The following is a 576716-nucleotide window of genomic DNA, read 5'->3' on the forward strand; positions in this document are numbered from 1 at the left end:
TTTTATAACCTATGAGCAAATGAATTTAATCTATTCAAAATTCTATGTTTAGTGATTAGAATTGGACAGGCATACAGTTGTTTACCCAATCAATGCCTTCACAATTTTAGAGATTCTAATCATATCATATTGCTTTCATCTTTCTAGATCTGATAGTCAATTTTAAAAATATACTTTATAAATCCTTATGCCATGTCTTCACCTTTACTCATTTATGCACCCTTTCTTAGATCTTTACTGTCTACTACATATAAAACAATTGATGTTCTGTACCAAACTCCAGATTATGACTTCACTGTCTTGTGATGTTATATATTGTAAAATGTTATGTGATTTTTGCTTTCAAAGATTTTCACATGATGGGTATGATTATCTTGACTTCTTAGAACATAGTTTCAATTTAGGAATATAACTTCAGGTAATAAGATACAGCATCTCCAAATTGCCATAATAGATCAGATACATATATACATATGTATACTGAAATACATGTACATCCCGCATCAGTGTGCATGTGTAAATGGCAATACACACACATGATTGGGCTTTTGAAACACAAGTGATAGCATTTGGAAACAAACAAACACAAGGAAAGCATTTGGAACAATGGCTGGCCCATAATCACATAATAACTTCCAACTTTGATTATTACGAATGAATCTCCCAGAATATTTTTACAATTAAAGACTCAATAACTGTTTTTTTTTTCTTTTTTATAATTTTTAACATTACGGGTGCATAATAGCTATATATCTTTATAGGGAACATGATGTTTTGGTACAGGCATTACATAAGAATTAAATCAGGGTAATCGAGGTATCAGTCACCTTAGGCATTTAACATTTGCTTGTGTTAGGAACATTCTAATTCCACACATTTGGTTATTTTAAAGTATAATAAAATTTATTGCTGTTTATAGTCACTTTGTAGTGCTATCAAATATTGCTTATTCTATCTAATTATATAAGTACAGTTTTGAACCCATTAACCATCCCCATTTTATCCTCCACTCCTCACTACTGTTACCAGCCGCTGGTAATCAGCATTCTACTCTCTCTCCATGAGATCAATTATTATTGATATTTATCTCTAACATGTGAATGAGAACATGTGAGATTTGTCTTTCTGTGCTTGGTTTATTTCACTTAACATAATTTTCTCAAGTTCCATCCATGTTGTATCAAATGTAAAGGTTTAATTGTTTTTTGTGACTATAAAACATTCCATCGTGTATAGGTACTGCATGGGCATGGAATATCTTTCCAATTTTTTATGTCCTCTTAAATTTTTTTTTATCAAACAGTTTTCACTTTCACTTCTTTGGTTAAGTTTATTCCTGGGTATTTTGTTTGTAGCTATTGTAAATGAGATTACTTTCTTGGTTTCCTTTTTCAGATTGCTTACTGTTAGCATATAGAAATGCTACTGATTATTGTATATTGATTTTATATACTGCAACTTTGCTGAATTTATCAGTTCTAATAGTTTTTGGGTGGAGTCTTTAAGTTTCTTTAGATACAAGATCATATCTTCGGAAAACAAGGATAATTTGACTTCTTCCTTTCCAGTTTGGATGCCCTTTATTTCTTTATCTTGTCTGACTGCTCTAGCTAGAACTTCCAGTACTATGTTGAATAACAGTGGTGAAAGTGGGCATCCTTGTCCTGTTCCAGATCTTACAGGAAAGGCTTTTAGTTTTTCCCCATTCATTATGATACTAGCCATGGGTTTGTCATATACGGCTTTTATTGTGTTGATGTACATTCCTTCTATACTCAGTTTTTTGGGAGTTTTTATCATGAGGGGATGTTGAATTTTATTGAATGCCTTTTCAGCATTGATTGAAATGATCATATGGCCTTTGTCCTTCATTATTTTGATATAATGTATCACTTTGATTAATTTGCATATGTTGAACCATCCTCGCATCCCTGGGATGAATCCCACTTCATCATGATGATTAATTTTTTAATGTATTTTTTAATTTGGTTTATTGTATTTTGTTGAGGATTTATGCATCTACATTCATCTGATATATTGTCCAATGGTTTTCTTTTTTTGTGGTGTCTTTGGTTTGGTATCAAGGTGATACAGGCCTCATGGGATGAGTTTGAGAGTATACCCTCCACTTTATTTTTTTGGAATAGTTTATGTAGGTCAGTATTATTTCTTTGAAAGCTTGGTAGAATTCAGCAGTGAAACCATAAGGTCTTGGATTTTTCTTTGATGGGAGACTTTTGCATGAATTCTTCTATCTCATTACCTGTTATTGGTTTATTCAGGTTTTAGATTTCTTCCTTGTTCAATCCTTGAAGATTTTATGTGTCTAGGAATTTATCCACTTTTCAAAGTTTTCTAATTTACTGACATATAGTTGCTCATAGTAGTCTCTAATGATCCTTTGTATCTCTGCAGTATTAGTTACAATGTTTCTTTTTTCATCTCTGATTTTGTTTGTCTTATCTCTCTTTTTCTTTGTAAGTCTGGCTAAAGGTATGTTTATTTTGTTTATCTTTTAAAAAAAACAACTCTTTAATTTGTTTATATTTTATATTATTTGGTTTTAATTTCATTTATTTCTGCCCTGATCTTTAGTACTTTTTTCCTTCTACTAATTTTGGGTTTGTTTCCTCTTGTTTTTCTAGTTCTTTGAAATTCATCATTAGATTGTAGATAACATAACTCTGTAGTTCCTCAACACAATTGCAAAGAATAGAAAAGTAAAAATTCAGATAATTTGTAAGTATTGTTAATTAGCAGTAATGTAGATGTGTTTTTCATCAACAATATAGATCAATTGCTCTTTTATATTTGTTAAAACTTTCTGAAACTTAGAGTTTTACACTGATCTTTTTTCCCTTTTGTCTCCACTTCCTGCTGCTGTAGCTTCTCTGTGACACAGTTAAGCCATATCTTGCCCACCTTCTTAAACTGTCTTCTCTTCTGAGACTTACTGGAAATAAGAGCCCAATTGGTTTTTAATTGCCATGCGTGAGAAATGTTTTTCGACAGCACAGCTGGCTCCAGGATATATCGCTGGTGTTGAAGCAACTATTTTCTAATTGCTTCTCTACCTTTCCGATTAAACTGCAAAGAACCCAGCTGGGGGCGAACTCTTCAAATAGATAACCAGCCCTACTATGACAGCTCCTAGTTGGCTCTGATGTGATAATCAGGAAAAAAAAAAGTGCTCTTTTTGATAACTGATTCAGTAGTATTGAGAACAAAGGAACATCAGCAGGAAGAAAATGGGAGTTTATCTAGTCCAGTGTTTCAATTTCTTGGGAAAAATCAGAAGCATTGATATCCTGCTTATTATCCAATACTTGACTAAATTCTTCTGTACTTGCTATATTAAGTTGTCTTGATAACATATCTCAATGACTTTGGTAGTGGAAAAACTCCTACTATTTTGATGTCCACTTTCTCAATATAATACCAGTTTTCCTGTCTCTGGGTTTATTGTATCCTAATAATGAAAATTCAATTAATGTTTGCCCTTTATGTTGGTTTCTTGTGTCGGTGAACATTGTATATAACTACAACTACATAATCTTTTTGTGTAAGAAAGAAGCAATATTTTTTCCACTGGGTAGACAGAAATACTTTTCTAATTCTAATTAAAAGATATTACATTGCTTATAATAAGAATTCCTTTAGACTCAGTTTTTTAAGCTTTCTTGTCAAAAGTACATAAAAGAAAAATGCTTATGAGCTTTGGCTGCTTTCATTTTGGCCTGCTGAAGAAAACATCAAATGAAACCCTAAATTTTCAAAATGATAATTATTCACAGGTAGCACCTCATAAATATTGAAAATTTTAAAAAATAAATGTAATATAGGGACATGATGGTTTTTATTAAGGTGATTTTTTAAAGACTAGTATGTTATCACATAGTAGATGGTAAGATGAGACCAAACCTAGACAGTGTAAGCATGTGGCTTCAATGGCTTCAATGCTGCAACCAAGTAAAGGAAGATTGTCACGAATCTGATGAATTCTTCACTGTAAAATAAAGATTATGAGCTTGATGATCAGTGTTTTGTGGTTAGTTGAGTTCTGATAATAGTAAAGGCACTTACCTTTTTGCTTTCTTTGTCTTTGTAGATTCTAAGTATTATTTCAGTTATAGACAGAGATATTTTATTATATCTATTATCTTAAGGATTTAGATTTTTGTTTCAAAGATTCCTCAAGTCCTTGAGTTATATTAATTTACTTTTACTTAAAAATAAAAACCAATTAAAAGAACATGTAATTATTAAAACCTAGAAATAAAAGTTTAGATCAGAGTCTCAGCAGAGGTTAGTCAAAATTGATATTCTCACACTTAAGAGTGTTGGAGAGGTAAAAAGTATGATTCATGACTCAGATTCAGTTCTTCAGTGCCTTGATGGAAATATTCTGATTGACTCACATGTTTAAATTTGCTTGAATCATGTAAAGGTGATAGTTAATTTTTAGGACAATAATCACAAGTATATATTTCTTAATAAGATATAAATACAGTATAGTAATGGTAAATTAAACAAAGTCTATTACACAAATTTAATAAATGCTGCTTTCATAAACCAAAATATAATTATAAACAAGAATAGCCATACCTTCTTTTGAAATATTAATGAGATTCCTAGGCAAAGAATTTATGAAGAAGAACTCAATGGCAATACAGCAACAACAAAAATTAATAAATGAGACTTGATTAAATTCAAAATCTTCTACCTAGCTAAGGAAGCAATCAACAAAGCAAATATACAACCTACAGAATGGGAAAAATATTTGCATGGTATACACCTGATAAAGGGCTACTAACCAGAATCTACAAAGAACTCAAGCAAATCAGCAAGAACAAATCAAAAAACCAGATTAAAAAGTGAGCAAAACATACGAACAGATGCTTTTCAAAAGAAGATAGACTAACAGCCAATAAACATATGAAAAAATGTTCAATATCTCTAATTATCAGGGAAATGCAAATCAAAACCACAATGAGATACTGCCTAACTCTGGTGAGAATGGCTTTTATCAGAAAGTCCCAAAACAACAGATGCTAGAGTCTGGATGCAGACAGACAGGAACACTTATACATTGTTGGTGAGACTGCAAACTAGTTCAACCTCTATGGAAAACAGTACGAAGATTCTTCAAAGAACTAAAAGTAGACTTACCATTTGATCCAGAAATCCCAAGACACTTGTACTAGAATGTTTATTGCAGCACAATTCACAACCACAAAGATGTGGAATCAATCCAAGTGTCCATCAATTCATGAGTGGTTTAACAAAATGTGGTATATGTATACCATGGAGTAGCACTTAGCCATTGAAAAAATGAATTAATACCTTTTGTAACAACCTGGATGGAACTCAAGACCATTCTCCTAAGTGAAGTATCACAAGAATAGAAAAACAAACACCACATTTACTGACTATTAAATTGGAACTAACAGATGGCACTCATGTGCACATATGGAGGTAAAACTCAATGGAAATCAACCAGGTGGGAGAGAGGAGGAGGCGAGGGTGGATAAAATCACTCCTAATGGGTATAATACACACTATCTGGGTGATGGGCACACATAATTTTGACTCAAACCATAGAAAATCAATTCATGTAACTAAAACATTTCTACCTCCATAATATTCTGAAATAAACAAAAAGGATATAAGAAAAAATTAAGCACATTGACCTACATAAAGTAAAGTGCAGGTCACACTTATAGTATTAATTTCATAGTAATATATAATACAAACACACACCTGCACTCACAAGTGCTCATATGTCAGAGTACTTCAATTTTGTTCTCTTATAAATTGTCTTACCTTGTATATATGCATAGAAATACACTTATCTAATCATACTCTTAGATAAAAGCATATTGGCTCATTAATCTAATTTTTCTACTTAAATATATTAATAAAAATATTGTTAAATTCAAAATTGAATTTTTACAATGAAATAAAAGCAAAATAGGCAACTCTAAATAAAATGTTTTTCAGAAACATCATTGTGCTTGGGATATAATGTAAATTATTTTTAAAATACTATTAATATCACTAAAAGATTATACTCTCTGAAAACTATTTTCAACTATATTCTTTTTTTTTTTTTTTTGAGACAGAGTCTCGCTCTGTTGCCCTGGTAGAGTGAGTGCCGTGGCATCAGCCTAGCTTACAGCAACCTCAAACTCCTGGGCCCAAGCGATCCTACTGCCTCAGCCTCCCTAGTAGCTGGGACTACAGGCATGCGCCATCATGCCCGGCTAATTTTTTCTATATATATTTTTAGTTGGCCAGATAATTTCTTTCCATTTTTTTAGTAGAGACGGGGTCTCGCTCTTGCTCAGACTGGTCTCGAACTCCTGACCTCGAGCAATCCACCCACCTTGGCCTCCCAGAGGGCTAGGATTACAGGCGTGAGCCACCGCACCTGGCCATTCAACTATATTCTTAAGCCCAGGTTTTTAGTACACAATTTAACCTCTTCCAACATAAAACTATTACATAAAGATATTTTACAACCCTCTCAATAACATGTCTGTCATAAACTTCTATGACATGCAGTTATAAAATTATATACCAAAATAAATCAGGAGAGCATAAATAAAAAAACATTTAATTTAATTTAATTTTAAATTGAATTTGACAAGTTTATCAGTATTCACAGTATTAAAATATTAATTACAATAATGTGTCCTCGTTTTAGACTATTTATTTTGCCATAACATGACATAGATTATTGATGTATATAATATTTTAGGGATCCATAAATCTTATATAAATAATAATAGTAGTAGTAAATAAATAAAATGAATAAGTGAATGAATACATTTAAACTCTAAGACTTACTGTGAATATAAGTAAATTAATATATTGTTAAAAGTAAAGACAGTGCCCAGCACATAAAGAGTGCTATACAATTACAATGAAGATGATAAATATAAATAGCTATATAGATTGTGAAAGGAATCTTGAAGAAAATAAGTGTCCTCAGGAAGACAATCAATATCTGCTGCCTACATAAAATGAATGTTGATTAGAACAAAAACAAAATCCAGGACATAATCACACCAGTTTAGAATATCTGGGACATGGACTCACTGAGAAACACACAAGTAGATCAGCAGAATCAAAAAGATAAGAAATAAGAAAAGAATAAGGAACAATGAGAAAAAAAAGAGAAAAGGATAAGAAAGAAAAAATAAGGATAAGACTAGCATCAAATCCAAATGTTTTCCCCAGCTACTTAGGAAAAATGTATGTTAATCTTAGAAACTTACATATGTTACATGGCTTTTTTGTTTTAGTCTTTGCAGGAGAGAAAATACTTCTTTCCTTACCCATTACTGGATCCATGTCTGAAGCACCTATAATTAAAGTTTAACAAGAGCGAAGCATACAAATTTATTTACTAGAACTTTTACATGACACAGGAGCCTTTAGAAATGAATATCCTCTAAAACAAGGAAACTTGCGTATTTTTACACTTAAGTTTGAAGTATAGGTGGATATTTGTGCAGTATGATTGTTCCAAGGGGACATAATCTAATAATAATGAGGAGGGGGTAATTTAGCACAGCCTGTTTGTTCCGATTCTTTTTTTTTTTTCTTATTTCAGCATATTGTGGGGGTACAAAAGTTTAGGTTATGTATAGTGCCCTTGCCCCCAACCCCCCCCCCCGAGTCAGAGCTTCAAACGTGTCCATCGTGTCCATCCCCTAGACAGTGTGCATCGCACTCATTATGTATGTATACACCCATCCCCTCCTCCACCCACATCTGCCTGACACCTGATTAATGTTATTCCTAAATGTGCTATTAGGTGATGATCAGTGAAACCAATTTGATGGTGAGTACATGTGGTGCTTATTTTTCCATTCTTGGAATACTTCACTTAGTAGAATGGGTTCCAACTCTTTCCAGGAAAATATAAGAGGTGCTATATCACTATTGTTTCTTATAGCCGAGTAGTACTCCATGGTATACATATACCACATTTTATTAATCCATTCATGTATTGATGGGCACTTGGGTTGTTTCCACATCTTTGCAATTGTGAATTGTGCTGCTATAAACATTTGGGTGCAGATATCTTTGTTATAGAATGTCTTTTGTTCTTTTGGGTAGATGCCCAATAATGGGATTGCTGGATCAAATGGTAGGTCTACTTTTATCTGTTTAATACATCTCCATAATGCTTTCCACAGAGGTTGCACTAGTTTGCAGTCCCACCAGCAACATATGAGTGTTCCTATCTCTCCGCATCCAGGCCAACATTTGTTGTTATGGGACTTTTTGATAAAGGCCATTCTCACTGGAGTTAAGTGATATCTCATTGTGGTTTTGATTTGCATTTCCCTGATGATTAGAGATGTTCAGCATTTTTTCATATGTTTGTTGGTCATTCTTCTGTCCTCTTTTGAAAAATTTCTGTTCATGTCTTCTGATATAAAGACATTCCTTTCATCTGGGTATAAGGAGGGTACCTCTCAAATAAGGATCTTATGATCTTCTGCAGGGGAAGGTCAGAGAATTCTTTCATGACCTGCTTTGTAGGAGAAGGGTGGGAGAAGTTCAGAAAGACATTTTTGTTTCTGCTATTTTTTTCAAATAGTAGACCATGTTTTGGGGTAACATAATCTGAACCCCATCACTATCAATCTTAACTTTATACCTTTTAACTCTTTCTGTGATTGGTCTCAAAATGATCTAGTGAATAGGGGAGGTAGAAATGGTGCAAGAGTATAAATGAAACAAATTTTCCCATGATGTAATAATTTAAAAACCTGGGGAACAGCAATGTAAGAAAATACTATTCTCTTTACTTTTAGTTTTGTTTGAATTTGTTTCTAATCTAATGCTTGAACAAACCTGAACAGAGAAAGTTACAGAGAGAATGCTTAGAATTTGATCTTATCATTGGGGGATAAAAATGTCCCGACTGCGTCTGAGATCATGTCACATTTTTAAATGTTCTTCCCATCAGTGATAACTCCACATTGTTACTGCTAATCATAACACTTGTGTTATTTCTCCTACATTATTAATCACTCAGCATCATGAAGCTAGAATTATGACACATTCCTATTTGTTTTATTAGTACATTGTACAGTACCTGAGTACATTATACAGTACCTGGTATACTGAATAAGATTAATAAATAAACTTATGGATGTACTTAATAGCCCTGGACTTCTCTTTGCTCATATTCAAATGAGGGTATTGTTTTAAATTACCTCTGAGAGTCTTTCCATTAGATTAAAATGAGAACGTGAGAACGATAGATATCACTTTAGATTTTTTTCCATATGATTTTAATTGTGGTAGTAACATTTAATCATCCATTCAAAAATAATGAAAGAACAAATATATCCTTTATGTCAGGAACTTATCTTGGGCACAGGGGCATACCCTGTAGAATTCTTCAAGGCCTCAGCCTCCAATGATTAGGAAGATTTATTGTTAAAGAATGTAGAAAGAATTAGAATAGAGTGATCCAAAGGCAAAGAGGTCATTTTTACAGCTTTTGCAAAAGTACAAATGTAATATCATACATATCAAACTGCAGGTAGTAAACTCAAAAGTGGAAAAAGAAGTATTGGATATAAGCTATATTATAAAGGAAGACAGGAAGAACTCGGTGACTGTTTTAAGGTCAGGTAATGAAAAACTAGATTGTTCCTCTTGTTTCTACTATAAAAATATATGTTTTGAAAATGATAAAAGGCTTTCATGAACAATATAAATTAAATATAAACAAAATTAGAGAAGAACATATGATTTATCGATTTTTAAAATTGAAAAATGCACACGTATAGTCACAAAGTTTGTGACAAAATAACAAGGTGATTATCATACAGTCAAATTTTTATATTATCTCCCTATGCATGCATCAAAGAATAAACTAAGTCTTAAATATGCCATTTTTTGTTCATGCTACGTTTTTATGATTCTACTTTTTGTTTTGTTTTGTTTTATTTCCTCAAGGGCTAACCATTGCTTTTCCCAGCAGGGCAAAGAAAGCCCACCCACCAGGTCCGCTCCAACTTTCACTGATGAGATCTTAGGGCTGTTTACATTAGCCATGCAAATTTGAAAAACTCAAACTGTCTCCTGGTGTTTAATCTCACAGCCCGATTTGTTTCTGAAGCTGGTATGCTTAGCAGCTGTGTAGCAATGCTTTGCCTATCCCAAAGAAAAAAAAAATTAAAAGATTGAAAAAAATTAAAGAATAGGCAAAATTCTCTAGTACTTTTAGACAGATCACTGCATTGACAAAGGTAATTAATGACCCTGCACAGTAACAAACAATCTATTTTCAGTTATAATTAAGAACAAAAATGTATGTGTCAGGTATTTTCTGGAACTGGACCATATGTATAACAGTCACTCACAAGCACACTTTGAAAAGTTGGTAATGACAAAATATCTGTGAGTAAGCAATTCCCCCCTCCTCATCAACAGTAGCTTTTCCTTACAGTTTATTTAAAAACATCTGTTTCTGGCAGATTTAAGAAAATATGAGATTGGGTTAAAAATCCTGCTACTGTTAAAACAAAAAGGAAAAGAAGTATATATACATTCAGGCTCAAAATGTCCCTCAGTTGAGCAATTCTGAAGAAAGTGCTTTTAACAAAGGTCTCCCAGATGGTGGGGTGTAAATAAAAACGTCAGAAAATAAATCTCTGAGTTTTCAATCTGGAAATGAGTTGGATTGACACTGCTGTTATCAGGAAATAAGGGACCTCCAACTTTAGATTCTAGGATTGCATTCTGCATTTAGCAGAGTATTCGGTTAGTTTTTGTTTTGTTCTGTTTTTTGTTTTTGCTTTTGTTTTTACATCTGGAAAGTCTTGCTAGTTTAATTTGTAACTTTTAAACATTGCCTATGAGGCTCTTCACAATTTGAACTTGATCTGCTTGTCTCTTTTGTAATCAATACTTTTTATTTTTTAAGTAGACTTTATTTTTAGGGCAGTTTTAAATTCACAGCAAAATTGAGAAGAATTTATAGAGATTTCTCATGTATCCCATACCCCGCAAGCATACTTTTCCCTATTATCAAAATCTTGCATCAGAATTTTGTTGTAACAGAAATCTGTTACAAATGATGAACATACACTGACACATCATTATCACCAAAATCCCACAGTTTACATTAGGGTTCACTCTTGGTGCTGTACATTTTATGAGTTTGGAAAAATGTATAGTAATATGTATCCAGCATTGTAATTTCATACAGATGAGTTTTATCGTCCTAAAAATCCTTTGTGTTCCACCTATTCATCCCTCCTTCCCCCCAACCTCTGGCAACAACCACTAATTTTACTATCTCTATAGATTAGCCTTTTAAAGAATATCATGTAGTTCCAATTATACAATATTTAGCTTTTTCAGATTGGCTTCTTTCACTTAGCAATATCCATTTAAGTTTCCTGCACGTTTTTTCATGGTTGATAGAACCTTTCTTTTTAATGATGAATAATGTTCCATTATCTGCACGTATCACAGTTTGTTTATCCATTCACCTACTGAAGGACATCTAGGTTGCTTCCAAGAAGACTTCCACATGCAAAAAAGAAAGAGAATCTAGGCAAGCTTCACAAAGATTAATCCAAAATGGATCACAGACCTAAATCTAGGATGTAAAACTATTCAAGTCCTAGGAAATAACATAGGAAAAAATCTAGATGACCTTGAGTTGGCTTGCATTTTATATATGTTACCAAAGGTGTGATTTATTAAAGAAATAATTGATGTCTGTACTTTATTAAAATTAAAAAAATCTATTCTATAAAAGACGTTGTCAAGTGAATGAAAAGACAAACCACAGACTGGGAGAAAATATTTGAAAATACCATATCTTGTAAAAGACTTTAACCAAAAAAATATATAAAGAATTCTTAGAATTCAACACTAAGGACAGTTTGATTAAAAAATGACCCAAATACCATAATAGACACCTCAGCAAAGAAGATACACAGATGGAAAATAAGCACACGAAAAGATGCATCACATCATATGTCATCAGGGGAATGCAAACTAAAACAATAATGGGATGCCGCCTCATACCTACGAGAATGGCCAATATCCAGAACACTGACAACACCAAATGCTGGCAAGGATGTGGAGCTGCAGAAACTGTCATTCATTGCTGGTGGCAATGTTAAAATGGTACAGCTACTTTGGAAGACAGTTTAGCAATTTCTTATAAAACAACAAGTACTCTTACCATGCAATGTAGCAATTGTGCTCCTTGGTATTTACCAAAATGAGTTAAAAATTTATGTTCACACAGAAATCTGTACACAGATTTTTATAGAAGCAGTATTTATAATTGAACAAAAAACTAACAACAGATTCTCAGTGTTTCCTAAACACGTATACCTCTTAGTCTAGCTATGCCATTATTCATGATGATGATGGTGCTGATTTGACTGGCCTTCTCATTATTTACCTTCAAAAATCTTACTTATGAATCAAGACCGTTTCTAATTTCATCAGCTCTCCAAGATGTATTCCTCCTAACAGGCAATATTAATGCCTATCTTCTCACGGTTTTAGGAATAGCATGAATATTGTCCTTATCATGTTATGTAATGATCATTTACCTAATTATACATTCCCTTTGAACCCGAAACTCCATAGTATTGTCCCTGTGTAATAATCACTCATTTATCATTGGATACTAATCAGTTTTCAGTGAGTAACTGAGTTTTATACTGAATTGTCTACCTCATGATTTTTGCTAACATCAAGAATTAGTCAAAATAATCACTCATATGTTTCAAGATTATAGCACTGAACTTGTAGTTCTTTTAAGTAATTTTTTTAAATTAAAATTTTAGACCTATGAATCATATACAAATCATTTCTGGGGCTCACAATAGATATAAATTGCTTTTAAACATGAATGATCCTCCTCCACTACTTTCCCTTGTGTAACCTTTTTGTTTTTGCAAATGGCCAGTCTTTTCATGATTTCCATAATAGTGCTTGGCATAAGGTTGTTTTGAGGAGATAAAGTATGTATTCAATGGCCTAAATAATTGCATACTTGGAAGCATGGCTTTGCTTACAATTGTGTCCTACATCATGGCACTTCACTCCTAACTGAAAATTTAATTGAGCAGGGGCAATGGAGTTTAAGTAAGGTAATGTTTCAGATAAGAGTAAGTAGAACTTAAAAAGAAGATAAACACACCATTCTAATTGAAAAATAAGGTGTCTCTATGTAGTTAGAAGCAAATGAAAATAAAAGCACACTTGTGAGTTAATGTAGCATATCTGCACTTTAAAATGGAAAAAAGAAACAGATAAGAAGACTTAAGACAATCTTTTCACATGAGAGTCTCTTCTATTCTTTAAGCATTATCTGTTATGTAATGCTATAAGGACAAACTCCTAGAGTACAAATCAACTTCACGGGTACCATTGCTTCTCAGATTTTATGTGAAACCATATGGAAAAAAATTGGAAAATGATCCATAACTATTTTTTTCCTCTCTTGATGAATTATTTTTCTTGAATCCATTCTTTCATTCACAATTGATAAATACTCACCTAAGACTGGTTTTGTATTAAAATAAGATTTTTTTTCTTAGCCAAAAAAGAGAGATTATGAACTCAGAATCTTCGTACTGTTGTAAATATTAAGCTTAGGAATTTAACCAGGTGGGTCATATAAAGCAAAAGGATGCACTTCAACATCCGTGCACCTCTCATTCCACCCCTCAGAAGAGAATGAGCCCACAAAAATCTATCATATTTAAGCTACTCCAACAAAAATCATAAAAAATGTATTTTTTCATCTGTTATTCAAATTATATTAACATGTGCTATAACTGACATCTATTTCATTTGTTTATATTCTTCTTTTTATAGTTAATCAATATAGTCTTCTCCAAATATGAATAACATCATCTATCTAGCATTTGCATTAAAATTTTAGAAATACAAATCCATTTCTCTTTGTGGGATTAACCCCCCAAACTGACATATTGTCTCCAAAAACTAGAAAATGCATAGTTAATCTATCTTTAAAGGTTCCCATTATATTCTTCATACAGTGTCCCTGGAGAAAGTATCAGGGATACTTCCTAAGCTGCTGTGGAAAAATAACCCCTAATTCTGGAAACAATTTATTTGATGAAACTCATCTAGGTTCCCATTAGGCAGCTGGAGACATTATGAGCCAAGATTTTCTCTCCCCAGAAAAAATTCTGTTCCATATGAGGAGTGACAATGTTTCATAATATCCACTTATTTTGATAAGTGGAGGAAAAGATAGTCACCCAAAGCAAAAAGACAGAGTTTCAAATCACATCCCCCACTTACTAGCTTTGGGAGTTTGGGCAATTTTCTTAACCTCTCTGTGCATCACCTGATACTGAAATTAATTACTATTTTAAACATTATTTATTAAAAAAGAATAGTTGCGAATCATCCTAAAATAATGTGGATGTGTACTTCTTGGCTTAGTGTCCTCTACCAAGATGACACTAGAAAACATTTTAACTCTATTCTGAAGGGCTGGATGCTCTAGCTTTAAAGACTCAGTTCCATCATTCACTAGAAACTGGGGAGCTACAGTCTAATGGCAGTCCAAGATGACAATTATTTTTTATTGGTTTGAAAATGATCTCCCTGGGACATAATTCTCAAAGTGTGTTCTATTTAGAAAATGGATATTCTGTCTTCCTAGATCTTTGGTTTGTAGCGTTTAGATTATTCCCAGATCCCAAAAGTGAGCATTACTCTGAGAATTTTGAAAGTGTTCCCTAATGCCAGGGACATAAGCCCTGGCCAAATGAAAATAGCTCGTGCTCAGCAGCTTTTCATTTGCAGTGGCCATGGTCTTGGCCACGTGCATCTGAATATTGTTCTGCTGCAATAGTGATAGGGACTCCAGGTGAACTGATCAGACTCTCCCACAATCAAATCTTGCTTTTTCCCCCATGTTTGTTAAAATTCAAAGATTATTTTTAACAGTAATGTAAAGTTTATTCCAGCTAAAATGCTGGATATACTGCAATTAAGGTAGCACCACATGGCCTACTTCTGAGCCCATTCCTGAGATATTCAGTTTGACTTACGCCTGTCTGTGTTATAGATCTGTGCAGTCTCTGAAACTGGGGGGTCATCTGGGTCAGAATCACATAGCAGGGAACAAATGGATAAAAGAACTTTAGAAATAGTTTTTTTGGGGGGCGCAAATTAAAAAAAAAAAGAAATAGTTGAAGCAGGACACCACTATGATCTTAGTTACAAGAAATGCTGCCATTGCGGTGAATATTTAGACGATAAATTCTTGTAAATGTAACCTTAGGTGGTTTGAAGAAGTTATTTATAAAAAAAATAAATCATTAAAAAGAATATACTACCTTGATATGGAGTGTCATTAGTTTCCGTTTTGGTGACTTGCTGATGAAACATATCATACCCAAATAGGGAGATTTGTCCCATAAATAAAAAAAATTTTCACTAACTTTTTATTTATAAAACCCTTGTGGCCATACTCTCCTGCTCCCTTTCTTCTCTCAAAGAGGTAAGGCTTTTCTAACCTCCAGAACAATCAAATGGTTTGGCCTTACTATTTCTCTGTCAAATATTTTTCCAGAGTTTCCTAGGTTGTGCGTCTTACAGTAGCCAAAAATAATCACTGTAAATGTAAGTTGTAATTCACATAATGAAAGTACTCCTGGTAGAATATGTAGCAGAATATCCTCTGTTTTCCTCGCTACTTTGTCCTGAATACATTAATGATAGGGTGTCCTCAAGTAAGACTTTAAATCTAGAAGAGATAAAAGTTGAAATTCCAATTTCCAAGGGCTTCTCCTGCACAGTCTTCCCATAATATTTAAAACACATAAATCCTGAGGGCTCCATATGCAAGTTTCCATGTGAGCACTCCTACCGTTTCAGACATACACTTAGGTTCATACCAGAGCCCATTGCTTGTCTGCTTTCTCCACTGATACTTTACGTTCCTTTCAGGAAAATGTCAACTCTTTCGGTCAGTAGAGGTTTCATTCTGTGACCTATGTCTTGCAACCATTAATAGCCCTGGCTTTATTATGATAAACATCGATGCCAATCACTACCATAAGTTTTAACCTCAAGAGAATCCCCTCCCATCCCTGAATCCTATATCTTTCCTGTACCCATGTAACATTGTCATTGGATCTACTATCACACTTAGAACACGTCTAAATATTTATATATCTACTTCACCCCTGAGAATGTGAACTGTCAATAGCAGGAAACATAATCTGTTATATCTATAGCTCTAGGACCTACTATAAAGTCTGGATATAGTAAATGTTTAACTAATATGTTAATAAGTAAAAGAAATAGCCATCTAAAAGCTTATTTTTCCAAATGTATAGCTAGATGGGATGTGAGACTTTACTAGAATAGGAGAATATTTAGACATATTTATAAATGCCATATTTTTATTCTGAGTTAAAAAAAAAAAAGCAAAAACCTGCATTCGGGACAAATAGCAAACATGCACTCCATTTCAGCCTTGAATCTCAAATTTAAAAAAAATTACCTGAACGTTATTAAAAAATCAAATATAACTAAACTCTCATAAGGAAAAACTTCAAATGTTTTTCTCAACTCTACTACAAAATAAAACTTTCCAATATGTTTTATTTATTATTTTATCTTTGTATATTTAAATAATATATTTGTATTGCTTTTTTCAAATCAATTTTAGACATTAATATTAACTTACAATTATGGATATGTCATTGTCATACATTCTTTCTTTCAATATTATATCAATATTTTTGGTTTAATGACCATTTTATGATCATTTTTAAGGACCATCAATATGGTTTATTGCTGAGCCACAAAGCTTTCTTTTTATTTTCTGTCCATTTTTAAAATATTTTGTTCTTCCTTGGCTTAACATTTGCTTTATTTTAAGTTGCTAATGGTATATAATAAATGCATAAGTGAATAATCATTACCATTATGTTGCTTTAGCTGGAGAGGTATCCTTATCTTCAATTTAGTACCAAAAATATTGAAAAGGTTGCATTTCAGGGTATTTCTGCCACGTGCTCCAAGTTTTTTAATGATAGCATTATTCAACATGGCCAGCCAGGTGCGGTGGCTCACGCCTGTAACCCTAGCACTCTGGGAGGGCTAGGTGGGAGGATAACTCCAGGTCAGGAGTTCAAGACCAGCCTGAGCAAGAGCAAGGCTCCATCTCTACTAAAAATAGAAAGAAATTAACTGGACAACTAAAAATATATAGAAAAAATTAGCTGGGCATGGTGGCACATGCCTGTAGTCCCAGCTACTCGGAAGGCTGAGGCAGAAGGATTGCTAACACCCAGGAGTTTGAGGTTGCACTCTAACTCTGTCTCAAAAAAAAAAAAAAACAAAAAATATGGCCACGTGGCTTGAGATTAAATTTTATTGCTTTTATCAGATAGAAGGCTCTTTACTGAAAGTAACAGAAAGATATCTCAAGCCAGTTTAAACAATACTAACAATACTAAAACTTACTAAACCTCATAAGAGAACATTTTAAAGCTAGGGCATGATTAGAATTGGTTGCTACTGTGATAGAGTTGTTTATGTTAACAAAAATGGTTGACATTCACTGATATTTCCGTCAACTATAATTAATACTCCTCAGCCTTCTAGAGGGTTGAGACATCAGTTTACAAGGGACAGGGCTGTGAGATATAACCTAGCGCTAAATATTAACACTATGCTGTGCTCAAAATTGTCTCCTTCTTCCAGGTCAAAATTTTCTATTAGGTTGATGCAAAAGTAATTGTGGTTTTGGACCGTGAGTTTTAAATCATCATAACTAGGCTCAAACACATCTTTAGTAATCAAAATAGCAACCATTACAATCAACACATTTTGGCCAACGAGAAATAAATTTGTTTATTCCCTTAGCATAAAAATCCGAGCTTTGGGATTTGAAGAACTCTTGGAAAGCATTTTCTGCATCCTGCTTGTTGTGGAAGTGTTTTCTCTACAAAAAGTTGTTGAAATGCTTGAAGAAGTGGTAGTCAGTTGGTGAGACGTCAGGTGAATATGGCAGAAGAGGCAAAACTTAGTGGCCCAATTCATTCGACTTTTGAAGCTGTGGTTGTGCAACGCAGGGTCGGGTGTTGTAGTGGAGAATTGGGCCCCTTCTGTGGACCAACCCCGGCTGCAGGTGTTGTAGTTTTTGGTGCATCTCCTTGATTCACTGAGCATACTTCTCAGATGTAATGGTTTCATGGGGATTCTGAAAGCTGTAGTGGATCAGATTGGCAGACTAGCAGACCACCAAACAATGATCAAGACATTTTTTTGGTGCAAGTTTGGCTTTGGGAAGTGCTTTGGGGCCTCTTATTGGTCCAACAACTGAGCTGATCATTGCTCGTTATGGTTATCGTATAAAATCCACTTTTCGTTGCATGTCACAATCCGATCAAGAAATGATTCATTGTTGTTGCATACAAAAAGAGGAGACGACACTTCAAAACAGTGATATTTTTTTATTTTCGGTCAGCCCATGAGACACCCACTTATCGAGTTTTTTCACCTCTCCAATTGGCTTCAAATGCCGAATGACCATGGAATGGTAGACCTTGAGTTCTTCAGCAGCTTCTGCAGTTATAAGAGTATCAGCTTCTCTGATTGCTCTCAAGTGGTTACTGTCAACTTCCGATGGCCGGCCACTGTTCTCCTCATCTTCAAGGCTCTCATCTCCTTTGCAAAACTTCTTGAACCACCACTGCACTGTATGTTCATTAGCAGTTCCTGGTCCAAATGTGTTGTGAGTTGTCTCTGCTGCTTTTTGACCCATTTTGAACTCAAGTAAGATAATCACTGAAATTTGCTTTTTCGCTAATATTTCCATAGTCTAAAATAAATATAAAATAAACAGCAAGCAATAAGTCACGAGAAAAAAAAAACATAAAGTGAGAACTGCATATTAAAATGATGTATAACATACCCTTATTTGTTTAAGAATGTATTCCATTAGCAAATGGCAAATTTCAACAATGCTAAAACCGCAATTACTTTTGCACCAACCTAATAGTTTTGATTACATTATTTTGCATTTTCTGCTATAATAAGAATTCTAAATGTCTTATTGAAACATCCTTCTGATTCATCCCAGAGATTCACCATACATACCTAAATTTACCTGAATCTGAAATATTACAGTAATAATAACAGCAATAAAGGCACCTTTGGTTGCTTCAGGATCAGCTAAACACACCCTAAATTGTAAACATCTTTGCTAAAAAGAGCAAGCAAGCAAGCAAACAGAAAACCTCCAACTACCATTAGCATAACAAATCTAGTAGTAATGCCATCTCAAGATCCACTCCCTCTCTGCAGCCCCCAACCCCCTGGCCGCAGATGGGTACCAGGGTCCTTGGTCTGTTAAGAACCCACCACACACAGGAGGTGAGAGGTGAGTGGTGGGCAAGTGAGGGAAGCTTCATCTGTATTTATAGCCACCCCACATCGCTCGCATCACTGCCAGAGTTCTGCCTCCTGTCAGATCAACTGCACCATTATATTCTCATAGAAGCAGGAACTCTACTGTAAATTGTGCATGCCAGGGATCTAGGTTGCATGCTCCTTATGAGAATCTAATGCCTAATGATCTGAGGTGGAGCTGAGGTAGCCATCTTAGCACTGGGGAGCAGCTGCAAATACAGATTATCATTAGCAGAGAGGTTTGACTGCACAGAGACCATAATAAATCAATTGCTTACAGACTTATGTCAAAACCCTACGCAACAGCGCAACTATAGTTAACCCTAATTTATTACATTTCAGAATAGCTAGAAGTTTTCAAATGTTCCCAACATAAAGCAATGATAAATGTTTCAGGTGAATCATGTCCCAATTACCCTGATTTGATCATTATATGTTATATGCTTGTATCAAAATATAACATGTACTCCAATAGGAGTACCTATCAGTGAGTGACAAGTGATGATGTAATAATAATAAAAATAAAGTGCACAATAAATGTAATGCACTTGAATTATCCTGAAACCATCCACCCCACCTCCAGTCCATGGAAAAATTGTGTTCCATGAACCCAGTCTCTGGTGCTGAAAAGGTTGGGGACCACTGCATCTATCACCGACCGGTCTAAATTGCTTCTCTTAAAGATCCTTTCCACTGTCATAGAAAGTTCAAATGATATAATGGTTTTTGTGATATTTATTTGGCTTTTTTTATTTTTCATTCAAATGCACATTTTATAAACCTTTGCTATCTATATGGAATCAAGCACAGTGTCTTGCCAAGTATCAAATACTTAATGTTTGCTAAATAAATGTATTAGATATGAAAGAAGACAGGAAATATGTAGTAAGCATATACACTTTGAAGAAACTATTGACCTTTTAAAGTTTTAAAGGTCATGTTCCCCTGTACTGGCTGTTTTTTAATAATTTCTCAATGCTTACTGACTCCATAGAGCTAATGTAGTTTTTGAAGAAGTAGACTATAGTGAGCTTCACATGGGAGTTATTTCAAATATTCCTGGTGTCAAGCTATATTAAACATGAAGTCATTCTCTGAGCCTACTTTAATTCAGTGTAAGAGAGCTATGCTTTTGGCAATATGTCTGGAAACTGGAGGTATCAATGACAGGCGATTTTTTTTCCTTAATTTTGTTTTGTTTTGTTTTGTTTTTTTGGTTTTGTTTTTGGTGCAATCATATCCTGAGCAATGTCTCCTATGTGTTATAAACTTTCAGAATTATGTAACAAAAATATAGAGGTAGATACAAATATTTTAAATTTACTCTTAGGTTTTTAAAACATATTTAATTGTTTAATGAAGTATATGAATCTGTGCTTTGATCTATATGAATTTGTCTATGTCTTTCTAAATTTAAAATCTGAAATGATTCATATATCTAAGCTTAGAATCACACACTCTTTCCTTTCTCCCTTTCCCATTCTCTTCTCCCTTCTCCCTTATTCGCCTATTCTCTGCTCATTCCCTCTTGCTCTCTCTCCTTTCCCATTCCTAGTACTTCAAAAATATATTACTTAGTTAATATTTATGTAAAATCTATCCAACTAAAATAGGAGTGATTCACCAGAAATATTGACAACCACTGTAAAGATTCTGGACATTAAAATGAGTGACTGAGTCATTGGAAAGAGACACTGTTCAGCATAAGGCACACCTTTGAATATTACAGGCTACTCCTGAACCTATATGCATAACTATTTTTCCATATAGAGATTATTCCAGAGAGAGAGAAAATCACCTAGGTGAGAATTTAAAAATCCATTAATACAAGATGTGGAATTTGTCCACATAATTCTAGTCTCATATCCAGTTAAAAAAGTATACTACTTTATTTAACTTTTTTTAAAGCAATCAAATTGACTCTAACTAGCAGACCCACTGAGGAACAAAATTTTTGCCTTGACAATATGATTTTTTTAAAAGTTAGCAAATCATTTTCTTCTTTTTTATAATTACCTAGGAAATACACAGTACATCCAAGTTTACAAAATTCTCTGCCCCTTGAAATCTGTCTGTTTGCTCTGGCAACTGGGAATTCAGTAAAAGATGAAAAGACTTTTTGCCATTTGCCTTTGAACAGGGTCAGTAATCTTACTTCACTCTGGCTTCAGAGTACTGTGAAGTTTAAGATAATAAGGGAATTCTTTTACATTGTATTGGCAATATTGTCAATAATGTAATATACATATACTCCCTCATTCCTTCTACAAACATTTAAATATTCATATGACAACACTGCAATATCATAAAATTCCTACAATTTACAGAATTGCTAACTATTTTGGTTTGACTATGTGCATAATATTAATATTTATATATTTCATAGGTAAAAATACTAAGAAATAATCCTAATTCAGATATTATAATAAAATGTAGAATATTAAAAAATAGACAGTATTTTCAATTTCTTATCATGAAATTGTAATGGTTCGTAGTTATGCATAAATATGCAGATAATTAAATATAAAACATGTTAAAAAGTCTATATTTTTGGGATATGGTATTTATGATATATGTAATAATTAGTGACTATATTTACATTGCTAACTTTCCTTATATTTTGTAATAATGGCAATATTTTGCAATAAATAAGATGGTTGATGTAACCTAAAGATATGAATTCATAGAGAACACTTCTAAATTATGTTACTTGATATACTGAACTTAACTCTTTTTGCGAGACATAAATATTAATGTTATTTTCATTATATAAGATGCTATATTTTATATATTTTCTGCTAGGAGAAGACAGCTGTCTGGAATAATAATAAGTGTTTACAAATTTCGAATGTCTCTCTATATAATGAATTTTGCAAAAAAAATCTCACAAAAGAGGATTGGAAAACCTCAAATTGAAAAAAATTTACATTAGTGAAATTGAAGCCATATTTCAAATATGAGGATTCTTCTATGGAAATAGAAACTCCTTTCAGCTTAGAAAAACATTGAAAATTGATGCTGTTATACGTATACTTTCTAAACAACTTAAAATGGTAAAATGTTTTTTGCTAAAAAGAAATCAAATTTTTTTCCTCCTTATCACGTTCATCATAACTTGTATTTACATACTCTTTATTGTCTGTCTGGTACTGTTGTATTTTACATGAATTTTTTATATTTAATTTCATAACACTCCTGGTACTACCTTAAGTCACTTGAGAACATTAAGGCCTAAAGAGGTTAAATAGCTAGCCCAATTTAACACAACTAGTCATGGGAAGGCTGAAACTTAGTCTAGAATCTCCTGGATTCCTAGATAAAGCATAAGTTTTTATCTACTGTGCCATATTCATATGTTTAGCTCTACAACAAGCTCAATGCCACACACAAAATAGTTACTGAGGAAATTCTGTTTAATGTTTGAACTTAACAAAATAATGAAAATGAAAATTAGTCACAATGCAAGAAACAATGCATAATGCAGGACTAAGATAGAGAGGTGCTTTATGAGTATTTTTAAACCAGAGAGTCTCACAAATATTCTAGAAGCTGAGATTAATTTGGTAACAAATTTCTTCTTAAAAAATAACTTCTGCTTAGGGGTTAAGAAACTGATGTTAAGTTTATTAGATACTCACACTTATGTCTCATGATTCAATTGCTAAATTCTAATAATAAATTGGGATTCTTATGGAATGACAGAGTATAATTTTGGTGGAGAGAGGGCAAAATGTGTTAATTGAACAGCTTGGTTCAAGTGAGATGCCACTGTGAGAGACTTTAATCAACTGAATGTAATATTCATATACTCCCCCCATTCCTTCTACAAACATTTAAATATTCCTATGACAACACTGCAATATCATAAAATTCCTACAGTTTGCAGAATTGCTAACTATTTTGGTTTGACTGTGCATAATATTAATATTTATATATTTCATAGGTAAAAATACTAAAATAATCCTACTTCAGATGTTATAATAAAACATAAAACTTTAAAAAGTTGACAACATTTTCAATTTCTTATCATGAAATTGTAGTGGTTCTTAGATATCATCTAGTTTAAAATGCTCATTTTTCATAAAAGAAACATACGAAAATGGACTATACAATCCATTACTAACCTTGTTAATTAAATTTCATTTGTATTTAGTTTGCAGTTTTCACTTAGAAAAAGGTTTAATATTTTTGGAGCTACATTTCTATCTCTCTTCTTTCATTAACAAATTTCTTGCCAATGGTATACTTAGTAAGAGTCATTAATTCATTAGAATATAATTTTTGCCTAATTTTTTACCACTGAAATTATTAAGATACCAGTCACCTCTCTATTGCAACATTCCTCAGGCACATTGGTCTTCATTGTTGTTAACCTCTCAACAGCATTTGGGAATAATTTTGGATTATCTACTTGAACCCCTTGACTTCCATAACATGTTTTCCTCTCTGTCACTCATTTCCAATTTCTCTTGCTACTTTCTCTTCTACCTCTTCTTTAAGTAGTATAGAAACTTTGTTTTTTACTCTACACTCTTTTTTTTTTGTTGTTGTTGTTATTGTAGGTCTGCTTTTTATTATCACCATGAGCTGGCAATTCTAAACAATGGATGGAGAATGAACTTCCCACAACTTTCTACACTCTTCTTGACAATTCATATTATATCAAAACATAATTACTCTCAATACATGAGTAATTTCCAAATGTTTTTCTCCAAATCATATTCATCCTGAGATTTCCAGATATCTATATCTAACCACTTAGTTCATCTCTCAATACATTAATATGCTCATATAGTCATGCATTACTTAACGATGGGGATACATTCTGAGAAATGCATCAGCAGGTGATTTTTTCCTTGGCAAACATCATAGTTTGTACTTACATAAAGCTAGAGGATATAGCCTTCTACATACCCAGGTTATATGGTGTGGCCTGTTGCTTTTAGGCCACAGCCCTGGACATGTTACTATACTGAACAGTGTAGGCCATTGTAACACAGTGGTAAGTATTTGTGTGTGTAAACATATCTAAATATAGAAAAGGTAGAATATAAGTATAGTATTATAATCTTATGGACCGCTGCAGTATATGCAGTTTGCTGTTGACTGAAATGTTTTGTGGCACCTGACTCTGTGTGTGTGCATAAATAGAGAGTATTAAAGAGCAAGAGAGAAAGACACAAAGACAGAGATAGCTTGAGTTGAGCTGTATCCCCATGTATTTTGGTATGTTGTGTTTTTATTAATCTCAAACATTTTCTGTTTTTTCTTGAACATTTTGACCCGTAGTTTATTTATGAGTGTATTATTTAATTTTCGAATATTTATAAATTCCCCTAATTTCTTTCTCTTCCTGATTTCTAATTGCATTCCATTGGGGTCAGAGAATATACTTCACACAATTTCAGTTCTTCAGAATTTACTAAGAATTGTGTTATGGCCTGAGATATGGGCTATCCTTATTTAATGTCCCATGTGCACTTGTGAATACTGTGCATTCTGTTACTTAATAGTTTAGATATGTCTCTTACATGTGAGCAGTTTATAGTGCTTCTCAAGTCATTTCCTTTTTTATCTTCTTCCTAGTTTTTCTATCCATTATTGAATGTGAGGTGTTAAAATCGCCGCCAATTATTATTGGTTTGCTTATCTCTCCCTTTATTTTTGTCAGTTATCTCTTTATGTATTTAGGAGGTATATTGTTAGTAACATATATGTATATGATTATTATATTTCTGATTGAATAAGACTTTAGTCATTATAATATATAATTGTTATCTGTAGTAACAATTTTTATATTAAAATCTATTTTGTCTCACATTAGAATAGCCAATCCAGCTCCTTTTTGCTTACTTTTTGTATAGTATACCTTCTTCCATTCTTTTAATTTGAACTAATTTGTATTTTTAAATTTGAAATATCCAATTGTAGAAAGAATACAGTTGGATCATTTCTTTAAAAAACTCATTGTAGCAATCTCTGCCCTTTGATTGGAGCATTTATTCTTTGTACATTGAATCATTTAATGTAATTACCAGGAAGATAGAGTTTCATTGTGCCATTTTTCTGTTTGTTTTCTTTATGTCTTATGTGTTTGTTTCTCTATTGCTTAATTATTGCTTTTTGTAATAGTTTTTTTCCTAATGTGGTATTTTAATTTCCTTTGTTTATTTTATAATAATTAATGAGCTATTTTCTTAGTGATTTACCTAGGTATTACAATTAGTTTTTAATTTGTAACAATATAGTTTAGATTATATCAACTTAACTTCAATCACACACCAAACTTTTGTTTCTATGTAGCTCCATCCATCATACTCATTTTTGCTTTTATTATCATATAAAATTACATTATGTATTTTATGCCTATTTATATAAATTTATAATTATTCCATTACATATTCATCTTTTAAATCAGATAGTTTAAAAAGTGTCAAAATAAAATGTACATTTGTATGTTTTTCATATTTAAATATATAGTTACCTATACTGGTGCTTTTTATTTGTTTATGTTGATTTGATTTTGGTCTAGTGTCCTTTGTTTTCAGTTAGAAAACTTCCTGTAATATTGGTTTTAACCCATGGTCACTAGCAACTAATTTTCTTAGTTATTCAACATGTATGAATTTCTCTTTCATTTTTTGGAAGATAAATTTTATTAGATATAAGATTCTTGGTTGTCAGTGTTTTCTTTAAGCACTTTGACGGTGTCATTGCGCTCTTTTGTTTCTGATGAGAAATCAGCTATCAATCTTAAACAAGTAGCAGATTCCTTCTACATGTTAAGTCTCTTCTTTCTGATGTTTTAAATATTTTTTCTTTGTCTTTTGCTTCCAACAGTTTATTATTAACCTACATTATTTTTTTTTCATAAGAAAGTCATTCCTATCTCTTAGGTTTAGGTCTTCAAAATAAATATATTTTGAAAGCATTAAGGGCCTACTCTGGATTGTTAATACAAATATAATTACAAATAAACTTGTAATTAATTGTGAGATTGAGGAACTAATATCTGTATCCTCCACAGTTATGAGATAGATGAAGATTTTGCTTTTTTCATTGATGTATTATAGGTGCACATACAATGTTAGTCATATAATAGGACTGTAGCAAATATTTTTAATGGATAAGTGAATATGTAAATGAATAAATTTGAGCTTCACTTAATGGTATATTAGTATGTTCTATTTGAATGACTATGAAACACCAAAAGTTAAAAAAACTTGTGATTGATTCAACAAAATTTACAAAACCAGAATTAAAGATGATAGTTACTATAGGCTATATCTTGTAGAAAAAACTAACAACCAGAGAATTGTAGTGGAAATACAAGAATAAAGGCTTTTCTCACCCATGCTAAATATCCATTAATGTTCACTGGCTTATCTGATCCATTCCATCTTCACTTAAGAACTCAACTTGGCATAGAAGCTTCTATCATCAACATTGCTACATATATAGAGGAGAGAAAAAGACATTAATAATCACATCTGGCTCTTAAAGCTACTCTTAAAAACATCATACGTCACTTTCACTCACACTTAATTGAGAAAGGTAAGTCACTTGGGTAATCCTAAATCAAGTGGACAAGCACATGCAATCTTTTTATAAGAAGGAGTATACAAGTCACATGGGCAAGATGGGCCTTAATGGGGTGAGAAAGAATAATGTTCTGCAAGGAAGAAAAAATATGTTTAAAAAATAATATACTTGAGCACAGTGATACTGAGCCCCAATCTAATGCTAATTCTATTAAAACGTACCAGACTTGATCTGGCTACTTTTTGCAAGTAGGTAGAGGAGAATTAAACTTCACTAAAATCTTATTATGAGGGCAATTAAAAATTGGTCTACATATTCATGTTTCATTACTATTAGCTGATAACCTAGTTTAAACTGTGTATATACACACAGTAGCTCTACTATATATAAAAATAATTTACTGCAGAGATGTTTTCACAGTTCATTAAATAGCTGTACAAAACTGGTTTTATATTTTCCAAAGCATGTTTATGATTTGTAGAAATGACACCTTGGATATGAAAGTAAAATAAAACATTACTTTGACTTCTGACATATCTGGAATGGAAACACATCAATCTCTCACACTCTGAAGAACAAGATGATGTTTAGTGCTGAGAAATTCTACCTAAAAATATTGTCTTGGAGGCATATTATGGTCTTATTTTATATTTTTTAAATAAATTTTCTAAAATTAGCTATTTAGAGAGGCCTTCATCAATAACACTTAACATCTGTACTGCATTTTTAGCATATATATTTTACTAAATCAGATAAGAAAAAACAGAATAAAACACATTCTGGACAGTAATCTAGAATGTTTCACCTATAAATGATAGTTTTTTTTGTAGAAGCATTTTCTAAAGCTAATTTATAAATATTTTTGAAGGAATAGACAGATCAATCAAAAATTTATTCCGAGTCTTATGTTAGGTAATTTCAAAGGTACAGTTAAAATATATAAAATGATTTTGCCCTGAGACAGCCTACTTATAAGATGGTGATTTAAACAAAAACTAAGCAATTAAGAATAAATAAATTCTACAAACAAAGTACAAAATTCTAGTTGGAGATAGTCAATTCTAATGATATAAAACAAAGAAATTAGTATATATATAATACCAACAACAAGGACACAAAGGAACAGAAAAGCTTGCAGTGCATAGTGTCTGGTACTTTCAAGTGTTTCTGTTTTATCCTCAAAAGAATTCTGTATTTGTATTCTTGAAAAATACCCAAAGAGTAAATGTTAAGTATTCTTACTACAAAAATAATAACTACATGAGGTAATGCATGTGTTAATTATCTAGATTTAGTCATATCACAATGTGTATACACTTCAAAACATTATGTCATACACAGTCAACACATGCAATTGATCTATCAATTTAACTAAACTAATTAACTAAAAACAATTCTAGAGATTAAGAGAGCAATCATTTAACTTTTTAAGTTGGGACAGGAAGCCAATGGAAGAAAATAAATTTAAAAAAATAAAATAGCAAAAAATAATTGTATGATATATGTATTGAAAGCAATGCTTAGAAGGAACTTACACAAGAAGACAAACTGAAAAATCATAAGCTAAAGATTAAATTCAAGAATGTATAGAAAAACAATAGAATTAAGCTCTTGGAAAGAAGAAAGTAAAGAATAAAGAAAGAGAAAAACATAAAGAAACGAAAAGGAGAGGCTAAAAAAAGCAAAGTTTATATTTCAGAAACATCAAAAAAATAACAGATAAATTAAGGAGAAAAAGAAGGTAAACATGAAAAATATTAGCAACAAAAAAAGATGTGTAATATATATTTTAGTAATGTAAAAAGCAGGGAAAGGGCACTGTTTGTATGTTTCCAGCCAAAAGTTGTAAATTAAGAAGAATTGTGCAGAATTCTAGAGAATCTGCTGCTAAAACTGATTAAAGAAGAATTAGAGAGTGCAAAAACTCGAGAACTATTAATGAAAAGGTATGAGAGAAATGAGTGAAGTTTTTTTCTCTAAAAAAGAAAATTCCCAGTTGAAAATTGCTATTTAGTCAAACATTCAAAATTGAATTATTCCAATTTTATGGAAATTATTTCAGTATATAGGGAAATACATAAAACTTCTCAACTTACTGTATTAAGTTACTATACTATTGATACAAACATATGAAAATAAACATAAATAAGAGTAATACAATTTCATACAGAAATCAAAGAATTAAATTTGCATAATAAACTCAACACATAAAGAAAAATCATTGATAACTGTCCACATCCATTAATAAGGAATTCTTAAGACAAAAGAAATAGGAGACTTTAATTTGATAAAGAGAATCCCCCCAAATCAATTGCAAATAGCCAGGTCAATTATGAAACTGAAAAAAAAAGAAAGATATGGGAGTCAACGCTATTCAATATTGTATGCAGGACTAGCAAGAGCAATGAAGAAAGAAAAGAAAGAAAGAGAAGAAAAGAAAAGAAAAGAAAAGAAAAGAAAAGAAAAGAAAAGAAAAGAAAAGAAAAGAAAAGAAAAGAAAAGAAAAGAAAAGAAAGGAAAAAGAAAAGATAAGATTGGAGGGAGGGAGCCAGGGAGGAAAGAAAGAAAGGGAGAGAGAGAAGGAAGGAAAATTGATAAAAGGAAAGAAGGAAGAAAGGAAGGAGATAAGGAAGGAAAGAAGGAAGGAGAAAAGGAAGGAAGGAAAGAAGAGAGGTAGGAAATCTAAAGGATTTAAAAAGGAAAGAATATTGTCATTTTTGGAAGTGACATTATTTCCTACTCTATTGTACTAATAATTTATTAAAATGAACATGACAGTATTTCAAGATAGCTGAAAACAAATTCAATATTCAAAATTTAGTTGACTTTCTCCGTATCCACAACAGTTAGAAAATATAATTTATAGAGATATGAAATATAAAAAATATATCACCTAACATTAGTTATAAGAAAAGATGTAGGAAATGTTTATGCAATAAATTACAAAACTTTATCAAAAGCCATTAAAAAGTCTGAGATAAATATACAAATATATGATGGTCATGGGTTAGAATACAATGTTGTAAAGATATTAAATCTCTCCAAATGATTCTATGGCATTTATGAAATTCCAGTCACAATACCAAGAGGGTCTGTCTGTGTAAAAATGTACCAGCAAACTTAAAAATTTCTAACAATATTGAATGGGATATGTAAAATAATATACAAAATCAGTCCCTTTTTATTAATAAAAATTGCTTAAAACATATGACAAAATACAAACTTTTTTATAGTAAACAAAGAACTGCACATAAACTTTATAGGAAATGTGTAGCATCTGTATGTACATTTTCATCTGTTTATGTCTATATTTACAGAAAAATGGGAGAGTAAGAAATGAGAGAGAGAGGAGAGAGATAGAGAGACAGAGAGAGGTGTAATTGAAAGACATAAGAAAGATTAAAGTAAAGGAAAAATGCAGTATGTTTCTGAATAAGAAAGCTCAAACTGTAAAGTAAAATTATCTTAAGTCAATCTAAAAATTCAATTGAAATCCAATTAAAATAACAACATGACAGGTGCGGGGGTCTTACTTAATAAAAATGAAACTCACATTTATCAGAGAAAATAAATTTGGTCGACTAATGAGGAATATTTGGAAAAAAGGGTAATGAGGCAAAATATACTCTTAACAAATATTAAAAGATTGAAAGCTATAATAATTAACACCATTTGTCATCATTACCAAGGTATATAAATCAAAAGCACAGACAGGAGTTCAGAAACAGCACTAAAATATACGTATGATTTAGCATATGATAATGGCATTTCAAGTCAGTAAAGAAATGAAAGTGAATCACACTTGGAACAGGTTTTGTATGTATGCATGTATGTGTGTGTGAGCGCATGCGTGTGCATGTATAAATTGTATTAATATATACCCCTTATTACAAAAATAATTTCCACGTTGAGTGTTGGGGTTGAAAACAAGAAGGTAAATATTATTTAGAGAGTCAACTATGTTTACTAGACCACTTTTTATTACAAAACATTTTTTCAATGTAAGAAAAGATTATCTTCTTTTTATTCACCTCCTAACTAATGCTTGGCATTATTTTAGAATGAGGCAATACTTAAAATACACAAAGATAGATATCAGTCAGAGGATATTTTGGCAAAGAACTTTACTTTTTATTCACAACCATGTTACATGCATTAGGAATTCCTCAGTTTCAAAATCATGAGAAATTGAGTCACTTTCTTTCTTTGTATAAAGTACAAATGTTCCTCTTTTATAATGGGGTTACATCCCGATAAACCCAGCATAAGTTGAAAATATGTCAAAAATGCATTTAATAGTGGTAATGTACCAAACATCATGGCTTAGCCTAGCCTACCTTAAACGTGCTTAGAATACTTATATTAGCCTATCATTGAACAAAGTTATCTAACACAAAGTCCTATTTCATAATATGTTGTTAAATTACATGAATGTAATTCATTGAATACTGTACTGTCTGCAGCCTGTTAGAGACCCGCTGCAGAACTCCTCCGCCGCCCCCCATCCCCCGTACACACCGCCACACCTCTCAGTGGAAAAACTGTCATCCCTGAAACTTGTGTGTGTGGGGGGGGGGGTGCGCATAGCAGGAGCTGATCAGCGGGGGAGCCAGGGAAGCTTCAACTGCATTTACAGCCACTCCCTTCCCCATTGCTCACAAAACCGCCTAAGCTCTGCCTTCCTCCCTCCCTCACTCACCCTCCTCCAGCCAGTGCAAAAATTGTCTTCCATGAAACCAGTTCCTGGTGCCAAAATGGTTGGGGACCACTGCTGCTGAAAGTGGAAACAAATGATTTTATAGGTTTTTGAAGTATGATTTCAATTGAATGCATATTACTTTACTACAATTGTAATGGTGAAAATTTTTAAGTCAAACCATGGTAAGTAGAAACACTCTGTATGTAAACAATCGTCCACTCCCATCTTTGGTATTTGAGAAACTCATCTCCTTTTTAATGATCTGATTAGGATATAATAATGTCATCCAATTGCACTTTTTTTAAGCGTGGTTTGTAGAGGTAGCTTTTCCTAATCTCTAATAGATTAAGCCTGCATAATGTTTCTGAATAAAGAAAAAGATAATTTTGCAGAGTATTGCGTGTATTTTGTTGCATTGTGCATAAATATCTTTTAAGATTTAAAGTTGATTTTAGAGTACCCAGTTGTAGGATAAAGTTATAATTTATTAACTTTGCTTTACTTTGGCTTTTGTTTTTTGCTTTCCTTAAGTAAGGAAGAATTATAATCTGGAAAGTAAATCCAAGCCTCAGGAAAGAACTCTGAAAGACTCTCTTTGCATACTTGGTTTGAGGAATTTTTCTAAGCAAGATATGTACCACATTGAAGAAGTTATAAAGAAAATATAGGTATATCTGACTATATAAAATTTAAAATGCTATCAAAAATAATTAGAATACAACAAATGAAGAAAAATAAGACAGTGAGAATTCTGTTATTAATCTAACAGAGCTCATATATATCAGAAAATATACCAAAAACAATTCACTTGGAAAAAGAAGAAAAGGATAAAAATAGTTAAAGGATAAAGATTTTTAGAAGTTAAGAATAGCAAGTGGCCAGTCATGGTGGCTCATGCCTGTAATTCTAGCACTCTGGAAGGTCGCAATGGGAGGATCGCTTGAGGTCAGGGGTTCGAGACCAGTCTGAGCAAGAGCAAGAACCCATTTCTACTAAAAATACAAAACAAAATTGGCCAGGCAACTAAAAATAGAAAAAAACAGCTGGATGTAGTGTTGCATGCCTGTAGTGCCTGCCGTCCCAGCTATTTGGGAAGCGGAGGCAGGAGGATGGCTTGAGCAAGGAGTTTGAGGTTGCTGTGAGCTAGGCTGATGCCACGGCACACTAGCCCAAGCAAAAAAAAAAAAAAAAGAATAGCAAGAGATTTTAGAGATCTAATTAATTTGACAAACCAAAAGTTGTTGAATAATAATGTATAGATATTTGTAATAAATTTTTAGTGTCTAGAAAAGCTTAAATGCTGATGTCTTTTTAGCCATCAAAGACACAAATGTAAATATACTCTGAGATCATCTGCTATATGTTCTGTGACTACTGATGTACTCACAAAATTCCTTGATACACATCTATTTATCTTCCCCTGACATAAACACACTCAAGTTAACTGTGGTATGTTATCTGTAATAGCCAAAAGCTGAAATTAAACAAAGTGTCTATCAATGAAGGACTGGTAAACTAAATTATTGTTCATTCATATGATGAAAAGTTATCATAAAGAATGGCTTTGTTGTCTATGGCCATACCACCCTGAACACGCCTTGGAAGCTAAGCAGGGTTGGGGCTGGTTAGTACTGGGATGGGAGAGAGGCTTTGTTGTGGAAAGATTATGAAGACTTTTAAAAAATAAAGAAAATTAAAAAGCAAGAAACAAACACAATGTATTGTGTATAAATCAAATTGGTGGACAGATAAATTGCTATATAGAGATTAGATTGATGGCTCTGTAAGTAGACAAATAGATTAAAAATGTCATCTTTGTGGAAAGAACAACAACAATTTAAAAAATAATTATTAAAAAATTAACCATGTTACATAAGTCATATGGATTGTTTATTGTATATGCTATTGAATATAGCATAGAAAAGTGTATGAACTATAAAGGCATAGCATAATGAACCCGCTGGCCATGAGTATATACATTTAAAAAAAAAACAAAACCCAGATTAAGAAACAGATTTTCACCATCAGCCCAGAAGTTCCCTTCATGTTCTCCATAAACTTATTTTTGCTTTTAAGTAGGAAGCACATGACTGACATTATTTAATGCTAGACCAAAATTCCCAAATCACTGTTGCTATTTGTTAAAGAAATATAAATTTGCTTTCAAGTACTATAACACTGAATGCTTTTATGAAGGGCTATCTCTCCTTAAAGTGATTAATCAGAATTTTAATATTTCAAAACAGGCATTGTCACCAACTGAAAACAGAAAAGGAAGAAATAGAGTTGTTCTTTCTCTTTTTTTAGATTTTTTTTCTCTAGGAAAATAATTTCTTTTTCTTATTAGACAATTATAGAAATTTTGCATTTGTAAAGTATTCTTCAGCTTGATTTCTAATAGCCAAACTATAACTTTAAGTGAATTTGAATTACACAAATAGGTTCTTTAGAGTTGACATATTTGTATTTAGAAACATGTCATATTGACTTGTCAACATTACCACCCACATTCATCCTAAAGTTTAAGCTTTTAAATAAATGACATTTTTTAAACTGACAATTTTTTGAAGAGTCTATGGTTCATAGCAAAATTGAGTGAAATATGCAGAGCTTTTCCATATACACCTTTACCACACCCCAAAACATAGCTTTGTTTATTATCAATATCCCCAACAAGAGTGGTATGTTTTTACAATCAGTGAACCTACACTGATACAATATTATCATCCAAAATCCATAGTTTACAATACAGTTCCCTTTTGGTATTGTACATTTCATGGGTTTGGAAAATGTGTAATGATCTGTATCTACCATCATAGTATCAGAATGAGTAAATTTAATGCCTTTACAATAGCCTCAAAGATAATTAAATATCTAGGAATATATTTAACAAAAGAGGTGAAAGACACATACAGAGAGAACTATGAAACACTAAGAAAAGAAATTGTAGAAGTTGTAACACATGGAAAAATCTACCTTGCTCATGGATTGGCAGACTCAATGTTGTTAAAATGTCCATACTACCCAAAGTGATCTACAGAATTAGTGCAATCCCTATCAAAGTACCATCATCATTCTTTACAGATCTAGATAAAATAATCCTGTGCTTTGTATGGAACCAGGGAAGACCTCATATAGCCAAAGCAATCTTAAGCAAAAAGAACAAACTGGGAGGTATCAGTCTACCAGACTTTAAGCTGTACTACAAGGCTATTATAAATAAAACAGCATGGTACTGGCACAAGAACAGCGATATAGACCTTTGGAACAGGATTGAGAATTCAGAGATGAAACCATCCACATATGGTCATCTAATCTTTGACAAAACAGATAGAAATATACACTGGGGAAAAGAATCTCTTTTCAATAAATGGTGCTGAGAAACCTGGATAACTACATTCAGAAGGTTGAAACTGGATCCCTACCTCTCACCTCTTACAAAAATCAATTCATGATGGATAACAGACTTAAACCTAAGGCATGAAACCTTAAGAATCCTAGAAGAAAATGTAGGGAAGACCCTTTCACAAATTGGCCTAGGCAAAGGATTTATGAATAAGAGCCCCAAAACAATCACAGCAGCTACAAAAATAAATGGGACCTGATCAAATTAAAAAGCTTTTGCACAGCCAAGGAAACTATCATTAGAACGAATAGACAGCCTACAGAATGGGAGAAAATATTTGCTCTCTACGCATCTGATAAAGGTCTGATAACAAAAATCTATCTAGAACTCAAAAAAAAAATCAACAAGAAAAAATAAAACAACCCCATCAATAAATGGGCAAAGGACATGAACAGAAATGTTTTAAAAGAAGACAGAATAATGGCCAGCAAACATATGAAAAAATGCTCAACATCTCTAATCATTAGAGAAATGCAAATCAAAACCACAATGAGATATCACCTAACCCCAGTGAGATTGGCCTTTATCAATAAATCCCAAAACAACAAATGCTGGCAAGGATGTGGAAAGACAGGAACACTCTTACACTGCTGGTGGGGCTGCAAATTAGTGCAATCTCTGAGGAAAAGTATTTGGAGATACCTCAATGAGCTAAAAATAGAACTATCATTTGATCCAGCAATAGCACTATTAGGCATCTACCCAAAGGAACAAAAGACATTCTATAATAAAGACATCTGCACTAGGGAATGTTTATGGCAGCACAATTCACTATTGGAAGGATGTGGAAACAACCCAAGTGTCCATCAATCCATGAGTGGATTCATAAAATATGGTATATATATACAATGGAATACTACTCAATTATAAAAAGTGTTGGTAATCTAGGACCTCTTATATTTTCCTAGATAGAGCTTGAGCCCATCCTCCAAAGTGTGGTATCACAAGAATGGAAGAATAAGCACCACTGATCAACACTAAGGTGCTAACATTGTAGTAATATCCTTTGGGGATTCGGGGTATGGGGTGGGTAATCTCACAACTAATGGATGTGTTGAGCTTTGTAGGGGGGAATGGGCACTGCTCAAATCATGATTTAGGTATGGCAAAGTCATAATATGTAACCAAAATGTTTGACTCCCATAATATCCTGAAATAAAAAAAAAAAAGATTCTTACCTTCTCAAATATTACATTAAAATATGACCATTACCTTGTACACTCAAAAAGCCCCATGCAAGTGAGGGACCTCAATTAAATTTCACAGCTTGAGAGTACATCCAATTCTGCTAGAAGCTGGATACATTAAAAATATATAATAGAATAAGCCTCTGGACACAAACTCAATATCTTTGGTAGAGACAATATTGTTTGTTAAATACTCTAGTACACTTCACCTACCTTTGTGTCTCTTTTATATGAAGCTGCTGGATGTGAAAATATATTTTTTATAGTTTTACCTAGCTACTTCACATTTCCTAATGTACTGGTATGGGATAGAATGCTGCTATATTCATGCATTCCAGTTATTTTTAAATCTGTTATTTACTTGATGGGATTATAGGTTCATATATCAATGAGTGTATTATATTTGCATTTATGTATATATGATTTGTTTCTTGTCAGTCTAAGGCATCTGTCAGCCTTGAGGTGGGAAGAGAACATTGGAAAGGACTAAGGGTTAGTCTAGCATTCTTGAAAAGAAAAGAATTATACGTCCTGATAGTCAAAAATGAAATCTTAAATGTGCAGCAGTACAATAGACTTAAAATGGGATTTTTGACATCAAATATCTTTTTTAAATTTTTAGCCACATTGCAAAATATCTGAAAGAAAATTTCTAGGCGAAAAGTACAGAAGGAGTGTAAGATGGAGATGAGATAGAAAGCCCCCAAACCACCATTTCTGGTTTAGAGACTTCTTGCAGGAAAATGGAAAGGAGTGGTATGGGAGGCAGGCACCTGGAGAAAGGGCCCAATCTCTCCACTATCCGTTTCTCATGCCTGAGCCCAAATTTGGTGGACTGTCACATAAATTTAGCTCAAGCTACTTTCGTGTGTGTGTGTGTGTGTGTGTCTGTGTGTGTACGCAAGCAAGTGTGTGTGTTCACGTGTTTGTGATATGGAAAAGATTTAGCAGTTGCATGTGGCCTGGATGATGATGCAGAAAATTTCTAAATTGAGAGAATGGTGACAGTTTGCAAACTGAAGCCATGGTCCAAATAGACAACTAGGCAAAACCAAAAATGTCTCAGAACCATAGAGAGGTTTGATGAGGCCAATTAGCCAGATATCACCATAGATACCAACAAAAATGATAGTGATGAAAACAAGTAAACACCTGTAATGTTATTCACAGACTTTAGCAGCATATGGAAGTGATATGCTCAAAAATGGGAATAATTGCAAATCAGAACTGCTCCTAAGTAAACAATCCACATCAGAGACAAAAAGTTTTCCTGAATATACCACATGAGTACAGTAATGAGGAGAGACCCCGTTAGCCTCATAAATTGTTTAAATCTACATCCCTTGTCTGGACAGGAAGATATTATCTAGAAAGGTCATTGCAAGGAGGCATGAAATTTAAATGGTCTGGAATTTGAGAATTAACCTGCAAAGACTGAATTATTACATCATGTAGGATTATAATACAGTAACAAGTTCCTAGATGATGCTAATACCTCAAAACAGTGGTTTTCAAAGTGTGTTCTCTAGAGTACAGTATCAGCATCATCTAGAAGCTTGTTGAAAATGCAAATTAGCAGGTCACTCTCTATTCTAATGAATTAAAAACTCTTGAGTTAGAACCCAGTATCCATATTTAATACATCTTCCAGAAGATTCCAAGACATCGTGAAGTCTGAGGACTGTTATTTTAGAAAAATTTAAACTTCATTTCTAACGTATTGTCTTCAAAATTTTCACAATCCTGGTCTCCTCCAGTCACTGTCATTTGTACCTGTTTTCCTAAGTTAACTTTTAACATTCAGACTCTGGAGTTTCAAACATGTGATTATCCCTTAGCTGATTTAATTAACATTTTTCAAATTAGTCTGTGCCTAACTAATTTGGGAGAAAATGCCAGGTGACTAATCTTTGTTTTCTCAGATGTCTCTCTCTTTCAATTGCTTTTTTGTTCCTTGGCATATAACCCTGTTATGTCAAGTTATCTTGGCATTTCTTTTACACTGAGGCTTCTTAACAAATGGTAATCTATATGTATTATATTAGTGTTTCACTTCTTATTCTGTCCTCAACACCCGAAATCCTAAATCTGACTCTACCTCTCCACTGAAATGCTTATGTTTTCCAAAGTCTTACTGAAATGATAAACCAATATATTTTGTATAGATTCAATCAGCTTTTATGTAGCGTTTGCTATTTTCCTGCATTTCTGAAAGGAGTATTTTTCCTAGACTTTCTCTTAGATTTGGACTGCTCTTTCTCAGTGTCTTGGATGGGTTCTCTTTCTCTACTTATGAGGTAGTAGCATTCCTTGAGACTATCTTCTTGGGCTTTTCCTCTTCTTGTTTTGTAGTGACCCCACTGAGGAGTCTCATATAACCTATATTTTTATGCTTTATGCAACAATGATTTCAAAGTCTGTATTTCCAAAACTGACCTCACCTCTGAGATTCAGCTACAAGTATCCAAAACCTATTGTATAGTTTCCTATGAAGTATCCATAGATTTCCTCAGAATCAGTAAGACTGAAAATATTCACATACTATTTATGATTTTTATAGTACCACATATTTATTGGAGAAATATATATATATTTTTTATATGATGTAAAACTGAAAGCAGAAGTCAGTCATAATACCACCACGCAGAAATAACCAATTAGTGTGTTCACACACACACACAAACTGTATACCTTAGTTTGTAAGCATAATGTTATATTTTTTCTTACCAGAAATGTTGTTGTTTAGAACCCCAGAGTGCCTTTTATTACCCTCATGCAAAATGCTGTAACTACTTATGCATAAGCTTCATACCAAGTAAATTAGACCATTTTTGCACAAGAATCTGCTTCTTTGACTGTTATATACACTTGGTTGCATTTAAATTGCAAAAGGGTATGTGCAGCAGGATAGAGATCTTTCAGGTTCAAAGCCAGCATACAACATTACCCTTGAGTTATAGGATATAGCTTTCCATAAATATATTTTCCTTCTGGGAGCCAATATATTGTCTCTAGAAAAACAGCAGAGAGCTACAGTGTGACATTTAGTAAAAATTCAGTTTTGAAATGGACATGTGGCTTCAAACTATTATCTTGCTTCCATGCATCTAATATCAAGACCATTGAAAAGTTGTTTATTCTAAAGTTCAAACGTCAGTATAAAGTGTTCTGGGATTAATGTTACCTGGAAAGGAGTGTGTATGTGTGTGTGTGTGTGTGTGCATGCTTATGTATTTTTAGGAAATAAATAAAACTGCAAAAATATTTTAACTATGAAATAGGCATTTGGATTGTTTCTAAATTTTTAACTTAGTAGGAAATTTAGCTCTAAATCTAAATCACCTCACTATAAGAGATGACGTCTAAAGACAAAATAACTAATGACTAAATAGCTTGAGATATAAAGGTAAATAGCGAAAGAATCAGCTAAATAAAGTGTGGGTCATTGAAGAAAGGAAGGAATTCTAGAGACCACTCTTTATCATACAAACTTTTATAGAATATGTGCTTCCTTAAAGTATGTACAGTTTTCCCTAGTAATACAGAGGGGATTGGTTGCAGGACCCCCACATACACCAAAATTCAAGCATACTCAGGTTCCACAACTGGCGGAACCTGTTTATAAAAAAGTGTGCCCTGGTTTCTCAAACTCCAAATACTGTATTTTTGATCTACATTTGGTAGAAAAAAATCTGCATATAAGTAGACCTGCAAAATTCAAACGTGTATTGTTCAAGGGTGAACTCTACATCAATAACTTTGGTTTTAAAATTAAAGTCACTCTTTTAAATAGAGAAATGTTTTACAAATAGGGAGAATTAAATATAATCTCTGTCTCCTACCTAATTTGGTACAGTTGTTTTTTTCTGTGCTTCTAAAAGGGCAAGCAGAATGCAAAACAGAAAGACAAATAAGTATGATTACTGTCCTCAAGGAGTTCTGAACTCTCTAGAGAAGACGATACAATGCGTAAGGCAAGTGTAGTGAGAGAAAGATTAGAATAAGGGGCAGGAGGGCAAAAACAGCTTCTGTTCAGTCACACAGCTCTATGTTGCCACCTCTGACTGAAGTTTGTGTATATACCATTCCTGATTTACTATTTACAGTAGTGACATCAGCTACACCCAGCTACACCCAGCTTTCAGTGTAGACAAGGAACAATCTCATGATGTTGCATATTCCTGTTTCCCTCATGCCTCCAGACATTCCTCATGACCTGAACTCTCACTTTCCAAACTCCTCCTGTCTCCTCTAACCTGACCTAGTTCCTAATCCCTACATCCCAAACTATTTCTCTTTGTTCTTCTGGAACTTCAGATCAGTGATAAATAAACTTTTTGACATCCTGAAACTCTTCTCAAAATGTTTGCTTCAACTCTTTGCCCTTTCTAAAGAAATTTGAGTGTGCTCCAAATTCTCCCTGGTAGCCATCTCAATCTGAGGGTGCTTATTTTATTTTTTGTTGTACCTCAGTTCCACAGGAAATGAGGGGCTGCCATCTTTTACTTTGATAACAATCAGATGATTAAGTCCCTTCTATCTTCCAAAGATAAGAAATATTTCTGTTTCTTTAAGGCTGATACTGTTTAGATGAAACACTCTTGTTCATCATAAACCAATCTCTTGGTTACTTCATAAAACAATGTCTTCCTGACTTCCATTCATTCAGTGAGAACATAGCTCTTGACACAAAGTTTTGCTTTATCAAAGTTGCTGTTATAATTCTGGGCAACTTCAATTTCCACAAGGATATTTATTTCAGATGACACTCAGTCTTTCAGTTTTTGTTTTGTTTGTTTGTTTGTTTTTCATTTTCTTATCTCTAATAAAATTTTCCTCAAAATTTTTTCACCTATCCTCTTTTATAACCACCTTCAGGACAATTGTAATCACCATAAACTTCCTCATCTTCAGAAGTTAAAACTTAAGAAGCCCAGCCTTCAAAAATATTTTTTTCACTTTAGTTTTCTTTTTCAAGTACTCACAGTATAATTCTTCTTCTACTTATGACACATTATATCCATTCTTCTATTAATCCTACCATTTGCTTATAATTCATACATTGTTCATTTCCGCCCTTTGCTTACCTTTTGAGGACTTTAGGGTCTATAGTCCATCAATAGACTTACTCCTCCATAAGTGCTCTTGAGTCCATTGCACACCCAATCATTTACCACCCCTGTCACAATAATATTTGTATTTCTCAATTCCAACTCTGAATGAAATAAAAAATATGTCTTCTCTGGGCCCACGACCAAGCAGTTTAATCACATATTCAGGCAAACATTCCAGTCTTACTTAACATCAACATCTCGAGAGTCAAGCAGCCTTACAGTCCTATTATTCCAGTGGTAGACTCACTTTCTCAATCCTTAGCAGAGTATATGGTATCTTCTTCTTTCTCCAAGTTCCTGTTATCCTATTCCCATTCTGGCATCTCCTCAGATAAGCTTGCCTCACACATGACTAAGAAAAGAGAAATCACTAAGTGATAAGTATTTTATCTTTCACCTACTTAAACCAATCTGGGCAAGGTCACAAATGACATTGAAGTTACCCTATCCAGTGTTCTCTGTTCTACATATGTGTTACACATTCCATAAATGCACTGTTCAATATTCTTGACTTCTCAACCCTAAAAACATATCTTATCTCTTGAATTCTGTACCAGTGGACTCTTCTTGCTATTCTTCTTCTCTGAGTCATTTCCCTCTCTTTTTACAAACTCTAAATATTAAAATTCCCTTGGGTTTTGTCCCATATCACTGCATACTTTTCATTTTCTTTACAGCACATGGTCTGTGAACATCTTTGTGTGACCTTTACCTGTTTAATGTCTGTTCTCATAAAGTCAGATGCTCACGTTAGGTGTATTTCACTTAAGGGTTGATTTTATCTTATACATTCTGGTCACTCTCCTTCCATTACACAGCACAGGGCATTGCACACAGAAGATATATTTTTTTGTTGAATGAATGAATAAATGGAAATTCTGGGACCTGATTACAACAGTTAGATTGTACCTATATGGATGAAGGTACACAGAAGAGGTCAATGATTTTCTATTTCCTTTGTATTTTCATGATTTTTAGAAACAGCAGGATTTCAGCTGTCCCCTTCTCTCATTAAATATACTCATATCTTGTTATTACACTCTTGCTCCTGTTTGAAAGCTATAACTGGCAGGTATTTTTCCCAAGTTTTTTTTTTCCAATTTTTGAGATATTGTGCCTTCACTAATGCTAAAGAGGTCTTTACCTGCTTATGCCTAGAGGTGGGAGGCTCTGCTGCAAGGAAGAACTTGCTTTCACTTTGGTGCCTACAGGGCATCTGACTCCATTCATTTTGATCAGGCAACTTTATACCTTATTAGTGATGCTACATGCTTCATGGTGCAGGTTAATTTCCTCTTACAGATCTGCATAAATTGTCAACATTATCCTATATGTCAACTACTTATTTCTTCAGGGAATATATCAGCATACCTTCTTCCACTTGAATGCTATATTTAAATTCCCTGAATATCTGTATTGGAATATGCCTGAAAAAATACAATAATCTGTAGTATGTTTAGTTATAGACATTATCTAAAGGATAGGTAAATAGTATCATTTTATGGATCAACAGTTGAAACACTAGCCTAATTCACCTACGATTTTTGAACAAAACATTGACAGCTTCCTATTGGTTTAAGTACAATCTTTCTTTTCTATATCTTTTCTGTCACTGTTAATATACCATATTACACCAGACTCACATAAATAGGAATTAATTTAATTTAGTGTCTGATTTTATGTTCTGGAAGTTTAAGGTTTTAGGTGTCATACACTATGTTAATATGAAAATGAATGTCTCTTTTGGTTGGTGAAGCAAATCTGGCATTACACTTTTCTTTTTTTATTTCAGAAAATTTAGGGAGTATAAGTGTTTCTTGTTGCTTGGCTAAACTGTCTCATGCTGAAGTCAGGGCTTTCAAAGTGCCCATTACCAGAATAGTATAAATTGTACTCCATAGGTAGATTTTTGTTCCTTACCCCCTTCTATCCTCCCTTCTTCTTAGTTTTCAATATCCTTTATAGCTCTTTATGAACATGTGTATATTTTGTTTAGCTCCCACTTATAAGTGAGAACATGTGATACCTGTTTTTCCATTCTTGCGATATTTCACTTAGGATAATTGTCTCCAGTTCTATCCAAGTTGTTGCAAAATACATTATTGCATTCCTTTTTATGGCTGAGTAGTACTCCATGGTGTGTGTGTGTGTGTGTGTGTGTGTGTGTGTGTGTATGTATCTCACATTTTCTTTATCTTCTCATCAGTTGTTGAGCACTTAGGTTGATTCCATATCTTTGAAATTGTAAATTGTACTGCAATAAACATTCCGGTGCAGGTATCTTTTTGATAAATTGACTTATTTTCCTCTAGGTAGATACCCAGTAGTAGAATTGCTGGACCACATGGTAGGTCTACGGTTAGTTCTTTGAGGAATCTTATACTGCTTTCCATAGCAGTTGTACAAGTTTACATTCCTACCAACAGTGGATAAGTGTTCCCTTTTCAGCATCTATTGTTTTTTGACTTTTTCATAATGTCCATTTTTACAGAGGTAACATGGTATCTCATTGTGGCTTTCATTTGCATTTCCCTGATGATTAGTGATGTGGAGCATTTTTTCATGTATCCATTGGCTATTTCTCTTCTTGTTTTATTATTTTTTTAAATTTGTAAATATTAAGGGTACAATTACTCTGATTTTATTAATTCACATTGTATGCCTATATCAAAACATCACATATACCCTCTAAAAATATACAACTATTTTCTCTATCTTCTTTTGAAAAACATCTGTTCATGTCTTTTGCTCACTTTCTAATGTAGTTATTTGTTTTTTTTTCTTGTTGATTTGTTTGAGTTCTTTGTGGATTCTGGATATCAGTCCTTTGTCAGATTTATAGATGTTTGACTATTTTCTCCCATTCTGTAGACTGTCTATTTACTGTATTGATTATTTCCTTTGTTGTGCAGATGCTTTTTAATATAATTAAGTCACATTTATTTATTTTTGTTGTTGCTGTAAATATTACACAAGCATGAATCAACTAATGTAAAGTGATTCACTCTTATAAACAAGATCCCAGATTCATAGCTTAAACTAATTTTATCCACAGATAGAACCCATTTAAATGTGCACTGTATATCTCTGTTGTTGTTTGTCTTCATTCAAACTTGTGTGTGCTAATAGTTTAGTCAAGGAGTTGTCTAGGTCTTTGTTTACAGTAATGTTCCAGGTTAAGTTCAGTATAGGAAACAGAGACCACTGTACAGTATTTTAGTAAGAGGGATGGTACATTTATAAAACTGTTGAAAGGGCTGGAGAAAATTATAAAAATATTTAGGTTTTTAAGAGGGACACTCTGGATGCATTCTACTTTCCAGGGCCTAAACTTTAACCACTCTCCAATCAGAAGATGGATTATTAGATGTTGCCAAAGGATTTATTATATCCCAAAGCCTCTCTCTCTCTACTCTTTAGGAACCTGGGATCAGGAAGTCACTGTAACCATTGCAACAAATGTGTCTTGACACATATCAGCTGGTGATGGACACTGAACATTGATTCTGGCCCTGGCTGACACAATCACCTTGTGACAACCACAACCCAGTACTGGTGCATTGGAAAACATTTCAGACAAAACCATCTCTGCATCCTTGCTTTCCAGGATAAACCAGTTAACATAGTGAGAGAATTGTTTCTGTTTCATTTCTACCTTTCATATCTGAAGTAAAAATGTTGTTTTCAGACCTTTCTGTCATTTAGTACAAAAAGCCATATACTAATAGGAAATGTAGAGTAGAGGTTCATGACACTGACCAGGTCCACCATAAATATCCTTCTAAAGAATCCAATATTAAAAGGGAGCTGGTGTGTGGACTTCATTAAATAAGTATATCACAAATATCACTTCACAGATATTTATGAGTTTAAAATAATTAATATACCATGCAAAGTGAGTTAATTCTCTATTCTAAGTCCTACTATCTTGAAATATTTGAATTTCCTCTTAAAGTCTCTATATTTGTTCTTTCTTCTTAGTTTGCAGCTTAAGCTCCTAAAAACAGAACTGTCATTCTCTCCCCACATCCTATCTATCGGCCTGCCTATCTGTTTCAGGAAGCCTTATTTTATCACAATGTCATTTGCATTTGTTCTTTCCTATATGCTCTCAAAGCTCTCAGTGTAAATGTCTATCATAAAATGATCATATATTAAGCTACTTTTATATCCCAATAGATCATAAAGATTTTAAGGACAATCTTCTTCTTCAATACCCAGTGTGCATAGCAGATGCTCAGTAAAGGTTATTTAAATCTCTATTCAAATGCCAGTTTAAGGCTCCTTGGTACCATATAGATATGTTATATTTAGAAAACTTCAAAGGCCTGTATTACTGATAACACAGCACACAGACTAAATAGATATTGTCTTCAGTTTTAAGTTTAAAGATCTTGATCTGTTAGGAATTAGATAAATTCAGTTATGTTTTTTTCTTCATATACTTAACACACTCGAAAAACAAAGAAGTTTTTTCTAAACCAGAAATGTTAACTACATTATGTATTTATAGAAAGTTAATGACTCAGAACAAAAATAAAAGTTGTTCTCCAACTGGAAGACTACCACAACCACCACCCGAGCCCACAACTAACAACTAATTTGGAGCAGCAAATAACATTGTAGAGAGAATCTCTGAGTGTCCTGGGAGGTCCTACAATAGTAAGTAGAGATGAGAAGAGAAGAAATGTGTTTTATTGGAATTATGTACACCACATTTCTCTGGCCAGAAATTCTGAATCAATTCTTAGGCCACCTGAACAACTCCTCTTTGAGACAGGAGCAAGAAAATTTCTTTTACCTTCCTGCACGAAAACATTAATAATGTTTTTTGGATATTCTTTACCAAATCATAGACTTTCTGAAAAATACTCAGGTGTAGATGGTTAAGAATTATTAAGAGTCGAGGAACATTTGGAAAAAGAATAAACTATGAATTATCCCTCCTTATGACATTAAAAACTAATTAAAATAGCAAGAATTATTGCTTGAGTACAGAAAATGAGAAGCTGTGGGAGGGGGAGGCCAAAGCAAAATGAAAGGAAAGGAAAATAGAATACATACAGATTAAAGTGAGATGAGGGTATATTTTTAAAATTAAATTCCATAATTCCATTTCAATTTAGATAAATGCAAACAAGAACTTCTTTATAAATACAGCAATGTCATTAAGTGGTTTGAATTATTTCAAAATTATAAAAATTCCAGAAGTATATTTTTCAAAGTAACTGAGAGGCCAGCCTCCATGAAAATATTCACAAAAGTTCACCCGGGATTTCCTTGAAAGATATAAATCCAAAATTAAAATAAAAGAAATGCAGAGGGCCCCATGATAATTACAAAATATATCATGCCACTGATGTTGACAATTGTTTTTTAAGTCACAGATTTATTTAATTTAAACAAAAAAGTCATGTGATTTCATGTACCCAAGTATTGCACAGAAAAATTAATATATCTTATATACAGATAAAATGGTCTTCAGTCTCTCACTCAACATTCTTGTCTTTTTTTTTCTTCATCATCCTCCCTTCCCTACTTACTTTATGACTCCCTTTCATTGTGAAACTTACCCATTTTATTAGATTTATTAGATCATCACCTTAGCAGTTTCCCACACATTGTGAGTGGTTTAAAACAAAACAGATTTATTATCTGATAGTTCTGGAGTTTGGAAGTTCAACACACATCTCACTGAGCTAAAATTAAGTTGTTAGAAAATCTGTATGTATTACTGGAGGCTTTGGGAAAGAGTCTTCTTCCAAAATCTCTCAAGTTACTGGAAGAATCCAGTTCCTTGAAGGGACTCCTTGGCTCTTCAAACATTTTATTTGCTGATAAGTACTGCTAAATATTTACCAAGCTTAAATTAATAAAACAAGTGCTTCACAGTTACTTCTTGAGGTCACTTGAATGTGTCCTCTTGACTACCATTTTCTCATTTTAATGTTGTGCAAATATTACACACTGGAATGGGAATAACTAAGCTTGACCGTCAGAATTGTTCACAGATGAAACTTCATATTGATAAAAACAAGTCATAAAACTCCTTGTGGTTAGGTTTTAATAAACTGTAAATCAACTTTTAAGTAACTAGCAAGATAATCTGTAGTCAATTTTGAGAAGAGTTGATGTGTTGTTGTTGTAGTTCACAGCTTGTTTTGCGTAAAGCTGATAAGCATAACATTTGTGAACGTAAGAGATTAGTATAAAGATTGTAATTTCAGGAGTTTATGTTTAGTACATTCAACTTTAAAACAATGCCTTATATTTATACAGTGCTTTATAGTTCAGAAACTATATTTTTATATTCACTAATATAATTCTTACAACCCAGTAAAATTGTTATGACAAAATATATAGTCTCTGTTGTGACAGAGTTAGCATGTGGCTATGAGCATAAACTGGCTCTTTCAGTTTCTTGTGTCAGATTCTTACTTTATATGTGTTTGTGTATCAGTATTTTAGTAAAAATATTAATCCAATAGAACACACATTCTGGATAAGAATATATGTGTGATAAAGATACATAAAATACTCCTAAAGGCAAAAGGATGAGACAAAGGCATTCCAGAACATCTCTCCCTTCAGCTCTATTTTTCAGAACTCTTATTAATTGGGGGCAGGTGTGGGGCTGGGGGTGGGTGTTAAGCATGTTTTACATAAAACATTGGTTACTTGAAACTTCAGTTACATTAACAGTTTTATCAAAGTATCACAATTTAAATTTTTTTCATTTGTTTTCTTTTGAGATGCTGTTAATTTATTTGATGCCTATATCCATATAAGTTATATAACTTCACTACAAAAACACTTAAAAATAATTAAAGTCAATAACACACTCAAGGGAATACATTCGTCAGGCACTACATGTCACACACATATGTATGAGTTATTGCTTATTTACTTATAGCAGCCAAAGGTAGGATCTCCTTGAATTATGGCTAACCAAACTCTAACCATTGTAATTAACTGTTTGTTATTTGATCAACCTAAGCAGTGAAGAGGAAGGTAGGTAACAAAGGAAAAATACCAAGGGTTTCACAGCACACTCCTCTAACATAGAGTTAGAACATCTATTCCAAATCTAAAATCTTTAAATAATTTTATGTCAGTTGTATATTCCATTTTGTTTTACAAAAATTAATCTTTTGTGCCAATTACATCTATGATTAATTAATATTGCACAAATGAACTACCTTAAAATTCTACTAAATATTTGAAATGTAATATGATAATTACCTTCTGCTGTATATTTGTTTAGCAATTCACAATCTTTGGGATTCTAATTGATATTGAACATATATCTCATTATAATTTACTAGATCTTTTCAGGAACAATGAATTGTGTAAGACCATAAAATACTTTACATAGACTTGTTTATTTCAAGGTCATATTTTCCAATAAGGAGCAAAATAAATGCCAATGAAGACAAATTGAATTTTAAAGAGAATACTGTTTAGTTTTGTGAACCTCATTTTTTGAGTGGTGAAAGTGAAATGACTGCCTAGGGTATAACAAATGAAATGAATTAGGAAAGATGTCTTAGTCTTTAGGATTTTCTACCAAATGGTTTCTTGAATCATTATATACTTCACTAGCCTAGGAATGAAGTTAATGAAATCTAGCTGGAAATCTATTGCACTCGACCACAATAGCCCTAACATTTCCCCCAGCTTCACTAAACTTTGGACAAGCTACTTCCTGATTCTTGGCTCCTGGCCTCCATTTTGTATAGCACTTACTTTAGAAAACTTGTAATTGACAATCCTTACTCTGACTCTTGAGATTTAAATCTTTTCAAACACTGCTTGCCAGTTTTAGAACACAGGACTGTATTTCCCAAGGACCTGGGAGCCATCTCCCTGAAATGCAAACAGCAAGGACGATTCCACCCTATTTCTCCCTTTCTGTGGGAAGACAGGAGCCTAACTCCTGAGGGCACTTTCATCCAGGTTATAAAATTTTCTCCTATCATGCGGATAGGAGAAAGCTTATTTTTCTTTTGGATAAAATCAATTAGTAAGCACATAGGCCCTATGATCTTCTTACCCCAGTTTTTAAAATTCTTTCACCTTTTATTTCAGCTGCCTTGAACTCAGATTCAGTTGTGGACTTTCTTTCCCATTGCAATAGCTGATATAACATCTCCTTTGCCTGCTCAACATTGAACTTAAATGAAATTTGAAGGTGCAGACAGAAAAAAAAAACTCCTAGTAATGTAGAAAAGATAGTGATTAGGTGTGAAAGCTGATTTTAATCAACAACTTATTAGATAATTAATCACATTTTGTGAAGAATGTGGATGGAAGAAGAATGTGGAGAACTTCAAAGCCAGGATTCTTGGACTGTATGTGGAGCATCTCTAGACTATATGGCAGTTCATGTGCCCAGTTCAAGGGGCATAGATGGGACTTTGTGCTAATGATAGCAGAGGACTGAGGTGAGAGCAGGCCTGGACGGAGAGAGCTCATGGAAGACTAAAAATCCAGCCAACTGAATTGTTATGTGTACTCTTATCCTTCTCCCATTCCCAGGTAGAATACAGGCTATATATAAGCAAAGACACAGCAAAATTGAGATTTCTTTTTTTTTTTCCCCTAAACTGAAAAACAACAACAGCAACAAAAAACAACCAACTCACTCTATATACAAACTGACAAGAATAAAATGCAAAAGGTTTGGTTCCATACTGAGATATCTGGAGTCCACCGCTCTCAAGGGAACCGTATCTGTGGACAGTACCTGTCCTGCTTTGCTTCATACAGCTCCCACTCAGAATGTCTACTCCCAGGAGAGAAAGACAGAAAAAGTTCTTTCCATACAATAGCAGAGGGGGAAGGCAAACATGCACTAATCCTTTTTGAGAGTGTGAATGCACAATTAAGGATATGCTGAAAGAACTAACAGCATAAAAATAAAACAGCAAATAAATAATTATCTCCCTTTGAAAAATCTATACAACCTCACAGTCCAAATAGGAAAGAAAACAATTGCTATAATGCATGAGCAAAGTTATTACCTGTATTTTCTTGTTTAGTTTGTTTCCTTTGCTAACTCTCATGGAAATTTTGTCTACTTGCTGGACTTAAAAAGAAAAAAAAGGACAATAATTGTTCATCTTCTTGGATGAGTCAATTTTTGCATAGTCCTGCATACACAGGATGTTTTAAAATTCCTAAGTACCTAGGGTGAATGCACAGTTGCCTCTGCCAAGACCTTCAGTGTGTGGACATAAACAAAGACCACCCAAATGAGAAAAAGCAAAGGTAATTTATTCAGAGCTTGCTGTAGTAAGGAAGTCAGCCACCATCACTTGCCCTTGGAGGAGACTCAAAGGCAGGCAGGGGAGTTGGAAAGCTTTAAAGAGAAAAAGAAAAAGGCTTAGGTATGGTCTGATTGAATTTTCCGGGCATGAGGAAGCTGTGTTTCAGCTTTCTGGATGCTGGGCATCCTGTATGATTGGTTTAAAAAACATATTTGACTTTCTTTGGTTGGTCCTGAGTTGGAAAGGAGGAGCAATAATTTAAAAATCTGGCAGTTATTGGCCAAACCATGACCTTTGCCGGAAGGATTGCTGCAGAGATTGTGGTTTGCCTAAAGGTTGTGGGTGAGAATTCTAATTTTATATATGGTCTGGTCATTGTCCTTTGTATACTGAGTCTCTCAAGGGTTTTTAGATTCCCAGAAACATAAGACTTACAGCTCTAATACCATGCCATACCTCGAAACACACACACACACACAAACTCACTCTCTCTCTCTCTCTCTCTCTCTTTCTCTCTCTCGGCATTAAAGCTCCAGTACCCATAGTGGATTGCCTGTTGTAATATTACCAAGTACTAAACAGTTTACTCATTTTTACTACTCTGGATTTGTGTCATCATCTTCTTCTTCATTGTCTTTTCCAGTTTGGCAGAGAGGAGCCTTCCAACCAACCTTCCTTCCTTCCTTCCTCCCTCCCTTCCTGCTTTTCTGCCTTTCTCTTTTTTTCTTTTCCTTTTCTTAGAACAATTATGGAGTTAATTTTCTGGTTCTATTTCAAACTGCTTTTCTATAAGTTTGGGGTAAAAGACTTTGCATATTAGCTCATCCTGATAGTGTAACCAGAAGTGCTTATTACATTTAGGAAAATGAAAATTAAGAGATGAAGACACTTAGGAAAAAAAAAAAGAATTAAAAAAGAGCATAGTCTGACAATGGCATCTATTTTTTAAAAAATTGTAAATTTAGCCTGGGAACCTAGTTAGTGTCTGAAGAATATTATTAAGTTACAATCTCTAAGTGTCAAATATAAAATGCAATTTACAGCTATATTCCTGTGGGGGGAAATATGGTGAAGAACTTTCTCTTAGAGACTATTAGCTACTCATTCATCTGTCATTATGCACCATTAGTATGGGAATCTTTTTCATTTGAAGTACTCAATTTTTAGATGTTGCCTTCTAAGTGATTCTGACCCGCTCTTCCCATCCAACAACTCACACTGCTCCCTAAAAAAAAAAATCCACTTACTACAGTTGTCCACACAAAAATGTTCTCTTTTTATTTAATATAGTTCTACTTTGTCCTTTTTCAAAACTCACCTTTTAAAGGCAAATACAAATTAAAAAATAAGAGGCTAGTTCTCCCAGTTGGAAATAAAGGAAGGGAACGTCTCCCTTTTTCTTAGATTATTTACATGTGAAAATTTATAAGTGCTCTCTTTCTTTGAAATGTATGTAAATATTTGTTTTTACAAGCTAAATAAGCCTCTTACCAGATTTGTGGCCCAGGGATGTCATTTTTAGGTAGTCAGGAACTATCTCTTTGAAGTGTAGGCACCAAGGGAGATAGACTCCCCCTAACACCCCAGTTCCTATGGCAAGCTAGAAGCCTAATTTCAGCCAGCAACCTTAATCCAGTTTGAAAACTACTTTCTATCCTAAAGATATGAGAAGTGTTTCATTTCAATAAAAACAATTAGCAAAAATACATGGCCACCCCCATTACCAGATAAATCTAGGATGAACAATGTGTTCAAATGGTACTATCAAGTCCTCTTACTTGAGGAATAGTTATTACTTATTTGAAAATATGTATGCATGGGTTGCATATGTTTGAATATATACATATATGAGATTTCTTTCTGTTTTTCCAGTCTCTTAGTGAGTTGTTTGTGATGAGCATCACATTCTGATGTAATGCTTATTCAATAATAAGACTGTTTTCTTCCTCTTTTACCCTTTCTGGAGAGGTCCTTCGGGTTGGCAGGAGATTTTTGTTTTTATTTCCCCAGTAACTTCCTCTGGATTTTTTCAGGGTCCTCCTTCCTGGAAAAAAAATTTCTGAACGAATGCTACATGAAATTCAGAAGTTCCAACTCACTACAAATGGAGAAATACTTTTTTGTTGACTTCTTGTTATGGAGACAGAAACCACTGGTCCACATAGAGGAACTGGGCAGATCTCTTATGTCCTGAGTCCCAGTGTGTGTGGGTGTGGGATAAAGGCGTGACTAGTTGCAGATTTCCAACTGTTAAATAAAAATTATAGAAGACCAATTTTTTGGACTAATCTGCTACACTAGGTCTCAACAGACCAGACTAGAAATCAAAATGGAGCCACTCATGATGAAATTCTATATAACCAAACTAAAACTAACTTGCTATTTGACCTTCCAAGAGATCAGGAGAGAGATATAACAGCCAATTCCCCAAAAAGGCTATTTTCAATTTTCCAGGGACATAATAATGAAGTTCCCTCTGTTTTAATCTTTTACCTGAAGTGACCTGATGTTAACCAATCAAAACCAAAATTTGTTGGTGTGGATGCAATGAAAATGGAATGCTTATAAACTGTTGGTGGGAATGTAAACCAGTAAACTGCTATGGAAAGCAATATGGAGATTCCTCAGAGAATTAAAAGTAGACCTACCATTCAATCTAGTAATCCCACTGCTGGGTACTTACCCAAAGGAAAAGAAGTCATTATATCAAAAAGACACTTACACCATAAGGTTTATCACAGCACAATTCACAGTTGTAAAGACATAGAACAGTCAGTTATTTTTCTATCGTTCTGTCTCCCAGTGTCCACCTTAGAAGGAAAATAACTTTGAAATGACCAATGCACTTTTTGTTTGCTTCTGCTTTCTTCATCTCTTTATCTGTCTATAGAGCCAATCTACTCTGCTGGACTCACTGGAACACTTATTCTATTTCATGGAATGAAGTGTTTCCATATTCTAGAATTGCAATGTATCCAACTGAGATCTTTAAACTAAATTTCTTGTAGTTTTGTCTTTTGACATAACCCATGTCCGTCATCAGCGGTTTGGAAATGAACACATGGACCAGCAAAAACAACCAGAGACTTCACTGACTTTGATTGGCACTGTTTGGAATGATGCTAGATTCATGGACTTCAAAATCCATGGAACTGCCGAGGGCCATGGCCACCAGAGAGCATGTGAGAATGAAGTTAATCAGGGGCAAACAGAGAAGAAAGAACAAAAGGTAGAGTGAGAGAGGCCTAGAGTCCTGATGATATACTTGGAATATTTCAGGCTAGCTTTTTAGACATAAGATATTGTTGTTTATGTATATATCAGTTTCAAAAAAAATCCTAATCAATTCACTCACTATGCCACCTATAATGGTCTCACATGAAAGAGTAATTCCTGAAATATTAGGAGACTATACATCTCTTCGTTTTACAAACATTTAATGAACACTTGGCATCTGACACATACTTTTCTAGTATCAGAAATTCATCAGTAAACATATCAGACAAAAATCCCTGGATTCAATCGGTTTATATTCTACTGAGAAGGGTAGGCAATAATGAATTACATAAGTAAGAAAAATGCATAGAAAGAATACAGAGGAAACTCAATGTTGCTGGAAATGGAGAGGTGAAATATTAGGGAGGTGGGGTGAAATGTAGATAAGGAAGCCAGGCAGACCTTATAGAGAATGTGACTTATTTATAAAGACCTGAAGTAAGTAAGAGAGATCACTAGGAGTGTGTGGTAAGAGAGATCACTAGGAGTGTGTGGTGAAAACAGTCTCTCGGGCAGCAGGAACACTGACAATGCCCAGAAGCCTGAGAGTGCCTGACTTGGAAGGGTGTTGACTGCATTAACTGCTGGAATGATCAAATGAATGAGAGAGTAGAAGGGAATGAGGTTGGAGCGTTACCAGAATGACGCCTTGTGCTCCTAGTAAGAACTCCAACTCTTACTCTGAATAACATGGAAAGCCACTTGATGAATCATATATTTGATTATAGTAGCTTCCTCTGCAACAAGATTATGTCCTCATTCTGACAGTTTGGGATTTAGAAGAGTTCCATTGATTAAGAGATTGATGACATCTCAGAAATGAAAGCCATTTGAGAAACAAGGGTTTGAACTGGAAGTCACAGCTTCTTTCAGCTTTGTTTACAATGCTTTATCTTTTCTAAGAGGAGAAAATGCTTATAAATTAATTCTAAGTGTCATAGAAAATGCATTCCTTGATCAGTATAAACTGTGGAAACTTTTTTTGTCTATTTTATCTTTGTGACACAAAAAGACCTTAAAGTAAAAACACAGAACACTGAAACAATTAATGAGATAAGGTGATAAAACAAACCCAGCAAACTCTCCACCTCCAACTTCTCCTGAAAAAAAGAGAGCAAGTGAGAGAGAGAGAGATAGAGACACAGAGAAAGAAGACATGTAAAGACATTCTGTAAGGTTATTTTAAAGAAATGGTTATTATAATGCATAAGCAAAAAAATGGATTTCAGTTTCCTTGCCTTTTATCTTTAAGCCTATTAAAATCTATTTGTTTATAATTTTATAATATAGTTATTAATATTTTAGAAATATATATGTGTAAGTAGGGAAACTCACTTGAATATGCTGCTTAAGCAGAGTCATCAAGGGACACCTAATCTGATACCTGGCACAATCAAATCTTGATTATCAGCCTCCCAGGATTAGGCTGTAGAAAACAGTAGATATTTAGCTGCTATTTGAAAGTCACCTTTAAGATACAAAAATTTGAGTCATGCATCCTGCCTTCTCTTTCTAAATATATTGCTTAGGTTTTTAATTCTGGAGTATTTTCTCTAGTTTATAATCAAAACACAATGCAGAATACCTATTTTGTTTAAATTAAAAAAAAATAAATTGAAAAATGATCCTCATTCTTTCAGATTTGCTCTCTGGTCTCAAAATACGTAATCTAGAGATTGTGTTTGACTGTAGCCAAACTGTTATAGAGCAGAGTAGCCTATTAATAATTCCTGCAATTTATATTTTCATCCTCCCAAAGTTGTTCATGTGAAGAAAATCTCTGGGGGAAAAGAAAAAAAAAACTAAAAACCAAAACAAAACAGAGAAACACTCTCACAATTGTTTACCCATTATTAATATTGAACCTTGACAGCATTAAAAAATCATAAATTGATATAGGACAAAATCTTATTACAATGATGTTGTATTCTATTTTTCCCAAAGTGTTTCTTTTTATATATTATTGAATAAGTCAAATTCTTTTATATCAAGATCTAAAATAAGTATAACATGAAACGTATATATGTGGATGTGTGTATATATATACACTTATATATGTGTGTGCATATATGTATACTCTTGCACTGTTTGTTCCAGTGAGAGGACTGAATATGAAACATACTGGTTAATTTTCCTGAGTCAATTCCATTTACCACCCTAGCTCCTGGTTATAAGAATTGTCTCCAGTTCCAGGGCTGGTCCTGAATAGGTTAAACCAGAGGCTCCCCTTTCTTTCCCTTCCCTTCTCTTCTTCCCTTCCCCTCCCCTCCCTTCCCTTCCCTTCCCTCCCCTTCCCTTTCCTCCCTTCCCCTCCCCTCCCCTTCGTATTTCAAAAATGTAGAAATAATGCTTAGCTCCTGGGGAATATAAAAGCAGATGACAGGCCAGATTTGGCTTAAGTTTGTAGTATTCTGATCCCTTAAAGGAATCGTAGTATTCTTTTTTCTTTTGCTTGCTGCTTGCTGACTGGTTCAGAAACCCAATCATAAACTAATCAGTACCATTTTAAAATTCATTCTAATATACACACTTCTTTGTTCACCTGTCATTTAGGTCACAGTAGTCTCTCCTCTTTTTCCCCTATTTTTTTTTTTCATTTTAAATTATCATGGCCAAAATATTAATTCACATTATAGGCCTAAGGATGAACTCTGAAATTTATGTTACAGACAAGTGAAGACACTCCATAGTTCATAGCACTATGTGTAAATCCATTGTTCTTTCACTTCAGTCCAACAAATAAATCTCCTTTCTTCCTTCTTTCTCTCCAAAGGCTCTATTTTCTTGTTTCTCATATTATATACCTATCTTTACACCTATTTGGGGAAAAAAATTTCCTCCCTTTAAAGTACAGTTTGCCGTTATGTAAGATAAATTGCAAGACAGGATTATATGGGCATAGAACACTGAGTAAATGATGAGATGGCATAGCTTTATGTTGAGATCACAGTAATTACTGCCATAGCTTTCTCTGTGTGCTCCTGAAAAAAAAAAAAATTGCAAGTACTGCAGCTTTCCCACTAAGCTCTCAGGCTATAAGCAACTGCTTGCTAGCACAACAACCGTAAGTGCTACACAGAACGGAGAAAAGAGAATTAATTGGATGCAAGAGTATTGAATGAGTCAGGGGAGGGTCTGACTACAGAAAGAAATAGGGTAACGGAATATTTATATCCTAATTTACTGAGGATTGCCCCATAATGATTTGGAGAGAGAAATATTTTTAGTCAATAAGTTTTAAATAGAGAAATGAAGATGCTCTTGTAGGTGTCTTTGCTTGAAAAAGGCTGATTGTTCATAATCTTGACTGAGATCATTATCAAAATAGCTACCTTTGTTTTCAGCAGCCAGAGCTGATGTGAAAAACAGAAATTCAAGTTAATAGCTAGTCATGATTAGAACCACTCGAAGGGATGAGTCATCAGAAGAGAACTGATAGAAAATCAAGCATCAGAGATGGCTCATTCAGGGCTGAAGCTGCAAGCCCTAGTTAGTCAATTTGTGTTAAAAATCTGGCTCAAAGTTGAACTTACTATGTGACCATGAACAAGTTACTTACCTTTCATATAACTTATTTATACATCTTTGAAGTAAAATTGCGTAGACTTGTTTAGAGGATAGTAGAGACAATTTACATATGTATAGTTTCTACCAACTTCATATTATTTGCTCAATAAATGTTCACTGTACATTTAGAAATGTCCTAGCTCATCATTGCTCATGGTTCTGAATGTTAAAAAGACAAAACAATACCAAGAAAAATATTCACTCATCATAAGAGTCACTTTCCTCTTGCAACCATAGTTGAATTTAGCTGACAGACTGAAAGATAAAAGTAACTTCCTCCAAATGTCACTCCACTTAATATCATGGGAGTTTTGTAAAATGATCATACATAAAACCACATATTTTTATGTAAATTAAGCTTAACTCTGATTTTATGCTGCAACTAATGCCTAGCACAATGAGAAATCTAGATGAGAAATGATTTTAAAACTTTTGTGTAATCATTTTATATTTGAAAAAAATAGTTATTTCTATTTTATTGAAAAATACTATGCACCAAAAGAAAATCCCCTAATTAAGGAAAAGACTTTCATAAATTTTAATAATCAAAAAATGTTGAACTCATCATTTGAAAATGATTTCAATTTCTAGTCAATAATGAATATATCAAATAGATATCCAAAGTATTTTTGTTCACTGGTGAATGCTGCTTCATGACATTCTTGTAGCACTACAAAGACTTGTCTTACATGTATGGCAAATGTGCTTAAGAAATTCCTGCCATTGTTATTCACATTTCTCAGTGATCATCACTAGCATGAGACATTTGCGTTGCTTCTTATGCTATTCCTATTTCCTCCAGGAAAAAATCACTCCTCAATATCCACATCTATAATTTAATTCTGTTCACAATACATCATTTTACATCTGACCTGCAGAAGAGTTTGTTTTAATTGCAAAGTATTTTGACAACTTAAGGGAAAATAATTTAATCTTTTGGAGAAAAACGCTAGATAGACAACTTTTACAAAGAGAAATAGAAAAGAGTTAGTCTAATGCTGTATTGTACAATTAGTTGCAGTAGTTGGAACATGTTTGAAATTTATTTAGAAAAAGCTAAATGCAGCATTTTTTTTATGTTTCAAACCCTATTTTACATTTTCTTAAAAGTATAAAATGTAAGGATGAAAAATATTTTATCATTTGTATATTTTTGTTTATGTTTTAAGTAAAAGCAACGTATGACAATGTAATTTTACAAAAGCCAAAGGAGCCACCGTAGCTTTCTCAACCTAAGAGATTGTGTGATGAGGCAAGGCCAATGCTAGGAAACCTTGACATTTATTATTCCTACTCTAGGCATCTACAAACGTTAACTCTACTCCTGAGGGTAAATTAATGCTACTGCAGAATGTCCTACTGATGAATTCACAGAATGACTTTGGCAGCTAGGTGTGCTAATTTTGATAGTTTGTGCCAACATGCATTAGTTTGGGAAAAGTGCTTTTTAAAAATAAAAGTTACATGTCTATCTGTAGAACACATAAAAAAGATAAAATGTTTGTATGCTAAAATATAAGGGATGCTGCATGTTGATTATTAGAAAGACAAAATAAATAGTTAAATTTATATTTTAATTATTTGGAGGGAATTTCCATAAAAATACTACAATTTTTCATGAGACTGAAATATGTGAATTCATTTTTTTAGAAATATGTATAGATTATAGAGCAAAAAAGGGAAACAATTTATAACAAAATTATTCATATTTAAAAATAGTTTTACCTTTTTAATCTTGGATATTTTTGGTTAAACCTATTTGGAATTATCCTGCTATTCTTAGTTCATATTTGGCACTGGCTTTGAACTGTGATATAAAAGGTTCTGGGTCACTAGAGCAGGAACAGCCACTTTAGGAGAAAAGAAAAAAAAATGATTTGAAGGGACAGTGGTAATGGAAGTATGCTATTTTGGCAGAAAATCCTGACATTAATAGAACTGGGCTATGTACTTATAAATATAGCATTCAGTAGAAAAACTTGGTGTTAGCTAGAAGTGTTTAGGAATATTAGAAATAGCGGCATGGACAATTATGTGAAAAAGTCAGATTATCTTTTAAAGAAGATTTAAAGTAACTGAATAAAAGATTGTGTAATCTGGGACAAATTGCTAAGAACAATAAGAAGAAAGTGAACAGTAAGATTAATTATCTTTATCTTAAGGGTGTATAAGCCTATTTTCTGGTGATTTTTGTGTCATACTAGGAGCAGAAAATTCACCTGCACAGAATATAGTGTTAACTGACTCATACTACAGATGTGACCTTGAAGAATTTTTTTTAACCCTGCTAACCTGAGCTTCCTCAGATGTCAAAAGAGAATTTCACGAAATTAAATAAACCTAGTGCCAGTAACAGCATGCAATCAATGAATTATTAAATATAACTATTATTATTACAGAAGAATGGGCTACTTTAATTATTCAAATATTCTGGCTAATTAGAAAACATCACATATACCATGCATAGGTTATTCAATCTTATGCAATGTACATTGATTGAGAACTCACAAAATAAATAAGAATCAAACATAATTAAAAATTTAATCTTTTAATTAAAATAATTATATTAATACAAATTACCATTTTACTCTAAAGATTTCAATGTTGGCTTTAATAATCTTTATGCTTTATGCATGATTTAGTAGTCTTTATCCATATTTTAATAAAGAAATTTTAATAACTGGAAGGAAAGGATAATACTTCTCAGCTTACGGAACTTGAGTTCTGTACCTGACATCTATTTTTTAAGAAAGAGAAGGAAATTTACTTGAATGCATATGTAGACATCTATCAATTTTAATAAATTATTAAATTCTTCCATGACAAAAATACCTCTTTGAAAACATGTCAATTTAATCAATATGTTCCTTGAACTTTTATACATATTATTCTAAAATTCCATTAGTACATAAAATCTACAAACGCATTCTCTGGTTGTTTATTCCATTTATTACAATTCCTATTGAAATGTAAGCTAATTGTAGTCAGGCACTGGGTCTATATAATATTTTTTGCAACTTCAATGATACGACAAAGTTTTAAAATACAAATATTGTTCAATAAATAATTGATGACCCATTACTCTGTGCAAATATGTATATGCATACATACATATGTAATATTTATACACATATATAGCTTCAAATTGTGAGTAAATCAAGGTTAATGTATACACACTCAAATTCTGTTTTTTTCCTGCCATTTTTAATCACCATTAGACTTTAACTTTCCTACCTGCCACTAAAAATATGAAATTGGCAGAGGTGGTTCTGAGAGGTAATATACATAGAAAATTAAGCAAATTGAGATCTGGAGCTTGTCCCAAGTTTGTTAAATACTGGAGATGAGATGCAGGCAGTGAGGATTGATGGGATTATGACTTCAAACCTCTGGAAGGACATTCCTAAAGAATATGAGAGCTCGTTCTGCTCCAGGAAAGAATGCAGCAGAAGAGCCAGATCCAACTATCTTTCAGGTGAGTAGTATTTTTCTTCTGAGAGAACTTGAGGCTATTTTTACTTTCCTTTGTAGAGAGCCATGAATCACTATAACTGAGAGTCCTGGACTCATCAGCAGAGGTCTTCTGTGAATGCCCCCTTGCATGTCCTACAGAATTACATGGGACAGCAGATGACTGCATCGTAGGTCTGATTTGTGAAGACTGAAGCTGATATAAAGATGAAGTTTTTGAGAATGAAACTGGCTTCAATAGATAAAAAAATTCTAGGGAGATCTTTTATGCAGAAAGAAAAAGGAGATGTTCAATCTATTATATACTGTTACCACGGATATACGGCACTTGAGGGAAAAGGACAATCAGACACACTCACTGTCCACATTAACCAAGGAAGAAGGACAAGAATGTCGGCATTTCTCACTGAAAAAGGAGAGTTAAATTTTCATGGCAGACAAATCAACATGAGTGATCTCGAAACTGAGTAAGAGCCTGAGGCAGCTATGTAGCCCTTTAATCAAAATGTGTTTTCCAATTTGAGTAAAATAAATGACACAGGAAAATACACGTCTTATCTAAGAACTCAAGAAGAGAAATCAGTTGGAAAAAAGAGATAAAAATGAAGTGACCTGAATATATGAGTGGCCTATCAGAATTCACAACAAAAAGTCTCATAAATAGTTCATACCTAGAATCATACCATATCAGGAATAATCACTCCTTTAGTCCTTTGAGTTATAAGTTAATAGTTCAATGATTCTTTGTACCGAAATGATTCTGTTTCCTAACTCTTCCAAAAATCAGAATTTGAAATTTGCTATTATTACTTTAAAAATTATTCTTAATTATTTTCCTTTCTAGTGAAATTATACTGCTTGGATCTTTAAAAAGGCCAAGAATAAATATGTATTAATTACTGAATTGTCTGATAGGCCTGTCTGTATGCTCTACTTAGCCAGACACTTTAGAATAAAGTTGTTTTTGATTTCCCCCATTTTTCACTGAATAAGATACTAGATGATCAAGAACGTGGTAGATAAAATTTCAGATAAAAAATTAGAAAAGTCATAAACCTGGCTTAATGAAGACATTTTTCTAAAATAAATGTTTAAGGAAATGGTTGACTAAGAAAGAGAAATATCACCAAAGGTCTGTGCAAATTACTTTGTTGACAATTTTCTGGAAAACTTGAATTCAGACAAGTGACATAGATCATAACAAATTCAAAATATGTGAATATCATGTGTCATAATAGATCATATTAAATCAATGAATCCTGGATAGCAAATTATTCATAAATCACTTGAATGAAATTTGCAATATATCAGCACATATAGTGTACTCAAAGCCCCTAATAAAAGTGCAACAGCTCATCTAGATTTATATTCCCAGGGGAGTGATTGAGAATTTTTCTAAATTTAATCAGTGTACGTAATCAGTTGGTAGCTAGACTATTTGGTTATTATTTTTTAATGTATTTGCATTTATCTACTTCTAAAAGAAGATTGAAGAGTTCACTCAAGTTTATGATGTCACCATGCTCTCTTCTTTTTTAATTCAATCCTATACGTAGGCCAGAAATTTTATACTTGAATGAATATATACATTCTCTATTTTGTTTAGACAATATTGTGAAGGGTCTACTATGTCTTAGAAATTGTTCTAGTATTGAAACCCATACAAATAACATGTTTTTTTTTTACTTATTTATTTGTTTATTTATTTGTTTGAGACAGAGTATCACTCTGTTGCTTGGGCTAGAGTGCCATGGCAACAGCCTAGCCCACAACAACCTCAAACTCCTGGATTCAAGCGATTCTTCTGTCTCAGCCTCCCAAGGAGCTGGGACTACAGGCACATGCCACCAGGCCCAGCTAATTTTTTCTATTTTTAGAAATAGAAAAAAAAAATTTTAGAGTCTCTCATGCTGGTCTCAAACTCCTGGTCTCAAGCGATCCTCCCTCCTTGGCCTCCCAGACTTCTAGGATTATAGGCGTAAGCCACCATGCCTGGCCAATAACATGGTTTTAAATGGTCCTATTTCTTCCCTAAAATAATTCTCAGTCTATTGGAGTGCTCTTTAGACTTGACATTACTCAGAAAGCATTAAAACTACTGGTGTCTGTGTTCCACTCCTAATCCTGGATTTCATCTCAGAGACTCTGATATGATTGGTACAGATACGGTCAATGCTTCAAGCTTTTCTAAATTCCCCTGTGAGTTTTTCAAAAAGGTCTTTTTGTTTTTATTTAGAGAACTTTAAAGTTCACAGCAATATTAAGAGAAAGGTACAGAGATATCTTATATACTCTCTGCCTGTACACATGCATAGCATCTCCCATTATCAAAATCCCCCCTAGAGTGATACACTTGTTGCAACTGATGAACATACCTTGGCACATCATTATCACCTAAAGTCCAGTTTATATTAGAGTTCACCCTGGTGTTACGCATTCTATAGGTTAGGAGAAATGTATTCATTATAGTATCATACATAGTATTTTTACTGCCAGAAGTATCTCTGTGTTACATCTATTCTTTCTTCCCTCCCCTCAACCCTCACTGATCTTTTTACTGTCTTCATAGTTTTCCGGAGTATCATATAGTTGGAATCATACAGCATTTAGCATTTTCTGATTTCCTGCCTTCACTTAGTAACTAACATGCATTTAAATTTCTGTGATGGCATTGTATGCATTCATAACTCATTTATTTTTAGTCCAGAAAAATATTACGTTGTCTGAATGTACTACTCACCTACTGAGGGATATTTTGGTTGCTAGCAAGTTTGACAATTATAAGTAAAACAATTGTAAACATTTGTTTACAAGTTTTGTGATGGCATGAAATTTTATCTCCTTTGGATAAAACCAAGGAGTTGTGATTGCTGGGTCATAAGGTAAGGGTATATTTTGGTTTTGTGAAAAAATGCCAAACTGTCTTTAAAGTGGCTGTCCCATTTTGCATTCCTGTCAGAAATGAATGCGAGTTCCTTTTGCTTCACATCCTCAACAGCATTTGGTGTTGTCAGTGTTCTGGATTTTGATCTTTTGTAATAGTTACATAGTAGTTTTCCATTGTTGTTTCAACTTTCATTCTCCTGATGACACTTTAGCATTTTTTAACATGCTTATTTGACATCTTGTGTATCTTCCTTAGTTAGATATATCTTAAGAATTTTGGCCCATGTTTTAAGTGGGCTATTATTTTTGTTATTGTTGACTTTTTAAAATTCAGAATATTACAGGGGAACAAACAATTTGGTTACATAAATTGCTTTTGTACCGTGCCCATCCCCCAGAGAGTGTGTACTGTATCTGTTAGGTGTGATTTTACTCATCCCCTCCCCCCCACCAGCTTGATTTCTGATGAATCTTATTTCCATATGTGCACATAGATGTGGATCAATTAGTTCCAATTTAATAGTTAGTACATGTGGTGTTTGTTTTTCCACTCTTGTGATACTTAGAAGAATGGGCTCCACCTCCATCCAAGATAATACAAGAGGTATTAGGTCACCATTTTTTATGGCTGAGTAGTACTGCATGGTATACATATACCACATTTTATTAATCTACTCATGTATTGATGTGCACTTGGGTAATTTCCACATCTCTACAATTGTGAATTGTGCTTCTATAAGCATTTGAGTGCAGATGTGTTTTTTATTGAATGTCTTTTTTCCATTGGCTAAACCCCCAGTAGTGGGATTGCTGGATCAAATGGTAGTCCTACTTTTAGTTCTTTGAGGTATCTCCTTAGTATTTCCCATAGAGGTTATACTAGTTTGCAGACCTACAAGCAGTGTATGAATGTTCCAATTTCTCCACATCCACGCCAACATTTGTTGTTTTGGGACTTTTTGATAAAAGTCATTCTCACTGGAGTTAACTGATATCTCATTGTGGTTTTGATTTGCATTTCCCTGATAATTAGAGATGTTGAGCATTTTTTCATATGTTTGTTGGCCATTATTCTATCTTCTTTTGAAGTTTCTGTTCATGTCTTTTTCCCTCTTTTTAATGGGGTTGTTAGATTTTTTTCTTGTGGATTTGCTTGAGTTCTTTATAGATACTAGTTATCAGCCCTTTATCAGAAGTATAGCATGCAAATATTTTCTCTCATTCTGTAGGTTGTCTATTTGCTCTAACGATTGTTTTCTTGGCTGTGAAGAAACTTTTAATTTGATCAGTTCCCATTTATTTTTGTTGTTGCTGTGATTGCTATGGGGGTCTTCTTCATAAATTCTGTGTGTAGACTGATGTCTATAAGAATTTTTCCAACATTTTGTTCTAAAATTTTTATGGTTTCATGCCTTAGATTTAAGTCTGTTATCCATCACGACTTGATTTTTGTGAGAGGTGAGAGGTGCGGATCCTGTTTCAGTCTTCTACATGTGACTATCCAATTTTCCCAGCACCATTTATTGAATAGGGATTTTTTTCCCCAGTGTATGTTTTTGTCTGCTTTGTCAAAGATCAGATGGCAATATGTAGTTGATTTTATGTCTGAGTTCTCTGTTCTGACCCATCAGTTTTGTCTCTGTTTTTGTGCTACTACCATGCTGTTTTGGTTACTATAACTTTAGTTAGCAGTCCTTTACTTGAGTTGAGTTGTTTTTTGCAAATATTTTCTCCTCATCTATGGCTCCTATTTTCATTCTCTTGACAGTGTCTTTTACAGAGTAGATATTTTAATTTTAACAGTGTCCAGCTTATTATTTTTTTCTTTTACATATCATGTCCTAGGTGTTGTATCTAAAAAGTAATTGTCACCAGGTATGGTGCCTCATGCCTATAATCCTAGCACTTTAGGAGGTGAAGACAGGTTGATTGCTTGAGGCCAGGAGTTCTCTTACTCACATGGCAATGGCCAGAAGTGTTACCATTCCACTTACATGCAAGGGGTCTTGGATTTATAGTATATCATGGGTACCCTGGGAAAAAAATAAAATGTGTTTGGTGGGACCCATTTATTTTCTCTAACAGGATGAGTCCTCTTAAGGAAAACTTGTGTGAATTAAAGATTGCCATAAGTGTGTTGCCACTACTCCAATTAAGAAGTGGAGAATATTTTTTCTGTCTTTGCATCTAGACTAGACATGAAGTTTGTTTTAATTAATAGAATGTGGGAGAAGTGATTCTGTGGCGTATAGCCTTTAAGAGGCTGCAAAGATTCCCAGCCTAGTCTTCTGGAGAGAGCCCATGGAAAATGAGACCTCATGAAATGTAGAGAACCTGTTGAGCCTGACACTACAGTCAGCCTCAAAGCCATAGACATATGAGAAGCCACCTGAATGCTAATGAGTTGGTGACTCCAATTGACACCAAAAGAACTGACCACTCAGCCCATAGAATTATAACAAATAATAATTATTTTGTTAAGCCACAAGATTTAGATAGTTTGCTATGTGGAAATAGAAAACTGAAACATCACCAAATATGAATTTCCCTTTTTCTCATGCACATAGAACACACTCACCAACTTCCCAAGGGAGACAACCAAAGTCCTGTCCAATCATTGCCTCCAGTAAGAAGTCCATGATCTCCACATAATACAGGATATTCCCTATTTTGTCTATAATTGGCCTTTTGTGGTCCAGCAGTGTTATCCAAGACTGGATTTGCTATGAATTTAGTGATTATATGTGATGTGCTATTTTCTATTCCTCTCCATCATAGACTATTAGAGATTTTGTTTTATTAAAATTATGGGTCACATGACCCACTAAACTGATTTCATGGTCTGCTAATATTAGATCATAAACTATAGTTTGAGAAACACTGTATAGCACTATACTGCCTCTCATAAAACTGATTAGTTCCGTTTTGTATGTGTTGGGGAAGGACAAGTGGGAGAGAAAGTTTAGGAATCATTTTAAGCAGGGAAATGACATAAACAGATTTTCATTGTGTAGTAATCATTCTAGTAGCACTTCGGAGAATTCATTGGAAAGTAAAAGAACTGGTGGAAATTTTCTTAGTAAAGAGGCAACAGAGATGTTTAGGTGTTAATTTTCATGATCGTGAGGAAAAAGGCATAGAAGTGAATGACTGCATAATTTTGAGGTCTTTTCATAGATGTGTGCCATTCACCAGGGAGGGAAAGATAAGCATATGTCTGCTCTTACTGATATGACCAAGGGATTTCCAAGAAATATAGCACATATTATTATTATTATTTATTTATTTATTTATTTTTTGAGACAGAATCTCGCTTTGTTGCCTCGGCAAGACTGAGTGCCGTGGCGTCAGCCTAGCTCACAGCAACCTCAAACTCCTGAGCTTAAGCGATCCTCCTGCCTCAGCCTCCCAAGTAGCTGGGACTACAGGCATGTGCCACCATGCTCGGCTAATTTTTTTTTCTATATATATTTTAGTTGGCCAGATAATTTCTTTCTATTTTCAGTAGAGACGGGGTCTCACTCTTGCTGGTCTTGAACTCCTGACCTCGAGCGATCTACCCGCTTCGGCCTCCCAGAGTGCTAGGATTATAGGCCTGAGCCACCATGCCCGGCGAGCACATATTATTTAGATACGTATTTTTATGAGAAGACATGAACTATTTATTTTACTTTTCTGAAGCACCTATACAGGAAATGGAGGCCTATGACAATAATTGATAAGAGAATAGTAACAAAAACATGAAATAAAAATAAGCAAAACTGATAAACTCTCAAGTATATTTTGAGGTTGTAAGCAAAGCATAATATAAGTATTTGTGTGTTATGTGTTTTTGTTTAAAATCTGTGCACACCTATATAGTAGGGTCTGAATAAGAAAACTGAACAAATTAAAACCTTCTCTTAACTCTTTCCTTTTTTCTGGGTTATTCTTTTAGGAGAAAAACAACCAAATAAAACAAATTGTATGGGTCTAGGGGGATTGAAGTAGACTTGGGACAAGCTGTTTAATCTCACCAAATTCTGCTACTCAATGAGAATTAGTTTTCTTAATGGTGACTTAGGAGCTTTTTTGTTGGTGACACATAGTCACCAACAAACTATGAAATATTTCCATCATACCATATTTTTTAAAGAAGCTTAGACAAGCAATTATATTCACAGAAAAGATTTTTGGGATGTTTTTTCTCTTAACCTTCTTTAATCAAATAATCATGCCTCTGGAATTTCATTTAATCAAGGTTAATAGTAGCATCATGAGAACAGAAGGATTTTATGAAAGGAAATGGCCTCGACAATATTTTTAATATAATGCATCATTTAAGATAATATAAAAATGTGATTAATCCATTCAAACTGCATACCATGCTGAGCTACACCAGGACTTTCTGCATAAGACAGTCTACAGCATCATACCCCCTTGTTATTGCTATCATGATGATTTATGTACTGGAAACAACTAGGCTTTGCTTGCTATTTTTGCTTTTAAAAAAGAGGTATGATATGAATCACTTTGAATAGTTAGAAATGTATTTTGTAAAAGGGATTGCCTGTATTTTTTTTTTCTTATTTTGAAGAGAAATGGTGATAGAAATATAAATTTTATACCAATTTTTCAAAGAAATCTGGGTGAATGACATTTCAAGTGAGTTATTGGGAATGAGGATAATAACGAGATTATTTTAGCAATCTATTTGATGAACATGGACATTTATTTTCATTATGATTCATCAAACAGACTTTCAGTCTTTCAGTTTTGATTCTTTTTTTCCACCAGGCTCCCCACATTTACATGCATCCTGTATAACAGGTTTTTTAATACAAAATCATTATTAAGTAATTTAATTGAATATTTATTCCTATAAATATCAAATGCAATGCATATTTAATTGTCTTATTTAATTCAAAGGTTTGGTTTAATTCTTTCACCAGTTTCATGACAAAGGTACTCTGGGATACTTGCTGATCCTGAATTCAATCTGATAGTATGGTCAAAGCTTCAGGAACCAAGTCTTCTAAAGATACTGAAAAACTCTTCCTAAATTATCTCAAAATAGAAATATGCTATAATTTATAATGAAATTCATTTAAAGACCTATTTCTTAATTTTGTTACTATATAAAAGTACACAGATTGCTGACAATCCCTACTCACATTATCATATATTGGAAAATTGTGTAAAAGATTTTGAGTAAATTGGAGTGTATAATCCAAAATGTACACTTATTACTAGAAGATCTGGATATGAAAGCATGCAGCCATAAAAATTTACAAAATCAAGACGTGTTAGAATTCATCTGGGTTGGAAGTAAAAGCACTCAAAATGATGAATAATATAAAAACATGTTCCAAATCTAATTAAAGATGTTTGTGCTAAGGTATAGCTGATGTTTTGGAGATAACATATATACATAATATTTGTTAAAAATAATCATAAGAGCTAAATTTATTAAGCACTGATTAATTCCTGGTACTGCTGTAAGAACTTTGGATATATTAAATTATTTAATCTTCACAAACACTACCTGCAAAAAGGGCCATTATAATGCCTATTTTACAAATGAATAACTGGAGGGAGAATCTGAGAAGTTATATAACAATCTCCCACTATGACAGAAGGAAAATAGCAAGGTCAGGATACCTCTTAATAGTTAATGTTCACTTTGTATCTACTGGATATATAAGTCCCATGATTCTAAAAATGACCTAGAAGGCATAGCCTGATACTGTCTTTAATGATTTATAACCTAGTTTGAAAGAAAATTTTTAACAAATATAGGAAAAAATCATGGTACGTATGAATGTGTGTGTGTGCGTGCATCTCAAGAGAAAAATGAAACTAATTAGATTCCTCAATGCACAGGCTATATGAAATTCCAGTGGAGGAACAGAGCAGTGAGTGGTCTTCAAGCTAAACTGAATGAAAACCAAGATGCATGACATTTTCCCCATATATAGAGGTAATCAATTTCCAAAACCTCAACATCCAAAATTCTTTCCTAAAGTCATCAGCCTGAATAATCTTCTAATTAACACATGAAATAAAATTTACTATTAATGCATGGCCTGAAATTGTAAAACTTCCCAAACCCCAAACCAAAGGGCAATTCAAACTATTGCTGTCTGAATACCTCAATAAAATTATTAAAAAAGAAAGAAAACATGAATGGCAGTGATACCTGGTAATTAATTCTTTTAAAAACCAGATTCTGTCAAATTTTTTTTATTTGAAAAATTGAAAGAGGATCTAAAAGAGATTGTAGAGTTAAGAAAATTAAATACTGCTAGCTTGGGGATCTCTGGCATTAAAGTTGGAAGAAGGCCTAAGAATTTAATGATACTGATGAGATAAAACTTTTTCCTTTTTTATGTATTTCCTTATGTGAATAAAAGTTATTCTCATGTTTTATTCCACCAATTTTTTTTTAAAATTAAATTTTAATATTTTTTTAAATTAAATTTTATATTTCCAACATGGAATAACCAGATTTTCACATAAAATTATTGAGGAAAAAAGCCCCATTTATCTATCTCATCTAAGTAGGCATTTATAATATCTTACTTGTATTAATAAATAATTATTCCTCAAAATATGTAATGTTTATAAAATGTGATTTTAATCAATTATGCACTAATAAAATTTTAACATCTAGGGACTTGGAGTCTAAAGATATAAAAAATAAACTCAGTGAATGCACATATTTTTACCTCAGATAATTGCTTTACTTCACAGATGTAAACACATCTGCCTTGTGGAGCAAATGTCTCACAACAAAACACTTGTCATCTTCAAGATCAGATACAATCCGCCCCCCCACACACACACATTATATTCTCCAAGCTAGTAATAAGAGTCTGGCCTCAGAAGAGTCTTAGTAGGGAAATGTGATTCCCTCTGTGAGGAAAAAAATAAACACAAAATAGATATTGCAGAGTTGGTTACTAATAACCTTCAAGAACCAGAGAATATTTTTATGAAGCTCAATGGAAATCATATTCCGTTACCACTATAAACAACAGAGATAATACCATGCAACTTGGCTTCCTATCTTCTATTGGGGTGATAACATCAGGAGAAGATCAAGGGCAGCATTTTACTAACCAAGGAAAACTGTATGTAATTACTGAAATGGGAAGCAAACCTGAACTGGCAGCCAGAGCTCTTTCTTTCTTAATGCAGACTGTAGAAGTCAGACTCTTCAAAAAAGAGCAAGTTAGAAAAATACAGAGAATGGAATATGGGTTGTAGGTGAGGAGTAAATGCATAATAACCAGTATCTATTCATGTTTTTTGTTGTTGTTGGATGAAGGAAATCATACACCAAAGACAAGGGAAAGAAAAATTTCTGCCAGTGGTTATTTTGCTATGGATGTCAATTCTTTTATATACCACATGGACATTAAACTGTGATATTAGCCACCATCATTACTTTTCATAGACGTTAGCACCAAAAAGGGAAAGGAATAAAGTGGAAATTAAGCTAAATCAACAATTACAATTCCCAGTTTGATAACACACGAATCTGTATTGGATAATCTTTGCTTGCTTTTCCATTGCATATTCTGTGGTCCCCTCAAATTATGACAGCACCTAGATTGGTCTTTTAGTTTTATTTTATTTTTATAACCAGTTGAGATTATCTAAATTATCATCTCCAAACCATCTGTTTCTGTCTTTATGGTATTATTGTCATTTTTACTATTAGAGTCAAATATGGTATACTAAATGGCATCTATGTGAATCTCTAGAGTTCCAGATGTATTTCTCTTATATCCCACTGTTCAGCGGCAATCTCTATAAGTTTCATAATACTGTTAGGTAGGACAAATCCCCAGCAGTTATAGAAACCATGTCATATCGACAAATGCATGGGATGAAACAGAAGGAAGGCAGCAGTGTTCTTTGCAGCCCTGAGAACTAGAAAATATTTGATTCAACAAGGATTCTCCCCAAAGCTTTACAAACCAATGTGAGCAGCTGTAACTTGGAGGGGAAAAAAAGCAAGAGGAAAAAATGATACTGGAATATTAAGCCTGGACCATATGCATTATTTGTTCTGTCAGCCAAACTTCTTTTCAGAACAAAACCCTATTCACAGAACAATCTGCTAAGAGTTAAATCCAAAATTGGCTTTCTATATATGATCCAAAATTTGTCTTAAATTTATTCCTAGATATTTTTCAATTTTTATTATTGTCAGTATGATTGTGCTACTTCTTTTCAGGAGACTTTTATCATTTTACATGCATCATATTATTTAGGTGACAAAATATTTTCAAGTACCCTTATCTCCAGATTATTGATAGTGTACCTGAGGAATAGAGACAAAAAGTCACTTGCCCAAAGTTAACTGCTATTAAGTAAGGAAGTCCAATTTTGAGCCTATATTAAATCTGACCCCCAAAATATATTATTATAATAACTATATTGTATTTAACTTCTCTAATCAATTTCCTCAACTGAAAGCAGGACCTTAGAGATATTGAAGAGACTAAATGATATCATGTACCTATAGTAAGCTATTAAGGCAATTTAATAACAACCTGGAAATTATCTGTTTTTCTTGAATATGCACCAAGGTGAAGGAATATCTGACCCTGGTATTTTCAGTTTTAGTAGATACTGGCAAACAGTTCTTTAAAGTTTTAACATAACATGCACAGTGTAAGAGTATTCCAGTTGCTCAACATCATCATCAACTCTTGATAAATTCACAATTTCAATTTTTATTTATTTTAACAGGTTTATAGTATTATATCTCTGTGGTTTTAATTTGCATTTTCCTGATAGGTAATGACATTATGTACTTTTTTATTTCTTGCCCACTTTAATATCCTCTTTTTGTGACAGATCGGTTCACATTTTTGCCCACTTTTACAAAGCTGGGTTGTTTGCCTTTTTCTTATTGATTTACAGGAATTTTTCATCCTCTAGGTGGAAGTCTCTTGTCAGACTCTTGTCAGACAAGTATGTGAGAGCTGAATCCACAGGATTCCCTCAACCATGCCACATCTGTATGTGATATAAGCAAGAAATAAACATTTATTGTGTTAAGTTTTATTGTGTTTATTTTGTCTAAACAGTAGTAACCTTGGAACTGATTAATAATCTTTGGAAACATATATCAGGAAGATTATTCACAAAATTGTCTCCCGCCCCCTAGAGCTCTCTGTGGTTCCCAGGTTACTACACTTGTATCCTCTGTGCTTATTTATCCATCTACATATCTTAATATATTGATGTCCTCTGTAGATATTTAATGCAACCATCAACTCTGTTTATCTTAGTTATCTAGCACATAAAAGCTACTGTATAAAAATAGGTCTGCTTAGTTAATTAAATTTCTGAAATTTGTGGCATTTAAGGGACATACCTCCTTTGCATCCTGTGCTTATGATTTTTTTTATATATTTCATTATTCATTTTAATGGACCTTTGAGAAGGAATACAATAAATATTACTGAGGTATCATTTTGCCTACAAAGTCTTCTGATTGTGACTTTTTATAATTTTTATTGACTTATTTTATTGATTTATTTTTATTTTATGACTTTTCTAATTTTTCTATATGCATCCTATATTCAAATATTTTGAATCATTTCTAAATCCCATGCCAAGCAAATTTCACTTTATTAGCACTGCATACCATATTCTTATAATCTGACTCCTGCTTGTTTCACCTTTTAGTAATAAGAAAATGTTTAGAACTTTCCTCCCCTCCTGTGCTTTTCTCCTACCGTTTTACTTTCGCATGTCCTTTTTCCTTACGGTGGAATGCTTTTTCCTTTTCCTTACTTTATTCAGCTGGCAAACAGCTAATCATAATTGAGCTTCTTAAGTGTCCCTCAGTTTGGAAACATTTTCTAATCATTCCATAAGAAGCAGTCAAGCCTTCCTCTGTGCCTACAGAGGGTTTTATATATGCCTTTATTATGAAACATAGTGTCCTCAACAAATTGTTAAGTATACCAAGTCATGTAATTAATGGCTTTGTAATAATACCTAAATTATTGTTTTACATTTTTAACTACTTCACAAACTGAGCATTTGAATCATTTCAAAATATCAAAAGAACAAATCAGTTTTCAAACATTAAAATTTATCATTATGACTATAGTTTTTTACTGTCTTTCTGTGGAGGTAGTGCCATTGAGTATGAGAAATTGTGGGATCATACATAAATTACTTTTATAAAGCCTCTACTCTTAAAAATGCACCTATTATATATATTCTTTAAAATGTTTACATAAAGATGGTTAATTGCTCTCTGTACTTACCAGTGTGATATATTTAATATTGGGATTTTTCTCTGTTACCCATGTATTCAGATGCTGGCTAATGTATCTTTCTGTAGCTGGTATATAATGTATTTGTGTGGATTGACATACCTTTATTCTCTTCCTAATTTTAGGAAAAAAATTATATTGGCCAAGATTATCCAGAGTGAGCAAAAGATTAAAATAAATCTATTCATGAAACAAGTGGCTTTTTTTTTAAATCTACATTTTAGTATTATGTTTTAGCTCACTGAAAATCTGCCAGAAGAGTTATTTTACTTTTATCTTCCAAATCCTGGTCTCACTTATCCCAAATAACTCCACAGCATGTATCTCTCCCCTTTATTTATTGAACAACATGGTTTCATGTTACTCCTTAAAAGATTAGGAAAACATTGGTGGTTATAAATTAGGAACAACATCTTCTATCCAATTATATTGGTTTCATAGTTTATATCAAAGGCTATTTCTGCATGGAACCAGAAAAAAAAATCTGTTTCATGAAAAAAATGATGATATTATAAATTAGAGTCCTAAAAACTTCACCATTTTCTTCAGGCTCAATGGTCTTTTAAGGCAACGATGGCTCCCTAAGGAATGCCTGTGTTTATGAGCCCCTGACAGTGTTTTTGAAGGGGAGATGCCTCTTTTAGTGCGATAGAAATATTATTAACATGCACCTGAGGCAGCTCTCAACCAGCTCTAAATAGTTTCTTCACTGACTCTTATTCCGTCTGGTTGAAGAATTGTTGCCAGTTCTGCCAGATATGTGTGGCTGTGCATATTATTGCTGGTGTGTTGTCAGTGACTCTGAGAGGTGCCCGTAACTCTCATTTATATTTTCCTCTTCACAGATGCATATTGCAAATCATTTAAATATGCACTTAGTTTGAACAGGTAAAAGATTTATTTAAATAGTGATAGTGTGTTTAGGCAGGAAACCAAAAATACTTACGTTACTTTTTTTTACCTTTGCACAACCTGAAATTTACATTTCATTTTAGGATTTCTAATGCCTATTATATAATCACATCTGAATCTGTTATTTTACTTATTTGTATATTTGTATTAAATAGTCACTGACATCATTCTATCTTTTATGTTTTTCCTTTATGAGAAAATGCAGATATTAACTTTCTTTGAATTTTTAACTTTACATGCTCTATTTACCTTAACTGTCTAGTAACCAGAACAAGACAAAATACAATTTTAGCACAACTCAATCAATGCAATAAAATGCATTGCTATTTAATATTGGGTTACTATAGATTTAGTGATAGAATAACGAAAACTATAATAATAATAATAGTAAATAAACTTTCAAATAAAATTCGAACTTTAATTCTTTAAATCAGGCTAATCCCAGTTCCCACTACTCTCTATTGTATTCTGAATCCCTTTTGACTCATTTTACACTACTTGCTTGTCTGACATTGGCTTATGCTCTTAGGCATTACCCTACTAAGCAACAACCCTGTAATGAAGTTTTACAAATAAAAATGAAACACTTTCAGAAGTTAATAAAATTGTTCAAGATGATACATTTTGTAAGAGAAGATTTAGGATTAGAATCTCAAAGTCATATTGCTAATTACTTCTCATTATTGTCCCAATTTTAATGGTAAAATTTTAGATGCCTGTTTGAATAAATTTTTGTTGGCTTTAACATACAAACAGGAAAATGTGTTTTGACACTGGAGATTATAGTTTCCACTAAAAGTACCAGAAAATTGTTTTGAATGAAAACAAAATGAGAAAAGTATGGTCTTTTAAAATTTCACTTCCCTAGAATATTTTATTCATGAAAAGTATGTTTTTGTGATAGGAGACAAGCCAAATGAAAGCATTTTAAATTTAGATTTCCTTATTCAGCGCACCCTTTTGATATGCAATAATTTCCTTTATAGTGCAATGAATGTTAATAATTACATACATAACAATCTGACCAGATGTTTACATTAGATGGAAGGTAAAATAAAGAAATAAAATATGATAACACATTCATTCAAAAATGACATAAAATAAACCAGGCTAGTTATTTTATGAATGAAAAAGATTTCTTTATGAAGTTAAGAAAAGGGAGATTATCTGTCTTTTCCTACCAGTTTCTTAGAGGATGTAAGTTTTGCAGTCTAAATGACCAAAAGAAATTCTGAAAAGAGCAGGGACTAAAGTACTAAGTGAATAATACTAAGATGTGTGTGTGTATCTGCATATGTCTGCTTATGTGGGTCTGAATATCACATTCTTTTCCTGCAAAGCTATTGCTAGCGTATGAAAAAAAATAATAAGAATAAAAGAATAGACAAGAGATAACACGGAAAAAAAGTTATGTTACAAAAATCAAAAGAGCATAATACAAAAAGAATATGCAAGTATATCAGCCCCCTTTTTAGAAATGCCTACTTGGTTAAGCACAGTGCTTACATTAAAACTTTACTTTATAAGGAAGCAGTACAATTTCCATTTTTGTGCAGTCAGTATTTATTGATGTGAACCATGTGCCAGGTTCTTTGCTTGATGTTGAAGAGAAAAAGCTGAATAAAATATGACACCCTCCCTCAGAGAGCCCACAATAAAATGAGAGGCAGGTGTGAAAAAAAATTGTTGTAAATAAAATATGGCGAGTAGAGGTATAAACCAAGCTGTATGAAAACACTGAATGAGGATATTCACAGAAAGCTTCCATGAAGAATAAGTATTTGAGCTGACTTTTGAATGTGAGTAGGAGTTTATTATGTGGGTCAGGGAAGAAAAATTTCCAGGGAAAGAAACTACCATAGAATGAGGGAAATATGGGGAAAAGGGTAGGGAGGGATGAGGAGATTTCATTAAGAAAAACACACGTTATGTTTAGAGGAAAAGAAGACGGGAACAGAAAGATAAAATTAGACCAGAATTAGACTGGGAAGTGCTTTGAGCATGAGCTTTCTCTTTAGGGAATGAAAGGTCAAAGGGGGGTTTTAAAATGTAAGCAATATTGCCAGAGTTATTTAATTAGGAAGATATCTGTGGAAGCCATAGTAAAATTCATGCTTTTCTACCTTCATGCAAACATTGCTTTATAGCCCACATTTTATAGTCTTTGACACACGTACCTGTCCCAATTGTACCATTTCCAAAAGTAAAAATAAAAGAATAGAGGCAGTTTGCAGAAGACAATGGGTAGACACAATAACATTGGTAGAGAACCTCTTAGCCCCTACTGGTTTTAGACCTCTGCTAATTTCCACATCATTCACAATCATGACTACAGGTACCCCAATCCCAGTTTTTTCTCCACCCTTTGATTTCAGCATTCTGAGGTAATTTTAATAGCCTCATGAATGACTGACATGGTAGCATGGCCTAATAATTCTTGATGTAATCTCTTTGAAGACCTTCATCCAAAGCCTTCTTCAGGCACCAATTCTATGAATATAATAAACCCTGACAGCTCTGGGATTGAAATCCCAGCACACTTCTCACCACATTTCTTTGTCATTCTTAAGGAATAATCTCACCATCTCCACTGATTATTGTCACTTTTGATATTTTCAAGAACATTGACCTCAACAGTTTTAGTCTCATTGTGATATAGTCATTTAAATGAAATTAAAATGTAATAAAATTTTTCACAGGAAATGGTATAAAACTCAGTGTAGATTTTGATAAAAGAAGACCTAAATTTTCCTTTAACATTAGGGAAGACTCTATTAACAAGACTGAACTGAAATTTTAGGGATAAACAGATATTTAAGTGGTACACAGTTAGAGGCAGAGGATTCTATGCATGAGAAATAGAATGTGGAAATCAGAACCTTGTGATATTTCATGGTCTAATCAAAGAATGACAAATATTTCATGTTACTAATCTATGTAATACCAAAATTTCTACAGTGAATATGTGCTTAATTTACCAAGACCCACAGTATGAAGTACCTTCAATATCATACGAAGTTGCAAAACTATTAATCCAATAGCCTCTTTGGATCCATAGAATAATTTTGAGTGTGAAGAGACTCAATTATTTTTGCCAATGGCGAAACATTCTTCTGGTCCCTAATCAACAGATTGAACCTTTTCATCTCAGTCTCTTAAATATCATTTTAATTTTACCTATTTTAGAATCTTTTCTCATATGCTAGTGCTTAAAACCTAGATCTCCAACCTTAAACTTTACCTTGAATTACAAACTTATTTATCTCATTACCTTTAGAATATCTCCATTAGGACGCTAAATAGAAACACCTAGCTGTGTGTGTCTGTGGACCTTCTAACGCTTTCTTCTCTTTCCTGATTTTCTACATTTGTTGGTCAAACTATCCATGGGGTCACACTCAAGTCATACATACTAAGGGCGTATATAACTCTTTCACTTGCCACTCACACTTTATCCTTTAACTAAATTCTACCATTTTATCTTCTAACTATCTCTCAGCCCAAACCTTTCCACTGTAACCATAATACAATTGCTTTATTTTAGGCTTTCATTCTATTTTCCTTGACCAGTATTCACTTCAAGTCCTTCTCACTACTACTAATAGGCCCTCACTAAATATTTTATGACTCAATAGGAAAAAATATAAGTAGAAATTTAATGTTTATTACCTAACCATTGTCTACTCAGAATCTAACCTTTTCTGGGTCTGGACCAATTATTTAAAAATGTGTTTAGTTGACTGAATTTAGGATGGTTGCTAAGAGGACTTGAACAGAAACAGGAAAACCATTTGTGATATTCTTGATTTAACAGTTTACGATGATTTTAAATTGTAATTTGAGTATAGTATACATTGACTAAGTATACATTGCCCTAATATGAAAAAGATATATATAACTATACATGTAAGACTATATTTAATGTATTTTCTATAATTAATAATTAGAGAAAAATTCACAAAACTAAAATATGATTACACTATTGTGAAAAAAACAAATAAAAAATTGACAAATTCTTTTTTTAATGAATTTTCCAATGAAAACTGAAAATCCTGCTCAACAAGTTCTGAAAAAGCTGTAATACTAAAGCTTAACAAATTCTTAATACACAAACAGTATTCAAAGTAAATCTCCTGGTTTGACACAATATCAAAGGACAAATAAAAATGCAAAGATGGATCTTTAGCTTGGTTTTCTAAAGTCAATTCTGCCAATTTAAACCAGTGAAATCTTGTATGTGACTGTGAAACAATCTAGGAACAGAAGACTATTTGTAACAACTTTATTAAATTGTATTATAGAACTATGTCCTTAACAAAATGATGTGTAGTATTCTGCTTTTAGTCCATGATAAGAAAAACATCTGCCAAAATTGCATAAGCCTCTGACTATTATAGTAGTGGATTAAACAAAGCCACAAATTACATTTTAGATTTTATATTAAAATTCACATCTATTATTTTATGGTCAAAATGATAAAAATATTAGATGGCCATATATATACACACACATAAAACTCTATAAATATTGTGTGTGTATATATGTATGTATTTATGTATATATATTTTTATTTTATTTTATTTCAGACAGAGTCTCGCTCTGTTGCCCGGACTAGAGTGCCATGGTGTCAGCCTAGCTCACAGCAACCTCAAACTCTTAGCTCAAGCAATCCTCCTGCCTCAGCCTCCCGAGTAGCCAGGATCACAGGCGTGCACCACCATACCCGGCTAATTTTTTCTATATATATTTTTAGTTGTCCAGCTAATTTGTTTCTGTTTTTTTTTTTTTTTTTTTTTTTTAAGTAGAGATGGGGTCTCATTCTTGCAGGCTGGTCTCGGACTCCTGAGCTCAAATGATCCGCCTGCCTCGGCTTCCCAGAGTGCTAGGATTACAGGCGTGAGCCACCACACCCAGCCTGTGTATATATTTTTATATGTATACATTTGTTATATATGGCTATATACAAGCCCCATACATATGTCATATTATTTAATACTTAACAACTCTGTGAGGAATTACCCATATTTTAGGAGAAGAAAATGGAAATCACATAAATTAAGTGGCTGGTCAAAAATCAAGAAGGTAGTAAATAAAGAATCACAGATTTGAACTGAGGTGACCGTTTCGTTTCAAAGGTTATGTTCTTTTCAAAAAAGTGCATAAAAAATGAACAACAGATTTCTTAATAGTTTCTGTCATCTATGGGTATTACTCCACATGACTTTTCATATTACCTATCATCTTTTACAAATTAACAAAGACAGTATTATAGGAAGAATGTAAAGTAACGACTGGCAGACTTGTTCTGTAACAGGCCAGATGGTAAATATTTCTGGCATTGTGGGGTATACAATCTCCACAGAAACTACTCACCTCTGTTCTTGTAGCATGAAAGCAGTTCCGAAAATATGCAGACAACAGTATGGCTGTTTCCAACAAAACTTCATTATGGGTACTAAAATTTGATTTCAAATGAGTTTCACATGTCTTAAAGTATTTTTCTTTTGTTTTCCCCCAATCATTTGAAAATGTAAAATCCATTCTTGGCTTACAGGCAACATAAAAACAGGTGGAGGGCTGGATTTAGGACATAGTCTGCCCAATGCCTGAAATAACAACCAGATGTGCAAAACATAGGGCTAAAATAATTTAATTATTGTAAAAAAACAATTTTGGATTTTCATCTATTAAAACTAAAAGAACTAAAATTTTCTTTCCACATTAGCTCTCATGTTAGGTAGGAAAACAGTGTATAGGAATTATTAGGAAACAAAGACTCCTGAAAGATGAAGGTGCTGTGCTCACTGCATTTCTTAGCTAACATGCTTCCCTTTCTACTTCCACTGCCTCTACCCATTCTGAACAGTCATAACTCATATGATATTTCCACACCCATGTCTTCTCTTATTGCCATGAATATAAAGAATGATGTAATCTTTAAAAGCACATTGAAGTTAAAGTCCTATGGACATACTTGGCACTTTAGCATTTTCTACTTCTTTCATTTTATATTAATTTATTTTATGGTTTATCACCATAATAGGAGAAAAACATCTTATAATTCTTTCTCAAATAACTTTCACAATGTATTTGAAGTTATAGAGTGTTTTAAAATAATACCTTCTGGCGGGGTGCGGTGGCTCACGCCTGTAATCCTAGTGCTCTGGGGGGCCGAGGTGGGTGGATCACTCGAGGTCAGGAGTTCGAGACCAGCCTGAGTGAGACCCCGTCTCTACTAAAAATAGAAATAAAAATTATCTGGCCAACTAAAATATATATATAGAAAAAATTAGCTGGGCATGGTGGCACATGCCTGTAGTCCCAGCTACTCGGGAGGCTGAGGCAGTAGGATCGCTTAAGCCCAGGAGTTTGAGGTTGCTGTGAGCTAGGCTGACGCCACGGCACTCACTCTAGCCCGGGCAACAAAGTGAGACTCTGTCTCAAAAAAAATAAAAATAAAATAATATCTTTTAAAAATGTATTCAATATAAACAACAAAATTTGGAATCTCAAATCTTTGAACTACTTGGCATGCTCCTTAGAACTAGACATTTTGGGCCACGTAAAGTTTTGCTAGCCCAATTTTTTTGAATGATGAAACTAATACTCAAAATAGCTATGTGACTTGCACATGACCATGTGGCTAGTGACAGATGAGGACTACAGTAGCACATCAACTAATTGATGGGTCAGAAAATGTGTTAAAGTAGTTTTACTGTTTTATTAACACTAGCTAACAACACAATCTCAAAATCTCAGTGACGTAATATAACAGAAGCTTTTTTCACATATGCAATAGCCCAATGCAGTCGAATGTCTCTGTGAATAGTTTTCCACTAAGCAGTGACTCACGGATCCTAACATCTATAATGTAGCTCCACAATCTTCTAGGAGCCTCTGCAGAACATCACACTGGATCTCGCTGGTTAAAGAAAAAAAAATGAACTTGAATTCTTAAGCAGAGCATTTTATGGCCAAGCCCAAAAGTAGCATCCATCCTTTCTACTTGTACCCTTTTAATCTGAACCTAACTAAGTAGATGGCTACAGAGACGTATGGTATACCGTGAAAAAAGAAACACAATAGAGGGAATTTTGGTGGTGTTGGCTGTTAAGTTTAAGAGGTTTCCCTAATTGAAGGTTGGCATAATTTATATCAATTGTAAAAAGCTGTAAAACAAGAAAAAAAAGTAAAACATTTAATGAATTCCAAATCTTAAAAAGTAACAAGAGGACATATACTCTATATTAAAATTTAAAAATTCAATTGTTCTTACTTTGAAAAGAAGAAAAGAATTTTTAGTCATCAAAAATAAAGGTGTTTTTACAACTGTCTACAATGTGTGATTATTTTTAAATCTAGAAAGTAGTATGTTTTAAGGCCAAATCAGTAAATGATAGATCTTTGCTTCTTTAGGTTTCAGCTCTGACAAGGTGTGAGATTCTAAGTTTTTTCATCCTTAATGACTGTAATTAACATATTAAGATTCCTTGAAAATAAGCTCTGAAGCCCTTATTATTTATTTATTTATTTATGGTTTTGGTGGGAAAGCTTCAGACAGGAAGCCTTTGAAAGAGACCTTTTTATCTTTGACTCTTCTCAGCAAGTGAGTCTTGCCTTTCTTTCTAATTGTTTCTATTTCTCATTAATTCAGAACAAAATAGAACAGTGACTAGTGTTATGGTGTGTAGGAGATAGTTGCTTAATTAAAATCTAAGGCTTATTTATTTTTAAAAAGTGCCTTTTAAAGTTTTATGTTTGTATTCTTAATTGAATAACTAAATTTAATCACAGTTATGTAAATTTTTAGGTCTGCTTAGCTATATTACTACCAATTTCTTAATTTGCATATTCAAGGTTTAGAGTTGGTGCTAATGTTGGAGGTCCCAGCAGTATACACGAAAAGCTAGTCTAGGATATTCTATGGATGCTGAAGGCTGATTTCATTTTTGAGATATTCTTGTATTAGGTGACAGGCTTTTAAGGCTATAAACTGTTCTGCATTGCTCTTGGAAAGGACAAACACGAATTCTTTTCAGCACAGCTTATCAGAGCAGTGTGAACTCTATTTTCTATGACCACAATTCTTCAGTGTCTTTCTCCTCCAGCTGATGGCTGTTCATCTTCCTACAGCGATCCATTTAAAGGTCTGGACTCAATGAAACCTTTCAAAATGGTAGAATTTGGATATCTCACTATTACTCAAAACATTAATGATCTTTCTCACATCATAGCATAGCACAGTAGTTCAAAAAAGCCACTTATAATTTTTGAAAAGTCTACTGGAGTATTCTAGAAATATGTTATGGCATTCTTACTAAAATGTGTATCTGTATATCTCTTAAACTAGATTATAAAATATTATAATTTGAGTAGATACAAAAAATACTAAAATTTGGAGATGTTCAATATTTCAGGCAGAAATTTTCTTTGATTTTCCTCTAGTTTATTTCTCCAAAATTTTATCTGATGTGCCACAGAAAATATCATACTCTTAAGTTCTTTCAAGATTCTCCCTTTGGTTTTCTACAGTATGAATATGATAAACCTAGGTGTAGTTCTTGTTTCTTTGTTTTTGAGTATTCATACTACTTAGTGTTCTTTGAGCTTTCTGCATTTGTAGATTGCTATCTGTAAAATTCTCAGCCACTGTTACTTCAAATATTTCTTCTCCTCTGTTGTCTTTTCATATACCTTATAATATTATGATTATGGGTATAGTATACCTTTTGAAACTATCTCACAATTCTAGGATATTCTTGTCTTTATTTTTCTGTTTGTATTTCAGGATTTCTGTTAGTTTAAATTTATTTTTTATTTCAAAATATTAAGGAGGTACAAAAGTTTTGGTTACATGGATTGCTTTTATAATGCTTGAGTCACAGCTATAAGTCTGCCTGTCACAGAAGTAGTGTTCATTGTACGCATTTGAGAGGCTTTTGCCCATCCGTTCTCATCCCCTGCCCCTACTTGATTTCCACTGAGTTTTACTTACTTCTATGCACACGTGTGCTCATTGATTAGTTCCAATTTAATAGTGAGTACCTGTGGTGTTTGTTTTTGCATTCTTTAGATACTTCATTTAGGAAAATGATCTCTAATTCCATCAAAATCACTGTGAAAGGCATCAATTTATCATTTATTATGGTTGAGTACTCCATGGTATACATATACCCCATTTTCTTAATTAATTCATGAATTGATGAGCACTGGATTGATTTTACATCTTTGCAATTGTGCTGTAATAAATATTCAAGTGCAGGCATTTTTTGATAAAATGACTTCTTTTCCTTTGAGTAGATACCTAGTAGTTGGATTGCTTGATTGAATGGTAGGTCTACTTTTAGTTCTTTGTGGAATCTCCGTATTGTTTTCCATAGAGGTTTTACCATATATGTGTGCAAGTGTTCCTTTCTCTCTGCATCCATGCCACGAATTATTGCTTTTGGACTTCTTAATAAAAGCCATTCTAACAGGGTTAAGATTATATCTCATTGTGGTTTTGATTTGCATTTCCTTCATGATTAGTTATGTTGAACATTTTTTCATGTTTACTGGCCATTTGTCTATCTTCTTTTGAAAAGCTTCTGTTCATGTCTTTTGCACACTTTTTAATGGTTTTTTTTTTCCTTGCTAACTTGTTTGAGTTCTTTTTTGATTTTGGCTATTAGCACTTTATCAGATGTATAGCTGGTGAATATTTTCTTCCATTCTGTAGGTTGTCCATTTTCTCTGTTCATTATTTCCTTAGCTGTGTGAAGCCTTTTAATTTAATCAAGTCCCATTTATTTATTTTTGTTGCTGCTGTATTTGCCACTGGTGTCTTAGTCATAAATTCTGTGCTGGAAGAGTTTTTCCTACATTTTACTATAGAATTGCTACGGTTTTATGCTTTACATTTAAGTATTTTATCCACCTTAAATTAACTTTTGTGAGTGGTGAGAGATATGGACTTTGTTTCATTCTTCTGAAGGTGGCTATCTAATTTTCCCAGCACCATTTATTGAATAGGGCTTTAATTCCCCAGTGTATATTATTGTCTTCTTTATCAAAGATCAATTGGATGTATGTGGATGGTTTTCTATCTCAGTTCTCTGTTCTGTTCCGTTGGTCTATATCTCTATTTTTGTGCTTATATAAAACAATAACACTAGAGGGTAAAGAAAGCAAAAAGATTCTACCCAACTGGATGAACCAAATAGCACCCCAGATATCAATCCTATCAATCAATGTAAGCAGTAAGAATGCCCCACTCAAGAGACATAGGCTGGCTGAATGGATGGAAAAATAAAATCAGAAGTATCTGCTGTCTCCAGGAAGCACATATAACTCGCAAGGATTCATACAGACTCAAGGTGAAAGGGTAGAAAAAAAATTCCACACAGACACTAAAAGAGAGCAGGTGTAGCCATCTCATATCAGAATAAATTGACTTTAAATTGGCAATGGAAAAGAAAGACAAAGGTGGTCATTATGTAATGGTAAAGGGAGCAATTGTTCAAGAAGATATAATAACCCTAAATATTCATGCACCTAACACAGCAGTGCCCAGATTCATTAAGCAAATTCTAGTAAATCTAAGCAAAGAGATAAATGATAGCATCATAATTGCCAAGGAGTTCAACACCCCAGTGACAGAGCTGGACAGATCATCCAAACAAAAAATAAATAAAGAAATTCTGAATTTAAACCTGACTATAAAGCAAATGGGCCTAACAGATATTTGCAGAACATTTTACCTCCAAACTAGTGAACATAGCTTCTTCTTACCAGCACATGGAACATTCTCCAAATTTCCTCATATCTTAGGTCACAAAACATGTCTCAATAAACTCAAATAAGTAGAAATCATGCCATGTATCTTCTCAGACAACAATGGAACACAAATAGAAATCAGCTCCAAAAGAAACACTCAATTGTATAAAAAATCACGGAAATTGAACTACCTGCTGGTGAAAAGTTATTGGGTCAATAATGAAATTAAGATGGAAATCAAAAGATTCCTCAAACTGAAACACAAAGGAGACATATGCTATCAAAATCTATGGGATTCAGCAATAGCAGCCCTAAGGGGAAATCCATTGTCTTAAAATGCCTACATCAAAAAGATGGAAAGATCACAAATTAACAATCTAATGACACATCTCAAGGAACTAGAAAAGGAAGAGATAACCAAAGCCAAAGCCAGCATAAGAAAAGAAATAAACAATGTCAGAGAAGAACTAAACAAAATGGAAAACAGACCAAAAAAAAAAAAAAAAACAAAGAGGATCAATAAAACCAAAAGTTGTTTATTTGAAAAGACAAACAAAATTGATAGACATCTTGCTAGATTAACCAGGAAAAAAAGATAACAGACCCAAATAAGCTCAATCAGAAGTGAAAATTTTCTGCTGATAAAGCAAAAATTCAAAATATCATCTGTAAATACTATGAAAATCTCTACCCACATGAACTCAAAAATGTAGATGAAAATGGAAAAAATTTCTGTAAACACACAACCTGCTAAAACTTAATCATGAAGAAATAGAACTCCTTAACAGACCAATCTGAGAAACCAGATCAAATCAGTAATAAAATATCTTCCAACATAAAACAGCCGCAGACTTTATATTTGTATATGGTTACTTCTACACTATAGTTACATAAAGTGAATTTGAAAGGAATCACTAACTATATGTCATAAGATTATGGAAGTTAGTTTCATCAATAAGAAATAAACAAGCATTTATCACTAATTATACTAGTCCTAGCAGCTTTAAAATAGATTCAAAGAGGTCCCTCACACCTGCCATTGAAGTTTAGCTGCCCATAAAAGAAAAATTTTTAGAAATAAAAAGGACTTGAGTAGCACTGGGTGGGTCTGGACTGCTGCAGCTATTTAGGGTCAATTGAAAAGAAATTGAAATGGCCCCATATGGTCTTAATTTCAGTGGTAGAATCTGCCAATAGAATACCTGCAAAATAAATTTTTACCATATTGTAGGTTTAGTAGTAAACAATATATCAGTAGGTGCCTAGAAGCAATGTCTGCCATCCATGAAATAGAATCAAAATATGGATAATGTTCTTTCACAAAAATCTAAGAAGGCAAAAACCTTCTATTTTTTCATTTTTAAAAGTTCAGCTGAATAAACTATAGAGAAGTTTTCATTGCTTACTGTAAGACTTCTCTTTGGTTTATATGAAGGACCAGAGTTTTCCTGGTGAATCTTTATTTGGCAGACCTCATAATGAGTAATATTTGCTGCTATAACTTTATGGTTCAGTTGTGTTTTCCACATTCTAAACTATCTCATTTATTTCCCGAGAAGTGTATTACCATTAATTACAAATCAGAATGAAAATAAAATATCCAAAATCAAAGATATTATTCAATATAATGTAGAAGCTGTAGGCTGATAGTTCAAATGTATATGAATATTTATTATACACAGATATTTAATACTTAAGATTCTTAACGAAATTATTTTAATAAAATGCTTTTTGCAAGTTGACTATATTCTGATGTTGTTAATGTTTTATTTTCTTTTTTCGATATATAATAGTTGTAATTATCTACAAAATCTTGCTGAGAAAAATGTATTTTAAGTAAGATTTTGAAGGTGGGCCAATCATAATCTTTAGAGACACAATCCCAAATATTTTAATCCCAAATGTTGAATTTCTGAAATATCAATTCTGGAAAATATAATTCTGTAAAAATAATAACAATGTCTTTAAAACATATTTATTTACATTTTTTAAAGGGAATTTATTTTAGAAACTTATAAAAGCATGTTAGAACACTTCATAGGCCACTTGGCACAATAAAATGGGTAATAATAGCATATTTTTGCTAGCATAAACACCCACATGTACTAATGACAGTGGCATGGGTAAAACAATTATGAACAGATAAACTATATTTCTAAAGACATGTCAAAAGGAGAAATGCATGAACCCATATCAGTGTGGTTGATAATTGTGCATACACAGTTTTAAAACTGCAGTCATCTGAAATGTCATTATGAATAACCTAAGTATTTTGATGAGACTGACCAAAGCCTTCATTGGATCACCACTGTGTATGCAGTCACCCATAAAGCTAAGATCTCCAGAAATTTTAACTTTCACAAATCCAGATGTACAAAAAGTATATTTCCTCATTTACTGAGAAAGTTTCAAAATTTTTACATATAGCACAATGCTTACACAAAAAGTCAACATTGTGATAATACATTTTTGTGGAGTCTAATTTGCAAAATTGCTTAAAAATATAACTCTCTAAAAGTATCTACACAATTCATAACTCCAGTACTGGAAATTATGCAAAGATGAAATACATAGCACAGTGAATTGTAAAGACTAATGCTGACAATGTAAAGCAGTGAAAAAAAGCTGAAAAAAAACTAAGAAAAGTAATCTTGTGAAAAAGTATATTACAAGGATAGATTATAGACAATTGCAAGGAGAGTCCATGAGAGCTGGCTGACTTTCATGATCATTAATTATGTTTTATAGTCTTGCATCATGATTTATAGCTGTTTAGTTAAGACATGGCCGGCTGGGCGCGGTGGATCACGCCTGTAATCCTAGCACTCTGGGAGGCCCAGGCAGGTGGATTGCTCAAGGTCAGGAGTTCGAGACCAGCCTCAGCAAGAGTGAGACCCTGTCTCTACTAAAAATAGAAAGAAATTATCTGGCCAACTAAAAAATATATATAGAAAAAAAAATTAGCCGGGCATGGTGGTGCATGCCTGTAGTCCCAGCTACTGGGGAGGCTGAGGCAGTAGGATCACTTGAGCCAAGGAGTTTGAGGTTGCTATGAGCTAGGCTGACGCCACAGCACTCACTCTAGCCCAGGCAACAAAGTGAGATTCTGTTTCAAAAAAAAAAAAAAGACATGGCTATCCTCTGTATGTTCACATTAATTTTCTATTTGATGCTTCTCTTTTAAGTTCTTCTATAATTTGATATACACTTACATGAGCATTCCTTATGAAATTTTCTTATCTTCTGTACCATGCTTATGTGTTGTTTGGCAACATGGAAATCCATTCAATCATATACAGACCACAAATTTAGTGAAAAAAACACTGTTGTGTAAGTGTCTTCTTATCCTACTGTGCACATAATTATTTTCAAATCAGGCAGTAACTTTGCTGGCTGCTTCAGGCAAATATAACTATAATTCATTTAAAAACTCCTGGAATTTCATCAGTTGAAAGGAATGCCAATGCAGACAAATTACAGCTTTCTACCTGAACTTTTCATCATTGCTGTATTATGAGGTAAATCCATTCATCTTAATTTTCTGCCAAATGCATTGAGCTGAATGGAAAAACAACAATTATTGGTAATTAGAATACCTTTTTGGAATTTACTTTTTGAAGCTTTGATTGTACCTAATTCCAAGTCTGTCATTTGGGGATTCAATAAAACCTAGGGGATTTTAGATTTTAGGATTTTTATTTTCAGAATTTCAACATTCCAGATTATGGCATTTGAGATTGTATCTTAGGAATTGTGACCCAAACACATTTTGAAGACAGTAATGAGCTTGAATTGGTAGGGTTGGATATAGAAAGAGTGAAATTGAATATGAATTAAGGAGGGATTACTTGAGAACAGGCACAGAAGATTAGGATTGAGCAGTTACATGTTCAAAAAGGCTACTGACAAACCAGAGTAAGACACAATATTAGTGAATAAAGAGAAGTAATTACGTAGGTTGGATTTATATGCCATATGGAAAAGATGAATGTTTAGATACTAGAGAAGCATATTAGATGAAGACAAGATATTATCTATTGGACAATAAAACCCAATAGAGTTAGGTTAACAAAAAAGTCGTCCCATCTTTGATTCCTATACATAATCAAAATACTAATAGAATATTGACTATTTCATTCTTATTAATTGCCTAATACCTTATGAAAAATAAAATATGATTTCTAAATTCTAATTTGTTTTTATCCTTCAACACCTTTGGAACAGAATATGTAAATGAACAACATTGTCAAATTTTCAATAAAATCATTTACAGAAAAAATACCGCAGTGCAGTGGGGAAAGGATGTATTTTCAATCAATAAGATTTTGTCAATTGGCTATCCAATAATTTTCAAAGTATAAATTTTGATTTATAATTCCATTGACAGGAAAAATTTTCAGATGTATTAGAGATTTATATATGAAAACTAAAATAAATTTTCTAGAAGATAGCAGGTAAGAACATCTTCAAAATTATAGGGAACACATAGATTTCCTAAAAAATATACGAAATCAGCACTTATAGAGGAATGATGATAAATTTCACTAATGGTACTATAATTTTTCTCAAAATTTATCAGTAAGAAAGTGAAGAGGTGACCCACATTGTGGCAGAAGACATTTGCAGCACATAAATCTGATTTCAGGTTATATAAAGAATACCTCTAAATAAATATTAAAAAGTTCAACCAAGATAAAAGAAAAATGGGAAAAGACTAAAAGTGGCCAATAAACATTAGAAAATATGCACACCTTTATTATTCATCATGGAAAATCACATTAAAACCTAAAATTGACACCCCTGCATATTCAATAGAATACATAAAATAAGAAAGACAAAACTGTCAAGTATTGGTAGGTACGTGGAGCAATGCAAATTCTCATACTTTGTTAGTGAGAGAGTAAATTTTTTTAGGCATAACACTGTGGTGAACTGTTTGGCAAAATCTATTTACACTGGATATACTTCACACTTGACTCTGAAATTCTTTTCCTTAGTATATAACACATGGAAATGCATCCTTATGTTCACCATAGGGATAAAATTTTTACAAAACCAATAAAATTTGCTAAATATTGTAAACAACACAAATATTTCTCAATATTGGAATGGATAATTATGCTGTAGCATATTCATTCAGTGAATGAATAAATTATACAGCACAGAAAATTAACACACTGCATTTACATGCCACAGCATGGATAAGTTTCTAAAATAAAATGTTGAGCAAACTAAGGTAGCCACAAAAGAGTATTACTGTATTATTCTATGTAGCTAAGTAAACATAAAGATCAAATCTATGGTGGCAGAAGTTAGGTTAGTGTTTATCTGTGATGGGGTATAGTCTGGGAAGGTTACAGGGGATTTGGGTTTCTGGCAATGTTCCATTTCTTTATCTGGGTCCTGTTTACATGAATGCATTCACAAGTACAAATTTATCAAACTGTATAGTTATAGTTTGTGCACTTTTCTGCATGAATGTTTTACTTGACTGACGATATTAACTAATAAAAAAAAACAACAACAACAACCATTATTGGGCAGCTCTACAGAAATAAATCCCCAGAATTGCTGATATAAACTCTTGTTTAAGATGTTATAAAATCCATTATTTCTTTTTCCCCAATTTAAGTCAATCAATGATAAATTTTACTTTCTATTTCATTTATAATACATGAATGTGAGGACTTTTCTGTACAAGATAATCATGTGAAAACGAGGCACCAGGATGTAAAGTTTAGGGACTATTTAGGGAGTAGTTAGTTGACTGGTAGGATTAACTCGTGAATTTCAGAAAGAAGTAATGCAAGTGATATAGTTGTAACAATGGAAACATTGTTTGGATTTAAATGACGAAAATGGAAAGATAATTTAGATTCAGGTAATTACAATCTTTGAATTCTACTCTAAAGAATTTGAACAGTATTTTGTAGATTATGAGGCAGCACAGACAGTTCTGTAGAGGAAAATAATGAAATTTTACCTGATTTACAAAGATAACTCAGATGGCATTCTGAAGAACAGATTAAAAAGATTACAACCCAAAAACCTTGAGATTAGTAGGATAGACGTTGCAACAGATAAGGCAGATGATGAGAATCGGAACCAAAATGTTAACAAGAGGAAATTTTAGAAGAGAAAGGCAGATAATTTTCAAGATGCAGTGGTAAGATAATTGACTGAATTCAGCAGGTGATTAGATATGGGAAATGAGAAACAAATGCATGAGGTAAAAATAACTTTAATATGTCTAACCTGTGAGATAAGCAAGTTAGGAGTTTCATTAACATAAATAAGAAAACGAAAAGGAGCACCTGAGAAGGAAATGAATGAATTCATTTTAGAAGACTGGAGTTTTGTATAGCAGAGTTGGTATCATGCCAGTACAAAGGACATTAGAAGGGTTTAGAAGGCAGGTTAGGATGGAGATGTATATTTGATGGTTTTGGCACAAAGGTCGTCTTTGCAATCATAGGAATGATTTCCCAGAATCTTCCTGTCAGATTTAATATTTACTCTCACAATTCCTCATTGTGTTGATATGTAACTTTATTTTACCTAACCTAATATATAGGTATATTTCTGAATTCTCTATGCTGGGGTAACATTTCATATTTATTTATTTGTATATTCCCCACAGTACTCAGCATGGTGCTTGGTGTAGAGTAATTATTTACTACTATTTTTGTGTGTGTGATTTGAGCTTTTGGATATCTGATAAACAGCCTCATATGCTTCTATATTCATTGGGAATTTTATAATTTGTAAATACTAAGTCTATAAAATGTATCCCCAACTCCTCAAAATATATGTAACAGAAAAATCCACAGTATATACCTTCTTTTTAGAATAGCAAATATGTTTCAACATTGGTTTTGAGAAAACATTAATTAGATCCCGTAGTCAAATAAAATTTGGCTCCATTAATACTAAGGATACATAAAATATTCATGCCTTCATTATTCCTCACATAGATTATTGTATTAGCCTCCAACTAGGTCTCCCTATCTTCAAGTCTGATTCTACATTCCCTTTTTCACCCTGTTTCCAATAATCTCCTGTGCTGTACAACTTGTACTCCACCTTCATGGTGATTTTTAAGATTTTTCTCCAGACATTTCCTTTGTGGTTATTCCACATCAGTGAAGTTACTGTGGAGCCCTACTATCAAAATTTACTGAACCAGATGTACAATAAAAATATGGCTTTAATGCAGGGAAAGTGGCTGTGTTCCTGCAGCTCATTATTAAGAATATTGTTTTATTATTTAGGAAATCCTCTTCCTGTGAACATCAGATAATATGCTAATCCATAAAAGTCATTTTTCCCAGAATAGAAATCTACCCTTTACAATTTAACATTTAACACAACTTGTTTTTACCATTTTAATGGCAATCTTTCCGAAATGGGTGATACATGTTCCTGCCTATTAAATAATATGTGCTGAATATAATTTAACTTTCATTTAATGATTCAGGGCCATCATTACCAACATCAGTTGTCTCTAACTTCAAAACTGTCAGTATCCAGCTCTTTAAATCGCTATTACTACTGCCACTCTGGTCCACAAAAAAAATCACATATCACCTGGCTTACTTTATTGCCTGCTAACTTGTCTCTCAACTCCTTATGCCCACTGCAGTCTGTTGACAGAGAAGCCAGAATGATCTTTTTAAAGTTTAAGTCAGATCATGTCACTTCTCAGCTCAAAACACCCCGATAGTTCCCTATTGACTCTTACAATAGCCTACACAGCCTTAGATGACTTGATTCCCCATTACTGCTCTCATCTCATTTCCTACTACTCTCTTTGAGCACATGAGTCATGTTCCCTTTGCACTAGCTGTATTATGTATTCCTTACAGCTTCTCCTGCCCTTAACAATACTGCAGTACATTTCCTAACCTTCAAGACACTCACAACCACAATCAAATGTTTGCTCAACATTTTATTTTAGAAACTCATCCATGCTGTGACATGTAATTGTAGTGTGTTCATTTTCTCTGCTGTATAATTTGCTCATTCACTGAATGAATATGCTACAGAGTAATTATCCATTCCAATATTGAGAAATATACACATACATACACATACTCAGAGAGAATTCTGATACATCTATTTTAATGTACTACAAACCCTAATAGCAACCAAAAACATCTTGTCAAAACGATGTTTAAAATTAGCATGCACAGGCTCTGAATGGCAGCCTGAAGGACTTTTCTTCAAGAAAATTGTATAATTTTTTCAGATGATTAAATGGCTTAAGTTTGCTGCTTTCATGTATTTAAGTGTTCTAAATATTTGACATTAGAGAAAAAGTCATCTCAATACAAGTGGGATATTATTTTCTATGACATATAAGTGGCACTAATGAAAACTTTCAATGTTATGGGTAGGAAAGAAAAAAGCCTCATCAGTTGGTGATTTAATTTTCTAGTTATATTATTTCTATTTTTTATTTTAAAACAAATAAGTTTTATTGAATCCATGAAGAATGAATTTGAAATGGAATACAAAAATTTAGCACATTCTAAAAGATCTAGAAAACTAAAATTGAGAAAATAATCAGAGTTACAAAAGAAGCACAATGGGAAATGTTAATTTTTTCCAAAATTATCAGAATCAATCCTATTTAGAAAGATGAAAATTGAATTTTAAGACATGTGAAACTATTTATTACATGCCTAATTATGAAAAAATGGTTCTTTTCATAATGAAAAACTTTACCTCATTTCCATATTACAGTGTTAAATACAATATTAAATTAGTTATCTTTTTGTCATTGAAACTCTAATGAAATGTTAATGCCAAGAGTACCATGATATTATAAATTTGTTTCATGGTTTAGTGTAATCAACACTGTGTTATTATTACTTAAAATATAACAATAATAGTGATCCATTATATTTACATAGCTCTAACTTTCAGGAGGATATCCCTAAGTGTGATACATGTTTTTAGAAATTCCATCAATAGCTACAGAAATAAAGACATATGATAACTCAACATATCATTGATTGAACAGTCTGACAACACTGTGTTCCTTGCTTGAGTAGTTGAATTAATTAGCTTCATTTACTGCAACCCATTACAGTTTCTCCTGTAGATTGCTCTATAATATGAAAACCCAGATGACAGCTAGTGAAATGAACCAAACAAGCATTGTGTCATATTGGATGCTAAAATAAAGATAAGTCTTAGGCCTGGCGCGATGGCTCACGCCTGTAATCCTAGCCCTCTGGGAGGCCGAGACAGGTGGATTGTTCGAGGTCAAAAGTTCAAGACCAGCCTGAGCGAGACCCCGTCTCTACTAAAAATAGAAATGAATTATCTGGACAACTAAAATATATATAGAAAAAATTAGCTGTGCATGGTGGTGCATCCCTGTAGTCCCAGCTACTCAGGAGGCTGAGGCAGGAGGATCGCTTAAGCCCAGGAGTTTGAGTTTGCTGTGAGCTAGGCTGACACCACGGCACTCACTCTAGCCCGGGCAATAAAGTGAGGCTCTGTCTCCAAAAAAAAAATATATATATATATATATAAGTCTTATAGTACAAGACTATTTTGATACTGAATGACCAAGTAACAAAATATATTCCATGACTAAAAATCTGGTCTCTGCAATAGCCATTTGATATCAGGCCACTGAGCTATTATATAGGAACCTTATTAACATATTACTCACTCTTGAGAATAATTTATAATAAGATGAAATGAAATTCATCTTCATCTCCTCTGAGGAAATCTAGTAACTGAAAAGCTAAGTAAATCTGATTTTGTCAGGGTATACTTATACTTGGGGAGGATTCCTCGTTGGAGATAGACTCCAATATTTAGAAATCATGGACAGAGAGACCTCCAAAAATATAAAAATTAAGTGCTATGTCTAGCAATTATATTCATACTAAAGCATTAGCATTAAGAAGTGAATAGAACCAAAATTTTTCTGTATAGAATATTATGAGATTAGCAGAATAGAAACTACTATACAACCTCCAATTGCTCCTCCTCGCTCTTCCTGTCAATCAGTGTGGCATTGACATAATGGGAATCCTATGTAATCCTCATCAAAATGGTTCTGAGTTCAGAATGTGGGCAGAATCCTCTATCTCTCATGGGTAGACCTTTTAGAATATAACCTTGCAGAATAAAGAGAAATGCTGTGAGCATCTGATAAGGCCAGGTGATATTAGGACACTTCATTAAATATCTATGCTCGGTGCTACTTATGTGGTGATTTCTTCTATTTTAAATATTAAAAACAAATAAGCAAACTATGATCATCATCAACCTCATCACTGTAAATATTTATGCCAGGCTCTTTTTCACATGATTAACAACTTAACGTGTTAATTTCATGACTCCTTTTAAAAACTGTATGAAATAAACACTATTGTTATCCTCACATATAGGATAAAGAATCTGAGGCATTGATTCATATATGTGGGCAATTAGAAATGACTCCTGAACAACTATTTATTCAATCCCAAAACATGTAGCTAACTCATTTTATGGTTTATATAAATAGTAGGCCAAAATATATAACAGGAGTTTTTTGTTTTTTTGTTTTTTTGGTTTTTTTTTTGAGACACAGCCTCGCTCTGTTGCCCGGGCTAGAGTGAATGCCGTGGCATCCGCCTAGCTCACAGCAACCTCAAACTCCTGGGCTTAAGTGATCCTACTGCCTCAGCCTCCTGAGTAGCTGGGACTACAGGCATGCGCCACCATGCCCAGCTAATTTTTTCTATATATATTTTAGTTGGCCAGCTAATTTGTTTCTATTTTTAGTAGAGACGGGGTCTCGCTCTTGCTCAGGCTGGTCTCGAACTCCTGAGCTCAAACAATCCGCCCGCCTCGGCCTCCCAGAGTGCTAGGATTACAGGCGTGAGCCACCGTGCCCGGCCTGGATTCTTCTATTTTTTAATTTCACTTCATTTAATTGCATTTTACAGAAATCACTGTTTTTACAAATTGAATGTTTGTGGCAACCATGCATTGAGAAAGTCTTATTGTCACCAGTTTTTCCTGTGCTCACTTTGTGTCTCTGTTTCACATTTTGGTAATTCTCATGATATTTAAAACTTTTTCATTATTATTGTATTTTTTATTGGTGATCAGTCATCTTGGATCAATTATCACAAGCCATGAAGTAGCTCGAGATCAAAGAATCTATAACTTCACAGGTCTATAGGAAAACGATCTCAGAAGAAAAGATAAAATTAAAAGAATGTAAGCAAGAAATTCCATACCTATAGGTAAATCAAAGAAACAGAAGGAAATCAAATGCAAATATTAAACTTATTAAAATATTGTTAATTTTATCTTATGAAACTGAACTACACAAAAGCATGTAAGCCAGGAAGAGTGATCCAGCCGAAGTATTCTAAAACTTTTGCAATTTTAAGGATAAATATAGTTATATAATTTAAGTTTAGACTTTTAAACTTACTCACTTAGATACACATGACAATGTTTCAGGCACAACCAACAAAAGCCTAGGAATTGACTATGAGTGCCTACTTTCTAAAATTGTGCTGAAACATTTTGAATGGAAACTATGGAATAAGAAAAATGTCAAACCAAAATAAAAACAAAAAACAACAAAAAAGGAAAAATGGAAAATGGAAACCAGTTAGGTAGAAATAAAGTTAAATATATCAGTAATGATGATAAATGAAAACAAATTTGCCAGTTAGAATATAAAGATTGGCTGTTCATCCTGTTTCCAAGCCATAGTTAATATATAAGAATACAGAGAAGAAGACAGTGAAATAAGACAACAAACATATGCCAATTTCCAATCAAATACTGGACAAGAGAAACTGGGGTTATTTTTATTTATATCAAATAAAAGAGATTAATGTCTGATAGAATAAATATATCAGCAAAAATAATCTAGTGATGAGAATGTGAAAAATCCATCACCATACACTAATACGTTAACATGTTTATATCCTACATTTTTAGGTTGAAGCAAATAAAATTAAAATTGTAGAATATAAAATATCTGAACAATTGTATGCAACATGTGTAGAGAAAACTTGTTAAAGTGTACAGCCGACCCTCTGTTACTGTGGATTTTGCATCTCTGGATGCAACCAATTACAAATCAAAAAGAGTTGGGCAAAAAATTAAAACAATAAAAATACAAATAAAAATACAGTATAACAGCTATATACATAGCATTTATGTTGTATTAGGTATCATAAGTAATCTGGAAATAAAGTATATGGAAGTATGTGCATAGAATTTATTAATATATAAGGGACTTGAGCGTACTTAGATTTTGGTATCCCTGGCGGTCCTATAACCAATCCCCCATGGATCCTAAGGGACAACTGTACAATTAATATGCATTACAATGGATCATGTACTAGACAATAAATTAAGTTTAATACTGAAAGTATGATTGTGAAACTGATCATTGCTTGAACCACAATTCAATTAAAGTTAGATGTCAGTATCAAAATACAAAGAAGTTATCCTCTTAGGTGTGGAAATGATTAAATTCACTACTAAATATCTTCAAATGAAACTGTCACATAACATAAAAATGGAAGTCAATTAAAATACTACATATTAAAATAAGGCAAAGAGATATATTGAAGACAAATTATGGATATAATATTTACATTAAAAAAGAATAAAAGGTTGAAAATAGTGGGCAAATTATCAAATTCAATTCTGAAAAGGTACACCAAATAAACCAAAAGAAGGTAGGAAATATTTAACAGGAGAGAATAAATTAATGAATTAGAGAATAAAAAGGCAATAGAGAAGGTAAATAAAACAAAATGGTGGCAATAAAGAAAAACATTGAAAAGAGTAATGAAAGAGGCAAGTTTTTATTGAGAATTACAAATATATTTATAGTTTATGAAGTATAATATTATTGAATGTTTTAATGATTTATATCTTTTAACTAACATTTTAATTTCCTAAAACTTTTCAAATTTCTGACTTAAAGCAGTTCATAATAACTTTTAATCTTGACCTTGAATTTCTCATTTCTACTACCCAACAAAACAAGAGTTTTGTGCAATGAGAGTAATTTCTATTAATTTCTACTATAAATTGCAATTGAAATTACAAATAGAGGTTAGTGGTCTCAGTTGCCTAAAAACATAAGCTAACTTTTGTATATTAATGTTATCATATAACCTACAGGCTCTAATGACATACCTTTATACATATAAACTATAAATGTATTCCTATATAATATATGCACACAAAATACAAGAGAAGGAAAAGAATACAGTGATATTAGAGTTATATTTCATATGATAGAGTAAGAGTAGAAAGTCAGAATATTAATTAAACCTTGCCATATTTAACAGTCACAGTGTTATATCTGATGCTTACAATGATCAGATTCTTGAAGAAATTCAGTACTCGTTTAGGTTGAACATTCAGTTTGTTGAATTTCATTTTTGTTCTCAATTTTCTTTGATAGATGTATTCAATAGATAAATGTAATAGTATGTTTTGGTAATTTGAAGAAACTCTATACAATGATTTAAATATTTTTAAAATGTCAATGTACTAAAGTTAAACAGAAATATTATATCTTTGATGGACTATGAAGATGTTAGTAGCTGAATCAATAACATTTATTGAGCAGATACTTTGCAGTTTAACAAATATTTACTTAACACTTTCCCATCCACTGTAAAAGAAAATTATATAAAGATTATTTAGCAATCATGAAGTCATGTTATTTTATTGATTTTAGGGTTTTTTTTTAGGAATTTACTGTGCACATGAGTAGAATTTTTTAGTTGCACAGTTTAACTGGAAAACAAGCTAATAGAAGAGAATCAGAGCAGGTGAAGTGGGAGAGAAGGCATGGAGAAACTTAAGTCCAAATCTGCTTTATTGGAGTTTCTACTATGAGAAAATAGAAATGGCTCTAGATATCTGAAATTGAATCTTAAAATTTTCATTCTTTTTAGTGAGATGCTCTATATTCCAATTAAATCAACAGTATAATTTTTTTTGTGGAAAACACCTCCCTAACTGCAAATATTCCACTGTATACCAATTAGCTCAGAGCACATATGTCTCTCATGTTATCTTCCTACTTGATTTTAAAAAAGTGGTTTCCATATAAGTTTATGTTCATTTTCTTTTTCTTTTTTTAATTTCAGGATATTACGGGGCTACAAATGTTTAGGTTACATATATTGCCTTTGCATCACCCGAGTCAGAGCTTCAAGCATGTCCAGCCCCCACATGGTATGCACTGCACCCATTAGGTGTGTATATACCCACCCCCTCCCCCCCATCTGCCCCACACCCTATGAGTGTTATTACTACATGTGCATTTAAGTGTTGATAAGTTAACACAAATTTGATGGTGAGTACATGTAGTGCTTGCTTTTCCATTCTTGTGATACTTCACTTAGTAGAATGGGTTCCAGCTCTATCCAGGATAATACAAGACGTGCCAGATCACCATTGTTTTTTGTGGTTGAGTAGAACTCCATGGTATGCATATACCACATTTTATTAATCCACTCATGTATTGATGGGCACTTGGGTTGTTTCCACACCTTTGCAATTGTAAATTGTGCTGCTATAAACATTCAAGTGCAGGTGTCTTTTTTACAGAATGTCTTTTGTTGTTTTGGGCAGATGCCCAGTAATGGGATTGTTCGATCAAATGGTAGTTCTACTTATAGCTTTTTGAGGTATCTCCATATTATTTTCCACAGAGGTTGTACTAGTTTGCAGTCCCACCAGCAATGTATAAGTGTTCTTACCTCTCCACATCCATGCCAACATTTATTTTTTAGGGACTTTTTGATAAAGGCCATTTTCTCTGGACATAAGTAATATCTCATTGTGGTTTGGATTTGCATTTCCCTGATGATTGAGATATTGAGCATTGTCTAAGTTTCTTAACTTTTTATAAAAAATTTCTTGATAGATATATAATAATATTACTTAGAGTTTATAAAGCATATGGAATTCATTTATATTTCTACACAATTAATGATTTGAACATGGATTAGGCCAGATGATTAAAGAGTCTGTATGTAGGTTGTTGGGTCTTGATATCCTACAGATTTTTTGAGTGCAATGATGTTATTTCACCAAAAGATATTACAAAAACATTTTTTTTTTTTTTTTGAGACAGGGTCTCACTCTGTTGCCTGGGCTAGAGTGCCGTGGTGTCAGCCTAGCTCACAGCAACCTCAAACTCCTGGGCTCAAGCAATCCTCCTGCCTCGGCCTCCAGAGTAGCTGGGACTACAGGCATGCACCACCATGCCTGGCTAATTTACACATATATACATATATATATATATATTTTAGCTGTCCATATAATTTCTTTCTATTTTTAGTAGAGACGGGCTCTTGCTCTTGCTCAGGCTGGTCTCTAACTCCTGAGCTCAAACAATCTGCCCGCCTGGGCCTCCCAGAGTGCTAGGATTACAGACGTGAGCTACCGCACCCAGCCACAAAAACATTCTTAAAAACTCATTCGTGTATTTGCTTTAAGGACATGTTATGTCTTCCATAATGTTGACATATCTCACTGTCTTTTATATCACTTTAAATGTCCATTTAAATTCAGACATTGAAAATGTTTGGTTTTCCTAAGGAAATCATAACTTTCCTCCCAATATTATGAAGTAACTCCCAAAGTAGTATTTATTTTCAGAATTAGCCCACTTTTTAAAGGATATTTAAAATACCCAGCACCCCATATACTTATTTATAAATGGAGATACACAGTTTTGAAAGGTAACACGTGTTTGGTTCAAAGGACAGGTCATGAGCTAGGACAATTAATAACATATAAGTACTATTTTTTAAAATAAAGAATTTATGCTATCCTCACTATTGGAAGAGTGAGGAAAAAAAGAACACATCACAATGATTCCATGAATTCATCATTCTATGGGTAGAAATGTGGAATATACCTTATATATAAGAATGCCCTTAAAAACTAGCAAAAGTGTTATTTTCCATTTTGCTTCAAGTACTATAATACTAAGGGGCAAGTATGTAACCAAATTAAAATGTCTCTGAGCACTTCGTGGTCTGCAGGTTGGATCCTGATGGCCTTTTCCAATTTGTGTTCTCCCTGAAAATATGTTTAGACTATACTTATACTTTGTTATCTTATTGTATATATTTCCTATACACTATCTCAAATCCTTTGTGAAACAAGACATGCTATTAATTAATTGCTTAATTCTATACAGCTGCACTGTGCCAGGCCCTCTGCCAAATGCTGGAAATACAAAGATAAACATGACATAATCCCTTTTTCAAGGAGTTGAAAATCCAGCCAATGTAGCTTTCATTTTCATGACACATTGGAATATAGCAAGCTCTTCCATATTATCATATTTGATATACACACATGGGAAATTAAAAAGTGCATTAGAAGTATGTTTACTCTTCCTGGGTATTGAACTGCAACAATTATTTTTTTCAATAATTGATCCACTGGGAAGATCTAGCTAATGTATGAAAACTCAAATCTGAATAGATGTATTATGCTGGGATAATAAATAGAATTTTGGAGAAGCTGCCTTTGATTCTATACTATGTCATTGGATTTTTATTTGTATGAAACAACAGGCATCCATCATAATCAAAATTTGGGAATCTAATATTTATATCCTTAATGTCAATTGGACACTAGTTCTGGAAAGCTTTGAAAAGTCAGTGGCATGACCTCATATGGAATAGAATGCCAAGAATCTAGAGACAATGATCAGAGCGAAATTTGCTACCATAATAAGAAAAGCCTTGATATATTCATTGTTGAGTCTTTAAATATGTAAATATTATAAATATATAAAGAAAATAACTTAATGACCATTTACTGATAATCATGATAGAGATGTGTACAAACATAATTAAATTATTATTTATGTTTTATTTTATTATACAAAATGGAAGATATGAATATTTATGTATCCCAGTGCTCTTTGTGGTTTATTTGGTTATAATTTGAAAATTGATTTTAAAACAAAGTTATTTACTCTTCCATTGCTTTTATTTCCTTCCTCTTCACCACACTGGTGAAAGAGGAAGTCCTTTTCTACGCTTCTGAAATGGCCAAACAAATGACCCTTAACACTGGAGAGATAAAATTGACAGCAGTTTATTAATCAAGTACACTCACATTCTGGAGGAGGAAGATGCCACACGTTCTATAGAGAAACACCAGGGTTGCAAAAACAGAACAGAATGAACCAGCCGGGGCTGTGGGAGGTAGGATTTATAGTAGTTACAAGAGGATGTGGTGAACCCTAGTTTTCCCATGAGAATGAGATTGGCTTGTTTGAGTAATTTTACACACTGGCAAGGAAATGAAACATATTAGGGTGAGGATGAGATGAAATGCAGCTGGTCTGCCTGATAGTGCATCTAAAGGGACAGTAAGCCTTTCTTGCTGGATGAAGGGCATATCTAGCAAAAGCCAGAGAACTCAATGTTAGACCTTTGGTATCCTGTGAATTCCGTGATGTCAAGGCAGCACAAAAACTTTCACAGTACATCCATAGAACAGTTCTATTTTTTAAATTATTCTATTATAAAGAATTATTCAAGGTTGACCTCAAATAATTAAAGTAGTTTCTGAGGAGGAATAGCCCCTCTGTTTCCACAGAAACTATGGACTAATATATGGCTGTAGAAATGGAAAATAGTGTAGAAATGCAGTATAAATCTGGATCCCAGGATAAATGTGTTCCTGCTACATCAATAATCAATAATAAATCAATTATGTTATTCAATATGGGCTGATGCTAATCTTATAATCTACATCAAAATTAAATATAAACAACTATTCAGTAAACATCCTAGTGTCAATTTTAGAATAAAAATAAAAGTTGAAAATGTATTGCCAGGAGAAGAAAGGTAATACAATAAAATTTTTATTCTTTAAGTATGTTAATATCTAATAATCTTTGATTTTTAAATTTAAGGTATATTAGAACTTAAAAATTGCATATCCTTACTAAACATTTCTTTGCAATAAAGTTTAATAGGTACCTATATAATCTAAATAAAATATATGGTATAATAATTGCAACATGTAACTTCAGATTTATGAATGTAGTTATGATTAAAATCCATTTATTATTGCTGTCATATAATTTGTATGAAAATTAATTAGAATCATTCTAATATTTTACATTTTCCTTTTAATTTAAATATTATTTATATAAATTTGCAAAACATTTTATATTAAATGAATTAAATCTGATTTAATAACATACTGCATTGGATTTTTTTTTTTATTTCAGCTTATTATGGGGGTACAAAAGCTCAGGTTATATACATTGTCCACGTCCAGCCCATCCCCCTGAGTGAGAGCCTCAAGCGTGTCCATTCCCCAGACGGTGCACCTGGCACTCACCATGTAGTCATACCTCTATCCCCTCCCCCCACCCCCCACCTCCCCGAGTCAGCACCTTCAAGCTTGACCATTCCCCAGATGGTGTGCAATGCACTCATCATGTAGGCATACACCCATCCCCTCCCCCCACCCCCCGCTTCAGTCTGATATCCAGTTGGTATCATTCTCCAATGTGCATTTAGGTGATGATCAGGGAATCTAGTTTTTTGGTGAGTACATGTGATGCTTGTTTTTCCATTCTTGGGATACTTCACTTAATATAATGGCTTCCAACTCTCTCCAGGAGAACCAAAGAGATGTCGTATCACCGTTATTTCTTACAGCTGAGTAATACTATAATTTACTAATCCATTCGTGAATTGATGGGCATTTGGGTTGTTTCCACATCTTTGCAATTGTGAGCTGCATTGGATTTTTAGACAAGTTTTTAAATTAGCTTTCCCCCTCCCCAAAGATTCAGATTTCAAAGCAACAGATTCACACTTTGTTTTCCTTGATTAAATTATGCTTGTACAATAAACCTAGAGTACCTATAATAGCACAAATTATGAATAGGTATAAAATGTCCTGTATATATTTTTTTGGCTTTGCATTATTTTTTAATTTTGTTTCTATTAACAAGTATAATTTTAAATTTAATTTTGACTAAATAGAATTTCTTAAATCAATACATATTCAATCAACAAATATGTTTAACTTAATGGCTTGTAAGCTTGATTTATAACTTTTAAACATTTAGGTCCATTGTTCCTGGGTCTCTGTTTGCAATGTTGCCTGGATCTGCAAATGTTACAGTCAAGCCTGGGTAGACAACAATCAGAGCTTATCACTAAGGAAATAATCATTATGTTTATCGAACCATTTATTTATTCTTTATTTTAAATTAGCCCCAAAAATTGAATTTATTTTTTTCATTTTAATATAAAAGGAATCCTTACATATTTAAGGAAATATAAAAAAATATAGTACTGAAAAGTAGAAGAAAATTTATTACCCAAAGACAACTATATTTTGCTATATTGTCTTCTTAAATTTTTCTATATGTATTTTAACATAGTACAAACCTATTACATATATAATATGAATATACAATTCAGATTCTACTTTAAAATTTTACATAATGAGCATTTTCATGTTAATACATAATCTTCATAAATATCCCTAATACACTGGCTTTATAATGTTTGATGTACCATTCTGTACTTACCATAATTTAATTAGTCATAATACAGAAGCACCTAAAACCAAATAGTAAAGAAATACTGTTAAAAATATGAGTCAGGGGTACACCCATATCCTTTAACCCTATTATTAGTGTACAGATCATTCATTGGCTAGTCAGGGTCCACATAACTTTTTTTTTGCCTTTTTTTTTTAATTTCAGAATATTATGGAGGTACAAATGTTTAAGTTACATATATTGCCTTAGCACTGCCCAAATCAGAGCTACAAATGTGCCCATCCCCCAGACAGGGTGCACCACACCCATTAGGTATGAATATACCCATCCCATCATCCACCTTCCCATCTGCCGGATGCCCAATGAATGTTACTTCCTTATGTGAGTTTAAGTGTTGATAATTAGTACCAATTTGATGATGAGTACATGTGGTGCTTGTTTTTCCATTCTTGTGATACTTCACTTAGTAGAATGGCCTCCAGTTCTACCCAGGATAATACAAGAGGTGCTAGATCACCACTATTTTTGAGGCTGAGTAGACCTCCATGGTATACATATACCACATTTTACTTATCCTCTCATGTATTGATGGACAATTGGGCTGTTTCCACATCTTTGCAATTGTGAATTGTGCTGCTATAAACACAATGCTATTCATGCAGAGCTAGTTCGTCTTTAAATTATCAGGTGGAAGCAAGCCATATAATATGTTATATTTATCTTATCCTAGGAAAACATTTTAAGTATTTTTCAAACAATACTGCTCTTGCAAATATGTATTTTCCACTACTAATTCAGATTTTAACAATCAATTTTTGTTAGATATTGGATAGATATAAAATTATCTCCAATTGATGAACAAATATAAATAATTATACATACTTTCAATCAATTTTCCTCCAAACCATGCTATTAACAAATGGTCACATAAAACCTTTTGCTGGGCAATAGTTTTCTATTATATTTGGGGCTGTCAAACTCATTTACAAGCTTCTATCTTTATTTAACCAGTAATGCTCAGTCTTCCCCTAAGAAGACTTTCATTAAGCTGCATGTTTACAGAGGCTTTAAGGAAGGATACAGAAAGACTGCAGTACAGCAAACTTTTTGCCAGATATGTATACTGTTGCTAGTTATAATAAGCCTAAAATGGGGCAGGGGGATCTCTTTTTAACATAGATTGTGAAAGCTACTTCAACTTTTTTTTCATTAAGCAACACATTCTAAACCTATCAACGTCTTTCGATTGACATTTTTTGCAGATGTTTAAGTCCTTTGGACTGAACTATAATTTATGGAAACAAGATTTTGCATCTGGTTGATTTCCTTTTGAGACATCCCACTGAGAGATGACATTTGATTTTGATTTTTCAAGACCATCTTCAGATACAATATCATGCCTTCTTCTAATCCTATCGACATATTTTATGCTTGGTAGTGACTATTTCAACAAGTCTTCCTTCAACAATACCATCAATTGTAAATACATGACCAAACTGGTGATAAAATCTGTGATAATAGACCATATATTCTGAATAGAGGTTATATCACCCGTACAGGGAAATAATTTGTTATGATTAGTGAAATTTTATATATTACAATGATTTGTGGCCCTCTAAAGTGCCACAGTACATAAGCAGATATACATTATATCTCTAGTATAAAAGTTATTAGATCTCTGGTATGAAAGTTTCATGGTGAGGGGTTTGGGGGAAAGTGCTAAAAAGGCTTCTAGGATCAAGGGGTGGAAATGAGAAAAAAATGGTTGAGAAACAATGGTATAAAACCCATTCCTTTAAGATTTGACACTCTACATTTGGTTCAGTTAGAATTAACTGATCCAGTAAAATGCAAAACTTGGCTGAATTGGTAAATTTGCAAATCAAATAGCAATACTGTTTCAGCAATAAATAATCATCTAAATAGTTTTCTAATGATGTTTCAGTAGAAGAAAATTGAAAACAATGTTTTAAAATTTTTAAATTTTTTGTTACCACTACTTATTTTTAGATTACTTTAGAAAAAGTACATAAATGATGAAAATTATGAGAAAATTATGGATTTTTTGTTTTATATTTTAATTAATATACTTATTTCCAATTTCAGAAGGAATAGAACATGTAGGATTTATTAATAAAATATTTTTAAATTCCAATTATTAACAGTAACAAGAAATCAAAGAAGCATATGTTAAAATAATACATTCCCTCAAATAAACATGAGGAGAATTAAAGTGTCAAAAACATTTATTATGTATTTCTTCTTTTGCTTTCTTTTTTTTTTTTTTTTTCAGACAGATTCTTTCTTTGTTACCCAGGGTGGAGTGCAGTGGCATAATCATAGATCACTGCAGCCTTGAACTTCTGGCTCACACAATTCTCCTGCCTCAGCCTCCTGAGTAGCTGGGGCTACAGACATGTACCACCACTCCCAGTTGATTTTTTTTTTTTTTTTGTAGAGACAGGATCTCACTATGTTGCCCAGGCTGGTTTTGAACTCTTGGGCTCAAGTGATCCTCCTGCTTTGGTGTCCCAAAGTGTTGGGATTATGGGCATAAGGCAGCACATTTGACCTGTTTTTTCCTTAATTTTTCCTAATGTATTGTTTAATACTTGATTTTAAAATCAAAGTGACAGTATTTGAGATTTTTAGTAGCCATATTCTTCAATAACATTTATTTTTATTCAGTTTGTATGCTAATAAACAATTCAAGGAAGTAAAAACCATAAATATTACAAATAGCCAATTAAACCCAAATCAGCTAGATTCAAATAATGTGAGGTCAATTATAATGATATGAAAAAATCAATGCATGTGTACAATAACCCCAAAGTCATTTTAGAAATTTGCTATATAATAAGATTTTGCTAAATTTGTCTTCTTTAATTAAAACCTATTATACCAAAAACTTTTTGTTTAGGAAAACCTGTAAGTTATTAATATTATGTAAGTTTTAGAATGCAGATCTAGTTATCTGTTTCACACAATTCTTTTTAACAGTGATTTTACTACTGAATTTTCTTTATAAAGTATTACACAAAAGTTTTCATTATATTTGAAATATATATGCTGACATATTTTCTATGCCAGTCAATGGAGTTTTTTAAGGTGAGAATTTCAAGTTATGCCATATTGGAAATAGGAAGGATAAGTGGAAAAATTGAGGCAGACAGAGAATGTTTTATAGACATTGAAAATAATAGAAATCATCCATTATTATGTTACAGAATCTTATTTCCTCTAAAATAAGTTTTTATTCCAGTTTTTTTTGAAAAACAAATGCAGCTAAAGAAGATTTGGTCACTTTTCTAAAAATCATACTAATGGGAAACAACTTGAAAGAGAAAACCATATTCAGAAAATACACACACATATACCAGTACACATAATATATGTGTGTGTATACATATATTTGTATATTTACTTATTGAAGTCAGATTTTAGATATGAGGTAATACCTTAGGCTTCATGGTAGCTTTTGGAAACAAAAACAAAAACAAAAACTTTGGGCAATGCCAAATATTCTAGGAAAATGATACCCCACTGTGATTTTGATATGAACTTCAACTTGAAATGGTTGAGAATTGAGTACTTGTTGTATTTTTAAAATAAACCCACATACTATGCTGTATTTTCAAAGAAACAAAAGTCTATGATATAGATAATTGTCTGGAAAGGAATAGGAGTGTAGCTAGCTAGCCTAGCTGCAGGGATACAAGTAAAATAAGAAATGATAACAAAAATGATCTCAAGGGAACTACGCAAACCATATGACCTGAGGTGCCAACATCACTTTACCTCAGAGGATGCTCCTGGAAGATATCATGATTGGATACATGAATCAACAGTGCTAAAGTTAAGCTGAACTTGTCTCCAGGCCAGAAAGCCTTATTTCTCAGTGCCATCCTCAAAGTGGCACTCTAGGTTTTCAAATAAGATTACTGAATATGAATTTGTGTTCTGCTACCTATTCACAATATTCTGAAACACTGAACCATCTTTGTCTCAAAATTAACCCTAGTTACCTATGTTTTTGTATAAATATCTTTAATAAGCTCGCATTAGAAAAAGGATTGGTGGAATTTGGAGGATGGTTAGAATTTCCATGTGAGAAGTGGTTCATGTGGGTACATTAGTTATCAATTCTTTCTTTCTGAGTGTTCCATGTAGAATTATCTCTTGAATTGTGAGTTTAGCTTCCAAGATAAATCCTGTGATGGGAGAGATGTTTAATTACTAATTGTTCTGAGCATAATAATTCCCAAATCTAAAAGTCAGTCTAAGATAAAACTTAATTTTAATAAGTTTCCTGTGTAAGTTAGTTTGGGTCATCTTACATTCTGATGGGGAGTATAAAATATAAACTCTCAGACTATGTGCAAATTTTAACAGTAGGAGTTGTGTATTGTTTAACAAAAAGTCATTGAATATTAGATATTGTGCTATTTGCACTACATGAGGTTTTTATAAGTCCTTAGGTCTCTTAAAGCTTTTTGCAGAACTAGTTTTTCACTGAATATATACATAAATCTGTTTGGTTTCTCTCATTCTCTTGTCATTCCAAAATCACTCTTTAAAATATAAATGAGTGAATTAATTTTTTGGATATTCACCTTGGTGAAAAGTATAGATACTTATTTCAACAACAATAACCACAAATAGAGCTTAACTGTGCTGTGCCCTCTAGTACCTATCATAGATGTGAATGCTACCCAAGTTATACCTACTTTGATGTAGCAGATATGTTAATTATACAGTGCCAAACATGAATGATTCATGTCCAAGTATGTTATAAAAACAGGCATGATCAGAATCTGTGAATTTGAAGGTTTTTATCCTATTTTTGAATATACCTAGAATATACTGGCTAGTTCTCTATTTATATCATCTTCATTTACATGTTATAAAAGGGAGAGATGTCCTCATTGTTTGGTTGACAATATGATTAATTTATTGTATGAATTTGGACACATTTGAAAGTGAAATTGTATGTTATTAATATTTACTATTAATATTTACAGCATAAACTAGGACTTTCCAGGAAAAGCAGGAATGCACAGTCACCCTATTCACATTTTAAGTCAGCAAGATTTCCTGATTTATTCAGTCAGAAAAGACATTTAGTTAAAGGAAACTGGGTAGTTCACAGAATCTCTACAAAGACCAGAGAGAACCCAATTTGGTATATGGATAGAAAAAAAAAAGTAGTACTATAATCAGATTTGGCTAAAATTTTGTCACAGCCCCCATCTGCTGAGGATGGTGCTACTAATGCTCTGACCAGTGGCAAACCTCTTTGCTACATCTCCTCTCTCAGCATGGACTTGAGCAGAAGTACTTCCTACTACTATGAAGGCCATTCCACATTGCTGTTATTCCTCCTATTACTAGAGGTATCCTTCCATTCCTCTTCCCTGGTGTCAATAGATCTAATTTCAAAATCCAGACACATAAGTCCTACTGGGCAGGCCACGTCATGAAATATGACAGAGCCACTACAAAATCTGGAGAAATGAGTATCTAACATTTTCATAATTAAAGATAGTATGTGGTTTATCTTCAAAAAAGTTTTAAAAGGTGAAAAATTGTCTACTATTAGGAAAGGGTGATATTTCCCCATAAGAAAAGTATACATGAAAGTACATACGCTTGAGTTTGACACCAAATCCTATGGTATTTTCACTGTTCAAGGCAACTGTGCATGTGTGATCATGTTTTTTCACAACCTAATAGTTATCATAAGTGTAAGAACTGCTAATTCAACTAATTAGAAAATAACATGTTTTCTACTTATGAAATACTATTTAATCCTTTCTCCTTGGATACTTCAACATGCCCATAGGATTCCCATTTTTCTTGATATTGAAATCAAAATTAATTACTAGTATACAGTGCTTGTACAGAAATGTAAAAAAGATTGTGTGTACCTTTTTCATCAGGCAATTAGACACTAGCCACCTTCATGATGTGATTTAATGGCCATCTCAAAAGTCTCCTGCCTCTGTTGAATGCATTTCTCAAACTGGCCTGCAATACAATCTTTAGCGATGTATTCTTCTGAATCAAAATGCATATACAGGAATCAAGAGTGAAAATGCAAATGGTGCCAGTGTCCATCTGAGACTTTTGTATTCTGGTGTCTTTCATACATTAGGCATTATATGATATAAAATCCTTGGGGTGTATGATTGTTTGTATGTTGTGTGCATGTGTGTGCCTGTGTTTTCATAATAGATAAATTAATGATTTTAACATTCCTTTTCTGGAAAATCATGAACCAGAATATGGAAATAATACATTTTTAAATGAAGCATTGATTATTTCTATATAATAGGAACACTCTCAAAGAGATATGGTCAAATTTTGGCTTGAAATAAGTACCAACTAAGATGTAGTAATGCATATAACAACTATGATAATATAACTAGTGAGATTGGGAGAGACCTATAAATGGAGAAGAAATTTTAATGAATGAAAAAGAAGGAAGGGAGACAAATTAGCTTCTTTAAGATTTTGCCACAGCTCTGAAAAGATTAAAAGAATAACAAATAATATTTTTATTTTCATACATTTTAAAAGTCCAATCAATAACCTAGAGTTAACCTCACCACTTTCTCTTGCAAAAGCAGGAACACATTCCAATCATTAGCATCATCATATATTATTAGTTGTTGACTAGGTGTATTGTACTTTTGTAACTCTTTGGGATATACAAAATGTACATTAGGAACTCATCTTCTAGAAAATAAATGATAGATATATGCATGATAATATAGGATAAAATATATATTAAGTCCACATTATGCATAGAACTTAAGAAACCTAAAGTTTACCTAAATAATACATAGATTGTATCACTTTTCCAGATCCCTAGTTTGTGAATTAATTATGTTTCTATGTTTTCTAACCCTTGTGATCTCTACCAATTAATTTATCACTTATTCACATACTGCCTTTCACAGTTGCAGCGTATATGTCACACAATATTTTGTACCCAGTACTCTGCTTGCTGTTAGATATTAAAGGATAAAGGATTTGATTCCTGTCTTTAAGAATGTTACAGTTTTTTGAGGAATCAATCCTTCAACCAAGTGATTTTTTTTTAAAAAAGAACTCAAATTTACTAGTTTTTCTTCTGAATATATTAAGGTGAAATGAAGTGAGATGCATAGGTAGATTTCTCTGGAAAGGATTCACAGAAGTGATTTTGAACCAAAGTATGTCTTAAAAGTTAAAGAGGAATCAGGAAGATAAACAGTGTACTCAGTTAATAATTAGAAATTGAATTGAGTTTGCTCAAGTAAATGGGTCAGCCTTGGCTTCACTGTAAAAGTACTGAACTGAGTAGAAAATATTTTAAATAATAATAGTGTTGGCAGGGGTTTAGGGAAAAGGCAAATCTCATTTACTGCTGGTGGAGTATCAACTGACAAAAATTTTGGAAAAGCAATTTGTCAATTTATATCAAAAGTATTAATATTTTTTCCTACCCTTTGATCTAGCAATTTGGTACAGGTTGAATACTTGTCCTTTCCAAAACTTATGTTAAAATTTAATCCCTAATGTGGCACTATTGATAGGTGGGTCATTTAAAAGGCAAATGGGTAATGAAAGCTCTGCCCTCATGAATTGATTAATCCATTTGTGGATTAATGAATTAATAGGTTAAAGAATTAACAGGTTATCATGGGAATGGGACTGATGGCCTTATAAGAAGAAGAGAGACTTGAGCTGGCACACTCAGCCCCCTCTAAATGTGATACCCTGTGCAATTTTGGGACACTTCAGAGAGCCCCCACCAAGAAATATGTTTTCACTAGATGTACCTCCTCGGCCTTGGACCTCTCAGCCTACACAACAGTAATAAATTCCTTTTCTTTATAAACTACCCAGTTTCAGGTATTCTATTTTAAGCAATAGAAAATAGACTAATACACAAGTCTAATTCTAGGAATCTATAATAAGAAAATGAATATATTCACAATGATTTATGTTTAAGGTTGCTCTGCTGCATTTATGAAAGCAAAAATTTAAAAAAGATCAAAATATCCAACAATGTGAAATTAGATTTATTGAATTATTTTATCTCATACAAAGTAATGTGTCTAATAACTTTGAAATTGTACAAAAATAGATGTAAGTGCAAAAAGCATATGAAAAAGTCTATGTGTATTTTCATAATAGCAATCTCTATGCATTTCAATTTTATTTTTTGTTATTTTCTGTGTTTTCTGAAATCTATTTTCTGTGTTTCTAAATCCTGTAATATGTATTTCTTTATCTTAAAAATATAACACATACTTCTTAGGAAACACAAAAAACAACTTTTTTTTCCTCTAAGTGGTTATCTGTAAGATTTTGTGGAGCATATTGGAAAAAGTAGAATAAGTGCTCACAACTATATACTTTGACATCAATTAGTGTAATAAACAATACCAAAAAATATATGTTCATCTCATATACTACTAGTATAGTATATAGCCAAAAATAGCTCCTTTACCAGGTCAAACATTGGTTGCCTGATTTATATTGAATAAATAAGAGGAATAAATTAGAATGTTTGAACACATGAAATAATATTTTAATCAATGTACATTCCAATAAGTCCTGAATAGTGATTCATATGAGATTTATTAGACAAACGAAACTGTATGAGAAACTCAATTGTTCTGCTCTAAGATAGCCAAACCTACGACACAAAGCAATATAAAATTTAAAGTGATATAAACATAAGACAGTGATATTTTAAGTTAAAAAGTAAAAATGTAAATATATTTTGATGTATTCTACTGAGACTGCTATTTTTTTGATGATAAATGAAAGTAGGAAAGTTTTAAGAAGCAATTTATTATAAAAAATATTTAAATATTTTATTGGCTTTGCCTTAAGAAGTCATGTAATGTGATCATTATCTTAGCACCCCATTCCTAGAATACTATTTACAATCTACAAAAAGACAATATAAAAAATTAGGAGGAATATTACATTCTAAGCATATTATTAATAGTTTACAGGTACCTTTAATCTAAGTTCCTGTTTCTTAGTTTATAATTGTTATCACAAGAAGGAAAAAAATTCCAATGACCTCTTTATCTTGTGAAATGTAGGTCAGAATGGTAGTAGATTCATCTCAGGTTATTATATTAATTCTTGGGTTCCAACCCTAGTGAATAGGCAAATATAGTAACAATTATCATGAGTCCAAATGTGAAAAGTCTAAGGAAGGCAAAAAACATCAGGCCTTTTCTGAAATTATTTTTAAAAGAGTTTTGGATTCAGAGAAAAAAGAACTTGAAGGGATCAAAAAAAATCACAAACTGCAAAGTCATAATTTTCTAGTAAGAAAACGGATCCACAGAGAGCTTACCTGATAATAAATCATATTGCATATTAAGAACAAATAGAAACTTAGTAGTGAGAGTAAAGGCCTACCTCATAAGACTGTAGTTTTATTACCTTGACAATGTCAACTGATACCATTTAATCTTGGTATGCTATTCAATATTCCTCAGTCTCAGTTTCTACATCTATAAAATAGGACAATAATGTCAAATTTAGTGCTCACCAATCAGTTATCACATTTACCTCTGGAATAAAAAATAATGTGAATGAGGGAGGAATAAAGATGGACTTCCCATATATAATTTTGTATTCATTAAATAAAAATGTATTACTTTTAAAATTAAAAATTAAAACAGTAGACTTGAATATTATAAAGAGTGACTAAACTGAAGAATAAAAATTAATGCATGTTTGTTATAAATTCTACTCTTTCATTTTAAAAATGTAGTGCACATATAGAAACATCTGGAAATTTCATTCCATTTGGAAAAAAATGAATAATTAACTGATATTTTTTCAATAATTTGAATAATTTTTGTGATGTATATATCTAACTTTTGTTGTCTGAGAGAAGAACTTACTTGAAGAAGAATAGGAATGTATGAACCTTTAATGACAAAATTGAAATCCTTCTGGCCACATCCAGGAAATGAAACTATAGCGCTGAGCAAATATTATCAATTCTCGTCATCATCTGGGGTGTCCTTTATCATCTGTTATGAGAGGCAAAACAATTGAAGAAGTTCACTTGAGCTCAAATAGATAGAGTAGAACCCTTTTAAGAGAAATTCATACCTAAGAAATGTTTCCCTGAGGCATTAGAAATGTTTCGAGCACATATAAGTATCCGTATGTTTTTATTTCGCATGAAGAAATTTCCTGTTATACTTGAATAATTTGTCTTTGGAGTTGTAGGTGTGGTTTTCTAGACTGATTCGTGTCCCTAAAAGACATTCATTATGAAAATAAATATTTTCAGAATTGTGGTAGGTCATTATTGATGGTCCATTTTCAGTAGAACTCTACGTGTGTGTGTGTGTCTATTCTTTGTTTGCAATTTTGTCGTGGATACCTTCATGTAGGTGTTATAGTTTTAATATTTTAGTCTCAGGTTTAGATGTTCATTGGGGCACTACCACATTTTTTTCCTTATGGTGGAATAATAATAAACTATTTGAATAGGATATAATTAGAAAACTTTTATAACATCTGAATAGGAAAATCTTGACGGTAAATTTTCTATTGTGACTGGTGCTTTAAGAAGAAATCAGGAAAGAAAGACAGAAAGATGTAGAGTTTAATGGGTGGGGAGGAGGATGAAATCTGAATAACAATTGCAGGTTACCTAAGTTCATTTAAATTAACTTAAATATGTTCTTTAGGAGAGTCTCATGATGGTATTATTCAGTAAGCTGAACAAACATATAGATAATCAAAGCTAAAAGTGTTATTTTAGGTGATTACCATCAATATATTTTTTCTAAAGAGCCAGTATTTTTCAGTCTTTCCTTCAGAGCCTTGCCTGCCCCTATCAATCACAGACACCATAAAGCTGTCTGTCTTCTTTTCTTGGGGTGGTTTCTGGGGCCAAGATGTTTCAGACCTGAGTCATATTTACAAAGAAGCAGAAATATTCCTTCCTTCTGTTTAAATCCTTCTTCACATCTGTAGTTCTCAACTGCATAGCATTTTTTTAGTAAAATGGTTTCGAATTGATTACGCTCTTTTTTCTCTCTCTGCATGTGGTAAGGGGTCAAATTATATAAGAACAGAATTATTTCGGAAGGGTAATAAGAGGTCTAAAAAAGCTCTCTCTCTCTCTTTGTCTCTCTGTCTCTCTGTCTCTCTGTCTCTCTCTCTCTCTCTCTCTCTCTCACACACACACACACACACACACACTCTGACCTGAGCATTCATTCCCACCCCCTCTCCACTGAATTTCACCAGAGGAGGACTACAACACAATATTTAATTATATAAAAACATTATACGTAGATATAAAATTCTCCCCACCCACCTAGGAATTACCTTTGGACTGAGAAAAAAATATATTTTAAACACCTCTATACCTTCCCTACCTTTGGGGATTTCCTCCACCCCAGTACTTCCCCCAAATTTTTACTCCTCAGCCTTCTCAAAATGCACACTTCCTTGAATGTTTGCTCTTTTACAGAAATATTGGTAGGCTTGTAACAGCTGTACAAATTACAAAAGACCTAATTAGAAAAGAAAGTGATGTAAACATATCTCCTCTGTTTCAGCTGAAGAAAGGACTTAATAGTAATTAAATATATATATGTATAAATATATAAATTCCAAATACTACAGTCATCCACAATTTTGGGGGAATGTTTTGATGGAACGTTTGCTGATAAGAAAAGTCAGAAACACAGACTTCCGAGAAGCAAAATTTGCACGTTTTTTTCTCGTCCAAGAAGCTTATATTACTTTATTTTTATAAGCTCCAAGTTTGAGGAACATGATGATTCCGTCGCTGGAAAAAAGCCTGAGCTTTGTGCTTCCCCAGCACCAGTGAACCAACCAGCGTCTGCTGGAAGAGGAGCTGCTCGCTACCTGCACACAGTATTCGCACAGAGCTTTAGGGACCAGAGATTTCTATCTCCTCCGCTCAGAATGCAACTGGTTATTTACTTGCACACGTTTTAAATTAGTCCGAACTGATGCGGAAACTTTGTGAGGAGTGTGTGAATGTGTGTGTGTGTGGGGGGGCGCACTTGCTTGCCAGTGGGTTTTTAAGAACACTCACAAATCATCTTGGGATTTTTTTCCCTGCCCCCTCCCTCCTTTTCCGGTTCTCAGTGAAAGCTTTTGGGTCTGGAATCAAAGACTTAAGCATGCATTGTGTTTTCACCCTGCAGACTTAAATAACATTCAAGAAATGCCATCAGAGAATCGAACACTCAAATGAGCAAATTGACTACAATTCTGTAAGTTTTAAAAAGTATATGCCTAAATTATATACCCTGCAGCAAAAAATCATAGCTAATTATGATATTATGTAATATATATGTTCCAAATAGCCACTTTCAACATGCCAAAAAAATAAAAAAGGTTCCAGAGAAATCAAATAGCATAAAACACTGTGCCGCAAAGAAGGAAGAAATACATTTAAAAGCACCGATGAAAATGGCGTGCAGTATAATTACCTCAAATTGCTGTTCGCTTGACACCCTGACACTAATTTTATTCAAGCCATTGGAAAATAAATGTTTTAAAAGCACTCCTTTCCGAACACTGGGGGGCTGTGAGGTCTTCAAGGAAATGAAAGGGTAAAGTTTGCAGAACGCAAAAAGAATTAAATAATCCATTTCAAATACACGTCTATGTAGATCGACAGGCTTTAATGCCCACATTTTTAACGCTTGCCCTGTACATGGATTGATTTTTTTTTTTTTTTTTTTTCCTTCAGCATTCCCTCACCAGATGGATTTTTGCTACTGCAGATCAGCAGAGGGTGTCAGATCTTTCGGAGTGCACCAGGCTGGAACGAGCAGAGCTTCTTAGCAACTCTCTTCTCCGCCCCCCTCCCCCCCATTCTCGCGCTCTCTTCCTCCCTCCGACAACTCGCCCCCCGCCCTCCGCCCCCCTCCACGCAATTCCGAAAGAGCAAAAGAAAGAGAAGGAGAACAGGAAAAGAAGAGCTAGTAAGCGAGAACGGGAACCCAGAAAAAAAAAAAAGGGCTGAAGAGGACCGAAAGGGAGGAAAGCAAAAGGATGGACAGCCACAAAACGCAGCGATTGCGGAAATTTTCCAGCGCCATTGGCTGGGCAGCGTGAGTCCTTCGGTCGGGCGTGATTTCAGCACCGGGGGGACTGGACAGCACCTCCGGGGGACTTGTGGGCAACCTGCAGCCGCAGCGAGAACTCCACCAGCCGCCTCCACGACAGAAGCCGCCGGAAACCCTGCTTTGTATCAGAGAGGCAAGGTCAGTCCGCCGCACAGCCATGCACAGGCGGTGCGCCTGTACTACGCTGCAAACCCTCTGCTTGTTTCTCTAACATGCACTTGCTTCTAATTACTAGCATTGTTTCCTTTCTGATTAGTGAGGACCAGTAGACGAGCTTCTGTAAGGGTGTACTTTTAATTTGTATGTATATATTTAACTTCTTTTTGGTTATATTTAAAGGGTTGAGGGGGAGTGTTTTTTTTTTTTTTTCCTCTCTACTTTTTTTTTTTTTTTTCCTTTTTGCTTGCCTTGCACTACGTGCCTGGATAGTTTGTGGATATAATTATTGACTGGCGTCTGGGCTATTGCAGTGCGGGGGGGTTAGGGAGGAAGGACTCCATCCCCACCCCCCCAATCCCTTTTCTTCTCCTTCCCTGGGTTCGGACATTGGAGCACTAAATGAACTTGAATTGTGTCTGTGGCGAGCAGGATGGTCGCTGTTACTTTGTGATGAGATCGGGGATGAATTGTTCGCTTTAAAAATGCTGCTTTGGATTCTGTTGCTGGAGACGTCTCTTTGTTTTGCCGCTGGAAACGTTACAGGGGACGTTTGCAAAGAGAAGATCTGTTCCTGCAATGAGATAGAAGGGGACCTACACGTAGACTGTGAAAAAAAGGGCTTTACAAGTCTGCAGCGTTTCACCGCCCCGACTTCCCAGTTTTACCATTTATTTCTGCATGGCAATTCCCTCACTCGACTTTTCCCTAATGAGTTCGCTAACTTTTATAATGCGGTTAGTTTGCACATGGAAAACAATGGCTTGCATGAAATCGTGCCGGGGGCTTTTCTGGGGCTGCAGCTGGTGAAAAGGCTGCACATCAACAACAACAAGATCAAGTCTTTTCGAAAGCAGACTTTTCTGGGGCTGGACGATCTGGAATACCTCCAGGCTGATTTTAATTTATTACGCGATATAGACCCAGGGGCTTTCCAAGACTTGAACAAGCTGGAGGTACTCATTTTAAATGACAATCTCATCAGCACCCTACCTGCCAACGTGTTCCAGTATGTGCCCATCACCCACCTCGACCTACGGGGAAACAGGCTGAAAACGCTGCCCTATGAAGAGGTCTTGGAGCAAATCCCTGGTATTGCTGAGATCCTGCTAGAGGATAACCCTTGGGACTGCACCTGTGATCTGCTCTCCCTGAAAGAATGGCTCGAAAACATTCCCAAGAATGCCCTGATCGGCCGAGTGGTCTGTGAAGCCCCCACCAGACTGCAGGGTAAAGACCTCAATGAAACCACTGAACAGGACTTGTGTCCTTTGAAAAATCGAGTGGATTCTAGTCTCCCGGCGCCGCCTGCCCAAGAAGAGACTTTCGCTCCTGGCCCCCTGCCAACTCCGTTCAAGACAAATGGGCAAGAGGATCATGCCACCCCAGGGTCTGCTCCAAACGGAGGTACAAAGATACCAGGCAACTGGCAGATCAAAGTCAGACCCACGGTGGCGATAGCGACGGGTAGCGCCAGAAACAAAGCCCCAGCCAACAGTTTGCCCTGCCCTGGGGGCTGCAGCTGCGACCACATCCCGGGGTCGGGTTTAAAGATGAACTGCAACAACCGGAACGTGAGCAGCTTGGCTGATTTGAAGCCCAAGCTCCCCAACGTGCAGGAGCTTTTCCTTCGAGATAACAAGATCCATAGCATCCGAAAATCGCACTTTGTGGATTACAAGAACCTCATTCTGTTGGATCTGGGCAACAATAACATCGCCACCATGGAGAACAACACTTTCAAGACCCTTTTGGACCTCAGGTGGCTGTACATGGATAGCAATTACCTGGACACGCTGTCTCGGGAGAAATTCGCGGGGCTCCAGAACCTGGAGTACCTGAACGTGGAGTACAACGCGATCCAGCTCATCCTCCCCGGCACTTTCAATGCCATGCCCAAACTGAGGATTCTCATTCTCAACAACAACTTGCTGAGGTCCCTGCCGGTGGACGTGTTTGCTGGGGTCTCGCTCTCTAAGCTCAGCCTGCACAACAATTACTTCATGTACCTCCCGGTGGCAGGGGTGCTGGACCAGTTAACGTCCATCATCCAGATAGACCTGCACGGAAACCCCTGGGAGTGCTCCTGCACCATTGTGCCTTTCAAGCAATGGGCAGAACGCCTGGGTTCCGAAGTGCTGATGAGCGACCTCAAGTGCGAGACGCCAGTGAACTTCTTTAGAAAGGATTTCATGCTCCTCTCCAATGACGAGATCTGCCCCCAGCTGTACGCTAGGATCTCGCCCACGTTAACTTCGCACAGTAAAAACAGCACTGGGTTGGCGGAGACCGGGACGCACTCCAACTCCTACCTAGACACCAGCAGGGTGTCCATCTCCGTGTTGGTCCCGGGACTGCTGCTGGTGTTTGTCACCTCCGCCTTCACCGTGGTGGGCATGCTCGTGTTTATCCTGAGGAACCGAAAGCGGTCCAAGAGAAGGGATGCCAACTCCTCCGCGTCCGAAATCAATTCCCTACAGACAGTCTGTGACTCTTCCTACTGGCACAATGGGCCTTACAACGCAGATGGGGCCCACAGGGTGTATGACTGTGGCTCTCACTCGCTCTCAGACTAAGACCCCTACCTCGTTAGGGGAGGGGAGAGGGAAGGCGACAGATACATCCTCCCCCAGGGGTTGGAGGAGCTTTGACCCACATCCGGCGTCCCACAAGCCCTGATGGGCATATGTAAATAAATAACTATGAACTCGCTCAACTGAGAGGGTCTGACCCCTTAGCTCCCTTCTGGAAACAAAGAGCAGACTGTGGCGAGCTGGAGAGCGCAGCCAGCTCGCTCTGTGCTTGGAGTCTCTTTTGACGGAAAGCCCAGCATGGAAATGCTGAAAGAATTGACAGTGCTCTCCCCCTCCGCGGAGGGGCCTGGGGGGATGGATGCCGCGGTCCTATACATATATACATATATCTACATCTATATAGAGAGATAGATATCTATTTTTCCCCTGTGGATTAGCCCCGTGATGGCTCCCTGTTTGCTATGCAGGGATGGGCAGTTGCACGAAGGCATGAATGTATTGTAAATAAATAACTTTGACTTCTGACAAAAAAAAAAGTGCTGCATGGCTCGCATGGAAACCACGCGCTCCAGGGACTCTGCCCGCCCCCGCGACTGGAGATGGCATCTCATTCACAGCACCCACCCTCTTACCTGATAAGTCCCATCGTATCAAACTTTCTATAAACAAAATACAGTATAATCAGAAAGTGCCATTTCACCATTATTTGTGATCGGTAGGCAGTTCAGAGCATACGTTTACTGTGAAAAAAAAATGTAAAGGTTTTATTTAAGACGTTTGCATGGCTAGTCATCAGTCCATTTTATGAGTTAACAATGTATTTTGTTGAGGGAAGTTTTTAGGGGTTGTTTTGGATTCTTTTATTTTGATGGTGATGTTTTATTTTATTTTTTGAGGGGGAATATTTTTCTATACATATCCAATAATGCCTTCCATCTGAATGTAAAATAAGTACCCATGATTTCTATTATAGTATCAATGTAATTATTTAAAAAAAATATTTTGAGGCAGTTAAGCATGACCAATTAATGTCACTCTAGTGCTTAGGCTGCGATCCTATGGTAGCAATTCTGTGCTGGTATAAATCTTACTTATAAAGTAGGAAAAAAGAACCGAGGAAGCACGTGAAACTTACTAATTCTATTTGAGGATTTTATAATGGCATATTTTTTCAGTATTAAAGTGAAAATGTTTTCAACTCTGGGTCCTTACATTTTTCCAGCTTCATATTTGCAACTGGTAAATTGGATTTGCGGTGGAAGGGAAAGGGGAGGGGAAAGATTGGGGGTGGATTCCTTCTTGAGCTACATTAAGGCTATTTCTCTAATCGCCTTACTTAGCATTTTAACCTTTCGGTAGCTCCTCCTCCCTTCCCCCCTGCTCAGACTTTACCAGCTTTTCCCTGCCCATAAAGTAAGGTCTTCCCCCAACACACTCCCCTCCCTTCTCCTCCCCCTTTTGTAATGCGGCAGTGAATTCCTTTATTAATACTAGAAATCCCTCGCTGCTGCTTTTGTTGGTGCTGCCCACACTGCAGATATATTAAGGATGTTAGGAGAGATTTGATTTAATTGACTCTTCCTAGATCGGTCTCATTAAACAGAGTGGAGATTTCATTGGTCAGCACTCCACCATGAAACACAGCCCTAATGACTGGCATTTGAGATGCTGCTGGCATTTTGAATTCAACATCTGCTGAAAACGGTAAAACTAATTAGTGCCCACCCACCTTCCCCGCCCCAGCAACTGCATATTGAAATTTGTTAAAGCACTCATCTTTATGGAAATCAATCATTATCCTAAAGAAGTGTTTCTCTCCCATCATCAGGGCTTCTGGTTGTGGCCCAGTAATTAACAAGAAAAGCATTGAACTGTTTGAATTTTATGAACCAGTGTAACTCTGGCCTCAATCACATTCCTCTGGGATTTCTAAACAAGTCTATTTTATCAACAGTTTGGCTACAAAAAGCCAACAAAACCACACTTATTGATGGGGTCTGCATTCCACCACATATCCTCTCTTGAGAAGTATCAAAAGACTGCAGACCACAGATTTTTTTTTTTAAGTATAGGATTATAAATCAGCTAATGAAAGCCCCCAGAGCAGTTGTAAGTAGATTTGCCTTCTAGAACTCATATTCTAAAGGAAAGTAATTTCCCAGAACAGTGATATTCTGGAATATGTATTATTTATTTTAACACTTTTTTAATAAAATCTTTATTACAAACCATGACTATTCCTAAGGCCATTCATCATTTTCTCTCCTGATTCTTTCGTTTGTGGACTGCATTTCATGACAGTAAAATTATAACCTACTATCCTCAGACAAATATTATGTTTTTTATATATTAATTTTTCATATGAAGGCTTCATTCTTTTTATGCAAAGTACAACTGGGTTCCTGGTAAGCAACCGACAGATTTATTTGTGATGAAAAAATTGGAAGAGAAGAAGAGTTATATATTCAACAATATTATGACTTTAAGAAGGAAAAGAAAAAAAATGAAAGATGTAGAAACACCTCTGGTGAAAGGTGACATTTAATGAAAGGTATCTAGTGAGGCTTGATGGTAATTTTGAAACTGATACATGGCTAGTCTAGGTCAGAAAGCTAGAAGAAGTTCTCATAGAAAGTGTACACAGGAGCAAGAACTTTTCTTCATCCTAATTAAAGAAATTGCAGTATGGAAGCCAAGGGTTTTGAGTGGTCATTGTGTGCCAGGCATGTGCTGAGTGGTTTATATAATTATTTCATTTAAGCTTCACAACTACAGGGTACTTTAGTAAGGTACCACTATTCCCATTATACAGATGAGAATTAAGGCTTTCCTCAACTTACTCTAAGAAGAGTGAGCAATAACTCAGTTCATACATGGTAAATAGTGGAGTGGGATTTAAATCCAATCTTCTTAGTAGTCCAAAACCTTATTCTTTGAGTGAATTAGTTATATACACTTATCTGACCAACCTCTTAAGAAGGCAATCTTAAAAAAAAAACACGGTTGTAAAAATATCATAACAAATACGGGGACCCATATTGCATCTTCTTGGCTAAGTATGTATTGGTGGCCCTTTATATTTCCAGTATTTCTTGCAACAAAAGAAACTTGCCCTTCATTCAGTGGAGATAACTTCAGTGTGTTCTCCAAGAGTAGTATATGAGAAGACAAAACATATAAGAAAAAAGATGAATGTATTATATAAGTTTATGTATTGTAGACACTCAAATATTAAATCTAAATTATTTATATATTGATTCTAACAATTTTTGGTGTATCAATAATTTAATAAATAATAATATATGTTTAAACATCCATGTATAAAAGATATCTAATGATTTTTTATATCAGAACATTTATTTAGACTGGCAGTATTTTATTCATTTTGATAAAATATCTGTTACAATTATATATATGTTTAATATGGATTAGTTTTATACACATATATATTAGTTTAGTTTGTAGGATACATTCTACGTATGATCACATTATGCAATTGTCACTTAAACGTACTTAGCATCTTCATTTTGTCTTTACATAAAATGCTCATATAACATTATGTGTGTTAGTTGAGATATATTGTTTCTAGTTAAATCATTCTTTAGTTCACCAAAGTAGAAGATATCTTAATTGTACCCAATGGAAAAGGAGGAAACAGAGATATCTTGTTTAGTTACATTGCTTTAAAGAAAGTAGTAACTTTTGTGGCTGCTGTTGTAACTAAGAATATACTAGAATTTAAGTTGTTACCATAGAAATTTATTGTTTAACCATTTATACATGCTTACACAAGAGGAAACTGAAATAGCTGATCTAAAGTTAACATAACAAGATTCTTTTTCTTAACAGTATTTATACTAGATACAATTAGAATTGTCAGCAATTTTAACAAATGTTAGTGTTATATTGGTGATTCCTAGGGCAGTTTGTTAATTTAGCTTTTTCAGGTTTCTTGTAAATGTTATTACAAATATACAGAGAGGTGGATGAATTTGGAAGGGTGAACATTGAGGCTGTGTTTATAATGTACTAGTATAGTATTAAAAATAGTGTTTTCTAATTCAGCATTTCTGTTAGCTAATTTATAAATACTATTTTTATTTGTATATTTATTTGAAGAAAAATGGAAATATAAAATGTGCTAAAGATTTAATTTTAACATATATTAAGTTTTGGTTCATTTTTTCTCATTTGAATCAATTTAAAATGCTATATATTATTTCATTTTTAAAAGAGGAACTCTGTATGATAGCAACAGATACAGTACATGCATGCTCAAGATTTTTAAGTTATGAGAGTTACTATAATGTGGCCCTGAACCATGGAGAAGGCTGAGTTAAATAAGTTTCATGTAATCCCCTGATACATTTTTTCATCTGTAGTCTTGCCAAAATATTCTTATAAAAATAATATACAGGGCATACAGGGCTTTCTTCTTGGTGTTAAAAAGAAATGCTATTAAATGGTTCCATGAAAGCATATGTTACAGAGAAATACTGAAATATGAATCAATATCGACTCTGTTGTGATTTATCAAAATTTTTTTTGGATTTCAAAAGCAATTGAATAGTTAAGATAACAACAAATTCAGTGTTTAAGAACTATATTTTTTAAATGAAATAGATCACTGAAAAAATCATTTTGGATTATTTAAGGCCAGTATAACCTTTTTTCCTCAATTGGCCAGCAATTTGAGATTATTGGCTTAGACTCCAATTATCCAATTAATGACTCTTCTTTCATTTACTTGATAATTATATATAATATTACATACTTGAAATATAAGTATATTTTATGCCTAAACTTGGTACAAAGCTTACTGGAGGAGAATTATCTAACAGTTTAAAGACTTTTGACTATGTCAGACTTATATATTCAATTGGCAACATTAATTGGGCACTTGCTCTATGAAAAATAGTGTAGAAGCTCTCTTGGGAAAAGAAAGTAAGGTAGCTCAAACATCAAATAGATGACCTACAAAGTTGAAATATACACATAACTGTAATTGTAGAAGAATAGTACATCATTGACAAGATTTAAAGAATGCCACTAGGACATTTTGTGTTTCTTTTTTTAAAGGAATTTAGGTTTTTAGTCATTTGGAAAAGTGCAATAGTCACATCAGTCTGACTAACTATTACTCAAATGGTTGAAAATCTTAAAACAATGTTTTAAATGAAAGGTAATTTAATTACCTTTCTAGTTTTATTTTTATGTCTTTTTCTGTAAAATGGGAATAATTCCTATTTTATAACTTCATTAAGAGTTTTCTGACTAAGCAACTAATCAACCAGTTTTTTATCTGAGCAAGTGAGTAACTGATAATTTTTTGATTTTAGTTATGTGATAAATCAAATAATGGTTTAGAAAATTAAATAAAATACTTTATATCATAAGAGGCTTAGCAATTGTCTCTGGCATCTTAGCTTTGATTTATGTTATTTCTATAGGTGAAATAGATTACCGAAGCTTTAATTAATATAATATTGTGTGTATATTTTTACAATTTTACTGTAAAGCTAATAATCCCTTTGTTATTTTTTTAGTAAAACTTAATATTCAATTACTTAGTTGTAACCTCCAGATTCATGAATCAAAAGGTTTAACAAGAAAAAGCAGTAAGCTAAGGCATATATTTATTCACTTCTATGTCTTATTCCCTTTTTATGTCTAACTCCATTTCTTTTCTTGGCAGAAGAATACAGGAAGGAAAAATGCTCAGCAGTAGCATATCGATAGAAAAAGTCAATATATAGTGAAAAATGAAAGTGCTTCAAATACAGATGATAAATGGCCACTCCATAGCATTATCAAAGAAGCAGTTTTTGCTTTCAAGAAAAGAGAGATAAGGGGAAAAAGCATTAATATTACCATAAACAATAGTATCTTTTACCAGATTTTGTAACATTAATTGTGCACTTTTCTTTTGTAAATCAATATCTTGTTTAACATTTCCCTTATGATAATATCATTTTAATAATAGTAAGTGTGCATACATAGAACTTATTGCCACTTCCATAAAATAATAGAATTACAGAATAGCAGAGAAATTTGAAACCGTGTAATTATCCATACCCTCTAGTAGAGTCCACACATTTTAGTCCAGATATTTTTATTTATTAAAAAACTTTTATATAATTAAAATATTCTAAATGACTAAATTATTATATCTAAAATATTTTGCTATGTAGAATATGAAATAGTATCATATAATAACTATGTGCTAATTTCTGTTCAGTTTGATACTTTTTGTGGCTAATCTGATTTAATTGTGAATCCAGATAACTTTACTTCATTGGACATATTTAGCACCAGTGTGTTTTTTGGTAGCTTAACACCCAATGGTTGGCTATGGCTTTGTCATAACTAACTCAGATATTAATGTTAGTGAAATTCTCAAAGTTCCTAAGTAATGGATATAAGTTGGCTAAACTAGTTATTAGATAATCTAAACAGGTTGAAAGTACTAACGAGTAACTGTTAATCCCTGTGTTTCCTTAATGACTAAATGTTTTTTGGTTTCTGAACACATGCTCTAATGAGATAGATAATCCATTTTCTTGGTCAGAAAATGTTACTTTTAAAAAATTTTTCAGTAAATCTTTGATTGGATGGTGTTTGTATTTTCCACCATAACAGCTCTCCAACAATCAGATTTCATGTTATAGATAGTATTTGGAATAATTAGACATTAATACATAGTAAGCAGAGTATTCCGGGAAGGTATTATATCTTATAGTGTAATATTGTGGGAAACAAGACTTGAAGCCAAGAAACTAACAACAGTAGTCTCTAAGAACTGAATTACATGAAATGTAATGTTAATTTTATACCTCAAAATTTATAACATCAAATTATGAAGAAAGTCAGATCAGAGTACTTTAACATTACTTGCATGAACATGACATTACTAATAGTGAGACAAAAAGTAACATTTGTAAGAATTTTTACATGAATAGCTAATATTTTGCCTATTAAATTTCCATCCCTGCAAGCCCAACATACACACTTGAGTAATTAATGCATAAACTGGAAACAGAATTACTTTCTTTTAAAAATGTGGGGATCTTAGTTTACAATTTAATAAACATACTTTAAGGAAAGAATTTCCAATCCATATTTATGTTGTTTTTTAAACCATGAATTAGAAATATTTTCACTACAGCCTTTGTAATAAAGTGAGTTCTTCAGAACTAATATAAGTGTCACTAGCAAATGTACCACATAGCTCAAGGCAGTTTAAGGAGGTAACATAGCATTGGTGTCAGGTAGATATGTCTTAATCATGTCAAATTCAGAAAGTTAAAACCAAAAGGAAAAGAAAAAGAAGTGGGGTGATAGCAATTTTACTTCGATTAATTGAACAAATATTTATTGATTAATTTTAAGATGGCAGGCACTTATGCAAAAGTTCTAAAGCTACATAGAACATACTAGATTTCTGTTTATCAGAATTTACATCTTATTGCAAATTACAGAGCACATAACAAAAACAATAAATAATATGTAACATAAACATAAATAATGAAGAGCTATAAATGAAATAAAATGGGGCAAGGGTGATGATTTCCTTTTCTTAGTGTGGTTAGAGAAGTCCTCTCTGAGAAGATGATACTTGAACTGAATGAGAAATGATAAGGTCACAGGTATTTTAAAATTTGGAGGAATAGAGATTCTGGAAAATAAATTGTCAAGTACAAATAATTCCAATCTGTACATGTTTGAGGACCAGAAAGAATGGCTAAAATCTGGCAACAGGCAAACACAAAATGGAGAGGCAGAGAGAAGCCAGATAATGCTTTATAAACTTTAGCAAGAACTTTAGATTTTATTTCAAGTATAACAGAAAGTTTTAAGCTGACAAGTGATATAACCTAAGTAGAATATTTTAGCTTCTTTTAGTGAGAATGAATTATAGGGGGCAAAAGAGGACGGCAAGGAGCTACTGCTTCAGAATTCGGGAAAGAGATGATGGTATCTTAGACATCTTTGGCGGTAGGAATAGAGATGGAGACAACTGGAGAGCTGGGGGTATATTGTTGGTGTGGGAACAAAGGAAAGGAAAATAGTTTTGAGAAATTTTGGCTTTACCAATCAACTTGATGGTGGCATCTTTAATTGACAGGGAGAGGCTGGAGAAAGCAGGTTTTAGGTTATAGAATTAAATTTGAAGAAGTTGATTTGAGATGCCTATACATATACTCTGAGTAGGCTTTTGAACATGGGAATATGTAACTCAGGGAGAGTTTAGGGAGTAAAATATGGACTTGAAATTCAGCATCACTTTTGTATTAATGGCTACATTTTATACATTAAAAACTAAGCCTTTGGTTGCATTTAACTGGTGTATTTTACCCTTAGGGCAGATTTATTGGAAATTAAATGTGAACTTGTTTTTAGACACAACTAATGTAGGAAAAGCGTGAAACACATATGATATCTGTAATATCTGCAAATTTTCCCAAACCAGAAGACTAAAGACTACTTGTAAAACATAGTAAAATATTATTTTCTGAAATCAGTTGAAAACCGATAAAATGGTGCAAGAAGGGCTAAAAACAGATTATGACATAAAGGTGCAAGTAAGCCTTCAATCCTTCAATCAAAATACTTAATTTCTATTTATTAAGCATATTTCTGAATGAGAATGAAGCAACTAACCTTATCCATTACCACCAACAATAGATTTAGAATTTTTTTTTTCCAGGAGGAAAGATTTCCAGCAAAGGAAGATAGACATTCGTCACAAATAAGATGAGAATGAGAATGAAAACATATTTTTTTGGTAGTTATCTAAAGGCTGGTCTGTTTTGGAGTGTTTTATTTCACTTTTGCTTGTATGCAAATCTGTGGCCTATCTCTTAAGAAACATATACCACATTTCGTATTTAGCCCAACTTTGATTAGGCAAGTAATTTTTTTTTTAAATCATGTTTTCATGTTTTCTTTATAGAACCATTTATGTGCACATACCACTCAGCTCACTATCATTAATTGTCTCTATTCCCTAATAACCTAAGTATAATTGGACTTAATCTTCTAAGTAAATTGTGATTACTTTTCCTGTTATTTTAATATTGCTATAATTCAAATATTAGTTTTAGTCATTGTACAAGCATAATTTTCCCTCTTCATAAGTCTCTGAATAGCTTCAGTTATTTCTGTATAGATGTGATACCATTATGTAAATACCCTGGTTATTTTTTAAAAGAAAGTTAAGAGCTGGAAGAAAGCTCTGCTTAGTTTCCCACAGTACAGCCTCATGTTGCTACAGAGTTAAAAGCCCTCGGAATCATTTATGGGGACCACAAAAATGAGGGCCTTGATTCTGGATTAAGCTCTCCTCTAGTTCTGTGACTTTAGGCAAGGGCTTTTAATTCTGATGAACCTCATCTTTTATATTTCAAGTGACATTGTTGGACTAGAATCAAGCTGTCAGAAAACTTTTTCTGTAAGGAATTAGAAATAAGTATTTTGGGCTTTATGGGCTATGATGCAAAAGCTGTGATATCATATAGCTATTATGTACGTATTAATATTTATATTATATATAAAATAGAGAAAAAATTTCCAAATATTTTTATTAACAACATTTAAAATGTTATTTATGGACATAAACATTTGAATTTTATATAATTTTATGTGCTCAAAATATTATTTTATGTTTTTTCAACCATTTATAAAGGTAAAAACCACTCTTAGCTCACAGGCAGCACAATAGCAGGCAGTAGAACTGATCTGGTTGTTTGCCAATCCCTGGGCAGAACTACACAAATTGGATTATAAAATGTCTTCAAAATATTTTACTTTGTGCAAATTATATGGAATTTTCAAAATTACACAGGATATATGTATAGGTTTTTTCTATCAATTTATAGATTTTTAAAATTATGCCAGAGAATTTATCAGAATATAATCATAAATGTATATAAAGTAGTCCAAGGATAAAATCATGGTTGTAAGATTAATAGTAAAGTAATCATGTTTGATCAGAATTATTGGAGTAGTCGAGTGCCATCTCTAGAATCATAGTGTATCAATTCTAATCCTAGGTCTGGGAACTATCAGCTCTGTGAATTTGACCAAGTTGTTAACCTTAAAGCATTTCAATTCTCTTACCTATAAAACATAAATGACAATACTAGTACCTACCTCATAGCAATATCGTGAATATGTTATTCACATTCATGTGAATGTGAAAATGTCATGAATAGTTAATGTAGTTAAAATGCTTCAGAGAGGTTTGATACATTATAAACTTTCAGAAAGCATTAGCTATTTATCAATAGTATATATCTATTGTATAATGTTATATAATCCACAAAACAATTATATCTGGTAGGCAATTTTTTAAACCCCTATGTTACAAATAAACAATCTAAGGATGAGAGAGCAACTTGCCTGAGAGTACACTGCTAAGTGGCAGAGCCAAAATTCGAAGCCAGATCTGAAGGACTTAAAAACAAATGCATTTTACTGCCCAGTGACTGTCTGAGAAAGATTAACAGTGTCTATCCACTTCACCCTTCTGTGACATTTTTCTGACACCCACATAGGGCTTGTTTTTCCTGTGATTACAGGTACATAATGCTATTTTGTAGTCACATTTCCCCATTCCATACACACTGTGAAGTAAATAGATGATTTTTAAAATTTTATATGCTTAAATTTATACCCTCTCCCAACTTGTTCTACTTACTGGACAGCAACTGATCGTGTATAAAATTTCATTTCTTTTCTTTCTGTGCCACCACCAACAAAGCTCAATTCAAATCTCTTCAAGGTAGCTGATTATAGCTAATCTACAGAAGGAAAAGAAAAAAAAAAAAACAACTACATAGTACTAGAAGGTGATAAAACGGTTTAATACAAAAAAATTTTGCAAGAAGTGTGATATTAAAAAAATTATAGCAGTGTGGTAGCCTAAACAAGTGCATTTTTTAATGCTAACATTTCAATGGTAATTGGCATGAAGAATGTTTCCTAGTGCTTCACATTACATATAAATAAAATATGCTATGGAGCCAATTTACCTTTTATAAAAAAATCAATGAAAGATATCAAAATTTCTCTTAGTCAATATTTATCTTTTAAAAAATTTATTTATTTGGCAAATAATAATTATTTATATTTATGGGATATATTGTGATGTTTTGATATAAGTATGTATACATTGTTGAAAGATTAAATAAAGCTAATTAATATATCTATCATCTCACCTACTTATTTTTTTTTTGTGTGGTGAGAACATTTAACATCTGTTTTTCTTTGTCACCTCAGAAAATGAGAATAAAGAGTTTTTTGCCTTTTTTTTTTTTTTTTTGCCAGTTTCAGGTTGTCCTGTAGTATCGGAAGGGAAATTCCAACCCCTGGTTGTATAGACAAATTCTCCAACCAAATCAATTACATAATTGGAGGAACTATTGTATTAGGTTTTTGAAACACCTATGTTAGCTGCATTCCATAGTCTTCCGTTTATTTTGCTTGGCACAATACCGACTTATGGATGCACGTATAATATTATTCCTGCACTTATACCAATAGTCCATGCTTTCAGCAATTCATTTTGCCTTCCAATACTAGAAATGAAGTGGGCTAAGATGTCAGAATTCACTTGCTTAGAATGGAAAGCATATTTCTCTCCCATGATTTCTAATATATTGTTATGTTGACCCTGCTGTCTATAGAACTGTTATCCGTGATGCAAAAGGTCCAAGAGACATCAAAAACTGTGACCTCCAAAAAGGATTTCTTGGTTTTAAAATTTAGAGAAATACTGCATTACAGTAACTTAATTGTTCTTACAATAAGACTTCACATATTCCAGGAATACTATTATGTATTCATAGAACATAACATTCTGTCTCTATAAGAAATGTATGATATACTTTCCACACTTATTGGCCTCACAACCCATTAGTGTCCTGTCATCCACACCACCTTTGTTCGTTTGTTTGTTTTTCCAGGACACTTATAATTGCAGCCCGCAAAATGTAATTGTCTAACATACCTAACATAGGAGAGAAAAAAAATAATAACAAAACAAACAAACTCAAAACTTAGAAAACTGAATTCATAGTAGTCTGAAATAATAGTCTTACAGGTAATTACTTTTGAAAGAAAACTAATAATCTAGGAAAAAATAATAATAAAACCAAAAGAGAAGCCAGTGCATTTATTTTCTGTAGCTTTAGGCATTTCTAAGTCCAATTGTGTGCCATTTATCATAAGGAGCCTGGCCTCACTTTAGTTATACCATCTGTGGAAGCACAGGATCACATCACTACTTTATGACCTAGTGGTTCAAAATAGCCCTGGTTTCAAGAAATACAGAACACACCATGAACAAACTTTCTCTAGTAATCCAGTCCTGGAAGATTCATCAATTTAGCACAATTTCATGGGAATCAGATGAACTGATCACAATAGTGTCTATTTTAAAAAGTGTACAATTCAGAGTTGCCCCAATTCCAGTTGTCTTTAATAAATTGTCCTTTCCATACATGGACTTCATAAGTTTGACAAATAAAATATTAAAAATAATAAACTAATAAGCCTACAGTTGATTAATATGCAGGTTTTAAAATCTGTGACTGGGTGACTTTCTTACTTAATTTTATAAGCAAATTCATTTCCTCTAATTTAGTGTGTTCGAAAGCTGATTGATTTTCCACCTGAACTTATCACTTAATACTATACTTAATGAAACAAAAGGTCAATTTATTCTTATTTGCCACTGTTTTGTTAAATCGGTAGCAAATGCTATATGTTGAAGAATTTACTTCTCATCTCCTTTCAAAATAATTGAAAATTTATGTTCACTGTGACAAATAGATATTTTTGAACATTAGAATATCTGAACACTTATAGATTCATTCACATTTTAAGTTCTCCCTGAGCAGGTCTCAAGTCTTATGTATTTTTTTCTTCCCTGCTTATCTAGAGAATAATAAATGATTAATATTAGTTGATTAAATGAACATTTATAAAAATACTTGTGTTTATGCTTTACAGTATGGTTGAAGAGTGGCAAAGCAAAACCATTATTTGCAACACATTTTCAAGCCACACTCTTCTGACGTCAAATATTTCCAAACCACAAGTATATTTGTAAATAAATATTTCCATTCCTATGTCTACTATAAAGAAAAAATCGGTTAGATTTCCAAGAGAAAATATAGCTTTATCTTTTTGATAAGTTAATCATTATATATTTGACATATAGCAATAGAAATAGATTTATATAAACTTACCTTTACATACAAAACAAGTCATAGTGCTGTAATTCACTAAAGATGTAGCTAAAAAGAGTTTAGCAGAATATTCAAGTCTTTCCAGAAACCTTTATTCTAGCCATACTCACACATGCCCTGTAGTCTATTTTATTTTATCTGTATAAATTAAAGGGATGTGAGTGCAATTTTATTACATGGATATGTTGTGTAATGGTGAAGTCTGAGCTTTTAGTGCATACATCACCCAAATAATGTATATTGTACCAATTAAGTAATTTCTTCCCACCCTTCCACCCTTTTGAGTCTCCAGTGTCTACTATTCTACTCTCTATGTACATGCGTACACATTACTTGGCTCACACTTATAAGTGAGAACATGTGGTTTCTGAGTTGTGTTTCTTGTGTTTCTGAGTTGTTTCACTTAAGATAATGGCCTCCAGTTCCATTCATGTTGCTATAAAGAACATGACTTCATTTTTTTTTTAATGCCTGAATAGCAGTCCACACACACACACACACACACACCACATTTTATTTATCCAGTCATCTCTTGATGGACACTTAGGTGGATTCCATATCTTTACTATTGTGAATAGGGCTGTGGTTAACATATGAATGCAGGTATCTTCTTGAAATAATGATTTCTTTTCCTTTGGGTGGATACCCAGTAGTGGGACTGTTGGATCAAAACATTGCAAGTACCCTATAAAGATATGCAACTATTGTGTCCCCATAATAATTAGCAATTTAATTTTTTTAAAGAAATAAATAAACCAATGAAACAATATCTGCAAAAGACTTGCATTTTCACTTGTATAGAAAACCCTAATAATAAAAACTCTAATAATATTTATGTCATATTAGCCTGTTGGAATAATGCAATTTATATTTTATAGTCCCATAGAATCAAATAGTCCAATTTATAAAATGTTTTCCTGTACCTAAATAAGAGATTTATTTCTTCTCTTCATAATCAGTAGAATAATAGTTTCAAGCCTTACTTAGTGAAGTGGACCAAAATGATAATACTCCTCTTCTGCCCTCTGTAGTTCTATTTTTAGTCCTTTGAGAAATCTCCATGATGTTTTCGTAGAGGTTGTATTAATTTACATTCCCACCAACAGTGTATCAGTGTTCCCTTTTCTCCACATCCTAATATGCTATTTTTTGTTACTTTTTAATAATATCTATAATGACTGATATAAGATAATATCTCATGGTGGTATTAATTTGCATTTGTCTAATGATTAGCAATGTTGACCATTTTTTCATATTTTTGTTTTCCATTTGTATGCCTTCTTTTTAAAGTGTATATTCATGTTCTTTGCACACTTTTTAATAGAGTTATTGTTTGTTGTTGTTGAGTTGAGTTCCTTGTAAATTTTGGATATTATTTATTTATAAGATGCACTGTATACAAATATTTCTCCCATTCTGCAGGTTGTCTATTCACTTGGCTAATTATTTCTTTTGCTGTGCAGAAGATTTTAGTTTAATTAAGTCCCATTTGTCTATTTTTTTTTTTTTGTCATTGTTGTTTGTGTTTTAATGTCTTGGTCATGAATTCTTTGTATAGACCAACGTTGAGAAGAGTTTTCTTCAGGTTTTCTCCTAGTATTTCATAGTTTCAGGTCTTACATTTAAGTCTTTAATTCATGTTGAGTTGATTTTGGTATATGGTAAGAGATAGGGGTACAGTTCCATTCTTCTGCAGATGGCAATCCAGTTTTCCCAGGAACATTTGTTGAAAAGAGTATCCTTTCCCCAGTGTATATTTTTGTCAACTTTGTCAAAAGACCAGTTGGCTATAATAAAAAAGTGGCTTTATTTCTGTGTCCTCTATTGTTCTACATTGATCCATGTGTGTATGTTTATACCAGTATCATGCTGTTTTGGTTACTATAGCCTTGTAGTATAATTTGAAGTTAGGTAATGTGATGCTTCCAGCTTTGTTCTTTATGCTTAGAATTTCTTTGGCTATCCTGGCTCTTTTTTGGTTCCATATGGACTTTAGGATTTTTTTTTAATGCTGGGAAAATGACTTTGGTATTTTGATGGGTATTTCATTGAATATATAAATTGATTTAGGCCGTGTTATTTTAATGATATTTGTTCTTCTGATCCGCTAGCATGGGATGTTTTACTATTAATACTTGTTTGTATCATCTATCTTTCATCATGATTTTGTACTCTTCCTTGCAGAAATATTTCATCTCCTTAGTTAAATATATTCCTTGGTAATTTTTTTTATTTATTGTAAATTATATTACCTTCTTGATTTGGTTCTCACCTTGATCGTTATTGGTGTATAGAAATGTTACTGTCTAAGAATAAGGGAAGTAGTAGACCATAACCTTTGAAATACTGACTCATGAAGGATGAAATGGGACAGAGTAACACTGAATATGGGTCTACATTGAATAACAAGGAAGTGTTGTCTTTTTCTTCTAATTTGGAAGTCTAACAGAAATATAAGAAGGAAAATGGTGTGCTTGTATAGCTTGTTGAATGAATGAAGCAAGACTTTATTACTATACACACACACACACACATCCACATGCACACACACACATAATAGTAAATCTAAAACTACTTGTTAAAATTTAGGACTGGTGTAAGTGTTTTACTCATTTGAAATTTGTCAAATGCACACCACACCATGCTAAAATAAGGGTCAAATGCATACTAGAAATTATTAGCTTCTATTAACAAATATTCTTTCCAAATTACATTAGGTCAGAGGAAATTAGTTATTTAGCATTGATTGGCTTTTCTTTGTAATATTTTAAAATTTTCATGATCTTTTTTCCATAACCAAAACCATAGAATTTTTCATAATTATTAATTATCATTTTTAAGCTATTACGATGGTTTTTTTTTAATTCTTATTTTGCAATCTTTACTATTTTTGTAAATCAATTAGCTTGTATCTTTGAATTTCATTTCCACAGTTTAGGGTTACAAAAATTGTGTCTTTAAGTGTTAGAACAGGAGCAACTGTATTAAAAACTTTAATAATATTATACTAAAATCTTAAATTCATATGCATTCTTCATGTAATCCTTCTTTATGTTGATTAGTTTAAAACATTTTTGTGGATTCACATCAGAAACTAAGAATAAGATTAGGTGTATTTCAATAATTCATATGGTTGTTGGCCACTGGTCAGAGGATTTTTCTTTATTGACAGAAAAAAAAGCTCTGTGATTTACAATTTTTAAAAAGCTCAAGCAGATATACAATAAGAGTATTTAATAATTTTTGCAAAAATTATTAATCTCTGTTTAGATACATCAAAAGTATGTAGATTCACTGATAGAGTGCTTCTACCTAATTCATGAATGTTTTGAGAAAAATAAAGAACTTGAGTTTGACAAAGGAATCCACCCACTAGTTGATCAGAATTGCTCTGGATAAGAGGTGGATAAGCTCTCTAGTATATGTTATAGAGATAAAAGGAGTTGATAAAAAGCAAATAATGGGCCTCCATTGCCTTGTGTTGCAAACACAACTTGAATCTTTCCACTTCTCTGATACAATATGGCTGACATCACTTTGAAACAAATTAAATATAATTGTTACCCTAGCTGAGCATCATGAATACTACTGCAGGAATCATTTCTCCCTTTTCATATGTATGCTCTGAGAGCAGGGCAAAAACAATAGAGGGAGAGCATTGTCATTTTGACCCACTGTACTAAGGAAAGCTTGAAACTATTATTCCACTGATTATACAAAGAAGAAATGAATCCCTGTTATTTAGGCACAAAAAAACATTTTATAAACTGTACTATTTGATTCTATGGGACTATCTATAGAATATGAACTGCATCATTTCAGAATCCTAATATGGCATAAATATTTTATCATTAGTTTTTTAATATTGATGAAAGTGCAACTCTTTTACAGAGATTGTTTAATTGGTTTATTATTTTAAATTTTTTAATTGTTTTAATTATTATGGATACATAATATTTGTATATCTTTATAGGTTATATGTGATGCTTTGATATAGGCATACAATGTGAATTAATCAAATCAGGGTAATTAGGTTATCCATCACCTCAGTTACTTATCATTTCTTTGTGTTAGGAACATTCCAATTAAAGTATACCTTAACTTATTGTTGATTATAGATACTTTGTTGTGCTATCAAATAGTGTTCAGTTAGTTTAGTTTAGCCAGTGAAATGCATGGTTGAGCAGTGTTTCACTTATATTAAGCACAGTTTAGTTTTCTATTATATCTTTGAGTTATAAATTTGCATATATAATATTTTTTATGCATTCTTATGTTTATCCATTATTAAAATATTTACAATAAACCTGTGGGCTAAAAGATTGTTTCATAATATATATTCCATCATTTTAAGAGTAATTTTATAATTAAATATACTTTTTAAGTCAATCCTAAAACTGTGCTCTTTAAACATGTGTGAACAGGTAAATAAGACCCAATATACCTATACTTCAGCTCATACTGAAGCCAGCTAGAAGAATGAAGAAATTATTGTTTAAAGAGAGGCAGTGTCAAATTGAAGATACTTATTATGGTGCTCTAAAAATGTACCCAGGGTTAAAATATATCACCCTGAGACATTAGTCAGGAAACATGCACAGTTAATGGGAACCCTCAGTTTGACTAATTGTTGGCATTAAGAAGGGAATTTCAAGGTCTATTAAGAAGGAAAATGAAAACCCAAGTGCATATGTGGTTTAGAATGTATGGTGGAGTCTGGCAAGGACGTGCACAAAAAGTGATGAATAAAAATAATAGAAAAAGTTACAAAAAGGCCTTATGAAAGTCAAGTGCGATAAGTGACAGAAAATACCCAGAGATGACCCAGATAGCAGCTTGGTCTATGTTGAAAGAATGATTATTCCTTAGAATGGCATGTGTCTCTTTTAAAAGCTAAAAGATGTATCTTTTAGCTCAAGTTGATGACTTAGAAACAAATATTAATGTTTGGTAGATTTTTAAAAATCAGCTATATATCAAGAATAGAAAAACTAAGCATTTTCCATCTGAGCAAAAATAGTACTAATATATCTCTATTTTCACATTTTATTTTAGTAAAAGTATTTCTCAGTTTATAATTGTATGTACTTATGTAGATTTTATTTTTAAAAAAATTATAAAACTCTTAGAACTTGGGTTGTAAATTGATACAAACAAAATTTTTATGTGATAGCTACTGAATTAGACCATTGAGAAGTGTGTCTAAGGTGATGAGGGCATATGAAATAAGGATATTCAAATACCCATTTACCTTTTTGTTAGTTTAAGTCTTTGTCAACTCAGAATATGTCCCATTATTACTAAGCTGAAAAACATAGTAGTTTTACATTTGTAATCCCAAAACAAAATGACACATAGAAATTATTTTGTAATTAGCACATGTGGTCGGTGAATAGAATTATTGAGTGTCTAATCTGTACAGAGTGCTGTATGACATTCGCAGATATTCACAGATATTTAGTTCCAAGTATAATCAACTAAATACTAACTTTGGATAAATAATCACAGTTGTACTGCTGCTCTAGATAGAACTTTATGTACAAGAGTTAGAAACACAGACAAACCATTAAACACTCATATTTTTATTTAGTATAAATGATACTACTAACTAACCTGTACAAGACAAAGAGAAGATGCCTTACAGCTAGCTCTGTATACTGTAGTTATATTTTATTATATTGACCCTATGACCTGCAATGATTTCTGCTTCTCACAAGTGCTGAAAGACACTTCGGTTAACAAGCATTTACTGAGCAAAAGACAACGTGCTAGGTGTTGGGTATGTTAAAAAGACAACCCAGACTCTCAAGAAGCTCACATTCTGAGACATTTCCTGTCAAAATGTTGCTGTTGGATCACCTGTATGAAAATCATCAAGAGTGCTTGTTTAAATGCATATTCTGGGTGGTGTCTTAAACATACTAATTCACAGTCTCAGAATTTCTGGCAATGGACATTTAAAAATAACAACCTGCATCTTTCTTAGATATTCTAAAGTTCACTTAGAATATTGCTGAGTAACAGTCCCTCTAGCAGAAATTCATCTTTAAAATAATGTGGCAATTGATTCGCTCAGGGAGTTACTAGAATGGAGGAGGGACCTGTAACATAGCCTAGAGGGTTGGGAAGGCCTCTTGCAAGAAAGAACATCTAAGGCTGACCTTCACAGGAGGCCGTGTAAGGGTACACAGGCTATTTGAATGGGGATCATTATAGGGGTTTTCTTGGAAGCAGCTAATGCAAAAACCAAGGAAGAAAGGTTAGAAAGAGACTAGTCTATGTAGGAAAATGCAAGGAATTAGTTTAGGAGAAGAATGAAGGATAAAAACAGGAGTATAAAGAAGATGATTAGGCATCAAACCATCAAGAACCTTGAATATTATATTAAGGAAATTGGATCATATCCTTTCATGTCCAAATGCAAATAACATTAATTATTAAAGAAGCAAGTCCAGAGAAGGAGACAATGAAGTATTTTTAACACCAATTCTGCTCTGCTCCAGCCAGTCGTTGCCATGGGGAAGTGTGGCATAGAATTGCCAGATTGTCCAGTCTTTCAAAAATAGCCAAAAATCTGGTGTATTCATTAGAATTAAGTTCAGCTGCAAATAATAGGATATCCTAAAATAATACTCTTTAAGCAAGAATGAAGTTGTTTATTGCTCACAAATTAATCTGAAAGAATGCAGTCCTAGGCTCTCAAACGTTGGTACTATTCCACCAAACCTACAGGAAGCCAGATTCTGTCTAGCTCACTCCTTCACCATCCCTGGGCTGTAACTCTCACTGTCCTGGTTCAACCTGTCCAGGCAGCAGAGGAACTGAAAAATACAATAAGGAAAGAGTGTTGTCATTTAGCTAAGGTTACTGAACACTGCCATAAAATTCTACTCTACATCTGCATGCCTATATGAGAAGAATGCTATGACATGGATTTTTTTTTTTTTATTTCAGATGGTCATCGCTTGTCAAACATTTTATTATTTTGGAGAAAATGTAGAATAGATATTGTGTGATTACAAGCATTCTCTATGACATTCAATCATATATGCAGCATTAAGTTCTGTCTATCTATATCATCAATCTATCTATTACTGTGCATGATTCATATTACTATGACTGGAAAACAAAAATGCTTAAGTTATATATAGCCTCTAAGCTACCAGCTTGTTTATGAGTGTCTTTGACTTTGGAGGTTATTGGATATTATTTAGGAAGAAAATAAGCTGTTCAATATGTAGAGATAGGATGTGTTCATAAACTAGGTGATCAAATTGGCTAGACTTGAACAGATTGTGGAATAAAGGGAGAGAGAGAATTAAAGAATTACTGAAAACATATAGTAATAACATTCATCAGCTGTCGGGGAGATGGGAGTAGGCAGGAGAGGATGGGTATATACACACCTAATGGGTGTGATGTGCACCATCTGAGGGATGGACACACTTGAAGCTCTGACTCGGGTGGGGCAAGAGCAATATATGTAACCTAAACATTTGTGCCCATGTAATATGCTAAATAAAAAAAAAGAAAAAGTTCTAGGGAAAAAAAAAAGAATTATTCCCAGATTTCAAGTTTGATTTATTTAAAAGATTGAGATGCCACCTATTTGGACAAAAAATATGAAATAGATCACTGGTTTGTGGGGGAGGATGAGCCCATTTCTGTACATGTTAAATGATAAATCTGCTGTGGAATACTAGGATCATTTTGATTTCAATACAAAGTAGGGGAGAGGTTTGGATTGTAAATATATATTTAGGAATTATAGAATATTGTGACTAAAACTATCATCATAGAAGAAATCATCCGGACTACACAGAAATAGTTGTAAATTGAAAAGAGCAGTGTCAATAGGAAATAATATTAGCAAAAATGGATGTTGAAGAGCAGATCAAAAAGGTTTAAGACCAGATTCATCTTTAAAGTAAAAGGGGAGAGTTGTTTGAATATTAGTGCAGTAGATGTGCTACACATAAATGTGCACTGCACTTGTTAATTACTAGTATGTAAACTGAGTAAAAGGAGTTCTCTTGTGAAGGAAACTGGATGCTTCCTTTAATGAGTGGAAAGTGTAGAAATGGATTTATGTGATTATTGTAAATGCAACATGTGAGAATTGGATAAGAAGGTATTGAACACAGCTGGTGGGTAAAGCAAGGCCAAAAGAAAATTGTTCATTGTTTGCAATAAATAAAAGAATATTGTTGAATTAGAAAAAGAGACACTGTGGAGGAAGACTAAGTTGGATGTGATGACTAATTGACCAAGGTCTAAGGAAGAAGGGATTAAAGGCATGGGAAGACTGCTGTTTTATGGAAGAGAGGGTATGTATGGGTCCTGTGGATATGTATAAGCTATAGTTTGGGGGACGAGAATTTAGGGAAGATAGTTCCTCACTAATATAATGTTCATAATTAATACTATTTTGTGTGAATAGAAGTGAAAAATGCAGATAAAAAGAACTCACAGAGATATTTGAGGCTCCAGCTGAGTGAAGAGACAATGATTTTGCGACGGTGCCAAACAGTAGAGGAGTGTGTGTACCCGCTTGTGTTTTAAGCTGCTCTTCAGTATACAGATGAAAAAACAAACATGAAACTGACCCAGATATGAGTTTTTAAACCTGTGTGAAGCCTATAGTGATGCAAATGCTTTATATGATATTAACAGAGAATTATTCAGTGGAAAAATAATTGGGTTCAAACTAGAGAGAAAAGAGGAAGAATAGTTCTAATAGATAAGAACACATTGGAATAATTAAGACAATAGTGGTCTCCAAGTATTTGAACAGATTTGGCAGAAATGAGCTTTTCAAAAACCTAAAGAAAAGGAGGTTGTAGTTAAAATAGAGGATATTATAATTTAGATTTTTGAATTGGAGTATTCCCTGGTAATAGAAGTGGCTGGTTGAGCTTAAATAAAGGTTAAGATCTTAGGTATTATTAATATATTCTCCAGGCACTTCGAATGTACTTTGTTAGTTGTAGGCTGAATATATTCTCTTACTTTATAGAAATATATTATGCATACCACACAGATCAAGTTTAGATTTTGCCACAAAGCCCCGGGAGTTAAAATGTGTCTTCTGTTTTTGTCGATTATTTGATCATGAATTATTAAATGGTCACCTAACGTTTCTCAATTTTAATTATTGTATTGGCAAAATGTAAGTAATAAAGCTAATTCACCTTTTAAAAAATTCTTTAGTGAGTTATGAATAAATTAAATTTCCTTATAAGAAAGTGATGACATTCCATAGCGAATGTTATAAGTAGCAAGAGAGAAGTCCATTTCCATAGAGAATGTTATAAGTAGCAAGAGAGAAGTCCATTCTTTCTTTTCCAACTGTAGATTACTAAATAAATTGCCTCATACAGCCAATTCTTCTTCCATGGATTAGTATGCAGGCCAAATGACAAGCACCAACACACACAGCAGCAGTTGTAGATATTGACATTTGTTTCACTTAGAGATCATAATGATCTTTCTTAAGCTCCTCATTAACTAAAATCTGAAGAAAATTTGAGGGGAACTACAAATTGGCCCTCAACAGCAATTGGGAAATCCCCTAAACAAAGGGGAAAATATAAGATTTCTTCACCGTTTTAAAAGAAGCAGCTGTTTCAAAACTAAAGATAATAAGTAAATTGATAGTGTTTGTCAAAATAGTTCTCAAGAGATTGTATATTGTTCACACATTTAAAGAACACCTGTATCCATTTCAAGATAAAGACAGCCTAATTTATTACACTTCTGAATAAGAAACCAATATCATAAAAAGCAGAATCCAAGTATCTCCCCAAAGCATATGAATGGAAGTAAACTTCTCATTCTAAAGGAGAATTTAAAAAACAATTTATATCAGCAAATGGTAGGATATTTCTATCCTGAAATGGGTTTGATGAAGGTGTGAAAAAGTAAAACTACAAGTGATGTAAGGAATTTTTTAGGTCATGTGGTGAGTTTAAAAAAAGCAAAAAACAGAGTTTGACTAGCAAGCATTGTAGGGGGGAAAGAGCACATCTCAAATCATGGTTGGAATGTGGCAAAGTCATAACATGTAACCAAAATGCTTGTACTTTCATAATTTCCTGAAATAAAAAAAAATTAAGAAACAAAACAACAACAAAAAACCCCAAAAAACATAAAACACACCAAATGTTCAGGCCATGGGCTAAAGATATTTGGCTGCCAATTATACATTAAAAAGTGATTATGATTTTAAATCTAAATGTTTTGTAGAGAATAAATATTTAAACAGGAAAAGACTGTGTAATTATATCCTTTGAAAGATACTTAGATTATTTTTCTAAGATAATATTTTCAACCCTGAAAAAATATAATAAGATAAACTTGTTTTCATTTTCTTCATCAACAAATTATATTCCTAAATTAATTTGGATTTTCTTTGACTGATTCAGCATGTTGTAGCATGGGTTGTGTTTCCTTGCAAATGACAAATTATACTAAATGTAAATTTGTCTAATAAACATACTACTATTTTGCAGGATTTATTCATAATTATACATTTGGAAGATACCTTAGAGATCAGTATAAACCAGCTTCTTCATCTCTAAATTTTAAGCTGAGAAAATTTCTTGTAAACCACCCCAAACACTTGAATCTTTCCTAGCTCCTAGTTTGAAATTCTCTTTATAGCCAGAGCTTGTTTCTATGAAGTATTGGTGAACAAAGAATGAGGCAGGTGAAGCAATAAACAAAGGAGAATGTTCACTGTCTGTCTTGTTCCAAATTTTTATTTATAGGTAGCATAATTCATTGGTTTAGCTAAAAATATTGTGTATACTTTTCATGTGTGGTTAACAAGGTTGTCAGGTGACATTTTGCTTCTTAGTAGAATAAAGAGAAGACTTCAGTCGTATTTAATTGGTGTTGAAAATGGAAGATGTAGTAGACAGAATTACTCCTCACTTTTCTCCTCAGGTGGAAGGAAAAGGGTGAGAGACTGTAATTGTGGTTTCAATTCTTGGGGAGAAGAGAGGTAGATTGGTGAGTGGCCACGATTTATACTGCTTTTTGCTCCTATAGCTTATAGCTTTTGTTCTCATCTTCTGGTGCACATTCTGCTGGACTCAGTATTCAATATCAGTTGTTTACAAGTGGAGAATCTGTGTTTTCATTGTGTGGCAGGTGGAAGAGGTCAGGAGTAGAGAATGCCTCAATCTTACTCAAGTGGCAGAAGCATTCTTTTTAAATCTTACAGCTGACAATTTCCCTATGGTAATGATTGATTAATTGACATATATCAAGTGCATCAATTGTTGTATCATATTGTTTTGGGCAGCAGGCAAGACATAATAATAATAAGATTCACAGATATATGGAACTATCTAGTGTTGATCAGTGACTATTAAATTACCAGTACATACCTGCACATAAGTTATATGAAGTGCTTTGGTGGAACTAAAGCTGTATCATTTATAAACTTTATTCATTTTTTGGGAAAATGTACCCAGTGTACTGTACAATATGGATTTACAAGTCGTTTTTTGAAAAAGTGCTCATGCATGTTAGGGGTTTAAAAGTCATTTATTTATTCAATAAAGACTGTTCAGGGAACTGGAGATGATACCATGGACATAGGCTGAAGGTGCTAATGGATCAATAAATAAACTTACCCTTATTTTCTCCATTATTTATGACATAAAATTCTATGAATTGATTCTATGAATTGATTCCTGCATATATACAATGATATACAATGGTTGCATATGATTATATAATTTCTAAGTATATTTTCCCTATCCAATCTATTTATTTTATTATTTGTAACTGGATTAAACTTTTATTGTTATTGGGGAAGCTGGTAGGGGTGGTGGTAGTGTGACTTTCTTTTAAAAATGATATTAATTGGTATGTTTTTGGATTTTCATTGAGTCATCAAATATTTACGGAAAGCCTAAGAAATGACTAGCATGGAACATATTTCATAGCATGGAATTATTTAATTGCAAAGATGAAATTATCAGAATAGTTCCTGTCTTAATAGTAACAGAGAGGGGGAAAATTAGGTGATATTTTCCATAATAGGCAAGAAAAGTGCCCAGGAGTCACTCCATTCCTGGAGGTACACATATAAGCAGCAGTCAGCTGTCAGCTCTCCTCAAGAATTACTCTAGTCTAACATGTCACAAATTTCCTCTACTTGATGGAAATAACTCTTTCCAAACTCCCTTGATATATTTCAGGAAATACTACTTTTAAAATAATGAAAATATTTATATTTTTTGGTGATAATTATATTATTTGCAAAAAATGGTAGCTGTATGAATATCTCAAGGTAATGCTTGATTCGTAAGTTTTACTCATAAAATGTTTGATTCATAAATTCATACATTTTAGATAACTTTCCTTATATACTTTCCTTAGAATCCAAAAGTTGGTTATCTACGTTATGAGTGGGAAGATTTGGGTTTATTCTTTAAGGTCTTTGTTCCTGACAAAGTAGGTTAACAAAGTTGCATTTTCTTGAAGAACCAATCTCTGCCTCTTTAATATTTCATATTTCTATGAATTTTCATACAATCTAATCGGTTTCATACAGTCAACACTGAATGGCTTTACCCTTGGTGGTGCCCATTATTTTACAGCATTCCAGGTTAATTTCTACTGTTCCAACATTAGCTTGTATTTGTCCTTCTCAAGTTATTTCATTAAATTACTTATTGCCCCATAATAATGAATAGAACCAAATACATTTTCATGGCTCTTATGATTGATTTTATGGATAGTGATATTTTTAAACACTTCCCAGTGACATGTATCATGTGATGGCAAAATGCTAGTAAATGTGAATATAATAAAACTTATTTTTACTATTACAATAGATGTTTCTATTTTTCCTAAATCTATCAAAAGGAAAATTCAGAAACTTCAGTTTAATTTATTCACTAATAATGTTAAATTATCACCTGTTTTACATACAAGTCAACTAGTTATAAATTTAGATTGAACTTAAAAACTAAAATGACATATGTAGTAACAGTTTGTCATAGTCACAAAGATCAAATGCCTAAGTAAAGTTACCACAGAGAAGATATAATGAAGTTCATATATTGTAAAACAATCTGACCTACTTTCACTTTTCCTAGAATATGTTAGTTGCAGGATAGAAGAATCTTGACATAACAGAGAATTTCCTACTAGTGTTGGAAATCATTAGCACTGTCCCTATTTGGAAAAAATACATTGCTGATTGTGTATTTTATGAAATTGTTCCCTTTTATCACAGACACACATAAACAAATGTTTAAAATTACAAATACATTGTTAGTCATTTCTAAATGGATTAACATATAAACAGTCCAAATGATTGTACACCAAAGTGAATTTTGAGATTGCTAAATAAAAATTGGAAACCAAAAAGGTTATTTTGAATATCAATATAACTTACAATACACCTTCCTAAACAAGGACATATATATCATAATGTGGTTCTGTTCTTAAAGGCATTTCCTATTTTCATATTCTTACCATTATTTGCTACTGAAAAATAGTGTATTCAATAACCCCCTGTAAATGATAGCTATGATGGTAATTGAAACCAATTTCTAAAATTCAAGCTTCAGATATACAGATTTTTATAATATTTTCCAAAACAGTGTACCACATGTAGAATATTGTAATGCTATAGTATTTTCTAGGCATATCTTGTAGGATTTTACTTAGTTTTCAAGAAATAAGAAATATATATACACATACATATGTATATGTATGTGTTTTGTTATCTTGGCATGGTTGATAAATGATGGGCTGGCATTTATCGAGGGCATGGTTATGAATGCTCTAGGCAATCCTTAATAGGACAGTTGAATGTTAAAGTTTCTAGAACCAGTTAATATAATTTGGTGAAGGTATTGATTTCAGGCTATAGAATAATATTATTATAATAATTCTAGTAGGAAATAATAAACAGTAACTGTGCAGAGGTGAGGAAGTAGGCTTACCTGGCGGTAAAAAAACATCACTAGTCACAATGCTCTTTGTGGAACACTGGAGTTGAAGTAAAGTATTGGAAGGCATTACGTAATTTGCTTGAGTGTTAAAATGTAACCATTGTATTATTTTTATAAGTAGATTATATGATGAAGTCAAAATTTATGAAAAATTGTTCTTATCTAATGGAATAGATGGAAAAAGGAACAAAGTAAGGAAACTGTTATAAAGATTTAAGCTAAAAGTGTCTTAGTCTTGAAATATAGTCCTCCTGGGATTGTAGCAAAAAAGTGACTATGTCTGGGAAAGAATATTAAATCAGTAAGTCCCTGAAAGTGGCATAACTGTATTTTACCAATGGGATTCAGTATATGTGTTTGACCTACTATTCATTATATCAGTATACCAAGTATACTTGGTTTTTATTATTTTGAATCAAATGATTCTCAATTTTACTTCTACTTTAGAACCACTAATTAATTAAATGAAAAAATTTTCTTTTGAAATCATCAACACATACCAACATTCTTACTTTGTCCTGGGCTGAAGGGTTTCCAGAGACATGAAACTTTCAGTGCAGAAACTGTGATGAATTTGTGTGCAAAGTACATCCAAATGCTTTAAAAACTGTTAGTATTAAAATTGACTTTAGAAAGTGAATGAGTTCTGTATTTACTTGATATTGTGAAGGATCAAATCTCCAAGGAGAGTTATCCCTCGGTATCATGAGGGATTCGTTCCAGAACCTCTGTGGACACCAAAATCCAAAGATGCTCAAGTCCCTTATATAAAATGGTGTAGTATTTGCATATATCTTGCACACATCCTCCCGTATACTTTAAGTCATCTCCAGATTACTTATAATTCCTAATGCAATCTATTAATAGATGCTATGAAGATAGTGGCTGTATTGTTTGGTTTAGGGAATAATGACAAGAAAGAAGTCTGTACCTGTTCAGTACAGATTCAGCTATCTTTTTCTATTTTGTTCTTTGAATATTTCTGATCTAGATTTGGTTGAATTCAGAGATGCAGCATGGGCTGACTATACACAATTTACTTTTTTAAAAGAATCAAATCTCTTAGGCAACCTCTCTGTCCAGACCCATTTTACCCTTTCTTTCTCTCACTCAGGTTTACATATAGCTAAGAATCTTTATCCTAAAATAACCAATTCAATTCATTTATCTCTTATGAGATAATAATATGGTGGCCATTTTTAACAAATTAAAAACCAAAAACCAAAACACATAGTTAGTTCTTATTAGTATGGTAATATAACATAATAATTGACAGACATGTCCCAAATAAATCTAGATATATGGTTGCATAACTAAAAAAACCTGCATACTTAAGATTTAAAGTTATCAAACAGAAATACAAGTTTGAATGAGTTACTTTCATAAACAATACGTGCAATATATTACTTTAGACCAACAAATGTTCAATGTGTATCTCTTCCAACACCCAGAATAAAAATGATATGGCAACTTAATTACATTTTTCCTGAGGTTTTATTATTCATTAATAGAATTGCATCATTCTTATTTTATGCTTCCCATAAATTGACTAGTTTAATCTATATTGTAATTTGACATATATCCTCTTATGGGCAGATTATTCTGGTGCTCAATCTAAATCACAGAGTTAAGTTAAAAATAGCAGTAAATACACAGGTTCATGAGTTTACTGAAGCTATAAATTTCTAGGTCATACACTTGTGATATAAAGGAGTGATTTGTTTTTAACAAGCTTTTACATTTATAGACTATATTTCCTTAGCTACTTCTTGGGCACTAAATAATTCTAACTTAATCGTCCTTTCTAAATCAGATTTACTACAGTTATTTCCTTTGCAGCATTTTAAAAATAATCATATTATTTTCCAAAGGAATATCTAATGGAGTCTTTTAGCTTGGATCTTTCCTTCAGGGCCCCGCCTGAAGAGAGCATCTGAGAAAATAACATTAGCCCCTCTACAAACATCTTCATGACAGCATTTCTTTTGAGACTAAGGGTGGAGGATAGAACACAGAGGTGGAAGGAAGTCACAGAAAATTGTTTGTAATATTTCATTCTTCTGTATGCATACCTTTTTGCTTTATCATTAAGTGGTTGATGCATATTCAATGTATAGATGTAATATAAATATTTTTGCTTTTGTTTTTTTACTCTGTTTATTTTCACAAGTGACAAAATAATTGGATACTAATAAGTTAGATATGTTCAATAAGGTTTATTAACTCTTAAAACACCAATATAGTGTTCTAGAAATCGCTGTTTAGAAGGCTAAATATGTTTTCCTCAAATCTCACCTGTTACCATTAGAATGATAACTGGGTATTAGAGGTAATGTGCTAAAGTTTATATATTTTTTTCATTAAAAGATTTTTTCTGAAAAAAATTATTAATTCCTTTAAGTGTGATACATTTATTTTTGTGATCTTAACTGATCAGTTACAACCCATACAAACAAAATACTATAAATTTTCATCGTATTAGAATTTATTATCTTCAAATTTTAAATGACTTTTTTTATAATTAAAATCAATCCCACAGGGTATGAAAGACTATAACACTTAAGCTATAAATCAGTACAACAAACTCCTACATCCTGGTTGCTTAATATTGAATTATCATATATATCATTCAATAATATTTTCTAGTAAATGCATTGCCAACCGTGATAACTAGATTATGATTTATTTTTTGATTAATGGATATTTCTTGAGCAATTTTGAAATAAATTGTCTAAAGTAAATATTTAAAAGTTTTACTAGTTGTCTACACTTTTAGTATGGTAATTCATTTTGTTCAAGAGAAAATTTCCATCACCCAGAAAAATGATCTATTATTTTTATGTTTATCTTATCCTGGTCATTGCTATTTAAGAAATTATATGTATCACTTATGAAATATCTGAAAAACAGGAGATAATTGTTTTTGTAATTTCCCCATATTTATTTTTTTTAAAAGCACAACTCCTCTCTTTCTCTCTTGACTCAATATCCCTAATATTATACTACTCATTTTCTCTTTTCCCCTTAAAAACAGAAATCATTGTGAGTTTTGCTATCGACTGTCTTCAATTTCTCTGCATTTTCTCTTTAAACCCCTCCATCAGGCTTTCTCTTTACCACTCCTCTGCAACTGCTCCCATCAAGGTTACCTATGATCATCACATTGTAAAATTTACTTACCCACAAGACATTACATGATCTGTACCCTAACCCTCTCTGACTTAATTTCCCACTCTCAAATCCATGTCTTACTCAATTACTATGATTCTGGCCTTCCTGCTGTTCCTTAGAAGTATTAACTTATGTACCTGATTTTTCCTCAGGAATTTAGCATCACTTTTCCCTCTTTCCTGGAATTATCTATTACTAGATACCTACATGGCTGGCTCTCTCACATCCTTAAGGTCTTTGAACAAATGGATATCTTTTCAGGGAGGTCTGCCATGACTTCTCCATTTAAAATTGTAGCTTTAACTTCCTCTGCTAATTATTGTTATGCCATAGCACTTATCACCATCTAAATACTATTTAATTTTTTATTTGTTTTTTAAAATATTTCTGCCAGCTATAATGTAAGCTTCATGAAAGATGATTGTTCTAATTTGTTTGTTGGTATGTCTTCAAGGTCTAGAGCAGTGCTGAGCATGTAGTAGGCACTTAATAAATATTTACTGAATGTATACTTTTTTTTTTTGAGACAGAGTCTTGCTCTGTCATCCCGGGTGGAGTGTAGTGGCATCATCATAGCTCACTGAGACCTGAAACTCCTGGGCTCAAGCCATTCACATACCTTAGACTCCCAAGTAGCTAGGACTACAGGTGCATGACACAAAGCCCAGCTAAATTTTCTATTTAGTAGAGATGGGGTCTCACTCTTGCTCAGGCTTGTCTTGAACCCCTGAGCTGAAGCAGTCCTCCCTCTTTGGCCTCCCAAAGTGCTAGGATTACAGGCGTGAGCTACCATGCCCAGCCAAAATGTAGACCTTTTTTATGCTTACATATTTTAATTGTTCATTCAAAAAGTCACAGAAGGGAGGTGAATAGTTTTTAAAATTACAATGTTCGTATACCCACAGAATTTATAGCATAATGATAATAGGCATTTAAGTTTTATTTGATTTATTTTTATTTTTATTTCAGCATATTATGGGGATGCAAATGTTTAGGTTACATATGTTCCCTTTGCCCCACCCAAGTCAGAGCTTCAAGTCTGTCCATCGCCCAGATGGTGCATACTGCACCCATTAGCTGTAAATATACCCATCACCTCCTCCCCTCTCCCACCTGCCCAACACCTGATGAATGTTACTACTATATGTGCACATAAGTGTTGATTAGTTAATATCCATTTGATGGTGAGTACATGTGGTGCTTGTTTTTCCATTCTTGTGATACTTCACTTAGTAGAATTGGCTCTAGCTGTATCCAGGATAATACAAGAGGTGCTATATCACCATTGTTTTTGTGGCTGAGTAGAATTCCATGGTATACATATACCACATTTTATTAATCCATTCATGTATTGATGGACACTTGGGTTGTTGCCACATCTTCGTAATTGTGAATTGTGCTGCTATAAACATTTGAGTGCAGAAGTCTTTTTTATAGAATTCTTTTTTCCTTTGGGTAGATGCCCAGTAATGGGATTGCTGGATCAAATGGTAGTTGTACTTGTATCTCTTTGAGGTATCTCCATGTTACTTTCCACAGAGGTTGTACTAGTCTGTAGTCCCACCAGCAGTGTGTGAGTGTTCCTATCTCTCCACATCCATGCCAACATTTATTGTTTTGGGGCTTTTTGATAAAGGCCATTCTCACTGGGGTTAAGTGATATCTCACTGTGGTTTTGATTTGCATTTCCATGATGATTAGAGATGTTGAGGATTTTCTCATATGGTTTTGGCCATTAGTCTCTCTTCTTTTCAAAAGTTTCTGTTCATGTCCATTGTCCACTTTTTAATGGGGTTGTTTGATTTTTTCTTGCTGATTTTCCTGAGTTCTATATAGATTCTGAGTATCAGACCTTTATTGGAGGTGTAGCATGCGAATATTGTCTCCTATTCTATAGGTTGCCTGTTTGCTCTCATTGTGTCCTTGACTGCGCAGAAGCTTTTTAATTGATCAGGTCCAATTATTTATTTTTGTTGTTGCTGTGATTGCCTTTGAGGTCTTCTTCATAAATGCTTTGCCTAGGCCAATGTCTATAAGAGTTTTTCCAACATTTTCTTCTAGAAGTCTTATAGTTTCATGCATTAGGTTTAAGTCTGTTATCCACTGTGGGTTGATTTTTGTGAGAAGTGAAAGGTGCGGATCCTATTTCAGTCTTCTACATGTGACTATCCAATTTTCCCAGCACCATTTATTGAATAAGCATTCTTTTACACAGCATATGGTTTTGTCTGCTTTGTCAAAGATTAGATGGCTATATGAGGATGGTTTTACAACTGGCTTCCCTGTTCTGTTCCATTGGTTTATGTCTCTATTCTTGTGCCAGTAGCATGCTGTTTTAGTTACTATAGCCTTGAAGTGTAGCTTGAAGTGTGGTAAATTGATGCCTCCCAGTTTGTTCTTTTTGGTTAAGATTGCTTTTGCTATACAGGATCTTCTGGTTCCATCTGAAGCATTGAATTATTTTTTCTAGATCTTCAAAAAATGATCTTGGTATTTTAATAGGGATTGCATTGAATTTGTAGATCACTTTGAGTAGTATAGACATTTTAACAATGTTGATTCTTCTGACCCATCAGCGTGGTACGGTTTTCCACTTGTTTAAGTCCTCTGCTATTTCCTTCCTCAGTGTTTGGTAGTCCTCCCTATAGAGGTGGGTTTTTTTGTTTTGTTTTGTTTGTTTGTTTTTTGTTTTTTGAGACAGAGTCTCAATCTGTTGCCCTGGTCTAGAGTGCCTGGGCTAGAGTGCCATGGCATCAGCCTAGCTCTCAGCAACCTCATACTCCTGGGCTCAAGCAATCCTACTGCCTCAGCCTCTCATGTAGCTGGGACTACAGGGATGCCTCACCATGCCCAGCTAATTTTTTCTATATATTTTTAATTGTCAAGATAATTTCTTTCTATTTTTTTTTCTTTTTAGTAGAGATGGGGTCTTGCTCTTGTTCAGGCTGGTCTTGACCTTCTGAGCTCAAATGATCTGCCAGCCTCGGCCTCCCAGAGTGCTAGGATTACAGGCATGAGCCACTGTGCTCAGCCCTGTAAAGGTCTTTTATCTCCTTAGTTAAATATATTCCTAGGTATTTTATTTTCTTTGTTGCTACTGTGAAGGGTATTGAGTTTTTGATTTGGTTCTCAGTTTGACTGTTGTTGGCGTATAGGAAAGCTACTGATTTCTGTACACTGACTTTGTAACCTGAGACTTTGCTGAATTTATTCATCAATTCCAGTAGTCTCATGGCAGAATCTAACATGACACATCTATGTTTTAGATGCAAAATTTCAATATGTTAAATTGTGCTCCTAATTCCCTGTGAATCAAGGGTTTCTGTGCTCCTCTCTTAAATCAGCTTCAAAATTTCTTTAATTTTGTTCACAAACATTTAAATATTTAAGATTTCCTAAAACTGTGTTAGAAAATGAAGAAAAGCAATATAAGGAAACACTAGAACAAAAGCCAATTCTGGGCCAGGGGTGATGGCTCATCCCTATAATCCCAGAGTTTTGAGAGGCCAAGGCAGAAGGATTCCTTGAGGGCAGGAATTCAAGATCAGCCTGGGTAACCTAATGAGACCTATCTCTACAAAATGTTGTATATATTTATTGGGGATGGTGTGATATGTGAATATATGTATGCAATGTGTAATAATGAAATCTGGGTAATTGATGGGATTAAGACCACTGGGACTTAGGGATGCCATGTCTGAGGCTGTGAGAGGACAGGAGGTGAAGGCATTGCCTGAGCAGAAGCCTGAAATAAGGGCAGATGTTAACTGCCTAGTTGGGGGACATATATCAGCGATCTGGGAGTCCAACATATCATGCTCCAACCTCAGAGCTTAAGGGGTCTCATGCCTGAAAAGCCATGGAGTGGCCTGACATGAAAACTTCTCATGGCTGTAGAGTTAGATTGCAATATGTCAGCCCAGGGGAAGGGTCTTAAGGCTTCCACTGTTAGAACACTTGGCCAAGCTGCTTCTCTCCCTTTTTCTCAAACAATGCCTCAGTTAATATAAAACCAGTCTCCCAGTGGAAAGCATGTAGTCTCTTTGTTTCTTGATCTAATGGTTTGCAGCTACTGAAATTAAAGATTGCTATCTATGTACATAGCTTGTGCTTGGGATAAAATGAGTTAGTTTACCCTGGGACAGGTTGTACCTGCTGAAGAATTATGTGTTTTTCACATCTAGAAAGGAGAAGGTAATTAGCTAGGACACCTTGTGATTGGGGGGAGCTCCGAGACATTTGATCATTGTATCCCGTGATTTTTTCACATGAGATCGTTGTATTTTGCAGCATGGCAAAGAGAATAAAAAGCAAGTGTTGGGTTTCAGTCACCACCACGTTGGCACTGGAGTGCTGGTGGTCCTGTGATTTCCCCACACACTCTTAAAATTATTCCTGTGTCTGTATCTGTATTTCTTTTATCTCTTGCAACACATTGTGCCCGGGGAATCTGTCTTTATTGGAGATGTCATGAACCCCTGTTAGGTAATGAGCATATCCATCACCTCAAACATTTATTATTTCTTTGTGTTGTGAACATTTCAAATTTACTCTTCTAGTCACTTGATAATATACAATAAATTGTGAATTTTAGTCACCCTATAGTGCTATAGAACACTAGAACTTATTCCCTCTATTCTATCTAGCTGTATTTTTGTGTCTGTTAAACAACCTCTTGCTATCCTACCACCCTTCTTCACCTTCAGTAACTATTCTTCTACTCTCTACTACTATGATATCAAATTTTTTGGCTTCCATATCTTAATGAGAGCCTGTAGTACTTATTTGTCTGTACCTGGTTTATTTCACTTAACATAATGTTCTTCAACCTCATCCACGTTGCTGAGAAGGACTGAATTTTGTTCTTTTTATGGCTGAATAGTATTAATACTTCATTGCGTATATATACCACATTTTTGTTCCATCATCTGTTAATGGGCACATAGGTTTATTTCATATATTAGCTATTGTGAATGATGCTGCAATAAACATGGGAGTGCAGATATCTCTCCAATATACTGATTTCCTTTCCTCTTGATGTATGCTCAGTAGTGGGATTGCCGGATCCTTGCAATTTTATTTTTTAGTTTTTTGAGGAACCTCCATACTGTTTTCCATAATAGTTGTATTAATTTGAATTTGTGTATTTTTATAGACCTATAATTTTCCTGTCTTTAATAATTTGTCAGTAAAAAATCACATATATTCAATTCATTCAAAAAACATTTTTTGTTCATACTTCCTATGTGCCAAGCCTTTTGTCAGGCATGATGGTAAAAGAATAAAGTGTAGGACTCTTGTTCTAGGAACTTCCTGCTGATTGGGATTCAATCACATTACCAAATCAGCAAAATCACTATGCTAGAAGAATAAGCGATATGTAGTGGTTGTGCGGGAAGAAGCAATACCCAAGATGGCATGAAACCAGGAGTGAACTTGAAATGTATTATGCACATTCCTTAACATCATTTTGTCCCAGGTCCTTACCTGAAAAATAAGGGTAAAAAACCCATCCTTAAGTATTTTTTGTTTGTGAGAAACAACTCTGGAAATGGATATAGATTTCCTAACTCTCCTTATACACATGCAGCACATAATTAAAGTTAATCTATTCCCTCTGCATTATTAGGTTCTACCCCATGATGGTACACATAAGTTCTTCGTGTTCATGTCTCTAGTGGTAATGTCAATAATAATAGTCACACGTAAGCATGAAATGTCAATATTGGAGTAACATAGGCAAGCTAAATACTAAAAGGTAATGAGAGTCATAGAAGTCTTTTGAGCAGGGAATTAAAATTATTTTTCATTGTGTACAATAGATCAGAATGAGGATATGGAAGAAGGAATATGCTAATATTTCATAAGAAGTTCAAATCTGATTTTAAGAGATCAACATAAAAATATGAATATATGAGAGATACACTGTGGATGTAGAATCTGCTGGACTTGGAAAATTGTTATATATTAATACATATATGGGGCAGAAGAACCAGAAATCAGAAATGACCCATGGTTTTGACCCTGAGCAAAGTCACCAATAAAGATAATAAGCTAGCTGTGGCATGAACGGTGACGAGACATGATAAATATAATTTGAATAACCTTGTAAATATAATGAATTTGTTCTTTCATGTAGGTAGAAGTGGAAGATTATAGGTCTTTGGGAGTGTATTGAGAGACAAGGAAACAGTGATTTAAAGAATGAATGAGGATTGGCAATAGTAAATAACTATATAGAATTATCAAGAAGGACATAGACAGATGACATTAGGGATAATTAGTATTCTACAGAAACAAATTTAAAAATAGAGGGATAAATCCAAATTTTTTTAAAAAAGTGATTTTTTTCCCCTTAGAAGTAGGGAGGAAGGGAGAGAGGAAGAGAGAGAGAGAGAGGAAAGAAGGAAGGAAAAGCAAAGGTAAGGCTGTAAAGATTGTGCATAGAAAAGAGCCCAGATATAAAGGGAAAATTATCTTCAAGTCCTTGAATACCTTGATAACAGAAAATTATCTGCAGAGAATAAGGGACCAAGAAAGAATTGGGAGTTTGAAGAAAGTAAAGAAGATTAAGAATTCCTGCTAGAGGTAGTGATTGACACAGAGTATTGAGAATTCAGGACAGGCAATTTGAAGCCCAGAGGAGAGTAAGTTATTTCTCACGTTTTTGGTGATGTCAATCAGCAGAGCTTGACTGTTGTGAAGCACAAACAAGGACATGTGGTGAGGAGGCCTTTGAGAACTCAGGATTAGTAAGGACAGAATTGAATGTCTGTGAGGGTGACAAGACTATTTAGTAAGAACAAGTTTGTGTACTTAAAGCAGTGGGCAAGAATTTGCCTTCGTGGACCCTAAGTATCTTTGCCTTCATGTTTCCTTTATTCATTAAAAATTATATATTATGTTTGTGTTAATATGAAGACAAATATATTAATGATATATATTAAAAATTTTTCTTCTACTTAAAAGTTAAATTGTTCTTTTAAGGTTAAAAGAAAATAAAACAGTTCATATAATGTTAAAAATAGTGTGAACCCTTGGCACTAGGCCTACTGAGACTAGTGGTTAAGTTTCCTCTGCTTTAGTATGTGTTACAAACCAATTGAGCTTTTGGATTCCTTTTCTAAAATCACATAATACCTCTGGATTTTTTTAAAAAGATGAGTGTCTATTGAAGCTGGTAATGTTGGCTCTATTAATCTGATCTACTAGGGTGATTTTGTTTTTAGTTAGTTTTGTTGTGTTTTCTAATTTTTATTTTATCAAACTGGAATGATGTGTACATAAAGGAGAATATGAAAGTCACCTGAATGTGTAAACCAAAGATATTAATCATTTCAAGATGTATATGTAAGCTTAAAATTGCTAATGATTATTATTTTCTCCCTTCTTTAATAGTAAAAACATTTGTTCATTGTTCAAGCCCACAAAATGTGCTCTGTGGGCCATTGGAGTCCTAGTTACACTGGAAATGTTATTCACTGGATAAATTCCTAGCAGCAAATCAGAATTTCTGAGGGTGAAGTCCAGGAAATTCATCTTAATAATATCTCCAGATAATTTCTACGGACTTAAAATTGAAGACTCAGATGTCCAAATGATTTGCAAAATCTCTTGAAAGTCTGAGATTTTATGATTTTTAAGATCGATATCTGCAAAAACATGAAGTGTGTACTAAGAAGGGCAATATTAGAGGTAAAATGGTCCAAATGTTCAATGTGAGACTTGTTTTACTAACTGAGTACAAAAAAGGAAGTAACCTCTTTTGTTCCCTCCCTTTATTTTTGCTATTGAAGTCAGGGGACTTGCTCATAGTTCACATACATAGCCTGAAAGTTTCTGAGAAGTGCTTGAAGTGTGCACAAAGATGCTACTTAGCAGGTGCCTGTGGAGTTGATGGCCCACATGTCGCCTTAATCTGGGGCCTCTGGGATTCATTCAGCTCTTTGATGGTGCTGAATGCATCTAAATGGCACCTGACTCTTTGTAAGAGTTCAGGAAATGTCTTTGTTGTTTGATTCTTTCCCAGGGAGTGACTTTGGAATAGGAGAGACTGGAATTTATATAGTCAGTTTACTTGTGCAAATAGACATTTTAAAAAATATTATCTCCTACATGTGAACAGATACTGAGAAGGCCAGAATGCTCTATTTTAATTCTTTAAAACATATATAAGTTTTTTCTTCTTTTTCTACAGTGGATTCAAGTTTTACTTATTAGCATAATATATGGGTGTGGAAAATATAAACAAATATAAAAAGATAAACATAATATAAACCTCTACCATATTAATTTCTCTATTTTTTAACATTTTAATATTCTTCTTTCTGAGTCTTTGATTTATATGTATGTGTGTGTATTTAATACATATATATTTATATGTGTGTATATATATTTATATACACACATAATCATATTGTTCACCTACTGTATTTACAATTCTGTTCCAGTTAAGGTAATATAAAATTATTTGGAAATATTTTTATCAGTTTTATAGTACTCTATCTTATAGATTAATAGTGTAATTATACATTATTGATACTGGGAATTCAGACTCTTAATCCAGTTTGATTGTTTATTCATCTTTAACTTTATTTCTCAGTATTTTCTTAGAGAAATAAACTAATTGGACTATAACTGATGAAAATAAGGGTATTTTTCCAATTATTAATATAGTTTGTAAAATTGATTTTCACAAATTATTTTCGATTTTTATTGGAAAACTAACAAAATCAAGTCCTATGAGGAAATACTTATGAAGTGTTTTGACATTCTGAGATAGCTTATTCAAAAAATATTTTGTAGTGGAGTCTATGACAATTTCTAAATTGTTGTATTGAGGAGTGAGAGAAGGAATGGTATCTCAAAATGTCCACTTTATTAATATAACTTTGTCATTCTAGAAAGCCGTATATTGAAGAAAATCATTAGAACACTAAATGTTAAGGAGCTAGTGGCAAGTATAAATACTGAATGTGGGAGAACTTTAATAAGAAAAAACCTAAAAGTACAAATAAGAGAAAATTAATGTATGTCTCTCTCTCTCTCTCCATATATATGTCCATATATATATATATATATATATATATATATATGGAGAGAGAGGGACAGAAAGTCTTGCTCTATTGCCTAGTCTAGAGTGCAGTGGCCTCATCATAGCTCACTGCAGCTTCTAACTCCTAGGATCAAGGGATCCTCCTGCCTCAGCCTCCTGAGTAGCTGGGACTACGGGCATGTGCCATCAGGCTGGGCTGATTTTTTAAATTTTTTGTAGAGACAGGATTTCACTATGTTGTCCAGGCTGGTCTCAAACGCCTGGGCTAAAACTGTCCTCCAGTTTTTGCCTCCCAAAGTGCTAGGTTTATAGACATGAGCCACTGTGCCCAGCTCTAAGAAATATATTTAAAAAGAAAGGATAAATCTCAAGCCAGTAGAAAGAGATTTTAATTTATCAGGTATAATTTATGTAGATATGTAGTTTGTTGGTGCAAAGAAACAAAGAATCTTGGATATCCAGTATTTGCATATAGTACAACCATGAAAGAATTCAAAGATAAAACTTAGAAAATAATTTAACACTCCACTGCTGACTCCACCCACAAAAGACAAAAGTAATTATTTTAATGAGGTGCTTATGCATTACAAAATAGATGAGAAAAAAGGAGAATATTTTAAGAAAATAATAGGTCCATAAAATTGATCAATATTGTAAAGCTAGTCATGACTAAATCTTTCTAAAGTTTAGTTTTCTGAGAGTCTGGAATAGATGCACTTTGACATTGCCCAGAGGAGGTAATTTTGCAGTTCTGCTTTGTCTTAAATGTCAGTCCTCGTTCTACCAGGAAAATGCCTCATTAGTTTCGCTACTATGGTTCTAAGGATTCAGGTCCTTAAACTTAATTAGTTTAGTAAACTTGACTATTTCCATACAGGCACCAAAGATTCTCTCTCAGTGGGACCAACTCAAAATTGGGCATCCGCATCATCTCCAACTTGGCTAGACTGTACACCGTGTTTTCTTTTTCAGAACTACGTGCCTCAGACAGCACAACATGTCCCAGATCCAGTTTAGCTTAGTCACTATCAAGAGTGCCTTTTCAGAAAAAAAAAAAACAACAAAAACCACTAAGGTCATCACTTTATTTCGAAGAAACAGAATATGAGCTTTTTAGATCTTAGTTCTCTGAAAATAAAAAAGTCTACTATTTCATCATATCAAGAGCTTGAGTACTCAAGTTAAGATTGGCAAAGTGAAGTGGGAAGTTAACAGTTATTTTAAAACCCAGCTATGTAGACATTTGATCTTATAATTGTGTTCTCAATACAGGTACAGAAAAACAGAATCGGATTCATGTTTTTCAGAGAAGTGTTAGCAAACAATAAATTTTATGGCTGGCTCTGAAAGATAGTTTCACAATAAATATTCAAGGTAGATATTCAATCAGGTTTTTTAAACGGTTCATCATCATTTCCTAGAAGCAATACACACTCATTGACAAAGTGGAGTCATCAACAATTGGAGTCCAGAATGTAGTTAGTTTATCTGCATATAAACGATACTCACTGCAATGGGTCTGCCCTGGGCAGGGTTTTGGCTTGGGGATGGATAGCGGCATAAGGGCATCAAAGCTGCTGAAGCATTCAAAGACTGCAAAGCAAACAAAGTAAATGCTTTAAGAAGAAACTGAAGCAGAATGTTAAGTGATTCAGCAGAGTTTTATGATGCCTGAAAATTCCTAAAGCAGACTCAGGAATCTGACACAGAATGGAGATAGGTTGTTTTTTTGTATAATTGGAAAGGAGATAGCAACAAGTTCTGCAAGAGCAGTGCCGTCGAAATCCAGAGAAGCCTCTTTGTATGTTTGCAAGATGGTTTTGATTTTTTAAAAAATGTTATGATATGGTATCAAATATGCCTCCTTCAATTTAAAGAAAAATAATGAATAATTTACCGAGCACTCACTAAATCCAGGCATAAGACAGTTTCTGCTCAGGTGCATCACACAGGGCAAACTAACAAACTAGAAACAAGTACTTAGAATTACAGAGAAAACAAATTGAGTATTATGTCAGCATTACTTTCTAGACAATAAAATCTACCAGCCCGTAGAATCATCACCTAAAGGAAGAGAGTAAAGTACAGTATTACAATCACTTAAATTTTGTTGAACAAAACATAGAAAAACACATTAGAGGAAATAGAAAATATATAAAGAGAATAGTTCTCATCCTCTCTATATTATTTACCATGCTGTTCTCTTTATATGCTTTTCCCCCTCCTATAGAAATATAAGTATATAGAAGTAGTTTTTATTTTTCATGTACACATTGCAGTATTTCGCCTGGTTCCTGAGTTAGAACATATGGTGTATTTAATATATGCTAGAGACCAATATAATATATTTTATCTTCTCCTTTTTTTATTGGTCATTTTCAGAAGTTAACATATGCTCATTTCGCAAATGCATTGATTTTTGTAGTAGTCTCGTTCTTTCGAAATCCGTCATCATCAGTATGGCTCATTAGGAATAAGAGGTTGGCAAGGGAGTTTTTCTTAAATGTTGAAAGTGAGGAATTGTCCTCTGCCAGTGCACCTGCCAGCAATTCTGATAGTCGTTTTAATGTGGTTCTACATGGTTGCCACAAGCGTGAATCTCATACCAAATAGTTAAGACAAAATTATGATTCTTGTAGTGATGTATATTATGATAATCTGACCTATATAGCTTGAGAGGTTGCATGAAGATTGAAATGTTTTAAGAACTTTGGAATATACTATAACATGGCAATGATTCATGTCAATGTGCAAGAACTGAGAAAAAATAGCTTGCGATTCTTTAGGTAAGATGTGACTACAATGCATTTCTCAAGGTGATGGAAATTTACCCGGATAATTTAATTAGGCCTAAATTACTTTGAGCCCTACTGATGAAAAAACAATAAATTGTTCGGAGAAATGAAAGACCTGTATAATTTGCTATTTTAAGTCTTCAAAAATAGTTTATTGTAATCTGTATCCAAGGTATTGTTTTCATTAATATTTCTATTAATGCTTTAGATTTATTTTATATATCTGTATTCAAAGTACAGTCACACATATTACACCATGAAATCTTCTCAAAAAAGTTATGTACTTTAAGCTCTATTCTATAAGATAAGGAAGTTGAGGATTAGTGAAATTAAATTACTCAATTAGGAAATGGTAGAGCTAAGATTAGAACCCAAATTTCTATGCGTTGTTGTTCTGTCCTTTTGGTGTATTAAGCACACCTTTTGATTAGATCAGCCTTACTCAAGTCACATGTATAGAAAATTGGAGAACTTTCAAGTGCATTTTGAACTTGTACCTATTATTGAAATACATACGGTTTGGCTCCATTTCCACCATTCCATTCCAAACTTTTCACTCTACTCTCATCCACATCTTAGCTTTTAGTAACAATGAAAAAACTTGAGCTGTTCTCTGCTGGAAATACCTTTACCTTATTACAACAACAGTAGATTATTTGTAATTTAACCCTATTTTGGAATCTTGATATTTGAAACAGTGATTATACTTGAAAGACAGTTTATTTAGTCAAACGTAGGGGTTTTATATACAAATAAGACGTTCCTAGAGACATTCCTACCCAGAGATTTTTTTTTCTAATAGTAAAGTAACAAGAACCTCATCATTTCCTGAAACCAAAATAAGGTCTCATGCCTTGAAAATCTTGGCATGCAATGAAACACAATATATGAGATTAGAAAAGCTGTGAAAAATCCAGTATATCATGCATAGGGTAAACTCTGCCATTTGCTGAGGGGAGCCTTTGCTAACCTGTGCTACGCTGGATTTCCTCTTTATAACTACTCAGCTACCTTTTTATATCATACCACTATAATCTTAATTTTAAAAAATGAAGTGTGATAATTTGCATAAGAACAAGAATTGAATGTAGAATCTATCATGTTCAACATGGTATATCTGACACATAACAGATATTAATATATAATTATTAATACATGAAAAACTGTACAAATAAAATAATAAATTAAAAACCTGTGGTTCTAGATCCTAACTCTAATCCTTTTGCATATTTCAACAAGTGACTTTCAAAACATTGTCCTTCACCATCTAAAATATGCCCCAACTAATAGTGTTCTTGAGAGAATTGAGTGAAAGGAGTAGGCAGAAGTGTTTGCTTTACATACATTTCGGGTTACATTGAAAAGGCACCGTAAGCTCTTTGAAATTTTTCAATTTTATTTCAAATGACAACTGACGATATTCATTATATCTTCTCTGAAAGTAAAATGTGCATATAACTTTTTAATTAAAAAATTTCTATACTGTATTGTGTAGTTTATTTATGGTTTTACTTTGGAATATTTTGCATGTTTCCCTTAGAACAGTTTGTTCCATATTTCTATAGTGTGAGGTATAAGTTTTAAAATTCAAACTGATCCATTAATTAAATTCTAAACTCATTTAACATATCTGCTTCCTTTCTCATAGATTTGAACCAGGTAGTATTCATGACTATTTCTGTGATTCAAATTAGGTTACTTAAAGACTAAAGGCAGTGTCCATTGTCCTGGGTTGACAACATCTGTTAATAATGTGACCTACATAAATTTTGTATTTGTTGTTTTTGTTTTGGTTTGCTTTGGGTTGCTGTGTGACAAATTATATAAGAATAACCTTTATTTTAGGAAAAACAGTGAGATTTGTAGGAAAAACAAAACCAAAAACAAAATACTTGTTGCCCAAGGAAATTAGAATATACAAGATATTTCACATTGTCCTATTAGCTGGTCCTAGCTAAACTGAGTTTAAAATATTGGAGAAAATAAAGATATTATTTTTCTTCTCCAAACAGCTAGAGAATGATATGCAAAGTACAATATATATAAAACTGATATTGAACCAAATACTTACCTATTTCACAGAAAATGCATTGCAGACATTTTTCAGTGGCTCTTTTCTTCTCTAATGCTGACTGTCAAGGTCAATGTGATGCCATTTTGGCTGAAGTATTCTCATTACCACATTAGGAAAATCTGTATTGTTGCCTGTTCTGTACAAATTTCAAGAACTTCCCAGAATTTATAAGCTGTACTTCTGCCATTACATATAGAAAGCTCAAGTTTATTAAAGGAGAAAAAAACTGCATTCATATTTCTCATGTAGAATGTTTGTTTAATGGGGGAAGCAAAAGGGATAAGAAAGTAAATTTCATTACATTTTAACTACTATGGCAAATTAGGAAGCATTTATATTTTCTTTTGGTCTACTCAGTCAAACTTTTGATCTAGTCTCATCATAAATAATTTATTTGAAGTTGATAAATTAATAATATTTGGGAAATAATTTGTGATAATGAAGAAATAATTTATTTGATGAAAATAATTTGGGAGTTTTATAGCACCTCCTCCAAAGAGTTGATGGTGAAATTTCATAAAATTTAAATGGCATATATTTAATTAAATTTTATTTTTGTGGAAAATTAGAAGTTAAAGAATTCAAATCTTCAAAATGCATATTTACAGAAAGCTTTCATTTAAACAATTTACAACTCCTTTGCTCCTCTTAAAATTTTCCCATAATCTACAAAAAATAAGTATTGAATTTTATAAAACACAAATTGATCTATTACTCCAACTATATACTCATTTTAACATACTTTCTAAAACTTTTGGAGAATAATACTGGAGATGTTTTTCTAAGGCTGTGTATGAAAATCTTCCAAAGGACATGTCTGGAACAGCAATCTGTAATCAAATGTTATTCCTCTTTCTCTTCCATCTCTTCTTGTTCCTCCTCCTTATTCTTTAATTATTATCCTTCTGAGGAAGCTGATTTTACAGTCTGGTACATTTTCAGGTAATTGCTGTTTCTCCAACCCATTCAGTTATTCATTAAAATTTTTTTGATAAAGTTAACTTTCAAGCCAAACAAAAAACACAGCAAAATAATAAACTTGCTTTAATATAACACATTTTCAGAGAGTAATATAAAGAAAATAAAATTGCTTAAGTGGCTAGAATGTGATACAGGTGAGGTACAAGTGTACCAAGCTTGGTTGAGCAATTTCAGCCTGGATGCTCAGGGAAGGCTTCTCGGTAGAAGACAAGACTGACACTGACATATTAGCAGAAACTTGAAAGGTGAAGAGAAGGGACCAGTGGCACAGACTGTGTGTGAGAACGATTTTAGGAAAAGCTTTAAGAATGGAAAGTGAAAAATCTAGGCTCTGATGTGGCTGGTCAGGAAAGGAGAGTGTGCAAACAGATGAGGTCAGAAAGATTCAGGATTCCGCAGAGCATGGTGAGCAGTTGTAGGAGATGAGTTAAAAGTAAGAGATAATTTTCCATCTAAAATGAAATTGATATATATTAATGCTAAATTCTTCATGAGTGCACCAAAGGATGTCTTCAAAATCATATAGAGATGGACAACTGGATATCGTGTGGATTCAGTTTGATTACTAATTGAGTGGGAGTAAGAAAGATGTAATCTTTCCCTGCAGGAGCTGTGCTAATCTGGTTAATGTTTAGCTCATATTTTCCATCCATTATGACTATTCCTGAGCCAAAAAAGAAAAACCATTCGGTCTGTGTTGACGGGTGAACACCTAAAGAACTAACACTCTCTTACTTCATTTCAATTGTTTAAGTAGAATGCCATATTTCTCCCTGGTGCCCTCCCTCTCTCATTCTTCCTAATAATTATTTCATTTACATTTTCTTCAGACTCCTACTCTGCCTCCAGCTCACTACATCTCTGCAAATGACATTCTTTCAAACAATAGAGAAAATATAGATCTTGAGTCAGAGTTCCTTCAACTCACTTTCGTCTCTACCTTTAAAATCACCACAATATTTATATTCTTTCCTCTAAGCTTAGAACAAAAAATTTCCCTTCTATACTTTTCATTCCAGGATAATCTCTGCTTGCATTCTGGATCCCATCCCACATTGCCTTATCTGAGAGTTTAATTCGTAGCTTTACATCTCTCATATATCATCAGTCTCTCTCCCTTCCCTTCTTCCTCATGTCCTTTGCCCCTGATTTTCATTTCTTCCTCCCTTTCTTCCTACCCATTCCTCTAGTTTTCTCTCTGTAGAGTAAAAATTTATCTAAATCTTTCTCAGTAGAAAACAATAAACAAATAGTGAAACTTTCCACTTTATTGTCCTCCCCTCTAAGGTAATCCTCCTACTTGCTAATTACTTTTGCTATGCAAACCTTTTAATTAACAGACTACTTTATCTGCCTTTATTTTCACAAAACTGATTCATTTTCAAGCATATAATATGAAGGTTCTGCTTCACCCCATTTCCTAACCATGTTCATTAAATTTATTATTTTCCATATTCATATGAAAACAGGTACTAATTTTTTTTAATTGGAAGGCTTATTTTGGTCATCATTATTTTTACTTAACAGTATTTGATATTGTTTATCATCCCCAGTAGGAAAGTTTTCTTTGTAATTCACTTCTGAAAAATTTCCCCATGCTTCTTCCTGCCTTTGTTAGTGTCTTTTGATCATTTTTCCTTTTCTGCTTATAGTTTAAATATTCATGTTCTTCAAAGCCTATATTTTGCTTCTCTTTTTACTTTATATGTGCTTTATGGTAATCTTACACAAAACATGGCTCAAACTGATTAATAATTTTAACTTCCCTTCTCATCTTTCTTAAATTCATATTATGATAATGATGACAAGATTTATGCAGCCTCTCAGGTAGAAGCCTCAGCATCTTCAGTCTCCTCTTTCCTTCAATACCTATTTCCAATCAGTGACTAATTCATCTCAATCAGTGCTTCTCAAACTATCTGTGGCGAAAGAAAAACTTCATTATGTTTATATCACTTCATCCTTTCTGTTGCTATCCTAATTCCAGCATATTTTAATAGTTACATAACTGATGATATGCCTCTTTCCACTTTCTAGTTGTTTGTTTATTCCTAAATTCTTAAAAAAAAATACCCTTCCACTAGTTCTTATGACAAAATAAAAGAAATTATTCCATTCCCTGCCAACTCCTTATACTATAATTCCTTTCACAAATTCACTGCAGACACAGCTAGAACTACACAGAAGTCACCGATTCTCAAATATAGCGTTTGCATTTGTTTCATAAGCTGTTCCCATGGCTTGGAATGTCCTTCAACACCTTAACCATCTGGCAAAATCCTGGTTATCCTCAAGTCTTGGATCACACATCACGTTTTCTGCCAAGTCCTTTGTGAACATTCCAGGCTCACTTAGCTTTCAAGTATGATGAAAAAAAACATGAGCTTTGGAATAACTCAGTGCAGATTCTACCACTTCATAGTCAAGAATCATTATTTCAATTTTCCAAAGCTCTGTGATCCTCAATATTTTTTCCTGAAGTATTGAAATAATAATAACAATAGTATTAAGTTATATGGATGAATAAATGAAAAATGTACAGATTATAAAGTGATCTTTGTTGTTCTTGGAACATAGAAAGTAGATAGTGTTAAATATTTTCTGCCCTCATTTATAATGCTTTCTAATATTTTTATTCTATATTTTTCTAACTTAATTATAATTGAATTATATCTACTACCCTCTGTTCTATTATCTTTTAATTCCTGGATATAGTACTGGGACAGGAATAAAGTAGATACTCAATATATGTTTGATAAGTGCATAAAGAAATACTTTCCAAATGATAGTCTAACTTCCAATGGTTTTCAATATTTATTACATGGAAATTTGTACTGATGTTTCTAAATAAAATTACTCTTCTAAGAAAAAGATGAAATGACTATCTATTCTAGGGCTTGCTTCCATCATAAAGACAAAACAACAAAACGAGCTACTTTATTTAAGTAAAAGTTATCTTGAATCCAGATATCTGAAGGTCAAATAATACCATCAATCAGTCACTATCTTCACTTCACATCTTAAGAAGAAAGCTATCGTTTCCCCAAAGCCTGTCAAACAAGACTTAACAAGATGACTGCTTTGCTACTGAAGGATAGCACAGAATTTAGGAAAAGATCTGAAATGTCATCTTTAATAGTTTAGTTCTGATTTTGGGGACAATTTTTGATAGTACTTATCTATTACAAAATTCTAATCAGAGAAAAAAATATGTGTGTGTGTGTGTGTGTGTGTGTGTGTGTGTGTGTATGTATTCTTCCTAGAAATAATAGAATATGTAAGATATGACCTAAAGGAGTTTTCTTCCTTTATATTCATTTTATTTTATTCTTGCAGAAAAGTTTTTCTCTAGGAATTTTTGATTTGTGACAGCAGATACAGAAGTACATAGAGGTTAAGAGAAATGAAAGACAGAGAATCAAAGAGATGTGGCAGGTTTGAGTTTTGCACTTACATTACTCATAAAGAAATATTGTGGTCTATGGTAACATACTTAATAGGGAGAATCTTGAATTAATGTTCTGTTTTCTCAGGGGAAAATTAAAAAGTTCTTTTCTCCAAAACATAGAATGAATAATGACAAATTACCAATTTAAAATTGAATTTTCATAAGCAATAATTGGATATATAAAAATATGAGCTTTAAAATATGGCTGTGTAATTTTGAGTGTGTTTAAAAAGTCAAGACAAGATATAATTGATAAAGAAATCGAACTATGTGCTATGCAAAACTTTTAAACCAAAATAAACATTTGCATCTCAATTCCAAACTATATACTATATGCATAAATAATAGGCCAAGCTCATTGAATAGACTTGTCTTGATATTGCCTATGACAATGACCACTGAGACAAGAAATAAAATTATATCCATCCAAGGAGGTAACTTAGTATTAATATTAAAGTGTAGCATTTTGTTAATCTAAATTCTGATCACCAATGTATTGTTGTGTCCATCAGAAATTCTTTCAAGCAAGAATGTCTGTTATTTAATTTAAATAGACAAAAACCTTCAGATATGCTTTTGGCTGACTCGCATTTCTTAAGTTCTGACACCAATCGAATACAAAATTAAGAAAATAAGTAATTTGACTGTGAATATGAGCAAAATCCATATGCCATGTTGCACTTTTATGGTACCTATTTGACTAACCAAATAGATCATGTCCATTACATGTTTTTTGCGTTTTTGTGTCTAAGTTGTGTTGGGCTGTGTGTATGTGTAAGTGAGTATATGTGTACCCGAGAGAAAGAGAGAAAGTACAAGAGATAGATAGACCAAAATGCCTCCATAGACTTTGTTCAATTAAATTAGAAAGACAGTTACAGGGTAGGAATATTATTATTTTTCTCATCTGAAAACAAGTCTGAAATGTACAAGAGTGTAAGGCATGAATTTTAGGATAGCTACTTCTGAGATCAGAAGCAGAGGCAAAGACACTTTGACAAGAGTCAGAGAATATTGCTAATGTGTTTCCATTTTTCTTTCATTCCAAGAACAATGGACAGCAATGTATAATCAGAGTAGTAATGGAATTATTCCAGCAATTTGAAAAATTTCCAGGTATTATTTCAAAAATGAATTCTTTTTCATTAGTGTTTGTTATCTAAACATAACAAATTCTAATTCCAAAGATCATGCACCTTAAGGCTCAAAAGTTTTTCTCTCTTTTACACCTGGTTGGCTCACTGCCAGTAGAAGATCCATAGCTATTACTGACATTTATTTCAAAATGTTCCCTTGTCTGTGTGTACTCTTCTGCTGTCTGATGACTCACAGTAGAAGACAGAAAGATCAAATTACCTTGCTCATTTTTGTCTTCTTGAAGTCTTGATCTTCTTAGTATAACATTTCAAATTAAGAAGATAATTTTTATAACTGGAAAAGGTGAGAATAAAGAGGATAGCTCCCCAGGCAAAAGTTGATTATAGCATGTTTTGCATTTTTCTCAAATTTGCTAATTATTTGTCTCTCTCACTATGCTATAAGCCTTTTCAGAGAACCCAAAGCATTTAATAGTGTCTAGCACATAGAAAGGTACCTAATAGATGTTTGTTGAAATGAACTGAACTAAGTAAACTAAATCATAATAGAGCCGAAATATGCCTATATATAAAAAGAAAAATAAGAGAACTGTTGATCTTAAAGTTGGCATTTTCCCTTTTAATTTCTGAAATCATTGCAGGTTACACAAATTTACATTAGACAATAAAATGTGTTTTATTTCATTCTATGTTTTATATAAGTTAATATTTTTTATAGTCACATTCAGCCTGGAAATTTATTTCTTATAGTATAAAATTATTATAGTATGAAAATTTAAATGATGTCTCATGAGGTGGGCTGTGTGTGTATGTATATGGGAGGGCTATCCAGAAACTACATGTACATTTGTACATGTTTTAGAGGTATACATATATATCTCATATGAACACACAGACATAAATAAAATATACAAGATGCAAACTTTAATGTACATGTTTATTATAACAATATCATAGCAATGCTATACTACGGGACTGAAATGTTAGAGTTATCCAAGCTGGCAGATTTCATTTTGGATAGGTTTTCTCTGTAAAAATAAAAACGAAACCAGAACAAAACCTCTTATTTAGGTTTTAATCAGAGTAGATAAGACATTGATTTTATAAATGTGATAAAAGAGAAAATGGATGTGTTTGTATGTTAGCCTTTTTTTTTGAAGTCTAGAAACATGTAATGAATCTAATACTTCCCAGGCTTCTTAGCAGTTTCTTGAGTTGAAATAAGGTGTTTAAGAAATGAAGTATTTAAAAATTCAATTATAATGAAGAATGTAATTTTTAATTGTAATTTTTCCCTTGAACATAAAACACTGTCTATATAGAAAATATTGGCTGATCAATTAACAAGACTCAAATATATTTCTAATTCATCTAATCTAAGAAAAGCTCTATGTTATTTCCTCTACTGTAGATTCCTATTATTTACATTACTCATAAAAAAGTATTGCTTCATTTTGTGTAGAATAATTACCAGAAAGCCTTTGCAGCTATTCTACAGCATTAAATGTTACATTTTATAATATATTAATGGTTTTAAGGCTAATTTACTATTTCCTTCTATTGCTGCAACAAATAGAAAACATTTTGCAGCATTCTGGCACCTGCACAAGGCTGTGACTTATGAATATGCTAATGAGATTGCATCCAGAACTGGCAAAAATTCAGGTCTTTCACACAGTTACAATTCTGGCAGCCCTCAGTGCTATGATACCAAGCCTGACAAGCAATATTTAGGTTAATTAATACAAGGTATAGCTTTGTGCATTTGCAATGTAAAACAATTTTAACATTACAGCTCTTTAGGATCAAGATACTTTACTTATTATAGTGATTTTCTCATTAATATTGTTGCAACACTTGACATAGATTTTAACAGTTATTTTGTATCACGTAATGCTGCTAAGTCCTGGAAAGGTTATTTTCTCTACAAAACTTGTTATACAAATAATGCTTGGAATGATTTTGTATTTTGTTTCAAAGCAACATTGGATGCCAGAAGCTATTTTCTCAAACATTTTCAGAAAAGATTCCTATTATTTTACCTAATGTTTGATAACATGGCTTTCTAGAGCTATAAGGAGTACTTTCCTCTAATAATAGATCAAGGCCTTAGCTGTTCCATTTCTATAAAACAAAGTCTTTTTGAGAATCTCTTAAGTATAATATTTGCTCAGTATCACAAGCTTATTCCAAATATAAAATCATAGAAATATTCAAATGTTTACCACCAAGTGTTACCTCTCTTTAATGGCTAAATTAAGATGATTTCAGCAAAAGCAAAGCTGGAACAAAATTTAAAAAGCCCTGCTTAGAACAAATCATATTAAACCCAAAGCTTTATATTCCACCATATAGAGTCACATAGCATGCTTAGCAGTTTTTTGAGAATATTTTTATTTGATTTGTTTTGTCATTCATAAATTTTCACATATTTATTCTTAAAATTAATTATTTTTCTGTCCATTTCAGTGTTTTAAAAATCATTTTCCTCTCTAAACACCAAAGCAAATATACTAACATGATAGATGCATTACATGAATTTCATGCTTTTTACTCTAATACAGAGTCATCATTCTTGAGATAAGTAGTTCTTAACACTTATTTTTTTATTAAAGTATAACTGGGAAGACCACCAACAACCATCAGAATAGTGGCTCCCCAGCCTGTGACTTTCATGGGATTCAGGGAGGTGAAGGGAGTGGTTGCCTCACAATCCCAAAGTATAACTTGAATAGGAATTCCAGGTAACTCGGACTCTCTCTTGCCTTATGACTTCCTCATTCCTGTTTTACTGACTTCCTTTAATACACTATTTAACAAAAATAAAGGACTCATCTAATGAGCATAAGACGAATTCATCTTCATTCTGTTTCTGTGAAAAGACTGGGGTATAAATAATATGAAAGTTAAGGTCAGATTACTGGGTGTGAGTAAAACCTCAAAGTTGTACATAATGGAACATACATTTCTGACTCATTTTTTTTTTTTAATTGTACTTCTGGTCAACCTAAAATGACAACAGAGAGAGATTCTACAAAGATAATGAGTTAATTTGGGAGCAAGCATTGCAATGTAGAATATAGTGTCATAATAAACTATGGGCCTATTCAGCCAGACTGAGAAAGATCAAGGATTTTAAAGGTAAAATTAAGAGGGCTACATATGTTATTTTGAAATAATTATTCTTGACTGCAAGAATCAAGAACAAGGGTAGCATCAGCCCAAGGTTGAACAGGCAGTTGCTGCTCAGATGTCCTTGTAGAACGATTTTTTGTATAAAGTTTCAGTGGCCTTTGACCAGGGTTGTGTTTTGATAGAGTTTTTTGTGAGAGTTCTTGTTATCAGGCAATCAGGCAATCAGGTGTGAGAACTCTTCCTTTATGGCCTTTCCTGGATCGGTTTTGTTTGGGTTTGACACGAGTGACTCCATTTTAATTCTGACAACCTTCACATTTCCCTATTTTGATCAAGATCTTTCTCTGAAAGCATCACTGATCAATCATTACGGTTAGGTTTTGATTGTCCCTTGGTGCAAGCATGGACCAATCCCAGTTGTCGTTTTGGTCCCATGTTGCAAGAATGCGATTGATGACTAGAGTCAGTGTCAAAACCTTTTTAGCTACATTTGAGCAACAAAGGAGGCTTACAGGGAGTAATTCTCAGCCTAAGTCTACCTGGAGACCTTTGTTAAGTTAAATTTTGTCTGTTCTGTAAGCATTGGCTCTCATCTCAAAGCACTGGACCAGCATCTTTCTGTTATGATTTGTGCTTCTGCAGAAATTTGACAGGCAATAGTCACAAAGTTTAAAAAGGAAAATACAAATTGAAGTTAATAGTAATATGATAATCCCAGTTTGCATAATATTATTGAGCAATGAATTTAGGATTAAACGCAATCAACTGAATAAATCAAATGACCAATGTGAGCTAGATGGGACCTGCTGTAACCATGTGTCCTATTGTCTTATTTTGTGCATTTGAGTCTCAACTTCTCCAGACAAATTTATCCAGTTATAGTACGCAGTATTAGCAATAGCATAGACATTTTCTTATTAATCAATGGATAATCTACAGCAATTTTATCATCTAGTATTTCATGACTGTGTTGAATTAAGGTAGAGAGTGAGCAACAGCTGTATTAGGAATGTTGTTAAAATTACTCACTGGGTGGACTAAAGGATTTTTTTATGGTCATGTAAAGATTTAGGTTTGGCATGAGGCATCTAACATGTTGTCAAGTTACCTACAGAAGCTACTGATTGTGAAACTTTAACTATAACCATTATCCTGCCAAGTGAAAAAGGTAGTCATAAGACAGGAGGAATTAAAAGGTTCAAGAATCTCTTTGTTAGAAGGGGTCATGTTACATCACCTGGGAAAAGGCTGTCCCCAGCATGAAGCCATCAATTTCCCATCCTGTTTTGCAGTTTGTATGTGTCTGGTTATGGCATTGGCACAAAGCTTCTCCCTTGAAATTTATACTAAATTGTCCAGTTTCAGCTTATGAAGCTTCATTAAAGAGCAATTTTATTCTCAGTAATTACATGGGAGAAAAGTAGTTTGGAAGAACTTAGATGGATTCATGATTCAGTGTAGTTTATACGTAGATAATAAAAACAAAAACAAAGCACAGAGTTACCATCTAATAGCAGATATATTATTATTTTTCTTTAGAAACATAATTATTTTTCCTTATGATCAGCCTGATTTTTACCAAAGATAGTAAGAGAAATTTGTTTGGAAAAGTTTAGTTTTTATCAAATTTGACCTAATAATTTACATAAGTGCAGCAAGAATAATGATTGATCACATAGTAACGTCAGATTGGACTTCAAAAAACCTTTCAAGGCTAGAAAGCCAAACCAAGGCAGACCAGATTCTGTCTGCAGTACTTATGAATAATTTAAATATGATGTTCCAACAAAACCTCAGTAATATAACCAGTGTTTTCAATTGTGTCCTATTGTAAGGGGAGACAGATTCCCATTGAACTTATGTAAATTGACTTATTCTCATAAAAATAATACTGATGAATAGTTTTTGAATTTTGGAAGGCCCAAATAAAGAGTAAATCTTTTCACTTTTGCTCACAAAAGTGTACTTTATCAAATTGTTGTAAATTATAGATATCTTAAATCTGGAAAAGATAACAGTTAAGCAAAGAATCAACAATGTTTTAGATAAAGAGGCTGTAAAATCCCATAATATTTTTTTATCAGTTTATTTAATCTCATGTCATTAATTCTTGTTATGCTTCACTTTGCAGTTTCACAAATTCATCATTTTCTTTATTAGAGATCTGGAAATTCTTACTTAGTCCATTGATCTTAACATTATCAGAAACCTGTTTTAGGAGTACTTAGAATCTTTTCTAATTACTGATGCCTTTAGAGAATAAGCAAAACAATAATTGTCAATGAAAAAGAATTAGAATAGCCATGGTTAAAAACCTAATGTGTTTTTTATAATAATGATGCAACTGACACGGAAATTTAAATATTTTTATTTCATACATGAGTTTAGGATAAAAACCAGAATTATGACTGAAACATCACTCCAGGACCATCAGACTTTTATAAATTTTGCGTAATAATCTTTAGGACATTTACATCAATAACACATTCATACAAATTAATGAAAGTATAGCATTATTCTATTATTTGACAATAATTTCCATATAATCCAATATATTAAATGGGCCGAGATAGTTAATACCTATTTCATAAGATGAGAGACACATCCTCCAGGTTTCCAGGGGCCTGACTAGAAATTCACAAAGCTAGTTTGAGGTCAAAAATACTTAATTTAAAATGTTGATTATGGGGAAACTTGCCAAAGATGTCAAAATTTTTTTTTTTGAAAAAGGATCTCAAATTCACTGTGAAATTATTTAACCAGAATGATAATTTAAAAACTTCAAAAGCAAATACAGAAAGTTACATAGATGTAAAGAATTATTTTAGACCTCTAAAAGAGATGACTCGGTTTTTTTTTCTAAGCAATCAAAACAATAAAGACAACATAAGCACAGGAAGTTATTTTGATGACAGAAATTCTTGTTTTCCTTACGTCAATTGTTAAAAAGTAACGAAAAATATACTACCCTGAGATTATTTCTCCTTATAGGAAGCCCATTTAGATAAACTAGAAGTCAAACCTGATGAAAAGATATCTGATTTCAATCAGACACTGGAAGAGATTGTACCTAAGTTTATAAGCGTACACCATATTACATAAGAAGTAAACAAGAAAACCAGTACTTTGTGCAAGGGAATACATGGATCTTAGAAAAAGTGAAATTACATGCAATTGCCTGGTTATATGGAACAATTCAGACACATCAAAAAAAAAAAAAAGCCAAGAATACAGAATCATTCTGGAGGAAGTTATTGCTCTCTTAGACCTTTATCACAAACATTTTTAACATGACACCACAGTAGAAAAGTTATAACTTAAAAAAATAAAACAGTACTGAAATGGACAGAGAAGTTGAGGGAGAGAGTCATCACCTCAGCAAGAAAAAAGATAAACCTTTTCAAGGAGAAAAGGAGAAAGATCTGAAGACAATGATTCATGACCTACAATATACGCATAATAAGATGCAGCAAAAGTTGAATTTCTGAGATATAATATAAAAAGCTTCCAAAGGAAAATTTTGAGAAATGAAATTACTATTTTAAATAAAGAGGATAGTAACTTTGACCTGAAATTAGGGAAATTAAAATGGAATTAAGTCGAAAAGTAAAACAGGAAAAGCTGTGGTTCAGAAGATGGTTGAAAATTTACAGAAACAGATTTCAGAATTAAAAATGCAAAACCTCTTGCAGTTTTTTAAAAAAATTAAGGGCAGATCAATACTCAAAGAAACCTTGTTGCTTTAAACATAGAGGACTAGATTCTGGTTTTACAACAGTTTACTTTGGATATGGATGCTCAAATCTCAGAAAACCTTAGAAGTAATTATAATCAACTTGATCAAACATAAAATCTCCTTTTATAAGATTCATCTTCCATAAATCTTTACAACTTTTTTAGACATTTTAAGGTTTCTCAAGACTTTAGATTTTTCCTGTAGTTCATTCTTTTTTTTATATTGGAACAGCAAATTATTCTACCTTAAAAAAAAATTCCTTTTTCCTTGTCATTGAGACCACACAAAATTCTTTCTCATACAAAAATCATTCTTTTTGCTCTTTTAGTTTTCCATAGCAAAAATATACCTTCATACTTGTAACTTTTTTTCCATCTATATCCTTCTTACTCGTTCCTTTTTGCCATGTTTTTAATTTTTTTCTTAAATTCTTATTTTAAAATAACCTAAACTTTACCTTTTATTTTATTTTTTCCAAAATGGCATCTTGCTATGTTATCCAGGCTCACCTAGAACTTCTGGTCTCAAGTGATCCTCTTGTCTCAGCCTCTCAAGTAGCTTGAATTAAACTCCTACTTTAGATAAAATTATTCTTTTTTAACAAAAAAAACTCTTGTCTTTTTAATATTTTTTTTACCAATAGCATTATCTTACTTTTCTTGTATAATTTATATATATATATATATATAAATTAGAATTTTTAACTCTTAGTACTTTAATTTTTAATAAAACATTTAAGCAATAGGCAAGTTTTAAACTGTCACATATCAACATTTTATGAATACATATTTTAAAATTTCAAGAAACATGTGTTTTCTCATAGAATAATCTTTCAGTGTGGATCATGACATATTACTAACAGACTCAAATATTTTTCATCTTTTTATAAAATTTAAAAATCCTAAAGTAAACTTGTATTTATGTTCAGCAATTAATATTTTATAATAGTATTTTAATTACTTGGAAATGACCCAGATACTTTATATCTATTACTTAATTGAAATAAAATAACTTTAAGATCTTAAATTACATAAAAGTTCACTTGTAAATGTTTATCTCATTTATACTTACCTAATTTATTTTTAACATGTATACCTAAATTATTTATTAGAACTGAGATATCAAACAAAGCTAATGATTATTTTTAATTTTATTCCTGCTATTTTTACAACCCATGAATATCAAGCATTTATCACCCAAGTAAGAATCTTAAAGTATAATATATGAGTATTTTAACAATAACTCAGAAGTTACAGCTGTTTTAATTTAACCAAGAAGATTATATAAATCTTATTTATGAAAGATACACAAACAAAAATAATTTTGCTCTTAGGCTCAATTTGTAGATTTATCACCTTAAAACATCTTTCAGAGACAAATATAACCTTGTCTGATCAGCAAACCAGGCAAAACAATTATACTAACAATTTTGAAGACACTTTTATTTTTGTTTCATCAACAAATTTAAAACCCACTTATTTATCAAAGATTTACATTAGATATATGAACAAAAGGGTTTTGTAATTACTAGATATTTTAACAATTTTACGTATATTTTACATGAGCACACATTTATCTCTAAGCCAATTTGAATAGAATTCCTGAAGGGATTTTACCATGTAGATACAATATATAACGTGCACAAACACACATAAATACATCATTTGTCCTGATAGGTAATCTTACAAAGGTTGTGGACCAAATTTATGGTGAAGCAGTTTTCATAGCAGCTTAATCTCTTTAACTTATCTCCCTCCTTTTTTCAGTCTCAAATTGTTTTTAGTTAACCCTTGAAGGTTTATACTTCTGTAAAGGCTAGACGGAAGGAAAAAAAAAACACCTTTAAGTAGCCTTGAATTTAGTAACAAATTTGTCTTAAGATAAATGAAGAAGCAGATTCAGAGTAAACAAAGAAAAAAATAGAGATATTGCATATAATATTTAGACTGTTTAACTTTATAGTAGCCTTTAATAAAAAATCACTGCTAAAAGAAATACCCTTGGAGAGTACAAATCATTTTATGTTGACCATACATTATCCTTGGTGTAATCTGTCCATTGGTTTAAAAACCTGCATGAAGAAAATATATACATTCTGAATGTATATATGGTTGAGTTCCCTCAAAGAAGTTTGTCTTTAGACAACCTAGCATGCTTTAGAATTTGAGGATCCCATTCAGTTTCTTATTAATTTCTCAAGAGCAAAAGAAAAATGTTATAATTCCTATGTATAACTGTAAGGATTTGGGCAAAGTGTTTTTCTTTGACAAGTACACCTGGAACAGGATTCATTTTTTACTTAGAAAACAGCCTTTGCTCTAGTTTTGAACTGTGATCAAGGTTTCTCTAGTTGCACTTAGTTTCCTTGAGATTATTATGTGCTCTAGTGATAATCTTGCCTGTCCATGACCCAGTTTATCCTAATGCTTGGTACTTTATCTTCAGAGACTGAAGTCCCTCATAGATGGTAGCCACTCTAGTAGCATTTCCATGCCCACCACTTAAAAAATAATTTTGCTCTTGAAGGATGTTTGGAAATAAGCAGAGGAACAAGATAAAATAGTAAAGTCCTTTGCAGACACATGTAACAAAAAAAAATAAAACCAAAAAGAGTGCTCACAAAAATTTTAAACCAGGCATGTAGACAAAACAAAATATTAAACCAGGTGCACAGAAAAAAACAAAAGTGAATTTACCAGAAAAAACATGAGGTCCTCACAGACAGAAAAATCAGTTTTGTAGAAACCAGAATAATCTGTAGAAACACAGTGTTCTTATGCCTGGAAGGGCCTGCTAGAAAAGATAAAAAGTCTTTTATGAACTGTCTTAAATTAAGGCATTCTTCACCCAAACCAGATCTCAAAGAGTGTCAAAAGAACTCAACAAAATAAGGGCATCTAGCCAGAGAGGAGACACCCCAGGGCAGAAAAGGTGAGGCATGAAAATGAAGAGCTCACAAAGACTGGTAGGGATTTCACACATAGGAAGGGGTTGCTGATCCTTTCAAGGTGAGCTCGCTTCAGGTCCCGCTTCTGGATAACAAATAATGTCAACCTAAAATAACAGCAGAGAGATTCTCCAAAGATAATAGGTTTATTGAGGACTGAGCATTGCGATGTGGAATATGGTGGCATAGTAAACTATTGGCCTATTCGGGGAGATAGAGGAAGACAAGTGTTTTTAAAGGTACAATGAGGAGCGTTAAATAAGTTATTTTGAAACAATTTTTCTTGGACTAAGGATCATTAACAAGGGCAATGTTTGTCCAGGGATAGACAGGCTTGACAGACATCCTTGCAGAATTGTTTTTTTTGTGTGTGTGTGTGTGTAAGGTTGTGGTGGCCTTTGTGGTGGCCTAAAGTTTGTGATTTGGGCAGAGTCTTTTGTTACCAGAAAATCATGTAGGAGAACTCTCTCTTCATGGCCTTCCCTGGCTCCATTTTGTCAGGGTTTGACACAGTGACTCAATTTTAATTTTAACAACTTTCACCTTTTTACTACAAGTAAAATTTTTATTTTACTGAAACTTTTTTTTTCTATTTGTTATAGTCAAGAAATATGTATTAAATAATTGTACCCAACTAAGATTATAGATAAAATTTTAAGAAGCTTTTCCTGCCTTCTGAATGGCCTCTCAATAAATCACTTATTACCTGGGAGAACATTAGAATATCCAGGGTCTCTCCTGGAAATTTGTTGTCTAAGGAATTTGCTATTGACTCCATATAATAAATGGGCCTCCAAATAGTGATAATTTTCTCAGAAAATTTATCAGTCCTTTAAGTAATTCACAGACATACATTATTAATAACAATTCTAGAATTTCATGTGATAATACATCCTATCCCAAGAGTAAGTCATATTTGAGATGGCATTAAAAATACTTTCTTGGTAGCTATTATGGGATGAATTGTGCACCTCAAAAAGAAATGTCTACATTTTAACACCTGACATCTGTGAATGTGACTTTATTTAGAAATAGGAATTTGTAGATGTAATTAATTTAAGATGAGGTCATGCCCAAGTAGGATAGACTCTTACTTCAATATGATGGTTGTCCCTAAAAGAAGTAAGAGACAAGCACAGGAAGAATATTACGTGGCCACCAAAGCAAATATTGGAGTGATAACAACCTGAAGCCAAGGAACCAGAGGTTTGACTGTCAAGACCAGAAGCTAGGGAGAGGCAAAGAAGGATTCTACCCAGAATCTCAAAGGGACCATGTCCTGCTGACACCTTGATTTCAGACTTATAGTCTGCAGAACTGTGAGATAATATCTTTTTTTGTTGTTTTAAGCCACTCAGTTTATGCTACTTTGCTACAGCAGTAGCTGTGCTAGGAAACTATTACAACAGCAAAGCTGATGTACAGCCACTGATGTGACTGTAGTCACAATTTACAACTGGTTTCATTTAGGTTGAGTGTAGAACTCATTGGTTGATGGTTGAGCTATACTGGTTATTACTTTGAACAATCCCCCATTCTGTGAATATGGTATCAAAACAAGAAAATTAAGAGGTTGAAAAGTTTAGTGATGCATGAATGTAGAAGTCCACAACTAAGGATTCTCCTTCTTGGGTAGCACATTGAAGGGCAATGCCAAAATTTGCTGTTAAGAATTTACTTTTAAAAATTTTAACTTGTAATATCTTTCCTCTACTGACTAATAAATTGTCTATTAAATATGTTTAACCGAATTCTCTACCATTGTATAACCCTTTGCTCTGGCCTACTTAGTAAAGAGCCTCCAGGTAAATCTCTGGAGGTCAGTTTTATTTTCCTCTTTGCCTTTGTGGGCATCTCATCCCCATTAAGAGGAAAACGAGGTACTATGTTTAGTGTAAAATGGATGCAAAGATGAAGACCAACTAGGGTCAGACTGGGGTGGACACACTTGGTGAGCTAAGGGGCTTGGTTTGGGAGTGTGGAGAGACCACAGAAAGGAGCTAGAAGGCTACAAGGTACCCCTCATAGATATTCATTCTGCATCTAGGACAATTCATGGTTTAGAATTTTCTTCAGACAACAGACAAGGTCCAGGGTAATCTAAGGTTATATGAATCTTGAAAGCCCAAATTCCAAATTCCATTAAATTCAGTCTTATTATTAATGTTTTACAGAATGTAAGGGATTGGGCATGACATATAGTCCCTGTTCTTTGAGAACATTAAAATGAATAAAGTAATGACAGGATTTTGGAAGTGAAGGATGCAAAAAATGAGCATATAACCCAGCCTGAGGGGTTCTAGAAAGTCTCCTGGTGAATGTAATATCTGAGCTAAGCCTTAGGGGATATATGAAAATAAGGCAGTCAAAAAATGTAGGGAAGGTATTTTAGGTGTACGTAGAGGAGAGTACTAAGTGATAAGACCATGGAGGATTTGCATGGCAATCTGGGAAGGAGGCTTTATCTTGTTCCTGTCTGGAAGCCATTAATGTATTTAAGGAGAGGACCATTGTGTTTTCACTTCTATTTAAAATAAAACATTTGACTAGTGATGTGGAAAACAGATTTAAAGACCAAAAGCTTGTAGGCCTTTAGGAACAGTTTAAGTGCTGTTATCATGACTCAGGAAAGATACTCTAAATCTCTGAATTAAAACAGCAGTAAATGAAAAGGAAAGGCTGATATTTGAAAAGTGAAAGTTTGGCTTTATAAAAAGCAAAGGAAACATATGTGTGTAAATTATATGCACATATTATATATTTATATGTATCTATACATATAATCTTTGCTTTCTCAATATATAAGGATATATGCTCACTCTAACATTTGAAAGTTATCAAAATGGCAAATGACCTAAATGTCTATTCATATGATGAATTATTCTTCAGCTTCTGAAAAAAATGAGTTAAGGATAGATAGAAACATAGACAAATATAGCACAAAGTATTTTCATTTTTAATATATATGAAATAAAGTTTTAAGTCTTATATTTTTAGTTTCATAAGCTAGTAATAATTATTATATATTTATAAATGTGCAGAAAATAAGAATATACTACAAAATTAAGGCTGATTTTTGACATACAGTCTCTTTAGGATTATATTTTTTAGGTGATTTATTTCTATGTTATGTGAGTTTTTTCCAAGTCTCTTGTTTCAACATTATCTTTTATAAAATTTGGCCTATGTAGAATAGATATTTAAATATTTAAAGGACTAATTTTGGTAGAACTTCTAATTACTTGGCTAAGAGAATGATGAAAAAGGAAAAGTGAAGATTGATTCCATATTTCTTTCTCTTTTTTTCAATCCAAGTTACTAAAATAGCTTTTAGTACCATCATTTGAATAGAGAATTGCAAAGTAAGAGTATTTTTGTTTGATTTCTAGAGAGCAGAGAGATTGTGATTTATTTTTTCCACATTTAGTATTTGATGTATCTCTAGCATATGTAATGGAAGATTTCTGATGGTTAAAAGAATTTTGAGATATAGACTTAGGCTCAATAGCCTATAACACAGTAATCAAATATTATAATTGAAAATAATTTATGACATAAAGAGTTATGGTGATTCAGGAGTAGATGAGTTCACCCAAGGAGAAAATATACTGACAGGAGAAACCAGATCCTGAGATAAGGTTTTCAGGTATAAATAATAGAATTTAGAACCAAAGAGTTCATAGAGATCCTCTAAATCAACAACTTCCTTGTTTCCCAAAAAAAGAAATCTAAAATATACAGGGACTATTTCTTTCTTTCTTTTTTTTTTAACATTTTTCCATGCATTATTTATTTTTCTTTAAAACTAAACTGCTCAAGTAATAAGGGAACACAATTTATTCTTATGGAAATTTTTCAAAACATTTACAAGTATATAAAGTATGAAAGCCTTTATTTCCTCCCTGAAATCCCCTCCTTAGAGAAAACCCCTTTTAAAGGTCTAAAGTATGTTCTTCCAAATCTTCCTAATGGCTTCCTTTTATAAATATATACAGATACATTTTTTAACAGAAATGGGATCACACTCTAAATATTGTTCTCTACATGATTTTTCCCCCATTTACAATGACTCACAGACATCTTTCCATGATGGCACATACAAAGTTTCCACATTGTGTTAACAACAGCAGAGTACTCTATTGTATGGTTGGAGCATAATTTAGATGACCATTTCTTTATTGCCTGACACTGAGGTCATTCCCAGATTTATGACATTTCAAGTATGAAATATCCTTATACCTATCTTTTATGCTCAGTTGCAAATATTTCTGCTGGCTAGATTATGGGAAATGGGAATTTCTAGGTAAAAGCAACATCTATTTTTTTTTCCATAGTTGACTGCTTAGATCCTAAGTAAAAGGCCTCTGTGTCAGTGGGTTTCCAATAGCATTTTATGTCCCTGAGCAAGCCAACAACAGCAATGTTTTGCCTCTGACACATGAACACCCATTCCCTCTAAACAGGGGAAAGAATATCATGCAGAATTTGGATGGAAGAGAAAAAAGGGACCGTCTGTATTTCCTTTGGTTGGTGTTAGAAATGTAATCAAGAATTGTTAACTGCCTTCTGCTTTCTTGCTAATTAAAAAGATGTTTTCTGGCATTTCCTGGGAAACTTAACCCCCCATCCCTCGATTCATAATTAAAAAAAAAAAAATCCCAAACAGTGGTGTGCTGGAGATGTCTCATATTGTCTCACAGAACTGATTTTGTGCATCTCTTTCTAGCTCCAAGTTCAGTGACATCATCTTGATAATCTCGAATCAGTTATGGCAGGAGTATTTACACCATGGAAATTGGCATTTTTAAAAATCATGGAGCTCCTGGCCTACTAGAGAACTGATTGTTAAAGATTTACCAGCATACCACTGACTTCAAGCTAAAATCCACATCACAAGGAAATGGTCCACTAGAAACAACAAACCCCAACAAATACTCCACTTTCTATGGGAATCTTTACCTGGACTGCATTTTTCTCTCAGGTCTGGCTAGGTCAGGCTTAGGTTCTGGTTTTATAGAACTGGACATCCTGAGATCCCTAATGGAATTCTGCCCTTGCAAGTCATAACAGAATATCTGCTACTTTCAATGTGACCACTAGGTCTTTTTACTACAGGGACTATTTAATTAAGAGTCACCTGATTAATTAAAGACAGAACAAATATTAGAAATCATTGCAATTCTGAAGATGCTTAATGTATTTGTTTCTCTTCCTGTATGCTATCAGAAGATCTTGACTTCCAGTTTTACAGGATTTTACCACTTATAAAACTCTTCTATATACATGATCTCTTTAGAACTCCACAGCAACTGGTAAGCATGAAGGGCAGATGGTTAGTTCAATTTTATAGCTAATTACAAGGTTAAATAACTTTTAGAAAGTTGAGTGCTTGGTAAAGGACAGAGAGGGAATTGGAATCAAGGTTTTCCACAGACAATTCTAGCATGATTTCAGCATCATCAACCACATCTGAAAAACAACCTTCAATGTACTTTTACATCACTTGGGTAACATCTATCATCCCTGTATTTGAAAGTACAGAAGACAGGAGTTTTTCTTCTAGCTGTGTGCTTGTTTGCATATATTCTAGCAATAATATCTTTTCTTCTACTGGAAATATATGTATATAACTTACTTTTTAGTTATAGCACAGCCAGATGCAATCAAATTTTAATTATTTCTTAAATAAAATTTCAATTATTTCTTAAAATTAATAATATGTGAAAAATTGTATTTGTGGCTGTCTGTGATATTTATTTTTCACAATTATAAATTCTATAATTGAAGCATGATATAGAATAGTGCTTTTCTGAATGCACACTTAATTCTTTAATAAGCTCTTTTTTTATTTTTATGCCACTTTGAATTTGCTTTGGTGAAGTTTAGTAGATATTTTACGTACATTGGAGAATCTGAAGCTTTAAGTTTTGCTTATTAAGAAATTGGTTTTGGTCATTAACAGGTTAATAACGTTAACCTGTTGTGTGTGGCACATATGATACCACAGCTTCCTCATAATTTTCAAGGGATTAGTTTCTTAAAAAGTCAATTTTTTGGCTCTTTTCTTCTCTCCTTCATTAAACTTTCCAACTGCTGTGCAGTGACACAACAGCGTCTTTGTCAGCTGCTTAGAGGAGCTATTTGTTAATTGTTTTGCTTCAAGGACTGCCTCCTTTGTTGACGTTCTTTCACAGATCTAAAATGTAGTTCAACAAAGAAGAAAACTTAAAAAAAAATATGTAATTTTTATTCACTGGGTATTTTTTAGCAGAGAGGAAACATTTTGTAGTTGTGTTATTTAAAAACTTATTTTAATTAATTGAGAAGCGAAGGTTAATCCATTATGGCTTTTCATTGGCACCAGAAAGAAAAAGATTTAGCAAAATAGAAACATTATAAGAATGGAAATGAGTAGGCATCTAGGATTGGTGAACTGGTAGCATTAGACAGGAGGCAAAACATAATATGAATTTTGCTATTGCTAAAACAAAAAAGGTACAGAGAATTTCCATTATGATCTCTGATATCAGATGAGAAATAGGTTTTCATTTAACAGAATTTTAAAACTTCAAGAAATTTTAGATATCATCTAAGCCCATCTATCCCTTTCACAGGTGAGGAAATTGCAGCCCAGGGAAATGCAGTGATTGACCGTATTCTAGAAAAAATGCCAATAGAGAACAGGGAGTAAATATATTATTCTACTGCAGCTTGCTGTTTGGCACTCACTGCAATATGACATTGCCTTTGTTTTCCCTATAGATTTTCGTTGGTTCAGAAATGAGTCATTCACTCAGTGATTTAATCAATTTTCAACCCATTTCTATGTATATATGAATGAAATAGGTAAATTGCATTTCTATTTATTTATTTCCTTTGGTCTTTTACTGTTCACAGATCCCCGATGAACCGGTCACTTACTATAATACACAATGTAGACTGCACCATTTGACCTTTCCTTATATTTTTCCTTTAATATTCTGTACCTCTGGATGAATAAATAAATTATTAAAAGATTAATATAAGATAAATTTTAAACTATTCCCTATAGGTTGAGGTTTAGTAGACTATGTTCTGTGGACAAAATCTGGCCTGCTGCCTGTTTATTTATTCATTTATTTTTTACATATTTACTGTGTGGCTATTTATGGAATAAAGTTTGCTGCTCTAAGTGAACATGCGAGGACTGTTTGCTATTAAATAGCAAAACCATGTCTATGAAATTGGATGTGATAGAATAGTACCTGATACATATGATTATTCAGATACTAAAAAAGTAAAAGTTACCAAATGAGAGAAAGAAGTTGCTCGTTGGGAGGACTAGAGTGTTTTTCATTGGATGAAAATTACATTTAAAAATGCTTCTTTTTGGTAACTTTTTATTTCATACTTTAGTTTTATTTCTGAATTGGTTCTTTAGATAATACAGAAAAGTTAGAATGACTTACATGATCCAACATGTTGAAGGAAAGATGCTAGGAGAAACACTCTCAGAGTAAAGAGGAACACTTCTGAATAAAATAAAACAGTTTATTGAAAACATAATTAACCTTGAATCTCTGAATTCTTTGAGTATATGGCAAACATTTTTTGCCTTGGGAAAACATTTCTTTTTATATTCAGGGCTGAAAATTTTTTGGTTTTGTTTTTGTTTTTGTTTTTATTTTTCTTCCTTCAGGGTAGTGCTGCAATAATGGATAGTAAATGCACGATGTCTTCCTTATGTTTCTGTGCTGGCATCAGCATTCACTGTGAGAAAGGCCCACCATATGTGGGTCACTAACAAATATCATATAGGAGTTTCAAACCCCTTCACATCTGTATGTGAAATGTCAATGAGATCAACACATATTTTGTCTCAAACAGATTTTCTATGATGTATTCTCAGAGAATCAAGTAAACTAAATGACTGTCATATGCACTAAATGTTTGTTTGGCCTTTATCTCTTCATATTCAACTCATAGCATCATAGAATATTCATATGGCAGGATCGTATTTTTTTTAATAAACAATTGTTTATAAATGATGAAATGTAAAGCCAGTTTGGAAACCATCTTCATTTACTGTCATTCAGGTAACTTAATGTTCAATCCTAAAATGTAAAGGAAATACAATGGAAGATTTAGTTAGTGTTATATGTGTACCAAGTGATAGAATGTACAAAAATTGGACGATGTTTTCCAAATGGAATTACCTGGAGCCTGAGGATTTCAGGGAAGTTCATATAAAGTTACACAGGAGCAATAGCTCATGTTCATCCTTAGTGACTTCAACAAGAGCACATCCTTACACAAGTCTGGTTGGCATTAGGTTCTGCATAAAATTGTAAAATCAAAGGCTTTACCCCCAAAACATGTGTGAATGCCAGAGCTATAAATTATCAATCAAGATCATCCAATAAGGAAATTGGTAGCAGTGTTAGAGTTTCCTGTTGAGTGGTCCCCTTATTTTTTCGTCATAAACAAATCTTTATTAAAATAGTTATATTGAATAGTGTAAGACATTAAGGTTGGCATAAGATCTCAGTTACCCAGTCTGCTTATTAATAAAGTAATGAGTAAGGAAGTATATTCACACTCCAGAGTAAATGCAATAATAATGATGGATGATGATGCTTTTATTAAAAGGACAAAAATAGAATTGGAGATATTTGACACATTTAATGAGTTATAAATTAGGTCCTATTATCCAACCTTTTCATTTTATACATAAAGATATTATACTCTAAAAAATTCTCACAATGACTGCCAGAAAGGACTAGAACACAGGCTGATGGCCACCTCCATATGGTTTATACTAGAGAGGAAATGAGCTTAGGACTTTAAAATTATAGCTTTGCTGTATAATAGTTCTCTAACCAACTTAATTAAATTCTATGAGCATCAGTTTAATCATCTGTACCACAGGTAATTCCTGATTATACCATCATGGTTCTGTAAGGATGACATGAAATGTTCTATGCATTATGTCCCAGGTAAATGAGAGGTATTAGTATTAGTATAGGTTTAAACAACATCCAATAGCTGACATTTTACCAAGAAATACAATTTATTATTGTTTGAATTAATACCATTAATATTATTATGCCACCAATTAACGCTATTATATAAAATTTTATTTTTATCTTAGGTGCAGAAGATTGATTTACATATGCCTCTTTTCAGGGTTCACTATTATCCTTGATCCTATCGGAGCCTTTATCTTCATATTCATTTATATGTATATAGAGAAAATATTCATATAAATAATCATAACATCCCATTCCTTCCTCCTATTTACTTCCTACATCAAAAGTAACAATTTTAATACAGTTGATATATTTCCTTTTATTAACGTGTATTTGAAGTATTAAAACTCCCAGCGTTCTATCGTAATGCTTTGCAAAATATAAAGTTTACTATTAAACTCATTATCACACAATGTACTTTAAATTATATTTTATTCTTCAGGGAAAAATTACATTTTGCTTCTGTGAAGTGTTTGATAGACATTACAAGAGAATATTATTAATCATATGAACCCAAATGGACCTAACTACCCAAAATATGGGTATAACTGACATCCTTTTAACATGTTGCTTCAATTCTGCTTGACATATAGGCAGACTGTAGTATTTAAATATTTCCCTGTCTTATTCTTTTTTCCTTCAAAAACTAAGACAAACACACATGAGTGTGCGAGAAAACACACACGGATGAACACACACATACAAACAAAGAGAGAAAAAGGTAGAGAATAAAGCAGGGAAACAGAAAAGAACAAACAGTCTACTTTTATTCCAGGTGTTACTGAAATATCTAGGTGACAGAGTGAGCTGGCTGGTACTGAGAATTTCCCAATCCTAGGATTAATCATTGTTAGGTCATCAGGTTCATTTTGATAACTCATGGACCATTCAATGCTTCCCAGAATTGAAGTAAAAAATAATAGCCTAAATTCATGAGAATAGAACTAGTTTGCAATTTTCCCATTTCAATTTTAGGCCACAATTGAAAATAATTTAGCTTGTGTTCTTTTTTAAAATGAAACAGAAAACATTATAAAATACTATTATTATTTATTTTTATTAGTGTCTAGTGGAAATAACTTCTAGACCTAGTTTTGAATCTCAAATCAACCACTTTCTTGTTTAAAAAATGTTCTGAATATCAGTTTCTGTACATGTAAATATAAAAGAATAATCTTATGATAATATTCAACTGAACTCTTTAAAAGATGAATGACAGGATTTATGATTTTTGAACAGGAAAACTCTGGTGAAGTTGGGAAGGGTAGGAATGTTCTGCAGCAGTGTTTAAATATGGCCATTTTGATCACACTTTTGAAATGAAAGCATAAAGTTGAGGTGTAGCCGCATGTACTCACCATCAAATTGGTACTAATTGATCAACACTTATGTGCACAGATGGTAGTAACATTCACTGGGTGTTGGGCAGGTGGGAGGGGGGATGAGGGGATGGGTATTTTTACACCTAATGGATGCAATGTGCACTATCTGGGGGATGGACATGCTGCTAGCTCTCACTCAGGCAGGGCAAAGGCAATATATGTAACCTAAACATTTATACCTGTGTAATATTTTGAAATAAAAAAATAATAAATAAAAATAAAAATAAAATAGAATTGAGGTGCAGGAACCAGAATCATTTACTATTTTCTCGTTGTAAAAAAGTAACGGACAGGAAAAATATGAGCAAGGAAATGATATTCATGAAGACATCATTTGTGAATGATTGTCCTGTAAGGGACAAAGATGAGAAAATGGTGAGATTTGAGTAGTACACGAGGAAGTAGTAAGTAAGATCCTCCTGGAAGGATTATTAATTGATGTATTAGGACTGAGAAATTCAAGATAGTATGTGATAAATTAAACTTGTATTTATCCCGATCTGTATTCCAGGGAATTAGTCTCTCTTTAGACCTTGCTGCATGGAGAGAGAAAAATGTGAAGTGTTTAAATATTCTGACAATCCTTTGAGCCAACTAGGAGTAAACCTCACTGATTCTACCACTGTTTTATTGTCCTTCAACCCCAATCATATACCTTTTCCCTTTCTTGGTTAGCGAATTTAACCACGATAAGAAAAAGAAAAAGAATTCGTCTTCTTTTGTTGTGTTTGGTCTTTTGTTTTCTGCCTCAGTGCCCTTCAGCTTGTTTGTGTGGCAAAGCCACGGCTTTGACAAAATCCAGTTCTCCATCTATGCTACTCCTGCTGACAGTGGCTGGAAAAAAAGAAAATAACAGCACGGCTGGCAAGTCTTACACTATATTGCATTATCTATTTTTTCTCTTTACTAGATTATTCTGTTAGCATAACATGTGCTGTAATTCCTTTCATCTTAAAAAACCTTCTCATGTCTCCAGAAACCTGACCAGTTACTGTGTTCTTTCCTTTCTCCCTGGCAGAGCACCTTCTGGTCATTACCCATTCTCCTAGACCTCCCTCATCTCCACTCACTCTTAAATCTATCACCATCTGATTTTCACCTCCATTTTTGATTAATAAAACTGCTCCTGTCAAGGTCAGTAATGACATCCACTTTTGTGAAGTTCTGTGGTTAATTCTCAATTGGCTTTACACTTAGGGATTCAAAAGCATTTACACCTGTTAAACATTCCGCTTCCTTGAACGATTTACTTCCAGTGGCCTTATGGACACTATTTTATGCTGGCTTCTTCCCACCTCACTGCTTCTTCATTTTCTCCTTACTTCTTTGTTCTTTCTTTCTCTTTGTCCCTTCTTTTTTTTTACATACATAGCTACCTTTGTGTGTGTGTGTGTGTGTGTGTGTGTGTGTGTGGTGCGAACATGTGAGATCTAATCTCTTGGCAAATTTCAAGTATACAATATATAATTATTATTAACAATGGTCACCATCACCGTGCTGTACATTAGGTCTACAGAACTTGGCTTTTCCCTTTCTCTGCCTGGAAAATGCTTTCACCAAACAGCTGCAATGCTTTCTCTCTTACTGCTTTTAATGTTCCTTCTAGTGAGGTCAACCCTGAACATATTATTAAAATGGACTCTTACACTAGTGCTTACCTGATCCTTACCCTGCTGTAATTTTCATGGATATATTTGCATCATAAAATACTATGTATATGACTCATTGATTCATTGATAATATGTAGTGCCATTATTTTACACCAGATTGTAAACTGTGTGGAGACATGGATTTCTTTGTTTTGGTTACTTCCACACTCCTCATACATATGAGTAGGTATTCAGAAATATGTGTTGATCAAAGAAATGAATAATTGAGATTTCTTACTTCCTAAGATTAGTAATATTTAATAGAACATATTTAGCACTGCAAAGCTTTTGGTCCCAGTGTCTGGTATGTACTAGACATATAATAAATATAATCATATTCCCATTTTTCATTAAATTTTCTCATCCTCTAAGTATGAGGCCGATAGAAAGTTATAACATGGGGGCCATTTTAAAAAGTTGCTGTCCTTCTACTAGTAGCTAAATTATATAAGAAACTCATTCACAATGTAAGTTAAATTATAATTTTGTTCTTCCACATATGCATGGGATATCCAGCTATTGTATCCCCTCCACCATCACCAGTCTCTCTTGCCTACTACAGAAGGAAAATTGTACCTAACTATTACAAACATAAACAGATCGGTCAGCTGGTTGTTTTATTTGCAATTTTAATACATCCATTTTTTCAGGTTGTACTTCAAATTGGGAAAGATAAGGCCACATTTTTCATCGATACAGAGGAACTGTACCACTTATTTCACACAGTGAATGACTTCGGGCATTACAGAAAAAGACAGCAACAAGTGCTAAATTGTAAAGATATATTAACCAAATCTATGGGGGGAATTTTTATGAGTAACAAGTTGCATCTATATATGTGAAAAAATAAGATAACTATCTAGATGTGTAGACTTATCCATATGTCAAAATATGTATCTGTGCTTATTCATCTCATCTTCTAATACCAACCTCATGTTGGGCATTAGGTTTCAACATATGGACTTCTGGGGGCTACAAACATTCAGATCAGAGTAATTTCAGTGTGTGTGTGTGTTATTTATTTGCATATAAATAAATAAAGGGTTGGACGGAAAGTATCCAGCCATGTAGCCATTTTCATTATATTAGCAATGGCTGGATACTTTCTGGACAGCACTTGTATATATTATCAATATGTAAATCTACTTATTTTAAACTATTTAACATTTTCCAATTGAAGAATTTTCATACTCTTATTTTTCAAAATCTGATTCCTCTCCTTAAAATATGATTCAGTGGTTTCTTGCTATTCCTAATATCAATTCAAAATGCAAGTTATTGCCAGAGTCATAATGATAATATCCCCCCAATATCCTTAGAATAATTATTTAGAGAAAATAAACTAATTTTTTAAACACTATTTCATTCATATCCAAAATAATCCCTAAAATAATAATAATCCCAAAATATTTCTTTTAAATATTTTCTTTGGTGGCTCTAAGAAGATAAAATTAGTTTCAATTTTCTTTTATGTTTTAATTTACTTTTATATTTTTATGACCAAGTATCATTTAAATTTCATTTAATTAGCAAAATTTATTCTTTTTTCAGTTACAAAATAGTAGTAAAAATACAAAAGTCCTAATGAGGAGTTACACTGAAGTATAATAAATGTCTTCAGTTTTAAATACATTAAATCTTAAATAAATAATGAAGATATGATGCATTTTGGGTCCTAGAGCTGTACCTTAAGCAAATTAATTAATGTTTTGCTTTCCACTTTATTTTTTGAAGGTTAAACAATCTCTTGAAAGGGAGACTCAGTAGAGACTCCAAGAGAAAGAAAGGTTAAAGATTCATTTTTCAAGTTATGTTTCCCCCAGTTGCTATTAAGGCAAAACATTCCTATAATTTGAATTTCAAAAGGTTTAGAAAAAATAAAGTAAGAAATTCTCCCATTCCTGTTTATTAGACATACTTTCTAGGAGGCAAACAACGTAACAGGTTCTTGAATATATCTTGTGTATCACATATCTTGTGTATCACAGTCTAATTTATTTGATGTGCCCCTTAAGAAAATTTTCCAATATCTTTTGTTACAAGAAAAAATACAATAAACAATCTTTTAAGTATATATGAATATACATATACATGTAGATGTGTGCATATATATACACAGACATATGTATATGTATATTTTTAAAAGTAGAATGGCTAGTTCCAAGAGAATAGCATTTATAATTTTATAATGTTTATAAAGATTTATAAAAACTATTCATAGAATATTTATTATTTTATACATGAGTATAGGAGAGGGTTGGCTTATCCATACCCTTTCTTGAGAGTCTTTAATAATAATAGTACCACTGGGCTACATTAATATAATATAAATAGATTTTAATGGGTTACAGGGATAGAACTATAAGCTGAAAAGTGATCAAGGGGAAAGGTTTTGTTTGTTTTTATCCTTGAAAATTGGTATAATTCTGGAAGATGGGGATTATATTTCTCATTATTGCTGACACTAGTATAATGCCAGAAATGTGATAGAGGCCCAGTGATTGCTATTACCATGAACTGAAGTAAATACAAAACTGAAGAATGTGATTAAATTGCAGAAGACATAGCAGTACACTACTAATTTCACATAAAAACAATGAATTTGAAACCTGAATATGGCATCACATATGTGTTGAGAGGTTAGGAAAATGCCAGAATAACAGATACACATTGACAACTTAATTACAGCCACCAGTGTAACCTGGCAGTAGCTTCTGACAGCAGTCGCTAAGGAAAGAGGAGAATTGCTGGCGAATTCAAGTCCCGGTGGTACCTACAAAATTCACCAAAATTGTCAGAGCAGGCCATCAGTAATTATTAGAGGAGTTTCCTTCAAACTAAATTGATTGTACAGATGTAACCAGGAAAGACAAAATATGTATGTTCAGTGGTCCCACTTAACAGATTTGAGAAGGACAGATTCTTTATCAGTTTCTTAAAGTAGGCAACGATTCAGATAGTGTTATATGTATATATGACATTATTATCTACTTTTCTTTTTCTCTGATTGGGTTTGGAAGATTGAGTATTAGCTCTGATTTCTTGGTCTAATATAATTTATGTTGTATTTTATGGATGTATGTTCCCCTGGCATTTTCAAAGGAAAAAAAGTATTTCAATTTGCTACATTTAATGTGTATGAGGTCACTGTTCTGTTTTGGATCTATTGTCTCACTTAAAGGAAAAACCATTGCAGTGAGAGATAATGTGACCTCTGTCACATTAGACACCTGAGGAATTTGTAAAACACCCGAAACAATAAAAAGACAAAACCATTGCAAAATATTATTGTTACATAGGTATTTCAATTTAACAACTGTATCAGTAATACCCATTTTGATAGAGCATTAACTTTTTGTTGGTTTAATTTGCTTTGATATTATGATATAGACATTAATTCAGACTTTTAGTTTAGTCTTCTAATTTAACAGATTAAAAGGTAAATACAAAAAGAAGTAAAACATGTATAAATATATATGTTTATATGTTACAGTTTAAAACCACATTTGTATATTTAGAAATAACTAAAAGAGCAGAATTGGAATATTCCTAACATAAATAAATGGTAAAGACTTGAGGTGATGGACACCCCGATTACCGTGATTTCATCATTATACTCTGTATGCCTGTATCAAAACATCCCATGTACTCCATAAATATATACGACCATTAAGTACCTATACTAATTAAAAATAAAAATATAATTTTTAAAAAAGAAAGTTGTTACCCTCAAAAAAACTATATTTGTCAGTGTAGTATACTTACCATTTAATATTTTTTTATGGATATATATTATTATTATTTTTTTTATTTCAGCTCTTCATGGGGGTACAAAAGCTCAGGTTATATACGTTGTCCATGTCCCGCCCATCCCCCTGAGTCAGAGCCTCAAGCGTGTCCATTCTCCAGACAGTGCGCCTGGCACTCACCATGTAGTCATACCTCCATCCCCTCCCCCCTCCCCCCACCTCCCCAAGTCAGCACCTTCAAGCATGACCATTCCCCAGACGGTGTGCAACGCACTCATCATGTAGGCATACATCCATCCCCTCCCCCCACCCCCATCTTAGTCTGATATCCAATTGGTATCCTTCCCCGATGTGCATTTAGGTGATGATCAGGGAAACCAATTTTCTGGTGAGTACATGTGATGCTTGTTTCTCCATTCTTTGGATGCTTCACTTAATATAATGGGTTCCAGCTCTCTCCAGGAGAACCAAAGAGATGTCGTATCACCGTTATTTCTTAATAGCTGAGTAATACTCCATGGTATACATATACCACAGTTTACCAATCCATTCGTGGATTGATGGGCATTTGGGTTGTTTCCACATCTTTGCGATTGTGAATTGTGCTGCTATAAACATTCGGGTACAGGTGTCTTTGTTATAGAATGACTTTTTTTCTTCTGGGTATATGCCCAATAATGGGATTGCTGGATCGAATAGTAGGTCTACTTGAATCTGTTTAAGGTATCTCCATAATGCTTTCCATAGGGGTTGCACTAGTTTGCAGTCCCACCAGCAGTGTATGAGTGTTCCTGTCTCTCCGCATCCACGCCAAGTTGAAAAATTATTTAATGTTAATAAGAACATCATTATTGATTGATTTTGGTCACCTAAAGCATCCTAAGTACATGTAATAGCACACTCCTTTTTCTGAGTTTTCCTAGTTCCTCAAATTGAGTAAGAATTTCATTGTTATTGATATTAGCAGAATCCTTTGGAGATAATGGGAAAAGCCATTGTGAAATTTCAGCGAGGAGAACTGAGTGGAATTTATTAGTCTTGTTTACTGAAGGTAAAAGAAATTGACTTAAGAGGGGTTTTATCCATGTCTAGGAAATGATAGATGGTAAGATTTAGCAAACAACACCTTACAAAGCCTTTTCTCCCTGCCAGAGTCTTTCTTATCACTATTAATTGAATCATTTAATCCCCATGAGGAGCTTATAGGGTGGATACTTTTACTAACATCAGTATTTTACTGATGAGAAAATTGAAACATAGAATTGTTAAGCAACTTCCTGGAGCTCCTACATCAGCATGTGATGGAGCTGGGACTTGAATCCCAGTAGCCTGGTTCCAGGATGTCTGCATATGACATGTAAAGGTCACATGTCACACCAAGCTTTCGTGGACTCCTTTTGTGAAATATCCTTTATCACTGTGAAATCCGAAGCCCTTTCTTCACGAAAGGGTCTTCTCATCTTAGTTTTAAAGTTTCTGTCAAATTTAGGAAAACATTATGTGTGGAAGCGTGGTATTTTATTATAATTACTTCTGGTTTCAGTAGCATACCAAAATGAATCCCTGATTTTAATGGCAGTTGAACTTGCCCAGTTTTCAAAAGTAACAGAGTTAATCCAGATATTTTATGCTAAAATGTGAATGTTTCACTTGAACAAAATAAAGCAAGCAAGGACAGGTTAATTTAACTGAATAAATTTTCATTAATGTCTCTGTTATCTTTATAGTTTAGATAAAGTGAAATTTATAACCTAAACTGTTCTAATAGTTCTCATTATCCATTAGAAGACCAATGTCTTCATAAATATTGTTACGTTTATGATTTCTTTCCTTGATATTAAATTAGACATAAGTAATTCATTCTGTTTGTAATATAAAATTCTGACACTTATATTAAGAGCACATATATGATAGAATGTCCATTGTATTTTATTTTAAACTATGGTCTTGAACATTATAGGATTTCCCATAATCTTTAATAATTCAGCAGGAAATAGATATTGATGTTGTGAATTAAATGTGCTTAAAATACTATATACAAATATGTATTCATGTTAAATATAAGTACATATGTTTATATATTTATAATATTTTGAGGTTATTTGAGAAAACCCAATTTTGCAGCAAATGAGCTTTCACAATGTGAAAAATATCTACTGTAGGGATAAATATATATATACATACACACACACTTTTTTTTATTAATTTATCAACTTTCAAAATCCTAAAGTCTCTTATTTATTATAAACATATTTCCCTACATAAAATGTCTAAAATAAAGTACAGGATAGTACAACAGATCTGGAGCCGGTTAACCAAAATTTAATCAATCAAGTCAATGCATAATTGACCTAAGTCCTTTTCTCCTTTTTTATAATATGCATGGAATTTTGCATTTTCATTTAAAAAGTCAAGTGTAGCAAATCATACTGTCATATTCTGTGAAAATATTTTCCTCTAATTTTTTAATGGCATTTTTAAAAGTTAGCAAAAAACCAACAATTTGCTTTTAGAATTCTGTATTTTTCAGTGAATAATAATAATCATAGCTAAGTTACTGGGTGAACTGTTCCAGGCACTGTTCTAAGGCAAAGGTCTTGACAACAGTATTTTTGAAAGAATCAATTTCAAGTCATCGGCTTAAAAGACCAGGGCATAAGCTAAATGTTTTGCATCTAGAGAGTTTGTAGGTCTCTAAATATTTGATGACCCAGTATCATTGTATATTTAACATTTGAGAAGTACAGTTAATACAGATAAAAGCTAAGTTTTACTGTTATTTGGTTTTAGAATGTTTGGTTGCTAAATATGTTTGTTAGTATCTGTGGGACTCAGGCAAGTCACATAATCCTTAAGGCTGTTGAAGGGGTTAAGAACTTCTCTACTGTTATTTTTGTAACACCATTGAAAGGATGGGATTTTTGTAGAAATTATTAGAAGTGTCATTCTAGAAAATGCCCACAACGGGGCCAGCAGAATTGTGAAGTTTCAGAAAGCATCTGGTGAATCTGAATTTAAAAAAGAGTAACCTGGGAGACTAACACTAAATGACTTTTGTCTGCCCTGTAAATTTGTCTAGGACAGATAACATACATTTAGGCTCAATGTAGAAAGGTTTATTGCATAAGATTTGATAAGATCACTGGAAAAAAATTAGATGGCCTAGGTATTAGCTCCTTGGTTGAAAATAGTTTTTTGAGAGACAAAGTTTCCAATTCTTTATTGGAAAGTGTTTTCAATTAAAGTGATGAACAGTCAACCTCTTTGTGATATTTTCTCTTTGATGCCATTTTTCTTTTTTTTATTTTTTGCCATTGATACATGGATGTTATGTTACCAGAGGAAAGTTAAGTCTGTGATGTAATGATGTAATCTAAAAGACCCTTCTTTTAGCCTTCTGTTTGGCTTATAGAGGAATGAAGAAGAGGGATAAATAGACAAAACAGTAACAGTGAACTGCAGAGAGGGGTCACAGTCAATAAGATTAAACAAAACTTAATCTGTAAAGTGAATTGAACTGTATATTATTTTTTTAAAACTAGAGGAGCTGAGGAGATCAGATGTATTACACACTTCGAAGGTTAGATGAATGTAATTGTATTCATCCACATGGTGATTTACCACAGTAACATAAGAAATGATAGTTTAAGGTGACTTTTGAAAGTAGAAGGTAACTAGATTAGATTTGAGCTGAAATGGCCCACAGTAATCTCATGGGATTAGGGTTAGGGTTAGGGTTAGGGTTAGGGTTAGGGTTAGATTCTGAGTGAGTGAGAACATGATGGGATACCTGTAGGTATCAAAAGTTATGAGAAAATATGCATTGATAAGCAAAGTCAAAATCTCATGTTAATGTGAATTTCTTCATGTGGCCTGTTGCACAAAATGTATACTATATATCAAAGTCTTCACTATATTTTCAACAAATGCCTGCCATTCTCTGTACTTATAGCTGCTTAGACTCTGACATGAGTAAACTTTTAAAACAGCAGTTATATATGAATTATGCTTGTTTTTTTTTAAAAATTAATCAACTAAAATTTCTATTTATCTCATGCTTTCTTTGGTGTTAAAACTACAGCTGTTTTAGTAGAAACTCACCTTGTATTAAAAACTTAAGACAGAGATGTGTCTATTGATACTGTTTAGCTTGAGGTGAAAAGAGCGAGACCTGTTTAAATATTCAAACAACTAAATAAAATCCTGTACCCGGGTTTCTTACTGGTAATTAAAATTTTAACTGGAGACTACAAAAATGACAATTGGCTTGACACATACATAAAGGCTTTATACTTGAACAGATAAAAGAATGCATTTATTCACCACCACATATTTAACTTTTGAAAGCATTATAAAGGATATTTATAGTATTAAATGGGCATTTTAAACAGAGTTCCATTGTAAAAGATGTTTTTTCTTCTAAAAATACGATTTTCCAAGTAACTTTTCAATGTGTTTTCCTGGCATAAACTTCTATTCTGTTTTAGAAAAATGGTTCTAAATAGGATCTTCTCCTTGTGTCTGAGAATATGTGTGTTTGTGTTTGTGTGTAACTTTAGGATATTATTAATATTTTATTACACAGTCAATGCTTAGAAAGATATTGAGATTAAATTCCATATACAGTTGCTGTAGTAAAGAAATAAAAAATCAATGCTCACTTAGATATTGATTTTTCTAAATATTTCATTATTAGTTTTAAATGACAATGTGCTAGAAAATACTTCATTGAATGATTAGTCTAATTCTGCTTATATTTATATATAATAACATATAGAAACAATTGTGCATGGCTTTAATCTGTTCGAAAATGGTTTCTTTTTCTAGTAGCAATATAAGTCAAGGCAGTGAAATGACAGCTTCTTTATCTTCTTGAATCTTAACTACGATGTAGCTCATTACATTAGCACCAAGAAAGCAGGTCATAAATTACCACAGTGTGTTCAGGCATGTCTTCAGGCTTGACATTGCCTTCCTCATAGAATATCCATCATTCCAGAAATGTCCTGGGTCCTGAAGGGACAGACTGCAAAGAAATTAAATTCCTGAAATGGAAGCACAGAGTTTCTTACTGTTAATATCAGATAAGTGGCACTGCTATAATCAGTTGAGTATCTGCCTCATCAGTGGACTCAGTAATTGTAAGCTTATGTCAGAAATAATTTCATGCTTTAGAAACTATAAAGAGTTTACATATGTTTATTTAGTTTATGGAAATTGAAAAAGGGATGAGTGGAGTAAAATTGGTATAAAATAATCTGAAATATGAACAGAAATATATCTTTTTTTTACTTCATACATTTTAGGAAATAATAAACTTTAGTAAACTAAACTTGAAGAGTTGTTTATAGTCAAGCACTTTCAGGACTGAAAATATATTATTTTTAAAGACTATGTTTGGACTGATGAGCAGTCAAGACATTTTTCATTGAAATACTTATCGTCTGTAACATAAAAATATGGATAATGTTTAAGTCACAGAGGAGAAAGAACATGTTGAAAGGTACAAATTACAATGTCTTTTTCTGGCCTAAGAATGTTAAGCTCTCTGAGGGAATAAATGGAAAATAGGAGCCAACTATTTAAATGCAAAGCCCATTCAGAATATTAATTAAGTATGGAAAGAATATTCTGTCACACACTCATTGATTTCAGCCAGCATTAATGCAAAGTTTTATTGTTGAGAACACAAAAAAGACAAGACAGCATGGGATTTCAGATCCCATAATGTGTTTTCTTAGGAAATGCAGAAAAAATAGACCAGAAAATATGTCTCATATTTTAATATTAGATTTACTGATTTTCTTAGCATCAAAAACGCTATTGTTTGGGTAAATATCAGGTACTTTTTAAAATTCTGATTCAATTTTTTGTTTTTAACTTAATTAAAACATTGATCATGCTACTTAGTCTATAGTTAAGATAGAAACATCAAAATATTTCTTTAATTGAGGATAACTGCACTACATACTGGTAAGTGTTGTATTCATAGTTCAGAAAATGTGACAAGCAAGTACTAAGATAAAGGAGAAGGTAAATGAATCCCCGTGGATTAGGAGGGATTCTGTGATAGACAGAATAATAGACCCTCCCCAATGTGCACTATTCTCTCCCTCAAAACGTGTGAATGTTACCAAGAATTTTGCCAATGTAATTAAAGGCCTGGACCTTCATGTAGGGAAAGTAGCCTGAATTACCCAGGTGCACACACCCAGTGTAATCACATGAGTTCTTAATATCAGAGAAATGTCTCCAGCTGGATAAAGATGATGGCAGAGACATGCAGCAAAATGGGAGTTGGAGAGATTAATTGTCTGAGAAGGAATACTGTTGCTCAGGAGCACAGGTGAGGAGGAGGGATAGGAGGGGCGTTGTGGACACTTCAAAGTATGATAAGAAATGCAGGCAACCTCTAGGAGCGAAGACTGCCCTCCACAGCTGACAGCCAGCAAGGATAATAATAGAACCTCAGTTATAGGAACTGAATTCCTCCAACAATCATAATGAATTTGGAAGTTGATTCATCTCCCCAGATCTTCTCTGAAAAGGAGCAAAGCTTCACTGACATTGATTTTGGTTCTCTGAGGCCGTATGCAGAAAACTGGCTGAGCTCATCTGCATTTCTTACCCACAGAAGTTAGATAATGCAAGTTGTTTTAGGCCAAAAAAATTGTGATAATTTGTTATAGCAGCAACAGAAAACTAATGTAGCACTATTGAAATCTCTATCAAAGAATTGTTTCCACTTAAAGAATTAAATAGTTAAAAGTTTGAAATATAAAGATTGCATATGAATTCTAATATTGTCAATATGAACAATGAAAGAAAATCATAGTCACAAACATTAAAATGAATTTTAATTCAAGCATGCATACAGTATGTTTCAATATCCTTCCGGATGTGAAATTAGAAAAAAATACAATACTTGAAACTGCACCTCAGAAAACAGTGAAGCTGCCTAGTAGTGATTAATTTGTGGTGATGACCCATTCAATGGGTATGACGTAGAAAACCTGGAAAGTAGAGTAAGATCTAATTATTCATTCAGGGATGAGCTCATATAGAAACCTACTGAAAGTTAGCGCTATTAGCAGTGAAGTTGCTCAGCTGGCCTGACTTTTGTAAAAAATGCATTTCTTTGCCCCTTTCCAGCTGGAGATTTTAGCAGCAATAAGCAGAAACTTACAAGGAAGTTATACAATGGATGCTTTACCATAGCTATGATTACAAACTCATCCTCTTATGTAGATGAACATATTGACTTGGGACAGCTCAAATCTGTTTGCACAAGAGCTGTGACAACAAAAAATACAAATAATTATTAATATTGCTGATCATATTCCTTGAGAACTGCCTGGTCATTCAACCTTCATTGTTTATGTATGCCTATGTTTTGTCTGCCCAAATAGTAAATAAGTCTTATTTTTAAAACTCTGATAGTATTTCCATGTAAATTTTAAGTGGGTATATTGGTAGAAATGTAATGGATATTTTTGACAGATTTTGATAACATCATTGTACATTACGTGTTATAGAATGTAGTTTATTATTGAAAATTGAAAACTTGGAAGGAAATCAAATGTCAAGGGTAAATAACCAGAGAAGGTTTCAATTTAGAATTAATGATGTTATTTTAATTACTGAGAGTAAAACAAATGCAGTCTTTTCTACCACTCATCAATATCCAAAACAGTTGGTCAACTATAATTTAAATCTTTATGGAGTACTTAAAATATAGTAGGAAGTAATTTATTCTGTCCTCTGTATGTAAGATTTAAAAGAAATACTCCTTTGTTAGATTATATTTGAGTTTATTTTTAAAAAATGTGTTTACTTATATTCTAAGCAGTAATTTGATACGTCGGAAAAGAAAATATTATTTCAAAGTACTTTTTACTCATTTAGATGCCCAAGCAGGAATCAATATACTTACCATATCTGGATATGTATAAAAGCAGAAACCTTTATCTCTCTGCCTCATTGCTTATCACAGCTGTCTTGCTTTTTTGTGTTTTGGAATATTGCTAAGAGCAGACAACCTTGCCATTGCAATTTCAAACTTATTTTCTTTTCATGTTCCCTATCTAGTTGCTTAGATTCCAAGGTCATCTCTTGGTTCTCCCTGTAGGCACTGATGAAAAGGTAAACTGAAAAGATACATATAAAAATGTACATTTGTTCTATCACAATACCAACGAAATAGCTTACATAATATTTTGAACTGGCAATTTGAAATATGAATGCATCTTAACGTGAAATTAATGAGAAATAAGGATACAGTTGACTAAACAAAACAGTAAAAAATTTTAAATGCAAAATATTTTTTTAAATATTGGAAATAAAAGGTAGTTCCTGTTAACTGAATAATGAAATAAGAATGCTATGAATACAAATTTTAGAGAATACCAAATTCTCCAGATGATTGCAGTGATGTAGCTGTACTAACCCTTTTATGCATTATAGCTACAGAAATCTTCATGACGTAAATAAAAGTAATGAACCTCCTATTTAGTCATCCAAAATGATACTCAAGACTCGAATAGACGCTGGCTCATTGTATTTGTAAAGTGAAATAACAATACCAACAATAATAACAATAAAAGATTTTGTCTAACACAGTAAGTCAATTTTGATAAAAAGATAATCAAAAGACAGTTCTTGGTTGTTGTCCTATTATAGAGAGAAAATCATATGACAGAAGTATTTTAAAGGCAAAAAGAGATCAGTAAAACCAACATATACAGTCTGAAGTGATTTAATTGATAATTAATATAATTTGGTAGTCCTTTAAAGATAATCTTTAACATTGAAAAGTCCATTAAACATAGTATGCAATAAAAGAAAAAAATTAATTTGGGACTATTGGTAGGAAATAAGTCAATAACTAGATAAGTCATGTAAAGAGTAGTGATTATATAACATCTATATATCAAAATTATTATATTTTAAATAGAGTAGGTAATGAGAAAATTAAAGATCTATTGAGTGATAAAATTTAATTTAGATTTATTGGTAATAAAAATGCTTAACTTATATTTGTAAATAATAAATTTCAAGGGAGTCCGAATAGGCAAAGAAGAGATCAAACTCTCACTCTTTGCTGATGATATGATGTTATATCTAGAAAACCCCAAGGATTCAACCAAGAGATTCCTGGAATTGATCAATGAATTCAGTAAAGTCTCAGGATACAAAATCAATACACACAAATCACAGGCATTCATATATGCCAATAACAGTCAAACGGAGAACCAAATTAAGGACTCAATACCCTTCAAAATAGCAACAAAGAAAATAAAATACCTAGGAATATATTTAACTAAGGAGGTAAAGGACCTCTATAGGGAGAACTATGAAACACTGAGGAAGGAAATTGCAGAGCATGTAAATAAGGGGAAAACCATACTATCCTCGTGGATCAGAAGAATCAACATTGTTAAAATGTCTATACTACCCAAAGTAATCTACAGATTCAATGCAATTCCTATTAAATTACCGACATCATTTTTCACAGATATAGAAAAATTAATTTTATGCTTTATATGGAACCAGAGAAGACCGTGTTTAGCAAAAGCAATTTTCAGCACTAAAAACAAAATGGGAGGGATTAATTTGCCAGACTTCAAACTATACTACAAGGCTGTGGTTATTAAAACCGCTTGGTATTGGCACAAGTGCAGGGACACAGACCAGTGGAACAGAACAGAAAATCCAAATATAAAACCATCCTCATATAGCCTTCTAATCTTTGACAAAGCAGACAAAAACATACTCTGAGGACAAGAATCCTTATTCAATAAATGGTATTGGGAAAACTGGATAGCTACGTGTAGAAGACTGAAACAGGACCCACAGCTTTCACCTCTCACAAAAATCAAATCGTGGTGGATAACAGACTTAAACCTTAGGTGTGAAACTCTTAGAATTCTAGAAGAAAATGTAGGAAAGACTCTTACAGACATTGGCCTAGGCAAAGAATTTATGAAGAAGACCCCCTAAGGCAATCACAGCAACAAAAATAAATAAATAAATAAATAAATGGGACCTGATTAAATTAAAAAGCTTCTGCACAGCCAAAGAAACAGTCACCAGAGTAAACAGACAACCTACAGAATGGGAAAAAATTTTCACATACTATACATCAGATAAAGGACTGATAACAAGAATCTATTTAGAACTCTGGAAAATCAGTAAGAAAAAATCGAACAACCCTATCAAAAAGTAGGCAAAGGACATGAATAGAAATTTTTCAAAAGAAGATATAAGAATGGCTAACAAACATATGAAAAAATGCTCAACATCTCTACTCATCAGGGAAATGCAAATCAAAACCATAAGGAGATATCTCTTAACTCCAGTGAGAATGGCCTTTATCAAAAAGTCCCAAAACAATACATGTTGGCGTGGATGCAGAGAGACAGGAACACTCATACACTGCTGGTGGGACTGCAAATTTCAAAGTTTTTTTAAAGCTTACTTCACCTTTTTAAGATTCTACTTATATATTAGTGATGCATGAAAAATATGAAAGGCACTGAAAATTACTTCCTGCTAAAGGCCAGAAGTATTTTAAAGAAAATTTGTTTATTAAGATATTTTCTGTTATGGCTCATACATATATACATAGCCCCCATGATGTTTAGTTTTATGTGTCAAATTGACAAGGTTTAGTGCTTAATTAGTTAATCAAACACTAATCTAAGTGTTGCTATAAGGCACATCTGGTTAACATCTACAATAAGTTAACTTTAAGTATAGGAGATTACTCTCAATAACATGGGTGGGCCTTATGTAATCATTTGAAAGGCCTTTAGAGCAAAAACAGAGGCATTCCTGATAAGAAATACATGAAAAGCAAAGATTTTTCATTGTTGTATGTTTTTAATATTGTAAGTTGAAATATCCAATGTCTTATTTTTCTATTTTTTCCCTCTATATCTATTCCCTCTTCTAAAATCAGGTAAGAAGGAAAGATGAGACAGTGGATTATTAGAGATTTAAAATGAATTAAATAGTTAACAGCAAATTCTTGTCAGTTGATACATGAGGCTATACTAATAAGTTATTCCTTTTGATGTTTTCTGATTCATGTGAATCTATGTGTCACATAATTAAGGATCCAAGTGAATAGCAGCTAAGACTGTCAATTTCAAGAAATTGCCAGAGTGTTCAAAGATATTTTGGAAAATAAAAAGAAAGAATTGGGTCAAAATATATGTAGTACACACAAATCAACATTCAAATTTATGAAGCATATTTGTTTCTTTCTATAAATACATAAACTAATTTTCAGGTTAAATTACAAAATCAAGTTCCAGAAATTAATTTAGAGAATGGTCATTAAGTAAGTTCAGAAATACAAATGAGAGGCCAGAATATCAGGTATGAGGCCATAAAATAAGTTAGTCACTAGTTTTTATAAATTTTAGTATTATAAGTATTTAATAGACTTTAGAGATATAGGTTACCACAATTTCAATGTAGTAATATTTTAAATAATTAAAGCATAAATAGTTAATTCTTCAATTAAGAGGGTTCTTCCCTTTCTAGAAGTAAAGATTATTTAAGATGATAACTACCCCATTAATTTTTTTTGAGAACTTTCACATAGTGGCAGACATTTTGTACATATTTACCATCTATCATACTGCCCAACAGAAATTCACTTTCACAAGAACCTTATGTCAGCAAATACAAATTAAATTATTTTATTTATATGCAAATAAGAAATAAATATTGTTGAGAATGTTTAAAAGTATAATGATGAAAACTAACTTTTTTTCTGATAATCCCTGAATTAAAAAGAAAATTCAATTTTTAATATCTTTAAGAAACTCCATTCTGCTTTCATAATAATTCCTAAAGAAATTAAAAATAGAGCTCTCACATGACCTGCACAATCCTTCCTCTGGGTATATACCCAAAGGAAATAAAATCACCACTTTGTAAACATATCTGCACTCCCATGTTCATTGTAGCATTATTCACAATAGTCAAGATATGGAAACAACCTAAATGTCCACTGATGGATGAATGGATAAAGAAAATGTGGTACACACACACACATGCACACACATATATTCCACATTTATATATTTATATATACACAATGGAATATCATCCAGCCTTAAAGAAAAAAAGAGATACTGCATTTGCCACAACATGGATATACCTGGAGGACATTATGCTAAGTGAAATAAACCAGACACAGAAAGAAAATTATTGAATGATCTCACCTCTATGTGGGATAAGAAAAAAAAAAGAGAGCTCATAAACACACAGATGAAGAATGAACAGCGGTTATAGCAGGTGATGTGGGGGTAGAGGAAGGAAAATGGCAAATGGGGTCAAAGAATACAAAATAGCATGTACATAGGATGAACGAGTTTCCAAATCTAATGTACAACCCAAGGACTAGCGTTGATTTGAATCAGCAGGTCAATGAATCCATGGAGGCTGGACAGTCAAAAAGTACTCTGAACCTCCAGGAGCTCCAAGAAACAGGATCCATTCAAGGGCACTCCTAAATTTTGTTAAACCATGAATTGGGAAGTGATAGGTAATGGAGGCTTTAGCACAGATCAAAGAAGCCACTGGTTGTGTTTTGTGCCACTGAGTGTAACCTTCACTTTCCCTTCCACTCACATTGCAGAGGAGAGAACGTTGAAATTGTGAAAATAGTTTTGGGCCTGATCTAGTTTATAAATAATGGTTATGTATTGCCAGCATCATCACCATGACTGGGATATTGCCATGAATGTGGCAACATGGTCGAGACGGGCTCTGCCAGACAACACAAAATATTCCCCCTTTCCCTCACTAGTAAGCATTTAGATCTACAGAAAATCTAAATCAAATTCCTAGAGGAGGGTAGGTTTGTGGGTTTGATGGCAGAAAGTTGAGTGGGTTCTCATCTATTGGCTTTTTATTTTCCTCTGATGAAAGAGGTGACAGAGATTGAAGGAAAAAAGATGCCCAAGTTAAAAATTAAGAGCTTGGAGGAGTTATTGCAGTTCAGGACTGAAATCTCAAATGTAATTAGAGCCACGAAACCATTAAATTACCAGTGTATGATACATTACAGGTTAACTTCCCTTGCTCCAGTCTTCACTGTATCACTAATAACACTTACTTCAATCCAGAGTGACAGTTTTGCTAGGTGAATGGAGTGGAAGAGAAAAATGGGAAAGAATTTGAGTATATTGGTAACTCAGTGACTTAAGTGATAATGCATGCATAGAAAAAGCAGGCAGAATAAGAAAAGGGGTATGGAAAATGAGATAGACTAGGGATCAAAACATCAAAGTCAAAATGAGATAAAAGAACAGACATGTTAGAAATACATAGAGTCATAATGTTGGGAAATTATGATCAAATAGCATAAAAACCCAATTGATTATTTGAAAGATAAAAGATTTCCAGATAATGTGGAGCTCCATTGATATTAGTGTATTTGAGGTCAAGTTGAGGGAAAGTTTCCTTGTGATTTATGCCTGAGATTATCTTCACTTGTTCTTTCCTTCCACTCTCCCCTTCTTTCCACAGTGCTACCCAGCTCTCATCTGTACAAATCACTGCATATTGATCTTTCCTCTCTACAGAACAGCATATATCATAGAGCAGTTCATGGTCCTGTTACCACTGAATTCTGCTAAGAGGATGCCTAAATCACATGCAAAGGAAATTTACTAGAAAACTAACTCCAGTGCTCTTCTATGTTGACCATCTTAGGTAATATTGCATAATAATAGAAGTTTATATTCCTACTTTCATGTGGCCATAAATGGTAGATTACTACAGGATTGAAATTTAGAAGTGAGGCAAATGATGGTTTCTCTTACATGATGTGATATACAGCTATGTTTTTATAATGCAGCCCATACAAGTATTAAGGCCTGTGAGATTTTTGAGCTTTTAGAATAATACAGCTCAGAGTTAGCAAATAACACAAATGCTACCTAATTGATAACTGTATTATTTCCCACCTGTGTAAAGAATTAACTAAAGAAGTCCTCTTGACATGCTGTTTTGAGTAATCATCATCATTTCATCAGAATTTATGCTTCAGAAGCATGCTATTTTGCATCTTTCTCTAGCCTTTTGTTAGGAAGCCCAGAAGGATTCTGAATAATTGTCTGTCTGAGTAATTGTCCACTACCACAAGCAAATGTTCAAGGACATGTTACATCTCAAGACACAGGAAGGTTTGAGTTTTAGGACAATTGCAAGCACAATAGGCTTCCAGAAACCCAATAAATGCAAGACAGATCTCCACAGAGACCAAAGGTGAACACAGACTTTTATTTTTTCCAAAGTCCTCTGTTGGATGTTTGAGAATCTGGAATACATGTTGAAAGTGCATTAATTCTGCTCTCCATAATGGCTGGGTCTCACTGTGCTTTCTTTCACCATATTTGATGTGAAACAAATAGAAATGTAGTGTACCTTGGTAGAGTATTTATCTTAATAAATATTAAAGCATTCTACAAATGTTATAAAAATTTACAACCACATATATTTTCCTATATTCTCAAAATAAGTATATCTATTCAGTGTTATCTTTGTGTATTCATTCCAACATGTGAAGATGAGGCATATCTAATTCATAAGGAGGCAATATTTCATATTTGGCCTATCAAAATTTCCATATTTTACAAAGATATTTTAAATTAAATATAGTTTAATTTAGTAATCTTGGTTATATTGGAAGTAGATTTTCAGGTAAACAGTTTTTCAATGATACAGTCCATCAACTTCTCATTTGAGGAAATTATTGTATTCTATTTGGGTGACGTTGGTGTGACCCTAATTCAGGTAATGGGATAGCTCAGGAAATTTCAAATGTATAACAATTACCTGACATATTGAATCAGAAATAATATTTGATTAAGCTAATTTCACATATGAAATTAATACACACGAAGATTAAGTGATGATTTTTATTTCACAGGGAAAATCTTCAGATTTTCTTAAATAACCATTTTAGATATGATTCAGTTGTCCAAAATGTACAAATATGTTTCATCAGGCACATTGATGTTATTAAAATTCAGACTATCTGTAATGACTATGACAACTGGCTTGATTTTATGATATTTGACATCATAAAATCTTGAGGTTATTAATTTCATTTAGCCTCACTGTTCATTTGAAAACTGTGAAAATATTGGGGAATTAATACTTTAGGACTGTAGTTTGTATTAAGGGAAATAAACTGGAGAAACTACATTGGAAATTGTTATTCTGTAAACTGTGAAAAGTTATTATGACACATGCATGTCACTTCTAGCTCCCAGTTTCCTAAAAGATTGTCAGATTTCATATTTTATTCTCTCATTTGTTTTCACTGCCACATTGTATAAGCAATTGCATGGGTGGCAGAAGTCAGTAACATATTTCAACAGTTTATTTCCAGTGAGATTTCTAATGAATTCTTTTCCCCAAGACCTGTTTAGGAGGCAAAGTAACAAGCACTGGAATCTGTTACTGTTAATCCAATGTGTTATAAAAGCTGAAAAATTCGATGTAACATTTTATATATTTAAATTTTTATCATGGAGTAAATTAGGCATTGGGGAGTATATTATCCTTTAAATCTGAAATGAGTAGAGAGGGGAAAAAAATAAGGCATTTAAAAGCACATAGCATTCTCTGGTAAAAATTATTTTGAAAATATTTTTATCTTTCTTTATGAATTTTGACTGGAATAAAATGGCTGTTATTCTACTGTCAGTCTCTTATCCACTATCACTTCAATGTCTAAAATTTAAAATAAACCACCTAGATTTTTCTACTTCCCAGCCCTGCATATTAGTTGATTGAAGAATTTCTCTTTCCTTTTTCCCTTTATTCCCACCCTCTATCCTCCACCTACTACCCCACAAAGAGCACATCATGGCAGATTTCCTGAGACTTTTGCTGAAATTAAAAGAGTAGGTGAGATTCAGTAAAACAACAACTTGGGAAAACATGCAGTCTGTTGTCCCTTCCCCAACCTGTGAACCAAAAACTATTTTTCTGATCAAGCCAGGAGCCTCTTTAAAGTGTTCTTGTAGGATTTCATTTCTTTCACAATAATTGAGAATTGCCTTATTATAGCTTGGAAATTCAGTCCATTTCATTCTATTTCCGACGGTCTAGCATATGACAGAAATTATAATAACAATATCTACTAAAAAACATATTATTTCATTTTGTTTATCTGGGAAGTTTTCCTAACAGGAATGTGCTGAAATCATTGTCTCAAAACAGCTTAAAAAATATGAAGTCATTCATTTTATTTTAAATCTATTTGTTATTTTATCCATTAAAACATTATGCTATTAAAGACACATAATGCTATAATGCTTACAAAAAAATTACAGGCATTTGCCCACCCTGTTCCATGCTAGAGTCAAGCACAGCAACTCTATTATTTGTTTTATATTTTATTCATTTCCAATTTTTCTCACCAACAAACATACTCTGTTATGTCATAGTTCTTCAAATTTGAATATAATCTTCTGATTCTTCTTATGGAAAATTAGTATTTACTAAACCTAATACATCACCCCTTCACCCCCACCCCCAAACACAATTCTTGATATCTTATCCTCCTTGTACAACTACATCACTTTTGGGGGGTAAAATATTCATGGTGTAATTGTTATACCTATGGAAATTCTGTTACTGTGGTATGGTGATATTTGCTTTCTTATATGGCATTTAATTGAGACTTTGCAATCTCAATCTCAAAGTTTTTAATTTTTTTCTATTTTAATTTATCCATAAAAGCACACAATAATTAAAAATCTCATATCAATATGGATAATTGAATCAGATAATATCTAGCTTCCTTTATCCTTTCTAGAGATAGAGATGTTTCTCTTGAAATCCATCTTCCTTTTACTCTCTTCTGAATTGTTTTCTAGCTTTATTGCTTAGTTCTCATCCTTAGAACTTTCTTTTATCACTACCTTGGGAATCTCCCTTTTACCTTTCTTCTTTGTTGGATTGTTTCTCTGCCTTATTTTTATAGTTTCTTTCTTGCTTTACTCCCAGGGTTTCTCACATCTCATTCATCAATAAATCCTAGAAATGATCTATGGGAGGATTTTCTTTTTTGAGAATTTACAAGTTTGAGAAGGTTTTATTTTATAATGTATTCACTGTTGACCAATGTCCAGGCTATAAACCTATTTCCATCATAATTTTTAAGACAGTGCTATTATTATCTTCTAATCATGTTGCCATGCTAGATTGTTTATATATGACCTCATACTCTTTCGTATACTGATAAATAGAAGGCATTAAGAAAATTTAAAATACCACACAGTCACACATGAATTATTCAGATTATTCAAATACAACCTTAAAATTAGTTTAGTTTAACCAATGTGGTGAATTTGTCAATTTTTCAGTTTTCTTCTTATACAGAGTAAGCCATGCTAATTAAAGTTTGAAAATGAGCAATTTTCTCACCAATTTGCATATTTCCTTACAAATGTGTGTTTGAAGGGCTGGTAGAGTAAAATGAAACTTGCAAAACTTGGCTTTACATCTATCTATTCTCTTTATTATATCAAAAGATGTTATAGCAGAGGTTTCTTGACTAGAAATGAAGGTCAGTCTTTTCTGCTAGATTTTAAGCAGAATTAGAGGTTGTGGCTACATTTCTCACATTTGTATCTTTAGAAGTTAGCATACAACCTGACATATAAAAAATATTTTGTAAGTGTTAGATGAATTATATATGTATATAGGTATAATCAATTGTATATAAATAAATTATATATACTTAAAGGGATTACATATATATTTATGTATAAAATTTAAGTGCATATCTAAGTAAAATAAATCACCAAAAATAACAGCATGAGTTTTACAAAAGTCACTAGGGCTTATGAGTATTTCCAACATCAAAACACTCTTTCTGACTCATATTAGCAATTTGAAGGTTGAAGATTCAGTCCAGCTTTTATTTATTTATTTATTTGCTCCATTCCCTCCATTAACATTGTTGTAATCACATGTGTGGAATTGCTCAAGCTTCTAAGCTGATATTATATCTGTTTCTATTCTGCCAAACTGAGATTTTTAGGGTAGATGTAAAGTCTGTCTTAAGATTGATTGGAGATATTGAGAACTTGTGAGATGAATAGACATTTTTAACTTTCTACAAGTTAAAATAAGAAAAAGCAGAGCCTAAGCAAAGCTTTTTGGAGGCCTAGTTTGGTGCTATAACTTTTGATAAAAATTATCTGGCCCCAGTAGTTATGTGAATCACCCTAACTGATGTGTTTAGTATTCACGGATTAAATTGTATAGAGTTTTGAAATAAGAACTTATGGCTGTTCAACTTATTTATTTATAACACTATTAAGTAGAATTTTTCCAATTTAAGGTAGAAATAATTATTAGATTATAATTATTGAGAGAACTTGAAAATGAAATAATACAGAATAAATGACTTGATCAAAAGGTGATTTTTTTTACAGTGAAGGAAGAAAAACAGATTAAACAAATATTATTCTTCAATAAGTTGCTATTTTGCTTTTTAAGAACTATACAACTAATATCATTGTCCACCAAATCTTTTAAAGTATGTTTTTACCAAAAAATGACCACTTAAAACATTAATATGATAGAAAACAAATGAAAAAAGCTATTATGCATTATGCAGACTTTCTCTACCATGGTACCTTGGGAATTACTAAGTTTGTAAAAATAATTAATTCTCTGTTTTTCTATATAATAACATTATTGTTATTTTTCTTATTGGCTTGAGTTCATCAAACATGTCAGGTACCAATGGTGAAATGACATCCAAAACAAAAAAAATTCTGCCTTCAGGAAGTGTTTAGTCAATTAGAAGGGAAAAAGATTTAAAAATTGTCATTAACAGCAATCATAAATAAGTCATAAGCCCTGCAGATTCTGATCATTCACTTATGAAATGTTTTTGGAGCACACGGTATTTCATCATTATGCATTAGCCATTCTTTCAGAAATAAAATGTGAATTAGTTTAGAGAAAATAAGTGATAAGAAAGCTTGTAAATTTTTAAAAAAGAAAGCTCATTCCATATTTTTGTGACAGAGGTGACTTCAACCAACATAATGAAAACTGAAAGAAGTATGCATTTCATTATTTTTATCCGTAAGTGAATATAAACATCATCAGAAAATATTATAGTTAAAAGTTATAGCATTAAAGTGTAATTCAATCATTGGTAAAAAAGGTTTTTTTTGTTCAAATCTTATAAAATGACCTTTACTATATTACCTTTAATTACCTTAATTATGAACAAAATGATTCTGTCATGACCTGAATTTCTGATATTGAATGACATGTATGTGACATTGAAAGAGATCATGCAGATTAACACACATGTGCATTATTCATAAATACTATTGACAGTATATATTATTACAAACCAATAGTGTACCAGAGGCTTATTGGCATGCCTTGGACAATAGTCAATGAAATTTCAAGTTGTTCTGGGTTTACTTGTCTTCAATTGCTTTTAAGCACTTTGTTTGAAAATCTATTTATTTGCAGATAAAGTATTTATTATATAGTATGCAAATAATCAAATCAACCTTATTAAAATGTAAAGAAAAATTGCCCAACTTTTAAATTTTAATTTTAAACCACAAGAAGTACTCATTTGAGGTCAGTGCCTAAGTAATATTTGATTTTACCATATTTGACATTTATTGAAAATGATATCTTCATCTATTTCACTACACTTTTGATATCTTCATCTATTTCACTACACTTTTGATATCTTCATCTATTTCACTACACTTTTCATCTTGACTCAATTTAATGCCTTGATTTTGTTTACCAGTTGTTCTGTAAGAAGATGTTTAAGTATACATCATTTTTTGGTCAGGGCCAATTTACAGTGTTTGGAGGAAAACTTCATCAGCTTAAAGAGAGGTCTAAGATAATACATATGTAAGCAAGAAGATGGCATTTTTGAGGTTGAAATAACCTAGCTTGAATGCTGAGGGAAATAGGGTGTTGAACTTAGGAAAAAAAAATATAAAACACAAAATAAAGTGGTGAAGGAAGAAGAAAAATCTAGAACATTGCTCATTCTGATTTCTAGGTTTTTGCCAAAGCAAAAAGAGAGCTTGATTATTACTCAAAGCGAGGAGAGAATATGAGAGAATACAGAAAGGATAGGGAAATCAGGTGGATAGTTATAGTTGTGTGAGTATGAAACCAATAATTTGAATATGGAAAGTGCTGTTGAAATTGATCTATTTAAGGAATATTAATATATCATACCTTAAAAGAAGACAGCAATAAATCATTGATTTATGTTCTGTTTTTCAAATACATACATTTAATTTGATAATAGTTAACTAGTTGAATTAGTTATAGTTTACCTATAAAGGTATTGCTCAAATTAATTCTTTATCAAATTTATGCTTTTGAGAAATGGGAAGTTCATATTCTACTTTAAACTATAATCATGTTCATATTAATCTTGCAAAGATGAAGTGGTTTAACAATTTGATAATTCAAAACAAATATGTATGTCAATACTTCTAAAACAATTTAATTGACAATGCCACATTTCAAATTTGGAGATATATTTTACTTGTTGTATATATTGTTATAGCTAACATCATTTATTTAGGTTGTCATGAATATTTTAATTTTGGTGGTGGTGGTGGTGGTGTGTGTGTGTGTGTGTATGTTTGAACCAATTTAGCCCAACTAAAACTAAGCTGGCAAGAGAGAAGATCTTAGGGATGTAGGATGTGGTAAAGGGGTGGTTTGGTGGGTGGTTTGTGAATGTCATGTGGGCAAAGGGCATAATTGAGTCTAAAATATTTCATAGTGGCAGACATGTTAGTCATTTTTGCTTTTTAAAGTCAGAAGTATGTCTAAATATCACCAGAAAAATATCAAGTCTGAGGTAGCTGGGAAGATTCCTTGTTTGTACAGACAATTATATGTATATATTCCTGATGTGTTTTTCTAACTCTGGGTAATAACTTTTGATTAAGCATTACATCTATCTTCATTTGAAGGATTTTCTAGCACTTTATAACATAGTTCTTTATTTGCAATAGGAAACCAAGTGCAATGTAAAATCATACAAAATTCTCCACAGCTATGTCATTTATCAGCATAAAGTAGACAGACATAACTAAATGGCATTTTTGTGAACACTTTGTAATATGCTGCATTTTTTCAACAAAAGAAAAGTGAATTATGATAGCATCAAAAAGCCTCACCAAACTAAGGATTTTTTTTATATAAAAGGGCATAAAAGTAATAGTATGAAAGTGGTAGGGAGTAAGGAATATCTAGGATGTCCGAATAAGAGGTCCCTTTACTTTACAGGGATGTTCATAACAGGATGTTCATAACAGGCTATTGAAGATAAAGGCCACTTCTCCCTCTGCCTCAAAACATCACTTACATTATGAGATTAAATAGAGATGGCATCCTACTCTTCAGTGGAAGAAACTTGCTTATGTTCCAGGGTAATAAGTAATCTCCATTTCTCTAAAAAGGAGTGTGAGTGGCAACAGGTAACCCTGATAAGGGTCAGAACCTTCTACAATTATAGTTCCTCACCTATGATGGGAAGTCCTGTGGGAACTGGTCCACAGGGAACCACCCCACCACATGCTGTTGCTCAGATGTTCTTTCCTTGTGAATAATAAACTGTATATGTTTCTGACCCAGGCTCTTGTGTTCTTCTATCAGTATATGAATATACTACTTTACTAGGCTGATGTGTTGCTTGCAAATAGGGTAAAAATTCAGATGTTCATATTGTCTGACTTGACACAGATAAATACTAAATAAATGTCATTTCTTATGATAATTTTTTGAGGAATGTAGCTGAACTATAAGCTGGAAAGTATAGCATTATCAAAGAAACAAAAATTCTCTCTTGGAATTCTCTCTCAAGAATGTTGTTTGATATTTCTTGTCATTGGAATCTAAAAAAATCAAATTCATAGAACCAGTGGGTAAAATGATTTATTGAGGTTGAAGTTAGGAGGGTTGGGGAGAGATTGGTCAAAGGATGCAAAATTTCAATTGCACACAAGAAGAGTAAGTTCAAGAGGTTTATTGACATCATGGTAATTATAGTTAATCCCAATATATTGTATACTTGAAAATTGCTTAAAGAGTAGATTTCACATGTTCTTACCACACACAAAAATAAGTATATGAGTCAATGGATATGTTAAATAGCCTCTTTTAATCATTACATAATGTATATCTATATCAAAGCATCATATGGTACATAAATATATACAATTTTCACATTAATTAAAATAAAAAAATAAATAAAATGATACCAGAGGGAGGTGAAAAAAAAAAAGATTTGTGTATATTTATCATAGTCCAGAACCTTAAAAAATAATTATTCCAATTTACATTTTCAGATAGAAATAAATATTTCTGAAATTCCTCTTTTTTTTCTTCATATTTTATTGTGGTAAGAACACTTTACATGAGATCTATTCTCTTAATGCACTTTTAAGTGTACAATATGTTATTGAAAATAGGTAAAATGTTGTACAGCATATCTCTAGAGCTCATTTATCTTGCTTGGCTGAAACGTTATGCTCCTTGATTAATACCTCCTCATATTCCCCTCCTCTCAGCCCCTGGTAACCACCACTCCATGCTTTAATTCTGTAAATTTGACAATTGTGCATACCTCATGGGAATAGATTATTTCACTTGTTATAATGTCCTCCATGTCATCACATATTTCAGAATTTCTTTCCTTTTTTAAATACTGAATAGTATTCCATTTAAATATTGAATACTATACACCATATTCTTTGTCCATTTATTGTCAATGGATATGAAGGTTATTTCCATAAGTTAGCTATTGTGAATAGTGCTACAATGAACATAACAGTGGTAGTATTTCTTTGAAATCCTGATTTCAATTCGTTTGGACATATACCCAGAAGTGGGATTGGTGGGTCACATGGTAGTTCTATTTTTACTTTTTTGAGGAATTTCCTTACTTTTTTTCATAGTGACTGAAACGTTTTACCAACAGTGTGCAAGGGTTCCAGTTTCTCCTCATTTTTGCAACATTTGTATTGCTTTTTTTGTAATAGTCATCCTGAAAAAGGTGAAATCTGATTGTGGTTTTGATTTGCATTACGGTGATAATTAATGATGTTGAGCATCTATCTTTCGATAAACCTGTTGGTCATTTGTATGTCTTCTTTGGAGAAATGTCCATTCAAATTCGTAGCCTATTTTTTAAATCTTTCTTTCTTTTTTTTTTTTTTTGGCTATTTTAACCTTTTTTGGTGCAATTATAAATGCGATTATTTTCCTAATTTTCTTTTCTGATAATTTGTTGTTAAAACAATAAAACTCAATTGATTTTTATGGGTCATTTTTAATATTTTTGTAGGTTGATACCTTACTTAATTTGTTTATTTGTTTTAACAGTTATTTATTGCATCTTTAGGATTTTCTATTAATATATACAAGATTATATCATATGAAACAGGGTAATTTTACTTCTTTAGTTCTTGTTTGGATGATTTATTTATTTTTTCTCTAGGCCGGTTAATCTGGCTAGGATTTACAGTACTGTGTTGAATAGAAGTAGTGAAAATGGGCATCCTTGCCTTGTTCCTGATCTTAAAGGAAAAGTTTTCAGCTTTCTAAAATTGAGCATTGAAAAAGCTATGAGGTTTTCATATATGGCCTTCATTATGTTGAGATAATTTCCTTCTATTTTTAGTTTGTTGAGAGTTTGTTTTTTGTTTTTTTTTTAATCTTGAGAATGTGTTGACTTTGTCAAATGCTTTTTCGTCATCTATTGAAATGATCCTGTAATTTTCATTCTGTGTTTGGTTAATGTGGTGTACCACATTAATTGATTTTTGTATGTGAATCATCCTTGCATACCAGAGATAAATCCCACTTGGTCATGGTTCATGATCTTTTTTAATATGCTATTAGATTGTATTTGCTAGTATTTTGCTGGGAATTTTACATGTAGATTCATCAGAGCTATTGATCTGTAGTTTTATTTTTTGTTTTTTCTTTGGCTTTGCAATCAGGGTAATGCTTGCCTTATAAAATCAGTTTGGAATTGTTCCCACATCTTCAATTTTTTTGGAAAAGTTTGAGAAAGGTTGAACTTAATTCTTCTTTAATTGTTTGGTGAAATTTACTGGTTAAACCATCCAGTACTGAGCTTTTATTTTGTCCTTATTGTTGAGACGCTTTTGATTACCTGTTCAATCTTTGTATTTGTTACAGGCCTGTTCAGACTTTATATTTCTTCATGAATTAGCCTGGAAGTTTGTATATTCTAGCAATTCATTCATTTCTTCTAAGCTGTCTAATTTGTTGGAGTATAAGTTTTTATAGTTAGTTCTTAGGATCCTATTATTTCTGTGGCATCAGTTGTAATATCTTTTCTTTCACTACTAATTTTATTTCAGTCTTCTCTCTTTTGTTCTTAGTCTAGCTAAGAGTTCATGAATTTTCATAATTTTTTTCAAAACCCACTAACTCTCAGTTTTGTTGACTTTTAATTGTTTTTTAATTCCATTTATTTCTGCCCTTTGTTATTTCTTCCTTCAGCTAACTTTGTACTAAGATTTTCTTATTATTCTAGTTCCTTCAGGTGTAAAGTTAGGCTATTTGAGATCTTTCTTCTTTTTTAATATAGGAATTTACCACTATAAACTTCTATGTTACTATGGTTTTTGCTGTATCCCCTAAATTTTGTTATATTGTGTTTTCATTTTCATTTTACTTGAAGTATTTTCTAATTTCCTTTTTGATTTTGACTCAATAGTTGCTCTAGTATGTGTTGTTCAGTTTTCACATCTGCATTTTCCACTTTTCCTTCTCATATTGATTCTAGTTTTATTTCATTTTGGTCAGATAATATACTTTATGTGATTGCTTTTGTACCTTTGAGTCAAAGTGTGCCCATCCCCTAAATAGTGTGCATTGTACCCATTAGGTGTGAATTACCTATCCCCTCCTCCCTGCTGCAACCTGTTTGATTTCCAATGAATGTTATTTCCATATGTGCACATAACTGTTGATCAATTAGTTCTAATTTAATGATGAATACGTGTGAGGTTTGTTTTTCCATTCTTGTGATACTTCACTTAGAAGAATGGTCTCTAGTTCCATCCAGGTTAATACAAGAGGTATTAGTTCTCCTTTTTTATGGCTGATACATGGTACACATGTATCAATATGATTTCAATCTCCTTAAATTTGTTAAGACTTATTTTATGGCATCTATTGTGGAGAAAATTCTGTGTGAACTTGAGAAGAATGTGTATTTGGCTGCTGTTGGATGGAATACTCTGCATAAGTCTGTTAGTTCTAATTGATCTGTAGTGTTTTTTAAATCTATTTTATTGATCTGTCTGGGTGTTCTGTCCAGTATTAAAAGCGGGGTATTGAAGTCTCCTGCTATTATTTTATTGCTGTTACATCATTCAGTTTTGTCAATGCTTTCTTTTTATATTTACATGCTCTGACATTAGAGGAATATATATTTATTATCTTCCTTGCAGATTTACTCTTTTATGACCCCAATTTTTGATTATATAATGTCATTTGTCTCTAGTGACAGTTTTTGATTTAAAGTGCATTTTGGTTGATGTAAATACAGCCACCCCATGTGACTTTGATTATCATTTACATGAAATATCTTTTTCCATCCCTTTAATTTCAGGGTATGTGTGTCCTTAAATTTAAAGTGAGTTTCTTCTAGGCAGCATACCATTGAGTTTTCTTTTTTATTTTGTTTTGTTTTGTTTTATCCATTTTGCCATTCGATGTTGTTTGATTTAAAATGTTATCCATTTACATTTACAGTAAGTATTGGTAGGAAAGATACTATTGCCATTTTGTCAGTTCTTTTCTCTTAATTTTATAGTTCTCTAGTCTGTCTTTTGTTCTTTTGTTGTTCCTTTGTGGTTTATTAGGTTTTTTGAATATTAAGAAGCTTGATTTCATTTTTTGTGTAACTCCTGTAAATATATATTTTTTTGTGATTACCTTGGGGTTTACATAAAATATCTCTGACTTTTTAACATTACACTTAATGTTGATAGCATCTTAAATTCAATTGCGTGCAAATCTCTACACTTTAAGGTCTTTTCTCTCCCACACTGTATGTTGTTAAAATCAACATATATTCATATTGCGTATATTCTAACATGCTTTTAGTAATAGCTGCTTTTAATATTTTTATTTGTAGCTGTTTTAGTTATAGCTATTTTTAATGCTCTGAACACTTTTTAACTTTTTTACTAAAATTACAAGTGATTTACCCACCACCATTACAGTAATTCAGTATTCTGTATTTGTCTGTATATTTACCTTTACCAATACATTTCTTACTTTTTAATGCTACATGTTACTGTTTAATGTCCTTGTGTTATACCTTGAAGAACTCCTTTAATATTTATCGTATGGCAGATTTAGTGGTGATGAACTCCCTCAGCTTTTGTTAGTCTGGACATCTATAGCGCTCTTTCATCTTTGACAGAGACTATTTTCAGGGATAGTTATTCTTGGGTGGCAGTTTTTCTTTTGTTCTTTCAGCACTTTGCATATATCATCTCACTCCCTTTGTAGCCCGCAAGTTTTCTAATGAAAACTCCATTGATATTCTTATGAAAGCTCCCTTGTATGTGACAAGTGGCATTTCTTTATCTGCTTTCAAAATTCTCTATCTCATTTTATTTTTGACTTCTGAAAATTCGGTGCTAATGTGTTGCAGTGTGGATTTCATTTGGTTCATCTTAATTGAGGTTGTTTGGGCTTTTGGGATTAGGATGTCCATTTCATTCCACATATTTGGGAAGTTTTTAGCCATTATTTCTTTGATTTGGTTTTCTGGTCCTTCCTCTCCCCTTTTTCTGTCTTGGACTTCCATAGTACATACATTGGTCTGCCTGATGGTGTCACTTAAGCTCCTTAAACTTTCTTCACTCTTTTTCCTTTTCTCCCCCTGTGTTTCTCTGACTAAATAATTTCTGTGATCTATTTCTGAGCTCGCTGATCCTTTCTTCTGTTTGACCTAAACTGCTGTTGAATCCCCTCCAGTGCATTTTTTTAAGTTCATTTATTGTGTTATTCAGCTGAGAGATTTCTGTTTGCTATGGTTTTATAGTTTCTATCACTGTTTTGAAATTTTCACTTTGTTCATCTACATTGTGCTCTTGACCATGATAAGTATCTTTATGAGACATTTTTCCTTGTTTTACATTCAATTTTTTAATAATAAGTAAAAATTGTGTATATTTATGATGTACAACATACTGTTTTTATATGTACATGGAATGGCTAAATAAAGATAATATATGTATCATCTAACATAATTATTTTTTTCTGGTGAGTATATGTATAATCTATAAGAGTTATTTTTAATTCTCTGTCAAATAAATAACATAACTCCATGTTACTAGGATCATTTTCTGGAGATTTATCTTGTTTCTTTGTATGAATTATCTTTGCCTGATTCTTCATAATTCTTGATTCTCTTTGTTGGTGTCTGTACTTTAAACAAAGCACGTACTACTTTCAGTCTTCACAGAATGGCTCTTTGCAGGAGGATACTCCCACCAATCATCCTGGCCAGAGATTCTGGGGGACTCTACAAACACTTTTGTTCCACAGAGAGAGTCAGGTGATTGTGGTGTTTGTCTGGTCACTCTGTGGTAAACCTAGGGTGGCAAGAACCATGGTGTCTATTAGTCCACATTTCTGTCTTCCTTCTCCCTCAGGTGTCTAGGCTGTGCTAGACCCATCAGAAGTCCAGGACTACCAAGACAGATGCTAGTTCTTTGAGCAGCCCTAAAGAAGTGGGAGCACTGGATGCACAGATATTCCTTCCCTCCTCCAGGGAAAGATAAGAACTGTGGTTTTTCATTTGCTCACTCTGTGAGGAGCAGGGTGAAGGATCAATGGTATCTACTGGCCCAAGCCACCAATTCAATTCTCCTCCAGGTAGCAAGACTGTGCCAGACTTGTCAAAGCTTCAAGATTGGCAAGACAGAAAACAGTACTTTAGAGAATCCTCTCAGAAAGAATGGGGTGCTGGACACATGAACCAACTCCTTCCCTTCCCTGGGCAAAGCCTGGAGCTAGGTCTCTCATACGGCCTTGAACCTGGGACAGAGTTTCCAGTAAGAAAGTGACCCAGATCTCCCTATCAGCTTCAATGAGTCTCCTTACCAGCTTCACTGAGCCTAGTTTTTCATTCTTCTCAGGTAAAAGAATCTGTCAATTAATTACTCTTTTTTTCACAAAGGGAATTAATGTCCATGAATTATTGCTGAATCGGTAGGTTTCTATACAAGAAGGAAAATCCAGTGCTTCTTATTCCACCACTTTCTGATGTAAACTGCTAAAGTCCTGAAATATCTTAATTGCATTAATAATTAGAATGTTTTTGCTTAATTCTGCTCATGTGAATGAGTTCAAAACAACCAATATTGAAAATCATCATTTTACACAGTTGATAGAACTGACTTTTGTTACATTTCTTTAACAGAACAATATAGGTTAATTCTAAAGATGATTTGTACATAGAAAATAACTTTTCTTCTCTCCTGCTATTACTTAAACATGTCTTTGTTCACTGTCTTAAAAGCATAACCTCAGTAGGATCTATGACAAAAATAAGATGCAATATATATAGTGGATTCAGACTATATAATACCAACTGTTATAAAACCTGTTCATTAAATATTAACCACAGTTCAGCAGAAAGTGCAAAAATAAAGGGCAGATCAGAATATTTCTAAATAAATATATAGGATAAGTGCGTGGGATAATACATTTTAATTTTGAGTTTTAATAAGTCTATGGCTACTGATAAAATTTTCTGTGACATTCATCTTTGGTCCATTTTCATGCCTTTTTGCTATTCTCTCAGTATATTCTGCTAACCAAGATCAACCCCTCTGCTGTATTTTTTAAAGTTTGATTTTAAACATAACCTGGAATAGATTTTGTTTTAATCTGTTATTTTTCCTTCACTCCGGGTATGAAGACACCTTACATTTAACAATCCTTTCAGGTGATTATTATGCATAATAATTTTGAGTCCCATTTCCCTGATCTTTAAGTCCCTGTGAAATTTCCTCATTATTTTAAATTTCAGATCTAATATTTTAATTAAATTCTTACTTTACTTCTTTTAGATCCTGCTGGACTGTAATAATATACTTATATTGAAACTGTCCAAGTACCTTGCATATGTTACCTGACTTAATCATTGTAATAGTCCTATGAGAAAGTTTTATTCCCATTTCACATATTAGAAAATTAGATGAATAGTTAATAACTAGAAGAGTCACTTGAAGATTTTAGCTAGAAAAACTGAGATTTGAGAATACCAGAAACAGACCAGTAATCCAAACAGCCAGATAACTAAATTGACTTAGAGCCAGGCATTTCTGTATGCAAATTCTATTACATCAGTCACCACCAGGCTGCCTTTGTAATATCTATTTAAAATCAGTTTCTTCTTTCTATTCCAAATACTGCTTTGCTTAGAAAATTTATCTGATGTTGCCATTATGTAAACAGACTACTCCCACCATTGAATTTTCTTTTTGATTCTATTAATACCTGAATTCTAACATATTCTCATAAATGCACTAATTTTAAACCGTTGTTGAAATGCTCCAAATCCCCTACCAAAATGTTCTGGGAAATTGAATGAGATTTTCATGATTTTGTTCTCAACATTGGCTCTGAGTTTGAATTTTTATTATGTTCTTTTACTAATGTAAAATATACTTGATTGCACTTTTATGTTGCCCTAAACTGGCTAGTGCAATACAAAATTGGGGACTCTGAGGTATCAAGTGACAAACAATTTGAGACCAGACAATTTCTTTGGCCATTAATAAGAGAGGCTGAACTGGCTCTACTACCCTAATACTAATCCAGTTTCTGAACTCTCTCTTTTAAGCAAAGTGAGGATGTTTCCAACAAAATTACTCAGAGAATTAGGGTGGCCCCATTTCCCCTGCTGATGGCTTGTTCCCACATCAAACTATCAGCTGCCTGTGCTTATTTAAGCAGGAGTGGAGGCGGGAATTGAAGTGAAAATCCTAGGCAGAAAGATGGTACTGGATAAAACAGCAAGCATCGCCATCACTTGATGTGGCAAAGATGCATAAGGTTACCATTGTAGTTACCGTAGACAATACTCTAATTTGAAACATATTGCCAGTATCTCCATGGGGAAGGCTGGCTGCCTGTCAAGTGAACAAAAAGCTGTGAGATAGTAGCTGAAGAAGGATTGGAAGAGGGCAAGCCAGAAGAATCCATCCTCCTTAGGTACCGCCAGTCAGTAGGTTTACCCACGTATGCAGGGAGATAGCCAGCATTTAGACTTGTATGACAAAGGACATCAGTAATCAATTGACTGCTATTACATAAAAGAGGGACGAAAATGCAGCCAAGAGACACTTGTCTCCTTCTACTTCTCTTGTTCCTATCTGAACCCAGTGGAGGTTGAAGGAGTACACAAAATAGAGGAAATAGTGAGAAAGCAGATCATACCACCTACAGCACACAGATTGCTAGGACCATGAATCAAGCCAGACTTAGGCAGAGAGGAAAAGAAGACAAACATTGAATCAGACATAAGATTAGAGAATTAAGCCTGACTAAATTTGTCTGATGTTTTCATATCTATAAATGACTATAAGATAATAGAATCTGCCTATGATTGGATAGAAGGATAAGGTCACTTAATGTACTTCACTTCATTCATATGTTTAATAAATAAGTGAAAATGAAAATGTAATGATATCTTTGAAAATAATGGAAATTTAATTTGGCTTTTCATTTTTACCCATTGTGTATGCCATTATCTCCTTATTCTGTTATGAGTCTAGTGGTTTCCAAAGCGTGATGTTCACCAGGAGCACTGAGATCACTTGGGAGTTTGTTAGAAATGCATATTCTCAGGTCCTACCCAGACCCACTCAATCAGAAATGAGCCCAGTAATCTGAGTTTTAACAGGATTTCCTGGTATTTCTAGTATATTCTAAAGTTTGAGAATCCCTATGTAGTTTGTTTTCTATTTTGAGTGTTTTGAGAGAAAAAGTAACACAAACTTAACTTTATTAAATATATATTTTTAATTTCAGAGTATTATGGGGGTACAAACATTTTGGTTACATTTAAGACTTTGGCTCACCCAAGCCAGGGCATGCCCTTCCCCCATACAGTGCACTCCGCATCCCTTAGTTGTGAGTTTACCCACCCCCAATCCCCAACACCAAATGAATATTACTACCATGTGAGCACCTTAGTGTTGATCAGTTAGTACCAATTTAATGGTGAGTACATGTGGTGCTTGTTTTTCCATTCTTGTGATACCTCACTTCAAAGGATGGGCTCAAGCTCTATCCAGGATAATATAGGAGGTGCTATTTCATCATTGTTATTTGTGGCTGAGTAGAACTCCATGGTATACATAAACCACATTTTATTAATCCACTCATGTACTGATGGGCACTTGGGTTGTTTCCACATCTTTGTGATTGTGAATTGTGCTTCCATAAACATTCGAGTGCAGATTTCTTTATTATAGAATGTTTCCCCCCCCCTTTGGGTAGATGCCTAGTAGCAGGATTGCTGTATCAAATGGTATTTCTATTTTTAGCTCTTTGTGATATCTCCAAATTACTTTCCACAGTGGTTGTACTAATTTGAAGCCCCACTAACAGTGTAAGAGTGTTCCTATCTCTCCACATCCATGCCAGCATTTGTTGTTTTGGGACTTTTTGATAAAGGCTATTCTCACTGTAGTTAGGTGATATCTATCTCATTGTGGTTTTGATTTGCATTTCCCTAATGATTAGAGATGTTGAGCACTTTTCTATGTTTGCTGGCCATTATTTTGTCTTCTTTTGAAAAGTTTTGGTTCATGTCCTTTGCCCACATTTTGATGGGGTTGTTTAATTTTTTCTTGTTAATTTTCTTAAGTTCTATATAGATTCTTATTATCAGCCATAAAAAATTTGTAGTTTTTTATATCCATCATTTCATCATTTCTCTAGTATTTGGTTGAACTTAAAAAAGCTATTCAGGATCTTTCATTAAAACACCAGATTAATGTATTACAGAATAATACTATTCAATAATTTAAGTAGTTTATAAATTTTAAAATTATTTTTCCAAATGAAAATTTCTCATTACATATGTACTGGATATTTTATATAAGCTATCAGTGAGACTTTCTATGAATAAGCTATTCTATTAAAAGTCATTTAAATTATTATAATACATGGCCTGTAAAAAACGTAAGCATTTCTGTAATTTTAGTATAATTTTAGGTTAATTCAACATGATAGCATGAAATGATTAACACATTCCCAAAACTTTTATCAGGCTTAGTAACTACTTAACATATTTCATAATTGAACCATACTTTGCTGATAAAAGATTTTGATTGTTTTTGAAATTTTATCATAACTATACTTAAAGTTTGATCAATACAATGATTTATATCTGATTTAATCCCCTGCAGACATATCTATAGTTCTGATTGGTACTTATTTTTTTTATACTTTTCTTATGTATTTTACTATCCAGGAATATTACACTATTAAGTTAAAATATGGTAAACTTATATTCACTTTAAAAATTACTGTATTTACATAATGGTAGATAGTAAGGAATATTTTCTTCCTTTATGCTATAGCCATCCTTTTTTTCTAAACACACACACACACACACACACATGTATGAAGCTTCTAATTGAGCCATGGCCTAATTCAACTTACTCTAAAGGTAAATTAAGGGGGCATAAGGATTTGCTTGTTATTTCTCTGTTTGTACATAAAACAAACTTATTTTTTAATTCTAATTGAAAAAACATTTCTCAAATTTTACCATGTGATAAAATATAAAGCATTGCCAAGTTATATATTGAAAAGATGTTATTTGGAAGAAATTAATCATAAATATACATGATAACAACAGAAACACAAATGCATTTTTACCAAGAAAATGATGAATGCAAAAGATTCCATTGATTTAATGCTGACATCTACAATATAGCCATGTGCCCTTGTGTATGTGGAGTTTGGCATAATTCTTACACCGATGAATGGATTATTAAAAAAAATCACTTTGTTTTTTGATACTTTAACAATGTCAAGAATCTTCATAACTGCTAAAAATACAGTATCAGTATACCAAACAAAGGGATGCTAAGAACATGTGAGGTCTAAAATTTGTGGATTTGAGCCAGCTGAGCGCAGCAACAAGTAGTTCATTTTTGCAGCCTGAACAAACACTTCTTTCATAGAGGAACACTCTGTCACTATCCCCATCCTCTCCTCTCTCCCTGAAAAATCCCATACATGACATTTGCATTGACTTCATCAGCTTCGAATTACACCATCATGAATGCTAGCATGTATTTTGTATTCTTTCCATCAATGGCCAGGATGGGAGGCTAATTAATGTGCTACCAATTCTTTAAACACAGAGTTGCCATAAAGAGCAATTCTCAGAAAAACCTCAACCTCTAAACTGTGAGAGAAGAGAATGTTTTTTTCTCTTTCCCAACACAAACTGAATGTAAATAGATACCTATGTTAAAATGTTTTATTTTAACACTGAAATGGAAAATAATGTGTTAAAAACTGTTCCTGCTCCAATTAATACGACTGCTATATAAACTTTAAATTCTGTTATAAATGAAATGAAACCAATTTATTTAAAGGTATATGAAGTACCATGACAGAGTAATAAAGATGGAATTGAAACTCAAAACCCTTATTTCCAGTATCTGATCCTAGAGGTATCCATGAACAAATTTCACTGGGTTTAGGCTTGCCACAGTTCTTTGAAATGATAGATGCTCAGTAAATAATAAATATTTCTTGAGCATGAGCGTGAGTAACCACGTATAATATTCCAAAAGAATAAGAATTTGAAAAGTTTTGTGTAACTATTCAATACTCATGGTTACTTAAAAATGAAGTATTTAAATAACTTTGAAATAATGTAGAACATTGTATACATACATGCACATATACACATACATACAAACATACACACATAAAAAACTTTTATTTTCAATTATAAATGGAAATAAAAATACAGTACGTGGGTTTTTTTCTCTGTAAGAATATAAACTGCAATCTCTATCATAGACTTTAAAGCCACCTTTTATCCTGGAAATACAGAAATATGTAAAATTTTGCAGGAACTGGTCAAGGGAAAGGCAAATAAAACACCCATATGTCATTTAATTGTGTTTAAAATTCTCCATTTGTAATCGCTTAACAGTTATGACTGAGATAAATCTCTCCTGTTTCCCTTTTTTAGAAATGGTAAACAAGTGATTATTGCTATCCATATGTGAGTCAGACTGTGTTATACCAAGGTCAAAAAGTTCTGAGCAGTAAAACTTTTGTAACACATTTATAATTGAAAATCAATGTTAACAATAGTCTTTGAGAAGTTTCTTTGTGCCTATGATAATAATGTTTGACCTGTAATGCCTTTTATGCTGTACAAGAATGGCAAATTAAATATATGATCTCAAAGCTTTTACAATGGAGCCTCATGATAAAAACAAAGCAAAACAAAACAATTTTTTGTTTTATCTTTCCAGAAACCATTAATTATGTGGCTTTAAAAAAATCCACTATCATCTTTTTTTTTTTTTTTTTGAGACAGAGTCTCGCTGTGTTGCCCGGGCTAGAGTGAGTGCCGTGGCGTCAGCCTAGCTCACAGCAACCTCAAACTCCTGGGCTTCAGCCATCCTCCTGCCTCAGCCTCCCGAGTAGCTGGGACTACAGGCATGCACCACCATGCCCGGCTAATTTTTTTTCTATATATATTTTAGTTGGCCAGATAATTTCTTTCTATTTTTAGTAGAGACAGGGTCTGACTCTTGCTGGTCTCGAACTCTTGACCTAGAGCAATCCACCCATCTCGGCCTCCCAGAGTGCTGGGATTACAGGCGTGAGCCACCGCGCCCGGCCTCACTATCATCTTTTATTAACTTTGAAAAAAATATGCATTTCTTTATTGATTTATTTAAATGTGGCATATTATTTTATGCATGTGTCTATCAAATATAGTAAAAAGTGTGTCTGTCAAAATAGCTAGAAGAGAAGAATTGCAATGTTCCCAACACAAAGAATGGACAAATGTTTCAGGTGATGGTTATCCCAACTACCCCAACCAAATCATCACATATTGTATACAGGTATCAAAACATTGCATATACCCCCCCAAATATGTACAACTATTATATAACAACAAAATATAATGCTTCTCTCCCTTTTTTAAAAATGATATTTGCACATAAATATGTGCAATAATAATTGCACATATTTATGGAGTTTATGTAATACCTTGCTACATGCACAGAATGTACAATAATCAAGCCATGGCACTCGGGGTATCCATTACCTTCAGTATCTATTATTTCTATCCAAGTCTTCCCTTCTAGCTATTTTGAAATACATTCATTCCTCAGTATATGCGGGGGATTGGTTCCAGGCCCGCCCCTGTATATCTAAATACGAGTATATATGCAAATCTTGTAGTTAGCCCTGCAGATTTCACATATACAAATAGTGGTCCTTTGTATAGGAGAGTTTTGCACCTGTGAATATTTTATTTTCCATCTGTGTTTGTTTGAAAAAAAAAAAAAGTCGTGTATAAGTGGACCTGCATGGTTAAAACTCATGTCATGAAGGGTCGACTGTATACAATACGCTGTTTTTAATTATTGTCACCCTACTCTGCTATCAAACATTAGAACTTATTCCTTCTATCCATCTGTTTGTACCCGTTAACCAACATCTCTTCACATCCCTCACCCCACATCCTTCCCAGCCGCTGGTAACTACTCTCTACCTCCATGAGATCAATGTTTTTAGTTCTCACATATGAGTGAGAACATGCAATATTTGTCTTTCTGTGCCTGGCTTATTTCACTTAGCACAATGATCTCCAGTTCCATCTATATTGCTGCAAATGGCAGGATTTCATTCTTTTTTATGTCCGAATAGTATTCTATAGCGTGTATCTACCACAGTTCCTGTATCTATTCTTCCACTGATGAACACTTGAGTTGATTCCATATCTTTCCTATTGTAAATAGTGCTGCAATAAACAGGGGAGGAGTGCAGGTATCCCTTTGAAATACTTATTTTCTTTCCTTTGGATAAATACTCAGTTAGTGGAATTATTGGATTGTATGGTAGTTTTACTTTTGTTTTTTTGAGAAATCTCCATAAAATTCCGTAGCGGATATACTAATGTATATTCTTACTAACAGCACATAAGAGTTCCCTTTTTTCTGCATCCACACCAGCATATATTATTTTTCGTCTTTTTAATAATAGCCATTCTAACTGGAGTAAGATGATATGACATAAATAGATATTTCTTAAAAGAAGACATACAAATACCAACGAGACTGCGGAAAAAATGAACAATATCACTAATCATTAGGGAGATGCAAACTAAAACCACTATCATCTTTATAGTAAAGGTTTTAAATTATATAGCATGTATTTTTTTCAATATCAGAATATCAAGGAGTATATCACCAACAATTGTCTTATTACATTTACCAAAAATGGATTAAAAATTCCAAAAATCTTACATATCATTCAACTAAAAATTTTCTGAAGTGATAGCACTAAGCTAGCATAGGAGTAAATTACTGAGTATATTAATTTAGAAATCTAAGTGTAGATTTCTTGTTATTAAAAAAAAGAAATAATTAGCTGCCTCATTTCAGCTATACTGCTAAACAAATCAGAAAATTGCAAGGGTTTTAATTATTTAGTTAAATATGGTCTTAAACTAAACTCCTCTTTTGCCTGTGTTGAAAATAGATGGCAGATGATTACATTTCCATAGACTTCACAGCATAAGCTTCTTTTGGTTTGAAATAAGAATGTTAAGGTTGCCAAGTATAAAGTTTATAACTGCTGTTATTTTGGATTACATGGAGTTATGAAAATCCAAATGTTTTACAAAGTTAAAAAGTATTCTTTTTTTGCTCACTTATAACTCAAAAATCACTAAATCATTCTGCTAAACATTCCAAGAAGCCAAGCTTCTGCCATATGTCTGCGTAATTTTATTAAATCGCTGTTATTCACGTGCACATTCTCACACACATATAAACAAGGGATGCTAAATATTAAAAACATGTTTTATGTATTTTACATCAGCTTGAATTGAGACCATGACCTCATTTGAACACAGCATGTGGCCTATATCTAGGGTTATTTTTAAGCCAGCCTTAACATAATTTTTGTATGAGTTTTTTAACTTGTATTTCCTGTGTTCCCTACTATAATTTCAATATATCTTGATACTGAAGTGTGTTTGAAATAATCTAATACATACATAATGTAATTGTTTTGAAATTTTAATTTATTGTGTAAAAATTTTCTTTTGCCATGACTTAATAACATATAAAGCAATTATAGCAGTGAATAGCATGCAAGAAGCACCAAAAAAGTGTTAGCTATATTATAATAATAATATATTTAATAATTAATAGTAATGACTATTTTAAAAACACATGCATAAACAATTCTTAGACAAGGCATTTTAATTCATTTCTTCAGTTTTAAAATAACTCTATCACTAAATTACTCATTGAATCCTTTTCCTTTCTTATATCCAGTAGTTAAAAATCTGTTCTGAAGCCATGACTGTACAAAGTTCCATATTTTCTGTTTGTAAATTCATGCACTCTCTAGTTCTAGGCCCTTTCAGACAACAGAAACAAAGATTGTATTCTTCCTTGATGTGGACCAAGAAGGGAATTTCCAATTTAGATGTTCAGAAGATTTAAAGACTACCTAGTTCAGGCCAAATAATAATAACAACAACAACAGCAGCAGCAACAACAACTACTTCTCTATGTCTATGTGTTGAAAAAAGAGGAGGGAGTGGAAAAAGCCAGGAGAAATGAGCTACTCTCCGTCTCAAGTATCTCTAAATTTTGTTCTAGGATAAGATTCAGATGCTTTAGGGTATAGGAGATTCTTCCCAAGCTGATCTCAGTTTACCAAAGTGTCTTAATATTTTACCAATCTTCTAATTCACACTACCACTTCACAATATTCACTTCAGGATTTTAATTTTCACATTTATCTTTCTAAATTCCTATCTCTCTTCTGTTTATATTCATACTATCTTTCAGTTAATTGTTTATGTCTTTGTCTCATTCAGTAGATGGTAAACTGCTTTAGCTTTCCTTTTATTTTTAGTCTTTGTAAAATGACTCAGTGTGTATTTGATATATGAATAAATAAGAAAGTTATTTTCTTTCCTGAGTAATACTGAAAACTTTATATACTCTACCCATTGGGATTGCCATTCACTCTCGCTGTAATGAAGTTAGACTACTTCATTGGCTCTCAGCTCTGGATGCAGGAAAGGAAAAACCTACAACAAATACCTATATGAAAATATCTAAGGGTACAGAGAAATAGGAATTGATAAGCTCTTTTTGTTTGTTTGTTTGTTTGTTTTAAAAAAACATGCAACTCTAGTGAGCAGCCTAGAGTTGAACAATAAGCGTAGATGACCTTGTGTCTACCTGCAAGGTTTAACATTGCATGCTTTTACAAATTAGGCCAAGTCACCAATGTGCTGAGTGTTGGTAAAGCTTGCTCGTCATGTGGCTAATGTAGGTCTATTTCCTGGGTACTTGTTATACTGGACCAGAACATTAGTGATTTTTTCAGAGTCCAGAACTTCTTTTAATAATCTGTTTCTCATGGCCAGATTTGGGCATGCTTTTGTAAATTAACTGTGTGATTTTAATTCCTTCTACAGAACCTTTCACAGATATTGATGTAAACTTTATTTGAACAAGATACTTTGTGTTTCTCCTGTGACTGTGACACAGTCTATATGTGCTAAAGGATTATTCCAGTTCTAATCATTTTTCTTACTTGGACTGATTAATATCAACTTCTCTAAGATTTGTCCTGGTCCTACACACATGACATAAACCTGCTTTCTTCCACTTGGAAGCCAATCAGTTATCTAAAGATGGCTATTAAATTTATTTTTTCAAAATGTTTTTAAAATTTTTCTTATGTTATTTGTGTTTTCATTACTCTGGTTTGTAATAACTCTAATTATAGCATAGTGCTGAGATTGCAAAAGTTTTGCAGATAAGCATCATTATCTGGATCTTAAATTCATTTATTTAGGCTTAAATTTTGAGGGCATTTATTCACTATTATATATACACAATGAACTAGTAAACATTAAAATAAAATCAGATATAATTCGAGATGAACTTTTTAAAAAATAAATCAAAGTTACCCCTTTTTCTAGCTTTTGATTTAAAGAAAAGGAAAAAAAAGTTACCCCTGCCTCCCCACCCATTCTATATTGTTATTGTTATGTTTTAAGTCTGAAAACAGACATTGCATTTTTCATGGCTAAATTTCAGATTGTTTATTTCATCAGAGCTATTTGAAATCTAGTTTTGCTACTGTAGATAGAAAGGTTTTTTTTTTTTTTTTTTTTTTTAGAAAGCTGAACACCACAGATATTTTTCAGTCATTTGGGCACAGACTGTGATTTCTCACTCTAGAAGAGTATGTGGCTTTACTGATGCAGAGTTTGGTCCAAGACACCTATGAATCTACTTAAAAGCACCACATTGATAATTTAAGATTTTTCAAGATGTCCATTAAAGTCCCATGCATAAAAGGTCAAAATTATAACACAGATAGCTTTTGGGGAGCCCAAAAGAGATTTTACCTTATTCAGGCAGTGTGATATAGGCAACTACCTCCCCCTGTCAGGGATTATATGACTAGCTTTGTTTTGACACAATGGAGAACTTATTTCAATTATGATTTTATATCCTTGGATAACAAAATTGAGAATGAAATTTCTATAGAGTATGAGTGTATCCATATATGCATGTGTGTAAGTAGGGGCCTGTGTTTTGTTTTATTTTGTTTTGTTTTGTTTTGTTTTGGATATGGACATTATTTTCCGCCTTATTCAGTTTATCTGAAGCTACACTCATTAAGTGTGAATTTTTTCTCCCTGCTCTGGCAGATCTGTGTCATCTACAACCAAAATAACTTTATCAAAGACATTAATAAAAATGAAGAAAAGAATAGGGCCAAAGATGAGACTTTGACACTTAAGACAGCTCCCCAAAACTCCTACTTCCAGTTTGAAACAATGTTACTCAACACTTCTGGGGCACAATTTTTTAAATAGTGATAAAACAAAGTAGCAATGGTATAATTCACACAAATCTCTCAATTTTGCCATAAAATATGATGAGAAATTTTTTCAAATGCCTTAAAGGCTTGAAATGTATCATGTCTGAATACCATTCTGATATAGTAAATATTGTATTAGGTTAATCAATGAAGAGTATTTTAAAGTACTTTGATATATTAATGCATGTGGCTATTTCATTACAGATGCACCAGAAACTGAAAGATAAGAATTTACAGGCAATTGACAGGGCATCTGAAGTGGGTTCAGAAGCTTTCACATGACAACAAAGTGTTACTTTTACTTTCTCAAAAAAGCATAAGCATTTGGAATATATTAAGGAGTCAATAAATGTTATCTGTTTTAACTCTACATGCTAGTTTAGTCTCCTTGTGTAACTCAATTATTTTTATGTAAATACTCAGGTTCTTTTAAATATTTACTCTCTCTTGCTCTGTGTGTATATATATACATACACATTTATTAAATATATGATTTATTAATATATAACATACTATATAAATATTAATGAATAGCATATTACTTTTTAGTGTTTTGCCTTATTTTATATATATATATAAAATATTTAAATCTGGGGTCATTTCTAATGTCATGTGCAAGATTACTCCCTCTGACAGTTATTGTTTTGGTGTAATCCATATTAGTTGATAGTATGATATTCAATAATTTCTCAATTTAAAAAAATATAAGAACATAGTTATTAAGAGGACGTTGGCATTACACTCCTTGTGTTTAATTTCATGTTTCTAAATTAACCATAAGAAACCTGTTTACATATCTATATAATAGGTATAAAGTAGTACCTATCTCACAGAATTTATGAAAGCTGAAAAAATATAATGTACAAAGGCAAAATGCATGGTGGAGTAAGCTGTCAATTAATATTAACTACTATCACTATTATTAGGCATAAGTCCAATTATTTTATAAATTGTGCTGTGAATAACTATTTTCATATTTGTATAATTTTGGATTTTATTAATAAAATATTTATTTGAATATTGTCACGTGAATGAACCTGACTTTTTAAAAACTATTAACACCTAGAGCGTGTTCTATAGTAATTTTTTACAGAGAGCATGTGGAGGAGGTACACTGTTTTTGAGTCCTGTGTTCTCACAAGATTTATTTTTGTTCTCTCATTTTTAAAGTTTGTTTTGCTTGGATATAGCATTCAATAATAAATCCCAAAGTCATTTTCCCTCAACTATTTTCAAAATTTTTTTATATAATTCAATTTAGGTAATGAAAAGGTTGACACCATTCTCATTTTTTATTCTTTTGCAGAAAATTTGTCTTGTTTTCTTACAGCTATTTGTATTTTACCTTTTCCCTTAAAGTTCAAAAATTTTTGTTTTCTTGACCATTTTTCATTCTTCTTCTTTAGTACTTGGCAGGTCCTTTAAACATACATAATCCCATATATCTTCAGCACTGGGGAATTTTCTTTTAATAGTCTCAATTTTATTAAATAATTTCATGAGATTCCTTTCCCCACACAGTCTCTAGTGCAGTTATGTATGTTTTTTCCTTGCCATATCTAGCAATTTGGGCAGGAGAGGAGAGAGCCATATGTGACCACCTTGTATTCTGGTTTATTTTCCTATTCATTCTTTGTTTCATTTTTGTTTTTTATTTATAGTTTGTTTTTAATATTCATTTATTTATTTTCTAGATGATGATTGGGAATGAACACCCAACTTGATTGTATAGCAAGTTTTCTATACAATAACTTTAATAACTCCATGAATTATGTTAAATAAAACTCATTTTACATATTAAATAAGACACTGAAGCAAACAGAGGTGTTTTAAAGCCAATATATTCTAACTCTTAATATTTTTTTGAATCTCTCATCAGCACCATTGTTTAAATTATTTTAACTCCAAATGTCTGATAGAAGCTCTTATGCACTAAAATTATTTTCAGCTTCTACTAAATATTTTACTCTTTATTGTTATGACAAAATTGTCAAGGATAATTTTGAAAATTTATAAAAAGCATAATATCATTCATCTATGTTTAAAATATTAAAATACATTTATGAGAATATCAGCAATACGGTGAAGTTACTACAAAGAACATCTTTCAAAGACTATTTTTGAAAAGTTTTAAGTATACAGAAAAGTTGAGCCGAAGGAAGAGAGTTACTGTGTAGTCCATCATTTTCTCTCCAATTTCCACTATTACTAACATCTCTCATGGTAACTTTGCTATAATTGTTGGGCTAGTATTGATACATTATTATTAGCTAATGAGCATAGATTGCATTAGGGTTTACTCTTTATGTTGAACATTCTATTCAATGACAAATGTATAATGAAATGTATCCGTCATTACAGTATCACACAGAATAGTTTTAGTGCTCTAAAATTCTCCTGTGCTCCACTTATTTATCCCTTCCTCTCAGTCTAACCCCTGGCAACCACTGATTTTTTACTGCCCATATCATTTTGCTTTTTTCAGAAGGTCATATAATTGGAATCATACAGTATATAGCCTTTTCATAATTGGCATATTCCCCTTATCAATATGCATTTTACAAGATACCTCCATGTCTTTTAGTGTCTTGATAGCACATTTCTTTTTAGTGTTGAATAATATGACATTGTACATGTGAATCACATTTGTTTATCCATTCACCTATGGAAGGACACATTTTTTGCTTCCAAGTTTTGACAATTATGAATAAATCTGAAGTAAACATTTATAGGCATCATGTTTTTCTGTAGACATAAGTTTTCCACCCATCTGGGTAAATACCAAGGAGAGTGATTGCTGGATAACATGGTAAGACCATTTAGCTGTGTAAAAAATCTACTAAACTTTTTTCCACAGTTGATATACCATTTTACATACTCACCAGCAATGAATGAGAGTTCCTACTGTTTCATGTCCTCATAAGACTTTGGTACTGTGAGTGCTTTGGATTTTAGCCGTTCTATTAATGATAAGTCTCTATTGATATCTCATTGTTCTGTTTATTTTCTATTACCTAATGACATATGATGTGGATAATCTTTTCTTATATTTATTTTCCATCTGTATCTAATGAGGTTGGTATTCAGATATTTTGCCCATTTATAAGTGAGTCTTTATTTTCTTATTAATTAGCTTTAAGGTTTTTTTGGTATATATTGGATATCAGTCTTTTACCCAATGGGCATTTTACAAATATTTGCTCCCAGTACATGGCATGTCTTTTCATTCTCTTAACAGTATTTTTTCACAGAGAAGAAGTTTTTAATTCTAATAAAGTCCAAGCTAACATTTTTTTTTTCATGAATTGTGCTTTTGGTGTTGCATCTATGAAGTCATTGCCAAACCCATGGTCATCAAATTTTCTCCCATGTTACCTTTTAGGGGGAGTTTTAAAGTATTGTGTTTTATATTTACATAGATCTATGATCCACTGTGTGTGTGTGTGTGTGTGTGTGTGTGTGTGTGTGTGTTTGAAAGGTGTAAGGTTTGTGTTTCAATTCATTTTTTGCATGTGGGTGTCCAGTTGTTCCAGTACAATTCATTAAAAAACAATTTTTATGTATTGAATTGCCTTTGATGCCTTGTCAAAGATCAGTTGACTATATTTGTGAAGAAAGGGTATTTTAACTATTGATTATATGAATTTTAAAAACAAATAGGAATAAAATTGCTAGGTTATATAAAAAACTAATTTATGTCCTACAAACGAATACTAACATAATCTTGGTTTATTTTTTATTTTGGAAAAAATTTATTTGCATCCCTACTGGGTTAAAAATCTATAATTTAGCATGTATAAATGTATAATTTAGTCTGGGCCAGTATTGATAATCAATATTATTTCAAACAAAAGCACATTCCTTACAGATCTGAGCTCTAATGTCATATCTTTGTGAGGTCTTTCCTGACTCTGCTACCCAAAGTATTCTCCTCTCCAAGAACTTTTTATCATATGATATATTTATTTCCTTATTTATATTCCTAGTCCCTATAAGTTTTATTCGCAGATAATTAGTGTAAAACATACAGGATTCTCCGTTTTCGCATCCCCTTCACATCTTAGTAGGTCATGTGGTTTGTGATTAGAAGTAATTTGTCACTTCCAGGCACAGGCATAGGAAAGCCCATGTGTGACTTTCTGCCTGCTTCATTCCTTGCTCCAAAATGTAAGAAGACCATGTTTGAGGTAAATGAAGGATGTTGGGATCCGAGCAGCCTAGAGTATTCATCATGTGGAGCGTTGACAATGTAGTCTAAACACATGCCTGAGCCTACAATAGAGATGGGGCAGCAAGAAATAAACCTTTGTGTGTGAGAAATTTTGGTGCTATGTTGTAGCTCAACAAAACCTAGCTGTTCTGACTAACATAGTATGTACATATTAATACAATTGATACATATTTTAGATGAGTAAATGAAAATGAAAATGGGTTTACCTCTATAAGAACAATCCTACAAGCAATAAAATAATTTCATTAAAAAACACAGGTGAATTTGTGTCTAATTATGCACAATTTCAGTCTATGTGTATACATGTGATTCATGTCTGTGACCCATGCAATTAGTAGTCAATAACTAATTAAATTAAAAAATTAAAAACTCAAATTGAATCTGGTAATAAAAAAGATTATTCCTGAGTTACCGTAAAGTTTCTAGGCAGAAGAACCTATAAGGCAGTCATGAGGGTAAGGAGTGAACATCATAGACACATTCAGAATTAATAAAATCAACCCTCAATTTCTATTTATCTGATTTACTTTCTTAGACTCAAATTTTGATCCTTATATTTTCCTGTTTAATCAAGGCCCTCATTTGTGTTTTTTGTGTTATGCTAAGTATTGTTGGGCACTGGGCTATTTACAAACTACGTTCTCACATGTCTTCCTGACTGGCTTTCTTAGTAGAAATAATGGTGGTCGGTAGCAGTGAGGTATTATTGGACTTGAGCACTTTTTTTATATTTTCAATGTTGATCAAAATGATACCTCATTAGTGGAACCAGAACTGCTACTGCAGCGTGTTCTAGTGTGCAGTAGCCGATGCAGGCTGGTGGCCTACCTCTCAGAGACATTAGTAGCTTTGATTCCTTGGGTGTATGTCTTCTTCCTTTTTATTGATCCCTTCAATCCCTGCTATCTTTTTTTGATTTTTTAGCCTTCTACTACCTGTATAAGTATTTAGCCTCTATAAACACCTGGATTGTTTCTGTTTCCCTGACTGGCCATGACAGACACAGTGACAATGTACTTGGCATATAAAAGGAAGAAAACAATAAAGGAATTAACAATATGTCTAAAATTAATTTTGTCATAGAGATGAGCAAATGTGACACAATGCATAGTGGTAGGACATATTTTTCTATTTTACATGCACACATTCCCTTAATAACCAGAACTCTCTTGAATAAATGTTGAAATTTGAACCAAGACATCACACCTGGTCTCTAGGTAACCTGAAATAGCTGCCTAGAATTTCATGCTCTAAAATTCATGCAGTTTACTCTGTTGGATCCATCTTGCCATTTTATTTCACGCACAATTCTAGCAAGCTCTTTTATCTCTTTGTTCAGCTTAAAGTAAGCTATTTTGGAACAATTTGATATGAGAAATTTAGAGTGGCTCTTAAAAGCATAGTGACCAAAACCAAGAGTAGTAATTGACAACTTAACCACAAAGGAAAAATTAATAATCCAAAAGAGAAACATAGGAACTCATGAAATATAATCATACAGAATAAAATGTATAAAGACCCATATTAATAGATTTCAGAATGTTCCCAAATGCCTAAGATAATAAATTTTCCCATGATATTGCATCAATAGTACAAAATACTTCATTTTAATTTTTAAATTTTAAAATAAGAGAATTGTACAGTTTTTATGAAAAGTTTCATAACAAATAGAGCATATTTTAATTCAGAAGAAAAATACATTAATCGTTCTAATACCTAAATGAAATTGCCTATCTATTTACTTTTATAATGTCCAGGAGCATTTTTAATTTATGTTAATTTTCCAAGGATAATTTGAAGTGACACCTTCTTTCATGCTTGCAATTGTTCCTTTTAGTTTGAATAATAAATTACATGGTTATATATTTCTCATAATCTATTGGTCATATATTTTTCACAATATTATTATAAATTATACATTTTTTAATATCCAGTAGCTAACATATAGTGGTAGTGGTAGAAATTGTTAGTTGTCCTCAATATCTATACTCAGTATTCCTAGAAATATATATTACATGGCGTTCCAGAATACACATAACTTTTTAAGGAGCAGGTGTAAATTCAGGTCAGATGGGATATGGATGGGCATGTCATGTGGCAGGTTACAGAAATTGTCTTTTAAAAATAGCTGACACACACATTTTCACCTTTTGGTTGCTGTTCTCTCCTCCATGTCACTTCTTGGGAGATATATATTCCATTTTAGAACACAACGTGGGGCAAAACCTTTAGATAACAAAGTTCAAAACAGGAAAATACTTGGTTCCTGGAGGAGTTTACAGAGCAGAGCCAGTAAAGGGCTTTGGACTTCTGGAATATGTTTATGCAAGAGAGAAATAAACATATATTTAGTTTAAGACACTTATTTGCAGCCAAGTATGGTTATGTAAACAATGTTATTTAGTATTCTTTCAGCTACAAGAAGCAGAAAATCCAACTCAAATTGCATTGGACAATAGTAACATATTAATATGTTTATCACATTAAAGGAAGGCTACAGCTAGTGTGGGATCGAGGGTCCGATGATTTAGGGCACAGTGGTATCATGATTTATACATATTCTTTCCATTGTTTCACTTGTTCATCCTTTGGCAGGCAGGGTGGATCTAGAATGATTACTGATTGAGAGAGTAATAGTAGTTTTATTCAATAGGAAAGGATGACTGTTACTCAGATTTTAAAAGTGAAAACTTTTTTAAGAAAGTCAGTGATAAACAGGATTTTTTAAAATTTCAAAATATTAAGGGGCTACAAATATGTTTGCTCACACGGATTGCTTTTGTAATGCTTGAGTTACAGTTAAGGTGTACCCATCATCCTAATAGTGTACATTGTACTCATTAGGTTGGGTATTGCTCTTCTCCTTTCTCCCCCTCCACTACCCCCGCTTGATTTTTACTTCCCTCTGTGAATATGTTGTTCATTGGTTAGTTTCAATTTAATAATGAGTACATGTGGTGTTTGGTTTTCCATTCTTGAGATACTTCACTTAGGCGAGTGGTCTCTGGTCCCATCCAAATTGTTGCAAAATTGTTCATCCTTTTTTATGGCTGAATAATACTTCATTGTATACATATACCACATTTTATTAATCCACTCATGAACTGATGGACACTTGGGCTGATCCCACATCTTTGCAATTGTGAATTGTGCTGCAATAAATATTCAAGTGCAGGTGTCTTTTCCAAAGATTTATTTTCCTTTGGGTAGATACCAAGTAGTGAGATTGCTGGCTTCAATGGTAAGTCTACTTTTAGTTCTTTGAAGAATTTCCATACTGTTTTCCACAGAGATTTTACTAATTTGCTGTCCCGCCAACAGTGTATAAGTATTCCTTTCTTTCTGCATCCATGCCAGCATCTATTGTTTGGGGACTTTTTAATAAAAACCATTCTAACAGGGGTAAGGTGATTAGTCCATTGTGGTTTTAATTTGCATTTCCCCAGAGATTGGTAACATTGAGAATTTTTTCATATGTTTATTGACCATTTGTCTACCTTCTTTTGAAAAGCTTCTGTCCATATCTTTTGGCCACTTTTTGATGGGGTTGTTGGATTTTTTTTTCCTGATTTGCTTCAGTTCTTTGTAGATTCTCATTATTAGCCGTTTATCAGATGTATAGCTTGTGAATATTTTCCTCCATTCTGTAGGTTGTCTATTTGCTCCATTGATTGTTCCCTTAGCTATGCAGAAGCTTTTAAGTTTAATCAAATCCCATTTACATATTTCTATTTTTGCCATGATTGCCATTGGTGTCTTGTTCATAAGTTCTTTGCATAGGCTGATATCTAGAAGAGTTTTCCCTACATTTTTCTCTAGAATTCTTATGGTTTCATGCCTTACAAATGTAAGTCTTTTGTCCACCTTGAATTAATTTTTGTGGGTGGTGGGAGATAGGGGTCTTATTTCATTCTTCTGCCTACGACTATCTGATTTTCCCAGCCCCACTTATTGAATAGGGCTTCTTTTCCCCCAGTGTATGCTGTTGTCTGCTTTGTAAAAGATCAGTTGTCTATAGGTAGGTGGTTTTATATCTGGGTTCTCTATTTTGTTCCATTGGTCTATGTTTCTTTCTTTTTTTTTTTTAACATTACCATGCTATTTTAGCTACTGTAGCCTTGTAATATAGTTTGAAGTCTCGTACTGTGATGCCTCTAAATTTGTTCCTTTTGCTTAAGGTTGCTTTGGCTGTTTGGGATCTTTTCTGGTTCGAAACAAAGCCAAGAATTATTTTTTCTAGATCTTTGAAGTATGATGTTGGTATTTTGATGGGGATTACATTGAATTGGTAAATCACTTTGGCTAGTATGGTTATTTTAACAATGTTGATTATGCCAATCCATGTGCATGGTATGTTTTTCCATTTGTGTCCTCTGTAATTTCTTTCCTCAGTGTTTCTTTCCTCAGTTCTACAAGGAGAACTACTTTCACCTTGTATGTTAAGTATATTCCTAGGTATTTTATTTTCTTTGTAGCTATAGTGAATAATATTGAGTCTTTGATTTGACTCTCAGGTTGACTGTTATTGGTATATATAAATGCTACTGATTCATGTACACAGATTTTTGTATCCTGAGATTTTGTCGAATTTATTTATCAGTTCCAGGAGTCTCTTGGTGGAGTGGTAAATTCTTATTGGCTTGAATTGTACTAATTTCTTTCAATGTGAATATACTATATATTGATTGACTTGGGCTGGGCTTCCTGGAGCAATGGATAGCAAGGGGCATGAGGTAATCATTGGAGTCATAGACTACTCAGAGTCCAACCAACATCTATCTACCTTAAAGCAGGGTGGCGAGCAGGGGGTACTTGGAGGAGGAATGAATATCTGTGCAGTTCAGTGGCAACATCTTCAATTTTCTACCCCTTTAACCACCCAACAGTAATACTTTCTTCATTTTTGTATTTGCTTTCAAATATGCTGACTCTAATCACCTCAGGAGACAACTAAATCATATTCAGTTTTTGCACCCAGCATCATGTCCAGGATCTCAATGTCATATGCATTCCTCTTCGTCAGATACAGATAGCATTCTTCATTATCTTAAGATATAGATGGATGATACATAAATGGACAGATGAGAGAATATGCAGCCCTGATCATATATAAATACAGAAAAATAACAGGAAAACTGTGATGAAGCTTCTTAATTGTGAAAGTTTTACATAGGAAAGGTGATCCACTTTTCTTTATTCACGTATTACATCATGTTTGAGAAGTAAACTAAAGACTGTGATCTGTTTGTAGTTCTCTTTAAGAAGAGTCCTCTTGTTCATTGATCCCCATGGGTACATATCAGACATCATATTATAGTGATACATTAAATTTTAAGCATTATATTAAAAGCTTTTGTCTGCATATGTAAAAATAAAATCTAGGAAAAGATGGCCAAGCACTTTATTACTGTATTAGTTCAACATTATTAGTTATATATTATAATACTTATGACGAACACTAAAAAACTTAGAGTATTTATCTAAAAATCATAAGAACATTGTTTTATCTATGCAAATCATTTACTGCTGTTACTAGCTAGAAAATGACCTTTTTGGGGCATGTAAATTGCATAGTTATGTTTAGTGAGAGTGAATATATAAAAATGTGTAAGTTTGAGATTTTTCCTTAAAATTATTTTAATGTATAATCTCTTATGTATTATCTAACATTATTAGAAATTGAAGTTCATCAGTTCATAACCATCTATTTGACTTGCTATAGAAAAAGGAGTATTTGAGAAAGTGAAAGATTTTTCTTTAAAATTTTTTGATAAATTTAGCTTCTAGTCTACTTTTCTCTAAATATTCCTTTCGTTACAATGATCACTAATACAAAGACTTCAAATCGTTTGAGCTGAAAAGTTACACCTGGCAGGTCTGTCTTATTTTTGATCTTTTATTTCTCACTTTTGAGTATTTGGCAAGACTAATCATGCTGATTGATATGTGGTAAAAGAGACTGCTGTGAAAACTGCTTCAGAGTAATATGTTGCTGATGAAAATGGTGCAATTTAAGATTTTTAAATAAAGATGGAATGATGGAATAACTTTAGTATTAGGAAATGCCTGGATTTCAGGGAGAATTGGAATAAAACCTTTATTTATACTGATACCCGTCAATGGTTAAGCTAAATCGCAAATGTCATTACCATTTCCTGTCAAAAGAGAAAATGGGGCTTAAAAATGCCAAGAAATTTTTTCTTTATATTTTATTATTACATTGTAAATCAAACTTGGAAAATTATCACAGTGGTTATCAAGGGTTACAAGGTAAATTATATACATTTCTTACTTTGATATACATATATATACTTTTACTTTTCTGCTAAATTTCCTTTGTTAAATATAATATGAGAAGAACAGACAATAAGAAAGCACATTTTCAAACTCACACTTTTTATTACTTCTAAAATTAATTATGTCTACCTGGCATAATAGTGAAAGGTGTCTCTATAATGCAAGAGGATTTGCAGCAAGGGGGTAAAGAAGGTGTTAGTATAAGGTTGGAAAATTCACCGATTTAGCAGAGAACACCCTGTAAACTCTATAAAGAACACACACACAGAATTCCACAAGGAGAGGAGTTTATGCATTTTATCCATTTCTGTATCACCAGAATCTAGCATTGTGCCTGGAACAAAATAGAGGATCAGTACATATATTGAATAAATGAATGGATAAAAATTTCTGAAAATATTTTCTTCTCCAAAGAAGGGTATCAGTAGACAAATGTCAAATTTGTTCATAGACTACTTTGACTGTTCCATGATGTTTTTGTGTTCTAGCTTAGATCTGCGATGAGATATAGCTCTTGAAAACATCAAAAGGGAGCAGCATACTCAAAATAGCAATGGAAATAAACCAAAGTAAACAAAACAAAGTATTGCAGAAAATTTGGAAAATTATTGCAAAGTTATGTAAGTAGGAAAAGTAGGAAAGCAAAGTAGGAAAGCAAAAGGAAAAACAAGAGTCCTCTTTGGAGAAATTTATTACTTTTAATGATTTTTCTAGGATTTTTAGGAATTCTCTTAAAGTATTTATTTTTGCTTTGTAATCTCAATCCTGACATTTCACCTTAATTCTGTAGGACTTTAGTGGGAAACCCAATACCCAACACATTTTTAGACAACAATCACAAAAAGAACACAAAAAGGAGACTACTAAAAAGGCAAATAAGCCTGAGTAAAAGGAGAGTTAGCTGATCCACCTGTACCATCAAACACCTGCACATGCTCTTACTAACATTTAAAGATATGTACGATGCGTGTACTCAAATCACGTTACTAACATACTAGTTATTTGGAAAATACTTTCTTGCAAACGAATTTATTTTGGGAGGACAAGAATTGTTAAGAAGCAAATATAATTAATCTTTATACATGTATGCAATAACTGTAAGCATAATTGAATAGTAGTAGTCTCCAGAGGAATGGTATCAGAAAAACGTACTGCGTTCGGAGGGATATCAAAATGGTTTACTATGTGACATAACTGGACTTGCTATCTCAGTATTCACCAGCAAAACCACAGGATCCACCACGTAGACAACATTAACAGAAAGATACCAACAGGTCTAACTATTTTGTGTCCTGCTTGAAATTGTAGGGGAATGATGAGTTAAATGTCACTACAGCTAAAAAGAAGAAATTACACAAAAGGCAAAATATGGTAGAATTTATTAGAGTTGAATGTCAGCCGAACATAAAATCCCGTGAAGAAATACCTCCCAGAATAACTCCATATTCTTAGAATCTAAGGTATCTAAACGATAACAGAAAAGATAGTAACACTAATGAATATCTAAATCTAAATAAATATGACAACTAAAGTATTGTTTTTGCTTTTACTTGGTAGTGTTTTTTCTTTGTGATTGATTTAAGGTTATACATTCTGTGAGAGGCATTAAGATTGATCTATCAATGTATCTATATTTATTGATCCATTGATTTCTATATAATATAGAGATAAGATATATAGATATACAGATATCTATATTAATATCTATGTCTTTATGCAAAGAATTAAAAATGAAAAATGATAACTATAATAAACATAGTTCATTAACTTTAAGTCTCAGATAAACTTTAAAACTCAGACATATATGAAGATGCTAATCACATAATAATTTTGTCATTCATAATTAAGGTTAATATAATTTTAAAATAATTTTGCTCAGGCAAAATATATATTTAGAATTTTTTTCATCTAACATATATCTGTATTTATTTTCTTAAAAATTACATATTGATAAGATAGTTTAAATTTTTATATGCTGTTATTTTCATTTAAATGTTATTTCTTAAAATTGATTTAAAACAATAAATTAATAATATAGGAGACAGAATTTTCAAATTAATAGGAAATACTGTAAGGAAAATATGGGTAAAGTAATAAAGCTTTAAAAAATAAAATTATCTTATTCATATATACACTTTGTCATAAAATTACAAATATGATTGTATCATATGTCCTTCCTTATAAAATGTGCACACAAATATAATCACCAATGGCCTTGTATATATTCTATAACATACAATCACTCTACTACCATAAATATCTTATGGTTGCCTAGATTTCAGGCTGAAAATATCAGCTAGAGTCAGCCTCTTCAACTCTCTTTAAAACAAATGTTATCTCTTAAATGTAAGCTTTGTTTCAAGTATAAATGAGAGTAGATAAATTAATCATGTACTATAATATAAAGAGAGAGAGGACAATAGCCCTCAAGAGAGGGATGAATGAACTGAAGAATGCAACATTCAACTTCAGTGCAAGATTATGATTTTCATTGGAACAGATGAGAAATAACAGGAGTGTGAAGCCTCAAAATCATTAGTCAACTCTCTCTCTTCTCAAAATAAAAATCTTTCAACAATGTGAACATGAGAATATAATTCTACAGTTCAAAAGACTTTAATGTTGGAAACTCATCTGTGCTGCTTCTCTATTTGCTGCATACCAAATGTAACTATTTAATTATTTAGTACCTATATGTCTGTGTGTGTGTGTATGTGTGTGTGTGTGAATTTTCTATCTTTTAAACACCTGCTGCTACCATGCATTATGTAGATATGAATAGTCCCAAATGAGAAGGAAAGTGTATGGGATTCTCCATACATTTTCCAATCTACTTCATCTTATTATTTTGGTGGTGTTGTAACTGTATCTGAAAATTAGAGAATATGCAATATATGTTATACTTTTTTATCACCTAAAACAAATTGGTCACAGAACAATTAAGATGTTGGTCACATTTTGTTATTTTGAAAGTTCTCAGCAATGAAATTGAAGCTAGTTTAACTTACATGTAGCATGTAAAGAATATTCTAAATTGGATCAACATATAAAGGGATTTTCTAATTTTCCAGTGATATTTGAGCCCTATTTGGAACATTTAGCATCTTCAATCCTTAGTTTTGAATATTAGAGGTAATTTAGGTAGAGCCGGTACTATCAAATGTACCACTGGCTCTTTCTGCTACTACCACAGGATGGTATTTTATTATATTCTTGGATGTTCTATGTAATATATACCCACAGCCTAGACATCTGAATCCAATGCCCACAGAAAATACTTCTTTCTATGTATAATTCCCAGGTAAAATGGGGCCTGGACTTCATCAGTCATGTTAATAAATTAATTTTTACTGATGGAATAAAAATCAATGACAAGAACCTTGAGAATTGAGATGCCGGACCCTTTGCTACTTGCCTATAGGCAAAGTAACCTGACATGACTTTTTCCTGGAGGGGTATCTCTCAAATCCCTGGTAGAAAGTTCTTGTCATTGGATCTTCCCTGGAATTGAAAGACTTTGTGGACTTTCTTTTCTCAATTTATAGAATCCTGAAGTGTAGAGGATGGACTCTGGTACCAATAGGGCTTTGTCTGAAGTTCATGTCCAGTATGAATTACTTGAGTCATCTTAGAAAATTAGTTCAAACTCTTGGAATTTTAATTATTTATCTGTGAATTTCAATAATAAAGATTGTTCTATATTTACATAAAATTGCACATCAAGCATAACACACATACTAGATACTATAAAAATATCATATCCTTTTCTTTTATTATGACATCTTTAATTTTTATAGTAAAATATATTGTAACTATAATCATTAACTATAATTATGAACAATGGCTTCTGTAAATAATTAAAGTATTAGCTATTATATTCTGCCATTGAATCTCTTGATCCTTCTTTAATAACACTTTAGTGGTGCAGTTTTTTAAAGTTAATATTTATTTTCTAAGCAAATCATATTGAACAATGTACAACAGCATAAACCCAGTTCCAAATATCTTGTATAATAAAATCTAACATTTACTGAGCATTGCTATGTGATATATATATATATATTCTTTTAAAAGCAGGTATGGTTTTCCTTATTTTACAATTTTCCCTTGTAAAATAAGGGAAAGTTTGAATAACCTGACCGAGTTTTGAAAGCTTTAATCGAGACTTAGGTCTCTAGCTCCAAAGTTCATGCTCTATGTAAAACAAAGTTTCTGTAGTTGTTCAGATGGAGGGTGAACTATGCCTTATATACCCCTTTAATATCTCTATTTGATTCTGATCAAAGGAGATATCCAAATACAATAGAAGTATTACCCAAATATATTGGTGTTAATCAACTGTGTCAAGAAAGTTACTTTCATTTTTGTCAAACTTATGATCCATGGATTATTTGCACAAGTAGAAAATATTGTAAATGGAAGACGGCTGTAGATCAGGATTAGTCGGAGTGTTCTGCATGTGGCCTGAGGGGATAAAAAAGAGTAGATGTCTGAGGGGGGCCTGAGGGGGAGGACCAAAGTGTTCTTCCTGGAATAAGTATAAAGCTGGAAGTTGCAATTATAGGTATTTTATATTGTGGAAAAACGAAGCATATGCATGACTCTTCCTTGCATATCAGGCGGTCATTGGGGTCACTTGCCTTACCCTGTTGTCATAGCCCCCAGATTCCCTAGTGTTAACTCCATCTTTGTCTCTACAGTTCCCTCTTTCCCCAGTGCTGTCTAATTAATTTTCTTCTTTTCCAAGTTCTATGATATTTCTTTTTCATTCCCATCCCACAAAGCCTCTCAACCTGTTTTCTTATTCCTGCTCACCTTGTTATCAATGTATGTTCTATGTCATCTCTCCTTCAGAATATATTTTAAAAGTCCTTTTTCTCTTCTCACTTCCCTTTTCTTACCTTTTTCCTTCTTTTAGCATCTCATCAGTGTCAACACCCTTCTCCAGTCTTTACCCACAATGCTCTAGTTTCCTTTCTAATTTAGTTCTAGAACCTTAAATATATCTTCTCTTTTCCCTGTATCTTCAGTCTTTTTTCCTCAACTGACTCTGTCCTACTGGCCTCCATCATATATGCTTCTCTTTTAATCAAAAATAAACATTTTAAACTCTATATTATTTTCCTTTCCATTGATAAGGTTTATTTCAGCTTTAGATAAGTAACTTAGCCTATGTTACTTTTCCTTTACAACAAAATGTCTTAAAATTGTATTTATATTTATCGTCATGTTTTCAACTTCCCATTTTTCCTCAATTTGCTCTCAGTGATTAACAGAACTGACTTTTGCTAAGGATGCCCTCCACATCAGTGAATCCCACAGGTACTTTTGAGAATTTTTGATCCCACAGAAGTAATTGGCCAAGCCACCTTCCTCCTTCTCACATACCCTTGGATGCTATGGTTTTACACTCTCTTGGGTTTCCAACTGTCTTTTGGAGGTATTTATCCTCAATACCTCTACCGATTCTCCCTCTTAAATGGTATATATGCTTATGTCCCTGCCAGGCTACATTTATTTATTACTACATATTTTCTAAAAAAATTTGATTCATTGAAGCTTTCCTGTAGCGCTATTAACCCTTAAATGCAAATTACCAGCCTGAAACTCCTTTTCACAGATCTAGAATGACTTTTCAACTATAAAACTGAAATCTATATGTGCTATCGCTTTGCAAGCATCTCAAATCTAGTATGTTCCTAACTGGACGATGTACTCTACTCCTCATTCTACTTCCTCCCACACCTGCTTCTCCACTGGAGTATTTTATTGAAGTTATTATAGCCATCTGCCTACCATCTTTCTCAAGCCACATACTAGTAAATCATCCTACATTCTTTCTCCTTCCTAACACATGTCCCTAATAACTAATCAATTATCAATTCTTTCCATTTAACAGTTTAATGTCTTTCATGTACTGGTCTACTGAGCTTCATCCCTTACCAATGTTTTGTCATAAGCAAACTAAGATAACATCCAGCTAACTGCCTACTCTTGCCATCCTTCCATTTATTCTACCCATTTCATCCAAAATGATAATTTATTTTTAAAATGTATACGTGGTAATTAATATCCTTTAATATATGTCCATAGAACTTTGGCCAAAGTCTATATCTGCCCTTTGAAGACAGGCAAATGGCCTCTGCTTTCATTTTCAGCACCCTTTTAACAGTACTTCCCCTACACTCTCGACCCTGCTTTTCTTCTTCCTATTCTGAGAATTAGCCATGTTCTTCACATTTTTGAAATGCTCTTCTCTCTGAATGAAATCTATCCTTTGTAACCACCTCATTTACCTAACAGACTCACAAGATGCATCTTATTTTGTATATGCTTACTTCTCTCCCATGTCTAGGTTAGATCCATAGTTGTTTTTACTTCCACATTCATAATATTCATTGCATTTATAATTATTTGTTCCTTGCCTGTCTTTCCCAAAAGGGGCCACATACCTGGTATTCACCATTGAGTTCTTAGGACCTAGCATGGTGCCTGGCATGTAAAAGACACCCAGTTTAATTGAATTTGATATAAATGTGGACAATGAAATTAAATTAAACAAAAAAAGAATCAACCCTATAACATATGCAAAGTAATATGTGAACAGAGGGATAAATAAAGTATTACCCATGAAGACAATTTATATTTTAACCTGGTTCATGTATTTCTATTTTTGCATAATTAAAACAAATAGGATTATTTTTGATCAAGGGAGAGTGATGCTAATTAAAGAAGCATTCCCTATCGATATCTCTCAAATAAATACCTAAATGTAGATAAACTATTAGGGAATCCAATGAGCTTTGAATAGCCTCTAATTTTGAAAGGATATTTTAGATTCAAGTAGTTCACATAGAAAGAAAAGTCAAAAGATTGGTCACATGCACATTGTAAGATAAATGTTTGTTATGACAAATGGTAAGTTAATGAGACTCAGTCTGCTGAAAACAAAATAAGACAATCCCTCTCTATTACGGGCTCTCTACTGCATCAGTGCATATAATTAAGACAGGAGAAATTTCTGTCTATTAAATTCTCTCTGGATTTGCTTGATTATATTCCACTTTTAAGCAATCTGCAATCTATTCAGAATCTTTTCAGAGATCTTGGATTTGATTGTTTTAATTATAACTCTGAACTTCATATAAAAACTCCATTTCCTTTTTCTGTAATGGTGGAAAATCTAATGGCCTACACAGACACTCATACACACATGTATACACACACACACACACACACACACACACACACACGTATACACAATGTAATCCATGAGTAGTTATGCTTCTCAAGGAAAAATTGTTCTTTTCTTTCATTCTTTCTGAAAAAACATTTATTGGAATACCAGACCCAATGTCAAAAGTTCTGACTCTGCTTATTCGTAGCCATGGGATTTTAAGAAAGTAATTTCGCCTTAAGCCCCAGTCTTCTTCCTAGTTCATGAAAAGTATATGTGACATTTCTTCAATTTGAAGATAAAATTAAATAGTGATCATGGAAAAGCTCTTGTAATGTGAAAGGCATTAAGTAAATTTAAATTAATAATTTAACTTTCTTCTCTTATTCCTATGCTAGCCCTCTCATGGCAGGGCTGTGGAATCTATAAATAGGAGAGGGTCTTATAAGGACCTATTCTAGTTATTTATATTTAGATGTAGACATAATTTTTCTAGGAAGAATTTTTACAATGAACTTCACAATTTTTAGTCAATTACTCACTTTCATTTACTGTCTTGGTAAGTCTTAATGCCAATATTCATATCAACTACATTGAGTCACTTTATGTTCTAGCCTACGCATGTAGTTCTCAAACTTCAGCATGGATCAGACTCACCTGCAGAGCTTGCTAAAACACAGATTACTAGGTCACACCTTCAGAGTTTCTGAGTAAATGAACCCTCTGTTTCTCTGTTTTGCATTTCTTACAAGTTCCAGGGTGATATCTGTGAGTTGTTCTGTGTGGTGACAGCATTGTGAAAACCATTGTTATAGCAGGGCTTCTCAGATTTTAACATTCATGTCAATTGTCTAGTTTTATCCCCCCAAAATTTTACCTTATTGCCCTTATAAATGTCTCCACAATGGTATATTTTAAAAAGAAACAAAGGTTGAAATTCACTGTTTTAGAAGTAGTGTTTCTCAATTCCCCATGGCAAAACCATATTCAGTTGAATTAGAATGGCTAGGCAGAGGCCTGGGATTATACGTTGAGATTCACTGATGACTTCTACACTCTGTCACTAACCAAGTATTCAGCCCAGACACTTCCAACATTCAAAAGGAAAAATTTTTCCATAGCCAACAAATAGTTCTTATCTGGACCCTCCCAACCTCTGTAGGAACTGTTTCAGTCAAGCAGAAGGCCATGGAGTACAGTGGTCAAAGTTGTAGATTTTTCTCATTCTTTAAATTTTATTCAAGCACTGGGTTTTGCTTATGAAAAATTTTCTCCAAATTATGGGTGTTCTGATACATAAACAGAAGCTCAGATATCAATGTTCCAGATAAATGCTGTTCACCTTGCAATTGCTTAACTCTGCTGGTTATTTCAAAGATGATACAGAGAAGAAAATTAGGATGACCTCATGTTAGATAGGAAGTCAAGAGATGACCAGTTCAAGGGCACCGCTAATGAATTTAGCATAAGAAATATTAATCTTCCCAGGCTCCATTTTTTGATGACAGAGATAAAGTTCGGGGAATCGTTACCTTCCAAAAAATAATAACTGTATGTGTCTTGGAGGGATAAAGTTCAGGAAATCATTATCTTCCAAAAAATAATAACTGTATGTGCACTTGTATGAGTGCACAAGGCCTTTTAATTCTCATTTTTTTGTGAGTTTGAGACTTTGGCATGTCTTTACCTTTCCTATACGTACTTACTCTGAAAACAAAGCTTTGATTATGTGTTTCTATCATGGAACAACAATGAACAACTTATTCTGACATGGGCTATTCCAGACTACTAGTATATGAAAGCTAGTTAATATTTTATTAATGCTGTTTAATAAAAAGTATATATTATACATTTAAAATATGAACTTAACAAGATATCATTTCAGAGCACACAATAATAGCAGAAAAGTCTATGTTGAGAGAATTATTACTGGTTTATGATACTAGATATGTTATTATAAACACTTTAAAATATATGATAATTACTGTAATGATATTATTTAGATGAGTATCATGTCTCTGTTAATCATTCATCAAATTCCTCTTTATGAATGATACCATGATATTATTTTTTCCTGTATGTAAAATTATTTACTCAAAATAAAATCGTCTTATAATAATTGGATAAATAGAAATGAGCATTTTTATCACATGGTTTATAGATTATAATAATTCATGTTAATATTAAAAAATTTAAATATACAGAAAAGTATACAGTAGGAAAGAAAAATCAACCATTTTAATATAATAGTCACCTTAAATAATTTATATTTATTTCTTGATTTTATTGTACAATGTTACAAAGTATGTTTAGTATTCCTTCGTTAAAACCTTTAACACAATTCTCATAATTTTTCATATGTATCATTTTAATAGTAGTAATTGAACTAGTACTTATAATGTACTGATTCTGTCTAGTAGTCCATGAGGTAAATATCCATATTTTTTATGTCAATGAATTGTTTTCACAACATAAGAAGATATATATATTTTATTAAGACATTCAAAAAGCCATTATAGTTTTTCCTTTGGAAGACTTTTGTAAGAACGTTCTACTTCCAATATTTGATACAATTCATCTATGTAACAAAAAACACTTGTATACCTAAATCTATTGAATTAAAAAATAGATAAACACTTAAAAGTAAAGTTTAACCTATATAAATGTATATACCATTGATGATTTTCACACCTGTGTAGCTACCATGCTTTACAAAAAACAAAACATTACCAGCACCACAGAGACAGCTTTTTGTCACATTGCAGGCATTAGGCTTTGGCAGGACTTTTGGTACAATAGATTAGTTTCACTTGTTTTTGAGCATTATCTAAATGAAATTATATATTGTTCTTTTTGGTGTATGGTATTTTTTGGATTTAGTTTTATCTTGTCTGATATTTATATATCTTTAAGAATAACATAATAGTTGGTTCATTTTCACTAGTGTCTGCTATACATATGGATATCTATACCAAAATTTCAGTTTTAATTGGTTACTGTGGTTAACCAATGGTTCATACTACATGTATAAAATATGTGACAAAATTGTCAAACAACTGAAAAATGATAAAGTTTTAAACAACCAGAATGAATAGCGAATGATACATCAACTCCATAATTAAGTATTATTATACTATAGTCTCTAAAATCCATTAAAAATTCTCAAGAAGTACTTCAAAACTTTAAAATGATTACATTTGATATTACTAAAATTGTATTCTATATTATATATTTCTAAAAAATACAAAATGAAACAGATATGAGTTTTGCCTTTAGTTACATGGATGCTCACTTTCTTTTTTTTTTATTTCAGCATATTATGGGGGTACAAATATTTTGGTTACAAGTAATGCCTTTGCCTCACCTAAGCCAGGACTAGAGGCACACCCTTCCCCCATACAGTGTGCTCCATCTTCATTAGTTGTGAGTTTACTCACCTCAACCCCTCTCAACCTGACCAACACCCAGTGAATATTACTACCATGGACTCTCATTCTCTAACCCCAGTATCAATGGCGGGAAATGTCTGATAAATTATTTTTTCAAGATCTATCATTTCAGGATTTTATATATCTAGTTCGGGGGGAGAAACACACTAACTGTTAAGAATTGTCTTAACTAAATGATTCTGAATGCAATGAAATCAGTATTTGTTAAGTTAATTAAACACCAGTAGTTGATGACAATTTACTGAGTTAATAAATAAAGTTATTAATTATCTATACAGCACAATATTATAGTTTTTCTTTGCTTTAATTCCACTAAAGCAGAAATGAAAAGACAGTTACACAAATATAGTTGGATCAATCAGCAGCTGCATACTCAATAGGTATAGGTAGGATATTTCCTATAATGGTGACTGTTGTCTCTTCCAGTCTCCATGAACCCCTGCTTTCTCTTGTGAAGCAATCCTCCTATTACTCATGAAGTCATACATCTCAGGGGAATCATGATACTAATCAAACACAAATAATATATAATATGTTATGCAAATTATTACAACATTTGTAATTTCCAAGGTAAGTGTTCATGAAATATAAAAATCAGTATTCTTAAAATCACATTGTCTGGAGACTTCATATCATACTCTCTCGAGATTCCATTAACAACTGAACTGGCTCCAACTGATGTGGAATTTTCTTGAGACAGATTTATAAAGAGTGTGAGATGGTTAGGAACATTGTGTTCAGTGTTGGAAATCAAGTTCACAATGTATTTAATGATGATGTCTAGGATGAAGAAAACTGGAAAAGAAATGATAAAAACAGAAAACACAAATAATGGCAATAACAAAATAAAATAAACTTTTAACGTTTTTTATTTTAGACAAATTTGAATATTTCTATTGAAACCATAAAAAGAGATAATATGTGATGTCTAGGTATGTTTATTATAAAATACATCAGTATGACTCCAAAATGGAAGTTATAAAGTTTTATATTAATATTTTCTAATAAAAATATGAATATATATTGCTGAATTTGACATTCCCTTATTGTTTGAATAAATGGTAACATTTAAGAATAATGTATATTTACAAAATTACATTTAAATGAGCAACTGAGAGAATTATGTGAATGTAAGTTGACTGTAGGGTGCCAAAATTATTTCTTAAGGAACCCCAGAACTTATTTCACGTTTTCTTTATTTTTCTTTTAATTGTGGAAAGAACAATTACCAGGAGATCTACTCCTTTAACAAAAATTTAGGTGCAAAATATAGCATTGTTAATCATAGGCACAATGTTGTAAAACAGATCTCTAGAACTTACTCATTTTGTATAACTGAGACTTTATACATCTTGAACAACAACTCCCATATCCTCCCCTCCACAGATCCTGGAAACCACCATTCTACTCTCTCTTTTTACGAATTTGACCATTTTAGATACCTAATATTAGTAGAATGATGCAGAACTTGTCCTTCTATTTCTAGCTAATCTCACTTAGCATAATGTCTTCTAGTTCCATACTGGAAGACATATCCTATTACATATGGCGGGATTTCCTTGTTTTTAAAAGTTATATAGTATCCATTGTAGAGGTATGCAAATTTTTCTTTATCCATTGATGGACATTTAGGCTGTTTCCATATCTTGGCTATTATTAATAATGCTGCAATGTATGTGGGGGCATAGATATTTCTTCAAAACTAATGATTTCAATTCTTTTCTATATGAACCCAGAAGTGGGATTGCTGGATCATACAGGGATTCTTTTTTTAACATTTGAGAAACTTCCATACTGTTTTCTGTAGCAGCTGCACCATTTTACATTTCAGAAACATTCCACAAGGGTTCCAATTTATCTATATCCTTACCAATAATTATCTTTTTTGTTTGTTTGTTTGGTAATAATGATCCTAACAGATATGAGGTGATAACTCCTTGTGGTTTTGATTTTCACTTCCAGGATGATTAGTGATAGGAAAATCTTTTCATATGTCTGTTGACCATCTGAATGTCTTCTTTGAAAACATGTCTATTTAAGGCCTCTGCCCATTTTTAAATGAGTTATTAGGTTTTTAAAATATTGAATTGTACACATTCCTTATACATTTGTATATTTCACATTATTTTAAGGAGGGATGCCACTATGTCCATTGTAAAATGCATTAATGTCTTGACCTATATCAGTATGGATGACTTCTTCACCATCACTGGCAACTTTTTCACATGTATCCCTCGGTGCTGTGATTAAGATAACAAAGCAAGAAGAACTGGCTTCTTGTTGAAGTTAGATAAGGCAAATTAACTGGGAAGTACTTTTCTGCTTTATAACAATCCAATTGCTTCCCTTGAACAGAAAAGGTGGCACCTTATATCTGTAGGCTTGAAGAATTCAGTTACTGGAGAGAAAACTAAAACACAAAAGCAAACACAAAACAACTGCACATAAATAACAACAAAACAATAAAATGTATTATATTGTGCCTTTACCACCCTTGATTTGTCTTAGTTTGGCTTAATATTTGTCTTTACTGTAAGCATGAAGAATATCTCTGGTCTGAATTTCAAGGTGTCCTTCAGTAAAGAAGTGAGTCTTAAGTGGCTGCTTTAAGCTGAATTGTAAGAGATTAATAGTCTACAAAGACATGATTTCTTGGATTAGTGTTGTTCAGTGGAGTCACTAAGGTATTAATCCTTCCTCCCACTATGGTGATATAAAAAGACTGATTCATTTGACTGAAAATTAGTCAATCAGTATAAATGTAGACTAAGGGTCATTGACCTCCAATAAATGTGTTCTCCATTTTGTCTTTAAAGATATAATAACCTCCTAGCATATTTCTAAATTAAAATCACGTCTCCATTATCATGTCAAATCTCAACAAAAAGTTAGCTTTTATGGAGATGGCATTTAACATTTCATTTTCAGAGTTTTTTTTTTTCAAAATTTCTTGTATGTATTAAGACACATATTTTACATATTTGTGTGACTCGTATCTTGGGTTTTATTTAAATTCTGGCCATAATAGTATGTGTTGTTGTGTTGCTAGTCATGTAAAATCTGATACATATAATATCTGTATCACAGTATCAAAATTACATTACCATCTTTAATCTGGAATGGCTTTTATATAAACATGCATTAAAATGTGATAATGTAGTAAATTTTTACAATGGCAATATATAAAGAAAAATCATTTCTTGTATAGAGAATGTATATTAATGATCATTTAAAGAAGTCATGTTATAGTAGAATATACCATTAGTGCTATAAGGACAATACAGAAAGAATAATGTGTTATACATATAATACTTGATTTAAATAACTATGAACACTTTATACAGATTATGAGGATGATGTGGTGTTGATGTTTTTAAATGCTGGAACACATTTTATTTATAAAATGTTGGACACTATAATTCACACTAATCAAATGATATTAAGACAGGAAATACACAGATACCCAGAATTTACGTATGCAACCAGTCTGTGCTTCCAAATCTGAGTATATTTGCAAAATAACATAATTATTTTTTGAAAAGATGCCATTTTCTCTTCAATTTCTCTGAATAAATTCTACCTAACACTACTTCTCATTAACAAATGGTTTTTTACCCAATGGTATTGTCCCCTTCACAAAGAATTATAGTAGCAACAGGGCTTATAACAACTATTTCACCTGAAGTAAATGGACTTAATGTTACCCCACTGTGTTATGGCTATCGTGTTACAGCTACGGTGCTTCATGCTGCTTTGTATCACCGTTCCAGAGTAACTTCTTATGTATTTCCACAACTCTGTGGGTAAAAAATGAATTTATTATAATAATTCATCTTTAACAACTGGATAATTTAAATATGTGTCACAAATATGTGGTTACAAAATAGCTCTATATGGATTCTGTTGGTGTGCACTGTCTGTGGAATGGGCACGTTTGTAGCTCTGACGGGTGGTGCGAAGGTAATATATGTAACCAAAGCATTTGTACTCCTGTAATATTCTAAAATAAAAAAAAAACAAATATGTACAAACATTATACAGGTTATATTAACAAACACAAATAATATATTAAAAGGGGACAGATTAAAACTTTTATGATATAACAAAACAAAACAAAATAAAATAGCTCTATAAATAATTTTTAAATGCCAAATTTTACAAAATATGCTTTATAAATATTTGCCTATTTGGATGAAAGGGGAATGTTTGGTAGTTTTTTTGTTCTTATTTTTTCTTCTGTGTGTGTGCGTGTGTGTGTGTGTGTGTGCGTGTGTGTGCATGTCCTATAATTGGTTGTATAGTAAAGGGCAGTTTATTCAAACTGACATCATCTTCTTATTAAAATGTTAACTTATTTACATCCACTTATTAAATTGTGTGACTTTGGGAAAGTTTAACTGCTTTGTAACTTCAAATTTGTTATTGTTATTGTTGATGAGTTATAGGTATGAGGGTAGAATTACTTAATACTGTGTATGAAAAAACTTGTTTTCTAATAGATGCTTAGTAAATAGTACCTATAACCATTTATGTATTTTCAAGTTTAAAAATAGTCTTATACTTTCTGTTAATCTTCTTTATGTTCTTCCCTTAGTTCTTTTCCTATTAGTTTTAAAATGTTAGCTTCATGATACCAAATCACATTTCCAAATTGTCATTAAAGAGATAGCTTAGCAAGTAAAAATAAGTCACTACAAAAAGGAATATAAAAATTTATTTTCATGTGCCATTCAACTTGTGCACAATACAGGTGCAGAAAATAAGATGCCTTTTTGAAATTTTCTTTTCTACTGAGAAATATATAATGAAGGAATTTGTATGAGTAATATACATTTTTGGCTGGAGTCCCTGCATTGCCAAAATTTAACTGTGCTTTTAGCTGCATTTGAATGTGTGTGGGGGAAAAAAAGTTTTGAGTAAGCCATAAACACAATTGCTTTTCAATAAGTAATATACTTAAACACAGTGCATTTAAATTGCTATAATGTTAGCATATAAACTTAATGGATTTATTTGGTAAAAAGCAGTTTTAATGTGCCATTTCATTAAAATAAAACTTCTTAGTGTGCACATCTTCAAAAAAAATGAGAGCTAAAGAAAGAGAAAAATCTAGATTCTTGTAGCCACAGAATTTTACACTTCAGAATTAATGTAATATTCAAGTATGTCTCCATGCTTGAAAGTAAAATTTGAATTAAGATAAATAATACTACTATATTAATCCTGCTTACTTTGTGTTCTTGTTTTTTATTTTAATTTTTGAGTCACTTGATGGTTATTTTATATGTTTGATTGTGAGGCTAATTCTTTAATATTTCTAGGGTAAGAGTTTAGGGATTCCTGGATTTCTAATTTTATACTTACTGTAAAAGGAAATATATTTGAAACTCTAGAATTTCTTGCCTTGGCTGTTGTCTGGAATATTTCACTTTACATTCTAGTTTCAGAGATTTTCAAGTGCCTGAGAACACTTAACTTCAGAATATGTATTCTTATCCAATTTAGACTCCTTAGCATTTGGTCAAATTTCTGTCTTCTTTCACCCAGATGTTTTTAGCTTCAAAATGTTATTTCTGAGATAATTTTTTAAATGTATTTCACATACCATAATATTCAGTCTTTTAAATTGTCCAATTCAGTTGGTGTTACTATGTTCATAAAGTTGTACAACCATCACCACTATTTAATCCCACGAGATTTTCATTATCCCAAAAAGAAAGACCCATCAGCAGTCCCTCCCTAAACCTTCTTCCCCCCACTCCCTGGTTTCCATTAATCAATTTCCTCTTTTTATTGATTTGTCCATTTGGGGCATTTGATATAAATGGAATCATACAGTATTAACATGTGCCCCTTTTGTTTTCTTTCTTTCACCTAGTATCACGTTTTTAAGGTTCATCCTGAGCCATTTTTTATAGTGTGATTCTTGCTTTTGCAATACATTTCTTATGAGTTCTAGTAATCTTCCAAACTATTTCTTTTGGAACATTTGGTTTATGGCAACCTTGCAATTTTGTTCCAAGGTGGAAAGTCAGACGTAAGCTATGTCTCTTCAAAATGAAGTGAGTTGGAGTTAGCCTTTGCTTCACCCCTTTCCCTGGTTCACTACCTGTTTTGTGTGATCTGTGAAATACAAAGGTGCTGTCTGGCCCTTGCCTGTCACAGTTGCCTGCCAGCAGCCATTATGGGCTGGGTAAAAACTGCATAAGATAGATCCTTTGCTCCTGCAGTGGAAGTTTGGCTGTGCAGGTGACACCCTTTTCTGTAAGGTAATTCATTGTTCTCACCTACGAACACAATTTAAAAAGGCCCAAGAGAAATGGAAAGTGATCTTAATGTAGATCTAACACTTTTAGGCAGAAGAATGATGAGCTGCTTTTACCTCCTTCAGAAATTTAATACCTAAATCAATCTCTAAATTTTATATAAATGGTGGAATGCATCAAAGATAAATCAAAGACCTAGATAAGAGCAAAATAGGGGCTTGAAAATTTCTACAGAGAAATTCCAAGAAGCCACCTCTTTAGCATGCAAAGCCTATTCTCAGGCTCTAATTTATGTTAAATGTTTTTAAATCATGCAAACCAATACTGATTACAACAAAAATAGATACTAGGAAAGAATTCATGCTAAAATATAATTGCATGTTTGTATTGGTAGCCTGGTTCATATTCATCTTTTCAATATGGATCATTATGACTAAGAAGACTAAACTATGAAGACCTTGAAATGTAAGTGTCAGGCTCAAATTAGACTTAACAGTGTAGGGATTGTGCTAGTCATTTCAATTCTTTATTAAGATTAAATAGAAAGACAATAAAGAAAGACGTACTCTGACAATTGATTCATTTGAATCTGAGGGCACAGATTCTAAATTTAATTGCAGTCATATAAAAGTGATATTATTACACTTGCTGAATAATTCACTGAGGTTCAAAAATAGAAGAAAGAGCTGGGCATAGTCAATAGACAATTCACCTGTCACAAGGAAAATCTTGGAATTATAGATGAAAGCTGACCTAAATGCACATAACGCCAATACTCTACACTGAATAGTCTGTTTGAGGGATAGTAGAGCACAAAGATGAAAGTACGATCAGAGGCAAATATTTTGCGCATTAGAACCCTAGACCTCTCATGTTCTAGCAGGGTAAGCTTTATTAATGATGCTTGCTGGGCCTAAGGTGCTTCATCTATAAAATGAAATTGTTAATAATTACACCTATTAAAAATGTGACAATTAAATAAATAATGTTAAGGCACTGGTACATTCCTGGGCACATTATTGGCTTTTAGCAAATACTAGCTATTATTATAATGCCATCATTTCAAGCTGTATCTCCATCCAAATTTTTCCACATCTGAAGATTTTTAATCCAATTATCTTAGTCTATTAATTATTCCTTTTCTTTATACTCAAGGTTTTAAAACTATGCCTAATAAAGTGGAGAACATATTAGCTAATGTCTAGAAAACTACAAATATAAACTACAAATGAGTTACTCAGCAAATAATAACTCTTAGAGTATGTTTCTATATCTTCAATGGGCTTTTAGGTTAATGAAGTACAATAGCAACTTATAGGAAAAGTAACAGATTTTAAAGGAAACTTCAGTTAGAACCAGGATTTAGCATTTTGGTTATTCTGTCATTACTGTCATTACTGTCATTAATAATTTTCAAGGTTAACATAAGCATGTAACTTCATGTTTCACTCATTTCTTTCAGGTTCAGTACTTTTATGTCATAAAACCTATAAGACACATAGATAGAAGAGCTTGATAAATTTTCTACAGTCATAAATGAATAAATAAGAAAAATCAAGTCTTTTTAATTGAATTTTTAAACATTTTATATTCTGAAATCATCATCATATTAGGAATTGGTAAACAGTTCAATTAATTCATATCCTTTTCATTCACAAATTTATAAATTAGTTTTGAATGAGTGACTCCTTCTTCATCTTTTATTATTCTTGTCTTGCAAGGCTTTGGACGTGTGATATCTTACTGACATCTGTGTAACAGTACACACTGAAGCAGGGAAATTTTAGCTAATATTTAGTTGTCTGGTTAAATTTTTAGTACAGTGAGATTGAAGAGATTGAGTGCAATTGAAGTTGGGGATTTTCTGTGAATTTCTCTTATGTTCATACACCATTATAAAACTTAGGAAGTTCCATTCCCGTGTTGCATCTAATATATAATGCATAACTTTCTAATTTTGTAATATTTACAAGTATACACAACAAACATCAAAGATCATACGTGACTCATTTTGTGTTAGGGAATAATAGCCTAAAAAATTACCAATGACTAAATACTAGGAGAATGTTTTTAAATATAGTAAACTGAATCATGTCATTTAATATTACCCCTGAGAATTTTTATCACGAGGGAATGTCACAATCATATTTAAGAGATTTAACCATAAGAGTGGTATTTTGTGGAATGTCATACATACAAATCTCTTTTCTTTTAAGTGAAACCACTTTTTATTATGCTGAGATCTCTAATATGTTAAAATTCATATAGGTTTGGATTTTCTGAAGAAATCTCTCATATAAAATAAATAACAAAATAGTTTAAATAGTAATTTTAGTAGACTTTCAGGGAATCAAATAATATATCTGTAACATTCTTAAATTGATTTTGATTTTTATAAAACAATATTTTAGTTTATGTTGTCCTATGCTCTTAATCACCAAGACTAGAAATTTCAAAGTCACTGCTATCTTTTAATCTAACCTTAAAACATAAACTAAATTATTTTGTAGTATTTCTTTATTCATGACTTTCTATCCTATTCTATTGCCCCATTCAAGATCTCACAACTTCTTGCCTCTTCGTGGTCTAATTTGTCACTCAAACTGAATCTCTTACTTTATTTATATATTCTTTATATTCTGGATAGTTGTTACTCAAAACATAATATAAATTAAAACATAACTGTCTTCACAACTTTTGGTGGGTATTAAAGACCAAATACCTTATATTTATACCCACCCAGAGCCTTATGGAATATGATATGTCCTTCTACCTTCACATGTATGTTTCCTATTTTATCTACAAATATGTCTTCAGCAAGATGCCAATTTGCCATTTTCTGAAAAGTTGGGCATATGGTATGTTCCTTAATATGTGTCTTTTAAAAATTTCTTCCCTTCTTTCCTTCCTTTTTTCTTTAATTATTCAAAATATATTCTCTTCTAAGATTGAACACAAATCTCTTTATGAAGACTACTGTTTCCTTACTCAAAAATTCTATCTTCTTATAACCAACATGAATAATTGGTTATAAGATTGTACTAGTAGTACAATCTTGATTTATTCTGCTTTCCATTAAATTAGGTACTTGCTTCTCTATTTGACTGAAGGTGCCTTGAATGTAACAGTTATATTTTATTTCTTCTTTCTCCTTGTACGTTTCCATTCATGATCAGAAACACCTTTATCCTTACATAATTTGAATATCAAGTGGATTAAGTATATCTGCTGAAATTCTATTACTTTTTTGCTATTTGTTGCTATAGAAATATAATAACATCTTTCAAATCATTATATATCATATTTTGGAGTTTTAGCCATAGAATATAATTTTAAAGTATGATTTAATATTAGGACAATATCTGCTGTTTCTCAGAATCATACTTAATACTAACATTGATTATAAGTATTGACCATGAACATGGCGAATTACAACTATGAAGAACTGTTAAGAGTATAAAAAGCTCTTTAGTAAGTAATTTTTCTTTAAACTCTTAAACAGCTAAATTTTAGAAGATAGAAAAATGTTTATTTGTAATTTTCAAAACAAGATTGAAATGCACATGTCATTGTATAATTATTAGTTTCTCTATTAAAATAGATATGCTTATATGTCATATAACAAAACAAAAATGCCACTTGGGAACATTATTTATGAATGATATAAACTGATTGTGAGACTGCAGTCATAGAAAGTATACCATTATTACTAGAGAATGTTTTGTGAAAATAGAAAATATGTGTATATGGTACATTTACGTGCATGTGTGTATGTATGAGTGTATGATAAAAGTATACAAGGCATTTTATAGGCATATGTTTTTATAAATGCCTTCAGGAAAGAACAGGAAATTCAAATATTGTAAATATCTTCCATTTTCATCTTTATGCTTGTTTATGGGAAGATACAGAACTAGAATAAATTGTATGTTATATATTAATTTTTTCATATAACGAACCTCTGAATTTTATATCTATGCTATGTTTCCCATATTAAAATATTTCAAGTGAATAGAAAATTGCATATTTTGGAATAATTTATAAAACAGGAGTAATAAAACATTAAAAAGTAAATTTTACTTTGTAAACTGGGAATCTGAGTCACATAAATTTTATGAATTGTTCAAAATTCTAAAAATGGAAAAATCAACTTGCTAACTCTAAGATTTAACTTATCTATTTCTGAAAAATGTTTGGATTTTAATTTTCTAAGTAGCAATAATAAAACCACAGCTAACAAACCAAATAATAATAATCAGCTAATTGTAAAAATGACTAGATAGAGTGTTCTTAGAATTAAAATAGTAAACAGTGATACTTCTTTGGTATTTAATTCAAAACCTAAGTAGTTTATCTGGGAAAGATGTTTCATTTATTTAGTAATTTATTTATTTTGACAAATAGCATAGAAAAAAGTCAGTCCAGTAAAATCTCAATTTTGACATTAATTTTTAAAGAATTTGTCATGGATTGTAATAATATGGGCCTATCCTAATTACACAAAAATGTTATAAGAAGATAAGTGGTTTTTAAGTATACCATATATAATACAATAACTCATATATTAAGTGATTTTATAAGACTTATTAAATTAACACTTATAACATGCTAGAGTTATTTTTATTATACCGTTATTTTGACCTAATAAGAAATTCCATTTATTGAGTACCTATGACAAGTCATAGCCCCTTATCTGTAGTCATCAGAACACCGCTGCTAAGTAGGTCTTATTCCGTCATTACAGAGAAGAGAACTATGAGTTTCTTAAAAGTTGTCCCAAACTGTACAGCTAATTACATGGCTGAACTAGGATACTCACACTAGCTGATACCAAAACTAAACGAATAAGAACAATTTTAAAAAGAATCATTTATAGTCTCGGTCAATAACTTCCAAAGCTTCCCATGTCTCAGATACAGAAAGAAGACTTAACAAAAACTGTGGCTGGACCTGCCATCAATATAATGAATCAAATTTTCAATGATTCTAGACTCTGGATTTTTAAAATATCTTCTAAATGACTTTGTTCATTAATGACATGTGAAAATCTAAGTAAGGATAGTAGCCAAGCACAGCACAAAGAACACTGGATCAGAAGGAAAGCCTTGGTTTTATTTTTTTTCCTGCTATTTAAAATTTTTAGGCAAGACATATAATATTTAATGAATTATTCTGTGATGTTCAACTTTTCCTCTTCTTAATTAGTTTCCTGACATGAATAACTCTTGTTACTGATGACGAAATCAGTGTTATCAAAAATACTAGGAAATGCTAGAAAACTACCCACAAACCACAAAGAACTCTAAACCACTACAAAATCTAATTTAATTGCTGTCTTTTGTACTAATAACTCAAAAACCAATTGCTTTGACAGCCTTTTCTTATTCTGGATGTATTTTGGGTGATTATGTAATATGTATGTCATCATTTGCCAACAATGATTCTTTTAAAATTTTTTTAAATTTGATTATTATGGGCATATAATAGTTGTGTATGTTTATAGGGTACATGTGATATTTTGAATTAGGCATACAATGTGAATTTATCAAATCGGGGTAATTGGGGGATCCAGTACTTCATGCATTTATCATTTATTTTTGTTAAGAACATTCCAATTCTACTTTTTCAATTATTTTAAAGTATACCCTAACTTACTGTTGATTATAGTCACTTTGTTGTGCTATCAAATATAGTTAGATAACAATAATTCTTGTTATGCTCCTATACATAAGCTATAGAACCATGTTGCTGTTTCCTCCAAATGTCAGACACGCATTTTAGGGACACATTTCTCTCTCCCTAGGACTCAGGCGTCAGTCAGTCCCTGCAGGCTGAATCAGAAGGTAATCTAAAGGATACATGCTCTTTGATACTCAAACCATTATCTTCCTAACCCTGAGAGTTTCTACTAGTCCAAAATAAATATTATAACTACCTCTTCTATGAGAATGAATTATTTCCAGGAGTTGACATAGTATTTTTTCTGAGTAGCTCCACAAAACAACTTCTCAAGTAGTCTTGAAAAAATGTCTAAGAATGACATAATAATATGGCGATCATAATATAGGGTAAGTTATGAACTATGTGTACATATTTATTTACATATACCTAAAGCTCATAACTAACTCTATATTAATTGTCATATTAACATATATCTCAATATTATTTATATATTTTATATAAATACATACATATATTCTAGTGTTATTCTGGCTCTTTCAAGTTTAATTTCTATTTATTCTCTATCAAAAAGGTATGAAATGGTTACAAATTATCCCCATTTTATTTACAAATACATTAAGACACAGAAGTTAGATAATTTTTTCAAGAAAAAAGAGCTAATATACAACAGAGCTGAGGTGAGCATACAGAATTTTTGCTTCAGAGCTAATGTTCTTTATTGGTCTATATTGTTTGCCTCTCTTTTTCTGCTTTTTCTCTTTCTCCATATTCAATTTATATAGTCACATATAGGCAACTATTCTGTTTAACTATGAATAAATAAATTTAAGCCAACAAGGAAAGAGGATTTATTAGTCAAATTGTTTAAATATATTAGTGCAAGGCTTCCTTTTCACTTTGGAAGATTTCTTTAAAAAGATCACATTGAGCAGAAAGTGCAATCAACAAATTCATTAATTAGTCATGCATGCATAATATATCCATTCAGTGTTTGGTACTGTATTTCTTGGGTTGTCTGTTGAAGGAGAGAAATAAAACAGAAAAATAATACCTTATTGGTTATTTGAAAGAGCTATTCATCTGACTAGATAAGCACAGTTTACATAAAGTTAGAGAACAATAAAGTACTAAATTGTGCTATGCTGTCACTTGTACTAAAGAAATGGGAAATTAATTTTGAACCAAAGTCACCAATGGGGAAATGACATAATCTCAATATTTAAGGAAGGGTGAAACTTAAAAATCAGAGAAATGGGATGGAAATTTCTAGAACTGAGTAATAAAGGCAGATTACTTGTAAATATGAAAATGTTTTAATCTAAGTTACATATGTGCAAATAGATAAACAGAATAGATCTAGTGATACTTTCTAGGCAATTTTCAGTAATATGGAGTGATTCTCATCCATGCATATATTCATTCATTCATAAATATTGTTGGGTGATAACATTTGTGCAGAGTCCTAGGCAGGGCATGTTTTCTGCTGCTGCTAAAAGATTTCACTTTTACTTCCTATTCTAATGGTAATTCAAAACTCCTTTGAGATAGAAATTATATATTATTGTAGCTTTTCAACCATAATAGAGCCTGCGAGTGGACACAATAACCTGGATGAAATAGAGAATCTTCAGTGTAAACAAATTCGACCCATGTCCACATAATTGAAAAGAAATAGCTTGGGAGAAAATAAAATGGTATAAATAGATATAAATGTATAATTTTGCACTCTCTGTACACAAGAATTAAAATACTTTTGATGGCAAGGGCACTTATATTATAGTTCTTTTAAAAAATTTTTCTCCTAGCAAAATCTAATCATTACTCTTAATGTTTTTTGCAGTAAAAGTCCAGAGGCCTACATAATTTCATCTTTAATCTTAAGGGAAAAAAAATTTCCATCTCCAGTTCTCTAATTGCATATCAGTTATTCATTTAGAGTAATTGAAATTTTTGCTCACTATATAAATAAGTGACATTATGGAGACACAGTCTTACTGTTTGTTGGAACAAAGCTATTCTGCTCCACATTCACTGTAGAGGAAAAAAAGTAATGCAATTGGTGTAATGAAGATGCACTCTAATAGAATAATTAAGGAATATTTCACTGCTCAACAGCTAATAATCTTTAGTGATAAATATAATATTTGTATAATCATTAAGCTTATTCCTTTAAAAAGGAAAAGCAAAATGTTCCATCCTTTCATAAAGGTCTTATATCAGTAATAAATATTGTCAAGGTTAATTAATATATGTGTTATTTAGATCTCATATGGCCAAATCACAATGAAATTATAAAATATTTTATGAAGATATATAAGGACATTTCAAATTGAGAGAAAAAAATTGCATAATTGTGTTCACTCATGCAAAGACCAATTGGAACAGACTGATTTGAGCATGAAGAAAATTTACAGAAAAAATAACAAAAGGCAAATAGTGCTCCTCCTCTAACAGGAAAAACTTTGTTTATTTAAAATGAATAAAATTATAGAAATAACTCACTTCCAAAGAATAAATTATACATTAAACCTAGATCTAGAGAACAGAAAATGCACATTTTTAAAAAGCATATACAGATTTGTTCACTTTGTTTAAATAATTCCAATGACAAATACTTATTGCATGCCCCTTGTGTGCAATCATTGAGCTAGATTCTGGATATAGAAAAACAGAAACATAAAATCATTTTCATGAGGCACTAACAGCATGCTGTGGAAAAGTTTTATAAACACTATAAATGAATGCACAAATATAATAGAGATGCACATAGGTTTGATGAAAATACTAAAAAGGTACCTTACTCAAACACTTGGCAGTGGGTGGCAAAAAGTTGATACATGGTAGCTGGGAAAGTCGAGGGGGTGACATGAGCATGGGCATGAAGATAAGCATGGTGTGTTTATAATACGATCATGTTGGTGTTGTTACAATACCAATTTGAATTAGAGAGGAGGGACAGATGTTGGAGAAATAAGAGGCTATATCTGAAAGGAAAATTTATGTCAAAAGAAATTTATAATTTATTCAAAAGTTAATTATTATGTTTAGTTCAGCTAGTCTAACACCAACTGAGTGTACTGCATTTTATTCTGACACTGACTACCTGGAGTTAGCACAGACTTCACAAAGTTAAGGGCAAAGTCCTCCGTAAGACTGCTCTCGTTCCAGAAGCCAGCTGTGATTCTCACAAGGTGTCCCAGACTATTTGAACTTCTGACCTACTGGCTTCAAATTCATGGGTTCTTCTGAGCCCCCCAGGTCTGATAATTTGTTAGAATAATTCACAGAACACAGAAGTGCTATTAGAGATAGCACTATAATTATAGATTTATTACGAAGGATATACATAGCATCAGTTCTGAGAGGGAATGAAGAGCTTCTGACACTTCTTGTGGAATCAAGAAGTGTCCCCATCTGGCACATAAATGTGTTTTACCAACCAGAAAGTTCCACTTAGCTTTCATGTACAGGGTTCGATTAGGGCTTCATTATATAGGCATTGTTTATTAAATCACTGGTGGTGTGATTGAACTCAATCTCTAGACACTCCTTACCTGTAATTTGGGCTAGCTCAAAGTCCCAAACTTCTACTGTGGTTGGTCTTTTTGGTGATCAGCCCCCATCCTGAAGCTATCTAGGATCTACCAGGAGTAATCTCATAAGAAAGTTTCAGCGTTTATCAATCCTTGGCTCATATTGTTTCATCTATATTTCCTTCTTCTTCCCTCGGTTTTTCATCAAAGTATTTTGAAGCAAATCCTAGACGTCACCGCATGTCATTAGTAAAATTTTAAAAGGTTTTCAATTTTATTTTGGCCTTATTTTCAGTCATAAACAACCATTGGTTAAAGCTAAGAAATACTAACACTGAAAACTACATAATAGGAAACTTACAATGCTATTAACTCTTTAAATTTGCTTTGTAATAATTTTCACTAAATTATAAATCTACTCACTTGATAAAAATTCATATTTTTCATAAGTAATTTTCTAACACATGTACATAATTCAAAAGTAAAATTTAAAAATTTAGTGATTCCATATAATTTTTTTTGTATATTAGGAATAAAATTGCCAAATATGATGAAATGTACCCAAGAAGAGCCTGAAATATTCACTTTCATCTTATCAATAATTTAGAACCATCAAATAAATAAAAATTTTGTTATCTTAAACTTGGTAAATTTCATCCTATGTTAGTTTATATTTGGTCTATGATCCTAACATGATATGAGACTTTAAAATGTGTGGATTAGTTTTTTCTTATATAATTAATAGAAAGTCAATTTAATATTCTGTTAAATGGGGGAATGTTTGTTTATTACTCTAAAATAAAATACTTAACTAAAAATATTACTTTATTACAGACTATATTTAAAAGATTAAAGAATACTGAAAATTTCTAGAGAAATTCTTTATTCCAATTATATATTTAAATCAAAGAGATTTTCCAGAGAAGAGAAGTTTAGGAAATCCTACTCAGTTTGTAGGTATTTCTATCAGTCTAAATTGAATTAATGAAGGACAACTAAGAATGGTATATAACAAAATATATGAAAAAGATTTGTTGATGTAGTTGTGGGAGTGGTTAAACAGTTTACCCAAAACTGTTGTTTCTGTACCTGGTGCTGGGCCTGAAGTGAAGAGGTCAAGCTGTACACAAGGAAAAATAGATACAATGTAAGGGAAAACAGGGGCAAACTGGAACTTGTCAAGATGAATTAGATCCTATAAGTATGAACTGGAAAACATGCCAGTCTCTCCATACTCCCAATTGTCCAACTTCAATGATATGGTTGATCTTCAAAAGAAGCTGGTGCTATTTGCCAACGGCATAGACACATACTTAGACCAGGAGTCAGAGAAGCAAAAGAAAGATCTGGCAGGTGGTGGAGAATGTGGAAGCCCCCCTTCTGCTTCACACCAACAAGGTGAGTCAGTAAGTCCACAACTCTGCACATGAGCTATATAATGTGTCTGATCTTACATTGACCTTTTGAGCCTCAATCAAGCAATTGTTCATGTCTACCTTCCAAATCTCACACATAATTTTCTGAGGTCAACAACCCTCCCCAAGAAGCACAGAAGGAATGAGAGGCTGGAAAACATTGTTCCAGTTTAGCTAAGTTGACACAGTAGAAAGTTATCAAGGCTTATCTTTTGCCATCTTGAAATCCATACATATCCTTATTAACCAAATATATATTCCAAAATCATGCTTCCTCCTAACACAATTCAGTTGTCCCTTCCATACTAACCTCTTCCTAATAAATTTACAAAATCCTTTTAGTTGTCCTTGGCTGATACTCATTTCTATTTGGAATGAGTCACACTTCCTCTTTGATATTCTATAACCTAAGTATTGAGATATAAGACTAGCTACTATTAGCATATTTTGTGTTAGTTGATAAGAGAATGGGAGAGGGGAAGAAAAAATGCTTAACTTATATGTGAATATGTCCCTTGTTGAAATAAGAATAAAACATTCATAACAAATATAGTCCTCATTTAATTATGTTAGTCATGATGCCATATTTGGTATTTTTCATTGCCTTTTTTCAGTATCATTCTGTATTCCCTAGCAATCACCTCAGCTGGCTATGGTTCATTGCATGGTTGAATGAGCAAAATCTTTATTCCTAAAGTGTCTGGGTCATGAGACATCCTGCCTCAACTGAGTTCATATGATTTCCTATTGACATTAATCACAGGACATGGGGATACTCATAGGAGACCTAAAAGCAAAACATTCTCCTTTTTACACTCTATTTTCTAGTATCATCACCATTTCTCCTTTATAATCAGGATCAATTGCCCCAGATGATTCAGGATTCCTTTCTTCTTATTTATTTACTGGCATAAGTAGCCCAAAGAGGTCACAAGGTACACTTAATTCCTAGTTATTTGGAATCATTTCTGTGTCCCGTGGTAAATGTTGGATTTTACTTGCTGATAGTAATGCATAATATAAAAAATGCATGTTTGCATGTACAAAATAACATTTATTTAAAGTTCCTTTTCTTTTTGTGTTATGCTTGCCTTGTTTGAGTATAATTCTCATTCTAGTATTATAAAATTAGTTGTAAAGATTTTCCTTAACCCTCCTTCCCTGGAAGTCTTAAAATAATCAGTAAATCACCTATTTTATGGTTTAGCAGAGTTCTCTCCAGAATGTATCTGACTCTAGTCTCTTAAGAACCCAATGTATCTGGGTTTTCTTAAGTTTCTTCAGATATTCTCCTACATCTTAAAAGTGAAACTTTATTTTAAGTAATTAACCTAAGGGCTAATAAATGCAGTTCTGCTCATTATGCCTGTTCTTTCAGGTGTTGGCATTATTTTGTGGTTACTAAGGGAAAAATCCTCTTTTATGGATAATGATTTCAGTCTTTAGGCTCTGAGTTTCTATCACTACATTTCACCATTAATTTAATCATATATGCTTTATTTAATAAAAATAAAAATTTATTCTTGACGTTATAGAAATATTGCTCCCCACTATCTGTATGTGCAGGATTCAATGATCACTTTTTTATAAAGGTTGTGTTCTTTGTGCTCTTTAATTTCATTAATTTTTTGAAATGAAAAATGTGTAAAAAATTTTCACAAATTTCAAGAATGATATCTCAACCCAGAACAACAAAACAGTATACTTGCTTTTTCTAAGATAAGGGGAAGATCACTAACATCCCAGTTTTAATACTTTGCTTCCAGCTAAGAAGCAAATGCCAAGCCATTGAATGCTTACAGTCAGTATGTTTACATCTTTTGTCATTCATTGCATTATTCAGTAAATATTTCTCTAATGCCTCATATGTGTCTGGCAATGATCTAAATTAGGGAATCCCGCAGTTATAAAACAAGCATAGCTTTTCCTCTCTTGGTATTTACCTGCACTCTGCCTCTCATTTTCTTGATCTGCTCTCAGGTGACTTTGATCTCCAGTTTACTCCAGATACTCCATTAAGGTTTATTTACATGATCTTTTCATGATCAGTAACAGCTACCTTCTTCTTAAACTAATCGCCATTTCAAGTGTGCCATTATCTGATGAACACCTTCTGTTTTTAGAGCTCACTTACTGTATTATTCCAATTACAACAGTCCTTCTAAAACACTATGCTCTACAATTAATATTTTCATCTTTTTATTGTCTCATGATACTCTTACATCTTCTTTCCCCCATAACTTAATTAAATTCCATGATCAATCATGGTAATCATTCCTTTGCAAACAAACTCATTCTCTTGGAATTCTTATTTTTCCAAACACAATTGGCCAAAATACAACCCTGGCCCTGAACTATAACATTAACTTGCTAAATATGGCTAAAGAAAATATAAAATTTTGCTGAAATTTTTGATTTAAATTCATGATCGGTGAAGTCAATTGAACCTTCACTGTTATTTTACAGTCATATTTTATTTCTCTAATCCAATCATTTTCCCCGTCTGAAAGATAATGATGCAATTTTTTCTCACCTCAGACATTCAGCATTTCCCTGCCAATGTATAAACACTCAACCCATTTCTTTACCTTTCTTTGCAGCAAAGCTTCATAACTTCATATATTCTTCATGTATACATTCTGTAACCGTGTTTCCTTCTTTCCTTTTCTCCCTTAAAACCATTGCTGTCAAGCTTTTGCCACCAAAATATGTTTAGTCAAGGTGTCAAGATCACCAGTGAATACTAAGTTGTCAAATATAATGGTCAGTTCTCCGTTCTCATCCCAAGACACAGCAGCCTCTGACATATTGTCAGATTAGAAAAGAAGTCCTTTCTTCCCTTGGCTTTCAAGTTTTAGTTTGTTTCCTAACAAATTGACCACTATTTCTTAATTTTCTTTGTTTCTTTCTTTTCCTTCATTTGTATATATGTCTTGGAGTACTCCAGGTGTCTATCTTTGAAATTTTTAATTGTTGGCTTATGTTCACTCAGAAATTTCATTTTTTCTCATGTTTCTTGTATATGTTCATACCTTGAAGAGTTATAAACTTATATGTCCAACCATAATCTCTCCTCTAAATTTGACAAACTCATCTAAATGCTTATTGATGTCTCTACTTGAATGTCTAATAAGTATTCCTAAGTTAAATTATCAAAAACTGAGCTATTTTTTTTTTTTTTTTTTGAGACACAGTCTCGCTCTGTTGCCCGGGCTAGAGTGAGTGCCATGGCATCAGCCTAGCTCACAGCAACCTCAAACTCCTGGGCTTAAGCGATCCTCCTGCCTCAGCCTCCCGAGTAGCTGGGACTACAGGCATGCTCCACCATGCCCGGCTAAGTTTTTCTATATATATATTTTTAGTTGTCCAGATACTTTCTTTCTATTTTTAGTAGAGACAGGGTCTCACTCAGGCTAGTCTCGAACTCCTGACCTTGAGCAATCCACCCGCCTGGGCCTCTCAGAGTGCTAGGGTTACAGGCGTGAGCCACCGTGCCCGGCCAAAAACTGAGCTTTTGATATGCTCTCTCACACTCAAACCATTTCTCCTCTCTTGGTTATACCATATCAGTTATTACAAATTCTTTCTAGTCGGTCAGGCCAAAATCTTTGGTGTTTTTGACTGTTTGTTTTGTTTTGTTTTCAATCACATCCCACAAGTCTATATAGTAATCATGTTTGCTTTATATTCAAAATGAGCCTAAATACAAACATTTGCCAATGTTTGCACTATTACCACTTTAGCTAAAGCCATGGAAATAAGTCAAATGGAATATAGCTAAGACTCCCCAACTTTTCTCTCCTGCTACTCTTGAATATTCTCATCTATTTATTTCCCTTAAAACAATGGTCAGGTCTCAGAGCTCAAAATCTTCCAATGACTTCCCATCTTACTTAGAGTAAAAGGCAAAATCTTACAGGATTGACAAAATGTTATGCAATCTTTAGCCTTGTAGGTACACCCTGGGTGTTTTGCTCTGACGAGCTGGAACCCCTGTCATTAGTTCTGTGCCCCCTCGAACCCCTGTCATTAGTTCTGTGCCCCCTCGCACCCTCTCATTGTAATAGAACACAGCTGCGCTTCTCTTCCAAGCACTGCCAGCAGCAGCTGCAGGCGCTTTTCCCTCAGAGAGCTGATTCCCCGGGGTATTTACATTCACTCAAGCATCCTTTTAACTTTAGGACTAACTTGTGCTTGGAGTGTTGCCTGCAGTTGGGATCGAATCTGAGGGGGTAATCTGTAGTCCAGAACTCCCCTGTAGGGTCAGACTGAGTCTGGGACTCTGCCTGAAGTAATAATCTTGCTTTGCTTTTTTCCCTTCTTTTTTTGATTCCACTATTCTTTTATCAGGTTCTTCCGAGAAATTTTCCATAAGTCACTCATGTATGTGTTTACTCTCAGGATCTGCTTCTGGAGACCCAAACCTAAGACAATCCTCTTTTCTAGTTACATATGTGGCCACATCTACTTTACTTTTCATTTTCTTAGCTCCAGCTTTTTCCCCTCCGTTTGTTTTTCCTCCACTGTAGCAGATATGTTTCCTCCTCACCTTTGCATTTGTTTCATATACCTGAAATGTTCTTCCAGATACGGCTCAGGGTCTCACCCCTTTGCACATATCTTTACTCAAATTACACAGACCCAGGAAAGATCTTCTTTTAAAAGGCAGATATCTCCCCCAAAACACACTGTCTCTCTACCTGCCTTCCCATCTTTGTTTTCTCTATTGTAGTTACCAACCTATAAAAAACAATCTATTTTATTTTATAGATGATACTTGTTTATTTACTGTCTCCGACTTCTAGAACGAAAATACCCAGAAGGTAGCAATTTTGTTTGAATCTCCATAACCTAGAAGAGCCTGGCCTACTAATGGCACAAGGACGACTAGTTCTTGGATGAATTGAATAAATATGCATCCAGGAACAATTTGTAAATGTTTTATGTGTTGAAAAATTTGTACAGAAAAAAAATCATGTTCTATATACTATTGTGAAGCACATTTTTGTCATTCACATTGTTTTTGAGATTAATTCATGGTGATACATACAGATAAGGTTTATTTGTTTTAATTATTTTATAACACTGTCATTTTAGTGGAGTTTTGAGAAGTGAAGGATATGTTTTTAGTCAATTTTATTTAAATAGATACTACAGTTTTCCCATACTTACAGAAGAGAAAATCTGAATGGCAAAATAAATATTCTAGCTATGAAAATATTTTAATAATATATAAAGCAATTCAGTAAAAGGAAATATTGTCTCACTGACTAAGCATTTCTATACTATTTATTGACTTTTAGATTTTTACCTACAAATTAAATCCTAAAACTTTTCCTATGAATATCATACTATATCATATCCTGTAAATATCATTATATAGAGAGAGTTTTACACTTTCAAAACAACAATTAAATAACAGCAATAAGAGCAAAACACTTACTGCACAGACAGGTGGATGATAAAAAAAATCAGAGCATAGTAATTCATTCTTCTTTTAAATCTAAGCACATTTGTCTAAAGCATCCAAACTTAGTCTTTCCTTTTTAAATAGTTGAAGAAATGCTTTCTGAGATAAAGAAATATAACTGAAATAGAAAATAACAAAGATATCCAATAAAATCAATGGATCTATAAGAGATGTTAGGAATATATCTTTGAAATGTACTTAATTAAAAGAAAAAATTTTGAAAGCTTACAGTTAAATATAAAGCTTACAGTTAATATATGTATATATTTAAATCTTATATAAGAGATTCCTATTTCAAAAATGCTCCTATTTGATGTTGGGTTTATAAATCCACAGATATAGAATATGTTGAAATAAAGTGCTTTTAAAATACTTGCTTAACATCATAACAAATTCCTCTCTTTGAAACAAGAGTCAATATTAACAGTCAACTTGATTTTCTAGTCCATAAAATGTGATTTGAAATGTTATCAATCTATAGAAAGAGATCTTCATTTTTTAAAATACTAAATTGAAGCAAAATGTTTCTCATACTGCTTTTACTTGTTCTCTGAGATCAGGTGGCCAGTTTTTTCACTGTATTTTAGTGGGAAATTAGAAGACCTGGATTCTGGGACTCCTCTGCCCATCATTTAAAAGAAATGACTAAAATCTGTAGATTTATTCAGATACAAATAGCATTCTTATATTTAAGACAGTGTATATTTTTAGAACTGTCTGAAATATAATATTTTCACTGGAATGTGAGCTATAACTTAAAATATAGGATTTGTACAGTGTTCATTAGTTTTTAGCATAAAAAAATCAGATGAAGTAACACATTATGATATAAAGAAACATCACCATCATTAGTATTGACACAATCTCAGAATAGCTTCTAATAATGAGGCAGTTACATTTCAAAGGGTTTTCAATTACAACCTATCTTTTTGCCTAACACAAAATTTGTGAAGCAATGCAGACACTATTCCTTTCTTACCAATGAAAAAATTGACATAATTTCATTGACATCGTCAATGTGTGACTAGTTAAACATGATCACACATTATCTGCCATTAAGAGTTTGGGTGTGTGAAGTAGTGTGAACTAGAACCTGCTTGCACCAGCTTGCAGGAATGGATTTTTCTCATTGCTTTCCATCTCTGTGTTCAGTGACATATTGGTAGCCCAAATTCTACCTTGGTGAGAATATTTACACCACAGAAATTGATAAATGCTACAAACCACAGATTTTTTTCTTGAGAGGCAATTTACCAGCACACCAGTGGGTATCTACTCTGTTTATGCATGGTGGGCTCTGAGACTGCTTTGACCAACATATTTTTGCAGAAGTGATGCTGTGCCAGTTTCCAGGCCAGTTTTTCAGAGATAGGCATGGATTTCTTGCCTTTTAGACTATTTTCTCTTAGAAAAATGCCAAAGCAATCAGTGAAGAGGCCCATGTAAACAAGAACTTGAGAGTCCCTGGTGACAGCTAGTATTAACTTGCCAGCCAGCTTAAGATGCAACCTCCAGCCATAGTTGACCCACTTCAGCTGACAACACATAGGACAGAGATTAGCTGCCCTCACCAAGCCCAGCCAAAATGGAAGATTTGTGAGCAATAGAATTATTCAGCCAGTGTATTTGGTGGTGGTTTATAACGATACAATAGATAACTGAAACAGACAGAGTCTACTAAAACCTTATTCGAAGTTCTTTTAACATCATCATATTTCTCTTGCCCCAATTGTATTTGTGGAAAATTAAAGCATAGATATCCTATCCTTAAGAATGTACATATGGAAAAGTAAAAGTAAACTAGTTATTGAATTACTTTTTTCTTATAGTTTGTCACACATATTTTCAAAGTCACTATCATGGAATCACCGTTGATATTCTGAGTCATGCTTTAGAAATATATAATAATTGACTTCCTTTTCTGATTATAAATTTCCATGCAATAAGCATAACATTTGGAAGTCAAGTCATTGGTCTTTGTTATGTATTTAAAATTGGTATCTATTTTGTTTATTTGCTGACTACTACAAATACCATGTGCAGAAACATAGGTAGAGTTGTCAAGAAACTTAATTTACGAATCACTTCAACTCAATTATAGTAACATAAAAAATTGACTGTAGGCCAATGTTGGTTATCACCCTTACTGGGATATTTGGAAACAAAATTTGTTTTATAAATGTTTTTAAAAAGTACAATGAAGAGAATCATGTTGTTAATTAAAAACTAAAGAGTTGTCATTTTAGATATTTTAAGGATTACATTAAATTATTTAATAAACTGGTATTTTATGTAAAAATAAAACAAAACTACAAATCAAAATATTAAACTCTAACTTCACTGAGTTAGGTCTTGATTACTTGTCAGCGTGACTATTGTGGAATCTTAGCTGGTCCTCCTGTTATCTTCCTTTTCTAATCATATTACTTCCAGAAATGCACCTCTAAAATAGGGTTCTATTTATAAAAACACTTACTGCTTTTTTTTACTGTAAAGAATAAACCCCAAATCCCTTGTATTTTATGAAAACCCTCCATCTTCAGATCTTAAAATTTTAATCTACTTCTTACCAACTAGATTCCTCATCTCTTCCCCTAATATTTTCCATCACTCTTCCTTTGACCATATTGATCCTTCTCTTTGAAAGCTCCTTCCCTCCATCTATATCTGCTGAAGTTCAAATCAGACATTAAGACTCAGTTCAAAAAGTATACAGGAAATATTCCCAGCTAGCCACATCCACAATTACAGTTCATGTTCCTATATTCACAGCTCTCTGCCATTATAGTATCTTATCTGTGTTAATATTTATTTATTTTTATAAAAACACATTTGTACTGCTAATACTTCTCCAGTTTCCAATCTCATCTTCTTGTTCTTGTCATTAATACTCTCAAAATTTTAACTTAGTCCATAGTTTCAGAGACAGAAAAGACACATTCCATTTCTTTTATAGCTACATACGGTTGGGTAATAAAGTTCTTACCAGTTGTTTTAAGAATGAGGCTTTCCTTTAAAACCATTGGGTTTTGGTTTTCCTTTTAATTTTCCCTCTTCCTGTTGGCTGGGGCTGGGACATGGTGCTGGAGAACCAAGTTTGAATGTGCAGATGGCAATATTTGAGGCAGAGAAGCAAGAGAGAAGAGTCCTGAGCCCTGGATGATCTGGTGGAGACAAGCTGCCCGCGTACACTGTGCCACCTGTCTACTTCATTGTTATCTGAGTGAGAAATACTTATGACTCTACAGCATCCTAGACTGTATATCTTAACTAACATACTAATGTACTAGACTCTAAACTTTCTGAATGAAGAAATTGTGCAAAATTATAAAGTTGTGAAGCCACCTTTTTCTCTATCTCTTCTATACCTAGCACAGGACCTTGAAAACACAAGGCATTCAAATATCTTTGTTAAATTGCATTGCACTGAAAAATAATACTATTTGAATACATTAACTTGTAAGCTATATTCATCAAGTTGATTTTTATCTTATAGACATTAGTTTATCTTAGAGTCACCTATTAAAATAATTAGAAGATCATAATTTATCACACTAAAAACAATAAAATAAGATATTCCTATTTACAATAAAAAAGTACATTTTAGAATTAAAGTATATATGTTGAAATAAAATGTTGGCTGAGAGGATAAAAAGATTAGAAAAGAAAGACTTTATGAAGTATCTGTGCCTCATTTATAGTAATGCTGTGTGCATAAAGGAACCTCTTAAAAATGATCCACAAAGCAAATGATATTTCAATAGTAAATATCACAAAGACCAAAGGATATTTAAATCTAATTCAGAATTATTCAATAAAGGTCAGTGGAAAGTACATAGGGAAAAAAAAGAATATGAGATGATAGGAATTTTCAATAATGTCCTCATCAGAAAGGTCGATCAAAGTTATTTCCCTACTGTTAAAAAAAAAAAAAACACAACAAAACGTTCAGTTAAGAATTTCTGGTTATGAGTGCGTTGTGCACCGTCTGGGGAATGGTCATGCTTGAAGGTGCTGACTCGGGGAGGTGGGGGGAGGGGGGAGGGGATGGAGGTATGACTACATGGTGAGTGCCAGGCGCACTGTCTGGAGAATGGACACGCCTGAGGCTCTGACTCAGGGGAATGGGCGGGACACGGACAATGTATATAACCTGAGCTTTTGTACCCCCATGAAGAGCTGAAATAAAAAAAAAAAAGAATTTCTGGTTAGTATTAAACAGAAAAGGCTTTTCCTTCAGCACTTTTTAACTGAAAAAACCTAAATCATTTTGTCTTAATTCACCACTACATAGAAGAAGTAGGACATAACACAAACAAATAAACAACTAAGTTAAGATTTTGCTATATTCCCTGTGGTATAGGTAATAGTTTTCTCCTTGCACGGCATGCAATAAGATGACCTTTTTGGTCATCTTATAAACAGAAAAGTAGAAGTGCTACTGAATGCTGCCTCTGTGTAGTTTTATTATTAAATATATTTCTGTGTCTAAGAGTCTTTTTAGCATCTGTAAAACCTGTGAAAAAAATACGCAATTTACAAATGTATTAATAGAAAAAACATTTTGTAATAATTAGCCTATAAAAGGATATTGGTTAGTAAAGGATGGTATATTTATATAATACATCATACACAGTCACTATGAGTTATGTTTAGTAGTAGTCATTGATGTGGAAAACATACACAATATGAAAAAGGAAAAGCAATTTTTTTGGATATGGAGTAGTGGTTAACAATCTTCCCTTTTGAGAGAAAAAGGAATCAAGATTCTTACTCCTAACCTTATGAGGATCAATGTTGTTGAATATTTAACGTTGATTGTGGAGCCCCAAGAGAAGACATTTAGTAGTTCAAGGTTTCCCTCAAGGAGGAAATCATCAGAATGAAGTGTATTCGTGAATTTGTTCCTTGAGGCTTCATTGTCATAGAAGATGGCTTGTTCCTGGAAAAGCAAGTCTTGGGCTAGAATTATTCCTAAAGAAGACATCCTAAAACTAGGGACACATGTTTGGGAAAAGTGTGTGTGTGTGTTTGTGTTGATGTGCACTTGAATGCTATTGCACTAAGAGCACAAAACTATGATGGATCAAATACCATGGCTTAAGAGAAGTCTTTTCAGATCTGAGAAACAAATGTTGAAATTCTAGCAGCAATGCCCATTGGTCATTTCAACAGGTAAGGAGGACTATCGTACAGCAATTGTCTGTTTGCAGTAATAACATTGTGAAGTTACTAAAAGCAGCAGCGGCAGCAGAGAATGAAGCATGATTGTTGCCTGATCATGTTTTCAAGATTTACCAGCTGGACCTAATAAAGCCACTGACTCCTTGGATCCAAGTCTTAATTGTTTGTTTTTTAACATGTCACTGGAGAAGACATCTTACAAGCAGTCTGCACAATAGATGAAACAGGAGAATATAGACATGGTACTGAACAGAGATGTGACCGTATTTTTAAACATGCATTACATGTACCTTGACACAAGGAAAGAAGGTCATATTTGTATTATAGAACTTTGTATTGACTCTCTAAAGAATGACTAGAGTGAGAAAAGACTAAAAACGGGAGAATAACTTAGGAGACTTCCACGATATTTATTTATACCTAACAAATAAGACTAAAGACTTGATCTTGAACAGCTAAGAGATGAAAATTAAGTTACCTTAGAAATAGTTTATTTATCAAATCTAGATGAATAACAATTACAAATATAACCCATTTTCTAGGATTGGAAAATAGATAGATGGTAGTAGGATAAACTCAGAAAATACAGTATTTTTTAAGCATAGACACAATTGATTCTGTTTTGGGATATGTTCGATTTCATGTACCTGTAGGGCAACTGGGTGGAAATGTGAAAGAAAGTAAATTCACGATTATCTCAATCTCAAGTTTTGTCCTAAAGTTCTGATCCTGATTAAGTAAATCTCAGTCTCAAGTTTTTTTCATCAGTTCTGATCTTGAACTGATGGGTATGGGAATCAATATACACAAATTATTTATACCAGGAGTGTGAGTGAATTCGTGAACTGACAAGAGCAATGAGTTTAAGGATTTCTGTAAAATACCAATATACAGAATGTGAGAAAAGATGCGTGCTCACAAAAAGAAATTAAAACTAAGAATGAGGAAACACAGAGATTAATAGAATAGTGTTTTTATAACACGAAATGAAGTGATGTTCATTAGATTTGGAAATTAGGAACTTCTTAAAAACTTCGTGATGACAGCCCTTTTAGCTGAGCAGAAGCCAGGTTGCAATGGGTTTAATGGTGAACGGGAAGTTCAAAAGTAGACAAAGAGAGACAAAGCTATTCTTTTGAAAATTTTGGAGGAGAAATGGAAAAAGAGTAACTTTAAAGTAGCTAAAAGAAAAAAAAAGTCTTTTCTAGCATATCAAAGTCATTTTTATCTTCTGCCTAAGGATCCTCCTTTAAAGTATATTTAATAGTCTGGATGTTGGTAAAGGTTGAAACATGATAAGGATTACTCTTTGTGTTTGAAAATTCCATCTTTGATAAGATTCTTTCAATCCTGTGATTCTTACTTATGGTTAAAATATATTTTTTTAATATTACATATATTCAATTGAGTTGGAAATATAGCATCATATAAGATTTTGGAAGATATATGTGAAGCAAATGGATTTTTCAATATCCTAATCATTCTTTTAGTGTATTAAATATGGTTTCTTAGTAATCAGAAATGATAACAATAATATTTGACCCCAAGGAAGCATTGATATTGACTCTTAGAAATAGGCACTAACACATGGAAACATGGAAACGACACATGGGACATGACACATTCTGACGGGACTACAGACAAAAACAACCTGTTCAGTCAACAATATATCAAAAGAGGAATGCAATACAGAGGAGTACATTTTCTGTAGAGAAATTCAAAACAATAATAAAATAGAATAAAAGTGAGTATATTTTTCTTCATCACCATGCACCAGCAATTCTAAACAGTGTCTGTGATAAAATCCTCTTTCTTTTTCCTGGCTGGACTACTTCAAATTCACCATTTAGCAACTATACAGGTATGCATTGACTAATTAGGCCTGATTAAAGTATTTTTAAGCACCCAGTAGGTTTCTGCCATCTTTCTGGCTGTATTTAAGTCTGAAAAATAAAGAATACAAATGTGTACACTTATATACTGAAAAGAAAGTAATTATAGTACTTCATTGCTCCATTTCAGGTTTCCTGAAAAGTAAGAGAAAGGCTGAGTAATAAGTCTTTATTTTTTTTTATTTTTTTAAATTATTATTATTATTTTTTTTGAGACAGAGTCTTGCTCTGTTGCCTGGGCTACAGTGAGTGCTGTGGCATCAGCCTAGCTCACAGCAACCTCAACCCCCTGGGTTAAAGCAATCCTTCTGCCTCAGCCTCCCGAGAGGCTGGGATTACAGGCATGTGCCACCATGCCCAGCTAATTTTTTCTATATATATATATATTTTTTAGTTGGCCAGATAATATCTTTCTATTTTTAGTAGAGACGGGGTCTCACTCTTGCTCAGGCTGGTCTCGAACTCCTGACCTCGAGCGATCCACCTGCCTCGGCCTCCCAGAGTGCTAGGATCACAGGCGTGAGCCACCGCGCCCGGCCAATAAATCTTTTATGTTTACTCTGTGCCTAGTGAACATACTGGAAAATTTATATATTTCAAGTATGCAAACTTCCCTCAAGTGAGTTAAGTATTCTCACAATGTCTTTTCTACACACTTGATAAACTGAAATTCAGAAGATTAAGTGACCTGCCGGAAGACATCCAACCACTAATAGGCAGAACTAATACTTGACTCTAAACTCTGTTTTCTTTATCCTGTAGCAGGTTCTTAAAATTTTATGCTAAAATTTTGCAAATTACAAATTTTTTTCAGGCTGCCAATTTAACCCGTGGAGATAATGTAAATTGCTTTTTTCCCCTCATGGAACAAATATGGACAGAAATAGGTTATTACAAATATTGTGAGATTAAACAAAACATACTACATGGAACAAATTTACATGAACACATTTAATGTTCCAGTGATTACTTGTAGTTAGAAACTTTGGTTGGTAGCGAGGGATCCGAGGCTACAAGACATGGGATTCCTATCAGCTCTCTCTTGTTCCAACACTTGGGCTAATTTCATAGCATCATATTTCTGCTCTTTATAAGAAGAAAGATTTTTTAATACCAAAAAATATGGGGGAAAGATATGCACAGCACTAATGGCAAGGAGAAACACTAAATACATTAAATATGTTGTGCAATTTTTTCTAAATAAAAGTACACTTCAAAAATGACATTCTAAAGGGTATCTTAAAAGCTATAATACCTGCAAAAGTCTTTACAATATACAACATTAGAATATAACATTTTAAAATAATTATTTCATAAGCTGCATTGCTATTATATGTGGGACAGATTTTTTTTGGTTAGTGAATAAAGATTCAGATCAGTTTTGGAAATAAAAGAGGCAAGGTGTGAATAAGACCTTCATATACCGGTAGTTCTGAAAGTTGTAGCAAGCTAAAAGGCAAATTAGAAACTGAAGGTGATGTCAGATTACCATTTGAGTTACAAAGAAAGAATCTAGAAGCTTTTAATATCCCTGTATTACCTGCCAAAGCCAAACAGTAAACTAAGATTCAGTTTATTTTTATATAAATTGTAAAATATTAAATAATATTCTGACCTTTCCAGTTTTACTATATGGAGATTATAGAGGATTTAGTTGTAAGGTATAATTTACATGGTCTTGTCTATTTATATTTGAAAGATATATGCAAGATAATTTTTAAAGGCACTAAAGCACACAGAAAAGGTTCACAAGCAATTTTCAATACTTGCTATGAAGCATAAATACTGAAAACAGAATACTTTTCCTTCATAGTAATGTTCTTTCTAGGTAGAGGTAATTTTTCTTACAATATATACATATTTGGTTTTGGCATAAGAAAAATTAGATCAATATTAATTTGTTTTTTGACAAATCAAGCAGTTACTATAGAAAGTATTAATTCTGATCAAGCCAATGACCAACAATGGCCAAAAGGAAAGCCTGTGTCATTATGAAAAACAATTAATTTTTCATCAAGTTTGGAAAATGCTCTCTTTATGAGAAACTGATAAATGATCTATTGTATAACAGGTGAAAAGGATAAAATATAATAATTTAAAATAAAAAGTATACTGAAGGAGAGAAAAATTTCAAGTAGATAATTCATTTCCTAAGTTTGATAATAGACACAACCATCCTTCATTTTTACAAAACTCAACCGATAAAATTTCAAATTTAAAAAGAACTGCTTTATTCATAAAATAATTAAGAATATTCATCTATAAATTAAAAATGTATCTACTATTCTTTGACCACAATTCAGTGACATCACACACAGTAAGAGAAGAACAAATAACATATATTTTCAACTGAATAAGTATTGTTTATATTACACATGCATAGAGACACATTAATTCATGCATGCCTATAGAAATACCACATCACAGAAAATATAGCTTATAAGGAAAACTGAAACAGAGTTTAAGATTCTAAAAGAAATTATTATCTTAGTGTATTTTTATATATTCTCCACAAAACTAATATAATAATTTAATTATTTGGAAAATATTATTTATATGTTATTCAATCTGAAAGTTTCTACTTACAGTCAAGAAAAAACCTATTTGTGGTGAAATTGACTTTTAAGTTCAACATTTAGGGGTTGAAATCTCAACCTCCTCACATTCTTAAGCTATGTGACAATGGGTAAATTAAATATTTCCTCTGCTCATTCTTCTGGAAAAAATGACATGTGAAGCATTATAACTATTAAAAATTACTTATGTAAAATTCACAACATATTTTAATGAATAGTAAGTACTTCAAATGATAACTATTTTATTTTCTCTTATTCCTTTAAAAGTTACATTTGATGCTTATTTTACATTATACTTTTGTCTTTTGAAAAACTATTTTCAATACAAGCAACTATTAATATTATTTCAACAAATACCCAGCTTTAATAAAGATTTTGGAAAAATCATTCTTCCATTTATTCATTAATTATTCTTCTGTTTATTAAAACATGGCTCACAGTGAGTATTTTACAATGTGCGCCCTTAAAAAAAAATCTTTTAGACAACATTTAAGGAATTTTTTTAAGAGAGAAGTTTCCTTTCCAACCTGGCTTAAAATCTTTGAACAAAATCACCTCCTAAAACAAATTTTTCATTTTTTTTCCCATTCTCCTTTCATAATGCCAATTAGGTAATTGTATGCATTTTGGCAAAACCTATACAGATCATCTAATCTTTAAAATTTTGTTAAAGGTCATTTTTCTTACTCTATCTAAAATGAAAATCAATTGCAACATTTTGTAATTTTCAAATGAAAAAATAGAGTTTGTATAGCTGTCATGATTTGATTTTTAATATATTCAAGACTTTTATATAGTTGCAAATATTCTGATTTTTTTTAAAAAATGCCTTACCTATAAAATAACTTGGAGTAAGTTTTTTCTCAAAATAATTTATCTTGTAATATTATAGGTAATAATAAGCATATGTGGATTGAAAACAAAACCAAAACAAGAAGTCAAAAGATGTACCAGTTCATAGAAAAGCGTATAATAAGTGAAAATATTGCAGACCATAATATACTTTTTAATAACATTTGGATATATAATCCTACCATTTGTTGGATGGACATACGTTTTACACTCAGCATGATTAAAGGGCGATAGTCAACCACAAATATCCCTGCATTTTCTAGTTTCTAAAATTATTTAGAGTGAACATTCTGAAAAATATTCTCATTTAAGTTCTCCAAGCAAGCCTTGAATCCTCTGGCAAAGAGGGTATATCATATCAGCCACAGCATCAATTTTTATATATCCTTTAGCCATTTCTTCGGATTAGCCCAAGAACCATTCTCAGATGACCCTTCTGAACTTCTAGATCATGACATTAAAAAACAGTGACAGTCAGCCCGAGGGTTGCAGCTGCAGTTTCCTTCCTCCTGTTAATGTTAAAGGAGGAAGTCAGCTCCAGGGAAGGGACACATACTTCCATTTTCCCACTGTCTAAAATTATTTTTGCTGAGAAATGATTCTTATAGATCAACAGTCAATTTTTTTCTTTTCTTTTTTTTTTTTTTTTTCTATTTAGGAAGCTTCCTCAAAGCAGGTAGAATACATAAGAAGGGCTACTTGCCTCAAAATATAGAAAAATGTGCTGTCTTTAAAGCAATATTTTTAGGCCGGGCGCGGTGGCTCACGCCTGTAATCCTAGCTCTGGGAGGCCGAGGCGGGTGGATCGCTCGAGGTCAGGAGTTCGAGACCAGCCTGAGCAAGAGTGAGACCCCGTCTCTACTAAAAATAGAAAGAAATTATCTGGCCAACTAAAAAATATATATACAAAAAAATTAGCCGGGCATGGTGGCTCATGCCTGTAGTCCCAGCTACTCGGGAGGCTGAGGCAGTAGGATCGCTTAAGCCCAGGAGTTTGAGGTTGCTGTGAGCTAGGCTGATGCCACGGCACTCACTCTAGCCCGGGCAACAAAGTGACACTCTGTCTCAAAAAAAAAAAAAAAAAAAAAAAAAAAAAAAGCAATATTTTTAGGTAGAAGATGATAAACAGAAGCAGGAAGATAATAAACACATTGGAGCTCAGTGGCAGAATTAAAAAATATTTTATTACAATTCACCTGCATGAGGACTGATTCTTTCATTATTTCTTTTGCCTAACAACAAATGGGTCCTTGTTCTCAATATCCCCCAGTCATCACTATTTTTCTTATATAAAACAAAGCAAACAAACAAAAAATGCAGGAAAAAAACTCACAAAACACTAAAATAATATTTAAAAATGCTGAGTTTCTATCCTAATTTTAGGAAATATGAGTCAATCACCATAATTTGCATGTAGTTATATTTAATAGATTGACCAAGTACTTCACTTGTTTTTCTGGAAATACATATAGATTTTACCATAACAGAAATGTATACTTCTTGTCAGAATTAGGACAAGTTATTTTGCGTTTTCGTAACCAGGTTAGAATAGTTCATATATATTAAATCAAATATATGATGATATAATCATCATGTATATAGCAAACATGACTTTAGGTTTATTATAATAGTTTTACATTATGGGTGATGATTATGATATGGTAGCATTTGCTACATTATTCATAATAGCTTATGCTTATATTCATGAATAAAAATTGTAGTAGAAGAGAATTAAATCTTTATTTCCAGAATATATGCCCCTCTGCACTGCAATTTTATGTTAAACACCACATAAAATCATTTATAGCAAAATGGTTGGCAATAAATAGATTTTAAAATATAGATATAATGATATTAAGTTATTGCTTAACTAATAATTTCTGATTTAGATGTTTAAGTCATAGAACGCAGATTTATTCAATTGTGTGGAACAAGCATTTTTTGAAAACTTAAGCCCAGTGCTGTGTGTTATGAACACAGAAATGAAAGAGGAGGTTTCCGATTTTAAGAAATGCATTATCTAATAGAAGTTGAAGCAAACAAAAAAGTCATGATAATATGATGACTCTTATAATAAAGCTATGCAAAGTATATGCTGAGAAACCACAAAAGTGGGCACTGACAAGAGTGATATAAGGAAAGGGAACCGCAGGCATCCTAATCTTCTACTGCCTTCACAGAAGTAAGGACCACACATCCCTGTGAAGAGACTTCTGTGAGGAGCCCTCGGTGGCAGGAAGAGGCAGTGAAAATATCCACTTTCCTAGAAAAATCAGTCTGTACAAACACAGGGCGGAAAGTAAAATCAAACTCTGTTAAGTCAGTGGGCGTCATCCTTTCAGAAGGAAAGCATGAGCAGAAGCACCTGAGTTACACACAATTGATCTTCTTCATGATCACCTTTAAAAAAATGTATTTCTATGAATACGTCTCTGACACTTCTTCCTAGACTCCTCCCTTGATTTGTGTTCATTAACTAAAAATTCAAATGTTACAAGTTTCTCAGTTTATGCCTGATATTCTTTGCTTTTGCATTAGTCAATCACCAAGTCCTGTTATTTCTATCTCAAACATATTTCTTCGGTACAAAACGTCTCTTCATCTTCATTGCAGCACCCCAACCTAAGCCACTATGGTTTCTTGCTTTGTCTCTTGCAACAGATTTCTAGTGAGTCTGCATACATTCGTCCTTGCCTGCATTCAGGCGATTTTCCACAAAGCATCCAGACAGTCCTTCTAACATGTGAATTTTAGTTTGATCTCTAGTTGCTTGTTTACATAAAATATTTCTTCGGTTTTCTTTGTTTTTAGGGCAAATATCCTAAATTCTTTACCATGATATACAAAATTCCTAAATATCTGGCCTCATCATGGAGCAACACGCTCTCCCTCCTGTCCTCTAACCACAATCACAGTCTGCGTGTTTCTCGTATGTGCTAAGTTCCTAATGACTCCATTTTATCACCCTTTTCTCCTTTTTTATATCTCTGCCACTCAAAAGTTTCCTTCAGCCCTCAACAATCACTTTATTCCTTTCATCTTGGATAATTTCTGTATATCCTTTATAATTGATCTTAATATCAGATATTTATGAATACCTTCTCTGATCTCCAAACCTAAGTTATATCCTTGTGTGTGTGTGTGTGTGTGTGTGTGTGTGTGTGTGTGTGTGTGTGTGTTAAGGTATACTGGTACTTGGTATATAAGAGAGCATGTGTGTAATTATTATTGTTACTATTTTTTAATGTCTCTATTCCCAATGGGACTAAATCGTCATTTTGAAAAAGGACTGTATCCATCTGAATTCAATTGTATGCCTTCAAGAGCCTACTTTATAGGATTCTCTTTTCTCTTTTTATCTTTTAGTCTGTTTTTCCCTTCTCCCCAGATGTGTTTCTGTCGTCCTTAACGATATCCTGTAGATATAAAGAAATGTATGCAATAAAATGAGTGTTGAGGTAGGTAATGAATCAAAGAGTCTGAGAATAAATAAAATCAAACTCAAAACAGTGAGAACCAACAAGTGAGCCGAGAGATAAGAGGATGCAAATAAAGTCAGAAAGAAGTTAAAGGCACAGAAGAGAGAGATTAGGAAACTAAATGGCACCAAAAAAATAGCAATTCTTCTTCAGAAATTAGACTTTTGAATAAAAACACTATAGATTAAAACTTCGTCTTCATCTCCATGTATTACATAAAAGATAATTATTGAAATGCTATTCACGATTCCACTACTCAAACACAGCAGTTGCTTCAAGATCTTCATGCCCCCTTAGATTCATTTCCACAGCGTTTTAAATGATTAAAACCAAAGCAGATGTTTCTTTTTTCTTCTGGCTTTGTTACTCAATTTACCTTAAAAACTTTCCTACATAATGTTTATAGTAATCATTTTAGTGAGAACATACTACTTCCTATTAATTTATATACTACAATTTATTAACTGTTCTCTGGTTCCTAACTAAATTTCTTCCAAATTTTCTCTATTAAAAATAAATCTACAGAAATATATACATTAATGGACATGTATTTTTCAAAGCCTTTAATATTTCTTTAGCTTCACCTTCCAAGAGAGATATTGAATGTAAAGGTATGAAAATTAGTATGGATCTAAATATAAACATTCAAAATGCTTTACATTAATCTTTTAAAAACCATTTTTTAAATTAGGAATAGACACAGAAGATAGCTTTCACAATAGTATGTCAAAGTTCATGAAATTTATATAACGTTAGAAGATATAAATTAAAGTAAAATGGAGTACTTGGCCTAAATATCTAGGCTCTGTAAATTAATTTGTTTTCTTCCTTCCTTCCTTTCCTACTTCTTTCCTTCATCCTTTCTCCCTTTTTCCTATATTCCTTCCCTCCCCACAATTCTATTTTTTTCTTTTGTTATCTGCTGTTATTGTTGACAGACTGCTGAGGCATCCTAGTCTATTTGAAATTAGTTTCCCAAAAGGCAAAATTACTGTTTGAGACGATAACATTCAAAATGATTCCTGTGAATCAGATAGTTTATTGTGAGACAGACTGAATTATGCATTGAGTTGCTACAGATTGAACATTATTATTTCAACAACTATTTTCCAGTACTTTCTCCTCTTTCTTTCTTCCTTATTTACCCCTTCCTTCCTGCTAGGCTCATTTCTCTTTCTTACCTCATTGGGATTTTTCCAATTATCTTCCTAAAAATATATACTTAAAACAAGGATAGTATATTCTAATTGTCTTGTTGATGTTCAGTTCAGTTATAAAGAAGAACTTCATCAGTTTAGCAAACTAAATCTATATTTTAGAACACCTTAACTTTCGGTAGAAATATGCTTGACAAAGACCTTGTGTTGCTAGTGCTTTAATTTGTTTAAGCCTAATTTTCTTTCCTTGTTCGTTATGTAATGGAGCTTCTGAAAACACTGGCAATATCTGCTCATTTTGCCTTAAGCTACCATGAACTATTTTTTGTTTTTTGAAAGTACAATTGCTAAGAAAAGTTAATGGACAATTCAGCAACAATTTTGCTCCAGCAAAACTAAAGATAAAAAGAATACATGAGGAGTAAAAAGCCTAGAAAATAGCAGGCAAATGGTTTCAATATCTATTGGAGTGCTGAGAGTCAAAAACACAGACAATGTAAACTTAGACGTGCAGTCCCAACTTAAATATATTTTTTAAATAATGTAATTCTCTTGAGCATGTCCCTGTGTATTTACAAAGACCGCAGTCACATTTTAACTGATCATCTGAAAAACTAAAAATTGTGAGATTATGAGAATAAGTAAAAGGGTAAACCAAAAAATGAGGGTTTTTTTTTTTTTTTTACCTCTGAGCATTATCCTTACTCTGCTAAATTAAACAATAATGTGGACAATTTGAGAATCTTATAGAAAAAAAATGAATAGATATATGCAAGTGCAGTGAAAAAGATCATGCTGGCTACACAAAGTTTTCCATGTAACATAAAGCATCGTGAATATCGAGTGCAGGCTAGTACAGATGTTATAATAGAAACCCGTAGACCACACTCCTAAGTTCATCTTGTCAAGCTCCCTCCACTGTAACCCGAAACCCCAACCTCCCCATTCACTCAGCTTCTCAAATTGATCCCTGCTCCTTTCTACGCCTTGCTTCTCATTGCAGCATATTTTTGTATAAAATGTGACTCTGTCTCTCCTTTGGTCAGGCTACAATTAGAAAACAGGACAGTAAGCGATATATATTAGGATAGGTATCACAAGGAATGTTCATACATGCTTGTGGGAGTTGGTAAACCAAGCCCAAGTTTCACAGGATATGCCATAGGAAGGGAAGGTTCGAATTCTTGGACGGAAGCTGAAGCTGCTGTCCCCAGTTGGAATTTTTTCTTCAGGAAAATCTTATTTCTGCTCTTAAGGCCTTTCAATGGACTCAACCAGGATCATGAAGATTAATTAGGATAATCTCACGTATTAATATTTAAAGTCAACTGACTGTAGGATTTAATTACGTCTACAAAATACCTTCACTACAACACCTAGGTTAATGTTTCATTGAATAAATGAGGGCAATAACCTAGCAAGTTGAAATACAAAACTGATCATCAGCATCTACTCCTTGTCAGCTTGACACCCAAATGTATCTTCTTAATTCAAACTCAATTTCTAACTAAGGATAATAACAAATTCACACTCTCACAAAATATGGTACAACTATCTTACACAAATTTGAAATACAACTCACTTCCATTGATGCAGTGCAGCTTTGCATGCCCAAATTTGTGGTTTAAAGGGTTAGACGAAATGCAGTTTATGATTGTTGAGTCTAATAGAAACCACCATCCCTGCCACTATGGTCACTTTGTAGTGAGCCTATTGAGCATTGACAGTAATATCTGGGGAAAGAAGCTGAGTGGTACCCACAAAATGGGCAATCTTATTTACTTTGTTAGTAAAATCTTCTGATGAGATCACCATTTCATGATCATTCACATGTAGAATCTCAGGTCATCTGGCACTTCGGTGGCCCATAAATAAGTATTCAGTGTGTCCACTAAGGTCTAATAGTAAACTAAAAGCTATTTCTCAAATTGAGAGTAGTTATCTGTAGAGAATGGCAGGGCTTTCCTCCAAAAACCTAAGGATGAGGCTGTAATTAACCTACAAAGGCCTGCAAAGGGTGCCAAATTTTCAGCATCATTGGATTTATTGGATTATATGGCCCAAGTGATTGAGCAACTTGCATGGCAGTCTAGACCTGTTGTAGAGCTTTCTTTTATTGTGGGCCCCATGCACAACTAGTAACTTCTTTGGTCACTTAATAAATGTTTCACGGTGGCATATTTAAATGAGGAAAATGTTGCCTTCATATGCCAAAGAGGCTTATTAGGTGTTACACATTTTTGTTCTTGGAGAGGCCAGATGTAGCTACTTATCCTTCATCTTCAAGGGGATATTTCATAATGTGAAATCCCTAAATTCCTAAAAATATAACTAAGGTGACAAATCCCTGAATTCTGTTGGATTTATTTCCCTCATTCTAACACATAGATGTCTCACTAATATATCAAGTAGAGTTGCTACTTCCTGCTCCCCAGCTCCAATCAGCACAATATCAATATAAAGAATTAATATGATATTTTGTGGAGAGGAAAAGACAATGCATATGTGGACTGAATAATGATTCAGGGCTGGAACATTGATATTTGTCCGAGGGAGGACAGTGAAGTTGTATTGCTAAGCTTTGACAGCTAAAAGCAATGCTTCTAGTGGCCCTTACTAATAAGTATTCAGAAAAGAACATTTCTAGGATCAATAGCTGAATACCGATTTTAGCAAATGTTCTGATTTGGGTCAAGCAATGGAACCACTTGTGGAAGAACAGCTGCAATTGGAGTCATCGTGTTGTCAAACTTATGATAATGCACTGTCATTCTCCAAGATCTTTTACCTCTGCACAGAGCAAACAGGCCAGTTGAATGGGGATGTGGTGGGAACCATTGCTCCTGCATTCTTCAAGTGCTTGATGGTGGCCCTAATCTCTGCAATCTCACAAGAAATACAGTATTGTTTTGGGGTTACTATTTTCCTTGGTCCAGGCAGTTCTGTTCACTTCCACTTGGCCTACATACCATAATAGCCATAACTACATAGTCAGGAAACAACTGGGGGGATTCTGCCAGGTGCTGAGTATGTCTATTGTGATTATGCATTCCATATCTGGGGAAGCAACCACTGAAGGTGTTAGGCAAGCAATGCGACCAACTATGTTATAGATCTGAGCTAACACTCTATTGATCATCTGACCTCCACAAGCCCCTAATCTGATTGGTAAACTACAATGATATTTTCTGTATCCAGGAATTTTTTTCAATTCAAAGACAGTGTCCATTAATTCACAAAGAGTCTTATTATTTCCTTTCTCCAGTGCAATCACCTTGGTAAATGGTCATAAATCCTTTGAGGAAGACTGGGAGAAATATTAACAGTATATATCTTTGGCAATCCAGCAGGTTTCTTCCTCTAGAGGGGTTCTCGGTCTGTGTCAACTGGCTCAAGTCTGGAAAATGATTGAGGGGCTATAATTGTGTTTCAAGAATTCAAGTTAGACTTCTGTGCACTTAAATTAAAACACTTCCGCTTATACAAATCAAGTAAGAATTCAGTAGACTGCCCTTCCATTTCTTTTTTAAAGTCACAGAATTCAACTGACCATTGCAATACCTCTCTCTGTGAGTCAGATTATTCTGATAGTTCCTTTTATTCCACTGTCTATTCTGGTAACTATACCTATCTTGCCATTTTGCCTGCGCCAGTCTGGGATCACATTATCCCTACTGTACTAAAGGGATCCACTTTGATGTTAGCCCCCAGCTATGTGTATGTTGACTCATAAAACTGATGATCAGTCTCCTTCTCAATGTATTTACACAGACACCTCACCCCATTGCAACCACGGAGTTCTGAGAAATTTACAAACGTAACCACAAGGCTCAATTTCTTTCTAATTGCTGAAGATAATAACATACAAAGTTTGGGTGCTGACAATGTGTTGGTCCCTGCTTTGTCGGCTAGAACAGCATAAAATGAGCAAACACAGAGCAAAAGAGGAATATATAAGTACACAAAAAGGGACAAGTGTGTGAATCAAAAAGTGCTGACTGCTGGTATAGTTGTTCCTGCTTGTTCCTGAAGTCTAAGCATATGCATAACCTTGGATTCCTTGACAAACCCCAGAATCCCTTCAATACTTTCCCCTTTTGTTTAAGCTTATTTGAATTGGGTTCCTGGCATTTGCAATAAAAATATTCTAATTCCAGGAGGTTTTCAAACAAATTATTTGGAATAAAAAGTACTGTGGAAAAAAATGCAAAGTAATGAATGAATAAAAAGCAAAATAAGACATTTTATCAAAAAGTAAATAAGGCAATTAAGTGTGGTCCAAAGCCTAAACTCTAGAGTCAGATATAATTGCTTCAAATCATGCCAGCAGTGTGAACTTCCATTTGTTAATCAAAAATTTTAATTGGGTATCTAACACTGTTCCTGGCATGCTGTATACTGACTACATAATCCTCACTGATGTGGAGATCAAAGGCTGATGAATATTCCATATTTACTTTCACCAGGACCCTGTGTGGTCACTAAGGTTTAGTGTTAAGTATCTTAGCCCAAACCACAGCTGGTTAGTAGTATTCTGCCTCCAAAGTCATGAAATGAGGTTGGTATGGCCATATATTTAATTCCAGGGATATAAGGAAAAGTGTTGAGTGAATCTGCTGGGAAATTTCACCTATGAAATGTGAGACAGGCATTCTTTGACAGGCCTTCTTTTGCTTTTATCTCCTTCTTCCATCTCCTTTATGGAAACTCTATATCATAGATGGAGATACACCACCCATCTTATAAACCTCTGGGTAAAGATGACACATTTTGGATGACAGAGCATAAAGAAAGAAGCAGCCTTGGTCCTAGCTGATTGCACAGGCTACCAAGCCAACCATCAATCACCTACCTGTAGGTTTCTTTAATGTGAAAGACTAAACCATGTTATGCTTAATTATTAATATTTGTAGCTTGGTGTCTACTACTGACAGGAAAAAGTAATGTGTAATGAGTATGGTAATTATTAGGAAATAACAAGTTAAGCTTAGCGTAAATAAACAAAGATATTGAAAGTCATAATGGAGTAAGAAAAATTAAAGTTGTGCATGGCTATCGCTATGTCTGCTCTTCTCAATGCTTTCTTCTCTGTAAGTCTTGCTTTAAATTTAAAAAAGAAATTTGCATTAAAAGAAGGGGATATGCAGTCAGATGATATCATATATATTTTTAGGGACAGATATAAAGTGCTTGATAAAAAAAATTGGAAGGAACCAACAAGACTAAAGAACACATGTCAATCAGAGATAAGCAGCTACTTGCATCTAAAGGTTAAAGCATTTAAACCCTGAGATCTGGAAATACCCTGCCAGTACTGGTATACTTCCCTGGCATTTATCTTGTCATTTAAAAGCTTCCTAGCATGCAATATATTGGGCTTAGTCTTCTTGCACTACAGGAAATTGGAAGGCACAGTGAAAAGGCTAAAGAGAGAGAGAGGGGAAGAAAAAGAAAAACAGGCAGCAGGGAGACAGGCCCTTCATGGTGGTGCACAATGAGAAGGGTCTTGTGGCACAGCTGTAGAAATTATACATATATAACCCTTTGGTAGGTCTAATGTATTATGCTATAAAAATAGTTTGAGACAGAGCGAGCTTCACTTTAAACAGATAGTGCATGTTACTTGAATTTGTCCTAACAGACAGTATTGTTTCCTTTGGTAACTATTTTTCTGACACTGAGCTGCAAACATTTAGTTATCTCCAATTCTCATTCTCCAATTCCTGCTACTTCATCTCTTTGTTTCTCCCCCTTCCCTCCCTTTATTTCTCGTATTTCCTCTGCCACCACCCCTTAACACCTTCTTATAGGTTGATATAAATTTGCAATTCCTTCCAATTTCCAGTCCTTCAGTGTGTTCACAGATTTTGCCAAAATTGACTTCTTGAAAATAGATAAATCCACAAATCATATCAGCTATGAAAATAATTTATACAGGTAAATTTTAAAAGTCAAATAACTGTATCTCTGATTTCAAAAATCAAATTATACTTACAGTTCTTTGAGTTCTCTCTTTATTATTTTCCATAGAGGTTGTACTAGTTTTCAGTCCCACCAGCAGTGTATAAGTGTCCTTTCTCTCTGCATCCACACCAGCATCTGTTGTCTTGGAACATTTTGATAAAATCCATTTTCACTGGAGTTAGGTGATATCTCACTGTGGTTTTGATTTGCATTTCCCTGATGATTAGAGACATTGAGCATTTTTAAAATATGTTTATTGGTCATAATATTCAGAAATTTAAAAAAATCAAAATTATAGAGTGAAAAGATAATTATGTGCATAAGAGACATACACAGTACACACTCAAACTTAACTGACATTTTAAAGCTGTAATTGCCTCTTTCTATTCTTTTTCACACACCTTAGATTTTTTTACTGTTTCAGCTTTGGCACTAATGATGTGCCTATGGGATGGATTTTTTTCTCTTTCTCTTTTGTACTGCTTCATTGGCCCACATTCTCCATGAACTTTCCGCGAGCATCCAACAATAGGTATGTCTTTCTCTTTTCTGAAGGTTAACACTAGTTACATCCTGACACTCCTAACTCCTTAGAGACAATTATTACTTAGTTATTAAGAAGGCATGTCAGACTGTCTGGGTTCATTTCTCGGTTCTGTGACTTTAGTCAAATTATTTGAACTTTCCAAGAATCAATTTCTTTATTTGTACAATGAAGACAGTAACATTGCCATCCTGTTATGTTTGCTGCGAAGATTAAAAGAGAAAATACATGGACAGCACATAGCACAGTGCCTAGCACTGAGCAAACATTCAGTAAATGTCAATAATTATTTAATTCATGTTAATAGTCATGTGATTAATCTGAAGCTAAATTAAATAGCCAACTCATTAAAGACAGGGAGCATGTCTTCTCTCAGTATGTATAATATCACCCTTAAGATTTAGACTATTGCCTTATGTATAGAGAACATCCAGTATGTAAATATGGATTGATGTATGGTCAACATTTATTGTTTTATGAAAATATATTTGTTGAACATCTACTGTTTGTCAGTCATTGTTCTAGGATCAGGAAATATGGTGCCATATAATAAAAGGAGTGCAGAAGCCATTTAAATCACACACACACACACACTCCAAAAACAAAACAAACAATTCCTCATCTTTGGATTCAGATGTATACTGTCTGCTTCAATTTTGGAAAGTGCAATCTCTCCAAAGACACTGCTTGCAATCTGCAGGATAACAAAATAGATAATCTATCTTGTTAGAATTGCAAATAGCCTGGACTAAAATATGTCTGTCATTCTTGAGGACAGAGTTCCCGAATATCAGTGCCTGTTTAACATTGCTGTATGTTGGGATTCTTAAAACTGCAATGCAAGGGTCATAATCCTGAATCTTCACTCACATAGCATGCATTAATGAACCCAGCACAGACAAGGTCTTGGGAGCAATAATCTAGGGCCAAGTGAATTAATTTTGGCCACATGAACAGGGATATGTGTCTCTTTACCACATAATAGCCAGAAAAATCCCTTTAGACCAAATGTTAAGTTTGACCTCTTCCCTGCTCTAAAGCCTCCCAATGGCTTTCCATCACAGTTCCAATTAAGTCCAAATCTTTATCAGGCCTCGCAGGCATTTCTTCAGTCTCATTCCTTACCAGCCTCTCCCTTTCCCCTCCCAGTATAAACTCTTATCAGGGAAAGGGGATTGTTTTGTTTCTTGCTTCATCCCCAGTTTCTGACACACTGCCTGGCAAAGTATTTGTGGAAGTTCTTAGTTCATATTAGTTAAATAATAAATAGATGAATGATCAAAAGAACTATCTAAGGTTTATTTTCTGTAAAGTGAGAGAGAATCCTCAGGGTAGCCTACATACATGGTATCGGTTGACATTAATTAGCTTCATGGCTTCAGGGATTCTGTGCACATAGAATTTAATAGCAGTGAACTTCAAAGAGAAGTAGAGAGGTGCATTCACCAGGAAGGGTAGGTACAACAATCATTACGGAGTATTACATATCCCTTATGGTGAAAACACACCATGTTGTCCACTTAAGACTGTGACCAGGAGAAATCGAGCTCTGCAGATTGCAGTCTCATCTGCCCATGTATCAGAAAACATAGTTTGGCAGAAAACCTCTGTGTATGTATTATGACTGGCTTTTGTCAGGTCCTATAGACTAACTGTGGTCGAATCTGAGGCTAGAAATATATATTTTTTTCAATCATAGAGAGGAAGATTCACCTCCTCACAGCAAGAAGAAGTATAATGACATAGAAATTATCAGTGTATTTAAGCATCTCTTCAGAGTGACACAGAAAGTAGAGTGATTTACAGTTCAGATTCTGGATTAGAAATACCTCGATTTAGATAAGAATAGACTACTTACTTGCTATGTGATCTTTCATTATTCATTCTGTAAAATGGTAGTGGTACCTAATTCATATTTACTTTGCTATTGTTGTTTTGTTCAGTGTTAAGGAAAATAAAAATAACTAAATCATTGTGATCAGCAACATGTCTGGCACATGAAAACCTCTCAATAGATGTTGGATAGCAATATGTACGTCCTTATATTCTAATATATTTCTTGGAAGGGTCTAGATTATTTTCACCTATGGTTTTTACATACATATATAAGTTTACATATACAGAAAGTTCTATTTTCTATTGAATCTTTCATTTCTGTTTTTGAGCAATTACCTTATAAAAACATATTTTAGTAAGAGGCAATTATTCTGTTTTTATGTTGTACTTTCACAAGAAAATACTGACAAAAATTGGTAAATTAATTTTCAACTTTAAAATTATGTAAGAGAAGCACTGACACATAAAAACTCTTATTGTTAAACTAGTGATTAGCAACAAATTAATTCAGTGTCTAAAACCAAGTAACAACACATTGCATTTTTTTTACTTGCACACTGGCTTTTGTCAGGTCCTATAGACTAACTGTGGTCAAATCTGAGGCTAGAAATATATATTTTTATATACAGAATATATACAGAATATATATATTTATATACAGAAATCACTTTTGCCATTCCAGGTCTGCCTTTTATGTGCCTGTGTTTTCCTCTCACATATGTTGAAAAGCCAGATTTATGCAATACAATAGATGCACATTTTTTTTTCTTGTGTCATAATCTGACATCCTATATTCCTCTTCACCTACACTAGCTGAAGCATTCAATTGTGACAGAGTCTGGTTTATTTCAGCAACAATCCTTTACCTGTCCTTTTGGATCCTGCTGTAAAGTCAGGAGATTGACAGGATAAAGCTACTAGCACATTTGGAGATTAGACTTTATTTATTAACTAAGACATATTAAGTTCCTGTCACATACAATAAACCAGTTAGGTTATTGCTTAAATAAATCATAACCAACAAAAAATACTTATTCTTTGTTATATTAAATAATTTTATGAGGGATATATATGTGTGTGTATATATAAATGGATATATTTCTTATGATTCATATATATGGGTTTACATATATGAGAATCATAGGAATAGAAGCTTTATATACTTAGGAATATGCAAAATATATTCTTAGAAATATCTCAAGAATTCTTTAATTGTCAAAGAATTAAGACTATATAAAATATTTTTAAAGAATTCAATTAGCAACATATAAAATATATATTTTTCTACTTTATTAAATAAATAAATGGGGCATCTATAATATATAAAATGATCAGATATCAAATATAATATATTATGGTCAAATATTCCATATTAGGCTTACTAATTATATATTTCTATCTATAATTATTTATGTTATATATGATATTAATATAATTATATTTTATACATGCAATAATTATATATTATTATATATTGCATAATTATATTATCATACATAATAGTAAAATAGCCTTATATTCATCTATAAAAATGCAAAGAGATAAACATATTGAAACAAAAAAAATGAACATTTTAAGAGGTAATGGGAATAAATTATTAAAGATACATTTTCTCAAAAGCCATCATATAAAAAGTATATTTAAAAAAAATCTTGGCATTAAGTCATTTGGAAATATAGTTAACCATTATATGTGATCAAGCTTCTATGATTATGTTGAAGTTTTTATGCATGACCCTGTAGCTCCATCACACCTGCCCCCCAGTCTCACACACATACACATACACACACATGTGTGCACGTATATACATGCCCCTATCATGTCATATGTAAAAGTTTAATGAATATTTTCCTTTTTTACATATATTTAAAAATGCTCTACCCTTGCTAACCTAAAAGTAATCTAACATTTGACCTTTCCTGATTTCTCACTCACAAGACATATCCATATGACTATTGCCTTGTTTAGATCACATTCATTGCACATGTGGGAGGAATAGTATTTAGAAGTATTAACTAACTACTGTGTGCATGTATGCCTGTGTATTTATTACTCTTTTTCCTTCTTTTCTCTCAGGCTAGAGCGTGATATCCGTGCTAGATAAAGATGTCACAATAGAATAGCAATGAGAAATTAAAGAGACTGAAATGCCTTACGTTTGAAAGTATACTTACTGTAGTATTGTTTTCTACTACAGTGATTAGAAAATAAACTTTCTAGATTGGAGTAGAAAGAAAATTATTGAGAACATTTAGGGTCAACTTCTTATGTGAAGAGGAGAGTAAAGATAGAAATTCAGTTTGGTGATATGAAATTAGGGGGCACTAGTGCCACTTTTCCAGGCAGTAAGTTTACTGATAGGCAGAAAGTCCCCAGAAAAATAGAGAAAGAGCATGGATGCATAAATGAGCAGGACTGACGCACACCACAGGAACCCATGAGCCCCGGCTGCTAAAATGTTTACCATGTGGTTGAGAATGGTGCACATGGACACAAATGTCCCTATTCCTAGGAGAGCCCTCTGACTGGAAAAGATGGAGCTTTCAGGGCTATGTTGGATCGTGCAACCAGAAACTAGAAATTAACGTAGATGTCTCAGCAGAGACTGGCATAAACAATGACAAAGCCTGGGATAAACAGAAAGATTCATTCAAATTGGATGCCAGGGAGGGTGAGATCTTAAATGAGATTTTTCAAGAATAAGAACTAGAGATAATGATCTGGATGTTAGTAGTTTAATTTGGAATTAAAGAGAACATTTGTAGAGGATTGGATGAATGAAACCAACAAGGACAGAAAAGATATCTTATAAAGTAGTACTATAAAGTCAGTGATTTGAACTCATTAATAATTCCACTGAGGAAACTAGCAGTCGACCTGATACGTGAGTTCACATCATCCTTCCTGATCAGCAAGGAAGCAGGATATTTATATATCAACTCCCATCTGTCATTGATTCAGAGCTGTTCCTATGTGTCTTCAAGTTCTCAGCACTCCCAGTGTGTCATAGCTGTTGGCAAAGTGGACTCAAAGTAGCAAAGCAGTCTGTGGCAGCAATAAAAACCTTTAGCAGTTACACGGAGGTGATGGGAGTTGGAAGTTAAACCTGTGTATACTGAAGTTATAAGGAAGAGAGTGAAGAATGGAACATTGATATCACCTGCTACACTGCACAGATCCATGTATACCTCAAATTAAATTCAGTTCATCCTATCATTGATTCTTTTGGGGTGGTAACTACTCATGGTTCACAATTTTAAAGAAAGAAAAAAGAAAGGGAGAGAGGGATGGAAACAGGGAAAGAGGGCAAAAATTGACTTACAATCAGTTATAAAAAATATGCAGCCAGTTATGTTGCAATAAGTAGAACAAACAACGGCCTCCATTGACACGATTTTCTGAAGTTGTAGCTGATTATTTCTAATCTCCTTTTTCTACCACCCATTCTTAATTCTCCTCACTCCTGCCCAGCACGTTGGGTGTTCTTGGTTGCTTGCCCCTAATCACTATCTCCTGTTCTGACTCTGGCCACTACAATTGCCCCATTTACAATCATCACCAGCCATGAAGCATTAAGAATTGCCACAGTTAATTCTCTGAATTTCACCCATAATTCTTTCCCCAACTAGGTAGCAAAAGTTTATCTCCCCATGATACCCAGGTCATTATTGCCAATATCGTGACTCTCTTCCTTACCTGCTTTTGTTCAGGTATTAGAAATTCAGGTGGCAGCTATAATTTTACATCTAATTAAAATCTTATTTTGTCTCCTGCTAGAAGTATCCTTATTGGGAACCAGGTTCTTGCCTGGCAAATACTAACATTGTGAATGGGAATTAAAAATTGCCCAGTTGTGTCACTAGAAGTAAGTTACGGCAATCGGAGGCCACTGTTACATCCTTTTCATTGGTCCTGGACATGTGTGTCATACCTATATGGGGACACATCACCATGAAATAACAGACTTGAAGTACATCAGTCCAAACTGCAGAGTGTCCTCCCCAAGCTAATGCATTCTGTAGAGGCTGATACCTGCTATAGGGGCTGATAGCTGCTAAGATGTAAGTGTGCTAATTGACCAGTTGTTGTACCTCTTTGTCAACAGAATGTTTTCCTTTATGAAAAACCAATTTTATATGGAATCATATGATAAAAACTCAGGCACTAGCATTATGCCAGTATTATACTAAAGACTACAGGCAAGAAAAGTAAAGGCAAACCCAGAAAATGTGTTAACCCAAGTCAAAATGAATTCCTCACTCCAGTAAGGAAGGAACTTAACACAGTTAACTTAGCAGCAAGTATTTAAAACACTAAGCAGAGGTGAAAGCTAGAGAGGAAGCCTCAGTGAGAGAAAGTCCTTCCCATTAAAGCATGCAAAATTCCCATCTGTCATCACAATGGCTATAACATTAACAATCTATTTTTCAGGCACTGAGATAGCTGAGGCCAGCTGCTGGCTGAACTCTACTGGATGGTGTGTAGGGTCTCCTTTGTGAGAGATGTTCCTGATGGGCACTGAAGTGAGATAAAACACCTTCAACAGTTTGTGCTCATTCTGTAGGACCATCCATATGTTTCCTTGTGGGGATATATTGCTTCTAATTTTCTAGTAGTCTTCCTTCCTGGCCTCTGACCAACCAGCCAAGGAGTTGCCTTAAGCTACTTACTCTCCCTCTATACCAACTTGATGTTCAGGGGTTATTTCTTAGAGCTTTATCTACTGGGAAGTTTTCTCTTCAACATGGTCTTGCAGGGCCACCTCTAAGTGATGCTTTGAGCACTGGTAGATATTTTTTTCTTGAATCGTAATATTTAACTAAGCCATCCATAAACCAGACCTTTATTCTTAATTTTTAATTATCTGGTCCTACATAAACCACCACATGGCCATAATATGATGTGGATTGGGGGTGGGAGGTACAACAGACTGGTGATACGAGTGCACAGGCCACTTGTTAAGCTAACTTGTGTACACTGAACCATCTCAGTACCAAATATGTATGTACTGTGTCATTTATACAATGAGGTGATGCTTTTTGCCAGCACAGTTACTTTTTGTCTCATGCATAGGCATTCAGTTTCTACTAGGGTCCAGTAACATATCAGGAGGTGCTTTTCATATGAGAAATAGTTTTCTGCTGTTGATGTCTTGGTCCAAATTTATAGTAACTATGTTCTAGTTCTTTAGAGGAGCTAAGCTTATGAGACACACCAAAAAGCATTCCTACCTACCATAGACACCTCTGGCAATTTGAGATCTTCTGGGCCACATGGTCTAATTGGCACAACTGCAGATATCAAAGTTTGAATCTGTTGTAGAACATCCTTTCTTCTACACCCCACTCAGAACAGACACCTTTTCAAGGAACTAAATAGGTTGGAGCCTATGTGTAGCATGTGTAGTCCTCAGAATATGAAGAAATATACCAAGAATAGATGAAGAATATACCTATTTCATTGCACTAGCAGATGCAAGGTACAATAACTTGTTATTTATCTTGGAAAATGGACAATGACAGAGATCATTAGCACTGCATCCTATAAATTTATGAGGATGGCACTACCTCTGCCACCTACCTAGATATGACATCGGTTCAAATTTATTATTTAGACCTAGGTGGAGGAATGTATTATTAGGACTTCCATTTGGATCTTTCATTTTCTTTTCTTATTCCACAGGTGTTGGAATAAACATGAAGATTCTTCCAACTCTAAGTATATCCATCCCAAATACATATTAAGCTACCAGGGAAATGAACATGGGATGGTCATAGAACTGGTCGCTTTGAGAGGTGGACTTAGACTAGGTTGCATTTATCTCTGAGGTTCCATATCCTACCACGATAAAAAAAAGGAACTGTTCATACTAAAACACAGTGGAAGGGGATTTTTTATAAATTATTAGATCAGAGAATCTGATATTGGAAACTTAGATTAAGTGTCTGATTTCTGGGTATGAGAATACACCACAATATACAAAAAGTCTGTCAGTGTTTCACGGCTGATAGTATGTGAATGAAGAAGATAGGAAAGACAATTTACAATAAGAATCTTGACAAATAATCTCCACATTATCCTTTATAGCCCAAATCACCAGAGAATCTTCTGTACATACACACACACACACACACACATACACATACACATATAAAATCACTATTCTAGATGATTGATTAGTAATCACTTAAAATAATAACAATAACTTTGCAAGAGTTGAAATGAAGTACTATATATAGGTCAACACAAATATAGTAAATGTTATGTACTAAGGTAGTTACATTAGTAAAAGTTGCACATTTTAAATATACTTAGTCTGATATATTTGTCTATAAATGGGAAACCTATATAACATTACAATCCTTTATGTCGACATCCTCCAAGATTTTACACAGAGGTTAGAATTTATATTCCTTACAGTAGGGATTACAACGACGGGGCTATCAACTGTACACACTGCTGTTTCCTGAGGGATCATAATGAAAGAATTGGAGCAATTTTAGATGCAATATGAAAAGAAAATATGCCTTGGTAACATTAAAATATAGGGACATGCCTGGATAACTAGGCATTTCTGAGAAAGATTGCAGCCCCAAATTGAAACACACACACAGATAAAAAATAATAAAAAGTTGCATCTTTGTTCTAAAAATGTGTAATCCACTCTTTCTATACAAAAAAACCAAAAACTGAAGAAATTCATCCAGTTAAACCATAACAGCAATAACAACAACAACAAAAACCTAAGAAGCTAAAGAACTAATTTAGGGATTTTCCCATATTACTGAGTTATGGGATCTTCTGGCATCTGTAAGCTATTTTATTTTAGAAAGTTAATTTCATGCTTGCCTACTCCTGTAAAAGTCCTGACTGAAGGGTCTCATCGAACTTTGGAATGGTCAAAGAAATGTCAAAACTGTGATTGAAGAAAGCCAAAGAAAAAGCTGTCAACATCACAGCAGTCAATAACGTTTTTTTCTTTCTTAAAAAAATTATATGCTATATCAGGGATATTAACTGTAAATATGTTAGGTGTAAATTTTCGTTCATTAAAACATGAAAAACATGAGACATTCTTTCTAAGGAAACAGGCCCCGATCTTGAGAACGGAACCCTTCATATGTTATTTGGAAAAATAATTTATTCAAATAAGAAACCTAGCACATAGAACCTTGTTGGTGTTTACTTCCTGCTTAGATTTTAAATTTATCACATTTAAAAAAATATTCTAGACCAGGCTAAGCAATGTTACTTCTATAATATGATTTAATATGATATAATTTTTCTACATAGTAAATTGTTATTCTGTCAAATATATTTGAAGAAAACAAGAATGTATTACCTTTACCGGTTTCACTTGAAAAAGTGTGAGTTCAAGATTACATATCTAAATAATAAAAGGAACTAAATGATAAACTGCAAAACAATGAATATTATGGTATTAAGAGAAATAAGGAGACACTCTGGAGTGTTTATCTAAGAGTTAGGTTGAAAACATGAATTATATATACCTTGTGAGTATTTAGAAGACTGCATATTCCAGACACATATTATTAAGAAATTTTTATTGAGTTTACAAATGAAAATGAATAAGGTTTCCATGGGAGGATAGAGGATTAAAATGTAAAGAGTCAAGATTTGTGGAAATAACAGCGTCTGGCTAAATTTTTGTTTATCAAAGCCATGTTAGAATTTTAATATGAGTGGTAGACATAGAGATGTGTTCTGGGATCATCTATCAAGAAAAGACTATCCAGCTGCAGAAATGCAATCTACAGTCTCCAGGTTTCAGCTTCTTCAGGTATAACTCAGCTGCAGAGAGCTCCTGAGGTCTTGGGTGTGTGGGGCTGGGTGACAGGAGGGAGAGCAGTTTACATCCCTAGATGAACAAGGTGGGTTATAAAGACCCAGCTGTTTCAAGCCCGATTTGTGGCAACTATACCTGGCAGTACTCACTTCAGGGCTACCTACTTGGCTGGTTAAGGCTTTGTCAGAACTACAATATCATTTGACTTCTCCCTCTGCTCAATCCTTCTTCCTTCCCCTTTCTTTCACAGGTGCTGTTTCTTAATAAATATTTCACACCCCAAATCCATCTGCTTCTGGAAAATCCAACGTGTAACACAAATACTCTTACATATTTAATTCTAAAGGTTTCTTTAGACCCACATTGGGCTGTGACTGAACATTTTTCCCTGGGCTTCATTTCTTCTCTGATGGTCTACAGAAGCTGCTGTGAGGAAAAAAAAAAAAAAATAGAAAAGTGCACAGTATTAAAACACTAAAAATTTAAACCAACAAACCTCTTGAAAGATGTGGTTTTGTACACAAGAGTCACATTCGGATTATGCTTCAGCCAGTTTCTCTTTCCAAATTTCCACATCTGCTCTCAATCAGCTATTTGGCCTCAGGAATTTCTGTGGGTATTTTGGGATTCAAATGTTGTTTGCTAGATATATTTGCTACATTTTCTGGGTACTAAAAGATCAGAGCTCCTCACATAACATCATCACTTGAATGATTCTACCTGAGGTAAGGCTTTTTACCCTCTATCACTCCTGGTTGGTATCTTTTCAATGGCCTGCTATATTCATACTTGGAGTTATGAAATTCAGTTCGGTTGCATTCAACAGAAGTACATTTTACAGCTCTTTTTCTGTCTTGGCCAGAGGGGAGAATAAACTCTAAAGGGCTTCTTATTTTAGCAAAAGTTTTTCTTATATGGCAGTTTCTTAGATTTTTCTTAAATGGACATACCTCACCTGGATGACATAGAGTTTATGATTTTCTAAAAACTCCTCTGGGGGATGGTAGTTATACCTTTGCATTGAACATGTGTATTTTCTACCTAAAGGAAGCAGAAGACTCTACCCATATTCATAATAGCTCCTTCCATAGGATGCATTCAAAAGCTCTGGTGCTAAGACTCCTGCCCTTAGCTTTGCATTATTGAATTCCACCCTTCATCCAACAGTGCTGTCCATTTTGTCTGACATTTTGAATTGCCATGGATATGTATCTAATAGTTATCATTGCATGTTTGCCATGTGCTAGCTACTTTGCTAAACATTCTACATATAGCATCATTTAAAAATTATTTATTTATTTAAATATGATATACATATATATGTATGTCCACCAGTTTCCTGGTTTAGCAGCATTTACTCATTAATCATTTTTTACCAATGTATGCTTATATTTCAAGAGCAATTTAGTGTTTTAACTTATGAAAATTTTGTTATTCATCCCCATTTTAACTGATAAGGAAATCAAATTTCTCAAAGGTTAAATAGCTTTCCCAAGGTCACACAGCTAGTAGATAAAAGAATAACAATTTAAACCAGATTTTTCTGACTCCATAAAAACATGCTCTTAACCACTGTGTTGTGTTTTCTTCCTAAATATATTTGAATGAATGCCAGCCCCAAATCCTTTGTTACAACAGTGAGGGCCGATGCTAGCTCACATAACACTTTTTCCAATTTTTTTAGAGTGCCTGTTCTCTAAAACACTTCCATATATCAAAACATTGTCAGAGGTTTGGTAAATTTTGTTGCAACCAAACACTTGCTTGTCATTTGCTAAAAACTGTCCCAGTAAATATCCAAATCAGTGATGTCTATGTCGTGAATAGCTCCCCCTGGTGTCAAACATCGTACAACTGGCACAACTCTACATTGCAGTCCTAATGATGAACATAAACTTATAATTTTAAGCTGTAGCATTCAGTTAATGAGTTTGGGAGTTTCCAAAGAATAGTCACAGTGAATGTATTTCAACAAGAGGATGGGATTAATTTTCACCAAAGTTAGTATTCCTTCTGAAAGGAGATTAGTTTCCAAGGTAATTCCTAGCACCAAAATACATGTAAAACATGGAACCAGCTCGTAGAGAAAATTCAGAGATATACAGGAAGCTTCAGCACTATGTGATGAAGGAATTCTTCTCCACTAATGAGTAACTAGAGGCAAAGAGTTAGTAGCACATATTGGAAGGAAGCTTATCCTCTTAAGAGAATAATTTCTGAAGATGTAAACTCAAAGTGAATTTTAAGCAATGTAGATGTATAAATCTAGAATTTTAATAAAAGATTAATAAGAATACTAGTATTAAGAAAGTGATATTCCAGATCTCATTAGTGTTGTGCAAGAGCACAGAACAGAATGAAAGGAAGAAGAGAAATTTGAAAGGACCAGAACAACAGAACGACGACGACAACAACAACAACAAATCCCTTAGCTAAATGCTTGTCATGAGTGCTGGTAAATTATAATTGAATGGTAATAACAATATTAGTATATTAGTTTTAATGCTCAGATAATTTGCAGGACAAAAACACATAGTTTTTTTTTTTTATTCCCTCTTAAGGGTTTATGGTTCAAAGCTAGTATTTTTACTTTGTTTATAAAACATAAAGTTAAATAAATCTCTGAGTTATTATTACAGGAGAGAAACATTTGTCTGGATGGACTTCACCTGACTACTATAGCTGCCTTGATTCTGGAACCGAAAGTAGGCAGTTCAGGTAAGATGACCAATATCTCATGATCAATTCTCACTCATTACAGGTTATACTCTACTTTGGATGAGATACATGTTGTACACATTTCAAAAACACAAATAAGTTTTCCTGTTCTCAATTGAGACACATCTCTGAGGAGAAGGTGGTTAGTAACAAGTGATGAGCATCTATCAGCTTCCAACTAACATGCTCACAAACACACATGGAAAGCAATATGCATACAACCTCAAAGAAGGAAGACTATGAAACCAGAATGGAAAACACCATCAATGGCCTATACATATTATTCATCTCTAAATAGATGAAAAAGCCCTGGTCCAGATCCGATTATCTGTACCCATGTGAACAATGGTGAGCAGAGATTACCAGGCTGTCCTTCTATATGTATATGTTATTTAAAATATTTTAATAAAAATGTATTACATGTTTATTATAGAAAATATAGAAATATATATACAGAGACACACAAGATAAATATCAATAAGGATACTGATTCATGTATAAAATATATAGAGAGATAAATACAGAGGTAAACATCAATAAGTTTACAACATAATACCCCATATAATCTACTTGACAGAAAAATACATATTTATAATACTTTTTGAAAAGAATAAATAGTTCTGACATAAAAACTAAATTGAATAAAAACATAGATATTCAGAGGAAAATTTTCTCCCAATTTTACTACCAAGAAATCATGAGTTAAATTTTTATATTATAATACATATCCCATTTAGTCTAATAGTATGTTTTAATTAAATTTTATTCCACTAGTACTAAAATCATATTAAAAAGACATTTAATGTTTATCATGAAAACCTCCCATCACCACTTTATTTATCAACACTTTCTATTGCCCCCACGCTGGTGCTTTACACATTAAAACTATGTTCACCATATAGAATGCACCCTATATGTTTATGTCCCTCCCTCAATCTAGATCCGTATTGTTCAGGCACTCAGCATGATTCAGACTTTGACTTTTGGAAGAAATTTAAGTTTGGAGTATGTAACAGGTGCACATGTATATTCAGACATGTTTGTGAGTTCTTGGGCACTTCATATAATAGAAAAATACATATTTATGATGCTTTTTCAAAAGAATTGATGGGGCATAAAAATTAACTTATATAAAAAATAGAAATTTCAAGGAAAAATAATGAACTCTACCATGAAGTTTTTAAAAAATGAAAAATAGGCTAATATATATTTTTTAATGAATGATATGAAAAAGAAATATGGATGCAATAAAAGAATGCCATAATAAAACTGTAGTGAAATAAAAATCATATAATTATATAATGTGGGGGATATTTTTAAGAAGCTCTACATAAATGGAAAAAAAGTTTAAAAAATGAATAAAAGATATAATAAATATTGACAGAAGTGATAGGGATCCAGTTTTAGAGGTATAGATACTCCTGAGTAAGACACAAGTGAAAAAAAACAAAAAAATAAAAGTGACCAGGAAAGTGATATGAGTAGAAAAATAATACCTTTGCAGACTAAAACAAAAATAAACTGAGTATATGAATTTTCAACTGCTATATTCTAGATGATAACAATAAGAAATTATCCATACCTAGAAAATCCTCAAAAGATTTCTATAATTACTTCTTACTTTAAAAAAATGATGGTATAGGCACATGGTAAAATTCAAACCCTATAAAGTAATTACAGTAAAAAGTTGTCTCCTCAGCCTAAACTCCCAATCACCCTTCCCAGAGACACGTCACTTGATCAGTTTTAAAATAGTCACCTAAGAAAATTCTATTCTTTGTGATATGTTATATATTCTTATATAAATGTGACAATAAAATAGCCCTTTTCAGCAAGATTGAATATTATAATATTAATTAATATTATTAATAATATTTATATAATATAAGTAAATAATATTATTTATTTTCACTTAAAATGCATCTTAGGGATTGTTTTATGGAAATAAAGATGCATCTCATAGTGAAAATCACTGCGTAATGTTCCATTACTTTGCTGTACCACATAAGTTAAACAGCTTTGAAATAGTCTCTACTATTTTTCTGATACAAACAGTTCTAAAATTGACATACATTCTTTTCCATGTCTATGTCTTTGCTTTGGGTATTGGTATATTTGTCTTAAATCAAAGGACATATGAATTTGAATTTTCACATCTAATGTCAAACTGCCCTTCTAAAAGTCCAAATTAATTCTCTCATGAACAGTTTATACAAGTGCTCTAGTTAACCCTATATGAGATTTATTTTTTCTTATCTGTGAAAATTTAATTGGTGGAAAAGCAGTTTTTACTATTTCAAAATATTTTTATTCACTTATTACTAATTGGCTGGAATAAGAAACAATTTATATTAGGTTTCTATTGCTGCCAAACAAGTTACCACGTATTTGGTGTTTAAACAACACTCACTAACTGAGAGGTAGGTCTGTCCGAAGTCCCAGTGGGGTTATCTGGGTCTTCTGCTCAGATTCTCATAAAGATGAAATCACAGGTTTGTCAGGGTTATGTACCTTACTGGAGACTCTGGGGATAAATCCAGTTCCAAGCTCATCCAAACTCCTGGGTAAATTCAGCCCCTCATTGGTTGTAGGTCTGCAGTCCCCATTTCTTTGCTAGCTCTCAGCTAGGAGTTAGACTTTGTTTCTCCCTCTGCTACATCTCTCTGACATCAGTTTGGAAAAATTTCTTTGCTTTTAAGGGTCCATGTGATTGAACTGGGCTCAATTTAATACTCCAGACCCTTTCTTTGTCATAACCTTAGTCACATCTGAAATCTCCCTTTTTCCATGTCACATAACATATCGACACATGACAGGAATTAGGGTATCGAAAGCTTGGGGGTAGAGACAATCTACCTACCACACTATTTTCTTTCTTTCTATCTTTTTTTTTTTTTCTAATCTGTCTAAACCTACAGTAGAGAAGAATATATGTTTACCTTCTATTCTAGTCTCAGATTTCACCTATGATATGCTGGAAAAAAATGGTATTCTTAAAAATCTTCAATGAGGAATAACTATAACCATGAATTTTACATTGAGTATTAAGCTTTTATGCGTAAAATCAACATAAGTATATTCACAGATGTACTTAGATCTTGAAAAATACCACCTTTAAAAAAATTTACAACATATTCCCAAAAGTAAATTATGAATTCAAGTAAGGGAAATTTATAGTAGGTAAGTAATATATAATATGTGTGTATGTGTTAAAAATTTTCTACTATTTTAAGGTACATATGCTAAGGCAACAATCTCAATAAAATTTATTTAGAGATAGGATTATGGCAGGGTAAATCATTAGAATAGAGTTCTAAAATATAATATTAGACATTGTGGTAGGCAGCATAATGTCCCCCTGTCTGAAGGTGTTCATGTCCTAATCGCCAGAATCTATAAATATGTGAGGGTACCTGGCAAAGGTGAATTAAGTTTGCAGGCAGAAGAATAATCGTTGCTATTCAGTTGACCCTAAAAAGGCGAATGATCCTGGATAATCTCCAGGTATTCATAGGAGTTTTTAAAAGTGGAAGAAGACGACGGAAATGTAGATCATAGTAGTACAGTATGAGGAGGACTTAGCCTACTTCCTGCTGGATTTGAAGATAGAGGAAGGGATCATGAGGCAAGGAATGCAGGTAACCTCTAGAAGATGCCATAGGCAAGGGAATGCATTCTGCCCTAGAGCATCCACAAAGAAGTGAAACCCTGCCACCAGCAGCCTCCCTGTATCCCAGTAACATTAGGTTGGACTTCTGACTCTCGAAAATGTAACATAATAAAGTTTTGTGTTTTTAGCCACTAAATTTGTGGCAATTTGTTAAAACAGCAACAGAAAACTAATACAAGCATCAATTAAACTATATTTACAAAGATTTTTAATGATATGGAACATTTTTTATATTATAAGTGAAAATTCTAGAATTCAATTTAAGAAAATATATACAGCTTAAGAAATAAATGTGATATTGTCCAAATTTACTTCATTACTGTGAACACTTGTTATCTAAATTTATTAGTATTTCCGAGCAGTTAAGAACATGGAATTTACAGTTACACTTTTATGTGAAACCTCTCTCTATTATTTATTAGCTCTTGTGGCGATGGGCAAACTATATAAACATGCTAATCCTTGGCAAAATCACCCTCAAAATGGAGATAATTATTTCTAGTCCATGTGATTTTTGTGGGTTTTCAATGCAATGATATACATAACCTTGTATATGGCACATTATACACAATGATTGGCAAATAATTGGTTAGTGGTAAAATCACTATTCTTATCCTTTATGCAACCCATTTCATACAATCAAGAAAGCAGATATGTTTAACATTCTGTCCATTTTAGTATTACACTCATTTTTAAGGATTATTTAAATGAAAACTTTTGGTAACTCAAATGCATATGTAATTGACATAACGTTAGGCAGATTACCAGAGATGAATGGAAAGATTTCAGGCAATGTAAGGCATGCACTAAGTAATCACTGTCAGGTAATCAGGTAAAGTATTTTGGCTCCTAAACATCTATTTATGTAAGCTTAATCAATTCCCTACTACTTCTTTCAATTATAAACTTCTAGCTTCCAATTCTCTAGCAGTTTTATTCCATGCTCCTCCAATGGCATTAATAGGAAAGGTAATAAGAGTCTTTTTTTTTTTTTTTTTTTATATATATATATTTTTTATTTCAGCTCATCATGGGGGTACATAAGTTTAGGTTATATACATTTTCCATGTCCCACCCATCCCCCCGAGTCAGAGTCCCAAGCGCGTCCGTTCTCATTCTCCCGACAGTGCACCTAGCACTCATCATGTAGTCATACCTCCATCCCCTCCCCCCCCCACCTCCCCGGGTCTGCACCTTCAAGCATGACCATTCCCCAGAGGGTGTGCAACGCACTCATCATGTAGGCATACACCCATCCCCTCCCCCCACCCCCCATCCCAGTCTGATATCCAATTGGTATCCTTCCCTGATGTACATTTAGGTGATGATCAGGGAAACCAGTTTTCTGGTGAGTACATGTGATGCTTGTTTTTCCATTCTTTGGATACTTCACTTAGTATAATGGGTTCCAGCTCTCTCCAGGAGAACCAAAGAGATGTCGTATCATTGTTATTTCTTATAGCTGAGTAGTACTCCATGGTATACATATACCACAGTTTACTAATCCATTCGTGGATTGATGGGCACTTGGGTTGTTTCCACATCCTTGCAATTGTAAATTGTGCTGCTATAAACATTCGGGTACAGGTGTTTTTGTTAAAGAATGACTTTTGTTCTTCTGGGTATATGCCCAATAATGGGATTGCTGGATCAAATGGTAGGTCTACTTGAATCTGTTTAAGGTATCTCCATATTGCTTTCCATAGGGGTTGCACTAGTTTGCATTCCCACCAGCAGTGTATGAGTGTTCCTGTCTCTCCGCATCCACGCCAACATGTGTTGTTTTGGGATTTTTTGATAAAGGCCATTCTCACCGGAGTTAAGTGGTATCTCATTGTGGTTTTGATTTGCATTTCCCTGATGATTAGGGATGTTGAGCATTTTTTGATATGTTTTTTGGCCATTCTTATGTCTATACTACCCAAAGTAATCTATAGATTCAATGCAATTCCTATTAAAATACCAACATCATTTTTCACAGATTTAGAAAAAATAATTACACACTTTGTATGGAATCAGAGAAGACCCCGTATAGCAAAAGCAATCTTAAGCAATAAAAACAAAATGGGAGGTATTGATTTGCCAGACTTCAAACTATACTACAAAGCTGTGGTTCTTAAAACTGCTTGGTATTGGCACAAGGGCAGGGACACAGACCAGTGGAACAGAACAGAAAACCCAAATATAAAATCATCCTCATATAACTATCTAATCTTTGACAAAATAGACAAAAACATACTCTGGGGACAAGAGTCCCTATTCAATAAATGGTGCTGGGAAAACTGGATAGCCACATGTAGAAGACTGAAACAGGACCCACAGATTTCACCTCTCACAAAAATTAAATCACGGTGGATAACAGATTTAAACCTTAAATGGGAAACAATTAGAATTCTAGAAGAAAATGTAGGAAAGACTCTTACAGACATTGGTCTAGGCAAAGAATTTATGAAGAAAACCCCTAAGGCAATCGCAGCAACAACAAAAATAAACGACTGGGACCTGATTAAATTAAAAAGCTTCTGCACAGCCAAAGAAATAGTCATGAAAATAAACAGACAGCCTACAGAATGGGAAAAAATTTTCGCATACTACACATCAGATAAAAGACTGATAACAAGAATCTATTTAGAACTCAGGAAAATCAGCAGGAAAAAATCAAACAATCCTATCAAAAAATGGGCAAAGGACATGAATAGAAATTTTTCAAAAGAAGACATAAGAATGGTAATAAGAGTCTTAATGGCAGAGCAATAGAGTTGTGTTTTAGGGAAGGTGGGATAAAGCACGCCAAGAATAGTCACTTGGAAGCTAATAACTCCCTATATATATTAAAATGTCCTACAATTGGAAATAGATGAGGGGAGTTGGATACATTATATATCATCTAGTCAAATAGTCTTATTTTATATGTAAAGATAATGAGCTCAATATGTTAAATAACTTGCTGAATATTACACTGCTTCAACTGCTAAGAGCAAATCTTAGATGTTCCTTCTCTTAGTGATGTATACTTTATGTTTCAATGCTTATGTATCATTTTATAACAAAATCTCATCCTCATGTTTGTATTCCCACTGTTGAGCTTTCCATTGCTGAAAGCAAGAAAAACCACTCGATATTCTTCAAGTAGAGCTGTTGGCTGTTATTTTGCCTATAAGGAAGAATTCTAACCCATGGGGCAGCAAGAGGCATGCTGCTGTTGTCAACAGAGAAGGCAATGGGGCAGGAGGTGAAAAGAATAAGCAATATGTAAAAATCATTTACAGCAAAGTTCAGCCAGGTGTTTCTTGCAAATCCCAGCCCACTCACTCCCACACTTCCCTAAGTACAGGTGCGGCCTCACGATTATCAGAGATTCAGCAGGGGTAAGTGAAAGGTTACACAGAGTTGAAGTGCAGCAAAAAAAATGAAAAATAAGCATATTTAATAAAAAACATCTGTCTTCAATAAGGGTTTTATTATTTACACTTAGTATTATGCTTTTAGTTCTGAAAGGAAAGGTGATTGACTCATCTTGATATAAAAATTGGTGACATAAATAAGCATAGACTATGAAAGATAGAAATTCCAAAGGTCATAGACTTATTATAAATAAGTTACTTTAAAATTTATATATATATTATTTCATTAAATCATAAAGCCATAGAAATAAAATATACCACCCTGTCACTTAGACCAGTCTCACCTATTCTTTTATTCTCAATTTGTGTGGCAGGGGAAGAGTTTCTCATTAGGAATTATCATTAAAAGTTCATAAGCTGGTTTTGACAGTGAATAATGAACGAATTGTCAGATTTAGTCCATGCTGACATTTCTATTCTCCATTTCATGATTCTTGACCTCATTAGGTACACTTATAAAACAGAGATTAAATATCTAAAAATGTAGGGAACTTGAAAGTAAACTACTGCTTAACATAGCATTGTTACAGCCTTAAGAACATTGATTTTGATGTATTAACTTTCCCTAAGATGTTAAAAAAATTACTAAACAGATATATTAATACAAGGATAAAACTGATTTAACTATTCTTACTGAACAATTGCCAGTTGTTTAACTTTAGATAGGTCATAAGCAGCACAGGTAGAAAAAAAATAGCATAAGTGCATGGTGTTGAAAATATAAAGAAGGGACGAGAGCTTATTTCTTCTAAAGTAAAGCATATTAAACATTTCTATAACTTTTAGTCATTAGCTGGTTTTTAAGTACTTGAGTGAGTTCATCGGTAATTGTTTTTTCATCTTTTGTAAATTACTTTCTTCAGAATTGAAATCAGATAACTGGAGTTCTTTATTTGTACAAAGGATCCATAATTTTGAAAACGTATTTTCTCTAACATATCCAAATCACATGCCAAGGCCAGCCATCTTCTTGGCTATTTTAAATACAATTAAAGTAACTGAATATCAAAGTCCTATTTATGAGTTTATTTCCAAACTGGCAGGCTACTGCTGGCTGTTACCTAAGAGTGATGCGTTGTGGTTATGTTTTAAGCGTTCCTCACCTCTTGAGTTGTGTGGCTTCATACAATTTTCTAATTGCTTTTCCTTATCAGTACATGTCATTGAAGAAAAGAGAAGAGAACTGAGGGAAAATAAAGTTAAAACTGGTAGAGTAGAAGTTAAAAATGAAAGCAGAAGAGGGAGTGTAGGAGGATTGTAAATAAGAAATATTAGTTATGAAAACTTAAAGGATGTTATAGTACAAATATAGCAACAATGTAAAATTTCTAATATTTTCCTTCCTTACACCTACGGAGTAGGAAAAGGGGGTGGGAAATATAATTATATGTGACATAGATATATGTGAACACATGAACAAATATATAACTTAGAAAGACTATGTCCAAATGGTAAGTAAGCAATGTTGAATAAATTAAGGTTTTTATTTACTTGAAACCAGTAAACCATTTTAGCCAAAAACTAAAATGACTGATTAACATTCTTTCACTCTTCAGAGAGTAGTATCCTGTTATCTGATAAAGTCAATCTAAGTGTCTTCTGTTTAGATATCAGTGATAGAATTACATAGTGTTTAATGGGTTGGATTGTTTCCCCTAAAAATGCATATGATGAAATTCTAACCCATAACACCTTAAATTATGAATTTACTTGGAAATAAGGTCATCATAGATATAATAAGTTAAATGAGATTTTACTGGAGTAGGGTGAGCCCTTAATCCAATATGATTTATGCCCTTATGCAAATGAGAAATGTGAAGAGACAGACATGCATTCAAGGAGAATGTATGAGAACATGAAGGTGAAGATTGCAGTGATATGTAAGCAAGCCCGGGAATATCAAAGATTTCTAACAAACCATCAGAAACTAGGAGAGATTAACTGAACAGATTCTCCAATGCATCCCTCAGAAGCAACCAAGCCCGAATACACCTTGATCTCAGAATTCTAGCCTCAAGACTGTGAGATGATAGTTTTTTGTTGTTTAAGCTCTCCAGTTCACAATATGTTGTTATGACATCCCTAGCAAACAAATACATGGTATAGCTGCATCACCACTCTCTGACATGAGTATTGATGTCCAAAAAGGTGGGATGTAAGCATACATATATAATAGAATGAAGACAACCTCAGCATGACATTGCACTTAGTGATGATAATTTAAATATTCATATTCTATCTGAGTAGCAATAAGCAATAGAAAGCAAGCTATAGATATGTATTAAGAGACAGTATTTTCCCCTAAGTTCTTAGAACACTGTAAGAATAGTACACATTGTTTTTGTTTTTGTTTTTATTTGGCATGGAACTCATATGAAATTCTACATGCATCAGTTGACCATCATTTGGTAAAATATATATAATTAAACACTGAGTTATAAGAGAAGACAGTTCAATGGAAAGTGGCAGCCATTGATTAAGTTTTGTGTAAGTAATGAAAGTTTCATAAGAATGCAGATAATGTTATTTTTTATTTGTTAAAAAAATCTCTGTTATCTATTTTCTCCATCAAATGAATATTGTTTTTGGATCCAACTTCATTCTTCTGGAGATAAATGAATTGCCCTCTTCTCTACTATGTATAAATTATTTTGAGTTCTAGGTCATTTGAAAGTAGGAAAGTCAATTGACTTAGGTCAGCAGCACTAAACCAGTGGCAGTGGGGCAAACAAAACAACAATAAAGCACCAAAGAGGAAGATAGAAATAGTAGGTCAGGCTTATATGAAAATGCTAAATATAAAATTTTTTTCAGGATAAAATCTAAGAGAAGCAAACAGCCAAACCCAAACATTGCAATGTGAGAATAACAATAATAACTAGCTGACTATAGTCATCCAACAAATATTTGTCAAGCATTTACATGTATCTGGAATTATGCTAGACACTGGGAAGAAAGACCAAAACTGCCATATCTTTATAGTGGAAAAGGCAGAAAACAAGTGTGGAGTCAAATGTCTATGATGATTTCAGGTTGTTACAAGCCCTTTAAAGAAAACCAAGGGATGACAGCTGCTTTAGCTAAAGTCATGAAGAAGGTTCCTCTGAGGAGATCTTTAAGCTGGCATGTATAGGACAGTAAGGAGCTATCCACAGACATGGGAGCAGGGTTCCTGAGAAAGGAAAACCAAGAAAAAAGTTGCCATTCAAGAGAGGTTTATATTCTCTGTGAATGCCTGTATGCCTGTGCTGAAAACTGGAGCTACTTTTTCTGAATTAAGATGATGTTCATTTGAATTGGGAAAAATTAAAAAAAGTCTTATAAAACATATAAAATATAATTTTAAAATGCTGGACAGTAGACCACACACAATATGTTTTGATCTCTATCTGTCCTGGGAAATGCAGTACATTGTACACCACATAGGTCTACATTGACGCAGGTCTAAATTATAACTAATTAATTAAAACGCTTCTTGTGTTTAGTGAATGCAATTTAATAAGTCATATAATTTACCCTTAAAATATTACACGTATCATTATTCTTTCAAGATCTACAACTTACATCTAAACATGCTTATGATTTTCTATATTCTGCTTTCACTTTAAATATATTGTTATTTCTATTTTGATATGAGGAAACTGAGGCAGAGAAAGATTATGGGTACTATCCCAGGGCATAGAACTAGCAGGTGAAAAAAAATCAAGATTTAAACCCTGGAGGGCCAGTTTCAGAATTCATGTACTTAATACCTCTTTAGGCTACATTGCTGGAACTTTTGGTTTATTTTGTTTTATATTTAATCAAATATAAACTTTTCATAAAGAACTTCTTTACCTTACTTACCATGTTATATTTTGACTATGTTTTTCATAAAAAAAATAAAAAATTTCAGTTTGAATGGTCATCTGCTTTCCAGCCAGTCCACGTTCTCATCTGCCAAACTGAATGCAGTAATTCTTATATTGCTCATGTTTAAATAAAGGCAAATCCTTCCAGACAAGTAGAGTGCAAATTCATCTTATAGGCAAAGTAGACTCGGGTTGGCATTGATTCCTTGGAGAAAATATTGAATGTACAAAATTGCAGGTAACACAGGGGAGGATTTTGAAGGAGACTCTTTCCAACACACATGAAGAAAAGGGTGACATCAATCCGGGGAAGCACTCCTCATTCACTTGCCTGTGTCTCATTTCATGATCTTCAAATTAATTTCCCAAGTTAAATTTTCTACCTGGCCTCCATAATAATTTTCTTACACCATTAATTAGTATAGAAGAGAGCACTATTTAAGGGAAGTCACTTATGCATTACTTAGATACACACAAAACCTTTACATTGAGCAAGACTTGAAGGTATACACTGTGAGGATGAGGTACGTTACCTTGAAAAGCTTAGATTGTTGAAGAGCCAGCTACACAAGGACCTTAATAGACTGTAATATAATGCAAAAACAAAGTTTGCATATTGCTCTTTTTCCATTATATAGATGATAAATAAAGCATAACATCACTATTGTAAACATGGAAAATATCCCCTTACATATTGTTTCACTGAAAGTTAAAAGATCATTCATACTGCAGAGAAATTTTTTTTGTGATCTCCTCACTGAAAGTGGGCATTATTATTTAAATATAACCATAACAACTTCTGAAAATAATGTCAAGGAATACTTCATGTCAACCTATGTTACCTGTACACACACTTACCTCCACACACGCTGTGTAAACATTTTATTTTCATAAGAAGTTTTCTGTGTTTTCTATTCTTCCCATCAAAACTATGAAAATATGAAGTCTAAGTAAGCTGAGAGATATGGCTTAGTGTCATTTACCTTTAAAATTTTATTGAACTGCTTTGTGTATTCTATATGCAATTTACAAGCTTTTTGGTGTTGTTCTCTCAACATCTATAAATAAAATTTGAAGACCTATCTGCTTTTAGTTTGCAGGAAACAAAATAGCACCTTATTGAATTTTACTGTTGATCTAAGGAAAAGTTAACAAGGTGAATTGATTGTGCCTCTGAGAAAACAAGGTTTTATTGCTGTTAGTATAAGATTCTCTAAATTTAAGTGTGTTTCCTCATTGGTGATGAGTTAATATGTGAAAAGGCAAAATGTTATCAGTGTCTTAGTTCTTTCAATTCAGAACTGCATCACTTAAATTTAGTTTGTTCAAAATAAAACAATGGATAGCCAATTTTCTTAGGGTAAACAAGAGCATAAATTCAAATTGTAACCAAATTATTTCAGTAAATATCAAAATCCTGGTTCTAATTCAGCCACATTTACTAATTGTGAATAGAAATAATTAAAATATTATAATAAACATTTATATACAAATGCAATAAAAAATAGTGAAAGTATTTCATCCTGTAAAAGCTTAAAGCTTTTTTTATTTAGGCACTTTATGCTTCAATCTATTCTTTGATGTGTCAAACTAAGCTCCAGAGAATTTCTCTCTTATATGAATAGCTTTATTCTTTGAATAGACATTTAAGTTACATTCATTCTATTAACAACATTCTTTTACTGGTAGAGAAAAGACAGCCATTGTTATGCTACATTTGATTGCATTAATGTTGGAAAGAATAAAAAATACCATTAAAATAAGTCACATTTGAAATGTGCTTTCTATAGTTATTGACTAAATAGCTTTAGAAATAAACTTTCTGAGTGCACAGATTAGTGAATACAAATGCTGATGCTTTGAGTTCTAATTCTCTCTTTACCTCTAACTCAGGCAGTTATCTTAAGCAAGTCAAACTTCTCTAGACTTAATATTTTCACCTTCAAAATAAAAAAAAAATCAAATTAACTATATATGGATCCATGACAAAATGACATATTCCATAAGTACTTTATTTTAAAACATGAGTGAACCAATCGTTTAATCTTCAAAAATCAAAATTCTAATTAATTGCAGATAGATCTATGACAAAGGAGTCATATATTCCATAAATGTAGTTCATTTAACTAAAGCATATGAGTAGATTAATATTTTGGTATACCACCAAGGTAAAGAAATCAAGGTATTATTGTTTCTTCAGCTTTGAGCCAGCACATTGAATGGAGTAAAAGGTAAATAAAAATAAATATTTGAATAAGTATTTCTCTAAAGTCTTTGAGACTGTGTTTGGTAACACATGACAATATACCACTGGTTCTCCTTTGGAAAATATAACACTTGTGTTGGTCAATGTGACGTTCTCCTTACTCCCCTGTGGATCCCAAAATTGTCTCTGTACATTGCATCTCTCTACACTAAACCACACACCACTGTTGTTACTGTAAGAATCACAGCACATCAGTTATAGCATCATTAGCAATGTCCCATAGAGGAAAATCACATGGTTCAATTGGTGACACCCAGCAAAACTTATATGTTGATCAGATAAATTAAATAAATAAATAATAAAGAAAGATGAAGGGAAGAAAAGGAAAGTTGTGTCTTTAAGTACATGAAAAAAACTTATTTTTATAATCATAGGTCAGACACAAAGTGAGGCATGCCATAAATAATTAAAGAAAATTAAATAAGGCTGGGATCCTACATTACAGGTAGAAGCAAGAGTATTAGACTCATCATTTTTTTTTCCCAGATACCTCATCCCTTAAATGGTTCTCTAATAGTGGAGACATCAGTTGAAAAAACAATCTAGGTGAAAAAAAATATCGGTGAAGGGAGTATTGAAGGAAATCTGACATACAATGATTGAAGAATAAGGCTACCTGGAAAAAAAAAAAAAAGAAGAGGCAGATTGTTTTTCTAGTACATTTGTCACCAGTGAACTCTTATCTTATTACATTTGTCCACCTGCCAGAAATATGCAAAGCTAGATACACACAGAGAAAAATATCCTATGCCTAACCTTAATCTGTTACCCACTTACATAAGGAAACAGGTGTGCATCACTTTGTCTTCTATGGTGCCCAGAATAATAGTGTACATGGCTGCTACTTTTTATCCAGTCATTTCATCTTCCAGATACAGAATGGTATAAGGGAATCTTCTGAAATGAAGTGACAAAAGTAGATTTTCTCTGTTACTGTGACAGTGTATAGCTAGTAACCCCATGGATCCTAAAGAAAAACAGAACTCATTGTCTAGAGTTCTTTTCTCCTTTACCTGTTTCTCCTTCCTGTCTAATTTTTCTGTTATCTATATATTTTTTATCATCTAGGGCCACCATTAATCACAAAAAATCACCAGACTGTAAATTTTGATCACTGTCAGGGAGATATTTAATGAAAAATTTAAAAGTAAACAGTATTCAATAAATCAATAAATTTGTTGCTAGAACACATCTTTTATACTGGTAAAAGAAGGTAATGAACAAAAATGAGTGGAGTCTAACAGTGAAGCTATGTTAGCTACTCTACTTAGTGAATCTACACTTCAATGGCTTAACAAAATACAAGCTATTTCTCACTTATATCGAAGTCCAATGTGGCTACTTCTGGTCAGCAAGGTGTGGGGAGGAGTGACAATGATACAAAGAAAACCAAGGACTCAGCTGAAAGAGCACTGGGAATCAACATCCAACTGGTGGAATGAGAGCGATACTGGATATTATTGTATCCAGTGAGATATTTTTGAGCAAAATATGAAAGCTGTACTTATCATTTCTGCCAAAATCCCATTGGTAGAAATTCCACAACATGGTCTCCCCTAACTGCAAGAGATCTTTGGAGAGGTAATCTAGCTATGTGGTTGAGAAAGACAGGAGATGAATTTTAAGAGGGACAATGATCCACTTCTTCCCCCATCTGTCCTCCTGGTCGGTAAAAATTCGTTTGTGGTTTTATTCAAACTCACATGCTATATAATTAATGTCTATTCCAGGTACTGCTCATAGAGTACTTTTCAACTTCCATTGTGATAGGACCATTGTGAGAAAAAATTCTTCCTTGGGAGCCAATAAATCTGGAACAACACAGTCCAATGTTGACTGGATTGGAAGCAAAAGTTCTAAAACCGAGTTACTGAAATTTGGGAGAGAGTTAGAGAAAACTAGTAGAAAAGAACTCTCCGGCAATCCTTTCTCTGCAAAAAAATCAACTGAGACAATTATTCATGTGCAATAATACCTTCCCAAGAGCTAAGAAAACCATATGAGGGATTACAGTACCTGGATGTAGCAGAATAATAAGAAAAGATTCATTGAAGAGAGTAGGAAGGACAGTTTTATATCACACGTCACCCCTCCCCCAATCATAGATAGCACAGCATAAAGAAAGAAATCATCAGCTTGGGGTAAAGAAAGGGAAGCAATCATAGGCTTTTGCCTTGGGCTCTAACACTGGGTCCACCACAGTAAAACTGAGCACTGGGTGGAAAGCCCTGACCCCATATTCTAGGCCAGTACCGAAGGACTAAACCTCTAGATCTTTCCTAGTGCCACATAGAATTACGCAGCTCCAGGCTCCAGGATTTTCTGTTGAACTTAATCTCCACCCTGCACTATTGCTGAGCTAATGTCAGAAGTCCTGGGCTCCAGACATCCTTCAGCAGCAAGTAGCCTTCAGTAGCCCTTAGCTTCAGGCATTCGAGTGCTGTGTCTGGCTTAGTGGGTCCCCAGCTTCTGGGAGCACCATGTTGGTTGCGCCTGTCACAAGCTTGTAGTCAACCCCAAACAAAATCAGTTTGTGAAGAGTCGAATAAGTACCTCCTTCAAACAGACATTTGTGGATTCATGACCACTAGGATCAAGAACAATTAGGGAAACATGATATCACCAAACAAACAAACAAAATAATATTAAGACATTAAATATGAAATGTCCAATTCCAAAACAAAAGTTTAGTTTATTATATCTCAAACAAGAAGCAGTACAGTTAATCAAAGTATGAGCTTAAAGTATTGACACAGTTTTGCCATCTTAACAGTAGCTTGGTTATGCCAGCAGCAAAGAAGCCTGGAGAGTGAGTGGAGATGAAATCATGAAAAATGTTTTCCACAGTTTTTTTGAGAATTGAATATTTTTCCTTGCAAAAAGTGCTCCAAAGCCTGGAAGAAGTGGTAGTCAATTGGTGCAAGGCCTGGTGAATATGGTGGATGACAGAGAATTTCCAAGCCCAGGCTCTGTAGTTTGAGCAGTGTTGTTTATGTGACATGTGGTTGAACATTTTCTTGTAAGAGGATTGGCCTGTCTGTGTTCACCAATTTCAGCTGCTTAATTGCAAACATCCTCATCATTTCTTCCAACTGTTGCAGTAGACATCTGCTGTGATTGTTTGACCAGGTTTCATGAAGTTGTAGTAACTAATATTAACACTAGACCACCAAACAGACACCATTAGCTTTTTTTGATGAATATTAAGTTTTGGACAGTATTTTGGAATTCATTGTTATTCAAGCATTGTGCCAAATGCTGGTAATTTTCAAAACAAAGCCATTTTTCATCACAGGTAACAAAACAATTGAAATGTTTGGGCTTTATGTTACGACAGCAAAGAAAGGCAAGCTTCAAGATGATTTCTCTTCTGATGCTTGTTTAATTCATGCAGTACACATCTATCCAGCTTCTTTACCTTGCCAATTTGTTTCAAATGGTCTGATATTGTTGGAAGAGTAACATCAAATCTTGCTGCTAATTCATGTGTAGGTTGAGATGGATTTGATTTCCCTACCGCTTTCAGCTCATTATTATCCACCTTGATCTCATTTTCCAGATTAAAATCATCAGAAGAGAACTTCTCAAACCATCAATGTACTGTGCATTCATTAGCCACATCCTTCCCAAACACTTTGTTGATATTTCAAACTGTTTGCACGGTACACAGTATTGGTTCCACAACAGAACTCATATTCGAACATAACACAAATTTTTGACTTATCCATAGTTTCACAAAAAATTGCTCTAAAACAAGTTGAAAGATAATCAAAAGCCAAACCATCCCTTTGAAAGAATGAGGATAAAGGAAGTCAAAGGTCTCTAATTAGATTTATTCCAAATAAGACTACCCCAAGAAATCTTATAATCAAACTGTCAAAGATCAAAGACAAAGAGAGGATCCTGAAAGCAGCAAAAGGAAAGAAGCAAATAACATATAAGGGAGATCCAGTGCAACTTGCAGCAGATTTTTTAGTAAAACCCTTATAGGCCAGAAGACAGTGGGATAATATAGTCAAAGTACTGAAGAAACATGCCAACCAATCCTATACTAAGCAAATCTGTTCTTCGGAAATAAAGGATAGATAAATACTCTCACATACAAACAAAAGCTGAAGGAGTTTATCATTACCAGACCCATCTTACAAGAAATGCTAAAGGGAGTTATTCCAGCCAAAAGAAAAGATTATTAATGAGTAACACAAGAACTTCTGAAAGTAGAAAACTCACTGATAAAATTAAACGTATACTGTCAAATTTAGAATTATCTAATATTGTAATCATGGTATATAAATTACTTATATCTTTAACATAAAGGTTAAAAGACAAAACCATTAAGAATAATAATAGCTACAATATTTTTTAAGGACTATCCAACATAAAAAGATAGAAATTATGATGTCAAAAACTCAAAATGTGGGTAGGGAAAATGAGGTAAAAGTGTTGTGATTTTCTTGCAATCAAGTTAAGTCATAATCAGCTTAAAACCACCTGTTTAACTATAAGATGTTTCTTGTAAGACTCACAATAATCACCTACAGTAAATACATTAAAAAAAATTAAAAATGAGGAATCAACATATACTACTAGAAGAAATCACTAGCTACAAAGAAAGAAAGCAAGAGAGGCAGAAAAGAACAACATATCTACACAAAAACTAGAAAACAATAAAATGGCAGTAACAAGGCCTTGTGTATCAATAACGACCTTCAAAGTAAATGCACTAAATATTGCAATCAAAAGACATAGGCTGAATATATTAAAAAACAAAACAAAACAAGATCAACTGTATGCTGCCTATAACTGTAAGGACAAACATAGGCTGAAAGTAAAAAGATGGAAAAAGATAGTCTATGCAAATAGATACCAAAAGAGAGTAGGAGTAGCTATATTTATATCAGAAAAAATAGACTTTAAGTCAAAAACTGTAAAAATAGAAATAAGAAAGTCATTATATAAAAATGAGAAAGTCCATTCAGCAAGATGGTGTAATAGTTATAAATATATATTAATATGAACTCAACATCAGAGTACCTAAATATTAATATATTAAGCAAATATTAACAGATCTGAAGGGAAATGTACGCTGAAATAAAAAAATAGTAAGAACCTCAAACTCCACTTCCAACAATGGGCAGATCATCCAGAGAGAAAAATCAACAAAGAAGATTGGACCTCAACTACATTCTAGATCAAATGGACCTAACAGACATATATGGAACATTCCATCCAACAGTTGCAGAAAACACATTCTTTTCAAATGTACATAGAGCATTCTCCAATGTAGATCATGTATTAGGCCACAAAATAAGTCTTAACAAAACCTTAAAAGATTGAAGTCAGATTAAGTATCTTTTTTGATCACAATGGTAGAAAACTAGGAGCAATTAACAGGAAAAACTTTGGAAATTCAAAAATACATGAAAAATAAGCAATATGCTCTTGAACACTACTGGGTCAATGAAGCAATTAAGAGAAAAATTTAAAAATTTCTTGAGAATAACCAAAATGGAAACACAACATATTCAAACTCCTGAGGTACAGCAAAAGCTGTCCTAAGTAGGAAATTTTTAGCACTAACTGCCTACCTCATAAAAGAAGAAAGATCGCAAAGAAGCAACCTAACATTACACCTCTAGGCACTAGAAAAACAAAACAACCTAAGCCCAAAGGTAGTAGAAGTTAAGAAAATAATTAAGATCAAAGCAGAAATAAATGAAATAGGGAATAGAGAAATAATAGAAAAAATCAATTAATTAAGAGTTGGTTTTTGGAAAGACAAAATCAAAAAAGCTTTAGCTAGCCTAAATAAGAAAAAAAGAGAAAAGACTCTAAATAAAATTATAAATAAAAAGGAGATATTACAGCTGATATAACAGAAAGAGAACACATGATAAGAGACTATGATAAACAATTATATGCCAAATAAATTGATAGTCTATAATAAATAAATAAATTCCTAGAGACATATAATCTACCATCAGTGAATTAAGAAGAAATAGAAAATCTTAAGAGATCAGTAATGAATAAGGAGATTGAATCAGTAATAAAAAGTCTCCCATCAAATGAAAGCCCAGAAACTGAAGGATTCAATGCTGAATTTCATCAAATATTGAAAGAAGAACTAATGCATTTCTCCTAAGGCTCTTCTAAAAAATTGAAGAGAAGGAAATGTGGAATACATCCAAACTCATTTTACGAGACTAGTATCATCCTGATACCAAAGCCAGACAAAGACACACTAAAAAAAAAACACAGATCAATGCTCCTGATGGACATGGATGTAACAGTCCTTAACAAAATATTAGCAAAACAAATTTATTAGCAAATTTAAAAGATCATTCCCAAAGAGCAAGTGGGATTGATCCCAGGGATGCAAAGATGGTTCAATATACATAAAACAATAAATGTAAGCCATTTCATTAACACAATGAAGGACAAAAAATATATGATCATTTTAATAGAGGCAAAAAAGCATTTGACAAAAGTCAACACTCTTTCAATAAACCTCTCAACAAATTACATAGAAGGAATGTACTACAACACCATAAAGACCATATATGACAGATCCACAGATAACATCATACTCAATGTGGAAAACTTGACAGTTTTTTCTTTAAGATACGGAATGAGACAAAGATGCTCATTCTCACCACTTCTATTTAATATAGTATTTGAGGTCCTAACTAAAGGAATTAAGCAAGAGAAAGAAATAACATACATCTAAATTAGAAAAGAAAAAGTTAAATTGTCCCTATTTCCAGACAAGATGATTATATAAATAGTAAACCTTAAAGATAGCACAAAAAATATTAGAATTAATAAATACATTTACTAAAGTCACAGGATACAAAATCAATATACAAAAATCAGTAGCATGTTATACACTAACAATGGACTATCTAAAAAGGAAATCACAAAATATCACATTTATCACATCTAAGAAGATACTTAGGAATAAATTTAACTAAGGTTGTTAAAGATCTCCATGCTGAAAACTATAAAACACTGATGAAAGAAATTGAGGAAAACACTAATAAATGGAAAGATACCCATCGTTCATGGATTAAAATAATTAATATTGTTCAAATGCCCATACTATTGAAAGATTCAATACAATCTCTCTCAAAACATCAATGACATTCTTCACAGACATAGAAAAAACAACCCTACAATTTGTATGGCACTACAGTATAGCTTGAATATCTAAAACAATCTCAGCAGAAAGAACAGAGCTGGAGGCATTGCACTATCTGACTTCACAATGTACTACAAAACTATAGTAACCAAAACATCATGGCACTGGCTTAAAAACAGATATGTAGACCCATAGAACAGAATAGAGGATCATAAATAAATCCACACATCTTTAGTGAACTGATTTTCAACAAAGAAGTCAAGAACACACTATAGGGAAAGAACAGTCGTTTTAATTAATGATTATGGCAAACTGGATATTTGCAGGCATAAGAATAAAATCAGACCTTTATCTCACAACATATACAAAAATAAATTCAAAATAGATTAAAAACTTAGATGTAAGACATGAAATGATGAAACTACTAGAAGAAAACATAAGGGAAAATGTCCATGACATTTTTCTGGGCAATGACTTTTTAGGTATAACCCCAAAAGCACAGGGAACAAAAGCAAAGATAGACAAATGGTATTACAGCAAGCTAAAAAGATTCTTCACAGCAAAAGAAACAATCAACTGAGTGAAGAGACAACCCATAGAAAGCGGAAACATATTTGCAAAGTATACATCTGATAAGGAGTTAATATCAAAATATATAAGGAACTCAAGGAATCAACTGCAAAAAAACAACAAAAAACAAAAAATCAAAAAAAAAAAACCTGATTAAAAAATGGGCAATGGCCCTGAATAGATATTTCGTGAAACAAGACTACAAATGGGTAACTGGTATTTGAAAAATAATCCACATCACTAATCATCACGGTAATGCAAATCAAAACCATAGTGAGGTATTCCCCATACCTGTTATAATGTTTATTATAAAAAAGACAAAAAAGAATAAGTATTGGTGAGGATGTGGGGAAAAAAGGGAACCCTTGCATATTGTTGGTAAGAACAAACATTAGTACAGTCATTATGAAAATCAGTATGGAGGTTCCTTAGAAAAATTAATAACAGAACTACCATATAATCCAGTAATCCCACTAGTGGCTATATATCCAAAAGACATGAAATCAGCATGTCAAAGAGATATCTGCCCTCTCATGTTCATTGCAGCACTCTTCACAATAGCCAAGATATGGATAAATGTCAAGATAAGTGTCCATTATCAGACGAATGGATGAAGAAAGTGTGGTATATATACACAATAAAATACCATTCAGTCATAAAAAAGGAAATTGTGTTATTTGCAACAACATGGATGAGTCTAGAGGATATTATATTAAATGAAATAAGTAAGGTGGATAAAGACAAATACCACATGATCGCAATTAATATGGCATTGCTTTGGTTTACTATTTTGGTATGGATGGGCATTCCCAGGGGTTTCCACTGGCTGTTGTACATATAATAGCCTTACTTCATGATTCAGTGAATCAAGGTATTGAAAATGCCATTTGACAAGGGTAGACACCTTTACTTTTCCTTCAGGAATTCAAAAAATAACTTTAAGAAGGATTTGTGGACTTACAAGGCCTTCTGGGAGGTAAACTTGGGCCCAGACTTTATTATCTCAGCTCCTTAAACTCCTGTTCTGATTGGTTGTTAATATTTTGGCTGTCCAAAGAGAAGGAACTTTTTAGACCAATATCTAAAAATCTCCCCCAAATGTGAGTACATTCATTTCCTAGCACATAGTCACCCTGATACATGAGCATGGTTCTCTTTAGAGTAGGTTTAGTAAATCACACAGGGTTTAGGTTTATTCCTTAAGAACACTGATTCTCAAACTGTAACATTCATCAGGAGCACTGGAAGGGCGTTTTAAAAGATTACTGGTCCCAAACCCTGAGTTTCTGATGTATTAAGTGTGTAATATGCCCCTAGAATTTGCATTTCTAATAAGTTTCCAGGTGATGCTGATGTTGCTGGACAAGGGACCATACTCTGAAAACTACTGCTCAGGAAATCAGACCTGCCTTCTGTCAATGGGGTTCTGGGACTAAGAGTTTCTTTAAATCTACGAACTGAGAGGAGGCTCCTGACTTTTGGTTTGAAGTTTCCAAGAAGGGAATAATTTAAATCTACTTTCTATTCAATAAGATTTTAGTTTTTACTGTTGTATAGATAAAATATTACTTTAGTATGCCATCTATTTTATTCCTGAAGACCCAGCCTTCAATTAAGCCACATCTACAATCCCTATGGGTCAAACTAAACTGCTTACTACTTGATAGATAGTGTATCATCTCGATAGTTGTATGGAAGAGAGGCCCTATTTGATTCTGAGTAAATTGCTCCTGTGTGTCCATTAAATGGCACTAAATAAAATAATGTATCTCTATAGAAAACATGCCAAGTTATATCCAATGTGCATTCCTTCACAATCTTAATAAAGCAAAGAATGCCCTCATGGTTTTCTTCATTTGTTCTTACTTCAGATGTATCAAATAAGCCGTTGAACAAACTTAAAGCTCTGAGATTTAAATTTAGCCATTGTACATTGATGTTAAAAAATGCATTTCCTTTTGAAAAGACTCCAAACTATATCTAGGCAAAGTTCACATTGATTACTAGAAAACATGCTGTTTGTTCAAGCTGATAATGTTTTATTTTTTAAAATATAACTCTCATTAATTTTATAGCATAAAAGAAAAAAACAGGTAAAAACTATATTTCATAGATTTAGGAAGGTTAATATAAAATTACAGTCAATTTGACATTAGATATATTATTATAAATAACAAAAATATATTTCTGAAAATAAACAGGATGAATATGTAATTATCGGTCATAAAAACTGATTTGTGCTGAAGACATGTACCATTTGCTTCTCAATAATAATTCCATGTAAAGCACATTTGAAACTTTAAAGAGAGCTACATTATATGTGAAGTAGTGAGCATTTTCAGAATTTTGAAAAAGGAACTGCAGTTTACCATATTTTCATAAAGGTCTTAACAAAATAATCTATAGAATTACTCACTGTCATTAAATAGAATTTCTATGATTCTCTTTGTGGTTTGAAGGTGCATAGATTAAGATTGGTTTGCCAAAGAATGTTTAAAGAAAATCCTTAAAAAAATCTAGTAAAAAAATTGTCTTTACCTGTCTTCAAAATAAACCTTCAAACACTAAAAAGTCGTAACACCCTGGGGGCTGTTTGGCAGATAAATAGAAAATCTGCCAGAGAGAAGAGGACTTCAAAAAAAGGTCTTGAAAAACAATACTTTTAAATGTACAAGTCTAACTCTTCTTAGAAAACCCCAATCATGGGAATAGTTCATGGAATAAAAATTAAAGCTAAAACTGAAAGTAACCAAATGTAAAACTAATGAAATTCACTTTGGCAATGAAATGGAATAGAGCACATTAGACTGTATAAATTACATATGCTTTTTGCAATCATTCCTGCAATCATTATCTAAACCTAGGTAACCTTATGTTTCCAAAGAACTAACTATTCATTACAGTCAATACTTCAAAACACCAAACGCATAATAGCCTAAAGCTCAAAGTGTTAAAATTTGACTTTCCAATTACCTCTATTTCCTTCAACCCTTAAGTCAATTTTTGAAGACAATATGTGTGTCTGAGACTAACATATATATTTCTGTTCTTATGTCTAGTAGTTTATATAATCACTTGCTTCTTCCCACCATTGTTACAACTTGGATAGCAGTATTGATCTTGTTTCATTCTGTATATTGATGATTCCTGAAACTCCCTATTATAGATTTTGCTTTTATCACCAAGCAGCACTTCCTTTGTTCTGAGAAAACACCAACATTCTTTTAGGAAACTACTCCCACTCCATCCATCCTTGTTCTCTTAATGGAAGCCTTGAAGTAATATTAATACATTACCTGGCCACTTAGTTGGATAAGAAAACATTATGAGTCAGTTGGGCTCTTAATTGTGATTTTTTTTAAGTTTTGAAAATTCTAATTAGAGATGAAGCTAGGATGCTTTTTGTATGGGATCTGCCTTCTGCCTGCAACCACGTGTCCAGGAAGGCTACCTGGCATGCTCAAGACAACACATAGAGAAGGAGATAGAGAAAGATGGAGAGAAAAACACCTTGCTGTTTTCTGAATTTATGATTCCAGTTTCCCCAAGTCTCATGGGAACTTGTCCTTTCTGAGGTTCTGCCTAAGTCAGTTTGAGTTGTATTTTACTTGCGACCAAACAAGCAATGCTGGATTTTCTAAGACATTTATATTATGCTATGTTACATATGTCCAGTGATGCAGACCTCATTATCAAAGGGTTCAATGGATCGCCAAGTTTATGGGCATTCAAGAATGTCCTCATGACTCTGCCTCTGTTGGCTTTGCGTGGTTTGTCATCTTTGCTGACAGACAGGGAAAGGAAGACCTGCATTTTCAATACTTATATTCAACTTCCCACAAACACAGCTAACCACAGCCCAGGAAGCCAGTGAAAAACATGGACTCAAAAAGGGGCTCTAGGCTCTGGAATCACCAGCTCTGGTCCCATAATTCTTGCTTTGCCTCAGGAAGAGAATGCAGAGGTGTTTGGGGCTAGGCATTGTTCTTTCCTTGCAATGCAAGCAGCTTGAATTATTAATAATAAGGCTGTGTCTCACTGTGGAGTATAGGCACTCTCTTACCTCTTTGTACTCTATGAAACAACATAACTCACAAATATATGTTTTAAAAGAAGGTCAAGAGTTGGAACCCATTCTACTAAGTGAAGTAACCCAAGAATGGAAAATAAGCATCACATGCACTCACCATCAAATTGGTTTCACTGATCATCACCTAAGAGCACATTTAGGAATAATATTAATCTGGTGTCAGGCAGATGTGGGTGGGGGAGGGGATGGGTGTATACATACATAATGAGTGTAATGCACACTGTCTAGGGGATGGACACGTTTGAAGATCTGACGGGGAGGAGGGGCAAGGGCAATATACGTAACCTAAACTTTTGTACCCCCATAATATGCTGAAATAAAAATAAAAAGAAAAAGAAGTTCAGGATTATATTACCTATGGTAAGTAATTTTGTTTCTGAGCCAGAACTTACACAGTTAAAGAAAATACTTACTTTTTTTTCAAAATGATCATAGTTTCAAACACAGTCAATAAGTAAGATGTAAAGAGATAGCGTGCAATCTTTTGTTGTATTATGTCAGTAGGAAGAACAGAGAGAAAAGGTCGTGTTATGTTTAAAATGACATGGTTTTGTCATTTACATTATCAATCCAACAGTGGCTAGATTCTAGAATATCCATAAATGCATTTCTATCTTATCAGGAATGCCAAAGTCTATAAAAATAGAAATTGAAAGAACTGTGTTTGAAATACTACAATGTAAGATAAGAAATATTACCAATATTGCAGAAAAATCTTTAAAAATTTGAATATGTCTATTATGACCCCAATGAAATAAAAATAACTATTTCTGATACTGATATTGAAGAGATAATTCCAGGGAACATGTCTCTATTTAGTAGCAACAAACCCTGGATTTTAATTCTTGAACTGCCATTTAAATACAGTAAATTTTCTAATGGAAAACAGGTTTGTAGTCTAGACTACACTTGGTAATTATCAAAGCTCCTTTTTTCTCCTATTTTCCTTTGCTTGCCTATAGAATATTTATATATTCATTGCATACCTGTACTCTCACATACGAACATGTACATATACACACACAAACACACACAGACACACCCCCTACCTCAGAAACACTTATTTTAAAAAACAAACTGGATTACTTTAAAATAGGTTTCTTAAACTTGGCACTGTTGGTATTTGTAACCAGGCAATTCTGTGATGGGTTAGTAGGGAGGCTTTCCTGGGTAAGGTAGGTTGGTTAGTAGCATTCCTGCTCTCTACCCACTAGACAAACTCTGGCCAGTTATGACAACCAAAAATGTCTCCGGATAAAACAATCACTAATGTAAAAGTAATGTCTAAAAGATTTTGCCATAAGAAGAAAAATTAGAAACTTTGCAATGAAGATAAAAAGACCATAAGCCTTCTATTTTGATTGCATAGAATCTTTGCTAATATTTTCAGTTCAAAATCTATCATTTTATTTTTCCTACATGTCTGTTTTTTTCTTTTACTAAGCAGTATGATCCAATCATAGATTGTTTTGTCACTGTTTTAAGCACCTAATTGTGAATTATTCAATCATTTATGATATTCAAAAAGCCATCTTCCTTCTTTACTCATAGCTCTAGAGAAATATGCATGTATTTTATGATTTTTTAATTTTAAATATATGGCATTTATTGCATATTTACTATGGGCTAGGAAATATGCTAAGTAGTTTACTACCGTTATTACATTTAAGCCTCTCTGTATCACTATTTATTAGGTCCTCTTATTTCCTCTAATTTGGAATGCAACTGAAACACTGAAATGAATTATTTTTGATAAAGTCTCAAAAGTTCTTAATGCCAGAACACAGGTCTGTAACAAGGCTGAGACTTTGTAAGAATTGGCTATATCTCTGCCTTGAATTTGACTGATTGTGCACTCATGTTCCGTGCTAAAACAGTGAGCTCGATGAATACAGGAATGATGGATCTTCTTAATCAGCTATGTGGTCTTGGCCTCTCTTGCCTACCCAAGCAGCTTGCGTACAGCCCCTGCTAAACTGAACTAATTTTTTGTAGCCAGGAATTACTTTGTCTCTTTTGGTCTCCAGACCCAGAAATAATGTTTTTTATTTCGGCCTCCTCACTTTTACACACTGGAATTAAGAGACAGAAATCACTAGGTTTTGACAGCACAGCTTGGTTAAGTTGTAATTTTAATTTTGTGGTGCTCCCTACTGTTCGCCTTTTTCTTCCGTGCTACAATTCTTGCTGTTTTTTAATAAACTCACCTTGGTCTGCTGCTCATTTAATCAGCACATATGGAAAACACCAGGAATCTTATTTTTAAAACTCTACTCCTCTTGAAGAAAATTTAAATAACCTTGCTGAAATCATCAGTTGGAAGCATTGAGACCCTTGGGGAAAATGTGCTGTAAGGTGAGTGTGATAATACTGAAGTGCTAAAGAAAGACAAAGAAACTTATGTGGTATAGGAGTGGTCTGAGGAGTACCCTGTAGTTTCAAAATTGCCAACAAGAATTCAGTAAAAAAAATATTTTTCCAGGAAGGAAAAGGTGTAAATCAATGTATCAGCTGCAATAAAATAATATCTCAGTGAAAGTGACTTAAACAATGAAATTATGTAAGCTCTTGTCATAAAGTGTTCAGAAATAAGCAGAGACAGAACTGGTTGATATCCCTAAGGACAATGGTTCACTGAGAACAGCCTGAGCGGCAGGGAGACCCCACCTCTACAAAAACATAGAAAAATTAGCCAGGTGGGGTGGCACATGCCTGTAGTCCCAGCTACTCAGGAGGCCAAGGCAGGAGGATTCCTTGAGCCCAGGAGTTTGAGGTTGCAGTGAGCTATGATGATGCCGCGGCACTGTAGCATTAAACTATAATACAGGGCTGCAGACAGTACCTGAGTCTTGCCCTACTTTCATAATATAGCCTGGGCAGAGTTCTGTGATGGCAGAGCATGAAGTATAGTATCTCTGCATAAAAAAAAAAAAATGATTGATTTTTCAGTCCCCAAAATATTAAATACACAGATGAAACTCCCCAGGCCATCAGAAAAAAAATTAAATGTTTTGTGGAATTGGCTTATAATTAAATCAGAAAGTGAATTTCTCCATCCCATCCCAAATTCTACTGAATCAAAGTGTGGAGGAGTGGACCTCAGGCATTAGCATTTTTTAGCATTAGTTTTCCGGATACCATGGGGCAACCAGGTTTTGAAAGCACAACTCTAGAGTAAAGGTGCTTAAGCAGTTACTTTGGATTTGAAATCTCCAGTAAGTGTGGTAGAAAATGAAGTAATTTTACCTGGCCTCATATTTAAACACTCCCAGCCGTAGGCCACTAGAAACTGAAAATTTTCTCCTCCTGCCTTTTTGCTTTCTTCTTCACTTCTCTTCAACATCCTATTGCACTACTGACTTCTGTCACAATTCCTGCTGATTTCCTACTCCTATCACTTTTATTATCACTATCTGACTCTCACGTTCAACTTCTTAACAACTTCCCTTACATCTTGATAGGGAGCAAAGTCTAAGTACAGGTACATAGAGCACCTGTACTGCTCTATGCATAATGTATTAAAAGAAAGAAATCCAGAACAGATTGTCCATATACATAGATATACTTCCTCATACGAGCAAGTTCTATAATGCTTAACACTAGAGTCAGCAAATGGAAGGAATTCAAAATTAGCTTTTATATGAAATTAGAATTTTTGAAATTCCTAATTGTTTATATACACATTTTATTGAAAGTAAGATTTAGAGTGTATTATATATTTGATTTCAAAATGTGCATGTCCTGCAGTTTTAAGAAACAGAATATTTTAAAGGCATAAGAGCAAATAGTTTTCATCCTTTGCATAACTATCTAAGCCAGAGAGGCAACATCATATGTTTACCATTATTGGGACCATTGGGAGCTAGGATTAAATCCCAGCTGTTTACCGTCTGCTTAATCAGGATCAAGTTAATTAACCTGTTTTACTGTTTGTTTTGACAGGTGTGAAATGGGTCCATCACCTCTTTCTCAAGGTTATTATGAATATTAAACAAGATAATAGTTTCTATATGAGCACTACCAACATTATTACATAATTATTTTTATGTTTAGAGACAAAAGGGATAGTTTATATTAAACTATAGATTTAAATTATTATTTTAGATAGATACATTAACCGTTTTTAAAAACAATGTAAATGTGCCTCTCAAAGACAATTAAACATCATCAATTTTAAATTTGCAAGGAATAAAAATAGTTTAAAATATTATACATCTATGTCTGCTATTTGCCATCAAATGCTTGAGTTAATAAGAATTGTCAAGATTTCCTCCCAGGAATCAGGTCCTTGATGTGAATACTTGCAATCATGTGCACATGATGTCCAGCCTTCATTCATTAATTCAAATGATGAAAACTACTCAGAGTTCAGCTCAAACTCAAGCAGAGTAAGAGAGGGTGATAAACTTTTGAACAGATTGTATTACAAATCACTACTAACCCTAATTTTAGTTTTTCCATTTTTTTTTTTTTTTAAAGACAAGGTCTCACCATACTGCCTTGGCTGGTCTTGAACTCCTTGCCTCAGGAGATCATCTGGAATATGTGGGACTATAGGAGCGTGCCACCACCTCCCCTGACTCCCCAACATATGCCTTCTTTTGTAATTGAAGGGAGATTCTGTTTAGCCCTGTGACGTCTATGAAGGAGGGAAGAAGATGAGACTTGCCCTTGAAGTATTATTGTATGCACTTTCTGGGGAGGTAGGAAGATGGGATTTCAAACTGAGTCACTCTGACGTCTTTTTTCCTGAGAGCGATAGCAGCACAGGACCCTCTTGGCCTTAGGCTCCATTATTTAATGTTTGTGTTCCTCCAGAATTCATATCCCCAAGGTGATTGTATTAGAAAGTAAGGCCTTGGAAGGTAATTAGGTTTACATGAGGTCATGAGGGTAGAACCCTCATAATTGGATTAGTGCCCTTATAGAAAGAGGAAGAAACACAAGAGTTTCTCTCTCCATCATGTGATGATACAGCAAGAAGATGGTTGTCTGCATGCCAGAAAGAGGGGCCTTATCAAGAACTGAATGTGCCAGCACCTTGATCTTGGATTTTCCAACCTGCAAAACTGCAAAATAAATGTCTAATGCTTAAGCTGCTCAGTCTATGGTGTTTTATCTCAGCCTAAGCTATTTAAGACAGGCTTATACAAGAGTGTGATGTATTTTCCCTTCTTGCTTTTAGAAGAGGACAGAAAGACATAAGTTGTCCTTCTCTAACCAGAATAACTATTCTTAGAGCTTTCCTATGGCGTGGATCATTTGGGCATTATCTCTCTGTCTGTGATGATTAATAATACTCTCTTCAGTTTCTCTGACTTAGAGATAGAGTGGAATGCTCTATTCTTCTGAATATATTTCTGGGAAGGCCTCAGGGTACTTTGACTGACAAACTTTCCAAATCCCTAAACCATCAGCCTTTTAAAACTGATAGAAATCTTCCAAACATCAAGAGAGAAAGCATGTCTTACTACTTGCCAATACTTTCTCATCGGGGCTAGTCTTTCCATCTTAATCATCATAACTCAGGAGTCTGAGGAGTCTGCTTTTCCCCATGTCTAGAGCTCTCAATGACACTCACAGACACTCATTTATTCCAAATTTCTGGGATACTCCACATCTTTATATATATATACCTTGGATTAGGAAGTTAATAAATGGAATTTGGCTTCCAGAGTATGTGATCATTTATAACACAGCACACTACAGTTTATTTTCTGCAGCACCCTGGCTGTACTCAGGAGTTTAAGCTAACAGTGTCTCATTTGGAAAAGAATATGTGTCCTTTTAGAATACAGTCTAATAGAGAGTCCCCTATTTTATACCTAGCCCTGATGCTACTGATCACCTTCATCAGCATCCTTGTCTGAAAAATCTGTAGTAAATCCTTTGGTTCTCTCCAGCTGGACATGTCCATGATTTCATATATTATCTCCACACATTTAAAGTGAGAACCCTGCTCAATCAAAAATATCTTATGAATTTCAGAGAACCATGAAACATTATTAGACAGAACCTAAACACAGTCTTTCCACTGATAAACCCAGGCCTTTAGGAGCACAGAAAGCTGTTCTACATGTGTAGACAGCTATATGTTATGGAGTCCTGACTCTGGAAGCCTGTGCACAAATGATTGTGACTGTAAAATAATATGATATAAACTTGACTAGTCTTCATAGCCCACCTAAAACACTAAAGTTCACAGAAGATTTTTGTCACAACGAGTGGTAACAATATCTGATAATCCATTTCCAATGAAAATTCTCTGAGCCAAAGAGCAGCCTTGAAAAATTCTCCTTGAAGATCTTGAAAAATGATTATTCTTTTACCCTTTCCAAAATCTGTAGAACCTCTGGAAAACAAAAATACAAAATTTTATCTTTGAACTACTCCCCCATCATGACCCTCTTTTGATGGTGATGTGTGTCCTTACAGGGATGGCCCACTTCAACCCTTGTACAGGTCCCCTGTGTCTACCTACAACAAAGGTCTTGTTTTCTCCAGATATTGTTCACTGCATAAACTTCAATGAATATCTAATACTGTTAAGGTAATTTGCAATAAGCTTTGAAAGGCCAGGTACAGGGAGAATATCAAAATTTCATCAATCAACTATGCAAGAAACTAGATATCTCTTCAACATTGTGAGAATCACCAATGTTGTAGCCTTTCAATTGATTCCTCAACCCAGGCTTATAAATGAAATGTTTCATGTTAGGCCCAGCCTGTGAAGACCCTGCTTTTACCAACTATGAAGTCCCAAGGTGTAAAACCAGAATATGCAAGAAAAGCATTCTGGGCATAAAAGAACTTTAAAGGCACAATTCTAAATGACACTGTTTTCTAAAAGAGAGATTATGTTCTTCTGTCTTAGGGAAAAAGTGAGAGGTATAATAACATTGCTAATTCTGATCAGGGTCTCTGGGTGGGAGCTGGATGCTACTTAGGTAAGATTTAGTTTCACTCCCTAATTTGTTCCCCTTACTAAAGAGTGTTACTGCACAGTTTTCAACTGAGAGCCCAGCAGCCTCATCAATATACTCCTGTATGAATAAGGGAAATTCATTTTGGCTTTTCAGAGATTTTAAGTTTCACCATTTATCTTTTGGCCCCATTCAGCTACAAAATTTGAAAATGCCATGAGAGACAAGTTGGCCCTACATCTCAAGGTTCACCATTTCAGTTCTGTGCAAATGTTAAAGTCTCAGTTGGGTTGTTATGTTGAGATGGTTGTTATGTTACTCATAAGGTTCAAGTCTAAAGTCTAAGCCTTTAGTTGTAATGTATCCTGGGTGGAAAAATGGCAAGTGGCTATAAATTCTCATTGTCAAATTGACATTACCTCTATGACTTCCAATTTGTGTCTGTTTTATCTCCAGATCTTTGTGCTTGGAAGTTCTTTGTTTCCTAAATCCCTTAAGATCCTAGAAGATCACGTTACTTTAGAGAAGCTTCCAATGTAGCTCCTAATCTCTTGTGCAGTCAAACTTCAACAAATACCTGGTAGAGAAAACCATCATATGTTTCAGGATTGCCAAGTCTCCAATTTTATCACATCAGCTCTGCACAATCAATTAAAGATTTACTGGCAACTCTTCCTGTCAGCTGGGTGCTCTGCCTGGGCCAAACCTCAACCACAGTCTACACTACACCCAAAATAAGAAATCCCCTGTAGGGGAGGAAGAGTCTGTAATTTTTAGCTTATTTCTGAGAAGTGTTCTATCTCTGAAATTTTAGTGAATATAACCTTTGCATCCATAGTTAGCTGATAACATTTATTATATTATTTTAGTAATACAGTAGGAATGTTGGTCTTCCATAACCTACTACCTCTACTCAGAACAGAAATCTTACCAATGAGTTAAATTGAACAACCCATTGGATTTGCATCAATCCTACACATTTTCTCTCTAGTGTTTGACACCATCTGGAAATCTGCCTTGCTCCAGTGACCACTCCTTATCTTCAAATTCCTTTGTACCCTTCTAACTGATTCTCTATAGTATTTCTACCTGTCCAATAAAAGTTTCTATTCCTCACCTCCTCTGATTCTTTCTTCACACACTTATCTTAAGAGATCTCATGTTGTGTCATGACTTCAAAGTTTTTTTCAGAAACTTATTATGTTAAATCTACATGTTCCATCCACATGTCTCTTCTAGAATTTATTTCATTTCTTGTATTCCCCACCTTAGTGAATACTATTCCTACAATAGTACTTGTCATACCTCTACATATTTCTATCCTTCACTTATTTAAGGTCCCACTCCAAGTTGTTAACTTTTTATTCATTTGACATATAGATATTAATGAGGAATCTATGTATATTAAATAACAGTCAAATAATCAAAATGGAACTTGAAGTGAGTGCATTTCCTTTATAAGGATAGGAAACATAGATTATAGCAACTTTTTCGTTTTCATTTTGAAGTCTATATCACTACATAAAGCAAGCCATAGAATCCCCAGGAATTTCCCCTGTATTTATATGGTATGTATCTCCTGTTCCTCTCATATAGGCCATATTAAGATATTAAAGCTACCTACTGATTTCTAAATACATATTGCCAAAAAATATATGTCCCAGAGAAAATTAATGTCTAGTAGAAAAAGGAAGATGTTAACATTTTTGCAAACTAACATAGTGAATTACACAGTAGGTGAGTTGACATAATAATAAAAGAGTATGAAAACATGTACTGATGTTCTTGCTATGGAAAAAGCTCTTTAGTCCCTATTCTTCAAAAATACAGGCCTTTATTAACATCAATAGATTCAAACCCAGTGCCAGGGGTTGATTAAATTTAGGTTGTCAAATGCAATTTGGAGTGATCAATATTATTTTTATAAATCTACCTTATACTATATGATGCATCTGTCTTTTCTACTTAAAAAACTAAAAACTATATGAATATGTGATAGAATTGATCTCACAAACATCTTCAACATTTTTGTGGAAGTACAAATTCTTATAATATCTCTATAGATGCAGTATTTAATTTTAATTTATTATTTCTACAGTAATTTGGAGGTGTAACACTTTCCATTTAGGACATTCAATTAGAACATATTTTGGACTATAAGGTGGAAGCTAATATGGGATTTGGCCACTTGAATTCCAAAATAATGCTAGGAGATGGAGAAATAATTACAGTGTTTTTAAAATCTACTGCTCCCTACATAAGGAGAATTCTATTAGAACATCTTTTATCACATGGATCTAGGCACTCACTTAGATTGGCAATTCAAAGTGGTAGTTTAGGTAAGGTTCATACGTTAGCTGTTAGCTCTGAGTCAGGATTAAATAGTCTTTGAAAAGTTTATTTTTTCCTCATTGTTTACCTACATGCATTAAATATTACCATAATAATTCCTTAAGAAAAGAAAGTTCAAAAACATGTAATGGTTCCTAGTATGTCTGAGTCAGACTCTTGAGTCAGGGTCAGGTGCTTGAATCATTCTGCCTGGAACTGAATTCAAAATTCACTACACTTACAATATTTTTCCTAAATAAACATCCCTCTTTAAGCTTTCCTTATTGTGTTTATGTAATATGTTAATAGTACCAGACCAACACAATTTTTTCAATTAATTGAAATGACCTATGCAAATGTTCAACACACTACTTGACACAGAGTAAACACTCAATGCATGCTTAACAAAAATAATAAAAGTCATTAGTAAGAAAATTGAAATGTGATGTTGAGATTGTTAGTCAAAGATTTACCGTTCATGTATACATTCCACTGACATTAGCCACTTGCATCAAAAAAAGGCTTATCTTTTCTTTTGCTAATTACTTTGTCTTCACATCTATTATTATAAATAATCAAGCAGTTTCATTTTCTACTTTTGGAAATAGTTTTAATGGAGGAAATTGAGCTGCAATCTTTTAAGCACATGTTTCTCTATTGTGAATGAAAGAATATATTTAGTATTCAGTTCTTCTGGGTCAACCATCTAGCTATTTCTTTCTCATCTAAATTTAGATTTTTCAATCCTATGTTTCTGCTACCAGCCCCCTTGCCACGCCCAAAGAATAATTTTGTCTTTCATTACAGGCGTTGTTAATCCTTTCATTTGATTGGAACACTATATTTATCTTGGATTTTGCTCTACCTCTAAAATGTAGTGGGCTAATTTTAGGACTCTACTGAAGGGTTGAAATGTGTTACTTCTAAATTTACCCTTGCAGTAAGTTTTCATGAATAATAGAATTTAGTATTTCTTCTCCATTGTCTGGTTATAACCACTGTTAAAACACTATATTCTTAGGAAAAAAAGGTCTTTACATTCAAAAACCTGTTATATAAAGATTCCAAAAAGTGCTATTAAATATTAACACATCATTCCAAGTTTCTAACTGAACTCTTCCTGAAATGACCTAGATAGACTAGTTTTGACAGTCTCAGTTTTTTTAAAACAGCAACACCCATACAATTTGATCCTGTAGAAATCATCATCATATTCATACATTTATAGACATTTTACTCTAAATGTGCTTCACATGGTCTTTTGAATGTTACACACAGATATGTTATTGTATAAGTCATGCGTCTTTTTATGCTCACAGAAATGACTCTTCTCTCCTCAGTTTTTTCTTCTCCCACTCATTTGGTCGGGTTCTCATAGTGCTTGAACCTCTAATTGGAGAATTTTTCACCTATCAGCATATCTGAGCAGAGCAGCTGAAATGCATTAGAACCAGTCCATTCAAATGCAAGTGAAGAGGGATACTGAGAATATAGCTACAAGTTATTACAAAAGTCATAAAAGTCTCAAGTTAGGCAATTATTTATTATTAGATATCTACAGAAATGGTATGATTAAAATAACAATTACTGCAATTGTTGAAAAATTGTCCTATGCCAAACGTGTAGAGTTGCTGTATATTTGGCAGCACTGACATACAATTTGGTGGAGGAAAAGATAGGCTATGTTATGTCAAACATAAATACACAAAGATGTACAGAAACAAACATAACAACACATACCTACCACATGATCCCTACCACATCTTTACATTTTAAAAATAAAACTGTAAAAGTTTTAGCACAGAATATAGTAAATAATGTTTATCACATTGGAGTAACTTAAAATTTCTTAAAAAACACAAAATAGACAAGTATAAAGGAATATATTATACATGACACTACATTGAAATTGAATATTTCTGTATATCAAAAGTCACTCTACAATACAAATAGAAAATATTTTTAAATTTCTAAAGACAGGAAGCTAAAATACATAAATTTTCCTGCATATGAAAAGGTAAAATAAGCACCATGTATATACAATTCACAGTGAATATGAAAAAAATAAATTACTAAAAATAATAAAAATATTGCTGAACCTTACTAGAAATAGAAGAAATGAAAATTAAAAACACAAAAAAGCACCATACCACATGCATTAGTATCCCTCTTCTACAAAGAATCATGAAGTCTAAGTTTCTAATTACACCACCTTTGTTATATGACCCAATTCATGTTCATCTGACTATCTAGAAAACCAACTAGATGAAATATTTTTTGACCTGATACAGTCACCCCAGGTAATCTTCACTCCCAAAGGATGAGTATAATTTAGTATGATTTTTGTCTTAATAAAATAGTAATATTGAAAGTTTATGAAATTTTTCAAGATTTATTATCAGCCCCGCTATGTGGATTTTCTTGAAGAAGCATCTATGAACACAGAAAAATAATGTGTATTCTGTGGTTGTTGTACATGTTTTATGATCAAAATCATTTAGTTACAGTTGATTGACAGTGCCCTTATTTATTCATTCTTGGTCTAGCTGTTTCATGAATTACTGGGAGACAAATGTTAAAATCTCCAACTGTGACTGTGAATTTTTATATTTCTCAATTTAGATTGGTCAGTTTTTGTCTCAGTATTTTTAAAGCTCTAATATTATGGACATATATATTTAGTACTGTTATATTTTCTTGATGAATTAACTCTAATACCATTATAAAACACCCTTCTTTGTCTCATAATACACTTTGTCTAACGTGTCTATTAAGCTAGTCACACCAACTTCCTTCTGCTACTCTTTGCATGATAGATGTTTCCCCTATACTTTTACTTGTAGCCTATCTTTTTATTTGTCACTTTAAGAAAATAAAATTTGATTTTTCTCTTTTATTCAGTCTAATAATTTTTGCCTTTTTGGAGTTTATAGAACTTTTACATTTAATGTGATTTTTGTATGATTGCTTTTTATTTTCTTTTTGTTGAATTTCTTGTAAAATCCATTTTCTTTCTGCAGAATTATTTCCTTTGAATTATTTAAATAAATTTAGCATTCCATTTAAAATCTTCTATTTTTTTATACAAAGTATTTGCATTATGCTTTAGTGGTTGCTCTGAGAATTAAAATATTCATGCTTAAATTACTGGAGTCCATTATGGCTGTATTATAATTTTATGTACATCTATGTCAACATTAAACTCTTCAACACAGTGTTACAGTTTTTGTGTTAAACAATAAGTTGTGTTTCAGAGAAATTGCTCATTCCTTCTATGGGTCAGAATTGCAATGTGATTTCACATTACTTCATCCTGTAGAACTTAGTTTAGCATTTCTTGTGGTGTGGATATGCTGCTAAGATCTCAGCTTTAGCTGATCTGAAAATATATTTATTTCACATTCATTGATTTTGAATGTTGTGTTGACATTGTTTCTTTCATTATTTTAAAGATATCATTCTATTGCCCTTTGACATCCATTTATTGTGATGAGTATCAATCATATCTTTATTCCTCTAATGTCTAGAGAAAATATCTTTGTATTTCTACAATGTTAGGGCTTTCTGAAGGATTTTTACTAAAACATGGGATTCTGGCATAAAGACAAGCACCAGAAGATAATTTATATATATATATATATATATATATACACACACACACACACATATATATATATATATATTTATGTGTGTGAGTATATGTGTTTGTGTGTGTGTGTGTGTATAAATAAAATAACTCAGGTGAAATTTAACAAACTCCAGAGGCATATGTTTACATTTCACAGTAGAATGAAGTTCAGGACCTTAGAAATGCTTATAAATGGTGAAGCTGGAGACACTAAAATTCTCTGGTCTTTCAAAAAATTTGTTTATATTCCAAAAATGTCAGAGTGAGATCCCATGGTTTTTTTCCATCCTATCTCCAAGGAGTAAATATTTTTCTCCTTCCTTTCAAGAGGGAAGGGGGATACCTGCCTCTTTCATCTATAAAAATACTAAGATTTATTTTTTCATCATTAATCACCTATTTGACAGAGTTTTTTATTTGCAGAATGACAACTCATTCTTATTTTTTTCCTAGGCATAAGAATAAGATAGGGAAAGCCAGAACAATTTTTATTATGTAATGAATAATTCAGAAAAACTACATTCAGAAAAAGTAAAGATGATTATTAAAAACTAACAATTTCTTATTGTCACCTGGCTGCTTTAATGATTTTAGGCTTATCTTTTTTTTTTCTTAATCAATAAGGCCATAATGTCCTTAGGCATAATTTTCTTTGTATGTTTAGGTTTATTGCTCTTCATTGACATGTGAACTGGTGACTTTCATCAAATTCAGAAAAAATGTTGGCATGTTGTTCATATATTTTTACTTCCCCTGTCAGTCTTCCATGTTTTTCTGGAATTTAAATTGCATAAGTGTTAAAACACTATCTTTTTCTACAGTTGAAACATTTCTCTTCATATTTTTTTCAGCCTTTTACCCTAAGTTTCCAGGTATGATTTTTTAAACTTTTCTTCCTGCCATTTTCAAACTGCTGTTAAAGTTATTCAGCAATTATTTCTTTTATACATTATATTTTTCTCCTTTAGTGTTCCTGATACTTCTTTCCATTATTTCAATTTTTCTCCTGAAATTTTCCAAGTGTCCACTCTTTATGATCATCTACCTTTTTTAAATCTTGGAACATAATTATAATAGCGTGTGAGTGCGCACACACACACACACACACACACACACACACAGCCGTGCATGTAGTCCCCAACTTAAAATGGTTCCGCTTACAACTTCTTGACTTTACAATTGTCCAAAAGCCATATGCATTCAGTACACACTTCAACTTATCTTGAGCTTACATCAGAATAAACCTATCATAAGTTGAAAATATTCTAAGTGGAAAATGTAGAGGGGTTTTTTGGTGGTTGTTGCTAATTTATACATCTGAGTTATCTCAAGGTTTATGTTTATAGATTTTCTCACCTAATTATATATATTTTCCTGCTCTATTTTGCATCTCATAATTTTTTATTGAGCATTGGACACTGTGATTACACATGGTAGCATATGGATAGTAACATCATCCTTGATTTTTTTTTTTTTTTTGGCAGGCAGTTAAATAATTACTTTGGGATTCGTTTGATTCCGTAAGGCTTGATTTTATTCTTTGTTACAGTAGCTCTGTTTCAATGTTGAACCTAATTCTATGACATAATCATTTCTTTAAGGCAGGGGTTGACAAACTTATGGTAAATATTTACAGGCCATGTAGTCTCTATTATGGCTATTCAACCCTGCTTTTGTAGCCTGAAAACAACCTCAGATATTATGTAAATGAATATGTCTCTGTTCAAAAAAAAAAGAATATTTTTTATTTGCAACAACAGATGGCTGGCTGAGTTTGTCCTATGGGCCATAGTTTATCAACTCCTGACCTAGGGTATAATACTCACTCCCCTGTTTGCTTGCTCTCTCTGAGGTCTCAAAATAAATGCCTAAGACTCATTTAAGTCTCTTTAATCAGCCTGGGGCAGACTTCCAGTACCTCCCAGAAGGGCTCTAACATTAGCATCACCATTCACCTTTCCGCAGAGCAATAGTTCTTTTTTGTAGGCCTTGCAAAGTCCCACCTTATGGATACATATCCCAAACTTTGGCCAAAGACATTCTAACCTTTGACTATAACTCTGTGAGTATTCCCATTCAAGTTCTGCCCACTCCCTCCTCCTCACCTGCACAACTTCTACTTCTCTTCACCTGACCCGCAAACTCCAGCTATGTCAGCAGTCCACAACTTCAGTATCTTCACCCTCTGCTGCGCAAGACAATGCTCCATTCATGCTCCAACTTCCTCAGGCATAGTTGGAAAGTGTTCCTAGGTAGAAGATTGGGATGTTTGTGTGACTGACCTTCCTCATTTTTCTTTTCTTAAGAACCGAAGATTTTCACTGCTCTTTACACAATACCTGAGAACAGTTGCACTGTATATTTTGTCCAGTCACATAGATGTTTCAGCAGCAGAGCAAGTCAAGTATCACTCACTTTGTTATGGCTGAAATAAGAAGCTTTGGGAGCTGCTTTTAAAATGGATACTAGTTATTACCCTAATAGGTTCTGGCATTACCTTAAACTCCAGACCTTCACTGTAATAATCCTGTTGGAGTCTGTTGGATCTTCATACAAGATCTTAGGAGTGAAGACACTCCCATTCCATAGAATATGTTATATTGTAACATATTTATTTATACATTTACCATATTTAGTGCACTTCATTGCTTCATATGCAACCAAGTTTCCTTTTGTGTCATGTTCTTTCACCCTGAAGAAATTCCTTTAACATTCTATGGAGTAATGAAAGTTTGCTAGTAATTTATTTTTAGCTAAGATTTGATTTATCTCAAAAGGTCTGTTTCTTACGCTTTCCTTTTAAATGATATTTACAATACAAGCAGGATTCATAGAACCATTCCCCCCCCATGCTATATCAAGATAGTGAACATAGAATAGTAGCAAATCCGTAAAAAAAATTCCAGAGATTAGTGCTACCAGGAAAGATTTTAAACATGCATGGTTGGTGATTTTCGACATTTCCCTTTTAAATTATCTATCTGACCAGTGCAAAGACAGATGGGTCATGGATAATGACAGATTATCAAAACTTAATTAGGTGATGATTACAAATTAAGTGCACTGCAGTTTTACTTCCTTTACTGGAGCAAATCAACGCAAATTTCTGCAGCTGTTAAATGATTAGGGAGAAACTCCATGAGATAGAGTGCTTTGAGCTCAATGGATGGTATGGAGATTGTGCAGTATTAAGAAACATAAAAGTTTCAACCAAAAGGATGGGGGTATTGCTGTACTCAACTGAGGACTCAAAAATTACAGCTTGTGGGCCACTCTAGCTCCAGAGTGAAGGATATTCGAGACCTGGGCAAACACTACCTTAAAACGGGCCTCAGATGGAGCAGGCTGATCCACCAGTAAATTACTGCCAGAAAAAAAGTCCAACAAAACAACAAAGAAAAAACCTAGCATGTTCTAAAGCAATTCAATAAAATCTAGACTTTCAACTATCTGACATCAGAGAATGAATAAAATGTGAACCAGCACAAGGATTAAAAACAATACTTGAAGCAAATTCAGAGATGACAGAGATGCTACTATTAGCAGACAAGGGATATAAAATAGTGACTGTAAATCTCATTTAAAATGGGAGTGTTCACAAACACATTTTGAGATAAATCAAATCTTACCTAAAAATATAAATTACTAGCAAACTTTCACTGCTCCAAGAAATTGTAAAGGAATTTCTTCAGGCTGAAGAAACATTATACAAAAGGAAACATGGTTGTGTATAAAGCAATGAAAAACACTAAAAATAATAATAAATGTATGAATAAATATATTTTACTCTAATTTCTTACTTTTTTAAAAAATATAATCGTCCACTTAAAGCACAAATAGTAACAATGGATTGTGGGGCTCATACCACATGTAGAAATAAAACAATAGAATGTATATAAATTATACAAAAGAGAGAAAGGATTAATAGGAGTAAGAGGGGTTTATATTATTACATTATATGTGAAGTGTTATAACATTATTCTTGGTAGGTAAAATGAGTCTATCATGCATATTATAATCCTCTAACCAACCAATTGAAAATTAATAAATTAAACAATAATTCAATGTCATCTAGAAAAGGCCACTTTCTCACTAGTTAGTGTAAGTAAAAAAATCAGAAGAGAGCAATGTTTACTAACTAAAGTTATAAATGTTCACTTCAGTAATAAGTTAGATTGTGAGGCCTTTGAGGTAAGAATGGGCTTCAATCAATTTTGTAATCCTTTAAAGTAAAACACTATACCTCGTACTTACTAGCTGCTAGCAGTAAAATCTCTTATTTTCAAATTCTTAGCATCAATTACTTTGGATAAATGCCCACCTCTAGGCTGTGTGATCTTGGTAGACTGCCAGCCTCCAGGCCCACAAGAAGCCAAAGGCTTAGAACAGTAACTGGCATGGAGCAAGTGTCATTTACGTATTTGTTACATAAATAAAATTAAATCAGAGAACTCTGAATGAGATCATGCTTATATCAAATATTATTTTTCTCTAAATTTGTAATAGATAATTCACTATCATTAATCAAAATTCAAATATACAAAATTACAAAGCAAAATACTTTTTCATACTATTGTCTTTCAACAGCCTATTTTCCTCATTACAGGCCAACAGTATCATTATTTTTTTAATGTCTGGAGAGATTGTATGGCTATGTATTCAAATATTTGCATATGCATATCCAAAATATACATATTCAGACTGTAGTCTTCTCATTTTAATATAAATGATAGTAAAACATGTACATCATTGTTGTCTTGTTTTCTTCACTTAGATATGCATGTATGGGGACGTTTTACACTCAACACATATGAAGGCTTTTAATTTATTTTATAGTCATTTGTTATGCCATTTTATGGATCTACAATAGATCATCAAATTAGTCTTCTATTGATGGACATTAAAACCATTTCCATTCTTTTGCTATCATAAACAAATCACAATAATAAATTTCTTTCTTTTTTTGTTGTTGTTGTTATTTTTGAGACAAGGTCTTGCTTTGTCACGCAGGCTAGAGTACTATAGAGTCATCATAACTCACTGCAGCCTCAAACTCCTGAGCTTGAAGCATCCTCCTGCCTCAGCGTCCGAAGTAGTAGGAACTACAGGCGAGCCCACCATGATAGGCTAATTTTTCTATTTTTTGTAGAGATGGGCTCTTGCTCTTGCTCCGACTGGTCTTGAACTCCCGGCCACAAGTAATCCTTTTGCCCGGGCCTCCCAGAGTGGTAGGATTACAGGCATCAGTCATTGTGCCCCTCTGCAATGACAAATTTTCAAATGACTTGTTTTGTACCTGTGCAAGAAGAGTTATAGGAACATCAAAGTGTTCTCTTATTTTTGTTTGTTTGTTTTTTGGGACACAGATTGCCGTAGAAAATATCCATAGATTTGCTTAAACTTCCTCTAAGAATCCCTGACAATGTCTGTTTCCCCACACTCTCTCTAACAAAGCATGCTCTTATATGTTGAGTTCTTTGTCAATCTGAAAAGTAAAAACATGGGATGATATTAATAATGCAAGTCTATTTTGCATTTCTTGTACTGTGAACAAGATTGATCATATTATTTCAATAATTAAGAGATATTTGTAATAGTTCATTCACTGCTTTTGAATGCCTTTCTACTTTTCCTTCCTTTCAATTTGGTAAAGCTCTTTGTATACTGGATGTTAATTTTTTGTGCTTGAGTTGCAAACATTTCTTGTTACACAATTGTGGTGGCTAGAATTCCAAAATCAAGGTTTTTTAGGGCCATACTCCCTCCCAAACCTGAAGTGAGATTCTTCATTTCCTCTTGCTAGCCTCTGGTGCTTTGGAGGAAACCTTTGGTGTTTCTTGGCTTGTAGATGCATCACTCAAATCCTACACTTTTACATAAACTTACTCTGTGTGTTCACATTACCTTCCCTCTGTGTACATCAGTCCCGATGTCCATAATTTTTTATAAGGACACCAGTCATACTGGATTAGAGTACACCTCAATAACTTAATTTTAACTTCATTAACTCTGTAAAGATCTTATTAAAACAAGGTCACATTCTGAAGTTGGGAATTCACTGTCTTTCTCGGGGGACACAAACTCATAATGCCTTCTAACTTTGATTATGAAAGTTTGACTAAGCATAATATTCATTGCTTTTTTCTTTCATCCATGGAATTCATGAAACTCCTTTTACCTTATTAAATTTTAGCAAATTAATTAATTTTGCTTAAAAATTCAGTGACACATCATATATACTGCAATGTATTGATAGAATTAATTGGAATTAATATTACTATAACAGGTTCCATTTTCTTTCCTATCATTGCTTTAGGATTCTTTCAAAATATCCCTTGATTTATATACTTACCTATCCTGATATTCTATTAAAGGTATCTTTATGGTTACACTGTATTGAGGGGCACATTAACAAAATAAAATAATGATATATCTGTAAATACCTAAAAAATGTCTCCCCCAAAGATATACATACACTAATTCCTAGCACCTGTGAATGTGTTACCTTACATAGTAAAGGGACTTTACTAAAGTAATTAAATTAAGAATCTTGAGATAATGATCTTAGATTATCCAAGTGGGTGCACTGTAATCACAAATGTCCTCATAAAAGAGGGGCCAGAGATCAAACGGAAAAGAAGGAACTAGAACAGTGGAGGCAGATGCTGAAATAAAGCACTTTGAAGATCAAAGAGGGACATAAACCAAGAGATGCAGGTGGCACTTAGAAATTGGAAAAGCATTTATATTGTTTGTATTCATAAAAGTAAAACAAAATGTATTAACTCCTTTAAGCTTAATATACCATATAAATATAAAATTATATATGTATAATTTATAAAACAGTTAAAGAAAACCATTTGCTCAATTTGTTTTCTTGTCATACAAATAGGCAAAGAGAGAACTGATTATACCCTGAAGCTTCTCACCAGTATCCAAGAATAATGGAAGTAAATGGGGTAAAACAACCTCAAAGATATGAGAAAAAGAAACTTTATCTGATGGAGGTTGTATGAGTCTGTGTTTATCTTGCTCAAATGTAATCTGAGTAAACTCTTGCTATAAAAAAGTGGGAATACCATATAGTCCAAATAATTTTTCACCCTTATCAGAATGAGTGTTAAAAGATCATGTCTACCTACATGCAGAGGGTATGATCAAAAAGAAAAGACTGCTCTGAAGTCTCTCTATTTTAATAAATAAGTACAGTATGTGCATACTTATATTATGGAAAACAAAAATTTAATATGTTGAGACTGGAAATTTTAGACTGTTAAAATCCTTAAGAATAGAAGTTGTGAGAAAAAATTGCCATTTAAATTTGAACACAATTTTTCTGTCTATGCTCTAAGTAGCACACTCCAAGTAACTAAACAATTTCTTTGTTTTAGAAAATTATCAGAACGGGCTTCTTAGTTAACCAAGTATAAGTAAATACTGACTCATCAACTATGAATTTAACATTAATATAAAGCAAATGCTGGCCGGGTGCGGTGGCTCACGCCTGTAATCCTAGCACTCTGGGAGGCCGAGGCGGGTGGATCGCTTGAGGTCAGGAGTTCAAGACCAGCTTCAGCAAGAGCGAGACCCGGTCTCTAGTAAAAATAGAAAGAAATTATCTAGACAACTAAAATATATATATAGAAAAAATTAGCCGGGCATGGTGGCACACGCCTGTAGTCCCAGCTACTTGGGAGGCTGAGGCAGTAGGATCGCTTAAGCCCAGGAGTTTGAGGTTGCTGTGAGCTAGGCTGATGCCACGGCACTCACTCTAGCCCGGGCAACACAGCGAGACTCTGTCCCCAAAAAAATAAAAAGTAAAAAATAAAATACAATAAAATGAAATAAAATAAAATAAAGCAAATGCTTATGTTGAAGAATGTAAATAATTAAGCTAGTTTGCTTATAATCTAAAGAAATGTCTTTCTTGTGGTGGGAGTGGTTGATATTTGGTGAGTTGCATTCTATAATAATGTCTGAAATGGAAAAAAAAAAAAAAAACCCTCAAATGAGACTCTGTAAACATCTAGGCTTGTCTAGTGTTGCTTCAGCATCCAAATGACGGAGTGTGGCATAATGGGGAAAAAAGGCTTTCTAGAATACTGCACTGAGACCAGAAAATCTCTTGTACCTGGGGATTGGCATTTGTGTTTGTCAGACAGCAGCCTAAGAGGAATAGTGGAGATTACTTCAGAACCACCACAGTCTGAGAGAGGAGTGTCTCGTTTTGTTGGTTTCAAGGACAAGGTAAATGATGGGAGGAATAAAGGACATGAAATAGAGTAGAAAAACATGGTAGAAAATACTTGCTGATTTGGATAAACACCTGGAGTTGTTTATGAACCCACTGAGTAAAAATTAAGTCTCCATTGAGTAAAAATTAAAGGTTTAATATAAAGGTAAGAGCCTAAGTTTTGTATAATCAACACTAGCAGTGATTTTAATAGTTTTTATTTTAAAATTTGCATAGCCAACATCAAACGTATGTAAGGTGAGACAGAATAATATTATGAACCCCAAATCCATCACCAATATTTAACAATTATGGGCATTTTTCTATATTTGTCTCTTTTTTTATTTCTTGAAGTATCTCAAAGCAACTTTCTCAACATATTCACATTTTACAAACACCAAGATCCATTACCCAGAGATTTGGATTCAGTTGATTTGGTCTGGCACAGAGCCACCGATACTTTCTTTTTCTTTTTTTTAAGTTCCTCAGATAATTCTAGTGTTTAACTTGACTCTAAACGTAGTGTCAAAGAATTTTTGTTTGTTTGTGTGAAGATGTATTAAATGTGAATTAAGAAGACCTAGGTTCTAGTGTTGAATGATATTTTTACTAACAATTAATTATATGACACTTTCCAGCAAGTCAGTTCATATCTTGGAGATTCATTCCATTTTTTTAGATGTAAAAAAATAATGTTTTATTCTATGGCCCTTGTGGTCATTTTCACTTTTGAAATTTTGATAATCTTACTCCATGAAGTAAGATCAAAGAATAATTCCATTTTACATAGACTTAATTTCCAGGAACTATTGAAGAAAATAATACCCTCTACAGCGCATTTTGTTAGATTCAGTGAAATTTTCTGTGACCATATGAATAGAAAATAACTAATAGGCTCTTAAAATTTTAGGAGTACTTTCTCATGATTTCAGTATATTAAAATAAACAATTATCTTATTGTTTTTGTAATTAGTGAAAACACATGAACTTCTGGAAGTTCTTTTTTTTTTTCTTTTTACCATTTTTGATAGCACACTCATGTTTTCCCTGTTCCAAACACTAAGTCCTAAGTGCTTTATACATATTAATTCTGTTAAAACTCTGAGCCCCTCTATGTGGTAAGTACTCTTATCCATGTTATACAGATGAGTAATCTGAGTCTCAGATGAATTAATTAATCTGCTCAACATCATACTACTGGTAAACAGGATATTTGGCCTAATATAGAATTATAAATCTTGGCAATACTATTTTAAGTATTAATATTTGAATTATTTTGTCACTGGCTATTTTATGAAAAGGTATATTTTTTTCAAAGGGCAAATTCATAGATATAACAAAACGATCTAGATATACTAATCAAAAAATTATCACTTTTACTTCACCTTAATATATTTATGTTCTGTAGATATATAAATTTGTATAATTAAGATTAGATGAGTAATTTATAAAGGCACTAAATTTAATATATGATTTTCTAAATGAAAAAGATATATTCTTAGAAATATATTTGAAAATTATTCTCTCATAATATATTAACATAATAATAGCAATAATGAATGGCTTAATTCCTAAAATATCCTTATTTGGATTTCTAACAACAACAAATCCAGAACTGATCAAAGTTTCACCAATAATTCAAAATGACTGAATTCAAAATTGGCAACTGACCACAAAAAGGAGCATCCCTTGCATATGGGAGAGAGAGAAAATATTTTTGGTGAGCGTGTTAACCTTGGATACTACTTTTTGTTAACACAAAGCCCTTTTACCCCTCTTTATCTTAAGCAAGGAATCTAAGGTTTTTCTGAGTCACGAGATATCATGAAAAGATGTTCTTTTCAAAAAAATTCAATATAAGGTGATTTGAGACTCATACCAAAATTTTTTAAAATGCTTATTTTGCATTGACTGGCTTGGTCCTATTAATTCCCATTTTTCATATTGCTTTAAAACTTTGCTCTGCTTTTTTTTTCAGGTAGCTATTTATTTATTTTTATGCTTTGTCCATGACAGAAATTACAGAAAATTTATAAACATGCTTACTTAGCAAATTATATTCAGTTGCCTCAAATGAAACAAATAGTATATTTTTAAATAACCAGGTCACAGAAATTAACAGCGATGATATGTTACCAAAGTACTTTTACAGAGTTTTAACTCTGTAAAGTAAATGTGTTTTGGGATATTCACTTTAACAGATTCTTACATTATCCATAAAGACAGCATTTTCTGAACAATATGTCCTTACATTAGACTCACATTTGCAGTGGGAATCCCCCCTGCTATGCTTCCTTCTAGAATCCTTGACCCTCTGTTGAACTATAGTGAGTTATTATACTACCATCATATGCTTATTGTTATTTAGAACAAAGCATAGTATGGATTAAGGGAACTCTAAATACCAGAATTTCACAATTATATTGGAAATGCTAAAGAAATGCAAAAGAGTAACATATTAATACAGGAAATACAGAAATTATATTAATTTTATAATTGCACCATAATGTCAATCTATATGTTATGTTTTATGCATTAAAAATAAAATTTCAATTATAATACCCACAAGAGCAAAGATAGCCATTAGAGTAAGTATTATTAGGAAGATAAAACAGTCATTGTAGGCTGACCTTTTGTTAACCAAACACTCTCAGATTTGAAAGTCCTGCTCAGCAAGTTTCCTTCCACATTGATTTAGTGCTCTCAAGAGCTCTGTGACTAGACTATTGCTCACTGCAAGAGTCCCTAATTTGTTCCAAATTATCCCAATTAAGGAAGGAGCTTTAAACCTTTCATCATCACACAAAAGCTGCTTGTGGTTTTATTTTGCTTTGGCATTTTAAAATTAGATAGTTTTAGGGTATTTCTTTTTCTTTTAAAGTAAAACTGCAGTAATTGGTCAACAATTGAAGAACTATATTTAAAATTTTATTCTAAGCTTGGTTTATCAAAACATTGTAATTTTATCACAAAAATCATTTCGGAATTAAAATTAATATTTTGACTTTCTATTTGACATTAAGGAAATTTAAAATAGTATATTTTATTGAATATCTAAATAGAAATATCTGATGATAGAAACAATTCTGCTTTAAATTAAACATTATAAATAAAAATATTAAATCACATTTATATATTTATAGATAATATTTAAAACAGAGATATAGAAATAAGAGAAGAGAATTTCATAAAAAATTATTTATTAGTATATATCAGGCAATATTTGATCAGTGACTTCACTTACAGACATTTGAGTTAAGAAAATAGAGCACTACACAAAGGAAATTAATCATTATGTACAAAAATGTTCATAAAAGTCTTATTGAAACACAAAATGAAGAAATAACTTAAATGTCCAAAATCAGATAAGTAAACTTAAATGAATTATGTTATAGAATACAATAGGGACATTATGAAAACAATAGCAATATTGATTATGAAGAATATTTTAGAGTATGAGAAATTGCTTGTATTCTTAATTTTTTCATTTTAAATTTATTATGAGCACATAATAGCTGTACATATTTATAGGGCACATGTGATAATTTCATATAAGCATACAATGTATTATGATCAAATTAAGGTAATTGGGATCTCAATTACTTCAAGAATTTATCATTTCTTTGTGTTAGGAACATTCTGGGTATATATCCATAAGAAAGAAAGTATATTGGTGAGATACTCGCACTTCTATGTTTATTACAGCACTATTCACAATATCCAAAATATAGAATCAACCTCAGTGTATCCTCAGTGATATCTCATTATGGTTTTGATTTGCATTTCCCTAATAATTAATGATATTGAGTATTTTTTCATATACCTGTTGGTCATTTGTATGTCTTCTTTTGGTAAATTTATATTAAGATCTTTTTCCAATTTTTAAATTGGATTATTTGTTTTACTTCCTTTTTTTTTTTGCTATTGAGTCATTTGAGTTCTTTGTTTTGTGAATGTTAACCCTTTTTCAGACATAGTTTGCAAGTATTTTCTCTATTCATGCTGTAGGTTGCTCTTTCTTTTAACTCTCTTGTTTCTCTTGCTGTCCAGAAAGGTTTTTTTCTTTTTTTTTTCTTTTTTTTTTTTTTTTTTTTTTTGAGACAAGGTCTCACTCTCTCACCCAGACTGGAGTACAGTGGCATCATCAAAGCTCACTGCAACCTCAAACTCCTGAGTTCAAGCAGTCCTCCTGCCTCAGCGTCCAGAGTAGCTGGGACTATTGCCCTGTGCCACCAGGTCCAGCTAATTTTTCTATTTTTAGTGGAGATGCAGTATCGCTGTTGCTCAGGTTGGTCTTGAACTTGACCTCCAATGTGCAGCAGATATTTAATTTGATATAATTTGATTTCTATTTTTGCCATTGTAGCCTGTGCTTTTTGAAAGAAAGAAAGAAAGAAAGAAAGAAAGAAAGAAAGAAAGAAAGAAAGAAGGAAAGAAGGAAAGAAGGAAAGAAGGAAAGAAGGAAAGAAGGAAAGAAGGAAAGAAGGAAAGAAGGAAAGAAAGAAAAGAGCAGAGCTCAGATGATGGGCTCAACAGCAGAGTGGTTTATAAAGATAAAAGAGTTAGTAAACTGAAAGCTGGAACATTACAAATTATGTGATCTGGACAGAGAGAGAAAAATTAGGCCCAATGATCTATGGCATTCTAACAATAGATCTTACATTTGTGCCATTGGTGTCCTGGATAGAGAAGAGAAAGTAGCTGAGGCTGAAAAAGTATTTGAAGAAATAATAGCTGAAAACTTCTTAAATTCTGTGTGAGACACACTTAAAGTTTTAAGAACTTAAAGAAGCTGAAACAATATACACCTAAAGTAATCATGCCAAGGCACATCATCAGTATATCTCATAGGACTAAAGACACAGGCATAATCTTTAAACCAGCTAGAGAGAATAAGGACACCTTACCTATAGAGGTAATTTTTTGAATGATGACAAGTTTCTTATCAGAAATCATGGAAGCCAGATATAAGTGAAATAACATATTTCCAGTCCTGAAGGAAAATGATTGTCAACCCAGAATCCTATATGCAGAAAATAATTTTCTTCATAAGCCAGAGGAAAATTGAGAAATTCTCTTATGGAAAAACACTCAGTGCCTACAGACCTGGACTATAAGAATGGCTAAAGCAAGTTTTCTAAACAGAAAGGAAACAATAAAAGAAGGAACTTTAGAATAATAAAAGAGAAGGAATAAGATGGTAAAATATAGTTAAGTCAAATAGGCTTTTTTTTCCTTCTTAATTTTATGAATTATATTTGACATTTGAAGCCAAAATTATGAGTGGAATTTATCTCAGTGACACATGATAGCTCAATATTAAAAAAAACTAATCAATGTAACCAACTGTATTAACATACTAGAAAAGAAATGCACATCACCATATCAATTGATGCAGCAAAAGCATTTAACATAAAAACATTCCTTCATAAAAAAAAAGAAGAAGAAAATAGGAATAGAGTAGCAACTCCTCAACTTGATAAATAGCATCTACCAAAAACAAAACCAAAAGAAAACAACTACAAAAAACCTAGCAACTGTTATAGTAATGGTGAAAGATTGAATGTATTGCCCCCCAAAAGAATAAGAATAATATATTCACTTATACTGTGGTGTTTAAAATAATGCTGGAATGCCTAGTCATTATAATAAGGCAAGAAATGGAATTAAGATACTGCCGGATGCAGTGACTCACACCTGTAATGCTAGCATTCCGGGAGGCCGAGCAAGGAGGATCACTTGAGGCCAGGAGCTCAATTCCATCCTGGGCAACATATCAAGACCCCATTCATATATATATATATATATATATATTCATATATATATGTATATGAAAATATATATATATGAATATATATATATATGTTGGTTTCAAGGACAAGGTAAATGATGGGAGGAATAAAGGACATGAAATAGAGTAGAAAAACATGGTAGAAAATACTTGCTGATTTGGATAAACACCTGGAGTTGTTTATGAACCCACTGAGTAAAAATTAAGTCTCCATTGAGTAAAAATTAAAGGTTTTATATAAAGGCAAGAGCCTAAGTTTTGTATAATCAACACTAGCAGTGATTTTAATAGTTTTTATTTTAAAATTTGCATAGCCAACATCAAACGTATGTATTTAAACTAGCTGGGCATGGTAGCATGTGCCTATAGTCCAACCTACTAGGGGGGCTGAGGCAAGAGGATTAGTTGAGCCTGGGAGTTTGAGGTTGCAGATAGTTATGATCATGCCACTGCACTCTAACCTAAGCCACAGAGCAAGACTCTGTTTCAAAAAAATATATATATTTATATATTTATATATAGAGAGAGAGATCAAGAAGGAAGAAATAAAACTTTATTCATAGATAACATGGTTGTATATATAGAAAATCCCAAAGAATCTAAGGTTAAAAATAATCCTACAAATAATAAGTGAATTTATTGAGTTCATGGGACACACCACTCACATTTAAAAATTCAATTGTATTTCTATACTATCAATTGATATATGGACAGTGAAATTAGAAATATAATTTATACTCACTAAAAAATAATGAAATAATTATGTGCAAATTTAACAAAACCTATACAAAAATAGTATGCTGAAAACGGTACAATGCTGATAAAAGAAATGAAAAAACTAAATACCTGAAGAGGTATACTGTGTACATGGATTGGAAGACTAAACTTAGTAAAGATATAAATTCTCCCCAAGTTGACATATGTTTAGCACAATTCCTATCAAAAGCTCACAAGACATGTTTGTGTATGTAGAGAACTTTTTTCTGCAATTTATATTCAAATGAATTTGTATAGCTAAAACCATTTTCAAATAGCAGAAAAAAGTGAGAGGAATCAGTCTATCCTATTTCAAGATTTATTACAAAGTTACACTAGTAAAGATAATGTAGTGTTTATGGAAGAACAAACATACAGATCAATGAGACTGAATAGATAGCAGAAACATAGCCACAGAAATATGTCCAGCTGATTTTTGCTTTAGATGAAAACACAGTTCAATGGAAGAAAGATAGCCTTTTCAACAAGTGATGTTAGAGCAACTGGACATTCATGTGCAAAAACAAAACAAAACAAAACCTTGACATAAGTGTCCCACCTTACACAAGAATTAGCTCAAATGGGTCATGTGCTTAAATGTAAAATGTAAAACTATAAACTCATATAAGAAAACTTAGAAGAAACTCTTCAGAATATAGGGACAGGAAAAGAGTTCTTAAAGTTGACACTAAAAGCATGATCCATGACATGAAAAAAAAAGAAGATAAATTCAACTTCACATTAAAATCTGTTGTTCTTCAAAAAAGTCCTATAAAAGGTTCTTATTGAGATAAAAAGACAAATTATAGAGAAATGATTTATGTTCATCAAAAACCCTCTTAAGAGGTTGCCAACCATTTTGGCACCGAGGACTGGTCTCATGGAAGACAATTTTTCCACCCACAGGGTTGGGGGCGGTGATTTTGAGATGATCCAAGCACATTACATTTATTGTGCAGTCAAACCTCTCTGCTAATGATAATCTGTATTTGCAGCGGCTCCCCAGCACTAGCATCACTGCCTCAGCTCCACCTCAGATCATCAGGCATGAAATTCTCATAAGGAATGCGCAACCTAGATGCCTCATATGCACAGTTTACAGTAGGGTCAAGCTCCTATGAGAATCTAATTCCAATGTTGATCCAACAGGAGGCAGAGCTCAGGCAGTGATGCAAGGAATGGGGAGTGGCTGTAAATACAGATGAAGCTTCATTGGCTCACCTGTCAGTCACTTCCTGCTGTGCAGCCCGGTTCCTAACAGGCCAGGGACAGGTACTGATCTGTGGCCCGGTGGGTTGGGGACCACAGCTCTGCATGAATCAGGAATTCTTATAGCAACTCTGTTCATAACAGTTTAAAACTGGAAAATACCTGGATATTATTCAACAAGGGATTGTGGTCAATCCATACCATGCAATATTACTCAGTAACAAAAAGGAATAGGATATTGAGACACTCATCAACCCAATGAATCTCTAGAGAATTATGTTGATTGAAAAAAGATAATTACAAAGCTTAGATAATATATGATTCTATTTATATAATATTCTTGAAATGGTAAAACCATACAAATGGAGAACAGATTAGTATTTGTCAGGTATGGGGGTGGGAGTGAGGTGGTGTGGCTTTAAAGGGCAATTTGAGGTATCCTTATTGTAAAGGAAATTTTCTGTATCTTGTCTTCATCAATGCCAATATCCTCGTTATAAAATTGTGATCTATAGTTTTGTAAAATATTAGCACTGGGGGAAACTGTGTAAAAGATACATAGTATCTCCCTGTATTATTTTTTTGAAATTGTGTGTGAATCTTTTTAGTAGTATTTTAGAAGGGGAGATGATTTCAGATGTGGAAAATTTATTTTTATTAAAAAACCTAGCATGTATACTTTTTCATAATCCACAGAATATTTTCTTGCTTTCATAAAATTGTATGCTGTGATGAACAAAGAAATGCTTGGAAAAAATGCAAAATGGGTATTTGGAAAATATTACAATTGAATCTGTAGGGAGCATTTAAAAAATCCCTCAAGTGATATTTTTGAATGCAAATTTTCAGTTAGTCCTGCCATCTTTGGCTATTTGAAGTGGAAAGTTTCTAAATCCAACTTCTTCTGTGTGGTTTAATCTAGCCCTCAGTCCAAATTGAATCAGTCCCTAGCTACTTCATAACTGAAGAGAATGTTTTTTTATTGCTTGATTTCTAAAAATTGTTTTATGCATTCAAATTTGAATGTCATAAGTCTTCACTAGAATTACAGTGTTAAACATATCTAATTCCTTTTCATTCTTAATGATGGAGCGATACAAAAACATTTCAATATTTTCAGGAAAAGTTGAAAAAAATAATTAAAATGGTATTTTTCCTGCATTATTGGATGACTAGAAAATTCTCTTTATTATATAAAAAATTAGAATGTGTTTATTCTGTAACTACAGACATTAGCAAAAAGTATCCTGAACTTTATTTCTGACTCATATGTTAACATTTCTTATTGGGTCTGGGTGGAGGGCAAACAGGTGGCAAGGCAGGTAGAGGAAGTGGCTAAAGGTGGAGAGCAGGAACCAATCAGAATACAGAAAAGAAACCACAGTATCAGATATTTGTGGCTAGAGACTTTTCCCTGGACAAAGCATACGCAGTGAGGAGCTCCTACTAACCTTAACTGACCTGGGGCACATGACCATCTAATTAGCATTATGGTTTTGAACCCCTTCCCCACCATAGGTTTTTCGTGAAGGATTCTAGGAAGACTCATGCATATAAAGGAAATTGTTATATAACCCCAACCTGTTATGTAACTTGTTATGTAACCTCTTATGTAACCTCAATCTGTCAATCACCCAAAGACGAGAAACGGTAATCAATCCCACCCAGGAGGGAGGCAGGACAAACTAGAGAGCATGTAAAAGGCAGTGCACCGCTAAGACTTTGGGGTCTTCTCCACTAGCGGAGAATGACCCGTCCCTGCTTCTGAGATGTGCTTTGGCTTTTCAATAAACATTGCGTGTGTGGGATTGCTTTGTATTTGTGATCACTCTGTCATTGGCTTGACTCCATACCAGTGCTCTTTCCAGACACTGGGAATGGAGGACCAGGGAACATCTAGGCAGACCTGACACTCCTATTCATTCTTTAATTTTTGTTTAGGCTCCAGGAACACATGTGAAATTATTTATGTAATATTTGCTCAGTAATGAATACATTCTCGAATACTCTTTTATTCCATTCTAAACTAAAACATTTAAAAGACATACAGTGCTCCAATAACTTTAAATCATTCCTGTTACACAAGGCAATTTGAAACTATTGAAGCATTTTGTAAGGGTTTCTTTTTCAAAACGTTCAATGTTTAGGGAATATAAAGAGTTATTTAACTTTATTGCAAAGCTTTAGATTTATAGCATCATTTTCAAGGGAGGGCTATAATATATAGATCTATCCACTAAAACAGTATAAAACATATTTAATCAGTACAACTACCTTGTGGATACATATACTGAATGAGAGAGGAAGAAAGTAAGGGAGAATGACAACCATAAAAAAAAATTTAGGTCAGGATTTCATGGACTATAATGTAAGAAAATTAGGAATCATAAATTAATGATAGCTTTTAAAATTCTATATGCCCAGAATTAAAATAATAATATAAATGAACTCTTGTTGGATAAACAAAAATAATTTTTAGGCCAATACCTAAAAATTAGATGGACTTGTTAAAAATAGATTTTGTGAGGAAGTACTAAGAATATTTCTATATTAGTTAAATAATGATTTTAAAGTTTATTGTTAGGAAAAAATGTACTGGATGAAACAATAGAAAAAAATTCAAATGGAGAAATTAATTTGTGAATTAAAACAAGGTGAATATATTTGCCCTTGAGAGCATCTTCTCTAGAGAGAAGAGTATATTATTTATTATGTCAAAGTAAGTATGAATACAGTGGTATGTATATTTGGTAACTATTTTATAATGGCATACTATCATAAAAGTAAAATCAATTATAAGTTTTCTATGGAATTTCTAGTTACTGTATTTTCATGTCAAACTTTGAAATAATCCTGGATTGACTTTTAAATCCTGAATTATCCCTAGTTACATAACCTCTCAGATATTCTTTCGGGGATAATGAGAATGAAACTCATCTTGGTTATATGCTGAGACATCCAGAGTTTGTGATTGTCTTTCTATGGATGCTACAGTCATAATACATGTAGATTTTGTTTATATGGCATACATAGATAAATTACATAGTGCATATTTTTGTACCATCAAAGTTTAATTTTTACACTTCTATTATTTAGATTTCATAATGAGGAATCATGTAGGCATGAGAATTTATTAATATCACATCAGGTGGATAAATGGGATATGTCATTTATAACGATTCCTTCATTGCAGACAAGAAACCCTTTGAAAATTGAGACACATCTTGAGAATAAGATTACATAGTGAAAAAAATAACTTTGGGGAAATTAACATGTAAACAATATTTTAAATTCAAATCCATTCAAAACTTATTTATTCAGGGAGTTCTGTGTGAAAAGCATAAGGCATGACTCTAAACATCGGGAAGCTAGTAGTTAATAAAATAATTAAGCAAAGAATAAAAATCTATTACTTCATTCTTATGGGATGGGGCAGACACACACATATACACAAAAGGTACCACATGAACTAAATAAATATAATAATATAGTCTAGAATTTTGGGGGTAGAAAAAATAAATCATTAAAAATAGTTTAAGCACTCTTGGCATAAGAAGTTCATTTTTAAACCACAAGGAAGGCTTTGTTAAGAAGGTAGCATTTGAACAAAGACCTTTATTGTTAAGATGCTGAGTCATCTCTATATTTGGCGTAAGAGAGTATATTCAAAGCCTAGAGAGTACAAATATCATTATTCAGAGGAAGAAGAAAGTCTGACATCTTTGAGATACCACCAAAAAAATAAAATAAAATAAAAAACACGATAATTGACACAAAGACAAGGGTAAGAGTAGCAAATAAGGAGTTACCATTCCCTGAAACTGGATAGCTTTAGAAGGAGTGGGGTTTGGAGAAAAGATCAGAAATTCAGTTTAAGACATTATGTTTGTGATGCCCAGTAGATTCTCACATAGAAATGTAGGGTAGAAAGTTACATATAAAAGTCTGGAGTTTGTGGACATGTCTGGGTAGTAGTGAACTTTGAGTGTTCTAAAAATACCGACTGTGCTGTGTTTTTATACAATGATCCAGCCCTGGAACTGGATAAAATCTCAAAGGAGTGTGTGTTAATCAAGAAGTGAAAGTATCAAGACTACTGTAGGAAGAAAACCATGGAGTGGCGTGCCCTAAAGCTAAATGAAGAAAGTATCTTCAGGAGATGAAAGTGGTCAAAAGAGCCAATACTGCTGAGAGGTCAGCTAAAATGAGGACTGGGAATGGATCATGAGCTTTACCTCCATGGAGCCAGAGTGCCTTCCGTGGTCAGGGCCTTGAAGTTTATATATGATTTAATGATATAAATCAATTGATTAAATTAGATATTATGTACTCATAATACAAAACAGACTACAGCAGATTCCAGACTGCTTCAGATAGGTGGCACATACCACAAACATTACCAATTCCAGAGAAAATGAATAAAGTATTTTAACTAAGTAACTACCTGACACAAACTGATAATACATTTTTTCTGTGGATTTTTGACTGCATGATCATTGTTCATGTCTTTGTATGTCAAGAATTTGTAGTATCTTTTTTGAAGAGAAAATAAAGAAGACAGTCTTTATTTCTAATTGGTTAGTCTTTATTTTATTATTATTATCATTCAGAAAAGTTTCTTTCTGAATTTTTACCATAATATTCACAGGTTTCTGTGCAGCAGTAATAAGAGTTTTGATGTTGATGTTAAAAAGATGGTCTCCAGTTCAATCCAGGTTGTTACACAAGAACAGAGACTTAGACCAATGGATCAGAACAGAGAACCCAGAAATAAAACCATCATCATATTGCCATCTGCCTTTGACAAAGCAGAGAGAAACATACATGGGGGAGAAGAAACCCTACTCAATAAATGGTGGTGGGAAAATTGGATAGCCACATGTAAAAGACTGAAACAGGATCCACATCTGTGACCACTCACAAAAATTAATTCACAATAGATAACAGACTTAAACCTAAGACGTGAAACTATAAGAATTCTAGAGGAAAAGGTTAGAAAAACTCTTATAGGTATTGGCCTAGGCAAAGAATTTATGATGGTTGAACTATGTGCCTTTCTCCCATCTCCAATATTTAGGTGTGACAGGGTTAGGATAACCAGTATAGACACTTCTGTTCAAAAACGGGTAAATAGGAAGAACAAGGGAGCCAGTGTTCTTAGCATGTCTGAAATTCAGTCAGTCACATTCTGACAATATTTAAAATGAGGGATCAATCCTAGTGTTTGGTAATTTTCCTTTATGAATATTAACTCTGCCATCTTTGTTTTTGATTCTACTTTTTAAGTGATCTTTTCTTTTCCATAAGAAAACTGAATTTGCTACTCAGGAGCCTTCTTGCCATGCTGTCTGCCATAAAAGTTTAGGGACGCAAATACTTCTTTACATTTTGTATCTTTTCTGTCACCTTATAGATCCAGCAGTAGGTACTTCCACCAGGAAAAGAAATGTTAAAAATGTGTGGGTTTTTATACATTGTATTAGAGTACATTACGTTAGAGAAAACACTTTCAGATAAACCCTTCCCTACCTTAGGTTCTGGGGGAGGCTTCTGGGGGACAATGTTTTTAAGATTCTTGTTATACCTCTTGTTTAAGAAAAAGGATCTTGAGGGCATGCTTCTGCTGAGACTTACTGAAGGACTCATTTATTTGAAATTGTTTATGAGTCACTGGTTTAAATCTTTCTGAAGTCTTAACAAAGGATTTCACAATCCTACTTTGGCTTTGATCTTTGCATTAAGGTTCTTGCTTACTTTGAGAACTCTTTGCTAGCTGAAAGGTTATTCTGAGCCCTTTACATGTTCTTCAATTTGACTCAAATGCAGAATAATTCATTCTTTATTGTACCTCTCCCTTTCCTTGTTTTGTTGTAAACTTTCTTAAGGTGATAGACTCCACATTCTGCCAAGCTTCCTTAGCAAGATCAAGTTATCAGATATATATTCTAATTTCCACGTTACCACAAGTGATTCTGGCACTATAACATGGCTCTCCTTTCTATTAATTTTAGATAACATTTTCCACACTCTTGTTTAATCTGATACTGACAATGTCCTTAAGGTTCTTTAAACTTCTCCATATACTCTGTTGAAAGCTCTACCTGCTTCAATTAATGGTCTCCTCAACAGCCTTCCATCTTTGATGGAACACTCAGTTCCAAAGCCAATGCCACATGCTTTAGATTGTTGTTAGAGGTACATAAAAGCTTACACTTTGCTGTGATTTAGATTTTAATATGCGACTCAATTCCTGCCAGTGAAATGTAAGAGGAAATACAACACTGGGATATATAGAAAAGAAATGTCTTTCCATTTGGATTGGTTTGGTTTTTAATTTTAAGGGGGAAAAAAAAGAAATCACCTGATTTACTTTTCTGATGAATATTTTAATGGAATAATAAAATAACTGGAACTAAAACAGGCTTATTACATTTCTGAAAGAATGCTGTAAAGTAAAAAAAAGAGAGAGAGAAATAATAAATATATCTGGATTCTCGATGGTGTCTTTGATTTGCTTAATGACTCAATCTTGGAGTACCCCAGCTTGAGTTGCTTGGATGAACCAATGGATATTATACGGCACCTAAGTCTCCTCCCTCGTATATGAGTCATTTATGATATACTCAGATCTCTGTTCTTTATATATAAAAGGGAAATGACTTCACAAAAAACAGATCCTTTATGGGTGATAAAAAGGTACTTTAAATAAAGCATATTGAAATGTTATCAGCTTAAAAGCTTATAGTCTTCCTTCTCTCCTGTAGGAAAAATTTGTTCTAACTACAGGTTGAAGTTATATAGATTGTTACATGGAATTTAGTTTGTCTTTTTGGGGAATATTGTTTTTTTATTTCAGCATATAATGGGGGTACAAATATTTAAGTTACATATATTGCCTTTGCCCCACCAGAGTCAGAGCTTCAAGTGTGTCCATCCCCCAGACAGTGTGCACTGCACCCATTAGGTGTGAATATACGCATCCCCTCCTCCCCACTCCCACCTATCTGACATCTGTTGAATGTTACTACTATATGCATACATAAGTGTTGATCAGTTAATACCAGTCTGTTGGTACATGTGGTGCTTGTTTTTCCATTCTTGTGATACTTCACATAGTAGGATGGACTCCACCTCTATCATGGATAATACAAGAGTGCTAGGAATATTCTTGATTTTATGTATGATTCATTTATATTCCCTTAACAGTATATTTCAATACTGAAAATATTAAATGAGTTCACTTGCATATTCTTCATATTCTGCTAACCTCAAATAGCCCTTTGAATAAATATTCTAAAACTACTACACACAAGGCTAAAAATTTAAAATACTTATCTTAATGTCATCTTACTTGAAGAACGCAAAGAAGCTAAGAAGGGAAGATATATTGGGCACCTTTTGTGTTCTGCTTTATGTCTTTTCAGCTCAGCATCTACTCAAGCCATAGCAATGACAACTAACTTTAGCTCAGGGGTAAATAGATTGTACTACTCCCAAATTATACCATATTTCTCCCTTTAAGCCCCAGATCTTTGCTAACATATTATTGTGTAATTAAACATTAGTTGCCCACAGTGTTGGGCAATGCAATCATGCACATTTGTGTTAAATTTCACTTCTCATCTGTGATTGTCATTGTTTTTATCATTAGCATTTAATTTTTTATAGCAGTTTTATATTCACAGCAAAATTGAGTGGAAAGTATAGAGAGTTTTTATATCCTTTCAACCCTACACACACACAGCCTTCTCCACTATTAACATCTCATAACCAGTGGTATATGTGTTACAATCAATAAATATACATTGTCCATCGAATAATATTACTCAAAGTACATAGTTTACATTAGGGTTTATTCTTGGTCTTGTACATTTTATGGGTTTGGCAAATGTATAATGACATGTACAGTACGAACAGAATAGTTTCACAGCCTTAAAAATCCTCCATACTCCAACTATATCCTTATCTCTTCCCAGCTCCTGAAAATCACTGATCTTTTTTCTGTCTCTGTAGCTTTGCCTTTTCCTGGATGTCATATACCTGGGATCATACAGTATGTAACCTTTTCAGATTGGCTTCTTCCACTTTGTAATATGCATTTAAGTTTCCTCTATGTCTTTTCTTGGCTTTTATAGGTTAGTTTTATTTTTTATTTTTGGATCCGAATAATATTCCACTAGATGGATATACCACTATTTATTTATCTACTCGCCTACTGAAGAACTTCTTGGTTGCTTTCAAGTTCTAGAATTATGAATAAAAGCTGCCATAATATCTGTGTGTATGTTTTGGTGTGGACATAAAATTTCAACTCATTTAGGTCTGATCAGTTTTTTTTTCCTTCCAGTCACCCACTCTTTATCTCTGACACTAATTCCTAAAATAAACTACTTACATTCATTCACATCTTTTATTAGCCTCTGTTTTCTGGGACTCCGTTGGCTAAAACAACTGATATCAGAAGTGGCTCTCTTGAAAAAAGATCCTCTGGATGCAGTTCCTGAATTGTGACACACACTAGTTAGATAACCACACCGTCTGTTGTTGGTGGTAAGTAGAGTGGTGGTCATTCCTGATACACAGGAATATCAGAATTTCAATCGTCCCTTGGTAGATGCAGGGAGGTGGTTCCAGAACCCGGACACATATCAAAATTTATACTCAAACACCACATGATAACCCTTGAAGAACCTGTGTATATGAAAAGATGGCCCTCCATATACATGAGTTTTCCATCCCGTGAATACTGTATTTTTGATCCACATTTGTTTGCAAAAAATCTGGGTATAAGTGGACCTGCACAGTTCAAACTCATGTTGTTCAAGGGTCGACTGTACTCTTACCTTTCTTGGTGGTAGACTGAGATGAGATGCAAAAGTTTAGGAGTGGGTAAACTCACAACTAATGGACATGGTGAGCATTGTAGGAGGGAAAAGGCCACCTCTCAAATCATGGTTGGGTGTGGCAAAGTGGTAACATGTAACCAAAATGTTTGTATGCCCATAATTTCCTGAAATAAAAAAAAATAAAAAAAAAACCCATGAAGCATATGCAGTAGCATTATAGTTGCTAATGCACACTGGAAAGAGATTGAAGTAGAATATGAAGCATTGGTTCATACAGCCGCAGTGAAGCCTGGACACCCATATAGATGAGCTGGTAATTACAAAGATTGTGAGTTGATTGGCTTTTGTTAAAGAGCCTAAAGACCATAAAATAAAATGACAAGTTCAGACTAGCTATCAATTAAAAAATTCTGTGAAGATCAAAGCACTCTTAGCATGTAAAAAATGCCCTTTCCGCCTGTAGCTGCAGAGCAGACTCTTCTGAAAAATCAAGCCCAATATTTAATTATGAGGTCAAACAACTATTAATACAAATATGCAGCACGCCCAGCACTGACATGTCGCATACTTCCAAATCAAGGCTGTGAGTGACAACTAGTGGGATCCTCTGACAAGGTAAGGAATGTTTGGTGGATTCCCCCAAGAATCTTGAACATTCACATCACTCTGCAACCTCCAGATCAAAAAGAATGTGTTTTACATCTTCTTAACCATCTTGTACCTCAACTTTATTCTGGAAATCCAGCAACTGAAATATTAGATCACTTCACCTCAGATGGAGCAGTCATCTGTCCAAGAGCTCCCCTGACACCTTAGGGTGGGACAGTTAAGGGAAACACTGGGGACTTAAGCTTAAACAAATTCAGAATTGTGAGAGGTTTAACAACCCATTAAGCAATTCTTAATCAATGGGAGAGGGGATCATGGGTAAAGGGCCCTCTGAAAAGTCCCCTTTTCTGGACTTTAGATGGACTATTCTGAATTTCATTCTGCATGGCTTCTTAAAAGATCCCCAAATGAATTGAACTCCAGTGGCCCACATTGTTGGAATGGCTTGAGAACACACTCTTGCACTGACTCTTTCCTATCTAATACTTCCTGTTTCCTAGTCCTCCACTCCTGGTCCCTGAGATCAGTTTCCAAAATAAAAAATGTGTATGCAAGGCCTTAGCTCATGCTTTGACTTTCTGGGAGAACACAGGTCAAACATTAGAGACATATTTGCAGCTTAATGACTCTATTAATAATAGGAATTTATTCTCTATTCAATGAAAATAATAACTCACATATATAAACCCAGAAATACCTGTCTCTCTTTTTTGCCACTGCTCATTCATTTTATCCTTTGATATATCAAATTAAGAGAAGTCTCTCCAGCCTTTGGTGCTCCAATTAATTCCTATAGCATCTAGGTAAACACTATGCCTGCTTGTTTAGTATGCAAAGTGTTGGGAGCTGTTTCTTATAAAGATGTCCTTGGTCTTATTAATTTGCATTGCAAACTGTTTCTATAAATTAAAAGTGTCAATAACACTACGTCCTTTAAGATTATATAAGAGTTCCATTTTGTATCTTTAGGAAAAACTAGATAAATGAAAAATGTTTCAGAAAAGAGTAACAGCAACAGTTAAAAGAATAAAAAATAGAACATAAAGGAAAGGAATTACAGTATTTTTACATCTCAAAGACAACAAAAATTAGTCAAGGTGTGCTTTTTCTGAGAATACCATTTAGATATAAAATTATTGTATTTAATTCACTATTTGTGAAAGTTTGATTGAAAGTTGGGTGATTTCATTAGCTTTTATCGGGAAAGAGACCATAGTCCTGTTATATCAATAATAATGAAAGCCCTTTGCTCTCAAATTTTGGTTTTTAATTTTGAATTAATATTCAAACTAAACATTGTTTTGATAAAATTATTAATCTGAAAAAAGTGAAGCTCAGTAGAAAGAAATAATCTAAAGACCATCTTAAATTCATGATAAGACAAAATATAAAATATCAAAGCAAGGCAATTAATGCTTAATCTTCAATATTTATTAATAGCATGTTTTAAATGTTAAGTAAAAAATCAATATTGTATACTTTCTTATTAGATATCAAAAGCCATATAGTATTCTGAATTAGTAGTACAATGTAAAGAAGGACTTATAGCATAACAAATCTAAGATTATTATTTTAATTGCATAGTAATGTCTCCAACATTATTATGCAACATTCTACTTAGCTTATTTTACAAATTAAACAAATCATTTTCAAAACTCAAAAAACTATTGAAGCAGAAGAACTTGTTAGATAAATTGTTTTGCTTAAAAATTAAAATGTGGAGAATATTGTAAAATTCAAAAAGTATTCAAGATTCAAATAATATAGCATATATAGCATGTCTTTCATATATATGGCTATTTTTGTCATATATGTCTAATTAAGGTACCTTCCAGTATAGCTAAGACAAATTAAAAATATTATGAACTAGCGAATATAACAAGAGCTCTACAGTTCTCTAGGCCCAGGAAAGCATTATCATTTACATAATGTGTCACTGAGTCAGTGGCAAGGGACATTTTACTCTCTCATACAATGTGAAGAAAAATAAGGTAAGGGAAGGGTAAATTAAAAAACAGAAAAGAACAGCATCTATAAAATAGATTGTGCATTGATCACAGGAATTTCAATTACCAGGAAAATGTCTTGCATAATAGCTTTGGAGTCAATAAAATAGAATGCATGGTCTTAGGAGAAATGCTGGATGGTGTTTCACACACTATTTGTTAAGACACATCAACAGCAAAGTAAAAACAAGATCTCCTGGAAAGAACTTGACTGAACAAAATATGTCACTGTCAAATTCCTGGAGTCTGGTGATCGTTGGACTCTAAAATATTTTCACTTTCTATTAAAGTATAAAATGTCTGCTTTTTTAAGAAAAAATAAGCTATATAAACTATCACAGCAGTAGTTTTTTCTCTTCTTTCACCCAGAAGTCTTTAGATTTTGTGGTCTTTTAAGTAAACAATATTCTCATTCATTAAACTTAATAATCTTAAAATATTATGAACCATACCTTTGTATAATATTTTCTCTGAATTAATACCCCCTCCCCAATGATTTAAACCTGAGTAGTGAACATAACTCAAACATTATTTTTGAAACATAATTATATAGAGAATTTCCACATTTTCAGCCTTAAAGTTTATACATATAATAAATTTAATATAAAAATTTTAAGAGAAATCATTATTTAATGTAATAGAAGTTTCCTCTTTAACTGAATTATCTAGTCTTCTCAGTATAATAAATGGTCTTCAAAAAATATGGGTAAATGAATTATATCCATCATTGACATTATAATCTACCAATGGAATTATATTTTTGAACACTCTTATATTATGTATAAATTAGGCATGGATTATATTTTGAACATTAAGAAACGTATTGACTACTTTTTATTAACACTTAAATTTTGTTTAGAAATAAAAATTTTAGAATACTAATTTTGATTTTTGTATTGCTATTTTTGCATATTCCAAACACTAATATAAAAATTATAGTGGAGAGCCAACACAATAATAATTCAAACCAAACAACAACATTGAAAAAGTCTTAAGGTGAAATTTCAGATCAGCTATCTAATACATTTTGAAAGATAAGAAGGCAAACATGTCTGTTGTGGACATTTTTGAGTAAAGACTAGAGAACATTTTTTTAAATGGCACTTTTTTTCTAAAGAAATACATTGCACATTACCTATAAGATAGTACTTAAAGAACATATGTTTCAGATAATTGTGCTCTTACATCTGGGATGACAGCTGTTTAGGCTTATTCAGGAAGAAAATAATTGAAGGGCTGCTTGAACTGAAATTGCTTGTCTTGCTGAACCTATTTAACTGTGGAACTAAGAGACATATGCCTAACATTTCCTTTTTGCACTATTTATTCTTTACCATTTGCTTTTGTTGTTTTCCCTTTTTCTTTGTCCATTTCCTCATTTTTGTTAACTATTTGCTAGTTATCAAATATTAGTCTATTGACTGTATTATAATATTTACTAATACATGCATACATAATATAATGGATGAACAAAATTACAAACAGTTTGGCTTCTAATTCCCTTGGAATTCAGTTTGAATCTACATTTTATGACCAATCATGGAAGAACAATAGCAGGCATAAAGAAAAATGAAAAAGTATAGATCAAACAACTAGATAGACAAAAAATGAGTCAATAGTAAATCATACACCATGAATGAAGGCAGTAGAGTCAGGTATATAAGAATTCTGGATTAAAGTTAAATCAATATACAGGTGATACTACCACCTGATAAGTGACAATGAGAAAGTTACATAACTTCTTTCAGCCTCAAATTCTTCATATAAACATGTATGTGATATTAGATAAAAGGATCAAATCATTAATATTGATAAGAATTCAACGAAGTAACACACACAACAGCTTTTATTTATATATATGAAATATTAGGTGACTAAATATGAAATGTCTGAATTTGAAATATGAAATTTCAAATCAAAAGTTTAGTTGATTATATCTCAAACAAGAATCAGTGCAATTAATCAAAATTTGTGCTTAAACTATAGACACAGTTTTGGCATCTTAATGGAAGCTTGTTTATGCCAGCAGGGAAGAAGCCTGGAGAGTGAGTGGCAATGAAATCATGAAAGGCTTTTTCCATAGCTTGTTGAGAATTGAATATTTTTTATTGCAAGAAGTGGCCCAAAGCCTGGAAGAAGTGGTAGTCAGTTGGTGAATATGGTGGATGACAGTTTCCAAGTCCAGCTTCTGTAGTTTGAACCATGTTGTTTTTTTGCAACATGTGGTCTTGCAAAAGGATTGGCCTGTCTCTATTGACAAATCTCGGCTGCTTAATCGCAAGCATCCTCCTCATGTCATCCACTTTGGTGCAGTAGACATCCGTTGTAATGGATTGACCATGTTTCATGAAGCTGTAGTGAATAATAGTGTTGGATCACCAAACAGGCATCATTAGCTTTTTTTTTTAATGAATATTCAGTTTTAGACTGTGTTTCGGCCCTTCATCTTTATCCAATCTTTGTGCTCAATGCTTGTGGTTGTCAAAAAGAATCCATTCTTCATCACACATAACAATACATTATAGAAATGGTTTACCTTTTTGTTGTGACAAAAAAGGCAAGCTTCAAGATGATTTCCCTTCTGATGCTTGTTTAATCCATGTGGTACTCATCTATCCAGCTTCTTTACCTTGCCCGTTTATTTCAAATGGTTCAATATTGTTAGAATAGTAATATTATACCTTGCTGCTAATTCATGAATAGGTTGAGATGGATTCACTTCCACTACAGCTTTCAGCTCGTCATTATCCACCTTGGTCTCAGGTCAATCACATGGCTCATTTTCAAGATTAAGATCACCAGAATGGAACTTCTGAAACCATTGACATACTGTGCATTCATTAGCCACATCCTTACCAAACACTTTGTTGATATTTTGAGCTGTCTGAGCGTCACTGGTTCCACAACAGAACTCATCTTAAAAAATAACATGAATTTTTTACTTATCCATGGTTTCACAAAAACTGCTCTAAAAAAACATTTTGAATGATAATCACAAGCCAAAGCATGTGTTTGAAAGAATGAGGATGTACTTGCACAATTAAAAAAAATAAAATGAACAAAAACAGGAAGTGTCAAAGTGAAATGTCAGAGATATCAACTGTGAAATTTAGTACTTAAGGAAATTGGACATTCCATACTTAATAACATATATATATATTTATTTATTTGAATTTAGTGCCTATTATATGTCAGCTGCTGTGTTGATAAATGAAAGTTTAATAAAATTTGTTTTAACTGTTGTCACTTTAATTATTTGAATTTACATTAAAAGACACAAATTTGAAAATAACTACAGTAAGAATGTCTATGGCAAAACATCCTCGATAGAGCATTTAAGCAACTCTTATCAAAAAGGAAAAGAGAAAAGCAAGCCAATAGAAAACCAAGGGATAGAGAGAATTCTGACACAAGATTTTGTATATAGCTGCCCCAGACCTCTTAATAATGGTGTTGATAACAGTGAGGATGATAGTAATCCTTATAATGAAGAAGATGATGACAATGATGCTAAACATGATGATAACAGTAAGAGTAATGGTAAAATGGATTGCTCATTGTTGCCTTGCAATTCAATATAGGTCTTCCAATATTAAATAAAATACAGGTGAATTGATAACATAGCATATTAATATAAACACCAGGGCTCAAGAAGTTTTCTTTGTATCTCAAGATACACCTATATCAATGGAACAACTAAGAATGTGAGGACTATGTTTTGAATTTCCAGTACTGGAGGAGAAAACAAATACCTCCTATGATGATTATGAGCAGAAGGTACAGAAAGAGTATGTGTGTGTGTGTGTGTGTGTGTGTGTGTGTGTGTTATGAGGTTGAACAAAATTTAGTATTAGTTAACTGTCATCTAGAATAATGATGGAAATCTAAAATATCAAGAACTCACTTGCCTTGATAACAAATGACTCATAATTATTATTGATTGCCACTGAATGAGGTTCCGGTTGTGCATTATCTCTTCAAATATGGTGCCCAGGAGAAAATATTATTTTTCAGATGTGGTCTTGCTATCAGAGAGAGTTATTGGTTAAATTTTTCAAGATATTACTCTATCATAAAAGTTGTCTAAATTCATGTTCACATTACAATGTCAACTCATAATCAAAATGAATGTCAATCATTCTCTGGAGTTACTCAAATTCCTTCAAAAGTTAATATCAAATTTTTATCTGTACTTTTTGTCTTCATCATGCCATACACTCTACACTTAACAAAATGAACATTTTATCTTCTATGATCCTAAAGAAATTTGAACATAGATATTTTTATAACACATCACAAAATTATCGTGATTTGTTAGTATACCGTCAGGCTGGACTGTATACATGTTTGGTCGATTCCATGTAGCCAGATCATAGTTCGTGTTTACTGAACAACTGAATGTGCATTTAAGTACCGGGTAAAAAAAAGCCAAGAATTTGGTTAAATAAAATGCTTGGAGAAAATATGTTCAATTTTCAAGAAAAAAAAGTTTAATTGAAGTATACAAAATTTCAGTTATACAAAACAATATTAAAATCTCTTATAAAGAGATTTTTAACTGATACTTTTCAGGAATACTAGGACTCATAAATGTTAACATACTGACATCTATATGTGGTTATTTTAATAAAATTGACTCTTTTATATTATTTAATATGAATTCTTAAGGAGTTGTAATTTTGTAAATGTATCTGTTCAGCCTTGGACATATTTTTGGTCATGAGGAAACTGTATTTAGAGGTACCTCATATTATTACACTTTTGTCTAAAATTAATACTGCCAGTCATAACAAGCTAGATGATTATTTATTTTTAAAGATTGTATAAAATACAGCCAATTATATAGGAGGTAATGCTTGCCCTTTTGGAAATTTAATGGCTGTAGAGCAGGTTTTCCTATACTATTAATATATTAATTTAACTTTTATTATTTAAACTCAGATCCTTAAATTGTATTATGTTAAAGTTGTTCTGGGTTCATGAATTTTCATTACACATGATCATCACCAATTAAAGTTTCCTTGAGTCCAATAAGCTTTTGAAAGATTTACTAATTCATGTATATTAAATCCCCAAAATTCGGCAAACTTAATGCTTGTCATTTAATTTTCTTTTTTTATTTTTAATTTTTAAATTTTTATTTCATTTAATTTTCGTGTGATAATTTTTTATATTTTTGTAAATGAGGTTAATTATTCTGGAACTACTATTTCCAAGACTATTCAAAATAAAATATATAAATCTTTTACCATAACTGAATCAAGCATTTGCCTTTTTCCAGTCATTCAAAAAAGTGTTAAAACTTCATGATTGTTTGCAAGTCTTAACTTATCTGGGTTTTCATAATATTGGCTGGTGGAGTGAACTGATTGACACATGTAGTAATGCCCTGTGTGTTTCCCTGTAGCAGCCTTTCCAAAGGAAATGATGATTACACAAGCAAAATACCTGCCCTGGCTGCTCCGTGTTCACAACTTCCAGACTGTTATCCCTCGACACTACAATTGCTTAGAGGGAAAGGATTTCTACAGAACACCTTTCAAAAAGAAAATTTCAAAAGGTTAAAATTTGCCCTGGTTCCTCCGTTGATCAATATTCACTCAATAAGCAGAGAATTGTAAACATGAAGAAACTTCACCAAATTAGTCACTCTTTCTTAACCTTATTAAAAAGCAATGTTATCAATGGGTTCAGCAGGACATATATGTCTGGAATGTTTGAATAAATATAAAATTACTGAGAGAAATTGCTTTTAAATAAACATAAGAATGGATTAATCAATATTTTATGTGGTCATCTATGATTCACATATATTTTTCCCCGTAGGTTATAAAGACTTTTAAAAATACATAAAATCTTTCAATATGGCATATAATAAAAAAATAGGAAAAATTGAAAATTATGTGAAGGAAATTTAAAAATGCTAGTTATTGGGCTAATATATTCATAGTATTTTAACCTCATGTTCTAGGAAAATTCAAAATCGACAGATATTTAAAAGAATCACTATGTATTTTTAAAAAACTACTTATTTAACTCAATTCATTACTCAACTATTTCAACAAATATTTGTTGATGTGCTTTCCAGAAATTCAAATAAATAGGGACCTTCTCAGACAAGTATAAACTGAAGTTTTGCCACCTACAGATCCTAACTAGAAAAATTCTAAAAACTGTGACTGCATTTGTGGACAAAGTAGTTCCAGGGTGGAAAGTCTGTTTTGTGTCAATAAATGATAATGAAGATTGTCAGGGTTGATTTCTTTGAGGCGTGTTGCTGGTTTCTTTGGCTCCTGGCTTGGAAGACTCACAAGCCAGGCTGGTGCGATGGAGTGATGACAGACAGAAGCAACTGACACAAGCAGATTTTATTGCAGGTTTGTCAGCATAGAATAGAAAGTGAAAGTACATTTCCTGAGGGGAAACGGGTCTGTCTCCATGGGTGAAGAAGACACTTCACTAAGCAATATGTCTCACAACAGAATATATATCTATATATCTATATATATGTATATATGAAAAATATTTACACCTTAAAGCATAATGCAATATTTTAAATAAAAGAATAAGAGGGAGAAGAAAAACTGCATTATAAAATAATTTCTAGACAGCCAGAATCACCAGTGGACATTTTAAAATGTGTGAAGATGAACAAAGACACTCTCTTGCTGTTGTCACCAATGGAGGACATGTGATTGCCCACAAAGCAACTGCTTATTCATAAACACATTAAATATCCTGACAGAAAATGATGTTTTAAACACTTTGCCTCTTGACACTAGTTTGTAACATATATAGATATTTTACCATGTAATTTGTGTTTTAAAAGGTAGTATTTTTTATTTCAAATAATGTTAAATAGGCTCCAAATTTGCATTGTCATGCAGTATTTTGATATTCGATATAGAATTTCCATATTTAATTTGAAGATTGGGATCCTTAATTTTATGTGTCGACTCGACTGCGACGTGGGTGCCAGATTAAATGTTATTCCTGAGGGTGTCTGTGAGGGTGTTTCTTGATGAAATTAGATTTTGAATCAATGACCCCTGTCAAGCAGATGAGCCTCCTCAGTGTAGGTGAGTTTCATCTAACTGTCAAGGGTCTGAATAGAACTAAAGGAACAGGAAGAGAGAATTCATCCCTTCTGCCTGACTGTGTGAGCTGAATCCCGGGCTTTGCGTGTCTTTGGACCAAGAATACACGGTCAGCTCTCCTGGTTCTCATGCCCTCAGACTCAGACTGAACTGCACCACCGGTTATCCTGGGTCTCCAGGGTGCAGTCGGCAGACTGTGCGACTGCTCAGCTTCTATAAATATGTGAACCAATTACTTGCTCATAATGAATTTCTTTATATATAGATATCTGTGTATGGCTAGAACTCTACCTAATATAGAAACCTACATATCCTTGTCACAGAATTGTTAAACAAAATAGACAATAAAGCATATAGTCCAAAGCCCATAAGCATCCAATAAGCATAAATGAGATCTCAGTAATTCCTACTCTCTTCATGTGACATGGAGCACAGAAAGATAGATGTGCAATCATCTATTGCCATGTTGTTTTAAAAGTTTCTGGGAAAATTTATTGTAACTATCTGAACTATTTACTCTCTTCCATGGGATGCAGCAGCTCATATTTGTCATTCTTAAGCAACTATATGCATGTACACACGTAGGAGGGCTGCCCGGAAAGTATCCAGCCATTGTTAATATAACTAGAACAGTTACATTTGTGGCTACTTCCTGGACAGCTTGTATGTGCATATACATACCACACAGATACTTTCACATAAGAACACACACACACACACACACACACACACCTCACACACACATTCTATTATGATTTTACTATAGAGAAGCACAATGTTTTTAGAAAACCCAGGAATCCAAACACGACTGAACTCATTTAAAACATAATTGACTTGATGTATTCAGCTTCTCCCTCACCCAAACTATTGGGTTTTTTTTTTTGTTTTTAGGAATGGAAGCAGGTACTTCATAGCTAGCTCATGGAGACTCATTATTTATATTCAGACAAGATTTCTTAATAGGTTTTATATATACATTTTCTGCATTTTTGAATTCATCACTAAGAGAGTAGATATTTGAGGACACAATTATTTGCTAAGTATACATAATTTTTTATGGAAGGATCATGGATGCAGCTGTGCTAGGTTACCCATAGCTAAGTAATTCAGAGATTATCTAAAGAATATATGCTGGTCTCACAGAGCATCACTATTTTTGAAGCATGGATTTTTACTTTTGTAGAAAATCTTTGAAGAGAATTGAAATTTTTACCGTTTTAATCTATAGATTTTAGAGAAATTTACTGTTGATTGTGGTATTTACAAATATATAAAATATCTGTGTGTGTAACAGATTGATTAAAATTACTTATATTCTTTAGAGAATATCTTCTTGTATAGTCAAGTTGTAAGTCAGGATATTAGGTAATTAAATATAATTAATATTGTCCTTATTTATGTGTTGGTAATATACGATACTGGAGACCAGAGTATCAACCACGTCTAGTTAAGGCACTGTTTGATAACAACTGCATGAAAAACCTTGAGCCAAAATCATCTAGCCAAATTCTTCCCAAATTTCCCACCCATAGAAACCATGATAGAAAATGAAATAATTATGTTTGGCTGTAGCCACTAAGATTTGTAGTGATTGTTATACAGCTGCAGATAACTGGAATGAATTAGATCCAAATCCAGTGTGGTAAGTGCCCACTTCCACATTGTAGGAATCACTTCATCCTCTTGCTGGTATTGTGCTTTTTGAGTAAAACACCCAGTTCAATGTAAAATTTCTCTCTCTCTCTCTCTCCTGCTCTCATCCCAGAACACATAGTTGAATTTTAGCAAGACAAAGTGGCATACAATGTTGTTCCACTGAATCTCTTTTAGTGATAAGTGCAACATGTGTTAAATATTAGTCATATTAGTCATTTTACTCATTTGTAACCGAGATTTGGGCTCGTCAAGTGATTTACACAAACGGACAAAACAACTCATGTGCCATGGAGGTGAAATCAAATTCATGATTGTCAGACTCGAAATCCTGATTCGATGATCTTAATCAAGTTACTAGGATTTCTTTTTATTTTTTAGCATTTCTTCTTTTTATCTATTTTTTATTGCAGCATATTATGGGGGTACAAAAGTTTAGGTTATATATATTGTCCTTGCCCCACCCCAAATCTGAGCTTCAAGCGTGTCCATCCCCTAGATGGTGTGCATCAGTCATCATTCACCCATTTTATTCATATATGATTGACATGTCCACATACTAATTTGTGCTTTCATTAAATTAGTAATTTTTCAATTTTTTTAAATTGAATCACTTTTTAAAATTTTGTTTATTCTAAAGCAATTATATGATATCACAAGGTTGATATATGTATAATAAATGCTATTGGAAAGTAATTACTAAATTATACTTTCAAACATGATTAATTAGTACCAGAATAACTCTCTCGTTATATACAATTATAATATTTGACAAATATATGTAGCAACTGTTTTTATAATAAACGATGCAAGACTGAAATCCTTGAGAGAGGGATCAAGAAGCCCCACATTTCCCCTGGCTACTGCCTGAAGGAAGTCTCTTTAGCACAGTGAAGTGGAGTCAAAGCTGAATGGTTAGCTCTCAGTAGGCTGAGGAAGCAGGTTTCAAAGTTCAGATGTACTAAGTAGCTGGTTTTTGGGTCAGGGTCCTGAAGAACAAAGAGATAAGCAAAGGAGATGACCAACAATTTCTGTGGAGGCTCACTGTGTTTCTTCAGATGAAGGCCAAGTTGCACATGCACATGGGAGACTCTGTGAGGCCCAGCAGAGTCTAACCACTGCATGACTGAGAACTCAATATAGAGAGAAAGCTATTCAGGGATAGAAGGCATTGAAATAGCTGCTAGTTCAGCTAGAAAAGACAAATCTTGCTGGGCTGTAGCCATTCATTTGACTAAGTCAAGAGTTAGTAACACATCCTAGATGAAAAGATATGCCCTGGAACTGAAGCCAAAAATGAAATATACAATTATTAAAAAAAAATCTTTATGTAAGTAAATTAAACAGTATGAAATCCCAAGAAGATCAACTAGTTATTTATTTGACAATTATAATAAAATTTGCCACTCCTTAGATGAAGACAATATAGTTCGGTCTCTGTACAACACTACAACATGTCATCTAACATGTCCAGCATACAACTAAAAATTGACAGGCAAGAATTTTGTGAACTATGAAACAGTAACAACAGAATCAAAGAAGGCATAGTGGTTGCATTTGCAGACAAGCATAAAAATGGAAATAAAATAAATGTGTCTAGAAAATCATCAGATATATTTAAGTTAAACAATATTCTACCAAATAATCAATGAATCAAAATGAAAATTGTACAAAAATTGAAATATGATTTAATGAAATTACAATAAAAATATCATAATTGGAGACTTGCAGTTAGAGTAGTTCTTGCACAAAAATACCATAGTGGCAAATGACTACTAAAAATGAAGAAGAAGGAGAGAAGAAGAGGAGGAAAGAGGAGAATAAGAAAGAAAAAGAAGAGGAGAAGGAGGAGGAGGAGGAAAGAAGGGGATAAAAATAATTATTATATTTCCAGCCAAAGAAACTGGAAAGAGGGGAGAGAATTATACCCAAAGCAAGTGGAATGAAGAAAATGATAAAAATAAGAAAAGGAATAAAAATACAGAAAACAGAGACATAATGGAGAAAATTAAGAAAGCTTAAATGGGCCTGTTGAAAAGATTGATCATTTTTAAATTTTTTTTTTTTTTTTTTTTTTTTTGAGACAGAGTCTCACTTTGTTACCCGGGCTAGAGTGAGTGCCGTGGCATCAGCCTAGCTCACAGCAACCTCAAACTCCTGGTCTTAAGCGATCCTACTGCCTCAGCCTCCCGAGTAGCTGGGACTACAGGCATGAGCCACCATGCCCGGCTAATTTTTTTGTATATATATTTTTAGTTGGCCAGATAATTTCTTTCTATTTTTAGTAGAGACGGGGTCTCACTCTTGCTCAGGCTGGTCTCGAACTCCTGACCTGGAGCGATCCACCCGCCTCGGCCTCCCAGAGCTAGGATTACAGGCGTGAGCCACCGCGCCCGGCCCTTTAAATTCTTTTTAAGATAAAAATAGGAAATATAAATTACCAATATCAAGAATGAAAGAGGAGACAATCTTTTAGATTTTATAGACTTCGAAGGCATGATACTATTATAAACATCTTTATTCTAATATGTATGATAAATTAAATGAAATTCACAAATTCCTAGAAAAAATAATGCTAATAAAATATGAAATATAAAATAAGATTTGTATCATATGTATTACATATCTTATTTTTCTTTTTTTTCTCTTTTTTTTCTTTTTTCTTTTTTTTTTTTTTTTTTAGACAGAGTCTCACTCTGTCAACTGGGCTAAAGTATAGTGGCATCATCATAGCTCACTGCAACCTCAAACTCTTGGGCTCAAGCAATCTTCCTTCCTCTGCCTCCCCAGTGGCTGGTACTAAAGGCATGTACTACCACACCCAGCTAATTTTTAATTTTTTTTATTTTTGTAGAGACAGGGCCTTGCTATGTTGTTCAGGCTCGTCTTGAACTCCTGGCCTCAAGTTATCCTCCTACCTTGGCCTCCCAAAGTGCTAGGATTACAGGTATGAGCCACTGCATCTGGTCTCAAATTTTAAACTAATAAAAAGCTGCTTCTAAAATGTAAATTTTCAAGACCCTTTGGTTTCACTGATGAATAGTGTCATGAGTTTAAGAAAGTAATACTGTAAATCTTATGATGTAATATAATTATATGATTTTGTTCATTTTTTCAAGTAATGTACTAAATTATAGTTTTCATTGTTTGTTAATCATTTAAATTTTAAGCAACACTGCATTTCTGGGATAAGCCCCCAACTGGTTGTGAAGTATAATCCTTCTGTTAAAGATTTTTGTATATATCTTCTTCAAATACATTAGTCTGTCATTTCTTTTAAATTCTTTTTCATTATATTATTAAGATTGATATGAGCCTGATAAATGAGTCTCCAAATGCAGGCTATGAAGTATTTGCTTCCAATTTGAAGAAATAGAGTAAGAGAGAAGTTCAATATATTGAGATAAAATATATCTTAAGTAAGTAGTATTTGGATTCCTGGATTTTATAAAAATATCGTTTTTTTACAATAAAATTTTAATGGAATATGCATTATTATGCACATGCGCATATATGTGCATGCGTATAAGTGTGTGAGTGAACCTTATAAAAGAATACTGAACACTAGTATTATTACTGAAGAGTAATGTAATAATACTGTGGATTTAAACTAAATTTCAGATTTGTGCATTTAATTAGCTCTTATGTAAATCTCATAATTGATATTAGTGACAACTATAAAATATAGGTTTAAAATAGCTAGATTTTATAAACAAAGACAGTCTGGAATCTCAGATAGATATATATTAATTTATTTGATATCCACATTAAGCTTATTCAAAGCAAACTTTTAAATTCAAATAACATATGGCATTGAACAAACACCAGAAGGTCATTCCCGTATATTGTAGCCTGGCAAGAATTATCATGTTTTGCATGCTGTGTATTTTTATCAACTTAACTTGATTCTGAGAAAGTCCACTATATAAAAATTATACATTTATCTATCGGATTTAAAAATGGAGATTCTTCTCAATTTCAATTTTGTCCTCTTTGTGTAGTATTTTTAAAATCTTTCAAGTGATGTATTATAAGAATGCCTTTATAGCTTTAAATATACTCTTAAAAATTCCTTTCTTCACAGTTGATGCTAGTCATTGCAGCAAAATCACAACAATCTGTAGCAATTGCTAAATTCAAAGACAATGGCAGATTTATATTATTTTTATATATTCTAAACATTTTTATTATGTATATGCCACAAATTAGCAAGCATAGAGTAAGAATTTAATTTTTGCATCACTAAGAGAGACTATAAATAATAATTATATGACTTTATTATTTAATTAGATTGACATAAAACCTCAACAAATCTTGGATTGCACTGATAATGTAGTAGCTGAAAATTCTTTAGATATAGAGCTTTTATTATATGCTGGTAACTGACTAGCTAAAATATATTATTTTCTATGTGGAAGTCTTATACTTGTAAAGTGGAGTATGAAAGAACAAGATATAAATATAAATGGAGAGCAAACATTTATGCACCAAATATCTATTTGGGTATATACACATGTTATAATATGTGAATATACGTAAACATAGATATATCTATACATATAGAGATATGCATATATAAAATACATATATGGAACACATATATAAACATATATTTATATACATATATGTATATATAGATGATAGATATAGATACATATGCTACTACATTCCCATAACATCACATTCCAAGATTTTCTGAATTTTAAGTTTTATACATAGACACAGAGATGCAGGTAGATAGGTACAAAAGTATAGATGCGTGAGTTTGTACATGTTTACCTCTATCTATCTAGATACAGACATATAATAAATATATTCCCTATTCCTATCCACTAAGAAGGACTAGAAGCAGTGAAACTGCACTACCGATGATCACAACAAATACCCACATCTTGGTCTCTACATACCATTTTCCAGTTACAGAAACCAGTGGTCTTTGGAGAATTTGTTGATTCTAGTGTTGGGAAAGCAAAGTGGAACAAACTGAAAAACAAAATAGATAGCATAGTATGAAATTATAACCTATAGAAACAAAAATAGATATCCATGGGTCCATACTGTTGTAAACAAATAACGGAATAATGAAATCAATAGAGATAAGAGACAAGTCTTCCTTACAGAACAATTCTAATTAATACACGTAGAATGAACGAGAGAAATAAAAAATACCATTGGAAATATTACATCAGACATAATTGCTATAGGCTAATTCCACCAAAGGATGATAAAACCGGGAAGCAGAATTTTAATCAGAAATAGAATATTTGAATAATCAAAGAATATTCCCCAATCTATTTGTAATTACAAATGGATAAACAGAAATAGTATTATAGAATCTAATGTATGTGTAATGTAATATTTGGGATAAAAATAAGGACTTTTCTATAGATAATACTACCAGATAACACCTTAACTATGTGATCAAGAACAGTACCACCAGAGATACATGTCACATTAAGTATTGTCTGATGAGGGAACAATGCCTGTGTGGTATCCTTTCCATTAATATATTTTCTAAATTTAATCATGAGCTAAAAACAATAGAAAATCAAATAGAGGGACTTTCAACAAAATAACTGACCAATACTTTCTAAAGATGGCTATGTCATAAAAAAACAAACCAAATAGACTGAGGAATTGTCACAGACTGGAAAAGACTAAGAAAACATGGTACCTCAATGAAGAATCTGGGTGAAGGGTTCATGGAACTCTCTAGGATTTCTACAACTCTGTTTTCACACAAAATTATTTCAAAATAAAAAAAATAGTTAGAAGAGTAAAATAAATAAAAGAATTGCATTAACTCTGTAAACAACTTAAATGCTTTATTTTTATGTGTGTATACACACACATATATTTTATTTCAGAATATTACAGGGGTACAAAGGTTTTGGTTACATAAATTGTTTTTATATCATTTGAGTCAAAGTTATAAGTGTGCCCATTCCCCAGATAGTGTGCATTGTACCCATTAGGTGTGAATTTACCCACGCCCTCCTCACCCCTCCCACCTGCTTGATTTGCAATGAATGTTACATTCACATGTGCACATTAAGTGTTGATCGATTAGTTCCAATTTAATGGTGAGTACATGTGGTGTTTGTTTTTCCATTCTTGTGATACTTTTATTTAGAAGAATAGGCTCTAGCTCCATCCAGGATAATATAAAAGATATTAGTTCCCCATTTTTTTATGGCTGAGTAGTACTCCATGGCATACATATATCACATTTTGTTAATCCACTCATGTATTGATGGGCACTTCGGTTGTTTCCACACCTTCGCAGTTGTGAATTGTGCTGCTATAAACATTTGAGTGAAGAGGTCTATTTTATAGAATGTCTTGTTTTCCTTTGGGTAGATGCCCAGTAATGGGCTTGCTGATCAAATGGTAGATCTACTTTTAGCTCTTTGAGATATCTCCATATTGCTTTCCACAGAGGTTGTACCAGTTTGCAGTCCCACCAGCAGTGTATAAGTGTTCCTATCTCTCCTCATTTACGTCAACATTTATTGTTTTGGGACTTTTTGATAAAGGGCATTCTCACTGGAGTTAAGTGATATCTCACTGTGGTTTTGATTTGCATTTCCCTGATGATAAGAGATGATGAGCATTTTTTCATGTTTGTTGGCCATTAGTCTATCTTCTTTTGAAAAGTTTCTATTCATTTCCTTTGCCTACTTTTTAATAGGATTTGTTTGTTTGTCTGTTTTGCTGATTTGCTTAAGTTCCTTATAGATTCTAGTTGTCAGCCCTTTATTGGATGCATAGCATGCAAATATTTTCTCCCATTCTGTAGGTTGTCTATTTACTCTAATGATTGTTTCTTTGGCTGTGCAGAAGCTTTTTTATCTGATTGGGTCACATTTATTTATTTTTGTTGTCGCTGTGATTGCTTTTGGCATTTCTTCATAAATTCTTTGCCTAGGCTAATGTCTATTAGAGTTTTCTCAACATTTTCTTCAAGAATTCTTACAGTTTCATGTCTTTGGTTTAAGTCCACTGTCCATCGTGAGTTGATTTTTGTGAGTGATAAGAGGTGTGGATTCTGTGTCAGTCCTCTACATGTGAATATTTAAAAAATATTCAAATCTTTTAAACAAAAACTGTATGTGCCATATTTTAATAACAAAGAGATGAGTCAAATGATTGAAATAGTTTATTTTTGATAATTATCTGTCTTATAATTTTTAATATCATGTTTGGCAGAGAGGATAAAAACATACTCTTAAATAAATTATTTATCTATACTATGACATATTACTTTAAAATAATTAAATGCCTTTAGTAGCCCTTTTTTTCTTCCCTCCTCACTCACCCTTCTAAAATATACTCAGCACACTTACTAAAAAAAATGGGCATGTAGCCAAGACAGAGTCAAAATAGTTATTCCATGTTTCTAGCCATAATTAGACCAAAAAAAATTTTTTTTTCACTGAAATGCTTGGATCTGGAAAATACATTTGTTGTCCTCTGAACTTTGTAGGCTGGAAGGATGTGCATCCAAATTAGCTTGTAGCAGTGTTCTTCAGCCTCATGGGCTTCCTGACATGAGTATGTCTATTGTCATGCAAAATAAAATTTAAAAAAAGCATATTCTACATCTGCTTAGGATGCAAATTAATAGCATCCAGCAGCACTGTCTCTACCTGCTACTCTTTTTTGTTGTGGGGACAAAGGTGGAGTGAAGTGGCTGGTATTGAAAGCCAATACATTTTTCCTTTTGTCTCCTTTGTGTTTAAGTCAGTTGCTCTAAAATTGAAATGGATTTTTGTCATTTGCTACTCCGTCCTAATGTCATGCCTTCATATTAAGCTCAGTTCATCATGATAAAAGTCTTTCTCATAGCAATCACATTTTTTGCCTGCGTTACCAGTATTACAGTGCTCCTTTTACTCTCAAAAGGATCTTAGTTGGATGGACAAATTAAGCAATCATGATCTTCATAGATTATATAAATACAAAATTATGTAAAGCTTATAGAACCTTAAAACATCAAGGACATTTATAAGAGTTATCATAAAACATATTTTGCAACTTGTGATTTTGGTGCAATATCAAGCTTTGGACAGTCAAGGCATCCCAGATAATTAGAGTTGTTCCAAATCACTCTACTATGGTAACTTTCCAAAATCATTTTGGATATGCCAAGTTGTTATGCTCTAATTTAATTCAAAATATACAGGAGGAGGCCATATTTCCTAGCTATGATACGGTTTCCAGTAACCTATGACTAGCCAGATTTTCAGGTTGTGATGCCATTTCCAAATACTTTTAGGCATGCCAAAATTTTATACTCTGATTTAATTTTGCAATAGTTAAGAATATGCCACATTGTTGCACTATGAAGTCATTGCCAGAACAGTTCATTTCTTGGGAGAGAAAAAGCTCATATGAACACATCACTTTAAAGTTTATAGTTTTGCATAATAATTTATGCACTTGTCTTTTCCCCCAAGGAACTCCTTATTATGTCTTTGTATTTATAATTATTCTGACAACCTTTTCACCAGTTTTAAAGCTAACAATTTCTATAATATGAGGCCATATTTACCCAGGTTAATTATAAAGAAAAATTCAAATTCAAATGTTTCAAAATTAATCTATTTATCTACTTCCTACCAAATTGGCTCCACTTGTGATTTTCTTATTTAAATTCATAGTAATATAATCTTATAAACTCTGTCGTTTAAACTATCACTGACTACTGTCCACTGTATATCTTCTACATTCAATAATTTGGTAAATTTCTAGATTCTACTGTCATGTTATGCAGAGAATGAGTGTCTGGGTTTATGTTCCCACTGTGATCATTATAAATCAGATTTGTGTCAATTTTGTGGAATTTCACAATAGATTCTCAAAAGGCATATGGATATAAGCCAGTCTTCCTAAACAATTATGATAGTAACCAGGATTCAGAATCCCTTCATTAGGAATTCCTTGGAGCCACATGGCAAATTATCATTTACAAAAGATGATGATGATGATGATGATCATGATGTTTATTAGCTAACTTTAGTTGAGTGCCAATACATGTTTTGTTACACTTCCAGTAGTGTTATTTCTATGTATGAGTGAGGAATGTAATAGCTATCTGGACATGGAAAAGCTATTAAAGATTAAAAAATCATTAAGATGGCTAACACAAATATAAATTATATTAAATTTTACACAAATATAAATTATTAATTCACATATAAAATCAATAGGGCATAGAACTCCTTATTCCATAATAATTAGGTGGGATGGAAAAAATTCATGGTTGAAACAAAGCTATATAAACAGAATAAGAAATATTATGAACATCATAAAAGGCCATATTTTGCTGTGCTTCATTAAGAATAAAGCTATGTTGACTAACTTACAATGAGTTTCTGTTTTAGTATTTCAGCTCCTGTTTTATCATTGTTAATACTTTTTTTGATTCTCTTTGATTTGTTTTGTGTTCTATTTGTTATTTTTTGAGAATACTTAGTTCATTAATATTATTTTATTGAAATAGATATTAAGACATTTGTTATTAAAAATTATTTTTTATCACTTCACCCAAAATTCAAAATATTTGAAAGTTAATTTTCATTTTTTTATTTAAATAAGATAGGATTACAGTTTTGAGTTCCAATTTAATGTAATGATTAAAATAGAGATTATATTAAACTAATTATCTTAAAATAAATTTTCAACTGATTTGGCTGTTGTATTGATTTTATTTTATTTAAATTATTTATTTTTCCTCTAAACACTTTAAAGTAAATCAGTTTGATTGACAATTCTCAAATTGTTTTGACAAATCTTTATTCGTGTTTCTATATTTTCTATCTATTGACATTTATTTTATGGCAGTAATCTAAATAATTACTTGGTTTCGATACTGCTATACAATTATGCTGTGGTCTGAATATTTGTGTTCCCCTCAAAGTTCAGGTGCTGAAATTCTAACCTCCAAGTCGAATTTTAGGAAGTAAGGCATTTGTGTGGTGTTTAAGTCATGATTGGAATTTAGTGCCCTTGTAAAGAGACCCCAAAGACCTAGTTAACCTCTTCCAACATGTGGAGACAATGCCAGAAGGCAGAAAGCAAGTCCTTACCAGATACCACATTTGCCTTGATCTTGGATTTTCAACATCTAGAATTATGAGAAATACGTTCTTGTTGTTTATAAGCTACCCAACTGATTTCCAACATCTAGAATTATGAGAAATAAATTCTTGTTGTTTATAAGCTACCCAATTTATAGTATTTTGTTATAGCAGCTTTATTGAGCTAAGACAAATACCTTTGTAGTTATTTTGTTTTTATTTTGAATGATTTATATTTTAGTTTTAAAAAGAAATGTTTCACTACAGAATGTCCCCTTCTTTTTTTGTGTCCTTACCCTTCACTCATAGAGAGAGGATTTTGTTTGGCTTATTTTTATTTTGTTTCTATTATATTGTTGTTATTACATGCATCATATTTTTGGGTGCCTTATAAGAAAATATTTATCTATAACTAAAGTTTTAATTTTATCCTCTCTTATCTTTATTTTGAGTTATTTTAAATGATGATCCCTTTGATCTTACCTTGTATATCTTGGGGAAATTTTTGTCCCCTCTCAATATGATTTTGATATTTTAATATTTCAGTGATATTCTTTTCACATCTTTCAGTATATCAAACCTCTCCCACTGAAATGTTAGCCTCTTTACCATCTCATCTTGTCTTATTTACCAAAGCATGCCTAGGCTATTTCCTTGTCAACTTGATGTGATATTTTATGATCTGATAGTTGGTTTTTCTGTTCTATGTTTTTTCAATTGTCCCAAGTCCACAATAGATTCTCTTTTAAAAGTCCTTTTAAATTTACTTCTCTTCTGATAATAAATATTTTTCAAATAAAAGCTTCCAATTTCACGAAGTTTAATGTTTTTTGAGGATTAGAGAATATTTTCAAAGTTCTGTCCTATTTTTTCAAAAACAATGTTTTACCATTTAGAAAGAAGAAATTTATCTGGGCCTTAGTGGACTTCACTATCTATATAGGTCCTTTATGAAAAGTTACACTGAACGGCTGGTAAGGCCAAATATATTGCCATTACTATCATCTATCAACTGGAGGGCAGTTATAGATGGAGTTAGTAATCTTTTGTTTTTGCATTTATTTATTTATTTAAATTTCTGAATATTATGGGGGTACAAACATTTTGGTTACATATAATGCCTTTGCCTTGCCCAAGCCAGAGCTACAAGCGTGCCCATCCCCCATATCGTGCGCTCCGCACCCACTGGTTGTGGGTTTACCCATCCCTACCACCCCCTTCCCACTTGCCCTGCACCTGTTGAATATTACTTGCATGAGACCACCTAAGTGTGGATGAGATGGAGTTAGTAATCTTGAGAGGAAATGCTTCTTTAACTTTTTTTTTTCTTATGGTGTTGTTCAAGTGCTACATTGGCAACTCTGTGTTTTCTATCTAACTTTCATTTGAGTCTGGCTTCTGGTCAAGATACTTGATGAAGCTGTGTGCTGCTGCCAGCTCTGTGAAGGAGAATCATGCTCTTCTACTTTTTCTTTTGGCTGTAGTTCCTACATGACCCAGGCACAGGCTCACTATCTCCGCCTTCCATGCTCCTAATCTGTGACAACTAACGAGTGTAAGTGGTTGGCCCACAGAATCCTCATCATTGGGATTGACTCCATTACTTGCATTTCCCAGTAGGATCCAGTTATTGTACGATTTTTTTTTTTACCTTCCAAAGTGGCTTTTCTTAATCTGCAGTAATACTTCTCCTATCCCCTGCAAAGAAAAAGAATCTTAAATCCATCTCCAGAGCCTGCCTTTAATCTAGTTTAATCAAAACTACACCTTTCAGATTTTCCTTTAGGTTTCTGGCCTCTGGATGATTTCCTTCTCTGGTTTACATTCATGTATTTTTTTTCCCCTTATATTATATTGAGGGTTTCAGTTTTTAAGATACTATCACCATTGAAGATGCTGCAAAAAAAGTACTATAGATTTGGTGGCCTATAAACAACAGAAATTTGTTTCTCACAGTTCTAGAGGCTGACATTTAGGTGGAATTAATAGGATTATATTCCAGATTGGGAGAAGTTGTGAAGAAAATTCGTACTTTGACAGAAATCACAGGAATTTCCAAATAACTACAATAAAATAAGAAGTCATTATAGATGTTTCAACTTAGATGGGAGACCATGCTTGCATAATGACAATGGATTACAATTGATGGTAATAATTCATGGCAGGATAAAATTCGTATGTGATAATGCCAGAGAGATAACGGATAACTGTTAAAGCGAAGTCCATGAAAATGATGAAGTACGTAATATTCAGAACAGAATTACTGGTGGGGGGGAAAACAAAGTCTATTGTAATAGGGAAATGTGAAGAATATGAATATAGATATAGGTAAGTTGGTAGAATATTGACTGAAAATGACTGATTAAATATTTTCAACAATAGGTAGTTGAAAGAAAGCACCCAAAACCCAAACTTTTTGTGTTGAAATCTCAGCTCTTTCACTAGGTTATTTCATTCAATCATTTAACCAATATTCATTGAGCATATACTGTCTGGGGCTCACTTCTTTAGTTCGGGGGAAACGGAGTTGAGCAGAACAGAGAAAGCTTCAGCCTTCATATATTTTATGTCATATTATCATTGTATCATGCAAAAAATATAATGTAAGAGTTAGCAAAGGGCATATTTTTATGCATGGGTAATCAAGACAATCTCTCTAAGGAAGTCATATTTGAATGACTGGGATAAAGTAAGGGAGAAAATCATGAGAATATGTGAAAGAAAGTTTTCTTTGCAGAAGAAACAATAGAAAAAAATAAATTAAATAGCTCTGGCTTGAAAAAAATGCCAAATTTGAGAAACAACAACAACAAAAAGAGTGCTAGTAAAAAATGGAAGACTGTTGTAAAGATTAAATTCTGTAACCTATGCAAAGCACTTAGCAAATATATGAGACATCATAAACATTCAGTAAGTGATAACTGTACATTACTAATTTATCAGCTACCACAGATGTTCCACTATGACTAGAAAACTAAAGCATATACAATAGAATGTGGGCTTTCTTTAAATTGTTCCTATTTAGAGGCTTTATTTTTATTACAAGAACATTGTTATTGCTCAAAATAGTCTTATAAAACTTCCTTGAAATTATATCCAAAATTAGTTTATGAATTACAAACATGCATATGCTATGCAAATTTGTTTCCTTTTTGTTCAAAATTGAATTCAGAAGTTAACTCTTGGAAAATATTTTGTTTATCTTCCTCCCCAAAATGAAAAGCTTCATCATCTCTTCTATCTTTTACAAATATTTTTATTTTAGAATTTACTATTAATATTTTCATATATATATATATTTGGCATAAAATTATGAGGCTTTTATTGGTGACATTTATTCCTTCTTTATTGAACATTTAATATGTATGTATTGTTTTAGGTGTAGGAGACAGAAACTAGTAAGACAAAGTCTTTGATTTCATCAGGCTCTTGCTTTTATTTGCAAGATGATTAGTAAATACCAAAACAACTAATTAAAATTAATATTTCATAATGATAAGTGCTACATGTAATAGAAGCAAATCTGTATACTGTTTTTTCATTGTGCAGAATGTTGTTCTAATTAACAAAAATGTAAAATAATTTAATTTTCATGAAGGAAATAAAACAGAATAATGTGGTAAAGAATGACTGAGATAGACATAGATATGAAAGCAAAATTACCTAATCACACTTAAGCTGTTGGCAAAAGATCATTTGTCATCACATGAAAGCATTGAATAAAATTTGTAAAAGGAAGGAAGGGAGAGAAGGAAGGAAGGGGTCAGTAGACAGGCAATAAATGATGCATTATAATTTTAATAAAATTTACCTATCCTTCATTGTAATTAAAAGGGTATATAAAAACCTTTGATCATGTATTATGGAAGAAGAGTGAGTAGCTAACCCTCGATGCAAAGTAGTGAGATCAGTAAAAAATTGTTTTCCTTTTATTCCCAGGAAATTGAATTAGAATATTCATATTAAGAGCAGGAGATTTTTATTATTATTATTTTATTTCTTTGATAAATTATAATTATATATAATTATAATATATTATATATAATTATAATTATTATATAATTATGGGGTATCTGGTGGTGTCATGATGTATGTATAGTGTGGAATGATTGAATCAAGCTAATTCACATATTCATTACCTTAAATACTTATCATTTATTTCTTCTACCTAATGGCGACTTTGTATCTTTTGACCAACATCTCCCCGTTCTCCAAACCCCCAATGGCTAGTAACCACCATTCAACTCTCTGCATGTGTGTGTCTGGTTTTCTTATTATCAGTTACAGAATCATGTAAGTATGTTAGAAAGTCAATAATGCTTGCTTAAAATGGCTGTTAGAACATTATATGGGAATGATTGTGTTTGCTTTGTTAAGTGTTTGGTCCTCTGCCACATAGTATATTATAGACAAAAGTTTTCGGGCCGGAAGAATTCAGAAACATCTCTGAAATAGACTCAACTAATAATCTCTCCTTAAAATTCCTCCCTGTTTGCCTGTGGGTGATTTAATAGCAAAAAATTAATAGGATCTTACATTTTGGTTTATGAAATTATATTAAAGGTTCCTCTCTCTGAGCCAAATCTGGACTTAGATTTTGATTGAATTCAATTGCTTGGGGATGTAGTATTTGCTGAAATAAAATCTCTAGATTCTGCTAGCTATGTGCCATGTGTCTTCCTTTAAGTTTCTCTAGGACTTCAAAAGTGCAATAACTTCTAGGGAATGTCTTGTGTTAATCTACAACAAATTCCCCAGCACTCTCACATTCTCCAAATTCAATAGGACATTAAGCATTTTCAAGAGTCCCTTGTCATCTCTCTTTCACTTTTCTTCAAAATATATTTCAATGTGTTATCACTCTCATCTAGCTCCCTATCTCACCACCTGATTCTCAGAAGATCCAACTTGTCATTTCAAGAGGTTAACAAAATTTATCAGGCAAGATCTATCTGAACATTTTGCTTTTGTCTGTTGTCAATCATTCACAGGTAAACACCATCCTTTTCTTTTTCTCTCCAGTTGTTCCTTCTCCTTCTCTGTCATGCTTAATATCAGTGGGCTGAGGGAGCTCTGTATTTTCCAGCTATATCTGTTATTTAGTCCTGTATAAACATCTACCCTAAAACTTAAGGCTTAACACAAAATAACTAGTTATATCACTCATGATTTTGTAGGTCAGTAATTTGAGTTGGTTTTAGATGGACGGTTGTTCTTGTTTGGGCCTCATCACTCATGTATGTTGTATCTTGTCAGCTACATGGTAATAGCTGGGGCTGGCTGATTTATGATGTCTTGGTCTGGGATAGCTAGGGTAGATGAAGTCTCTCTCATGTGTTTTCCTCCAGCTGGCCTGTCTAGGCTTGTTCACATGGCATCAGAGTTCTAAACGTAGTGAGACAGCAAACATAATGCAGGAGCAATTTTCAAGTCTCGTCTTGCTTCATGTTTGCTAACTGTTACCTTGACCAAAACAAGTTGTAAAGCCACCTACATTCAAAGGTTAAGATTCCATCTTTTAATAGGCAGAGTTACAAAATCACATTGTATTTCAAGATTATAGATCTATAGGGAAAGGAGAAATGTCCTAATAATTTATCACAATAGTTCAGAAATTTTTAGGCAAGTTAAGGTACAGCTAGATAACCAGACAAACATAACACAAGGAATTTCAACCACTCATAGAGGCAGGCTTTGATTATACATTTAATTAATTTAGTTTCAAAACGTAGATTCTTCACCTTATAATGAACATTTATTACAAAAATTATCATTGGGTTACTTATTCTTTTGCAATTAAAAACTTTGTCTGAGTCCCCTTGGCTCCTACTAGAGTGTTGGGCATTATATAGACACATTGTGTACAAAGATATGATAGTTACTTAGAATATTTACCAATTATTAAACAATAAATGCAGTTTTGCTCTTTTATAGCTATATTTTCAAAGTATTGTAAGCTCAATCTTCCACCCTAATTATGCATTTTTTTCTATGTGATCTTTTATTATTTCTAAACTCAAGCTTCCTTTTTATAAGACAAGAACTGTGATGGGAATACTATGGGCTTAAAAGTCAAATGGTCCTCGGTTCAAATCACAAATTTCATAAGCGCTACTTGTATATGACTTTGGAAAATTACTTGCTTTTTTAAGACTTATTTTTCTTATGCATTAAAAGGCGATAATCATACTGACATTTTAGTATTGTTCTGAAGATTAGAGGAATCTGTGGAATATTACTTTTAGGCATATAGAGTGGTGATTCAGGAAGTTTGTGATAGTAAACAATTTATATTAGGGAGCCACAATATTCACATCACTGATCTTGTTAAAACACTAACTTATTTGAGGGTTTAGGTGTTAATAATTTAAGTGGTATTTTAAATTTTATATCAATATGTAATTATATTATGTTTTAGAATGATCTTGGATTTTTCCAATCAGATGTTTTACCAATGTTGTGGATCACATGGAACTAATTTAGGACATCATCGGGCAGGCATCCTGACTCTTCTCCTCAAAAGGATAATATTCTAGAGAAAACTGAGAAACAATGATGTAAGTAGAGCATATAGCACGGTGTATGGTTTAAAACAAAATCTATATTAGAATGTTATGATTACCTTCCACCATTGAGACTGCTTAGAAGAATGTTTCTGAACAATGTTCTTTCAAAGATTTCCATACAAGAAAACTTCCAGTCCCTTAATTCCATATGCACCGTGTTTTCCAAATACATGTTTGAAAGTATTATAGGAGGGTGGGGAGTCTAGTTCCAGAAAGTGAAAACATTTAAACTTTATTTTGGTTAGTACAACATAGAGTACAGATGTTTTCTTCTTGGAACAGGCACACTTGAGGACAGTTAAAATTTTTCAGGTTTCTTGCAATGAGCCAGCTTCCTCATTAGGAGTTCCAGTTATTCTTTCCACATTGTCTACACAAAATTGAAAACAGGCCTCATATATGGCTTTCCAAAGACCTTCTCCTTCCTCTTGGAATCCCTGAATGTCATCAAAACCAATGATGCTTAAATTTCTACAGTGAGTCACACAGCTTGGTGAATCTGAGTATCTGGCCCTGAAAGGCTTGGCTTGGTTGTTTAAAATGTAAATTTCAGTGCTTTCAGTCCTTACATCTGAAACCAAATCTTGGATGTTGCACTTTGCATGGCTGGACCATCCAACTTTCCATACATAGTACACAGAGGGTGGCCAGCGTGGAAGTGCCATAGTGAACAGACTGTTCTCCAGCCAGGTTTTCTGCCCACAAAAACCACTGCCTGTTTCTCATGAAACACCCTGCTTATGTCATTCCAGTTTTGCCCATCCTGACTCCATTTTTCCCACTTGCAAAGTCTGTGAAGACACTGGTGAGGAAGAGTGTTTGGTAAAGGAGTAGGTACCATGGTACAAAGGTTCACGAAATTTCCTTTCTGGGATGTATCTGAAGGGAGAGGGAAAATGTAAACTAGGCATAGGGTGATGCTTTCTTGAATATGTTTCTGTCTCTTCAGTCCATTCCGCCTCATTTACTGAGGCCTAGACATTTCTGTTAGGAACAACTGATGTGATAGCTCAGAATAATCATTAGTCAGGTGATATATGAAATATAGAATTTAGCATGGGAAATATGCTTTGAAGGTGTTAATTATGTAAGAGTGTGTGAATTGCATTAAATTTGAAGTTACTAAAATCAATTTTATTCTTGACATAGGACAAAAGTCACTTAAATTACAGTTCTCACATGTACCATTGAGATGAAAGTTATTTTATTTTGAAACTATGTTGCAGAGGAGCTGAAAGATTGTAGATTCACCAGAAATTCCCATTCCTAAGATTACAGATTAACTTTGCTTAAAGATTGTGCTATAGAGCAAGAATAGAGAATTATTCTATTAAATCATAAGATATATTGTGACATCTTAGACACTGTGCCAAGATATCTGAAAAACTAAATTATATCATTTTCTTGCACTTGTGGAAAGCCAAAGAAACATAAAGTTTAAGTAAAAAGTGCCAAAGCGATCCTTATAACCAAAAACATTTGTGCCTCTATAATACTTTGAAATAAATACATACATAAATAAGTGCCAAATAATTGTATAGTATATATTGCAATGAGACATCAAAAGAATCATAAGAATTTCTTTTGAAAATAGAATAAATTTGACATCAAATCATTTGACTTTGAAATTACATTAATAGAAATTATTTGCTTTTTGGGGCTATAACAAAATGAAGAAAAATAAAGTTATTAAAATTAACTTCTAAGGTGACCACAGAGATACATTCTCTACTTAGGTCCATGCAGTAAAAATATTTTAGTTATTTGTATTACTCCCAAGGAAAATCAGTTTTTAAGAAGACAGAAAAAAGGCTTAACGCATTATCTTTTTAGAGAACCACTTTATTATACTTTATACTTATTATACTTGTCTCAAAGTTAATTTTTATGAAGTTTCATAAAATTCTGTCCTTTTATTTCCTGTGTATATACTATCTGATAACAGCTTTCACATATTACTACATGATGGAAAGGTAATACTCCAGACAAAGGTATCACATTTTCATGTTCTTCCCTCCTCTAATTTTAGAAGTACGGGGAAGACAGAAAAACAAAAGCCTCTTTAATTATTTCTAATTATCATCCTTGTATAATCTATACTATAACATACTAACAAAAGAGTCACTTTTTAAAATCATCTAGGCCTATATTATTAATAAATATGTAACTTTTCTAGTTAAACTTGCATTTTTACAAAATAAGAATACTTTTTTTCCCAGTTGTTTGACTTTTTGCTATTTAGTGTTTTTTGAATTTGAAGCTTTGAAGAATTCTAAGAAATATACTAGAATATCATATTTAGCAGCAAGCATATAACCAGCACTTTGGATTTTATTTAGCTCAAAGACAGTACAATTAAGGGAATTAATGATATTAAATTTCAATTATATGATGGATAGAGATGCATTAGTGACAAACTTCATTTATAAATGTTGAAATGTATATCTAAAACAAAAGAAATTTATTTGTGAAAATACTTACAGTAAAAATTAGACTCTTCAATGTAGTTAATTTTTCACGTGTGATTGAAAATGTAGCATTTCTGGAAGCAGAAAAATAGCTAGAGGCTGTGTCTTGTTAGGATTTCTGAGTCACTTCTGGAGAGGCCAGGGTTTTTCTTTATGTGACAGCAAAATAAAGATGTCTAGTGATGAGTGCTATGGGAGGTAGAATTCAAAGATGCTCCCAAGGTTCCCTAATGTACAGGCCCAGTGTAATCCTGTCTCATTGTGTGAAGTAGGGACCACTAACTCTGATTGGTAAGTGCTCCCTTGATTAGATTAGACGATCAACGTTATGAGAAAGTCACAGGAGTGGTTGCATTATATTTTATAGGCCTCCATCGTAGCAAACTGGAGAAAGGGTTTCTTGTTAGCCTTGCAGAAGCAAACTGCCATGTTTTAGAAAAGGTCACACAGCAAGGGATGCAAAGTGTCCTCCAGGTTCTAAAAACAGCTCCTAGTTGTCACCTAGCAGAAAAGCAGCACTCTAGCCCAGCAAGAAAAAGGAAGCTCAGCCAACAACGAGTAATCTGGGAGGAGCACGCTGGGCCTCAGATGAAATTGCAGCCTTCAGTGGTATTGACCACAGCCGAATAGGCCTGATGCTGAGGACTCATGCATCATACATCCAGACATAAACCATGGATACTCTGAGATAATACACTTATATATTTTTAATGTTGCTACATTTGTGGTAATTTATTATACAATTTAGAGATCACATATAAGTACATTTCTTTTCACACATATTATGGAAATAATATGTATACAATGCAATATTACAATAACTTAAATATCAATTTCTTTTGATGGCACACTTATAACATTGACTCAAACTGTACAAAAGCAAAACATGTAACCAAAACGTTTGTACCCCTGTAATATTCTGAAATTTAAAAAAATCAATTTCTTTAATAAAAAAGTGAGGAACTTATAAATTATTTTCATTTAAATTCACTTCTATAATTACTTATTAAATCACTCACTCATTTGCTCTTATTTTCAAAAATATTTATTGAGCATCTCCATTGTATTAAGAATTTGGGGTACACCTTTACAAATGATGATTTAAATTACATTTTCCCCATTCAAAAGCTCACACTGCAGCCAAGCCAATGTTGGTAAAGTAGCCAGGCCTTGAAGACAAATTCAAACAAATTTTTGCATTTTACCATTAATAGTGGGCAAAGCTCGTGTTTATTGATATTTACTAATATTGGCTAATACGGAACAGAACTATTTCCACTATATAATTGTTTGTTTTTCTTGTAGCTAATTGTCTTCTAGCTACAAGTGATAGGTAGCCTTAATTAGTGCCTCTGAACTTTAAAGCGCATAAGAATCACCTGGGGATCTTGTTAAAATGTAGGCTCTGATTCAGTAGGTCAGGAGTGGGCCCAGGGTTCTAAGTTTCTAACAAGCTCCTAGCCATGCTGATTCCGTGGGCTGAGGATCACACTGTAAGTAGCAAGGGTATAGATGACCTCTGCAGGTTTCTGCTAAGATCTGCTATATAATTTATGGCACAGTTTGATGTTGTCTTAAATCAGTGTCTACAGGCAAATCTATAGCCAAATAAATATTTTCTTTTTGAGTAAGTGTATATAGCTATAGACAAATCTTTTAGTCTTTCATTTGCTTTATTTTCTCTCCTTAAAATAAAAAAAAAAAAAAAACTGTACTATTTTACAGTGAGATTTTGGGCATTGGTAAAAATGTACCATGTTTTGGGGAAATTGAAGAAAGATTGTCAAGATGTTAATGTACTTCACTGGTTTTTAAATATTTAATGCATCCTCAATCAAAATGACATGTAACATCCTTTTTGAACAATAGCTAATTAATTTTAAAAATATTCAAAAGAAATAACAACCTAGAATAATATATCTCCAAAGTAAAAAAAAGAAGAAAATAAGATATGACAATCTATTTGGGATGTCTACTAATTGAGAAGTTCTGCCTTTGTATGTCTAAGCTTAACAAAATAATTTTTAAAAAGGTACAATGAAGGTTAAAACTAATTCTAGGAATATTTGTAGCATAATAAATAATGAGATTTTCTTTACTTCTTAATATCATTTATCACTGAATAAGAGATTAAATAATTAAATGGGTTACGATACAATCATATGAAACACACAAAAATTGGGATAATATTTATTTGATTCTAGAGTCAAGAGGATGTTTTAAATATAAAATAAATAGAGGAAATTAAAAAATTTTGGTGTTCTTTATGGAGTTTATTTTACTAATGTATAAAAATAGAATTCATATTTGCATATTGATCTTTTATCCTGTTACCTTGCTGAACTTCTTAGTTCTAGCAGATTTTATGTGGACTACTTAGGATTTTGTACATACAAGATCAGATGACTGTCCTACTTCCCGACTCCCCCCCAAAAACACTCTTTTGATTCTTTCTTTGCAATCTGACTGGTATTTGTTTTCTCTTTTACTTCCCTGATAATGCTGGCTAGAACTTCAAGTATAATGCTGAATACAAGTGGTGAGAGCCCAGATATTTGTCCTCTTCCTAAACTTATGGGAAAACTATAAGTCTTTTATCACGAAAATTGCTATTATAATATCACTAATGTTTTGGTAAATTATTCTCTATTTGGTCTAGGAATTACCTTTTATTTATAGTTTGATTAGCATTTTTATTGTGAATATGTACTGACTTTTAAAAAAGTTTTTATGAGGCTGGGTGCAGTGGCTCACGCCTGTAATCCTAGCATTCTGGGAGGCCGAGGCGTGCGGATCGTTTGAGCTCAGGAGTTCGAGACCAGCCTGAGCAAGAGTGAGACCCCGTCTCTACTAAACATAGAAAGAAATTATACAGACAGCCAAAAATATATATAGAAAAATTAGCTGGGCATGGTGGCGCATGCCTGTAGTACCAGCTACTTGGGAGGCTGAGGCAGGAGGATTGCCTGAGCCCAAGAGTCTGAGGTTGCTGTGAGTTAGGCTGACACCACGGCACTCTAGCCCGGGCAACAGAGTAAGACTCTGTCTCAAAAAAAAAAAAAAAGTTTTTATGTAACTACTGTGATGATCATTAAATTTGTGGCCTTTATTTTATTAAAATATTATAGTATTTGCTGGTGAGTACATGTGGTGCTTGTTTTTCCATTCTTGGGATACTTAATAGAATTGGGTTCCAACTCTCTCTAGGAGAACAAAAGGGATTCTATATCACCATTATTTCTTATAGCTGAGTAATACTCCATGGTATACATATACCACAATTTACTAATCCATTCATGAATTGATGGCATTTGGGTTGTTTCCACATCTTTGCAATTGTGAATTGTGCTGCTATAAACATTCGGGTACAGGTGTCTTTGTCATAGAATGACTTTTGCTCCTTTGGGTAGATGCCCAATAATGGGATTGCTGGATCGAATGGTAGGTCTACTTGAATCTGTTTAAAGTATCTCCATAATGCTTTCCACAGAGGTTGCACTAGTTTGCAGTCCCACCAGCAGTGTATGAGTGTTCCTGTCTCTCCGCATTCACGCCAACATGTGTTATTTTGGATTGGTTTCCCTGATCATCACCTAAATGCACATTTGGGAACCACACCAATTGGGCATCAGACTGAGGTGGGGGGTGGGGGGAGGGGATAGGTGTATACCTACATGATGAGTGCAATGCGTACTGTTGGGGGAATGGACACGCTTGAAGCTGTGACTCGGGGGGATGGGCGGTATATGGGCAATATATATAACCTGAACTTTTGTACCCCCATAATAAGCTGAAATAAAATAAAATAAAATGCATCACTGGCTTTAGAAAAGTAAAAAAATATATATACTATAGTATTTGAAAAAAGAAAAAAACAGAATCTTCAGACAGGAAAGATTGCCACTAAAAACAATAACGTGTCAGTAAATATTATTACATTTCCTTTTAGTTTGATTTTTAAATTCTTTAATGGTCAACTGAACATTTAAAACAATAATATACATAAAATTATATATTCTGTGTTATAGTGTTCATAAAATATGTATAAAACTAAGTATAATAGGTGAAGCACAAAGAAAAAAGTGGTCTGAATGATATATAATAATAAATAATACAGCTACTTACTTATGCAAGAAATGTTATACTACACTTGAAGGTATACTGTGATAATTAATGATAGGTATTGTAATTCCTATGAGAGTCACTAAAATATGCAAAGTGATAACTAAAAGCCAAGAAAGTAGATAAAATGGAATACTAAAATAAATGCTAAATTCAAACAAAATGAGAAGAAAAAATAAAGTAAATTTTGGAGGTGCTAAGTGTAAAACAAAGAGCAAGATTGCAGAGTTAAACACTACTGTATCAATAGTTTCTAGATTGGTATGGTAATCTATTCTAGAAAGATATAATCTATTCCAGACTCATAGAAGAGGTTCAGCAAAGTTTTAAAAAAATTGATTATATTAAACATTCTAATAAAAAGTAATGTCAGTCTAAATAAAAAGCGTCTTATTTACAGAAAGTCGCTTTATGTAAAAAGTCATAAACAGATAGATTGGAGGTAAACGGATGGGAATGACCAAGCAAGCACAATGCACAAAAACATCAGATAAAAGAACATTATGAACCAATATAGATTCTAAGACAAGTAGCACTACAAGAGATCAAGAAGAATATTGTATAACGATAATGGAATCAATTCATAAAGAAGAGATAATGGTCATACATTGTGATGTTACTAATAACAAATCTTCAAATATTTTAACTTAAATTTACAGACCTAAATAAATAGAAAAACAAAACCCACTATATCAATTAAATTACTTTAATTTCTATATCTCTATTCCTATATCTACTTAAACATTTTATTCATAATGAAAATTATTTTTATGAATCTTACTCCAGACCATGATGATTTTGCTAATGAATTTGATCAAGCATTTAAAGACTATTTAGAAAAGGAAGAACATTTGTTAACTCATTTTATGAGGCCAGCGTTGCCTTGATTCTGAAATCAAGCAAAGACAACACAAATATATCTCTGTAAATTGATCTATTGATAGATTGATCGATGTTTATCTTTTGGAGATAGATGGACACAGCCATAGCAAAATATTAGGCAACTAATTCAGTAATATAGATAGTTTATAATTGATAAGCACTTGTCTTACATTTAAAAACTGCAAGTAAACCCTAGTACTTCACAAACAAAATTATTATTATTCCAGAAATGCAACGTTGTTTTAACATTTGGCTACTAAAGAATAAATAGAAAAGTCATATATTCTCCTCAATAGATGCAGGCAAAGAATTTGGTGTCTTAAAAATGCACCAGTTGAACACAAACTAAGGAAGAAAAGTTAGTAGACATTTCTTCATCAAATTTAGGAATTTTTATTCAGTCAAGAACACCAAAAACAAACAGCCATGAAAAAGTCTTCAATTTCTAAGATTGACTAGGGATTACCAACTAAAATAAACAATGAATTCCCAAGAATCAACAAAAAAGGAATAGAAAACCCAGAGTAAAAATGAGGAGTCACACATAAACAATTTACTAAAGGCAACATAATGAAGGTATTTTCAAAATTAGGAGTAATCATAATTGAATACAAAATATAGTATGTACCTAAGAAGGCGGGTGGGAGAGAGAGAGAGTGAGAGAGATTGTATTGCCACGGGTTGGTGACTACCAGCTGATCTGAGAAATCCCATGCAGTGCTCATGGAAGAATAATCACATGCAGCATTTACAAGAAACATTTTGAAAGGATTTAATAAAATCAAGAGTGCATATACCCACTCTTGGCATTGATGCATATATTATAGAAATCCTTATGGACAGATGTAAAGGAAATGCATAAAGAGATTATGTTAAACTTGTTTTATATATCTATTTATGGCTTAATTAATTGATAGGATTTGAAGAAAACTAAGATGTAGTAGGTACAAATTCTGAAATAATTATTAAGTAGTCAGAAGCAATGAAAAAGAACTATGTGTGGCAGCATAAACCAGAATTTCAAAGTACTGTGTTGAAATTTAAAAAGCAACAAAAATGCTATATGAGATTTGTAGCGTGGGACAAATACACAAAACAAAATCACAAGGAATACAAGAATGTGTGCACATGTGCGTTTAAGGATTTTCATTGAACGTGTAGATGTGGGGGCTGAAGAGAAGAGATGTGGGAATGAGAATCAGGTTGAAGGGCATTAAAAACAAAACACTGAATCAGAATGGAGCCCTGTGTGATCACAATAATTTATTGATTGGACTGATAAATGAAACTATGTGCTGCATTTGCTTGACAAAAATAAATAAATTATATAATGTAACCTCTAAATCTATGTTTCTAAGCACATGTAAACTGCAGTATGTTGCAATAAACAGAAATAATAGAATGAGTGAAACAATGTGAATCTCTTCTCCTTGGAATTCCCACTTGTCCAAGAGAATACCTTGAATATTACATGTGACCTGTGATACATGACAGGCATACAAATTGAATTAGAGAGCCAGTGACAATTTCTATATGCAAGACAAGTACTTATCAATTGTAAACTATATATAATTACCTATAATAAAAATATTCTATTGATAATGAGTCATTATAATAGACAAAAATAAATATAAGAAGTGTTAATATTTTCTTTCCAAACCCCCAGAAAGATTGTCTTGTATAGTTCTTGATTGCATGGACTCCTTTTTAAATATTCTCACTAATGGATGCTTATGACATGGTAAAATTAAAACCTTTTCTGGTACCGAGATTATAACATGTTTTGTTTTTTTTTCCTCCAGTAGTAATAGAAGTAATCAACACATTTTTTTTCTTTCTTACCAAATTCAGATTGTGGCTAATGCTCCTAGCAAGAAATGAAGTTATAAAATTACATAAATATTCCATTTTTTAGTTTTTCATAATATTTTGTTAGATTAAATATATATGTACACTTAGAGGTGTATATATATATACAAATATATATGTATACATACATACTACACAGGCACATGCAGATACATACACATATGTTTTCAGTATGGAGCAACATAAAATTATACAAAGATTCAGAAGATTTGAGTGTGTATGTAAGTTCTCCAGATTGCTAGCTTGTGACATTTTCCATATTGATGAACTGCAATTTTGTCATGAATAAATTTGATCATGAATAATAATGATGATATTTATCTTCCTCAGATAAATAAAGGAGAGAACAGATTTATATAGACATTATTGGAGCATCTGAACTCAGATATGTCTGATGCAAGTGTGATTCTATGACCTTTTCAATTATATAAGTTAATAAAATTATTATTCCCTTTAATAATTCTCTTGGTTGTGATTTAAAATTGAGATCTCAGAGTAATACATAAAAAGTTCCTTCATATTCAAAATTATAAACAACAAATAAAAATATTCTCAGAATATTTACTGGTAGAAGTAAATTTGATTGAAACATCTGTCTACTTTCCACATGATGATTTCCTAAAATTTATTTAAAAAACACTTTGCTTCACAACCTCCTCTACTCCAGTCCCTTTCAATGAATGAGGTAAAACAACACTCATCAAAGCATAGCTTCATTTAAGGTAGAAAATGTTAAATAATTTACAAAGGTAAGTGTATTTGTCTTTAATTCCAGCTTTATTTACATGAAATAATAAAGCTGCCATCTGAAAGTCTGAAAGGTAGCAGGAGTTGTAAGTGCCTTTAATGGGCTATAACTCACAAAGTTACACATGTAATCATATTCACTTTCTAAAGGTGTCAATTGAAAATACTGAATCCCTTACATTGCAAATAGGAAATTGATTCTCACTCTCTCTGCTATAGCTTTCAGATTAATTGTCTCAGATGTCCATTTTATAAAATTGGAGAGCATTTTAGATAGTGACCTAAAGTTTTGACATTTTCAGGTATTTAAATGTCTAGACTAATTAGAAGTTCATGTTCAAACACAGCTCAAAATTTCTTCCTTAGACCCAATTTAGAGTGAATCATAGCCTGACAGCCTGAGCACCTATGTAGTAAAAGACAGCATGGGCTATTTTTTTTTTTTTTTCTCAATTTCTGCTCACCATCTTCTCTTTTGGCTTCCCACTGTCAGCAAGGTTGATGATGTTGAATAAGATGGAACGAAAGAAAAGAAGGCAGAGGGATTTTTACTTAAAGCTCTCTGTAGTTTTCCTTTAGCTCTTCAATGACTTTCAGCATTTCCAGTTTCCAAATGCCAGCTCTCGTGGGTTGCGTTTGTAATTTATGTAATACTCTGTCCCATTCAGGCTTTCTTCATAGCATCATTTTCTGATATGTACTGTGTAAACTCAGGCTGAATTGACAATGGTCTTTCCCCTGGTGATACACTATCGGTCACTTCCTGCTTCAAACCATCTGTCAGTGAAGTTCTTCCAAGACAGTTCAGCCCTGTATACCCTCCACGATGCTCTAATATGCATCATTGCCCTACATATAAAGAAATGCAGGCTATAAAATACTTACTCCTCTCTTTCAACCATGTTTTAGTAGCTAGCCTACAACCTTTACTATTCTCTAATTGAGAAGTAGACATTGGTTTCTTGGTCCCACATATTCCAGGCAGATTCAGGGCCATGCTCTCTTATAACTCTCTGGTGTTCTTTATCAGAATATAGGGGAGAGCCAGTGAGTGTTTCCATCTGAGGGGTATGATACAAGGCTGTACTTTTTCATGAATTCCTCTGCCTTTCTAAATGGGCTCACTTTATGTCCTTCTCATTTGATTCTGGGGAAATGAGGACGCATCACCTTCACCACAAACATGCAATAGAGAAATGCCAAGGAACTCTTATAAATTATCATCAGTTTCTCCTTTGGTTAATCTGTTACTACTTCTTATAAGGCTAGACAGGAATATGGTTGCTATTTTCATTTATATCAATTAGAAATATATTCCTCTGCAAAGTAATACAATTGCTAACAGTCACTGTAAAAGTAGATAGATATTTATTTGTTTATTTGGGCTTATTTTTTCATCTTATAGGAAGTCAGAAGGTGAGAAGTGCAGGGGAGTTTCCAATGAGTACTTTATAAACTCTTCCAAAGGGCTTTAGTTACAGTTGAGCTAAAATAATCCATCAAACAATAATAAAGTTTCATGACCTGGAATCTTGCAGAGACACTATTTTTCAAGTTATTTTGTTCAATATATGTGTGTTTGATGTACATGATAAGAATTGATCTAATCAATGGACAACCTAGAAGTATTCAAGAGAAATTTATGTATGTAATTTTATTTTAATATGAAAGTATAAAGACATAGACTAAAAATTTAAGAATATACATGAAATTACCAAGTTTTTAATGTTTACTTTTGATCATTTTTCCTTTTAAGTTAGCTGTGAAAAGAGAAAAAAAAATGTCTCTACATCTTGAAAACTGGAAAATAGGACACTTTTTCAAGAGAAGAAATCAAAATAAAAATGTCAGAGGACAACACATTGATAGTTCACTCAACTAAATTGTTTCCTGTATCTGGGTACCACTTCAGTGCAGAGAGTTAGTTGATTTCTTTTTGATGGATGCAATTCTTGGTTTCCATAGGCACACGGGGCTGTAAGTGTGCCTCCCATCACCCAGATAGTGTTCATTGTACCTGTTAGGTATGTTTTCACCCATCCCTTCCTTCCCCTCCCTGACTGCTTTCCATCGAATTATACTTCCCTCTATGCATGTGTGCTCCTGGGTTAGTTGCTTATATCCAGTGGAGATTATGCTGTTATGGTATTATCCCTTGATTTTTTAAACTTTAATGAAAGCCTCTGATGTACCAGGCAATATATAACATATTGGTGTTAAATAGAAAACAAAATTAAAATATTTTTTCTTTCTTTTTTATTTTTTTTTCCTGCTCTGTTGCCTGGGCTAGAGTGCTCCAGTGTCAGTCTAGCTCACAGCAACCTCAAATTCCTGGGCTGAGGCGATCCTCCTGCCTCAGCCATTTGGGTAGCTGGGAACTACAGGCATGCGCACCACACCCAGATAATTTTTTCTGTTTTTAGTAGAGACAGAATCTCACTCTTGCTCGGGCTGGTCTGGAACTCCTGAGCTCAAGGGATCCTCCCTCCTTGGCCTATCAGACTGCTAGGATTACAGGCGTGAGCCACCCTGATTGGCCTCAGATTTAACATATGTTCTCTGTCCTTATGGAGCTCATGTCTAATAGGACAGTGGTCCCAAAACTTTTTGGCACCAGGGACCGGTTTTATGAAAGACTATTTTTTCCACCAAAAGGGATGAGGGGTGGGGTAGGGGGATGGGAGGTGGTGGCAGAGGCCTGTAGCCTGGTCCCTAACAGGCAACAGACTGGTACCAGTCTGTGGCCAAGGGGGTGGGACCTTAGGAATAGAGACAAGCAAATAAGCTATTATAAATTAATAAGATAAATGTTATCATGATGGAAACAGAGACTGCTAGTTTCTAACAAGTGTTGATATTAATACACAGATTACATTAAAATTAACAGTGGGTTTAAATACAAATAATTATTTTAAATACATTAAAAAAAAAACTCCTCGCAACATAATAGATGACTAATCACTTATTACTATTACTACTGTCTACCAAGCTTAACCACTTTCTGCATGTCACACACTATGTATGCTAAGATACATATAATATAATAAATAAGTATATATTATATGTTTTATATTATATATAATCTAAAATTTTATATTATATCTATAATTTTATATATATATAATTTCATTTACTCCTCAGAACCATATTTTAGTTGACTTACCATTATTAAGTCTATTTTAGAGGGGAGGAAACTGAAGTCCTGGAGGCTAAGTGAATTGCTGATACTCTCATAATTATTTAAAATTGGGATTTAAAATCAAGTCTAGCTGAACAAATAAAATTCAAATTATATAAAATTATATATAGATAGCCAATAATTGGATAAAATGATAAAATTATATATATATATTTATAACCATAATTGGAAGCATGTTCGTTCTCACTAATTGCCACCAAAACCCACTACACACTCTTTGCTTCTGTCACCACACATCTGGCACATTTTGCTAAGAAAATAACAAAAGAATTCTTTGCATGAGTGGCTAAAGTGGAAACTCTTACATTGTCTGGGTGATTTTCTTAATCTCCTTTATTTGAGTCCATACACTGAGGTTTCTTAATGTTCCATAATTTATTGAATTATCTTGCAGTTTTAAGAGGTTAATAATAATAAGTTTTAACATTTGATGTTTAATTTGGTGTCAACTATTGCTTAGGAAAAACTCAAACCATTTTTACTCTGCTCTAACATCACAACAATCATCAACACAGAAGATGACTTCTGGGACCAAATGTGGTAGGGTAAGGGTTCTCCCCACCACCAAGCTAGCAATCAATTCTGTAGCAGACACCAGCCAGGTGTCCTTCAATTCAATTCAGATCCTACCTACCTCGAGATAGTGTCAGATACAACAGGCGCTCAGTCCCCAAAACTTCTCCCCACTTCAGACACCAGTTGCAATTCACACCTGCTGACCGACCAGTTTCAAGTTGGGGTTCTCATGATCCCCTCTTTGGGTTCTATTAATTTGCTGGAGAGGCTCACAGAACTGAGGGAAGCTTCTATTTATTTTACCTGTTTACTATAAAGGATATTACAAAGGATACAGATGAAGAGATGCACAGGGTGAGGTATGAGAGAACGGACATGGAGCTTCCATGCCCTCTTAGGGTACACCACCCTCCAGGAACCTTCATGTTTTCAACTATCCCTAAGCTCTGTCCTTTTGAGTTTTTATGGAAGCTTCATTATGTAGGCATGATTGAAGCATGTGGTGAAATGTGATTGGACAAAAGAGTATGATACAAATCCAGTAAGTCCTGTCTGTTCAGATTCTTTTTGGCTTGTCTGTGTAGCGTTCCTTCCTGCAGGGTATGGGGCAGGACCCTCTCTAGCAGGTGAAAGGAGGGAAAGATAAAGTCAGAGAAAGAGAGAGATTCTGTTTAATTTAACAAAGGCTTTTTGGGAACGATGAGCCAGGAACTGAGGATGAAAACATATATGTGTCACCAGTGTCTTTGTAGTGATAATTTTTCATTCTATAAATTCAATTTAACTTCAGCTCTAATTATATGGTCAGACTGGTGGGGATTTCAGTTTATTAGGGCTGAAAGCTCTGTCTCTGTGAATTTACACTTTAGTTTATGGAAACCCCAGATCCATTTCCCTATAGCATTTTGGTACTTCTGGAGCCACTTATTGGGATACAGGAAAGGGTCCTTGCTTCTGTTCAGATCCTAAATCCTACACCCTTTCCTGTCGTGACAGAAATTTCCCTGTCTCAAGGAAAGCTATTCCAAATTCTAATGATTTTGACCACCCTTTCTTTAGTTTTCAAGACCTATAGCCGCTTCCTTATTATGAAAAATGTATTCGTTTTCCTTCAAAATCTTATTTTTTTTTTCCATCAGAAGCCACTTTAGGCTTTTTTTGGAAACTCCTTCCACTACCATGAGGACTGCCCCAGCTGCCATGCATAACAATAAAGTTTTCCTTTGGGATGGAGGGAGCAGTGGATTGAGAGGCTAAAATCAATTTCACCCCTAAATCTATTCATACTTTCCTTCTAATTATTTGAAGCAGTGATAGTAAAACATAAAAGTATATTTCAATGAATTATCCTGCCACAAAGTCATTCAGTATTAAATCAAAGCATGTATATAAATGTCTAGTACGTGTTCAAACTGAACTTCAACAATGGAACCAAACCTTGGCTACAACAATGAATGAAGCAGAAGAATCTCTGTCTAGATAGAGCTTACTCTGAGTGATAAAATTATTGTTACCCTTATAGAAGCTAAAAGCAGAAACATTTTCCCCCACTTTCTTGATTACAAATGATAAGTACCACAATGGATAAATATTTTTCAAGTGCATCTTTTAAAAGCCAATGACTTGCCTGCAACAGAATTAGAACTTGGTTTTTGTTATTTAAATTAATTTATTTCACTTCTAATTGACTCTTCCCTTTGCTACTTTCCCTTTGTTATTCAAACTATTAATTACCTGCCTTTTCTGTTTAGTTGTTTCCAAATAGCCCTCTCTTTTAAATGTTTTGTTTTGCTTTTAAATTGGTTTCCCTATTCTCATCAGCTTTCAGAAGAGTTGGTTTAGTTGCATGTGTATTCACAGCGGGGCAGAGGAATCTTGCCATAAAAACACTCAAAGTCAGTTTTCAAAATCTAAATTATTTCTGATCTCTTTTAAACTTTGATTCTTCTCTTAACTTTACATACCTTTGTTTTTATATTAATTTCCTATTCGTTTTTCTTCTCCATTTTGATAATATTGATAAATTTTATTATTCACTACTTTATCTGGAAAGATGTAAATTTATGAAATTCTTCCCATGCATTGCCAATATTATCTTAGTCCATATGTAATTAAAACAATCAATGTGTTAAAAAGTATAGCCAAAGAAGATGTGTTAAGGTCAGTGTGGAAGTATAATCTTATTAGGATAGGCATAGAGTATCAAGTAATCAATCTGACTTTTTTATGAAGTAGATCTGTGATTTGAATTGACTGCATGTACCATGGAACTAAAGGAAGTTTAAAATTTATGAGGCAATAAGCTACCTGTAAGAGCCCAGATAAATCAAGCTCAAATATCACTAAAGGTAAAGCTTGTGGTAAATTTTTAAAATATTAAATATTTTTGTGTATTAATATCAGTAATTTTAAGAAACTAGCAGCCTCTATTTCCATCATAATAAGATTTATTTTATTAATTTGTAACAGCTTATTTACTTGTCTCTATCTCCTATTACTGTGATCTCCACCCCCCAGGCCATGGACCAGCAGTGGTCTGTGGCCTGTAGGGACTGGGCCCCAGAGCTCTGCCACCCTCTCCCCCCCCATATCTGTCCATGGAAAAATTGTCTTTAATGAAACTTGGGAACCAGGGGGCCTCACAGCAGGAGATGAGTGGCAAGGGAGCAAGGGAAGCTTCATTTATATTTATAGGCCCTCCTTATGGCTCCCATCACGACCTGAGTTCTGCCTCCCACAAAGCCCCCCACCCCTGACCATGGAAAAATATTCTTCCATGAAACAATATCTTGTGCCAAAAAGGTTGGGGCCCACTGTCCTATTAGATATGAGCTCCACGGGACAGAGAACATATGTTAATTTTGCTTCCTTTTTAACACCGTATGTTATACATTCATTACCTGGTACATCATAGGGATAATACTATAATAGCCTAATCTCCACTGGATATAAGCAATTAACTGATTAGCACACATGTTCATAGAGGGAAGTAAAACTCAATGGAAATTAATCAGGGGGAGCGGGGAGGAGAGAATAGATGAAAACCTACCTAACGGGTACAATGAATACTATCTGGGTGATGGGGGCACACTTATAATCCTGACTGAAGAATTACAAAGGTGATCCTTATAACCAAAAACATTTGTCCCCTGTAATACTTTGAAATTAAAATAAAACAAATAAAAGTATCATTTTAGGTGATTTGAAGTAAAATAATAATAAATATTGATTTACAATACTTTTATAAAAGAGATAAATGGAAATTTCTTCATGCTGTATCTTTCTGTGTGGTTTCTAGGTTACACAAATTTTACAGAGCAGTGGCATTGACAACAATAAATGGAAGGGCCTCCTCTAATCCTCCACTAAAATGTGGTTCACCTGTGGCTCTCTGATCACTGATGGCATTTCCATCCCAGAGAATATAGTTAGGAAGTGCTTCACCATAGGAATCTGCAATTGCCATGAAAATATCCAAGTCATGACTCTTTCAAACACTGAGAGAAATAGAGAATAAAAATAATTTATTCTACTATGAAAATGCCACTTTTTTCATTTGGTATAATTTAAAATATGTATACATTAGTATGTTTTGGACTAGAAAAGCAAAATACATACTATAGAAGGACACAGAAGAGCATGTGGGTATTATTTTAGAAACAAGTATTTACAATTCTAGAGAGACTGTCTTACTTCAATTGAACACTTCAGGTGCTAAGACAAGGACTTAGTTCGTCCTTGCCATTGCCTAGAGGGGTTTGAACTGCAGGAGATGAGAAAAATAGATCCCAAACATGTTATGAATAACAAAGTGAATCTAGATAAGAAGTACTTCTTTACTAATCCCAACACAAAGGCTTTGTCCTGTGCTTCTGTTAGAGAAACACCTATGCCAGTAATATCAGGAGCTCTAAATTAGAATACAGCTCTTGTTATGACAGTGGAAGGAAAGATTAAAAAAAAAAAGTAATAGGAATCAAATGTCCTGCTTCTGTGGATCTGATTCTGCTTTGGGCAAGATAACAGGGAGAATGTTGACATCTGTGATGAAAGTTCAGTGAACAAAGGCTTTCATGAGTGTGATTTATGGTAGCTGAGACTTCTATGGTGCCTGTCCCCATTCAGTCACACAACTGAGATTGGAAAATATTATTTTTGTCCTAAAGTTTTCGGAGACAAAAAAATATATATTTGAGAAAGCAGGAGTAAAGGTATCGACTACTATAGTGAGTTTCTTTAGTTAAGAGATGAGTAAGAACTTCATGCAAAAAAATTTGGAATTATATCAAATACGAAGGGAAATACACTCTTTCTTCTGGCTAAGTCATCTTTTCATTAAGCTCTTTAGGGAGCCAGCCTGGCTGCAGGAAGGACTCATTCTGCTTTGTCTTCTGAGTGGTAACATATGTTTGTTCCTGTAGGCAAAGGCCTATAGTGATTCAGTTGTGCCAGGATGGGGATAATGGGATAAGGACTCTACATAATCCCATATTTCTTACAGGCTTTGTTCCTTCCTCTTAATTCTCTGTTCTTTATCTTTGACTGACTTGTTCAATTTGGAGATGTTGTCTTCGAGCTCTGAGATTCTTTCTTCTGTCTGGTTGAGTCTATTCTTAAGACTTTCCACTGTGTTTTGCATTTCCTTGAAAGCATTTCTCATTTCCAGAAGTTCTATTTTATCTTTTTTTTAATAATTCAAATTCTTTAGTGAATTTTTCATTCATTGCCTGAAATTTTGGGGGGATTTCTTTATGTTGGTTTTCTATTTTCTCTTGTATTTTGTTGAGCTTACTTATAACCTGTATTTGGGATTTTTTATCTGTCATTTCAATATTCTAATTTTGGTTGGTTTCCATTGCTAGAGAGCTGGTGTTTCCTTTTGGGGGCACCCTTTTATTCTGATTCTTCGTACTTCTGGAGTTCTTTCACTGATTCCTTCTCATCTGGAGTAGCTGTTCCTTCTTATTTTTGGATTTTCTTTTGTTTAGAGATGGCTTTTTCCACTCGCCTCATCCTATGGATGTGTTTGTAGCATATGTTGGGTAAGAATCTTTGGCTTTGCTTGTGGGTGCTTCGATGGTGATTTAGGTTCTGGATAGATGCCTTGGCTTCTTCACAGCCAAGGAAACAATCAGCAAACAGACAACCTAAAGAATGAGAGAACATATTCACATGCTATACATCTGATAAAGGGCTAAAAATCAGAATCTACAAAGAACTCAAGCAAATCAGCAAGAACAAAAAACAAACAACCCTGTTAAAAAGTGGACAAAAGACGTGAACAGAAGCTTTAAAAAAAAGATACACTAATGGTCAATAAATATATGAAAAAATACTCAACCTCACTAATCATCAAAGAATTGCAAATAAAACCACAAAGAGATATCACCTAACCTCAGTGAGAATGGCTTTTATCAAAAAGTCCCAAAACATTAGAAGCTGCTGTGGATGTGGAGAGAAAGGAATGTTTATACACTATTGGTACAACTATAAGCTAGTGCCACTTCTATGGAAAACTGTGTACAGAGTTGTCAAAAAAGTAAAAGTAAACCTACCATTTGATCCAGCAATCCCACCATTGGATATTTACCCAAAGGAAAAAAAAAGTCATTTTATCAAAAAGAAACTTGCACTAGAATGTTTATTGCAGCATAATTTACAATTGCAAAGATGTGGAATCAACCCAAATGCCCAATTCATAAGTGGATTATTAAATTGTGGTTTATATACACCATGGAATACTACTCAGTCATAAAAAAAGAATTAATATCTTTGCAACAATCTGGATACAACTGGAGACCATCCTCCTAAGTGAAGTATTGTAAAAATGGAAAAACAAATACCACACATATTCACTATTAAATTGGAACTAGCCCATCAGCATTTGTGTGGACACATGGAAATAAAACTCAATGGAAATCATGCAGATGGGAAGGGAGAGGAAGGGAGACATGAAATCACACCTAATGGGTACAATGTACACTATCTGTGAGATGGGCACACTTATAACTTGGACTCAAGCAGTACAAAAGCAATCCATGTAATCAAAACATTTGTATCCCTGTAATATTCTGAAATATAAAAAAGCAAATAAACTAAAAAAAGAAAATAAAGATTATTGTTTTGGGAAACAAAGAGGTGGGGAATAAGGAGGGGACCGGAAGTAAATTTGTATAATTCTTTATTGCTGAGACATGCTCAAACCATTTCCTACTGATAAATGTTTATCAGAAATGCAATTGATATATTTGATCTCCATCTGCCAGTTTTTTGTGTCTTTCACTCATGTTTGAGGACTCAAGAAGAGGGCTATTTATAAGTTCCCTAAAGTCTCACTATAGGGACGAGGGTAATGTAATGTTTAATGTCATATTAACTTGTAATTTATATCAGAGTTCTTGGCATGATGCAAAGTACCAAATGACTATGGTAACACTTATATCTGTGTTTCTAACATCGGTGTAAGCATGTGCATAAGGAACACCAGTTTGTGGGTTTCAGACAAAAAGGTAAAATATGATCATTAAAATGGCTTGAGAAGGACATTGAAGCATCAGCAAAAAATGGCCATTTTAAAGACAATAAAGTGATCATTTTTCTCAATCATATTTGTATGAAGTGTTATAAAATACTTTATTTATGACTTTCTTTTACCATCACCAAGGCATTTATAACAAGTATCGATGACAAATGACCACATAATACTTTTTTAAAAGCAAACATTAGGTGAAAGATAATGTATGATTAAATTTGAACAATTGGTTGCTGATATAAGATTGAAATGTGTTTTACTATCATATACCAGTTTGGTGGCAAAAAAAAAAAAACTAATAAAATACTTCCTATCAATGTATCATGATTTGCATTTCCCTTGACATTCAATGTAAAATTATAAATGATCTTTTAAAACTTTTCCCACTTATATGTATAACAAAATAACTTTAAAAATGTTTCCATTACTATAAGAATAACAATATAGAGTCATGTCAAAACCTTAATATAGGGAAATAACTGACATGAATATATTAGATGACAATCTATGGTATTATTTTATATTTGTTAAAAATATTAGTGTATTCTAAAATTGTTGTCTTATTTTATATAAATTTTGTATCTTACTTTTTACAATTTTAACTTTTTCTGTACTATAAATTTTTTCTCAATAGAAATGGGAAAGGAAGATTTTTCCTAATTAATGGACTATTCTTAAAAAATGAAGTCATCTCAATATGTCACATTTTAATTATATTCAGTATTTTCTTTTTGTTCCCCCTTCCCCAGAATATCGTCTAAAGGCACCATCAGACTCACTGTTTCTTGTGGTGTCTTCTGTGGAATGATATTGACTGAAGAGATTGCATTTTTCACCTCCTCATTCTTATGTCTTCTTTTCATATTTTGAGATATGTTTAGTCAATGTGAATGTGTTCAAGAGGCAAAAAGAGTTAATATCAATCCATTTGATGTAATCCAGATCAATTTTACCTTCATATTTACACAGAAATATTATCAGAGCTCTCTGATACACAACGAGCAAAACAGGTAAACAAAATATGACACGATGATCCTCATTGGATCCTTCAGAGAGGATTGATGGAAGCCCATCAGAATTCTGAAAGGCAAGTTTATTGATTTGCATCTGTTAAAACATCCTTGCATAAGCCCAAATGCCATAATTCCAAATGTTGAAATCCTGAAAGATCCAAATCTCAAAAATATAATTCTGGAAAAAATGATAAAAAAGTTTTTAAAAGGTATTTATTTACATGTTTAAAAGGGGATTTATTTGAGAAACATATGAAATTGTGACAGAACACTGCATAAACCACTATAAAATAGGCAGTAATAAAATACACATCATTGCAAGCATAAACTCTCAGGTATACTATGGATAGTCACATGAGTATAACAGTCATCATCAGAAAACCCTATTCACAAAGAAATAGGTCAAGACAGGAAATGTATAAATGCATATCACTATTGTTGTTAATTATGTGCATAAATTTTATGACTGCAGTCATCTGAAACATTGTGATGAACAACCTAATTGTTATGATGAGATTGATCAAATACTGCAGTGGATTAACACTGCATATGCAGTCACCCAAAGAGATGAGATCTCAACAAATTTTATGTTTTACAAATGCAGATGTACATAAGGACATCTCTTCATTTATGGAGGAAGATTCAGCATTTTACATATACACACAGTACTTAAACACAAAGTCAACCTTGTGATGATACACTTGTGTGGAGTCAAATTTGGAAAAAAATGCATAAAATGAATTAGAACACTCTAAAGTTCTCTATACAATTTATATCCCAAGTACTGGAAATGATTCCAAAATAAAATATATAACATAGTGAATTGTAAAAAAAATAATGACTGCAGTTTAAAACAGTGGAGAAAACTTAAAAAAAAAAAAAGGAAAAGGAAATTTGACATATGAAAAAGTGTATTACAGGGGTAGATTATGGGCAATTACATGGAGACATCTATAAGAGCTGATTAACATTTCAAGATCATTAACCGTATTTTGATGTCTTGCCTTAGGATGTATAGGTGCTTTTTTTTTTTTTTTCTTTAGGATGTGGATTTGCTTGAGAATGTTCACATGCATTTTCTATGTGCCGTTGCTCTTTTAAAAATTCTTCTATGATTTCATCTTCTATGATAATCATCTTCTATGATACAATGACCTGAGCATTCCCTAATAAATGTTCCCATTTTCTATGCCATGCTTCAGTGTTGCTTTGAGTATGTGGAAATCCCTTCCACACGTGCCCATATACAGACCACACACTTCGTGGGAACCATACTGGTGATCGAATAGCAAAACAATTGTGTGAGTCTCTTCTTATCCTACCTACCACGCACATGATTATTTTTGAACCAGTCAGTAATTTCGCTGTCTTCTTCAGACAAATGTGGCTTTATTTATTTAAAAGCTTCTGGAATTCCTTCGCAAAGGAATGCCAATGAAGGCAAATGATGTATTTTAAAACTGAAACTTTTACCAATGCCTTATTGCATAGCCAATTCACTTATCTGAATTTTCTGCCCAATGCAAGTAAATGCAAATAAAGATAATAGTTTCATCTAGGCAACTGACACGATGTTACTATCCTGCATATAACTTAAAATGCATTAATCGCTTCCCCAGAATTCAGCTTTCAATATTTCAACTTCAAGATTTTAATCTTTCAGGACTGTGACTTTCAGGATTCTAGTCATTTGAGATTTTGACCTTTTTGGATTTGGACTTAAGAATTTTGATATTTAGGGATTTCAACATTCAGGATTATGGATGGCATTTGGGCTTTCAGGACTAAAATCCAAACCCAACATTAATATAGCTATTAGAAAGCCTGTATTTCAATAAAAGTCCTATCTTCATTCATTTGCACATCTCCGAAATGAAGGGTTATAGATATCTCTCTCTCTCTCCCTCTCTTCCTCTCTCTCTCTTAATCTCCCCCTCTCTTCTGTCCCTCTCTCTGTCTACATCTTTAGAACACTTTTCTCATGTGAACAGGTTAGATTGTGAAGACTGATTCCATAAACTCACTACAGTTCAGACTACTTTGCTGCTAAGAAACAGGAATGTATTATAGGCTCTGTGGAGTACATGTGTGCATAATAAAAGACTTTAATATGGAAAAAAAACAACTATGGTAAATAAGATGCTAATCTAATCTAGTTACTCATAATAAATAGAGTGGTCAGCTCATGTTTACATATTCACTAGTCTTATCATATTCCCCAAACTCTCAAAGTTGAAAACTCTGTGGGAAACAACCTAGAGGGCTTGGAATAAATGTTCCATATCAGTAAAAAGTCTATGATGATTTTGTCTTTAGAATTTTAATTAGAACATGAGGATTTGGAAAATAAGGGATAGACATATAAATTGTCTTCAGAACTCCTAATTCATTAACTGACTTTTTGTTCTTCACTGGAACAACCTGAGCTCTACGCTTTGAAGTCAAAGAAGGAATGATTGCACCAAGTTGCTTTAACTGAGTTATAAAACTGCAATTTGGCTAATTCAGACTCCTTATGTAATTGGACAAATAGAAAAAAAATAAAAAGAAAAAAGAAAAAGGGGCTATGGTGTGTTAGATGTATGATAACACTTATCACTGGAGAATAGGGGATAAATATTGGAGATTAATAAAAGCATCTTTTGAAAGTGCATATTTACCATCAGTGGCACACATACACACAACCACTTAGAAATAGGTTAACTAAGGCCTTATAGTTCTGAAGAATGAAGGGCTAAGTCATATCATGAATAATAGAACCTATAGAAAATATGGAGTTTAAGAGGAAAAAAATATGAAACATACAATGTATAATGGAGAAAGAATCCTGTAATGAGTTGTAGAAACAAGGAGTATACATTTACTCATAACTATTTTCTTTGTTAAATACTTAACTCATTTATTTAAGATATTCCCATTTTCCTGCTTTATTACATAGGTCTGCTGGTGGTTGATAATTTAACAATTTTGTCCATATATTAAAGACTGAATAATTATATATGGACATGACAGACCAACCCATATATGGAAGCCTTGATTTGACTATGGACAGAGCTGCCAACCAGACTTTAAATCTTTAAATTGTTATCCTTTGGGGATGAAATAAGCATTTTTTTTAATCAGAGGATAGCTGTATTACTTTGAAAATTCATATTGTTACTGTTTGAAATTTAAGTAGTATTACAGTTATTTCGTTTAAAAATTAGGTTTTAAAATCCACTGTGCCTGAATGTACTATGTGACTTGCTATATCTTGAACTATGCTAGTAGCTATTCTTGATGTAAGCATGATTGACCTTATCTTTATTCAAGTTTTATAAAATAATTTCTATTAGTTTGTAATAGAGAATAAATGGTTATTCTTTTAACCTTTTCTAATCTCCATCTAGTTTATACTTTGTATCATACTTTAATAAGTAATTGCCCTATCATAGTTTGGTTATATTTTTTCTGGGTATCATTTCTTAAAAACTTCCTTAGTAAAAAAATGGAAAGCACCCAATATACCTAATTTGAGAAGATTCATTATTTAGAAAATGGTCTCAATTTTCTATATTAAAAAAAATGTCTAAAGAGAAGATAGGTCCTGAGATAAATCACAGATTTTTTGTATGATATCAGAACACAATTGTGCTGCATTTACCGTAGTACTTTTAAAAATATATAGTTATACATGCTTAAACTATGTGTGTGTATGTGTGTGTGTGTGGGGGGGGGATTCTCTATAAAAATAAATTCTAAGTAAGCACTAAGAGATTCAGTATATTTGGTGTATCTGTGTAATAGGTGTACATACAAGCAATATAAATGTAAATTTATATTGCTTTCATTTTTATATATTGCATTCTCATATTTGAATGGATATATTCATACAGTATCTGGTAATGTTGAACAGAGACTCCAGAATAGAGAACTTCTGTAGGTAAAGATGTTTCTTATATCTAGTATTCATAAATTAGAACTTTTTATCACTCAATTTAGTGACATTTATTAATATATTTTACACTTTAGAAGAGTTTATATACATTATGTATACAATATGACTTTAAAGATGTCTTTATACAGTCAAAGCTTTTAAAATTTGTTAAATATATGATCTATCTTTTGATTAAATAAAATGTACTTTAAAAAAATGATTTCACCTACTCTTATTTGAAATCCTTCCAACTCGCCAATGGTCATTTTTATGTTTGAAATTTCCCATCAAAAATTTAGCTAGAACACAGTGTGAAATAAAGAGGACTTAACATAATGCAATCAATCTTTTCTAATAATCATAGGTTCACAGCTTCTCTATGAAATGAACTAGAAATTCTTTGATTTTTATGCCAAAAAATCAACCAAGTATAGGGATACAATTATTTCACTATTCTCTATTTGTTTGGTTTAATAGGGTTTAATATTAAAGAACTCTTTGAAAATCCACTAGTTATCTTTCACTGAAAGGTAATGTTGCAACACAGAATAGATCATCCTTGTTTGTTCCTGTACCCATGGTGCTCAGAGTCCAGTGCCAGTTTTTTAACAGTCAGCTTGCTAAGCTGCATATGTCTGAACAGTACTGCTTGAATAGTTCTGAATGCTCAAGCTGTAAACCCTTAAGGCAGGGATTATTTCCATGTGAAACTGCAAAGTACAATGTGCTTTACCAGCACATAATAATCAGTATCAAAATGTCCCAAAATGGAAAGGAGTTGGCTTTTGCACATCACATATAAGGAAACAAATATACCCCAATGCATTTTTTTCATTCATCATCTCTCAGAGGAGAGCTATTTAAAGCATATTTTATTGTCTGATATAAATTCTGGTGAGACACAGTACTTTGTTATAAATTGAGCACAGATTAACCTTTATTTTTAGGTTGTCTCAGAGTAGATTATTGTGCCCCCAAAAACCATATAGAAAAGCAAAAGAGAGCTGACTAATTACAGACTGATATATACTTTCTTATTCTTATCACACTCAGAGTCCAGAGTTCTTGGGAGATAGCCAATTATGACACATTTTCGAATCTAGGAAATATGACAAAATGACATTACTTGCAAATCTAAAAAAAAATGTGGTTCAGCCTTAATGCAATAAGTGCTATGTCAATGACATTATGTTTTAGTGCAACTTTGCAATGAGTTCATTGCAAAAGCAAGTGAAAGCATGTATTTATTAACCTCTTGGAAATGACTTTTAGAAATTTTCTTATCATGGAACCTATTGTTATCAATTTCAAAGAACTAAACTCCAGTGTATAGAGAGTGATAGGAGAATTTCATTATTTATAAGAGACAAAGAAACCTAAAAGTCTAGTCACCATTGTGTTGGTTGTTTTATTTCACTTATGTGATTTACGGACCTTTCTCTCATTTAAGCTGACACTGTATTGCCAATGAAGTGCAATGCTAAGGCCTCCACAGGCAGGTGTTTTCTTTTTTCTTTGAGCTTTTACCCTGAAGTTATGATTTTTCTGTTATTTTTTAAAATAGATAACATCTGTTAATGCCTACTCTTTCACTGCCCATGCTGTGGATGGTAAGGAGAATTAGCAAGTAAGGTGGTAAAAAAGAATATCTCGCTTTATCTTTAAATGATCAAATTTTCAGTTCTCCATTGGTATTCTCCAATTTCTGGAATTCTAAAAAAAATACTAAATTAATAGATGATAAGTCTCAGTAACTTAATGAGCAAACTTGAGAAGAGGTGTTTTTGCAAATTGATTATATTTATGGCCCATAATTATTGTGCTGTAAGTGTGTTGGTGTATATAATACAGCACCACTTATTTTTGGATAACTAAATGATTAAAGCAGCTACCCTTACTGTCTAGACTTCTATCTCCTGTGATTCCAATTCTGTGCCAAAGATTATCTGGCTGTATTTTGTAACCTTACTTTGGAGAATGGGTGGATGGAGTGTATGTATGATTCTTACAAATGCCAATTTACCTAGTTATCTCCTATATGTCTTTGGAAGAATACAGGTGTCTCGATTCATGTTTTCTAATGTTCTTTTATAATTATACACATAATATTAATATATTAGTTATATGCCTTACACAGAGATAATGATATTGGAAACCTATTAAAATGTTTAAAATCGAAAAGTATGAAAATGACACTATGATTTAGAATTTAGTTTCAGAAATGAGAAGGGGTAAATGATGTTTACCTGTACTATCTTGTCAGAAAAGTCTCAAGATTTCATATTTATTTGAGTTACATAAAACCAGTAGTATTTATATTATTGTGTATTGATCTTTTATTCTATGTAGCCAGATGTTTTTCCAGTATCTTTATCCATTTAACAAAATTTCTGCAAATCCACACCTGGTCCTTTCTCCAACCCTGCCTTAACAGGATTTGGAAACATTCTCTGAGCCTACTGTTCCCACTCAATATTCCTCCCAGAAGACACTAGTATTTCAGAGCCAGGGACAGGGACCGTGGCAGCTGAGCTTCAACCACTTAATCTAACCAGCTGACAGGATAAAATTGAGAAAGATAAAGGGAAAAAATCAGGTTGGGTCTAAATAAGCATAATAAATGCCATTAAAATGTTTTAATTTAATAAGATATCTTGCTTTCTCTTTCTTCATTTCAAATTTCTAGTTATCTTGGCATTACATAAGTATCAGTTTACTTCATTCATACAAACACAAGATATTATTATATATTATTTAATGGGAACTTCAACCTAGCTATAGGCATTATTTAATCTTAAAAATAAATGTGATATTTTTTACTTGATAAATATAGTAACATACATTAATACTGCCATCAGAAAACTAACCATCTAATTGATGACCTGTAGCATTCATACAAATGAGCTATGAACCAGCTTACAAAAAATTAGCTATGTGGTTACAGTAATATAATAGGAATAAATAAAATTTTCAAAGGATATAGATTATAAGAATCATATCATGTTTTCATGGAGACAAAAAGGCATCAATCTTAAAACTCCATAACATTTATGGATGGAAGAAATGAGTAATTGCCTCAACATTGGCAAGTTTCAAAGCTGCCTTAATGATTGAGATACAAAATAATAAATGAGAATTTGGCAGTATCTGATTTAGATCCAAAGACTATGGTTAAACATTTTAGAAGTTAGAGAAAATTGATATAGTGAAAAATATTAGACCAGTGAGAACCAGACATGTTCTCACTACTGTCAAATTCAAATGAAATTTACTTTTTACATTTAGACAGTTCCACTTAACTTTGCATGAAATTTGTGAAGTTTTGTAATTATATCAGGCACTGTTTTGTTTGTACAGCATCTCTACTTTCCTTCCTCCTGCATTTAATAAAACACAATTATGTTTGGTACAGTATTTTCAAGTAAAGTGAGCTTCTCCCCTAAATATAAGATAAGCCTTTTCCAAATTAAGTCAAGAGTAAAGCATTGCCACTTAGAACTGGAACCAGACAAGGTTGCGTCCATCACCACTTCTATTTAACACAGTGCTGGAAGTCCCCACCACAGCAATCAGACAAGAGAAGGAAATCAAGAGCATCCAAAAGGGGGCAGAGAGGTCAAACTATTTCTCTTTGTTGATGCTATGATCTTATTTCTAGAAAACCCCAAAGAATCTGCCAAGAGACTACTGGAATTGATAAATAAATTCAGCAAAGTCTCAGGTTATAAAATCAATATACACAAATCAGTATCCTTCTTATATGCCAACAACAGTCAAACTGAGAACCAAATCAAAGACTCAATACCTTTCACAATAGCAACAAAGAAAATAAAATACCTAGGAATAAATTTAACCAAAGAGGTTAAAAAGACCTATAAAGGGAAAACTATGAAACACTGAGGAAGGGACTTGCAGAGGATATCAACAAGTGGAAAAACATATCATCCTCATGGATCAGCAGAATGAACATTCTTAAAATGTCTATTCTACCCAAAGTGACTTACAGATTCGATTCATTCTCCACTAAAATACTGATGTCATTTTTTAAAATATAATTTTTCTAAAAATTGAGAGAAGGCACATATTTTTAGACCTAATGGGGGCAATAAGTGCTCATAAAAATGTATAAAAAAGACAAATACATGTATAGTCAACATATCACTCATACACAGAGATATATATGAAAGAATAATTACATATCACTATATATAATATATAATGACACCTAAATTGAGATATAAAGGATCCATAGTTGTTACTCCAACAAATTGCTCTTTAGTGTAACATGCTAGATTACTTGTAAACAGCTCCCTCTGATGTTTTTAGGCTTATCTCCAAATAGTCATCTTTCTGATCATTTTGTTCTATCAGTATTGATTTATTTATTCTTCTTTAAGAATGATTGGTGTGTGGTACATCCATTCTCATTTATTACATCATTATAATGAAGGTATTAGATGAGATGGGTTGATATTAGTCATATATTCATACATTTATCATTAATCTCCTACTTAAAAAGAGAATGGAATTACTGTATTCTCTATATAAGACAACATTGTCTCATATCTGATACACAATATATAAATAAGTGATTTTTCAATGTTTTAAGTGGTAAAATGAGATTATAAGACATGAATTTGTGTATAGAAATGTATGAGTATATTTTTAAAACATTTTAATATTTACACTGTAGAATTCAAAATAAAGCATGTCCAAGTCTCCACATAGCTTGTCTGAGAGTCCATGGACATCACTATTGCTTCATTAATGTTAATCTTAGATATTTATCATGTGAGTTTACAAGTAAACTGAAAGTTTGTTAAATTAAACAGGAAAGAAATGCATCAATTTTGGTAAAATACACAAGTTGAATAGTACTGTAATGTAATTTTGTAGTGATGGAGGTTGTGGCAAGAACCATCTTTAATGTGTTGACACATTTCTAGCGTCCTACTTTTAACCAAAGGATGAGGCAATGCATTTCGATACACTAAAGGTCAGTCTGCTTTTAGTGGAGCATAAGAGTTATGGAGAATTCTTTTCATTTCTCGATGCTATTGTAAGTCATACCTTGTTTGTTTCCTCACACTTTATGCAATGTGGAATAAGGCTATCTAATCTATTGATAGTCCCATCAATTAGATCTGTATTTTTTGTTACTATAAATTCTACCAGAATATTTCATAGTTTTCACTTGTCTCTTACAATTCTCCCCATTGTCATTTAATTTGTTCAACATATCAAATACAGGTAGTTCAAAGTCCTTGTTTTCTTGATAACTCTAATATCTGGATCAAAATTTTTAAATATTTTGCAACTATTTGTAATTTTTTATTTGTTCTCTTAAACCAATTCAGATGTAAATGATTTAATTTAGGTTTTAGGCTTGGAGTTGTGTGTTACATTGTCTGTTCACCCTTACTTCTAACTTACCCTCACTAGAAAACTCAGGTGCTTTCGGTGAGGCCTCTTCCCTGGTATCCACTTATTGAGCAAGTAACACCTGTTACCATCTCCAGAAAGGAGTCCCACTGCATGGAGGATAGCAAAAAACATAACAATGAGGATCACCATAGCCGCAGTCCTGGGATTTCAACATACTGCATGGTTTGAAGATGTCTGAGTCATCAGGAAAGGGACAAATCACACAGGCACGAGATGAAATGCAGCTTTATTCACATAGAAAATAGACCGAGCAAGATCAGCATCAATAGTGAGCACTGGTTCCCCATGGCTGGTGGATATCGCCCTGTAGCTAAAGCAGGGAGGTGGTCTGGACACAGCCATCTTGTGCTGGAAGTGATAGACCCTGTTTTTTCCCTACCAAGGATAAATATAGCAATTGGGTTTGGCCAGGTTTCATATGACACACACATTTTAAACAGAAGAAGTACATATCAAACTTTGAACTTGTGAAGATGTTAACAAACAAGGCGATGTATCCAGTACAGGCTGTGAAGACTCATGATCTCCAGGCGAGAAAATGTTATAGGCCAGAGTTTCTTTCACTCTTATGCAACCATGCAAGGGTTAGCAGGGTGCATGGGACTGCCCTTTACAACACCATGGAAGCAAAGTTTTTCTTCTTAGCCTCAAGACCCTGTCAAAATCTCTACTTTTCAATCTCACAGCCACCACTTTCCAGTTGAAAAATGCCTTGAGGTAAATATATATATATATAAAATATATATATATATGTAGTACCCAATAAAAGGCCCATCCATACGTTTAACATCCATCCTTTCTAATCTCTCACCACACAAATCCTGTTGTTATCAATGTTTTCTACAAATTTTTAACTATATTTTATTTTTTTGCTCTTTAGGTTTTCTTTTTTTTTATTTCAGCTTATTATGGGGGTACAAAAGCTCAGGTTATATATATTGCCCATGTCCCACCCATCCCCCTGAGTCAGAGCCTCAAGCGTGTCCATTCCCCAGACAGTGCGCCTGGCACTCACCATGTAGTCATACCTCCATCCTGTCCTCCCAGCCCCCACTTCCCCGAGTCAGCACCTTCAAGCATGACCATTCCCCAGACAGTGCACAAGGCACTCATCATGTAGGCATACACTCATCCTCTCCCCACCCCCTCAGTCTGATATCCAGTTGGTATCATTCCCCAGTGTGCATTTAGGTGATGATCAGGGAAACCAATTTTCTGGTGAGTACATGTGATGCTTGTTTTTCCATTCTTGGGATACTTCACTTAATATAATGGGTTCCAACTCTCTCCAAGAGAACCAAAGAGATGTTGTATCACCGTTATTTCTTATAGCTGAGTAATACTCCATGGTATACATATACCACAATTTACTAATCCATTCGTGAATTGATGGGCATTTGGGTTGTTTCCACATCTTTGCAATTGTGAATTGTGCTGCTATAAACATTCGGGTGCAGGTGTCTTTTTTATAGAATGACTTTTGTTCTTCTGGGTACATGCCCAATAATGGGATTGTTGGATTGAATGGTAGGTCTACTTGAATCTGTCTAAGGTATCTCCATATTGTTTTCCATAGGGGTTGCACTAGTTTACAGTCCCACCAGCAGTGTATGAGTGTTCCTGTCTCTCCGCATCCACGCCAACATGTATGATTTTGGAACTTTTTGATAAAGGCCATTCTCACTGGAATTAAGTGGTATCTCATTGTGGTTTTGATTTGCACTCCCCTGATGATTAGAGATGTTGAACATTTTTTCATATGTTTGTTTTTTTTTTTCAGTTGGAAGATTATTCTGAAAAAAAAATGGTTCTTTGTCTCAAATCAGAAAATTAGATCTATAAATCATTAAACTTAAGCATTGTAGGTTTAGCTAAATTGCATTCATTATTTTTCACAGATTTAATTTAATTTGGGAGATTGGGAAGTTTCAGAATTCTTGAGCTTGCTTTATATGGGTTTAATTTTGATCAAATGGCATTACCTACAACCAACCACACGTATACAAAGCTCACAAATTTGTTAAAATAATTTTGTTGGTGAAGAGCCCTAGCTTCCAGTAGGGTTAAAAGGGATTGTAAATTATTGAAATTGTAAAAAGATTTCATGGCACTTAACTTGCTCTGAATAGAAATGGATTTCAGAAAGATATTTATCCTTCTGAGCAGGTAATGTTTTCAAAAGTAATCAATGATGGCAATGAACAAAGAATATCCCACAGGGGTAAATCCAAAGTCCTATAAACCAACAGACTGGAGAAATACTTTCCGGAAGTAGAAAGTAGGTCTGTTCGTGTAACACTTCTTATTCTTGAAATAGATTCACCTAACAATACGTAACCAGAGGCAATTTAGGATTTCTATAAATCCACAGTGATTGCTTTGTGTCTCTCATTCCCCTCTTCCAATGATAAATGGAATAATCTATCATGGTTATCCTGTCTCTTCATTGTATCTTGAATATGTTGGGAGACAAATGATTTCATTTTAGTCCATGAGTCCCCAGATCAAGAGATGATACATCTGCATAATTGCTTCTGCATCTGGTGTGGATCATAAGATTATGGATTTTGAGATTGATGTCATGAATAGAAGCATGTTCAGAGTCTTTTATGATAAACTGAGTATATTTTACATGTAGGAGAGGCATGAATTATTGGAGCCAAGGGGAAAAACATGGGAAATGGGTTTCTGAAATTGTTGCTCCCTGTATCCCATATTCAGTGCAATGTAGCTTTCAGGATCCATTAAAATGTGTCTTTTTCTCATTGAGGGGAATCTAGCCTGGCCTTGTGATTTGCTTTGACCAAGATGATGAATCAGAAGTGCTAGAGTGTCATTGAGTCTGGTCAGTCTGGGCCCCAGGAAGCCTTGCAGATTATATTCTGTTTTCCAGAATGTATACCACTGCATGAGAACAAAACCAGCCAGCTCACTGCTAGTCAACTTCCACATTTGGAGTGATGACATCCTCTACCAGCCGGCCCTCAGTGTTCTTGCCAGCTTAACCATAATGCATGAGTGAGCTCGGATGATGCCAAAAATACCATCACAACTACTCAGTTTAGCTATAGGCTCATTAGCAGTAATAAATACTGATTTTCAGAGTCACCAATTTGTGGGGTGGTTCATTGTACAGCAATAATTAATTAATAAACCTTAATTCTATGATTAATTTCAGAGTTTTGAAATATAGTTATTTTAAATTTTTGAAGTGTATATCATCCAAGTTTGCCTAATAGAAAATTTCTTTGTCCTGTGCTCAGCCTTGTTGGAGATTTCTGTTAGATTGAAAAGTCACCTTCAGATAATTTTTATCAGATTCGACTGATACTATATTTTGATAAATATATGTGTATATTATATTATTTGTTGATTTTCCATATTCTTTTTTTATAAGTTCTTAAATTTTAGGACATGGTCTGAGCATGGAATTATGTGTAACGTTATCATTAGTCACCTTTTATTTTTTGCATATATTAATAAAAATGTTTTTATATACCTCACAAACTAGAAATTCTTATATTCCCCACCCATATTTTTCATATTATTTGGAAGTTTAGCTTAAATTCTATTTTCTAGTCAATAACAGGCTTGACTACTTAAATTTTATGCTTTGTTGATGATCATCTGTTTCTTTCCACTTTTTTAGCAGTTAATTTTATATAACATAATCTACATTTGAATATTTTATTACATGTTCTTGATGAGTCACTTCAGTTTATCCCACTGACTTTTTCCTAAAACACAAGCCACATTCAATTCATCATCATGAAGCAAACCTGACTCATGACAAGGAAATAGTAAATAAATACAATAAATAAACATCCTTATACTTAAAAATGCAATTTCATATATAGCTACTTATAAAAGTATGCAGTAGTTACAATCCCATTAATTTGTGGCAGATATAATTCTCTAAAATGATTGTCAAATGTTCTGGTTTAATTTCTCATCAAAGTTTTATCTATTATAACATATTCTAATAAATTAGTTATACGGTAGTCACCCCTTATCTGTGGTTTCACTAGCTGTAGTTTTTGTTACCCAAAGACAACTGTGGCCTGAAAATATTAAATGGACAATTCCAAAAACAAATAATGCTTGAATTTTAAATTTCACACTATTCTGAATAACATGATGAAATCTCTTTGTCCAGTGACTCCACAATGCAGATGCTCCTTGCTCTCAGTCACTCAGTTATCAGATTGACTATCAGGGCCTCATAGTGCTTGTGTTCAATTAACTCTTATTTTACTGAATAGTGACCCCAAAGGGCAACAATAGTGATGCTGACATATTGTTATAGTTGTTCTATTTTATTATCAGTTATTTTTGTTGATCTCTAATTGTACCTAATTAAACTTTATTATAGGCATATATATAGGTATATATGTGTGTGTGTATATATGTATATATATGAAAAATCATACTATGTATAGGGTTTGGAATTATCTGAAGTTTCAGACATTCACTGGGTATCTTAGAATGTATCCTCTGTGGAAGAAGGTATACTAACTACTGTATTATGCTGCTTAGAACCTACAAGATTACTGATGTAGTGGATCCTACGAACAGATACTGAGAGATAAATTTGCAATAATCCCCCGCCTGCATTATTTCAACCAAAGCAGTGCAGTTCAGCTTAAACATATAAAATCTCATTCTCTCTCTCTCTCTGTCTCTCTCACTCTCTCTCTCTCTCTCTCTCTCTCTCTCTCTCACACACACACACACACACACACACACACACACACACTACACATACAATGTGATAGAAACTCTATTTGGATCTGACTTACGTGTAATACACCAATAGTAAAAACATTTTGTCTGGCAACTGGCCATTCAGGTAAAGACTACAATAACCTCTTTTTAGCCTTTTTTTTTTTTTTGGCAGATATCTGTGAACAGGTAAATAAGTGATAAACAATAGAATGTTAGTAGAAGTGGTAAATGTAAATTCCACACTAGGGCTTTAAATTGTGGGGCATGCCATATGACCTAGCCACTTGCCATTCTTTCCCTTGCTTATTCAACTCTGATCACACACTGAATTCTCTTCTGTTCCTCCAGTATGCCAGGTGCATTTCTACCTTAGGACTATTTATTTCACTGGCTGTTAATTCTGGCTAAAACTATCTTGCCTCTCAAATCCATAGTATTAATATAAATATTAATATTTCACCTCCTTCTAGTCATGCTTCAAATATTATCTTCAACAGGGAGCCATATGAAGAAAATCAATTCACTAATTTCAACATTTATTTAGTGTAAACAACTATGGTTTGATAGGGAAATAATTAAGATTAATGTCGCCGTTTTCCAGTTGTGAGATAGTGAGACCTTGTCCCTGTGTGGTGTTTGTCATGGTGGATATAAATGGACATATCAAAGAGATGTTAAAGATGTTTACAGCTTAGATCTTAGTGACAAATTGGATTCAAAGAGCTGAACAAGATGAAAGTTTCTAGATTCATATCTTTATTTCCAGTTGTGGTTATTCAGTTGATGGTATTAATGAGAAAGGGAATAAATTTTAGAAAAAAATAATTAATTCAAGGGAGAAAAGCTTTATTACCTAAGTTTAACCTATTAAAAAAATTGACTTTCTTATATATTTTTCTTACTAAATTATTTTTAACTTTTTTCTTGTACTGATAATAGTATAAATTTTTCCACAACATTGAGAAGGAAAAAATCCTCCCCAACATGTTTTATGAAGTAAACATCATCTTGATAGCAAAACCAGGAAATAACACAAGAAAAGAAAACTATAAATGAATATCCTTTATGAATATGGATGGAAAAATTTTCAACAAAATCTTAGCAAACTGAATTCAGGTGCTTATCAAAAAAATAATCTATCATGACCAAATGGACTTCATCCCAGAGATGTAGGGATGGTTCAACATATGCAAATCTATAAATGTAATTCACCACATAAATAGAAGTTAAAATAAAGACCATATGATCCTCTCAATAGATGCAGAAAAAGCATTTGACAAAATTCAGCACCCTTTTATGATAAGAATGCTTAACAATATAGGCATAGATGGGACTTGCCTAAAATGAAAAAGCTATATATGACAAACCCACAGCCACCATCATACTGAATCGGGAAAAATTGAAAGCATTCCTGCTTAGAACTGGAACCAGACAACGTTGCCTTCTGTCAGCACTTCTATTCAACATAGTGGTGGCAGTCAGAGCCACTTGATCTCTTCTTTTCTCTTCTAGTCAAACCTTTGAAAATAGCATAGTCATTATTACCATGAACATAAGATAGGCTTTACTTTTAAGCCACTGATATATGTGAGTGTTTTTAACCTACCCTTTCTGGTGCAGAAATAGATTCCTAGGAATAGAATTGTATCATAACAAAAAATGAGAAAATCTATAGCCTTTATTTAAAGACCAGCATACTGGCTGGAAGGAATTGTTTTCAGAAAAGGGGTTGATGGTGATCCATATTAGGCTGTAGTGAAACACTGTTTAAACTGTTGGTTCAGAAAGCAGATCACGCACCTAATGAACTACTAGAAGAGAAAAGAGTGATATCATATGTTAGATGCTGGAGGCTGCATTTAATAAAATAATTCAAATAAGGCATGATCTCAGAAAAAGAACTGGCCAATTTTCAAGCAGAAATGAAGGGTAATGGAAAGGATTAAGAAGTCTTGAAGTTTGGGTGGTTTTGCAATCTCAAATACCAAAATGTAAAAGTTTGGGAAAAATAATTTAACCTCTGCCTCAGTAGCAAGAATTAAAGGGTTTTGCCTTTACACAACTTTAAAAACCCTAAATATATTATAGTAATATGGAATACATCCTTTTTTTTTATTTCAGCTCATCATGGGGGTACATAAGTTCAGGTTATATACAATGTCCATGTCCTGCCCATCCCCCCCGAGTCAGAGCCTCAAGGGTGTCCATTCACCAGACAGTGCACCTGGCACTCACCATGTAGTCATACCTCCATCCCCTCGCCCCACCCCCTACCTCTCGAGTCAGCACCTTCAAGCATGACCATTCCCCAGACAGTGCGCAACACACTCATCATGTAGGCATACACCCAACCCCACGCCCCTCCCCCCATCTCAATCTGATATCTAATTGGTACCCTTCCCTGATGTGCATTTAGGTGATGGTCAGGGAAACCAATTTTCTGGTGAGTACATGTGATGCTTGTTTATCCATTCTTTGGATACATCACTTAATATAATGGGTTCCAACTCTCTCCAGGAGAACCAAAGAGATGTTGTATCACCATTATTTCTTATAGCTGAGTAATACTCCATGACATACACATACCACAGTTTACTAATCCATTCATGGATTGATGGGCATTTGGGTTGTTTCCACATCTTTGCAATTGTGAATTGTGCTGCTATAAACATTCGGGTACAGGTGTCTTTGTTGTAGAATGATTTTTGTTCTTCTGGGTAGATCCCCAACAATGGGATTGCTGGATCGAATGGTAGGTCTATCTGAATTTGTTTAAGTTATCTCCATAATGCTTTCCACAGGGGTTGCACTAGTTTGCAGTCCCACCAGCAGTGTATGAGTGTTCCTGTCTCTCCTCATCCGCGCCAATATGTGTTGTTTTGGGACTTTTTGATAAAGGCCATTCTCACTGGAGTTAAGTGATATCTCATTGTGGTTTTGATTTGCATTTCCCTGATGATTAGGGAGGTTGAGCATTTTTTCATATGTTTGTTGGCCATTCTGATATCTTCTTTTGAAAAATTTCTATTCATGTCCTTTGCCCATTTTTTGATAGGGTTGTTTGATTTTTTCTTGCTGATTTTCCTGAGTTCTAAATAGATTCTTGTTATCAGACCTTTATCTGATGTGTAGTATGTGAAAATTTTTTCCCATTCTGTAGGCTATCTGTTTATTTTCGTGACTGCTTCTTTGGCTGTGCAGAAGCTTTTTAATTTAATCAAGTCCCATTCATTTATTTTTGTTGTTGCTGTGATTGCCTTAGGGGTTTTCTTCATAAATTCTTTGCCTAGACCAATGTCTGTAAGAGTCTTTCCTACATTTTCTTCTACAATTCTAATAGTTTCCCCTCTAGGATTTAGGTCTGTTAGCCACTGTGATTTGATTTTTGTGAGAGATGAAAGCTGTGGGTCCTGTTTTAGTCTTCTACATGTGGCTATCCAGTTTTCCCAGCACCATTTATTAAATAAGGAATCTTTTCCCCAGAGTATGTTTTTGTCTGCTTTGTCAAAGATTAGATGGCTATATGAGGATGGTTTTATGTTTGGATTTTCTGTTCTGTTCCACTGGTCTGTGTCTCTCAACTTGTGTCAATACCAAGCAGTTTTAATAATCACAGCTTTGTAGTATAGTTTGAAGTCTGGTAAATTAATACCTCCCATTTTGTTTTTGTTGTTTAAAATTGCTTTTGCTAAATGGGGTCTTTTCTGGTTCCACACAAAGCGTAGAATTATTCTTTCTATATCTGTGAAAAATGATGTTGGTAATTTAATAGGGATCACATTCAATTTGTAGATAACTTTGGGCAGAATAGTCATTTTAACAATGTTGATTCTTCCAATCCACGAGCATGGTATGGTTTTCCACCTATTTACATGTTCTGCGATTAAGTGTGGGGAGAAATAGAAGAGGTCTATAGGGAATACATCCTTTTATTTAAAAAAAAATGCCAAGGGAAAATAAATTGTATCCTGGCTAACATAGAGGGCTATACTTAGTGCCACCATTTTGTCTCTTCAATTCAGCCTTTGGGCCACTAGAATCTGACCTCTTTGCCCACTGGTCCTACATAATAAACTTTTTCAAGACATTGATAGATTCCTTGCCATTTCCTCTAAAATGACACTATTCAGGCTTACTCTGTTTGACCTCTTGTCACCACCGGCAGTCTTGATTATGCATCTTTTTTACTTGAAGCCTTTTTTGATTTCCATGACTCTGTAATCGCTTGGTTTTCTCTTAACTGTTTTGCCAATTCACTTGGCTAAGTGTCCTCTCATGCAGCTCTCGTAAATGTTGAATATTTTAGTGTTCTCTTCCAGGACCTCTTCTATTTCTCCCCACACTTAACTTATACGTGCTCACATAATATGTATATAATAAAAGTTCTCCCCATCTATGCTTCTGATTCATATTATTTATTGAAATTCATAACTATTAATCTCACTGTATTTTGAACATTATTTTTAATTGCCAAAAATGAATAAAATTCCATAAGTGAGAATAGGTGTTCATTTACAAATGATATTCACAAAATATATGCTATATGCAGCTGAGATTATTTATAAAAATTAAATAAAATTGTTAAAAAGACAGATGGAATATATACCATAAAATATCTCTTGGGAATTAAAATGTGATATGATCACAAAACTTACCAAGTTATAAAAAAAAATAGAAAATGCAAAAGCATTGAAACATGGCAATGAAGGTATGTTAAGTATGGGGTTGTATTGGGAAAAAAATTGCAAAAATGGTATATATTTCAGTAACATTAATTGCACATACATTCGTTTATTAAGTTAAGAGAAATTATACAAATGTGTGGGTATTTGCTCTCACTAAAATGTAGTATTACGTAAGAATTTGGAAAAGGAACAAAGGCCATCATTCCTACTCAATGGTCATTGTAACAAGGACATCCCTGGTGCTTGTCATAAGCTTCATTTAGGAGAAAGGTGGAGAGTCACATTCTGAATTCACATTATGTGGAGTTTACAGACACTATCATTACCACTGCCACGGAAAACTGCAGTAAGTTGATTATATTAGTGTACCAACTTTTTAATGTAGTGCTTAAAACTTAGCGAGAATACAATTCAGTAAACATACAGAAGACCATTGTTTCTCATCATAGTATTAAAAACATGCATTTTATAGATGTCAGATTGAAGAATAAAATATACTAAGTACTTGAGATTATAACAAAGTGAAATGTTCTGTAAAAGGCAAATTTACAGATGACCGAATGTTTCCTCTTTATGTGATAAAAGTTTGTAAAAATACCAAGTAAAATAGTTTAATCACATACTTTTAAAAATTGGGGACAGCTCTTTCTTCCTCAATAAAATGAATTAAACTTGATTTGCTTTTTCATGAAGATCCAAGGTTGTATCAGCAAATATTAACATGAGCTATAGAGTTACGACCATGGAATAATACTCATTGGTTCTAATGAGATGCGCAGAGTTTATTTTTTGTTCATTTGTTTTTGATTTTTGGTTTTTACTTTACAATCTACAAATTGAAACCATTTTCCTCTTTCTGAAATAGTGGAAATAACTTTTCTCTGCCTTTTTGGTGTTGGCCATGCCTTCTGAAACCAACCTTCTGAAAGCTTGTCTCTCTACCTTTTGTATAATACCTGTTCTGATACACAACTTCTAATGAAAAAAATCAAGTTATTGTGTTCAAATAAATCAAATAACCATGCTAGCTAAAATCTTAACTAATATTAGAGAAAGTGACCTTTGAAAAAATCATGTATGTAAAACCATAAAGTTATGTGTTTCTTTTTCGAGTCGGTGCAGAATCGAGGAAATTTTTTAACATACCTAAAGTGTCTGTGATCTACTTCTCAATTGTTTATATTTCTGAACTATTGTTGGAGAAGTGAAAATCAGAATCTTAGTTCTTATTATATTACTGTCAATGTTGGGCACATGCAGGTTCAACAGTAGTGTTTCTCAAAGGCACAAGTGATAACCTTTTTGTACAATTTCCCCATGACACTTTAAGCATAAGTTCTGTGTAAGAATCCTGTGAAACTTGTAGCTTTGTAGACATAACAGTAAATTATAACTTTAAACTGGAATGAGCCTACAAAGCAACATCACTTATAACAGCTCCAAATCATTTAAGATCCAAAATTGTGAAAAATAAGTTTCTCCTTGGCTGAAAGTCCTATTACTGAGTGTTTCATATATAGCTTTACCTTTATTCTTTTAATCAAAAATGCTGTAAATATAGCAGTACATAGAAGACTCTTCAGAATAATGTTCTACTTTTTTACCTTTTTGAAAACTCTTTTATTTAGATGTGTGATACTTCTATGAAAATACCCAAATACTAGCAAATCAAATTTTAATGAGATATAAAGTTGGTGATATATAGAATATAGTACAGACTTCACAATGAGAAATGATCTTTAAGACCAAAATTCTGTAGGAATATGAAGCAGCAAGTGGGAGAATAGTTTGCACTTTATTTCCATTCCAAATATCTTATGTGAATTTGGATAAATATGTGAAGCTCTTTTTACTATATCATTCAATGCAAGGCTTGTGAAGGTCAATAAAAACTTAAATATGACAGGTTATTTCAAACTTGCAAATCATTGCACAGGTAGTTTTTGAAGAGTAAAATGAACATCTCCTTATATTTAACCTTAAGAAGCCATTAGAGGTCCTGGGAAATATATATTTAATAATTTTTGAACAAATTAGTGTGCACTAAATTTATAAACCATTCAAGTCATTGAAAACATAAAAGAAAAAAAATTTTATTTTAAAAAGATAATATCCCTCTCCTTTCTTTTTTCTAAATATTCTTCCTTATCTATATTCAAAGGTCTTCAGAAACTTGATCCTTTTTGTCTTAAATTATATGTACTGCTAGTTCATATTTTTGGATACATTCATATATTTCACTTTGACATAATTTTTTCATGCTTGACTTCTTCCAATGTGCAATTATCTAACAGGTCAGGATCTACCTAATAGTTGTATAGCCAGAAATATCTTTTAATATAACATTATGTGTGAACATTATATGTTATTATATATAATGTAATGGTGTAAAATTAGTGAAAGATTATAATTGCTAATAAGTTATTTTAAAACTTTAAAAATGCATAGCATTAATAAAAATGAATGATTTAAATGAATGATTGCACATTTTAATGGCATAAATTATGCTAAGAAGGTCTTATTAATGTGATTACTCGGCATATTTTCTTCTGAAAAACATTTAATGGACTTTGCAATAGTCTACTGAAGAAGATATACATGCCAATATTATGTAATTTATAAGGTGAAAAGTAACATGAAGCTACAAAATAGTATGTGTGCTTATGGAAAGCAATTAACATGATCAAGAAAACCTTATGCATCTCTACCTGGAGGAATCAGGAAAGTTTCAAAAAATAAATTCCATTTGAGTGGAAATTAGCCAGTTTTGAAAGTAGACAAGAAGCATTACTTAATTTGGGTTGTCTTGAAGCTTGCAAATTATTTTGTGTGTCTGGACTGTAGGGTGTATACTAGACAGTGACATGAAATAGTCTTGGTAAACAAAACTTCCAGAGTCTCTTCTTTTCTCATTAGGAACTCCTATCTGCAGGCTATAAACAGGCACATTTTGATATAATTAGATTTCATAAATCTGTTTACACCTATTTCGGAATCTTTTTCATATAGGTTTCAAATTTTTGAAGATTTATGATACTTTTCTGTCTCTTTTCCTGTAATGGACACTGGAGGGTTCTTACATACTTTTAAGAATATATGTAATGGTTACTGTTGGGCACTGTGCAAATCTCTTCTCAAGAATGAGGCACTCATTTTCTAGCTTCCTGGAGTTTTGGATGTTGATTGTTCACACCAATTGCCCTCAGCTAAAGAAAACTGCCTCACCAAGGTTTCTCCCTTCTCAGATTGTACTCCATAACAGATGATCAGTAAATGTGATGTTAGAAAGGTCTAAACCACTTCAGTCAATATGGAATCTTTCTGAAGGGCCACTGCAAATTCTGAACTACCCTGTGTTTTGATTACTTATTGCAACTACATTGAAGCCCTTCTCCTCCTTCCCAATCCTTCTTCACTCATTCCTCTGGAAGTGCTATTCTTGAGAGCCTTCTCCAACAATCCTCAGATAAACAGTTTCCATCTCACAGTATTTTTCAGGGTAACTTTATGGAATAAAGGTCAGTGAACCATCTTGCATCAGTCTCTTTTCAATATTCATAATTCAGTGTTCAGTATTTTATTTTTTAAATAAGGTTTTGTAAACAATTAAGAAACTAAAATAATAATTGAAAGAAAGATTTGGCTTATTTAAAGTGAAGTGTTTTAGAAAGTAATCCAGCGTGCAATGAGGTCATTAGTAAGTACCATCATTTAAGAATTTGTAAAAACTGAAGGAGTCTAGTTGTGTTGATTAGAGACATTTGCTAATTTCTCTCTGAGGAGATTAATGAAGGCGGCAGTGGTGTCAGTTTAGTGATACCAGCATTGTATCCATGGAGTATTCCTTTGAGTAATGTAGCCACTGGAAAACTCCTTTATTTTTCTATTAATTTTAAAGCTGTTTTTTTTCTCAAAATACAGAGTTTTTTTGAACTTTAGAATCACACGGGACTAGATTCAAATTCTGATTCTGTCTCACAATAGTGCCATATCATTTACAAGACAGTCAAATTCTTTAAGCTCAACTTTTTACTATAAAGTGAGACTATCATTATTAATCAGGAACATATTTGTTGCATTAAAATATTTAATATAGCTGAATAGTGTCTAGAATATAGTGGGCACTGAAGTAATGGTAGCATATATTAAGAGGTTATTTTCTCACATTCAAATTACTTTAAATTTTGTATACCATAAGACATTTTAAGAATACTATAGCAAAATCAATTAAAATATAAATACAGAAAAGTGAAATGAAGGACAAGAAGGAGAGTTTAAAAGAAAAATAGAAAAGCTATCATACAATGTTGGAGGGCGGTTGATAAAATTAAACCATCCAAAAAATTTTTTCAATGGTGTACCTCTGTAAAAGATCTTGGCATGATTTTCTTTAGATTTCACTATTTTACACCACAAAGAGGATATTTTGTGAAAGAGAGCTTCTGGACATTAAATAATCACAGAGAAATATATATTTCCACACGAATATATTCCTTACAAGGGTGAAGAAAACAAATCCCACTGGACATAGGGTAGTTGGAGAATGAATGTAATACTTTGGTATAACTGTGTTCATAATTTAATTACTTTTTCATACAATTATAAGAGTCAATTTTTAATTCACTACATAGGGATTCCATATTTTAATGAGAGTTTTGAAATGTTTTTAAATATTAGACTTTTCCTACAGAATTGACATTTTTTATTGATATGAAAATATAGATGACATTTAAGTCTATGTGGGATTTTATACACTATCAGCAGTAAAGTTTTATAAGTATGAGAGAGAAATTTGTTTGAATAATATTTCACTAATCTGTCACTTCACAGATAACTTTCGATAAATCACGAGAAAACCTCTGTCTTACAGTAACTTGTCAGGGGAAAAAATGAATTGTATTTCCCTGCCTCTGAAACATGATGCAGTTTCAGAAAGGAAACAATTAGATTGCATTGTTCAGATATTTCTTGAATAACATATATTGAGCCAACTCTTACTTCATTAGGTCCTTTACTACCAATTACTATTATAATTTACTTTATATATAAACAGAAAATGATTATAGACTTCATAGATCTGAGAAAATAAGCCATGAGTAAAAGCGTAAGGATTGTTGGAAACTCTCTATTTTAACCCTTGGAGGCTGTTGCATAGAAGTCAGCCCTATTCAAAATTTCTATTTACTTTTGGTTTTTCTTTGCCTTACTTTCTCTTTGGTAGTGACTTTCTTACCATTATTCATTGTATTCAAGTGTAGTTTGATGAGTTCCTTAAAAACTATGGTGCATCTGAATTGTATGCTTCCAAATACTGTCTTTTCAACAGAATGCAGTAAAAAGAGTACTGGATTGGAAAACTGTTGCCTAACAGTTACCCATGGCAAGCATTCTCCTTTTCTGCAATAAGTAATAAACGAAACCAGTTCAGCTGAAACAAAAAAAAAGTAAGGATAAACTAACCTATTATCATTAAAATTATTATGAACAACTAACATGGGATATATGATATTGGGATATTAAATGTGATTTCTCAAAATAATGGGAACACTTTTTTCTAAAGAAACTATTTAGCAATATTAGATACCTTATATCAATCAATAAGAACATAAAGAAAATAAATATCAATGAAACTTCCATGATGAAAGGAAAGTAGAATTCTTTCTTGAAGGATACAACACTAATGATTTTATAGTTTTAAACAAAAATGCTCTCTAATCTCAGTTTTAAGTGTAGTTACATGAAAATGAACATTTTTGAGGCATATTTCCTCAAGAACTATTAAAAAACAAAAATCTTTTACATTTTTTGTTGTTATTTGTTAGGTCAGGAGTGAAAGATATAGGCATTTCTATCCCTAACCCCTGCCATCCTTTTGTCCTTTTGTTTGGACAAATTCTAGCAACATGTTCTCAAGATTACTGGTTATTTTCCTTGTTGAATCTAATCTTTTCTTAAGCAGATTGAGGGAATACTTCATCTCTGATATTGTTCTTTTTCAATTAAAAAAATTACTTTTTCTACATATGTCATTTTTCTGCTGAAATTCATCATTTGTTTCGTGTGCACTATTCATTTTTTCTACTTCATATCTAACATATTTGTTAGAGTTATATTCAGTTTTCTGTTTGAAAACTCCAACAACTGGGCCATCTTTACATTTTTTCTATTGAATTTTTCTTGTTTTACGTGGACTATATTTACTTGTTTGTGATTGTGCCTCATAATTTTTGACTATATGCCACACATTTATTTAAAAGCACATTAAAGGTACAAATAAATAACATTTAGCCCTGCAAATGGCATACTCTTCTGTCAAACAAATAGTATGAGGAACACAGTAAACAAAAGGTTTGGTTAAATTGGTTACGGGATTTGTTGCAGCTTTAGTTATTTTCGGTTCACTGTTGACTTCAATTATTTTGAAACTGCGATGGAGACTTTCCCTTCAGAGAAACTTTGCAAAATTATTTAAGCTTGATTGCCAATTTCCCAGGCTTCTGAGCGTTTCTGCTTTATAGCCTCTGGGACAGCTTTTTGTATCATCAGTGAATTGTCTTTGTTCTCCAGCCCAACCCCTAGGTATGTGCACTCTAGATCTACCTTCACTGCTGTCCCTCTCCTAGCTTCTAGAGTGCTGCTGCAGTGCATTCAGTCTGGGATGTCCCAACTCTCTACTCTCTCCCACTATCCCCATCCGTTGCTGAGGTAGGCACTACATACTGCAAGGAGCACTTTTTGAAACCTTTTGCTCTTCTCTCAGCCTCCTGTGTGCTCACCTAAGCACTTTTTGAAGACCATGGGGAGAGAATCGGCAAGTGAGTTCAGGCTCACTCTAGAGGTCCTTAGAATTTTTATTCTGTCAAGTCAATTTGTATGTTGCCCTTAAGTGTTCACCAAACATTTTGCTATTTTCTCTCTGTGGCCATGAATGGTGGTTTTGTCTTTTTTATACATTTAATTTAATTAATTAATTTTAATTAACATAGAAACATTATATATTTATTGTGTACAACATGATGTTTTGGTATATGTATGCATAGTAGAATTACACAATCAAGCCAATTAACATAGACATTACTAAACGTACTTATTTTTTATGGTAACAACACTTAAAATCTACTCTTTCCGTGAGTTTTAAGAAGACAATACATTGTTATTAGCTGTAGTCACCATGTTAGAAAATAGATCTTTTGAAATCCTTCCTCCTATCTGATAGAAATTTTGTAGCCTTTGACCAACATTTCCCCAAACCTTCCCTCCCATCCCCCAGTAATCATTATTCTTCTCTCTACCTCTACGAGTTCAACTATTTTAGATTCTACATATAAATGAGAACATACAGTATTTGTCTTTCTGAGCCTGTTTTATTTCACTTAACATAATGTTCTACGGGTTTATTCATATTGTCACAAATGAGAGGATTTCTTTTTTTCTTTTCCTTTTTTCTAATTGGCCGAATTGTACTCCATTGTGTGTATATGCCAGTTTGTTTCTCCAATCAGCTGCTGAGGGACACTTAGGTTGACTCCATGTGTTGGCTGTTGTGAATAGTGTTGCAACGAACACGGGAGTGCAGGTATCTCTTCAACGTACTGATTTCATTTCCCTTGGATATACGTCCAGTAGTGGGATTGATAGATCTGATGAATGATTTTGTATATTTATTGACACTCTAACAGGAATGAGTGTTTTCTCCTGTGAGGTGCTTATGTCTTGATGAAATTTAGAACTTTTGTGTTTCTTTTCATTCTCATCTTTCTGTGAGTTATAAAAAAATCAGTGACTTTGTAGCTAATTTAAACGTTTCTTATTGCTAGGTTGAAGTAATAATGCCTTGTAACATTCTGTATTTTAACTGGAATTGGATTTCCTAGTGAAAGCCATTTTTGTCTCTCTTTTTTTCTAAATTAGCAAATTAAAATTACTTATGAAAAATTTGAAAATACATTTTTAAATCAATGTATACATACAGAAGTCAAATTTTATATCAATACATATTACATTTATTTATTACAGATCTGTTTCTCATTTCTATTTGGTCAGTCTAAATTATGAGATATTTTCTATCTGTTACTAGGAATTATATTCCTCTTCTTTATAATACCTTTTTCAGTGTTAAGCATATAATACGGAACTAGTGAATACTAATTGGTGGGTTTAAGTATACTGTAAGTGTAATTTTAATTTGCTAACTTTGTAAAAATTTTCAGTGTTCAAATATGACTACATTTATTAAGAATTTATATTTTTACTCTTAGATTTTTTCTGCATGTTTTCCTTTCTTCATTCACTTGTATATATACTTGTATATATAGAATATTATACTATACATAGATATTTTATCTTACTCTATCACTATTTATATTTTATCACACACACAATTTTGAAATTATCTCTAGGCCTCTGAAGACATGAAGTTCAAGGATTATTCTTCAGGTGATATCTGTATTTCTTCTTAAGTTTAATTGCAACCATCACAGGAATCTGCTCTTAAATATGAATAGGAACTGTATTTCAGTGTCCTAGGATAGAGACAACAGGTGCTTTTGTTTTGTTTTTCCTTTTCTTGATTAAGAAAATAAACTATTTTTAATTTACTCAAATGGTTTTAGAGAGTGGTAATTTGGAATCTTTCCAAAATAGAGCATAGTCAGCCAGATATTAAGTTTGTTAACATAGTGGACATGAAGTTTACATTAATTTTAATTCAGAAGTAAAGTCTCCTAGAAGTTTCTATTACCATTTAGTACCTCCAAGATCTCTATATTTGGATAGGGCAGACTACTTTGAGAATATAATGGAAAAAAAATCGCATGTGTTGTTTGGGATATGTGTTGGGCTTAGTGTTGACATCTATGTTTCCATTTTGTATTGAAGATGAAGTTAGTCCAAATGGTACTGTTTTGTTATTCATTTTACTATCCAATTTGAAATAAATTTTAGTTTACCTATGTTGAATAAACTGTATGCAAAGCTCCATACAGACATGCTACTCAGCTAAAATCTCAGATTGGTTTATATAGATTATTACCCTGAAATCGTTGCATAATTAATAATTGTTAACTTTTACAAAATGTCAAAGTTTACATTTCATTGACTTTAATAAATAATAAATAAAACAGTTTAAAAATAAAACTAATACAAAAATATTAACACATCTGTTTTAACTTTTAGGAATGTATTTGTAGAGAAATAAAAATCTCCAATGGTGGGAATATTTTTATTCTTTTTAAAAAATATTTCTACTAGAAACTCAAGTGCTAATACTGTCAATTTCAAAAGCAAGATTGAACTTAGTCCAATTTGCAATCACTCTGCTACTAACTTTAAAATAGTTTTAAAAGAAGTATACAGATGATGACTACAATCTATAAAATAATTGATTTTTGTAACTTTTTTTTCATTCTGTACTTAACTGTCAAATTTGTTATGTGGTAATTTATCATCTAATTCTGGCTTTTGAGATAAATATGATTTATTATTCTAGGTGATTTAACAACATGACATTATAAAATTTTCTTGAAGACAGTTTCTAAGGGTAAAATTTAATATTCTTGATTAGATATATTTGGGAAAACTCTACATAAGGGAATTAATTTTTCTAATTCTTTTTCCATGAATTTCATTTATTTCCTAGCAGTACAAAATGAAAATTATCACAAGCCAGATAAAATTATTTTATTTATTCCTTTTAATAAGCAATTAATTTGTTCTTACAGCAATATTGCCAGTTTCTCAAGGACAAGACTATTGGCCGTGCAGTTAAACATTATAATCAACTGTGAATAGATATAAATTACTTTATTTTAATATCCTGAGAATCAAGATACACAATATTGTTTTGTCTTTTTTTCTCATGAATAATAGAACTGGATGAAAAAAATTCTCTGGAAAACTATGGTTAGGAAATGAAGGAGAAAAACAGTATCAATAAATATTTTCAACACTGAAAATTTTAATATAAAATAATAGAATTAAATGCTAAAAATAAAAAAAGTATTTTATTGAATTGCCTATAGAGAATAGTAATAAAGACCATTGAATTTTACCAAAAAAAGAGCTAGGCATGTCATTAAAATTATATTTGCCTTGTGAAAGTGACATCATGGAAGATGGCAGAATAGGAATTTCCAGGAATCACTCCCTGCAAGAAAAAAAAAAGCTACTGAGTTGGCAAGACCCTGAGAATCAATTATTACAGGGCTCTGGAGTCTAGCTGAACACTTTACAGCATTGAGGAGAGTGCTAATGAAGAAAAAAAAATGGTAAATTTTGGTGAATTTGGTGTTTTCCATAATAGCTACCATCTCCCCTCCTCCATTCCCACAGTACAGAGCTGTAGGAATAGTGAACAACGTGCCTAGTATAACTCTCTGGTGCCATGTCAGGAAATGAGAATCTGGCCTCCAAGAATTGAGATTGTGTGTTAGTATCTGCCTGGTTCAACACCAAGGGATCACTGCATGGGTTGGCCATTGTTTCTTCCTCCTGGGGCTGAGGAGCCTTCTTCCTGGGCAACATCTGCAGATGAAACTTAGAGAGATAGAATATATATATATATTTTCCCTCTGTCTCCTTTCTTATTGGATTCAGGAATTCAAGGAAATCTCTGTCAGATCACTGGCTGACCATAAAAATATGGAACAGTGTCTTCAGTAACCACACAGACAAGGAATATAATCCTTGCAAGAATAGTTTGGAAAGGTCACTAAACAAAGCATAATTGCACCCTCCCAATTTTTAAGCAACATCAGAAATCTCTGGGAAAGAACAATAATCTAAAACTTTTTTAAAAAAGTTTCACCCTGTAAATGGAAAAGTACAGAAAACATGTAGTTCTATATTTTGTTACTTTTCCTAGTTTACTAACTTACCCAAAGAAGGGGGAAAACAAAACATGTACTTTTTAGGGGGAAAAAAAGGATTGATTATTATGCCATCTTATTTTCTGAAGAACATTTGAGGACATTTTGCTATCTAATTTTCCAATAGTTTGTGCTTACTCCACTGCAGCTGAAGGGTTTATTTAAGTATTAAATGACTTAAAATGCTTCATAATTGTGTCCCTCTGTCCCATATAAATCATATTAATATCCTATGTGGGATGGTTCTTGAGATTTAAATCTGTAATTTTATTTTTGTACTAGGAAATACGTACATGTCAGTGTCATTAATATCACTGTATATCTATGGAGTATACTAATTCTTGAACTTATTTTCTAGTAGAAAAAAATTAGAAGGAAAACAAGAAAAAAGAAGACATCTTTGACTCCAATTCATTACAGGCACGAGTTTTCTCAGTAACTTTTTAGGAAAACATACCATTGTTCCTAAAGGTATCTAAGACTTTAAAGCAGCTTCCAGGGCTATAGCCTAAGTTTCAAAGAGAAAGTAAAATGTTCAGAGGACTGGGCTAAAGATTCCTGCTAACACAGACTTAGAAGAATTTGATGTTACTTTTCAGCAAAATAGAAAGAAAAAAAAAGGAAAAAAGAACTTTGACCCCATGGAATTGCCCTTAGTAGTTGCCTAAGGCAGTGATTCTCAAGATATTTTCCATAGCATGGAAAATGAGATAAAAGCTAATATCAAAATAATACTAAGATATTATTTTCTTTCTTAGCTGTTTAGACAATTGTGCTGATTTTGCAAAAACAATGGTGGCTCAAACTTCTGAGAGCCAAGTGTAAATTAAGATGGTGTCACAAAAGACACCAGAAATCATAGTATTCTTTTTTAAAAAACTTATTTTGTCACTTTTATTGATATATACCAGGTGTATATATTTTTGGGCTACATGTGGTAACTTGATACATTTACATAATAAAATCAGGATAATTGGGGTGTCCATCACCTTTAATATTTATCTTTTCTTTATGCTAGAAATATTTAAACTGTTCTCTTCTAGCTATTTTGAAATGAGCAATTGATTTATGTTAACTATAATCACCCTACTGATCTATCAATCAACATGTCTTATTTCTTCTATCTAAGTGTATATTTCAACCCATTAATCAACCTCTCTTCATTATATTTTTACCACCACACACTTTTAGTACAGCAAAATTCTGGTTTCTCTTAAGATTACTCTTGACTAAGTGGAAAAATTATTAATTTTGTTAAGTCATGGCCTTTCGTTACATATCTTTTTCATTTCCTTTTGTTGGAAAGGAAAGCACACATAAAGTGATTCTGCTGCATACCAAAGTAAAATGGTTTCACCTATGTGATTATTTGAGTCGTGAGATGAACTAGCCACTTTTTCATGGAAAACTATTTTGACTTGATGTCTATCACATGGATGTGTGCCCAGCTTAGTCTCTTTTTAAATCCTAAAATCAAAATAGTAACATATAACTCAAACACTTGCCATAGCATTGCCAACAGAAAAATCCAAACCTAAGTAATTTAAAGAGGTTTATTCTGAGCAAATTGTGTGTAACCATGGCCTGGGGGACATGTTCTCAAGAGGTCTTGAGAAAGCACACCCAAGGTGGCCAGATTCCAATTTGGTTTTATACATTCATGGGGACAGGAATTACAGATAAAATCATAAATGAATACATGTACAGTATACATCAATTCAGACTAAAAAGACAGGACATCTAGAATGGGAGCTTACAAGTCATAGGTAGGTTTTAGGAATTCCTTAGCTGACAATTGGTTGAAAGAGTTAGGCTTTGTCTAAAAGACCTGGAGTCAGTGGAAAGAAATGGTTGAGTTAAATAGAAATCTGCTAGGATGCTTGAGTTAAGATAAGGGGTCTTCTGTTTCTCATGTGATGCTATACCAGAATCAGGTTGGGAAGTAAACCATATTCTATTGAGTTAACAAAACTTGTTTAGTGAGATTTTATCATCAATAGGTTTGACTCACTAGACCTCTTAGAAAGGAATTTGGGCAAAAGAAAAAGGTCAAATTTCAGTCCTGAGAATATTAAGGTAAAAATTAACTTTATAGTCACGTATGTTAGAAAAGTTTGGTAGTAGTATTAATATGTAAATTGTAATTTTTCAGTAGTATAAGAAAATGATCCAATTTTAAGCTGTGCTTAATTTTGTAAATCTTATTCTCAACCTTACCTCCTGAACCCAAGCTTCATGTTTGGTGGATGGGTACAACACTGACTTACCTCACATTTTCCAACCAAATAATCACATTAACAGATTCTCAACAAAGCTGTCTCTGAAATGTCTTCATGCCTTCTCTTACATTTCCCTGTACCCACCTTAGTTCCTCCCTCCATTCTTTTTTCCCTCTGTCTAAAATTGTTTTCTAATATCTCATTTGTAATCCAAGTCTTTCATCTTTCTGTTTAGGTTAGCATCTTCTAGACTTGACTAGACAAAATAGCAACCGAGGTAAGGACTGCTAATTAACACCATGAAGAATTAGTTTTAGTTCTTTCTTAAATATTTGGTAAAATTCAGTACTTGCTTTGGAGGGTAATAGGCAATAAGCATATCACCTACATAGACACACACAAACACATGTACAATCTATTGGTTAAAAGATTAAGGTAGAGAAAACATAACCAAAGAATAGTGTCAGGTGTGTGATGTGGTTTTGTCTACTGTGTGTATGTGTATGTGCTTTGTGTGATTGGTGTGTAATCAATGTGTGTGTATTTGAGTTTGGCTTATGGTTGTGCTTGTGCATATGTATATGTGTGTGTTATTTTATGCATTCTGGTGAGGAAAAGCCCCTAGTGATATTTTCAGAGAGACCTGAAGCTAGTAAAGCAGATAGATGTTGGGAGCGGTCTCTGATTACGGGTGAGCACATAGCCAATAGAATCATTGCTGGGAGCCTTGTCAGGGCCCTCTACCAATCACTTCCCGCCACGACTACCTGCAATGGTATATAAGCCCACTGTCCTTCCTGTTCGGGGTCTCTCGCCATGTAACTAGACTAGATGCCTCATTAAACTGCTGTTGGAAGAACTCCAGTTTGTTGCGTCGTCCTTGCAGGCGAGTGCGGCGCGACAAGTGGTGCCGAAACCCGGGAACTTCTCGCACCGGCGGAGACGACCTCTTTGGAGGTGAGTTCAGAACCACAGCAGCAGGGGCGGTTTTATTTTGGACCCCTGCCCTCTTCTGACACCGGCACCAGGTGCTTGTGACCTACCCCATGGGGAACTCTCCTAGTTGTCACCTGTTGCGGGCCCTGCGGGGTCTTCTGGCCGCCCGGGAGCTTCGTATCCCTGACCGTGTCCTGCGCCATTTTGTGCAGGACGTGGACCGGGTGGCCCCATGGTTTCTCCACTCAGGGTCTTTAACGATTCCGAGTTGGGATAAGCTAGAGCAGGACCTTCGCCGTGCCCGAGAGTCTGGTCCCCTTTGGGAGTGTGTTCTCCCTGTGTGGGCACTGGTGCGCTCCTGTTTAGAGGACGACGGTTGCAGCGGTCCGGTCCGGGAAGGTCAGCAAGTACTCAGTGATTATCAAGATAGTATGTCTGAGAGAGGCAAAGTGGGTCCGGCTCGGCCGGGGCGGCCGAGGAAAAGGCCGGAAAGGAAACGTAAGTCCGCGGGTAAACAGGAACGGCGGGGATGCCCGCCGCCTGAAAGGGACATGGAGGAGGTGGCTCTCAAAATGGCCTCCCTCCACATGTCGGCTTCTTCTTCTTCCTCTCGTCCTTCTTCTTCCTGTTCTTCTTCATTGTCTCGCTCTTCTTCCCGTTCGCGTTCTCGTGAGGCGGAGGAGGGGCTGTCTCCACAGGAGAAGGCGGAGCTGGAGGAGGCGGCGGCTAGATATGAGGCGGGGCGTAATCGCCCGCCCCGGTACGCTACTGCCCCTCCTTTTCCCGTTGCGGGATCCGCCCCTCTAAATATGGAGGGCGGAACCTCGTTTGTGCCTCCCCGAGCTAGAAAGAAGATACAGAGGGAGTTTGCTTTCCCCGTCTTTGAGGACGCTAATCAACATCGCTTTCACGAACACCTAGATTACAAGCAACTAAAAGCTTTGGCTGAAGCTGTCAAGGCTTATGGGTGCAATGCCGCTTACACCCGTGGCCTACTGGAACGGCTAAGTGCGCATGCCATGACCCCCAGTGATTGGGCTGGTACCGCGCGGGCCTGTCTATCCATGGGGCAATATTTAGATTGGAAATCCATATATCAAAAAGCCTGTATTAATCAAGCTCGGCAGAACGCGCAGCAGGGCCAGCCTGCCTGGGATGCCGATATGCTCTTAGGACAGGGTCATTGGCAGAATAATCAGCTTAATTGGTTCTCCGAACCGTGCCAGAGCCCCTTAATATAATCTCTGATTCTGCTTATGTTGTTCAGGCTGTCCGTCACTTGGAAACAGCCCATTCTCTTAACTCTCGCAGCACGGTGTTCTCCTTATTCTGTGCTATCCGTGCTGCCATCCATTCGCGCTGGTCCCCATTTTTTATAACGCACATTTGGGCCCATTCCCTTTTGCCGGGCCCCATGGCGCGCGGCAATGCCCTGGCGGATCATGCCACTCACGCTTATTGGGTTGGCTCTCCGTTGGAGGCAGCTCGCCAGTTTCATTCTCTATACCATACTCCTTCACTGACGTTATGTCTCAAATTTGGCCTCTCGCGGGCAGCCGCACGCGATATTGTGCTGCAGTGCGCGGCCTGTGCACCTTTTCGTCCAGCACCTCATGTAGGTGTCAATCCTCGTGGTCTTCGGCCACTCCACTTGTGGCAAATGGACGTCACTCATTACTCCTCCTTTGGCACTCTTTCTTATGTCCATGTTTCTGTTGATACCTGCTCTGGCATAATTCATGCCACTCCCTTGACAGGTGAAAAGGTAAGTCATGTCATCACCCACTGCTTAGAGGCTTGGGCTGCCTGGGGTAAACCTCAGGTTATCAAAACTGACAATGGCCCTGCCTATACCTCACAAGCTTTTCGTCAATTCTGCACACGCCTAGGCGTGCAGCACCGCACGGACAGGGTATCATAGAGCGTGCCCATGGCACCTTAAAGGCCTATCTCAAAAAACAAAAGGGGGAGACGGGGACGAGCCCTTTGGGCTTACGTACCCCTAAGCCTGTGCTCTCTCTCACCTTGTTCACTTTAAATTTTCTTTTGCTGGATGATCAGGGGCGCTCTGCTGCGGACCGCCATGCCAACCCCGGTTCCCCTTTATCAGAGCAGGTCTTGTGGAAGGATGTCCTGCTTAACAAATGGAAAGGCCCGGATCCGGTTGTGAGCCGGTCCAGGGGAGCTGTCTGTGTTTTCCCGCAGGACACTCCTGATCCAGTGTGGGTCCCGGCACGCTTAACGCGGCGAGTGCAGCGGTTGGCGGATGTGGAGGATGCAGATGATGGGGCGTCCGCTGCCGGGGATGCTGCTGCTCCTGACCTTTCTGCTGCTGGCCGCATCGGTGACGACGGACCGGCGCTGGGCCATCCTGTCGGTGTTCCCGAGACCGATGCCGGTGACCCATGATGCCCAGATCTTCCCCCGGCTGTTCGCTACTAATGCCTCTTTGGGCCTTGCCAATCTTACATGGAACTCCTCCTCAACATTTGAGACGTCGGTCCACGCTATTCAGCAGCGTAATCTGTCTTTCCCCTCCACACCTGTTTGCCTCTGGCCCCCTTTTATCTGGATCACTGCTACTTCCTCTGGTCCTGGTGTTCTCAATTGCTCCACGGCAAACTGCTCCTATGCCCGTTGCTGGAATGCCTCCAGCCAGTCCATGGCAATTGTTGCCCGTATGCCTCGGCACATTCCTTGGCCGGTGGAGGCTCCTAGCTTCTTGACCCTTTTCCGACAGCGAAGAGATTTTGGCATTACTGCAGCTGTAATTTCTACATTGGCAGTGACTGCCGCACTGGCAGCCGCTACGGCTGCAGCGGTAGGCTCTGTTCAGACAGCACAGACGCTGAACAACCTATCGGCATCTGTGGCTATAGCTCTGGACACACAATCCGCCGTCAACGCGCACCTGAAGGGTGGTATCATGATACTGAACCAACGTGTGGACTTGGTCCAGGAGCAAATAGATGCCTTATGGCAGCTGGCACAGCTGGGCTGCCAATGGCGTTTCACAGGACTATGCATTACCGCGGTACCGTTTGATAATGCTTCCACCGCGGCCAACAAGTCTCGTCAATTATCTGCTATGTTGACAGGACACTGGTCTAGTCAATTTACCGCCTTGACCCGGCAGTTGCAAATGGAGATCACCCACATTAACTCCACACGCCTGGACTTGACAGTGACCAATGGTCTCTTTCCTACATTTCAGTCAATAGTCCGAGGACTTCGGGACTGGGCTGGCCTGGGGTCCCTAGGGTTCATGGGGATCCTGGGAGCAGGTTTCGTGATCTGGGGGTTCCTGCGCATTCGTGCACAGCGCCGCAGGGACCGAGTGGTGGTTACCCAAGCCCTAGCCGCCCTCGAGTGTGGTCAGTCCCCTGGCATCTGGCTACAAATGTTACGCTCCAAAGGTCAAGACCGCCTCCCCTCTCGCACAGCGTGACATGGCCCATGCACTCTGAGGGGTTTCCCCATTGCACCAGATTGTGGCGTGTCACCCCCTTACCAGCCGTTGCACCTCCCAGAGTCTCTGCTCATTGCACGGGAGACGGTGGCCTTTGCACCTGCTTCAGGGACTCCACCCCCTGGATCCGGACCTTGAGGTTGGAGTCCCCAAAGCTTGTGTTGCAAAACAAAAGGAGGAGCTGTTGGGAGCGGTCTCTGATTACGGGTGAGCACATAGCCAATAGAATCATTGCTGGGAGCCTTGTCAGGGCCCTCTACCAATCACTTCCCGCCACGACTACCTGCAATGGTATATAAGCCCACTGTCCTTCCTGTTCGGGGTCTCTCGCCATGTAACTAGACTAGATGCCTCATTAAACTGCTGTTGGAAGAACTCCAGTTTGTTGCGTCGTCCTTGCAGGCGAGTGCGGCGCGACAGATAGATGTGCAGGTAGATGGGAGAATAGCATCAAAATGGGGAGGAGAAATGGTGCAAAAGCATCAAAGGCTTGGGCATGTTGGTTATCACAGAGGTAAAGAAGGAGGCCAGAGTTAGCAGAAGAAGGAAGGAGTAAGAAATTCAGAGAGAATATGAAATGGGCATGTCCTTTAAATTCATGCTGCATGGAAAGCTATTGAAAGATTTTATATTGGAGAACAGATATGTCCTGATTTGCATTTTATAGAAAGCTATTGTAGTTGTTCGTGTCAAAGGTAAGAATGGCTTAGATTGGGATGCTTGCATTGAAATTAGTGAAAGTGGTAAAAATTGGGATATAATGTCTTCCTTACAATTAGACTATTTAATTAACATTATTATTCCTTAATATCTCAAAAAAAAAGTCCTGGCATTTTTGAGGTAGTAGCATCAAGGAGAAGGGGCAGTTAATAACGACTTTTGTAAACCAAAAATATAAAAAAAATTTTTTATTAAGAACAAAGGATACTATGTATCTCTACACTAAAGGAAGAGAAAATTCACTTTAATGACTCAGCTATAGCTTTACAATATCAATAAAGTTTCTTTCAGAAAGGCATTTTTCAGGGAATAACACTGACATATTTTTACCATGCTTAACAGTGGAGAAAGTGTATCACATGCATATTATTTAAATCTTACAATGCTGCAAGGCAGACAGGCTAAATATTATTATCACCATGCTGTTAATGGGGAACCTGACAGCAAGACACATTTTTTATAGGCCATTATTTGCTAAGCATAGCCCTGAGTAATATGAAAGATTATGATTTCAAAAAAACACCATGGTTCCTACCTTCCAGTGTGATCATCACAAATGCCATCAACTCAAGTATAAATGCAGCTCAGGAATATGGGGTAACTCAGAAGGCTTCTTAATGAGTCAGTTACATAGTAAATTGATTTAGAAGGATAGAAATTGAGAGATGAGAAGGGCTTCCAGCAAGAGATATAACTCAAGATAAAGTCTTGAAGTGTGGAATTGGAGAGCATATTCCATAAACAAAGGGACTAGTCTAATGATTACAGAAATGTGATAGAACTAAAGAGGCTCATTTGTAAATAAAATGCTGACAGTCTTTCTTCAAATGTTAAGAAGTACAACCTTCAAATGTATGAAGTTTTTGAACAGTGGAATAACTCGATCAGATTTATAATTTAGAAATTAATTCTGGCAAGCAAGGAATAACTTTGATTAGAATAGCAAAAGAATAGACATTGGGAAATAAATAGGAGATTTGCAATAATTCATACAAGGCATATGAGGACCTGAAGATAAACATTGGTACTGGGAATTTGGAGGTGGTAAATGATACTAAAAGACATTACAGATGCAGAAAGATGAGATTTCCTAAATTATTGGTGAAAGAGGATAAAGAGAATCAATTGTGATTAGGATGCGGTTGAGGAAGAACTGCAGAAGAGAAAGTCAGCTATGTCATTAGAGGGCAAAAGATTTTATATTATGAGGACTTTAACTTTTATTTTTGTTAAACATAAAGTCATGCACTCGAATATTTATAGCAGCACAATTCACAATTGCAAAGATGTGGAAACAACCCAAGTGCCCATGAATACATGAGTGGATTAATAAAATGTGGTATAAGTATACCATGGAGTACTACTCAGCTATAAGAAACAATGGTGATATAGCACATCTTGTGTTTTCCTGGCTAGAGCTGGAACCCATTCTACTAAGTGAAGTATCCCGAGAATGGAAAAATAAGCACCATATGTACTCACCATCAAATTAGTTTCATTGATCAACACCTAAGTGCACATGTAGGAATAACAGTAATCTGGTGTTGGGCAGATGGGGGGGGTGGATGTATACATACATAATGAGTGTGATGTGCACCATCTGAGGGATGGACACGCTTTAAGCTCTAACTTGGGGCAGGGGGAAGGAGGGACAAGTGCAATATACGCAACCTAAACTTTTGTACCCCCACAATATGCAGAAATAAAAAATAAATAAATAAAAATAAAAACAAACAACAAAAAACATAAAGTCATGGAGGTCTTGATTAGAGAAAAAACGTGATTGCATTATGGATAGCTATTATGCTGATAATAGACCACGAAAGTTGAAAGTGGAAGCAGGAAGAGGTATTTATTGTGGTAATTCATGTGAGAGAAGATATTGGCTAACACTGGAGTGGTATTAATAGAGAGGGTGGAAATGGCTGGATTCAAGGTATATTTTAAATGTAAGGTCCGTATTTCCTTAAATATCTGTCATATGATTGGAGTTAAAGAGAAGACTTAAAGATAACTCCAAGGGTATTTGTCTGGGCTAACATAAATTTATAGAACATTTCTAGCATTAAATGGGTATAACAGGTAAGAGGACAGGTTGAAATCTTACAAGTGTCCATTTTAAGAAGTAATAAAATAATATTAAATTAAACCTAAATAAAGTGCATAAAAGGAAATGAAACAATAAATATAAGATTATAAATTAGTGAAGTAAAAACACATATAAGGTAAAAAGTATTAACAGAGGCAATAATATGTTGTTCTTTGAAAATCCTGGTATAACAAATGAATTGTAAGGTTTGTTCAAGAAAATAGTAGAAGAGGCACAAATAATCAATTCTGGGAGTAAATAAAGAGGGCATTACTAAAGATTTCACAGGCTTTAAAAGTAAAGTAGAGGAAAAAAATCCTGCACTATGCTACAACATGGATGAACCTTGACGGCATTATTGTAAGTGAAATAAACCAGTCAGAAAAAGACAAAAACTGCATGATTTCTCTTTTGTGAGGTTTCTTTTATAAAATAGTAAAACTCATAGAAGCAGAAAGCAGAATAGTGGTTTCCACGAGCACCAGGTAGGAGGAAACGGGGAGTTGGTAAACAACAGGTATAGACAACATTGTACTTCTAGTTAAAGAATTGTATTGCACACTTAAAAATCTGTTAAGGATGTAAATATCATGTCAAAGACAAATTATTAAAAACAACCATAACTATTGCAACATGAATGAAAAATATTAATAATCTTAAATCTATTGAAGCAATTGTAACATTTAATTATAACTACTCCAAAAAGAGAACCTCAGATACAAATATTCTCAACAGTGAATCCACTGAAATATCAACCAAAAAATTATAATCCAATTTACCCCTCTAGAGAATTAAAAATGCAGGGCAGCTTTATACCTTGTAATACAAAAAAATCTACCTTGAAGCAAAAAGACCTGAAAAGATCACATACATGTACGTGTTTGTGTATGTGTGTGTATGTATATATATATATACATAAATATATGAGACAATAAATATGATATGTGGTGTAGTATGCAATGTCCTTATTCAGCACAAATTTCTTTCTGCTTTATAGTTTAGCTCCTTACCTCTGCTTACTCAAAAAAATTATTAGAGAAAATTACTGGACAGAGTGTACTACATATTCACTGGAGCTCTTCCAAAATAAAATATTAAATATGACATGTCAGCCCATTCAATTATCAAAAGTTTGGATCTTATAGCTGTATTATTGTTGTTGCCGTTGTTCTTTCTTCTTTATTTCATTTTATTTTTTGTTAGACTTGCTCCTTTGCTAGCCTACTTAGAAATTTAGACACTGGTAGAGGCTGGTGGGGGGCAGAGTGGAGGAGAAAAGGGAGACTTTGGTGAAAGGGAACAAAGTTGCAGTTAAATAAGAGAAATAGCTTTTTGTGTCTGTTGCATAGCGTGATGACTGTAGTAAATAATAATTATGGAGTATTTCAAAACAGCTAAAAGAGAGTATTTTAAATGTTCTCACCATAAAGTAATGATGAATATTTTATGTAATGAATATGCTAATTATTCTGATTTTATCATTGCACAGTGTATACATGTATCAAAACACTACATATACCCCATAAATATATAAATATGTACCCCATACAATTATTTATTATTTATCAATTAAAATAAAATAAAATAAAATAATCAAAAGAAATTATAAATTACATATATAAATAAATATCAAAGTATTTCATCCTTTCCTTACCTAGAAAGTGTTAATCATCTGTAGTTTATTTCTCTTATATTTCCTTGAATTTACTATTCATCACTGGTTTTAAAGAAAAGTCTAATTTTGGGGGTGTCAATCTGATGATTTCTTGTTTTCCAGAGACAGTAAAACTCTTTTACATCCGTCCATATACTAATCAAAGATGATCTCCTTAAATCCATTTATAACATTTTAAATTTACTTTCCTTTAAGTTATTAAAAGGAAAAATATAGCTAGTAGTCAAAACTTACCAAGTGTTCAATTTAACTTCTCCCACAAATGTATTCAAATGATAATACAATAAGAAATTATACACTTTAGTTAATTCACAAATTGGGAAGAATATACAAATAATAAATAAATATATTCCTTGCTCCCTGCCAAATTAAAAGTACTGTGAGAGCACTTTAATTTAAGTTGTGTTTTATTGATGTTGCAGGTTTTTTCCCCCCTCTATAGCTTGTTTGGAGGTGGCAGAGTTGTCCAAAAAAAAAGTGCCTTCAGAAGTACGAGAGCAATTATTTTATGGACTGACTCTGCAATAGAATTTATGAGATTCCTTTTTGAAAAAAAATGCAAATATCAGCTAAGAAAAATAAAAGTTTTGAAAGTAGAAAACAGTGCTCTATTGGAGTGTATAGTTCAGTCATAAAGTGCTCTGTGGTTATAATAATTTCGAGAGGAGCTTGATATGTGAACAGTATGCTGTCCTTGGCCAAGGGAATCTACCTCCTTGTAAAGTGAAAATGGATGTGGGAATTGAGTTTTGTTGCCAGCTTTCAGGCACTCTCTCAGGAGGTTCTTTGGGAGCAATACAATTAATTTCCACCTGCAGCGAGAGGTCTTTAACCTACTGTGTTAACCCAGGCAGCAGGAGATCTAGGTTCTCACCCTGTTCTTCCCAGTATAAAATGTGTAAAGCTGGAGGATCTACTTAATCCGTATGTGTCCTTGTTGTCCTTTACCATAAAAAGGCAAAATGAAACTTGTTTCACTAGTCTCACAGTGCTGTTTCAAGGAGAAATAAAAGCACATTTGATTGATGGTGGTATTTAAACACTTAAAAATTAAAGATACTAGTGAGTAATTTAAGCATTCTAGATGTCTTTTATCACTCCCTGCCTCATATTTTTCCTGAAATATTTATCAGATAAATCATATGGATCTGAAGGCTCAACCTCTAAGGAAGCTGAGAAATATCCAAAAGCAGCAAGGTAACCCATGCTACTGGTAGATATTATCTTCTGGGCAAAGATGTAAATGTATATTTTGTTCTGAAGTCACTTCTATCATATCTTTCCAAACTTAAAAATCTACGGTGTAGCTCAATGCCATCAGGAGAAAACAAAGAAACTTTAACTTATTTTTAGCAACATTGAGGAAGGAATCCCTACCATACTTTTCCTAATATCTCCTAACGGTACTATAAAATGACCATTTTATTAAAACTGGAACTGGCATTTACCTATGGATATAATTTCACCTGAAGGATATGTCGTTCCATGTTCAAAAACTGTACTTCTGGGAAGAATCTGTTAACTACCTCACTCTTTAGTTTTTGATTTCTGTACTGGTCATGTAGGTTACTTAATCAAATCTTTTTTGTTTCCTTGTTTTATGATTTAAATGGTTTTTGTGTACACACACATACACAAACATGTATACATACTGCTTTTATAAATATATAATGAGGAGGCAGGGAATATTTTTATTCCAATAATAAGCGATTTTTTAAATTATTAAATGGCTATTATGTTCCACAATTTTGGATACATTTTTGAATCCTAATTCTCATGATTTCAAGTAATTAACATCGCATTCCTTGAATAAGGATGTCAAAAGGTAGAACGTTGGTGTGGCTTATAAATTTAGAAAGCTATTATATGTCAGAGCCACGATTCCAGATAGGTCTATTTCCAGAACCCGTTTCACTTAAACTTCACTGTAGCTCAGTTCATTTTGTTTCTTAGCTTAATTTATTATCAGCATTTGCAATGGTTTCTTTCTAATTTGGATACTTTGTAGGACATACATAGTAAATACTTACAATAGGTTCTCGATAAATATTTGTAAAGCGATGACTCTTTTCATGTTTCATTTTTCCAAAGATCCCAGAGAAAAGTAAAAATAAACCCAGCTAAAATTCAAACTGCAGATTATCAGGTAAATGTGGATACTTATGCTATCCTTTTCCTATGCTGAGTTCAAGTAGGGAGAACTCTTAAATCTAGAGATGAATATTGTAGAAAATAACAGAATTAACTTGTTTATTCAGAACATATTTTTAAGATAATCCCCAAATGATTGGTTTCCATTTGGATTCAAACTTTAGTGTGTTTGACTAATATCATACAAAATTCAGGATTATAGAAAAGTGTTTGCCTATTGACTCTTTCCAGCAGGCTTCCCTGCAGGATATGAGTTGGATGATTAAAAACATCTTTGCGCTGGCAAAACAGATGGGAATTGTAGCAGATGGATATTGTAGAGCTATGCCAGAAAGAGAGGTCCAACAGGTTATCTCCAAGTAAATTCAGAGTACATGATGCTACCGTGGTGCATTTCTAAACTCCACAAGGGTAGAGATTTGTGTGGTTTTTCCATGGCCCTATCCTGTGTCCCTTAATACTATCTGGAATAACTGCATTATGGATGTTATTGAGTTCAGAATAAACCACTGAGAATAGCTCTCTCTATGAGAGAAAAAAATCACATTAACCAAGTTCAGTTTTATTTTGTTAAAAAAGAAAAGACAGTCAATAACTGACACAAGATCCAGAATACACATGTTGGCAGATACAGTGAATTCTCTACCTCTAGGTAGACCTGCATGAGATTTCAATTATTTTGCATAGGTGACTTTGTATGTGGTAATCAGAGCCATTATCAGGTATGTTAGATCTATCAAATGTTTAACGGTTTTGAGCTAAAATGGCATATCATGTTCGATTTCATGACAAACATGGACTGAATTATTGACTGAAATACTAAACATCTATCAGGTACAGTGTACTGTCTTTTTGGGAAGAATTGGAAAATATGTTCACTATGGTGATTCTCTTCTATAAATCTATTTGATATCAATACTCTTTTCTAGTTGACTAAATGTTTCTTTAGAAATGTTAATAAATTTTTTCAGGTCAAACTTTGCATGGTGGTTAAGGGTACTTTACTGAATTCGTTAAGTAGTTGATGTCTTATACATTATTTAATACAATTTCCTTATTTTTCCAGTGTACAAAACTATTATTGCCATTATTATTTTATTTTTCAAATGACATAAGTGAAATAAGAGTAGAAAAACTCAAGCAGAAAATGCACAATGCCTACATATCTGAAATTAATACTTATTGATGTTTACTTATAAAGTCCATATTCCAAATTCCATTTGTCCAAGAGAAATAGGCAAAAGTATTCATAAGAATATGTATATGCTTATAATTTTAGGAAAATAGAACTCGAAAGGATTTTTAAGAACAGTAGAGTATTTAATGGAGCTCTTTTAATGGAATACAATTATAGTATTACTCAGCTTTGCTATAATAGTGAAGAATCCTACAATTAGAGTGGCTTAAAATAAGTATTTAATTATCACTCACACAGTATGTAGTTGTGCGCTGGCCGCACCTTTGCTCCAGGCAGTGGCTGGGCTTCAGGCAAAGATTGTTACAGGCTGTAGCTTCGCTCCATTTTGGGTGTGATTGGCATATATCTCTATTCCAGAACACAGGATAAAGGAGCAGCACCTGTATAGCATGTGAACATTCTCTAGTACAGTGGAAGAGAAAGAGCTGCTGTAAACTTACAAAACCAATAGTCTCTGCTTGGACATTATGTATCTATGTTTGCTCTCATTGACCAAAACTAGTCACATGGGCAGTCTAAAGTCAGTAGCACAGGAACTTACACTTTCATCTCCAGTATGGTATTGCAAGTCGCATGGCCCAAGAAGGGATATATCCCTTCAGATCCCTTAAAGGATGAAAGCAAGGTATGAATAATCAAAAACAATCTACCACATATATATTATCATATGTAAAATATTTTAAGTATAAATAAAACATACCAAGTAATAGAATTTATTTGTATGACAAGATTTATAGACATTTATTATTATTCCCAGTTTTATACAAACAGAAGATACACTCAGTTATTTTGAATAAAATGCTTAGAAAAATTACTTTGTTTCATTTATAATTAATATTTTGTCAAAAACACATTTTTGTTTATTTGTTTTTCAGTATGGCAGCGGAAAGGCATTTGACTAGGAGTCAAAAGTGTAGGATTGGGTCAGATATGGTCCAAAGACTGGCGTGGAGGATCTCTGATCTTTTTATATATATCATTCCCTCATTTTTACACAAATGTTGGCGTTTTTCTTCTTCATTGTTTAGATGCTCTTTATATATTAAGGATATAAGTCCTTTGTGGGATATGAATTTAGACATCATTTGTCATAAAATTTGAATCTGTGTTGGAGCTGAAGCATAGCTTCCAGGACTGTCAGGTAGTTTAGTCCCTTTTGTTAGATGTAGTTCTGAAATTATCTACTAGCATTTTGCCTCTAGTATTGTAAAGAAGATAACCATATGTTGCTGGTGTCTTTGCCATGGAGTTTTTCCCATCCAGTGATCAGCTTCTAGATCTTCTAGCTTTCCACTTTCTTGTCAGCAGCTCTCAGGTCACACTCCATCTTCTACCTCCTCCCTAGACCCGGACTCAGGCCTGATTTGCTTCTTCCTCTCTGAAGATGGCAAGAACAGCTCTAAAATATCACAGCAATGGCCCCGCAAGCTTTTCCACCCCCTCACATGGAGCATGTGCCATTATTGTTCATTTGTGTTTTGTTTTTGCTTAGAGTGTTTCTTCAGGTATTTTTTATTTAATAATTTTTTTTATGACTTCTGGATTATGAAGCACAGCTGAAAAGACCTTCCTACTCCAACGTTATAAAGGTATTCACCCATGTTTTCTTCCAGCATATATATAATATCATTTAACATTACATTTTTGATCCATTTATAATTTTTAATCAATGTACTTTGATGCATTTTTTTTCATTGATTACATAGTAAAGTTTGTCTCTTTCATATCTTTCTCAGGTTAGAGTTCCAATGTGACATTGTAGTCTCATAGGGCATCTTGTTTCTGTATTCATGTATTTCTGCATTGTTTTTGTTCTTACCTTCATTCATCAAAACAGCATATTTTTTGATGGTCACAAAAACATTCAGTACATTTTTCGGGATTGTTATTGATATATTCCTGGGCAGTAGTGGTAGGATTAATCAGGGTGGCTCTCCAAACTTCCCATGTTAAAGGTTTCCTTTTAGTTTGCAAAGAACTTAAAAATATATAGCACATTTGGATCTCATAGATCTTTTGAAAGGGATCTTGTGCCATCAGTTTTGACTCCCTTACATCTGACAACCTTTGCCTTACAAGATATGTCTCCATTTGTAGAAGTTCTATTCATTAAAATTCCTCAAATCTGCTACCTCTTGGAAATAACCCTCATCAGAATTCCCAACTCTTCTCTTTCTGCTTCCCTAGAAATTCAGTTCTGTTCAGTACTGGTTCTAACTCCAGTGATCATCTTTTGCTCGGATCATTTCCTTCTGGAAGTCAATATGGTTAAACCTTGCAATAATATGCTCTGGTAATCTGAATTCTACTATGATGTGATGAGAAATTATCTCCTGTCTCTGTGCAATCCTCTTCTGAATGGGAGGGGCAATAACATTTCTCTCCTCTCAGGTGATAAGGAAGATGGGTATGGAAAACAGACAAAATGCATACGACATCAACAGTCATCCCATTTATGAAAGGGGGAGGTGGAGAATGTGTAGCCATAATGCCAGTAGTTTTCTTCCCCAGTTTTTCTCCAATTTAGATATGCAGAATGGATATGGACTAACTGGAAAGATTCCTGAAGTCATTGATACTCGGGAATTGTTGCCATTAACATTTGAACCAGAATAGACAATGGCCATCACATGATTCCAAAAACCAACTGCACCAGATTGAATTTGCATTGCTTTACTGGGCTTTGTAACACTCAGCTAGCCACTGTGTCATCTTGTCTCAGTCATTCTCTTAATCTCATAATAATAAAACCCAAAATTACATGTAGTTTAATATTTTGCATTTCATTATGTTGAGTATTTCTGTATCTTCAGTGATTTCTGAGCTTCTGGTTTCTAGGCCTATTGCATAGATAGATCCCTATCTATCCTTGTGGCACCTTCCTGTGTGTCTATTCATGGCTTCCTCAGGCTCTCTGCTTTTGGCAACATTTGAACACCATTTGTTATTTGTGGAGTCTTTTTTCCCTCATCCTAGTTTTACAGATAATGCAAGTTGTGAATTGTTGCTTTGGTTATTGTTCTCCTTAATATTTTAAATTTTATACTGCATTTGCCACCAGAGCTGGAACTATGTTTCAGGCCTTTGCAAAAGATACTGTAAAATATAATTTCTTGTCTCTGAAATTAGAAAGCTCCAGCCCTATAGAATACAATTTAATATTAACCAGTAGAATCTCATAAGATTCAATCATAGAAGCAACTCACCTAAATCATTTTTTATTCATTTTATATTCTTTCTTTCCAAAATGGTAATTTCTTAAATCTATTTCTCCAAAGTTCAACACACACACACACATATATATATACATATATATATATATACACACACACACACATACACACACATATACACACAGACACACACCCACACAATCTGGTTTCAAGAAAGCATAAAGGAAACCATATCACATTTGACCTTGAGAATAACGAAGCTGAACATACATAAGCCAATTAGCACAAAATATTCAATATAGTTTCATTTTGCTTTGCACAAAAAGTTATGAAGTTCTCTAATAAAGGTAGAGTTTGGCGATGTCCACAAATAATAGTATCTTGCCTTTGAAGAAAGATGTAATTATTTTATAAAGTGTTACATTGATCTCAAGCACTTTTTCAATGCTGGACGTGCTTGGATTGAAGAATAAGATCAGATCAAATATTTTTTGTTCTGCCTTCACTGAAGCTTGTTTCTTCTGAAATTAAACCTAATTTTAGTTGTCAGGATCCTATCTATCAGTGTCTCATCTACTGTGACCATTTCCATCTTGATATGCAGAGGTCATTTGTATGATATTTGACTCCATTGATTCTAAAGTTATAAAAGTCAACACCACATGGTCCCTTTACAGTCCATGATAAAAGGGGAATTTGGGACTCCTGATGTGTGCCAGAGGGCAGATAAAGCAAAGAAAAAAGAAGAAATGTGGCATCCTAGGAAATAAACTTTGATAGGAAGATAGCATTATTTCTTCAGCTTTGTAAAGATGTAAATGAAAAATAAATATTATATGTTTACAGTATACAACATGATGTTTTCTTATATGTATATATTGTGAAATGCTTAAATCAAACTAATTAATTTATCCATCACCTTAAATACTTACCATTTTTTTTTTGTGGTGAGAATGTTTAAGATCTAATCTCTAGGCAAATTTCGAGTATTTAATACATTATTATTAGTTATAATCACCATGCTGTACGATAGATCTCCAGAACTAATTCACTTGTCTAACTGATACTTTATGCCCTTTAACCAACCGGGAGATAGCACTTCTGAATGCCTATTACTAAAGAGCGGAGAGAGGGATGAAGCAAGAGTAAAAAGTAACAAAATGAAGGAAAAATGAAAATAAAGTAAAATTAAAAGGGTAGATGTACTATGGAATTCATACTTTGTTGTAATTCAAATAAAAAACAATAAAAAATCATCACCAGCAAGGGAACAATGTGTCACTGACAGCTTCAAAAGAAATCTGGGGAAATATCATGTGAATTTGTATAGGGAGTCGTATGTCACGTCTTCTAGCCACTCAGCTCCTTTTATACATTCTTCCTGTGCTTGTGGATGTTCTTCTCTTCTAAGACCTGAATATTCAAGGCAGAAGGCAGAAAATATGTTTGTCTAGTGTGATTGTCTTTTTGATATGCCAGCTGGGAAAGGCTACAGTCCCAGTTATTCAATCAAATACTAATCTAGGTGGTACTGTGAAGGTATTGTATAGATGTGATTAAATTCCATAATCTGTTGGCTTTAAGTAAGGAAGATAATCCTAGATTATATGTGTAGCCCATTTAGTCAGTTGTAAGATCTTAAGAGCAGTTATAAGTCTTCCCCCCAAAAAAAAGAAATTCTACCTGTGGACGGCAGCTTAAGCTCTAGTTTCAGCCTGCTCCTACTGACAGCTTGCTTCATAGATATTGGACTTGTCTAGCCAGTCCCCACAATCATGTAAGCCAATTTGTTGCAATAAATCTCTTCAAATCTATCTCCTCCTTCTGCCCTCTGGTTGCACTCCAACTGATAACAGATTTTATGACCTAAAAGGGGAATTCTGCTATAACAAGTACCTTAAAAATGTGAAAGTGGCTTTAGTCCTAGGCCATGGGCAGAGGCTGAAAAACTTTTGAGTACCATGATAAAAAAAAAAAAGGTTGGATTTTCTTTAACAGACTGCTAGTATGGATCTTAATGACTCTGCTATCGAGCACTCAGGGAAAGTTAAAAGCATGGTAAAGAAAGCCTAAATCACCTTAGGGAATACTTAAATCATAGTGAACAGATTGCTAGTAGGAATATAGATACTAAAGGCACTGATGTTGAGGGCTCAGAAAGAAATGAGGAACATGTTACTGAAAATTTAAAGAAAGGGGATATTTGTGATACAGTGGCAGAAATCTTAGTAGTACTGTGTCTTGCAGTACTTAGGAAAGAATGAAATTGTAAATGTTGAAACTGAGTATTTAGTTGAGAAGATTCCCCAAAAAAGTGATGAGAGTGTCAACTGATCTAGTCTTGCTATTTATGGTAAAATGTATGATGAAAGAGAGAAATGGAGGGTACAAATGTAAACAAAAGTGAACCAGGACTATGACTTGGAAGGTCTGACCCTACTTTGATTACAACAATTGCTAAAAGTAATAATAAATTTACTGTGTGCTCTAAAGCAACAGCCCTCAATGTTTTTGGCACCAGGGATGGGATCCATAGAAGACAATTTTTCCACAGATAGAGGTAGGGGAATGGTTTCGGGATGATCCAAGCACATTACATTTATTGTGCAGTCAAACCTCTCTGCTAATGATACTCTGTATTTGCAGCCGCTTGCCAGTGCTAGCATCACTGCCTCAGCTCCACCTCAGATCATCAGTCATTAGATGCTCATAGGAGCGTGCAACCCGGATCCCTTGCAGGCACAGCTTACAGTAGAGTTTGTGCTCCTATGAGAACTGAATGTCCCCACTGATCCGACAAGAGGCAGAGCTTATGCAGTGATGCAAGTGATGGGGAGTGCTGTAAATACAGATGAAGTATTTGCTTGTCTGCCACTCACCTCCTTTGTGCAGCCCAGTTTCTAACAGCCTGCAGACCAGTATTAGTCTGGAGCCTGGGACTTGCAGAACACAGCTCTAAAGAAATAAAAACTGAGCATCTGACTGCTAGTGGGGACTTGCTCTTACCTCAATAAGGTCAAAGGTTTAGAGTACTACTCAGCCACGCAAAGGCTCTTTGAACAAACTAAATGTGTTACTCATATATCTAAGTCATCTAAACAGAATCAAAAATAATGAGATTAGGAATGACTTGTGGAAGAACCTCTCATCCTAATAACATACAAACATGCATGCATACATACATGCATACATACATGCACACACATATGCTAATGTAACAAAATGTGGCATATCATGGCATGTATAAATGGGAGATTCACAACATTTCTCAGAGTATTATACCCACAGAAGCATGGCCAACTTGGATTAAAGGGGGCCATGAAAGGACAAAATAAAAGCAGGCTATTGTGCTCTCAAAATTCTACTTGCAAGCAGCTGGATGAATGAAATTACTTGGCTGCAAGCACATGTTACTATTGATGGAAAATGTAGAATAATTCAGAAAATAGATCTAACAATCAAAGGTGAATTCTCCAGATCTGGAAACCAAATGTATTATAATTTGCTCAATTGAATTTTGCAATTGTTTTGGACTGGTGACTCCATTTTTCTTTCTTTTTATCTCATTTTGAATATGAGTGTCTATTACTGTTATTCTATACTTATCCCACCATTGCATTTTGCTAGCAAGTAACTTGTTTCTTGAGTTTTACAGGTTCATTGATGGATAGGAATTTTCCACGGTGCAGTTAATTCTCAGAGCCACTCCTATCCCAGATTAAGTTGATGTAAGTTTTGATATTTAAGCTGATAAGATTTTGAAGTTTGAGTTGATAATATAATGGGTTGAGACTTTGGGGACATTGGAGTAATGCAGATTTATTTTGCATATGGGAAGAACATGAATTTCTGCAGGGCCAGTGTGTGAACTGTGGTAAACGAAATACCAGCTGCCCAAGATGTTTATTCCCTTATCCCCAGAACTTGTGAATATGTTAAGTCACATAACAAACAGAAATTAAAATTGCAGATGGAATTCAATTTGCTAATCAGCATACCTTGAAATGGGGATATTAGTCTTGATTATCCAGGTGGGCCCAATATAATCATAAGAGTCCTTAAAATGAAACAAGAGAATTGAGAAAAGAACCAGAGAAATGGAAATATAAGAAGTATTTGGCCCAACTTTCTGGCATTGAAAATGGAGAAAGAGGACCACAAGCCTAGATATGTGGGTGACCTCTGGAAGCTGGAAAAGGTGAGGAAATGGAATGTCGCTTAGAACCCTGAGAAAGGAATAGAGCCCTGGAGACATTCTGACTTCAGCCCGGTAAGTCTCATTTTGGACTTGCCACCTTCAGAATTGCAAGATAATAAATTTGTATTGTTTTAAGCCACTAAGTTTGCGGCAACTTTTCACAGCAGCCATAGGAAATTGGTATATACAGCCTGAACTGCAGCTTGGGTCAAGCATGTGATGTCGACTCTAGCAAGCAGATAAACTTTATTAACATCTGATTCGAAGGCAAGCAAGGTGAAGAGGAAAGTGGTGCTTAGAATCCATTTTCTGGTGCGGCTGACAGAGGAAGGTGCCTTTGGCCTTCAGAAGAGGTGTTGAAGATTGTGGTGCCAAGTCTAGCTCCAGTATTTTGAAGCAAAGTGTGTGCGTGTTTGGACAGAGTGGTCCTCACAGAACTCCTCTGATGACGTTTGGATATTGGCCCTGGTTGTAGTGTCTTGAGAGCCCCAAAGCCTAACTTTCTGTCTTCCCTAGAAATTCTCTGACTTACCTAATATCCTTTAAAGATCTTTTTGTGAACTAACTAAATGTGTGATCTGTTTTTTTCAATTAAGAATTCTGACTTACACACAATTCCTATAGACAGAAGCTTCATTGGTTTTGAGAAAGAAACCGTTAGTTTAGAGTTAATGTGGAAGTAGGTGCTATAGAATTGAAGAAACAGGGTAAAGAACACTTTGTTTAATAATCAGTGCCCTTCCATTATTAACTCCTGAGAGAAGGAGAGTGCCAAACCAGTGTTGCAATGAATGAACTAGGACCTTTATTTCCTCTCTGGGCAAATGAAATGCTAATTATCTTGGTGTTTTAAATTCAAGCTGCTTATTCTTCCATTCACATGTGGGAATTTAGGCAAGTATAATCTCATGTACGGAAATCCACTACAGATTCTAAAAAGAGGATACATATTCAATGCCTGCTTTTACATGACTAGAAAATGAAAATCTGTGTCTATGAAACTATAAAAAATATATTCACTCATAAATTTATTCATTCAAAAATTCATTTATGCTTGCAACATATTTACTGTGAATCTACTATTTGCTTGACTATGATGGTATAACAATGAGTTGGATGTGGTCTCTGCCTTCTGAGAAGCCTAACTTAAAAGAATAGGCAGGTATAATGTTACTAACATAGATTATATGATAACACATAGTATTCTAGGATCATCTAGAAATGTATGATTAAATCTACCTAAGAGACATGAGAATCTTCAAAGCAAAAGTGATATTTGGCATTAGCCTTATTTGGTAGAGAAGAAAAGAGGAGGAAATCATAAGAAGATGTACGCTTGGCAGAGAAATTGACATGTGAAAAGCAAATGACGTATAGCAAGGTTTAGTATATCCATCAATGGTGAGTAGTCCAACACGGATGCAGTTTTTTTGTTTATATGCTAATGTATAAGTGTATGTGTGTGTAGCGGGGTGATTTTATGGGAAACATGACACAGGGCTGTGAGAATAACATTGTGAAAGAATTTGTATCTCATGCAATGGTAGTTTGACTTGAAAACACTTAATATACACATAAAAGAATTACAGTTGTATTTGCTGGCAATGTGGAGAACATACTGAAGGGCAGACAGAATGAAAGCAGGACAACTAACTAGATACTAGTGCATTTGGCCCTAGTTAGAAATGATAGTTACTAAAACTAGATAATGATGACATGGAAAGAAAGTTTATGTTTATAAGACCTGAACAATTAGATGGGGAAAGGTCATGTGGGAAGGAGTGGTGAAGTCTTGTTGGAAGATAGTGCATTTAACTGGTGGAATTCTCATAGCATTTTTATTAAAACCCAAATAAAATAACTCAGTTCTCCAGTTTATTTGTCTTAAGTAAGCCCAGCACTCTCTTGAAAAATTCTGAGGATATCCAGGGATTGGTTTCATGTATTGTGTTTCCTTTTTCACCTCTGCTAATGACGTGAATTCCAAGTTTTTCCTCAGTTACCATCAGCTACATCCATGGTTAATATCCTCCCATGCCGATTCAGCTATTCAGCTCTCTTTGCTTTTCTCCAACCAAAATTTGGAGTAATTCTATCCCTTCCTATTATTTAGCAGAGTTAAAACAAAGTAGATACTAATTTGAGATTACTAACAAACAACTGAAAATTTTTATATGTCATACAGTAATCATCATTCAGAACAACGTCCTTGGTGCTCCCTAAATCCATCAGGCATACGTGATTACAATGAGTCTGCCATTGCGAACATTTCCAACTCAGAACCACATCCCATTTCACGTTTGTAATCTACCCCCATCCCTGTGCCTCCCAAACTGCATCGCTGTGTTTCCTCAGGGAAATAACAAAAATACCTTAAAATTAGAAACTTTAGGAGAACATTTTCTAAAATTAAAGCAGACATTACATAAGATGATTTTTTACATTTAAGTCTGAATTACTTGCATTTTACCACTTTTCAGCGCTACCAAAAGGACGATGAGTAGTAACTTGATTTTCATCTGTGAGAAAGTATGAGTGTTCACTGAACTTAATACTTTTAGAATAAAGAAAGGATGGGACAAATATGAATTATTGAACCCATTTTTGGAGACCCAGAAAATGTTTTTGAATATTTTGAAATAGTCATTTTGTTTCTCTTGATAATGACCAATGATTCAAAGACATTTAAATCAAGTTCCACTACCCAGGTAAGGTAGGAAAGAAATAATTATTAGGCAAAATCTAGAGGTGCTAGATTTAAGTTGCCTGATCGGCCACCATTAGGAAGTAACCAGCTGTAAGTTAAAAAATACAAGTAAGGAGATAAAAAAGGTATAGTTATATATTTGAGAATCACTGATACATGCACAGAATTTGAAGCTCTGAGATCTGAAAAATTTATTAAGTGAAAGACAGGTATAGTGTGAAATTCAAAAAGACAAGATTTGAACTTTAGGAAATGTTGAGTTTTAAGAAGGTCAGTTGAGAAAAACTAAAAAAATTAAAGAGACTAAAAATGAGCATTCAAAGGAATATAAGGCTAAACGGAATAAATTCCATATAGCAAATATTTGTGAGGAGTGATTCATAATGTAAATGGTCTAGAAAGTTAAAATAGGATGGGGCCAATAGGAGCATAATTGTGGTTGACAATCAAAAGCCACTGATGGTCTTAACCAGAATGTAGTGCGCAGTGGACAGTAATAAAAAAATAAGGTGAAATGAAAACATGCAGGTAAATATTTAAGAAATATGACTGGAAATGAGGGAATTAGAGTGACAACTCCATTAAAACATCCTTATGAAGGGGTTTGATTACTCTAGGAACCATTTCTTTGGGTGATATTTCACCTAGAATTTATTTCTTCAAATTCCTCCATTTAATAAGCTGTAATGATTCTTTACTTGAGGACTTTAATAAATAACAAGAATAAAAATATTTAATGAAAAAATTAAATACATAATGTAAAATAAAATTTATGAGTTAAAAATTGAGTGTAAGTCCTTTAGTAAATAGTGACTGCACATATTACATACATACCTTACATAAAATTTTGCTACTTTTATCTCCATATTAAGAGATAAAAGGTTTAGGAAGAATGCTTTATAATGGGAAATTCTTTGTACCTGGTTCTTACACTACTTGCAGACTTACACTCAGACTTTCTGTATGTAACTAGCTCTTCAAAGTTCTGAGTTAAAATGCAGGCACATATCTGTTATACATTATAATTATAATATTATAATTATAATATCTGCTTAGATTTATATAAATAGAAGCATCTGAAGATTCTTCTTTTCAGAAAATCTGATCTATTACTGTTCCATTTGAAACAATTAGAGCACTTCTATGTATTGAATGAAGGTTCTTTGCTTGACTGTGGTATTAAAAGAGCTAAACACAAATTTTAAAGTTTTTAATAACAACTTTAGAAGTGGTAAACATTTGGCTTTATTCCTAACTCATATGTTCCCTGTATTGTGTATGAATATTTAATACTCACTGTTTAGTACTATTACAATTCTTTAGATTTCAAAGTGAATTAATCTTTGCTCGCATGTGGACTACTTTACCTGTGATAGGAAAATCAAATTATGGGAAACCACATATATTTTATTTTATTTCCTTTTAAAATTTAGTATGAAGCTGACTTAAGCATGTTTGTAGGTTCAGAACAATGTGGCAAACGTAGAAAGAAAAATTCAATATACATGAAAGGGAAATAATTTTTTCAGAAAGGAGGCAAGTTGGTGAACTAAAAGAGGTCAACAATTGAAAAATAGTGTCTATTATGTCAATAAATGTTATAAGGGATGGGAAAGAGGGCTTATGTAAAAATACTCAAATTATTCATTCATTTTCTGATTTTACATAGTTGAAGGAAAAGAAAATACAAAATAAAGTGTTCCAGGCCTTGTTCGTATTGTTTCCTAGGAAGTAAGGTACGACCATCTCCCCATTTCCTCCCAAATCCAGAAATTTTATGTGATTAATATCTTAGAGATTTCTTATTTCTTTGGTGAATAATACTAAGAAATGGGCACTTTATTGGGATGGTAGTACTGGTTGCTTGTATTAGTCTGTTCAAGCTGCTGTAAGAAAATATGATATACTGTGTGGCTTATGAACAGAAAATTATTTCTCTCAGTTCTGAAACTGAGAGGTCCATCAAGGCACCAACACATGCCTTGTCCGGTGAGAGGCTGCTGATTCATAGATGGCAGGAAGGAGCAAGGCAGCTCTCTGGGGTCTTTTTTATAAGGGTACTAATCCCATTCATGAGGCTTCTGCCCTCATGTTTGAATCACCCCCCAAACACAAACACTAGAGAAATAAATAAGTTATATTTTTATCAAAAGCCATCATCTTTTTAATTTCTTTCCATTGACAGTTTTAAGATACCATGAAAGGCCAATAAGTTACAGAAAAATATCAATGTTATGGAAATTTTTGACAGCCTCATAATTGCATTTCTATAGATGTTTCAAATACATCTTGGTTTGAAAATGAAAGCATATATCATATTGGGTAACTATAAAAAAGCTTTCTGCTTCTTTCTGTGAATGAAAATCAGATACTTTAATGAATTTTTATCATTGCAGAAAATGTTTTCCTGTCTTGAGGTTCATGGTTCCTTAGCAGACCAAACATTGTTACTGGAAGAAAAATCTCCAAAATCTGATCATGTGAAAAATATTTGCGAGTATTTGTCAATTCAAAAGCTCAAAATCATTATTATAACATTCAAGGTATCAATTTCTTTTCCAGAATTTTCTATAGGTTTACTAGCAAGTAAATTTCATGTTGAGGAATAGCCTATCCATTCTCTTTTGACGATTCTATTCACTTTCCCTTTTCTATATCTTTGTTGAAGTATTTGCTTGATATAAAACACAATATAACTTTAATCAAGTCTTAATTTACACAAAACTAAATTAAAATTTTATATCCTTTGGATCATTTAAGTAATGAATAAGATTTCATTTTTGCTCTCTATTTTTAAGGTCTTCATGTTGTCTTTATTGCACAAGGATTCTATTTCTATTTTTCTAACATTCAGAGAGCATATCACAGAGTGTTGCATTGCATAATAGCTGTTCAGCAAATATCTGTTGAATATATCTTAAAAGAAGAGTGCATTCAGAAAGATTGAAAATACACTTTAAACCTATAACTTGAAATGAGCTATAAGATATAAGATATTATATGTATTATATTTATAATACAAATAAGTACAAACATAATCACTCAAGCAATATAGTAATAAAAAGGAAGTAACCTACACTTTTAAAAATAGCCAAATTTGCTCACTACCTAGTTGATATACTCACTAATTTATTATAATTGTACAACTATATGATTATTATATAATATATTATAATATACACTTATAAATATTATTAATTTATTTTCTAAAATAACCAGGCGTTTTATAAATGGAAGAAACAGGAGATTATAATCTTCCAAATTTCAAAAATGAAAAATAAAAAATAAGTAGCAAAAATGTCATTAGAAATTAGAGTTGCTATCATGATCCTATGAACTCATCCAGAGTAATTTTTTAATAGCTAGATTCTTCTAGCATCTAATGGAATTAGAGGATTTGCCAATTTTGATATGGGACACTTTTTGTCAGAAAAAGGCTACTGACAGAAGACATCTTCCCTGGAGACTTTTCTGAATAAGACAGACATTTTTCTAGGAGAATTGCCTTTTTCCAAGACAAATGGGCAAGAATCAGGTAATTTCTTAATACTCCTTCCAGAACCTTGTTTTTGTTTCTCTTTTGGAAGAAAAGACAGGATTTACTATGATAGGATAAAACCTGAAAGTTACTTAGGAACCCCATGCTTACAGTCACATAGAAAATGTTTAGATAGGCAGAAATTGTGTGTATAAGAGCCTATAAAATTAAAAATCATATGTAAACATGTAATCATATATATAAATATATGTAACAATTTTTAAAGTTGTATTCTCTTAAGTCAACTTTATTTGTCAATATTTTCAAGTTAAGATGTCTTGAAAGTAATCAAACAATTAGTACATTCACAGAATTTTTTTTTTAAATCTCTCTACATGTGGAACATGTGAAGTGTGTGTTTCAGTGGAGAAATATTACTCTGAGGATGTATAAGCTGTGCTGTAATTTCCAAAGGGCAGAGTAGAGAAATCCTTCAATATTTTTGTGGAAAATTATATATTATAGAAAAAGGAATAAATATAAGATAAAAGTTAATTCACTAAGGAATGGTATAAGGCATCCAAGTCAGAAGCATGATTAATCAACTTTGGGCTTAGTTTGTTCTTTTTCTAGTTCCTCAAGGTATAACATTCAAAACACTCAAAGTTTTGAAAACTAAAGGGTGGAGAGAATAAGATGCACTAGAAATATATTGAATTTGGAAAAGTAAATTATGAATGTTTGAATGAAAATATATAATATGGAGAGTGTGTAATTACTACATATGTGTGTATATACCTCACACTCATATATCCAACTATTCACTTAATTTGTGTAACAATAGATTAGGTCAAGTTTTGCTTTATTTGTTTTTCCTAATTCTTTATATTTAAAAAATCATGACTCAATGGTTAAAAAAGCTAAATATAAATGTATATTTAGATAATCGTAATGCTAATCTGCTGAGATATTAGAAAAGAATTTCAAGTACAGTTGAAAAACACCATAGAAATCCACTGATATTGATTTCAGTTATTGTCTTGTTTCTTTTAAAGCAGCATACACCACTTTTAACTAGAGACATCTTTGTGGCATTGCATGTTTACAAGTACACATTATTATGAATTTAATTTCAGTTAGGAAACAATTCACATACTTGCTAGAACAATATAATTATATCTAAACCTTTACAGAAAAGTTTATAGATGGTATTTATCTCAGAATCTATGTGCTATAATAAAAGAATAGTTATTTTTTATCATTTAAAATGAGCAATGATTGCAGTAACATTATTAAATTCATAATTGGTATGCAGGAAAAGACAGAAAGAAGGCATTTGCTACAAGGTCAGTTGAGTCAAAGAGAGAAGCATATTATGAAAAAGTTAAATGTATTAAAGGATTGACATGTCTTAGTAATGAGGAATGATTTTATTAATCTCTCCATTACGGGAAGCAGAAAGTTCAATCAAATATTCTCCATCAATTGTTTTGGGATTTTATAGAAAATGTGATCTTTTTTTATCCCCCCTCACTTTATTTACGAGTTTAATTTTCAAAGTCATTTGGGAGGAAGAATAAAGAGCATACTATCTGTCCTCTTATTTGTTAATAGGAAAATGGTTAATGCAAGATTATTTCTTTATTCTTTGGACTAAAAATATCATTGCACTAGGATATAAATTCTACTATAATTCCAATGTAAAGTAAAATCCTGCTTCAGATTGCCGAAAGAAGGTATACAATTACTAGGGGACAACTGATGAAGACACTGTGTAAAAGTAAAGATATTCTTGTCAGTTATAAATACAATTTTTCAGTTATCAAAATGTAGCATATACCTGTGGGGTAAAAAGACTTTATAAGTGAAGAGTTATTTTAAAACAGTTATTAGACATACAGAATAATTGGAATGGAGATACTCATCGTAACAAATAGATAAATAATTTAATCATCACCCTTAACAAATCCTTGATGATAACTTGGGGATAGAAAAGCATAGAATCTATAGGTTGAGGTGAAGCAAATAATCACAGCATAGAGTATAAACAAGAAAATGTCATTAATTCACATCCAGCCTACGTGATAGATCAGCAAGACTTGAAAATGACTGAGTTATTCACTGGGACTCCATTACTGTGACACAAAAGAGATGACATAAATACATAATGAATATGACTTCAGATAACATTTTAATTATGCATAAAGTCAACTCGTTTTCTTATTTTGTAATCCCTCCCTTTATAATTTACAAATAATTTCATGTCAATTTTTTTAAGAAAACATTTTTAGACAACCTATCTAGCTAGTTTGGTCATCTCTACACTATTAAATTTGATAGTTACTACAGTGTACCAGAGAATAAAATTAAGTTTCTTGTGCTTGCACTTGGGGGACACCATAAACAAAACACAGTTCAAAAATCCAATTTTCTCTTTTCTTCTTCCTTCTCCTTCACTGAACCCAATGTTCTAAGTAAATGTATTTATTTTATAGTTCACTAAAGCAAACTTTCTTTTTCTGCCTTGCTTAACTTTGCTTATATTGTTTCTTCATAATTACATGCTAATTTGCCCCACTTCCACATATTCTAAACAAATTCTGTATGTTTCTCAAAAGTAGTCCCATATGCCACTCTTCACTGACCTTTCTTGATTTTTCCTGATCAGCATGTTTTCACCTGCTCTAAGCAATGCAGGAAAGAAAAGATTAACAGGACAATAAGAGTCTCATTAGTTCAGCCCAACTGGTTTAATGACAAGAAGCCTCAAAAGATAGCATTTAATTCATTGAATTCACCAAAGTTCAAGATTTGACCTTACAGGTTTAGAAACACAAACTTGCAATATCTCAGAGTTAATTGGATTCGAGCATACTATCTCATACTAACAAAGCTCATGAAAATAGATTTAAAAACCAACAGTATAGTTTAATTTGCTGTATGAAATATAGTTGTTGGGTAGACTGAGTAATTATGTGGATTTGTGCCTGATCTCTCCCTGTAGGCTGTGGCATGTGAGGGCAAATGATCTGAAGGATGCCTGGTGAGCATGTAATCAAACTAAAGTAACTTGTATTATTTGAATATGCAATAGCTTCTGTTTCTAAAAGGCTGCCACATTCTTTATCAAGAGAAACATGTGTCAGGTGGATGGAATACACAAGCAGTGTGATCATCTAGTCTCCTTTTGATGCTCGAACTAGCTTATCAATGTTCCTATCTGTGGCTTTCCTTTTCTTGTTTTCTTTGACGACAATTATTTTTTCTAAGAAAAATATTATTTCATTATAGGGTTTAGAACAGTTTTTCTCAACCTTTCCATAGAAATCATCTGCATTTGAATAGCTTGGGTGATTTGTTAAAAATATAGATCTCTGGTTCTTCTCCAAACTTTTCTCCAATCTTTGGAAATTGATGGTTAAGCAAACCACTCAAATTACTGTCATTCCTGCCGAAGAATGTACAACAGATGGCATTAAAAAGTACTACTTGTCCTGTGCTTATTAAAGTACATATCTTATGTCACCCCAAGTCATAAATTCTATGAACATAGAAAATTATCTTATAACTTCTTACTTCAAATTGCTATAAAAGTACATTATATTCATGATTTGTTTATTAAATGTCCAGTGACCTGAAATAAAGTGAACATTCAATTTATTGAAAGCTAATTCTTCCAAAATTACCAATGTCATTTTTCACAGAATTAGAAAAGCAATTCTAAAATTCACATGAAACCAAAAAAGAGCCTGCATAGCCATAGCAATCCTAAGCTAAAAGCACAAAACCGGAGGCATCACATTACCTGACTTCAAATTATACTACAAGTCTATAGTAACCAAAACAGCATGTTACTGGCTTAAAAGTGGCACGGAGATCAATGGAACAGAATGGACAATCCAGAAATAAAATCATATACCTAAACCAAACTGATCTTAAACAATGCACACAAAAACACTGGGGAAAGGGTACATTATTCAATAAATGGTGCTGGAAAAATAGAATACCCATGTGCAGAAGAATGAAACTTGATCCCTGTCTCTTATCATATGCAAAAATTGACTCAAGACAGAATAAAATCTTAAATGTAAGATCTGAAACCATAAAAATCCTAGAAGAAAATCTAGGAAAAAGTCCTCTGGACATTTTGCACAGAATTTGACTAATTCCACAAATGCAAAGGCAACAAAAACAAAAGTAGAAAAATGGAACTTTATTAAACTAAAATACTTCTGAACAGCAAAAGAAATAATCAATAGACTAAATAGGTAACATACAGAATGGGAGAAAATATTCACAAACTATTTGACAACAAACTGACATCCAGAATGTACAAGGAACTCAAACTCAGCAAGATAAAAACATACAACCCCATGAAAAAGTGGACAAATGAAGAAGAATTTTTTGGAAAGCAAGTTAGAAACGTAATAGAAATGTTTAAATTAACATACCCTCTTGAAAGCAATCACACTTTCACATAAGCATCTAACATCACAACTAGGCAAGATTACGTTGATTTAATAACAGTTATTCTTTATTAACCATAAACTAAGAGTCAGAAGTGTACAGGTAATGTTATATTTCATACTCATATCCTCAGAATAGGCAAATTTATAGAAATAGTAGATAAGTGATTACCTAGAGAGGTGGCGATATGAAGGGAAATAGAAGCAGAGATTGACTATTAATGTTTATGAAGTTTCTTTTTTGGATGATCAAACTTTTAAAATCTAGTGTAGTGATGAATGCACAACTCTGTGAACAAACTAAAAACCATTGGACTCTATACTTTAAATAAGTGAATTTTATGATATATGAATCATATGTCAATAAAAAGACTTTATAAAAGAAGCTTACTCTATGATTGTTATTTCAATTTTATGGATGCAAAAATTAAATCATACAAAGATTGAGTAACTTGCCCAAGGTTGGCTATCTTGGTGGATATATTCCAATTTGAACACAGGCATTTTAACTCTAGCCTCAATATACAGTGCTGATGATTCATCTTTTATTAATTATTGTTATATGTAATTACTTCAAAGCTCCTTCCTCTGCCTTCTCCTGCACCCATCTTACCAATGTTGTGACATCACAGTTTTTAGTTAAATTAATAGTCAATAATTTTATTAAGACAATGTAAAAATTTTTCAAAGTGACTTTATTCCTTTTATCATCCAAAGTCTTGTTTCCACTAGACTTAATATTATCTATTTAATAAATTTGTTTAATTTCATAGAGTCTCTCGATCTTCTCAGACTGATCAAGAATGTGCAGACTTCTCTCCCATGGTATTATACATGTTAATTAAGGCGAATAATCAGTCATTTTATTTTATGTTAGATCCCGTTTTCCTCATTTATAGTCTTTATTTTGTTGGAGAATATCTATTAGCAACTTCCTGAGTAATGGTCAGGAGTAATCAATTTTTAAAACTTTGCATATCTTAAAATAACATTTTTTGACTTTATATAATATTTGGTCATTTTACTGTGTCTAGAATTCAAGTGTGAAAATTATTTTTTTCTCAAGTTGAAAGCGGCATTGTCTTGTTAATTTCAATATTATTATTTGAAGGCACAATGCCCTTTGAGTATTGATGCGTTTTATATCAACTTTTCCATCAGGAAATGTAAGGATACTGATTTTGTCCTTATTGTTATAAAACGCCATGATATTTTACCTTGCTATGAATCTATTTTTATTTTATTATACTTGTCCTTAAATAAGGGGGGCATTCTTTCTAGGAAATTATCTTGACCCACTACTTTGATGATTTCCTCTTCTCTACTTCCTAAGTTATCTCTTTCTTGATATGTTATGATTTGGCTATTATATATCCTCAAGTAATCCTTGGTTACTCATTCCTTCTTCTGTTATTGGCTCATTTTCTCTATATTTGCTTGATATAATTTCTGAAAGCTCTTTCATGTTCTCTGATTGATATTATCCATAGCATCTTCTTGTTGTATTGACCCAGTATGTGTTCTCCTGTTACTGATTGCATTAATCACACTCTATACAAAGTGTCTTTTACTTTCTGTGATTGTCTCTGTTTACACTTTGTTTCTATAAAATCATTTTGTTTTTGTGATTCATATTGAATTCTTTCCCCAAAATTCTGGTCAACTCTGTCTCATGGCTTTATTTATAGGTAAGAGAAGGGAAAAAAATAAAAGGCTTTAAGCATGTGGAAGAAATTTGTCAACAAACAGGCTTGCAGTGATTTCATTTGGGAGCAACTCCTTTATTCACCAGGATATACCCTCCCACACTTCTCCTAGAAAATAAGTCACAGGCTCAACTATGTGAATCACTGTGCAGAATAAATAAGATTGCTATAACTGCTTAAGGTCAATCATGATTTCAGCCTTGGGAATCTTTACCTGCTACATGATGAAATCAGGAAACTTGACCAGTAAAGAGGTGAGGTGAAGGGAGAATGGCTTTTGTTTGGCAAGACTCTCCTGCACTACATTCAGACTGCTTAATTCTAACTTTCTCCTTTTGTGAGAAAAATAATATCCTATTTCCAAAATCCAAATTGGAATTAGTATTTAAGTACTGGATTTCTAATGTGTTCTTAAATGATAAACCACCCTAACTAAAATAACCATACCATTTTCTTTGTTATAGGGCTCTTCTCATCCTATCTTTTTTTTTTTTATCGTGTATGTCAATATGTGAAATATTATGTAAATCCATACTGTTCCTTTATTTTTTGTGTGTTTTTCTCACTAAGTTCAAGTTATAGGGGGAATGAGTCTCAGTCAGTTTCTTTCCCTGCTGAACTCTCAACTTGTAAAATAATGTTGGCACACAGTTGGAAATTCAATGAAAATACATTAATTTCTTTCAGGGGAAAACCATATGATATATTGTTGGGTGGAAAAAGAAAGTGGCAGAAGTAAGGCATCATTAGCCATGTGAACCATGCTGTCTGGTCATCAGTGTCACCATTTTCTTAGAAAGGGCATGAAGTTGTAGCTCTCTACAGTCTCCAAATTGCCTTACTATTTTGTAATTGAACTTTTCACACATTTACAATAAATGACAGAACCTAAGACTTCATAGATTTTGATCATCTGTCTCATAGGTATACATATGTGGTCCAGTTTTCGGTTTTTTTTGCCTCTAGGTGATAAGCCGATACATAAGAGACAGGTCCATTTGCTTTTAGATTTTTCCCAATTTTCACTTATTGTTTGAACTATTTAGCTATGTGTATGAATTATTTGTTTTTTCCTGAGACAGAGTCTTGCTCTGTTGCCCAGGCTAGAGTGCAGTAGTGTTATGCATTATTTTTGAAGGTTTCTTTTTTTTTATATTTCAATAGATTTATGGGGTGCAAGTGGTTTGTTTTTGTTTTTTTGGTTGTTGTTACTGGATGAATAGAATAGTGAAGTCTGGGCTTTTAGTGTACATGTCACCCAAATAGTATATGTTGTACCCAATAGATACATGTTATCTTGGCTTCCTTGAAGAAATCATTCCTTTAACCTAAATAAATCTAAACGATAATTATGGAAAAATATATGACTACTTAAGACATTCTTTTGAAAATATTATAATATAATTTATGCGCACAATAATAGAAACTTTTAAATTATTTTAGCCTATTTGGAAGGAGTTTGGCATTAATTTCTTAATACGGAAATTAGCCCCAGATAGCCTATTCAAAGTCTAATGTTCATTGGGTATTTTTGCCTGAAGTGTATAAGATAAGAATTTTATTTCTAATACTCAAAGTATAAACATAATAAACAGAGATTATTGACTGATAACATGTAAATACAGGTTACTTGTTTTATTATTTTTCTATTCAGTTATATTATATTTAACAAATTGCAATACAAACTATGTTTTTTTACCTATTGCTCCCAAATGGTGTGTGACTGTGAACATACTGATACAATGAAATGGAACATGTCATTTTGGTTTATTGTATTTTGGCAGTACAACATTATCTAGATAATACAAAACAGCAAAACTATTTGTAATAAATAAACAGTAAAAATAAATCAGCTGATAGAATAATCTTAAAAATCAGTACTGATACCTTCTAAACAGTGACCAAAGGTCTGAAATAAATGCTTATTTAATGTAAAATTAATGAATTAAATATTGGATTAAAGGACACAAATGTCTGTTCACTAGTGAATTCAATGACATCCACTGAAATCATCAGCACTGGCATAACTTGGAAATAAAGTAAGCATTTCAGCATTTTCTATAATCATGATGCCACATGAAGCTCTGAATCTCTGAAGTGCTATATATTAATAGTTTGAGTATTTTTCCATTGTAACCAAATGCTTTTAAATTTAAATAATGGACTCTCATTAAATGCAGCATTCAAGTTTCTCCTTGCTTAAGGATAATGTGAAAGTTTCTTTTGCCCTTCACTTACTATAAGTTGGATGATGCATTGTGAAAAGGGTTAATCTAATTTTAATTAAGTTTATTTAATTAAATTCAACCCGTTTTGATAATTGAATATTTAATGGAAGTCAGAGTTGCAGGGAACCAAATCATTTTTGCACTGAGTAGTTCTTAATTGGAAATGATACAACGTTTCTAAAATGAATTATTGTTAGAGTGATGACATCAAATGCTGCATGAAACACATTTAGATAAGACATCAAAGGAACTTTTACTTCTAAAGATCAAACTACGTGGTTCCTAAAAAAAATCAGTTTTATTAGAATATGTTTTAAAATCTAAATTTTTCTTTAGGAAGAAACTAAGGGAGACAGGTGAGAGGAAAATCAAATGGCTTAAACTATTTAACAGTAAAAAAATGATACTAACATAATACATCTAAGTTAATAGATATAGTTGAGATATGTTACTGAAAATTTTAAGTGAAAATTTGTTTTAATGTTTAATAAGAGTAACAGTTGATACTTCAAATCAGCTTTTCAACAAACACCTTCAGCTCAGTTTCTAAATGTGCATATAAATCAAACTACCCTAAAAATAAGTGTTGACTTGTTCCGTCTTAAGTCTTCTGTATGATAAAGCCAAACAACTGATATTTTAATGATTAGAGACTTAATTTGTTGCAGTAATTCTTCAATCTGAATAGGTTTCATTTCAGTTCATATTGGGTGAAGTCTGCTAATCTGAATATGAACATCTCTCAGCTTAGGTGATACAGGTATTCAATAGACAGAATTTTAAGAATTGCTTTTTAAATAGAAGGAATTTTGAGTTTCTAGACACATCATTATTTAACAAAAAGTAGACGCATTTACAGAAATGCAATTAATTATCTTCCCCTGAAAATAAATATATAATTACAAAATTTGTCTTGACTTAAAAAGAAATAGTTGCTGTAATAATTTACCTGATCACCTGATTGATAAAAAAAGTTCTACTACAAATGTCTATTAAATATGTTAGAATTATTTTTATAGAACATAGATTCTATATTTCTAAAATATATAAACAATATAATTAATCTGAGTATTCTATATGATTTTGGATATTCTATATGAATTTAGTATTAAATCTAGACTGTTTTTGTATTATTCATGCTGGGACTGTTTTGTATTTTGTAATACAAATTGGACATTTATAAAGAAAAATTAGAAACTTTCATAAGTACTGCTAGTCAATATTAGTCAAATAAATAAATATGTGTTTTCTTTAATGAAATAAGTTTAGTCTACAATCATCAAAGAAAACCACCCTGTTCACTCTTCAACTAATTTCTATTAACAATGAGCAGAATATAAAAATTGAGTTTGATACTTCACATTAATAATAATTGTTTATATGAATAGGATATAAACCTATATAAAATAATCTGTATTGCATTTGGGAAATGATTATTTTTAAAATAATTACTCTTATTTAATATTATGACATAAATACCATTTCAAAAATTTTTTCTACTTATAATGTGTAATACTTTTATAATGTTGCTGTGTTTCTTTTATTATAGTGAATACCTACATTTCTACACTGCTGGTGGGACTGCAAACTAGTACATCCTCTATGGAAAATAGGATGGAGATACCTCAAAGAACTAAAAGTAGAACTACCATTTGATCCAGCAATCCCACTACTGGGTATTTACCCAAAAGAAAAAAAAAGGATGATATTATATAAATGTCGACACGTGCACTTGAATAGCAGCACAATTCACAATTGCAAAGATGTAGAAACAACCCAAGTGATCATCAATACCTGACTAGATTAATAAAATGTGGTATATGTATACCATGGAGTTCTATTCAGCCATAAAAAAATGGCAAACTAATACCACTTGTATTAACCTGGATGGAACTGGAGAACATTCTTCCAAGTGCAGTTTCACAAGAATGGGAAAAAAAAAAAAAAACACTCACCATTAAATTGAAACTAATTGTTCAACACTTATGTGCCCATATGGAAATAACGTTCATCAGAAATCAAGCATGTGGGAGTGGGGAGGAAGGGATGGGTAAATTTACACCTAATGAGTGCAATGCACACTTTCTGGGGGATGAGCACACTTACAACTTTAATGTTATAAAAGCAATTTATGTAACCAAAATGCTTGTACCCCTATAAGACTCTGAAATAAAAAGATAAAATAAATAAATAAATCCATAACTTAAAATATTAAAAAAAATAGATGAGGCCTTTCTTTCAGCTTGTCTGGCATACAACTTTCTAACTTGAAGACTGACTTAGAGTAACACATCAAATGAAGTGTTCTGCTTTGGTCTCTATTCATTACTTTGGCTTTGTAGTTTGTCCAAAGATAGGCCCAAAGACTTCTAACTTAGAGATAAAATTTTAAATTTTCTGTAATCTTATCACTCCCAAATTAAAAAAAAAATTGTAAAATGTTTTACATGCTTTAAATGAGACACTACATGACACTTCTGAGAAGCATATTATTATTTCAATATTGATGATCATTCTAAAAATATCAATATTTAGAGTGCTTAATTCAATTATTTTTAGCTACATGAGATTTTATTCATTATTGAATGCAGTCTCCTTAATTTAAGCATTAAAATTATACCTTGAGAGGTTAAGTGGATTATAAAGAAGAAAGAACTAGGTCAAATCAAGAATGAAGATAAAATTCAATTATTAGAATCCCAGGACATTGCTCATCTCTCACACACTTTCTTTTTCTTAGAGAAATGATGTCAATCAATTAAAAATCCAAGTACTAATATAGCATCTAGAATACTGTATTTTAAATGTATTTGAATTTAAAAATTATTTGACAAAGAAAGCTTGCATGAGGAAATATACTAGAATTTCAGTGTAATATAATTTGGAGTCAAAGTAAATATTATAAGTAAAATTTAAGTTTTTCTTTTACTGAAGTAACTAATTTTCTCTGAATCTGGTTAAAAACTACTATTGCCATATAATTGACAAATGCTTATCAAAGAAACCAAACACTTTTTCCTCTTTTCTGACAATATAATCTGAGAAATACATGAGAAAGCAAGACTGAACCAAACAAGAAGAATTTCAATCTGTTTCAATCACTCTAAATACCACTATAAATATCTTTGTGGAAGAGATTAAATTTGGAATTTCAGAAAAATGCAAGCAAAAAGGATACCTAATTTTTTGAGAGATACATATCAAATCTTAATGACAGAAATATATAATGCTATCAAAATTAGTAAATGCATCAAAATCAAACTGAAAAGAATTATTTTAATGATTTTTATAAAATATACAATATTCACTCAATTCTTTTATGTTTTCATTTTCAATTGACAAATACTAGTTGTATGTGTTTTTGAGGTACTATGTGCTATTTAGATATAGTATACATTGTGGAATGATCAAATCAGGCTAATTCGCACATCTATCATCTTGTTTATATTTTTGTGATGAGAACAATGAAAATTTACTCTTTTAATAATTTTTAAATATACAATACATTATTATTAGTTATAATCTTCATGCTGTTCAATATATCTACAGAACTTAGATAATTCTGGTCCCTTTTTTTTTATCCATAGGCACTTGACAGGCCAGGAAGTCACTTTTTAACTTATTCATTTATTTATCTAGTCTTTGCTTATTGCACATGATCATTGCATAAATATACATCACTCAAATACCCTCCCCAGAGGTAAAGGGGGAAGAGGATAGACAGAAAAAAGGGAAATCTTGGTCACTAGGTACAAAATTTTAAGAAAGGGATATTCTGCCATATCAAAATAACTATGTATATGCCCTTGAATATGTTAAAAGATAGAATTTTACCAAACAAAATTACAGAACTATATGCATTTTGTCATTACACAGTGTAATCATTATAACTTAGCTTAAAATATAAATAATTTTAGCCTTTTTTTCACATTATCTAATGATTGGAAAACTCATAGAAAAGAAAATCCATTTTAATAATCACTTGGATTAAAGAATTATTCCCAAACTTTTCATTGTGACCCTTTCTACATGTTACAAATATTTTATTTTTCTTGTTGTGATATAATCTTTTTCCTCATATACAATGTTCCAGTTTAAATAGAACTGGATGAAAAAGTAGCTTGATGTGCCAATCTGGCACAAAAATGGTAGCCAGTCAATCATTCAACCATCTGGGCCCAACACAGTCCTAACTGAGTTTTTGTACCTTGAACCAAAGGGGATCGGCTCAAATATTATAATTAACAGTGGGAAGAGAAGCTTGTGTTCCCATGTTGCTCTCTATTCTGGGCTATTGGCCATCAACCTAAAGCACTGGCTTCTTCTTTAGCTCATTTTAAATTCAGACCTTCTAGCTTTTCACAAATAATGGAGTTTTGTTTAAGAAAATTATTTCTGTTATTTTCACTGTAGTGTTCAATTATGACCTCCAAACCTGGCTGTACTTGGTGTTATTTTCTTTTAAGAGGAGAATCTGTAGATTTTGGCAGCTACCAGAAAACACTTAATATAGTAAAGATATTCTTGAGAGGTAGCCTCTTGCATTCCAGAATAGGTACTGGCTGGAAAGCAGTCAGGTCCACCCCTTCCATCTGTGCATAGTACAATCCTCCTATGGATTTACTCCTCAATATTCTTTTTAATGTGACTTCAGCATGTGGCTCGTCCAATTTTTATATTGATGAGAATATTTACTGACACATCTTCACACAAACCTTGTCATATTTATTCTGCATTTAACTTTTTTGGGAAGAAAATGATTCATTAAAATTTTAAGAATGTAATTTTTTGTGAATATTCCACTGAATCTGAAATGGTGGGTGCTGAGAGACTCTCATAGAATATCGAGCCTAGATTATATGTACTAATGTGAATTTTTACTGTGAATTTCATGTTTATTTTAAAAATGAGAGCTTCATAACCTACTGATATTTGAACTTAAGTGATCTAATGGTATCCAAATATCAGCAATAAAGCAAAATTACTGATTACTACAGCACTAATCATATTTTTTAAAGTTATTGTGTCTAAGAAATGACATGGTAAAGGACAAATTAGTAACTTGCCTTTAAACTTGCATTTCTTTACCAGACTTAATATCAGACTCAATATTTATAGAGATAGTAGAAAGAAATCTATAAATAAAAATACATTTTATTTAAATTATGAGAGGCTTAATCCACAGTTGCTATCAGCATACCGCATTGGAGGCAATATATCTGAGTTTACGTTTCAGGTCTACAACTTACTAGTTCTGTGCCTCGGACAAGTCTCATCTCCATAGTTGATTTCATTTTCTGTAAAAGTAAAAATTTTAATGGTATACCTCCAAGTGTTTACTATAAAGGTTAAAAAAATTATATGTAAAGCCATCTGAATAGATTTTTTGCTAGTATACAGTCAGTAAATAGTAGTTGCTACTCTCATAAGTCTCTGTAGTGGAATGTTGCCAGGGTGCTGAGATGTCAGAGAATAGTGTGAAACTAATGATATATAAAAATAAAGCATTCCCCAAAGGGGTAATAATGAGTTTGATACTCAAGAGGGAGGAAGAATTCAGCCAAACTGCAAAGTCACCTCTCAGAGATGATGGTGGATGTGGTTTTTATCTTAAAATTGAGGTAACACTAGTGTGTAGTCAGGGTTCTTCAGAGAAACAAGTCCAATAGACCAATAGGAGATATGAGAGAGAGAGGAGAAAGAGAGAGAGAGACAGAGACAGAGAGAGTGTTACTCTAGGGAACTAGCTAACATGATTATGATTACGGAGGTGGAGAAGTCCAAATCTGCAGTTAGTAAGCTGGACAGCCAATGACGTATTTCTATTCTAAGTCCTATGGCCTTAGAATGAGAAGGCTAATTGTATAAATTCCAATCTGAGTTAGAGTCTGAAGGCAGGAGAAGACCAATGTCCTAGTTCAATGACAGGTAGAAAGAGAAACTTCTTTCTTACCCAGTTTATATTCTATTCAGGCCTTCGGTGGATTAGATGAGGCCAATTTACACTGAGGAGAGCAATCTCTTTCACTAAATCTACCAATTCAAATGCCAATGTCAGACAGAAACATCCTCACAGACAGACACAGAAATAATGTTGGAAAATTATCCAAACACCCTGCCATGGTCAGTCAAACTGAAACATACAATTAACCATTACAACTAGTTTGTCTCTAAAATTCCTGTTGACATCAAGATGTCACTTTTTTAAATGTGACTATCTCTTTTGAACATATTTTTAACCAATAGCACTTTTTTAAAAAAATTTAGCGTTATTTTCCTAGATTACTTTGGTACATTGATATATGTGTGCATTGCAAACATGTATTTCCAAATTTCAAGATATTCAGCCTATATAGGTTAATTTTCTTCCCATTTTTAAATATTTTAGTATTACAGCAATAAATATGACTATCATGTTGAGAAGATGTTAATATTTTAGTTTATATTAAAATAAGTAGATATCTTAATTGATATTAATAGCATTCATAGCTTTTTATTATTTAATTTAATATTGGCTGAATTCAAGCTTTTATGATAATTGATAAATATGTACTTTTCCTAATTTACATTTATCGGTGTAAAATAAAATTTAAATTATTATTTTCATGTGGATATTCAACCTGTGCTATTAAGCACTTTCATTTGAGAAAAGAACTCGGGATGTTTCTGGATTAAGTCTGTTCAATGACTGCAGGGAAATGAATTTGAAGTTATGCCAGTATTTTACTGGTATAATTTTTAAAAGGCAACACTTCTGGGTAATAGGCATATGGCCATGGCACTAAATCTAATTAAAACCTTGTCAATTACAAGTCCTGGCTTAATCTATAAAGTCAGATAACACAAGATTTACACACCTGAACAATGTCAAGTAGGTGTTAAATCCTGCTTAATATTGACCAAGATTAAAAGAGTAGTTTTGCACTGTCTCTAAGTGCTTATTTATTTTTTACTTATTGGAAAATTTCTATCTTTTTAAGGCAATACAATTTCTATTCTATAGTTTTGAAAAAGTAGAGTTATTCTTGATGCTTATTTTATAAATTAAAGCTAGAGACTTGGAATATAGTTGTAGATATTTTAACTATAAAGAGAAAGTGAAAAATAGAGAAAAGAGATATATTAAGAAAGGAAAATGGCAAGGCTTATTTTTTTTTTAATATTTAACTGTAAAAAAACCTCTCTATATATTCTAGATGAATTTCTTAGTAAATTAAACAAAATTTTTTAGTGATTACTTTAAAACATAATTGGCCTTTAGTTTTAAAACAATTAAACTTCTTCAGATTATATCCATATATATATCTATATATATATATATTCTTCCCTATATATGTATATGGAACTTTAATCTACATAAAGTAACTTTAATATATGTATATATTTTATTATATACCAGATTCCTGGAAGGAGTAAAATACTGCTTAATACTGGTGTCCTTCAAGAAACAAGCTAAGTCACTTTTCTACCATTTTCTTAAGAGATATTTTTACTTGTTAATAAGAGTCATGAGTACAAATCCTATCTCCAACATTTCTAAGGTGCTATATTGTCCTATAATGATAGCTTCTATGATGTGTCACTTTTCCTAGGCATCTTAATTCATTATTACTGACATAATTCTTTTAGACACTCAGATTCATGACTGACGTAAGTAATATTTTTAAACGTGTGCATAATTATGTATGTAAGCACAAAGAAAACCTTTGGAATAAATCAAATGCCATATTTTTCCTTTTTTTTTGAATATAGGTCATCAAATATAAAGTAAACACTATGAAAGTTCCCACTATAACTATTTTTGGTTTTGGAATAAAAATTATACTAGTTTCTCTTTGATCAGGGAACCATTCACCTACAGTTCAAAGAGCTATGTCTGCATACAATGGTGAGCACACCTGAAGGGAAAACCCAGACCAATACATTTCATTCTTGGCTCACAAATATAAAGGTTTACTTTATAGTGCATGAAATTTGTAAACTACATACTGCGGAAGAAATATATGCAATAGAAATGTTGAGTCTTTCTACCAAGTGGAAAGAATAGACAATAATTGGATAAATGATGACAAATGGCTTTTAGAGAAATATGGCCAGGAGTGACTGTTATACATTTGTTTAAAGAATGGGGAAAATACATAAAAGACACAATGGAAGAAATAAATATATTTCAGAGCCCTGATGTTGAATGATATTACAAGAAAAAATGCCCAGCTAATCAAAGTTAACACTGCAGCTTAAAATATATGTGGCATATAAAGCAAAAGTTTTATTATTTCATAGGGTAATCCTTAATTTAAGCTTTGAATTAAATCAGTGTTCTTATTTTCAATGTATATATTTTATAATTTATACATAACATTAATTTTATATCTCTACAAGGGCTATAAACATGGGGAATACACAGCAAAATTTTTGTATTCACTTAGGTAACAATATCATTTTTAAACATTATTCAGCAATGGGAAAGTCAACAAAGTTTTTCTTTAAAAGATGTCTATAGTTAGAAAGGAAAGGAAATGATTCCATATAAACCAATATATAGAATTGAGGCCTAAGAATTTAAGCCAACATAATAAATAACATAATATCAATAGCTATGACTTCAAATTAAAGAATAAGTAAGTTTAAAATAATGTTTAGGTAAATTCAAAGTTTACATTTATTTTAGAACTCTATCCTTGGGATAAATATGTATACATATCACATACATAAATAATATAAATACATCTGTAATGAAATATTTCAAAGTCTTACTTATAATGAAATTGTGAGATAGACTAATTTTACTCATGTTCATAGCTTAAAATCTGAATCTTGCAATGTCTTCATCTTAAAATAATGTATATACAATTTGTTTTACATGTTAGATTATTAAAACAACTGAAATATGGTAAGAAAATACTAAAGAAGACATGTCAGAAAACTACATTCAAGATTATATACGTATAATTTTCAATTTTAGTTGACATACTTTATAGTGGATGGTTTTTTGTTATTATTAGAGTTGATCTCAAAAATCATTTACTCACAAAGTGTACCTAATATATTTTTAATTATTGGCCAGATGAATGAGTTGAAAGATATTACAAAATTTTCAAGTTAAACTTTACAGCAGAGGAAACATTTACATTAATGCATCTGTGTGCACTCTTGACACTTGAAAACATCCCAAGATGACTTCAGTACCGCATGAAATTTGCACACTGCTGTAAGTAGTATAATGCAATGCCTAAAGGAATAGCCTATTAGCTAGTGAAATAGGTCAAGCCATTACTCATATTTAGTTAAATGTGAATAGTTCAATATAAAATTGTCCAATAATTTTATTCAAGATAATGTGAAGTAATACATCCCACACTTATTTTCTCTGTTAGTTTTGTAGATAAAAAGTATATGAAATTTTGTGAATGTCTATCCTCATAGAAATAAAATAAAAATGCTTTAAACTTAAGTTATCAGAAAAATAGAGACAGAATGTTAAAGAAGCCATAAATGTTCATTAGGAAATTTATAATTCATCTTTCTTTCAATGATTTTACAAGATGTTTTGTGAAAATAATGAAAGTGTTACTTATTCAGCTTGATTATATTGCAAGACCTCATCTAAAAATACTTAAATGTGGTTTTACGAAATAGTTTTTCCATCTGATTTGTGTAAGTGAATATACAATGCTTTAAAAATGGTTTCCTATTCACTTTCATTTTTCCAAGTAGCTCCAAAATGTGTGATGTGCCATAATAAGAATTAAATAAGATAATAATTAAATGAGAAAGGGAATGGATTCTAAAATCTAAGGCCATAGTACAAAGTTTTCTTATGGTTCTCCAAAGATGAGTTGAGATGCTGGTTCTCCAAAGATGGATTGAGAAAAATGAATTCTCAACATCTGGGTAAGATTATCAAGAAGACAAGGTGCGTTTTGTAGTTTTTTGTAGTTGGATACATTTCCATAGAGGCTGAAATTAAACTGAACATTTTTACCATGAGGACATTTTTTTTTTCATATAGCTTTTGAATTCCTCTTTCTCTGCTGATGTAATCTCTCTAGTTACAGTACTACTATGCCCAGTATTTTGATCAGAGTCCCACATTTCTGTTGAACAGATTATTTGCATACTTTTTTATTGTCTTACATAAGTATAGAAATCACCCCTTTTAAAGTTTTTCTTCCTTAATTCTCCCATCTACAAAGGACAATAGCTAATGTGCCTTAAATTTTAACCTTAATTATATTCATAAAGCAGATCTGCTTTTCTTCTTTCCTTTATGAAATCTCTTTTTATTTTGGGTCATACTTATAATTATGGCAGAACTAAATTTCCTAAAATCTTGTAAAAACAGGCATATTCTTGATTTTTCTCTTTTTAGTCCTCATTTAATTGTCCACTTATTTAGATGCCACTGTTGAACATTTCAGCTGTCTTTGAAAGCACCAAATATCCATTATGCTAATTGAAGCCATAGTATTTTTGTTACTTGATTCTGTGAGTACAATATATCTTTCTCTTATATTCCTAAGAATTGTGTGGCTGTGTGCTAGTAACTTATTTTAGACAATGTGTTAAGTATTGCTAATGAAAATCACTCATCCTGTTGGGAACCAAATGGGACCCTGTAGTACTTTCAGAAATCTGATTCAAGAAATAAGTGCTTAGATTTTCTCTTTTGATGATTATTTCCATGTTAAATGTTAGCACAGTACATGTATCATGTAAATTATTATGTTTATTTTAAAAATTTATGTTAAGAATTATAAAAGCTCCTAAAAATATGAACTTAAAAATCCTCATTGTTTTAGGTTTTGTTTTTCCTTTTTTTAAACTTTGTTTTCCTATTAGTGATTCTGATTATAGCTGCATTTTGAAGTTTAAAATATCAGTGATTCATTTTTAGAATCTCAATAGTATGTATCTCTTTAGATTCTAAAATGAGAATTGAATTTTCCATAAATACAATGCTTAATAATTCTTAAAATGAATTTCAAGTTCTCATGAATGTAGCTCCAATTCTGGTATTACTATATTTGAGTAAAGGCTTTAGGGACAAAGTTCTATCAAGACCATTGTCTTCATTTCTTTGTTTATGGTGATTTGGCTGGGGAAAGTTGGGCAAACTTCTTTTTCTCAGCATGTTTAAAGAAAAATTGCAGAAGGATCTGCCCGCTTGTGTGACTTTATCAGACTGTTCTTCTAGGTCACTGAGTCAAGGCAGCAAATAGAGGTTTTTGATTATTACTGTGGGTGAATTTCCTTAGAAGAATCAAGTCCTATTCTAGTTGGAGTGTACAAATCAACTCTGGCAGTATTAAACTATTATGTTTCTGAACTTTTACACTCCTATTGTAGTGTTCTGAAGGAAAATTGCTCAAATATTTTATTCTTCTCATAAAGTAGGTTGCTGAGAAGAGGACGTCCTTAGACCTCTATGCCAGGGGAAATTCCACTGGCAGTATGTAACCCCAAAATATTATTAATTTATAAAGATACCTCTTTTCTTAATTAAAAAAATAGTAGGTAGCAACTGCTCACTAACCTTGCTCTTCACAGCTTTTCTCTGTTTTTGGAGTGGAAACTTGACACTGAATACTAAACCTGAGAATACTGGCTCAGTTTCTTCGCTTGTGGTCTCATAGAGCTGTGCAATCTCCCAAGATTTGGTATCTCACCAGCATTACACTGAATTAACAAGAAAGTATTGACTCCATTCAATAGTCTCTACTCTATAACAAACTGTCTTTCAAATGATAAATAATAAGTACAAAAGCAACAACAAAAATTCTATTAAGTCATGATTTAACATCATCTATAAAATATAAAGGACAAAATATCTACAAGTATTTTATTGCTAAAATTCCTGTGTACTTTTTGATATTTTAATACATTTTGGAGAAAAATTTCTTCTTATTGGGTATTTTCATTTCCTGTAAGGCATTGCTATCAGGGTAAAAATAATTATCTTTATAGTAAATACATAATGTTTTTCAAGTAGATGTATTTTGCCTTGGCATTTATAAAAAGAAGATATTAACTAGTATAAAATAATACAGTTATTTTCAATTAAACATAGTATACTAGGTGTTACTAAAATAGCCCCCTGAATTCCTCATCAATATGAGATCTCTTTTAGGATATTTGGACTTTCACAATGCATGTTCTCTCTGTATGATATTATTAGCTGCCATTTGTTAACTTTTTTATCAACATACGAACTGCTATCTAGTAAAATTTCTTTTCGGGCAGCCAGTTATAAAGATGACATCAAAATTAATGGTGTAAAATAAGATTAGATAATATTAATATATAAAAAGAAATAGATGCTAGTAAAATTTATTTACTTGGGAAATAAACTTGGTTATTAGCCTAGTTATATAGCCAAACTTAGGAAAAAAAAAAACTAATACAATTATGAAAAAAAATCACTGATATAATTATTTGTGAACTTATGATATTGTCATATTATGCTTGTTATTTTTTCCCTATGGTTATCTCTGCATGACTGCAGAAGTGAATAAGTGCAAATTATTATGAATCTTTATAACTTCAAGATTAGTTAAAAGTCTGCCATTTAGAGGGCAGTGTTCTTGAATGTTAAAAAAGAAAAATGCTCATTAATGTTTTTCTCATCTTGTCTTCCATTAAATGGATCCAACCTTCCTTGTTTAGGTTTAGCTAATAGCACAAACATCCCTGAAGGCACATGCACTTCTAATGTTCTGTCCATAAACTAATTTGTGAACACACACACACACACACACACACACATCACACCCATTAGCATAGGAAGTCACTCTCTGTCCAGCCCCAAAGTGTTTGCTCTGCCTTTTATTGACGCAAATAGAGCTGAGATTTTATTGAGGTATTTTGAAGAGATTCCTTGGTCTCAGGAAGCTCAAACCCTACTAGAAGAATGTGACCTTGATACAATTCTCACTGGTAAAATACCAATAGACATCAGGTTCTCAAACAGAAATAATTGCACATGCTTTCTACAAATGTTATCAGCCTGTCCTGAGATGGCATCTTATTTTTCTTTAGAAACAGCAAAAACAAAAACATAAGTCATTCATTTTCTACACACCTCATTACATGTGTTTCATATTGCTTTTTCTGTTCTATGAATTCATGTAGCACTCATCTTTCATGCTTGTTTCAAAATTTAATTATATATGATTATTCAGCCTTTTTTCTCAGGAGTTTTATCTATTTGTTCCTTGTTTCTTCTAATTTCTCAAAGAACTGGTCATATTTGTATCTCTTACTCCAGAAAATACAGTGATGAATACACATTAGTTTTCTAAACAGAGGCATATGTTATCTCATTTCTGTATTCAAAAGCATGTACTATTAGGCCCATATAGGGAAGAGCCTTAAATAAAAATAATTCGATTGAGATTTAAGTCCTGTGGATGAAGCCCATTACGGAGAAAAGAAAAAAAAATGAAAATATGTTTAGATACATGAATGTATTTTGTTTTACTTTTACTTGTCTTACTCATTTTGTTTACTTTTTTAGATAGAAGAACATGTGACTTTTAAAATAGTGTCAAAATGTTGCATAAGTCTTGCAAGTTAGTATTATTTAAATGAAAAGCAAATTCCAGGAAACTTTTGATTTTGAGATATTGTATGTAATCTACTATGGAAAATGAACCATGAAAGAACAAGTGTTTGTACCCAGAATTGCTAGGAAAAAAAATCTTCTTATCATGGCAGATTAATAGAGAATAAATATAATAGAATAAAGTACACAAATGTGGGATTACTCTTCTCTGCATGATGAATTGAATTTCAAAATATTTTGTAAGAATACTATCTATAGATACAAGTAAAGATGCAACAAACATTAGCATGTCTGAAACCTAATAAATTAAATTTTAATTTTAAAAGGAATATAAAAAAGAATGAGATTGAAAGCACCAGTTCAGTATGAAATGCCTGGTAGCAACAAAGTGGAATGAAAGCAGATTACAAGGCACATTTATTTTGTGATTCTGTTTTTCAGTGTATCATTACTCAGTGTTTTCATAAGGCAATAATAAATATCAAAGTAAAACTGACTTTTTGGATCATTTCATACATTTATTCACCTGCCAGAAGGCTAAGTAGATTAAATATACTTGTGATGGTTATTTTTGCTACCATTATGGAATAATTATTGTAAATGATAATGTATTATAATATGGCTTATATAAATCATATTACATTAATTTTAACTGTTCTCAGAGCCCAATGATTAGATATTCAATGTGAAGAATCAATGCATGCAGCAGATCCTATGTTCGTATTACCCCACATAATCTAAAAGGTTTTACATGTATGTATTGTAGAGGAAAAGGAATGAAGAACCTGTGGCCTTGGAGCCACATGAGTTCTTCTGGATCCTTGAGTGCAACCTCTTGACTGAACCAAATTTTACAGAACAAATCATTTCAATAAAGGGATTCATTCTGTGATGTTTGGATTCAGCTGAGGGGCTGAACTTGGGGATCTGGAGTTGCTGTTTAGTAGAAATCTCTCTCCAATGTCTCCTCTCTCCTTTTCTGAAATATAATTGGAGAAGAAAGAAAAAATCTATAGCTATTTAAGTTCCAAGATCCATACCCTCCCCCCACACACATGTGCGCACACAAACACCAGTATGTGTGAAATTGAGTGAAAGTCATTTACAGCAAAACCATGATATTCTACACCAAATAAAAGATTTCTTATCTCCATTAAAAGAGCAAACTATAAGCAGAACTCTCCATAGGCTTTATTAGCACAATTCGTGTCTGAAATCTACCCCTTTCCTCTTTTCTCTCTGTGTAGAACTGCTTCCATGGGGTGTTTCATTTACATAATCAAGAATTCCTGTGGCTCAGTTCTGTGCTTGGAACAGCTCCCTGGGAGTGGGCTAAGAGCACAGAACATGTGAATAGACAAACAACAGTGAAAAACAAGTCTAAACTCACCTAAAATCTGTCTTTAACTCTAATTGGAGGGAACACACATACCCACAACAGCACTTTTCTTCTTTCATTCCCAGGACAGATTTTTCCCAATAATGTTTTTTATTTGATACACAGAGAAATTCAGATGTGATATTATGTGTCTCTATTTTACATTTGAGGAAATTAATTTCAAATCATTTAGGCAAACTGACTGTAGCCCCACATCAAAGAAGTGACAGAGCTGGTGGTGAGACTTAATTTATCCCTATCCCCTAGTTAATTTATTCCTCTAAGATATTTTATAAAATCAATTTTATCATGACACTTTCTTTTCACATAGAGTGAAGGGAAGCTTAGAATTTTACAAAATTTCATTAAATTTTTAACATGACAAGACTGTGAGAAAATATTAATATACCATACTTTGCAACTTAGTGGCATGCATTCTATCTCTTAGCTTACAGGACAGAGTGTGTGCTTATGAATGTCAGTAGTGCCTCCATGTGAAAAAATGCAATCTTTTGCCAATAATGAGTCCTATAAATGAATACCTCCTTGTAGTAATTAAGATTTACTAAAGAGTCAAATTACTCCCCTTTCCAGGTTCCCCTGTCCACAATCAGAACCACTTTTGAATGATCACCTCACCTGTATGGAACATAAGAACAAGGGGGGAAAAAAAGGCAAGTCCAGATCCATTCTTCTAACTATGCAGATCATCTTCATAAGGCCATTTGGGCCAGTTGGCTGGAAGAGACCCTGCCTCAGCACAGAAAGTCCAATGTAATAATATAAAACTTGATTTGATTTTTGCTTTTAATGAAAGATTAGAAAACTTTTACATAGTTAAGAAGATGTATTTGATTTGGTTGGGCTTTCCATGTAAATATAATAACACTGAATAAAAGAGGATCATTAACTTTCAGCATTTCACATTTCTAGTATGAAAGGACAACTTGCAGTGAAAGAGTTTGTGTCATGTTGTTGATTTAGTGCCAGAGGAGTTGAGATTGATCTCAGCACATTGTGTGCCTTTATCTTAACCAGTGGCAATGCTCATTGAAAACCCCAAAATGCGGCTAAGTTACTGTGAGTCCTAAGCTTTATTCTATTAACCTTTAATGAAATCAATGAATCATAAACTTCTGAAATTATTGTCACAAAGAAACCATTGTGTAACTAAAGCTATTATGAATCCATGCATTATTCTTGTTGACAAAAAGAAATATAATTTTGTTTTTGTATATCCCCAGCATCTGAATATTTAATAGACACACAGGAAGATAGTTTATCTTTAAGCCATCTGGGTCTAAAATGTAACCCAAAATACTAATTATTTTTCTCCTAGGGGCTCTTCCTTTCAGGTTTTCAAAATCATTTTCTAATAATGCATTTTATCTAGACAGATGCTTAAAAAGTTGACGTCTGAATCAATCTTTCTTATGAAACAAGCAGAGTAAAAATTAATTGATATTAGGAACTGATTATTAAATATAAGTTAAAAATATTGTTAGCTAGACTCTTGAGCAAACATGCCAGTAATAGAGCTCATCCATTAATCTTGTTGGAAATTGTTTATTTAATATAAAGAGTTTGCATGAGCTCTCTGTTCTGCTATCTTGAGCGGTACCTTCCTTTCTTAAGATCAAAACATATAAGTGTCGTACTTCAGTTTTAACTTCTTGTATATGTGTTTTTTTAATTGTTACATAAGGATAATCATGCCATTTTTCTTAATTTGGGGGAGATTTTTCTATGGGTTGAATATCACTTGGGAAACTGTAATGCACTGAAATAACATTAGATGAATAATTTACTCTAATGCCATTTTCATTCTCACATTTGTTTAAAAGCTTAGAGGATAAGAGACAAAAAATTTACTCAGTGTTCAAAGTTTCTTTCTCTCTGTACCTCTAACACCTCTAACTTCCAATAAACTCATTTATTAGTCTTTATTTTTAAAGAGGAAATTTATTGGGTAGAGTGACATTGGCAAAGATAGGGCTAAGTTTATTTTTAATGTCTGAGTTTCTAATATTTTATAAATATTTATTTTTCTGAAAAGTTTATTCTCAGCTTGTGTGCTAGATATTGTAAAAATAGAAACATATCGAAGTATATATAGGTTTGCCTTTGTGTACGTGTGTGTGTGTGTGTGTGTGTGTGTATGTATATATGTATTTCAGGCAGTTTATGTGCATATAACACTCAAAGTATAAATACCTTTAAATTTTATTTACATTTGCATATAGAGATTTCCTCCGACAACTGCTATGGTAGTTAACTTCAATTATAACAATTGTCGATAAAAGGAAGAGAGTAGAAAGTAGGGAAGACACTTATTGTCACTAGAATCACAATGGGATATTCAGTTCAACTCTCAAAATATAATTCTACTACTATGTATACATACCTCCACAAAGTTTTACATCATCAATGTGCCAGTCAGGGTTCAGTAAAGGAAGCAGAAACAATTACAGTGATAAGGGAATTGTTATAAAAAATTACACATCTTATTTTATTTTTTTAATTCAGCATTGTACAAGGGTACAAATGTTTAGGTTACGTACATTACCTTTGCCCCACCGGAGTCAGAGCTTCAAGCCTGTCCATCCCCCAGACAGTGTGCATTGCATCCATTAGGTTTGTATATACCCATCCCCTCCTCCTCCCTCTCATCTGCCCAACACCCGATGAATGTTATTACTATGTGTTCACTTAAGTGTCGATCAGTTAATACCAATTTGATGGTGAGTACATGTGGGGCTTGCTTTTCCATTCTTGTGATACTTCACTTGGTATTATGGATTCCAGCTCTATCCAGGATGATACAAAAAGTGCTAGATCACCACTGTTTTTTTGTGGCTGAGTAGAACTCCATGGTATACGTATACCACATTTTATTAATCCACTCATGGATTGATGGGCACTTGGGTTGTTTCCACATCTTTGCAATTGTGAATTGTGCTACTATAAACATTTGAGTGCAGATGTATTTTTTATAGAATGTCTTTTGTTCTGCCCACTAATGGGATTGCTGGATCAAATGGTCATTCTACTTGTAACTGTAAGGTATCTCCATATTACTTTTCACAAAGGTTGCACTAGTTTGCAGTCCACCAGCAGTGTATGAGTGTTCCTATCTCTCCACATCTACACTGACATTTATTGTTTTGGGACTTTTTGATAGAGGCCATTCTCACTGAAGATAATGATATCTCATTGTGATTTTTATTTGCATTTCCCTGACAATTAAAGATGTTGAGCATTTTTTTTTCATGTATTTGTTGGTCATTAGTCTATCTTCTTTTGAAAAGTTTCTGTTCATGTCCTTGGTCCATTTTTTGATAGGGTTGTTTGATTTTTTCTTGCTGATATTCCTGAGTTCTACACAGATTATAGTTATCAGCCCTTTATCAGATGTGTAACATGCAAATAGTTTCTCCCATTCTGTAGGTTGTCTGTGTGCTCTCATGATAGTTTCCTTGGCTGTGCAGAAGCTCTTTAATTTGATCAGGTCCCATGTGTCAATTTTTGGCCAAAGGAAATAATTTATGAAGAAGACCCCAAAGACAATCACAGCAACAACAAAAATATGAGTAATTTCTTGATTTAACTGTAAGAGTGACTTTTCTTTTTATTTATTTTATTTTAATTTCAGAAATCACAAGTTTTTTCTTTAAATGAAATGAATCATCACACACACACAAATAGAGTGTCAGTGACAACATAGATATACACAAAATATGTCATCATTCACTTTTCTTTTTTACAAGTAAATTATTAAATGCTATCAAGAAAACAAAGCCCCAGTGGAGAAAGGTTTTTGTTCTTTCTCTTATCGGTTTTGTTTCCCATCAAGATTTTTCTTACAGTTCTCTTGAAGGGTATGTGGGCATGTATTCTGCAGAAAACATAAGATGTGATTTGTCACATCTACAAGTAAGCCTGGAAAATACAGGCTAAGAATGAGATTTGGGGTTTTTTGTTTTGTTTTGTTATGTTTTGTTTTTGTTTGTTCATTTTTGAGGATAAAGGCATTGGTAACTAGCTGCTTTTAATGGACTAAACCTATTGAGTGAAAGATTTCACCAATATAATATTGTTAACTGTGTTAAGTCACATTGCAGATCATTTTTTAAAATGTATCTTTTTTTATTTTTTTAACACTGAAAATTTTTAGGTCACAGAGAGTGGTGGACATCATTTCTTTAATTATAAATAGCACTGTTTCCTGGACCCAGGAAATGACTTGGATATCAAAGGCATCTTCAGTCCAAAGTTCAACATTTCTGTTTGCTTCTCCCTGGACATTTTTCAACCTGATTTCTGGGTTCCTGGAATAAAATAAAAATATATTAAGGCAACAAAATTCTGGCAAGCAGCCTGAAACAAGCTTCAGATGACCTCAATGAGCTAATATTTGTAACACTTACTTATATCTACTTAATAAAAAATGTGTTTTGTGTATGTTCTTACTTTTCAGTTAGATTTACAATTTGAAATATAAATCGTACAACTAAACACTAATATGATATTTAATGTCTGCTTGTGAGGTAGAGGCCATCAGAAATTCACAATCTGGCTGTCCGTAGTGGGTTTTACTCTTCTTCCCCTTCTCTTGCTCCATGGTCTCCTTCCAGCACCTGCCAACAGGTCGGAGCTCAAACCAGTTGATCTTCCCAGCAATAATGCTGTGGGCTGGGAGCTTCCCTGCCCAGCATTCTGTCCTGGGCTTAGAGCATAGCCTTCTGTGTGGGGAGGGCTGCTCCACCTGTGCTTGGTAGCTTGGACACATACTACACTCTCTTTTCACTTCTGCCCACAAGGGCTTCCTTGCCTCCTGGGATTAATAATTTATAAATCTCCCCTACATGCACCCAAGAAACATGATCAAGTCCTGCAGTTACAGGATCTGGCCTGTGGGCCTGTCCCTAGATCCCTGAAGATCAATCCCTGACTGTGCCAGAATGAAGCATGCTGGTCCCAAGTTGCCTGTGGGGTGCTCAAGCAGATTTGATGCCCCTCCGCTTTGGGGTGCACCCTGCTCTGCTGGAGCAGCCAGGCAAGAAGAACTGGGTAAGGCCAGTGAGCAGGAGGCTCAGTTTGAGCACCCCTTAGTCTGCTGCAGGTCTTTAAGAGGAAAAGTTTGAGCCCCACTCTCTGTGGAAAACTTGGTGCAGTGGAAGCCCCAGTAGAGGGGAAACAGCCACTCCTGAGAATCCCAACTCAATTGTCTCTCTTGGTAGCCATGGGAGGGGAAGGGGAAGAGGAGGAAAAGGGTCTGAATGGAGGAAAGCTAGCACTCTGGTCATCTCTGTCCCTCTCTGTGGAAGGCAGCCAACCCAACATGTCCAGGCTCTGGGATCACGTAGATGCCCTGGGACCCACAGGCCCCTGTGGCTCTTGCAGTCTGGGCTGAGTTGGGAAATGTTTGTGTGTGAGAGAGCAAGATGAAAACTGAGGGCCAGAACCCTCTGAGGAGGAGGACAAAGGCACATTGCGGGTGGAGAAGTAATATGGCACCTGCCATTTCCTTTCAGGTCTGTGGTAATGGGAAGTGACCCCAAGGGGTCTGGTAGCCTGGTTCTTTGTCCTTAGGAAGCTCCCAGTTGACCAGCAGGAGCAGCATCTGGGATCATGACGTTAGAAAGCCTCTCCAGTAGCTCAGGAGCCTGCTGACTGCCAGAGATGTGAAGGAGGGAGAAACAAACCACTCCACCTACTCTTGGTCCTGGACTCCAAGCCTCTTGGGGGTTGATCTCTGCTGATATCTTGCGCCTTCTTTTTTTTTTTTTATTTCAGCTTATTATGGGGGTACAAAAGTTCAGGTTATATATATTGCCCATGCCCCCCCATCCCCCTGAGTCTGAGCTTCAAGCATGCTCATTCCTTAGACAGTGCACATGGCACTCGTCACGTAGGTATGCACCCATCCCCTCCCCCATCCCCCCAGTCAGAACTTCAAATTCTGCTTCACAGTTTCTTCCCATGGAATCTCTAGTAGATTCTGGTACTTTTCCCTTACAATTTCATCTGATCTGTGTTTGCTTGTTTATTTGTTCATTTGTTTTCTTTGTTATCTGAAACTTTTCCTTCTCTCTGAGACAACCTGGCAGCCAATGTCTGTGGTCAGCTATCTTTCAGAACCTGATCTTGATACTCAACTCAATTCCAGTGCTTTGGTCTTAAATCACATTGCTGCTGCTGAGAAGCACTTCCATTTAGCACTGTTTTATCATAGAAGGACAAAAATTAGATATAATATGGTGAATTCAGCAAGGAAGAAAATATAGTACAGTGATATTCACCATATGAGAGACATATGCTTCTGAATTTGTATTTATCCAAGAAGAATAAGTGCAAAAATACATTTGGTTGGAGGCATTATAGATTGAGAGAGTGATTGACGAATGAAAGGCAGACCAGTCATCTTAGGAGAAAATAAACCATAAGAAAATGGACTGTGAGCCAGTTAAGACAGCAAGGGTTTCATAAAATAATATTCTAGAAATAAACAAACAAAAAATGGTGCATAGTTATAAGCGTCCATTCTTTGCCTCTCTTATATCCTAATCATTTCTATAATAATGTATCCATGATCTTCCTAAAAATAGTAACTAAGAAATATATAAGAAAGTATAGTGGAGTTTTTGGAAAGCTCACATTGTTGGGGAGAGAAAGGTATTTGAATTTAAGAACCTCTAAAAAGGAGAGACAGTGGTTAATACTATATGATCTCTGTTGAGACTTTTAAAAGATTATATCTTGTTAGTGGAAGCAAATCAGAAAAAGCCCTAGTCTTAGAAAAATCAAAATGCACAAAGGGCTCTTTCTCTGATTGAATCAAGAAGATCCACCTGCTATTATATACGCATATTAAAGCTTAGGGCTAATCTTACATTAAGGAAAATATTATCTAGAGCCTTTATATTATTTTTTAAAAATATTTCTGGGGCATTCCATGAAAAATTACTGAGGATCAGTACCAAAAAATTAGGCAATATAAGCAGAGTCATATAAGACTCCTATCTTGGAGTTATCAGATATGAATTTTAAAATTGCTATGATAATTACTTTTGGAACAAACAGAAGAAAGTGTGAAAATTTCACAGAGAAGAGAGAGCTGTATATAAAAATAAATCAAATGGAAATTTTTAAAATTTTAAGATATTAAAAATAAAGTGAAATGAATTACAGAATATTTTACACAGACAAACATCATATTAGTCAACTAGAAAACAGATGAGTAGACTGAATCAAAGCAATTTAAAAAAGAGAAAAAAACTATTGGATATATAAATCATGTGGCAAAGCTCTAATATCTGTCTAATTGGAGTCACAGAATAGGAGTAAATAAAAAGAATGGTTCAGAAGTATTTGAGGAAATAGTAACTAAAAACTTTTCAGAACTGATGAGATTTCAGAATCAGAGATAGCAAAAACACCATGACCCCATCACAAGAGAGAAAAACACAAATCTCATTTAAGGCATTGCAATGTAACTTCTACAAAAAATGAAAACCAAGGTAAAACGCTAAAAGCTGCCAGAGAAAAAGACATATTACCAACAAAAGAATCAATAATTAGACTGATATTTAAATTTCTATAACAATAATAGAAGTCAGAATATAGTGAATGGCATAATTCAAGTGATGAAAACATTTATCTGTCTATCCAGAATGCTATGCATATTGAAAATATTCCTCGAGGTTGAAAATTAACTAAATGCAAGGAAGCATTACAAGCAATCTAAACAATAAAAATATATATAGTAAGTCTAATTCTACACATATTAAAAAGATCATAATATGTTATGAAGTCCTTTGTACTAATAAATTTGAAAATGTAAAATAAGTGGAAAAAGCACAAGTAAAACATAAATTATCAAACATTTCACAAGAAAAATAGAAATTTGATTAAACATGAAAATTAAATATGTAATTAAATGTTTCTGGAATTTATTTTTCACCCTCTAACTTGCAATTGTCTTAACAAATTATGTGGAGTAATAGCTCCTTCCTTCTCACTAGGTCCAATAAATTAATCTCACCAATGTAATGGACTAGAGTAGTATTCTATGGAAGGAAAGGTGTTCAAGGTACCTGGAATTGATATACTAGTGAACTAGCTGAAAGTGAACTGCTTCTGGTGGTCTTTAAAAGAAGGTATACAAAAAAGTATTCTCCAGATCAATAACCAAGTGTCATGAGATATATTGATTTATTCCAGAAGTAAAACCACAATTGGAAGAGCAATTGTAATTGGAGTCACCACTTGATTAAGTTTACAATAATGCACTGTCATTCTCTAAGATCAGGGTGTCTCTTGGAAAGGCCAAACAGGCAAGTTGCATTAGAATATGATGGGAATCTTCACTTCCTCCTTTTACAAATCCTTGATGATGGCACTAATCCCTATAATCCCTCCAGGAAAGTGATATTACATTTGATGTAAGTGTTCTCTGAGTAGAAGCAGTTCTTATGGCTTCTACTTAGCCTTTCTTGTCATGACTAGAGTGAGGCAAGAAAGGCACATAGGGTAGAAAATTCAATGAGACACCAACTTTCAGAGTGATGTATATACCTCCCTATGCTCCTCCCTTACCTTGCTCTAATGTTGGCCCTGCATAAAGCCTAAATTCCATAGTTCATATGAGTAATATGTGATTCTGCCAGTTGTCAAGCACCTCTATTGCAAGTAGGCATTTAGTAACTTCAGAAATAATCATAGGGTGGGGCTTGAGAGAAACCTGAATCAAATTCTATTGATCAAATGATCTCCATAAGGATCTATTTGGACTTGTGGACCAGCAACCATCTTGGTCTCCAAAATTAGTATCAATTCAGAGCCATATTTCATTAATCTCCAAAATGCTGATTATTTCTCTCTCCTCAAGATGCCACAGAAAGGTTACACCTTTGGAAATAGCTGCCTGTATGTTTCTGAAATCCTTAGAGGAAGATAAAATAAATTGTCGGCACTGTAGAAGTTTCCTTCCTCAAGAGAACACAGTCTCCCTTTTCATTGACAGTCTCTGGACTGGTGAATTGACTTAAGTCTCAAAACAGACTGAAGGCTGGGACTATTTTGATTATTCAAGTGACACTCCTTATCACGTGGAGATTTTCTACTTATACAGGTCAAACAAAACTCATGTAGACTAGCCTTCCATTTTAGTTCTAGAGACACCAATTTACTAACACCAGCAATCTCTGTGAGTCAGAAGACTTTTTTTCCCCCACTATTTTGAATCTGTTATCCATTAAGGTAATAATGGGTTATCTTCCATTAAGGTAGGTAATAGATTTTGAAACTGTAATCCAGTAAGGTAATCATGGATTACCTTCCATCATCCATTGAGGTAATTACCTTATCTTTGGTGATTTTGATGACAATTGGCCCTTTTTATCCAGTGATCCCACCATATAATAAAGTCATTATAAATAATATTTACTAATTTTACTGAAATATTAATGTTAGATTAAAGCTCTAATGTTGATAAGCACAGGCCACAGCTCCTTTCTGATATTCACTACACAAGGCAGAATTTGTCTACAACAAAGAATCTGGAAGAAATACTGCATGATTAACATTTAAACATTGGTTCATCAATCTGTATTAATCTGGATAAGTTTTATGCATTTTAGTGAAAAACTTGAATTAAGAATTCTTTTGAAAGTAAGTCTATCTTTTTAAAAATTTGTTTTCTCTTTAAATAAAACAACTTAGAACAAAAATACTACGCTGTTAACTTCTAGTGATTCTTGTTTTAACTTTAATAGAAAATAAAACATGTTTATTTTTCCATTCTAACAATAACTTTTTTACTTTATTTTGTTGTATTATTCTTAAAATGAGAATCATAAATTACACTACCCACATATACATGCTTGAAACAATATTGATGCATATGGTATACAGGAAATGACTACCTTGAATGCAGCTTAGACGCACATGCATATATACTTTTACATAATTAAATTATGGAAACAGAAATGTCAATGGCTGCAACTTTAATGAAACATATGGAAATGTTTTCCTTAGAGTAACATTTTCTATCAAAGCTGTTTTCCTGCCAATTTTTTTATGATTTATTTTTGTCAGCATTTTATTAAATGAACATTTTTCCTAAAATGAGTTATAAGAATAACTTTTAAACAAATCTCTGTAGCTTTTAAGATTCTCCTAATAAAGTTTACCATTCAAACTTAAAATAATGTTTTTCTGCAATTATGTAAAAACATTACACTGTAAGTACATCTGGTTTTTAAATTTAAAATATACACTAAATATATTGTACGTAATACTGAAATCAAATTTATTATTGAGAATATTTACTGTGAAAAAATTTAGTAACTTTCACCTTAGATATTGATAACTTCAAAATAGAATATTGACCATTGATATTACATAAACAAAATTTTGATCAAAATGAAATCTTTATCAAAGTTTCTATGCAGATGGTTCATATATTCACAAAGAATGGTGCATTGGCTTCATGCTCTTTTATTTTATTTTATTATTTTTTTTATTTCAGAATATTACAAGGGTACAAACATTTTGGTTACATATAGTGTCTTTTGCCTCACTCAAGCCAGAGCTACAAGCATGCCCTTTTCCTATACTGTGCGTTCCGCATCCATCAGTTGTAAGTTTACTCACCCCCACCACCCCCTCACACCTGACTGGCACTCAATTAATATTATTTCCATGTGAGTACCTTAGTGTTGATTGGTTAGTACCAATTTGATGGCGAGTACAGGTGGTGCTTGTTTTTCCATTCTTGTCATAGCTCACTTCAGAGGATGGGCTCAAGTTCTATCCAGGTTAATATAAGAGGTCCTAATTCACCATTGTTTTTTTGTAATTGAGTAGTATTCCATAGTGTGTGCGTATGTGTGTATGTGTGTGTGTGTGTGTGTACATATATATACACACACATACACACCACATTTTATTAATCCACTCATGTATTGATGGGCACTTGGGTTGTCTCCACATCTTTGCAATTGCGAATTGTGCTGCCATAAACATTCAAGTACAGATGTCTTTATTATAGAATGTTTTTTTTCCCCCCTTTGGGTAGATGCCTAGTAGTGGGATTGCTGGATCAAATGGTACTTCTATTTTTAGCTCTTTGAAATATCTTCAAATTACTTTCCACAGGGGTTGTACTAATTTGCAGTCCCACCAGCAGTGTAAGAATGTTCCAATCTCTCCACATCCACACCAGCATTTTTTGTTTTGGGACTTTTTAATAAAGGCCTTTCTCACTGGAGTTAGGTGATATCTCATTGTGGTTTTGATTTGCATTTCCCTAATGATTAGAGATATTGAGAACTTTTTTCATGCTCTTTTAATATAGTATGTAGAGACATATAGAGACATGTGCCACATACAAAACATAGCCTTTTAATTCTATCCATATTCTATAGGGGAAAAAAGGGAAGGAAGGAAGAAAGGAAAGATGGAAGGAAGGGAGGGAGGGAGGAAGGAAGGAAGGAAAGGAGGAAGGAGAAAAAGATAGATAGAAATGATGGGAGGGAGGAAAGGAGAGAGAAAGGGACCAAATAAAATTGTGGTATTTACTCTTATGGTGCAGTATGTAAGATTTGACACTGGCTTAGTTTTTTCAGATTGTTTCTGAAGCTCTTGAAGTACAGGGGTACACAGAGTTTGTTTTTTCTTGTTTTTTTTTTCCTCCAGCATATCAAATTAGAAACAAAGCAAAACAAAACAAAACGCAAAACCTGTAGAAATTTACATTGAAATTGAAATTTATAAATGAATATAAATTCTGAAATAAAGCACTTTGATGCCATTTAAGAAAAAAATCAATTCTCATGTTCCTCATTATTTGACAATATATTTTAATGTGGCCATTAAGGAAATAAATAGGTATCCACAAATGTACATATTTAACCATAAACTTGCTCCCTCAATGAAAGAAAATACATGTATCTTGGTCAAAATGTAATGCAAATAAAACACTTTGACTATGGTACAAACTCAGATAATTTCTGTATTAGAACTATTGAAATAGAACAACAAAGAAAGAGATCTCATGCCACACACACACACACACACACACACACACACACACACACACACTTCTGTAGAATCTCTAACTATATACAGCTAGTAATTTTACCTCCGGGTCTTCCTAATGCACTGTTACAAAATCAATGATCAGTTTTTGGGTTTTTTGGTGAAATTCTCGTGTATTAAATAAAGATGATTGAACATGAAAAAATACAAAATTTTAATTTTCAGGACTTCAAAACAGTTTCCTTTTCAGAAATATGTGTGACTTTTTCAAAAGAACACAAGAATAGAAATTTGTGAATTAAAAATAAAGGGCCATTTTAATATGTCATTATGCCTGACTGAACATCAATTTTGTCATATATAAAATAGGAATAATAATATTTTTAAAATTTCTGCTTTGAAGTGTTACCGTAGAACCCAATTACTAATGCTCAAGATCCTTACCTGAACCATATCCAGTATATTAAGGACCAAAACACTTTCAGGTGTTCTGAGGGCATCTTTCTGACTAACTGTGTAGACCCTAATCATTGTTAATGTCAGTCTTAATTCTCTTATTTTTTATGAAATGTTTTCTGGTTAGTCAAATCTATTGTGTCTTTTTTCTTCTGATTTTCCTTATACTTATTTGGACAATGTATTTGACACTTGATTGCATTTTTCTGAGTGCTGTGTTCAGTGCAAATTATTTTTTACCACTTATGAGAATTTGGATTACAGATATATGTTTTTATTAGCACACAATAGATGTACATAGTTTCAGGGCACATGTGATAATTTAATATACTCATATAATTTGTAAAGATCAAATCAGTGTACTTGGGATATTCATCGCCTTAAATATTTGTCTTTTCTATATGTTAGAACCATTTGGATTCTTCTCTTCTATTTTGAAATATGCAATAGATTACTGTAAACTATGGTCACCCTACTGATCTATCTAATACTAGGTCTTATATCTTCTATCAAATTCTATATTTGTACCCATTAATTAAATTATCTTCATCCCCCCTTCCCTACCCTTTCTGGTCTCTGGTAACCACCAATATACTCTCTATCTTCAAAAGATCCACTTTTTGGGCTCCCACATATGAGTGAGAACATGTGCTATTTGTCTTTCTATTCTAACCTTATTTCACTTAACATAATGACTTGTAGTTCCATTAATGTTTCTGCAAATAACAGGATTTCATTATTTTTATGGCTAAAAAATCAAATCAAAATAGATTAAAGACTTAAATTTAAGACCTGACACTATGAAATTACTAGAAGGAAACACTGAGGAAACACTCCAAGACATTGGTCTGGGCAGAGATTTTTTGTGTATGATACCTCAAAAGCACAGGCAATCAAAGCAAACATACACAAACAAGATTACCTGAATCAAAAATCTTCTGCACGGCAAAAGAAACAGTCAAGAAAGTGAAGAGACAGCCCACAGAATGGGAGAAAATATTTGCAAATTACCCATGTGACAAGGGATTAGTAATAGAAAATATAAGGATCTCAATTTAATGCAAAAAAAACAAATCATCCAATTAAAAATGTTTAAAAGATCTAAATAGACATTTCTCAAAAGAAGACATACAAATGGCCAACAGGTGTATGAAAAAATGCTCCACGTCATTATTCATCAATGAAATGAAAATCAAAACTATAATGAGATATCATCTCACCCCAGTTAAAATGGCTTTTATCAAAAAGACAGGCAATAATGGATACTGATGAAGATGTGGAGAAAGGGGAACCCTTCTACACTGTTGGTGAGAATGTAAATTAGTACAACTGCAATGGAAAATAGTGTGGAGTTCCTTAAAAAGCTAAAAACAGAACTACCATATGATCCAGCAATCACACTACTGGGTATATATATGAAAGAACAGAAATCAATCTATCAAAAAACATCTGCACTTTCATGTTTATTGCAGCATTATTCACAATAGCCAAAATATGGAATCAAACTAAGTGTCCATGAATGGACGAATGTACTGTATCTTATACTCATTTTCTATTCCTTGTAGCCCAAGGGTACTTTAGGAACCCACTAACAATAAATGCAGACAGAATTGAATTAAATAGTAAATTTACAATAATAGATATTTTACATGATACATATTTTGACAATAGTTTGCATTAAAAGTTATCATATGTACATTGTACTGATTAAAAGTTATTCTACGTACTAATATACTAGCAGTGTTATACAATGAATATTTTTTTTCTAAAACCTGTCTGTAGACAATTCTGTATGAGTCCTTTATATTTCTTCTTCTCTTGTGAGAAGAGATACTGGCTATCTTTTTCTGCACTATTTTCCAATGATGTCTGTGTAGTGAAAGCCTTTGAGTATCAAAATAGGGTCTCCCTCTGGGGAAGCATGCTTATTGCCCATTACATAATTTTTTAAAATTAGGTGTTCTAAGCTTAGTTTCCTCTTTGTCACACAATCCTCTGCCTTCCTGGTTTTCTTTACATCACCCTCTGGAAAAATAATAAATTGTACTTCATTTCTATCCCAGGAGTCTCTTGTATTCTGTCAGTATCAACAAAATTGTGACAGTCTATCTTGTGAGGTTGCAAGTAGGGTAAAACATCCAGACTTTCATAGTCCTTTACAAAGTCTATATCCATAAGCTACTTCTTAGTAAGAAAAACCATAAAGGCAATCAGAAAATTTTAAAACATAGAACTCAGTTTCAGAATTTTCTCATATCCTAAATAAAATAAATTTTAGAAATTAACTGACTCTCTCAAGTTCATTGTGTGTTAATGGGGGGGCATGGACTAAACCTTCTATTTCAAAGTTCTTATCAATGACATTTTCCCCAAATATTACAGAATATCTAATAACACACATTTGAACTTGATTAATATACCTCTAAAAATTAGCTTGCTTCTATTCACTTTTCCAGGATGAGTTTATGAACACTGTGTTAGCTTCAACCAATTAAGCAATCTTATCTCAGTGACTTAAAACAATTGTTTTTCCTAACCTTCATGACTATAGTGGAACAATCCTGACTCTTATGGGTTTTCCTGGCCTTAGGCAAGGTTTGGCTTAGTTCAGATTTCTAGCACTCATCGTGGTTCTACTGAACTGGGTTTGACCTGAAGTTGCTTAGCCAGGTTGGCCTTTATACATCTTTCCATTTTCATTTCATAATCCAGCTGAAAGGGATTTCACTGTGTGGGAAATCACATAGTTATAATAGAGAAAGACTGAACAAAAAATGTCCACAACAAGCTATTAAATGCATTTATATCTTACTGTTTGACAATGGCATAGGTTGTAGCTTTTTATATATTCTTGTACATCACAGTTCACATAGCCAAGCCCAAAAGTCAATGAGATAGGAAAGTGTAGAAAAGCTAGATAGAAACAAATAATTGCAAAAATTAGGCAGAAATAATAAAAAACATATATGCACCTAAGACTTCAACTTTAATTTTACAATGTTATTCACATATATATTGATATATGTGATACATACATGATATGATATATCTATGTAGATATATATGATAGCCCACACAGGTCAGCTGAGAACAGTTGTCATCCATATAATATAATTGATTTCATTCTTTTCTTCAAAGGGTCCCATTTTCTCCAAAATTTTCTATTCTGTGTCCTAATTATAAAACTGAGGAAATAGATCTATGACTCTCTGAATCTTTTCCCTAAAAGCAACTTTTGCCATGTGCTTTTAACCATCAGTTTAGTAAAATATAATTTATGTACAGAGCAATGTAGTATTTTAGGTATGTATTATATTTATATGAGTTTTATAGTATAGAGCACTAGTTGGGCTAAAAGCATTGGAAGTTCATTTAACTGATTCGCAAGCATTCATCTCTCATGTTTCTGCATGCCTTGTGAGTAGTGGCAGTGTGACTTTCTTTGTTCCAGACTATTTTTACAAGGGTAATTATACAGCAGAAGATGTTTGTATATTGTCTAGTATGATGAAGATAATGACCCTCTGGGCAAATGGCAAGCTAATTAACTACCTGTTATAAAAAATTAGTTTTCCCAGAGCACATGGTTCTAATCCTTTAACTCAGCCCACTCCATATGTAGGTATCAGATGGTCCTTCTGCCTCATCCTGTGGATATGTGGCATGTAGAACAGACACAAATACTGATATTCTGATTACTTCTATTTTTGTGACTAATAAACAGTCTGTTGTCTCTGACCCAAGTTTCTTCCATTTTCTACTATCATCTATAAAAATATAACAGACTAACTTGTTAGTGTGGAAGTAAGTAGGGTACAATCTTACATACTCTAGTCTCCACAACTACAAGTACCTCTGTAAATTCATGACTGATCTTAACCAGTCATGAAAAAGTGGCAATTCAATAACAGTCATGTTAGTATGTTCTTTCAAGCATGCACTGTTTTGAAGATGCTGCACTCTCCACACAGTCATGAATTCTTTATATTTTCTCATGTTTATTCTCAGCAGATAAGCTCACTGTCTATTTTTAGAAAATATAAACCACTGAGAGAAAGATTCATTTGCTTCCCACTACTGAATCTATAAACCAATCTTTTCTCTTTCCTTATGTTTTGCTTTTCCATAATGTTCAAAGGAAAGAAATGTTCCATTTCCTGTATCCTTTAGTTTCTCTTCTTATTCTTTCCCAAAAGCATTTGCACATTTTGTAAGATTCTTTAGCATTTAAATCTACAGAACAGGATTTGAAAAAGATTAATCAAAATTAACAACAAAAACGTTCCTTCCTACACTTTCCATTCTAGGTACAATTCTTACCTATAGAATTACCCTTCATATTCATATATATTGGAAAAGGTCAGTTAATTTGCTTTCTGAATTTAATTATCTTTCACTGATTCTTCAATCCACCTTTATCATTCCAACAAAATCTTTCTTAACATTATTAACATATAGGATGCTACAACCAAGTCACATTACATAATTTTAAAATTTTATTTCTCTTAGATTTTGAGAAACTGTCCTTCTTTAAAGGTTTTCTATTTTTGTCTTTTAGACATCACATCATCCTCATATTCCTGATATCTTATTGGCTATTCCTTTTAGTAAATATGCCTACATTTTTATCTTCATCTACTCAACCATTTAACATGAAGGTCTTCAAGCTTAATCATATGCACTTTTCTAATTCTATCCTCTTTTTTGGTAAACTCATCCACCACCAATGGCTTCATATTACACTATCACCAACAATATAGGAGAGGTACACTTTCTCTACATTCTTATCTGCATTTGGTGCTATCGTTTATTTTATTTAATTCATTCAATTAGGTGTGTTGCAGTAATTTCTCATTGTGGTTTTAATTTTCATATCCATAATGGCTAATGATATTGAATATCTTTTCACATGCAATCTGTATGTCCTTCTTATGGAAATGTTATTCATGCCTTTTGTCCATTTTCAAATTCATTTTTGTTTACTGTTCAGTTTTGAGATAACAAAAAGAAGAAAAAAAATATGTATATATACATCCCCTGCTGGATATATGGATTGCAAATATTTAATCTCAGTTTGTATCTTATCTTCTCTTCCCATTTACAGGATCTTTTATAGGTAAAACATCTGAAATTTTATTACTTATTTATTTATGTATGTCAGCATATTACGGGGGTACAAATGTTTAGGTTTCCTATATTGCCTTTGCCCCATCCTAGTCAGAACTTCAAGTGTGTCCATCCCATTCTACTAAGTGAAGTATCTAAAGAATGGAAAAACATAGCCGGGCACGGTGGCACATGCCTGTAGTCCCAGCTACTCAGGAGGCTGAGGCAGGAGGATAGCTTAAGCCCGGGAGTTTGAGGTTGCTGTGAGCTAGGCTGACGCCACGGCACTCACTCTAGCCTGGGCAACAAAGTGAGACTCTGTCTCCAAAAAAAAAAAAAAAAAAATGGAAAAACATCTGAAATTTTGATAAGATACACTTTGCCAATTTTCTTTATATCTATCGTCCTTTTGGGATTAAATCAAAGAACTCTTAGACTGGCTATAGGTCCCAAAGATTTTCTCTGAGGTTTTCTTTCTAAAAATAGATATTTCTATATTTCACAACAAAGAGACTGAACAAGGCAGACTGAGCTGGAGCGAGTCAACTAACTTCCCTCTGCTATTTCTGCAGTGCCCATCTAGAAGTTGAGCCTGCCCATCACACCATAGCAACATAGTATAAGTTATCCTCTACCACTGCCCCCTCCATTGATTTCAGTGAGCTCTAGTGAAAAGCTGATCTTATATCTCACTCAGAGGCAATAAGGGGTAAGTGTTGGGTCTTTCTTTTTATTGGAAAAGTGTCAGCAGGAGCAAAGGGGAACCAGATCTTTCACCCTATCTGCAACCAGCGAGTGTGAGTCAGCGCTAGGCAGGAGTAAACTAAATCCAGCAAGAAGTTGAAAAAATGCATGTATCCAGCACTGATACTACACCTTAAAGGTAGGATTATCCAATAAAAAAGAGAATATATAATATCTAGATAGAGGAAATACTTAAGGCAATTATATTTTACAAATGTAAATAGTAAAGGGAAATAAAGGTAAATAAGATTTAAGTGGTAAAATGTTGACATTAGTAGACCGTTATATTTGTATATTTTAATAACCAGAGGAACCACTATGAAAACTATGAAAAACATTATACTCAATAAAAACTATGAATAAATAAAAATTGAATAGTAAAAACAAACCACGTAACTCACAGGAAGGCAATTAAATGGAAATATATAAATGAGAATAAGATTAAACAAATGTAAAACAAATAATAATGTGGCATACTTAAGTCCTAGCATAACAATAATTATCTTAAAATTAAATGGTCTATATAATCAAATTAAAAAGTAGACATTGGCTGCATGGATTGAAAAACATGATTCAACTATATGTTGTCTAACAAAAACTCATTTCAAATACAATCACGTAGTTTGAAAGTAAAAGTGTGGAAAAAGATACACTATACAAACATTACTTAAAACAAACAAACCCACAATAAACAAAAAGCAAAGGCAGGTATGACTATATTTTATCAGATAAAGTATACCAGAGTAATAAAAATTATTACAGATAAAAAGGGACATTCTGTATTAATAAAAGTATCAATTCATTAATACCACCTAATGAACCTAACAATGTATATACACCAAACAACAGAGTCTTAAAACACATTAAGCAAAATCTGATAGAGCTGAAAGAAGAAATAGACAAATCCACAAATATATTTTTGAACTTCAACATGACTACTATGATTTGAATGTTTCCCCAAAAAGATCGTGTGTTGGAAACGTAATTCCTCTGCCCTCAAGAATAGATTAACATTGCTCTCATGGTAGTGAGTGTGTTATAAACATGAGTTTTCTGGCTCTCTGTGATTTCCCTCTCACCATGTGATACTCTCTACTATGTTATGACACAGCAAGAGGGACCATAACAGATGCCAGTGTCATGCTTTTGCACTTGCTAGCCTCCTTTTTTTCTTTTTTTTTTTTTTGAGACAGAGTCTCACTTTGTTGCCCGGGCTAGAGTGAGTGCCGTGGCGTCAGCCTAGCTCACAGCAACCTCAGACTCCTGGGCTTAAGCGATCCTACTGCCTCAGCCTCCCGAGTAGCTGGGACTACAGGCATGAGCCACCATGCCCGGCTAATTTTTTTGTATATATATATTTTTAGTTGGCCAGATAATTTCTTTCTATTTTTAGTAGAGACAGGGTCTCACTCTTGCTCAGGCTGGTCTCGAACTCCTGACCTCGAGCGATCCACCCGCCTCGGCCTCCCAGAGCTAGGATTACAGGCGTGAGCCACCGCGCCCGGCCTTTTTCTTTATAAATTACCCTGTTTGTGGCATTCTGTTATAGCAACAGAAAAGGTACTAAGGCAATAACCCTCTCAGTAATTCATAGAATTACTACGCTGCATAACAGCAAGGATATAGAATAACTGAATAACCACAACTGTGTCAGCAACTGCTTTTTTATTATTTGAGAAAAAGTATATCAAGATAAAATATAATTTACCCAGGTGATGGCCACATTTATAGCCTCAAGCCATGTTACAAAACTTTTGTACCCCTTAATATTCTGAAATAAAGATATATATAAATTAATAGTATAACGTCATTAGGATGTACTTTTAAAAAAGAAAAAATATCCTAGAAAAAAATATCTGAGATAGAAGAGCAGCAATGAGAAAAAGTAAACAAATATACAAGCCAATAACCTTTACATATGTGAGTAAATATAAATAAAATAAACCCTATCTCTATAAGATAATAGTGATGATGATGAAGATGATGGTAATGATAACTGTCTAATATATTTGACAGGAAAGTTCAATACAAAATACTAGAAACACAAACAAGAGGGCTGAAGACAATTGTTATAAACATTTCTAATAACCTTTTATTTTTAAATGATGGTTAAGATAGTAAGCTTTCATTTTATTAATCACAGTAAGTATCATGATAGTATTTTTAAGGAAGACTATGAATAAATGGATGGAGACCAAATTAGCCTACAAACTAGAAAAAAGAAAAAAATATATTTTTAAAGAAAAGAAAGAAAAGTAGCATACAAAAGATAGGAAAATTAGAAGACAAAAGACAGCATAAAGTAAGGAAACCATATCAAATCACAAAAATATGTTAAGTACTAAATTCACCAATAAAAATAAATTATATGTATATATAAATCAACAATATTTCTTTTATAGCAGGAGTTACTAAAACATAAGTTTGTGAAGGACAGTAAAATAGAGGGGAAAGGTTAGGTATTTTTTTAATATCAGATATATCTGGACTTAATATCAGATATAGTGGTAATAAAAGGCTTTATTAGAGTTAGAGAAAGTCAGTACAAAATGCCAAGGTATACAATTACTCAGCATGTACATTCATATATATTGGTGCATGTCTGTGTAATATTTACGTGTGTGTGAGATTGTGTGCATGCATATGAAAAGATAGATTTGATAGAGGTATATGTAACTCTAGTTACAAATTGGTCAATTCAATTCATATTGAGAGCTTTGAATACATATTTCTTAAGTTTTGATAGGTCAAGCAGACAAAAATTTAGTAATAATATAGGAAACTTCAACACTGTAGTAAACAAACTTTATTACTATTTTGTGGAATACTTTAATTGATAATTAAAAAGGAACATTTAATTTTATATATTTTTTTCTCTTAAATACAATATTTACAAAAATTGAAAGTAGATTAGGCTGCACAGTAAATCACAAAGAATTTCAAAGACTTGATAGCATATGGATTTTTATGCATTATGATTAAGTTGGAATTCAGTTTCAAGACAGTATATATTGTGAGTTAAATTATGTCCATTCAAAAATATGTTCAAATCCTAATACCAAATAGCAGTGAATGTGACCTCATTTAGAAGTAGGATGAAGCTGCTATAATCAAGTTAAGAAGAGGTCATGTTGAAATAAGGTGAGCCCTCATCCAATGACTTGTATTTATAAGAAGACGAAAATTTGGACGCAGACAACCACAAAAGTAAGATAATGTGGAGCCATAGACACAACAGAAGCTAGGATTGAGGAATAGAAGACTTCTCCCTCAGAACCTCCAGAATGAACTAACTCATATGACACCTGGATTTTGGGCTTCTAGTTTCCAGGACTGAGAGAGAATTTTTTTGTTGTTGTTTTAAGCCATCCAATTTGTGGTAATTTGTTATGGCAGCCTTAGGAAAGTAACACAAAACTTTTGGATATTCAAACAAAACACTAATAAATAAGCCATGGCTTAGAGAAGAAATTAAAATGAAAGTTTAAAAATATATAACCAATATATAACTGCTCAATACAATTAAATTACACATGGGAAATTCACTAAGGAAGACAATATATGAGAATGTAAACAGATTGGAATGGAATGTAAATAAAGGATTAGAAATATACATATACATGTTTGAACACATCTAAATAAACTGAAAATCTAAAACAGTAAGAGAGCTATGAAAAACCCAAATATTTGAAAATTAAATAAATATTTTCCAAATAATCCATGAATCATAGAATAAAAACATGGACTCTTTAACTGAATCATAATAAAAATACCGTATATCAGAATTTACATTCCATCTAAGCATTGTGTAGAAGAAAATCTATAACTGTAAAAGTTCATATAATATGAGGAAAGCAGTTTAAAATAATTTATCTGAACTTTACTTTTAAAATGTAGAATAAGAAGAATAAATGCAAGTAGTAGTAAACAATAGAAAGGAAACAATAAAATATGGGCAAAAAACTGACAAACATTAGGGAATGTCAGCAAAGCAAAAAGTTGGCTATTTGAAAAAAAGAAAACACAAATTAAGAATATCAGAAATAAAAGAAAAAAATCACTATATATCTTAAAGGCATTAAAAGAATAATAAGTGAAACATAAGTATGTTTACACTAATGAATTTGAAATGAGTAAATTTCTATGATATTACAATTTATGAAAATTAACATAATAAGAGATGGAAAATCTGAATGGTCCTTTGTTCAAGAAAGTGAATTTTTCATTATAAATTTTCACACAAACTAAACTACTTGCCCAGGTACTTTCCCTTTCATTGGTGCATGCAATCAAATCTTTAATAAAGAATATTGATTGGATTTTTATATTTTCAAAAAGTTGATGGATTGTGAAGGAAAAAGATCATGAAGAAAATGCTATTAAAATGCTTATATTTTTATGAGAATGATAGGCAAAAATAAAGACAAATGTGCTTTTTGCTCAGGAACATCTGAGTGGACAACAGAAAACCAGCACTGCTTAAATTCTACCATGTTGTTGACAATATATGTCTATTCCGTTGTTTTAAAAATCAGGGCAAACCAAAAGATTAAAAAAAAAAGTTACACATTTAAATAATGTGATATTGAAGAATAAATAACATAAATTTCTTCATTATAAACAAGCCTGTAATATCTACTTTTTATTCTCATGCAAGACAGTGTTGTATTCATTTTTTTTTTCTGAAATGCAATCTAGCCATACTCTGTGGAACAGAGTAAATTAGTTATAAGAAAAAGTGTTTGGCAAAATCAAATGTTATATTGCATAACAAACATCATTTCAGGATTATAGAAGTTTGGCCTTTATTGCATATAAAACTATTTCTTTACCTAGTTGAACTTTAATTTTCTCATTTTTGATATTCATTATTCTGGATATTTGCTGATCAAAATTAAATAAGATATAAAATCCAAAGCGCTTAGAATGTTATATGGTAGGTTATCAAAATGTATTTTAAGTAAATACATCTAAGAGTTTTTCAAAATTAAAATATTTACATAAATTCTAAAACATATTCCTAAGATATTTGGTTTTGCAGCTACATTGAATTACCTTATTTGTATTAAAAATTTCCCATCAATAACATTTTCTTGTTTCTTTATATCTCGTCCTATCCAAACACTGTCTCTGTTTATGTTAATTATCCAACACCATTTATTTCTCTGACATAAAAAAATACATTCTAGATATCTGCTAATAACAAAATCTCACTCACTATTTTCCTTTATTATGCTACATATAATATTACCTCAGGTAAGTTTATTTAAAATATACTTACAAAGTACAAGGTATTGCTCACAGCGCCACACCTATGAAATGTTTACTTTTTGTGTTTCCGATGGATTTTTGTGATTTTAAACAAGTTTTTTTCCTTCAATTTTTTTGAGCTTTTTAGCATGCTAATTTAATTTGTGACTTACCAAGAAAAGGGATATGGAATTCAATATTTCCAAAAATCATTTAAGCTTGAAACATATTGCATTGAAACTCTCATTACCATGTGATGGAACATTAGCATTCTTTACATTGGAAATAAGGATTGCAGTTGCTCAGCTTTTATGTTCTATCATGCTGTCATGCTATTTTTAATATTTAAATGTTAGCGGTTTTGGCATAAAACCATTTCTTCTTCATTAGCAGTTCTTCTGTAATATTTTTGCTTCCCCTTTCAATCCTTCTGAATCCTAACTGCTCACAACAAGCCCTATGGGATCTCTTTTTCACTTGCCTCTTGAAAACTTACCCACTAATGCATATATGACTTTATCATCTTCCTTTACCCTTTTCTCTGAATGCTGACTATTAACCTCTTTGGAGGAGCTCTCTGAAGTGTACGTAGAACTCTTTGTGTAGGGGTATAGTAGACTGAGAGAACTGCATCCCTTCTGGGTCAATGGGAAGAAAAATTAAAACTGATACAACTGACAACAGGTAGGATATAAAGCCAGGAGCAAGAAAGTTACTAAAACTCTACCATCTCTTCACATTAATTTAAAAAACAAAAACAAACAAACAAACAGACAAAAACTCTGAAACATACCACATAAATCCAAGGAAGTTATAGATATGGTAATGGCCAGAGTGACATTTTATACTCTCTTTTTGTCTACTTCAAATATTTAGTTTTAATGATTTTTAAAAATATCTTGTGAGGGTTATATAATGAAATAGTCATAATAATGCACATATTTGGAAACTATACCAAAATGCATGCTAAAAAACATTATTGTCATTTTAATCTTGTGTGAAAATCTTTAAACAGTCCATGAGTAAATATATCATTTCTAGTCTTATTATATTTAAAGCCAGTAGAACACATATATAATATACAGAGCTAAATATTGTTGAATATTTAGTGACTTCAAAGGGCCTAGAAGAAGAAATTTGGACAACAGGTTGCTGTAAAAAAAATTAGTTTTCTCTCTTCCCTCCCTTTGATCTACAGCCAGGATATTTTTGACTAAAATAAATAAGAAGCCAGAAAGCATTGAATAACTATTGACCTGGTTCATACTTTTCAGAACCCTAGAACAGAGAACAAAGTGGAAATCATACAGAATGGATCTGGGGAGATAAAAGGAAGATGTTTGGTACAGTGTATTATGTAAATTTTCAGGGTCCTCTCTTGTAATTTTTTTTCTAAATTAAAAGTTTTTGTTCCTAACTCAAAGAATGTACCCAGTTCCATATTAATGTGTGTTTGTATCCTTATCAGAAAATTTAATGATAGCCACAAACAATAGTTTTTATGTAAGATTGTGGAATAAAATATGGATGAAAATAATAAGGAAGTAACTAAAGTATAGTTCCCATATTGTTTCTGCCCCTGACACTGGCCTAAATTACTATTAGTTTCTGTTATTTATCTTTACACATATCATTTTCCTCTTAGCATTTTCTAACACTTTCATTGTCACATCTAATTTACCTTATCATGTGACCTAAATATTTATTCCTAAGCATGAATTTCCTTGAGGTCTTTTCTTTATTGGATTTCTGAAGTTTTGTTTGAGTAATGTTATTGGGCAAGAGAGTAACAGGATGTGGCTCTAGTTAATCTTGGTTACAAATATTATTCTCAATATTAAAATGCAAAACTGTTCAAAATTGTCCACATTATTCCATATGTAGGCACTTCTGCACTGTGATGTTCTTGCTTCATCTATGAATAATTTGAGGCTTTTTCTTTATGCCTGAGTATGGGATAACCTTTGGATTTGCTTTGGCAATAAAATGCATTGGAATTCACATTGTGTGATGTTTGAATTCAGGTCTCAAGATGTCTTACATGTTTCTTCTTTCCTTCAAGGAATTTTGTTGAATTTCCATTTGCAAAGCAATGAATCTCTGATTATCTGTCTGAGATAATAAACTTTAAACAGTGGACTTTGCATTGGTCAGATAGGGAGATATGGTGAAAATCAACACCTATGCATCCAAAAATTTTAATTGGCACTAATCTCTGCAATTCCTCCACAAATGTGGCATTGCTTTTGGTTTATCATCTTTGCTGAAGGAAAGGGAGACCAAAATATAGGACTTCCGTGTGGACTTTTTTACCATAATATCCCTAACTCCGTGGGTTAGAAAATCAAAATGGGGATTGTACCATGTAGCAAATATGTAAGTTCCAAACATTTATTTTAGAATTAAGGAAATAATTTGGGGAGGAGGCAATAGTTTCATTGAATATACTTAGACTCAAATCAAGAATCATTGATCAGATAATTACCACAAATCTTTGCCTTGTGTGATAAATATAATAGCTTATAGGGTGGCCAAAGACCATCTCAGAGTCAGAGTCTATATCTAACAACCTCTTAGAGATTATTAGAACAACCATTACTGTGGTCAAGTTAGTTTTGTGCTCAGCCGACCTCAGCAACCCTAGAACTATTCTTGCTATGTATGTTAAGCAGTACTTTTTGGAAGCTGAAATGCTATTCAATTTCTAGGAAACTTCATATCATTTAGCTATTGTCACAAATGCTTGAGCTTAAAAATACCTAATTAAATTTATGTTAACATAGCTAATTGTGGTAATTGCACTCATGCTGTCTCTGGTGGTTAACTATTGCCACTGGCCTCCACATCTCTAGACCTTATTATTCCCATGATCAGGCTACCTGTGTTCCGTGTATCATTACCAACATTCATCTCTGACGTACAGCGATTGTCAAGGGTTAGGGAACTCTCAAAAATGCTGTTTATAATGTTTGGCAATAGAAGACTCTGCTGGGAGTTATCGTTAGGAGCATATGAGCAATTTGCATGCACATAATAGATCAACTTTAACATTCCCATATTCCTAACTCTTCAGACTCCATTCTCTCCAAGACACAAAGAAATTCTAGCATTGTCATGTTATTAACTAATGTCAGCTTTGAATCTTGCTTTAAATAGCACAACTAGTAGACTACTATTATTTCCTGTTAGTCTGGTCAGTACTTTAAAGCTCAAATACTGAGTCTTCTCTTTGCAATATATTTAACCAAATCATCTTTATTATATCTTCTTTGATGTATCACACTAGAATCACTTCCACAAATACTTCCGAGTCTTATAATTTATTCAATGTCAAGGCAATTTTCTCATGTTTTGAGACTTGCACTTCTCCCTCAGTGCTTTATTGTGTTTAACTCTCATTAGCGACTTAAAGACAATGAAAGGTGGTGTGGGTGCATCTAAGGATCATTGGTATCTGTTTGTGAGGAAACTGCCCTTCCTTAAGCCACTGAAATATTTGTATCCCTGAGTAGGGGTAGGGGGCAAAAGGAATTCAGGAAAATCTGGAGTTTCAAGGTTTTTAAATTTATCCATATCTTCCCCCAAATTCTCATCCGTTTTCTTAGAATCCCTCTTTTGTTCTCACCAGAGTAAAGTGAGTACTTTAGCATGAAATGCCAGGAGTGATAGTGCCTTCCATTGGTGTTGCATCTCTGCAAGATTTATAGATTTCTTTCACAAATTAAAGATCTTTCCCTATTATTGCAGAAACTGAGAGACCTCTTCAAAGCTTCCATTTCCGTGCATATTCTTAATTGCATATTGCTAACCCTTTTCTCTGTGTCTCTAGAACTTTATGAATAAAGGTGATTCTACTATCATTATAATCACTCTAGTTACCATAGTAACTAAATACCACAACCACTTGCTCTCTAAATATTATACCTTCTACCTGTAATTCATCCTATTTTACTGCTGGTGAATATGAGTGATTGTGAGATCCCTTCAGCCCTTTGCTCTAAGAATTTGACTTGAATATGTGTTTGCCTGGAATATATAAGCCAACCAACACTTGAATCCCATTATGAGTTCATATTTTCTGGGATATTTCTAATATCAATTATGACCAATCACAATCACAACTGCATAAATATGGCACAGGCAAATTAGGATAATTAGGATAATTACAAAGTACTAATTTTTGAAGGTGTAGATGGGGTGAAAGTAACCACAATGATACATGCAGCAACCCAAAGCTAAAAGCAGTTATTATCATTGCCCACAAGTCTAAGGGAATAAAGGGAAGCTAAGGTTATCAGAATTTATAACAACTCAGTAAAATAAAGTGATCTACCTTGAGAGGAACAATGACCTTCTGTCCAAGTGACACAACAAATCCAAGTGAACCTCGTAAGAGAGAAATTAAGGAAATAAATACTTGGCACCCAAGACAAAGACAGAGGGCACAGGAGCCCACTGATATAATTAATCATAATGATATTCTTCTGAAGCGGAACGCAAAAGGTTAAAGGTGAAAAAAGGGTGTAGAGGAAAAGATAGAAGGCATTCAGCATGGCTTTATACTTTTATTCAAAATAAATATAACTATAGCTATCTACAGAATGACCAAAATTCTGGGGGAAAATTTGGAGAGCTAGGGTTAAATGTACTTGAAATGAGAATCATCAGTATTTTTTATAGGCCCTATGGAACATCATTACACTCATACACAGACACATACACACACACACACACACACCCTATCTGTAAAAATAAATGTGTGTGTTTTCTGTGTATATATATTTGAGATTGAGAAAAGAAATGTATTTTAGCATGCCCTGCCCAGGATTAGGGCTCACAGAGGCAAGGTTATTTGCTCTACCCAAGAGGCCAACCTTATTGCAACATTAAAGATAAAATTACATGTTTTTTTCTCTAAACTTAATTCCACAGCTCATCAATTGGTATTATTGAGGAGAAACAGAGATTTGGCTAAAATCATGTTCTCCTTGGGACTAATACTAGAAATCTAGGGAGTATGGGAAATGTTTAAGTACACATGTATTCCACTTTTAGAGCTTCTATACCACTTCCCTGTGGAGTATCATTCTCCTCTTACACCTTTCTATAGCTTCACTCTTTTGAAACATTTTTAGTTTTGAGAGTCTGTTATATTCCACTGGTTTGCTGAGACAGGCAAATATTTAAAAGGCTGGTTATCATTTAAAACCATTTTATTCTATAGGCTTAGTACTCTAAATCCAGAATTACATCTTTAAACAGATAAACCCTTACTCATTCAAAATATTTTATGAAAAAAATATTAATGAATAGCCATGAACTATTCATTTTAACTCTTGTTTAGAGTTAAAAATAATTAGTTCTGTCTCAAAGCAATAACAAAGCACGTATGTCTATTCTAGAAATTGTATTATGAATTAAATTGAAATATTTGCAGAATGTATATTTGATGTCAGGCACTCTTCTTGACAGTGATGAGACAATAGTGACCAAAAGAATCAAAATTCCTGCCTTCATGAAACATATATTTTCATGGGTACTGTATTCTTTTGAAATGCAAGATAATCTGATACCAAAACAGCTCCACATACTTTGCTAGCTTTGGTACCCCACACAAAACAAGTATACAAACAAATAAGAGGACAGAGACACTGAATACTTGAGAGAAAGTGTCAATGGCATAAAGAGATATTAAGCTTCTGCTCAAAAAGTACATAGAAATTACAGAAACAATATCTAATAATGGTAAATCATTAGAAAATCAAAGTAAAATATTAATTTTAAATACCCCTTGTGTCCACACTCACATTAACATTATAGTATATACATGTTAATTTTTCATATATTTATATTATGTATTTTCATAATTACACATTTATATATACCTATTTCCTTAATTGCCTCTTGTGAGGTTCAGTTTGATTTGTTGTGTCACTTGGACAGAAGGTCACTGTTATTCTCAAGGTACCCAACTTCAAATACACATATGCATAACATGGGTAGATTATATATATAAATAGATTGCCATTCATCCATCTATATGTTCAATAGAGATACATACATTCCAGCAAGTGGTTCATATACATCAGGGTATGAACAAAAGGTACAGAAATAGCAATATCAAAATTTCCTCCCCTGCCCTTTACATTTAAAATCAAACTGGAAGGATTATCTTTTAATTATTTCTCACTGTTACAGAGAATCTTTTATTGATTTTTTAGGTGCTTCCATTTACAACAGTGAATTTTCTGCAGGTCACTAAGTATACTCAGCACACTATATTTATTTAAATGGCACCAAGAAAATGCTGAACAAGCACTTAAATTTAGTCTCTTGATTGAGATAATTTAATAGTAGCAAACATCTATTAAGCACTTACCCATGAGAGAAGCCTTCTAAGTGTTTTATATTTTTGAAGTGTTATTCCTTTCAGTGCTAAAATAATCCATCTTCATGGTAAGACACATGAGGGGCTCAGTAACTTACTCAACATCCCACTTTTGTTAAAGAATAGTGGAAGCCCAACTTAATTTTGATTCTAGGGCCTGTGCTCAGACCTCTCTATTCCATCCTGTATGTGTAATAATATGGATTTAAGGAAGCAAACCTAAATCTGTATATGTTAATAATAATAATTAATTATTTTTCAGCCCAGGAGAATGTACACTACACAAGAGGACAGGATAATTTTACTGCTGTATTCACATCACCATGAACAGTACTTGGTACATATTACTGACCAATTTGAATCACAGATATTTATTGAAATTGACTCTCCAGTACATATTGCAGGGTTATGCCAGTGTAAATACTATAAACTTGTTTTCAGAATGGGATTGAGTTCGCCTCTGTGTGTGTGTGTGTGTGTGTGTGTGTGTGCGTGTGTGTGTATGCATGTGCAAATGATATACAATTGCACTCAGAAGACCTGAGTTGAAGCTACAGCCCTCAGGACTATCTAATTATATGACCTTGGTTGAACAATAATGTTTTTCAACCTCAGCAATAAAATCATAACAATAAAACTTTTAGGAGTGTAATTGAGAATAGCAAAATAAGATAATAGGAAAAAAAGTGGTTGATAAAATGCAAATTAACTATCATTATGTGTTCTAATTTTTGCTATATCTATGTTGTTTTAAAATTTCAAAAAATTGTAGCCAGAGAATCATTCCAAAGGTAGCAGGAGATGCATTTCTTAAGAACAAAGGGCCCTTGAAAATGGAGAGAGTCTTCTGTAGGGAGTTTTCAGCAGTACTAGAAGATAACATCTGTCTAATATTCAGAAGAGTCATATAGCCTGGCAGAGAATAGCAAAATGAATGAGTTTGCTAATGAGCACTAATTAACCTGTTTGGGTGGAAAATTTGGTTTAATTCAGCGGATCTACCACATGCTGATAATCAGACTGAATTTTAACACTAAGAATGACTCTCACTAATTTAAGTGATCAAAGTTTGAATCTCTAAGCATTTATTTGATCATATACAGATTCGATAACTAGCTAGGGCTCTAAAAATTTCAGGGAAAAGTATTTTATTATTTCTGTAGTTATTATTAATATACATTGTAAAGATATTTTTATTTTTTCAATTTATAGGAAATACTAAAAGAATGCAATTTGGGTAATTCCTGGAAAAATGGCATTGTAATTTGATCCTAACAAATATAAATTTTATTAGCAATTTAACACATGTGTTCAGATATATTAAATTATGTGTATTTAATATAATGCAACTTTTTTATAGGATGGATCTACTTAGCTTTTCGAGGTTTTTATAATTATAAAATTACCCTGAATGGAAATTTTAAATTATCCATAATTCAATATCTTAATGTAAAATGTAAATTACAAGTCCATTTGAGTGGCTATTATATTAATAAAACACCTTAGACTAGGTAATATATATATATATATATACATATATATGTGTATATATGTGTGTGTGTGTGTGTGTGTATATATATATATATATATATATATATATATACAGAGTAGAAATTTATTTCTCACAGTCCTAGAGTCTGGGAAGTCCAAGATCAAGCTCCAACATCTGGTATCTAGAGAAGCCTCACTTGCACTTATAATAGAGCAGATCCCTGGTGACCTTATCACCTCCTAGAGATGCCACCTCTTAATACCATTGTATTGGAGATTAAGTTTCAACATGAATTTTGAAAGGCCGAATTCAACCCATGGTGGCATGCATACATGTAAACACTATTAGAAGTTGTTATATCCTTCTTTAATTTTCTCTACGCAACCCAAACTATACAGATTTATTTGAATTCAGCAAACAGACATAATTCAAAAATTTTAATTTGATTTTCTGCCAACTCAATATATGTGAATATCATCATATAACTTATAGAAAAAGAAAATTTTCCTTTTTAAAAAAATATAGTATAATTTCTCTTTAAATTTTTATTCTGCAAGGATAATATAACTCAATCTCACTGTTCAGAGCTTCCATCTCTACTTGTCCCTCAGGCTTATGAACAAATGTTGTTTGTTTATTAAGCCACAAAATATTCTTCTTCTTATTATTCTTTGGGTTTAGAGTTTTTGTTCCTATTTTAATAGAAATAGTGTACATATAAAATATTTTGCACCTCACATCTCATTCTGAAGCATCAAAAATCATGAGTTGTTGAGGGCCTTACAGTATAGGAAAAAGCCTTTTTTACATCTTGCTGACATCCCAAGATAGTGTTAGGAAATTTGGTTTCAGCTCCCTTCTGTTTGCTGTATTTTCAGATTTTCATTCTGAAAAAGTAACATTAGCTGTAGGAGAGAACTTATTGTAATTGGGAAGAAAATGGAGGGAAACTAGCTAAGATGATCTATGTTAGAAACAGTGGTGCCTTACAGTAAGATAATGGCCACAGAATAGAGGGAAGTTGGCTCCTTTCATCCTCTCTTCTTTCCTTCCTTCCTCTGTGTTTCAAAACATTTATATAAGAGATGTAACTAATATGATTAAAGAGAACCAGCCCCCATAACTTTTATTCCAGTCAGGAAAAAATTTCCTCTGCCTTTGAGAAGACGTAATTGAAAGATTTTGAGAAAGTCAAGAGAGTATGAACATTTCCTGATCCCAGGAATATGTTGTCTATATCTTGTTCTCTGATTTAAGCCCTCAGAACATTAAAAAAAAAAAAAATAACCAAGCTGCTGGTGGTGGAAGCTCCTTTTGTATTATGAGATCAACACCAAAGTTTTCCAAAGAGAAAGCACAAATAAGAAAGTTAATAATTTGTTTCCTATACTTGCCTCAGTTATGCTTCAAGGCAACATCAAATGTTTTGTCTGATTTTGTAATGATATAGAATGTCTTACAATTAATTTATCAATAATTAATATAGTCTAGAATTCCGTGATGTTTTTACAATATTATGTCTAAATGTTCTTCAATTTTTAAAACTAAAATGTAATGGGGTCCCAAGTTTTGTCTTTCATCTTTTGCAACCACTTGCTGTAGCACATTGGTTAAGTTCTTTGTTGTTAAATTTTTTCCACTCTCTACACAAACTTTCACTAACTCACAAATTAACACATTTCATTTGGGTAGAAGGTATAATTGACTAAGAAATAAAAATAAGCAAATGTGTTTTAGTGAATCCCTAAACTATTAATATCATATGTAGTAAATCTGTAAACTCCATCTTCTGGGGTTTATAGACTTTTTAAAATTACAATCTCCTAAGCTAATAATGTCTACTATGCCTGACTGCCAAGTTGTAAATGTTAGTGTTTCCTACATTTTTAGGGGCATACATGGAACCATTTAATTCTGTGTGTGAACTCTCTAGACATCCAGGGGCAAATCAAGAATCTTTAATCTAGAAGCCAGAGCCAGTTATATTGGTTTGAATTTCTCAGGAGCTGACTCAAACCTCAGATGTAAATCACTGACTAAGTCTTTACATTATTCCAGTCCCACAGATTTGTTTTCCTGCAATACAAAATTTAAAAACTCAAAACATGTTAGAAGATTTTTTATTACAGCTTCTATCTCTTTGCTCACTATTAGTCTGTTCAGGAGTTCTATTACTTCAAGATTGAGTTTTGGGAGTTTGTGTATTTCCAGGAATTGGTCCATTTTCCTCTACATTTTCGAGTTTATGTGGGTAGAGATGTTCATAATATTCACAGATGATATTTTGTATGTCTATGGTATCAGTTGTAACACCTTCTTTTTCATTCAGATTAAGCTAATTTGGGTTCTTTCTCTTCCATTCCTAGTTAATCTAGAAGTCTACCAATTTTGTTTATCTTTTCAAAGAACCAACTTTTTGCTTCATGGATTCTTTACATTGTTTGTTTGTTTTTCATTTCCTTCAGTTCTGCTCTGACCTTAGTTATTTATTTTCTTCCACTGGCTTTGAGAGTGTACTTTCACTTTCAATGGAGCTTTTGCTTGCTTAGCTTACATGATTTGCTTTGAAATTTTTTTTCTAGAGGAACATCAAGAACATGGAAAAACCTCTACTTGGGGTCCAGTAACAATCTCACACCAGTTTGGATGGCTATAGTCAAAAATACGGAAAAATAACAAATGCTCATGAGGATATGCAGATAAAGGAACTCTCATATACTGTTGATGGAAACATAAACTAGTACAACCACTATGGAGAACAGCATGGAATTTCCTTAAAAAGCTCCACATAAAGCTACCACGTTATCTAATAATCCTACTACTAGGCATTTATCCAAAGAAATGGAACTTAGTATATCAAGGAGACATCTTCACCCATGGGTTATTGCAGCACTATTCACAGTAGCCAAGATATGGAATCCCTCCATGTTGCCACAAATAAAAGGATTTCATTCTTTTTTATGACTGAATTGTATTCCATTGCATTTTACACACACACACACACACACACACACACACGCGCACACACACACTGGAATACAATTCAGTCATAAAAAAGAATGAAATCCTTCTATTTGTGGCAACACGGATGGAAGTGGAGGACATTATGCTAAGTGAAATAAGACAGGAAAAGACAGTTAAACACCGTATGTTCTCACTCATATGTGAAAGCTAAAAATTAAAATAAATTAAAATGAAAAGTTCATCTCAGAAGTAAAAGGTATAACAGAGAATACTAGAGGCTGAGAAGTGTAGGGGGAACAGGAAGATAGGGGGAGCTGTTAAAGGATACAAAATTAGAGCTAGTAGGAGGAATAAGTTCTGGTGTCCTATAGCACTGTAAGATGACTATAGTTAAAAATAACATGTTATATAGTTTCAAATAACTAGAAAGAGGGTATTGAATATTTTCTACACAAAGAAATGATACATGTTCGAGATGATAGATATATTAATTACACTGATCTGATTACTACACATTATATGTATCAAAACGTCACTATGTACCCCATGAATATGCACAATCATTATGTATCAATTAAAAAATAAAAAAAAATTAAAGCAGTCCCCAAAAACAAAAAATCAAGTTTTCAGTAGCATAACAAAATAGAATCTTATTTCTTGCAAAGATAATAGTTGAATACAATTGGTTTACTTAGCAGTTTAAGGAGCTATAGTCAATGGGAACCTTAGCGGGCCTAGGCTGTCAGAGGATCTGCTTTCTCTAGCAAGCATTTAACAATATTGTTCTGGAAAGCTATAAAACCAAAACAGGAAAGAACATAAAAAAATGAGTACAAAAACTATGTGTCTGATCAGCTAGTGACACTCATTATATCTGTCACATTCTATTGGCTGTGACTCAGCCAAGGGGTCAAAACTAGCTCAGTCTGGGAAAATTTTGTCCAACTGCATGCCCAAGAAAGAAAGGACGTAGATTTAATAATGAATAGTCAATTTATTAAATTTCTAGGGCTGCCAAAACACATTACCACAACCAGAGTGGCTTAAAAAAATTCATTTGTTCTCTCACAAGCTAGAAGTTTGCAATCAACAGGTCAGCAATACCATGGTCATTCCACATGCTCTACAGAAATTCCTTCTGTGCCTCTTCTAGCTTCTGGTGGTTGCCGGTAATTTTTGGCATTCCTTGGTTTGTAAAAGCATAATTCCAGTCGCTGACTCTGTCTTCACATGGCCTTTTTCTGTGAAACTCAGTATCACTCTCTCTCCAAATCTCTCTCTCTCTTTATAAGGACATTAACCATTAGAATCAGGGCTCACCCTAATTCACTATGATCTCATCTTTGTTAGATCCGCAAAGCCCCTATTTCCAAATAAGAACTCATTCATAGGCACTGGGCATTAGGAACTCAATGTTATCCTTTTGGAGGATATAATTCAACCCACACCAGTCAGATAATCTCCACCACATTTAGTTGTGACTTCAACTTGAAATTTTTTCTCATGAATGACATAAACTTTCTTCAATTAAAAAGGAGAAACCAGATACATTATTTTTAAAATAGCCTAAAATGTTCTTAGCTGTGAATATTCTTTTCAATATACTGGAATTCCAATTTTAACATTCTATAAAGATCATATTGTCACATTTTGCAATCTAATAATTTCTAAGGCGAATGTGATAAGTTCTTTTCCTTGTCCATTAATGTCCTGCCAAGAGAATATGAATGTTTTCAAAAGTTTAAAATTAAAAGGAAATCAATAGAAGCCATATATTTTTGACTGATAAAATACTGATATCACCAAATTACATCTTGAAGTCTAGCATCACACTTCTGAGTTGAATATTTTGACTTTGAAAAGGAAATTATTATTAAATTTTTTTATAGATAATGACCAAGTTATTAGTCTGTATATTCAAGGACTGGCATTACTGAGAATGATTCCACTTGGCAGCTGCTCATCAGGTAATGATTTTCTTTGTCTGGGAATAAACCTGTAATAATATGACAGCATACTTACAATATGTAGCTTTTACTTACCCTCCAGATTAACAGAGTTAACGTTTTGCCTTTACTTTCTAAACAAAATGTATCCTTTTTCTTGCTAGTTATAGAGCAATTACCAAATGAAGAATGGAACAGCAGTCATTAATATGGGTATAGATGAAGACTTGGCAAGTGACCCATAGACACAACAACATTTAAAGAAATCAGTTTCTAAAATTTCAATTTCTGTATATTTTAAATATTATACATATATCTTAAAATTAATATGCCAGAGAATGGATTTGTGTTTATCTTTATATTGCCTTTTTCCAATTTCTTTCCTACAAATAAGCACCTCTTATTTTTCAAAACAAAATTATCAACTATTCTGAATCTCACTAACCTGTATTGTATCTGGTGGAGGGCAAACAAAGAACATTTTTATACTGGTTGTCATGTTTAAAGGGTTACAATATTAATTGACTGAGTAAACACACCTATTTACACTTCCTGTGTTTTACAGTTTTTTGCTTTCAAAAATCCTGAAGAAGGATATAATTAAGTTGTAAAATGATGAATATTTTTTAAAATTACAGTTCACTGTATGATTTTTCCCTAGAATTTGAAAGGAGTTCAAAAAAACAAGTGTCAGTGTTGTAACAAAACATCTTCTCTTCTTATAGTCTTACTTATTTTAGTAAAGGTTTTCTGTATTTACATCTATTAAAACTGAAAATGAGATATTTATTCTATACTGAAAATTATCTAATTCCAAAATGTAAAGAATAATAGTGAGAATATAAAATTTTTTAAAAATGTAGAAATAAATAAACCTGAAATTTCTACCTAATGAATGTATGGGTTGCAAGTATTAAGAAGACAAAACAATGCCCATTTTTTTGCGGTTGTTGATTTGAAAATCTGTACCAATATAACCTGGTATGGATTTGTCATCTGTAAAGTTGAGATTATACTAATATTAATGAACATCTGTGAAAATGGTGGTGTAAGAAACTCTACTGCTCCATAAAATCAATAAAAAACGTAGCGAAAAAATGTCAGAATCAAGTTTTTAGAGCTGTGGAAAGTAACCATTAGTGTGCAGTAACCGTAGGAGAACTTATTCAAGAAAAATGGTTGAATCTTAGAAAAATGCCAGCAAGTTTTGTGGTATTTCAACTTACTCTAGTCCCAGTTTCCACTCTCCAGCTCAGTAGTAGCCATGGAATAACAGCATGCATTTCCAGCAGCAGAGAAAACATAATGGACCTCGTTTTCAAAGAATTGTAATTTTTGTTTTGACCTGCCTGGTGACTCCCTGGAAGCCTGGCTCAAAATGAATGTCTTTAGCTTGCCACAGTGGATCATGCCAAGTACTCGGGATATTTGAAGGAAATATATATAGGCAAATATTTTAGTCAGTGCTGTCTGATGCAAAGGATTACATTTGAGGCAAACAATAGACTAAACAAAAAGCTTAGGAGGAAAGGCGGAAGAATGAGATGCTTTGGGGAATAAGGACTTTGAAATGCCTGGGAATTTATAAGTCCAGGAGCATGCCCAGAATTGTGCACATGGTAAGAATAGACTTGTGGAAGCCCTAATCTCTAAGTTCTGTCTGACTTTGAGGCTACATCTAAGAAGGAGTTGAAGGATAAGGTAAAGCTATATACTACTTGGTTTTGTGTTGAAGGTATGCCCAAAACACTCAGACAGACACTCTGCAGAGGTTGGGAGATTTTGTTGTTATTCCAGGCACTTAAGAAAATTTCTGTCCAGTCATCAGATGACCATGAAGCAAGGTCTCTGTAATCACATGCAATAAAGAACACATCCCAGACTAGCAGGCAGTGGGGTGATATATTCAATGTGCAAAAAGAAAAACAAAACAAAAACTACCCTTCAAAAATGGGAGGAGATAATCCTCTCTCCTTTAGGTGTGGGTGGAAACTGTTTGATGATACAGTACCCTTGTGTTTAGTTTACACTATACAATACAGTTGACTTTAACACAGAAGATCATCAGGGTATGCGTATCCTAATCACATGAGCACTTTAAGAGCAAAGACTTTTTCCCAACTGGTTGCAGAAGGGAAATTGCAGAGATTCAAAGCATGAATGTGACTTTATTAAAGGCATGTTCTCCATTGCTGAGATAAAGATGATGATGTGGCTTGCACCTTAAGAGTGTTACCAAACACAAAAAAGGATGCAGTCTAGGTCCCATCACTTACTGCACAAAGATCCAATTATTGAGACAAGGATTGCTGAAGAAAAAAGGAATTTTAACGCAAAAGGCATCTGTCAGAAGAATGAGAGAAATATCTCAAATCCACCCCCCTCAACCAACTAAGGGCAAAGGCTTTTATAGAGGGTTGTAGAATAGAAGTCAAGTTGCATGGGGTTTGATGTTATAGGGTCTACAGTTGATCTCATTCAAGAATCAGGTGTTGGTGATAAATGGTGAGTCCTGTGGAGAGATTAGTTAGGTGTGGTTGTTAGACATGACTGGTAAAGCCTCAGGGAACAGAAAATAACATATGGAGAGGGCCATTTTGCAGGGTCCATTTTACGAGCAGCCTCTAGGAGTCAAATGTTTTCTGGACAATATCTAGCAACAACACTGGCATCACAGTCCTCCAACTACAAGGAACTGAATTCTCCCAGCATCCCAAATCAGCTTAGAAGTGGGTCTTCCCAGTGTAGAACCTCCAGATGATGACACAGTCAACCAACACCTTAATTACGAGACCCTGAGCAGAGGACCCAGTTAAAATGTGCCAAACTCCTGACACAAAGAAAATGTGAAATAGCAAATTTGTGTTATTTTGAGCTACTAAGACTGTGGTATTTGTTATACTTCAACAGAAAAGTAATACACCTTGTGTTATACCTTCTTGTGATTAAGTCAATGTAATTGATAGAGCCGTTAGCCCACTGAGCTCCATTGCATATGCTCCTCCTGTGATGCTCTGATGTCCAAACATGGACAGAAGATTCCCCTTGGTTCTCATTAATGTTTAGACTCCCTGGAATAGTTTTATTATTTTTTTCTTTTTTATCTTTAAGAAAGATTTTTAAATCCATTTAAGTTAGTAAGTAGGTAGTGCAGTCCACTCATCTCTTGGCATGCATGTGAGATTCATTCTATGACCCTCTGTAGATACTCAACTCCACAGATGCCCAAGTCCCTTATATAAAAATGATGCAATATATGCATATAACCTGTGCACATCCTCCCATATACTTTAAATCATCTTTAAATTACTTATAATACTAACACAATATAAATGCTATGTAAATAGTTATTATACTTTGTTATTTAGGGAATGACAAGTAAAAAAATCTATACATATTTAGGGCAGATGCAGCCATTCATTTATTTCTCTTTTCTGAATATCTTTGATCTGTGGTTGGTTGAATTCAGGGATATGGAACCCAGGATAAAAAGGGCCAACTGTTCATATACATGGTTCAAAAATCAAAGGATGTAACAAGGTATATAGTGAAAACTTTCCCTGCCATTGTTACTTCATTTGCATTGTTTTAACAGGTCTCCTCCTCAGATAATCAGTGCCTTTATTTTTTTTAAATATTCTTCTAGAGTTATTTTAAAATGCAAATCTGTGAAAAAAGACTACTAATTATTACAGATATTATTAATTCTTCCCTTCTTAAAGAATACTAGAACTTTTGGTTGGGAACATGACTGCAAGAAATAAAAACTATACTCACCAGGCAACTTTACCACTAGATATGGCCAAATGGGATATAATAATAAGGATTGTGTGGCAGCTTCCAAACCCATTCTTTGATGTATGCCCTTTGCCTGCTATTTCTCCATCCTGCTGCCTGGCAGATGGTAGATGGTAGATGGTAGATGGTAGACGGTAGATGCTAGATGGTAGATGGTAGGTTGGACCAGAGGCCAAGACCATGATCTAAGGATGGTAAACTGACTCCAAAGAGTATAACAGAGCAAAGCCAAAAACCGAGTCCTAATCTGTCTGCTCCCAAATATTTACCAGAAAAACAAACCTTAGTGATTTTCTTTTTTGTTTTTATTTGCTTGTTTGTTTTTCTAAAGGAGAAATCAATACTTCTCCAGATAAACAAAAACTGAGATAGTTAATCACTAGAAAACCTGTACTACAAGAAATGCTAAAGGCACTCATTCAGACTGAAATGTGTTAACTTTATGCTAAATGAGAAAAGCCAGATACAGAAGGTAACAGATTGTGTGATTCTATTTGCATGGAATTTCAAAAATAGGCAAATTCATAGGGACAGAGAATGTATTAGTGTTTTAGAGGATAAGGTAAAAGGTAAATTGGGAATACAGAACTTCTTTTTGGACTGATGAAATTGTTCTAGAATTAGATAGTGGTGATGGGTACAAAATGATTGTAGATATACTAAAAAATACTGAATTGTATATTTTAAAACATTAAAAATTAAAAATATTAACTTCCTCACCTGTATCCAATGTCTATGTGTGATGTGGTGTATATGAGCATAATACACACAAATCACTTATGCAAAGAGAATCATTCATGTCCAAAATGACATATCTTTAACCACTGCGGATCTGATAACTGTAGAATTTTCTGTACTGGGGGAATATTTGTTGTGGAGATCTTTCCTTCCTTTCCATAACTCTGTTTCTCATTAACTTAAAGAAAAAAAAAGTAGGGGACATTTGATGTCATCAAATTCGTCATTCATTGAAAACAAAATGCCTTTTATGTGCCATTAAATATTTCAGGACGTTGAAATACATTGATAAATGTGCATATATTCTTGTCTTTAATGATCTTATATTATGAAGGAAATGAAAACCAATAATTTATAAAAGTACACGGTAAGTAACATATGCCATACAGAATGGAATAAGCTGATAATTGTTATGGAATAAAAGGGGAGATTAAAATAGATTTATGAGGATTTGGAAGACTTGGTTGGTAGAGAAATTAGGCATGATGTAAGTATGAAATCCAGGAATCTTACTGACTCATATAGGCCTGAAAAATGTCCTCTTCTGGCACACCTTATGGTCCCTTTCCCTTGTGTCCTTGTTCAAGGATACTTACAGCAATATCTAAGTCATAGTAAATCAAGTTTGAAATGTTAATGTCAGTACTGATTCTTCACTGTCTCTCTCCACCCAAGTACTCACTGGACCTTCCATATTAAATGTATCAACACCTCTTTCCTCTTTGACATTACTACCTTACTCAGGTAATGGAAGTTTTGCAGGAGTATCCTAATATGTCTCCTTTCCTCCAGCCTCAATGCTTTTGTTTCTCGGTCTATCTTGGAGTCAGAGTGAATAAAAAGACAAATTTGATCTGAATGTCTCTGTTTATTCAGTTTAAAAAAAAAGTGGCTCTAAGTTGCCCAGATCAAGTTTTAAGTGGCATCACAAGACACCTGTGTCATTTCTTGTCACAGAACACTTCAAACTCTCTCTCTCTCATTTATTTCATGCTAGTACCACATACAATCCTATTCTTCAATCTGTAACAATGTCTTTCTGTCACTTTTTTATATCAGAAAATATATTTTTCTTTATTCTTAGAATGAACTACTCTTATCTATTTTTTGTCTTACTACTTGTAAGAAAGGTCACATCAACTCATATGGAAGATTACATTAAATATAAGTTATAGTTAAGAGCATTATTATGAATTAAACACTTATGTAATACCTTCCCAGTACAAGAAATAAAACATAACATTCCAGAAGTTCCCATTTTTTGATTCTTTCATCACAAACCTGGAACTCTCAACTCTCTCATACAGGTAAAAACCAACTCAATGTTTTAAATAATTTTTATGTATTAATATATGTAACATCCCTAAACAATACAGCTGACTGTTGCTTGTTGTTGAATATTGTATAAATAAAATCACATTGTGTGCATCTTTTTGCAAAATGCCATTCTCACCCAATTATATATTTATGAGATTCATCTGTGTTGTTGCATGTAGGCATTTTTATTTATTTTGTTAAATAATATTTAATCACTATGAATATGTCTACATTTATCCACCTATTTTAATCTTGATGAACATCTGGGTTTTTTATGCTTATTATGAACTATTCTGACAATTTCTTGATTAAATATATTTTAGAATCCTAGAGATATTTGTATATGATTCTCCAGATTATATACCTAGGAGTGGAACTGCTTGTTCATAAAGTTTGTATATTTTTATTACTTACAAATTTTGACATAAGTAGGCTTTGCAACCACAAAAGTTTCCTAATCACTCTAGGAATATATAAAGGGTCAAGTTTCCAAAACAGCCAAATGTTATTTGTGAGAAGTCATGATACCTTATAGGAGAAAATAATAAATTTCATGGCATATGAAATTTTTAAAAAGTGAGGAGAGAACACAATATGTAATATGAGAGATCCACATTAACTTTCTGCTTCTGCTTTCTGCCTTTCATATCATCAGGAATAGAATCAGTATTGAAAGCTTAGTTGTGTTCTTCACATCATTTGCTGTGTCCATACACCAATTATTGATTTTTTCAGAAGTAAATATAAAGACACATTTCTTTGACATTATCATTTCCAAAAATGGGATTTACTACACATTTTCATACATCTTGCTTTTATCATCCCACAATATATTGTGAAAATACCCCCAAGTATCCTAGTAATAATAATGACTAATAATAAACCAGGCTACTTACTGACTGGATAATAATTCATAACATATAACTTGCATACATTATCAGCTTTTTGCAAACAAACTCCATTTTTATTTTTGTAAAAAACGTTTCAATAAATGATCTTATGAGTGCATTCTGGTAATTTTTTTTTATACATGTCATTCTATGGAATAAGATTGATGGTTTTGGTCCTATTTTGAATTTTAATATCTGTTTGCACATTGCTTTCTAAAATGGCTACTAATACTTCATACGTCACTCAGTGATATATAAGAGCACCATTTTTCTCTGACTTCTGCCAAAAAATATGTATTATATAGAGATATATTATAATTTGACAGTTTTGCTCATATTAAGTAATATATTATTGTTGTTTTAATTGCATCCTTTAATATCAGTTAATCTGATCATGGTTCCATGTTATGTTGACTACTTAGATTTGCTTTACAGTATAATTCCTCTTTATTTATTTTGTCCAATTCTCTATTAGATTTGATTGTTTTCTTCTTGTCAATATTTGTATAGTTTAAATGCCAACACTTTTTTCATTTCTATTAGAACACAAACTTTAAATGTGTCTTTTCACCTTCTACGTATTCAGTTTTAAATAACATGCATTGCTTATTAATAGCTTACATTTTAGTGAATACAATGCTTTTTTCATTGTTTCTCTCGCTCTTTTTACATATTTTGAAAATTACAGTGAAAACATCTCCTTTTTCAAGGTTATCTCCAACCAAAGTACAATACTTGCCACATATCTTATTAGATTGACTATTCACTCAACGAATATATCTTAAGGTCAAACAGATGTTGACTGTAATTGAACTTGTCATTAGATAGATTAGGCCATTCTCTGTATCACAGATAAAAAAAATTATTCTTAAAATGTACCTCTGATTACTGTTCTCTACATTAATCACAAAAATGTCTTAGCCATCTACTCTTACTCTATCCTCAATCCTCAACCTAGGGAATAGCTCTCACAGTCTCATAACAGCACGTGAAATTCAGGTGTTCTCAATCAGCCTGCTTCTTTATTTTCAAAGGTCAGTTGAATGATCTCAAAGATGACACAAATGTATTAAAGGAATTTCAATTAGCATAACATTTTTGAAAGTGTGTTTAAATTACTTTTGTTTGGTCTCTCCAAATAGAAATTTGCTAAAATATTGTATATCATTTCTTACAGAAAGACCAACATTAATAGCATTTAGCTATTTATTTTCTATATTTACATAATAAAATTCATTTTTTTGCATTTTGTTTTTATAAACCATTGCAAATAATTATTTGGCTCAATATGCCCAAAGGACATAGGTGTGTTTCAATGAAGAAATATAGGCCTAATGTAAAAATATATAACATATCACTATATCCCACCATGAGTACAACGTCATAATTAGTATAGAATTATGCAGGAAGAAACTATCTTGTCATACACAGAGCCCCAAGATAAATTCAGAAGTATTCATTAGATATGCTAATTACATTAAATTTGACAATATTGAATTCTGGGACATAATAAATATGAAATTTTAACCTATAGAGGAAAATACATACAAACACGATAGGATATAATATTTGTCAAATTTAAGATGACCGAGATATTTTGTTTAGGAATTAAAAATGGCTGAATACCTTAATGGATATACACAAAATGGATAAAGTTTATTATATGTACACATCATATATATCGATATGTTATTTCAACATATTGCCTAAATGTAGTAATTTTAGAAATAATGTAACAAATATACATCAGAACTTTAAAGATTTAGACTAATTGTTATTATGTCTTAGATTTTCATAATGTATTCATGTACATAACAGACAAAAAATTATTCAAGATTTAATTTCACGTATAAACATAATTTGGTATTTTTAACTGAATTATAATAATTTTATTTTTAATCCAACAAATTAGTTGTGAAAGTTACTTCAAGTGGATAAATGGAAATTAGTGAATTATTTAATAATCCGTTATTTTAGAAACAGTTCTTCTAAAAATGTGAAATATTAGTAATGGAAATACCTTCAGGTACCTAAATACCTAAAATTCAAAATAAATCCTTACCTGAGGAACTTAAAATAAATGATGAATAATTGCCTTATAAAGTTTCAGAGAATATTCATTTTACAAAAAAAATAAAAGTCTAATGCCTTTCCTATTACTTAGTAGCTGTATAAATGAAAATTTAACCTGTTTCATAATTAGCTATTATATCAAGGACTTATTATATCAAGAATAAGTATATTTTGAAATTTGATTCTACTTTTTCACAAAACCAGAGCCTTTTTAAAAAGCATATCAGAATCTGTCAAAACCTGTAAAATATTTAATATTTCTCTCTTAGGTCCCTGGACCAGAAACAAACTAGAGGACATAGGTGTCACTCTGGGAACAGTTTTGTCAAAGAGTTAGTGAAAAGAAAGGTGAAAATAGCTAGTGCCAGTGTCCGTCAAGTTTAATCTTATGTAACCAGAACTTAATCGGATCAACATAATGTGTTTCAAAAGTCATCTGTCAGGTAAATCCTTTCAATTAAAATTAAAGGGAGATACTGAAACAGACTTCTGGGAATAGTACCAATCCACAGATACATTTTTTATTAAATATAAATGCTTTTATATATCATCTAATTTGAAACAATTTTTGAGAGTCTATAACATCTGAGAACCAAGGTTTTATATTAAACTTAATGAGCACATGTTACTGCTGGGTTGTGTGTGTGTGTATGCATATATATGTATGTTTGTGTAAGTGTATGTGTGTATATTTATCACAACTGTCACACGATATACTATGTTTATCTTTATTTGGACAGATGAGGAGTCCAGGGCTCAGAGAATTAAAGTAATTTCCCCAAGGTCACATAACTCCTATGATCCAGGGTCAAAATTTAAATTCTTCTGTCCAAATGCAACATTACTACTTTTTGCATTGTCAAAAAACCAAAAGTAATACAAAATGATGACTGAAATGGAATTTGGTAATCTTAAATGCAACTTTTTTCCTCCTAGTTTCCAAAACAGAAAAAAATGCCTCTACCCATATTTGTATCTTACAGAAAAATCTGGGAATAAAAACCTACTTCTCATTGGTGATGATATGTCTATAACATGATAATTTACTTATTTAAATAAAGTTTCCATTTATTTTTTTTCTTAACTATTATCTAAAATACATTACTAAGTCTTCACATAAGTGTCAGATCTTATGTCTCTCAAATCTTGAACAGAGATTAAAACCTTCCTATTACAGCACTCTAGCTTATGTATTATTATTTCTCATGTGTTGGGTCATTTCAATCTATGTCACTTTTCACATTGTAGGAACTTCCTTTATAGGGAATACATTAAAATAACACTACATTATACACGCACACGCACACACACACACACACACACACACACACACATATATATTTAAATATGTAAATGATTAATTCATTAGTAATATTCTGAAATTAAAAAAATAAAAAAATATTACACTGGCATTACACTTTTATAGGTTTTACTATATACATTTAGGTTCTATGATACTTTTCCTTTTCTTGTATCTGTCTAGGAAATTCTCTGTTATACACATATCTTAAAACCTCCAACCAAGAAACCATAGATAAGAAATATAAATAGTAAATTGTCTTGTGCATACATTACATTAAAGGTAAATTCTACCAGGAGAAAATATCTTTCATTTATAAAACCCTTTAGCTCTCTGTGTGTGGCATTCTCAAATACCTACATCTTGAAATGATTGAAAAAGAAAAATCTGAAAACTCAATATAGAGCACTGGCAATTTGCATAAGAGGCAAAATCACGTGCTCTTGAAGCTTTAGAATGAGGATCAGGGTGATTTACTAGCGATGCTGCAAAATGTGCTGTGATCTCCCACCACCCTTTAATTGGAAAGATTATATAGGAACTAGGACAATTCTGAGAATTTTCAGTATCTATGCCCTCCATGGGATTTTTAAGAAATCTGCTATAACAAAATGTATTCCATTTCCTTTTTACAGTCTTCTATTTCCAGACTATTTCTAATAAGTAAGGATGACTAGTAAATAAAACTGAGAAATGCAATTTTTGTAGCTTGTTAAAACCATGTGTTTTGTTTTCTTAGACCATAATTTATGACTAATGATTATGAATCATTCTTTCCTAAAGGGTACTCTTCCATTGCCAGAACCGAGGACACAAAATTAAGTAACATACTTTTAGAAAAGTCATACTTAGAAGCTGGTAAAATCAAAATTGTGAAATGTAGAACTGAAAGACATCTCATAGATATCTATTCCATTATTTATTTTACAAATAAATGAATCAAGATGCAGGACTCGCTCAGTGTTTCACAACGAGAACGCAGACTTTGTTATACCAAAGCTTTTATTATTTCTTCTTGCATAACCTAACTGCTGAAATATAAATTTTAGAGTACAAATGGTTAGTGAAGGTTTTTTTTTTTTATTATTGTGGCTTTATTTATGAAAATAAAGACTATGGTAATAGAAATATTAATATCATCATTCAACAAACACATTACTTTAAATTTTTATCAGGAACATGGGTATGACTATTTTTCAGGACTTCTTCTGAAAAAGTAATATAGTCCCTCAGGAAGATAAATTTACATAGCACACTAATAATATTTGTAAATGACACATCAATTAAGGTAAATGAATTAAATAAGGTATGTGATTATGAAACATTATTTGAAACAAAATTGTTCTATAACTGTTAGAAATTATGAGTCAAAAGTAGTCTATAATTGTGCCATTTTTTTCTATTAAATTTTTAGCCTCTCTGAAAATTGGTAGCCTCAAATATGTGGAACTTAGATTACATGATCCATGCCTGATGTGGTAGAAATTCCATGCATTTTGACTCCACTAGAGAGATAACCCAAGAGGCTGCAGAATCAGTGTGGGATATTTCAATTCTGCTTGTCATTGGAGGATTTATTAGCAGGCTTAGATTACTTCATTTTTCACTTCTCTGGTTTTCCTTATTATGGAAGGAAGAAATCAAGAATGACATCTTACTGTACTATTCACATATATTACCAAGTAAAACCCAGAGAAAAATTCATTCAAACTGAAAACGAGAAAAAAATGAATTTTTTGGAAGCTATAAACTAAGATAAAATACTGATAGTTTTGAGAAACTTGAATTGGATTGAATCAATAAATTTCTTCCATGGTTCCTTGGACATATTTTGAATAGGTAAAATCATCTGTAATCAACATAGTCCATATGATGCTATCAACACAAAGTGAGCAATGCAGGTACCATTTTGTTATTAATGGAGAATGAATAATTGTTATATTGTCCCAGGCCATTAACAGAGTAATAAATGTCATAATGTCCACTCTGCAAAGTATTTTGGACTTATGTATAAACTCCTCAAACATATCAATATAATGTATTACATTGGTGATATATGCAAAATTATAAAATTTTAATATTAAAATATCACTCATAGGTTTATTTTTATTCTAGTGTAGTTGTAGTTGACTCTCGGAAACAAAAAACTCAGCAACTTTCTCTCTCTCTCTCTTTTTGTTTTAGAGAAACGTTGTGTTTAATGGTAAAGCTTAGCACATCCCAGCACCAGGAATGGTGTGAAGTAGCAGCAACAGGAACAGGTGCGTGACTGCCATGAAGCCTCACATGGTGAAGAGGGTGAGAAAGACAGCCATCAAACGTAAGATCCCCATAGCGCCAGACAGGGCAAAGCCCAGAATGGCATAGAAGAATAGCTGCTGCTTGAAAGTTGGGTTCCTGGCATACCCAAAGATCAAGTTGCCAAACACGGTTCCAATGCCAGCCTCTCAACTAGCCACACCAACTGTGGCTGCCACCACACCAATAAACTTGGCTGCTGTGTCAATGCTCTGGGAGACAACATTGGTCTGGAACTCTGGTCTGGCCACTCGGAGTAGGGAGCTTCTGTAGGAAGGCTGGTTAGATGAATTCAGTGGCCCATTCAGGAACAGGCAGACACAGGCCTCATTAGACCTCTGGTACAATGGCAGACAAGAGGTGGCAAAATGAGTAGTGCCTGGTAGTCTGCATTTTTTCAGTCTGTACTCCCTCTGCCCTGCAACACCTGCTCAGCCCACAGTGCTCGCCCTGCTCTAGGTGACTCTCAATAACTTTCAATGAGAGTGGGGTATATTCACAGGGTTAAATCCAAATTTAATAGACATTAATGGCACTCTTTGAGAGTAAATGCAATTTCTAAATGAAAATCTGAAACTGATAATTTTGACAATACCCAAAACATCAGTGCAGTCTCCTGGGTAAAATCTCTGCAAGGTAGAACTGAAATGAGATGGCAGCTTCACTTAACTGAAACCTGATTATTGTGTTGTTGCTTCTCTGAAGAAAAGATTGTTCAGTGAATGAGGCAGTGAGGGAACCACAGCAAAATGAGGCTATAAAGCCCCAAATTAGCAATCTATGTTTGACATTATTAAATAAAGGGATTTCCTGGCTCATGTGCTCAGTAACGGTGATCTCTGAAATGGTAATATTCCATCTGTAGAGAAAAATGTGTCAGGATATTATAACTTGACAGTACTGATTGATTGGCTCTTAAGATGGATGAGAAATTGAACAGAACAGTTTTAACCTCTGAAACACCTCTATATGTACCTACTATTATGATCATTACTGTACAGTTGGAAAAAAATGAAACACTGACCAGTGAAGTAACCCACCCAGGGTGACATAGGTAGGAAGTGTCAGAGTCAGGATTTGAATTCACTGTGACTGGCTGCAAGTCCATGACCTTTAGCCATCATATGTATTGTCTCTATAATTGCCTCTCATGCTTTGGAACCGTGCCATTCTCCTCTCATTTTAAATTAATGGTTGTCTAGCACGTTTCTGACTGCAGTTTGACTTCCAATGAAGAGGTACCAATAGAGCTATAATATATCTAAATTCTAATTTAAATATTCTGATTCCTATGATATTTGCATTTATTTAATTTACAATTTAGAAATAAGGTAGTGAATATTACTATTTATGTGACACACCAGCATAAAAATAGGGACCTCAGATTTTCTGGGTATCTCAAAAATGAACCAAACAATAAATCTTTTCATGCAATAAACATAAAATGAAAGGAAAATAAGAATATTGTAATTGGCCATCGCCACCCTTGTCAACTTCTTGAACTAAATATTGACTATATTAGTTAAATATTTTTCACACCTTCAATAGAGGGATCATGTAATTTAAATGTTAAATGTCCAGTTTTTATAAAATTATCAGCATCTTTTAGTTGCAAAGTATATATTTATTAATGTTAAAAAAAGAAAAAATATCTGCTTCAGCTAATTAGTTACTGAGGAAAGACCTGATGTTTTCTTGACCCTGACTCACATTTCTATATTTACTTCCCATCCAGAATTAAGATGGCAACTGCTCTATGGAAATTTTTTGGAATTTTTTTCTCACTTTCATAATGGTGAACAGCTGCTTAAATAATTTTGATACTTGTCCCTCCATTTCACTATGTACATTGCAAGGAGAATATAATATGTACATGTTCTTGCAAAAATATTGTGGTTTTCTTATATTTCCACAGTTTTTGACATCTAATATAGTGAAGTCAGAATAAAGAAAAGAAATATTTCATAATCTGAGAAAAGATGTAAGAAAATTCTGAAGTTCTCTTAGCTTGAGAACTAAGAAAAATATTAAGGAGTACAATTGTGACACCACAAAAATATAAAAAAAAATTGAAAGACTGAAAGATGGATTTAAAGGAAGTATAAATCATATTTAATAATTTAGAAGAGGCTGACTGAAAAGAAAGAGAAACAGAGTATTAAAACAGGAGTGAAAGGGTCTAAGAATGGGAATTTTACTATCCTGAAGACCTTTCTGAAAGGCAGCACGCAGATGGTATCTCATTAAAGGTTAAAGATCATAGCTGTTAGAAGTTCATGTGATTCACTGACTACGGTAAACAACATGGTATAACTATTTTCTTAAACTCATTCTCTTGTGGAACGTGTAAGTAATGTTTGCAAGCTTCATTAAATCCCTGAATGCAAGACAATTTTATATATTTCTCTGACTGTGTGTGTGTGTGGTATGTGTGTGTCTATCTTATAGTAAGATCATTTATGATAGGTGGTACCACCCTCCCCTTCCACTAGGCTGCATCATTTTGTAGTACTGTTATAGGAAGGAAGCTGGAGTTTTTGCCAAAGGATGATTTTTCATTTAGTGTTTAGCCTTGTGTGCAAGGCTCTTAGCTGAAAAACACAGGAAGATGGAGGCAGACTCAAATATGAAAACCATCCAGAATTAACTCTTACTAAACTAAGGAGACTGAAAAATTTTAAAAATAATCCTAGATTTCGTTGGGTCTAGGAAGGCAATTTAAAAGATAATGTTGGTAATTCTTATAAATTTAGTCCCTGTAATTCATTTTTCTCCTTTCTTGATACTTAAATTAGTGAATAATTCTATAGCAATTTCACAATTTATATAATTGGATAATAATACTTAGTTTCTTTTTCTGGCTATAATTTCATTATCTGATATTTCTAATGCTACACAAAATATTTCCCTATAAAATAAAAGAGAAAACTGTCAATTGGGTTTTTCTTTAACTGGCAGGAAAATATACGGTATCATATTAGAAATGAGCAAAAATTTTGTGATATATTTATTTAGATTTTACTAGATTTCAAAACCTATCAGGCTACATCATGAAGAGGAAGACGGTATCATAAAATTAATAGGAAAAGACAGTGAACTGGCCTATCTATTATTTTATTTTAATTTTGCCTTAAGCATTTCATCTGAAAGTAATATTCAGGTCCACTCTAGGTTAAAAATAAAATGTTTGTAAATTATTTTAAAAAGATAAACTATTTACCTTTCCATTTTTTATCATTTAGTACTGTTTTAACAAACTAATTCGAGATTTTTGGCAAGCTGACAAGCAAGATGAAGACAAATCATATGATTATAAGATACATTAGTTATTTAAATCTCTTTTTATGACACCCTTATTTTTGGAATATTTTTGCAATATTTTTCATGAAATTCAAAAGCAAAGAAAAAAATTTTTGGATTGCTTATATAGTTTTTGAATCTTTCTCCATATGTCAAAATAATTAGCTGTGGTTGTATTTACTTGGTTTTCTTGAAATAGTCCCATTATTGCAATCAGGTACAGCATTTTCTAGAAAAGACATTAGCCATTTCATCATCTCAATCATTACAAATAGTAGTTCATAATTTAGTTTCTAGAATGGTGGCCTCCACCTTAGTTTAATCTTGAATGAAATGAATTTTTTTTCTAATTCACATGAAATATTGTGCTTAATTATATTAGGGATATGACAAATTACTTTCATGGAAGAGAATAGCAGTTCCTGAGAATGCCAGTGTAGTTGGCCATCCCCGACTAGATGACATCCAATTGTGCACAAGGAATCACAATTATAGACAGACATAAACTCAAAGCTAATGTGATCCAGGACTTCTGTAGGTAGTTTAATTAAAAAAATAACTAAAAATTTGTTTTATTCAATTTGAATTTGTTCCCTTAAACCACTGAATGACTGAATATAATTACTCATTTTAAAAACATATTTGATATTAAGGCACACATTTGCTTTTGATGTTTTTTATGTTTCAAGATATAAAGTTCATATTTAACATAAGCATAATTTAGGAATAGAATGCGATATAAAATTTCTGTTGCTGAAAGAGCCATTATTTGTAAGAGAGGGAACAAAGGCTATAGGAAGATGGGAAAGGTATTACACTTATCTAGTAGGAATGAAAATATTTAAAGGAAAATTTTTTTGGAGAAATTGTTACAGATAAACAAGACAGACAGAAGCAAAGTGTTGGGGGATGGAAAGTAAAACAGGAGAATGAGACTGTCAAAGGAGAAGATAGGCATAGGTGTGGGGTACTTTGAATTGTTTTAACCAGACAAGTGTAGGTTGCTAAGGTCCTAGTGTTATTTCTATCAGATAGAATTAGAGGCTGGGCCAAGGCCGCCATATTCAACTTTGTATTGTTTGGCAATAGAAACCCCACTTGTTGATAACAAAAGTACAATTCAAAGACTGTAATTTGAGCGATAGCTACATATGACCTAATTGCACCATAGGAGAAGATATGCAAAAAATATTGAGTGGAGTTTTTTCACATAAAACTAGGCCATCCTATATAGTGGAAGAATATGACTTATGTTCTTAAATGTATTGACTAGAACCTGTGGGCCAAGAGGAGCCTTCCAAGTTTAGCTGTTCCTATATTCCTCCTGCATGGTCAAGGCTTTAATTGGTATAATGCTAAATAATCCATCACGCAATCATATGAGCTTTCTCACTTAGCCTTCACATGCATCACGTTTCATAAGTAAAACCTCAGTGTCTTAGTATGTTTGTGCTGCTAAAATAAAATATCCAAACTAGAGTAATTTATAAATAATAGAAATTTATTTCTCATAGTTCTTGAGGCTGGGAAGTCCAAGATCAAGGCACTGGCAGGTTCAGTGTAGGGTGAAAGCCCAGTCTCTGCTTCCAAGATGGCGCCTATTGCAGTGTCCTCACATGGCAGAAGGGATGGAAGGGAAAACAGGTGGAAGGTGTGATCAGCTTCCTCGGCCATTTTTTATAAAGGCATTCATGAGGGTGAAGCCCTTTGAAAAGCCATACTTCTTGATACCACCAAACTGGTGATTAAGTTTCAAATATGAATTTTGGGTGACACATTCAAACCACAGCACTCTGATTTCAGAAATGCACAGTTAGAAACACATGTATGCTCCCTCTCCCAATATTCTATATGTGGCTTAGAGTAATCTAGACAGCTTTTCACTCAGAAGTTCCTCCTGCTCTTATCTTTACTTTGAAGCATTAGAATAGGAAGTCAACAGCATAGGGCAGTGTACAGTCAGGTGATGATCCAGGATCTGTGCAGCTAGAAAACAGATCTATGCTGATGTGCATATATTATAGATGTACTCTGTCAGAGCCCAGCATGATTTCCTGGGGTGTAGTTTCATTAGATTCTGTACCTAGATCCAAGTATTCTTAGTTTATTGCAGAATGTTTCAGAAATAACAGAATCATTTTTCCCTCAAGGAAACACCAGAGAAGTACCCAGTTAGTGCAGGAGAAAACTTTTTAACAGAAAAAAATAAGTTTCAAAAGTGTGGGTATCATAAAAATAGCTTCTTACCCAACAGATAACCATCATGATGTCGAGGAAGATAAGGCTGAGAAAGTAGGGACAAAAGTGACATTTGAAAGATATGACTATGGTACAGCTAGGGACTAAGAGATAGGATAAAGCCATCTTTAAAAACCTGTATGCCTCGCATCTGAAATAGGTAAGAGAAAACAGGAGGCTCTTAACAACGACTTGTATTGAAGAAAATTATGGGGAAAGAAAACATCCTTTTCTGTTCCTCTATCCTTGCTTAATTGTGTAGTTTACTAAATTATGTAGGGGAATCTTTATTTACTATGGTTTAATTTGTATAATTTTTCTAATTATTACATAATTAGAAGAAGTCACCTGAACTGTCCACTCTCTGCTGATTTTATTTCTTAACAATATTTTTCAATAGTCACTGGCTTTTATGACTCCACCCTCTTTCCATAGAAAACATTGTCCTCCTGAAAACCACCTTTCTGTCAATATTTGTCTCACTTTAAGAGTATTGATATTAAGATATCAATATTGATATTAAGACTAATGATAAATTATATTACAAGATACTAGCATGCCTTGTAGAGTTGATATTTTATATATTCAAAAGTTATTTTTTATTTAATAAACATTGTAAAATACACACATATTAAGTGTACAGTTCAAATAATTTTGCATAACCATAGCACTTGTTCGTGACTAATTTTATTCACCCTGTACTTGACTTCTACTACTTCCTAACCTCAATATTAACTGCTATCCTATTTTAGAACATTTTATAAAGGTAGTAATTCTAATATGTTCTTATGTGTCTGAAGTTAAAACAATACTATGTTGTGAGCTATATCTATTTTTTTATATTCTAGAACAAAATTTAATTGTAGAAATAAAGCTCAGGTATTGTTTTATTCTATTCTACAGTTGATAGGAATTTGAGTTGTTTCCAGTTTAAAGATTTATGAATATTATTATGCAAATTCCTGCATATGTCTTGTACTGCATATATTTATGTATTTCTCTTAGTTATATCTGTGGGAGTGATTTTTGTGGGCCAGAGGTTATATATATGTTTGCTTTCATTAGCTATTGCCAAATGGGTTTCCAAAATGCTTTTGACAATTATATTCCGAGAATCTTTACACTAGTAATCCAGCTGTTCCATATATTTTCCAACTCATTACTCAGAGTTGTGTTGTTTTAGCCTTTCTGGTGGGTTTTTATCGATAATAAATTTTGAAGCTTGATAAAAGTATATGAAGAATAAAAACAGTCCCTGAATTCTAGAACAGATACTGAGATTTGTTTTCAAGGCAGATATTTTTTTCCCTAGCGGATACCATTTGCTGGGACACTAATCATGAAAAGCATTTCTTATGAAAGTCCTAAATATGGAGAAGTGAGAAAATGTTAGTGTTTCAGAATGAGTTGTTTTTCAGTAGTCTATTTTGTAATGTGATTTGATAAAAATAAAAAAAGCAGAAATGCACTCTCAAAAATAGGAGAATCCCTTCAAATTAAAAAACATCTATGTTTCTCATTAAATACACGTGTGTATATTTCCTTAGTGGCTGTTCTAGGACTTCCCATGTATATCTTATCAAAATCTACTTTAGTTTTATATTAACTGAATTCCAGTTAGATATGGGAACATTAATTTTATATAGCTCTATGCACCCCCTTTTGATATTGATATTACTTTACATATTATATATATGTTATTAATCCAACAATGCATTATTTTAATTCAAACTTTTATACTTATGCTTTACTAAACACAAATTTCTTTTCAATTCAAAAGAAAACAGTAATATATGTTTATAGTGTTTATATTATTAATCTTATTTATCATTTTAGTTTCTCATTATTTATTCCTATAATTTTGAGTTACTGTCTGATGTTATTTACTTATACCTTTGCTTTCACCCACATTCTTTGTTATGTTATTGGTCCAACAATAAAATTATATACATATGCTTTTATACAATTGATTTTACACAAGTTAAGATAAAAATACACAGTTATACTGTCTTTTAGAATTGAATAGTTACCTTTACCAATTATCTTTGTTGGTGAATGTGTGTGAATTTGAATTTCTGGGGTTAATTGCCTTTGACCTGAAGAACTTTATTATTTCATGAAAGATTGGTCCGCTAGCAACACATTCTCTTAAGTTTTTATTTAACTGGGAATGTCTTTCATTTTTGAAGGATATTTGGATGGACATAGAATACTTGGTTGGCATGTATTTTTCTTTCAGCTCCTTGAATATGCCATCTCATTGCTTTCTCTTATCCATTACTTTCCATGAAAAGTCAGCTGTTATTCTTATTGCAGTTTCCTTGTAAGTAATGAATCACTTTTTCCTTGCTACTTTCAAGTTTTCTCATTATTATGGCTTTCAGTATTTTTAGTATGATGTGCCCATGTGCAAATCTCTTTGCTCTTAACAAAATTGCAATTTGTTAAGCTTCTTGGAAATGTAGATTAATGTTTTTTCATCAAATTTTAGAAATTCTCAGCCATTATTTCTTCAGATATTTGTTTTCTGCTCCTTTATTGCTCTTCTCTCTTTGAGTACTCTTCTAACATGTATGATGGTATCCTTAAGGTTGTGCCATATTACTCTTTTGTTTATTTTTCTGAATTCTTTTTTCTCTCTGTAGTCATGACTAAAAACTCTGCATCAATTTATCTTCAAGCTGACTCATTTTTCTGCCAGTCAAATATTACTGTTAAAGCCAACTAGTAAATATTTTTTCAACTAGTGTACTTTTCAAATACAGATTTTCCATTTGGTTCTTTATTAAAAACAATTATGTGTTTATTCATATCCTATATTTGGTGATATGAGACACTGTCATATCTTTTTTAAACATATTTATAATAGCTATTTTTAAGTATTTCTATTGAAGATAATGTCTCATCAATTTCACAGGCAATTTCTGTTATCGCTTCCCCACCACCCACACAATGTATGAGTCAGACTTTCCTATTTATTTACTTGACTCGTACTTTTTTGTTGTTGGATACTGGACATGTTAGATAATATAGTAACGCTGAATCCTGATCCCTCCTACTCTGGTATTTATTAGTCATTTGCATTTTTATTTGTTTATTGACAGGTCGGATTATATTGGTAAAGTCCATTTCCTACAGTGTGAAACCTAATGTTCCTCATCTGAGAGAAAGTCTTGGGTATGCATACAATCACCCTGGAATGACAATGGTTGTAGCAGTGGCTCTTTGACTACCTCTTAATCTGACCACATTTATCTGGCAAGCTAAGCTAATAAATTGCTGATGCCTCTATTGTTTAAAACAATGCCAGGGACATAAATGGCTCCATAGACCTACTCAATTAATTTCTGGTTCTTTGTATAATAGAAATACCTTTTTAAGGTTAGTGTTTTATATTTGTTCTGACCCTAGGAGGGTTCTCTTTAGTTGTCTCTTCCCTTGATCTTTCCTGAAAAATTAGCTGGTCTATGGTTAAAGTCTATCTTTAAGGATATTTCCAGTCTGTTAACTGCTTTTCAGTTACAAACTCCACTACCTTTGAGAGCACTATTAAGGTGAAGCTTCCCCACTCTCTTGCAAATGAAGTCAGTTCATTTGTAAAAAGCTTCAGATTCTGTGGTATTCAAGACTTCAGTGGAGGAAGTAACTGCAGAAGTGGTGGAAATAGCAAGAAAACTAGAATTACAAATTGAAGCCTGAATATGTGACTGAATTGCTGTAATCTCATGATAAAATTTGAACAGATGAGGAGTTGTTTCTTAAGGATATGCAAAGAAAGTGATTTCTTGAGATGGAATTTACTCTTAGTGAAAATGCTGTAAACTGTTGAAAAGACAACAAAAGATTTAGATTATTAAATAAACTTAAACTTAGATAATAAAGGAGTGGCAGTATTTAAAAGCATTGATGCCAATTTTGAAAGAAGTTCTACTCTGGGTAAAATCCTATCAAATAGCATTGCATGCTACAGGAAACATCTTGTGAAATGAAGAGTCAATGTGACAAACTTCACTCTTACCTTATTTTAAGTAATTGACATAGTCACCCCAATGTTCAACAACCACCACTAGCAAGACTTCCACTAACAATGAGATTAACATTTTAAGCAATAAACTATTTTAATAAATCTATGTACATCTATTAGACATAATAGCATTGAACACTTAATAGACTACAGTATAATGCACACATTACTTTTATATGCACTAAGAAAGCAAAATATTTGTATGACTGGCCTTATTGTAATATTTGCTTTATTGCAGTGGTCTGGAAGAGAACCTGCAATATTTCCAAAATATGCCTATATTCTGCCATTTCTTTTCTTCTTCTTTTATTTCAAGAAGGTAATATTGAGAAAATCAAACTAAAATAGTCCTTTTTTGATGTATGCTTATTTCTACCCCATAAATGATCTCCAAAAGCAACAAAGAGATAAATCTAAAAGACTATATATTTTACCTAAAGAAGATAATTACTTATTCAATGTGTGAATAAGAATTCTAAGGCCTAGTTTATTTCTAACAATGACAATGTTCACTAAGCATTCTGAGAGAGAAAGAGCAAATTACAGGAAAATCAGTACAAATTAGAGTGTTTTTATTATCAGTATGGAAGACATAATTGCTACATAAAAGAACAAAATTTGAGAAGAAATTCAAATAAGAGGTTTTCTCCAAATTAGATGAATGGATGAGATTACTCTATCCCCAGCAACAGGCTTATCTTCACAACTTTTTCATGGTATTCACATGACCGTTAGTTTGAGATTCTCGTGATTCTGTATAAAATTCTGTTACCCATCCACATGGTACTTTGTTGAAGAAAGTACATTATTTGCTTACTCTGTTTTGACTAACAAAAATCGAAATCACCCAAGTTCTTTGCATAATTGCTGAGCATGAAGCAATTGACTTTGAATTTGGGGAAAAATATGCTGCCTGTTTGACAAAACTGCTGATTAGTTTATAAAGAAGTTTTTGTTTTTGTTTTTTCCCTTAGTGCCTACCACATAAATCTTTATAAATAATTATTATTTAGGAAATAAAATAATGTAAGTGAATGAGTTATATTTCACTTTTTTATTATTATAATAAATATCTTCATTGAATATGTTGTAATTTATTGTAGAAAAAATAGAAAAGAAAAATTTCACTGGTGCTCTCTGACTGCAATGATAACTAATTAAATTATTTAGTCCATTAATATCCAATGCAATTATTGATATGTTTGGATGTAGGTCTATCCTTGTGTTATTTGACTTTTATTTATTCACTTTAAATTTTGTTCTTCTGTTTCACCTTATCTGACTTTATTGAATTATTTGAATTTCTTAGAATTCAATTTTAATACATTTGTTTTTTAGCTATGTAAGCTTACATATTTTTGTGATACTCTAGGGATTTTGGTATGCATCCATAACTTTTTACAGTCTACTTAGAGTTAATATTGTACTACTTCACATAAAACATAGAATATTTTGTCATATATATCTATTTCTATCCTCTATAGTTTTAAAATTATATTAGACATAATCCTATTATTGGTTATATGTTTTTCAAAAATCTCTTTCTTTATAACTTTATCTTTTTTACAATAGGATATTTTGATAAAAAGAATTTCTTAATTTTAATGTTAGCTATTTTTGATAGTTTCATATGCAGTATATATGTTCACATATTATTGTTAGGTAGATACCAAGGGATTCTCTGTCTCCTAGATGAAAATGGGTGTCTTGCCTTGGTGCAATTGCCGCCCCTGGGAAGAGGGACAAGGATGGGATTCAGGTCCCCATCATGGTCCTGCCTCACCTTAGTCTTGCCCAGAGCAATTGCTATACCTGTGGGAGAAGGGAACACCCTGTGAATCTACCAATCAGAGCTTAGCGTACTAGCTGCAAAAGAATGCAGAGGACTCTCTAGTCCACAAGCCAAGCTTCATAGGTATAACAGAATCTGGAAAGTCACCTAGAACAACACATGTGTAGTAAGATTCAGGTCATGCAGCTCCCAACTGTCCAATCAAAGTGATGCCATGGTGACCTCTGAACCATGAGAGAGGTTCCAATTTGGGCACTATGAAACAAGATGTAGACAATAACGAGACCCCTTTTCTGCTCCTTTGCCTTGCTCTTTTCTGCTACTGCACGGAGTCTGGTCTTCATCTGTGGAGTATATATCTTGTTCCATAATTCTATCTTGCCCCCCGCACCGTCAATAAATTTCACCTCACGCTTGCCTTATTTTGGTGTGTGTGGTCATTCTTCAGCCATGAGTGCACCAAGAACAGAGAACACAGAACAAGACTAAACCTGACATTATCACCCACACACTTTATTTCTATTTTTCTTTCACACATGTATCTACAGTCCTGCTTATGGTCCTTGATTTTGTGCTGAAGAAAAGGTCACTTTTTTCGTGTTTTTCCTATGGATGTCCAATCCTTTATTGAACTTCTATTGAACTAGAATGCTTTATTGGAGAGAAGGATGTTAACTCTGTTCTGCAAGACTGGCTTGTTTTGAATAACACACTTGGTTCTGCTTTAGGACTCTAGTATTTTTCACTGACCTATTCATTTATCCTTGTGTCAATACCAATTCTCTGAACTTCTTCAACATATGCCTTAAAATCAAGTACAGTATATTCAACCACTGTGTACGTTTCATTGCCTTGGCTGTATTTGGCACTTTGTATTTCCATATTTGTTTTAGAACCAACTTGTACATTGTCAAAAATAAAATCTCCTTCTGGGATTTTAATTGGGGTTGCAACATATTTATATAAAAATATGGTAATAATTTTACCTTTACAATATTGATGTTCTAATCAATAAATAGGGTGTATGATTGCATTTCATTAAGTATTCAGTAAATACTTTCAATAACTGTATTTTACTGTGTGGAGGTCTTACCTAGGTTTTATTAGATTTATGATGCTACTCTAAATATTATAGTTTTAAACTACATTTTTGGATTGTTTATGGTTGCCTTATAAAAATAAAATTGAATTTACAAAGTGACCTTGAATCCATTTCATCTGCTAAGTTTTTGAAAATTCTAACAGTTTAATTGTAATCGTACTAAGTTTACTCACTTTAATTAACAATGAACAATTACAGACCTCTATTGATTCTACTGCCTCATATCTGATGTATTTGTCCTCCTCCCTGTGCCATCATTTCAGTTGAAACCACTTATGCTTTGTCTCATCTGCTGCAATAGCCTCTCTATTGATATCCTATATTCTCTCAGAATTCCTCTGTCTCTGAGACATTGCAAACAGGCTTTTTTTTCAAATTCAAATCTGAACATCTTATTTTCTTGATTAAAATCTTTAATGACATATTATTATCAGCTGAATGTTTTTTGTTTTTTGTTTTTTTTTTCTGGAAACCATATCATACCACTAAATTTACTTGAATTTGAAGTAATCAGCAAATATTTTATATATATTATGTCATGAGTTATGATTACAGTTTTAACATATTTGTCGTTTATCTAAAATTAAAATGTAACTAGGCATCTTTCCCCCCTTAATATAGCAATCTAACACTGAAGTTATTGTATAAAGTCAAGCAACAAATAAAATGGACTCACCCACATAGAAGCAATTATTGATGCAGAAATGGATCTGTGCCTTAAGATGGAACTAAATTTGCACTGGACACTTTCCTAGGTCTGTGTATATCCGTCTACTTTCGTATTTTTCTGTGATTTCCATCTGTTGGGATGTGTAAGTTTGACTTGCCTGTGAACATCTTTGTCTTGTGAAAGAAAATAAAATAAAGGAAAGTTGATCTCAGAAATGGAAATAGAGAGAGAAAAGTGAAAGAGAGATTACTGATTGCTTCTGTTAGCCCCTGAATTCAGTTGAGAAAATAAAAAAGGGCAACCAAATGAAGGCAAGTAAATGCTATTTATTCTGAACTTACTATAGCAGGGGAGTCAGCACCTTCACTGGCATTTTGGCAGAGACTCAAGGTAGGCAGAAGAGTGGGGAAGTTTTATAGTGGAAGAAAATTGAAGTTTTCAGGTATGCCCAGATTTGGGAAAATGTAGGCAGGCCAACTAAAGCAGAGCACTTTATTGGTTAGGTTATTGATTAAGGGTGCATATTTGGCTTTCTGTGATTGGTCCTAAATTGGAAATAGGGACAAAAATTAGGGAAGATGCTAGTGATTCATCAAGTCCTAGCTATTTGGTGCTGGATGTAACAGGATTTATTTGGCTTCCTGGATTGTAGGTAGAGATAACAATCTATCTTTCTGCATATCTGATTCAAAGCAGGCTGGCATCCTGGTGACTTCAGATAAAGGGTTGGTTTCCTGGGCAGGTTGATTCAGGCTGTGGGTCAGAGTTCTATTTTCATATATGGCCTGGTTATTGTCCATTAGTATATTCAATCTGTCATAATCACGTATAAATCATACAATTGTAATAATGTGATTCAATAAATTCTCCCTATGGTTAATCTAGTTTGAGGAGTGTTTAAGTCAGTTGCCTAAAGAAGAACTCTGAGTAGTATGAAACCTTTCTCCCCATTGTTCTTAGCATAAAGAGACAAATTATCAATGTGGCCTGTGGTTCCTTGAATAATTAGCCTCTGTCTCTCCAATCTGTTCCAGCATCACTTTATCAGCGATTTACAGGCATTCAACTGACATATTGACTGTCTTTCAATTCCTGTAATAAACGGGGCATTTTCCTCAGGGATTTTGCTCCCCAACTTTCTTTTTTTAGGTGTGTTTATCACACACCCTCTTCTCTTACCTAATTCATCAGGATCATTTTTAAGTTAACTGTTTTACTCTCTTGAGCATTCAAGTAAATCAACTCTTCGTCAGGGAATTTTCACTGACCTTTAAGACAACTTCAGATCCCTATTGTACACTGTTTCATAAACCTGAACATTTCTGATAAATATCACACCATGCTTATAATCAATACATAAACTATTTATTGTTAAATATCTATCCATCATCCTGGGGGTGGGGGTGGGACTTTGACATTTTGTTAGCTAATACCCCTTACAGATAACTTGTCCAAAGGTGGTGAGTAATATATATTCAATGAATAAATGAATGAGAGATTGTCCATACATTTCCTTGAAATGCAACGATTAAATTGTATGTCTCAAAATGTTTAACCATTTACTAGACCTCTGCGCTTATAAGTATAATTGTCAGACTATCAGCTGTAAAATATGCATTTTCCTAATGTAATAACTTAATAAGCTGATGATGTAGAACACTTTGTTAGAAAATGAAAGAATATTTAACACAGAACTGAAGGAGTTTGTGACTTTAACCTCTCTATAATGTGTATATGACATTAGCCTATAATAAGTCATCCACGGCTTCTTCTCTATGTATAACAATGCCAGTATAATAATGCCTCATATTCTGTTTCCGCATGTATATATTCAATTTCAAACAGAAATATCTCTTCAGATTATCAGATATATCTGGAATCACCTGGTAATTTTCTATCACATTTCTGTACTACCTAGTTTCATATCTTATTTTAGATCATTTTTCTTTATTAAGTTCTGGGTATTTCATTAGATTGCCAACAAAATTCAGTAATTCATCACTTTTTGATATTACATTGCAGGGGGAAAATGGACAGAGAAAAGAAAGCAAGAAAGCTATAAAAAAAGAAAGAGAAAGAAAGAAACAGGAAGGAAAGAAGAAAGAAAAGAAGAATAAAAGAAAGAGATAGAAGGAGAGACCAGTCTAGTGTTTTCTAACAAATTATTTTCAATTATAACTTAAATGGGGCCAGGGAATGTATTCAATTATGCATGTAGAGCAAAATAATATAGATTCGGTTTATATAACTTCTTGTCTGTTATTTAGTTCCATGGTATGAGACTTATATTGCTCTCTTATGCACTATAATTATTTATAATTCATAAACATTAGTTTTCATTAAGTTTGAGGAAATTGGGGCTAAAGTGGGAAACAGAACATTTTACATTTTTCTCTTTTTTATATAATGGTGAAAATATATCTCTTTGATTTAGACATGTGGTGATCTTGACTCATAAGAAGTGATGTTATGTCAAGTGACAAAACACAGTTACTGCTTATTGAATTTCCTCGTTGTTATCCTTAGTCATAGTAAAAGTAGTTTATAAGCTAAGTGAAACAGAGACCAATTAATAGCATCAAATCTGGTTTATATGAAGCTATAGACTTATCTTGACAAATTCCCTGTGATGAGTAAAAAAAAAAAGTACTTGACATTTTGCCACAGAAAAGGTAATTGCTCTTCAATTCCAATTAGAATGACACACAATTTGGATTGAATTGCTTAATGAGTTGTTCTAAAAAATAAAAGAAGAAGAAATGTAACCTAAAGTGACCATGATTTAGTAGTTCGTTGCCACAATCCACAGAGAGTGCAATAAAATTAGAAATTTCATGCCTGATGATGACTAGAGATGTTATTCGGGGTAAATTATTAATTTCTTTTGATGCCAAAGTTCAAGAAACACCATGTGCTCTAATGTTGATTAATATTAGCTTTGGGGGAAGTATCCTAATTAAAGGCTTATGATAGTGAGCCTTAACATTTAGCAGTAATAATAGTGAAAACTCTAAGAAAAAAGAGAAAAAATTATGCAAAATAAAAAAAATGTAATATGAAACCACATTGATCTACTCATTAATGATTTTTACCTTAGCTTAACTACTTGCAATACATATTGAATAGCAGTCACACAAAATTTATCTGCAAAGGCTATAGGAGATGAGAAAGAAAATCAGTGTAGCCTAACAGATCATGAAAAAAGGAGGACTTGAACTAGACATTAAAAGATGAAAGGAAACAAAAATACAGCAACACTTTGTGAATAAAAATGACAAATGGAAGAAAATATTAACATATTGAACTTGAGTGACAATTATAAAAATTAATTACCAAAGAAAGCTTTATGATTTTTATAACTGAACATTTATATTCACAAAAAAGGAACTGGTAACACTTTACTCAAACTAATGTTAGTGGCTTTGTTTTTATTTTTAAAATATATATATGTATAGATTTGTTCTCATATTCTCTCCTCTCCTCACATAAATTGTTCAAAACCAACGTTAAGTAAAACAGCTGGTTGGATAGGAGGATGAGGTAGCGATTTGAGGATAAGGGACCACAGGTGGAGCTCCTAGACAACAATTGTGCAACTACATAGTACAGTTAGCCTCAGGAATCTGGCAGGCCCAGCTACTCAGGCCCTGATGGGGCAGAGAGTAACGGAGGGAAGAAGACCCTATCTCCCCAGCTCACTCCTGAAAGGCAGTGGCAGGGCTCTTTTTACCCAACTCTACCGCAAAGAAAGTGTTGACCCCAGATCAGCAAAGAGGTTAGGGAGAGCGTCCCAGAGAGCTTCCTCTGAGACTGATTTCCTCACTTTTCTATCAGAGAGCATGCATGAGGGCAGCTGGAACAAGTTCCACTGGGTAAAGCTACCACCGAAGACAGGCATGGAGTCACGCTGGGTAAACTGAAGGTAGGACTGCCCACCATCAACAGAAATCAGAGGCAGAGCGACAAGAACAGGAGCTCTTGATAAACTAATAAGCACGTAGGGAGAGGACTCAGACTACTGGCTGCTCACTCTTTCTCACAGCCTTTTCCCCTGCACATCATCCATGTGTGTGTAATGAAAACCGGAAAGGGCAATACTAAATAAAAAGCGGTGCCATGTCTAGTTCCTTTTTTGCCTGGGCAGTGGAGCACATTTGTCAAGGCTGTCCTTGCTGTATTGATTTTTTTTTTAAGTAGAGTTTAATTCTACTTTTAATTATAGTTCATTTTTAAATAAATTCCGAATCATTTTATCTCTGACAGATATGGAATCAATATGAGAAAAAATGATCTGCTACATATATGACAAGTATAACTTGTGTTTTTCATAGGGAATAGATACTATATCCCCCGAAAATGCATTTCAACATTAAAAGATCATGTTTAAAAATATTAAGTATTTCAATTATATCATGTTATTTTTAGTTATTGTCCATTATAAAATTACTATTACCTTGACCACTTTAATAGGAAAACTCAAACTTTACAATTAATGAATGAGCTTTTCTTTAACAAAAATTTGGAAACATTTTTGTTTGTATTTTTGTAATTTATCAGGAAATGGATATATACAAAGATATGTGAGCACTGTCAAAAATAGTTTTTATGAGTTTATTAGTTAAATAATTTTTGAGTAATGGCATAAATTAATAGTCAATCTTCCAAACCATTGATAATAACTTTTTCTTAGATTGAATAAATCACACCTATGGTCCTGCAAATTGCATTCAAAGAACATGGCATGGAAACAATCCTGCCCTAACTTTTCCTATGTTACACATTTCTTCTTTTTATAAACTTTTGTTTAAAAAGAAAACACAACTGCAGTTAAATTTAATTATATTCAAGTCAATTAACACACATTATATTCTTCCTGTAAGTTCATTTTTCTACTAGGAAATATAGGATGGACATTTCTAATGGGTAAATTTAGCCTCTACCCTCAAAAAGAAGGTAATATCATAATATTGGCAAAGTACAAATTATTCTTATATATTAAACAAAGAACAAGGTAAAGAAACAAGTAGACAAAGAAAATACTTACTACCTAGTATATAAATATGCTTCATTAAATGTTTGAATTATTTTTCCACTTTGGTATCATAATTTAAAAAAACTAACATTTTTAAGGACATAATTTAATTGTCTTCTATCAAACAATAAGCATTTGATTAAAACATTCATGCCTTTGTCTTACTTATATCTCTCTTTTTAACTCTAGTAATTCTAACAAAATTGGTAAGTTAAAGCAAACCCACACAGGCAAATAACATAAAATATAAGATAATGTAGTCACTTTTTAAAAAATTTTAGAGTAGTAGATTCTGAATTAACCAAGAATGACGACACAGATGCATTATACCGAAAGAGAAAACAATATACAGTACATGTAATTTGAGAGTAAAGGACACATTAGCATCAACTTTGTTCAATGTTATTCTTCAAAGTAAATCTGGAAAAAAAAATGCCAGGTACTAAGATGTAAAAAAGGGATGAATAAAAGAAAATTGTTTTTTGTTTCTGGTGCCTTACATATGAACATTTTGCATTGAGCATAATGCTATCTATAAACACTATGATTGGCATAGAATATTAGATTTATTATTTAAGATGTAAATATACATGTCTCATAATCAAGCAACTTACTACCCTATGGATAAAGTGATTTTCAAATTGTGTGCTTACTATATCAAATTAATGACAGAAGAGAGGAGAACAGAAAAAAGAAAGTGAGGGAGAATATCAGAATACATCTTGGAAAAGGTGTGTTGGTGGGTGGGAGAGTGTGAGTATGTAAGAGAGAGAGTGGGAGAGAGAGAATGAGGGAGAACTGGTTTATGATGGGTTAAGTTTGGGGGGAGTTGTTTTTTTGTTTTATTTTGTTTGTTTAGTTTTGTGTCGCTTTAATGTGAGTCTTGTTGAAAATACTTTGAAAACTAATGATTAAAAGGGTTTTAAAAAAGTTCTTCAGAAATAATATCTTGTTTGCTTATGTAATATTCTTCTCTGGAGATTTTTTTTTTCTTTAAGAATGTACATAACTTATGTGCCCAGATTGTTGAAAAAGCCAATTCCTCTGAAATAGGCAGATAAATTTGGTGACCTCTCAAAGACCTTTTACCACTTTGTTTCTATGATTCTATTCCTGTCTTTATGTTAGAAGAGGAATGTATATTTAGAGAATTAAATACTTAAAATTAGGTCCTCTTGGCAGAGAAGTCAAGATAATTTGGCCTTTGGTTTTCAGCACAAAATGATAAGAAAGAGCTGGAAAATACATTAACATTAAAAGAGAACTTTTACTCACATTTGGGAGTATGTTTTGATCCCAAAGGTGCCATTTCAGTCAAAGGGCACCACAGTAAAACCACCCTGGCAAGACATCTACAGTGAAGAGCAGAGAGCTTTGCTATTTAAAACGATTTAATTCTTCCACAGTGACATAGCTCTAGATTTTGTCTTTTATTTAGAACCTGTGATAATAATATTGTGAAAAATTTTCAACCACCTGAAATGTAGGCTCTCCCAACTGGAAATATATGGCTATAATATGGCTTCATTTTCCCCAAGAAAAAGCTAAAAATTTAATCTTCCATTATCTAGCTTAGAATCCATACATTGAACACACCTTATCAATAGTTTAGCCCTTCACCTAGGAAATCATTAATGTTTTATAGCTTTTAAATATTATATATTTGGTAATGTTTAAAAAATTTTATGATATCTAAAAGGACAAAGTAATGCCTTTAGAATAAACTCTGGAAACAATATGGTCAAATAGGAAACCAGATGTCTTGGAATAATGCAAATTCTTAACAGTAGTTAGGTAATTTAGCACTAGAAAACAAAATATATACAAAGGCTAGTAATAGAATATAAGGAAGATATAAATCCACAAAAAATATATTTTCTAATAATCCTAGTTAGACCAGTGTGGCTGAATAACTAGCAGCCATTAATACCCACAGAACTCTGCCAAACCAATCAAGTAATGCTTAGAACAAAACAAAGGGTACATCTCTTCTGGTAAATCACACTTTTGTAAGAGATCTTTCTCTGTCATGGGCTAGCTCTAAATATTGAGTAACGGGAATTTTCAAAGCACTGTATTGCAGTGTAACAGATCTATGTTCAAATTCTGGTCTATGTAAAATGAGGAGAGAATATATTAAGTGTTATTTTATATGGGAGGTTAATAAAATGATATATCTAGAAAGTCCATAGC

General features: G+C 33.1%; 1 protein-coding gene and 1 non-coding gene across 2 annotated transcripts; one reads left to right on the plus strand and one right to left on the minus strand.

Annotated features, from left to right (window-relative positions):
• Positions 1-79111: 79111 nt before the first annotated feature.
• On the minus strand, positions 79112-79174 carry LOC123649558. Its single transcript, XR_006739059.1, has one exon. It is a non-coding gene; the product is annotated as a U7 small nuclear RNA (small nuclear RNA).
• A 39052-nt stretch (positions 79175-118226) lies between these two features.
• On the plus strand, positions 118227-123479 carry SLITRK1 (SLIT and NTRK like family member 1). Its single transcript, XM_045566742.1, has 2 exons — positions 118227-118696; positions 119147-123479. The coding sequence occupies exon 2, from the start codon at positions 119200-119202 to the stop codon at positions 121288-121290; it is 2091 nt and encodes a 696-aa protein (XP_045422698.1). The 5' UTR covers positions 118227-118696; positions 119147-119199; the 3' UTR covers positions 121291-123479.
• Positions 123480-576716: the final 453237 nt, after the last annotated feature.

This window comes from Lemur catta, chromosome 13 (assembly GCF_020740605.2).
Source record: "Lemur catta isolate mLemCat1 chromosome 13, mLemCat1.pri, whole genome shotgun sequence".
Taxonomy (NCBI): Eukaryota; Metazoa; Chordata; class Mammalia; order Primates; family Lemuridae; genus Lemur; species Lemur catta.

Excerpts from the sequence above, each read along its gene's own strand:
- SLITRK1 (XM_045566742.1), top strand. The coding sequence starts at position 119,200 with ATGCTGCTTTGGATTCTGTTGCTGGAGACGTCTCTTTGTTTTGCCGCT.